The following is a 499095-nucleotide window of genomic DNA, read 5'->3' on the forward strand; positions in this document are numbered from 1 at the left end:
AAAGATTTGAGGGAGGCCTACGTCCAGCAGTGGATACTTCAGGCTGGTTGATGATGATGATGATATTTCGATTCCACAAACACGTCTATCAGTCTCTTGGTGACGTCTATTGGGTCTATTGGGTCTCTGAGTCTTGGAGTTTTTTGATTTTTTTTTAATTTTTAGTCAAAACTCATAATATCTTCATAATAGAGCAACATAGATAGTAGATTAAATTTACAAGAAAGAAAATCCCGAAAACGTCCAGTAGTTCTTAAAATTTAAACATTTTTTTTTAATTTTTAAAGTAAAATATCTGGGTTATTTTGGACTTATTTGAAAAACGGTAAAGAGAAAATATGTTTCCTTTTTCGAGATCCACCAGCTTTGAAAATATTTGCAGTTGTTTAAGACTCACTCATTAAAAAGTCCTTTATCTACTCTCTGAATATTCGTTGTGGATAAAGCAAAAATCTTAATTTATCGCAATCAAGAACTCAATGCCAATTGAGGCGTTTAAGAGGATACCATAATATTATATTGGCAATAATACCACTCTGACTATATTGCCAATATATGTAATAATAATTATACCTCATAGTTTATGACTGCTATAGTTATGTTATATAATCAATCACCTATTAATATTTAATGATGGCCGTAACAGTATTAGACATCTCTATTTCTATAATAGTATATGTCTGCTGATAATATGAACAGTTTCATTTTTTTCAATAATATGCAAACCAAACAGTGCAGTGAATTCTGTACAGTATATAAATTTAAGTGTATGATGAAATTCTATTTTATCTTTCTGTAGAAGTTTTAATATTTGTAACATTTTGGCAACTGAATCTTTCTGTCCTAATCTTTAGTATTAATATTATACTCTCGATATTTTGCTACAACTTGATAAAGCATTAGAATATTCTCGAGAATATTAGAAAATTAGAATAAAAACAGAGCAAACAAGCAGGCTACACATCCTACATAATTTCGAACTGTACGATGCACGTTTTGTTATGGCACGACGCGCGACGTTCTTCCTAAAATAACTTTACGTCCAAATCTAATAGCGAGCCGGCAACGATGCGATTTAAGGGATGTTAGATTAAAACCGTTATTGCATGTTTATGAAATGTTAATGCAAGTTCGAACCGAGCACAAGAGCAGTTTGCATTACTATCTGGTTATTAATACATTTTGCTAAACTCTCTCCGGCTGGTTTACGTGTTCCGATTTTCGCGGAATAATTTTAACTTTAACGGATTGTAAAGATAAGTTGTGGGAATTGTACTGAATTAAGTTTAGCATATTAGGACAAGTTGATTCGTGAGCCTAAAATACAACTAAATTTATTTACTTCTCCTGAATTTGGTTTGAGTTTCTTAGAATCGATGACTTTAAAATGTTACTTATATACTGATAATTAATTATAAATGTGCTTTTTGGTAATCGCACTAGGTGAAACTGTAATTATTTAAGAAATAACGAGAATTTTGTACTTTCGGTTAAGTGTCCTATGTCCTACTTAAATTACAACCGCATATTTTCTTCTCTGAAAAAGTTTTTAAACTACCAATTAGTTTCAAGAAATCTTCTGGTTTTAATAAATAAATCTCTAAATTAAAAACACAGAGAGATGGACTTTAGTGCAATGAGAGTTCCAATTACCTAGTTGCCAAAATGTCTTCTTTCTAGGCTACAAATCGCCAGAATGTTACCCATCATTTTCTAGGTTTAATTTCAACTCGGACCAAAAACTCAATTAAATAGCAAATAAAGTGTTTTTCAATCTGTTTTTTTCTGCTAAAAGAGTAGTATTAGTGAAGGGGATATATTGTAAACTATTGGATCCGAACAAATTTTTGCAACAAAAAATATCGATTTTAAGAACTGGCTGTCTAACATACAGTGTGTCAATTTTAAAACTTCCAACCCTTAATAACTTTCTTGCAGTTAAAAATATGAAAAATCGGAAAGACACGTCAATTTTATTTGTAAGGGGGACACTATAAATTAATATTTTTAGCCTTTTTCTTTTAACCCCCTAGGAGGGGTAGATGTCACCCTTACAATGTTAAATGGGAATGGGGGTCAAGTGGCACATCGTTCTAAAGAACGTTTAATTCTCTTTTCAGTGGTATCCTACTTTGTTGCTTTTTGTCCAGAGGTTTCCGAATAATCGCGTTTGAAACTTGCAGAAGCAATTAAAAATGCCTGCATTGAGATTATGGTTTTCAGGCTAGTGTTTATAAAAATATTGCAATGGAGCTCCTTGTAGTACAAATAATTAGAAGATTAGGTGGAAACATGGACGTAGCAATTATATTTTTCTAGGGGGATCGAAATACTAATAAACAGAAAACATCATAAACATTAATGTTTATTTTCTTAAATTCGAATGAGTGGCAACCTCTAATCAGTTAAACAGGAGGATTTGTTAACATTCCAGCAGGACGGTGGCTCCACCTCATTATTTTCTTCCGATCCGACAGTGGTTAAACGAGAAATTTCCGGGTACATGGATTGGCAGAAGGGGGCCAATTGAATGGCTTCCGAGATCACAGGAGGATTTGTTAACATTCCAGCAGGACGGTGGCTCCACCTCATTATTTTCTTCCGATCCGACAGTGGTTAAACGAGAAATTTCCGGGTACATGGATTGGCAGAAGGGGGCCAATTGAATGGCTTCCAAGATCACCGGATTTAACACCCTTAGATTTCTTTCTTTGGGGACATCTTAAATCCATTGTTTATAGAACACCAACCTACCGATATTGATGAACTTAATTAGCGAATTACAGCAGAATGCCGGTCAATTCCCGGTGAAGTTTTCCAAAATGTTAGGGAGGAGTTTGAAAACACACTTTATTATTGTTAACAGGAAAGTGGACAACATTCTGAACAACTTATAATATAGGGTGTAAGTCGTGTAATGTGGTCTTCTAATCGTTTGTACAGGAGATCCATTGCGATAATTTTTGTGTAACACTAGACTGAAAACCAAAATCTCAATGCAGGCATGTTTAATTGTTTCTGCGACTTTGAAACGTGATTATTCGGAAACCACTCGACAAAAAGCAACAAAGTAGGATACCACTGAAAAGATAATTAAACGCCCTTTAAGACGATGTGCCATTTGACCCCCATTCCCATTTAAGATTGTAAGGGTGACATCTCCCCTTCCTAGGGGGTTAAAAGAAAAAAGCTAACAATATTAATTTAAAGTGTCCCCCTTAAAAATAAAATTGACGTGTCTTTCCATTTTTTCATATTTTTAACTGCAAGAAAGATATTAAGGGTGGGAAGTTTTAAAATTGACACACTGTATAACTGAATAATTAGTTATTGAGCCAAAATACTTAGTTAATTTATACTTTACTTATATTTATTTATTACAAAATTTGTGCACACTATTGTACGTTGAGATATCAGTTGTACACTATTTAATATAAAGTAGACTTACCTCTTAAAGATGGAGTTTATTAATTATAATGTTTCTTTATTTTTCATATCATGTTTTTCACAGCATTTCTAAAAAAATCTCTAACTCTTTTAATGTTCAATTTTTGCGAGTAAAAGTGGGCAGTAATACTAATTTATTTTTCAAAAAATCAGTGTTAAAACATATAATTAGTGGTAAAAAGTATACATTTTATATCAATTTACTCTATTAGTTGTAACAATGCAATTTTGTATAGACTACATATACAGGGTAGCCCATCGAAAACGTTCCGCAAGGCATAACGGCCAGGGTAACTTTTTTTAGAAAATCCAAAAACACGTCAATTTTGTTTGTGAGGGGGACAACTTTTGCCCCAAAAATTATTGCAAAATCTTCAACCCTCTAAGCGGGGGTGTCATCCCCCAACTTTTTTCAAATGGGAAGGGGGGTCAAGTGGCGCCGCAGTTAAAAGAGCATTCTATTCTCTATATTTCCCCGCTTCGTTTTTGAAAATCGGTCGAGTCATTGAGAAAATATGAAGGATTGAAATTTCAAAAGTTTATTTAAACATTTATCAGAGTAAACCATGGACACTGAAAGTTCAAGAGATGAATCGCCTCGAATCGTTCGAAACATGGATATATCGAAGAATGCTTAAAATTCCATGGACAGCCCATATCACAAATACCGAAGTCTACAACACAATAGGCAGAGAGAGAGAATTGCTCAATATAATAAAAATAAGAAAAACATCATACTTAGGGCATATATTGAGAAATGAAAAATACCACGTCTTACAATTGATAGTTAAGGGTAAGATTGAAGGAAAGAGAGGTCTCGTCAGAAAGAAACTATCTTGGTTGGGAAACATCAGAAACTGGACTCACCTAACTTTTGAAGAACTTATAAGGAAAGCCGAGAATCGTGAAGATTTTGCCAATGTGATCGCCAACCTCCGCAAAAGAGACGGCACGTAAAGAAGAAGAAGAAATGATAAGGATTAATTCCTTCGACCAATTTGCCGTGTTTTCTTATTATTTCTAGATGTTTATGGGTTTTTCACTTGCCACAAGGTTGAACGATCAGGTGCGGTCTCAATATCGTTCCAACTTTCGGCCCAAACCAAACCAAACTGACCTACAATAGAATTTCCAAAAATACCAGCCCGCGACGATCAAAATCGTCTTCGTTGAGTTCTTGTACCAACTGAATTTTGTACGGGTGGAACTTGTGTTTCTTTAATATCCTTTGAACATTTGTACGATACACGCCGGTCTCATTGGCAAATTTTCTTGTACTCAGCGTACTATCCATGGCAACTTGGCCCAATAGGAATACTTCCATAGCTTCATTTACTACAGGATTTTCCCTCTGCCTCTTTTTATTCATAACGGAACCAGTTTCGCGAAATTTTGCTACTAACTCGCGAAACAATTTTGCCATAAAGGTGTTTGTCAGGACGGCGTTCATTGAATATCTGCGCAAACCATTGCCACATTTATTATTTTTCAAGTAAAGTTCGATTATTTCCACTTTTTCTGCAAGTGAGTACACCATAATTGTTAAAAAGTTTAACGATATTGAGAAGAACTTCAGACACAAGTCACAGAACAGCTATCTAGCAACTACCGCACCTGATCAACCTTGTGGCAAGTGAAAAAATGCATAAACATCTAGAAATAATAAGAAAAAACAGCAAATTGGTCGAAGGAATTTATCCTTATCATTTACTCTGATAAATGTTTAAATAAACTTTTCAAATTTCAATCCATATTTTCTCAATGACTAGACCAATTTTCAAAAACAAAGCGGGAAAATATTTTTGGGCCAAAAGTTGTTCCCCTTACAAACAAAATTGACGTGTTTCTGGATTTTCTGAAAAAAAATTACCCTGGCCGTTATGCCTTGCGGAACGTTTTCGATGGGCCACCCTGTAAGTATTAGTGTAAGACAACATTCTGTAATTTCTGTTTCTGTAGAAGTTGATTTAATATTAGTAGCATTTTCGCAATTAATTTTTTTGTCAGACATGTTGCAATCCTTAAAATTAATATTATACTTTTGAAATTTTGTTGTAACTTGATAAAATACTCGAATATTAGAAAATTAGAAGGAAAACAGACAAAAACAAACATGCTACACATCCTACATAATTTCGAATTATTCGATGCACGTTTTGTTATAGCACAACGTTCTTCCTAAAATAACTTTACGTCCAAATCTAATAACGAGCCGGCAACGATGCGATTTAAGGGATGTTAGATTAAAACCGTTATTGCGTGTTTATGAAATGTTAATGCAAGTTCGAACCGAGCACAAGAGCAGTTTGCATTACTATCTGGTTATTAATAAATTTTGCTAAACTCTCTCCGGCTGGTTTACGTGCTCAGATTTTCGCGGTATAATTTTAACTTTAACGGGTTGTAGAGATAAGTTGTGGGAATTGAACTGAATTACGTCTAACATATTTGGACAAGTTTATTCATGACCCTTAAATACAGTTAAATTTATTTACCTCTCCATAATTTGGTTTGAGTTTACTATGAAAAATAAGTGTCCGTTTGGATTCAACTCAGTGGTGTTTAAAAAAATACTTTTTTGTTTTGTAAATATTTTTCCAATGGCAAAAAATTAGAACAGACAATATTAAGTAAAAACTGAATTTATTTGAAAAATAACAAAGCATTGTACTTTCGGTTAAGTTTCCTATGTCCGACTTAAATTACAATTGATTGTTTTCTTCTCTAAAGAAGCTAAACTACCAGTTGGTTTTAAGAAATCTTCTGGTTTTAACTAAAAAATTCACAAAAAATGTTGACAGTTCCAATTACCCAGATGCAAAAATGTCTGCTTCCTAGGCTACAAATCTTAAGTGTAAGACGACATTTTGTGTTTTGTCTTTCTGAAGAAGTTGATTTCATATTAGTAGTATTTTCGCAATTAATCTTTCTTTTAGACATGTTCTAATCTTTAATATTAATATTATTTTCTTGAAATTTTGTTGTAACTTGATAAAATACTAGAATATTAGAAAATTAGAAGAAAAACAGAAAAAAACAAGCATACTACACATCCTACATAATTTCGAATTGTATGATCTACGTTTTGTTATGGCGTAACGTACTTCCTAAAATAACTTTACGTCCAAATCTAATAACGAGCCGGCAACGATGTGATTTAAGGGATGTTAGATTAAAACAGTTATGCGTGTTTATGAAATGTTAATGCAAGTTCAAACCGAGCACAAGAGCAGTTTGCATTACTATCTGGTTATTAATAAATTCTGCTAACTCTCTCCGGTTGGTTTAGGTGCTCAGATTTTCGCGGTATAATTTTAACTTTAACGGGTCGTAGAGATAAGTTGGGGAAATTGTACTGAATTAAGTTTAACATATTTGGACCAGTTTATTCATGAGCCTAAAATACAGTTAAATTTTATTAACTTTTCCCGAATTTTGTTTGTATTTTTCAGCATTTAGCATTAGCAGAACTATTAAATATAGGTAATTTAAAATTTTTAGAAAATTTCGTGGGTATTAAGAAAGCTTTTCTTGTTCTATCGTGGGTATTGGATAGGAACCAATTATATTTTGAGCGACGTTTTGCGAGTTTATTGTCGCTGCTTTAGGCACTAAAATATTTAGTATTCCACATATGTTTTAGTGCCTGGGACAACTAGTTTAGCGAAGATAAGACAATAAAATCGCGGAATTGTTAAAACATAGCCATATGCTTCACACATAAAACGCTCGCGGTTTTTTTTTCTCAAAAAGGACCATTTCAATCTTAATAGACGATTGAACTAATATAATATTAGTTCTTTTTGTTTTAAATACCGTGTGGTGCATCGGAACACGCAACATAGGAAATCCCATGTATACGCAATTCTGTCTCATTGAAAAGGTCAAATATTATCTCCTCAGATGATTTTATGCAAAACTTGTATTAGACTTTTTTGAAAAGGCGTTAATGTTTTCCTTTCGTCTAGAATTTCGTTTTATTTGGAATATAGATCTAAAAGTTATTTGCAAAAATCTACCTTCAAATTGTTAAAAAGTTAATACGTTGTTCAAAAAGTTAATACGGCCCAAAGAAAACTACAATTAAAATACTAGCAAAAATATGATTTTGTCATTGTCAAATTTATCCAAAAAAAATTACGGGCAAGCTGATTTTTTCAGAGTTTGTCAGCGACTGTCTTCTGAGTGTAAAATTAACAAAATCGGAAATTTTCCCCTTGCGGTTTTTGAGCAATAGGGGTGGTTTTTTTAAAACTGGACTACAACAAAATAATTAGACGCAAATTGTACATAAGAACATTCTCTATAGGTTCGCTTAATGATTTTTTATAAGTTTATTATTTCCGGACTTAGCGGCCGTTTTATGAGCCCATTGGGATGGTTTTTAAAAATTTTGTTTTACAGCAAATTGACCCTTATGAAAGTTGTTCATAATAAATGGACAAGCAACTTTTCCTCATGATTTCTTTTTGTAGCTTGATTATTTTTGGAGATAGCGTCCAGTTCATGAACAAATTAGAATGAGAAATAAATACATATCATAGGGAAGTTTGCATGTAATTTTAATATGAACAACTTAAGTTGGTAAATTTGTAGAACTAAACAAAAATTATGAAACTACCACAATTTATTCATGAACTGGACGCTATCTCCAAAAATAATGAAGCTACAAAAAAATCATGAGGAAAAGTTGTTTGTCCATTTATTATGAACAACTTTCATACAGGTCAATGTGCTGTAAAACAAACTTTTTGAAAACCACCCCAAAGGGCTCATAAAACGGCTGCTATGTCCGGAAATAATAAATTTATAAAAAAGCTTTATTTAGGCGAACTTATAGAGTTTGTTCTTATGTACAATTTGGCGTCTAATTATTTTTTTGTAGTACAGTTTAAAAAAAACCACCCCTATTGCTCAAAAACCGCAAGGGAAAAATTTCAGATTTTATTTATTTTACACTCAGAAGACAGTCGCTGACAAACTCTGAAAAAATCAGCTTGCCCGTAATTTTCTTTTTCAAATCACAATTTTATTGGATAAAATTCGATGTCACATTTTTTTTGTTTACAAAAATTTATGTGTTATGAAAAGAGTGGTTATTTTGTTTTTGAATTGGAATTATTATCTACAAAAGAATTAGTTGAACTGAGTATAGTATTCGCGCCGTATAATTTGTTTGCTTGTCATTACTCGATCACTCGCAGATCTCGCTCATACCACATACATCCACAGTAATTGAACAAATAAAATCAATATTTATAATGAACTTTATTAAACTATGTTAATTAATAAAATGTTTACATAATTCCCCCCATTCACAGCCAAACAATACTCCAAATTATAGTAAAATCCACGCCTCACAATACAAAGTTGTTAAACGGAGAATCTTTTAGCATTCCACACAAATGTCGTTTTCAGTTCATCTAAATTTCTGTATATAATATGCCCATAAAGACGGTTTTTGAGTGTGTTCCACGGGAAGGCAGGTTGTTCGGCAAAAGATGCTGTTATCTTTTCCTACTATATCCCCAATAGATGGAAGTCAATGTTTTTCTTTTCTTTGACATGAAGAATATTCAAGTCATTGTTATTTTCTTCCTGTTCAATAATTATTTTTGTCTTCACACTCCCATGTGTTTAATACCATGCCTTTAGTTTCAAACCTCTGGTTTATTCTTTAAACTGTTGACTTATGCGGTATAGGTTTTTGGAGACTGAGCTAAGAACATATCTCATAACATGATCATAATTATTTTATACAAAATTATTCTAATGATTACTCTGTTGGGTCTCTTCAAATTTTTGTAAACAAAATGTGACATCAAATTTGACAATAACACAACTACATTTTTACTGGTTTTTTAATTGTAGCTTTCTCTGGGCCGTATTGTAAATTTTACTTTAAATTACTTTGAAAGTAGATTTTTGCAAATACATTAAATTTAATTTTTTTTAAGTTTTTCATTTAAAAACTTTTTGCCTCTTCAAAAAAGTCTAATATAACTTTTGATTACATTCTCCTCTGCTATTTTTTTCACAAAGTCTAGCAACTTAGAGACTGAACCCTCCATGTAGCTCCCTGGTAATGGCCTATTATTGCCTATTACCGAGAACAGTTCATTTGCCAGGCTGTCGCGTCGCAGTGACGACATAAAATGTGTTTTGTCGATTCTTGTTCAGATTGTCGATTCTTCTTCAGATTGGCAGAACCTACACATAGCTTCTGTCAGTTCCATAATCTTTAGATGCCTATTCAGCTTACAATGCCCTGTCAGTAAACCCGGTGCCAAACCAAACCAGACCCACTATAGCTTTGATTGTCTTTTCTTATCAGGTCTACCGTGAATTTTGGCGAATGTTTATTTGTTGGCCACCCATGGTTCCGTGACCACTCTCGTGACCGCCTTTGCAACGCCGCAGAAGAGTTCTGACCCTATAAATGGCATTGACGAGCCTTGCTTTGGCCCTTTTATCTGCCTTTTCGTTACCCTTGTGATCCTCGTGCTCTGGTACACATTCAAATAGAACATATTACCTAGGTAAGTGTTTTAAATACTCATACGTTCTGTAAACATAAAATTAAATTAACTTAAGAGTAAATATTTTATTTTCCCTACCTAACTTTTATTACAAGTATCTCAAGTGTACGTAAGTTACAGTTTGTTTATCTTGTTCTTCAAGAATCAAACTCTAACTGTTTTTAAACAGAATTACTCCGTAGTACTCGAACACTTTGAGTTTCGCGTAATGCTTCAAAAACGTGCCGCAAAAACTTTTTCCACCATTTGTTTCAGCAGAAGTAGACCATTCCCAACTCGCCAAACTTTATCTCTCAACTTTAAACGGGAAACTTTTTACATACATTATCTCGTTCCTTTCTTGTTCTCAACCCCAAACTTAATTTAAAACGATAGTTTTTCAGTTGATGGCGCTCGAAAAGCGATTTTGGGTTATGATGATTTATGGCCTTGTATCAATATATTATTTTTTAGGAAGTTTAAGAATTTACTTTGGTTAGTTTATTGTGCTAACGATTAAAATATAGTTTTAACTTATATTTTTTATAGAATTTTAAAACCTTGATGTAGAATGAGTGGGAGGAGGGTTAATCACCGCGACCTTACAGATCTATTGTACCACCCTTTCTTGAGTTATAACCCATCATACAGTACCAGGGCTTTGACAAAAGCTAGCATCTGAGACTGTTTACATAGGAAAGTTTTCCATCTCCAGTATCAGTCGTTCCAAAGTGATCGAGTCATATGGTACGAATGGTTGTTGTCTCGGCGCACTCAATGATTCTGGTGTTTCCCTATTTTTCCCACAGCATCTGCATTCGCCATTGCTTCTTAGCTTCAATCTACTGAGGTGTTTATTGAGGAGACAGTGTCCTGTTAAAAATCCCGTGACAATCCGAAGATCATTCTTACTTAAATCAAAGATTGTAAACAAAGGAATTGCTTCTGTTTTGTTAATGTCTTCTTGTAATAAGCATTTTAAGCAATTGTCTTCTGGCAAAGATTAGTCTTGGGTCGTGATTTTCGTATGTAAAGGCGGACTCTCAGGACTCGTCTACTTGGCAAGTACGCCAATATTTGCGTACTTGGCAAATATCCCTACCTGTCCCCACTTTGTAAACAACATTGGCAAGTGTGGCGCTCAAACGACGTGTTTATTTCAACAAGTACGCCAGCACAAACATTGTTTAAATCCTTGCCAAGTAAACAGTATAGTCGAATCCATGGATACCGGTCGTCCCGAAATTGTCGTTGAAAGTGATTCTTTTTTCTTTTTTAGTTCTCTTAGTGTATACTGCAGTATGATTTCTATGTTCTTTATGTTTGGCCATCAATATGAAGGGCTTATTTTCGTATAAATCCATAAATTCCAAAACAGCATCATTTGAAGACTACACGGGAAAAACCAGCTTTGTCCATTTTAAATGGAGGCGAAAAAATCCAGTTTAGTGTTTTTAAAGAAATATGTTATTTTCGGTTGAATAATTAGAAAAATATATATTACTACCAATTCTGAATTATTAACATTGTTAATTATGGTTAATAATTAACATTGTCCATATTCTGAAATACCGAAATAAAAATGTCAAAATGCAAAACAAAACAGGGGAAAAACCAGGGATGTCTAATTAAAGGTTGTATAAAACATAAATCTAAACTATTATTTTTTTGTTGTAGGAAGAAAATTAATATTTAAGTAGGTTTTTATTAGAATAAATAAATTTACTACATGCAATACTAATTGCAAGATGCATGCTTGTTGCCCATGCGTAAGGACATCTCTGGGTTTTGCCATTTACGCTTGGACTACTCTGGTGTTTCCCTTGTATGCCAAAATAACCAAGCTGTAATATCTCTGGGACTAAGCATATTATTGCTTTCTTTTTTCTCGAATGACGTTAACACTTGCCTGTAAAGTTGTATCACTATCTTAATTTCTATGAAAATGTAACATATCTGGTTTTTCCCGTGTAGTCTTCATTCGTCTACTTCATTTATTGCTGTGAAGTTATTAATGTAAATTTGATATTATATAATCTATTATTGTTTTAACGTTTTAAATTATCCGCAATTAACTCGGAACACTACGATCCGGAAATAAACGGGACATACTCCATAACAGTGCAATTATTTTGCGCAGGCGTTTTTTTTGCGCTTCGGCAAGTACAGACAAGGCTGGCCAAGTACACTTGGCAAGTGTACGAATAATTGTTGTGATCCTTGGACTCGGGCTATATTTACCGACTGAGAGTGGGGACGCGACGCGTGACCAACGAAACCGTTCTCACGACATGGGCAGTATATTCCAGCAACAAATGTTTGTCAAGTACACGAGTCGTGAGAATGCGCCTTAAAGAGACAGGGTTGGCTGGCGACGCAATCATTACTTAAAATTCTAGAAAAGGGCAAACATCATTTGTTCAGCTTACAATTTAATTACGTCTCATGATACTTTATTTGTTTATTTATTAATGAGTCGTTGTAATTTTCCCTATAGCTTCAAAATTTTTAAGTGCAAGTTAGAAACACTTGCACTTTTTGTAAAAATAAGTGGAATTGAGGTGGTGTTCGACAGTGGTCGCGCTATTAAAACTCTGAATTCAAAAATCGATATCTCGAAATCCATTAGAAATAATTTATTGTATTTTTATCAAAACCTTTCTTAATATTTCTGCTATATTTTTTTCGCAGACCATATGTTAAAATCTTTAAAAATATAAAAGGTTCACGATTGCTGAAAATTGCTATACACTAAAAGCAAATGAACGGGTATTTTTAAATTTTTGAATGAAAAAAAAAACACAAACCTATCGAATTTTTCTCATTTAAACAACTTTTTCTCATTTAAATATCTTTGGTTTCAAACTTCAAAATAAAAAAAAATGTCAATATCTAAAGTGGTTTTTGAGTTATCACGTGTTATGTGTTAAAAAGTTGAGTTTTTAAGTTATCACGATTACTGACGTTTTCTCATTATAGAAATATGGACATCCTAACGATACCCTTATAATTCCATTTCAGATGCTCAGAAACATATCTAGTGATTTTATCTAGTTATCTTTTCGAAAATAAAAGTGTTTTAAAAAAAAATAAGCGGTTTGCGATCGTGATTTTACAGTCTGACAAACGGATCTGAAACAACGGGGCAACGGTGAGGGGATCGCAATTTTCTTAAATCATGACCGATTTCATTCATAAAATATCCACGAGCGTGCGGTGTTTCATAAAAATATATCAGGAATTTTTATAATATTTTCCAGTAAAGTTTATAATATTATTTTACTTTAAATGTACCTACATTTTGTTTAGTCATTTGCCAAATATAGTTTTTTAGTTAATATAATAATATAGTTAATATAATATATTAGTTAATATAATAATATAGTTATATAATTAATATAGTTAATTTGCCAAATATTTGTTAAAACGCGTGTACTAATTACAATAAACACAAATCAAGTTAAAGATATAAAACACAATACAATAACCCCGCCACTGGATTTTTCAATAGTAGTGACTGTTTCTACTATTCCTAGAGAGGGGCATAAAGTTGGGGGTAATGGCGGCAAGACGTGCGAGAATCCCGACCAATCAGACAGGTTGAATCCGGGATGCCATGATGAATTTTGTCAGCGTTGCCAGCTTACCCTAAGCGGACATTATCTTAAGGAAATACTTTACCTTTTATAATAGGCAGAATGAACGAAAACTGTTAATTAGATAAATATACATTATTACAATAAGAACTACGTCAACATATTAGCATATATATAATTATGTATGCTGAAATGAACTAAAATATATTCAATTTATAGGTAATATCGAGCAACTTTGCTTTTCTATAATTAAACGTGACAACATCGACTTTTTTGTCCGAATTCCTTCCGCTGTTTTAGATTCGTTTGTCAGATAATACTTTACTTGATAGGGAAAGGCGTACCGGAGGAATGTGGCAACGCCGCAACAGCACACCGTCGCATTTCTCTCACTGCGACTTAATAAGATTCCTATGCGATTTACTTCCGCACATGTAAATACCGATCCAAAAGTAGCAGTTGCCAGCACGGTATACACACCAACCATATTGGCTTTAAGATAATCTTAGATGAATAAACAGATTAGTACAGTTTTCAATAAGATATTTTTAACTTTAACCCTACATGATTAATAGGTCAACAAACTTGATATTGTCACTGAAAGATTACAAGGTTACGTACGAAATAAATCAAAACCGTAAATAAAAAGCTTGACAACATAATTGAATAACTTTATCCCTCGTCGCCAATAAAAAAGAAAAAGTTATCTTCCCTAACGAACTCCGAATATTACGGTCTTCTTTTACGGTCTCCGTTGGTTTATCCCACGTCAATATCCAGATTATATCGCGATATTTTTCGGTTCACGCAAAAGAAAAACATTCGGAGAGTTTGGGCGTATCGATCGGAAGTTGATCGAGATTTTAACGGTCCATTACATGAGCGACAAAAAGTTATTTTGTGTCGGGATTTCGTGCTCCAAAAATTGGAAAGTCTCAAGGTTGTTAATAAACTATTTGGCAGGGTTTTATCAACAACTATTTTTAGAGATATTTAGGATGTTGAAAAATTGTTATAATTAAAAATATATTTGAATCCTCATTTTTTAAATGGGCATCAGTCACCGTTCAGCCATTTTTCAGTTTTTATTTTTTTTCAATATTAAATTAATCGTTCTACAGTTATTAAAAAAGCCTGTGTCTTGACATTTATAATGTTATTGTAGGGCGCAAAATATTCGGAATTTCATATAGAGGCATGAGAATGGATAATGCCAAGTGACTTTTCTCAAAACTTATGTTCCTTGCCTGACTGATGCCTATTTAACAAATCACGATTTATTTCTATTAAATATAGTAGTAATACCGTGCTGGCAACTGTTACTTTTGGGTCGGCATTTACATGCGTGGAAGTAAATCGCATAGGGATCTTATTAAGTCGGAGTGAGAGAAATGCGACCGACCGCAGAAATGCGACTGTGTGCTGTTGCGGCGTTGCCGATACGCCTTTCCCTATCAAGTAAAGTAAAATCACGATCGCAAACCGGTTATTTTTAAAAGACTTTTTTTTCAAGAGATAACTAGATAAAATCATTAGACATGTTTCTGAGCATCTGAAATGGAATTATAAGGATATCGTTAGGGTGTCATTTTTTTTATAACGAGAAAACGTCAGTAATCGCGATAATTTAAAAACTCAAATTTTAAACACAACAGGCCATAACTCAAGATCCACTTTAGATATTGACACTTTTTTTTGGATATTTTACAATATGTTTACATAAGAAAAATTCGATAAGGTTGTTTTTTCCATTTAAAAATTATAAACAATCCATCCATTTACTTTTAGAGCATAGCAATTTTCAGTAACCGTGTAATTTTTTTATTGATAAGATTTTCACATACTGTCTACAAAGAAAATACAGCAGAAATATTAACAAAGTTCTTGAAAAAAACTACAATCTATTATCTCTAATAGATTTCGAGATATCGATTTTTGAATTCAGAGTTCTAATAGCGCGACCACTATCGAACACCCACTCAATTCCACTTTTTTTTACCAAAAATGCAAGTGTTTCTAGATTGCACTTAAAAAAATTCAAGCTATGGGGAAAATTACAACGACTCGTTAATAAATAAACAAACTAAGTATCACAAGACGTAATTAAATCGTGAAGCTGAACGCATGACGTACACCTTTCCCTAGAACTTTAAGTACTGACAGAGGACAGAGGTATTGATTGGGTCGACCGGTCAACTGCGACAAATCTACTATATCTACTATATTCCACGTCTCTTGGCGATGTGCACAGTTTCTCGGTTTATTCCATACGTTTGACTACGTGTTTACTGTCCTCTCTTTGTTCAGTACATTATAAACGCATTGTACTCTTTTTACATACGGAAATACCAGTCCTTAGTATAATAACGAAAATATTAGATATGCTTCTAAAACACCTAGTTAAATTGATGTATCCTAATTATATTAGAAAAGTTGACAATAACAGCAAAAATGCAAAAATATATAATTAGTTAATTCTAAGTGAATTGATTGATTTACTACACGTAACTCTTAGCGTATATAATTACTTACCAGTGAAAAGCTTATTATAAGCCTTTATTTTTCTAATTTTTGTTCAAAATCTGCCGTACGCTTCTAGATTTATTACCTCTGAACAAAACCAGTTTTTGATAATATTATACAGGGTGGTTCAAACTGTATTCCGGAAACTTCGGCAGCATATTCTGCAGATAAAAATAAGTTAAAAAGTTCCTATAAATGTATGTTCTAAAATGTTTAGTTTTGGAGATGCAGGGTGTAGAAGTTTCATTTTTATTTCGATTTTTTTCAAATAATTTATGAAGTAACGTCAATATTTGGATGAAAATTTGTGTATGGGTGTATGGGAGGGACACCTACTAGTAGAGAGCGCCACCTACATATTTTTTAATTGGTTTGAAGAGTAATAACTTTTCGTCCTTACTGTAGCATTTTCATTTTCCAAATGCTGTTTTGTTTTATTATAGACGGTATTTTATTATTGCATCGATATTCTTTTTACATTTCTACAACACATAAATTTCGGAACACTCTCTATCGAAAATATTGGTCGTACCCTGGTGTATCGACAAGACGGGAAACGTCAAAATCGTCACCTTGGATTTGGCCGTTGCCGAGGTCACTGTGCTATTTTGAGAATTAAATTTATTTGGCCGGTATTTTTCACTATATGGGGAAAATATTGTAATTTTGTTATCCCAGAGATGGATGGAGGCCCCATATAGATTTTGATTGTTGAGATTTTAATGGATCTATAGTTTTGGTAAGATTTTCTTTGACATTCCATTCGTTAGAAAAAACCTTTACAGGCCTTTCTTTTTTCGATGGCAAGTGTGTCCAGCCCTTATTTAAGAAGAAATGTTAAATAATTATTGATTGTGTGCCTTCACAATGAGGTAAATTAATACCTTCGTAAATTTTATAAGTTTTTTAAATGTAAGGTTAACTAATACCGTGCATTTCTTTTTAGGTTTTTCTCAGCATTTTTCTCAACGTTTTTCTTTGGATTTTTCTGCACTTGTTTCTAGAAGTTTTTCGCCAAGTTTTTCTACCAGTTTTTCTTCGAGTTCTTCAATCACCGAGGTAATCAGTAGTAGCCTGTTCGGTTAGATTTCAGCCCTGCACCCCTCTAAGGAAGAGTTGGATGCTGTGATGTTTTTGTATTATTAAGAAGATTCTTTTTTTGGTATAGTTTGGTATACAAGGCCAGTATATTTTTTTTATAGTAAACTAAAATTTTATTAATTGGATTTGAAATAATCATTAGTGTGTTAAGAAATTAACTATTCTTAACATTTTACATTTAACCGGTAACTTGCCTTCAGCATTACTTTAGCCCTTAATTTATAAAATTTAACATTTTGTTACATTTTTTTTAACACTTTAAGTATTTGCCTTCAGCATTGCTTGGATTTCACTTGTATTTGATTATTAAAATAACCATGTTATACTGATTGATTATTCGGATTTAATATCTATTTATGTTAACCTTTTATATCATTACGATCTTTGACCCGTAAGGGCAATCTTGGGTACAGATTTTAGTCTTTTTCCCCTTAACTATTTATAAACAAAAAGGTTCATGAATCTTCGTAATAAGACAAATCAAATTTAAATATTTATTATTCGAATATAACCAAGACCGTCTCTAAAAGTATTTTTTTATATTATAATTGTTTGAATAATATTTGAAAAGACATAATTTGATTTTAAACAAGTTTTAAGATACAGTTTCTTAAATATAATTCTTGTATATTAATGTATATAACTGCTGTGCCGAATAGGTACCGAATAATTTCTAACAAGAAATAAATCTTTTTTTTTTGGTATTTGAGTTGTTTCATTGGTTGATCCAGTTTCTCAAAATATTTAATAGCTATACTAATTTTAGTTTCCATTCAATTAATATACTTGTACAAATTTTCTTATTTCAGTTTGTACTATCCTTTGTAAAGTATCACCATCTTTTTGAAATAAGTGGCGCCCTTTGGTATGCAGTGTAAGATATAGGTGGGTATCATATTTTTAATCAAGTGCAGAAGCAAAAGCTTGTTCCCACCGCCTCCGATATAAGAGTAGCCGTTTGCAACATTCTGTCTTAAATTTTCAATAAAAGGAAAGTTTTTGTCATAGTACCTGTATTATTTACGACATTTTCCACGTGAAAAAGGTCTCTTGGTAAAGATCGCTGCGAGTAATGGTTTTCGAGATATTTGGAATCGAAATTATCAATACCTGTCATCATTGACATAAATTGAACATGTTGACTTAATAGTTATTAGACTGAAATCATAAATTTGAAATGTTTTTGTGCTAAAAGATCAACAGGAACTGTTTTATCCTCATTTTTTGCAGAAAAATTTATGATTAATTTAAAAAAATAAAAATTTCCCAAATTTATTATTTCAGTGAAATAACCACGGAAATAACTAACGTGTTTATTTTTCGTCAATAATGACATGTATTGACTATTTCCATTCTAAATATCTTCAGAACGGTTCCTCCTAGCGATTTTTATAAAGAGATATTTTTTCTCTTGCTACTTTTATACAGGTACGGACAAAAAGTTATTACGCTTCAAAACAGTCAAAACAAATGTAGTTGGCGCCCTCTACTAGTAGGAGTCATATCGGCATCAAAATCAAATTTCTCATGTCAAAAAACTCCCAGACACCAATTTTCATCCATTAAAATTTCACGTCAATCGGTGCGGGTGTCAAGAATTCGGAGGTAATACCTACTCTATTTTTATCCTCGCTTACTGGGCTAAAACTAAACTGGCAAAAATGGGAGATTATTATGTCGAGTCGGCTACTAATGCATAAATATGAAAAATGATTTTTTTCAATATTTTGCATCTTTAAGGATCTTCCGGAAAGTAAACAAAAAAAAATATTATTTTTCAAGAAAAAAAGCGGGTTTTTAAACGCTTTTATTTAGCTCGACCCGTACGGTATTTATTTATTTGTTTGGCTCAAAATTAGAAATTGAAATTTAAGTACCTTCCTGTTGTCAGATTGATCTGAAATTTGGTACACACCTTTAGTTCCGATGACAATACAATATAGTAATATCAATAACATTGTAAATCTAAGATGGCCGCCGGTACAAAATGGCGGATTTCATATTTTTCCACAACCCCCTCAATATGGGTATCAAATGACAGGGCTGCACTAGTAGAATACTGTGATTATGACAAAATTTAAAATCCAAGATGGACGTCGTTACAAAATGGCGTATTAGGTGAGGGCATGAGTAGTCGTGTCCAGAACAGTTGTGTCCAAGATTGTGTGACGTTAGAAGGACAGATAAAAAAAATAGGTGATTAGATGTACCTACGTAGTTAGCGGTAGCTTTTCCACCCAAGTTAAGGTAATAGGTTAAAACGTGCTGAGGACTGTATGGCATTAGGGTGGCTAAAAATGTAATGTCGCAAGCGTTTTCCCCTCAAGATTGGGCGCCTCTTGTTGTATATTATAGCTTTGCCCCTCTACTGAACCTCTGGGGGGGTCGACCGTTAAAATGCCCTTTACTCGTGGGAACAACATGGAAACAATAAATAAAAAAACAAACAAAAATGAAAACGAAACTGCTACACAACGAAAAAGAAGGCTCGAAAAGGCGAAAGAAAAGTATAGAACGAAACGTGCAAAAGAAAGTGAAAATGAAACCTATAGTCGACTACAGAAACGAAGAGAACGGTTAGCAACAGAAACACCTGGCAACATGATGCCAGGTTAATAGCACAACGTGAGAGACAAAGGCAGCTGGTACAGTCGGAAACACTTGAGCGTCATGAGTCCAGGCTAGCATCACAACGTGACAGACAGAGCGAGTTGTTAGCGGCAGAAACACCTGAGCGTCATGAGTCTAGGCTGGCATCACAACGAGAGAGACAAAGAGAGTTGTTAGCGTCAGAAACACCTGAGCGTCATGAGTCTAGGCTAGCATCAGAACGCGACAGACAGAGAGAGTTGTTAGCGTTAGAAACACCTGAGCGTCAGATTGTAATAAATTATCAGGTAAAAAACCATGTAATAATGATGCACTAAATGAATTAAATAGAATGAGGAATATTCGGTAGGCATTTCCGGTAAATACTAAAAACTAGAAAATAAAAAATCGGTAAAAAAACTTTTAAGTTAAACGGTTTTATCTTATGTGCACTGAAAACTAGAAAATAATAATAACAATTAGGTATTTTGAACTTCTAGTTCAGAAATATTTTAGTACTAGGCAGAATAGCTTTTAGGCATATTAAACTAAAATAAAAAACGTGGTGCTCCTCTGAAATCCTACCTATGGCAAAGCATATCTTTATACTTTGGTAGATCATGAGCTCGGCGTTCGCTGGTGAAGCCGCCACGGCTGGTTATTGATTGTCAAAATCTCCAGTTACGATTATAGTAAGTCAATGCAATCCACACTTAGTATAGAAGAAAGTATTACAGCAATAGTTAATGAGCCCCACGTTTTTATTTTAGTCTAATATGCCTGAAAGCTATATTCTGCCTAGTACTAAAATATGTCTGAACTAGAAGTTCAAAATACCTAATTGTTATTATTATTTTCTAGTTTTCAGTGCACATAAGATAAAACCGTTTAACTTAAAAGTTTTTTTACCGATTTTTTATTTTTATACCGTTAAAACACTAATTCTAACCTTATTTAAAAAAGAGGTCAAACCGCGATTACAAAAGTGACACATAAATTTCCTCCTAAGCCACTAAAAGTGCAAAAATCTAAAGTAATTTCCAACGTTGCGCCCGAAACAACAACGCTACCTTATATAAATTAATAATTTTAAATTGCTTTCTGTAAGCTGGCCGCTTAAAAGGGGAAGGAAGCCCACTTTTTACTTAACGGTCTAAGCTGTAGAAAAATAATGTACGTTGAAAATTGAGATTGGTTTCGCAATATTCAATTTCGGAAAGGAAAACGCACAAGACGGCGGGTGGCTTTTATAAAATATTCTAATAAGGAAATAGTGGCTCACCAAATTTAAATAAGAACGTATCCTGCTTCAGGTTATTTAAATTTAAATGGTATTTGGTCTTGTTCGAATATCTTATATTTTTATTGCTTTGACTTTGTCGATAGGAATTTCACCAAAAATTATTATAGTAAAAGAATGTATATGTAGTAACTAGTGTATTATAGGTTGTAGTTTATATTAGATTTTATGAGGTGGCTTTGGTTTGTTTCATTCTGTGACCATATCCTTTTTATATGATCTAATAACTTTGAGACCTAGGTCTAATAATTTCGTCTCCTACTTCAGGTTACTTAAATTTAAATATTATTCGTTCTTGTTTCAATATACAGGGTGGTCCGAACTGTATTACGGAAACTTCGGGAGCATATTCTGCAGATAAAAAGAAGTAAAAAACTTCTTATAAATGTATGTCCTAAAATGCTTAGCTTCGGAGATACAGGGTGCAGAGTTTCATTTTTATTTCGATTTTTTCCAAATAATTTCTGAAGTAACGTCAATATTTGGATGAAAATTGGTGTCATGAGAAATTTGATTTTGATGTCATTATGACTCCTATTTGTAGAGGGCGCCACCTACATGTGTTTTAAAGAGTAATAACTTTTTGTCCGTACCTGTATAGAACTGCTGAGTTAAAGAATATACATTTTCGTATTTTTTTACGTAAAAACTTTTTTAAAAAAAAAAAAAAAAAGTTTGTATTTGTAGCAGTATTTGTGCAATTGTAGCGAAATTGTTAAAGTGTGGAACCCAAAGACTGCGCTGGCGTCTGGCAGAGCTATTTAACCAGTGCTGCCTGCAAAGTAAACTACCCCGAGAATGGCGAGTGGCTCACATAGTGTCCATCTTTAAAAAGGGAAATCGTAACGACCCCACTTGTTATAGAGGCCTAAGCATTAACAGTTCGGTCAGCAGACTTTTTGGAAAGGTGCTACAGGGTAGGCTCAGGGACAGTATTGGTGACAAATCTCGGAAGACCAAAGCGGATTCACACCGGGGAAATCTTTCACAGATAACCTTTTTGTCCTGCAGCAGGTGATGGAAAAAAAGATAGCAGTAGATCAAGAAGTCCATCTAGCATTTATTGATTTGGAGAAAGCGTACGACTCTATTCCCCGCAGCAAGATATGGGAAGTATTGAATATCTTAGAAGTAGATAGACCTTTGCTTAAGATAATAAAATAGCTATATAAAGAAAATGAATCGTACGTTAAGATAGGACACAGGCTATCTAATCCAATTAACACCACAAAAGGGTTGCGACAAGGATGCAGCTTATCTCCTCTGATCTTCAACGCTTACGTCGAATTAGCCCTTAGGGAATGGAAGACGAAATATCAAGGTATGGGAATACCCATTGGGGACAACACACTATTTACCCTGAGCTTTGCAGACGATCAGGTCGTGATTGCGCAGGACTCATACGATCTAGAGTTCATGACTAAGAGGCTTTATCAAGTATACAACAAATGGGGACTTCAGGTTAGTCTAAAGAAGACCGAATACTTAGCTGTCAATTCCAACACTTGTTTTGAAGTCTTCATTAATGATAACGTCCAGATTCAACAAGTAGACAAATTTAAATACCTGGGTGCTACTATCAACAACGAGGGTTTGGGCAAAGAAGAAATCAAATCCGAATTCAGAAGAGCAAACAAGTTATTGGATGTCTTAACAGCCTCTGGTGGGACCGAAACTTATCTGCAACAACTAAAAAGAGACTTGGAAGAACATTGGTGGAGTCAGTTCTTTGCTATGGTTCAGAGCTATGGACTCTGAGTGCAGACGCGAAACGCAAAATCGAAGTTGTTGAAATGGACTACCTTAGAAGAAGCGCAGGTATATCAAGCCAATGGAAAAAAAGACAAACATCGAGGTCAGGCGTATCATGAATGCATCGGAGGAGACAGTACTGGATCGAATCGAAAAATCCAGCTTAAAATGGTTTGGACACGTTCTGCGTATGCCGGAGAACAGGTGGCCAAAAAGAGTTTTTCAATGGGCTCCCCAGGGCAGAAGAAAGAGAGGTAGACCTAGAAAATCCTGGAACGGAACGGTTACGGAAGCAATGGAAGCTTGTAACCTAGAAGCTGATGACGCTCTAAATCGAGATGTGTGGCGTAGGGTAACGGGAGGCAGCAATAGGCTCTAGTTGGAAATGAGTATTAAATACTTAAACCAAATCCCGTTTATATATATATATATATATATATATATATATATATATATATATATATATATATATATATATATATATATATTTACGTAAAAAATGTCTCTTGGTAAAAATCGTTACGAGCAACCCTTCTCGAGATATTTGGAATGGGAATAGTAAATACATGTCATTATTGATAAAAAATAAACATGTTGAGTAGATAGTTATTGGACTAAAAAGATAAATTTGGAAAATTTTTATTTTTTTAAATTAATCATAAAATTTTCTTCGAAAAAATTACGATTGGTGATGATTTGGCACAAAAACATTTCAAATTTATGATTTCCGTCTATTAAATATTTAGTCAACATGTTTAATTTATGTCAATGATGACAGGTATTGATAATTTCGATTTCAAATATCTCGAGAACTATTACTCGTAGCGATTTTTATTAAGAGATTTTTTTTACGTTAAAAAAGTTGTAAATGTTTATTTTTTGACTTAGTAGTTTTATACAGGTACGGACGAAAAGTTATTATTCTTCAAACCAGTTAAAAATATATAGGTGGCGCCCTCTACAAGTAGGAGCCATATTGACATCAAAATCGAATTTCTCATATCAAAAAACTCCCAGACACCAAATTTCATCCAAATATTGATGTTACTTCATAAATTATTTGGAAAAAATCGAAATAAAAATGAAACTTTTACACCCTGTATCTCCGAAATTAAGCATTTTAGGACATACATTTATAAGAACTTTTTTACTTATTTTTATCTGCAGAATATGCTGCTAAAGTTTCCGGAATACAGTTCGGACCACCCTGTAGAGGGTGATTCACGGCGCGGCGATGCGATGGCACGTTAGACGTTTATGGAGAACCTGTGATAGAATAGTTTTGAAAATTTGGATTTTTACATAAAGGCGCCTGCTCCATCTTTCTAAAATATTTTCAGTATTACTGTGTTGCCGCATCATTAGAAAAGTGGTAGCATCTTTCTTATTTTAATAAATGTTTTTTTGTCAATAATGACATGTATTGACTAATGCCATTCTAAATATCTTGAGAACGGTTTCTCGTAGCGATTTTTACCAAGTGACATTTTTTTACGTAAAATGTCACGAAGATGTATATTTTCTTACTCATTAGTTTTATACAGGTACGGACAAAAAGTTATTACTCTTCAAAACAGTTAAAACACATGTAAGTGGCTCCCCCTACAAATAGGAGTCATATTGATATCAAAATTAAATTTCTCATGTCAAAAAATCCATAGACATCAATTTCCATCCAAATATCGACGTTACTTTAGAAATTATTTGAAAAAAATCGAAATAAAAATGAAACTTCTACACCCTGTATCTCCGAAACTAAGCATTTTAGGACATACATTTATAAGAACTTTTTTACTTATTTTATCTGCAGAATATGCTGCTAAGTTTCCGGAATACAGTTCGGACCATCCTGTATAGGGTGATTCACGGCGATGCGATGGCACGTTAGATGTCTATGGAGAACCTGTGATAGAATAGTTTTGAAAATTTGGATTTTTACATAAAGGCGCCTGCTCCTTCTTTCTAAAATATTTTCAGTATTACCGTGTTGCCGCATCATTAGAAAAGTGGTAGCATCTTTCTTATTTTAATAAATGTTTTTTTGTCAATAATGACATGTATTGACTAATGCCATTCTAAATATCTTGAGAACGGTTTCTCGTAGCGATTTTTACCAAGTGACATTTTTTTACGTAAAATGTCACGAAGATGTATATTTTCCCACTCATTAGTTTTATACAGGTACGGACAAAAAGTTATTACTCTTCAAAACAGTTAAAACACATGTAAGTGGCTCCCCCTACAAATAGGAGTCATATTGATATCAAAATTAAATTTCTCATGTCAAAAAATCCATAGACATCAATTTCCATCCAAATATCGACGTTACTTTAGAAATTATTTGAAAAAAATCGAAATAAAAATGAAATTTCTACGCCCTGTATCTCCGAAATTAAGCATATTAGGACATATATTTATAGAAATTTTTTACTTATTTTCATATGCAGAATATCCTGCCGAAGTTTCAGGAATACAGTTCGGACCACCCTGTAGAAGTGCCGTTTCACATGGAGCGGATCGTCCGCGCTGCTTGTGTGTCTTTTTAATATCCGCCGGAGTACGTTTACCTGTGCTGTCAAACTGTACACTGTACAGGGTGGGTCAAATTCGACGCTTTTAAATGGAAACACCCTTTTCTATAGGAGATAGACGAAAACTAATATCTGTGTCTGGAGCTCAATTTTCATCAAAAACATGATGGTGAAAACCGCACATCAATATCTGTTACCGTTTGGGAGATACGGGGTGTTTTCAAAAATGTGCATTTTTAACAAATCGCTGTAACTTTTTTACTATGGAAAATTTTGTATTTCTATGAAAACATTTCCAAAGCACCTTTTTGCGTAGAATTTAATGGTTTAAGTATAATTTTTTAAAAATTAATAATTTAAGAGTTATCATCAGAAGAATTGATTTTTAATTTGGGACACCCTCTATATTTTTAATTAATTGAAAAGAATATAAAATGACTTTTTCAAAAATATAGCAAACTTGATATTTTGTTATAATCCCCTTCGAAATACAGAATTTTTAAAAGTTCGCCACTTTTAACTAGTAAGCTTTGGACCCCTTATTGATGATATGCCCTTAATGGAACTCGAAAACATATTTTTCCAGCAAGACGACGCACTGTCTCTGAACGCTGAAGTTACCAGAAAATTTTTGCAGCCAATTTCAAGAATAATTGAATAGCTAACCAAGATCCCAGCCGTTGGCCGTCGAGGCCGCCTGACTTAGTGCCCCTGGATCTAATCCTATGGATATATTTGCAGAAGAATAAAGGTTCCTTATTCTTCCGTATAATCTAGACAAGAATTAGAAATACTTAGCTGGTATAAGAGGGTATCTTTCACCCCCACTGAGTTAATGAATTCCTCGAGAAATGTTTAAAAACGGCCCCGTCTGTCCATAACAGAAGACGGTCGATATGTCGAACACCTGTAGCAAAATCTCATGTCTTGGTTTGCTATTTATTTTTATTGTTATTAGATATAGTTTAAATGTGTTGATGTTGGTTGAATATATTTTAAATTGTTATAAAATTCTGCATCTCTCATAGCAAATATTATTTTCGTTTTAATTGATGCTCACAGCTAGAATTATTTTGCATTACAGCCGGTGCCGTTCAAAGCCTACTTATTTAAAGTGGGCGAATTTTTATATACTTTATATCTCGAAGAGGAATTGCGCAAAATATCAAGAGTGTTATAGTTTTGGAAAGGTAATTTTAAATTATTTTCAATAAAATAAAAATATACAGGGTGTCCCATATAAAAAATCAAATTTTCTGTTGATAATTCTTAAATTATTAATTTTAAAAAAAATATACATAAACCATTAAATTGTACGTAAAAAAGTGCTTTGGAAATGTTTTCATAAAAATACAAAGTTTTTCAAAGCAAAAAAGTTACAGTAATCTGTTAAAAATGCATATTTTTGCAAAACCGTAACTCCGATATGCGGTTTTGAAAATTGAGCTCCAGACACCGATATTAGTTTTTGTCTATCTCCTATAGAAAAGGGTGTTTCGATTTAAAAGCGTCGAATTTGACCCACCCTGTACATGTAAAACTATTTATTTAATGATATTATAATAATTCGCGATAGATTACAACTTTCTGTAAGTGAAATAATTAGTTCAATTTTATTGCTCCGAAATTTATTGAAAATAAATAATTGTATTACTTAAGATAGTGTAATTTTATTTCTTTTGGGGTTTTAAAATATATTACCTATAGAAATAAAATGAAAATAATACTATATTGACGATATAATGCAATACATCATTCAGTAAAACAAAACATTATTCATGTATCGAAATTGAATTGAAAACTATTAAATAACAACGTCTTTCAGAACCTTAAAACAACATAATTTTTATTTCAAGTAACCTACGAAGAACACGATATTTTTCGATGTAGAGTCACACAAAAACAACAGGGAAAATATCAATTTTTCTATATCTAAGATGTCACTTAAGCTTCGATGAAAATTGATATATTTTTTCTTTACTAATATGGATATCACGACAGGTTTATATATAATGTCTGTTTTAACGGAAAATATCCAATATGAACGATACACAAACATTAGTTATTTTGCCTAGGTATTTTCTAAGCGTCTCGTAAACTAGCAGTAAATTCAGAAAATATATTTACAAATTGTTGTATAATTTTTAATATTAAATTATTACATATCAAAAATAAAAATGCAAAAAATGCCGTCTCTCAAAACAGTTATTCCAATTGTTGTAAAACCAAGTCAGTTATTTTAGTTAGTGCCTCTGGAAGCAATTCTATGAGCAATTCAACAACTTTGTTATAAATTATTATCTAATCAAAAAATCCTTTCAGAGTATACAGGGTGGCGCCTCTCATATGACACGGAGGCTCCAAGGAGAATGGTATTTCATATCAAAATTAAATTATGGGAGAATATTATGTAGGTTAATTAGAAGCATTTTATAAGAATATACAGTTCTACAGGGTGTACCCAAAAAGAGTATAATGAAAAACTAAGTTATTTTTATTGTATATTATTTTCCAATTATCAGGGTTGTTCTTCTATTTCACATTATTTTACACGTTATCACATCAAAGATCATTTAAAATTAACATTTATTCTTATATTTAAGTGCAAAAAATCACGAAACTAACCATGAAATTACACACTCCACACTAAAACGGCGAAAGAACATAAAATTTTACCACCTATATCACAGCTTCGATTTTCTATTTTCGAACATTATGATTTTCGTTGAAAATGGAGACAACCCGCACAAAATAGAAACAAAAAGAAGACATTATATTGACAGTATAAATGTAAGATTGTACCGTTATTTACTGTCGATTCCTTCTTTTTCTTCATCTTTTTTTTTCAGTTTTGCGCCTCGAGATTGCTATTTCGATACGTGCTTATTGGCTTGTCATATCCACTCAAATTTCGAATATAGCTATGGTGGTTGGTTTCATGTCATTTTTATTTATATTTTTGCAGATAATTGAACAAATAAATATCACTGGAATGTTGTGTGAAATGATTGATGAATATCGATATACAGTCTGTCTCAGGAATAAGTGCAAGCATTTTAACTGGTAGTATATTTCAATCCTAGAAACACGGTTACGAGGTTTTTTTTTGCGAAAAAAAATGTAGAAAATTTAAAATTTTTCTTGACATTTTCCGGGAAATTTTAAAAAACTTTTTTGTGCTACTTGTTTATTCACCTGAGATTTTTCTACGGTGTATCTAATCCCTTGCAGTGTTGAAACCTCCTATGTTATCCACATTCTACATAGTTCTATATTTATAAATTGATAGACAAATTTCTCCACAAAAAATTAGAAATGTTAAATTTAATCTTTTATCAGTGCTGATTACTAATAATTCTAAAAAAACACATTGATTACTTTTAGTACTTACCCTTTCAATGAAAACTTAACAAACTCCACCGAATATTAACTAAAACATTACGTTTATGACGTTTACGAAAATCTTTGTTATGCTGCAAAATAACTTTATTTATTCATCATATTATTCAAAATCAGGTCACAAACAAAAATTCCTAAAATGTTTATCGTAATTCAGAATTCAACATATCGAAAACAGCCAAACGAATAATCGATTCATTTTTGTAGTGTTTGTCTCCTTTCATGTTTCTCTGAAACTACGGCAACCTCGCTTAATATCGTCGCATGACGCAAGCTCGACACGGCGGCGCGGTGACTCAAAGAACAAAGAACCAGTTGACACGCAGAACTTTTGGCTGATGGTTGGCTGTCGATGGCAATGTCGAAATACATCGAAAAGATAGCGAAAAAATAAAATACGTATTTACAATTATTGTTGAATGAAACAAATGTTTTCTTAGATTAAAAATAGTTCGTAAAGTAGCGATAAGAGACAATAATTCTGAACATTTATTCATTCAGAAAGGTATTCAAAGTAATGTGCGCTTTTCAAGGTGTTTTGTAAATCAGTGAAATAATAATATGTTAGAGATGGGGACTGTTATTTTAGCAGTTATTATAATAGCATGTACAAGTAAAACAGTACAGCGAAGAGTATTTAAGTTAGGTGTGTATCGAAAAAGAGAACTGTCACAGTTACATCGATCTGTCATAAGTATCTTTTTTTTTAATGTTGGGTAAGTTTTTTAATGCAATCTTAAAAATGTAATGCATCTAAAACTCTGCCAATCATCTCTGCCAAACTCCTCAGGTGATTTTATGACTTATTTTTAAGCATATATTTTCTTGTCCATATGGCAACACAGGGCGTCGAATTACCTGACATCCGGGTAATTGGATGTACAACTTAACAAGTATAGCTAGAGACGTAAGAAATATAAAATAACACGCGACCGGTGCTATCCCCAAGTCTCTTCCTATATTTGTACAACTGTAGTTGGCGATATCTGCCGGTGGTTCCCAAAATGTTGCTATTATTTTTTAAAATTTTTAAAGTTAAATAACTCCGCTATTTTCAATTTATTTTAAAAATGGTAAAGAGAAAATATGTTTCTTTTGACAAGATTTACCACCCCTTCAAATAATTGCATGTATTTCTGGGACACCCTGTGTACTGAGATCCACGCGCGCTGTCACTATTCTCACTTCCATCAGCTGCTAACTGACGAGGTTCTATTATCGACGAGACTGACTGTTTCTATTAATAGATATATTGTTTTCACTACTACCTTGCAAAGTTTCAGCCTTCAGAAATCACTTTCAGTGACATATTTTTTTTTGACAGTGCGTTTGAGGCACTGCTGACGCTTTGTACCTATACTGCTCTGTCTGATTTATATTTTTTTTTATTTTATAAATTTCACTATGCGCGCTTCTCAGCGCCATGTATCCCGGAACTGGAATTGCTGACTATACCTTCGCTTTTTAAGATGCAATAGATTTTGAAAATATGAGCCTTGAGAAAACTCTTGCATGTTTTTGCACCCGGCTCTTGGACTATATACTCTGCTCTTTTCCCTTAGACTACAAAAAAGACGTTATTTAATAAAAAATCCGAGAAAAAAGAGACAATCATTTTTCTATATTTAGGATGTCACTTACTGACAAGCTTTGACTAAAATTCCAATCTCTTCTTTGTATAGCAAAAATGACATTAAACTTGCTTCATAAATCATGCCTGTTTCAACCACAAATCCAACAAGAGCTAAGAAACAACATTACATGATTTTGGTTTTATGCTTTGCTACGGTAAAGACATTTTTATGAACAAGTTAAAATTGTTTTATACACTCAGATGCAAAAAAAAAAAATTTCGTCAAGTTTTTAAAGTGTTTTTTTACTTTTAGCCTTATCTTCATGATTTTCTTAGCAAAGTGTATATAAAACTATCAATTTTAATTCGTAAACTAAGCTTTTTATGAACTTTAGTATTTGGCTTATTATTCAGAGTGTGCAATAATTTCGTTTGTAGCTTTTCATAAAATTTTTTTTTGATCAGAACCATGTCTGCTGAGCATTTTGTTTTCTGACTCATGTCAACACAGGCCTTGGTTAATTTTTAAGGGCAAAATGAACTTGCTACCAATAATTTACAATTTTGTAAAATATCATTACTTTATGATGTTATTTTTTAATATCACGAGGTGGCTTTGGTGACTATTGTCGTAATGTCATATCAACACTGATTAGAATTCTATATTAAAATTAAAAAAAACGGTAAGAAGTAACGATACAGGCTTGGTTTTAATAAATATTAGTAACACTAACAGAATTAGGAATTAGGACGGATATTAAACAAAACTAATAAAAACTTGTAAAAAATATTCTAATACTTTGTATTGCCTCCCCCGGCTGCTATAACTATGTGTAGACGTCGATTTATACTGTTAATGAGGCTGCAAATATATTGCGTTATGTTTTTCTATTCTTCTTCAAGGACCAAGCGAATATTCATAATTTCGGCCATCTTCAACAAGATCAATGACTTTTGTACAATCTTCGACACTAAGAACCATATTCAATCGTACACAACAATTATTATGAAGAATAACATCAAAAAGTAATAATAATTGAAAAAATTGCAAAATGCTTGTGGGAAGATTATTTTGCTCTTAAAAATTAACCAAGGCATGTGTTGACATGAGTCACAAAATATTCAAGAGATATTTGCTCACGAAATTATTGCACATAGTGTTCTGAAGATAGGGTAAAAAACAGTTCTGCGATTAACCGTGTATAATGAGTCAAATACTAAAGTTTATAATAAACTGAGTTTACGAACTAAAGTTAATATATTTATATACAGTTTGCTAAAGAAATCAAGGCACTTGACCAAAAATGTTTCCGTTGCTTTTTTTGTATCAGAGTTTTTATTATACTTTTATTAGTTATCTATAAAAAAATATTTTATATACCTATTCCTTTTCTAGCGGAGAAAACCCCAGACTTTTTTTATTTGGTATAGTTGATATCGCAACAATATTTTTATAAAATACAAATTAAAATATTCGTTTGTGATATATCTCCTAATTAAACATATTTTCCTAGTCACTTAAAAATAACTCAAAGAGTATCAGAATTTATCACTACAAAGTCAAATAAAATTGCGTTATACAAGTTCTTTTCATTATGGTCGTCTGCTCAAAAAGGAAATATAACGCGACTTAACCCGTTCAAGTCATTCCGTGTAAATTCTAAAGATCCTTTCTCACGATTCAATTAAGTGGAATTAATAGGGTATTTTTTATTGCTAATTATTCTTAAGCTGCCAGAGAGAAAAAGAAAAAGAAGCCATATATTTTCTTTTTAAAATTCTGCTCCAGCTGATTGATGAAGATAAATCTCTAGTGGTGGAAATCTCATTTAATACTATACGGTCTGATGTATTAAATATCTAAATTAAACAGGTTAAACATCTTTGATTTAGCAAGCAGAGGAGGTATTTGTGTAAATAATAAAATAAATCAATATCATTATCATCATCAATTTCAGCTTATTCCAATGACTAAAGAATATAAGGACATGTAACGCCCATATAAGGGCTGAAGTAGAATTCGTGACCTTAGAGGCCATTCTTTTGATGGCAAACAATGAGTCATTATTTGGTCACCAGCGACAATTTTAACGATTTTTACTACTTTGTGCCTAGTGAACTTTGTATAAACTTTATTACAATGGTGATTAGTTGCTCAGCTTTCAAGTGTAAAAGCAGCAGCGAAAAGAAAAAGCCATGAGTTACGTTTTATAGGTAAATAAACAGTCCGCTCCACCTTTTTAGCGTTTTCTTAGTTTTCTTATTGAATTCGATAATTATTTTTCTGATATTATATAGGTACTTGATGCGTGCTACACGTCGGTACTAGTTTTGTACCTTTTGTTAACATTTTAATACGTTTTTTTTGTAATTAATTAGTATGATACCACCATATACACCATAGGCGTAGATAAAACATTTATGAAAAAATATAAATATCTCACATTTAATGAAATCTACGAGAACATTAAAAGTAGTATAATTGCCGCTACCAAAGAGGCAATAAGAACAAAAGAATACTCTACCAACAAGAAATACTGGTGGAACGATGAGATGGAGTCTTATGTCCAAGAAAAAAAACAAAAATATCTGAAATGGCTATCTACTAAAACAAAACGCGATCTTGAAGAATACAAGAATTCAAAAAGGCAACTAAGGACACATATTAACAGAGCTAAGAACAAAGCATGATATATAAAGTGTGAGCAAATTAATAACTACATAGGTGGAAGAAAATGCTCAGAAATATGGAAATTTATTTCAAATGTTAAGAACCCAGGAAAAAAGAAGACTAATATACACTTAATTAAACCTGAACAATGGTTCGAACATTATGGAGGCCTCCTTCAGGAATCTAGACAAGAGTACTTAATTGATTCACCAAGAAACATCGACGTACAGGGAGAAGTAGTTGAAATATCGGAAGAAACAATAAGAATGGCTGCCAAGAACTTAAAATCAGGCAAAGCAAGCGGCCCAGAAGGAATATAGTCTGAAATGTTGAAAAATGGTACGCAGAAACTATTTAGAAGCTTGGCATTAATTTTCAATATTTGCTTAAACGGACATCCCGTTCCAGAAGACTGGAAGTTGGCTTATATATCTTCGATCCATAAAAAAGGCAATAAGCTGGACTGCAGTAACTACCGTGGTATATTAGTGACGAGCACAATGAGCAGGTTATATGGTAGAATTTTACGTGATCTCATAGAAGAAGATTATAGAGAAAAGGAGGAAGAAGAACAGAATGGTTTTAGAGCAGGAAGGTCGTGTACAGATAACGTGTTCTGTTTAAAACAAGTTATAGAAAAAAGATCGCAAGAAACTTGGACACACATATAACATTTGTTGACTTACGGAAAGCGTACGACACTGTCCAAATATCAAGACTATGGGGGGTACTAGAACAATCTACGATCAACCATACTTATATAACAGCTCTTAAGGAACTATATAAGGACGCAAAGTCAAAAATAAAGGTAGGAAAAGAGCTTACAGAAATATTTATAACCGACAAAGGCTTGCGTCAAGGTTGTTGCATCTCCCCTACTCTCTTTAAAATATACGTTGCAGTCGCTTTAAAAAGTTGGAAAAGAAAGATCCGTGGTATAAGCATAGAGATTGACAATGAATGTTTGTTCACACTTCAATTCGCAGACGATCAAATAATAGTTGCCAATGACAAAGACGATATGCAATATATGCTAAGAAAACTTATTGAAGAATACGGAGAATGGGGCTTGACAGTTAACATAGCCAAAACAAAATATCTATGTATAGGCGCACAAGAAGGAAACTTGAACTTAGACAACGGTCACGAAATTAAGCAGTGTCAAGAGTATGAGTACCTGGAAATTACATTTGATAACACTGGAACTGACGGCAGAGAAATAGAGAAAAGGATTATCAACGCGAAAAAAATAATCGGATGTCTAAATGGAATCTTATGGAGCAAATCAATAACAAAGCGAAGAAAATTCAATATATAAGAAACCATGATAAAGAGCAACCTCCTGTATGGAGCAGAAACATGGAGAATAACTGAGAGATACAAGAAGAGGATAGAGGCCGTAGAAATGGATGTCATTCGAAGATCAACGGGAATTTCAAGACAACAACGAATCAGAAATAATACCATAAAACAACAAATGGGTATGGAAGGTACGATAACACAGGATATAGAGAAAAAGCAGCTGATCTGGTACGGACATGTAGAGCGAATGAAGGACACTAGATGGCCCAAGAAAATAATTAATTGGCAACCAAAGGGCAGAAGAAAACAGGGACCAAAAAAAAAGACCAAAACTGGAATGGCAAAAAAGCGTACACAAAGCGATGAGTGAAAGAAACCTGTCAACAGAGGATTGTACGAATAGAACAGGCTGGAAATTGGGTATCGGGCAACGTAGAAAAACGTTCTAAACCGACTAATATATATATATAAATATCTCTACAAACAGCTAGGTTGAGAAAAATATGTGCCACGGCACTGTTTGGTGACATCGTCACAATTTGCTCTCGGGTGTTATTTGTCCTTGGATGCTTTAGTCATGGCTTATTCAGTTATTTCTAATTATGGTGTAGCCTCCCTCACATACTCTCTTTGTAGTTGGACGCATTGTTGTCTATTGTTGGCTATGCGGGCCCAAGCGATCCCTGCTAATTTCCTAATAGCATGGTCCCATCTCAGGTTCGGTCTTCTTCTAGGTCCCTTAATTCCTCGTGGGTACCATGCTTTAATTTTTGTTGCCTTTTTTTGTTAGTTCTTCTTGTCAGGTGTCCTGCTCATTGCCATTTGAGGGATTTTACTCTGTGGATGACATTCATTACCTGGGTCTTTTGTATCCACTCTATTCTTTTAGGGTTTCTCTTAGTTATTCTTAGCTTATTTCGTTCGATTTAGCATTGTGCGACCAGGGGCGTAGATAGGTGTATGCTATGGGGGTGGTACTATGATTAAGTCGCAAAAAAAATCACCGTCGGAATTTTTTTGTCGAATTAAAACGACGGCGATTTTTTTGTCTTCAAAAAGATATAAAAACATAACACAAAAATTAAAATATAGATTTGTAAATAACATAAACAAAAATGAAACAACGACGTTTATTAGTTAATTTTCTATAAACTATAAATAAAAAACTCTAAACTATCAAAAAAAACTATAAAAACTATAAACTATAAATAAAACTACAAAACAAAATCAAGTTTTCTAGTACGCTGTTTGGAAAACCTATCAATAACCCCACTAATCTGTCCTGGCCAACAAGAACACTTTGTGTGCTTTTAATTAGGTCGAACATATTATAAACGATAAATCAACATAATTAAAAGCATACAAAGTGTTCTTATATGTCGGATATTAATTAAAAAAAATCCTTTCATAGTCAATGACTATTTCAATTCTCGTATTTCGTCAAGCGTCAGGGGGGGGGTACTGTCCCCCAGTACCCCCCCCCTTATCTACGCCCTTGTGTGCGACTTGCAGTTTCCTTATGATGTCCGTTTTAAGTGTCCAGGTTTTGCATGCAGAGGTCATGACTGGTAGTACACATTGGTCGAATGTTTTCTTCTTTAGATAGAGTGGCGGTTATCTAGATATGAATCTGATTGAGTTTATTCCATAAGTACTCCATGCTAACTTAATTTTTCTGTTGATTTCTGGTAGTAGAGATCTCGAGGTGTGTATTAGTTGTCCCAAATATATGTATTCTCCTACTATTTCCAGTGTTGTGTTATTTTTTAGAATGTTTTTTCTTTCCACTAGTTTGTTGTACATTACTTTAGTTTTTGCTAAATTCATTTTGAGACCCACTTTATTGCTGGCAGTATTTAGTTAGTTTAGTTAGATGTTGGTCCAGTCCAGTTGATGGAAGATTTCTTCTAATATTGACTCAATAAACAGCTTTGGGGATAACGCCTCTCTCTGCCACTATTCCTTCCAGTACTCCTTTACCAACTCTGGTGTTGTTTTATGTATCATTACTCTTGCTTTGGTTTAGCAAATCAATATATTTTGCTTTATTTATTGTAAAGCAAATGGAGGGATATTATTTCTAAGACATTCTGGCACATTCTGGCCACGAAATTATCTCTAACACATTCTGGCCACGAAATATGTATTGTAGGGAAAACTAAAGATACGCCAAAAGACGCTTATTATGTACTGCACTAGTTCTAGCTGCTTTAGGAAAATATGATTTATTAGTGTCGAGTGTAGAATATTAATGTTGTTTTTATTTATCGTAGAAAAAATCTAAAATCATAGCTGCTTACTGTTAGTTTACCATATTTTTCAAGTTTTCTCATTGTATAATAAAGTAATTTTTCATATTTATAGTTATAATTTTTGTTATCTATTTTCTGTATGAAATTGCTTCTTATTTAATTTAATTGAGCAAAACTACAGTATTGTAACAAAGTAAAAATATATTCATTCAAATATTTTCTATAATTATTTATAAAAAGGCGAAGCAAAGTTAACCTTAGTCTAATGTAGATTTAAATCAAAATATCTTAATATTTCTGAATAAATACATAGAGACAGCAAAATAAACAGATCGCAAGCTCTTTCTTCAGGGCAATGTCTTCAGGGGAGAGCTCAATAGACAAAATTGTGTTTTTGCTATATTGAAGTTTAAATATTCTCTCAGTTTTCATAATCCCTTAATTTTATATGCGGGTATGCCCTATAATCTTTATAATCTAATCTCACATACCCGCATCTTATTTTATGTTGTCAAGCTATCTATATACATATCAACGTATTGTACAATGCCTGAAAATGTCTTATGGGAATTTCTGCACACTGTGGATCATATTATTTTAACCAGTCAAATTTTGTTTCCTATTATTTTTGTTAGGTAATAATATAGTCTAAGATCCGGCTACAGGATTATTTCATCATCGTATTTTTAATCAAAACCTAACTTTTACGTATATTTATGAATAAGAGAATACACTTTTAACAGGGTGCCATTGAAAAAGTTGAGATCGAAGTAGTAAACTGATCATGGCGAGACGTCAAATCAATTGCCAACAACCGAACCCGCTGGAGAGCGTTTATTGAAGCCCTATGCTCCACGTAGGAGTAAAGAACAAAATGAATGAAAGCTCACATAGGGCCCGAGTTACGACGCTTCAAGATCAAAAAGTCAACGTTACCACTTTTCTTCTCGCGTCTCGTGTGTCACGGCATTAAATCTTTGCTCCCATCGCGCGTAAAGAAGTTTCACTTCAATAAACATAAAAAAATGGTTTGTAGAAATATATTAGGGTGTCCGTTATTTATAAAGTTGATCGTTTCTCTCACGACGCCCTCTAAATTTTTAGTTTATTGTCTAAAAAAATAACATAACATAACAGCCGTTACTCGCTGACGAGTATTCGACACACACAAAGAAGATGGTCACGCAAGGCGTTTTTTTTTCATGGGCTTTTCTGTGACTGAAAAGCCCGATACGTGATGTTATCTGCCTACCGCACTCCGGACATTCAAAAATCTCATTGTTTTGTTGCCTCTTTACTTTTTGGTTGTCGCTGTTAACTGAGTTTACAACTCTTCTCCATTGAGTTCTATTGTGACCTGCTTTTTCCCACTCATTCTGCATGTTAAGCCCCTTTAAGTTTTCGTGGAAAATGTCCTTGTACCTTTTCAGTTGTCCACCCGACCTCCTCTGACCGTCTACAAGCTCACTGTAAAGCAGAGATTTTGGTATGCGGTTTTCTCGCATTCTGCATACGTGACCAGCCCATCTTAAGCGGGATTTTGTAACCATGACTCAAATACTCTCGCAGTTCGCTTTTTCAAGGACCGATACGTTTGAGACATGATGGAACCACCGGATTCTTAAGAGTTGTCTAAGGTGTCTCTGTTGCAACTTGTTCAATGCGTTCATGTGCCGGCGGTAAGGCACCCAGGTTTCGCTCCCATATATCATGGTGGGGATTATAATTGCTCGGTATACTGCAAGTTTTGTTTTTGTACTCAAGTCATGATTGTAGAAAACCCTGTCTTTTAATTTCCAGAAGGCTCTTGAGGCGCTACTAATCCTGTGCTGAATTTCGGAAATTTCGCCTTTTCCAAAATCAAACTGCCAAGGTAATTGAATTCCGCCACATATTCCAATAGTTCTTCTCCGATTTCTATAGCATTGTTGTGACCTTCCGGGGGAAATGCACATGATTTTAGTTTTGTCGATGTTTAGCTTAACGCCCAAAGCCTCGTATGCCCAGGTATATATGTTCAACATTTCTTGTAATTGTTGTACCGTGTTTGCAACTAGAGCGCAGTCGTCAGCGTATTGAAGTTCTGTGATGAATTTTGTACAGGGTGGGTCAAATTCGACGCTTTTAAATGGAAACACCCTTTTCTGTAGGATATAGACGAAAACTAATATCGGTGTCTGGAGCTCAATTTTCATCAAAAACATGATGGTGAAAACCGCACATCAATATCTGTTACCGTTTCCGAGTTACGGGGTGTTTTTCAAAAATGTGCATTTTTAACAAATCGCTGTAACTTTTTTGCTATGGAAAATTTTGTATTTCTATGAAAACATTTCCAAAGCACCTTTTTATGTAGAATTTAATGGTTTAAGTATAATTTTTTTAAAATTAATAATTTAAGAGTTATTAACAGAAAAATTGATTTTTTATTTGGGACACCCTCTATATTTTTAATTAACTGAAAAGAATTTAAAATTACCTTCCCAAAAATATAGCACACTTGATATTTTGTTATAATTCCCTTCGAAATACAAAATTTTTAATAGTTCGCCACTTTTAACTAGCAGGCTTTGGACCCCTTATTGATGATATGCCCTTAATGGAACTCGAAAACATATTTTTCCAGCACGACGAGGCACCGCCTCTGAACACTGAAGTTATCAGCAAATTTTTGCAGCCAATCTAAAGAATAATTGAATAACTAACTAAGATTCCAGCCGTTGGCCGTCGAGGCCGCCTGACTTAGTGCCCATGGATCTAATCCTATGGATATATTTGCCGAAGAATAAAGGTTCCTTATTTTTCCGTATAATCTAGACAAGAATTAGAAATACTTAGCAGTTATTAGAGGGTATCTTTCACCCTACTAAGTTAATGAATTCCGCGAGAATTGTTCAAAAACTGCCCCGTCTGTCCATAACAGAAGACGATGGATATGTCGAACACCTGTAGCAAAATCTCATGTCTTAGTTTGCTATTTATTTTTATTGTTATTAGATATAGTTTAAATGTGATGATGTTGGTTAAATATATTTTAAATTGTTATACAATTCTGCACCTCTCATAGCAAATATTGTTTTCGTTTTAATTGATGCTCACAGCTAGAATATTTTTGCATTACAGCCGGTGCCGTTCAAAGCCTACTTATTTAAAGCGGGCGAATTTTTATATACTCTATATCTCGAAGAGGAATCGAGCAAAATATCAAGTGTGTTATATTTTTGGAAAGGTAATTTTAAATTCTTTTCAATAAATTAAAAATATATAGGGTGTCCCATATAAAAAATCAAATTTTCTGTTGATAATTCTTAAATTATTAATTTTAAAAAAATTAAACTTAAACCATTAAATTCTGCGTAAAAAGGTGCTTCCATAAAAATACAAAAGTTTCCATTGCAAAAAAGTTACAGCGATTTGTTAAAAATGCATATTTTTGAAAAACACCCCGTAACTCCGAAACGGTAACAGATATTGATGTGCAGTTTTCACCATCATATTTTTGATGAAAATTGAGCTCCAGACAGCGATCTTAGTTTTTGTTTATATCGTATAGAAAAGGGTGTTTCCATTTAAAAGCGTCGAATTTGACCCACCCTGTACATGTTTTTGCCCTGAGTCTTTGTATGTTGAACAGACCGCCGTCGTATCTGTATCTAATGCCCAATCCTCTCTCCTGCAGTTTGCTATCCACTATAATGGAGAGCGCTGCCATAAATATGTTGAATAGGAGACGCGCTAAGACACATCCCTGCCTAACTCCTGTATTTGTTAGGAACGGGTCGCTAAGTGATCCATGATGTACTCTTGACTTGTTGATGTACTCTTGACTTGTTGTTGTTATGGAGGCGTTTACACACTGTAAGAATATATTCATAATTGCCCAAAGCGCATCTTTGTTCACAGAGTCGAAGGCTTTTGTTAGATCGATGAATGCTGTCTGAACTGTGTTTCTTATTGTCTAAAAAAATAAAACAGACCATTGTAAACCCTTAATATTCACAATAAACTTTGCCCCAAAGATGATTTATTTTCTATTTAAATTACATGGGAATTTGCCACTTTTTGCAAATATTTTTTTCTCTCGATGTTCTTTTCTCGCCAGCCATGACAATCAGCATGTAGAGAATTGAACGCTCTACAAAAAAGGTATCTTACCATTTTTCGATAAACCTGCTCATTCAAAAGTTATTCACGGTTAAAATTAACCGCTCGGTAAATTCCTAAATTTTTCAACTTTTCTGACAAAATTATGATTATTTTTGAAAAATTTAATCTATTAAGTATTTGAAAAAAAAAATTTTGATGATACCATGATAAACAATTTCGAATCATGAAAAACAGTTGAATGCGTGACAGGTAGTTAATTCATATACTTATTATAGTAGAAAATCATTGGCAGAAAATCGTTGAAGCTTTAAAAGTGAATAATGACGAAGAGTTCGATATTTCTAAACGCTTCATTTTTAATCAGGATGATTTTAAATGGTTTCTAAACAAAATTCAAATTCGTTATAATTTTTTACACGGTTTAATATTGATACAAGTTTTCTGCAGTTAGACAATACGGAATGGTTAAAGGATCCTGGAAATATGAGAGGCTTAGAAATTGTGAAAAATTTGAGAGTAGTTAATGATACTGCAGAAAGAGCTGTTAAATTGTCAGAATAATACATTAATATTTTATCTAGATGTGAAGATGAAAAAGACTATGTGATTCAGATTGTAAGCGAGTATAAGAAGAAATATCAAAATCCAACTAAAGAATGCTTATTAAAATAAATCAGCTATACTTAAATTGTTTAAACTTCATTAGATTTGAAGATTTCTTAATTCCCAGCCTTAACACTATCAGAATTGTATATTCTTACAGTAATAGATTAAATTTTTCAAAAATAATTATAATTTTGTCAAAATAGTTGAAGAATTTAGGAATTTGCCGAGTGGTTATTTTTAACCGTGAATAACTTTTGAAGGAGTAGGTTTATCGAAAAATTGTAAGAGATCTATTTTGTGGAGTATTTAATTCTATACAAGAATGTGTAATTGTGATGCAAGAGAACAAGATCGAGAGAAAACAAATTATTTGCAAAAAGCGACAAATTCCCATGTAATTTAAATGGGAAATGAATCGTTTTTGGGAAAAGGATTTACAATGGTCTGTTACTTTTTATACAGGGTCCGGCAATAGTGCGTCGGGCATCTGTAGCTCCTAGAATAAAAAACTTGAGAATTTTGTTTAAGTGCGAACCTAAAGTATGTGCCAGGATGTATTTCAAGAAAATATTTTATATTATATATCCTCATAAAAATTAAAATTCAAAATTATCAGGTGCCCATATTAGTCGACGCCGCCGCCGTGGTAACCGTGCTTGTTGATTGTTTCCATTTTGACTTTGACAACTCAATTATTGATGTTCAATTTTGTGTTAAACGTCCAGTTTTAGTAAAAAGCAAAAAATAATATTAATATGGGTGATTCTGATTCTGAAAGTGTCCCTTCGGATATTGAAGGCATTGCACAAAACGTTGTCGATTCCCTACTTCCCGAAAAATCAAGACAAACGTACAAGCAAGCCTATGAAAAATTTGAAGATTGGTGTAAAGGGAAAGGAATCAAGAACAGTAGTAACGAAAAGGTTGTCCTGGCATATTTTGAACATCTTTCAAAACATAGGAAGGCTTCATCACTTTGTGTAATTGGGTATTATTCCATGCTACGTTCAGTTATATCAGTGAAGAAAAATACAGATATTAGTAAGTACGTCCATTTAATTGCATTTCTAAAAAGAAAATCGGAAGGATTTAGGTCAAAAAAATCGAGAATTTTAAGAAAAGAAGGCATAACTCGTTTTTTGTTGGAAGCTGATGATAAAACTTATTGCCTGACAAAAGTTTCATTGATAGTGGGACTTGTGGGAGCCCGCCGGCGTATCGAGTTGACAAATCTGCAGCTGCAAAATGTTAAAGATGAAAGACAATGCATTCATGTCATTATTGCATTTACAAAAACAAAGATATCACGAGATTTTTTTATAACGAAAGGGAATGTTGAAGGAATAAATATGGTGGAAATGGTTCGAAGACATATAGCTATGCGGCCAAGCAACACAGAGCATACTCGATTTTTTGTGGGGTACAGAAATGGAATATGTATTAAGCAACCCGTTGGCATTAATACTTTAGGGAAAATGCCGTATAAAATAGAATTGTTCCTAAGTCTTCCAAATCCACAAAAATACACTGGACATTGTTTCCGTAGATCGTCTGCGTCGTTGCTTGCAGATTCAGGAGTGGATTTATTAACTTTTAAAAGACATGGTGGTTGGCGCTCTAACACAGTGGCAGAGAGCTATATAGAAAATTCCAAGGAAAATAAGAAAAAAGTGTCATGTAGTATTTTGGGTAACATTTCTGGCAATGATGGGTCTTCAACAAGTTCAAGCACTCAGGAAATAAATTTACTTTCTAAAAATTCAACTCAGCTGTCATCGTCTGGAATTAATTTAACCAATTGTACTGATATAATTAATGTTTACAATAAATAAACGTATTTAGGTACTTTTTTTTGCTTGTTTGTTATTTTAAAATTTGCGTTTTATTATGAATTCATAATAATAGCACTAGTGATATTATGAAAGCCATAATGACATCCAAATGACAATGTTAAATGTGTCATAATGACATTGTCGTAGATTAAATATATTTTATGAACTCTATTTAATTTTAATTACTGTAGCGGCGGAGCGGCAAATGTATTTCAGTCGATACGGATATTTGAGGTAAATAATATATATGCCATATGTTTGAAAAAAGAACAACTAAAGAAACACAATTTTAAGCCTGCTTTAAAAAGCAACAACACAGCCGCAAAATCTCCAAGTTATTTTTTAATCAAACGAGACAAATTGGTTATTTCGCGTTTGTTTTAAATCAGCACCTCGAACAACGGCGAAGCAGTCGAATCGTACGGTGGTGAATAAAGGTAAAACAACGAAATAAATAATAGGCTTCGTTTGTTTTCGACCGCAATTTAGATCGATCTAAAGGCGCAAAGATTGGTGTGGAAAAGGGAATAGTAAAAAGATGCGTTACAGTGGCGTATAATATGTAAATATTTTTTTATTATGTGAGAGCGTTTTGTTGCTGTAGGTATCTATATCTATACTTTGCACGTGTCAATAGTTGTAGATAAAATAAAAAAAATAATATAATTTCTTTTTTTCCATAGCAACTGTTAAAATTGCCTTATATCTATCAAAAATAGTAGATAAAGTACTTTAACCACAAGGGTAGATTAAATGATACTTTAACAGCGAGGATAGGTTAAAAACTTTATTTCTTCTCGCGTGTTTTTTAATTGCCTTCATTTTCATAAGTTATTCGGGATTTAAATGGAAGTAGTTTGGATATGGCGTCTGTGACGCTCTAAACCGGGCACAGAGGACAGTGCTTCTGTATGTAAGCAGGGCAAACAGGACAGTGTCCACAGAAGCACTACAAGTGCTCGCTGGGATAATGCCTCTGGACCTGCAAGCTAGATACAGGAGCGAATTTTACGGGCTAGAGAAAGGTGCTATCAAGGCAAAAAAGAAAAATTCCTGGAGCTGAACTGGAGCTGAATAGCAAAAACAATTACTTTACGGGATATACAGGGTGGGCCACTGAAAACTTACAATGGCTATAATTCTTAAACCAAAAAAGATATCAACAAAATAAAAAATACCGTTTCTATAATATCGAGGAGGAATAGATATGACGTATTTTTTTAACTACGCCGACCTACCCCTTAGGCGGCACCCCTACTCACTTGAAAATCTTAAATGGCAACACCCCACTTGTGGCGCCTTTTTGGAAAGCCCATGAAAAATGCTAAACGATGATCATAAAGTTTTTAGGGTGAAATTGAAAAACTACCCCTTACACGAAAAATTAGGTGGACATTAATGAAAAAAGTGATTTTTCAGAATAAGTTACAAATTGGGACCCAACTTAATGAGGCAAATGAGGTATTTTTCACACCACCCCGATCCACCTCTAGGTGCCACCCACTCACTTCTAATCTCAAGATAGCGATACCCCAGTTGTGACACTTCTTTGGAAAGCTAATTGAAATTAATTGCTAAACGATGGTCATACAGCTTTCAACTTCTGTCTTCTTTCAATAATTACTGGTAAGTAGTGATAAGAAATGTAAGTTTGACAATTTGAAAGAAATTTAAAATAATAATTTATTTTAACAATTGCTCAAAATGACAGCCGTTTTGTTCCATACAAAAATACAAACGATTTTCAAATTCTTCTCTCACTTTTTGGAAAGTCTCTCTCGGAATATTTCGACATGGCTTCAGTTATCCTCTGCCGCAATTCTTGCAACGAACCTGGTTTTGTCTTGTAGACTATGGATTTAGTGTAACCCCACAAGAAAAAGTCTAAAGGAGTGAGATCAGGTGACCTTGGCGGCCACTCGATTAGACCCCTTCTGCCAATCCATTGCCTTGGATAATATCTATCCAACCACCGCCTTGTGACAATAGAATAATGCGGAGGGGCTCCATCTTGCTGAAAGTGCATGAGGTCTTCATTAAGAGTTAAATTTCCTTCCAAATCTCTTTGATTTTCAACCTCATTTACAATGGCTAGTTCTATCAAATTGTTCAGCATTTCCACATAAGAATCACCAGTCAAATTTCCGTCGATAAAAAATGGACCTATAATTTTATCGCCTAGTATTCCGCACCAAACATTGAGCTTTTGAGGATGTTGGGTGTGTCCTTCAACAACAATATGCGGATTCTCATCGCTCCAGTATCTGCAGTTCTGCTTATTCACAATTCCGTTTTAAAAAAAATGAGCACTCATCATTAAAACAAATATTTTTAGTAAGTGAAGGTTCCCTTCGAAGTTCCTCCCTCATTAGTTCACAGAACTGAATCCTTCTATCTGGATCGTCGTCGCCAAGTTCCTCCAGAATCTTCATTTTGCAGGGATGGAATTTGTGCATTTTCAATACTCTCCTGACAGATGTTCGAGGTATACCTGTGATTGATGCCAACTGGCGTGTTGATGCTTCTGGATTGACCGATACCTGACCAATAACTTCCATCTGCATTTCTTAATTCAGTACCCTGGGCTCTGCCCTTGTTTTATTTTTGACCGACCCAGTTTCTTGAAACTTTAAAATCAAATCTCTAACATAAACGTGACTTACGTTTTTGTCCGGATTTCTCTCATTGAAAGCACGGGCCGTTCTTAAATAACACATACCTTCAGCACCATAAAGAAAAACTATTTGAATTCTTTCTTCCACAGTATAAACTATTTTTCTTTCAAATAAGCGAATCAAATAAACGTTTAAAATACCACCAAATTTGCAAACGATTGAAAATCGATAGAAGACAGTGCAAAAACGCAAAGATATGCCGTTTTAAGATTCCTGTTTGTTGAAAGTAAAAAAATAGATGATAAGGAAGAATTTGCGTTATCGCAAAATTAGTCTGTAAAAACATCTTTGTGTTGCCTTTTTTATTATCTACATTTAAAAATGGCATTGATGAGATTAGAAGTGAGGGGATGGCACCTAGGGGTGGGTCGGGGTGGTTTAAAAAATGCCTCATTTGCCTTATTTAGCTGGGTCCCAAATTGTAACTTATGCTGAAAAAATTACTTTTTTCATTAATGTCCACCTAATTTTTCGTGTAAGGGGTAGTTTTTCAATTTCACCCTAAAAACGTTATGATCGTCCTTTAGCATTTTTCATGGGCTTTCCAAAAAGGCGCCACAAATAGGGTATTGCCATTTAAGATTTTCAAGTGAGTAGGTGTGCCGCATAAGGTGTAGGTCGGAGTGGTTCAAGAAATACGTCATATGTATTCCTCTTCGATATCATAGAAACAGTATTTTTTATTTTTTTGATATCTTTTTTGGTTTACAAAAATTTTAGCCATTGTAAGTTTTCAGTGGCCCACACTGTATATGGAGTTTATGATGTCGATTTAAGGTATGAGGATGTGATGTAGACAATTACACTGTTAGAACTTTAATTTAAATTTAGTATAAATTAGTGGAAATTGTGATAGACTTTATCGTCTAAATTATTTTAGTATAATTTCTTAAATTCATGCTAATAGTGGAGAAGTGTTACATAATTTTAAACCTCTGAACCAAACTGTCAAATTTACTTTTATATTTTGGCTAATATTAAACAACATTTCAATATTATTATTTTTTTCTTATTTTGCCTCATATTTTTGAATAAGTAAATCTTATTATTATATCTGTAGAAGGAACATAATTAAATTATTCTGGGTGCCAGGCCATAGCGGCAACAAAAAAGCCGATGAGCTCTCTAGGCAAGGATCATCGGCATCCTATATTGGCCCAGAGCCAGTACTGAAAAAAATACCCAAATACCTTCACCTTCTACTAACTACAAAATATATGAATATAATCTTTTACAAGAACACTACACAAACTACTTCTTGTATTCTACACTAAACAAATTATTAAACTTATTAATTAATCAAACATAAAGAAAAAATAACCAAATTACTCCTTCACCTACTACTTAACTTCAAAATAAAATATAAAAACACTACTAAATTTCTTCTGGTAGTCTACACTAAACATTATGATCAAACTTATAATAAATTAATCTAATTTTACATTACAACTACAAAGAAACAAGAAAATGTTTTAAAACTACAAGAAATAAAACTTCGATACGTACGACCAGTATAATAGATCAAGCGGACAAAGAATATAAAATATTTTAAAATGTGCATTCAGAAAGGAAAAATATCTCGAAAATTATCTAAACAAATATTTTTTTTTCTTATCAGTGAAAAACATCAACCTCGTCGGCCTTGCGGAATTTGTCAGGTATTTACAATGGTCGAATTGTATAATTACCAGCTTTTATAGCATATCTAATAGACAAAATGTATCTGGTCGATTAGTAACCAATTGGCACAGTCCGAAAATTATCGATTTTTATTTTCTCTGTTTTTATTGGCCGCTTCAAAATTCAGAGTAACAAAAAATATTTTTCTCTAGTAAAAGACTGTGAAATACGCCCCGCCATCTGGTGCTTTACATCCATAAACGTCTTAGGTTGAGCTTGGCAGGAGGTTTAGCAATATGATATATGCAGCCTCAATGACAATATGAACGGACCTATACAGGCAGTTATAGCAGCCAATGGAGGCCATACAAAGTAGGTTAACCTACTTTGTATGGCCTAACCTCCTACCTACTTTGTATACCTACTACCTACTTACCTTAAAATAGTAAAAAGTAAATGGAGGCCATACAAAGTAGTAACCTATTAGGTTTTTTTTACAATTGTTTTTTCTGTTTGTATACTTCAGTATTACAGATGTTTTTCTTAATATCGTTAGTTCTGTTTTCGTCATTAATGTTTATGAAAACCAGGACTGTATCGTTAGTCTTTAACGTTTTTTTTTAATTTAGTATAGAGTATCCGATGTAGCGTAATATGACGTTACGACAATAGTCACCAAAACCATCTCGTCTTTTTAAAAAATCACATCAAAAGCAATGATAACTGAAAAAATTGCAAATTAGTCGTGATCAGTTCATTTCTCTCTTAAAAATTAACCAAAGCAGGTATTGACGTGATCGGAAAAATAAAATGCTTAGGAGACATGGTTCTTACCGTAAAATTATATTTTAGAAAAATTTACATATGAAATGATTGAACAGGGTGTTTTAAAGTTAGGATAAAAGAACAACCCCTCGATTAACCCTATATAATATGCCAATTACTAAAGTTTACAAAAAACTGAGTTTACAAATTAAAGTTGATGTAATTATATACAGTTTGCTAAAAAAATCATGCAAATAGGTCGAAAAATAACAAAAATATAACACTTTAAATTTGAACAATAATTTCTCTGCTGCGTTTTTTTTGGATCTTAGTGTATATTAAAATACAATAATTAAAATATATTAAAATACATCAAAATTTTAAAGAGCCCGTTTTTCGCACCGATGAGGGTAGTTTCAAAGAAAATGTTTGTGTACGCTACTGATAGGGAAAGCACAGACAAAAAGAGCCGGCGTTAAATAAATCCCCCGTCGAAATCTCCGGCCTTATATTTGTTCGTCGCGATCTAATTTAATCCTTCTTTTAAAGCCATATTTTACCGCTTACAGGTTACACAACAGCGGACAGAAAAAGAAGAAAACACAGTAATTAAGCAACAGGTTCGAATTACCCACGGCAATTTGTTTTCGAAAATGAGGAAAACTGACCCCGCAGCCATCGATTCAATTTTTTTGGTTTTAATTTTTTTGTCAGCTTTGCTAATATTTTGCTCTAATTTATGAGCCTTGCTCGCGTTAATTTGACGCTTTTTTTAAATATATTGCAGCATATTTATTTTGATGGACTTTAGAAGGTTTAGTGTTCTGTTGCACCGATTAAAACTAAAGCGGAATCTGGTTAAAGAATATAAAATATTAAAAATATGGGGCAGTCTTCAAATAATATTTATTAATTTTTATAAATGTTGTTATTTCGAGATGTACAGAGTTTTCAAAGAAATTTAGAGCGATCCTGTATGCATATGCATCACAGGAGCTATGAGAAGTGGAGATCATTGTAGACCTAACACCACTGCACATTGTCATTGGTAAATATGCTAATGCGATAATAATTAGAATGGACATTGACGGAAACAGTAAGTTTGAAACAATCTCAATTGGAAGATTTTAATCCTCCAATTCCCATTGATTATTAAATGGGCACCTACCTCAGCATTCTACAAGCAGAAATCTGCGCTATCGAAAGATGCGTACAACTTATCTTAGATAGGAACTATCGGAAACAACAGATATCCTTTTCTTATTCGATGGTCAGGCAGCCTTAAGAGCGATCAACGCAGTAACCATCAAGTTGGACAAAAGATGCCTAGAGAAGCTACTCTGTAGGAATATAGGGTATAGTCTGTCCAACGACAAGATCCTTGACAGTGATAGATGTGTCTGTCATTTAAATTTCATAGTAGTTTATTTTATTTTACAAAGAAATAAGTTGGTACAACTGGAACGCATAGCAGGAAATTAATAATAGTATATTTAAAATTTGACTGACAAGTGATTCCTTCAAAATATTGGGAAAAAAACTGTATAAAACTGAAAAAATGTAATAGAGTTATTTTATTTAAAATAAAACGGTATATGTTAATACAAAACAAACAAGAACAAAACACCACATACCAAAAAATATAAAAAATGAACTATTTCTTACTTTCAACTTTCAAGCCTCATGAAACTTCCCGCATTTATTATTATATTTATCAATATAACTTATGTACAAATACAAATTTGTAATATTCCACAGGAATAAATAAAACAACATAAATAAAACAAACTATTTTATTAATAATAGCACTTACCAAATTTTATTCCTTAAAGGTTCATTAATTAACTTTAATCTTAATTTTTTTAAACCTATACCTTTTGACATTATTTACCTGCAATACTAAAAACCATTATTTACCTATCGTGTGATGTCGATATTTTACAGTTACTTCAGTTTTTATGTGTTTAGTATGATTTTTCTACCATATACGAGATGCACTTATCTACGACGAGATGGTATAGAAACTTTATTGATGGTAACTTTATTGGTGTATAAGATTTTCTGCCTGGGCAGCGGGTATTATCTAACTATAAACTGTGCTCTGGGTCTACAGTTAATTTTCCCTCGATTTTTCCGGCACTTGACTTCAAAAGACACAAAACACACTTAATAACACGCATCAAAATACATCATCTTCCAAAACGCAGGGTATTTGACATAATTTGACACAAAATTATAACCTATAATTTGACAACACTTTGACAACCCTCATAAATCTAAAGGCGAGTTCATACGCATTGGCGTCCGTTTGTTGTTCATCGTTCCGTCAAACCAATAAAATTAAAATACGATCTGTCATTTTTGAAATAAACCAATAAAACTGGTTAAAAACAATAAGAGACGATGTATGACGGATTTATATTTAAACCCATCCATAGTTAACTTAAAAATTATTAGAAACTTTTTTAGTAAAATAAATAGATTGGTATGGGACGTCATCTGCTTTTTTTCTGTCATCGTCTGTCGAAATCTTACCTGAGAAAAAAAAACAGAGTATAATGAACAAGCAAACGATCTAGCTTGAAAAGAAGTGAACATTCTACTAACTGTACCAGAACTGATAATTTAAATTGCGAACTACAAGAGCACGGAATACATGTGCACATGAGCTAGCTGAAACGTTGCGGAAAACATTAGGTGTAGAAGACAACCGTCTTGAGTAAAAAGCTACTAACAATTTGGTTTCCATTTGGATCCCAACACAGTAAGATTTTCCAAAAAAATATATTTTTTGATTTTTGTTTCTGTAGCGAAATACTCAGGTATTATATTAAATACCATTATTTTTTTACTTGAAATTGCTGTATAGTTTGGTCTAATAGTAATAATAACTAATAGTAATAATATTTAATAATAAGTTAGGTAAAATATATAATTTATTAATTTTATTTTTATTTAAATTTTATTAATTGTGATTAATAAAATTGCGTTTATCCCATCAAGGAGACCGAATTCGACAAAATATCAAAGATAACTTTTAATTCGCATTAAACGGCCTAACAATGTTGATATCAAAAGAAAAAGTCAGTGGCGCGCACCATGTTTTTTTTAATATTCCACCATTAATATTCCACCCATATGTGCATCTCTGATGAATTTATGGACACTTTTTTAGCATTAATATATGTAGCACTTATAGTAACTTTTACCCTCAAAATTTAATTCCAGTCACTAAAAGTACTTGGAAGAAAATTATAATAGATCAAAATATTATTAAGATTTTAATACCCTGTAGCTACGAAACAAAGCAGAGTCGGGCCTTTGTTGTTATGAAAAATAAGTCTTATTTTTACGTGAAGAATCTCTCCACGAGAGATGGCACATGTTTTTGGAAACATCCTGTCTAAATTTATCTTAATAACTAACAATATACATATGTTCGGAAATGTTATGATAAATAGTATAAATAAACTTAATTCTTAGTCAATTATTCGTATTTGTTTTAATTAATGTCTAACATAGTTGAATAGAAGTTGTAGTTTTTTGTAAATTTAGAGAGAATAATAAATTATTGAAACTATAGAGAACAGAGATCTATTTTTGTTGCTGTACAATCTTCGTTATGTATAAAATTATTCGAAAAGTACTTTGATATATTACTTTCCGACTGTTCTATTCGAACATGAATAAAACAGAAAGTTTCAATATTACACATTTGCAAAGCAAAAAAAGGAACACATATATAGATTTCTAATAAAAAAAGGCTATTTATAGGAAGATCGATGTTTGAAATAATAAAGTAAAATTTGGTCACGCCTAAGCAATTTTTATCTTAAATTTAAGACTAGAAGAGAATGGAGAGAGAATATGAAACTAGTAATAAAAGCTAGAACGACGATATATCTTTTTAAGTAGGGTTTGTTGATGCTTTAGCTTGAAACATTGATATTGATATAAATTTATTTTGACGTAAACAAATTTTTAATAATTCTTAAACAACAATCAGATGCAAAAAAAAACTCTGGTAAAATATTATATTAGACTATAATGTATATGTATTAGTGTAAAATGTTATAGTTTTTTTTTTAATTTTAGCCTTATTTTCAATCTATCAACTTTAATTCATACACTCAGTTTTTTATCAACTTTAGTATTTGGCTTATTATACGGGGTTAATTAAAGAGCTGTTTTTTACCCTATCTTTAAAACACCCTGTGCAATAATTTTGATAGTGATTTTTCTTAAACCATTATTTTTCAGTCAGAACAATGTCCCCTGATTTTGCTTTTTGATTCATGTCAACACATGCCTTGGTTAATTTTAAAGAGCGAAATGAACTTGTAACCAACAATTTGAACATTTTTCAACTATTATTACTTTATAATGTTATTTTTAATATCAAGAGGTGGCTTTACTAACTATTGTTGTAATTTCATATTGCACTGATTAGAACTCTATATTAACCTTTCCGGGACCGTGCGGGGTATTTTAGGTACCCCAGATGCGTTTTTTCTTTAATAACTTTTACAATTTTTATTTCTCACTTTTTTCCTATCAGGTAATCCTAGAATATATATTACAAAACCTTTTTTTAACAAAAATAGCCAAATACTTTTTTTATTTTCGGCGAAAAACTGAAATTCACTGCCTGGATACCCCCGTTACCCCGGACGGCTAGCAGTGATTCGAAGTCCTACACGCACTATTCATGTTTTTTCGTGTTGGTGACTTTGTATGAAAACCTAAACAAGTTCTATATTCAGTTTAGTGTTGGTATTTACTGTGATGTAGTAAGTTAGTGTGTGTATTTATTGGAAAATGGCGCAAAAGGAATATACTGTTGATGGCCTAACAAAAAAGAAATTCCTGCCGAATTCGCTTCGAGAGCTGCGAAGAGCAATCCTTCAGTACAAGAACTTGTACTTTTAAACATTCTAAGAAGTAAATAAAATGGTAACAAGTTTCACAAAACTGTAAAAACAGCAATAAATTTATTTCTTGCCAAAAGGACAGTTCCTATAAATCCTGCTAAAGAGATTCAACCTAAATCAAACCGAAGATCACGTAAGAGAAAAACAAAAATATTTAAAAATCAAAACCCCATTTTTAATATTCTCGGCAAAGAATGTAAAACGTTTTGACTGCCAAAATAATGTGTAGAAAACTAATAAGAGTTTAGTTTTAAAATTAAATGTTTTTTTATATTAAACAAATACAAAATATTTAAATTATTGACGTTTTATTATTCAACTTTACAAATAATTACTAATAATTTACCTGAGTGACAAATATTAATAATTTTTGAAATATTTCAGTGGGGTATCGTAGTTATCCCACACGGCATGAAACTTAACATTTTGTAGCACGGTCCCGGAAAGGTTAAAATAAAAAAAATGTAACGATATAGGCTTGGTTTTAATAAATATTAGTAGTACTGAAATAACTAAGAATATTAAAAAAATAACTCTAATAACTAAGTGTACAAACAAACAAAAACTATAAAAAATACTCTAATACTTTGTATTATCTCCCCTGACTGCTATAACAGTCTGTAGCGTCGGTTCATAATGTTAATGAGGCTGAAATTTATTGTGTTATGTTTTTCCATCCGCCCTTCAAGGTCCAAGAGAATATTTATAATTTCGGTCATCTTCAACAAGTTCAATGATTTCACCACAATCTTTGACACTAAGCACCATATTCAATCGTATACAACAATAATGACCAAAGTTACCTCGTCATTATGAAGGATAACATAAAAAAGTAACGATAATTGAAAAAATTGCAAAATATTTGTGGCAAGTTTATTTTGCTCGTAAAAATTTACCAAGGAGTGTGTTGAGTCAAAAAAAAAATATTCAGGAAATATGGTTCTGACTAAAAAATTATGTTTTAGGAAAATTTGCTCACGAAATTATTGCACAGGGTGTTTTAAGGATAGGGCAAAAAACACCTCTTCGATTGACCCTGTATAATAAGTCAAATAGTAAAGTTTATAATAAACTGAGTTTACCAACTAAAGTTGATATATTTATCTACAGTGTGCTATAAAAATCTAGGAAATAGGGGTAAAAATAAAAAAAAAACATTTTAAAGTTGATAAAAAAAAATTCTGTTGCGTTTTTTTGCATCTGAGTGTATTTAATATAATAAATTGGTAATTAATTAAAAGTATATTTCTTTAATACCTATTCTGTATTAAATTAAATTGCAGGCAAATCAGTATATCATTAATGGTCACCATGTGATTATATTGGGAGACTTTAATTTCTCTACGGTCACATGGATTCGGCGAGAGCATGAGCATTTTTTTGAGCCAATAAATGTTAATTATAAATTTGTTGAAATAATAGATATGTTTTCTTTCTTGGAGTTAATGCAATTTAATGATATTCCAAATACAAATAATAAAATGCTCGATTTGGTTTTTTGTAATAATAACTATATTAAGACTATTGACCATTGTGCGGAGCCCATTGTTCTGGAAGATCCGCATCATCCAGCATTAGAAATTAAATTTAAATATGATAAAGTAAAAATTTTAAAGAACAATGAAGCTAATATATTTGATTTTCGCAAAGCTAATTATGATAATATAAATTTTGAGCTATCACTATTGTCTTGGGTAGAATTATTTCGTATTGATAATGTAAATAATGCAGTAGATTTATTTTATACAAATTTAAACAACATAATAAATAAAATATTCCAATCTGTAAAATAAAATCCAAATATCCTAATTATTTTAAATTCGATACAATAAAAATTATACAGCAAAAAATCAGAGCTCACAAAAAATACAAAAGATATAGAGATCAGCTACATTATGATTTTTTTTCTAACCTGCGTAAGCAATCAAAACAACTCATTCTGCGAGACTACAAAGACTATTTAAGCAGAGTAGAAATGGATATGTCTAATAATCCTAAATGTTTTTGGAAGTATTTAAAAAATAAACGCAAAAATAATCACAATCTCCCACAACAAATGACTTACGACGAACGTACAGCCAACAGTGGGCCTGAAATTTGTCAGCTTTTTTCAGAATATTTTAAAAGTGTGTATGTCCTGGAACAGTCGCAGGATTATAACCCTCATTCTAACAGTATAATAGAAGATTATTATTTAATTGAAGAAAATGAAATTATGTCTGTCATTAATAACTTGGAGTGTCAGAAGGGCCCTGGCCCAGATGGCATACCTCCCACCTTTATAAAAAACTGTAGACATAATCTGGTAAAACCACTTCATTTTATTTATAACTTATCGCTTAGTAAGTGTTGTTTTCCTATACTATGGAAAACTTCTCATATTATTGCTCTCCATAAGGGTGGCGACAGGCGCAGTATAAAAAACTATAGGCCTATCAGTAAACTTAACATCTTTGCAAAGATTTTCGAAAAAATTGTTCACTCAAAGATATTTAACAGTTTAAAAGAAAAGATTATTGATCAACAGCATGGCTTTACTCCTGGTAAATCAATAGAAACTAATTTAGTCACTTTCAGTGACAACGTCATTGAAGCGATGGATGCTAGAACACAAGTCGATGTTATATACACTGATTTCAGCAAAGCGTTCGATAAGATCTGTCATAATTTGTTAATAAAACGGCTTGCGGATGCGGGTATTCCGGAGTCTCTGTGTCGCTGGATTAAGTCATACCTGACAGGTAGGAAGCAATCTGTTTTTGCGAATGGGTTTCTTTCTCAACCTTCGAAGCGACATCAGGTGTACCTCAAGGAAGCCACTTGGGTCCACTTTTTTTTATTATTTACCTAAATAATATAAACCAATGTTTTAAAACTGCACGCTTTTTACTTTATGCGGATGATTTAAAGATTTATGGTGAAATAAAAAGCCAGGAGGATTGCCATGGCTTACAAGAAGATCTGAATGGACTTGTCAATTACTGCCAAAGGTCTAGTTTATTCCTGAATTTAGAAAAATGTAATATAATAACTTTTACTAGAAATAAGACAGTTTTTCCCTGCGATTACAAAATTAAAAATTGTGTTCTGAAAAGAGTTGAACAATTGAAGGATTTAGGTGTAGTGATGGATTCTAAAATGTCATTTAATTTTCATATAGAATATGTTATCAATAGCTTTAATAGACTTTTAGGTTTTGTTCTAAGAAATTGTAAGAATTTTAATAACCCTAAAACATTGCTCACGTTATATTATGCATTCATTCATAGTCGACTCAGTTTTGCGTCAGTAGTGTGGAACCCATATTATGTAACCTATGAAAGGAGATTGGAGAGGATACAGAATAAATTTTAAAACATCTAGCTTACAAATCTAATATAATTATTAGCCACGGAAATTTTACTTCCATTTACAAGCAATTTTGTATCCTACCTCTCTTTCATAGGAGAAGGGTAACTGATCTCATAACTTTTTTTAAGTGTATAACTGGTCGACTAAATTGTGAACAAATAATGGAAAAAATAACGTTATCCCAAAGAAACATTTACATCAATTTTCGCCACGACAATAATTATACCACACCTTTCCGTAAAACTAACTCAGGTCAGAACTCTCCTGTCTGTAGAATGATAAGAACTTTTAATGTATATTGTGAAAATGAGAACATTTTAGATATGTCGATATTTACGGTTAAGAAATACTTTAAAGATTTTTTTTTACGATTGTCATAAATTATAGTTTATTTTTTTATTTTTTCTTTTGCTATTTTAGTTGGATTAAGTTAAGATAGAGATAAGTTTGTTATTTAAGTAAGTATAACCACTGTATATATTAGAATTAAGTCGAGGATGCTTTTTGGGGATTTTTTTCTGTTGCATCCCAGTCTTTTGTAAATAAATAAATAAATAAATAAATTAACGGGTTCCTTTTTAATTCTTTCAATATTTTATTAAGAAAACAAATAATTATTTACTTTTATTAAAAAATAGAGTAATTTTGTTATTGTTTTATTAAAAAAAGAAAAAATCTAATTCAACTTAATAAAAAGTTTAAATGTAATTTAGATTGAAAGTAATCATGTTGATAAATCTCTTTTAGATGACAACACACAACAAAAATATCACGCTAAATATTTAATATACTCGTCAAATCTAAATAAATAAAACAAAGTTGAGTTAGCTCCTATTTTCAATAAAAGAGAAAATCCATACAGTAAAAAGACAAAAGGAATTTGTTATGTATATTATAAAATATTTAAAAAGTATCGAAATACTAAATTTTTATTATGAGCTTGTTAGAAAATAAATATAAAATTAAATTTTAGCAGTACAGGTTTTACAATAACAGTTTTAATTATTTAAAATTTGGAAAATAAGTAATAAAATATTATAATATATAAAGCAGTTAAGAAATGCAAAAAAACTAAGAAAAAATATATGCGAATTTTCCCCAACGTTATACTTTTTTCGTGATTACCGGTCTGTGATTGTAGTGCTAATAAAATTTCTATGTTTTGAAAAATTTACTTTCATAATAAATTCTTTTATTTCAAAAAGTATTTTTGTTTATTTGATTTAAAAGAAATTGGGAATTAGCGATATTAAATAAACTTGTATTATAATTAAAATCAGAAATTTTCTTGAAGATTTGCAAAATAATTTTGATGTGTTTATTTTAAATGAATATAAAAGAATAAAATAAAACTATAAAATTTATGTTGATCGTAGTCCAGTATACTTTTAACAATAACAATTTTTTAAGTAAACATTTTTGTCCATAATTCATAATTGTAGGATTCACGTTTATTTTTTGTCCTATGTAGAACATTATAATTAAAAGATTAAAATGTAAACATAAGATTTAATAAATTAGCCTTTCTATTCATCTCAAGTACAGTTATCATTAGGGTGTTTTTATCCCTTTTTTCCCTTACCTGCCGATTTAGGCTCAATTTTTTATCCTTCTGTTCTGAATTGCTCGATCGTTTATCCCCGAAAGTGTTGTACGACTCGCTATACGTCACCTTGAGCAGATGGAAGGTATTTCTTTCTACACACCTATTTTCTTTTCACTTTTTGCTGTTGTGTCTCCGAGTAATTTATTTGCGTGTCATCTGGCCTACGTTTGTAGGTGGATATGAAAAAAGCGTGATTGATGCGATGAGATATATTTAAATATACGAAATGCTTTGTTTCGAGGGCAGTAAATAAATGTAAGGAGGACCACGTCTGTCTAAATAGATCGTAGTTTCTATTACGAAAATAATTGATAGTATCTCCGTGCTTTTTATGTTATTAAAATCTATAAAAATATATTTATTTAATATTATGATTTTAATTGAAAAATCAAACAAAAAGCAAACTAAGTAATCAGAAATATTATGTTTCAAATTAATAAATAATTTAAAAATATAAAATGTCTTTAATATGAACTAAAAAAATTGGGGTGATTCTTTTTCTTCTTAGGTCTCCGTCTCTGGAGATTGGCGATCCAATTGGCTATGCAGGTGAGTGAAATTGTACCTCTAAACATTTCGATGGTTGTTTTTCCGAACCAACACGCAGATCCTTAAGCAAGAAGGTTTGCCTTTCTTCCACTGATCCCCTGCCTTCAATTTTACCTTCAATAACCATTTTGAGTATCACGTATCGTTCACCTCTCATGATGTGACCAACGTACTGTAGTTTCCTTTTCTTAACTGTTGATATGAGCTCATTATCTTTGCCCATCCGCCTGAGCACCTCCTCATTTGTTACTCTATCCAGCCGGGATACACAAAGCATATGACGATACAAGTACATCTCAAAACCGCTAACGCGGTTATCTAATGTCTGATTGAGTGTCCAACTCACAAAACCGTAGAGAAATACTTGAAAGATGTAACAACGCAGCATCTGGGTACGCAGTAACAGGGTTTATATCTTGGCTAGAGAAGAGGGGTTTCGTAGAAGCAGAAGTACATTAGTCTGTTCGATCTTTGACAAGTTCTCAGATTTAGTGTTGCAAACGTCGTTAACGAGGGCTCCTAGATATTTTATGGACGTTACTTGATCTTTAACCGTGTTGTTAATTCTGAGGACCGCCTTTTCCGCTGTTTTGGGGTGATAATATTCTTAAAACTGGTAAATTTTCTGTACAAGTTTTGGTGGTAAAATACATATTAAACGAGTAGGCTAAAATATTAAGCATTGTTATATGAACATATATGGGGTTTATCAAAATGTGTTGATATTTATACAGTGTATATTAGAGTGCCTCCTTTGTAAGTCGAATTTTTTGAGAATTTTTTTGAACCAGAAATTAAGATATTATAACTCGTACATTTTTACATAGGCTTATACAGGGTGTCCCAGAAATAATTGCAAGTATTTTAACTGGTAGTATAGTTCATTTTTGGCGAAAAAAAAATTTTGAAAATTCCAAATTTTTTGAAATATTTTTCTGAAATTTTTTTAGTTTTTAATTAAAAAAAAACATAATTTCTTGATAATCTGGCAACATAGGTATTATATTAAATTTACAAGAAAGAAAATCCGGAAAAGATCCAGTTCTCAAAATTTTAGCAAAAAATATTTTTTGTTTGGAAATTTTCAAAGTAAAATAACTCCGTTATTTTGGATTTATTTGAAAAACGATAAAGAGAAAATATGTTTCTTTTATCGAGATCTACCACCCCTTAAAATACTGGCACTTATTTCTGGGACACCCTGTATAGCACAGATGGTGTCAGTGGTCTTTTTCATCCATAACCCAACTAAAAAATTTATAAATCGAAAAAAACTCTACATAAGTAGTTTCCAGCAGTATTTATATTTTTATGTTAAATTAATATAAATTTTTAATCACGATAAATACGGTTAAAACCAAAGCAATGATTTTTTTGCAATGCAATTACGTATGTTTTTTCTTTGAGCATACCTTCATTAAGAATAAGGGTGAATCGTAATTATGAGAATTATGCAGAACGACTGAAATATAATTAGGAGTTTAAAAGGTTTTATAACATAAATACAAATATTGAGGTAATTCATTAGAATTTTTTGAAATAATATGATTACTTATTATATTTATATTATAAGGATATTTAAAAATAAATTATTTTATTATAGCTGTTATTTAAAATAATAACCAACTTTTCTATAAATTAATTCTTCAAAATTGATTCTTCAAAATTGTATTACTAAAAGTATCTATATATAAAATATATCAAAGTGAAATGTACCAGATAAATATTAAATAATAGCAAAATATTATGCTATAAAACAAAATAAATGATGCGTGTCCAAGCATTTTTTCGAAAGACTAACCGGTTTTTAAATAACAAATAATGTAATATTTGAGGGGTGTTTTTACCCTCTTGGAATTTGAGATTCGAGAAACCCCTCCTTATCGAACCTCTACACCTCACATCCGGTTGCCAAAAATCAGCTTTAAACGTCAAGCAGTTTCAGCAGAATCGTGATTACTCAATGGTCATATTTTAAAAAATCTTAAAATATGTAAAACAACAAAATAAAATATACTTGTTTAAATGTTTTTTCGGAAACTTGACCGTTTTTTAAGTAAAAAACATTGTAATATTTGAGGGGTTGTTTTACCCCCTTGGAACTGGAATTTCGAAAAATCCCTTCTTATCGAACCTGTACACCCTAGAATCAATCTATGTATGCCAAAATTGAGCTTCTTACGTTGAGTGGTTTGAGCAGGATCCTGATTAATCAGTGAATCAGTCACTTAAGGATTTTATATACTAGTATAGATTTATCTTAATAATTCTTCGCGGTTATATTTTGGAGCTTTAGTAGTATTCAAATTAGTATACAAAATGAATGTAATAGACAATGATTCAGCATTGAAACTAAAAGAATTTTGGACTTCCATTTTCTATTAGAAGGATCACTAACCGAGTTTACACCTGATAACAGTCAGTGCTCCTTTTGACCTAAACGTTGTGTTAATCAAAATAAATCAAGACAATGGAAGCTCAAAATTCTTTAGTTTCAATATTAAATAAACTATTAAGAGTTATGTACAGCTGGTTCCAATAAGATTGAGTACGATTTAAAACATATTTTTATTATTTCGGGCAGTATATTCTATGATACCAGTCCCCCATTTCTCTACTCATGTTATGCTGACGTTCTGAAAAAATTATTTGCTACTTTGTCAAAAGCAATGTTGTTTTATACAATGTGACAATAACCTTAACATGTCAAAATACTTGACACACAAATATATACTGCTCAAATATTCGAAAAATATGTGTAAAGAGTCGTATTCATTTTTTTTGGAACCAGCTGTACTTTTTGATGACGATATCTAAATTCCCTCAAGATAATTTTGCAAATCTTGATCTCAGCGTAGAATTGGGTTATATGTATTTTAAACATTGATTTTTAAAAGAAAATATTAAAAATAAAAAATCTTTTGGATTTTGAAGTAAAACACTTTTTGTTTTACTTCAGTTACTTTTAAAACTAAAGTAGAGTTAATTATAATTTGACATTAAGCAATAAAACTTTATTTAACATGTTTATAAGGCAAATTATTATTACCTGATCATATAAAATAATATTTATTATTTTTGTCTTGTACTGGCCTAAATAAAATGGTCTATTGAAACAAGATTATTTCGAAATTTAAAATAATATCTTGATAAAAATAAGTTTACTATCTCTTGACTGACTGTCACAAACAGGATAAAATATTTTATTCAATCCAGAAAAACTAATTCAGTAAACAGATTTAAATAAATATATACTGGAGCCGACATTCTAATAAAAAAAGAAAGAAAATTCTAACGAAAAATATTTTTATGTCGGATTTTCTCTGTCGCGTCGTCTAGTGATATATACAAAAAGAAAAGAGAATTGTCTAGAAAAGAGTAGGTTTTTATTATTTATCTTGGTTAATTCTATGAAATTTAAACTACGTAATTTTTTTATTACCTTAGGTTCTACCTAGTTTTTCGTATATCATAAAATTTAGTTGTTTTTAATAGCTAAAAATAAACGATCCATATTCTGCCAGTGACAGTACAGGAAGCATGCCCACTAAAGAATAAATTTTGACTTTAATATATCTTGCTTTTTTCGATAATATTGGTATAATATGGTTTATATAAAATATGGTTAACCTATGTATAAGAAAATGCTGTTATTTTTACTTTGTCAACCATCAGAAATTTTTCTTCAATTTTCAAACAATTATGGTATGACAATAATTATTTGTGTAACTATTAGGGAAAAATCTTGGGAAAATGCTAAAATCGATGCATTGTAACCTTTAAACGTAATTATCTTGAAAACTGTTCTCTGTTTAGAACTAAACGAAGAGCATAGCACCTTTTTACGAAAAAAAATCCTAGCTTTTATGTCATTTATTAAAATTCTGTATCTATAAGGATAAAAGACGTAAGTCGTACGTAGTAGTAATCTCTATCTTAATGGAGAGTACCCTTTCAGAACAGTTAAGGAATTTTACACTATCATCAGTCGGTTTGTCATTAAAATGTTTGTAAGAGTATTAAGTTTCGGTTTACCAATCTTCTTAAAAATAAACAAAATACGTTAGTTTTATTTACCCTTTCGAGAGCTGTAACTTCTTTGGGAACCATTTTAGGGCATATGTTTATAGGAACTTTTTGTCTTGTTTTTATCTGTAGAATCGACCACCGAAGTTGCATTTTTTTTGACATCCTGTATTATTCATTTAGTATTTTAAAAGATAGTAAGAAATATATAGATATAGTAAATAAATGGGTAATTAAGAATGGTAGAAAGGAAACTAACTTTGTAATAGATATAAAAATTTATTTGCCAAAATTAGACATAAAGATAACAGGAAAAATACTGTCATTTATGTCATTGTATCTACATGTTGATACATTATTTAAATATTTTTTGTGCTTTGATTTGTTCATTTTGAAATTTCAGATAAATAAATTATATTCATTTTGTTCTGCACGAAAATATTTAAGTCAATGTGCATAATTCTTTGATTTGTACAGACAAACACCACTTATACCGGGTGTTTTTCAAAAGTGGCTCATTCCCTATAACTTTTTTATTTTTTCAGATAATAAAACAAAATTTGGTATGTTAGTATATGACATAAATCGAGATTGATTGAAGTATTCAAAAACATTTGGTTGCTCCTTGTTTCACCGGAAATGGTTACAACTTTTTATTTTTAAATGGTACCATCGATTTTTGACATTTTCAATTAAAAGAAAATTGCATTTCAAATTTCAATCTAGACTGGCTACGATTATGTTAAAACCATTAATTTTTAATGACGAAGAAAAAATGGATTTTGAAAAAAATAGATTTGATTGTCTATTTCTTTTCGTGTCTTCCTTGCCTTTTAAAAGATGCCCAAATCGTATTTTTATTCATAAGTCAATTCAAATGGAACGAGGGTGGCTCATTAGCACATTTGGAAAAAGCATTTTTTACGAATAATTTGGTACCACATTTAGTATTTCGAGTCAAATTGTCGTTATGGACCGCATGTTACAATTTCAAATAAACCATATGTGAAATATTAAAAGTTGACTTATAATACATCATTCTATTCAGAGTGTAATTTTCTGTCGAATAAAGTAAAAAAAAATACCCAGGGTGTCACGATTTCTTTTTGGATTTTTTAAGCGAAAAGTTACGAATTATTTACATCGTGACTAGTTGCCAAAGGAAACATCTTTCTAAACCCAAAAGGATTACAAAAAGTGTCATTACAAAAATGTCAGAATTTAAAAAAGAAAATATTAAATCATTATGTGTTTAAAAAAGATGCAACTTGTGATGTAAAATTTAAGAATTTTTTTTTACACTAAGTCAAAGTAAACAGATGACAATTGCATTTAGATAATTGGAAAATCTCTTCTCGGAAACACCACTGTTTGTGGCTAATGTAACGGCCACGGAAGTGTAAACCGTCACGTTTCGCTTCTCTCTAGGCCTCGTCCGACATAAATCTTTCTCGGTCGGATTTATGAGCCCTGAATTTTTAGCTGCGGCACTTTTATGACGGGCGGGAACAGACACTATATCACGACGGCGGTCTACAGGGTATACCGATGACGTCAGACGTCTGGGAATAGGACGTCGCGTTTCCGTCGTTCAAGTAATTATTCTGATTTTTTTTTCGATGAGTTGGAGGAAGCAAAGAATAAAAGAAAACTCAAAAAAGGATATTTTTAGTTCTGTGTTTAGAACTTTTGTTTTTTTATGAAGATAAATTCAGACTAAAAATAACAATCAGACTGAGAATATTAAATAAATTGTAAGAATTTGTCCTTCTACTCTTTAACTTAGGCTTATTGTTAAAAAAGATTCTCACGACTCGTGGACTTGTACAAATAATGTGGTATACACTTGCCATATAGTGTGAGCGGTTTACTTGTGCAATTATTTGACATTCGTCGCACCGCGTGAGCGCCAAGCTTGATGCAAAAAAATGTTGTTTACAAAGATAACACACTTGCCAAGTACACGGGTCTTTAGAATCCGCCTTTAGATTAGATTCTTTGAGGTGGGTATCGGTCTGATCCACTGCAACATTTTCAAATCTATTGTCTTTGATCCTTAGGTTACATTTTCCAGTCTTATCCTTTTCCCAAAGTTTAGCAATTTGGAGACTGAACCCTCTATCTCATGTCTTTCTATCACCCTCTGCCAATGGAATATCATTGCGCTCTGTCCTTTTCATTCCTTGTTGTTGGTTTGGTTTGGTTGCGAGCCATCTCAAACAAACAAACAACGCTTTATTGTGCAAAAAGCCAAAACAGCTTCATCGACAAAGCACTCACAAACAACAAAATCACAAAAAAATACAAACAACAAAAAATACACAATACAGATAATACAATTCAAAAAAAATTTAAGTCTTTAAAATTACAAACAGAATATACATGGACAATTTTAGAACAGTACGCAGTAAATAGATATAATTTTAAAGTTATAAAATATTAAATTCTTGACCTTTGACCAGTGTGTGAGATGATCAAAATTTTAAAATTCAAAATTGTTCATAATTAAACATCAACAAAAAAGTCGTTTACCCCATATAGGGCTCTCTCCAGTAGGTATGATTTTAGAGCTTTGCGAAATGCGGGAAAGAATGAAAGCGATTTGACATTCAAAGGCAGATGATTGTACATTTTTTTTGGCATTGTACAGTATTGAACCTTTAACTAGTTCTGAGCTCGGGGTTGGCAGATAAAGATCGTGCTCTGCATTCCTAAGTTTATAGTTATGAGATGGCCTTTCAGGAATAGCAGATATGTGCTTGCGGATTAAGCAAACGGATTCAAAAATAAATAAAGAAGGAAGAGTCAGTATTTTCAAATTTTTAAAGAAATTCTGGCAGTGAGTTCTACTGTTCAGTCCCAATAAATATCGAACTGCTCTCTTTTAAAGTCTGAAAACACGATCAAATTTTGTTGCGCAGCAAGTACCTCAGAATGGAGGGGCGTAACGAAGATGTGACTCAAAAAGGGCATAATAGGCTATTCTAGAGGATGAGAAGTTAAGTTCCTTAGAAACTGATTTTAACGCAAAACAGGGAGCGCTTAGTTTCTTTGATAGAGCTTCAATGTGAAAGTCCCATTTTAACGAGTTGTCTACAAGAAGTCCTAAGAATTTCACAGAGTCCACGACGTAAATAGTAGTGTTATTAAGTACAAAAGGGTGTATAGTACTTTTATATGACAAAACTTTAGTTTTTGATAGGTTGAGGCATAGGAGATTAGAATCGCACCAAGACTTAATGGTGCGTAAGTCACTGGATATAGTATCATATAGTGCCGCAACATCTGGGCCGCTCCAAGTGAAACTAGTATCGTCCGCAAAGAGGCAGATTTTACCGCTAATGTCTAGATTTGCAATGTCGTTGATAAACACCAGAAACAAAATAGGGCCAAGTACTGAACCCTGAGGGACACTAGATTCTATAGGCTTACAAGAAGACATAGACGTATCAATCCTCACAAGCTGCCTTCTGTTGCCAAGATATAACTTAAGCCATTCGAGCGGCACTCCCCTGAAACCATAGTATTGCAATTTGTTAATTAAGATATTATGATTTACACAATCGAAAGCCTTAGAGAAATCACAGAAAATTGTAGCTGTAGAGTGATGGTTATTCAGGCTAGAGTATACATTATTAAAAAGGTCGAACATAGCATCATTTGTGCAACTGTTACTTAGAAATCCAAATTGATGGGTAGTAAGTATTTTATATTTAAGGAGAAAAGATAGAAACCTTTTTTTAACCAATCTTTCAATGATCTTAGATAATGTGGACAGGAGTGCAATTGGGCGATAGTTCGAAGCTTCATCTTTGTCAATTAGAGGAAGACGAAATTTATCAAATTTCGTCTTCCTCTATGTCTCTTGATTCCTCGTGGGTACCATGCTGTAATTTTTGTGGTCTATCTGTTTTCCGCCCTTCTTGCCAGGTGTCCTGCCCATTGTCAATTGAGGGATTTGATTCTGCTGATATTACCTGGGTCTTTTGTCGTATCCACTTTATTATTTTACAGTTTCTCTTGGATATTTCCAGCATATTTCGTTCCACTGAGCTTTGTACGACCTGTAGTTTCCTGATAATATCAGTTTTAAGTATCCAGGTTTTGCATGCAGAGGTCATGACTGATTGTACAAATTGGTCGAATGTTCTATTATTTAGATAAAGTGGCATTCTAGATTCTGGGATATTTGTCAATAGAGAGAATTAATTTCAAATTGAACACCAACATATGAGATTTTGTATTTAGTTTTAGTCTGTCAAACCCTTTTACTAAAAAAATCATAGTACTTTAGATTCTCCGAAATCAGCACATCCGTTATAAGTTTTTGTTTTGAACAATTTAAAACTCATATGAATATTAATATAAAAACAAACAACGACTGAATTACTGTTTTACAAACGTAAACGTTATCTTAAATCGATCGAAACGCGATCTCGAGCAAACAGAACATCATCAAAGATTCCCCTTCGTCACATTCACCCCCAATCCAAACATATTTTATTCCTTATACGGCCAATATCGACTGGGTCGATTGGCTTTTAATAATGGCAGCGACTTAGCGGCTCCATCTCAGGCAGCGGCCGAATAACGGAAATTAGACGGCCATCGAGCACGAAATGCTGAATTTATTGAAGGAAATTCTACCTTTTTGTATCTTTAAAGAAGATACCATAAATTGTATCGAAAGCATTGGATATCGACTAAAATAATTTCAGAACTTTCGTTCTAAAATCTTTAAAATTTCTTTTCATTCTAAATATTTAGTTCAATTTCATTATCAAATTTCTTTAAAAATAAAATGAAAAAAGTTATTAGTTTAAAAAAGAGATTTTAGGCACAAGTTTTTATTTAAATGATTTAAAAAATAAAATAAACTTTAATTAATTATTATTAAATTAAATCTATAAATTTGACATTTTTTTGACCAGCGGATATAGTTATAATCTTTGGTACGACTGATATCGGAGATGGAGAACTAACTTCTGCAAAACCGTTTCTGATACTGGCTTTTATCAAAGTTCTAAGAGTCTATGAAGAATTATAACTTAAAAAAAGGGATACAATAGATCTATACAGGGTGGTCCAAACTGTATTTCGGAAACTTCGGCATCATATTCTGCTGATAAAAATAAGTAAAAGAGTTCGTATAAATGTATGTCCGACAACGCTTAGTTTCGGACATACAGGGTGTAGAAGTTTCATTTTTATTTCGATTTTTTCCAAATAATTTTTGGTTTGGTACAAGTAACGTCAATATTTGGATGAAAATTGGTGTTTGAGAGTTTTTTGACATGAGAAGTTTGATTTTGATGTCAATATGACTCCTACTTATAGGAGGCGCCACCTACATGTGTTTTAACTTTGAATAAGAAGACTAAGGAAGGAGCATAATGCTATCCATGTATTCATGCATGGTGGGCGGAAAAGCCACCATAAAAGCTCTCTAGGGTGGGGATCCTTGACAGTTCTGTTTGACGATTCATTTGACACATTTGAATTTGATTTGAAATTTTGTGGATTTGTCAGTCTTTACGGAGCTTATTTTATGTTATTTATTATTTATTCTACTACTGATAGTTGTATAAAGGTAGTAAATCTAGATGGAAATTGTGGCAGAACTTAAATTAACAGTGACACTATCGCGATTTATCGAAAAAGACTCTAAAATAGTTGGTTGTGTAGCGTGCGGTAGATCTCGGCAAAAATTGAGTGAAATAATGGAACAAGTTTTCGCTAGTAAGTGACTGTATAATATACATACGTGTAGTAAACCGATCATTTATGAAATTCACTTAAATTAACTAAATTTTGTATTTTTCTTGCATTTTAGCTTTTATTTATTACTTGTCAAAGATTAGATGTCAAAGAATTTAGATACGTTATTTTGACTTACCTGCTTCAGTAGCGTATCGGATGTTTGTGTTAATAAATACTTATTATAACTTATCTATTTTTATTAGAATTATATATTTTTATAACAATTTTAATAACTATCAACAGTTATTCACAACGTAAAATAAAACAACAAATTATTGAGTCTACCCCACGTCTACCCTACATCATAGTTTTACATTTTTTAAATAAAATTAGAACGACACTGATAAACCGGAATTTAAGTCGGCCATATTTGAGGACCATCGCGGTGTACCTAAGATTTTTGATATGCTCCTTCCATAGTCTTCTTATTCAAAGTGTTTTAACTGCTTTGAAGAGTAATAACTTTTTGTCGTACCTGTATAAAATCACTGAGTGAAAAAATATACATTTTCGTAATTTTTTACGTAAAAAATGTCTCTTGATAAAAATTGCTACGGACAACCGTTCTCAAGATATTTGGAATGGAAATAGTCAATACATGTCATCATTGACTAAAAATACACATGTTGAGTACAGTTGTTTGACTGAAATTATAAATTTGGGAACTTTTTATTTTTTTAAATCAATTATAAATTTTTCTTCGAAAAGGATGATTGTTTCTGTTGAACTTTTAGCACAAAAATATATAAACTTTATCATTTTCTGTCTAATAACTATTTAGTCAACATGTTAATTTACGTCAATATTAACAGGTATTGATAATTTTGATTCCAAATATCTTGAGAACTCTTACTCGTAGCGATTTTTACCAAGAGACCTTTTTTACTTAAAAAACGTTGCAAATGTACATTTTCTTATTCAGTAGTTTTATACAGGTACGGACGAAAAGTTATTGCTCTTCAAACCAGTTAAAAAATATGTAGGCGGCGCCCTCTACAAGTAGGTGTCTTATTGACATCAAAATCAAATTTCTCACGTCAAAAAATTCGCAGACACCAAATTTTATCCAAACATTGCCGTTACTTCAGATATTATTTGGAAGAAATCGAAATTAAAATGAAACTTCTACACCCTATATCTCCGATATTACGCATTTTAGGACATACATTTATATGAACGTTTTTACTTATTTTTACCTGCAGAATCTGCTGCCGAAGTTTCCGGAATACAGTTCAAACCACCCTGTATAATATCACGAATATTCGTTTATTTTTTCAAAAATCTTTGATTAAGTATTAAAAATGTTTAAACTATTAAAATTCGGCAACTTGTCGCTTCCGTTTAACCGAACAGTTATCTCCTCTAGTTTACGAGATCCCAGTGGCGATGCTCGAATTTGAGAAACCCTGTACAACTATGATAGAGGTTTGTCTTTTTTCACAATAAGCCGAAACGGCAATCCAGTACTGTAGAGAAGAAACAATAAGGCAAGAAAGAAAACATCGTTTGGGGGCCAACTTCACAGACAGCCAAGCAGTGCTAAAGGCACTCGGTTCCACGGGGGCCAATTCTAGACTAGTGTGAGATTGTGTGTGTGCTCTAAATACTTTGGGTAAGGGTAGCATTGTTACGTTAGTCTGGATCCCGGGGTAACTAAAATATAAAATAAATGGAATAGCCAAACAAGCCTCATCGATGCCATTCATTGGCCCAGAACCCTTCTGCGACGTTGCAAAAGCAGTCACAAGAATTGCCCCAAAAAGATGGATAATCTACAAATCTCTAGAATGTTCACAAGGCGAATGTGAGACAGGCAAAAAGTTCATAGTAAAACATTCGCCAAAATTCACGGCAGACCTGATAGCAAAGACAGAAAGATAGTCAAAGCTGTAATGGGTCTACTAAGCTAATTGGATTACTTTGAGATGGACTTAACAAAAACAAGACCGGAAATATTGAAACAAGAGAAAAAATGCATTTACCAGGTGCCCGCTGAATGCGGTGAATCATATATTAGATAGACAAGGCAATATCTAAAACGAAATAATTCTATTTTCAACCGACACAAAAACCATACACAGATAAGTAAAACAATAATTATATATGATTACGTATTGCAGAAAAATGGGGTACAAGTAGCATGACGTAGCAAGTAGCATAAAGTGGTTGGAAGTCAGGGTTGTCCATAAAGAACCCCATTAAAAAACGTACATTTAAAGAAGCAATTCAAAATCAGAGAAATAACGGTCAGTGGTACATTTGACTTAAACGTATATATTTTAAAATTATAGATAATATCAGTACAAAAATATTTTTATTAAACTAAACACTTTAACTTAGTTCATGATTGTTCATTATTCATCTATTGTACAAGTGCAATAAGCCGATATTCAAATTTTTGTTGTTATTTTTTACCATCAGTTAACACAATATTATTTAAACAAAGAGATCAAGATAATTGCCCATTATAATATAATTGACATTAATAAATACACCGCATTGAAATTTATAGTACTCGGTGAATAATACAATTTGAATTTTGTTTTAATTAATTATATCTACCAATTTATAATTCACAATAAGCTTAAACTAAAACCAACAGAAATGTAATTATAAATAGATACAGCTCTCTAAAGTAACACCAAATTAAAAAATATATATTTTAATGTTGCTTATTCATTAACTATGCATTTTGTATTTTTTATGCATTTGCATACTTCATTTTTTAATCTATATTTTTTCAGAATTTATAACCTAATTCTATAAGCTTTGCTGCTAACATGAAGTTTTAATAACTAGAAGGTTGAAAAATGAAAATTCATTATAAATGGAAATGGAAATAAGCAGTTTTAATATTGAATTGTAGAAAATGGGGCAATCATTTCTGCAATAAAGAAAATATATTTTTCATAATAAATCTCTAAACTATATTTATTAATATAAACTATATTAAGAAATGTCCACAACCAATCATTAAACATCACTTTATATACAGAGTGTTCTAAATAATATCCACTAAAATTTAGTATCATATTTAAAATTGAAAAAAAAGATATTCCAATTTCTAATATAAGAAACGTCAAGATTTGATGTTGTCCGATCGCGACAAAATTTGGTTGGTAGACTATGTGAGCGACGCTGCACATGATCCCACCTTGCTTGCAAGTTGAATACGGCGTTTCGTTTTTATCTTCAGCAGAATGTGATTTAGGATTTTATAATGAAAAAAAATGGGGATCGAAATAATGAACAAAGCGTATTCATGAAATTTCTACGAAACCCTCGGTGGGCAAATCCAACTCTCGCTCCGTTTTTTTTGTTCCTTGTCCTAAATTAATGTTTTACTATCAGATATCAACTATTACTTCTAGAGCAGTATCGTACAAACATCGTTTAAAGCTCTTAAAAACAGCAATAATGGAATCAAATCGCTGCTATAGGAAAAGAAGAGAGAAGACCCTTAATGTAGAACATGAGATAGATAGATATAAGGGATTTATTGAGGAAGTTTTTCAAGTCCTAAATTACATAGTTTTTTACGCGAGTAAAAACGTCGTTCCGGCGAACTAGAACCTTGCAAACAAAAGAGAAATATGACTCATATATCTCTTCTGCCTTTTACGCAAGGAAACGAGGTTATAAACAAGGATAAAGGGAGATATTTTGTGTAAATTTGCGTGTAATGTAGGATTTTATTCGTAAAGATTTGTAATTTAAACTTAATTTTATTTAGGTTTTGTATTTTAAAATCAAGAAAGTATTTGTTATAATTTGTTGATATATGATACACAAGTTGTATATTCCTTACTTTAATTTATTTATTATTTATTGCATATTACCAATATAATGTATATTGTCCCATTTAAAACAAAAAGCTTTTTAAATCATTTTGTTAAAATTGTGTGCTTTCTAATAAACATAAACTACACCTGGAAAGACAATAAATATAATAATACTTACTTATAATAATACTTAATATAATAACACTTACCGGCACGAAAAACGGGCAGCTTAAAATTTTTATGTATTTTAATGTTTAATATTTTATGTTCTGGTAGGTCGATTTTGATGATTTTTTAAGCAATTTTTAGCTAAATTATTTGCCATTTTAGTATCTCTTTCTAAATTAAAAATGAGAGTTTCCATCTCTCAATGATACGAGGGAAAACAAAATATTGATATTTTAGTGAAAGTTTGAAACACCCTGTGGAATATATTAATAAAGCAAGGAATTTAAAAGTACCACTTTATCGTCTAGATCTTTTTTTAGCAAAGGTATGGTTTTAATATAAAAAATACTAATCTAAAAAATGTTAGTGCCTTCTTCAAAACCGAATATCTCCAAAAAAAACTATTGAGATGAACTAAAAAACAAACTATCGAGAAAAGATACATTTGTTACGTTAATTGTTTTATTAACGTACTACACAGGGTGTTCCAAACTTTCACAAAAATATCAACATTTTGTTTTCCCTCGTATAATTAACACATGGCAACTTTCATTTTCAATTTAAAAAAAGGTACTAAAAAGTCAAATAATTTAGCTACAAATTGCTTAAAAAATCATCAAAATATGGTGACGTCTTGTATTGATTCCCCTCACTTCCTCGGACCAAGTTGTTCGACTGCGCCATATGTGAGGCTTCAGGCCGTGGCTGTGGCTTACTAGGGTTTTGACTTGGTCTACCCGCTTTTTAGGTGTCCTTCCACGATGATTACCTTCCCTCTACCCTCCCTCTTTCCTCACAGATACAATACCATTGCAAATGAAACTTCTTCAGTTTTATAAAACATAAAAGTCCATGTAGCAGATAAACTGGTCACATAGATTTTTCTTAAAAATAGGTCAAACGTAACTTAAATAGGTATGCAAATATAAAATTAATACTTCATATAATATTGTGTAAAATCGCTTATTTCTGGGGCTTACTCAACCGGGTCTCATAATGCAAATTCACCTCAAATATCCATTTAGTTGGTCATTGGCAAGCACTCTCTCATTGTACATGAAAATAACAACACAAACATTTAGTGATCTGCATAAAATTGATAGTTAAATAGTAAGACTCACCCGGGGGTACTCCGCCCCCTAGCCACTGATATATTCTATTCAATATATCCCATTCCATATTTTCCATCTAATTTAAATATCATTCGGTTGTATATTGGTTAATCATCTTCAACAACTAGCTAGTGTCGCCTGAAATAGTATAGGGGCTTCCCCCGGACGCAAATCTGCCGCTAAACAGATTCGCATCCCAATCGAATAAGCTAATTGGGGTAGCTCACTACCCCAACGCCACATCGTATCAATCGAGAAGACAAGGAAGACCTCAAACTCTCAAGACCAACCTCGAAGGCAAGACGTCACAAGAGGTTTTCTTCCGGTCAAACGACCCGTTGCCTTACAGTACTTGCAACGTTTATAGTCAAAAGACTCTCAACCCCCAAATATCAGCTATATGACAAAACACAACAGCCTGCCGGCCTATCAACTACTAATTCGCCTCAGGCAAGCTAAGCCTCCTCTTACATCACAATTTTACCGGATCGTAAATATTTACATTAATGGTCAATTAATCATACTATTTTCTCTAATCGACTTTAAAATAGAGTGTTTTAGCCTTACTAGATAAATAAATAGAGAGTTTCCGAATTATAAAACCATTATTATAACAAACTTATTTTTCAAGTTTTACAATTGTATCTGTTACTTCTTCATTTTAAGGAAATTTAATTCTTGGTTTGAGGTTATATAAATAAATATTTTAAAGATTTAATACATTAATTATTATTTATTGATAATTATTTTTTATATCATGACGTTTCGACCATAACTTGGTCTTTTTCATAAAGAATCTTCTACTTGTTCCATCTGTCAGAATTAATAATATTTACATATAAAACAGTTAAAAATCCAAAAATAACAAAACAATAATGACTTACCCTGAACGTAGATTTGTACTTTTTGTTAAAACTTAATCCTAATTTTTAAAAGTCATTAACACGTGCATACACAGATAACATATAGTATACAGGTACATCATTGAATTTAACTATTTTTAAGTCGCCCGATAGATTTACTTCTCATCTCTAGTCGCCCGATATACTTCTTCATTAGATATGATAGAATAAAGGGAATTTGTAATGTTAGTCATGTCAAAGGAGTATCAATATGATATAAATTCACAATAGTAATATTGCATATTGTATTATAACTATGTAATCATACTTCTTTGAATATAGACAGTACTTTTAGTATTAAACATTAATAGTCATGGAATATATTTCACCAATAAAATTACACTATGTGAAAGTTTAATACCTGCTGGATGTTTTAGAGTAGAGATTACAAAATATTTGTAATCTTTTTTATTTTATTTATTTGTGGTTTTTACCTTTGTCATATCTTGAAGTTTAATGCCGTCTAACGGATCAACAAGGCACTTATGTATGGAGATAAATTGTGTAATTGTAAATTAACTTATTTTTATGTAAAAAATTCGTAGTAGTTTTGTTTACGGAACCTTGAGATACCCTGTATATATTCAGGGCGGTCCGAACTATATTCCGGAAACTTCTGCAGCATATTTTGCAGATAAAAATAAGTGAAGAAGTTCGTATAAATGTATGTCCTAAAATGCTTAGTTTTGGAGATACAGGATGTAGAAGTTTCATATTTATTTCGATTTTTTTCAAATAATGTCTGAAGTAACGTCAATATTTGCATGAAAATTGATGTCTGCGAGTTTTTTGACACGAGAAATTTGATTTTGATGTAAATATGACTCCTATTTGTAGAGGGCGCCACCTACAAGTATTTAAACTGTTTTTAAGAGTATAATAACTTTTCGTCGGTACCTACATCGTCGGATATAAAACTACTGAGTGGAAAAATATATATTTCCCTGACTTCTTACCTAAAAAAAGGCCCCCTAAAAAATGTCTCTTGGTAAAAATCGCTACGAGCAACCATTCTCGCAAGATATTTAGAAAGGTAATAATCAATACATGTCATTATATTGACAAAAAATAAACACGTTGAGTAGATAGTTATTTGATAATAATTTGATAATAAATTTGGGAAATCTTTATTCCTTTAAATTAATCATAATTTTTTCTGCGAAAAAATGATTATAAAACAGTTTCAGTGGAACTTTTGGCACAAAATCATCTCAAATTTATGATTTCATTCTAATAACTATTTAGTCATGTTTAATTTATATGAATGATGATAGGTATTGATAATTCCGATTCCCAATATTTTAAGAACCATTACTAGTAGGTTTTTTTTCCAATAGACCTTTTTTACGTAAAAAACGTCGTAAATTTATATTTTGTACTCAGTAGTTTCATACAGAAACAGACAAAAAGTTATTACTTTTCAAACCATTTAAAAATATGTAGGTGGCGCCCTCTATAAGTAGGAGTCATCTTGACATGAAAATCAAATTTCTCATGTCAAAAAATTCCTAGACACCAATTTTCATCTAAATATTGACGTTGCTTCAGAAATTATTTGGAAAAAATCGAAATAAATATGGTTTAACTTATACACCCTGTATCTCCGAAACTAAGTATTTTAGGACATACATTTATACGGACTGTTTTCCTTATTGTTATCTGCAGAACAAGCTGCCGAAGTTTCCGGAATACAGTTCGGACCACTCTGTATATTTAGATTCAAGTAAAGTATTCTTAGCACATTTACTAAAAAAACCAAAGAAAAATATTTAAGATTATTATTACAGCATGATATAGTGTTTTATAAAGCAAGTATTTTAAATATAATATTAGATTGTTACTTAAAAGATCTCAATTTTTCATTATTTACACTACAACACCAAAATAAAATTATAAAGTTTGTTTTTTGTTTTTTGGGTGTGAAAATTAAAAAAAAGAAGATCAAATGTACTGCTCCTATCTTTTCTTTATTTTTGAAAGAAACAACAGATTTTTTATACAGAAGGTATTTTAAATAACACTAATATCAGTTATATTCAGTTATTAAGATTTTTTGTTGAAATTTTTCATGATTTTTTGCATTAGAATACGAAAAAAAAAATTCTAAACGCTAGTTTTTAAATGTAAAACATATAAGAAACAAAAGTAGTGCAATGGTATAGTCTGTGAAACAAATAATTTTGAAACAGTTCCCGCGGGCTTTTCTAGTGTTAATTTTATTAGGTTAGCAACTTGCGGCCATGCTGACGCGATGCCTTCTCTAATAGAAAAGCCCCGGAGCGAGATTTATGACGTCACGCTAGTTAGATACTATGGATTAATAAATATGTTGTAGAATACATGGAAAACATAATTATTCCCCGTATTTTTGGTTTGTATTTTAAAAATGATATAGTTTACATGAAATATACATATAAATTTTGTGAATGCAAATAATAATACATCACTATTAGTAGATATTGAATGTTTTTTGTTAAATTAGATCGATTTTCAAACCCCAAAATTTAAAACATTTTACATTTTACCCATTATCTTATGTACCTATTCATTATTTGTATATTGTAAAACATTTGCTGCATTTGTATGGTTCATAGTTTATTTGCCAAAGTATTTATTACTATAAATAGGTATATTTTTTTGTTTCCACTCTTGGCTTTAGATCGTTGGGGTTGCAAAGATGTTTCTAGATTTTGTTCATTATTTTTTTATTTTGTGACAACGTTTCGACAGTATATGTCTTTTTCAAGCCTCTAAATAGGTATATATATATTGTATTTATTAACTGTATATTATGTATATTTCATGTAAACTGTATCATTTTAAAATACAAACCAAAAATACGAGGAATAATTATGTTTTCCATGTATTCTACAACATATTTATTGATCCGTAGTATCTAACTAGCGTGACGTCATAAATCTCGCTCCGAGGCTGTTCTATTAGAAACTGCATTGGTCTGATATTTAGAAATGCCAAAAGCTGATGACATTTTACTTTTGACAATTATGACATTTTGTGTTGATTTTGCAAGAAGACTGTGACTTTGTTTATTATTTTCCTTTTCTATTTCACGAAAGTAAAAAGAGTAACCTATCTGATTCGTTCAGGCACTCAATTTAAAGAATATCAGTAACTTTTTTGACAGAGGGATTTTATGTTTGCCATATTGGTAAAAAATAACGGTCAAAATTCAAAGTTATTCATTTTATAGACTATACCGCCTCTATTTTTCTGTATAGTTGTGTATAGTGTGTATAGTCAATATAGTTACAATGACTCTCAATTGACTCACAATGTCAAAAGAAAAACTTTACACCACTGAATTGTGATATCTAGATATTGACGCATCTCGTCCAATAAATATCTGATGCATGGATAGGTTCAATACGGAACAAAATTCCGAAAAGCGATCCTTTCGGCGATGGTTCTAGAATACCGGCAGATTTTATAAACACGTAGCGGCCCGTAATTTCACTTTAAAATTGATAGCGGGCTATCAATTCGCGTCAGAAAAATGCCGCCTAGTCGGGAAATATTGTTTTTAGATGGTCCAAGTTGCCATGTCGTTGTGTCAGGTTTTTAATTTTGAACCCGATCGACGGAAAATATTGCAGTTTTTTACGGTTATTGAAATGTATATGAAACAGAAACTATTTTAACTGTGTAAATGATTTAGTGCATTTTTTACAGTTTAAATTACAGGAAACCTATTTTTTATTCTGCTCTAACCATTGTTAAATTAGCAATAGTTTATTTGTCATTAAAGAAGAAAATTTATATACAGTATGTTCCCTGATTGTCTTTACAAGAAGATAAAATTTTGAAGTAAAGCTTCTTTACTCCCATCGCGCACGACATGAACTTGACCAGGCCTTGACGCACGAGTTTGCGACAAAGAAAAGTGCAAACACCAAAAAGCATTTAATTTAAAGCTAAGAAAAGCATTATAATAAACTTGATACTGTACCTGGGTACCAATATCCTCTGGTTGTGTTCTAGGATGTAAATTTGCATGCATATTTTCATCGATACCTTTGTAGCTTCTGAGTAACGGTCTAGGTAAAGCATTTATCTGATTTGCTAGCTCAGAATTAGAATTATTAGAGTTAAGCAACTCGTATTTTCGTCGGTTTGATTTCGGAAAAGGCCAATATCAACTCTGAAATTCAGCACACGATTAGCAGCGCCTCAAGAGTCTCTTCTACAGTAATGGCTTGAATACAAAAACGAATTTTGCAGTGTGCTGAGCAATAATAATTCCCACCATGTTATATGGAAGCGAAACCTGGGTGCCGTACCTCTGACATATAAACGCATTAAACAAGTTGCAACAGAGACATCTTAGAAAACTCTTAAGAATCAAATGGTTCCATCATGTTTCAAACGTATTGGTCCTTGAAAAAGCTAATTGCGAGAGTATTGAAGTCATGATTACAAAGTCCCGCTTAAGATGTGCTGGTCACGTATGCAGAATGCAAGAAAACCGCATTCCAAAATCTCTGCTTTATGGTGAGCTTGTAGACAGTAAGAGGAGGCCGGGTGGACAACTCAAAAGATACAAGGATATTTTCTACGAAAACTTAAAGGGGATTAACATGCAGAGTGAGTAGGAAGAAGCAGCTCACAATAGAACGGAATGGAGAAGAATAACTCAGTTAACACCGACAACCAAAAAGTAAAGAGGCAACAAAGCAATGAGATTTTTGAATGTCCGGAGTGCGGTGGGCAGATAACATCACGTATCGGGTTTTTCAGTCACAGAAAAGCTCATAAAAGAAAACCATCTTCTGATGCGTGTCAAATACTCGTTAGCGAGTAATGGCAGTATGTATGCATGAATCCAAATCAAACCAATCAACCAAACCAAACCAAACCAAACTGGCCAAAAACATCTCTTCAACAATTGGATACCGACATAAGAAAATGGATAACAAAATATCGTATGCACCACCCGAAGTCATCAAAATGTCGATTATACCTGCCAAGAAAATCAGGAGGCAGAGGACTGCTGAGTGTTGAAACTATGGCAGCAAATGAAGAACAAAAACTGAGAGAATATTTTGACCAATCTCAAGAGCCAATACATAAAGCAATTGTTGCTATAGGACAAAGTCACACCGTTTTTAAACAACGGGAAGATACTCCTACAACCACGTTAAGAACCAACGAATGGAAGGGAAAACCTCTTCACGGTAGAATTTATCATAACCTTCATAATGAAAATATTGACGCTCTAGCTTCCTGCACTTACCTAAAATCAGGTTATCTCTTTCCTGAGACGGAAGGATTTCTTCACGCTATACAAGACCAAGTCGTCCCTACCAGAGCATACATTAAAAATATTGAAGGCACTAATATTGAATCAGATAAATGTAGAATGTGCGGGAAAGAAGTTGAGTCCATACAGCACATTATAGGGGGGTGCTCCCCGTTGGCCCCCGGAGAGTCCTTGGCTAGACATAATATGGTGTGTAAGGTGATTCATCAGGGACTGTGTAAAAACTTTCAGTTGGTAAAAGATCTCAAACCCACTCACAAATACATACCTGCATGGAAGGCGGAGAATGGTGATACTGTCATATACTGGGATACTCCGATTATAACTGTCACTGCGGTGCCCCACAATAGACCGGATATGGTGGTTATTGACAGAAAGAATAAGCATGGATGGATTATAGATATTGGTGTGCCACTTGATGAAAATGTGCAGAAAACTTATTTAGAAAAGATTGCTAAGTACAGTGAATTGAATTACCAATTGAAACTAGTTTATAACCTAAATAAAGTACATATAATTCCATTCATTATTTCAGCTAACGGTTTATTCCACAAGAGCTTTTCTAAAAATCTCAAAATTCTCAATCTTAACAACCCATGCTATCTACTTGAATGTCAGAAGTCTGCAATATTGGCAACTTGCCGAATAGTCCGTAAAGTTTTACAATGTTAGCCCGCACAGTGAACCTCTTGGAAACTAGTTTCCCGAGATCACTTGTCAACCAGACATAATAGCTGTGAAAAAAAATAATACTATTTTTACAAAACCGCATTTTAACAATTCCATGATTATTTTTGCCCAAAAATTTTTTTTGGGAACTTCCTTTTAAAGTCAACTCAAAATTGATTTAATAATGTACATTTCAAGTTATTTTTTCTGGGACGGCTTTATAAAAAATTCGGCCGCTGTTTACTTAAGTTACAAGAGAAACAAGAAGATTGTAAAATTAAAATATTCCAAATATTAAACAAAATACGCAAGTAACTTTTATTAGTCATGCTTTAAAAAGTTGAAGAAAATCTTATTTTAAAATTTAAAAAGAACTTTTTCTCTTAAATTCCTTTTACTATTTATTGTTCCAGTTTTAGAGCTATAATGTATCTGCTGACTCTCTATAATGACTGGACTCTCTTGGTTAAGTTAAGAAAAACCTAACTAAAAATTACAAAAATAATAATTCTAGATGTCTTTGCTATACATGTCCCCTTATGAATTATATCTTATTTACTAAACAGTTTGGTACTTCTATCACACTGAATTAATTTTTAGTATCATTTGTAGCACATAAAAGTGATTTGCTTTTAGACGTATCCCCAGTCAGTTCAGTCGAACTTTATATTTAAAATAGAAATATCTATTTATTAATTTAGATTGAGACGCAATTGAAATTTGCTCGAAGATCTCGCAATTATTTCCAATGTTTTAAATAATAATCCGGCGGCTTATCCGCCCCAAGATAGCTCTTAGTGTGGTTGACTGGTTAGCGATGTTTTTGCTGTAGAGTTTTCAATGTATCCCTCAAGCCTATTTTTTAATGTAGTTTTTATGAAGGTCTTTTTACCACGTTGAGTAAGTTCTTTCTACTTGACTTTTATAGCCTTTTCTGTAACATGTATTTCCATTTCTTCAAAAGCTCTTCTTCAAATACTCGTCAGCGAGTAATGGCGGTATGGTATGGTATTTCCATTTCAGTGTCCTGAGGATGGAATAAATAAATTCCGAAAGCTTGACAATTAACAAAGTGTATTAATTCCAGTCCAAACCCTTCCGACTGCAACCCCACTAGTCCCTAGATTTTCTTTCTCACTAGTCAGTAGATACTACTGTCTGTTTATTAAATTATAAAGATAAATAGACAGCCAGATATAAAATTTACACATAAAACTTGTTTAGAATTCTAAAACAACTTAAAAAATATAGAGGATGTTCTATATAAAATAGCCAATTGAGAGACAATTCCCGTTAACTCAGGTAAAACAAAGTAAAAAATATTTTTGAATCAAAGTTTGCCTAGAAATAACTTTAACTTGAAACTAGTCCCTTAAAAAGATTTTAAAGAATCTGTTATGTAAAAACCCTATAATATATCTTAACATTTGAAAAATAATAAAAGTTTACAGTTTATTTAAAAATATACTTTTAACTCCTTTTATTCTAAAAATTAATTAATTTGTTACAGATCAATCCCGACTAAAACAAAATGTAAAGAATCTGAACGAATGATTTAAAATTAAAAAAAAATTGAACGAATGTATAGAAAAGAGGAAGGAGAATCTTGGACTTGCCAGTTCAATCGTTGGATTTCAATACAAATCTACTTTGAGATGTCTGCATCGAAAAGGTACGTAGGTTCTCGTTTATCTTTTTGTTTGTTTATAATTAGAGTGATTCATTCTGAAATTTAATCCGTAGAGTTTGCAAATGCAATCTTAGAAAGTAGATCTTTATTTATCTATCGCTCTTCTACGTATATACTCTTGAATTCTCTATTTAGAAAAGTTTATTTTTGTTTAAAAAGAAACTGAAGCTAAAAAAATAGCTAACAAATGTACAGTTTAAAAAAAAACATTTTTTGGATTAAGTTTCAAAATTGTATAGTTTTTAGGGTTAGTAGTTACTCACATTCGGAAACCCACGAACAACACTACGGAAATAGCAGTTTTAGAAATTGTAGGTTAATTTATATACCTCGGCCCTTTGATCTTAAACAAAAAAGGATGCATGGCGGAAATCAATAGAAGACTGTCTATACCACGCAATTCCATAACCAAACTTAATAAAATATTGAACGATTCAGCCGTTTCACTTAGCAACAAACTAAAGACTACTAAGAGCACTAATTTTCTTCATTGCCTCTTATACCTCGGAGACCTGGACGTTAAAGTTGTCAATGCGACGTAAAATCGATGCTTTTGGAATGTTGTATTATAGACGGATGCTGCGAATACCGTACACAGCTCACCGTACAAACATTTCAATCTTATTTAAGATAAAGGGTATTCCAATAAGAGGTTATGGATGTTGATAACGAATAAAATAAAAGTTTCATAACATATCTAAAAGATATTTATGGTAGTGCGTAGTAGTGAATGCCCATCACTACGATTCTTTTTTTTTATGAATCGAATCACACGATTCAATTTCTCATATTGAATCGACTCCTACGATTTGTTCATTTGAACGAATCACATGCACAATTTACGTTTGATAAAAACAAGAATCGTAACTGGCACTACCGGCGATCATTTGGCCGGACAATTACTTAAGGGACCATAAAAAGAAATATACAGTTCTTTCATTTGTTTTTCAACACTTTCTGATACTAGCGTAATTGGATTGATTATTTTACCAATAATATTAAATTATCTATCCAATGCATATAAATATACTATTGACTAAAGTCTTCTTAATACCAATTTAATATTTTTAGAGACATATTTTAATTCCGATTTAATAGCCATAATAAATAATACATAATACCGCATGATCGAAAAAAAATGGCGTCCAGTTGCCTTGGAAATCAACATCGATGACATTCCCCATATAATTTTACATATAAAATGACTGCAATCTTCATTTTATAACCATCGCTGACGCCATTTTTTTTATCCTATTCAGCAGAGGCCAACAATATTTATTTAGAGATGCATAAAACACGATTTCGGCTTTTAGTCCGACATTTAATGATTTATAGTGGGTAATATTATTTTAACAAAAATATTACATGAAAATTAAATATTTGACAGATACTGTACTAAGCACAATTATTACTGTACTAAGCACGAAAATTTTGTAACAGCCTTTTTTCCTAGAGAGCTATTACTAACGCCTAACAGTCGGTCTTTTTGTTCTCGGGTGCCACCCCCAAAGTTTAAAGTGTTTGAGAGACCACCTCGGCCAATACGGGCAGCTTTTCTACAGTGGAGAATCCAGGGAAATGGGGTAAAAGCCAGTTAAAGTCTAATATATTCCATAACGAGGTTTATTTAAATAAATTAATTATGAATCCAATATCTTCAAATAAATAAAATATGAAGAAAATACTAAAACATGAAATATCGCAAAATTTAACACAGAGAAATTAAATCAGTTAATTACAATAGCAAATAATTAAGTAATTAATTAATAAATTAAAATAATTATGAATCCAATATCTTCAAATAAAGAACATATGAAGAAAATACTAAAACATGAAATATCGCAAAATCTAACACAGAGACATTAAATCAGTTAATTACAACAGCATATAATTAAGTTCATATTATTTAAATTCAATATCTTCAAATAAATAAAATAGAAAAATACTAGCAATACATATTCACATGCATCTTTAAATAAATCAATAAATCAGATATATAAGGAATATTATTATTATGGTAAAATAAAAGAGGAACCTTAATTAACTCTTCCTCCGTAAAGGAATTTTATACCATAAAAATCAAATAAAAAAAACTCTACTGTGCTGAAACTAAAATTTGTGATTACTAGAACTCTGATGGGGTATCTGACGGTTACAAAAAAAGAAAGAATGTGATTACCTCTTTTTTTTGAGTAAATCGGCGTCGGATCAAACGAAACGGTCTGGTTTTCTGAATCGCCTACAGCAGCCCGGAATCCAGGCACACTAATTATTCACGGTCAGGTATAAAGAAAACTTAAGAAAATCGTCGTCGGATCAAAACGAAACGGCCGGCTTGTCTATTCACGGTCAGGTATAAAAAACTTAAATGCTCGGTTTTTAACTATCTATACTCATAAATCAGAAATACGGTTTAGACTTATTTTAAATCAAATCTCTGCGACCACGATTTATACTTATTTAAAATCAAAAACGGAGATACGGTACTTTTACTTTAAAACTCAAGAATTCGGTTTTTACAGCAGCGCTGATAAAAAAACGGATCAGACTCGCGAGGTTTACTTAGAAAAGTTCACCGGTACTTAGTCTCAACAGGAAGACCCCGTTTTCGCGCTTCCGTCGCTTAAATAATCTTTTCCGTCGGGAACCAAAAACCACGTTCGGTTACCATCGTCCTACGACCCATCAAGATTCCTTACAGTAAAAAAACGGTCTTTACCCGTCGATCCTACAAAAAACCATTTGCTGTTTGTACCAAAAAAAAAACTTCAACGTCTCCATGCAAATCGACGAAATATTTAACACAATATTATCAGCAAATAATTTTTAGTATTAAAAATATTTTTCAGTTTTAGACTATCATAACAGTTCTAAAAATAAAAATAAACCATACTAAGCTTGTCTAAGAATTATTTGTTACCATAATCCTTCAAAACAAATGAACATATCAAATTCTACTTATATACAGTATGGTTCACAAATCCACAAACGCTATCCGTCCTGTTCATAAAAAAACAAATATTTAAACATTTACCATGAGAATATTAACGATAAAAAAAAATAAAAAAGTTAGGTCCCAAGGCAGGATCGAACCCGGGCCCTTCGGTGTACCAGCGAAGTACTTTCACGCCGCTATCGTGCCGTGTTTGATTTATGTTCACGCCTAGCATTTAACCGGTTAAATAAAAAAAAATATACGGACTTCATTACAGTATAAATATGTTTTTTTTTTCTTGTAATAACTTTCTTATAGTTTGCATTTTATGCCCATGATGTTTGTTTAGTTTGTTTAGGGCTTTTGTTCAAGTCTAAATATTGGTGTCTGTATTATTGTATTGACTAAGAGTGGGTCCCAGGTAGGACCCTCCACTGCGACCGCGAGGGCCTGTTGTGGCTCAATTTGGTACCTGGTGCCTGACTCTATGCCTGTATCACCGCCGCGCCCTAGAAACCAACGATTGCATTGTGATCCGATTGAATTCCCACGATTCTTTTTAACGGCTCATCGTTCAAATCTTATGGATCCGTGCTGGCCACGATTCAATTGAACGATCCGTATTCTAAGCAGTGAATCGAATCTCACGATTCATTTTTAATACTTGTTCAAATAAACGACTCGTTCAATATTTGCCCACCTCTAGTGCGTAGCTGGATAGTGTACAATTATACGCGGAACACAATAGATTTGTTCCAACCCGCCGCAGAATCGTCACCGAACGATCACGCTAGTGCGCAGTAATTCAAATGTGTTCCAACCGAGATTTGACGGTTATCGGACGATCCTATTGGCGTACCCACTTACCTTGGGATCGTTTAGTTACGATTTCAGAATGGTAATTTCGGTACATGGTCCAAATTGAGAACTATTTGAGTTGAGTTGCGCATTAAAGCATATTGGCAGGGATTATCGATTTTTAACAGCTGATTCTGGTCCGGCATCCGGCTGATGCTTCTGTTTTGGTTATTTTTTTATGAATTCGAATACGTGTGCGTTATACTTTTGCTTGTGAGTTTGTGTGGAGTAAATCGTTCGGAAATTTTAATTAATTTTTTATTTATAAAATAATGTTCAAAGATTCTACCACTGCAATGAAATAACAGGAAACTACGCATAACAGAATCATAAAAGAGAGGATAGGTAAGTGAGTTAGTGAGTATACAGCTGAAACAATACTTACCAACAATTACTGGATTCTGATTCTCCATTTCAAGAATAATAATTATTATTGTTGCAAATTGCAAACAAAAATAATAGGGTTATGTTATGAAATTCTAAACAAAAACAAAAAACCGATCGATACACGCACGCTTGACATTTTTGACAGTCCCGAAAACAATCCACAAAGCGTTCCAACGTTGATACTTTCTGCACCGTCACGAAACTATTCGAAGTCCGCGCATGCTAACTAAGTGCAAGAAAACTGATTCGAGTACGATTTCGAAACGATCCCAAAATGCTGGTTGGAACAAACCTAATATCTGCGAAATGGCTACTAGGACTTCTCTGGCAGCACACAATTTTCCATTACTGCTGAACATATTTCTGGAATTACGTCACGAATTTTTTACCTAATTTTTTAGAAGAAGATCTTCAAATCGTTGTGTGAATCAAATGAAGACAATAAATAAGGCCATAGTCTGAACGAGGCCAGTACAGAGGCTAGAACAATATGGAGAAACAAAGTAAATGCGATTTCATAATGTCACTATACTTTCACAAAGAGGAGTAGGAAAGAGGAGGAGTATTCTCGTTTTTATATACTTATTTTTGTTCTTCAATATGCATTTGTGTTTTTACTTCTTGGAGAAATATAAGATAATTTTATTATAAAATTTATTTAATATATTATTTGGCCTTACTTTTAGGCCATGTAACATAATATGTAAGAACCTGAGTAAATATACTGACCTTTATACTCTTCAAATGAAGTACTGAAATTTACCAAAAATCAGTATTAACATTACACTTAATTATAAAAGTTTTTATATGAAATGTAATACGTTAAACAGAGTGAGCCCAAAAAAGCTCCGTATCGAGTTTTCTGTTTGATATTTCCATTTTAGTTTTTTATGAAACATGCTGATACCTGATACTACTAGCGCACATTTTAAAAATATTTTATAGATTTTAGTATATTTTTTCCTGATAATCATACTAATATTGATAAATTTCTCTAACAGATTATTTATTATTTTTACAGAGGCTTCTACTACGCAACAATGAAGCCAAAGTAGTGCAGCTGGTAGCACCTAACATGGTTACCAAACAAGTGATACTGGTGGCACCGTCGTTACACAACAGCAGCTGCAACCACCCTCGCTACCATAACCTCACCCTATGGTGGACGATCTCGGCCGGTGACGTCATTCAATCGCTGATCGTTTTGGTTTTGACGTTCGGTATATTGTTCGCGAACATATTGCTGATTTGCGTCATTAACAGCAGGAGATATGCGAAATATATTCATTCCCAGGTGAGTATTTAAATTATTTACAACCTAGATAAAAAGCTTGTCTGTTGTGTTCTTTAGTATCAGTTCGAAAAAATAGTCCAATATCATTTGTTTAATATAAATGTTGCATGGTTTAAAAATCCGCAAATCCCAAGATTTTTATTTAAAGAAATATGCCATATCTACTTATTTTTTTAGTAAAATTTTGGTTAACCAGAGCATATCTGAAAAGTGTTAAAAACCCAGAATGAATTTAATTTTATTAATACTTACCTATATTTCAAATTTCAATACCAAGGATAACAGGATAAATATCAATATTTATAGTAACCGTGTCAATATTAGGTAACTTAGGTAATTTCTATAATAATTGAAAAGGTGGCTGCAATAACCAAGTAAATCCACTTTTTTACTAAAATGAGATTTTTTACTTACTGACCCTCTAAAAATAGGCCGATCGTCCTCCGTAATAATCAGGTGTTTCCATGGCGACGATCACAACACCATATATGTGACACACCTATATGTGACCATATACAGTGACCAAGTATCACTTATATTGAAGTAAATAAAATTAAAACAAACCAAACTAAACTAATCGAAAAAAGTTAAGGATATTGTGTTTTAGCTAGGAAGGCTAGAAATGTTTCAGAAAAAATGTGTTATAACTATTAATACCTATGTCGTTTGTGTTTAAAAAAATACTGTTTGTAAACATAAAAAATTGTACCCAAACAAATAAAAAGCATTATCATCAAAAATGTACATTTAATTTTTGTTTAGAGTAGAACTTGTTTGCGTGTTGCTAAGCGGCAGTTTGCAATATTGTGGTTATTCTATCATCGATAATATAAACAGACGTCATTTAACAATAGAGGAAGCAAATCAAGCCGATATCAAGCCGATAAGATCGATTTAAAGTCACCTAAAGTGTAATTTCTAGGCTTAAAAACCAATTTAATGAGACTGGATCTGTCATGGAGATGCATAGCGAGGGTCGACCAAAGTCAACAAATGCTAGGGAGGATTGAAGCGCTTACTGAGAGGAGCTAGGATGGATCCTGCAAGATACTCCTACGTTGCTTAGCCAGGACCTTTTGGCTGCCAGCAGAGTACGTATTACCCCTCGGACGGTCTTAAATCAATTAAAAAAAAGCAGGTTTACATTGCTATAGACCTATAAGATGCCCTCCGTTGACCACGAGAGTCAGGTTGAGGTCATAAAGCTCAACGTTTGCTCTGGTGTAATGAAAGAGGTAACTGGAATGATGAGTGGCATACTGCGATGTTCAGCGATGAAACCCGCTTTTCTCTTTGTCAAAAGTACAGTTCGTGTATGGAGACTAAGAAATACAAGACTTAACGACCGATATGTTCAAGAAGGGCATCCCTTTGGAGTTAGAGGTTTAATGGTCTGGGGTGGAATTTTCTACGGAGGCCGAACGAAATTGTATGTCTGTGAAGGTACAATGACAGGTAAAATTTATGCTGACGATATCATTGGAGGATCACGGAGGGCGTCTTATAGTCCTACAGCAATGTAAACATGCTTTTTTAATCGATTTAAGACCGTCCGAGGGGAAATACGTACCCTGCTGGCAGCCAAAAGGTCCCGGCTGACTAACGTGTAGTTTCTTGCAAGATCCATCCCAGCTCCTCTTATTAAGCTTCGGTCCTGCCTAGAATTTGTCGACCTTGGTCTACCCTCCCTATGCCTTCAATGACAGCTCCAGTCTCATTAAATCGGGTTTTAAGTCTAGAAATTACACTTTAGGTGACTTTAAATCGATCAGCCACATCAATCTGTCGCGCACCGCAAAGAAGCAACCCAATGGCTTGATTTGCTTCCTCTACTGTTAAATGACGTCTATTCGTATTATCGATGACAGAATAATTACAATATCGCAAACTGCCGCTTAGCAATAGGCAAACAAATTCTATTCTAAACAAAAATTAAATGTACATTTTTGATGATAATGCTTTTTATTTGTTTGGGTACAATTTTTTATGTTTACAAACAGTATTTTTTTAAACACAAACGACATAGGTATTAATAGCTTAACTTTTCTTCTTAGCGAAAACACAATATCCTTAACTTTTTTCGATCAGTTTATTTCATATGTAAAAGGAACGTCAGAAAAGATTAAGCGAATAGCTAAAAAGTATAATATTAAAACTGAATTCTTTAAATCTGGATCGACTCTAAGAAGCGTCCTAACAAAAACAAGGCCGGAATCATTGGAACAAAGGAGAGAGTACCAGGTACCTTGCGAAGGCGGTGAGTCGTATATTGGAGAGACTAAACGTCTTATAAATGTATGACTTATCGAGCACAAAAAACATATACCAAAAAGGTGAAACAATAAAGTCATATATTGTGGACCTTGTTTAGCCAAACTAGCACAATATAAAGTGGTAAATAAGCCGTTTTCATAGCAAACAATAATAACATTTTTAGTAATCCTAGTACCGAAATACCTTCGATATGGCAACCACTGACAAAACGCTACAATGCAGGCATTCTAAATGGACAACCTCACCGTTGACTGCAGCAAAAGTTTTACGGGTGAATGCCAGACTACATAAAAGCGCAGTTGTTTTAGGAATTAGTTTAGTTTACACTTGATAATGGTCAGATCCTTCTGACCGAAACGTTGTGTTATCAAAATAAACAAAGGAAGTCCAAAATTCTTTTATTTTCAAAAATTCTTTTATTTCAAAATAATTTAATTACCAATAAAATTAATGAACTTACTTGGCTTGAAGAAATTGAAAAAATATCTATATTTTTTCCCGTCATTAATACACTGAATTCCTCTCATCCTTTCTCTTTTTTCGAGGGTGTAAAGGAGAAAGTTAAATTACCCTTTAAAACACCAGAGGTAATCCAAAAATGCTTAGTCATCGTGAGAGTGCCAGCTCGGGAGTCACTTAAAACTTTAAATTAGTAACTGCTCACTCTCACAAAATTAACAATTTATTAAATACCTAAACTTTGATTGTTTCGAAAACGAACTACGAAGCACGCCATTTTGTTCGAGAGATAGTAAAAGTTTAGGTAACTTGGGAAAGTGCCTTAATTACTTTTTTTTCTCATTAAAGCACGTTTTTCACTCATTATTGTGTTATAATTAGCTTCAGAATTTTTGTTTTGTTTTTATTTTATCCGTAGTCTAAATAAGATTTTCTTAAAAAGGTCTTAAAATTTTCTTAAAAAGTTTATCTTACAACATGACAACGCAGGATAAAGGCATGGTAGGAGTCTCCTCTCGGAGATGTGACGACAAAGTTTCTTAGATAGTTAATAACAGCATCTTGCCAAGTGCAATATGGTAAAATAATACAAAAATACTTAAGTACTTAAATATTTAAGTTAAGTAGCAATTATGTAGCGGAAATAAACGTATTATTTTCTGAAGCTGGGTTTTTATGAACAGCTTCCTAATCTCCAGCTCCTAAAAGACCCAAGACTTCTGGGTCAAAAGACGATATAAGATTTAGCAAACATGTTATCTAAACATAATATAATATAAAAATGGATACGTTTAAATATTTTTGAAAATTATAAAAATTTGAAAAATATACAGGGTATATAGCATTCGTTATATTTGGAAAAAATATCCCAGGCTTTGTTTACAGCAACACTAGAAGAAATTTTCCATCAACTGGATTGGACCAACAAAAGCTAAACAAAGTTAGGACTAACAAAGATTAAAAATAGATGAAGAATATCTTACCCATCTAAGATTCGCTGATGACATAGTCCTAATTGCCAATAGTTCTAAAGAATTACAAGCACAAATTAATGAACTAAATACAGGGTCTCAAAATGAATTTAGCAAACACTAAAGTAATGAGCAATGAATTAGTGGAAAGAAAAGATATTCTAAGAAATAACACAAACGCTGGAAATAGTAGAAGAATATGTATTTGGGAAAACTAATACACAGCTCGGGATCTTAAGTACCAGAAATCAACAGAAGAATTAAGTTAGCATAGAGTACTTATGGAAGAAACTCAATCATATTCAAATCTAGAATGACACTCTATCTAAAGAAGAAAACATTGGTCCAATGTGTACTACCAGTCATGACCTTTGCATGCAAAACCGGGACACTTAAAACGGCCATCATAGGGAAAGTAAAACTTAAAACACAAGAATTTGACTTCGACACAGAACATCGAGCTGGGGCAATCCATCGAAATTCCGACGCACTTTCCATAAGACCTTGCGCTAAGGACTGTAAGCATTGTTCCCGAGCAGAAGAGAAAGAAGCGAAACTCCTAAGAACAACTGTAATTAATGATACTTGGCAACCCGAAGATCTTGCAAATGACCAAACCAGTGACCCAGAATTAGATTTAGTAATTAACTGGAAAAACGCAGACCAAAGGCAAACATGGGAGGAAGTTTGTAGATATTCGTCAAACGTGAAGTCGTACTGGGCCCAGTGGAATTCCTTGGTAATAGATAACGGATTACTTCGCCGTGTGATCGAGAGACCAGAGGGACGAGAAGCAGAGAGAAGACAGTTAAGTCACTCCAAAGAAGAGAATCCCGGAAGTCTTGGAGGAAGTTCACAATAGCGGTGGACATTTTCGTGTTACCAAGACACTTGGCAAGCTGCGAGAACGGTTCTATTGGGTGAACTGCAAAGAAGACTTGAGGGCTTGGTGCAAGAAATGTGACGTTTGCGTTGCTATCAATGGACCACAAAAGCGCGTTAAAGCTCCAATGCCCAGTACAATGTAGGCAGTCCTTTCGAACGAATAGCGATCGACGTGGCTGGTCCTTTCCCAGAGACTTAGAGAGGATTACATTAGCAAATGGGTCGAGGCTTACGCGTTGCCAAATCAAGAAGCGTTCACCATTGCTGATATACTTGATATAAAGAGGTCGCATAATGCTCAATGGAACGAAAAATGCTGGAAATAACCAAGAGAGACCGTAAAAGAATAGAGTGGATACGACAAAAGACTCAGGTAATAGATGTCAATCCCTCAACTGGCAATGTGCAGGAAACCTGGCAAGAAGAACGGACAACAAATGGACCACAAAAATTCCAGCTTAGTATCTACGAGGAATTAGGAGAGCTAGAAGAAGACCGAACCTGAGATGGGACCATGATATTTGAGAATTAGCAGGAATAACTTGGGCCCGCATAGCCAACAATAGAACCAATGGGTCCAACTACAAAGAGAGTATCTAAATATGTGAGGGAGGGCTACACAATAATTGGAAATGGTTGAATAAGCTGAAAATGGGGAATGATGATCTCAGGCTTTAAAATTTAAGAAAAAATATCGAATTTATCTTTAAAATTGTTTTGAACAATATAAATCGAGACGTTTCCAAAATGTTTCCGACCTTCGACCTAACAAGAGCACCTCGCTTCAACTAGAATTAATTACTGCAAAACCTAGCTAGACGTTCATATGTATACGTAACTTTCCGCTTAAAACTTGCCTCTAAATTAGATACTAAACACCGGTAGGCAAATTTCGTTGCAGGTCTCTGAAAGTCCGACACTAGCAAGAGCGGAAACGACGCATTCACTGGTTAGGATGCATTATAATGCGGAGAGCGACAATCCCGTAATAGTTAAATCCGGACTGGCGGACGTGGCTAACTGACAGAAGTTGGCAAGTGGTTTTAATTAAACAAGATTATTGTGCGAAGTTGCGCGACAAGATCAATAAAGAGCACTGTCCTAAGTTAATACGGAAAATGAGGTAAATCTAGTCAAGTCTGATAGGTGTACAACCGACAATCTTTGTTAAGGTGCTTAAAGCGGACATAAATGAAACAATACGGTAGTCGCAAAACATTTTCCGATGCACGTCATCAATCATATCGAAATTGACACTAAAGCCTATAAACCTGACTAAATAAAATTTTGTCAAAATGTAAAAAAAAAATTTGTTGTATAATTTAAGACACCGAGCATCTATTCATTTTACTTTATAGCAAATGATTTTAACAGATATTTTATTAAGATTACAGCTGCAAAAATTAGTTTAAACAGAATTTTATTATTGCTAATTTGGTCACACTGCGCCGTGTTCAGCAACGGTGTCGTTTGTTATTTGACAATTATCATAATGTCAGTCGTTATTTTGTATAATATCGTGTTGTTGAATCTTTGTGAGTAATTTTCTCATTTTTTGCTAATTTTCATAGTAATTTTTTAAAAATTGTACTTTTAAGCACAAACAGTTCTTTTAAGAACTACATTTTCGAGTTTTTGTATTGCATTTCTTGAAATTGTGTGTTGGAAAATATGCCGAAGCATTTAAACAGTCGAAGCAAAGAGCTTGTAGCTTCCCTGATAAACTATTTTGAACGATAACGTGACAATAAAGGTTCTTTATTACACTTGATTGTAGGGAGAGAAGTAAGTTTGATTGGTAAGCACATTATACCACTTTCAAAGTTTGCTTGCCACTTGTGGTGTTGTAAGATGTACAACAATAAATAAATAAATAATCTATAATAAAGCTTAGAACGTTTTTAATCTTCATAATGGACAAGTCTTGTACTAAGCTCTGTCAGAAACTGCAGAGAGGGTTGCTATGCGAATATGCAATTCCTTCCGTAAAATTTCTACAAGTGCCTTGATGGTCATTTCAGGAACTATACCAGTTGAATTACAGGCAGGTGAGCGAGGCAAAGCATGGAGAAAGGAAAAGAGGGGAAAGTTGGAAAGTTGGAAGAAAGAGGAATTACGGAATTACTTTAGATCTACGGCAGGAGAGTTGGGAACAGGAAACGCATGTGGGGCAATGGACCAAGCTTGATACATGATGTGAGACCTTGGACCAAAAGAACACATAGCGAGGTAAATTATTTCCTCGCACAAATCCTATCGGGCCATGGGTGCTTTGAGGCATATTTCTATCGTTTCAAATTAACCAACACACCAAGATGCTACTACTAAATAAAAAATAAAACGTGAAAATCTTTAAAAAATGATATAATAAATATATATTTTCTTTTAAATTTTCCTGTATATTTTAGAAAACTTTTTAGAACTGCTTGTTTACCGTCACTTTTCCCACGATATAATTTTTTAATCTCTGATATGATCATGGTTACGGCACTAAAAAGGATGCTACTTCTTACACGACATATGCTTCTAATTATTCATACGAGAAAATGCAACTAACGAGTAAAAAATTCAGAAAAGGTGTGAACAAAATATCCTGTATTATAAAGTGCAGAAATACTAGTTGTGCCATTATGATTATTTTATCTATTTCATTATTCACATAATAAATAACTCTATTATTTTTATGGTAAATTGACGCCACTTATCTTTCAATCATACCGTATGTTTTAAGTAAATAAGCCTTAATAATAATACTTAGTAAATATTTAAATAACTTTTGATCTTTAACGATTGAACTTTGTCCTCTCAAATGCGATAGCTTAAGGTTAAGAAACTTATAAATAAGATATTATAATTTATGTGAAAAGTTTGAATCTATAAAGTTTAGATTAGTTCTAAGATATTTTCCTAAAAATGTAAGAGTATTTGAATAAATTGAAATAAAACTGGTATCTATGTGAAGAAGGAAGTAAAACTTTCAAACTTTTTAAATTTTTAGTGCTATAAGTAAGTATACTTCTCAGTTATTTTTTAACACTTTGGAAGTGTATTATAAACTTTATCATTTTGATGACTATTTTATCTTTTTGATTTTATTTCCACAATATATCGTCAATTCATATTTAAATTTGAACAAATAATATAAATAGTTTCCTGACTCTGTTAATAAATACACATGTTATTGAAAATCTACTACTAAGTATTTGTCAAATCAGAGAATTTTTTCTTTGATCCTAGGATTTATTCGAAGTATTTGAATTTGTTTGTGTAATTATATCTGTATATCTGTACTAATACAGGGTGGGCCACTGAAAACTTACAATGGCTATAATTTTTAAACCAAAAAAGATATCAAAAAAATAAATCATACCGTTTCTATGATATCGAAGGGGAATACATATGATGTATTTTTTGAACCACCCCGACCTACCCCTTAGACGGCACCCCTACTCACTTGAAAATCTTAAATAGCAATACCCCACTTGTGGCGCCTTTTTGGAAAGCCAATGAAAAATGCTAAACGACGATCATAACATTTTTAGGGTGAAATTGAAAAACTAACCCTTACACGAAAAATTAGGTGGACATTAATGAAAAAAGTATTTTTTTCAGCATAAGTTACAATTTTTTAAACCACCCCGATCCATCCCTAGGTGCCATCCCCTCACTTCTAATCTCATCAATGCCATTTTTAAATGTAGATAATAAAAAAGGCAACACAAAGATGTTTTACAGCCTAATTTTGCGATAACGCAAATTCTTCCTTATCATCTATTTTTTTACTTTCAACAAACAGGAATCTTAAACCGGCATATCTTTGCGTTTTTGCACTGTCTTCTATCGATTTTCAATCGTTTGCAAATTTGGTGGTATTTTAAACGTTTATTTGATTCGCTTATTTGAAAGAAAAATGGTTTATACTGTGGAAGAAAGAATTCAAATAGTTTTTCTTTATGGTGCTGAAGGTATGTGTTATTTGAGAACGGCCCGGCCCGTGCTTTCAATGAGAGAAATCCTGACAAAAACGTAAGTCACGTTTATGTTAGAGATTTGATTTTAAAGTTTCAAGAAACTGGGTCGGTCAAAAATAAAACAAGGACAAAGCCCAGGGTATTGAATGAAGAAATGCAGATGGAAGTTGTTGGTCAGGTATCGGTCAATCCAGAGCATCAACACGCCAGTTGGCATCAATTACAGGTATACCTCGAACATCTGTCAGGAGAGTATTGAAAATGCACAAATTCCATCCCTACAAAATGAAGATTCTGCAGGAACTTGGCGACGACGATCCAGATAGAAGGATTCAGTTCTGTGAACTAATGACGGAGGAAATTCGAAGGGAACCTCCACTTACTAAAAATAATTGTTTTAGTGATGAGTGCTCATTTTTTTAAACGGAATTGTGAATAAGCAGAACTGCAGATACTGGAGCGATGAGAATCCGCATATTGTTGTTGAAGGACACACCCAACATCCCCAAAAGCTCAATGTTTGGTGCGGAATACTAGTCGATAAAATTATAGGTCCAATTTTCATCGACGGCAATTTGACTGGTGATGCTTCTGTGGAAGTGCTGAACAATTTGATAGAGCCAGCCATTGTAAATGAGGTTGAAAATCAAAGAGATTTGGAAGGAAATTTAACTCTTAATGAAGACCTCATACACTTTCAGCAAGATGGAGCCCCTCCGCATTATTCTATTGTCACAAGGCGGTGGATAGATATTATCCAAGGCAATGGATTGGCAGAAGGGGTCCAATCGAGTGACCGCCAAGGTCACCTGATCTCACTCCTTTAGACTGTTTCTTATGGGGTTACACTAAATCCATAGTCTACAAGACAAAACCAGGTTCGTTGCAAGAGGATAACTGAAGCATGTCGAAATATTCCGAGAGAGACTTTCCAAAAAGTGAGAGAAGAATTTGAAAATCGTTTGTATTTTTGTATGGAACAGAACGGCTGTCATTTTGAGCAATTATTAAAATAAATTATCATTTTAAATTTCTTTCAAATTGTCAAACCTACATTTCTTATCACTACTTACCCGTAATTGTTGAAAGAAGACAGAAGTTGAAATCTGTATGACCATCGTTTAGCAATTTCAATTAGCTTTCCAAAGAAGTGTCACAAGTTGGGTATCTCTATCGTGAGATTAGAAGTGACTGGGTGACACCTAGAGGTGGGTCGGGGTGGTTTGAAAAATACCTCATTTGCCTCATTAAGCTGGGTCCCAATTTGTAACTTATGCTGAAAAAATCACTGTTTTCATTAATGTCCACCTAATTTTTCGTGTAAAGGGTAGTTTTTCAATTTCACCCTAAACACTTTATGATCATCGTTTAGAATTTTTCATGGGCTTTCCAAAAAGGCGCCACAAGTGGGGTGTTGCCATTTAAGATTTTCAAGTGAGTAGGGGTGCCGCCTAAGGGGTAGGTCGGGGTGGTTCAAAAAATACGTCATATGTATTTCTCCTCGATATTATAGAAACGGTATTTTTTATTTTTTTGATATCTTTTTTGGTTTAAGAATTATAGCCATTGTAAGTTTTCAGTGGCCCACCCTGTATATAAAATCCTTAAGTGACTGACTCACTGATTAATCACGATTCTGCTCAAACCACTCAACGTAAGAAGCTCAATTTTGGCATACAGGTTGATTCTAGGGTGTAGAGGTTCGATAAGAAGGGATTTTTCGAAATTCCAGTTCCAAGGGGGTGAAAACATCCCTCAAATATTACAATATTTTTTATTTAAAAACCGGTCAAGTTTAGGATATTTTTCTGGGTATTTTACTGTTATAAATAAATAAATAAACTTTATTAACTTTTAGATTAGTACATAAAATAACAGCCGTTTCTTTAATAAAGGCACCTAAGACAATGTCTTGTGTTGTGCCTTGTTTTGAGAGTTACTTTCTTATTAAAAGTTAACTGCACGCAGAAAGAAAGAGAAAAAATCCCTTCTTGCTTTCTGATTTACATATGCTTTCTGATTTTACATATTCTCATTCTGTTAGTATTATGTTTCAGTTAACTAATGGTTACTATTAACTATTATATTTTTCTGGGTATTTTTTCAGTTGCTTTATGATTTTGCATATTCTCATTCAGTTAGTATTATGATTTTACATATTCTCATTCAGAGCTGCAACAGGTCAGTTTCAAAAAGACTTAAATCTTTAGTCTTAAATAATTTCTAAAACCAAAATGATTTAAATTTCAGGTCAATTTTAAGTTAACTTTAAGATATTTTTGAATATCCGGAGTGCGGAAAAGAGATAACATCACGTATCGGGCTTTTCAGTCACAGAAAACCTCATGAAAGAAAATGGCTTCCGTAACCATCTTCTGATGCGTGTCGAATACTCGTCAGCGAGTAATGCCAGTAGTAGTAATAGCAGTAATTAAAAGGTAATTCTATTGATATATCATTTGTCTTAGGAAATTAACCCTTATATAAATATGTGGTGCCCGGTGGCGTAGAGGTACAGGCTATCGTCTACCAATCTCAAGATAGTGGGTTCGAATCCTACACCCGGCATTTCATCAGCCGACTATTTTCATTAAAAATAAAATAGTTTGGGTACCTAGGTCGACTCAGCCTTAAATGAGTATAAATATGTAACATACAAAAAATTAAATACAAATACTAAATGTTTAATTTTTAAAATTTAATTTAGTAAAATCAGGAAAGATTTTAGCCTATCATGATGACTGGCGAAATGAAAATGTTTACCACAATTAATCTATCCTTTGCTTCAAGACTTAACCAAGAATATCCATTTACTTCCACCTCTAGCAGTAATTAACTAACTTCTACAAGTTTAAGTTCCAATCGAATTTAGAGACTCTTCAAGTTTCAAAACGGTGTCCTTTAGTTCTCTTGCTGCTCGAAACTTTTTAAACAAGTTCATCCAATTAAAAATAACTTTTCGAGATGAACGGTGTATTTTTTCTTAATACAATATAAATGTATCATTAAGAATATTATTGTCATACGGTATAACTAAGAAAATATAGTTAAAGTATTTAAAATACAGCCTATTATATAGCCCTATATGCGGTAAACGGCTTTTTTCTTGATGTTTAATTATGAATAATTTTGTATTTTAAAATTTTGATCATCTCACACACTGGTCAAAGGTCAAGTATTTAATATTCTATAACTTTAAAATTATATCTATCTACTGCGTACTGTTCTAAAATTGTCCATGTATATTCTTTTTGTAATTTTAAAGACTTAAATTTTTTTGAATTGTATTATTTGTATTGTGTATTTTTTGTTGTTTGTATTTTTTTGTGATTTTGTTGTTTGTGAGTGCTTTGTCGATGAAGCTGTTTTGGCTTTTTGCACAATAAAGCGTTGTTTGTTTGTTGTTACACCTTTTCCCTATGGGGATCTTAGTAATGATATTTTAAGTTTTCTTAATAGTTCAGTCATTGGGGATCAAAAAAGAGACCTGCTTGGAAAAAAGTCCTGAAGTGGCGCCGCCATCTTGCCAAGATGGCGCTTAAAATCGGTATTTTGTAAATATCTCGAAAACTATGCGTTTTTCGAAAAAAATCGAAGAGAGCAAAATTAAACAGAATACAATTTCCTATAAAATATGAAAATTTTCGCTAAAGTCAATCGTTTAGGCACAAAATCCCTGGAAATTTTACAATTTTGCGTAAAATTTGATACCTATATGTACAGTCGATTTTCCGAAATCAAATGTGGATTGGTTTGGTTTGGAAAATTTATAGGAAATGGTATTCTCTTTAATTTTGATCTCTTCAAATTTTTGCGGAAAACGCATAGTTTTCGAGATATTTACAAAATACCGATTTTGGGCGCTGTCTTGGCAAGATGGCGGCGCCTGCGGCAAGTTTGGAAATGTGCATTTTATGGATTTTAGTTAGGGACCCCAAAACTTATAAACCTGCGAAGTTTCAAAACTTCTGGACTTTTTTCAAGCAAAAATCCCCAATGACTGAACTATAAGTTATAAGTTTAGTCAATAGTATGTCTCTCATCCAGTCTTAGAATGCAAACAATAAAAACATCCATCTTAATTGTAAAGGGTGGTGCCTCCTATACGAAGCGAAGACTCCAAGTAAATAACATTTTGAGAGTGTTTGTAGGTTAATAAAGCATTTTTAAAAACTATATAGAATTCTACAGATTAGCACCAAATATAGTTACTCCTCAAAGTTTTTTTTTTTGCATTGGAGTACTCTATACAGGGTGAGTCTTAAATAAGTGCAAATATTTTTAGGAGTAGTGTATTTAAATCCCAGAAACACGTCTATGTTTTTTTTTGCGAAAAAAATATTGGAATTTTTTGAATAAAAAATAGATTGAATAAAAATTTGTTTAGTTTTTAGTGAAAAAACATAATTTCTTGATAATATGGCAACATAGGTAGTAGATTAAATTTACAGGGGAGAATACCCCAAAAAATTCACCGATTCTCAAAATTTGAGCTAAAAATATATATTTTTTTTTAATTTTCAAAGTAAAATAACTTTGAACTTAAATGAAAATAATTTTGGACTTACTTGAAAAACTAAAGGGAAAATATGTCTTTTATCGATATCTACCAGCCCTGAAAATATTTGCACTTATTTAAGACTCACCCTGTATATTAATTGATTTTCGGATTCTAGAAAAAAAAACAAAGGTGAGTTTGATTTGGTTTTCAATAAAGGCTATCTAAATTGTAATTTACACTGTATAGTCTGATATGTAGTTAAAACTACCGTATGATCGAGAAAAAACGGCGTCCAGTTGGCTGGGAAATGAAGATCGCTGTCATTTTATATGTAAATTTATATGGGAAATGTCATTGATCGTCATTTCCCAGCCAACTGGACGCCATTTTTTTTTCGATCATACGGTATAATAAAACGAAACAAACTTAATACTGAACATTAGTCCTAAATAGTATTTTGAAGAAACATGAGTTCTATAAAAATTATACTGGGTGGTCACGAAAACTCGAATTTAAGCGATGTGTGTAGAACTATGTGTAGGTTTAATTATGCCTATTTTGGCTGCTTCAGGAATAATTCGACTGAGAATTTAAAAAGATGTTCGACACAAGATAAACAAACAGCTGAATTTTTGTCAAAGTAATATGAGTTGGTGGGAACAGGTATTTCTACTTCCGCCAACTTCCAGCAGCATTCCGTCAAGGAACTATGCGAATAGAGTAGAGAAGGTCTATAAGATCATTAGAAAGTAACATAATATCTACTAGGTAGCGTCGAAGCGACGTTAAGCTAGTGCTAAGAAGCTACATTCTCTATTGTACGCCAACTCGTGTTAGAGTGTATGAAAAGCGGCAATGTCGTAATAGGTAAATCCGACCGAAGTATAACTCAGGGAAGTTGCCCTAAGTGGTCTTAATTGAACGAGATTATTGTGTAAAGTTGAACCGCAAAATCAATAAGGACTGTGCGGCGGTAGAAGTGCCCTAACTTAATGCAAGATACGTTCGTACATTCAGTTTAAGTGCTTAATCCGCAAACATGGCTAGACACAGTCTTCAAATAAGAGACTTGATTTAGTTCATTATAAACCTTCGTTTGATTTACACCTTATTTTTATAATTTAAATTAATTTTTTGTGCTCTTCATTACATAGTAAATATATAAGACAAACAATCGTTGTAGAAAGCAGTATACTACAGTAAAGTATTTAAGGTATACAAATTAGACAGAAACAGTTAAGGCTCTAACTCACTGACGACCAGGTCGCAACGACCTGGCCATCGGCTGGCCGGATGTATTGCGTTTATAGCTGCGGCGTTTTACCAATTAAAAAATATTGTTTCAGAAAGAATTAAGTTTCAGAAATGTTAAAATATCCGAGTTAACTAAAAAGCGAAGTTGCTATTCATGAGCTTATTAAATGTTCTAATATTAAATAATGCATTTAAAATATTCTTGAATTTTTTGTTAATAAATACGGGTGTGGTAAATGGAGTAAGTAAAATCTCCAACCCCGACTACACGATAACCTCGTTATTTCCATGTTTTTCAAATCCGCGATTCATAACAGAATATTCTACATCCTACGTCTATGTAATTCAATATGTGTAGAATGAGACATGTAACTCGTGAGATTTTCAGCATTATATCAATAAAGGACAAAAACAGTATTGTTCCTAATGGTGCGTCCAGACTTGAGCATTTTAGCCCGAACGAACCGAGCCCGCACGAACAAGCAGAACAAATAAGCCGAACAAAAAGCATTGTGTACGCGCGACCGACAAACAGGGAGATATTCTGTTTCTTTTTTCTACTAATATGGACTTCTACTGATGGCTCCTATCGACTTTAGAAGTAAACATATTAGGGCCATCGTAAAAAAAGGTCGTCAGACACTGGCTCTAAATATAAGCAAGTAGAAAGTTTAGCTTCCAGTTATTTCAATGTTTACAATATAAATTCCTCTTTTTTATTGTTACTGAGAATCTACAACAGTAAATACTTCTATTTTTATAAATGTTTAAGTTACTTTTACTCTTTTTTTTTAAATAATATACCTAGTAGAAATATAGTCTAATATTGTAATAATTGAAAAACGTTAAATCAAACATAATATTTAAAATACAGTTGTCCTCCTTGTACATGACTACAATACAACTAGAAAAAATAATTTAATAAAAAAAAACATGTGGTTGTAGAAAAACTTTAAATATAATTTTTTTATTTCTTAACATCGAAACTCGAAGGTATAATAACAGGTATCATACCAACCATAAACAGAGTATGTCATATAAACATGTATTGAATTTTTACAGAAATCGACCCTTGATAAAAAAGGGACTAGATTTAAGTTTTCCTTTTGGTCCAGTCTGTATACTATTTGTTAGATTTTCTGCACGTGTGCAAAAACTACACTAAAACACTATATCTTAGAGAAAATAAAATATTGTGCGTTGAATTTGAGGGATATCATCTGAAAAATTATTAATTTGGAAGAAAACCGGCAACAAGCGGCAGAAAATAATAATATTTTAGTGCAGTCTACTGGTCGCAACGACCAACGGACGGACAGGTCGTCAGTGTGTTCGAGCTCTAAGAGTATTTTTTACAAGTTTTTTTATATAAAGTTTGTATTCTTATGTTTCACATCGCTAAGACTACACAGAGTGCGAATTTATACATAAATCGGCATCTGATGAACATCAAGTTGAAAAAACAGCTGAGTGAAAGTTTGGTGTTATCCCATTGTAATTATAGTGATAAGTGTTCTGTTTGGATGTGATTCGCAAGAAAAGAATGCAAAGAATCCAAAATTGCTGAGTACACTCTATTTATGGTTTACGTAGATGAGACCATGTTAGTTGGAAACTGAGGGAGTTGGGCTGGCTGAATATGTACATTCGCCAAAAACTGAATTTTGCATTTTTCTGTCTCAAGCTGCTTAAGAGCGGTCAACCTTGGTATTTGCATTTGAAGCTGACATCTAGGCATATAGAGCACATGTTTAACGTACAAAATAACATCGATCGTTTTCTTATATGGTTCCTAAACTGTTAAACTGAGATATTCCTACTAGGATCCTGTCTTTAAGTTGTGCGGCATTCAAGCGATCTTACAAGAGTTTGGTTTGGCTACTTTGATGTAAAAAGTTACCTCATCAATTGTTATGAGTTACTCGTGTATTGCACTTTGTATTGTATACATTAGTATTTTAATATCATTGTAATGTGTTTACTAAGTTTGTGTACCTATTGTATTGTTTTATTCTAGTTTTATTATATTATTGTGTCTTAAGCAGGATTTGTGTAATTTTATATTTTTGTATGGCCGCTTAAGCTATGATAAACTTCGCCGAGTTAAAAATAAAGGCATTTTTTTATTATTATTATATTCGACGTTATTCATATTATTCATTATTCTATTCGACGAGACTATTTTTCTGGAATACACATGATCCCCTCTGTTTGTTTTTAAAATAGATTTTTTTGAGTTTTTATATCTAGCCGACAATCCACGAACGCTGTTTGCGAAAAAAAATATTGTCAGCGCTTGCCATTATGACTTGAATAATAGTTCTGCAAACGTACATTTCTCTTTTTCATTCTCCATGTCTGCTCCATAAAATTCTGAATATAAAATGCCATTTATTTATCTCCTGTGCTTGCTGTTTTAAATCGTCAGAAGTGGCGTGTTAAAAATGTAGCTTGACGTTATAAAATGTCTGCTGTAATACGGATCGAGTAAATAAACTTAGAGAAAACACTAAATATAATTAATTAGTAATTAAATATAACCAGCCAATATTTCGGTATTGGAGATAAGGCTTTAATGTCCATGTTGGTATTTAATTAACAAAGTAATCATAGTTTACATTTTATTTATACTGTGTTATCGAATAATTGCAACTCTATAGTAATACTGCCATTTGAGCCTTATTATGTGTACCGTTGAAGCTTTTGACAGAGACAGCATTTAAAGATTTTGATATAGAATCTTAAACAGCTACTATAATATAATTATTTATTTATTTTACTCATTCATGTTAAGGTTGAAAACAACCCCAGAGTTTCCAACTGGCAAAGCAGTACGACAGGGAAACGCAATATCTGCAAAGCTGTTTACAGCAACAATAGAAGAAATCTTCCGTCAACTGGATTGAATCAACAAAGTATTAAAAATAGATGGAAAATATCTAAGATCTGAAATTTGCTGATGACATAGCCCTAATTTCTAATGAAAACAACTGCCTGTCAAAAAAGTTTGCATAACCCAAACGTCAAACTTAGTAATTACCACAGTCACTGCGACATAAGTAGAAGACAGCTATCTATTTCAAAAATTAATTTTTTCGAATGTCATAATTGGCCGTAGCTGCCAAGGAATTGAGCGATAAAAAAATTATCATAAATCATTTTTTTTTTCAAATGGAACGCTACTTTTTTTTATTTCACAAGTAAAAAGGTTATTCAATTCGTTACTTTTTTATTATACATGTTCCTATACCTGAAATTAATCGTTTTTAAGGTATTTAAGATTTAGTTTTAAAGCGTATATACATATTTCCTGACTGTGGTAATCACTAAATTTGATGTATAGTTAAAATTTCACAGAGAATTTAAGTATGTAATAAAAAATAGGGGTACCCATTTAAAATAAGAAAGTTGCTGTTAACTTTCGCTATTTCTGGAAGTGCCGCCATATTGAAAATATTTTTAATCAATAGATCACCCTGCAAAAAATCTCCCATCTAGATACCTGTATATATTTGGGACAATAATACACAGCTCGGAATCTCTACTACCAGATATCAACAGGAGAAATAGGTTAGCATAGAGTACTTATGGAAGAAACTCAATCATATTCAAATCTAGAATCATAATTGAAAATGTTTGAATAAGCTGAAGATAATATGTTTATTTTAAAGCTTCCATATACATGTAGCTTCCTGTACTTTAAGGCATGTTTTATTAATTTTGAGTTAAGATTAATTTTAAATAAAATAACACAAGGTTTTGTCTACTATACCGTATCTTAATTCTAGTTATCATTGAATCTACTTATCATATTCTAGTTTTCCCCAACATATTTCTGATTAAAATCTTTACCAGCTATTTCATAAATATCCAATCTTTTTTTAATAAAAAAATCTAAAGAAGAAAACATTCAACTAATGTGTACTACCAGTCATCACCTATGCATGAAACCTGGATACTTAAAGCGGACATTATAAGGAAACTGGACATCGCCTAAAGCTCAATGGAACGAAATATGTTGGGAATAACCAAGAAAGACCGTAAACTACTAGAGTGGATACAACAAAAGACCTATGTAATAGATGTTACAAATAGAATCAAATCCTACAAATGGCAATGGGAGGACACGTGGCAAGAAGGTCGGACAACAGATAAACCACAAAGATTACAGCATGGTACCCACGAGGAATTAAGAGACCTAGAAGAAATCAAACCTAAAATGGACCATGATGTTAAGAAATTACCAGAGATAACTTGGGCCCGCATAGCCAACATTAGACAACCTCCAACTACCAAGAGAGTATCTCAATATATGAGGGAGGATGCACCATAATTGAAAATGGTTGAATAAGCTGAAGATAATATGTTTATTTTAAAGCTTCCATATACATGTAGCTTCCTGTACTTTAAAGCATGTTTTATTAATTTTAAGTTAAGATTAATTTTAAATAAAATAACACAAGGTTTTGTCTACTATACCGTATTTTAATTCTAGTTATCAGTGAATGTAGTTATCATATTCTAGTTTTCCCCAACATATTTCTGATTAAAATCTTTACCAGCTATTTCATAAATATCCAATCTTTCTTTAATAAAAATGGCAATAGCCCAGCTATGTCAAAACACCGACTAAAGTTAAGCGACATTATACGATACGAGTGGATGGACGGGTAACCGTCTGGAACTCTGTCATGCTGTTGTTTCATAGTAAGGATATAAAAATCTACTGACACCCACTGCCCATTCACGCTGGTTCGAGGTCGGTTGAGATCGGATAACTCGGAGAGTCGACTTAGACACTGGCCAAGTCGTTAGCTTTAGCATCAAAAAGAAAACTTTAAATACTTTTTTCCATAGCAACTGTTAAAATTGCCTTATATCTATCAAAAATAGTAGATTAAATGATACTTTAACAGCGGGGATAGGTTAAAAAACTTTATTTTTTCTTGCACGTTTTTTAATTGCTTCCATTTGTGCAAATTTTTGTATTCCTTTTCATAAGTTATTCGGGATTTAAATGGAAGTAGTTTGGATATGACGTTTGTCGCCTCAGCCTGAATATCTGTTGGTAATTTACTCATTTCGTTTTGAGCCATTTCTAGCTCCAATTCAATCAGCACTCGACACGAAAGAGAATTAAAAAATGTTGACTCAAAACTGACAACTAAAGAGACAGCTTTATTTATTTGTCAAATTACATAGAAACCAACGCCAACCCAGCACAATATTTTTTCTACTCGTAATAAATTAATTGAAATAATAATTTCTGAATATTTTTTAAAACGTAACTCGTTATGGAAAAAATATCGTTTTATACACGACGACAAAATTGCATTATCGTCTCCCGAAATTAATTCACTCGCGATTTCATCGCTCGTAAATTAATCTTTTCGGTCGACAATAAAGTACCATTTTATCGTCTTGTATAAAAAATAACTATTACTTTATTTTAATAAAAAATAAAGGTTTCAAATATTTACCAACTAAAAACTACCAAAATTGCATCAATCGAAGTTTATCCGATACGTTACGTTAACTCCCATTACCGAAGCGTCGATCATCAACTGTTTGGGGGCCATCTCATAGTGATCTCTTTCTGTGATATAAACTGGAATTTTGCGTAGCTAAACTAATTGTAAATAGAGAACTGTGCGGTTGCTCTGTCGCTTATAGCAGTAATTTACGTGGTTTTAATGTGAATAGTCCTGTTTAACGAAACACGAGGTTGAAATAAAACAGCTCAAATTCCGTTTAATTGGCTGATATTGATAATTGGAAATGCGTATTAAATTAGAACCCTTTATGGTAATAACAATAATTCTCTGTTGTTTGAGCTCTAATTTGAAGTGAAAACACCTATATTCGGCCATTTTATGTGCGTTTTCAATAAAGGTACACTTTCAAGCGAAATATTTGTTTCCCAGCATAAAGGATTAATTCGAACTTCAAAATTTATTGAGCATTAAAAACATATAAAATGATTAAATATTTTTCTAGTTAAAGTTACTGTATTTCATGCATTCGAAGTACGTTTTTCTATTATCGTGAAACAAAATTCAGCAAGGAAATCAAAATATTTTTTTCTTTTTTATGAAAATATATTAGGTGCCTTCTTTCCAATATTAGGAAATTATTTATATTGAGTAAAATACCACTGTATAGTATCCAAAGGGAAACTAGCATATAAAACAAATTTGCCTGAACAACAAAAATATTTTTTTAAGTTTCAGAGTTTACCCCTCCCTGTCGTCTGATGAAAATAAACTGGCCACTAACATTTTGCAATTTCTTCAACTATTGTTACTTTTTTATATTATTCTTCATACTAACGAGGTAGCTTTGGTGATTGTTGTGTACGATTGGATACGGGTCTTAGTGTCGATAATTCGACCAAAGTCATTGATCTTGTTGAGGATGGCCGAAATTATGAATATCCTACTTTAATAAACATGTCATACTAAAATGGTATTTTTTCAAAATGTTTTAAGACTGCAATAATAATTCCTCTGCATAAAGGAGGAGACAAAGATCAATCTTCTAATTATCGCCCAATTGCACTCCTTTCAACGCTATCTAAGATAATAGAAAGATTGGTTAAAAGAAGGCTGGTATCTTTTCTGTTTAAGTACAAAACACTTACTGAACATCAATTTGGATTTCTAAGCAACAAGTCCACAAATGACGCTATGTTTTCCTTCCTTAATAAAGTTTACTCCTGCCTAAATAACCATCAATCTACAGCAACAATTTTCTGCAATTTTTCTAAGGCGTTCGACTGTGTAAATCATAAAATCCTAATTAATAAACTGCAGAACTATGGGTTCAGGGGAACATCTCTCGAATGGTTTAAGGCGTATCTGAGCAACAGAAGTCAACTTGTGAGAGGGGATACCACGTTGTCTTCTAGCAAGCCAATAGAATGTGGAGTACCACAAGGCTCAGTACTAGGCCCTATATAAAACATCAGTTGTAAAATATGTCTTTGTGCGGACGACACTAGCTTCACTTGGAGCAACAAGGATGTCACGGCACTTCATAGGATTATATCAAATGATTTAATCACCGAAGCTCCTGAGTCTCAACATTTCTAAAACTAAAGCTTTGTCGTATAAAAACTCGCTGCAGCCTTTTGTACTTAACAACACCACCATTGACGTCGTAAAATCTGTAAAATTCTTAGGGCTCGTTGTAGACAATTCTCTGAAATGGGACAAGCATATCGATGCTTTGTTGATACGTGTCGTCGTTGAAGAAAAATGGGAAAATATAACACAATATATTTCCAACCTCATTATCGGTTCATACTGATAAAAAGCGATATATTTTTTACAAGTTTTTGTTTGTACACTTAGTTATTACAGATATACCAATATTTATTAAAACCAAGTCTGCATCGTTTTTTAACGTTTTTTAAATTTTAATATAGAGTTCTATTCAGTATCGATATGATATTACGACAATAATCACCAAAGCCACCTCGTGATATTCAAAAATAACATCATTAAATAATGATAGTTTAAAAAATTGCCAATTGTTGGTGGCAAGTTCATTTCGCTCTTAAATATTAACAAATGCATGTTTTGACATGAGCCAAAAAACAAAATGCTCAGGAGACATGGTTCTGATCGAAAAATAATGTTTTGAAAAAGTTACTCACGAAATTATTGCACAAGGTGGTTTAAAGTAAAGTTAAGAAACAACGCTTCAATTAACCCTGTATAAGAAGCCAAATACTAAAATATATAAAAATCTGAATTTAAATTGATAGATGATTTTTATACAGTTTGCTAGAAAATTTATAAAAATAGAACTAAAAGTAAAATAATAACACTTTAAACTTGACAAAAAATTTGCAAAAAAAACGAAACCGTTGTGTTATTTTTGCATCTCAGTGTAGGTGAAGCACAACAAATTCCAATTTTTATGTTAATAGAATTATATTCCAAGAATCACTTAATATAACCAAAATAACTTAATTAATTTACCAAATATTGAATAATATTTGGTAAAGCCAACATGATTATCCATAACTTGTCTGGATACGAGACCCCTTTTCTTTATAAAATTCATTCAAACTAACATTATTAGGCTCATCCGATCGTGGATAAGCTAGTTTTAGGCATAATAAGTATTGCCATTGACATTGACATTAAGAATATGTGAAATAATCACACCCGCGACCTGAAAGAATTTACCGCTATAAAATAATAAATAATAATAATTAATAATTTCCCTCTGTTTCCTTTCGTTTACATGATCCTGACTAGTATTAAAGAAGTAGCTTTAGTAAAGTTTAATTTTTACATGAGTAAATAACCACTAATTACAGTCAAAACTAGCAAAATTTATTAACTACTTATTAACAGAATTATTCTAAACTTTATGTAAAATATTAAAAATAACAGTCCTATAAAATATAAAAAATACATAACAATAAAACAAGTTCAAGGTTATTTTAATAATTAGAATATCAAAATAAAAACACTAAATCACCACTTTCACTTTTACACTGGACGCGCGTTTCGCTAACCATGTTAGCATCATCAGCAGATGATTATAAACTGTTTATAATCAAAACACAAACACAGTTTATAATCATCTGCTGATGATGCTAACATGGTTAGCGAAACGCGCGTCCAGTGTAAAAGTAAAAGTGTTTTGGTGTATTGTGGTGATTTAGTGTTTTTATTTTGCTGTTTAACACCAAAGGTTCCAACCCTCAACTGTAAAATTAGAATATCGTTAGAATTTAGAACTTAAGATGCTTTATTAAATCGTCGTAAACTTCCTGTTCTTTTACGGTTTGGTTCAGTCATGTAAGTATAAATGGGCTCAGAAGACCGCAAACTTTTGATTTTTTTCACGCTGTTTTAGATTTAATGGAAGATTATAATTAGACCTCAAGATATTCCAAGAATCCCTTAATTGATAGTGTCTGACTAGATCAACAACCAACATGAGCATTCACAATTTGTCTGGATTTGGTGCATCTTTCTTTTTAAAATATATCAAAAACCAACATTATAAAGCTAGTTAATGTTTCCGACTAATAACTATGGAGTAGGTCTAATAATGTTTAGTTTTTACTTGATATAAAGACTAGTAATATCACAAGTCTAAAAGTCATAAATAATTTTAACGTTATATACAGGGTGTCTCAGAAATAAATGCAAATATTTTAACTGGTAGTATAGTTCAACCCCAGAAACACTCCGATGAGTTTTTTTTCGCAAAAAAAAATTGAAAATTCGAAATTTTTTTAAAAGTTTTTTGGATTTTTTTTTAGTTTTTAGTTAAAAAACAAAAACATTTCTTGATAATATGCAACACAGGTATTAGATTAAATTTACTAGCAAGAAAATCCAGAAAAGATCCAGTGGTTCTCAAAATTTTAGCAAAAAATAATTTTTTTTGGAAATTTTCAAAGTAAAATAACTCCGTTACTTTGGACATATTTGAAAAACGATAAAGAGAAAATATGTTTCTTTTCTAGAGATCTACCACCCCTTAAAATATTTGCACTTATTTCTGGAACACCCTGTATAATACTAAGGTTAGTCTTGGGTCGAGATTTCCGTATGTAAGAAGAGTACAATGCGTTTATAATGTACTGAACAAAGAGGGAACAGTGAACACGTTTGCCAAACGTATGAAATAAACCGAGAAACTGTGCACATTGCTAAGAGACTTGGAAGGAGATATAGCAGATTTATCGCAGTCGACCGGTTGACCCAATTAGTAACTGTTAGTGCTTAAAGTTCTAGGGAAAGGTGTACATCATGCGTTCAGCTTCAGTATTTAATTACGTCTCGTGATACTTTATTTATTTATTTATAAACGAGTCGTTGTAATTTTCCCTGTAGCTTAAAAAAATTTAAGTGCAAGTTAGAAACACTTGCATTTTTGGTAAAAATAAGTGCATAATGGTGTTCGACAGTGGTCGCGCTATTAGACCTCTGAATTCAAAAACCGATATTTCGAAATCTATTAGAATTAATTTTGATTTTAATTTTTCAAAAACTTTCTTCGCAGACAGTATGCAAAAATCTTTATAAATAAAAAAGTTACACGATTGCTGAAAACTGCTATGCACTGAAAGTCTTTGTAAAAGTAAATGGATGGGTTGTTTAAATTTCAGAATGGAAAAAAAACAACCTTATCGAATTTTTCTTATGTAAACATATTGTAAATGATCCGATCTTTAAAATAAAAAAAACTTCAATATCTAAAGTGGTTCTTAAGTTATGTGTAAAGAAGTTGAGTTTTTAAATGATCGCGATTACTGACGTTTTTTCGTTACAAAAATATGGACACCCTAACGATATCCTTATAATTCCATTTCAGATGCTCAGAAACACATCTAATGATTTTATCTAGTTAATTTTTCGAAAAAAAAGTCTAAAAAATAAGCGGTTTGCGATCGTGATTTTACTTTAGCTGATAGGGAAAGGCGTACCGGCAACAACGCAACAGCACACCGTCGCATTTCTCTCACTCCGTCTTAATAAGATCGATAAGAAAGTAAATACCGACTCAAAAGTAAAAGTTGCCAGCACGGTATAACAATCTAATAAGATATTTTTTACAAAATATTTTTCTCAATACTTTAAATAAAAATAATTATTTTAAAACTTATTTTTATTAACTTAAATAATAATAATTCACTAAATTATCAATCATTCAGTTGAAGTAAAAACCAAATAATAATAATCTCAATGAATATTTAAGTACGTTATTTACTAACCAGTCGTACTTAAAAGCAACTTTTCTTGTGCAAAGTAAATATATGTCATTCGTTACAGAGCGCCTTGGTGAGGGGGTGCCACTGTAGAATATAAAGCATCCATTTATATTCGGGCTTGTTTGAATAAATTCAAATTTTATGAGGATTTTTATGTATGCAAAATGTTTATCAGAAAAAAAGACTGTTTGCTTTTTTGCTTTCATTATTTATTCTCGTTGATTTAATTACGTTCTAAAAACATCAGAAGTTTCAAAAAAAAATTGTTTGATTTGTCGTGTTGTTTCAGTGTGGCACGTACAAATAACAGAAAAAATTGTTGAAAGAACTTTTTTTACACAAAAGATTAAATTAGGGATAGCTCTAGATAAATAGAGAACACATTTAAATACAGATAATACATACATGACATTAGTGCTTCAGAATTTATTTTTTAAGAACAAAATTGAATGAGAATGTTTTGAAAATTATTCAGTAACTTTTTTAATAGTACAGCGAAATATCCAACTGGCTGATTCTTTCTAAATATTATTGTTTTTAAATATTTTATGTAACTTAAAATACTTTTTTTACTGTATCGTAACAATTTCTCGTTTTCTCAAACTGCGGTAATTTTAGAATTGACTGCTTATTCCTTGTACTATGGATATTAAACGATATTTTAGTTCATTAAAGTTTAGTTTGGATTAGCCTGTTCGGTAGTCGTGTTCTGTTAAAATTGGTATTGTTTTAAAGTTAGTTTGGACATTAATTTTACAATTGATAGTTATTAAAAAAGTTTTATCTTGCGAGTTAAAGTTACCTTTATAGCTACGAAAGGTACTGAAACACCAATAATAAATCCATGATGTTTTGGTAATTAATATTTGATTAAAGTCGTTAGGTTAGAATATAAAAAAATATTATTAGAATATAAAGTTAGAATATAAATTCCGTTAATACGGTATACCCTCATATCTTACAGTGCCATACTCTATACAAAGCGTCAGCTACCTCTCGCATGTAGTTGTGATGTGTGTCATCATGTTTCACAAGTACACGGGATTTACAGTGTATCGCCGAATCCGAACGGCACTATTTGAGAGGCTGTACAAGGCAAATATACTCAAGGTGGTTTGCCACTGCCTTTCTAGAGGTGGCGGCTCGCTGGTCGCTATATTTAGATAAATCAATATTTATATTTAAATAAATAAAGCGACCGTACTGGCTGAGCATCGAACCCAGTACCTCTCTCTCTCTCTGCAGATCTACACATTACTGCTGGCGCTACGGCCGGCCACATACCCTCATATAATAAATGTAAATAGATAAACTATACAAAAGTTATTATACAAAAAAGAACGTACTAAAGATATATAAAGCAAATGCAAACAGGAAGATGCTAAGTTACTACTTATTAATTAAATAAGTTTATTAACGGAGACCATATACCACTCGATTTCTAAGTTTCAAGTTATGAAAAAATCTGTGCATGGATGTTGTGAGACTCTCATCAAATCATTTTATCAAAGTAATACGAACATTTGTTACGATAGAACGCACATATAAAGTGCATGATTTGTGGAATTTACAACAAAAAAAGAACAAATTATTGCCTTTTCAAAGCAGTAATTTGTTGAGCTGCACCAGTTTGTCGGATAAATTGAGTCTGGATCATATTATAGATAATGTACACTCAGATGCAAGAAAAAAGGAACGAAAAATTTTTGGTCAAAAAAATAACATTTGGTTAAATCTATCAACTTTAATTCATAAATTTAATTTTGTATAAACTTTAATATTTGGCTGATTATACAGGGTTAATTGAAAGGTTGTTTTTTACCATTTAACTTTAAAACACCCTGTGCAATAATTTCGTGAGTGAAATTTTTCTAAAACACTATTTTTTAGTCAGAACCGTGTCTCCTGAATATTTTGTTTTTTGAGTCATGCCAACATATGCCTTGGTTAATTTTTAAGGGCAAAATGACCTTGCCAAACATTTTGCAACTTTTTCAAATATCGTTACTTTTTTATGTTATTCTTCATAATGACGAGGTGACTTTGGTGATTATTGTTGTGTACGATTGAATATGGTTCTTAGTGTCGTAAATTGTAAAATAAAATGTTCAGGAAACATGCTTCCGATCGAAAAGTAATATTTTAGGAAAAGTGACGTAACGAAATTATTGCACAGGGTGTTTTAAAGTTAGGGAAAAAACAACCCTTCAATTTTAACCCTGTATCATCATCATCATTTTCAGCTTATTTATTATTCGGGTTATTCTCTGGGTTATTTCCAGCATATTTCGTTCCATTGAACGTTGTGCGACCCGCAGTTTCCCTATGATGTGTCGTTTTAAGTGTTTATTAAACCCTGTATAATAAGCCACATACTAGCGTTTATAAAAACTGTGTATATAAATTAAAGTTGATAGATTTATATACCGTATATAAAAAAATCATGAATATACGGCTAAAAGTAAGAAAAAATATATGAGTCTATATGAGTGTATTATGATCTAATAGATACATTCTATTGTTCTTTTTATTTTCTTTGTAAGTATTTGTAATTGTCATTTAACTTCTCTTCATTTAATTTGCTAAATATTTTTGGTGTAAATAGAAAGAAGTGTCTAGCCCCAGCAAGCAACTATTAAGCTTGACCAGTCAGGTTGGTTAGATTGGTTATTTGGAGGGTGTTAATTCATAGGTTTTTGTCAAAAATTCTAACGTAATTAGTTGGGCTTAATAGTTGCCTGCTGGGGCTAGACACAAGTAAATGGAAACATTTATAAACATTTATTTATTTAGCACTTATTTTTTCAACTACGCTAGTACCGTTTTCCAAACATGTGACACTTTAAATAAATAAAAAACAAATATGAAACAGCATATATTTTACTTGTATATGTTGGCTCAAAACATTTGGTTTGCCTTTTATATATCTTTTATATACATACATCTAAAATACTAAACATAAAACTAAAAACGTATTATGAAAACAAAAATTATTTTATGAAATAAATAAAAAATAATTCAAACGAATTTAAATTATTTCCATATTAAAATAGAAATAATATAATATAATAATTTATAATCGATAATCAATGGTTGAAAAACAGTACATATACGAATATAAAACTGGATTCAGTTTTTGTGTCATTTTATGGCAAACAATAACAGGGCTATTATTAAAGAATATCGGGAATCGGCAAACGTGTTTTAAATTTTATATTAATTCAATTGCGTTGCGTAGCGCTGCAACTGTACAATTTCGATAACCGTTTGATTGGAAAAAATAATTAATTTGCCAGTTCAGTTTTTGAAAGTTATTATACTAACCCTTTTAAATAGAAAATTGTATTATAAAATATTAAATTATTAAAAATTATAGTATATTACATACCGAGGAAGGAAGTGTTTCATTACTGTCGAGAGACTGATATTGTTAATTGAGACGCGTAGCGTCGAGATCTGATTAACTAAATCTGGAGACAATAATGAAAACTTTCCTTCGAGGTTTGTATACTATTTTATTTACAACTACATCATTAATTAAAAAATAGGGACAGTATTTTATTTAAAAAAAAATAATATGCGAAAATTTGTCGTTTTCTGTTTTGGCATTTCCATATCTATAGTTACCGGTACCAGTGGTTGTTATATGGCGCAAACCTTCAACAGGAAAACAAACAACTAAGTGACAGATTTGAATTTCCCGTTCGCTTTTTCGAATTTATATAACGTAGAAAGCCAGAATGTTGTCGGAAAGTTCTGATAATGAAGGCTACTTTAATATTGGTACTCCACCAGAACTTACAGAAGCTGCAAAAAGAGCAGAAGCCAGTTTACTTCCAGAGAAAGGTAGGGCCTGATATGAAATAGTATTGAAAGTATATGAAAAATTGGTGTGCCGAAAGAAATACTAAGAATATTGCTACGGAGACAGTCTTGATGGCATATTTTAGCGACATGGCAAGGCAGAAAAAGCCATCTACTCTTTGGGCTACGTACAGTATGATACGGACCGAGTGAGGGAAATGGGTGAGGGAAATGGAAGAGGGAAGAAATGTAGATAATTTGACACTTTCAAATTTTTAAAAGTCAGTAATGTCAGTATTACATATGTGGTTGTAAATAAAAAAATATATAAAACAAAAATTTCTTAAAAATCTATTTTTTTAAGAAACACTTTATCAAAAAAAAATACCAAAGTATTTTTACATTTTACCATATTGTTTGGCTACATAAGCTATAACAATAAAGATCTTAAGCGCCGTCTCTTCAGTTATAAATAAATAACTTTTATCTAACAAATAACTATCTAAAAGATAAACAATCTAAAGCCTGCTATCTATAGGATATAACATTTGGGTATTTTCATACAAAATAATCCAAAAGATAACAATTCGAAGGACGGACCGTTAGACACTCCGTAGAGAAAGTGTTGCCAATATAAGATATCTGAAATTGAGATGGTTATATATGAAAAGTCTATGCAACAGACAGAGACAAAAACTCGGAATTTCAAATCGTTAAATTAAAAAGTGAGGTTATGGTTCAGTTGTCAAAAGATCGTCAAAATGAAAATAAAAACAATAAAATTCAACTAAAATATATTTTGTGTTCGACTCCGACCAGTTCTATTATGGTATAGGCTATTTAATTTTACCTTTATGGAAAAAGGGAAAGATAATTCAATTTCAGCAGTGGTGAAATAGATCTATTGATGGAATGCGATTTATAAGAAATTAAAACAAGAAAAAAATAATCTGTAAGTAATTTATAATTTAATTACATGATATTACTTTTATATTTATTATATTAACATTTTAGTACAATTGATAATAGAAAATATGGAAGAAGCTGGTGAAGTGCAAGCAGAGATTTATAAACAAATCCTAAAACCACCATCTGGTAAGTTATTAATATTGAAAATTAAAAATAGCATAAGACTGTTAGTAATAACAAATATGTTATTGTTCTAGGACTTTTCATAGTAAAGAAATAGGTAGGATAGCATCGATGATAGTAAATAAGGTGAGTTTTTATTTTATAAAATAGATAAATGCACTTATACTTTTGTCTTAATAATAATAAATGAATAGTACCTATAACTATTGTTACATTTACACATTATATGTACAAATTATTTAATAAAAAAATTTAAATAAAAACAATTTTGTCATATTACTTTTATTTTTAAGAACTCAAATGATGGAAGTTCAAAAAAAAAAAAATAAATAAAGGAAAAATCTTGTCTAAACAAAGTTGAACTAACTGGAATTCAAAGGACCACAACACAGGTGTTTTAGCAAGGTTTAGCTAGAGAGTTACTTAAAAAAAAGCATGGAGAAGAGATGTACCGTATGATCGAAAAAAACGGCGTCAGCGATGGTTATGAAATGAAGACTGCTGTCATTTCATATGTAAATTTATATGGGAAATATCATCGATCGTCATTTTTAGACAACCGGACGCCGTTTTTTTTCAATCATACGGTACCTATAAGGTACATTGTGCAAGAAATTAAATTAAAATTGTAACACAAAAGAAATAAAAGCAAATGTGAGTTGAATAACAGGTTTTATAAGGTTCCTGTTATAATATTAATGAATTAAGATATGCGAATAAATAGTTTGATTTAAAAAGTTTTATTTATTTTTTTACCTACTTTAGAGCTTTATTAAATACGTAATGGTTTATAATTGAAAGGATTTAAATAAACTAATTTATAAATTGCTGTTTTATCACTATTATCCTGACTTAATGCATTCTCTTCGTTCTGATGCTATAACAGAGGCTCTCTTTATTTTGTAACACTCCTTATAAAGTCCGGCACTAGCAACAATAGTACTTTTTGTACCATTTCAATGTGTTTATTGGTGTTTATACCCCATACGTTCTAACATGGTAATACAAATAATCTAAAATCGAATTTATTGGAATAAACGAAATCTTCAATAGCAACAATGTCTTAGGTTATGTTAAGCAATTTTGTTAAATAAAATCAATATCTCCTCATGCCTTTGCTCATGCTTCATATTTTTATCCGACAAATAAAGCGTTATTTAGCAGTTCAGGTCCTAAATAGATATCTGAGGGATAATGTTATTTTATCTCTAATAGATATTGCTATCTATAGGTGAAGATACACGTTTTTCTGCTATCCATCAAATAAAATATATCTGGCGGATTATAACGCGCTATCTGTACCTAAAAACACCGGGGGTTAGTGTCACAAATTTTTCTAAACTTTTAAGAAACAGACGTCGCTTACATTTACAAATGGTTTGTACCCGTTTTGTGTCTGAAAAGTTTCCATAATTTATTTGATATTCTGTCAAATATGAGAACACAACCTTACTTTATTGGTTGGATTTTGTTCTGCAGTTTTTTTGCAAAATGGGGAAGACTTAAGAATTTAAGTATTCTTCAAGTTTTTAGAGTATAATTAAAAAAGCAGAAAGATTGACATATAATATGGTGAATACAAATACAGATATGTTTCTTATGGAATTTTATAATTATTTATTATACGCATTACAGAGATGATTTGGTTTTAGGAATAAATGTAATAACAGTCACTCTCCTTTAAAATGTGCCCAAAAATGCTACTTGGGATAGTATTAAGTTCAGTAATTTTAGAATTTAGATCAGTTCACACTTGATAGCGGTCAGTGATACATCTTAACAAAATGTGTAAACATCAAAATTAAACAAAATATCGGTTCAAGAAGATATTTTATCTACGTCAGTGAGTTAAGAAGCTCTTAACTCACGCATTTCGAGTGAGTTAAGAGCTTCTTAACTCACGCGTTTTCATTACCGCACTCCTGGTTTAGATGACTACCAAAGAGAAAAAACTATTTTGTAAAACATTCATTTTGCACTAAATTGGAAAAATATGTTATGAGTACCTTTTCATGTCGATAGTTATGTACTTTTTCCCGGTGTACCATAGTTCATACTTACAGTATGTATATTCATACTTCTGTTTCGATCTTGCTGGAAGCAATCCAGAAATGGCTCTGAATGCCTCTTCTTCAATGTTAGAGAGAGTTCAGTTTCCAAATCGCTCATTTTTTAAACTAGTGACATCAATATTATTTACTGTCATATTGACATTGCCATGCATGGTGTTATTTGAACAAAGGTATTAAGGTAATTGATTTTTAGGATAGGTATATAGTTAAGTACAATAATTTTTAAAATGCATTGTGTGTTTTTATAGTTAGACGTAGATAAAATATTGTACAATACACGCGAGTTAACTCCTTTATGATACTTACACAACTCATTGTTTGTTGCTCACGTTGTGCAACTTTCACACGCGTATCTTAATGATGCTGTTAACTCACTTGTCTCGTAAATATCTATTATTTCATAGTTTATCATTATCTACCACGATCAAACGTATATTTATTAGAGTTATTTATTTTCAGCCTCGATACCTTTTGACATCTCTGGCTTGCAATGATTTGGCGATGGGATTATGTGTCACTCCGTTTGCAATCCTACCTTCCTTAAAAAATTGCTGGCCGTACGCAGAAATAGTTTGTCAAGTACAGGTAAGCGTTAGTTTATTATTATTTGAGATAGTAAAATACTTAAATGATTTTATAAATAAATAAATGCCTTTATTGTCAAAAAATTTTACAATTTGTAGACAACGATAAAGTAAAGAAACAAAAGAGAATACAAAACAAGTATACAAATAATAAAAAATTGTCAGTCTTATTGTTTAAAATAAACATTTATAAATGTTTACAATGTCAAAGAATAAAAAAAATAAAAATAAGATTCAAAAATATTTAGTAAGTTTATCTATATATATAAATCTGACTGTCCTGACTGATACTGACTCATCAACGCCCAGACCAAACCCTTGACCCTAGAAAGCTGAAATTTTGCACAGGGGTTCCTTTTATGATGTTTACGTAAGATAAGAAAGGATTTTTAAAAATTCATCCCCTAAGAGGGTAAAAAGGGGGGTGGAATATTACAATATTTTTTATTTAAAAAACGGTCAAGTTTCCGAAAAAACGCTGAAACACGTATATTTTATTTTCTTTTTTTACATATTTTCAGATTTTTAAAAATGTATACAGGGTGTTTCGAAAAATCTGGTCATTGATTAATCACGATCCTGCTTAAAGCGCTTGACGTAAAAAGCTGATTTTTGGAAAACGGATTGACTTTAGGGTGTAGAGGTTCGATAAGAAGGGATTTTTCGAAACTCGAATTCTAAGGGGGTGAAACCGCCCCTCAAATATTAGAATATTTTTTATTTAAAAAACGGTCAAGTTTCCGAAAAAACGCTTAAACACGTATATTTTATTTTCTTTTTTTACATATTTTAAGATTTTTTAAAAATGTATACAGGGTGTTTCGAAAAATTGATTAATTGGTCATTGATTAATCACGATCCTGCTTAAAGCGCTTGACGTAAAAAGCTGATTTTTGGAAAACGGATTGACTTTAGGGTGTAGAGGTTCGATAAGAAGGGATTTTTCGAAACTCGAATTCTAAGGGGGTGAAACCACCCCTCAAATATTAGAATATTTTTTATTTAAAAACCGGTGAGTTTTTCGGAAAAACTCTTAAACATGTATATTTTATTTTGTTGTTTTACATATTTTAAGGTTTTTTAAAAATTTATACAGGGTGTTTCATAAAATATAACCATTGAGAATCACGATTCTACTTAAACTGCTTGACGTTTAAAGCTGATTTTTGGCAAACGGATTGACTGTGGGGTGTAGAGGTTCGATAAAGAGGGGGTTTTCGAATTTCAAATTCCAAGCGGGTGAAAACGACCCACAAATATTACAATATTTGTTTTTTAAATACGGCGAGCCTTTCGGGAAAACACTTGGACACGCATAATTGATTTTTTACATATTTTGAATTTTTTTAAAAAATCATACAGGGTGTTCCAAAAAGTTGGGTAATTGATTAATCACGATTCTGCTTAAACTGCTTGACGTAAAAAGCTTATTTTTGGCAAACGGATTTTTCGAAAGTCAAATTCCAACGAGATGAAACTATCCCTCAAATATTATACCAAGTTATATAATAATATCGCCATATTGTTTTTTCTCATGCTGACATAAATGTAAGAAAATTTTATCTTAGTTTGTATGTTAATGGAAATTCTTGCTTTGCTTGATCATCATCATTACAAATGATTAATTCGACGCGAACGAAGTCGCGGGTACACACTAGTAGTAAATAAAGTAATAGCAAATATTAGACCAGTGTTTAGAAGATCAAATTCGATTATCAAAATATAAGCTATTTACGGCGTCGAAAGTCTTGTCTAGTAAATAAAATTTCAATGCTTTGCGAAATGAAGACAATGATGTTATGGATTTGATTTCAAATGACAGGTGATTGTGCATTTTTTTCGAGTTGTATAATATTGAACTTTTAACTAACTCTGAGCGTGGGGTAGGTAGATAAAGATCTTGGTCCGCGTTCCTGAGTGGATAAGTGTGAGACGGCCTTTCTTGAGAAGCTGATACATGCTTACGTATAAGGCAAATGGATTCAAATGTAAATAAGGAAGAAAAAGTTATTATTTTTAATTTTTTAAAAAAGTCCTGGCAATGAGTTCTGCTGTTTAGTCCCAGTGAATATCGAACAACTCCATTCTGGAGCTTAAAAATGCGGTCAAATTGAGCCGCACAACACGTACCCCAGAATGGAAGAGCATATCTGAGGTGCGACTCAAAAAGTGCATAATAAACAGTTCTAGCCACTGACAATTTAAGCTCCTTTTTACGACGTCAGTGGTGGTGTTGTTAAGTTCAATTACTTCAATAAAACATTAATTTTACTGTATATTTTAACAAAATGTACCATTTTATTCTTTTGGCAGAATTCAAATTCATCTCTTTTATAAACAATGTTGTAAAGTTTCTAGTCTCTTCATATAAATGCACTTGTCATCTCCGTAAATCAGTCGCCGAAATGACAACAAAGTTTATATCTATTCCGCATTGACTCAACAAACTTTTCTTTGCACTTTATGAACTAAAACTATAAAGATAACAGTAATGCCATTAGACTGCTCCAAACAAAGCCACGGCGGGTATAGATTGGAGTTTCTAGATATTATAGAATATATAGATAGGTATGACAGAAATTTTGTTGAATTCAGTTAGATATAACAGAAATATTTGGTATATTTAATTATTTCCTAAAATAAATCTAGAAGAATATAACAATAAAATATTAAGAGATTATACATTTCTCTTAATTTCTTTTTAATGATGTTGATGATGACAAATTTCTGCGGATTGCGTAAGATTACGGATTTTTTTTTGAAAACGAAGTAAGCTATTATTGTTATTAACGGTTTTTAAAGATTGAAACGGCGCGGCGTACTAAATATATATTTGATACCAATTAAATTTTTACTTACGTAAGCGATGGACGGCGCAATTTTTAAATTCATTGTTGCTAAACATGGCAATATATTCGTCGCCGGGCTGACTCACTGGAATTTAAATTTCGCGCTGGAGATTCAGTTGGTAGCTCTGCTGTGAAAAATGTCGAGTTGCCACATTTATTTATTTATTTTCTGACATTATCATTCGTTTCGACATTTTAGTTTTGTATTACGAGTTTTTGGTTTAAATTAATTGTGTTGTGACACTTTAAGCTTAAAAATATTTACTAGCAGGCCTTGCAGTCGAACAGTCGTTCTTTTGAGAACCTCTTTTAGTGCGAAGTGTACAAGATAGCTTAATAGCCGTGAAAAACTCATCGCAACTTTATTACAATATTTTGAACGGGACAGCGGTAGTAATAGCCCTTTATGTACGCTAAGTGCTGTTAAGGAGGTGAGTTTTGTTGATGTAAATAATAATTGTTTGTATATTTATAATTAATTTATTTTTGTTTACCAAAATATTTTGATTAAAAGAAAATATGTAAAAGTGGGCAACGCTGTGCCGGTCAAGCTTAATTATGTGACTAAAAGTTTATTTGATATGACTATATATGTATCATTTTAATTAAAATACATATGTTATACTTTTGAAATTGTTTTCTAATTGAATTAAATAATTTTTTTACGGAAGTTGTGACAACGCTGCTTCAGGAGAACTGTTTGGTTTCTATAGTTTTTACAATGTTTTTACTATGAATAGTAAAAGTGACGCCGACTTTTGATGGATTCAATCAGATTATATTTAACAGTGTTGCTGCGTGTTGTCTGTGAAGACTGCGTGTTTTCTACGTTTCAGTCACAGAAAAGCTCATGAAAGAAAACGCCTTGCGTGACCATCTTCTGATGTGTGTCGAATACTCGTCAGCGAGTAATGGCTGTATGTATGTATGTCTATGAAGTTTTGCGTTTTTCAAGTAATGTTTAATATTTTTCTTTGCAAAAGAACTGTTTAAAGCATTTTTAAATATCTAAGATGGTATTGTCAAGTATTGTAGTCCCAAATTGATATTTGGGCCGTAAGTGATGTTACTTATATTTTAGCTTTAACATTGGTGTACCTAATTTAAGTTGTAAGTAGGATATTACCAAAAATAATTGTTAGGTATAAATTATACTAATATGATTTTTATGGACTTTACATAGTATGTGAAGGTTCATCATCGGTTCTGAGTTACTATTAGTATAATAAAAAAAATATTTATTATATTACATTACATTATACATTATAAATCAAAATTTAAATTAAAAGTACTTTTTATCATTGTTGATAAAAAAAACAGCACGTCACTTATAGACCGAAAATTCAGAAATGCACATCAAGCTCAGCAGCGTTGTTACGTTTACGCCCCATCTCTTTTTAACTGGTATAAAAGTATCAAAAAATGTATGATGGTGAACAAATGGTGTTTTATAAATGGATTGTTGTGTCTTCCTTTTAGTTAGATGCCTTTGATTTTACACTTCTTGAGGAACAGAATAATCTCAATTTGAATTTGGTACACACAGAATCTGCATTTGCCGTTGTCTCTTAGCTTCAATGTACTGAGATATTCATTGAGGAGGCAGTGTCCTGTTAAAACTCCGTGACAATCCAAAGATTGTTCTTACCTAATTCAAGGAAAAACTTTGATTTTTCTCGGTCGTAAATTCTGAGAAATTTTGTTCAGTGCCTTAGATCGTTGGAGGATTACCATTTTAGGCTACGGATGGAGTCGTTCAGGTTCTTCAGTTCTCCATTAAGTTGGTTTCCACTTGGGAAGCAGCATTTATAAACTTCTATACCTTGGTGATTTGGTGCTCAAAATAGGAGGACTTTACATATAAATATTATAGGACTTAAAAAAGAAAATATATAATAATAAAATATTTCCTTTGCTTAATTTGTTCAGATTCTCTAGGCATTTTTTGACCAACTTTGAATTGAGGGTTACTGAGATGATCGCTTTTAAGGCGGCTTGAAGATCGGATGAGATAATACAGGGTGAGTCTTAAATATGTGCAAATATTTTCAGGGCTGGCAGATCTCGATAAAAGAAACATATTTCCTCTTTATCGGTTTTCAAATAAATCCAAAATAACCGAATTATTTTACTTTAAAAATTTAAAAAAAAATGTTTTGCTAAAATTTTGAGAACCACTGCATCTTTTCTGGATTTTCTTTCTTGTAAATTAAAATCTACTACCTAACTACCTATGTGGCCATAATATCAACAAATTATGTTTTTTAACTAAAAAACAAAAAATTTGCTAGGTGTGCGAGGAACTTTTGAAAGGAAGGATTTGTTTTACAACAACGGTCAAATTGGACTAATAGAAATAAAAAAAATGTTACTACTTAGATTTGTCTTTCAGCGACGAAATACCCAGACTATTTCCCAAGAATTACCCACATATCGACAAGGAGTGCGAAATTGGATGTCAATTTACACAGAATGTAATCGGGTACGAAACACGTTTTTTCCACAATCCTCCGGTTAATGCCGGCTGTCGCGTGCGCAACATTCCATTAAGTTCAGCGTCTGCTCTTAAGAGTTATGGGCCACATCGGCTGCCGGCGTTGTCAAAGTAAATAGGAAGCGGCGCTCGCCAGACACAAAGCTCCATCGAAATTTATCGAATTTGCAGTGAAATCGCCTGTTTGGTAAAAATTGTCGCTCGTTTGACAGTTTTCTAAAAGGGGGCGGGGAAAGACGTATATCGAAAGCTGCGCTGGAGTTGATTAAAAATATTGCCTGCTAACATATTGGTTCAGAAAACAATAGTATTGAGTATCCTTTTTTTAGTAGAAATCTGGACGGTAAGGAAAAGTGGCTTATATTTTTTTGGTTTATAATGGCAATGGAGTAACACCTTACGGTATATTTAGTAACTTCAATAAGGAATCCAATTATACCTAAGATCTACCTAAGTCTACTTTGGCAGTGAGTAATAAAATCTACGAAACAGATCCTAACCAACGAATTAGAGATCTTATGCGATTTTTACAGCAAATGGAGAATAATAGGAAACTAACACCAAATCCCAGCAAAACAGAAAGTACCTGCATCTACCTGAATAATAAACTAGCTAATTAAATTAAATGGTACCACCATGTCTCAAACGTACCAGTCCTTGAAAAAGGAGGTTGCGAGAAAGCTGACGTCATGAATACTAAATCTCGCTTAAGATGGGCTTGCCACGTATGCAGGATGCAAGAAAACCGCCTACCGAAATCTCTTCTTTACGGTGAACTTGTCGAGGGTAAGAGGAAATCAGGTGGACAACTCAAAAGATACAAGGATGTTTTCCATGAAAACTTAAAGAGGATAAGTATGCAGCATCAGTGGAGGAGAACGACAACCAAAAAGTAAAGAAGCAACAAAGTAATGAGATTTTTGAATGTCCGGAGTGCGGAAGAGAGATAACATCACATATCGGGCTTTTCAGTCACAGAAAAGCTTATTAAAGAAAACCCTCTTCTGATGCGTGTCAAATACTCGTCAGCGAGTAATGGCAGTCAGTAAGTAAGTAAGTAAACTAGCTAACTAAAAACTAAACTAGCATTCAATGGTGCTATTCGACATAACCCAAATGTAAAATTCTTTAGGATCACACTGGATGAAGAAAATTGTCCTACAAGGAGCATCTGACCAACACCGCAGCAAAAATCCGGAAGAGAAATATCATTATTTGAAAACTACGTGGCACGACATGGGGTGCGATAGCAGAAAGCCTTCAAACATCAGCCCTATGTATTTTTTACAGCGCCGCAAAATATGATGCACCCATCTGGCTAAATACTAGGTATGTGCACAAATTTGATACAGAGCTTATCAACACTATGCGCACTATTTCTGGTTGTATCAAGTCTACACCAACATACTGGGTCCCAACGCTGTTTTATATTGCGCCACCACACTTAAGAAGACAAGACGCATTACTCCGAGAATATAACAACTTATCAACTAACCGACTCCATCCTATACATGAGGATATGGCTGCTACATCTCTGCTTAGACTGAAGTTCCGACGACCGTAATTAAAACTGCTCGGGAATTGCCGAATGGTAATTTTGGAGTAATTCACAAAAAATGGACCGAGATATGGTCTGAGTACATACCACCCAACATCCATATGAATCTTCCTATCAATAATTGTAAACCTAATGACTTTGAGGCATCGCGCAAAATATGGAAAGCAGCCAACACTATACGCATAGGCCACGGCCGATGTGCCGACCTCCTGCATAAATAGGGAAAGCTAGTGATGCCTCAGTATGATTGAGGATGATCTTGTCAGACTGTGGCGCACATTGTAACCGAGTGCGAAAACCGGTCGTATTATGGGGATACAATTATACAGGGTGGACCAATGAAAACATTCCACCCCATTTTTCTCGTTTAAAATTAAAATTTAGAAAAACGCTGCGACACGTCGATTTAGTTTTCAAGGGGAAAATATCATAAAATTACTTTCACACCTACAACCCCTAAGGCGGGGGAGGTATCACCTCTAAATTCTTAAATGGAAAGGGGAGCCGAGTGATACCTCATGTGAAAGGTCTTTTATTTCCCTTTTTAATGATATAAGATAGCATGTACTTTTGTTCAGTAGTTTTAGAGATTTATTGATTTAAAGTAGATTTTAATTTATCAGATAAGTGGTGAAAAAATCGGTTTTTATTTTTTTTTTCTCTCTCTGTATGTATTTTTTGGAAAACTGTGTATACTAAATAAAAAAGCTTAAAAAAAAAGAAGAAAAAAAAAGAAAGGCTTTTTTAATTTTTAAATTTATTAGCTTTTTTTAAATTTCTAAAAAGCTTTGTTATTTTCCCGGCCAAAATTGAGCTTTTTTCACTTCTTTCGAATTGAAAGATTTTTGGACGTGGATCGATGCAGATTGATTAGTTGAAATTTTTAGTATACATAAATAAATGAAAAATATATATATTTTCAGCCCTTTTTAAAAATAATATTAAAAATACAAGAACTGTTCTGAAATCAAAACTATATTAGGTAATTACTTTACATGGTCTGTTCTTCCTTTGCTATAAATATGGTAATCGTAAATCATACAGAATGTTTAAAATTCTACGCCAAACTTTCTAGAATGTAAAATAATTTTTCTTTATTTTTTTTTTAAATGGAAGACAATGTATATTATTTGTATTAGATGTAGAGTTAAAAACTCTGCTGTTTTTCTGTGGAAAATGCCATATGAAATAAAAAACCGCGAATATCTGCGAAACCGTTAAAAATTTTGAAAAACATTAAATATAAAAAAAAAAATATTTTGCTTATACAGGGTGTCCCAGAAATAAGTGCAAGTATTTTAAATGGTAGAATAGTTCAACCCCAGAAACACGCCTATGAGGTTTTTCGCGAAAAACAAAATTTTAAAATTCGCAATTTTTTGGAAATTTTTTTGGAATTTTTTTTAGTTTTAATTTAAAAATAATAATTTCTTGATAATATGACAACATAGGTAGTAGATTAAATTTACAAGAAAGAAAATCCAGAAAAGATCCAGTGATTCTCATAATTTTAGAAAAAAATCATTTTTTTGGAAATTTTTAAAGTAAAATATCTCCGTTATTTTGGACTTATTTGAAAAAGGATAAAGAGAAAATATGTTCCTTTTATCGAGATCTACCACCCCTTAAAATACTTGCACTTATTTCTGGGACACCCTGTATATAATGGTTTAAAACAAAGCAAAATGTATATTAAGTATCTTTTATATATGTTGGGTTTTGAACTAAAATGAATTACTTATTTTTAAAAATAGAATAAAACTAGGAAACAATGTTAGTTAAAAGTTAGTAAATTATAATTAAAAGTAAGCGTATTAAATATCCCAAGCCAAAAACAATGAAAACAAACATTTTAAAATCCAATTGATTGTTTGATGCTGTCATTCGTCAAGCCATTTTCCGCACCGTACAATTTCTCGAAATTTCATTTCGTGTATCAATAAAAAGCTGCAAAGTTCTTTTGACTTTGTTCCAGCAAACTCTTTGCCGAGCGATATTGAAAAATTTATCTCGCAACGAGACGCTTAAAAGCTGTTTAAAGGACGTGTTCAGATATGAACAGATCTAATAAATTTCCGAAAGTATCTCGGCTGCCAAATACCGCGAGACAACCCTTTAAAATTTTATATTTCATGTTTCAGACGCTGAGAATGAGTTTAAAAGTTCTAGTATAAAGAATATTTATTACTCTATTGAATTAAAAATTATATATATACTAATATTGAATTAAAAATTATTGAAATATATGTATATCGTTAATAAATAATATATATATCGTTAATAAACATTAAATGTTAATATCTAATAGTCCTCCCGAACAAAGTACGTAGCAAACTCAGAATGTGGTATGTTTAGGAGGGCAGTTAATCACCGCAACCCTAGAGATCTACTGCGTGTTCCCCTTTCTTGAGTTATAACAAGTTATAACTCATCATACAGTCTCAGAGCTTTAACAAAAGCCAGTATCTTAGACGGCATCACAGAGGCCAGCTCTCCATCCTCGAAATCAGCCGTATAAAAGTTCATGGCACAAACGGTCGTTGTCTCGGCGCACTCAGTGATAAGGTGTTCTGGTGTTTCCCCATTTTCCCCATAGAATCTGCATTCGCCGTTGCTCCTCAGCTTCAGCCAACTAAGGTATTCGTTGAGGAGACAGTGTCCTGTTAGAAACCCCGTGACAAAACGATGATTGTTTTTACTTAAATCAATAAAAATCTTGGTCGTAAGTTCTGACGCACTTTTTCGATTGTTTTAAACCTTTGGTGGACTCCCATTCCAGGTTACGGATGGAGTCCTCCAGGTTCCTCTGTTCCGCAGTTAGTTGGTTTCCGCTTGGAAAACAGAACGGTTCTGGTCCAGTTAGTGGAGTGTTCGCTCCTTTTCTAGCTCGATCATTTGCTTTTTCATTGCCTTTTATTACATGGTGGACGGGCACACAGAGTAGGAGGACTTTATTTTTTTTGCCTAATTTGTTCAGCTTTTTGAAGCTTTCTTTGACCAACTTCGAATTGATAGTTACTGAGTTGATCGCGTTTAGTGCTGCTTGACTATCGGATAAGATGTCTATTTCCTGTTTTCGATAGTTCCTATCTAAGATAAATTGTATGCATCTTTAGATTTCTAGCGCAGATTTCTTCCTGAAGGATTCTGTGGTAGGTGCTCATTGATTTGGAATATTTAGTTTTCGGCCTAAATACTCATATCCCTGTCTCTGCTTTGGTTTTGGAAGCATCAGTATACCACGTTATGGTATAGTCATATAAAAAGCATTATCATCAATAGGTCTCGTCTATAGGTAGTTAGATGACAATGTGCAGTGGTGTTAGGTCTAGGTTGATCCCCATTGCTGCTGTTGGGCATGTTCTCATGTCACCTGTGATGCAGAAGAACGTCAGTCTCTGTACTTTGCACATGTTTTGCCTTGCTGTACGTTGCTCTAGTTTTGTGTAGCAAGTAACTGCTCCATAGGTAATCATGGGTCTTACTAACATGGTATACATCCAGCGCAAAATGTTAAATAAATTATCCAATTTTTTTTCTTAAAAACTATGCGATTTGGCGTTTTTTTACAAGAGACAAAAAATGAAGTAAATACTAGAGGGACCACTTTACGAAAAGAAAATCTATTGTCGGTGGAGTTGGAAAATATTTATTCTAAAATCTATGTAGGGGTGGGGGTAGTTTTCACCCTTCCCGTACTTTTTCTTAATTTTTTGTGAAAGACAAATGTTAAAGCATTTAGCAAAACATAGACACTCAAAATCTCATTGAAATCGGAATAACGGGTTTTAAAATATCTGAAAAAATGTTTATTTTTTAAAGCTTGATGTCCTCTAGCGGACAAACAAAGAACTTTTGTATAAAAGTAAATTGTGTCCAACAAACTTATTGTAATTCTAAAAATACGTAGTAGTTCTAGGTCCCCGGAATTTTGGAACACCCTGTATATATCGTCTGCGACAACGACAGTCGCTATTGCATTCAAAACCACCACTTAAATGATCGAAGAAACTGAGATAAATCCTGGAGAACACCGCTAAAGGAAGCTGGAGTGTTCTGGTTTATAAATTTCACCGAGTTTCGCGCGTCTAGATATCCGTCACGCTTTTCCAAACTCGCTAAACAATAAACCAAGTTTATTTCGTTTGGCTGCTGCCATATTTCGGGGTAATTTATAGGGCGCGGTGGGTGACGTAATTACGAACGTCTCGTTATAGAACAGTTTTGGTTTTGCCAGATACTGTTTTGAAAATGAATAACGGTAGGTCTTAATATATCATGTCTAATACAACACCTGAGAGACAAATACCAATTTTCTATTTAATTATAAGTTATGGGATGTTCACTCTACATACTTTGAGCTCATCGCCTTCTTGACGCCCTCTGACCCAGTTTGTCCTTGGTCTTCCCCATTTCCTTCTCTTTTGTGGAAGCCAGTTTAGTATCTTCTGAGGCAGTCGCGTGTTGTCCATCCTTCTCACATGTTCATACCACTTTAGTTGGGCATTCTCTATTTTCTCTACTATAGTTGTCTGTCTAACCATTTTGTCTCCGATTGTGTCTTTCGTACTCTAGCCTTGATGTTCGTGCTGATCTCATTACGTACATTTCTTACTAAATTCAAAACTTTAATTCTAAGCTTCTTACTAACAGCTGTTAAATTGAAGGATTTGAAGGATATATATTTTTTTATGAATGCTTTTAACCTAATCAAAAAACTAGAGTTAATATAAAACCGTACACTATTCTAGCGTGATAATTTTATAATATTATTTTTTAATTATATTATTAAAAACCAAAAATTCTATCAGCCGGCCGGATAGCCCTGGTAGCTGTGGCCATTAAACCAAAATACTACTACATCTATATCCCTGACTACTACTGACTGCTACTAACCAACAATTTGTTTTGTGTGGTCTGTTTTTGTTTAAATGTTTTGTTCATTATTCATATTGGGGATTTATTTTTAAATTAATGTTAATCATTAGGTAACCAGTAAACTCATAGAATATGTATTTCTTTTGCATAATCAAAATTGTCACTCTAAATCGCTGTCTTTTTTAGACATATGTCACTTGTCTTGTCATTATTCAATTCATTATTCGAATTCTCAGAATGTTGTTATCAAAAGTTTTATCTTAAAATAAAATTTTAATTAATCATAATCTCCATCATTTACCGGATTACCAATAATACAGAAATTACAGTTCAATTACAAACAATTCATTACTTAGAGCGATTCACAGTAATTTTATCAAATTATACGAACATTCTCGCAGATTATTGGTTTGAAATAAATATGACGGTCCTTTAATGATAATGCGAGTTACTAACTCTAAATCTTAATTCTGAGCTGGCAATATATGAAATAATATTGCATGTATCTGGGAAACAACGAAAAATTTTGAAATACTTTAAATACAAAAAATGTTAATTTTTTTACTCTCCATCTACTAAAAAAATAATATACAGGGTGTTCGATTTAAAAAACCGAAGAGAAATTATTTTATATTTTAGAAAGTTTGGCTTAGAATTTGGAACACTCTGTACGATGTAAGATTACAATATTTATAGCAAAGTAATAAATACTTAATATAGTTTTGATTGCTGGAAAATATACGGGGCGGTCCGAATTGTATTCCGGAAAGTTCGGCAGAATATTCTGTAGATAAAAATAAGTAAAAAAGTTCGTACATAACCAACATGAGATACAGGCCAGAGACATCGATTTGTGACGTCACCGCAATAGTAGGGCTTTTGTATTGTGCCATATGGTACTGCATATAGTTTTTGCATAAATAATAGTATTTATTGATAATTTTGCCAGATATAAATATGAAAAATATTATACACAAAGGTGTTAAAAAATAACATTAACTTTTTATCGCGTTAAAGTAATTGAATAGCATTAAAATTTAGATCTAAAACACGAATATTAATATGAAATAAACAACAGCATAAGATGAACAGAATAAAATCCAGATAATAAAAAGCATGTCCTAAAATTGCGCTGGCGAGTATTTAGCAACTAGTAATAATATACCTTGTGATAAAGTTTCTAAATATTAAAACATTTGAAAACTATACTTTATCGACAAGCTAAGAAAATGTATTGTATATTATAAGGGCAGAGTACATTTTAAAGTTTAATTAAACATAATTGTAAAAATTTGCCTAACATATTTAAAAAATGTGGATATCAGGTAGAATAACTATTATCATTAAGTAATTTGTAGTTCGATGTTCATCAAGTGACCATCTCCATATATCGTAAATAAAAAGATAAAGATCATTTTTTATATAAAATACTGAAATAAAGTACAATTCATTTAATTTCTTTAAAATATATCGCCACTTCATAATAATATATATTTCATAATAATAATAATAATTTTCAATATTTATTTCATCCTGAATTTCCAAATCTTGTTTTCTTTCATCGGGATGTTTGGGAACATGCACAGTCATATAAGAGGGTTGTCATATTGAGGGAAAAACTGTAGGCACAGCATCTTCTGTAGGTTTTGAACGTGACCTAGTTACAGTTAATATTGTTGGGAAAGAGAATGTAAACAGAACAATGTCGCGGCATTTTTTATTTCACAAAGAAAAAATAAAGAAACAAAAACTGTTTTACATAAAAATACACGTCACTTACGTTGGTTTAACACTATACACTAACACTAACGCTATTAATTATGTTTTTATATAAATTCCCCAACTTTTTCCTAGCCCGGACACACAGCCCGCATTGCCGGTGTTACTATAATTTTTACCGAAAGTATGTTTTTTTTCGCGGGTACGATGTTATGAATCGGATCTAGATAGTTCACTATTCACTCAGAGTACACTCAAAATTATTTAATATAATTTTATTATCATAGAAACGCGTAAAAAAACACAGATTTGTTGCGAAACTAATGAAAACAATAGGTTTGTTTACGACTACTAATTCTCGACCACTTCGGTAGAACTGTCAAAACAGTCAGGCCTTGAATATGACGTTAGCCACGGTTCGTATAAATGTATGTCCTAAAATGTTTCGTTTCAGAGATACAGGCTGAAGAAGTTTAATTTTTATTTGGATTTCTTCCAAATCATTTCTGAAATAACGTCAATGTTTAAATGAAAATTGGTATCTGGGAGTTTTTTGACATGAGAAATTTGATTGTGATGTCAAAATGACTCGTATTTGTAGGGAGCGCCACCTACATGTGTTTTCATTGTTTTAAAGAGTAATAACTTTTCGTCCGTACCTGTAAAACTATAGTATAATAGTACTATAAAACTCGAGGGGTGTCTCACTTGGGTAAAAAATGTACATGTACTGCCAAAATATCAGTTTCTTGTCAAGAGACTGCCAGTGACAACGAAGAAGACTGCCTATGACTGCCATGTAATTATTATAGGCGACTGCCGTAAGCCTGCCAATGACTGCCAGCGACTGCCAAGAAAATGTACATGTAATTCCAGTAGTGAGACACCCCTCGATAAAACTATTGAGCAAAACAATATACATTTCCGTGACTTTTTACGTAAAAAATATCTCTTGGTAAAAATAGCTACGAGCAACCGTTCTCAAGATATTTAGAATGGAAATAGTTAATACATGTCATAATTGACAAAAAATAAACACACTGAGTAGATATATATACAGGGTGTTTCAAAACAAATACGAAAAACTTCAGGGGGTGATTCCTTGTTTAAAATAAAGGGTAGTTTGCTTCATAAACGTTGGGTCAAAAGTCAACCATTAGGGAGATATCGCGGTACAAAGATGGCGGAAAAATAATGTTCTTATTTTTTATCTTGAAAACGAAAAGAGATAGACTAATGAAATTTTATGGAAGCATTACTATTATGAAAACACACTTTCTGGTAATTTTTTCACTTTTTTAAAATGAGTGGAAGGGGTTGAAATAAACTACGCCTATCATTCTTGTTAACGAAATTTAAAGAAAAATCTTATCAAACACATGCAAAAAAATTAATTTGGATAGTTTAGCTTGTTTAGAAACTTCTTTATCTCTTGTGTTTTTTTGATAAAACTCACCGATTTGAAATTAAAAAATAAAATGTAAAACATTACTTCGATTTTTGCCAAGAGATTTTTTTTACGTAAAAAACCTCGCAAATGTATATTTTTTTACTCAGTAGTTTTATACAGCTACGGATGAAAAGTTATTACTTTTCAAACCACTTAAAACATAACTAGGTGGCGCCCTCTACAAGTAGGAGTCATATTGACATCAAAATCAAATTTCTCATGTTAAAAAAACTCACAGACACTAATTTTTATCCAAATATTGACATTACATCAGAAACTATTTGGAAAAAATCGAAATAAAATTGAAACTTCTACACCCTGTATATCCGAGACTAAGCACTTTAGGACATACAGTTATACGAACTTTTTTACTTATTTTTATGTGCAGAATATGGTGCCGAAGTTTTCGGAATACAGTTCGGACAACCCTGTATAGTTTTAATTATTTATTAATATCTCTGAAACTATCGAAATGTATTCGAAATATATTTATTCATATCTTAGATATATCTAAAGTGATTTGAAAGGGATCAAAAATACAATAATATATAGGGTGTTCCATATAAAAAATTTTCTCGATCCACTCACACTTTTTTGAGCCACTAGAAGTTAGAATATTTTTCGAATATACATGCTAGGTGTACATCCTACACTTGAGGTGTGCACTTAAACAAAATTCCATAGGCCCGACGCTCTATTGCCGAACTCTGTATAAGAATAATCAGTTTTTACTTAGTCAATAATTTCGTTTGGTGAAGTATAATAGAGATACCAGAGGGGTCCCAAATGCGTTTAAAATACCCAAAAAGAGTTTAAATCGGAGATATCTGACAAGGAGACTGAAAATGGGACACCCGGTACTTGTTTAATGTTTAATATTTTGCATTCTAAATTGGATGTAATAAAATTAAATTCTGAAGAATTAATATAGTTACTGATTTGAAATTCTTGTCATAATTTCATAATTTTGTCGGTTTAATAATATAATTCACCACCCATTAAACAACCATTAAACTTTAACTTGCGCACGCTTTTAGTATGACACATTAGATCTCTTCATTACAAATAAGGTCCTAATTATGTGGCACCGGTCTTTGTTTAAAGCCACCGTACATTTAGCCCGCGCTTCTTATAGTAATTTAATTTAAATTATAATTTAATTAGTATTCAGAAGACGCTGCGGCGGAAGATCTACTTCGAAACCTTAATGGAATGTTGCCCTTGACAAAGTTAAGTTGAAGTTATTTCTGGGAGTACGAGATGCAAGTTAAATTACCTTTATTATTATGTTGCTCGTGGAGAGGGTATTATTCTCATCATCCCGTATTATAAGAAAATATAGCAAGCAAAAAAAGTTTATTTTTTTTTTCTTGTTAATAAATGCTAGTACACCCTATACACAGAAAAAACAATAAGTTATTTTCACAATAGTCTTATTATTGAGAGCAAACCCATTCATACAAACATAGTACAGTTAATAGAAATATTATTATCATTTTAGTTTAAATATAGAGATATTGTTAAAACTGACAACATTTTATTATTTGATTTAGAACAAAACATGTTCAGCAAATAAAAACATTCATTTATGGTAAACTGATTCCTCTAGTTAAATGTTATGTAACTAATAATTAAAATAGAAAACAAATGTCTTGCAGTAGAGGTATATAATAAAATTATATAAGGATTCTTGCCACTTAACTGCTAATATAGAAATTTAATTCTACGCTGTGTTTGTCATAATGCGGATCAACCTGCTCTCACTACCAGTTTCGGAACCCTACTCCATCATCAGGTGAGCTTGGGAGATCCACAAAATGACAACCACAGCGCAGAGATAGTTAATTCCGACTTGTCGGAAAGTATCGGTTAGATATTAAGTCCCGAACGGGAGATAGCGGCCTGCGTGCAATGGTAGTACTTTCGTACCACCGAGGCGCAACTATCGATAGTAAAAGGATGGTAAAGGCTTTTTTCAGGCAAGCCAAGTTATAAAAATAGAAAACAAATTTCTTGCAGTAGAGGTATATAATAAAATTATATAAGGATTCTTGCCACTTAACTGCTAATATAGAAATTTAATTCTACGCTGTGTTTGTCATAATGCGGATCAACCTGCTCTCACTACAGGTTTCGGAGCCTACTCCATCATCAGGTGAGCTTGGGAGATCCACAAAATGACAACCACAGCGCAGAGATAGTTAATTCCGACTTGTCAGAAAGTATCGGTTAGATATTAAGTCCCGAACGGGAGATAGCGGCCTGCGTGCAATGGTAGTACTTTCGTACCACCGAGGCGCAACTATCGATAGTAAAAGGATGGTAAAAGGCTTTTTTTTCAGGCAAGCCAAATTATAAAAATTGAAAACAAATTTCTTGCAGTAGAGGTATATAATAAAATTATATAAGGATTCTTACCACTTAACTGCTAATATAGAAATTTAATTCTACGCTGTTTGTCATAATGCGGATCAACCTGCTCTCACTACCGGTTTCGGAGCCCTACTCCATCATCAGGTGAGCTTGGGAGATCCACAAAATGACAACCACAGCGCAGAGATAGTTAATTCCGACTTGTCGGAAAGTATCGGTTAGATATTAAGTCCCGAACGGGAGATAGCGGCCTGCGTGCAATGGTAGTACTTTCGTACCACCGAGGCGCAACTATCGATAGTAAAAGGATGGTAAAAGGCTTTTTTTCAGGCAAGCCAAGTTATAAAAATAGAAAACAAATTTCTTGCAGTAGAGGTATATAATAAAATTATATAAGGATTCTTGCCACTTAACTGCTAATATAGAAATTTAATTCTACGCTGTGTTTGTCATAATGCGGATCAACCTGCTCTCACTACAGGTTTCGGGAGCCCTACTCCATCATCAGGTGAGCTTGGGAGATCCACAAAATGACAACCACAGCGCAGAGATAGTTAATTCCGACTTGTCGGAAAGTATCGGTTAGATATTAAGTCCCGAACGGGAGATAGCGGCCTGCGTGCAATGGTAGTACTTTCGTACCACCGAGGCGCAACTATCGATAGTAAAAGGATGGTAAAAGGCTTTTTTTCAGGCAAGCCAAGTTATAAAAATAGAAAACAAATTTCTTGCAGTAGAGGTATATAATAAAATTATATAAGGATTCTTGCCACTTAACTGCTAATATAGAAATTTAATTCTACGCTGTGTTTGTCATAATGCGGATCAACCTGCTCTCACTACCGGTTTCGGAGCCCTACTCCATCATCAGGTGAGCTTGGGAGATCCACAAAATGACAACCACAGCGCAGAGATAGTTAATTCCGACTTGTCGGAAAGTATCGGTTAGATATTAAGTCCCGAACGGGAGATAGCGGCCTGCGTGCAATGGTAGTACTTTCGTACCACCGAGGCGCAACTATCGATAGTAAAAGGATGGTAAAAGGCTTTTTTTCAGGCAAGCCAAGTTATAAAAATAGAAAACAAATTTCTTGCAGTAGAGGTATATAATAAAGTATCTCTATTGGAGAGCACGGAAAATTTGCCTGAAGGTAAACCTGAAGGAATCTTTTTTTCTCTTGTTATTTTAGACAGTAAATTAGCATTGCAAATTGCTGTTTTGTGAAGACTTGCACCACTCATAGATCGAAAATGAGTGGGAAAGCACACTGAAAAAAGGAAAAACTTGAACTAGTAAATTGTAGTAGTCGAAACTGTGATATTTTTTATGGTTGTTTAGTGCCTAGGTGGCCTTGGGCAAATTTTAGTTTAATAAGAGGGAAGGAAAATATACAAGGTCATTTATTATTATATCAAATGTAACACTTTATTTAAACAATAATAAAAATGTATGAAATTAAATATAGTAATATATTAAATTAAACGTGAAAGTAAAATCCCTTCAAGAACAATAAAAGCTTAATTTTAAGACAAAGTCAAATTGCTTTAAATATGGTTAAGTTCATTCAATATCATATAATATTTGCAAAAAAATACACTCCTCTTGAAATTCAAATTATTGTTATCTTTAAATGTTGTATAAGAAACCAATGAATTATTATAGTTGATACAGTGATGATGTATATTCCGAAAGTAATATCATGATACATGTCCTTAACACTGATTAGTCGAGGAATTGGGAAAGTAGTATCGTTGGCGTAATGATATTATCTTTGTAGATACGGTAGTGTTTTCTCTATATAATATTCAAGGGAGCAAATACCTTCTAAAATACTCAAACTTCGAGCATTGCTCACTTGATACTTCAATAGAGAACAATTGTTTGATATAGGTTTAAAGAAAACTCCAAAACCTCTGCGCAATTAGCAAAGTTCCGTGCGAGATTCTCCCGGAAGTTGAGGGAAGTTCAAATACGATTTCACACAACTCGTATTACCTCTGGAAAAATACAATGGTTCGCTTATTTTGCGTGAAACAGCACTAGAGTTGGATTATTTTAATAACAGCTACTTAGAAATAACACAACAAAATTTCTAAAAAATAACAGGTACAAAATAACGGCACGTTCAAATTCCCTGTCGCGCCACGGAATTTTATGCCGCTCGAACCAGTTCCAAAAAATAACAAATATGAAAAAATTCAGTTATATGAAGCGAAAATGGAAATTGCTGGCTGCATTATGTGTATATGTCGTGACAACAATAATAATCTATAGTTGTAATTTATAGTGTGTCGCCGTTTTTCAATAAAATTTTACTTAAGTTTTGCGTTTTCTCCTGGTTTATTCTCAAGCCAAGTCTATGTGTTCTGAACAATAATGCAACACCGTGCTGGCCACGATTCAACCATATTTTATGAAGAACCATATTGTAAACGGTGTGAATGGAATGTCACGATTCAGTTTTTAAGCTTGTTCGAATGAACGACTCGTTCAAATAAACGACTCGTTTAATTTTTGCCCACCGCTACCTCTGACTCTTCTAATATGTTTCATTTCAATCGCTTGTATCTTGCTACTTTGACTCTGATTTAGTTAGAGTTAGATTAACATATAATAATTAATTTATACAATGGTGACTTAAGTTACTAGAAATAAATATAATGAAATCCTAACAAATCAACGACATTGGTGCCAGCACTGGTTCATCACATATGAATTACAACATTTGTGGCAATGGTGGTCCATAACATTGATGACAGTAGTGAGTTACAAAAATGGTTTGGTTTGGCATCGGTGGCATCATTGGGAGTACTGTTCACAACGCCTGGTTTCAAAGAATATATATCAATCTTTCTACGTATCTATTAAAATCCTGTCCCTCCGGGCTTATTTTTTTTTCTCTGACATAATGTCCTGCAACTCCTTCTTTAGCGAAAAAATACTGTAGCTGCGTAACACATTAAATTTTCCACCCTGTACAAATTTTTGTTCTGTACAGGGTGAATCAACGATAAAGTCCATTATCTCATTTGTTTGGAGGTTTAGAAATAAATGTTAAATACAAAAGTTATAGGGAAGGTTAAGATACACATTTTAAAATTATTATAGAATACACTATATACTGTAATGTTCATCAATATATTTTTTTACCTTTTATATTGGTACGAGCTGTAGTAAGTTCCACTTTTTTAACAATTTTGTTAACTTGATTTCGTATTCCTCTACATCTGAATTCTCATCATCTAGCGAAATACTACTTTGCAAATTTGAATTGTTGAATTCGTCCAGAGTTAAATTCAAATTCATAATGACCTGGGCTCGGCATCATTTCCATAATTTATAAAGAAAAACTGTGGTTCTGCCATAATGCTACTAAATTAATATTAACGTTTGATTATTCTAAACGACTACTAAAACCACACATTACCTGTAAATGATACAATTCTCCTTTTTGTCACTAACAACTGTCATACACAATAAATCATACAAAAATTATACAAAAATGTGTGACTGATCGGGCTTATCCCGTCAATCCCGCCAAACACCATCTTTCGATGTCCACCTCGAATGACTTTCTATTGGAGAGTATTAATCACGTGGCAAAAGCCTACCAGAAATTTATTTAAACTGTTAGCAATTCTTATAGCAATAAAATACTCTCGTGCTTAAAATAAATTTATTATAAGGACGTCTTATTGGAATAAATAGACAAGCAACACTTTTCAAAAATAATTAGGCAATACCAGTTAATTTTGAACGTGGTTCTTTTAAAACATATAGGGTAATAATTACTTTAAAAGAACTAAATATTATTAGATATCTAAAAAAATAGTATTCAAAAAATATCTATAGGTATCTATGTGGCGCATTCATCTCTCCAAAAAAATCCTTTATGGGTATTTTTTTTAACGATTTCTTGTCGACGTATCTGTTTTAAAGAAGTAAAGTGTTCTCGAATAGTTGAATTTAAATATTTTAAATAGATTTTTTCTTTATGCTTTGTATTTTTTTTTTGCTTCCGACGACGGAAAGAGATAAACTTTCCGAAACGTTAAGTATTTTTTTCCTTGTTAGGCAAATTTGTATAACTGTAAACATAACTTCTGATAAACAGTGTCCGTTTAGGTTTAACGCAGAAGTGTTTACAAAAATTAACTATTTTATTTTGTAGATTTTCTTGCAGTGCAGTGGCGAAATACCCATAAAGGATTTTTTTGGAGAAAATATTCACTTTATTTCGAATGCTTTAATTTTTATTATGTATATATATAAAAAACAATGTTATATTATCAGCAATCGTTTATGAAACAAATAATTAGGTAAATCAAATTCCATAGAACGAGTTAATTATTTTAACGTGATTTATTGTGCATTTTGCAATGCATTTTTTTTCTGAGTGTATTAGAGAAGCACCATCTGGTAAATATAAGTAGAGTTAAAAATAACCTTATCAAAAATAGTTCAGTACTAGATTCTAGTAACATTATTATAACTTCATAACTCTTAACTCATAAAAAATAAACACGGACAAAACTAAAGTAGCAGTTCATTTTTGTTCGAAGTTTTAAGTGGTTTTATATTAAGGTCCAAGCGAAGCATCGTCATATTCTGTCGTTGATGATAAGCGAGAGCCCTGACCATAAACAAGATTAAAACGGGAGCCATGTCCGAAATTGTCGGACGTTAGGTCAGAAAACCAACCCGGAGGATTAGAGGGGTTTCGGCTAGTTAGCGAGATTATCTTTTATTTGTTTGGTTTTAACCTGAAAACGGACTAGGGTTTGTTTGTTACTGAAATATAATTTCTTGAAATAGAGATAAAGCATCATTTACTTTTATTGTGTATACTGTAATTGTTATATCTATAATTTTTTATTATTAGAAACTTAAAATACTACGCTATTTTAGAAGTCAAGTAAAGAGTTCAAGTTACAGGAATTTACCTTTGATCGTATTCATACATCACAAAACATCTCCCTTTAGAACTTTTGCTTTAATGGCCATAAACGGGAGTAAAAGACTAACCGCTCGAACAAACACTAGAGGCGCCACCGGTCATCAAATGGTGTAAAAATTGCGAAAATTTAATTATTTAATTTTGACACAAGGGATCGCGCTTAACTTTTTTATTTTTAATTCAATTTTCATTGTTTTCAAACTACATTATTAGGTTTTGTTGTATTTTGTGATAAATATTTTCTTAGTATTAGGTTGCATCATATTAATTTAAATTATGTTGCATGCATATTTAAAATTAAAATATTATGACATATATTATGTCAGTTGCCGTCTAAAATGTCATCTTGATCACCAATGACTAAAGAATATAAGGACATGTAACGCCCCTATATGGGCTGCAGCAGAATTTGTGACTTTAGACGCCTTTTCTTTTGGTGGCAAACAATGAGTCATCAGTTGGTCACCAACGACAATTTTAGCAATTTTTAATAGTTCGTGTGTAGTGAACTTTGTATAAACTTTATTACAATGCTGATTAGTTGTTCAGCTTTCAAATGTAAAAGCAGCAGTGACAAGAAAGAGCCAGGAGTTACGTTTCATAGACAATAAACAGTCCGCTTCACAATTTTAGCGTTTTCTTAAGTTTTCTTATTGAATTCGATAATTATTTTTCTGATATTATATGTACTTGATGTGTGCTATACGTCGATACTAGTTTTGCACCTTTTGTTAACATTTTAATACGTTTTTTTCGTAATTAATTAGTATGATGCCACCGCCTACACCATAGGCGTAGTCAAAACAATTATGAAAAATATAAATATCCCTTCAAGTAGCTAAGTTAAGAAAAAAATATGGCTACGGCACTGTTTGGTGCCATGGTAACAATTTCCTCTCGGGTGTTATTTGTCCTTGAATTCTTTAGTCATTGTTGATAACAGAAAGTTAGTTATTGTGAGAGAGAGTCAAAATATTAAAATTCACAAGTTATAATTAGTAATTAGACAATTCTGTTATATTTTATATTATTTCAAAAGTAAAAACATAATCGTGTACACCGTAATTTTGATATGCAGGTTCAAAACAAAAAGTGCTGTTATACTTTGCAGTTTTCGTTGTCAGCCGCGGTTCAAGTTTCAGTGATTTTAGTGTTGTCGGATATTTTTATTTGTAAAAAAGAAATATTGCGTTTGGATTGCAAAACTAAAAGTGGCAGTTTTATTGCAATGTAAGTGAAATGCGCTGTAATTGACATACCTAATTTTTATGTAACATATTCCATTTAAATGTAATATGTTATGTAATATATTACTTTACAATTTAAAAAATGTAAATTTAAAAATTATATTAAAAATATATACAGGCACTAATTGAAATTTTTGGTATGCAAAGAAACACGAGAAGCGCTTTTTATTTATTGTTATCTCTTAACATGACAGATGAAGTTCTAAAAGGGGATGTTCTGTGTCATACAATACATTGACTACATGCAGTATATCGGCTAGTTTCAAACCGATTGTAGTATGGACATTTCAACAATATGGAAGCCACTCATAAAACGCTCCAATGCAGGTATTCGTGGACAACCTCATGCTTGACTGCATCCAACTAATTCACAGGTGAAGCGTAAGCGCAGTAGTTTTAGGAGAGTTTAGTTCACACTTGATAACGGTCAGTGATACTTCTGAAAGAAACTTTGTGTAAGCAAAATAAATAATGACAATGGAAGTCCGAAATTCTTTTAGTTTTAATACTGAATCATTGTCTACCACATTCAAAATTACTATTTAATTATATATTTTTTTATATTATTTATCACCGTTATAGTATTATCGTAAATAAAAAATACGACAACAACGGATCATTATCAAATCAGAAAAACAGAGTTTTTTCTGTACAAGATTCTTTAGGTAAATCAATGCATATATCAATAGAACTGATATATGCATTGATTTCAGAAGGATATTCGGTATAATTCATGTAAATTATATCCTCAAATGACTAGATACCTACATAGTTTTTCTCTATTTACTTATCCGCTTTTTAAGTTGCGCTACGTTTGAATTTGTAATTGCCGAAGCCCGTCGTTTGCGGTCTTCGGCAAATTTACGGATGGAACGAATTTTCCGGCAAACGTCCGTATATTATATCACACAGGCAGTGTTGCCACAATCTTCCAGTAATATTCTACCCGAATACGTTATCAAACATTTTTTTTTGCTTTACTATTAAGTTTTAATACAGACACTTTTATTATAACTGTAGATGTTTTGACAAACTGACAGTATATACAAGGTGATTCGTAAATAAATGCTTAAAATAAATTCTTAAATAAGAAAATATTCTGTATATTTTAGGAATATTACCATTTCTCCCGATGAAGTGGAAAAATAAAATTTTTAATGACATTAGAATAGGTAGACTCATTTAACTATTTTACTGTCAAAATATTTATATTCTCCTGCTTTCCAAAGGTTTTTATAACTGTTTTATATCGAATTTTTATTTGTGGTACTTAAAAATATCCTTATTCTACCATTCAGTGTTACATATTATATACCGTATGATCGAATAAAAACGGCGTCAGCGATGGCTATGAAGTGAAGATTGCTGTCATTTTATATGTAAAATTATATGGGAAATGTCATCGATCGTAATTTCCAAGCCAACTGGACGCCGTTTTTTTTTGATCATACGGTACATAATAAATGTATCTATGACTACGGTAGAATTTAAAAATAGGAGGATCTTGGAGGTTCTTCGGAACATTTGATGTTTGGTTACAGTTGGCTAGATAATACTTAACTAAGTTGGCAACATCGTAACATGATAGGTTGGCTCCGGTGTAATATATTCTCTTTTGCAGGCGTTGCTGCGGGGAGCCATAAGTCAACAGAGCGCCGTGATTCTAATTTGTATGGCGATGGATAGATACTATTGCATGCTGCACCCCGGAAGGTACCATCGAAGATCCAGCAAAAAGGTAGGTAGGATGATGTATGTGTCTGTTCGCTCTAAACAGGGTTGTGTTTGGGACAAAACGTGATAGTAATGTGCGCAAACGGAGCTACGTCATCAGACGTTGCGATTATATCGATATATTGGTTAACCTAAAAGATTTTTTTACTTATTCTATGAGATTTAAGAATATTATTCAAAAAGGACAGTGAAAGGAAGGTGTTAGGGTAGTTTCGATTTGTTAGATTTTTTTTATATTTTTTTGGGACGATTTTAGTTCTCAAGATGATGATGACTAAAATCATTTGCTATGGAACTTTGATGTCATTGTATTATAGTAACGTATGAAATGTACAGGGTGGTCGAAATTGGTCTGTTTTAGCAGAGAAAATCTATTTCCTGACTAGATAGAGCAAAACCGACATAGATGTCATGAGCCCAATTTCTGAGACATGTTTAATGGCATAGGTATACGAGGTCTCTTTGAATTTTCGATCATTTTGAAAATTGCATATAACTTTTTTATTTCGATAAATAAATAAAATTGTGTAAAAATGTCTTTATATCACTTTTTTAAACACAATCCAGTGGCGTAGTCAGTTTTTTCTCTACTTGCTATTTTTTTCGGAATTAAAAAAAATAATTTTTTAAATGACAATTATAGTTGGCTGTGAACTTAAGAAAATGCTGGCGTTTAACCTTTTGCAACGATATAAAGTTATGGGTATCTATTTCTAAAAATGAGAGAAATATTAAGTGTTTTATCTTTATATCAAAGCGGACTTTGATTTTGCGTTCATCTATTTGCCTAATTAGTTTTGAAGAGGTAAATTAACAATATTTATTAGTATTACTAATTACAATTAAAATAGATACTAAGGAAAAAAACACAAACAAAACACAAAAACAAAAAGAACAAAACTAAATAAATGTATTTTTCGAGTGACGAATATAGTTAAAAAATAAACAGCAAAGATGTTCAAACTGAGCAACTCCCTATTGATTACTCAGTAAAAATCTTTTGCGCACATAGTTACAGCTAGTTATTAGTTGAACTGGTATAATAGGCCCAAAAGCGTGCCTTGTAGCCTCCTGCAATTATTTTTCTCTTGTCTTGTTAATGGTTCTTCTGTTATGTATAAGATCCTTTAATTTCACCCATAAAAAAATTCAAAGGAGTTACATCAAAGGACTTAGCAGATATGAAGCCCCTTGTTCCAATCCAACTCTCCCAAAATTTTCAATTTAATAGTTCTCTTGTAAACCTGGAGTTTTAATTGTGATTGGTAATTCTGATATAGATTATTAATTTACGCTTTAAAAGTCTTTAATTAGATAAATAATAATATACAACATTAAGAATTAATTGTAATAAAAAAATAATTAGGCAATGAGGTCAACACAAAATTAAAGCTCCCTTCGATATAAAGATAAAACACCTAATTATATCTCTCATTTTTAGAAATAGATACCCATAACTTTAATTTATCGTTGAAAATTATTAAACGCCACCATTTTTTCAAGTTCATAGACAACTATGATTTCCATTTTAAAAAATGTATCTTTTTTATTTCTGACAAACAGAGCAAGTATAGAAAAAAAATTGACTGCATCACTGGATTGTGCTTAAAGAAATGCCTTAAGAAAGGTTTTACAAAATTTTATTATTCCTCGAAATAAAAGTTATTGGCAATAATTATCAAAACGGATGAAAATTCAAAAAGACCTTGTAACTCAGTTGGCAGTGAAAACATCTACAAACGGTTTATGGACATTAAACATGCCTCAGAAATCGAGTCTATGAAATCTATGTCGGTTTTGCTCTAAGTAGTCACGATATAGATTTTATTATAGAGCAATCTCGACCACCCTGTACCGTAAACATTTTGGTACACGTTACTTTAAGGTTACCAGCTGTTGTCATTTCCTCATTTTCCTGTAAATGTCGTTTTTAGAACCATGTTAACTTTAATTAGTTTTATTTTGACTAGCAATACACAAAGCGCTAACTTCGAAAAGAAAATTATTCATCTTTATTAAAGCTCTAGGTACTTTAATAGTATCATTATAAATGCCATTAAAAATGAAAATCAAATTAATATTAAAGAGTAAATAATTTATACGTACTCTTATATTATATTACACATCAACCAGAGCATTAACATTAACTATGAATAATCTAATTTATTTGTTATAGTTAGTTAGTACGGTCTGTTACCGGCATTAATTCAAATTATAATTACTAATTCCTTAATAATAGAGCATGTTGTTAAAGTACCTCACACTCGCGGTGCTTTAATTTATTTGCTAAGTAAATTAGGCGAAATTATTACAGATAATATATATTGTAACTTGTTTTCCTCAACACAATAATAGTTATTTATTTAGGCAGCGAGTAGGATTTAAACATTTATCTTCATAAAGACTATTACAAATGGTGTGAAAATCTACATTAATGTTCATATTTACTAATTGCATCAAGCATCTATCAAAACTGGCGGCTAAACACAGAATTTCGGTCTTTAAATGCGCAAGCGGGCAATCAGATCTGTTGGTCGCGCAAGTGTTATTATTTCCTGTCAAGTCAATACTAATTAATTTGACATTTGTAGTATTTGTGGTATTTCCAAAGGATCTGTGTGCCAAATTCTTCAGAAATTCGTTTTTTTTTTCATAAAAGAATTGCATTAGAAGAGATTCTGTGTTTTAGTGGCAATATTTGAGTGCAACTATTACATGCGTCTAGTCGTAATTAATAGTCTATGAATAAAGATGTCGTTTGACAGGGTTTAACCGAACCATTATGTTATTTTATTGGCCTACTGGTATTTTGCATAATTCACACAATATCTTTATAAATTATAGCCTCTTTCATTAAAATTCATTCACTAGTTTTTGCGTGAAAGAGTAACAAACTTCCATACAAACAAATTTCCGCGTTTATAATATACAGGGTCTGGCAATAGTGCGTCGGGCATCTGTAGCTCCTAGAATAAAAAAATTGGCAATTTTGTTTAAGTATAAACCTAAAGTATGTACAAGGTTGTATTTCAGGAAAATATTTTAAGTTTTATATGGCGATGGCGGTTCAAAAAAGTGTTAGTGGATCGGGATGATTTTTTGTATACCTGTATATTATTACATTTTTGGCTCCCTTTCAGATCACTTTACATAATTCTGATATAAATAAATATATTTCTGTAGTTTCAGAGATATTAATAAATAAATAAAAAATATATATTTTTCAACCTTCAAACTAATCAATATAATGAAAATCTGGTTATTAAATTAATGAAAGATTTTCATTAATATAAAGAACGCGTTCATTGTCCCAATGAATGCGTTTTTTGGCATTTTAATAACGTCTGTGTGGTTGTGTTATTCAGTGAGGCTTTAGTTTCATTAGAGCGGTAAATGTTCTCTTTAATATTTTAAATGTTTTAAATAAAAGTCCTATCGTATTGTAGTTAATTTGTTGTGTTGTCAAATCAAATTCCGCTGTGGGAGATCTCTGCTGCACATTAAAACAGCGGTTTCCAAATATGTTTCAGAAAATAAAAAACAAAAAGAAGAAAAACATAGTAACAAGTCGAGGCATGAAACTGATTATAGTAAATTCAAATGTTCTTTTATTATTTGGCATTTTGATTATTTTGATATACGTCGCTTTTAGAACCGGAACAAGATGCTGAGACCTTAAGCCCTCAAATTCGACAATTTAACATTGGACCCACTTGATGCGACTTGGAAGGCCGCCTGTTGCAAATTCATCTAGATGTTATCAAGTCTAACGATACAGCTAATATAATGAAGAAATGGTCTTTTTTTAGAAACATTACTATTCTCTTCGTCGATACGATTTTTTAACTTTTAACTTGAATATGCTATATCAAATTTGAATAAATTTCTATTAGTTTATTGCGCTTGTTTTTAATTTCCCTAATAGAAAAATTTGCTGTGCTCGTAAGTAAGTCGGCACTATTGGTAATTTTGTTACCTTTGTAGCTAAGGGCTTGTTCAAATGGAAATCTATTTATAGTAGAATTATTTTAGGTAGTTGGCTGGAAAATGACTATCAATGACATTTCATATCAATGACAGCGATTTTCATCATCGATTATACGGTATAACAAAAGTTACTAATAGTAACTATTACTAAACTGGTTATGATATTATTTCATTGTATTAATGATACGTTTCATTAACATAAGGATTTAGGTACATTATATTAATGAAATCTGTTCACTGTATCAATGAATGCGTTGTCTAATGAACTTAAAGTTCATAGAGCTAATGAATTACTTTTTATTGTGCCAATGAAATCGTTCATTGGCTCAAAATTAATGATTTAATTCATTATAGTAACGAACTTTTTCATTATATTTATGTCGACTTTTGGTTCAGTGTTGTTACTTTACTGGGCTGTTAGTTTAGTCCGTTGATAAATAAATAAATAAATATCTTAGAATTATGTAAAGTGATCTAAAAACAAGCCAAAAATGCAATAATATACAAGGTGTTCCATTTAAAAAAAATCATATACACCCCATAGAAAATATATTTTTCTGATATACATCCTAGAACAAACTTTAGATTTGCACTTAAATAAATTACTTAAAGTTTTTTATTCTAGGAGCTACAGATGTCCGACGTACTATTGCCGGACCCTGTATAGTTTGTTAAATTCTATACCTAGTGAGGGTCTAAGTGCCAAAAACAGCCGTAATTTCATGCACATTTTCCACTTTGTTTTTAGCATTGTCTTTGTTTAGTCTTTATTTAGTTCTAGTCTCATTTAGTTCTATTCTCTATTTAGTTCTAGTCGGACATTTGAAAAAAAAATCACAATCAATAAATTTATTCGAAAATTTTATTCAAAAGTTTAAAATTCTATTAGATTTTCCTATTTTAAAAAATTTTTTAAATCGAATTTTTAAAAACCAAATCAAGATTAAGGTAGAAAATATTTATATTGTTATTTATTCTCTCGGCTGCAGCTCTTTCGAAATGAATAAGCGAAACGCGTTTTGCATAACGCGACTGTTTTCTTTTGCCGTTCCGTAATCCTATGCAGTAGTACTTTCCAAGAAAATGCGCTGCGCTAAGTAATTTATAAACTTGAACAAATCTGCATTCACGTTCGTACCATAAAGCATATTTTAAAGTTTAATATGCGTTTTATGTAGCTTAAAGTCAGAAATGTCGCTGGATTTCTTTTATGGCGATTTACGATTGCTGTGAGAATTATTGCACGTTTGTTTTCCTTCAGAAAACTTGCTTGTTTCAAAGGAAATAAAAGACTAAGTTAGGTTTTCTCTCCTCAGAATATATGACACTGTTAATATTCATATCCTATTAATAGTTTGACGATTTTAGTGAACTGCTTAACATAGTAATGTATGCAGAAACTTTGTCGTTATTTGTTTATTTTTTATCATCATCATCATCATCCTGTAGCCATCGTTGTCCACTGCTGAACGTAGGCCTCCTCCATATTTCTAGATGTCTCTCGATTTTGGGCCGTCATCATCCAATTTCCAGCAATCCTCTTTACATCATCGGTCCAGCGTGTCGGTGGTCTGCCTTTGCTACGTTTATCTGCTCGAGGTCGCCATTCTAACAATCTTCTAGTCCACCTGTCTTTAGATGTTCTCGCCACATGACCTGCCCATCTCCATTTCATTCGAGTTACGTGTTCCACTATGTCTTTAATTTTGGTTTTTTGTCTGATAGTGTTATTAGGAATTTTGTCTCTTTTAGTTATTCCAAGCATGGCTCTCTCCATGGCTCTCTGGGCTACTCTTAAATTTTCTGCTGACTTTTTTGTTAATGTTAGAGTTTCCGCTCCATATGTAATTACCGGCAAGATGCATTGTTGATAAACTTTCCTCTTCAAGCATATGGGTATATCACTTTTAAAGGTCTCCCGCAGTTTGCCAAAAGCAGCCCAACCCAAACCTATTCTGCGCTGTATCTTGTGTGTTTGGTTGTTCTTTCCGATTTGTATTTCGTGCCCGAGATATTTGTATATATGTGTTTCTTTTATGTCGGCGTCACCTATTCTGATGTTCTGTGTCAGCACTAAGCTTGTCATTATTTGCGTTTTACTCGTATTTATCCGGAGACCGACTTTTAATGAGGCCTGCACTAATTCTTCGAGCATCTGCTTTGAATCTCCGATGTTATCTGAGACAAGGACAATGTCATCTGCGAACCTGAGATGTGTCAACCTTTCACCATCGATATTTATGCCCCTATTCTCCCAAGAGAGTGATTTCATTGCGTATTCAAGGACAGCTGTAAAAAGTTTAGGCGAAATAGTATCCCTTTGTCGAACTCCTCTGCCTTCCTCAATTTTATCTGTTGTTTCGTGAAGTTTAACAGTTGTGGTGGCATTACTATATATGTATTCTATAAGCTTTGTATACCTATAATCTACTCTTCCCTGCTCCAATGCTGCTATTATTGATGTTAATTCTACTGTGTCAAATGCTTTCTGGAAATCAACGAACACCAATGCTAGGGGCCTGTTGTATTCCACAGATTTTTCTATCAGGACTTTAATTACTTGAAGATGATCGTTTGTTCCATAACCTTTCCTAAAGCCTGCCTGTTCTCTTGGTTGATAGAAATCTAGTTTACGTTCGAGACGTTTGGCAATGATTTTGGTAAACAGCTTATACAAGTGACAAAGAAGGCTTATCGGTCTATAATGTTCAAGCTTGGAGATATCGCCCTTTTTATGGAGAAGTATCGTTATGGCGTTGTTCCATTGAGACGGGATTATTCCTTTTTCAAGGCAAAGATTAAATAAGTAAGTTTATTTTTTATACCTGTCTGATTTTTCTAATGTGCATCAAAGCGTTAATTGGAAAAGATATACCGGGTGCGTTTCAAAAGTTCCTCACCGCTATACAACAATAAATTTAGAAATTGCGCCCTCGATTACGTAACTAAAAGTTTAATGAAGACCATCGAAGAATGGCGACCATGGCAGCATGCTCTCAGAAGAAAAGGCAGATCTCCGACAAGATGGTCAGATGACTTGAAAAGTGGAAAGATTTAAGGGAGATATACGTCCAGCAGTGGACACTTCAGGGCTGGTTGAGGCCCTTAGGCTCTCACGGCCCTAGTAATTTGTTCCCCTAGGGACCGACCCTTGGTAAAATTCAAAATAATCTATACAGTTGGCGCCTCTCATACGCCGCGGAGGCTCCACGGAGAACGACAGTTTATATTGAAATAAAATTTTGTGAGCATATGTAGGTTAATTGAGAGCACTTTTTAAAAATATAGAGAATTCTACAGAGTGCCCCCCAAAAAAGTTACATATCAAAGTTGCGTTTTTTTGTAATGGAACACCCTATATATTAATTGATTTTCGGATTCTGGGAGAAAAATAAAGGTGAGTTTTATAAGAGAAGATAGGTGAGTTTTATAAGGTTTTTGACATATTTAACATTTTCTAGAAATAAAGAACAATTTTTAAATTACAATAAAAGCTACTTAAATTGGAATTTACCCGGTATAGCCTAATATGTAGTTAAATTAACTATTGTACTTTAAATCAAATTAAAACTGGATCCAAAATGTTATACAGGGTGAGACAAAATTAATATTCAACATTAGTCTTTAAAAGCATGTTACTTAACACCAAGTATATTATTCCGGTATTCAATGGAGAATTCATGTCTCTTCAAAATATTATTAAAGTTGCCTACCCCTCAAACAAAGATTTTCCTAGATATTTTCATTTACATGATTTGATCTGAGTAGATATTTATTATTTGATATGATCTAGGTGGCTGGTGATATGTCTGACATTACTTCAACGTAGATGTCTAATTAGTCCAACTTTAACAACTAGTTATCATTTGACGACTTGAAATAAATAATGCTCTAAGTGCCAAAATCAATATTTTGAGATAAACAACATTTTTTGTTATATAACCAATGTATAAGAACGGACGGTGTCTCTGTTGAGATTTTTTTAATACAGTTTGATAGCCGTGGCACTTAGCGATTTATATATGTTGTTGGTTAGCAACTTTGAACATTTTTCAAATAAAACACGACAAATCAATTTTTTGGCACCTAGAACATTATTTACTTCAAGTAGTTTACTTTTTGTCAACTTTTTGTATCAGTTAAAACAAAAACAAATTCTCAGAAATTTGCCGAATTTATTTTTATTTGCATCCTATGCAAACTTATCCTACATCATAGAGAATTTATATGATTCTATTTTCATTATTATAATATTTAATACATATTATTCAGTTATATTCAGTTAATAGATAACTTACATGCTCCTGATTTTATCTAGTCTGGTTTTTTTTGGGGATATGTTAAAGACAGTGTTTACAAAACTCGACCAACTAGTGTCGACAGCATGAGAGAAATTATTGTAGCTGTTTTTCGAGGTGGAACTCACACATATGCCTTTTAAAATAAAAAGATTCTTTTGAAAAGACAATAATTTTATGCAGTTAACAGGAAAGGAAGCACTTTGAGCATTTGATTTCATCTGAATAATTCTTGTCACATAATTATAGGTTTATAATATCTAGTTATAGTTCTGTAATAATTAGAATATATTTTAGACGTGTATCTTTTTATTACCGTTGAGTGTTTTACTCTACAAACTTTAATTTTTGTTAACTTAACAAAAGGTATATCACACAGCCACCCCTTTAAATAATAAAGATCTACTGACACAAAATCATAAAAATTAAAATATCTAAGAAAATCTTTTTGTGAGGGGTAGGCAACTTTAATAATATTTTGAAGATATATGAATTCCCCATTAAATACCGGAAAAATATACTGGGTGTTCCATTTAAAATAAAGGTGTAACTTGCTTTTAAAAGTGACTAATATTTCATATTAATTTTTGTTTTACCCTGTATAACTTTTCGGGTCAAATTTTAATTTGGTTTAACATACATTTAACATACAACGGTTACTGTAATTAAATATCAGGCTATACAATGTCAAATAAAATTTAGATAGCTGTTATCGAAATTTAATATTTACTCTTCATTTTCACAAAATGTGTAATATGTCACAATCCTCAGATTTTAGGTGTATGCTTCTTTAATAAAACTCACCTTTATTTTTTTCCTAGACTTCGAAAATCAATTAATATACATATAGAGTGTTTTATTAGAAAAAACACAACTTTGATGTGTAACTTTTTTTAGGGACACCCTGTATAATTCTATATATTTTTATAAAATGCTTTCAGTTAACCTACATATGCTGCCGAAATTTCTTTTCGATATAAAGTACCATTTTTCTTGGAGCTTTCGCGGCGTATGAGAGGCGCCATCCTGTAATAATAACTAATCATACTCTACTGAGGTCCCTTTAGTTAGTAGATCCATCATCACGTTATCACTAAATAAACATAATATTTATCCAACCCTGAACATGACAAGCACGAAAATAATTTAACCAAACTATTTTAAAGCATCACATCCTAGTATCATTTTTACGTGGGCGACAAATATGTGTGTCGTCCCTTGTAAAACCAACTTTACTAAAATAATTAGTCATAATTACTCGGGCCCGAACGGGTTTGTTATAGAGGCTTATCTAATGTTCCGAACTTTCTATAAAATGCCTTTAGGCCAAATCTATTTATCTCTCGCCGCTTCGAAATATGCGGCAACTTTCAGAGTTAATTTAATTCAACTTGTGCAATATTCTTCTATTATGAGTTAAAATTTGTTCCTCGTATACTCATGAATGCTTTACATGTTATATAAAATAGAAATGCAGTTTTAAGTTTCTTAGTTTTTCTTTGATTAGTTAATTAAGAGTGAGACAATTGTTACTACATTACTTTCAAAAATTTTCAGATTAGAAATATTTTTTTGTTAATCGGTTTGTAACTTCTACGTCTTTTGATGTAATCTGTCTATGTCTGTGTGTCTTTCCATGTATTGTCTCCGAGGGATTTTTCCAGTAGATAATTTGCATTAGGATTCTTATTTCTACCATTCTTTAGACAAAGCATTTAGGCAAAGCTATTTGCTTATTTGCTAGCTCAGAATTAGAATTATTAGAGTTAAGCAACTCACATTTTTCTTGGAGGACATCGTCATATTTATTTCAAACCAATAATCAACGAGAATATTCTTATAATATAACCAAATTACTGTAAACCGCTATAAATATAAATACGAATTGTTGGCTAGGTTCAAAATTTTTTCTCTTCTAAAATAAATATAAGCGGTAACATTATTTTGCATAAAGGTGTGTATTTTGGGTGGTATTCTACAAAATTTGCAGGCTAATGAGGAAACATAAAATGTACAGATTACAGAAATAAATTGAAAATAACTATGCGAAATTAATATTTATATTAAAACAACATTATATGTCACTTTCCCAAATTAATTTGACTAAATAAAGTTAAAAACGTTCTTAAAAGAAGTGAAATACTATTTGAAAGGAAAGAAAAACATTTTCGTGTTGAGTGGTCTGGCTGCTAGAAAGTAGCACCGACTTCCATTTCCCTCCACTAATTCTAGAGCAGAGAAAACATGTGAATTAATTTACAGTGATTTGTGTGGACCAATCGAGGCGGAGTCTCTTGGCTTAGCAAAGTATTTGTTGACATTGAAGGATAACTATTCTGGATATAGACATATATATTTCTTAAGGAATAGACTGGAAGTTCCAGAAAAAATAGAAAGTTTTAGTTTTATGGCAGAAAATCAAACAGGGAACAGAGTTAAAACAGTAAGAACTGACAATGGTTTGGAATTTGTGAATAGTGAAGTAAGAAAAATATATATAGAGAAAGGGAAATTATTCATCAAAAAAGTTGTACTTACACTTCTGTACAAAATGGACGCGCAGAGAGGTAGAACAGAGTTATAATATAGTTAGTAAGAAGTTTCAAATATGCGCACATAGAGCACACAATTTTTTTTAAATATTTTTTTAGACCAAATATTTTTTTTGTATTACATTATAAATAATTGCCATTGCTAAATATTATGTAGATAAATAGATGCGAATCATAGAAACACATATTATGCAGTCTCAGAGAAACTGTTGAATTAATAGCAATTTTGTAAATATTTTTTACAACCTAAACCCAGGTTGTATCAAAAATGTTAAAAAAACTACCAAGGTTTGGAAGGCAAGGAAGGGCTTAGTACTTATCACATATATATTTAATGCCATCATAAGATTGAAATACTGACCGAGATTGCTGAAAACAGCCGAAATTAGAATGATCCCAAAACACGGTAAAGATTTAAACATAGTCTCCTCATATCGCCCTATTAACTTACTACCATTAGTTTCCAAAATACTTGAAAGACTGATACTTCGTAGAATCAATTCAGATCCAAAAACCGAAAACTGGATACCATATTACCAGTTTGGGTTTCGAGAAAGACATTCATCTATTAAGCAGACACATCGGATTACCAGCAATATAACTCAAACTCTTGAGGACAAAAAGTATTGCACATCGGTGTTATTCAGGCTTTCGACAAAGTATGACATACGGGACTACTTTACAAAATTAAAAATGTTCTTCCCATGTTCTACTTTCCGATATTGAAATCTTACCTAAATGGTAGAGTGTTTAGAGTCAGAATAGGTGAGGATATATTTGAAAATTATAGCATAAATGCAGGTGTTCCAGAAGGTAGTGTCCTAGGACCACTACTCTATGTCCTTTTTACAGCAGACTTTCCCACAAGCAATGAAACAACAACGGTTACTTTTGCAGATGACACAGTTATTATGGCTGTCAATAAAAAGCCGGAAACAGTTTCTTTGATATTACAAAGACATCTAAATGTAATAGAGGCATGGTTACGTGATTGGAAAATAAAAATTAATCCATCAAAATCGGCCCAAGTAACTTTCACTTTAAATAGAGACCAGTGCTCTCCAGTATTATTAAACAACACACTAATTACGCAGTCTTCCTCTACCAAGTACTTAGGCATGCACTTGTATACTAAGCTTACCTGGAAAGAACACATAGTAAAGAAACGTAAGCAAATAAATTTAAAAATAAAAGACATATATTGGTTAATAGGAAGAAGATCTAAACTATCGCTAGAGAATAAAATTCTTATATACAAAATCATAATAATACCTATTTGAACATATGGAGCAGAACTCTGGGGATGCGCTAGTAAATCAAATATAGCCGTAATACAAAGGAGCCAATCTAAAATTCTACGGATGATAACAGACGCACCATGGTATGTCTCCAATCATAATCTACATGAAGACTTAAATTAATTCCGTACGTCAAAGAAGTCATCCAAACTCGGAGCAAAAAACATTTCAATAGACTACATGATCACACCAATACCTTACTTCAGCCTCTACTTGAACCAGTACCTAAAAGAAGACTTAAAAGACAATGACCATCTGATTTGATAGAATATTAAGGAGGATTTTTCGCTGGAGAAGACCTCATCACATTAACTGGAGCGTCATTGCTCTCAAGTCATCAAATTAGCTCATAGAATTTCCTTGCAATTATTTTGATTGCTAATAAATCATAATAAATTAAAAAAATATATATTTAATCTCATTCGACATATTAATTCACACATTATTTTACACTGATAAAGAAGGAGGTAAACGAACAAACAATGCCTTTATTATTTGCAGTCCTCTTCTCTCCTTGTATTAAACCATTTTATTTCATAGAATCCCGAAATTACTCTCGAGTTACTCTACGAACGCCAAATGCAGTCATTATCAGATATCTAACGCTAGCCCTACGTATTACACTGATATATTTATCTCACTCCCACCATAACTTTAACTATAGTTTTGTCTTTGTCGATCTCGCGCACCATAACTTCTGCATGATGGTCGATTAAACCTAGAACCAATTAAGACGTCTTTGGTTCAATTAAGAGCCTCTGATTTCAGTCGTAAAGTTTGTTTTTAGCGTGGAGAAGACATGTAATGACTGACATAAATAATTTCATGATTTTATGTTGGGAAGATTGTCTAACAGAGGGGGCTTGTTGTTGTAATAGTTTTCTTTGATGTGGCAAAACAATTATTAATATTGATTTTTAGGGTCTATACAATATAACATACAGTTTTAGGGTTTTCTTGACAGGTAATTGTCAACTATTTAATATTAAACTATTTCTCCTATTAAAGTGATAATTCATCTTTTTAGCTTTAAAAATAAGAGGTGAACTTTATTCAGAACCTCGCAATTAGTTGAATAAATTAGTGGTTTTAATTACACTTTATGCTTTTTAGTTACAATCATTCACAAGGTTTAAAAAACACAATTAAATTAATAGAATGTCCTAGAAACAGCTTGCGTTAGTCAGTTGTAAGAAAAAATATAGCACCAAAAGTTGATTAACAAAGTTGTGATTAACAATTAATAAAATTAAAATAAAATCAAAATTAAAAAATTATATATTTAACCTAATTTATTATTAAATATTATTACTATTAGTTATTATTACTATTAGTCCAACATACAGCAATTTCAAATAAAAAAATAATGGTATTTAAGATAATTACAAAATAACTAATTTTAAAAAGTTTTAACATCCTGTAACTCTAAAACTATGCATTTCGATATCCATGTTTATAGAAACTTTTTTTCATATTTTTTGATGAGGAATCAATGAGTACTTATTTAAAACTTTCGCAAGTTAATGATTTTAAATTTTTTTAAAGGTTGCTATTGGACTTGGATCAAGGAAAATTAATAAAATTGTGTTTATCTCATCAAGGAGGCCGAATTGGATTTGGAATCAAGAGATAACTTTTAATTGGCATTAAACGGCCTATACAATTTTGATATCAAAAGAAAAGAAGTCAATGGCGCACATGTTTTTTTTTGAAAAATATTCTAGTGATAACCCATATGCACGTCCCTGATAAATTTATTGACACTTTTTTAGTATTAAAATATCTAACACTGATAGTAACTTTTACGCCCAAAATTTCATTCGAATCACTAAAAGTACTTGGAAGAAAATTATAAAAAATCTAAAGATTATTAAGTATTTAACACCCTGTAGCTACGAAACTATATGAAAAATGGGTTTTATTTTTACGTGAGGAATCTCCCCACGAGAGATGGCACATGTTTTTTGAAACACCCTGTATAGTATAAAAATTTATTTAGAATTAGGATGGGAATAAAAAGTTTATTCTTAGAATATTAAATAAAACTGATGTTTTATTTAATATTCTAAGAGTTTCTAAGTTTACAATTAAGTATGAATTCAGCAAAATATATTTCCTTTTCAAAATATTCCCTTAATAGTGAGCGAGTTAGAGTGAAACGGAAATGTATCAAAGCGAAAACTATTCTAGAACCTTAATTTGAGGTGTAAGTTTCAACTCACTTCAATGCTAACAAGCATAGTTTTCAAAAGGTTTCTGCATATGTGCATAATCGTTAAAAGCAACATGTGGTTAAACTTGCTATTGGCTACAATTTCCGATACTAGAATACGCTTTTCAAAGATACGATTCCAATTATACGTGAAATACTAGAACTTCTCTGGTATGGGCCCTTTGATACTTTTTTATAAAATTAGTCTGTCGAAAATACCTATTATTGCATTGTTTTAACCCTAGATCATATATACTTAAGTAGATAAATCAACCCCATATGTTTAGCATTAAAAAATATGTCTCCAACATCACGACATGCCATTTTCAAACCTTCTTTATTGCACTTATGAAACGTTCAATAGGTTTGTCTTTCTCGAGAACCTTACTTTTGCGTATTAAAAGTTGCACGTATTCCCAAAATAATCACAATTTTATACGGTTTAGTAAGTACAAATTATACATTGTTATGGAAACCAATTTTTCATTATCATCATATTGTCATAATCTTATTTCCATTGTGTAACGACGCTTGTTTTTTGTGTTTTTCAATTTAAAGACTATATTAATTACTCTTTTATCGACCGCTTTTATATAGCCAAGGATGCAAGTGTGTTCAATGAGAAGTTAATTTTAAGTTTGTGCAATTATATTTTTATTTTTTTTTGCTGGACTTTCTAAATACTCGTAAAAATTACTAGAAAGTGTTTAGTGTGTGAAAGTTCTAATATAAAAGTCCCCGAAGTATCTTTTCATAGGCAAGCAAAGTATTTAGTTGTTCTTTTATTTATATTAAGCCACATGCGTACTTTCTGGTTAGATTTCCTAAAAATTTTGATATTCGTACGGAGTGGCTAAATGTATTTTTTATATAATTTAATTTTTGTGACAGTAAACATTCAATTTATTGTTCAAATATAAGCATTTTACAAATTAAATTTTTAAAATTAACGCGGACGATAGGTCCTCGACTAGGACAGATAGAGTAGAAGCACCGCGTGTGCAACAAAAAAAGAAGATAAATGGAAGTCGCTGATATGTTTGCGACAGTTACCATAGTGATTTACTTATCCACGTAAGTATATATGATCTAGGGTTTTAACACCCATTTAGGTTATTTGACGTTGGAAGACTAACTTTTTAATTGCAATTTTCCAGTTATTCTATTGTTGTTAGTTAGTTTCCTGTTATTCTATTGTTATTTATTATTAATTTCATGACAGTTACATGATTAGTTGCGAAATAGTTAAATTTAATTTTGTTTTTGGTTTGGTTTGTAACATTTTTCTGCAGAAATTTATATGAGTTTTTATTACACCGAATGGTGCGTGCATTGGTGTTGGAAACATAGGAGTTCCAGGCAAATTTTGATCAGTCCAATTATTGATTTAACTGTCAGTTTTACAGCAAAGTTTATTAAAGGTCTGCGTATGTTCAATACACCTGCCAAATTTAAACAATTTTGGATAAGCTATTTTTAACTAATTTAAGAAAAACTGCATCTACCTTTAAATTAAAAATGAACAGGTAAAAATGCAAAACCAGACATATGTCGACATACTTTAAATCCTCAACCTATATTTTTGCCAATTTGTAGTGCTAATGTTAATGTGGTATTACTAGTGAAAATATTTTCCTTGTGGGCACCCAACAGCAAAATATACTGGAAATTTTTTGACGTTTATAATGACAGAATATCTTTTTGGGAGTCTGGTTTTTATTTGTTTACATGATAATTTTGATACATTTCAATTACAAAGCTAAGATGTTTTCTATTTTCTTTGGACACCTCCTTTCTTCTTAATGGCGCAAATGTAGGACTTGGAATGGACTGAATTAAATGTCTATGTCTAATGAAATATATATATAATATTTAGACACTATTTTATTCACATTTTTTCCATTTAGCACTTTGAATTTTGAGTAGTTTAAATGCAAATATTCGTGAACAATTCGAAACAAATTTTCTTTCTTCATATAGGAGCCACAATCCTCTATTAATGCGGGTAAATAAGTCATCGCACGATGATTGATCATTACATCAGACAATTTCACGCATATTTTGCATGTAGTATGATTTTCGAACAGATTCGTTTTTAAAACAAAGAATTTTGTTGGTTTTTCAAGCTGCACAATATTCTTTATTACAACAAAACGCGAGTTTTTCTGATATTTTGAACTGTCAAAATACGATGATTACAGACTTTTATGATTGACGCTTGCTGACGCTGCGCGCTGGTTATGAATTCCATACCAATAAAGCGTTTATGAAAAGTTAATAAAAATGCAAAAAAGCAATTTTCTACCACTTGTAGTTACTCAAAACTTATGTAAAATTAAAAGAATATATTGTGTTGTGTGTTAAGATGATATTTTCGTGTAACTACAACGAGTAGAAGTCAACAATTTAAAGGTCTAAATTGCTGCCAAAACTGTGACGCGCTGTAAATTTGTTCATGCCGGAAAATCCTTTAAATTATGATTTTCTACCACTTGTAGTAAGCCCAAAATGAAAGAATATAATATTTTAGGTCCTAAAATGGCACCTTTGAACTACTATAATCAGTAGAAATCAACAATAATCAAGTCGAATCAAAAATCGAAAAATACATTTTAATTATTTGATTTTCAAACACAATTTGGTGTGGGATTTTCTTACCGAATACCACACGAGGTCAAATTAAATCCGGAAATTTTTTTGAGCTCACGAAAATTTTGAAAATTATCCCGAGTCGAAGACGAGATAATTTGGTCTCTAGTGGTATTACTAGTGATAATATTACCGTAAATCCAAAGAACGTACGTTTTTCTGACAATTCAATTTTTACGTTGAATGGCTAGGTAAATCGACAGAACTGTCGTTATTGGGCAGACAAAAACAATGAGGGATATACAAATACTCAAGGAGGGAGGATTATACTCAATGGTAAGAGAAATTACTTCAACGTTTGGGCGGGCATTATTTGCGACTAAATGTTAAGTAAAATATTTACATAATGTAAATGGCGAAACGTATGTACATGCGGTTTTTAGGAGCTTACTCCAAATCTGACAATTTCGTTCCCCGATCCTGTTTAGAAACATTTATGTAGAAATATCTGCTTTCTTTTTTTTTTTTACTTTTCTGTAAGATATTTAATTTAAAATAGAGCATCTCGGTTTCTCAAAATAGTTCTCGGTTTGATATAATGAATTTATTTCATTTTAAACTTACCCTGTATGCCAACATTGCAAGATTTATAAAGAAATATATCGTTCTAAATATTTATGCACAGCGAAGTGGGCACGTATCAGCTAGTCTATATATAAGGGAGTATATCTAATATTTGGAGTATCTTTAGCTTCTAGAATAAAAAACTTGGAAATTTTGTTTAAGTGCAAACCTAAAGTAGTATGTATGAGGATATATTTCAGGAAAATATTTTAACTTCTATAGGATGGCTCAAAAAAGTGTGAGTGAATTGGGAATATTTTTTTTTAAATTGAACACCTTTTATATTATTGTATTTTTAGATTCCTTTCTGATTACTTTACATAATCCTATATATAAGTAAATATATTTGGATATGTAATCGGGAGATTAATATATTTAACATAAATTGATATTTAAAAATGTAATTCTAACTAGCTTGACAAACAATGTCTTCTCTCCGCCGAAATCAACAATCTCTGACATTCAACTGTTTTCAAAGCCTACTACTCCGCTACTCGCAAACATCAGCGGACACGGGGTGCAGGCACGGCGTGAAAATGACTGCCTATCATAAGGATCATAGGCGTCGATAACATTCGGCCATTCCTGACTTATGAGTGTCCTCACTCCTCTGAATCACACTAAAAAGGGCAAAAATAATCAGAACCTTTTAAATTGCATTTTTAAAAGCTGAAATAGAAATATTTATTAGCTTGTTTCCTGCTGATACTGGACAATTGATACAAAACCAATTGACAAAACCTTATCAGCTAATTGCTACCATTCTTACATCACACTAAAAGGACAAAAATAATCAGAATCGTTTAAAGGACATTTTTAAATGCTGAAATAAAAATATATGTTAGATTGTTTGCTGCTGATACTAGACAATTGATACAAAACCAATTGACTAAACCTTATCAGCTAATTGTTACCATTATCTCAACACACTAAAAGGAGAAACATTATCAGAATCGTTTAAAGGACATTTTTAAATGCTGAAATAAAAAATATATGTTAGATTGTTTACTGCTCATACTAGAGCTACGTCTTATTTGCTACTTAAGTAAATAAAAATAAAATATCGTAACTCACTCAGAAACAATACTCAAAAACTCATGATGGACAAATAAATTATTCAGGGACAAAATTTCATAAGGTAAAATAAACAAATTACTTATTATATATTGGTGTTACACGCAATCTGCAGCTTACGTGCAACAAAATAAAGTTAAATCTCAAATCTAAATTCTAAAATCTAAATCTAACTATGGGCCCACGCCTATTCCAGCCACTGGAAAAGAGAGCAATCCGGGTCGAACTAACCAGACCGAATACCGGGACTCATCCCTATTCGCAAGTCTTGTCCGCCCTACTCACAAAGCGCCCAGGTGGTAAACTCATACCTTAGCAACCACCACACGCCTTTTCCAGCTATCATACTAACGTTTACCTTGAAAAAGAGAGTACCGGGTAGAACTAACCCTACTCCTTTTTCCTATCCTAATACACGTTTGAATCTACCATAACCAAATCCATAGCTTGCCAAACCTAGCTATTCCACAGTACTTGTTCTTTGACCGTACATACCATCCTAGGATGTTTCTAACTTCATATCAACCAATCCTCAGCTGCTTAGAAATTCAAATGAACCTGTCTACCATTGAGATTGATTGAATCCTATTAGCTGTGTCGAAGTGATCCTTAGCAGATCTCACGCTGAATATAGTTCGCTACGCATCCAATTTTTCTTTTATTCCGCTTGATATTTCGCATAATTCGCTACTAATTTACGCCGAAAATCGCTAACGCCGACTTTTACGCCCGGAGGGATAAAGGCAACTTGTCCAGATACGCTCATTTTGCTCCTAGTGCTTAGTTCCACGCAATCCAAACTGAATGTTTGAAACATTTTCAACCTAGATATCGTAATGCAACTTGTTACACATACTAGAGATTATGCCTCTCTACTTGTCCCATTCCACGTGGATGTCAAACAGTATTCAGGTAGTGAGATATGGTTAGTTTATATTGAAAGTATTGGTTTTCTTTAGGTAAAAGGGTATCCCTAAATGATTACTTTATTCGGGGTTGTAAAACTCATATATTAACGTCGCATAAAGATTTAAGTACATACCTAGGTAGCTTAGTTTATGTATTTTGAATTAAAATAATATTACCGCTTTATTTATTTTTGTTTACGCATAATATGAAAAGTGTATGCATTTTATATAAGATTAAGATAATCGGATTTGCTAGTTGTATATTAACTATTAGACATTTTTGTTAAAAACTATTTAAACATGTTTTTACCGAAACAATATGTTATTTCCGAGAATATTTATTTTATGTCGTGCTTTAGTAGTTTGTTTTCGAGATATCTACAGCGTGTTGTGAAATCTACTATATAATAGTACTCTGGCGCCTAGAATTTTACCCATCTGGACATTTACATTTATTTCTAATTAAAATAAATTACGCTTTTATTAAAAAGTAGCCCCGTATACTTTAATAAGCGCTTCGTTCTCATCTTCTGCAAAATTTTACACAACTTTTTTAACATTCACAATGTGTCAATATATTATAACACTACTTGAAGGGTTATTTGCTATTAAATATGGCGTATACGAAGAATATATTTCTAGAAATACTAGTGAAATACCTGAATTAAACTGAAAAACTCTGAAATATAATGAGGTGGTTAAAATTATATTATAATAATTGAAAAACTAATGTAATAGGTACTTCTAAATTATGTGAATTTTTGATATAATTCTCAAGTGAATTTGCAAAGCCTGAAGTTCGGAACCTATTTAACTTTTCTACAACCATGTATTTGTTCAACTACATAAATAGGTACAAAACAAAATAACTTTCTTAAAGACTGCGTTAAAAACAGCATCTTAAAATGAATTTTCAAATATTAGATCGAAACTGCGTGTATATTAGAAGGATTATGAGGTGTCTATAATAAATTAATATTCCTTAATAAACGTTTGATTTCATAAATGTTCAACTTTAAATTTTACATAAATCTACTATTTCTCTCTTCTATTTCTAATTTCTAATCACTAAAGATAATTACCAAGTACATTCATGTAACACCTAGTATATTTCTGATATAGCAATACTAGACTACCTAAAGTTGAAAGTTTCAGTAAATTAAAAATATAGCTGAAATATTAATAACATCTATAACTAAACTTAAAGTAATAAAATAAGTAATAAGTAAAATGGGGTATAATTAAAAATGTATATATGAAAAATATAAATTATATATTTATGAAACAATCGATAGTAGGTACTTCTGAAAAACTGAAAAACTTTTGAAGACTTTTTTTACCTTTCCACATAGTCTTGAATATACATGTATATACTTGATATATTTTTTTTATTACATAATAAACAATGAAATTATTAAATTACTGTTTGACTTTTGTTTAATATTTTTAATTAAAAAGCTTAACAAAATATTTCAAAGCACAATAAAAATCATGTTTGAAAACCACCGTTCCACGTTTCGGCTTGATCAAGAAGTTTAATGAGAATAAAATAACACATAACTCTAGAAATTTTATTCCTCAAGAGGACCATAGATGGATATTTATTTAACTTTTAATTTTAACAATAAAATTTTACTTTTTACGTGAAAAACTGTCTGTTTGTGCCGACAGCCGAGGTTCGCATCCATCTTCTTTCGCAAGCGAAATCGACCCTTATCAACCGACTACGGTAGCGCCCTCTCTTCGAGACCTCTTGAACCACGAGGCGATTTATATCACCGAAATCCGAAATCCAAAAATCCGAACAATTACTTTAAACTCAAATCTGTCTCCAACAACAATTTTTACTGTATAAAAATACTACCTTAGAATTTATCTCATAATTACCTTAGAATTTATCTCGATTTTTTTTTCTAGCCATTTTTAAAATACCTTTTAGAAGAGATTTGTTCAGATAATGTGTTGGCTCACTACCTTTTCCTGTTATCTTCCGGAGTCTGTAACTTGTAGGGGTGATATGACGCTTCTTTCCAGCACTCCATTTTTTTCCGCTAATATTTTCGAGCACTAGAGCTAGCAGAATGATCCCTCCGGTTTTCTTTTCGCGTTTCGCCGATCCGACGACGGTATCCAAAATCCGACGTCGACGGGTACCCGTATCTGAGACAACCGAATAGATCCTCGAAACCGACGCGACGCGACGCCTTTACAAAACGATAGTCTCAAAGGTCAAAGTCAAGTCAATAGTCGTCAGTAAGTCAGAAATACGCCGTTACGGCCTAAGAACGCTGGATTAAACTCATCGCCACTTCTGATGTAATCGGGAGATTAATATATTTAACATAAATTGATATTTAAAAATGTAATTCTAACTAGCTTGACAAACAATGTCTTCTCTCCGCCGAAATTAACAATCTCTGACATTCAACTGTTTTCAAAGCCTACTACTCCGCTACTCGCAAACATCAGCGGACACGGGGTGCAGGCACGGCGTGAAAATGACTGCCTATCATAAGGATCATAGGCGTCGATAACAGATAGTTTCAGAGATATTAATAAATATATAAAAATATAAAATAGAAAACAAATTTCTTGCAGTAGAGGTATAATATATATTTTTTAACCTTCCCTAAAAAAATTACAAGGACTGTCCTGAAATAAAAACTATAATAGCTATTTACTTTAGATGGTCTATACTACAGGGTGTTCAAAATTATACGGCAATCTTAATAGAATATAATTATAATAAAATTATATTTAAATAAAAAATTAATCTTATTAAAATAATTGTTCTTGGTTTTTTAAATGGAACACTGTATATTTTTTTTAATAGATGGAAAATTAAAAAATGAAGATTTTTTTATATTTAGATTATTTCAAAATTTTTAACGGTTTTGCAAATACATGCAGTATTATTTCATATGGCTCTTTCAATGGTAAAATACGAGAGAAAAATCATGGGGTGGCTTTGAGAAAAATTTACTGTGGACTGTGCGAAACCGTTAAAAATTTTGAAATTCTCTAACAAGGTGTTCTACTTAAAAAACCCAGGAAAAATTATTTAATATTTTAGAAAGTTTGGTGTAGAATTTTGAACATACTGTATAAATTACGATTACCATATTTATAGCAAAGTAAGTAAACGCCATCTAAGGTAAATACCTAATATAGTTTTGATTTCAGGATAGCTGTTAATATTATTTTTTATATTTATTAATGTCTCTGAAACTATCGAAATATATTTACTCATATCTTAGGATTATGTACAGTGATCTGAAATAAACAAACAAAAATGCAATAATATACAGGGTATTCCTTTAAAAAAATCCCGATCCACTCACACTTTTCTGACCCACCCTATAGAAGTTAATATATTTTCCTGAACGACGCAATATTGCCGGACCCTGTATGTATTAAATTCACTCTCCATGGGTGCTTATAGTTATGGTAGTCATATATGGTAGTCGTTTGAAGATAAAGAAGAAATTTAATTTCAAAAAATATTTATTGTCTTTTATTGTTATACTTTTAAATTTATATTTTTATCTTCAATAATTGTACTGTATTCTACTCACTAGTGTTACGTTATATAAAAATTACACTCTACTTTTTTAGTAACCCTATCTTATGTAAATTTACAATTTTTTTGACTGAATAATGTTTTGTTCGTTATTTTTTTCAATTTATATTTTTTCCATGCCTCTCTCTTAACAACTTAATTATGCAAATTGCCTTAAATTAAATCCGAGTTTTTTCGAAAATAAATTTAATAAAGGGTCTCTGTCAACTGCTGAACGTAACTACAGTCCACTTTTTTTCTTTATTTCGGTCCTGTGCCCGGGGTTTAAATGCTGCGCTTGATGATTTAATTTGTTTTTTGTTTGGTTAGGGATGCATTTTTATTCCACTTTCGGTTTTATTTATGGTGGAACAACTGGCATTAATTAATTGATAAAGAAATCTGCGTCAAAAATATTATATTTTCATCAGTATATCCATTTTTATTTATTGTATTTTGAAATAAAATTATTCTAATAGTTTTTTTAACCATTTTTTTTGTATGATGATATCTCTTTTTCATCAGTATAATAACAATATTTACTAAATTAAGATGATAGGAAACAAATTTTGGACTTCCATTGTTTTTGGACTTTTATTATTTTTATTAATTTTAAGTTACACAAAGTTTTGGTCAGATGTAACACTGACTATTATTATAATAATATTAATAAACTAGCGTGTACCAGCGACTTCGTTCGCGTCGAATTAATCATTTGTAATGGTAATGATAAAGCAAAGCAAGAATTTCCATTAACATACAAACTGGATAAAATTTTCTCACATTTATGTCAGCATGAGAAAAAACAATATGGCGATATTATTATATAACTTGGTAATATTTGAGGGGTAGTTTCATCTCGTTGGAATTTGACTTTTGAAAAATCCGTTGCCAAAAATAAGTTTTTTACGTCAAGTAGTTTAAGCAAAATCGTGGTTAAGAAATTACCCAACTTTTTGGAACACCCTGTATGATTTTTTAAAAAATTTCAAAATATGTGAAGAACCAAATAAATTATGCTTGTCCAAGCGTTTTCCCAAAAGACTAACCGTTTTTTAAATAACAAATATTGTAATATTTGAGGGGCGGTTTCACCCTCTTGGAATTTGAGATTCGAGAAACCACTCCTTATCGAACCTCTACACCCCACAATCAATCCGTTTGCCAAAATACAGCTTTAAACGTCAAGCAGTTTAAGCAGAATTGTGATTACTTAATGGTCATATTTTATGAAACACCCTGTATAAATTTTAAAAAAATCTTAAAATATAATCTTAAAATATAACAAACTATACGTGTTTAAGAATTTTTCTGAAAAACTCACCGGTTTCTAAATAAAAATTATTCTAATATTTGAGGGGCGGTTTCACCCCCTTAGAATTCGAGTTTCGAAAAGAATTATCGAATCTCTACACCCTAAAGTCAATCCGCTTTCCAAAATCAGCTTTTTACGCTAAGCGCTTTACGCAGAATCGTGATTAATCAATGACCAGATTTTTTGAAACACCCTGTATACGTTTTTAAAAAATCTTAAAATATGTAAAAAAACAAAATAAAAAATACGTGTTTAAGCGTTTTTTCGGAAACTTGGCCGTTTTTTAAATAAAAAATATTTTAATATTTGAGGAATAGTTTCACCCTCTTGGAACTGGAATTTCGAAAAATCCCTTCTTATCGAACCTCTACACCCTAGAATCAACCTGTATGCCAAAATTGAGCTTCTTACGTTGAGTGGTTTGAGCAGGATCGTGATTAATCAGTATGTCAGTCACTTAAGGATTTTATATATTAGTATAGATAACATAGGTAATCCTACGCAAATTTTGAACAGTCCAAATATTGGCTCCCCTATTAATTTTACAGCAAAGTCGTAAATAGAGTTTTTAAAGGTTTATGTATCGTAAATACACATGCCAACTTTGAACAATTTTGGACCAGCCGATTTTGAGTAATTTAAGAAAGATGCATCTATTTTTATATTAAAACAAAACAGTTAACAATCAAACACCAGTCATAAACCGACATATTTCAAGTTTACAAACTATGGTTTTATCATTGTCAATAGTAAATTAATTTTAATATTCAGGGGAAGTTAACCAAGGCATGTCAGATACATTTTTTAAGGTAATTTCCCGCGTAGTACTATTTTATCATGCTTACTTTTCCTTCACGTGAATAATAGTAAATTATTACTAGTACTGAATATTAAAATTTTATTAAAATTAAGCTCCAATGGGTATTTCGCTGTAAGAAAAACTACAAAATAAAATAGTTATTTTTTGTAAACACACCTCATTTGTAAACCAGCTCTTTAGCAGTGATTTACCATTTAACAAATTGCCTAACGGACAAAAAAAATGCTTAACGTTTCGGGAAAAAAACACAAAGAACAGAGAAAAAAACTATTTAAAATATCTAAATACAACTATTCAAGAACACTTTGGTTTTTTTCAACAGATACGTCTATAAAAACTGTTGGTGTTTTATTAAAATGACATTATATGAAGTTAAACATGAAAATTATCAATTACTACCTGATAAAAATAATTACTAAGGCCCGGTTGTACGTACTGGTTCAAGGTGAGTACAAGCTCAATAGTCCAGTCATCTTAGGGGTATCACCTCGGAATTGTAAACTCTTACAAACTCGTACAAACCTTTATTTTAACATCCTAAAACATGTCTCAAAACCTACATATGATAGCATGTACGCGACTTGTAGATAACTGAGGTCAAAGGTCAAAAAATCGATTTTTAGCGCATTTTTTGCAAATATCTCGTTCCCTCTCGTTCCCTTTCACATTTATTTGTATTTATTATATATATTGTAGAGGATAAAATTCTCTACAGCTTTTGTTTCAAAAATTTTTTTGTACCTCAAACCATTTTTGAGATAGAGGGCGGTGAGCGCGCAGTCTTTCATTATGTACGGTATCATTCAAGTTCAACCTGTAGTCTCGGTCCAAAACACGCCGCGCCGTATAAAGTCCGTTAATTATTGAAAAATATGTAATTATAAATAATTTACATTTTTTCATATAAGATTATATTGAATATAATATTTTTTTATAAATTAAGTATACCTTCATTTAATAACACTTACCTCCTTACACAATTAGAAAATTATTTGAGAATGGAGTGCGAACTTTGTTAGCAATCTATAATGCCTAAAATCTGAGAACAGCATCGGCCATCTTCGTTATATACAATACAACAAATCAACCAAACTGAATAAACCTGTGCAATTATCAAATCTTCCACCAATAAGTGCAGCAGCTCACCAACATTTCAATCGTGTTTACTACCAAGTTCAGACTTGGTTAGGGCATGATTTAGAACCCCAGGACTGGGGTTGGATAATGCGTAATGGATTCCTGGAACCTACCACTACTATTCTACCACCAGCTCCAGAAAATTTGCTGAACACAATATTCTGCAACTGCAAGAATAGTTGTGGTTCGCGATGTGGATGCAGGAAATCAGGGTTTCCATGCTCTTTAGCTTGTGGCCAGTGTAATGGGCAAGCTTGTCTCAATGCCTCACTCTATCAGAGTGATGTTAATGAAGATTGTACATTTGACCCTGAAATCCTAGAAGACTTGGAGACAAATGTTGTTGAAGATGAAATGAAGAAGAATTTGAAATTCCACAACGCCCAGACGACGATGATGATGAAGAAGAAAACTAAAAATAAGAACATGGAGTTCTTTTTATTTTCATTCATTTTTTTTTAATATCGACCATGAGAAATGTATGAAATCGTATTTTTTAATGGACGTATAAATTAAAAATGTATTTCTTGTCTTTTTATTAGTTGTCTTAAGTTAAGGTATCCAGGCATTCCAGATAATAGGTGGTTATTTTGGTATTTTTTAAAACCACGTTATGGATATGGATATAAATTGAAGATATGAACAATATTTTATATGGATCTAAACTTGTAGAAATTGCAGTCCAATTAATCAGCGACAATTATTTAAGTGAAGTAATTATTTTAAGAAATTTATTTAAGTAAAATGTAAAAATAATTGGAACCAATATAATTTTATAGCAAATATATTCTGTTACGCCGTTTTATACGATTTCAACTTATACTTTATAATGGACGTCACATATTTGATTTACCGGATCGGAGAAAAATAAACTCCTCAGAAATATTTTTATTCGATCAAATATTACGCTTCAATCAGATCTGTTCGGTTAGCAGACGGGAAAATATTTTCCTAGAATCCGGAGGCACGATTTACGTCATTTAGAAAAAGAGAACAAAATATTATTTTGCTATGCGAATATGACTTGAAGATATATACGTATGAAAACATAAAGATGAAGGAATTTTGTACACCAATCAAACTAACCTAGGTTAATGGTGTACTAAATTTAAAATGAAATTATTTTATTAATAAATAAAAATATCTGCGATATTTCCAGAATTCTACTACGTAGATATATCTGATATAATCTGTGTCACAGTTGTTGTATTTGTTCACAACCGATTTTGATGAAATTTTACATGTATATTCAGTAGGTCTGAGAGTACCTATTCTCCGACCTACTAAGGGTATTCTTTATACTCAGGAGGCCGAGTTTTTTCAAAATCTGAAATAAAAATTGCAGATCCTTATTTAAAAAAAATAAGTTGGCCTCTGTATTTCACAAATTATCAGTTAACTTGAAAATCTAGAAATACCATTAGATAGCCCTAATAAAGTGATCATCAGAATGTGCAATTAGTTTTTTGATTTTCTTAAAAGTAACGACAGGAAAAAATAAAATTCATTTTCAAAAAAATCCGTTTTCTTCCAAAAAACTCAGGAATCCGTAAAATTTTTAAAACTTTTTTGATGGCATCTTGGTGAACATCCCAAAGCGCAACATTGCCCCAATTTAACCATGTTCATATCTATTACGGTTACCGAGATACCAATGGTCGTACCTCGAATTTGTAGCACCCTGTATAGTTAAAAATTAATTGAATTTATATTATTTTATATGCTATCTGTCACAGGTGCAAAAAAAACATAATTCATTACATTAGCTCAGAGAACCTTAAAAATAATAGTAAATTTTTCACTAGAACATGACGTTTAAAATCAACTTATCCCGACATGTGCTATCTCTTAAAAGGGTTTAAAATTACGAGTCGCTATAAAAATGAAATTTTACAGTCCCATAACGTATATCGCTACTTAAAAAGTTCATAAGAAGTGACACGAGTTGAATTTTATAGAAGTTCTTTCACAAAAAATGTACTTTAAGAAAATTAACCATCTGTACATGATGAGACAAGTCTTAAATAAATTAACCCATAACAATATTACTGTACTTATTTACTCAAACATTTTTTATTTTAATTACTATTTTCATTAGAATGAGTTTAGCCATACCAATTATTGAAAGATATTTAAAAATCTTTAAATACAATTTTAGTGCATTTCTTATTTCAACAATGTAGTATTTTTCTATATCCGTAATGTATATAAATTTGGAACAGGAAAGTTAATTAACTCGACCCTTCAATGAAATAGACTTTCAGGATTTTTTTTGAAAAATTCTATTTTTTGCAAATGTATAAAAATTTGATACTCATACAGGATGAGTCTTAAATAATTGCAAATATTTCCAGGGCTGGTAAATCTTGATAAAAGAAACATATTTTCTCTTTACCGTTATTCAAATAAGTCCAAAATAACCGTTATTAATAGTAAAAATAATAGTTATTAGTTTAATAAGTTACCTATTTTACTTTGAAAATTAAACAAAAAATATTTTTTGCTTAAATTTTGAGAACCACTGGACCTTTTTTGTGTTTTCTTTCTTGTAAATTTAATCTACTACACTTACGTTGCCAGATTATCAAGAAATTATGTTTTTCCACTAAAAAATAAAAAAAATTTTCGCAAAAAAACCCTCATAGACTACCCCTAAAAATATTTGTACTTATTTAAGACTCACCCTGTATAATTCAATTGACATTGTGTTTTCGTTTATTATAGTTTCGTATCGATGCGTCTAAAATAAAGTAGAGCAAGGAGCAAAATCCAATTTCCTGGATATTTGCGCTATTTCTATCTGTGTCAATCGTGTTATGTTAATTTATCATATGTAGGTAATGAATTCGAAATATATATTTTCTTTCTATAAATTTTCTAAAATATTTACTAAAAATATAAATCAAGCATAGATTTATTCATAATAGTTTTGGACATGATACGCATTTATTAAACTAAAATAGAAAAACTCTTTTTCGGATTGTTTTCGTGTGATTGATTTCTCGGTCAATTATAGCTTCTGTCCTATTGGACAGACGCCATTATTATTATAATGGCGCAGATTTGACATTTGACAAAACATGGTCTATTATTCGTGATTTTGACCAAACCAATCTTTGACTTTTTAGGCGGATTGTGTACATTTTCGGGAGTAGTTTTAGAATAAAAAATTGTAACATCGTGCTCGGCCAGATTTGGTCGAAAAAATGATCCCAAATGGTCCAAAAACTAGTTTTTGCAAAGATTTGCCAAAGTATGCAATTTATAACTATTCATTGGAATAAAAAATGAAGCTTAGGTCATTATCTATAAAAAAAAAGTTTTGATAATTTTTTTCGTAAAGTCCGAGGAAAACTGTTAAAAACGTCCTTAAAGGTTCAAAGAACGGGGTTTCCGTCAATGTTGGTCGAAATATGGCATGTAGATGACTTTCATGATCGCCAAATGGAAGATCAGGTCCATAGCTAAAAAAATGATCCTAGCACTTTTTATCGTAAAGTATCGACTATTCGTATACAGGTTGTTAACTGGACAGTTACTTAGAGGGGAACATTGCCTATTGAGAACGCATGCACTTATAGGGTTTTCTGCCGACTCGTCCCGTCGCGTCGTCTCTCGACGAGCGGGCCGACTTCAACCATAAAGCTCTTGCCGCGAGTAATAAACAAATTAACAACCTGTATATGCAATTTTCTTTTGTTTACGAGTGTTTACTTTCCTAAAATCCCCCAAAAACGGTAATAGCCACTCACTAGTTGTTTTAAAATGTAATTAAGCAAATACTTCAAACTTTCTGAGTTGCTTAAAAGAACATCTGTTAAAATCTTGACAAATAAGCTATTATTAGTGAAAATATGAGTAACTTTATAAAAATCTAAAAAAAGAATGTTTGTGAGGTTTTTTTTATTATCATAAAATATAACAAAATGCAAACAAGTTCCAAAATGTGATAGCTGTTGATTCTACCTTTTAAATGAACTTTAGATCATCAAAAATATTAAATTTTGGAGAGAAAATTCAGGGATCTTTGAGGCGGAATATCTCAAAAACTACTAATTCTACATACAAAATTATAAGGACCATTTTGTAGGTAATCTAAGCTTGATTCCAAGAAAAATTTTGTAAATTTCATATTTTGTCAGATATTTGCGGAAAAATGATTTTTGGGTCATTTGGGGCCATTTAGTGCCCAGGACGAGCACGGTGTTACAATTTTTTGCTACATTATAACTATAAAAAAGTTATGAAAAAGATTTTCTGGAAAAAATGTTTAAAAAAATCGATTTTTTGCGTTGTAAATGTAAACAAAATTGATAGGTATATAATGCGATTGACATTTTGTTTTCGTTTATTTTAGTTTCGTACCTCTCTCAATCAAAACAACCATTGAACAAAATACACATTTATTTAACATAAAGTTCACAGTATAATACAATTTTGGGGAATGCCAAGACTTAATGGTTTAGTTAACTAAGTACTTACAGGAACATCTTCAGTCTGCGCTGTCTTCTGCTAACCGACTGATGACGCGGATTACTAACTGTATAATACGGCTCACATCGATGGACTAACTTCTCGACTCTGTCTTCAGCACACTATTTTATATTTTTCCGCTCGTCCCAATTATCGGCGGGTACGTGCTCAAAAATCTCCTTTGTATATTTCCAGCACCGATATTTAGTACGAGCTAGCCCTGAAATATCACGCTTACATCGACCTGATTTTAATTGTTTAATTATCAATGTTTATTATAAGAACATATTCAGGTCGACGTATACGCGAACGATTCCCTTGAATCTACATCAAATTGGTTTACTAGAATTATATTTTACATGATTTTTCCCAATCTGATGTAAACCCAAGTTGGCCTATATTTAAGTCTTGACAATATAGCTACGTCGTCGGCTACGGAGGCGAGAACAAGGTCATATAAAGTGGCAGAAAAAGAACAAAAGATTTGACAAGGAGTAAAACTACTAGTTTCCTTATACTATGGTAAGACGCAGTTTCATTGTAGAATTTATACTGACTGTTTTAAACATTATTAAAATATAGTTTTTAGTAAAACATATTAAGTTTGACCATATTGGCGACGAGGATAAACACACAATAAAAATTAGAGAATTCACTGGTCAAAATAGCGACTGGGTGATCTATAAAAGGCGTTTGGAAAATTGTTTTACCGTAAATGGCATAACTGACCACGAGAAGAGGAAGGCATTGTTTGCTTAATGCTCTGGATGGAGAATAATTATTTCTAATCATATTAAAATTATTAAAAGATATTCTTTTTTAAATAGATACAGAATGATAATAAGGATTTAATAATACAAATATTAAATACACTACTGAAACACCTAAGTCAAATTGTCGTACCAAAATTTCTGACAAGACGTAAATAAAAGATAAAATGCAGGAAGAGGTACATAATAAGTTAATTTGTAAGTAAATTTTATAGTTGACTGAAGTACAACACTAGTACATCATCATCATCATTTTTAGCTTACTCAACTATTTCCAATTATGGTGTAGCCTCCCTCACCTATTTAGATAGCCCCTTTGTAGTTGGGTCCATTGTTGTCTTTTGTTATCTATGCGGGCATCCAAGACATCCCTCCTAATTTCCTACTATCATAGTTCCATCTCAGGTTTGGTTTTCCTCTAGGTCTCTTATTTCCTCGTGAGTACCATGCTGCAATTTTTGTGGTCCATCTGTTCTTCATCCTTCTTGCCAGGTTTCCTGCCCATTGCCACTTGAGGGATTTGATTCTGTTGATGACATCTATTATCTAGGTCTTTTGTCATATCCACTCTATTCTTTTGTGGTCTTTCTTGGTTATTCCCAGCATGTTCCATTGAGCGCTGTGCAAACTGCAGTTTCCTTTTAATGTCCGTTTTAAGTGTCCAGGTTTCGCATGCATAGGTCATGAATGGGAGTACACATTTGTCGAATGTTTTGGCATTCTAGATTTGTTCTTCCATAAGTACTCCATGCTAACTTAATTCTTCGGTTGATTTCTGATATAAATATATAATATTTATATCAGAAATATTATATAATATATGTATATAAAATATATGTATTTTCCACTGTTTCCAGTTTTGTGTTAATTATTAGGATGTGTTTCTGTTTATTAGTTCGTTGTATATTACTTTAGTTTGTAAATCCATTTTGAGACCTACTTTATTGCTGGCTGTGTTTAGTTCGTTAATTTGGGTTTGTAGTTCTTCATGACTATTGCCAATTAGGACTATGTCAGCAGCAAATCTTAGACTGTTCAATTTTTTTTTTATTCTCAATCTATTTTTAATCCTTTGTTGGTCCAGTCTAGAAGATTTCTCCTGATGTTGCTGTAAACAGCTTTGGGGATATCGCGTGTCCTTGTTGAACTCATTTGGCAGTTTGGAACTTTGGGGTTGTTTTATGTATCATTACTCTTGCTTTAGCTTCTTTGTATATATTGGCTAGAGTTTCTATATAAGGCCTATCAATATCTTGTTTCGCTAGGGCTTCTATTATTGTCTTAGGATATATCGACTCTAGGCTACGGCTAGTGGAAGTTCGTATTCTTTTGTTCGGCTGTTTCTCTTAGTGTATGTATGTGATCAATAGTGCTGAAGCCGCTTCTAAAGCCTGCTTGTTCTTGCGGTCGTGCAGCGTCTAGCGTGTTTTGTATTCTGGTGTTTATTATTTTTATGAATATCTTGTATGTTACGGATAGTAGGCTTATTAATCTATAGTTTCTGATGTCTTCTTTGCTGCCTTTCTTATAAATTAGTATTAATTAACATTAATCACACTAGTACAATTATGTACTATATAGTTACTTACCACTGAAAATTATTTTACTACTTATCTCGATTTTTGACCGAGACTAACCGCTTGCTTAAGTTCAAAATAACTTTAGTTGACAATTTGAAGTATTATTAGTGGCAAAATTTACTAATTGAAAATTACTACCACTAACTACTGACGTTCTGAATGCTTACATTAAAGTTAGATAAACAAACTTCTGCAGTAATTGAAACCACTAATTTATTCCACTAATTGCAAGATTCTGAATGAAGCTTAAGATTTAACAGCAAGTTTGATCGCGAAACACTTGTGCTGAATTGTAACAGATTTTTAATTTTAACATTAACAATTTAATCAATCTCTCGCAAAAAACGGACTAATCCATATATCAACATTTTATTTTATGCGTTTAGTGAATATATTACAAAGAGAGTTTTATTAAAAAAACACATAAAAAGAGTTTTCGAAAATATTTATGAAATAAACCAATTTTGTTTGTAAATATTGTAGTAACTACTCCCGTTTAAATCAAATAAAATGGATTAATGGATATTATTGTACTCTTTGATTTTTTTAAAATTACAATTTTATAGCGCATCTGCACCGTTATAAAGGATTGTGTAAATTTAAAATATTCGGGGTTTTTATATCCATTTTAAAGCATTTATTTAATTTAGCGGAATACTGAAAAAATCAACACGAAATATACGACCCTATGAAATGAAGGTGCGTCACTATACAGGGTTTTTCAAAAAACGTGTGCTATACAGGGTGAGTCTTAAATAAGTGCTAATATTTTAGGTTGTATATTTCTCTTATATGACTCTGAAATTCAGCACACAATTAGCAGCGCCTCAAGATCATTCATGAAATTAAAAGACATGGTTTTCTACTATCACGACTTTAGCACAAAAACGAAAGTTGCAGAGCGCTGAAGCCATGATTACTAGAGCCTAAGATGGTCTGGCCACGTATGCAGGATGCAAGAAAACCGCCTACCGCAATCTCTTCTTTACCGTGAGCTTGTAGATGGTAAGAGGAATCCTGAAACTCAAAATATACAAGGATATTTTCTTAACAACTTAAAGGGGATAATCATGGAGATTCAATGAGAGGAAACAGCGCCCAATAGAACACAATGGAGAAGAATTGTAAACTCAATTAACAACAACAACCAAAAAGGAAAAACGGCTACCAAGTAATGAGATTTTTGAATGTCCGAGATGCAGAAGAGAGATAACATCGCATATCGGGCTTTTCAGTCACAGAAAAGTTCATGAAAGGAAACGCCTTGCGTAAACATCTTCTGAGGCGTGTCAAATACTCGTCAGCGAGTAATGGCAGTACTGTTTGACCAGCGGATCTGAAGCTACGGAAGGAATGCGAGAAAAAAAATCGATATTGCCACGTTTATCTATAAAATAGCAAATTTGCCAGACATGAATATGTATATATATAAATTTAATATATTTTTATTATATATAATGTGTTTAGCATATATTCTGACGTATATTACTAAGGAATTTTAACGTAGTTCATATTGTTTGATATGTTTTATTTAATAACTTATTTCTTTCATTCTGTATAATCTGCTTATTATGAAAGTTGAAGATTTTTCAACGATATCATTGGCAAACCGGCATCGCCGCGCATGGCCGCCTATTCATCGAAAATGATTGGTGAGAGTACGTCACAGGATTTGTTACCACGCGGTTGCCATGTCTTTTACGCCTTTCCTATTCGCTTGCTTTATCCCCAACTTCACGGTCTCTTCTGAAAAGAGTAGGAATATTGAATACTATTGAAATATCCAGTGGCGGTGTCATTTTTTTGATCATTATTACTTTATTTCATTATTTTATACCGGTTATCCTAAACTTTATTCCTATATTTTTCGTATATTTCATAGTTAAGTTGTGTTTTATTGTTTTGTTATCTTGTTATAATGTTTTTCGTTCGTAGTTTTTAATTATTAATATTAAGTTTGATCGTATATTTGTGTTTTAAAATGAATAAATTTGTTAAGGGTAAGACTCTACATAGTCAGACAAGAGAAATAATAGCTAATTTATATAGGTAAGTTAATAATAAGGTGGATGAAATCTCATTTGGTTTATTTCCTTGTGTTCATAATAGGATTTGCGATGAAGAAGCTACAGAGAGTTCGCTTAAGTTGCCGCTTAAACGTAAACTTGAGCGGATATTTCTTTATACCGGAGTTAGCGTATCGGCTATAAAAAAATTCACACAGAAGATAAAAAAAAGGCTGAAAACTAACCCCGATAAAATGATATCCTCTCAGGAAAGAAACGACCACGTGAGACTGCTGTCGAAAAGCTCAACGACTTTTTCGAAGTGGTCAGGAATTTGATAAATATATTTTATCTCGAATTCAAACTCGTCCCCACAATTAGAAAGCTTTTGCAAAAATTGCAGAAAGAATCAAATTTTCCTTTTGCAGGGAAACGCTTAGGGGATTATTAAAATCAAATGAATTTTTTTTGGAGTAAATGTCAAAATAACAGGTAAATATTAATGGAGCGGCCCATTATATTACAGAGAGAGATATAAATATATACGCGAAATTTGAAAATATAGCCAAGTATTATCTATTTGGATGAAACATATGGGTAGACAATGACCTAACCTTTAAAAACTGCTGGCGGAGCGATACCATATCTGGTGTAATAGGCAATATTGGATCTACTGGTGAGTAAAATTATGTTTTGTTTGCGCTTCCAAAGTTAACTATTTTCAAGATTTTTTTTTGCTGGAAATAGTTATATCTAAAATTATGTATTATAGAAAAAAATATAGTTAGTACAGATATTATAAATAAATATACCTCAAGACTCAGTCTTGTCATCTGCTGATGGCAGACATGGTTAGCGAAACGTGCGTCCAGCGTAAAATTAAAAGTGTTTTGGTGTATTGTACTGATTTAGTGTTTTATTTTGCTGTGTAACACCAAAGGTTCCAACCCACAGCTGTAATTATTTCTTCTATTATATTAACAACACAATAATAAAATGATTCAAAATATTTAAGGGAGCTTTAATAAAAGCTTTTAGTGTTTATCTGCTAACTCAACAGTAACGATTCAAACAGCATAAAGTTTTTTGAAAAAAAATACTAATCTGAGTATTATATTTATGATACACATTATTTTCATATAACACCGTACGCCCATGCCTATTTTATGAATGAAATTGGGCGTGTTTCGTTTACAACTGCGTTCCCCTGCCGATACCCCGTAGCTACAGAACCGTTGGTCACACTATAAGTAAGTAAGTTTATCAGTTTATAACTGATAAATATTTGAATTTCTTAAATTTATTGCCAATCAAATGAGTAAAATCAGAATAGCCAACCAATTTAATAGTTTTGGATCGCTTCGTATTTATTAACCGAAATTTCTGGCTTGGCGTCAAAAATTCGTGGAAAACGGACCGACAAAAGCGTAAACCGATGTCGTCGGGTAATAAAAACATCGTTTCCAGATATAGAAAGATACTGGATTAGGTCTGATCGTCTCGATCGCTTCCAGTCTCTAATCGACAAGCGGTCCATCCATCAAATATGTCGCAAACATCGGGGGAAAAAGTACACAGGAAGATCGACGAGAACATGGCTTTTTCCGGATTTATTTACGGTTTCTGGATGTGTTCGTTGAACTTGGTTTATTTATCGTGTGTTGTTCGAAAAAGGTGTTTAGTTTCTCATTTTATATCTGCCTTCGAAATTTTATCCCTCTACGATAACTTCTGTTTTTCGACAATATTTTGAATATTTTTATTAATAAGTAATATTATATTTTTATATTATCAGATTTTCTGTATGGGATGGGTACAAAATTATACAGTTTTCAAGTAAATAATGGGACACTCCGTTTATTTTCAAAGTCTTGTATACAGGGTGTCCCAGGCTGAGCTTGCATTAGAAGTTTCTAGAGAACCACAATATCTAGATCGGAGATTTTTTTGCACATCATTGTTTTACAACGAGATCTATCGATTAAAAATATTTTCAATATGGCGACACTTTCTGAAATAGCGGAAGTTGACAGCAACTTTCTTATTTTAAATGGGTGCCTCCATTTTTTAATACATACTTAAATTCTCTGTAAAATTCTATGAATATTGATGTTAAACACTCTATACCTAACATTAACCGTTTTTGAGAAAAAAAAAATATTTAAAATTTTTGAACGAAAAAAACTGCCACGTCAAATTTAGTGATTATCACAGTGCTGTGGCATAAATTAAATAATCAATTATTAAATCATTAAAATGTCATTGATTTAGATTCTAGCTTTCTTTGACATTAAGTGTCAAACGGTCAGACAATTTATTTCCATTTGTCAGAAAACGAATTATTTGAATTTCCTATATTATATTTTAGTGATTTTATGGAAACCACTGTTTATTAAAATGTTTTATTCTATGTTATAGGGCTTGTTTCTCTCTACAATTTTCTCTCTCACAATGTACCGTTTGTGTCGGGGAAGGGATCATAATTTCATAGTTGTCGATTTTCGAAAGAAATCAGTTCATGTATATTATTTCGTATCTTTTTCATTATATTGATTTTATGTAAAGCACTGTTCATTAAAATGTTGTATCCTATGTTATAGGACTTGTTTCTCTCTACAATTTTCTGTCTCACAATGTACCGTTTGTATCGGGGAAGGGATCATAGTTTCATAGTTGTCAATTTTCGAAAGAAATCAGTACATGTATATTATTTCGTATATTTTTCATTTTATTGATTTTATGGAAAGCACTGTTCATTAAAATGTTGTATCCTGTGTTATAGGACTTGCTTCTCTCTATAATTTCCTATCTCACAATGTACCGTTCGTGTCGGGGAAGGAATCATAGTTTCATAGTTGTCGATTTTCGATAGAAATCAGTACATGCAAATTGCAATCGATATCAATTGTTTGAAATCAGCTGTAAGCGTGCGTGACGTGAACTGTTAATTGCAAAAGATGGTCGAGTTCCAAACCGAATTTATTTAAAAATTATTTTTTTGTATAATTTTTTAGGGTTCCGTACCCAAAGGGTAAAAACGGGAACCCTATTATTAAGACTTCGCTGTCCGTCCGTCCGTGTGTCACAAAAGTCTATCTTATGAACCGTTATAGCTAGACAATTTAAATTTTCACAGATAATGTATCTATGTTGCCGGTATAAGAACAAATACTAAAAACAGAATTAAATAAATGTAAATAATAAACAATATAACTCAGAATTCAGATAAGGGGAATTCAGGTATAATAATAAATAAAAAAGTACTTTCACTAAACATTATCTTTTAAGTAAGAAATTTACATAGAATCTTTCAAGTTCTCGGTGGCCGCGTGGTTAAAACGTTAGGACTTGACGCTGCTATGACCTTGGAGCCGTAGTAAGGCAACGTTGAATCCTAGTCAAGGCGACTTTTTTTTAATCGTTTTTTTTTAATTTTTACATATTTATTTTTACTTTTTACATATTTATTATTGATTAGTACAATTTTCAGTAATGTGTTTCTTCATTTTTTTTTAAATTACTTATACTCGCATTCAAAATTTCAGCTAAATCGGAAAAAAAGTTTATAATAATATAGTGTCTAATGTATAGATAATGAATGGTACAGAACCCTTCGTGCGTGAGTCCGACTCGCACTTGACCAATTTTTTATCATGTTTTCTGATATTTTAATAGTTATGCTGTTCGGAGCGGTGACAAATCCCATATAAAAGAGTACATTAAAATCGGTCTGTCTGTTCTTGACTTATTAAAATGTGTAACGTTCTTAACGCTGGCTTGGAAATGAAGATTTTGTATCTAAAAATATAAGGCAAATGTATTCAATCGTATTTTTCAAGCTTATCCGACGCGCTTTTTTTGATCATATGGCTTATATCGCAATGTAACCCGTAACCTCAAAAGTATGTATGTTTCATGAAAAATATCCTTTCTGCACAAAGAAATAAGAGGTAATTAAAACTAATGTGGAAAAAATAACTAAGTGCAGTAATAATGTTATTGAAGGTTATATGTTTACAAATACCTCATACATTTATTGCACGAGAAAAAAAATCCAAATGATCTTTCATTCGACCACTTATTTTTTTGACATTTTATTTTCTTTTTCTTTCGTTTTTTTCGCTGCAGGCTGAAAAAAACCCGAGCCAAGATGAGTTTTAACTCCTAACGTAATAAAGTGGTAAAAAGCTGTTGGATGTAGGAGAAAAAGAAGGCCAAAAGATCGTAGAGAGAAAAGAGGAATGAACGACTGGCTCTGGTTTGTCAAAATGATTGATAGCCTGGGAGAAATTAGCGGATTACTTTTGCGGATTGAGCAAAAATCGGCGAAGATTGTAGAGAAGTGGTTGGGTTTTCGACAAGTCAATCTATTTTGATTAAGTTCAGTAAATAGAAATTTTTAACGCACATTATATCAAAATATATATCAAAATTCTTTTTATTTAACCGGAAAAGAAAGGTATTTATTAATTTTTGTACTATTTAGGTTTAAAACTGTACTATTTTTAACGTTTCTTTAAATTCTTAAAATGATACATTTTGTGGCGAAGCTGTACGGTTGTATTTACTAAGGCGCTCCACTGCGGCCGCAAGGGACTACTGTGGTTAGCTGTACATTTATGGGCGAGGCACATAAAGCCATTTTTATTCCGAATGGAACATGCTGTTTTTTTTCAAACGTCACAAATATTTTTTTAAAGAATTTCGAACGTTGCAAATAATATAAAAAGAATAATTTTCGTACTCTTGTGCTTAGGCGTAGAAATGCTTTACTTTTAAATGACATTTTTCTACGATCGTGTAAAAGTAGCTATTTTTTACTCTATCTACTGTATTAAAAGTCAAATTTTGCAAACAACACCTTGGCGAGTTTAACTAAAGAGAAAAAATGTGTCTAATCCTGGAAGGTAAACCAAGTACCAGTATTGGACACCTTGCAGCAACATGCCGGAGCAGAAACTTCCACGCACAGAAATTAAAATAAAATTCAAAAGACTACTGGAAATGAAGTTTGTCCATCTATGTGACATTAAAATTTAAATGGACCCAAAAAAGTTATTAAAATAATAAAAATAATATTTGTTTATAGTGTCATTGTTAGTGGTAATATTATTCTGTGAATTACTGAATAAACTTTTTCAAAAAAGAATCAAATTTCTTAAAAAAATATCTTATATTATCTAAGTTAGCCAGATTTCGCGAAAAAAATTAGGGATAAATTATTAGAATTCGTTTGCAAAAAATCTTTAATAATTGCATTTTATATGAAGAGTTGCCATGGAAAAACAAAAGGACGCTAGCTCTGGGCCTGGTGCGCGTCATTTACTGTTGTTGTCAAGCGTTTGTATACTGGTGTATTTTTGTGCCAAATATAAGTAAAAATTACTTTAATTTAATTACAAATATAGCTCAACTTTTTGTCCCGTGAGTAATGAAAAAAAAAAGTTTTTAAATTTTTGTCGTTATTTTTATAGAAAACCCGTGTAAAGGGAATCAAACTTATAGTATATTGGCTAACATGTATTGTCAATATAACTTAGTTTTTTAAGATTCTTGGAGATATATTTTTTTAAATTTGTTTAAACTGTCCCAAGAGTAATCAGTTAAAAGTAACAGCATAACATTTTGCTGAGAAAAGCGTTTATTATTTTACCAAAAATATGAAAAAACATAATTTTAACACATTAAATTTAAACACATTTAAAACACTGTAAAAGAACAGAATTTGTATCAAAATGTATTAAAAATATAAGTACCTAATATAACAACATACTAAAATGGTAAACACTGTTACAGGGTGGTGCCTCTCATACGCCGCGGAGGCTCCAAGGATAACGACAGTTTGTATTGAAATGAAATTTTGTGAGCATATGTAGGTTAAATGAGAGCACTCTTTAAAAATATAGAGAGTTCTACAGGGTGTCCCCAAAAAAGTTACATATCAAAGTTGTGTTTTTTGTAATGGAATACCCTATATATTAATTATTGATTTCCGGATTCTGAGAGAAAAATAAAGGTGAGTTTTATAAGAGAAGTATATAACTAAAATGTAAGGTTTTTAACATATTTAACATTTTCTAGAAATAAAGAACAATTTTAAAATTACAATAAAAGCTACCTAAATTCGAATTTACCCGGTATAGCCTAATATGTAGTTAAATTAACCATTGTACTTTAAATCAAATTAAAACTTAATCCAAAAAGTTATACAGGGTGAGACAAAATTAATATTGAACATTGGCCACCTTTAAAAGCATGTTACTCTTTTATTTTAAATGGAACACTCAGTATATTATTCCGATATTCAATGGAGAATTCATGTCTCTTCAAAATACTATTAAGGTTGCCTACCCCTCAAATAAATATTTTCCTAGATATTTTCATTTACATGATTTACTTGATCTGAGTAAATACTTATTTGATAAAATCTAGGTGGCTGTGATATGTCTGACGTTGCTTCAACATAGCTGTTTAATTAGTCCAACTTTAACAACTAGTTATCATTTTGTGTCAGTTAAAACAAAAAAAATTCTCAGAAATTTGCCGAAAATGCAAACTGATCCCACATCAGAAAGAAATGATATGATTCCATTAGTTGGTGAATGCAGTGTGCATTCACCAATTAATAGAATACTTAAATGCTCCTGATTTTATCTAGTTTGTTTTTTATGGGGATATGTTAAAGACAGTGTTTACAAAATTCGACCAGGTAGAACTCCACATACGCTTTTTAAAATGAAAAGATCCTCTTGAAAAGACAATTATTTTATGCAGTTAACAGGAAAGGAAGCATTTTGAGTATTTGATTTCATTTTAGCTAATTTTTGTCACATAATTATAGTTTTATATCTAGCTCTAATTCTGTTATAATTAAAATATGTTTTAAACGTATATCTTTTTAAAACCTTTGAGTATTTTACACTATAATCGTTAATTTTTCTTAAATTAACAAAACGTATATCACACAGCCCCCTAGATTTTTTCAAATAATAAAGATCCACTGACGCAAAATCATAAAAATTAAAATATCTAGGACAATCTTTGTCTGAGGGGTAGGCAAACTTAATAATATTTTAAAGATATATAAGTGCTTTTAAAAGTGACTATTGTTCCATATTAATTTTGTCTCACCCTGTATAACTTTTCGGGTCAAATTTCAATTTGGTTTAACATACAATGTTTACTGTAATTAAATATCAGGCTATACATAGTCAACTAAAATTTAAGTAGCTGTTATCGAAATTTAAAATTTACTTTTCGTTTTCACAAAATGTGAAATATCTCAAAATTCTTAGATTTTGGGTATATACTTCTTTAATGAAACTCACCTTTATTTTTTTCCTAAAATCAGAAAATCAATTAATATATAGGGTGTTCCATTAGAAAAAACACAACTTTGATGTGTAACTTTTTTTGGGGACACCCTGTATAACTCTATATATTTTTATAAAATGCTTTCAGTTAACCTACATATGCTGCCAAAATTTTATTTCGATATAAACTACAGTTCTCCTTGGAGCTTCTGCGGCGTATGAGAGGCGCCACCCTGTATATCGCCACGATTTGGTGGACCTCGTTTAGTCATTTTTTTCTCCTCTTTTCCCTCCAAGCAGTTGGTTTATTAGCAAACTCATTCATCGAGCACTCTGTTGGACTTTGTTGTATTTTATTTCCAGATTAACAATCTCACCCTTAAATTTTATATGAAACTGATTATTGAATATTAAACATATCTGTAGATCCATCAATAACCTACCGAATATCAGTGTAAGAAGTTCTTTGAAGTGTTTAAATCTTTCTTTCTCTGGTCCATTTAGATTTGTATTATTTCCAAATTAAAAAAAAATATATTGCAGAGCTAACTCAGCTAACCTTTTTATCATTATACGAGAATATTTGGAGTTTTCATTCATTGGAGTCAAAATCTGGTAAATTGGGTATCGAGTAAGGGAAGAGTCGCTGCTATAATATTAATAATACTCTTAGGAAGGTGTAACAAGGTAATTAAAAACTTGTAGTTACCTTAAAATCTCTTTTAAACTACACACAAACAGAACATTTATATAGAGCTTCCGAATGATAAAACAATAATGGCTGCTAACACATACCACTCCTAGAAAGGAGAAAGGAGAGATGACACATAAGATACACTTGGTCGGTGTGTCTACGCAGAGGCTATCCGCGCATGCGCACACCTTCATTTCATGCTAGAATGTAGACACAACAGTACACTATTACAAAGTGTCTATATAGATATTTATATTATGTGTATACGTCACATTTTTACAAGGTGTTTACTATAGGCACAACTATGATACGAAGTATCACACATACATATGACCTATCCATTGTATGTCTCATATACCGACGTCAGATTTCATCATTTTAATAATTATTTGTTACGTTACAAAAAACTCTTTAGAATCTTGAGTGCATACGGTATACAACTAGTAAACACTGTATCACACAATTCTATCAATATAAACCTGCGTGTATCTCATATGTATATGTTAGAACTAGATGAACACTTAGGTTCAATTTAACATATTTTGTTTCTCATGTGTCTCCCTTGTAGAAACGTAATTTCATTTGGACGTGCTATATGGGATGTTGATTAAAAGAAAATATGTAAAAGTGAGCCAGGCTGTGCCGGTCGAGCTTAATCACGTGACTAAAAGTTTATTTGATATGAACGATACATAAGCTTTTTTCAAGGAATAAATGAACAATAAAGGCATAGACATTACTTATCACTTGTTTGTGACTTTAATCCTGTTAACTTAATTTCAAGACAACAACCATACACATCTCTCTAAAAAACATCGCATGACCGGATAATGTGAAAACCCCCTGAAAACCCAAAAGAAATATAGACCGAGCTGCAAAGTCGCCTCGTTTCCGAGAGAGATCTGGCCTGCTTTTTGCCACCTCGGACAAACCGTCGTGGAACTGCGGTTCGGATAAAAATAGGGCAAAGTGAGAACTGATAAAGGACGCTTTGCTCAGGATAAATGCTCGGGGTGCAGCGCGCGGTTATTTTTCTTGGGGAAACTGCAGTTTCTCTCGACTTTGTAAGAATTTGAGTTATTGTCGTGGATTTTATGATAAGGCCGGTTGATATAGTTTAACGGGCTTTATGCGCCGTTTTAGCTGACTTATTCAATTTGTGATGGTATTCGAGGTGAAATATGGTGTGGGCTGCAGAAGAGAGGACAAATAAAGGGACTTCTTTTAAGTTATTTGTAATTAATGGAGTAAAAAATCTCAGAAATTTGAATAAAAAAATGAGTAAGAAACAAATTAACAAACTTTTTTAAATAACTTTTTTTGAGTTAGTTTCAGTTTTAATGTCGCAGTTTGAAAAATGCACTAAGGTGATTGATGGACAAACTTCATTCCCAGTAGTCTTTTGAGTTTTATTTTGATTTCTGCTCATAGAGGTCTCGGGTTCTTGTTCTTCACACACGTTTAAAACATATTTTAATTATTACAGAATTAAAACTAGATATAAACCTATAATTATGTGACAAAATTAGCTAGATGAAATCAAATGCTCAAAATGCTTCCTTTCCTGTTAACTGCATAAAATGATTTTGTTTTCAAAAGATCTTCTTATTTTAAAAGGACTACTTCGAAAAGCTGCTGCAATTATTTATCTCATGTTGTCGAAAATAGTTGGCTAAGTTTTTTAAACACTGTCTTTAACATATCCCCATAAAAATCGCATACTAGATAAAATCAGGAGCAGTTAAGTATTCTATTAATTAATAGAATCATATGAATTCTTTCTGATGTAGGATAAGTTTGCATTTTCGGCAAATTTCTGAGATTTTTTTTTCTTTTAACTGACAGCACAAAATCATATCAAGTTATTAAAGTTGGACTAATTAGACAGCTATATTGAAGTGACGTCAGACATAATCACAGCCGCCTAGATTTCAACAAATAATAAAGATTCACTGACACTAAATCATAAAAATGAAAATATCTAGGAAAATCTTTGTTTGAGGGGTAGGCAACCTTAATAGTATTTTGAAGAAACATGAATTCCCCAATAAATATTGGAATATTATACTGGGTATTCTATTTAAAATAAAATATTAACTTGCTTTTAGAAGTGGTTAATGTTCAATATTAATTTTGTCTCACACTGTATAATTTTTTAGGTCAAGTTTTAATTTGATTTAAAATACAATAGTCATTTTAGCTACATATTAAGCTTCTTCTTAAGGTGCCGTGCAGATTCCTGCGTAGGCGTTCATCTTTTTCTTCCTCATCAGATGGTTCTGTTAACTGCCGCGACTTGGAGTGCTTGGAAGTCCTGTATGCCTGTCCAATGACGAATATTTCTCAGCCAGGATAGCTTCCTTCGTCCTATCGCCCTTTTGCCCCCCTCTATTTTACCCTGGAGAATCAGACGCTGAAAGTGCTAGCGTTCTCCACGTGGTATGTGTCCCAAATAGGCTATTTTCCTCTTCTTGATGATTTCGAAGAGTTCACGTTGTTCCAGACCAGCTCTTCTGAGAATGTCTTCATTCCTAACACGGTCGACCCAGAGCACTCTTAGCATTCGTCGTAGGGTCCACATGTCGAAGGCTTCAATTCGGTTTATTGTTGCTACCTTCAGTGTCCATGCTTCCACACCATATAACAAAACGGACCAGACATAGCACTTCACCATTCTGTATCTAAGGCCGAAGTTCAAATTCCTATCCACAGATAGGAATTTTATATTCTCTAACTATATTCTCACAAGAAAACTTCGCAGTCCCAGAAAAGTAGATCTTGCTTGTTCGATCCTGCATTTGATCTCCTGATTCGGATCCCACGTTTTGTTAACCATGCATCCCAAATATTTAAATTGTGTGACCTGCTTGATGACCTCTCCATTTAAGTAAATTCTGCTGTTCGGAATATTGTTTCTGCTAACAGCCATAAATTTAGTTTTTGTAGTATTTGTGTTTAAACCCAGTCTTTGACTTTCACTGCTAACCTTATTTAGAAGGATTTGGAGATCATTTGTGCATTGTCTGCCAATATCACTGTGTCATCCACATATCGGATATTATTAACATATTAAGCTATACTGGATTAATTCCAATTTAGGTAGCTTTTATTGTAATTATTCTTTAATTTTAGAAAATGATAAATATGTCAAAATCCTTACATTTAAATCATATCCTTCTCTAATAAAACTCACCTTTATTTTTCTCCCAGAATTCGAAAATCAATTAATATATAGGAAGGTCTATTACAAAAAAAAACGCATCTGTTGTAGACTTTTGGATATTGGGAATATTTCAGACATTGTTAAGTCTATTTTAATTTGTGCTGAACAGCGACAGTTAAAAAAGTTATTGTGGTACTTTTATTAGTGTTATATTTATTGGCCTTTTCTTTCAGAACTTCAAAGAGTTTCTTAATTGACACCGTATTATAAGCCTCACTAAGGTTTACAAAGAGGAGATTAACTGTTGAATAACTGAGTGTTATTAGATGCCGCCATTTTTTCGATGATATTAGGAGAAATATTATAAATGCATGGCTTGCTTTGAATCCGGCTTGTTATTCAAATTTATGGGAGCTAAATTTCTATTTTATGAAGGTTTTAAGTATATTCCGAACATTCTGCAAAGAGTGTCAGATACAGCCATTCATCTGAAGATAGCGCAAATATCTTCTCTTCCTTTTTTGCCAATCGGAGTTATTCATGATGTTTTCTATAAATTAGGTTTGTGCTTCAGGAAGATTGATGAAAAAATCTGTTGAAAATTTTTGTTGACACTTTTGCGTGATAAGTCACTAAAAATTTTAAAGTCTTATAAACTTTGTTAAAGATTCTACTCAGCATATCGTCCTAATTATGGTCATCCATCAAATAAACCAAACGACTCCCAGATACAATGAAGACGTTAGATAAAACTTCATTAAGATCGAACCTCCTCGTAATGAACATCTGCATTCAGTCTGCGCCATGGCCTCTAAATAAAGCCACCACCGCACTGCCACTAATTAATCGCGCAAATATCGCTCTATTTGATAAATTTTCCGCCGCCATGGTCCAAAATTAATTACCGAATTTTTTCGCTAGCGCTACGCTCTACCAACTTTCCGCTCTATTAATCATCGTTTGATGCTAGATAGAAAAAAAATCGAACTTCCGATAAGCAATACAATAAATAGTTTTAAGGCACGTTGCTGGTGATTTATAAAAACAGCACGAATTTTTGACAAATTTAATGGTTGTAGAGTCGCTGTTTGAGTTATTGAAAAATTGAAATTGCGTTAGAAGTTAATATTTAAAGGATAAGAAGTACGTTACTATTTTTTACATTTTATTTTATTATAGCAATTTATCTAATACTATTAATTCTAAACCCAGTAACTTTTAAAGAGAAACGATGTTTTAACTATTCTTAATAACATTTTTATTACACACGAAAAGACACTTTTGTGCTATTTCATGTTACATCGATTATAAAAACATTTAGTGAATTTCAAAGTGTACATATAGCCAGTGAATAACTATACAAAAAAAATAGTGCGTAAATAAAAGAAATGTAAACCAAAGTACGGCGAGATACGTTACTTATTTTAAACGAAGAATTAACGAAGAAACGAGGAATTAACGAAGAAACGATTTAACGAGAAAGAAACGAAATTTTTATCTGATTGTTTTATTGAGATTCTAATAGATAAGAAAACTAGAAAAAAAATAAATTTTATGTCCTCTTTACCACTTCCCTTTTTACACACTAAAGTTTTTAGACACGATTTTCTCAAGAGAAAAATATCTCTCTATTTCTGTTTAGGTATCATAAAAATAGGATTTTTTTTCTTAAAATAATAGCATCGAGGATAGAACAGGAAGTGAGTTTTTTTTATTTTATTTGCCAAAAAGTTCCCAAAAGGCTCTATAAATTACTGGGGCGTCGATATTGTTGCGTGTGCCAAAGTAATTTATAAAGAGTTTATCATAATTTTTTCTTGGATACCTCAGACTTGATTAATAATGAACAAAATTTTGTTCTGGGCGATTAATAAATACGATTAATTCTACTGAAAATAAGAGAATTTCGGGCTTCCATAGTCTTTATTTATTTTGATTAGCACAACGTTCCGGTCAGAAGAATTACTGACCATTATCAAATGTAAACTAATCTAATTCCTAAAACTACTCAGCTTTTGTACTGCGGTCAGACATTTACCCCAAAAAACAAACAAAAAGACTAAAATATTTTACTAATTTTTAACTAAGAAGTAATCACATCAGAAACTATTATGAAAAAATTTATTTCTCGTCCTTTTTTTTAAAATTCTTATAAAAAGATATCTAACAAAGAAAAATACTCATCAAAGTTTTCAAGTAGAGTTTTCTCAAGAGATAAACCGCTCTTTATCTCTGCTTAAATAAAATAAAACTAGAACTTTTCTTAAAATAACAGCATCGGCGATCGACAAGGAAGTGGGTTTCTTTTCCCTCAATTTGCCAATAAGTTTCCGAAAGGCTCTATAAATAACTGGGGCGTCGATGTTGTTGCGTGTGCCGAAGCAATTAATAAGCCTCTTATCATATTTTTTTATTGGGTACCTCAGACTTGATTAATAGCGAACAAAGTTGCCAGAACGGTACAAAAAAGTTCGACTATTAATTTGAGCAGACACAGGAATACAATTTATCTAGTTTTACGACTTTAACTATTATAAAAAATTAGCGTACACGTTGATGTTTAGTATATAAAAGTTTTGCATGAATATGAAAATTACAAAATATACGAAACTATATTTAATGTATTAAAAACAGCAGTGTGTCTATAATACTAATGAAAATATATAAAATTTGATATGGTCACTTTTGCTCCAAAACAATTTGTAAAGCGTTTATCATATTCAATTTAAAATTTTTCGAGAAAAATTATAAAAAATTTTAATACAGCACAAATTTCTTCAAAATTTTATCCAACATATCATCGTAATTCTGGTCGTCTATCAAATAACTTAAGCTAAACGATTCTCAGATACAATTTAGCCGTCAGATAAAATTTCATTAAGATTGAACCTCTTCCTAATGAACATCTGCATACAGTCTGCATCTAAATAAAGCCACCACCGCCACCAACTAATCGCGTAAATATCGCCCTTTTGATAAATTGTCTGCCGTTATGGTTCAAAATTAATTACCGAATTTTTTCGCTAGCGGTACGTTCTACCAACTTTCCGCTCTATTAATCATCGGTTGATGTTGGATAGGAAAAAAAATCAAACTTCCGATAAGCGATACAATAAATAGTTTCAAGGCACGTTGCTGGTGATTTATAAAAACAGCATGAATTTTTAACAAAATTAATGATTGTAGAGTCGTTGTTTGAGTTATTGAAAAATTGAAATTGCCTTAGAAGTTAATATTTAAAGGATAAAAAGTACCTTACTATTTTTTACGCTTTATTTTATTATAGCATTTTATCTAATACGATTAATTCTAAACCCAGTGAGAAAAAAGAAAAGATTTTTTGACTATTTTTAATAACGTTTTTAATTACACACGATAACACACTTTCTTGTAATTTCATATTCCTCCCGTTATAAAAACATTTAGTATTAGAATTTGAAAGCATAATTAGTGAATAACTATGCAAAACAGTAGTGCGTAAATATAAAGAAATCCAAATCAAAGAACGGCGAGAAATGTTATGTATTTTAAACTAAGAAATGTAGATCATATCAAAATATATTATGAATTTTTTTTTATCTGATTGTTTTTATTGAGATTCTAATAGAAAAGATAACTAGAAAAAAGATAAATTTTATGTCTACCACTTCCTTTTTAGACAGCAAAGTTTTCAGACAGACTTTTCAAGAGATAAACCGCTCTTTATCTCTATTTTTTAGATATAAAAATAGCGCATTTCTTAAAACAACATCATCGCCGATCGATCAGTAAGAGGGGTTTCTTTAGCTTAATTTGCCAAAAAGTTCCCAAAAGGCTCTATAAAACACTGGGGCGTCGGTATTGTTGCATGTGCCGAAGCAATTTATAAAGCGTTTATCATAATTGTTTATTGGATACCTCAGACTTGATTAATAGCGAACAAAGTTGCAAGAAGGACACCAAAAAATTCGACTTTTAATTTGAACACAGGAATAAATTTATCTAGTTCTATGGCTTTAATTTGTAAACAAAATTAGCATAAGCGTTGAAGTTTAATATATAAGAGTGTCGGGCGAAGATGAACATTACAAAATATACAAAACTATATTTAGTGTATTAAAAACAGGAAGTGAGTCTATAAGTCTAATAATAATATATAAAATTTGATATGGTCACTTACATTAAAACAATTTGTAAAGCGTTTATCATGAATATAAAATTTACAAAATATACGAAATTGTATTTAATATATTAAACAGCAGTGTGTCTATTATACTAATAATAATATATAATAAAATTTGACATGGCGTTACCATTTTTAAATTAAAATTTTGGGAGTAAAATTACTAAAAATTTTAATACAGCACAAACTTCCTCAAATATTCTACCCAACGTATCCTCGAAGTTCTGGTCATCTATCAAATAACCTAAACTAAACGACTCTCAGATACAATGCAGCCGTTAGATAAAACTTCATTAAGATCGAACCTCTTCCTAATGAACATCTGCATTCAGTCTGCGCCACGGCCTCTAAATAAAGCCACCACCGCCACCAAGTAATCGCCTAAATAACGCCCTTTTGATAAATTGTCTGCCGTTATGGTTCAAAATTAATTACCGAATTTTTTCGCTAACGGTGCGCTCTACCAATTTTCCGCTCTATTAATCATCGTTTGATGCTGGATAGGAAAAAAATCGAACTTCCGATAAGCAATACAATAAATAGTTTCAAGGCACGTTGCTGGTGATTTATAAAAACAGCACGAATTTTTGACAAATTTAATGGTTGTAGAGTCGCTGTTTGAGTTATTGGAAAATTGAAATTACGTTAGAAGTTAATATTCAAAGGATAAAAAGTACGTTACTATTTTTTACGTTTTATTTTATTATAGCAATCTATCTAATACGATTAATTCTAAACCCAGTGACGTTTAAAGAGAAACAATGTTTTGACTATTTTTCATAACATTTTTATTACACACGAAAAGACACTTTTGTGCTATTTCATGTTACTTCCATTATAAAAACATTTAGTAAACTATATATAAATAACATTAGTAAATAAAAGAAATGTAAACTAAAGTACGGCGAGAGATATGTTACTTATTTTAAACCAAGAAACGTAGATTATATCGATTATATGAAGACATTTTTATCTGATTGTTTTTATTGAGATTCTAATAGAGAAGATAACTAGAAAAGAAATAAATTTTATGTCCTCGTTACCACTACCTTTTTTACACACTAAAGTTTTCAGACACGATTTTCTCAAGAGAAAAATATCTCTTTATCTCTGTTTAGGTATCATAAAAATTTTTTTTCTTAAAATAATAGCATCGAGGATCGAACAGGAAGTGAGTTTTTTTCACTTTATTTGCCGAAAAGTTCCCAAGAGGCTCTATAAATCATTGGGGCGTCGATATTGTTGCGTGTGCCAAAGTAATTTATAAAGAGTTTATCATAATTTTTTCTTGGATACCTCAGACTTGATTAATAATGAACAAAATTTTGTTCTTGGCGATTAATAAATACGATTAATTCTACTGAAAATAAAAGAATTTCGGGCTTCCATAGTCTTTATTTATTTTGATTAACACAGCGTTCCGGTCAGAAGAATCACTGGCCGTTATCAAGTGTAAACTAATCTAATTCTTAAAACTGCTGAGCTTTTATACTGCGGTCAGGCATTTACCCTAAAAAACAAAACAAAAAGACTAAAATATTTTACTAATTTTTAACTATGAAATAATCATATCAGAAACTATTATGAAAACATTTATTTGTGGTCCTTTTTTTGAGATTCTTATAAAAAGATATCTAACGAAGAAAAATACTCATCAAAGTTTTCAAGTGTAGTTTTCTCAAGAGATAAACCGCTATTTATTTCTGTTTAGATATCATAGAAAAACAGCACTTTTCGTAAAATAACAGCCTCGCCGATCGACCAGGAAGTGGATTTCCTTTAGCTTAATTTGCCAAAAAGTTCCCGAAAGGCTCTATAAATAAATCGGGCGTCGATATTGTTGCGTGTGCCAAAGCAATTTATAAAGCGCTTATCATAATTTTTTATTGGGTACCTCAGACTTGATTAATAGCGAACAAAGTTGCCAGAACGGTACAAAAAGTTCGACTATTAATTTGAGCAGACACAAGAATACAATTTATCTAGTTCTATGACTTTAATTTGTATACAAAATTAGCATAAACGTTGAAGTTTAATATACAGGGTGGCCAATCGAAAACGTTCCTCAAGGCATAACGGCCAGGGTAATTTTTTTTTTCAGAAAATTCAAACACGTCAATTGTGTTTGTGAGGGGGACAACTTTTGCCCCAAAAATGATTGCAAAACCTTCAAACCTCTAAGCGGAGGTTTCCCCAACTTTTTTCAAATGGGAAGGGGGGTGAAGTGGTACCGCAATGAAAAAGGCTTTTTGTTCTCTATACTTTCCCGCTTTGTTTTTGAAAATCGGTCGAGTCATTGAGAAAATATGAAGGATTGAAATTTGAACATTTATCAGAGTAAATGATAAGGATAAATTCCTTCGACCAATTTGCTGTTTTTTCTTATTATTTCTAGATGTTTACGCATTTTTTTACTTGCCACAAGGTTGAACGATCAGGTGCGGCGGTTGCTAGATAACTGTTCTGTGACTTATGCGTTGAAGTTCTTCTCAATATCGTTAAACTTTTTAACAATTATGGTGTATTCACTTGCAGAAAAAGTGGTAATAATCGAACTTTATTTTAAAAATAATGAATGTAGCAATCGTGTTCCGCAGATATTCAATGAATGCCATCCTGAAAAAACAAGTTCCACCCGTACAAAATTCAGTTGGTACAAGAACTCAACGAAGACGATTTTGATCGTCGCTTGCAACTTTGTGAAACTGTGAGTGAACGAGTGGCGAATGATAATAATTTCCTATTTAATGTTTGTTTTTCGGATGAGTGTACTTTCTTTTTGAACGGTGTAGTTAATCGGCATAACTGTCGGGAGGGTATAACTACTGGGCTGAGGGGTTTTTCACGAGGTGCACAAACAAAACCCTCAGTAATTGAACGTGTGGGCTGGTATTTTTGGAAATTCTATTTTGGGTCAGTTTAACGATATTGAGAAGAACTTCAACGCACAAGTGACAGAACAGCTATCTAGCAACTGCCGCACCTGATCGTTCAACCTTGTGGCAAGTGAAAAAATGCGTAAACATCTAGAAATAATAAGAAAAAACAGCAAATTGGTCGAAGGAATTTATCCTTATTATTTACTCTGATAAATATTTAAATAAACTTTTCAAATTTCAATCCTTCATATTTTCTCAATGACTCGACCGATTTTAAAAAACAAAGCGGGAAAGTATAGAGAATAAAAAGCCCTTTTCATTGCGGTACCACTTTACCCCCCTTCCCATTTCATAACAGTTGGGGGATGACACCCCCGCTTAGAGGGTTGAAGATTTTGCAATCATTTTTGGGGCAAAAGTTGTCCCCCTCACAAACAAAATTGAAGTGTTTTTGGATTTTTTGAAAAAAAAAAATATCCTAGTCGTTATGCCTTGCGGAACGTTTTCGATGGGCCACCCTGTATAAAAGTTTTGCACGAATATGAAAATTACAAAATATACGAAACTATATTTAATTTATTAAAAAAACAGTGTGTCTATAATATTAATAATAATATATAAAATTAGTTATGGTCACTTTCGCCAAAACAATTTGTAAAGCATTTATCATATTTAAATTAAAATTTTGGGAGTAAAATTACTTAAAATTTTAATACATCACAAACTTCTCCAAGGATTCTACTCAACTTATCGTCGTAATTCTGGTCATCTATCAAAAACCTAAACTAAATGACCCTCAGATACAATTTAGCCGTTAGATAAAACTTCATTAAGATCGAACCTACTCCTAATGAACATCTGCATTCAGTCGCGCCACGGTGTCTAAATAAAGCCACCACCGCCACCAACTAATCGCGTAAATATCGCCCTTTTGATAAATTGTCTGCCGTTATGGTTCAAAATTAATTACTGAATTTTTTCGCTAGTGGTATGCTCTACCAACTTTCCGCTCTATTAATCATGATGTTGGATAGTAAAAAGAACTTCCGACAAACGATAAAATAAATAGTTTCGAGGCATCTAGTCAGTGATTTATAAAAACACCACCGATTTTTGACAAATTAAATTATTTTAGAGTTGCTATCTGAGTTGTTGGAAAATTGACAGTTAATATTTAAAAGATAAAAAGGTACCTTAGCTAAATTTGATTAGTAGTTAGATCAATTTGTGTAATACGATTAATTCTAAACACAGTTGTATTTAAAAAAAATGTGTGTGCACTATGTATGCATATTTGAAGTGAAACTTCTGTTCGTCTGTCTGTCCCTCTGTCCGTCTAACCCACCCTGATGAAGATCTAAACGAAACATTGTATCCAACTTAGCAGAATGGGACCGTGTGCACCGTCGCTTAAATAGCCTACCCACCAAATTTGGTCGCGATCGGAGGACATCCACTTTTGACGTTTCTTACTTTAAAACTAACTGTCACAGTCACACGTGTCGTATACTGTAAAGTTGGCCTTGGTCTAATCTAGCGACATACCAAATTTCATTTAAATCCGACGATTTTTGCCATTGATAATGGGGTTTCATAGTGCACAAAGAATCGTCACAATATCATGAAAGGATGGGCCTCCTAGAGCCCCATATACATTCCGATACAGCCTCCTAGCTCACATAGGGCCCGAGTTACGACGCTCGTTACCACTTTCACGACGATTTGCGTGACGCTTGACGTGACGCTAGCTTGTATATCGCGGCCTTGCATTTTTACTCTCATAGCGCGTAAAGAAGTTTCACTTCAAAAACAAATACCTAATATTTTGATTATTTTTAATAGTATTTTTTATATACGAAGACACGTTTGTAGAATTTAATATTACTGCCGTTGTAAAAAAACTAAGCGAATTTCAAAACATACATAAGTCTACACGATATAGCCAGTGTATAGCTGTAAAAAAATAGCAGTACAAAAGGATAGAAGATATAAACCAAAATAAGATTGAGATATTTTACTTATTTTAAACTAAGAAACGTGCATCAGATCGAAAACGATTATGAAGAAATTTATTTCTCATTATTTTTTTTTCAGATTCTAATTCAGAAGATTCCTAAAAAAAGAAAGAAATTTTATATCCCTATTCTTACTTAGCAAATTTTTCAGGCACAGTTTTCTCAAGAGATAAACCGCTTTTTATCCATGTTTAGATATCATAAAAATAGCACTTTTCTTAAAATAACAGCATTGCCGATCGACCAGGAAATGGGTTCCCTTTTGCTTAATTTGCTAAAAAGCTCCCAAAGGGCCTTATAAATCACTGGAGCCTCGATATGGCTGCGTGTGCAGAAGCAATTTCTAAAGCGCTTATCATAATTTTTATTGGATACCTCAATATTGATTAATAGCGCATAAAGTTGCCCAAACGGTGCAAAAAAATTAAATCTTAAAGATTAAAAAAATAAGGTTTAGTTATTATTAAGTCATAGAGAGTTTATATCAGTAATAACGAGTAGTGGCCAATAATACCAATAAACTGATAGTGGAGTGCTTTAAGCCTTTATGTGATACAAACCTCGGAATTCATTTACTGTAAACGAATTTCTATAGAACTTTTTTCATTGTATTGTTGCGAATAAAGGTGCCCGGTGGCGTAGAGGTACAGGCTCTCGTCTACCAATCTCAAGGTAGTGGGTTCGAATTTCACACCCGGCATTTCATCAGCCGACTATTTTTATTAAAATAAAAATAGTTTGGTTACCTAGGTCGACTCAGCCTTAAATGAGTACTTGGAATTCACAATCCTGAGGTAATAATAGGCGGTTGAAGCGTAGTGCTAGCCACATTACCTTCCTTGTATACCGAACGGCTCTAGTATGGCAAGCTGTACCTTGCTACTCCCAAGGCGTCAAACGCTATATACGGGAGCTATTATTATTATATGTTAAGAAGATATATTACAAAGTTTACCCATTTAAATTCGTTGCTTTCACTTTAGTATTTAAATAAACACACAAATGCATACATACAAGATGGCTCCGTATTCCGGAAAAACTCTGTATCAGGATTCCTATTTGAGATTCTCACCCCAAACTTTTTACAAAATATGTGTTTAATGGTAGTTCTCATTTCAAAAATATTTTTATAGATATAGGGTGAGTCAAATATATATCTATATTTGGTTAGTTCAGTGAATTTGCTATAAAATTCAGGTTCCAAAAATACCTAAATACCATAGAATATACTCAGTGGTTTTTGAATTATGACCACGTCCATGAGGAAAAAATCTAGACCTCCAGGAAGCTTCGTATGAGAACTTCTAATGGAGACGATCGATTTATTATAAGTTTATCGCTAAGAAACCGCCGTTTGCCAGCTTTTCAAATTGATAATGAATTACACTTAAGAAACGTACATATTAACTAACGGACTATAAGAAGAAGATTAAATGAAGCAAATATTATGTCAAGACGGCCTGTTTCGGAACCAGAACTTACTAAATGTGTTGACTAGGCCCAAAAGCAAAGGCATGGTCCTCGGCATGGTCTTAATGTAAAAATTAGGAAAAAATGTCATGTCTTCTTCAAAAGCGAATATTTCCAACAAAAATAAAGCTAATGAGATGAATCAAAAGCCATACCATCGAGAAAGGATGTAGTATCTAGATGATAAAATGATTTTTAAATGTCTTGCTGTTTTAACATATTCCACAGGATGTTTCAAATTTTCACCAAAATATCAATACTTTGTCTTCCTCCGTATAATTAACAGATGGGGAGTGTTTTATTTTTAATTTTTTACAGCGTTTCATTTTTAATTTAGAAAAAGATACTAAAAAGTCAAATAATTTGGCTACACACTGCTTAAAAAATCATCAAAATTGGCCTTATATATATATATATATATATATATATATTAATTTAATGAAGCTGGTACCGCTTTGCGACCTCTAACCCTCCTGCCAATAATTTCCCAAACGTCGAACATGATGGGCAGTTCATAGTAGTATATAGTTCACAATAATCACCAAAGCCACCTTGTCATATTAAAAAATGACTTAAAAAAGTAATAATTAAAAAAAATGTAAATTGTTGGTGGCAAGTTCATTTCCCTCTTAAAAATTAACGAAGGCATGTATTGACATGATCTAAAAAATAAAATGCTCAGGAGACATGGTTCTGACCGTAAAATTATATTTTAGGAAAATTTACAGACGAAATTATTGCACAGGATGTTTTAAAATTAAGGTAAAAAAAACAACCCCTCGATTAACCCTGTATAATATGCCAAATACTAAACTTTATAAAAAACTGAGTTTACGAATTAAAGTTGATATAATTATATACAGCTTGCTAAAAAATTTATGAAAATAGGGCTAAAAATAACAAAAATATAACAGTTTAAATTTTTGACCAAAAATTTCTCCGTTGGTTTTTTTTTGCATTTGAGTGTATTTTATTTACCACGCCTTCATTTCTATAACAAAATTTTCAAACACAGTTTCCACAAAAAGTAAACCAGTCTTTATTGCTCTGTAGATAATAACAAATGGCAGTTTTCCCGAAAATATTAGCATCGTCGATGGATTAATAAAAAGGGTTTCCTTTAGCTCAATTTTTCAAAAATTCCCAGCTTTATAAATCACTGGGGAGTCAATTTGGCTGTGTACGCCAAGGCAATCTTATCATAATTTTTTATTAAATTCCTCGCTATTGATTAATAGTGCGGAAAGTTGCCCAAACGGTGCAAAAAATTCGACTATTAATTCACAGCGGACACCGGGCTGCAATTTATTTAGTTACACTATGGCTTTCAATTATTATAAATTGCGGTTTTTGCCGATGTTTTTTTCAATTTTATGGTATTTTTGAAGATACCCAGAAAGGAAAGAAATTAGATATAGTACGGTAGATAATTTCTAATACTAGTATTGGTATTTCTATCTAATTTTTTAAATACGAAGGGGCTACTATTAGGTAGTATTATTTTGACCTTACATCTTTAACTAATAAGATGTACGAGATAATTTTATAGTATTTGTGGTTGTAGGTAAAGTATTGTACAGGGTGGCGCCTCTCATACACTCCGGAAGCTCCAACGAGAACGGTAGTTTATATCGAAATGAAATTTTGGCAGCATATGTAGGTTAACTGAAAGCATTTTACAAAAATATATAGAATTATACAGGGTGTCCCCAAAAAAAATTACACATCAAAGGTGTGTTTTTTCGAATGGAACACTCTATATATTAATTAATTTTCGGATTTTAGGAAAAAAATTAAGGTGAGTTTTATTAAAGTAGCATATACCTAAAATCTAAAGATTTTGACATATTTCACATTTTGTGAAAATGAAGAGTAAATTTTAAATTTTGATAACAGCTACCTAAATTTTAGTTGACCTTGTATAGCCTGATATTTAATTACAGTAACCATTGTATGTTAAACCAAATTGAAATTTGACCCGAAAAGTTATACAGGGTGAGAAAAAATTAATATGGAACAGTAGTCACTTTTAAAAGCAAGTTACTCCTTTATTTAAAATGAAACACCCAGTATATTATTCCGGTGTTCAATGGGGAATTTATATATCTTCAAAATATTATTAAGATTGCCTACCCCTCTGACAAAGACTTTCCTAGATATTTTAATTTTTATGATTTTGCGTCAGTAGATCTTTATTATTTAAAAAAATCTAGGGTGGCTGTGATATACCTTTTGTTAATTTAACAAAAATTAAAAATAAAAAGGTACACGTTTAAAATATTTTTTAATTATTACAGAATTAAAACTAGATATAAACCTATAATTATGTGACAAAAATTAACTAGATGAAATCGAATGGTCAAAATGATTCCTTTCCTGTTAACTGCGTAAAATGATTGTCTTTTCAAAAGGATCTTTTCATTTTATTAGGCATATGTGAAGTTCTACCTTGAAAAGCAGCTACAATAATGTCTCTCTTGTTGTCGACAATAGTTGGTCGAGTTTTGTAAACACTGTCTTTAACATATCCCCATATAAAAAACCCAGACTATATAAAATCAGGAGCATTTACGTATTCTATTAATTGGTGAATGCACACTGCATTCACCAACCAATAGAATCATATCAGTTCTCTCTGATGTAGGATAAGTTTGCATTTTCGGCAAATTTATGATTTTTTTTTTGTTTTAATTGACACAAAATAATAACTAGTTGTTAAAGTTGGACTAATTAGAGAGGCATGTTGAAGTAACACAAACATATCACAGACCCCTTGATTTTATCAAATAATAAAGATCTACTCAGATCAAATCATGTAAATGAAAGTATCTAGGAAAATCTTTGTTTAAGGGGTAGGCAACCTTAAGAGTATTTTGAAGAGACATTAATTCTCCATTGAATATCGGAATAATATACTGGGTGTTGCATTTAAAATAAAAGAGTAACATGCTTTTATAGGTGACCAGTGTTCAATATTAATTTTGTCTCACCCTGTATAAGTTTTTGTATCAAGTTTTAATCTGATTTAAAGTACAATAGTTAATTTAACTACATATTAGGCTATACCGGGTAAATTATAATTCAGATAGATTTTATTATAATTTAAAAATTGTTCTTTATTTCTAGAAAATGTTAAATATTATGTCAAAAACCTTACATTTTAGTCCTATACTTCTCTTATAAAACTAACCTTTATTTTTCTCCTAGAATCCGAAAATCAATTAATATATAGGGTGTTCCATTACAAAAAAACACAACTTTGATATGTAACTTTTTTTGCAGACACCCTGTAGAACTCTCTATATTTTTAGAAAGTGCTCTTAATTACCTACAGTCTGACAAACGGATCTGAAACAACGGGGCAACGGTAAGGGGATCGCAATTTTGTGAAATCATGACCGATTTCATTCATAAAATATCCAGGAGCGTGCGGTGTTTAATAAAAATATATCAGGAATTTTTATAATATTTTCCAGTAAAGTTTATAATATTATTTTACTTTAAATGTACCTACATTTTGTTTAGTCATTTGCCAAATATAGTAATATTTGTTAAAACGCGTGTACTAATTACCACAAGCAAAAATCAAGTTAAAAGCATAAAACACAATATAACACACCGCCACTGGATTTTTCAGTAGTAGTGGCTGTTTCTACTATTCCTAGAGAGGGGCATAAAGTTGGGGGTAATGGCGGCAAGACGTGCGAGAATCTCGACCAATCAGATTGGTTGAATCCGGGATGCCATGATGAATTTTGTCAGCGTTGCCAGCTTGCTCTAAGCGGACGTTATTTTTAGGAAATACTTTACCTTTTATAATAGGCAGAATGAAGGAGATCAGTTAATTAGATAAATATACATTAATACAATAAGAACAACTTCAACATATTAGCATATATATAATTATGTATGCTGAAATGAACTAAAATATATTCAATTTATATGTAATATTGAGTAACTTTGCTTTTCTATTATTAAACGTGACAACGTCGACTTTTTTTGCCCGAATTCCTCTTGCTGTTTTAGATCCGTTTGTCAGATATTACATATGCTCAATCAATCTTATTTCAATACAAACTGTCGTTCTCCTTGGAGCCTCCAGCTCCGCGGCGTATCAGAGACGCCACCCTGTACATAATTCGTGTTATCAAAAAAATACTGCACTCATTGTTATGTGCATCGTGCGCAACTTTTGATTTGTGCGTAATATGCTTTTTACAACACTGATTAAGTGATACACTATTCAAACTTTCAAGAACAAATTAAATCGATTAGTAGTTAAACAAGGTCGATGTTAAATGCCAACTGGCAAATTGTAAGAAGTTGGAAGAGCGTAAACCAGACAGCTTAAGTATGTACGTGGTGGATGTCTGAGTGTTTTATTAGAGCACGCGAGGCGTGTCGATGGCTTTCGAAACTTGGCTGGAACTTGAGAAGAGGATTTTGCAGATTTTAAGATAAAACAACTTAATTTAAAGGTGTAAAAGAAAGTTTATCTGTTATTCTATTACATTTGATGTATTTATTATAAATCCTATTAATTTTAAAGCATTTTAATACAATGAAAAAATAAAACAGGTTTTGGTATTTATAGTTATACTAGCGTGTACCAGCGACTTCGTTCGCGTCGAATTAATAATTTCTAATGGTGATGATAAAGCAAAGCAAGAATTTCCATTACCACATCAGCATGAGAAAAAACAATATGGCGATATTATTATACAACTTGGTAATATTTGAGGGGTAGTTTCATCTAGTTGGAATTTGACTTTCGAAAAATTCGTTTGCCAAAAATAAGCTTTTTACGTCAAGCAGTTTAAGCAGAATCGTGGTTAAAAAATTACCCAACTTTTTGGAACGCCCTGTATGATTTTTTAAAAAATTTCAAAATATGTAAAAAAAACAAATAAATTATGCTCGTCCAAGCGTTTTCCCGAAAGACTAACCGTTTTTTAAATAACAAATATTGTAATATTTGAGGGGCGTTTTCACCCTCTTGGAATTTGAGATTCGAGAAACCCCTCCTTATCGCACCTCTACAGTCAATCCGTTAGCCAACCGTCAATCTGTTAGCCAAAAATCAGCTTTAAACGTGAAGCAGTTTAAGCAGAATCGTGATTACTCAATGGTCATATTTTATGAAACACCCTGTTTAAATTTATAAAAAATCTTAAAATATGTAAAACAACAAAATAAAATATACGTGTTTAAGAGTTTTTCAGAAAAACTCACCGGTTTTTAAATAAAAAATATTTTAATATTTGAGGGATAGTTTCACCCCCTTAGAATTCGAGTTTCGAAAAATCTCTTCTTATCGAACCTCTACACCCTAAAGCCAATCTGTTTTCCAAAAATCAGCTTTTTACGTCAAGCGCTTTTAGTAGGATCGTGATTAATCAATGATCAGATTTTTTGAAACAACCTGTATACATTTTTAAAAAATCTTAAAATATGTAAAAAAACAAAATAAAATATACATGTTTAAGCGTTTTTTCGGAAACTTGACGGTTTTTTAAATAAAAAATATTGTAATATTTGAGGGGTGGTTTCACCCTCTTGGAACTGGAATTTCGAAAAATCCTTTCTTATCGAACCTCTACACCCTAGAATCAACCTGTGTGCCAAAATTGAGCTTCTTAAGTTGAGTGGTTTGAGCAGGATCGTGATTAATCAGTATGTCAGTCACTTAAGGATTTTATATATTAGTATAGATAGAAGTATTCAAATTATTTATATTAGAAACATTTTATAATTATGTAAGAATGGTTTATTGGTGTATTTTATTATGTTTTTAATTACAAACAAGAACAAAGACCGCGCAATTTGTATTTTAATTTGTGCCTGTGGAAATTTCTACAGCCCCACAAAAATTCCATTTCAACCAGCAATACCCAAATTCCGTTTTAGACTGGAGCATAGCTTTGTTTGTTTTTCTCTAGCAAGAAATATGTGGAGGCAAAAGAATTTAATTCGAATTTACTATCGTATTAATTTAGCTATCTGGATTGTTATACGTTAGTTATAAAGATTATAATTGGCATACCAAAAGCTTATGAACTATTTTTTGTTGTTTTTATTATACTTTTATTACTGCTTTCTGCATTATATTAATTACAGATAATACAATTTTACTTTTACGAGGTTCTAAGATTAACATTAATGGCAGATTGAGATAAAGACCAGTCTATTTCCTAAAAAATTAGTTTTATCAAAATATAGAATATTACTTATTTTCCATCTAGGTAATCTTCTGAGAGAAACATTAAAAGAAGGAACAACAAATCAGGGACGGGTTGTGTTTTAGAGAGACAATTTTTTCATATTTTATTTGGATATGATATACATTTTTTAAATTAAAATATTAAAAATTATTATTTTTTTTAATTTATTGCCATTTTAGGTACACCGCTATTTTTACTCCATTAAAGATAATTTTGTAATTGTAATTTCTATGTTCTATTTGGTCCGGAAACTTCGGCAGCATATTCTGCAGATAAAAACAAGTAAAAAAGTTCGTATAAATGTATGTCCTAAAATGCTTGGTTTCGAAGATACAGGGCGTAGAAGTTTCATTTTTATTTCGAGATTTTTTCCAAATAATTTCTAAAGTAACGTCAATATTTAGATGAAAATTGGTGTCTAGTTTTTTGACATGATAAATTTGATTTTGATGTTAATATGAACTCCTACTTTTAGAGGGCGCCACCTACACATTTTAACTAGGTTGAAGAGTAATAACTTTTCGTCTGTACCTGTATAAATCTAGTAGGTAAAAAAATATACATTTACAACGTTTTTTACGTAAAAAAGTTCTCTTGGTAAAAATCGCTACTCAAAATATTTGGAATCGAAATTATTAATACATGTCAACATTGACATACATTAAACTTGTTGACTAAATAGTTATTAGACTAAAATCATAAATTTGAAATGTTTTTTTTTTCACAAGTTCAATAGAAACTGTTTTATCATCATTTTTTCGAAGAAAAATTTATGATTAATTTAAAGAAATAAAAACTTCCCAAATTTATCATTTCAATCAAATAACTCAACATGTTTATTTTTAGTCAATTATGACATGTATTGACTAATTCCATTCTAAATATCTTAAAAACGGTTGCTCATAGCGTTTTTTACCAAGAGACATTTTTCGCGTAAAAAATGACGGAAATGTTTATAATTTTTACTCGGTAGTTTTATACAGGTACGGACGAAAAGTTGTTAAAACAGTTAAAACACATATAGGTGGCGCCCCCTACGAATGAGAGTCATATTGACATTAAAATCAAATTTCTCATGTCAAAAAACTCTCAGACACCAATTTTCATCCAAGTATTGACGTTACTTCAGAAATTATTTGGAAAAATTGGAAATAAAAATGAAATTTGTACATCCTGTATCTCCGAAATTAAGCAATTTGGGACATACATTTATACGAACTTTTTTACTTATTTTTATCAGCAGAACATGCTGCCGAAGTTTCCGGAATACAGTTTGGACCACCCTGTATACGAGTTCTGAAATTATATCACTTCATCTTTATTTAAACATAAATTACAGTTGACATAGTGGTCAGAGGGCAATACGCAATAGACAAAATTATAAAAATAATACAAAACAAAAACAAATTAACGATGGATTTTGTCATAATTTATTTGTATATGATACACATTTCTTAAAATATTAAAAATCTCATTTTTCAGTTTATTGCTTTTACAGGTACACCACTATTTTTAATCCATTAAACATAATTTTTTATTATTAGTAATTTACATAATTTATTAAATCGAAACATTTTTATATCTGTTCTGAAATTGTATTATTAGGTACACTACATTTTTTAATTTTTATTTAAGCATAATTTATATTTTATAATCGACACAGTGGTCAGAGGGCAATACCTAACAGACAGAAAAATAATAAAAAAGATGCAGCTTTATAATTATTTAGAATTAAAAAGCAATATTCTGGGGAAAAATAGCCGGAAGCTAGACCTCTATACCTAATTTCACCTTGCGCAATATTAAAGTTTTTTCATTACGCTCGCATAAAGGCTGCTGTTTATTAAAAACAAGACCAAAGACTACAAGAAACGTTATATTAAAGAAACATGGTGGAAGTGTTCTGATTCGAAAGTTTTCCTCAATATTATCTTTATAGAGTTGGGGAAAACGGGGGAGGATATTATTTATTGTTCTACATTAATGTTATACAATACTTTAATCGACCATCTATTGGAATATGGAATTATTGAAAAATGTCTGTTAGTAACGCATGGTTTTCGCTTCTTAAAATATTTCAAAATAACACACATAAAAAAGTCTGTTAATTAGGTTATTCACTATACACTAATTAACATAGGGACGTACACAGCAAAAACAATGATTGCAATAATTTGCAATTCTGATTTTGCTTGTTTGGTAGGCAATAAACTTAAGAAATTCGAATATTTATCCGCTGCTATAACTAGTGTCAAAACTAAAAATTAATAAGTGTGATTAATTTTTGAAAATATTTGCATTTGTTTTCAATACTGATGTGAGACTAATTCAAACGAGAGTGTGAAATGTGTTGAGAAATTAATCGGGATTTATCCATTTAATTAAATAATATAAATATATTTTTGTCATACGCTCCCAAAAACAGCTATTTTACGGACTCATTTCAGTCCGTAAAATGTTTCTTTTTCGGCCTAGGCCGTAAAGGTCGTCATGGCAACCTTTATGGACTAAAATGTCTAAATTGTTGATGAATTTGTGTGATTTTGTGACAAATTTCGAATGACATGTCAAAATGCGATGAAATAAACAAACTCGTTACTAAGATATGAATTTATAAGCCAACTTTTTTCAAACATTATAATTTCAAATATGGAAAATTTGCAAATATGCGTTCTAAAAAACTGTAAAAAGCGTATGACAAAAAATAGTGTATGTAACACGTACCTAAATTATGTTTTTTAGGACTCATCTACTATTTCGGACTCGGCTAACGCCTCGTCCGCAAACAGTAATGATTCGTCCTAAAAAACATCATTTTAGGTACTAGTTACATAAATAGCTATTATTTACTTAATGGAAAATAAATTTCTTGCAGTTTTTAGGTATATAATAAAATTATATAAGAGTTTCTTGCCTTGAACTGCTAATATAGAAATTAATTCCACGCTGTGTTCGACATAATGTGGATCAACCTGTTCTCACTACCGGTTTCGGGGCCCTACCCCATCATCAGGTGAGCTTGGGTATTTCCACAATATGTCGAGCACAGCGCAGAGTATATAAACATGACTTGTATAGTAGCGGTAAGATATTAAGTCCCGCATCGCGAGATAGGGGCCTGCGTGCAATAGTAGTACTTTCGTACCACCGAGGCACAACTATCGATAATATATAAAGGCTTTTTTCGGCTAGCCCAAATTATATAATGGAAAATAAATTTCTTGCAGTTTTTAGGTATATAATAAAATTATATAAGAGTTTCTTGCCTTGATCTGCTAATATAGAAATTAATTCCACGCTGTGTTCGACATAATGTGGATCAACCTCCTCTCACTACCGGTTTCGGGGCCCTACCCCATCATCAGTTTGAGCTTGGGTATTTCCAATTTTATTATATACCTAAAAACTGCAAGAAATTTATTTTCCATTATATAATTTGGGCTAGCCGAAAAAAGCCTTTATATACTATCGATAGTTGTGCCTCGGTGGTACGAAAGTACTACCTTGCACGCAGGCCGCTATCTCGCGATACGGGACTTAATATCTTACCGCTACTTTACGACAAGTCGTGTTTATATACTCTGCGCTGTGCTCGACATATTGTGGAAATACCCAAGCACATCTGATGATGGGGTAGGGCCCCGAAACCGGTAGTGAGAGCAGGTTGATCCACATTATGTCGAACACAGCGTGAAATTAATTTCTATATTAGCAGTTCAAGGCAAGAAACTCTTATATAATTTTATTTATTTATTTACTGCTTATTTTTTGACCGCACATAATAAAAAGAGAACATTTATTTATTTACAAATAATTGGAATTATGTGAATTATTATAAAATATTATATAATTAATATATACTAAACCTGCATAAAATTGCTAATCTGTATAGGCCGCGGTAATTGTGTAAGTATTCCTTTTCCGAAAATGCTGAATTTATAATTCTAGTTAATTTTTTTTGGCAAAATAGCAGCAACACAAAAATTACATTCCTTTTTTTCACACCCTGAATACTATAGAAAACTAAATCTCATACAAAATTTAGAAAAATCGCATCAATCTACGAAAAACGATCTTTAATATGCTAAAAAATCAACATCGGTCCATTTTTTTCAAAGTTACAACTCGGAAAATGAGTAAAAAAATCGCTGTGGTTAATTTGACGGGCAGTTTATACAGGGTGTCCCAGAAATAAGTGCAAATATTTTAAGGGAATCTGGTAGATCTGGTCAAAAGAATTTTTTTTCCTCTTTACCGTTTTTCCAATAAGTCCAAAATAACCGAGTTATTTTACTTTCAAAATTTCCAAAAAAAAAAAAAATTTGCTAAAATTTTGAGAACCACTGGATTTTTTCTGAATTTTCTTTTAAGTAAATTTAAGCTACTACCTATGTTGCCATATTATCAAGAAATTATGTTTTTTAACTTAAAATTAAAAAAAATTCTGTCCAGCAAACCCCATTTGAGCAAATTGGATTTTACTGATAATTACTACAACGCTATTTTCAGTGTTGTGTTATTTATCAGAATGTTTTTTTTTCTGTCTACCAGTTCGTTGTACATTACTTTAGTTTTTGCTAAATTCATTTTGACCTACTTTATTGCTGGTTGTATTTAGTTGGTTAATTTGTACTTTTTACATTTACATTTTAGGACTATTGGCAATTAGGACTATACAGGGTGCTACAAATTCGAGGTACGAGCAACTCGGTAACCGTAATAGATACGAACATGGGTAAATTGGAGCAAAGTTGCGCTTTGGGATGTTTACCAAGATGACATCAAAAAGTTTAAAAAATTTCAAGGATTGCTGAGTTTTTTGGAAAAAACGGATATTTTTGAAAATCAATTTTATTTTTTCCTGTCGATACTTTTTGGAAAATCAAAAAACTAATTGCACATTCTCATAGCCACTTTATTAGGGCTATCTGATAGTATTTTTAGATTTTCAAATTAGCTGATAATTTGTGAGATACAGAGGCCAACTTATTTTTTTTAAATACGGACCTGCATTTTTTATTTCAGATTTTGAAAGAACTCGCTCTCCTGAGTACAATGATATGCCATACTTAATATTCTTTATGTTTTGGAAATTTTGACACAATTTATTTAAACTAATTTCAAGTCCGGCTCTGTTTTTTTAATATTTAATATATTCATCGTTACAATATTGATAAGCTTTTAAACTTAACAGCGATGTAGGTTGGATACGGAAAATCAAATGCAATAAAATAATAAAAAATAATATAAATAAAAGATATTATAAACAATCCATTTCCCCGGAAGATGGATTGGAAATGGAAGAGCAGTATAAATGGCCAGCGAGGTACATGGACCGTCTGATGACGTCAAGTAATTCGACAGGTCCAAATTTTACAAAAAAGTAAAATCAGCATATCTCGGCAGTTACAAAAAAGAGTACAAAATGCAAAATGCACTCAAAAGTATAAGAAGATCTATTCAAAAGCTATAAATAAAATTGAACGGAAAATAAATTTGTGCCATAAGGAGGGTGGTAACCCTTTCGAACATGTAGACTATGTAAAGCATTAGAAACTAGTTTGTACAAGTTAATTGATTCATAATAAGTACGATTAATATTATGCAAATTATTAGATCTTACAATGAGAATTGCAAATTCATAATAAGAAAAGTTAAAAATAATATCTTTAAATTGCTGATCTGGATATTATTTATTTGAATCTTTCAATTGGCTCAATTTTCCTTATTCAATGTTAATTAGTACTGATCAATATTGTTGCGATGAATATAATCAGATTAAATAATTTAAAAAACAGAGTCGGACTTGAAATTTTTTTAAATTATTGTAGCGTTTTTTTTATAAACATTACCACTGCGAACGGCAGCTTCTCATCGGAGAGCAGTCGTGGATAAGGTATTTCATTGGAAAGAAAACTAATTAATAACAATAAACAAAAAAAATAGATATTGGGCGCCAGGCATGTACAGAGAAAGAAAACACAGTTGTATATTACTTAAAACTAATGAATATATTTATTCATGATGGACTGTGATGGTAAATAGCATTGTACAATTTTAATAATTATTATAGTGGTTATATGTCAACGAAAGTGGTGTTAAGAATTGTACTAAATATCTATGAAAACAACTATGATAAAATACAAGACATGTAAAGTTTAAGAGAATATATGAAATGTAGCATTACTTTAATTAATTTGATATATTTTATATGATGTTAAATCGAAGATGTTGCAACCTGTAGATTTTAGAATCTATGTTTGGTTATTCATCTCTTAAAATAGTGCAATAGTAATATCTATAAAAGTAATACCATTACAAGACGTAATGCAATGAAACCTAAGATCTAAATTATATTTTAAATATTAAATTGACATGAATGTTCTTAACAATCTAACCACCACTAAATATAGTCTGTACGATATCGTTTAAAATGTACGTTAAGTTAAGACTGAAAATCGACTGAAAACCAGAACCTAAATCTACACTTAGCTGTTCTTGAGGCAATCCTGTTTCGAAGAGTAGCAGCGTGAGGTGGGCTCATATCTCTGCACTGTCTGTCGGCGATCCTGTTGGCCAAAACAACAAAAGGGGCCAGAATAAGGACACCATGAATCACTACAGCCGTAGCTACTGACTAGGCTTAGAAATGGGAGCGAAGCAGCATGGGGCTTACGCTGTATCCATAATGTGGCAATATGGGGACACTATCCGTACCTTGGAACACTACTAGGACCTTGGATAATGTCTGTAACCTGGACCATAACCTTGGACACAGTCCGTCCATAAGACAACGGTACAGGGGAACACTACCCGTACCTTGGATACTACTAGGACCATGGATAATGCCCGTACCTTGTAAATAGTCCGTACCTTGGACCCTAAAAATATGAAACTCTTGTTTAAAACCAAACAATAACTAACTAAACCAAATAAATTATAAGGCTTGAACGATACGGAATCCGATGACGAGACGCCAGACATCATATATATCATATATAAAAAAGACATGTAACGAACTAAAAACGTTACATTATAATTAAATAATTTTGTTGCTGTTATGGTACTCAAAACAAAAAAAAGTATAAAGTGTGGCATATCATTGTACTCAAAAGATTGAGTTCTTTCAAAATCTGAAATAAAAATGCAGGTCTGTATTTAAAAAAATTAAGTTGGCCTCTGTATCTCACTAATTATCAGCTAATTTGAAAATCTAAAAATACTATCAGATAGCCCTAATAATGTGGATATGATAATGTGCAATTAGTTTTTTGATTTTCTAAAAAGTAACGACAGGAAAAAATTAAATTAGTTTTCAAAAAAATCCGTTTTTTTTCCAAAAAACTCAGCAATCCTTGAAATTTTTAAAACTTTTTTGGTGGCATCTTGGTGAACAGCCCAAGGCTCAACTTTGCCCCAATTTAACCATCTTCGTATCTATTACGGTTTCCGAGATACCAATGCTCGTACCTCGAATTTGTAGCACCCTGTATAGTCCAAAAATAGCCAATATCTTAAAAAACTACAAGCATAAATTATAATAATCATCATTTATTTTTCTATTTGCATAATGGAATGGGAAAACAGTGAGAAAAGAGCATGTTATTTGAATCTAAAAAGATTATTCAAATACTGATTATTTATATTATTATTCAAATAACCACTTAACAATACTTCAATCAAGATGAAAATATAAAAAATATAGAGAATAATTGACAATAACTTTCAAATCCATTGGCCTCAATCAATCCAAAACATTCGGCCAGTGAGTCATTCATACTACCAGATTGACAAAAAATCACGTCACTTTACTATTAGACTATACGAAATTAGCCGGGTGACTTAGTAATTCATAAGAAAGTATACAAAGTTTTTATGATACAATAAACCGTATAAATACTACAGGGGGTGTTATTTATTATCCTCTAATATGTAAGAATTTTATTAAAACAATCCAGGCATATTTAATGGTAGAACGAAAGTGCCTTTATGCAGTCTCTAATATTTACTTAGACAAAATGCAAATTTCTCTCGGCGTTTTAAGCTGCATGATTTAATTTCATCCGGGGCAATATTAAAAGTTTTTTCATTAAGACCGCATAAGAGCGACTGTTTATTAAAAATCTTCGAACTAGAACCAAACAAGACAGCAAAGAAATAAGAGCACTCCACGCCCGCCTTAAGGAATCTCCTTTAATAAAATTCTTTTCTAAAGAGATTCGCATTTAGTAATTATCTTACAATCTACCTTTTAATGTGCAGTTATCTGCTGGAGAGTATATTTATCTACAAGAATATAAAACGTAAAAAGTTTTGGTACTAATCGACAATTTTAATAGCTTCTTGCAAATCCAGAAGGACTAGCTATTGGCTTATTCTACTGCAACCTTTACATATCTACTGTGGTTCTTTTTTTATCTTGAGATTACATACTCCAGTCATATCCTTCGTACCCTTCGTCTAAGTTGAAGAGTGAAATGTGTTATGTTATTTCTTTTTTTGTGACAGACGCACGTAGCTTCATCCATTAATCTTAAATAGTAGTCCCCGATTAGTAGAATCACAATAATTTTGACAGATTTCCTACCTATACTTATTAGATCTGCCATTAAATTTTTTAATACCACTTTACTAAATTAATTTATGAAACCTTCGGATTAAAACCATCTATTTCTCATCTCGTTTTTATCAATCTCACAATATTCATTACTAACTAAACGAACAAAATCATAATAGCCAATTATTTCAACCATTGTTGACCGCTCCGTATTTGGAAATAAAACGAAACAGATTATTACTTATTTACAGTACCTGTAATAACTCGAAGACTTACTTTTTCCAGGCATGGTTTATCATCATCATGAGCATCACCTGGGTAGGCTCCATGTCCCTCTTCAGCCTCCTTGTCATCAAACATGGCGGTTTCTACTTCAACCCGACGGGAATGCACGCCTGCGAGCCATTTTACCCCAAGGCCTCGCTCAGGATCTTGGCGGCATGCGGGTTCTACTTCCCCACCACCATGATCCTGATGTACTGTTATGGGTCAGCGTTTGACGTCAACAAATTAGGATTTAAGAAGGCGCCCAATAGTTGTAATACTATATCGAGTCCAAACGAACAACCGGTGAGGGCGACTAGTATAGAAAAAGTAAGTGTTTGCATAGTTTTTTCTTTATCATATATAGAGTGTGTCAGAAATAAGTGATATTCGAGAGATAATGTATTTTAGAATATAATGATGAATATAAATTATAACATCTTTCTTTATATTTCTTTTCGTGTAATATATTCATTAGGAAACAAAAAATATTATACTTAGTATATTTTAACAACATTTAACATTTTTACTAGTGAAAATATTGTTCTTGATACATTCAAATAATCATCTAAAACCGTACTTAATATCCGATGCAATATACAAATAAACCAAAGACTTCCCTTATTCACTTATTTAGAAATAAACACAAAATGAAAGTTGCAATTTTTTCTTATCAAACTTCTTGAGAAGTTATTACATTCTAATAAAACATTACACAAACTTCTACTTGAGGGTTTGTTATGATATGTATCAGGTAAATAACGTATAAAAAATGATTGATAACCACCTTTTTAAATTAAAAAAGTTTTTCGGTTAGGTATCGCTTTTTTGGTATTTTTCTTTGTTTGACAGTCCTGGGTAACAAAATGAACAACGCAAAAATATATAAATTCAGACATGGAAATGAAAACTTTTAGTTTTTTTTCTTAGTTTCGGCCAAGTAAATGCAAAAGTATTTCTTCTATAAAAGGAATTTGGCGCTAACGAAACTATTCTAAAGGTAAAAATATACCAAAAATACCCCTAAAAAGCCATTATGTAGAAAAGGGTGTCTCATATTTAACGCATTAAACAGTCACAAAACGCGCGTTTAAAAGCCCTGCTATCTTTAATATTAAATGTTGATGTAAATATGAGAGTAGAAGGATAGAAATTAAACATAGAAATTTATCTTTTTTATCAGTAGAACTCATACAAAAAAATCTTAATTAGTAAAAACACCTTTAGTCTGTCCAACGACAAGATCCTTGACAGTGATAGATGTGTCTGTCATTTTAATTCCAGAGTAGCTTATTTTATTTTACAAAGAAATAAGTTGGTACAGTTGGAACGCATAGCCAGGAAATTAATATATTTAAAATTTGAGTGACAAGTAATTACTTCAAAATATTGTAAAAAACTATATAAAACTGAAAAAAATCTAATCGAGTTATTTATTTAAAAAAACGGTACATGTTAATACAAAACAAACAAAAACATAACACCATATACCAAAAATATAAAAAATAACTATTTTTTACTTTCAAGCTTCAAGAAACTTCCCGCACTTATTATTTTATTTATCAATATAACTCATATACAAATACAAATTTTTAATATTCCACAAAACAACATAAATAAAACAAACTATTGTATTAATAATAACACTTGCCGAATTTTATACCTTAAAGGTTGATTAATTAACTTTAATATTATTTTTTTTAAACCAGTACCTTTTGACATTATTTTTCTGCAGTACTAAAATCCATTATACCTATCGTGTGATGTCGTTATTTTACAACTACTCCAGTTTTTAATATATGTTTAGTACGATCCTTGTACTATATACGAATGCAGTTATTTATGACGAGATGGTATACAAACTTTATTGATGTAACTTTATTGGTGTATAAGTCTTTCTGCCTGGGCACCGAGTATTAACTATAAACTGTGCTCTGGGTCTACAGTTAATTTTCCCTCGATTTTTCCTCCACTTGATTTCAAAAGACATAAAACACACGTAATAACACCAATCAAAATGCATCATCTTTGAAAACGCAAACATCTTCGAAATATTTGACATAAGTTGACACAAAATTATAACTTATAATTTAGCAAGCCTCAAAAATCTAAAGGCGAGTTCATACGCATCGGCGTGCGTTTGTCGTTCATCGTTCCGTCAAACCAATAAAATTAAAATATGATCTATCATTTTTGAAATAAACCAATAAAACTGGTTAAAACAAAAAGAGACGACGCATGACGGATTTATATTTAAACTCATCCATAGTCAATTTAAAAATTATTAGAAACTTTTTTTAGTAATTTTTTAGTAAATAAATTGGTATGGACGTCATCTACTTTTTTCCTGTCATCGTCTGTCGAAATCTTACCTGAGAAAAAAAAACAGAGTATATTTTATTTACTTCAAATCAAAATACATTAAAATGACACCGTGGCAAAACATTAAATAAAGTGTAAAACAATTATGTTAAATTAAAAATGGGAAAACATATGCAATGGAGAAAAAAGTGGCATTAAAATATTAACAGTGTCACTTAAAATGTGAAACAAAAAATATGAATATACCAATTAACGAACTAAATATTTCTCAAAAGCTATTGAGAGCAAAGTAGTGTGTCTGATATTTGTGTTATTAAATTAACAATTATGGGGTGCCCGGTGGCGTAGAGGTACAGGCTCTCGTCTACCAATCTCAAGGTTGTGGGTTCGAATCCTACACCCGGCATTTTATCAGCCAACTATTTTTATTAAAATAAAAATAGTTTGGGTACCTAGGTCAACTCAGCCTTAAATGAGTACTTGGGATTCACAATCCTGAGGTAATAATAGGCGGTTGAAGCGTAGTGCTAGCCACATTACCTTCCTTGTATATCGAACGGCTCTAGCATGGCAAGCTGTACCTTGGTACTCCCAGGGCGTTAAACGCTATATACGGGAGCTATTATATTATTATTATATAAATTAACAATTATTTTAAGTTATCTATTTTTTTAGAAACATATATTTTTATAACAATTCTAATAACTACTGACATTTATTATTATTATTTTTTATGTTTTTTTTGCTTCTGACGACGGAAAGAGATACTTTTTGAAAAGTTAACCATTTTTTTGTCCGTTAGGCAAATTTGTTAATTAGTAAACCACTGCCGACAATTTGTCTCCGTTGGATAAACCCAGCAGTGTTTACAAATAATAACAATTTTAATTTGTAGATTTTCTTACAGTGGCAAAGTACCCATAGGAATTGCGCTTTACCCAATTTTTTGATATGCTCTTTCCTTAATCTTTTTTTATTCAAAAGGGTGTAATAATTAATTAGATACGTTGTTAAATAAAATCTGAGCTAGATTTTAGACGTTTCACTCTGCTCTCGTTGACTTTCCCGTATAAATTCGTCTTTCTCAAAATTATGACCGATTCCTATTCAAGCAGACCGGCCACGGAGCCAGAACCTTGGCGATAAAACCGCCACATCTAACCGGTAGTCCGTTTGATACGTCGCACACGGATTTCCTTTCAAGTTCCGTCGCCTCGGGGGAGTTTTTACCGTACCGCCCGACGGGGATCTAATAAACTGCTCCCGATCGACCGACTTTACACGTCAATAAGCCCGGTCTTGACTTGGTGAATTTGAGAAGCTAGCACATAATAATAGTTGTTTTATTATTTAGGATCTATTTCAGAGACCACCGTGTGTAAGTTATGGTATCATATTATTGTTATATTCCTGATCCCGTGGGTTCCTGTTATACTTAAATATAAAAAACAGCACTTTATTAAATTATTAACTTAACGCTTATACTAAGGGCTGGCAAAGGTTAGTCTTGGGTCGAGATTTCCGAATGTAAGAAGAGTACGATGCCGTTTACAATGAACTGAACAAAGAGAGAAGAGTAAACACGTTGCCAAACGTATGAAATAAACCGAGAAACTGTGCACATTGCTAAGAGACGTGGAACGGGATATAGCAACTGGTGGACCCAATCGGTACCTCTGTCAGTACTTAAAACTACGGAAAGGTGTACATCATGCGTATAGCTTCACGATTTAATTACCTCTCGTGATACTTTATTTGTTTATTTATTAATGAGTCGTTGTAATTTTCCCTATATCTTGTAAATTTTTAAGTGCAAGCTAGAAACACTTGCATTTTTGGTAAAAATAAGTGGAGTTGAGTTGGTGTTCGACAGTGGTCGCGCTATTAGAACTCTACAGGATGTTAAAACGTTTTAAAATTCGATTTTTTGTAATTATCTTATATATCATTATTTTTTTTATTTGGCATAGCTGTAGGTTGGACTAATAGTAATAATATTTAATAGTAAATTAGGTAAACTATATAATTTATTAATTTTAATTTTATTCTAATTTGATTAATTATTGTGATTAATAAAATTGCGTTTTTATCTCATCAAGGAAGCCGATTTCGACAATATATCAAGAGATAACTTTTAATTCACATTAAACGGCCTACATAATTTTGATATGAAAATAAAAAAAGTCAGTGGCGCACATGTTTTATTTTTGAAAAAGATTCCAGTGATAAAAGATTAAAATATGTAGCACTCATAGTAACATTTACTAAAGAGAATCACTAAAGCTTCATTCAGAACCTCGCAATTAGTGGAATAAATTAGTGGTTTCAATTACTCTTTATACTTTTAAATTTACGATCATTCACAATGTCTAAAAACACAATTAAAATTAACAGAATATCTTAGCAATAACTTGCGTCAGTCAGTTGTATCCATAGAGAAAGCCTAATATTTATCTTTTAAAACAATCAACTTTTGATCCCTAACCACAATTTCTCTTGACGGAAGATAATCAAAGGGTAAAATGACATTTGTCGCAAATTTTGAAGTATAATTAGTCGAAAAGTTAAAAGTTTGATAACTTTTTCTACTAATTGAAAATGACTACTACCAATTTTGACGTTCTGAATGCTTACATTGAAATTAAAGGAACAAACTTCTACGCTAATTGAAATCACTAATTTATTCCACTAATTGCGAGGTTCTGAATGAAGCTTAAAAGTATTTGTAAGAAAATTATAATAAATCGAAAAATTATTAAGACTTAAACACCCTCTAGCTACGAAATAAAGCAGAATCGGACGGATATTGACAGGAAAAATAAATCCTATTTTTACGTGAGGAATCTCCCCACGAGAGATGGCACATGTTTTTTAAAACACCCTGTATAACCAGACATGTTATCATGCCTGGATATTTCTTATAATCTCTTGTACCGCACACCTTTTTTCCCTACCACACACCAAGTCTACGGTACGAAATATTTACCGAATATATCTACGGATGATTTTTTAGAATTAGAATTTAGAATGAGTGGGAGGGGGGTTAATCACTTCGACCTTACAGATCCATTGTGTCCCCCTTTCTTGAATCATAACTCATCATACAGTCCCAGGGCTTTGACAAAAGCCAGTATCTGGGACGGTTTTATAGAGGGTAGTTCTCCATCTCCAATATCAGTCGTACCAAAATTCATGGCACGAATGGTTGTCGTCTCGGCGCACTCAGTGATGAGGTGTACTGGTGTTTCACCATCTTCCCCACAGAATCTGCATTCGCCGTTTCTTCTTAGTTTCAATCTACTGAGGTGTTCATTGAGGAGACAGTGTCCTGTTAAAAACCTGCGATAAGCCGAAGATTGTTCTTACTCAGACCCAGGAAGATCTGTGATTTTTCTTGATCATAAGCCCTCAGAAACTTCTTCGAGTGTCTTAGACCATTGCAAGATTTCCATTCCAGGTTGCGAATGGAATCTTCCAAGTTCTTGAGTTCCGCCTTGAGTTGGTTACCACTTGGAAAGTAGAACGGTTCTGGTCCAGTTAGTGGAGTGTTCGCTCCTTTCCTAGCTAGATTATTTGCTTTTTCATTGCCTTCTATCCCTTGGTGAGCAGGCACCCAGTGTAGGAGGACTTTGTTTTCTTTGCCTAATTTATTCAGCTTCTCAATGCATTCTTTGAGCAATTTCGAATTGATTGATACTGAGTTGATCGCCTTTAACGCTGCTTGACTATCAGATAAGATGGCTTTTCTTGTTTCCGATAGTTCCTATCTAAGATAAGTTGTACGCATCTCTCGATAGCGTAGATTTCTGCCTGTAGGATACTAGGGTAAGTGCCCATTGGTTCGGAGTAATTAGCTCTCGGCCCAAACACTCCGATCCCTGTTCCCGTATTGGTTTTGGAAGCATCAGTATACCAAGTTATGGTATGGTCTTGGTTTGGTTTACGGATGATCAGCGAATATATAGGTACTGATTTGGGCCATAGCCAAAAAATGAATTACTATTTTTGGTATATCATAATTATACATATAAAATGAGGGTGATATTCATTTCCTAGACAACACTGTTTTTTTAACTATATGGTACTTTTTATACAAGGTGTTAGAAAAACGCACACCAAAATTTCATAGGGTTATTTCTCATCAGAAGATAAAAAAAAATCTATAAACATGGGTCCAGAAATGCATAGTTTTAAAGTTTCTGAATTGTTAAGACTATTAAAAAATAGTTTTTTGTAGTTTTCTTAAGTATAATAATAGAAAAGTTTTTTGTACTGTGTGTTCAAAACTTAATGTTTAAATCGTTAAAATATATAATATTACATTTTTAATACTGTATTACTGATTTAAGTTAGCAAAAAATACAATATTTTTGATATTGAATTGAATATTTTTATGGTATACTATTATTTACTATTATTAGAAATATTACATTAATACCTATATAAATATCAAGATCATATATAATTTTCTATCAAACAGAAAGGAAAATAATAGTGAATTATATATCAATACTACACATGAATTTCTAGATTTACAGCAGAGCATTATTTATACTTTGCCCAAATCGAGCCAGTCTTTAGGTTTGTGTTGCTTATCTAAAATACATAAAGCTAACACACTTTTATAAAGGGATAAGTAGTTTTATGTATATAATATATTTTTCACCTAATCCCTCGCTTAAATCCTCATTTTATATACTAAATATCATCAAAAAAAGTAAAAAAATCATCAATGTCGGCCCTCTAGAACAAAATCTATTGAACTTTCAAATACATGAAAATGTTAATATGTCCACAATACCCATTAAAAAGGTGATTTATAAACTGATAAAATTATATAATTGATATCATATTTGGTTTATTTTCTATGCATGAGTTTATTTATTTTTGCGCTGTTCATTTTCTTACCCAGGACTGTCAAACACTGAAAATACAAAAAAAATACAACGAAACCTAACCGAAAAACTTTGTTAATTTAAAAAGGTGGTTATCAATCATTTTTATACGTTATGTTTTTGATACCTGATACATATCATAACAAACCCTCAAGTAGAAGTTAGTGAAATGTTTTATTAGAATGTAATAACTTTTCAAGGAGTTTGACAAGCCAAAAAATAGTAACTCTCATTTTAGGTTTATTTCTGAATATGTAAATATGGAAAATTTTTTGGTGAATATGTAAATATGGAATATACAGGGTGCTACAAATTCAAGGTACGAGCATTGGTATCTCGGAAACCGTAATAGATACGAAGATGGTTAAATTGGGGCAAAGTTGCCTCCTGGGCATGTTCACCAAGATGTCATCAAAAAAGTTTTAAAAATTTCAAAGATTGTTGAGTTTTTTGGAAAAAACGGTTTTTTTTGAAAATCAATTTTATTTTTTCCTGTCGTTACGTATTAGAAAATCAAAAAACTAATTGCACATTCTCACATCCACTTTATTAGGGCTATCTGATGGTATTTTTAGATTTTCAAATCAGCTGATAATTTGTGAGATACAGAGGCCAACTTAATTTTTTTAAATACGGACCTGAAATTTTTATTTCAAGCTTTGAAAGACTTCGGTCTCCTGAGTACAATGATATGCCACACTTGATACTTTTTTTTTTGTTTTGGATACCTTAACAATAAAAAACTATTTAGTTGTTATTTAAAATCATTTCAAGTCCGACTCTGGTTTTTTAATTTATTTAATCTGATTATATTCAGCACAACAATATTGATCAGTGCTAATTAACATTGAATCACGTCAATTGAAAGATCAGGTCAATTGAAAGGAAATTGAGGAAAATCACGTCAATTGAAAGATCAAATAATTAATATCCAGGTCAGCAATTTAAAGATTATTATTTTTAACTTTTTTTTATTCTGATTTTGAAATCCCAGTGTACGATCTAATAATATGCATAATATTAATCGTAGTTATTATAAATAAATCAACTTCTACAAACTAGTTTCTAATGCTCTGCATGTTCGAAAGGGTTACCACCCTCCATAATGCACAAATTTGTTTTTCGTTCCATCTTATTTATAGCTCTTTGAACAGATCTTCTTATACTTCCAAATGCATTGTGTACTCGTTAATTGTTTTTTATTACTCGTTAATTGTTTTTGTACTCATAATGTTGAAATGTATTGATTTCAAATGTCCAAAACAATTTTTATTAATTTTCTTTATTCAATGTTAATTGCTGATGCGCTGATCAATATTGTTGTGCTGAATATAATCAGATTATATAAATTATAAAACCAGAGTCGGATTTGAAATTACTTTAAATAACAATTAAATAGTTTTTTATTGTTTTACCTAAAAAAAGTATCAAGTGTGGTATATCGTTGTACTCAGTAGACCGAGGACTTTCAAAACCTAAAATAAAAAATGCAGGTCCGTATTTAAAAAAATTAAGTTGACCTCTGTATCTTACAAATTGTCAGCTAATTTGGAAATCTAAAAATACTATCAGATAGCCCTAATAAAGTGGCTATGAGAATGTGCAATTAGTTTTTTTGATTTTCTAAAAAATAACAACAGGAAAAAATAAAAATGATTTTCAAAAAAAGCCGTTTTTTCCAAAAAACTCAGCAATCCTTCAAATTTTTAAAACTTTTTTGATGGCATCTTGGTGAACATGCCAAGGAGCAACTTTGCCCCAACTTAACCATCTTCGTATCTATTACGGTTTCCGAGATAGCAATGCTCGTACCTCGAATTTGTAGCACCCTGTATATATTATTTGAATATATCAAGGACAATATTTCCACAAGTAAAAATGTCGTTCAATGTTGTTAAAATATGTCATATTTTTTGTTTCCAAATGAATATTTTATACAAAAAAATACAAAGAAAGATGCTTATAGAAATCACAAGAAAACGTTAATAATAATTTCTGTTGATCATTATATTCTCAAATATAGTATTTACAATAATTCTCCAATCTTTTTTCGCTTAATTTGATGTCTTTAAAATTAAAAAAAATGTAGATAGATTTTTATTTTAATTTCAATGATATTTAAAAAAAATAATGAATAATATATCATGTCACTTTTTTCTAGAATTTTTTACTCTGCGCTGAGGGCAGTTCGGGGTTCGGGTAACCTAAGAAATTTCACGTCTAATTGTATTACCGAAAGGGCTTCTTTCAGTGTCCATCGATACTGCCTGCCTACAAATTGGTTTAATTTTGTTATAATTATATGAAAATTTGGACTGAAGCTTTTAGGAGAGCTTAAATTCTCTAGAAGCATTAATTTACCTTTTTGATCTTAATTTTTTAAACTTTTAATTTATAAATTATTTCATATTTTTTAAAGCTGTATCAGTTATTTAAAGAAAAGCTGTATCAACAAAGGTAAAAAGCTTGTAAAAACAAAGGCTGTATCAGAAATACAAATCTCAAAACGATTAATTTTCACTCTCAACAGTCTGTCAAAACTTGTTGGATAGACTTTACATAAACTTAGTAGTTTTCAGAATTATACAGGGTTGTTCACCACAGACGACACGGAGTATTGTAGCTAAACGATTAGATTTTTAGAAATTGTAAGTTTTGGGTTCGTTGAAGGACTATTAGAGGTTCAATTTAAAAATAATTTGACAAGATGCAGAGTGTCCCAATTGAGTAAAAAATATGATAGTTGTATTTTATTAAATGAAACACCCTATATATTATTCTATTTTTAGATTCCATGGTTGAAATAAATATCCGGCTGCGATACCCTTGAGGTGGAGGCTGGATGATCTGTAAATCTTTTTCTCTATTGCCTCCATGGATTTGAGGTCAATTCCTATTGTGAGAATCTGATTATGGCCCTTAGGCCAGCGCAAATTATTTTGAATTTGCAAAAATTTTTAGAAAGCTACGACCATTGAAAATAGTTAGCCTTAGTAACCCTTATTAACATACTAAAAGTCCCCATTTGTCCGATGTGTGCGTCATCAAAAAAAATCGGCCGCCATCTTGAATTTTGGTACTTTTTGGGAAAAGAATGTGAATAACTCGAAAACGGTGCGTTATAGCGAAAAACTTCAAGAGGTAAAAATTAAAGAGAATAAAAAACTCTATCAGAATCAATAAAGAATAGTTTATTGTCCTAACGCAGTGACGTACACATTTTTTTTGAAAATCGAGCAATTTTTAAAAAGAATCACCGAAATGCAAATTACTATTTTTAAGCTTATTAACAAATAACATGGATATTTAGCATCAATTCAACTAAATTACAGTCCTTGTGACATTTTCAAGAAATATTTATTGGTGGTTTAATAATATTTCAAAATTAACAAAAATTGTCACAGCTATCCTTTGCTAAATACATGTGTACTAATAATGTGCGAAAGCAGCCTCCACCTTGTTCCGGTCTGGGTTATTTGCATTTAAACCAAGGTTTTTTGTTACCATTTTGTAAACAACTTATTTTTAAAAATACAGTGACAGTTTAAAATATTAGGCTACAGGTTGGAAGAAAAAAATAAAATGTAATATAAACTGGCTACTTTGTATCCAAAAAAAAATCAATATAATTCAAATATCCTTATAGACCAGGAGTTCCATCTGGGAGTACTAATTCTTGTACTACTTTTTTTTGATCGCAGTGGTACATAGTTTATTACATCCAGATTTGCAATTACAGTAAATCATTTTCAATACAAATTCTGGTACCACTGCGTTTGACATTGTTTTTGGAACTAAGGTATCCGTTTTTTTACTCCATCCACATTCTGTTGCCTCTTCTCCGTTATTTAGCCAATACTGCATTTATATATAGGTCCTATAATAATGATTTTCAGCTGCGTTAGTTGTTGGAGGTAGCTAAATCAAAATTTTTACTATAAGTACCTGACAAGATGTAAGGGCTTTATATTTAAAATACCTCAACTGATCTAAATCTTTTGCTAGCCTATGTCGACCATATAATGAAAATAAGAATGTATTTCCAGCTTCGACTAGCTCAGATTTTTGTGCTGCAGGATCTTAAAAAAACTGATGTAATTTGTCGCAGATGAGGATCTTTTTGCAACATTTTGAAAGTCGCCAGTTTACATTACATTTTATTTTTTTCTTCCAACCTGTAGCTGTTCACTGTATTTTTAAAAACAAGTTTTTTTACAAAATGGTAACAATAAGACCTTGGTTTGAGTGCAAATAGCCCCGACTGGGATAAGGTGGAGACTGCTTTCGCACATTATTAGTACACATGTATTTAGTAAAGGATAGCTTTTACAATTTTTGTTAATTTTGAGAAATTAACCCACCAATAAAAAATATTTCTTGAAAATGTCACAAGGATTGTATTTTAGTTAAATTGATGCTAAATATCCATGTTATTTGTTAATAAGCTTAAAAAATTAGTAATTGGCATTTCGGTGATTCCTTTTAAAAATTGCTCGATTTTCAATTTTTTTTTGTACGTCATTGCGTTAGGATAATAAACTATTTTTTATTGATTCTAATAGAGTTTTTTATTCTCTTTAATTTTTACCTCTCGAAGTTTTTCGCTATAACAAACCGTTTTCGAGTTATTTACATTTTTTCCCAAAAAGTACCAAAATTCAAGATGGCGGCCGATTTTTTTTGATGACGCACACATCCGACAAATGGGGACTTTTAGTATGTTAATAAGGGTTACTAAGGCTAACTATTTTCAATGGTCGCAGCAGCTTTCTAAACATTTTTGCAATTTCAACATGGTAAATGTCATAACTGCACTGGGGTACCTCCTCTCTCGAGTTGATGACTTGCCAACTCGATGTCTTTATATTGGAGTTCTGGCAAAGCTGGTGATACACCGCAAAGTCGCTTCACTTCTACAGAGCCCAAGATACGGAGCACCTTTATGAGCCAATATTATTTTTAAAGATTTACTAACTTTCTTTTTTTTTCTTTTTTTCTTTACGTCTCTTTCTAGAGTCTACTCAAAAATAATTGATTTCGAATTGGAAAATACACTTCGTAAGCTATTTCAAATAATTTTTGAATTATTGGTTATAGAAAGTAGTATAGGCCCTATAGAAATTACGTAAATAAGCATAATTCATAAACATGTTAAAAAAAAACGATAATAGGATTAAATTAGCCATAAAATTGTCAAATTTAACTTCAAAGGATTGCATCTTTGCCCAGAACTAAGCGTATATTTGATTTTACACAGCCCTTTACCACGATTCTAATGTGAGATACATCTGTTTACATCAAAGCTCGGTCCCATTCAGTTCACTCGACGTAAATAAACCCGTAACTTGTCCTGTTTACAAATCCTGGAACGTTCAAATAAATGTCCGAAATTCGCTGAATTGGGATCAAAACAACCTGAATGTCTACGGGGTAAACGTTGTTTAACTTCATGGAGACACCGTAATATTTTCCAAATAAAGCTATTTATAACTCTTACTGTACAGGGTGGGTCAAATTCGACGCTTTTAAATGGAAACACCCTTTTCTATAGGAGATAGACAAAAACTAATATCGGTGTCTGTAGCTCAATTTTTGTCAAAAATATGATGGTGAAAACCGCATATCGATATCTGTTACCGTTTCGGAGTTACGGGGTGTTTTTCAAAAATATGCATTTTTAACAAATCACTGTAACTTTTTTGCTATGGAAAATTTTGTATTTTTATGAAAACATTTCCAAAGCACCTTTTTACGTAGAATTTAATGGTTTAAGTATAATTTTTTTTAAATTAATGATTTAAGAATTATCAACAGAAAATTTGATTTTTTATATGGGACACCCTGTATATTTTTAATTTATTGAAAATGATTTAAAATTACCTTTCCAAAAATATAACACACTTGATATTATAGATTTTCTGATAGATTTTGCAAAGCTCTTCAAATTTTATTAAGTATGTCATATACCTATTTTTAATAGTTTGCGATTTATTCCAATTTTTTTCTATTTTTACCCTAAATTTTGTTAAAATTACGCTATAATATCATAGTTGCCGTCACGAAACCAAAATATTTATTACTTATTTTTAACAAGTAGTTTAATACACAAGTTTAATAGTTAGTTACAATTGTTATTATTAGTTAAAATTAATTAACTTTAGTCAAATAAACTAAAATCGTAGTCGTGAATTTCTTGGTGTATTTCTATATTATGAAAGATGACACTTGGATTTTCCGTCGGGGCGAATAGCCACAGATTAGGATAAAACTACTAGATTACCTAATTGTTGACGACTACTGATATTGAATTTTTCTTCGACATACAGTAAAGTTTTTTTTTCTCGTAGTAATTCTGGTTTATAATTCATTTCGTAAAGCCAATATTACTACTGCCGCGAAACCGTCCCCATTGCACACTGAAAATATTATAATATAATATAATATGAAAATGTTTTCTAGATAATCTACATCTATTCTTATAGTACTTAGCAAAGTACTATATAATATATAGTACTGAACCAAGAAATATGTTTATTTTGGCTTGTTCGTGTATATCAGTCACATCAGACTAATCCAGTTTCAGCAAAATCTGGAACTATTATATCTACCTCTACCATTTATACTTATTACAACAAATTAAACTAAAATTCACCTTTCGTTCTTAACTTGCTTAACAGACATATGAAATTTTAATAATAATTATAATTTTTTGTCATGGCAACTATGATGTTATAGCGTAATTGTATTGAAGATATAGGCAAAAATAGAAAAAATTGGAATAAATCGCAAATTATTAAAAATAGGTATATAACATACTTAATAAAAGTTGAAGAGCTTTGCAAAATCTATTAGAAAAAATCAAAATATATAGGGTGTACCGTTTAAAAAATTTGAGATTTTTTAATTTTAAGTAGTTGAAATTCATAAATATATTTTGAACACCCTGTAGCATTTAACTAAAATATCTTAACATATATTTTCTTTTCAATCTCTATAAAACTCTCATACCAAATTTTGGTATTCCAACTTCAGAAACAATGGTACCACTGACAATTTTTTACCACACTGCAATTTAACATTTGTTTAAACAAATTGAAATATTACAAAAACTATTAATTTTAGGTATATAACATTATATATAAAAAAGTTATAGAATTTTACGCAGAATCTAAAAATAAAATAAAAAATAGGGTGTTGCATTTAAAAAAACATATGTTATATCAGCCACACTTTTTTGAAGCACCCTGTATACTCTATAATAATTTTAAAATGTGTATCTTAACCTTCCCTATAACTTCTGTATTTAACATTTACTTTAAACCTCGAAACAAATGAGAAAATTGACTTTACTCTATCGTTGACTCACCCTGTACAAAACAGTAACTGCCCAAGATATACAAAGTTGCTACTTATTCAATAAAGTTTATTGATGAAGACTGAATATGATTATTGTAGTTCAATAAATTATAAAGATGTTTTAATCACATTTTTTTTCATTTAAAGATTTGTATGTTTTTTTTGTTATTATGTTATATCGCATGAAAAACACAAAATGAAAAAATGCCTCACAGCAAACCAACTTTGACTAGTAGACTTTTCAAAGTTGCAAACCAACTTTGACTAGAGATAGAGTAAACCACTCAGTTATTGGCATTTTAAGGACATAAAATTACATTTTCTCTAACATAATCTGTCAAAATATTTTTTTCCAATCAATATCAAATACCGAAAATAAAAGTTATTTATCCAACAGCCACTACTTATACAGACATTACTCACATGTATAGATGCATATAAAATAAATAATAACACACGCGTGAGTTTTTGAAGTTATAACAAACTAGTGTGTTACACGTGTGTTATGATTTCCCTATCATATACGCCACGAGACTTTTCTGGCAGTATTTGTGCTGTAGCCGCCTCTGCCTGGTTAATAATTTCTTTCGGAGGATCTTGCTGAATCATTTTTCTTTAGAATCTGGCTTGCTGGTTGATAATTTACTATTTTATCATTAAAAAATCGCGATTTATCTAAATGACGTCTTAATGTCAGTGCTATTTATTATTTACAAAAAAAAACGCACATCTATATTGCTTAATTCGCAACAATGAAAGTAGAACTGGTAGATCCTTTTAAATAAATTATTCTTCAGAGATTGGACATGGAACAGTTCTGCTGTTGGATAAAATTTTGTAGGGCACTGGCGTGCTATAACATCCTCGAGTGCTAAAAATTTCCCAACATTTTTTTATCCTCGGAATTAAAAATATTGAAGTGGCGTGACTGTATTAAACTTTTAGTAAGACGTTGTCTTTATTATCAAAAGGTAAAATTCTTTTAAAAATTGTTATCGGACAACCCGTCGACTGTTAGCACCCAGACAGACATACTAGATAAAATATTTCTTTATTTATTTTATGTGCCAAGTTATATAATTATTGTTCGTAATCACGTTCGTATATTATTTAAATTAATTATTATTTAAAATTATTTTTTAAATTTATTTAAATGTAGAGAAATAAACTGTACTGAAAATATGTATTGCTTCATTTAATGTATAAAGTGTTACCAAAAATTGCTGATCTATTTTAAATATTTATTTTACAAAAAGACTTCTTTATTTAAAATGCAACACCCTCTATTTTGTTTTTAATAAATCGAAGCAGATTCAACTGCTCTTTCAAACTATATTAGGGTCTCTTATATAGAGATAAGAATAAAAGATTTTGAATAAAAAGCGATTTTTCAAGAAAATGGTAATCAAGTGGTGGTCGCCATGGCAATTTCCTAGTGACAGTAAGTATTTTCAAAATCGACATTACGAGTAGTTTATGAACTTTATTATTTATAGCAGTTTACTTAAATTTACCTACAATGGTTTAATAAGTATTCATTATTTTATCACGAAATATAAAGCAGTAGATATCTACTGGCGGAACGAATGGATATGTTACTATTTTATTTTGTGACGAGAACTGCTTTTTGACTTCAACGGCTTATACTGAAATATATTCAAATAAGAATCTTCCTGATAAGCGTTCCTTTAAAAAACTGCTTGTTCTATTTGGCAGAGCTGGTAGTGTGGTTTATAATAATAATAATAGCTCTCGTATACAGGGTTGTTCACCACATACGACACGGAGTATTGTAGCTAAACGATTAGATTTTTACAAATTGTAAGTTTTGAGTTCGTTGAAGGACTATTAGAGCTACAATTTAAAAATATTTTTACAAGATACAGAGTGTCCCAAATAAGTAAAAAATATTATACTTGTATTTTTTTAAATGGAACACCCTGTATATTATTCTATCTTTGGATTCTACGATTGAAACAAAGGTAAATTTGATTAAGGTTTATCACACTTAAACCTTACCGTTTTTGAAATATTTTAATTTTTATGAAATTGCAGTAAACATTTTAAGGCTTCATTTCTCCAAAGGTATCAAAGTTTTTAATACTAAATATTTCCTGAAGATTATTTATTGATCTGATATTGTGTTGCAATAATAAAAATTTTACCACCTTATACAGAGTGTCCAAAAATTTATATTAAATAATTACTAGCTTTAAACGGCAATAACTTGTTTAATTTAAATGAAACATCCTATATATTTTACGTGAATCAGATGCACGAAGAAGGATCCAAGGTATCTTAATCTCAAGGGTGTAAAATTAAATAAAACAACTGGTGTTCCATAAGAAAAAAATATAACTTTGATGTATATCTTAGTCCTGACATACCCTGTACATTTCAAAATAATTTTAAATTATGCGCATTGCTTTCCCACATATACCCATAAAATATTTTGTTAACCTAACCGAGGCAAATGAGGTGCGCCACCCTGTATATTGGCAATAATACAGCAATATTGCATGTCCTTTTTGATCACTAAAATTTGAGAATATAAATTAATACCATACATTTTGATCCTATTTATATTTTAAACATTTAAATTTATTAACTAAACTTGAAATGTTCGTAATTCACTTCAAAACTAAATAAATATATGTTTTCACATACGTCTTTATCTACCCACGTCTCCGACGTGAGATACATAGTTTGAATTCAAGCTCAGACCTGTAAAGTTCACTCGAAGTAAACAAACTGGTAATTTGCCTTGTTTGCAGCTTTTGGAGCGCACAAACAAATCCTCAAATTTGCGAAATTCGTTCAGTTCGAATTAAAACTGCCCGAATTTCTCCGGGGCAAATGCTGTTTAACCGCTTTGCTCAAGGTATTCAGGTACCTTAAACGCGTAGGGCCCATTATATTCAGTATTGAACGAGCTCTTTCCATGGCGGACCGATACCTCTGTGCTTACAAATTAGTTAAATTTTGGCATAATTAGCAAAATTTAAAGGGGAGAGTTTACCAGACGTTCAATGGAGTAAAACCGTGAAAATCTAACTGGCCGCTATTAGTACGTATGATTTTTTCTACAGAATTATGTATTAGTAATCGGTATCATATCTAAGTCAGATGGCATCACCTGTGGAAAATCTTAAAGGAAGTGGGGGTACCGCAACACCTTATTTCACTTATCATCCAGTTGTATCAGCACACTACAGAATTAGTTAGAATACTGGATTTAGCTTCAAAGGAATTTTCCCTTTAACAAGGAGTCAGACAGGGGTGTATATTTTCTCCTCAACTATTTAACATATACGGTGAATACATCATGAGAAGGTCGCTAGAAACATGGGAAGGAGGCATTTCAATAAATGGCTAAAAAATAAATAATCTACGCTTTGCAGATAATACAGCACTACTCGCTAGCAGTCAAGAAGTTAATCAATTTAGTAAATAGGGTAGAAAACGAAAGCAATCGGCTCGGTCTGGAACTAAATACGCAAAAAATCAAAATCATGATAGTTGATAGGCAACACAATAACCATCCAAATATAAGTCATATCGACCGCTTTGAAATCGAAGTCATACGTATACCTGGGATCATTATTGACAAATACAGGCACATCGGAAGAAGAGGTGAAGCGTAGGTGCAACATGGTAAAGGTAGTTGTTGGGAAACTGACCAAGATCTGGAAAGACCGCCATATTTCAAGAGCCATCAAAAACCGGCTAGTCAACTGTTTGGTACTCCCAATATTGACGTATGGCTGCGAATCGTGGACTCTCAGGCAGGCGGAACGTAAGAAGATCGATGCTACCGAGATATATTGTTATAGACGTAAGCTCCGTATCCCATGCACCGAACGCCGCGCCGTACAAACGTTTCCATTGTAAATGAACTTAATATTACCAACAGGCTTTTCTGTAAAATCCCACTAAAACAAGTAAAATATTTTGGACATATACTGTGGAAAAGTCCGGACAATATGGAAAGACTCATAATTCAAGACAAGGTGGAGGGACCTAGACCACGTGGCCGCTCTCCGACTCGATGGATAGACCAGATCAGGATTAGCTGTAGCAAGCCAATGCACGATGTCATCGAGATGACAAAAGACAGAGGCGCATTGAGAAAAATAATTCATGATGTTACCACTACACTCCCTAATGGAGAGAGAGAACATATCTTAATATAGACTTTTTCTTTCTTTCTCAGCCTGGTTCCATCCAGTGTTGGATATAGGCCTCTTCTAGTTTTTTCCATGCTTCGCGATCTCTAGCCAATCTTATCCATTGTCTTCTCGCCACTGCCCTGACGTCATCGACCCATCTCTTTTTTGGTCGGCCCACACTTCTTGTTGTTCGCCTAGGTCTCCATAGGATTACTTTTTGGGGCCATCGGTCTGGATCCTGTCTTGCCACATGTCCTATCCATTGCCACTTCAGACTTGCCACTCTTTTAACGACATCTATTAATTTTGTTTTTTGACGTATGTGGGTATTCCGTATTTTTTCTCTAATGGTGACTCCCAACATGGTTCTTTCCATGGCTCTTTGTGCTACTCGTAGTTGTTCTGCTGTTTTTCGAGTAATTGCCATAGTCTCTAAGCCATACGTAAGCACAGGTAGAATGCAGCTGTCGTAAGCCTTTTTCTTTAGGTTCATGGGCACCTTTTTATCCTTGAAAATATTGCTCATATTTCCAAATGATACCCATGCCAAATGGATCCTGCGTTTGATCTCCGTATTTTGATTTTCCTTGCCCAGCTTGATTTTATGACCTAAATATATATAATGGTCTACGTTTTCAATAATAACGTTGTCAACGGTAATGTTATGGATATTGTTGCTCATTATCTTGGTCTTTTTCAAGTTCATTTTAAGGCCAATTTTCTGGGATTGGTCATTTAGCTCATTTAGCATGGTGTTTAGTTCTTGAATGTCGGTGCTCTGCAAGACAATATCGTCTGCGAACCTCAGAAGGCTAAGGTGTACCCCATCGATGTTTAGACCTCTATTTTCCCATTCTAATTTCTTGAAGACATTTTCCAGTGCCAGTGTAAATAACTTGGGAGAGATGATATCTCCTTGTCTCACGCCCTTGCGTGATAGTAAATAGATTGCGTGATAGTAAGAGATATCTAATAGATAGTAAGAGACATATATAAAGATAAATATATTGCGTGATAGTAAGTAGATAGTAATATAGACTATTGATGATGTATTGCTGACTTTTTTTAGAGGTGGAGGAAATCTTGCATAAGACTTAGTGTCAGATTCCTACTGACTAAAACCATCTCTCCTTCTCTACGACACATCACGCCGGTACCGCTTTCGCATTTCTTGGACGTGAGGACTGTCTACGTATTTCTACCTCTTTCTACCGCTTCCTCTTTAGAGCTTCCTCTTTAGATTTTATAATTCCTTTTATTACTGTGTAGGCCAGAGTCCAGTTTTTCCCTCTTTTCAGGCTATTCATCATAGTTTCTGCTGTAAAAGGAATGCTTATAGCTATATAGTACTGATGTCTTAATCGGACCATTATGGACATTCGAACAAGGTATGTTGAGCATCATATATCAACAATGGTTTGTTGGTGATTTTGCGCGATTGAATAGATAAATTGTGAAGCACCCATGGCCGGACAGGGTCTGGGTGGTATAATAATCTACTTCACCATATATTATCTCTACCCATTCTCTAATATTGGGAATTAAACTATACGTTCACCTTCCATACTGCCGTTGATTCATTCTTCTTGCCATTTTATCCATTGTTTTTTTCTAGCTTCAGTTTTCAAAGTTCCTTGGTAGGTTTCAACTCGTTCTTGAACCAAGAGATGCATTGGGGACCCCGTTGTTGCACCCGTTATAACACAAACAGCGTCTGCAGAAATGGCTCTGTAGGCACTGCTGGCTCTTATAGCCGCTGTAAGATGTATACTGTTTATTTTCTGTCTATCTTTATTATTTTCCATTGTCTTGTACGATGTAGGTGCAGCATACAGAAGTTGGGAGTGAATAACTCCCACTAGAACGGCATTTGGAAGTAGTCGCGACAGTACAGCTAATGTTTTGCTTGCTTAAGTCACCGATCTCATCAAGCCAAACTCCTAAGTATCTAATGGTTTTATTGAGTTTAATTTCTACATCTTTAAGGTTAGAATATATTTTAGATATTTTCTTTTTGGTTGTCAACAAAATTGCCTCCGTCTTGTGTGGGACTAATTGATTTTTTTTCATCCAATTTAAAACTCTAATCAAAGTATTGTTGGCAGTGTTCATCAGTGCCTCTTCAGTTTTTGCAACTACCACCACTGCCAGGTCGTCTACAAGTATTGCTGACTTATATAAATTACTAGCAGACCCAAATACAAAGTACCTAAGTACCGAAGTACTGAACTACCCGTTATTTATAGGCTGTGTCTTATTCTGATTTATCTATACTAATATATAAAATCCTTAAGTGACTGACATACTGATTAATCACGATCCTGCTCAAACCACTCAACGTAAGAAGCTTAATTTTGGCATACAGGTTGATTCTAGGGTGTAGAAGTTCGATAAGAAGGGATTTTTCGAAATTCTAGTTCCAAGAGGTTGAAACCACCCCTCAAATATTACAATATTTTTTATTTAAATAACGGTCAAGTTTCCGAAAAAATGCTTAAACAAGTATATTTTATTATGTTTTTTTACATATTTTAAGATATTTTAAAAATGTATACAGGGTGTTTCGTAAAATCTGGTCATTGATTAATCACGATCCTGCTTAAAGCGCTTGAAGTAAAAAGCTGATTTTTGGAAAAAAACATATTGACTTTAGGGTGTAGAGATTCGATAAGAAGGGATTGCTCGAAACTTGAATTCTAAGGGGGTGAAACTATCCCTCAAATATTAAAATATTTTTTATTCAAAAACCGGTGAGTTTTTCGGAAAAACTCTTAAACACGTATATTTTATTTTGTTGTTTTACATATTTTAAGATTTTTTATAAATTTATACAGGGTGCTTTATAAAATATGACCATTGATTAATCACGATTCTACTTAAACTGCTTGACGTTCAAAGCTGATTTTTGGCAAACGGATTGACTGTGGGGTGTAGAGGTTCGATAAGGAGAGGTTTCTCGAATCTCAAATTCCAAGTGGGTGAAAACGCCCCTCAAATATTACAATATTTGTTATTTAAAAAACGGTTAGTCTTTCAGGAAAACGCTTGGACACGCATAATTTATTTTGTTTTTTTACATATTTTGAAATTTTTTAAAGATTCATACAGGGTGTTAGAAAAAGTTGGGTAATTTCTTAACCACGATTCTGCTTAAACTGCTTGACGTAAAAAGCTTATTTTTGGCAAACGGATTTTTCGAAAGTCAAATTCCATTAAGATGAAACTACCCCTCAAATATTACCAAGTTATATAATAATATCGTCATATTGTTTTTTCTCATGCTGACATAAATGTGAGAAAATTTTATCCAGTTTGTATGTTAATGGAAATTCTTGCTTTGCTTTATCATCACTATTACAAATGATTAATTCGACGCGAACGAAGTCGCTGGTACACGCTAGTAAACTATATTATTGTAACGTTTCATTAAAATCCATTCAGTAGTTTTTGTGTGAAAGAGAACAAAGATTCATACATCCCTATATACAAACTTTCGAGTTTATAATATTAGTAAAGATGGTCATATATTTCTTAGGTATTTGTAGGTACTTTTAATTTTTGTAAAATCAAAATAATCTATAATTAACTAAACTGTAAATGTATCTATACTTGGCAATGTGTTATACAGAATCACCCTAACTCAGATTGAATTAGTTTGCAATAAGTTTCTAGAGATCTAATCATTGATTTGTAGCTAGTCATAACAACTCATAAATATATTTTTTTAAATTTATTGCCAACAAAACAAGCTGAATCAGAACAGACAATCATTTCAATCATTGTTAATGACTCAATTATTATTTTACCAAAAATAAGTATTGCACAATCATACTATTAAACGGGTTAAACCGGGTCCGTCTCAAAAGTGGCTCACCCCTATAACTTTCTTATTTTTTCAGATAAAATAAAAAGATATGGTATGTTAGTATACGACATAAATTAGGATTGATTGACGTATTCAATTGTTTTGGTCCCTTCCTGCTTCACCGGAAATGACAACAACTTTAGATTTCTAAATGACACCCTCGGTATATTTTTACTTTATTCGATAGAAAATGACACTGAATAGAATGACATATCATATGTCAACTTTGGACATTTTCACTTAGAAAAAATCGTATTTTAAATTTCAATCTAGAGTGCCATGTTATGTTAAAAACACTAGTTTTTTAATCAAGGAGCCTTGGAAAAATATACTTGATCGTGTAAAATCGCTTATTTCTGGGGCTTACTCAACCGGGTCTCACAATGCAAATTCACCTCAAATATTCATTTAGTTGGTCATTGGCAAGCACTCTCTCATTGTACATGAAAATAACAAAACAAACATTTACTGATCTGGATAAAATTGATAATTAAATAGTAAGACTCACCCGGGGGTACTCCGCCACCTAACCACTGACATCACTGACATTCTATTCAATATATCACATTTCCTATTTTCCATCTAATTCAAATATTATTCGGATCTATTGGTTAATAATCTTCAACAACTAGCTAGTGTCACCTGAAATAGTATAGAGGCTTTCCCCGGACGCAATTCTGCCGCTAAACAGATTCGCATCCCAATCGAATAAGCTAATTGAGGTACCTCACTAGTCTCTCTACCCCAACGCCGCATCGTGTGAATCGAGAAGACAAGGGAGACCTCAAACTCTCAAGACCAACCTCGAAGGCAAGACGTCACAAGAGGTTTTCTTCTGGTCAAACGACCCGTTGCCTTACAGCACTAGCAACGTTTATAGTCAAAAGACTCTACCCCAAATATCAGCTCTATGACAAAACACAACACAACAGCCTGCCGGCCTAACAACTACTGACCTGCCGCACAATGGATCGAAGCATAGGAAGATAAGGACATTGGCTGTTTTTGAAGAGTTCCAAATTTAAATATGTTTTTACATATTTGTGTTAAAGAGATATTCTAGTCTTGTAAAACACATACAGTATGTCTGTTTGTTATTTACTTATTGAGTATATGAGCACCATTTGAAGTAAATTGAAAAATCATTCAAATTGGTAGATAAAGAGTCTTACATTTGATTGTAATTTTAAAATGGATGTAAAAGATATTCGTTTGTTATATATAACGACTTATTAGAAGCGTTCTTGGGCTATAGTATTGGATTGTTAAATTTAAAAAAAAGTCACACCAGAAGTGAAAAACTCATTTGTTTTTTATTTATGTCATTAAGACTTAAAAATATAAAGTTTTCTTGAATTACAAAAAAATGTAAGCGGATGTAAGTGGAGATATTACGTGCAATGTAAAGAGCCACCTTTACTAGCACATATTATAAAAAAATTGGCTGCCCCAAAGTGCCACTGCAAAAAATATAATGTTTTTAATGTCAAAATCCTTCAATTTATGCAATGCACGCACAGTGCACCATCAAACAATTTGTAATTTGCCGATATAGGTAAGTATATTCGTCGAAGAACATTGGAGTGGGACTGAATTACACTACAATACATAAGGCATATAGGTTGAAAGGCCCAGAAATGCTTTCGTTTTGGTATTCGGTATTCGGCAATTGAATTGGTATTCGGCAATTTGTCGAGTTTGCCGTGGACGCGCATCACGCGTTGCTTTGCAGAATATATTTGCAGTTTTATTTTAGATTTAGGGAAGAAATGGGTTTGATAGTCGATGGCGTTAAACAGGGATGGGGCACAACTATCGATGGAAACACTGCGAGAAGATTTTTCCGAAACTTCGAAAAGTCATAACAAATTACAGGAATCGATGAATTGATTACTGGAAAGACTATATACATTACTCCAAGTTTTGGTTTCAGGAAAAAAAAATAAATGCCGAAAAGTTTAATAAATTTGCAAAAGAGACTGCAGAAGAGTTAACCTTTATGGATGGTATTACATGCCATCTTCTCTACACAAAATTTTGATACACGGAGCAAAAATCATCAGCAATTTTTGGTTTCCGATAGGGCATCTGTCTGAAGAGGCCTCAGAGTCTAGGAATAAATATTTTCGAAAATATAGAGAATGCCGTTCAAGAAGGTCTAACAGAACTTTTGCAAATTACATAATCTTTTGTTGTCTTCCGATCCATATATAACTGATATGCGTAGCTGTGATAAAATTCGTAGCGATTTAACAGAGAAAGCAATATCTCTTTTGCTATAATATTTTTGTTTTCTTTTTTATTTAGAGATTAGTTCTTTTGTGAGTCACCCTGTATATTTTGTTAACTATTTGGTACAAAAGGCCATATTAATTTAGATTTAACAGAGAAAGTAACTTCTCATACATATGTTATAATGTTTTGTTTTCTTTTTTGTTTATAGATGAGCTCTTTTGTAAGACACCCTGTATATTTTTAAAATATCTGGTATAAAAGGCCATATTAATTTAGATTTAACAGAGAAAGCAATTTCTTTTTTGTTATAATATTTTTGTTTTCTTTTTTTTTAGATATTAGTTCTTTTTTGAGACACCCTGTATATTTTGCAAACTATATGGTAAAAAATGCCATATTAATTTAGATTTTTGTTGTATTTATTGAAGTCGTACATAAAAAACAGTAAAATAAAAGTATTAATTTCCAAATAAGTCAATGTCCCTATTTTCCTATGCTTCGATCCATTGTGGGCAAGCTAAGCCTCCTCTTATATCACAATTTTACCTGATCACAAATATTTACATCGCTTGCCAATGAATCATACTATTCTCTCTTCTTCTTCTTAAGGTGTCGTGCAGATTCCTGCGTAGGCGTTCATCTTTTTCTTCCTCATCAGATGGTTTTGTTAACTGCCGCGACTTGGAGTGCTTGGAAGTCCTGTATGCCTGTCCAATGACGAATATTTCTCAGCCAGGATAGCTTCCTTCGTCCTATCCCCTTTTTTGCCCCTCTATTTTACCCTGGAGAATCAGACGCTGAAAGTGATAGCGTTCTCCACGTAGTATGTGTCCCAAATAGGCTATTTTCCTCTTCTTGATGATTTCGAAGAGTTCACGTTGTTCCAGACCAGCTCTTCTGAGAATGTCTTCATTCCTAACACGGTCGACCCAGGGCACTCTTAGCATTCGTCGTAGGGTCCACATTTTTGTTATTGAAGACTATTTTCTCTAATCGACTTTAAAATAGAGTGTTTTAGCATTATTAGATAAATAAATAGAGAGTTTCCGAAGGAATGCATATTGTTTATTAGAATAGTGAATAAATAAAAGCATTATTATGACGAACTTATTTTCCAAGTTTTACAATCGTTTAATGTTTTTCGTGTCTTGTCTATCTCGTCTGGCCGGTTAAAAATGCCCAAATCGTATTTTTAATCATATTTCATTTTTTTAAATGGAACAAGGATAGCTCGTTGGCATATTTGGAAAAAAAAATTACGAATAATTTGGTACCACACCTATTTCGAGTCAAATTGTCGTTTTGAACCTCATGTTACAATTTCAAATGAGCCATATGCGAAAATGTCAAAAGTTGACATGTGATATGTCATTCTATTCAGAGTCTCATTTTCTATCAAATATAGTAAAATAATAGCGAGAGCATAATAGCATTTAAAAATCAAAAGTTAAGTTAGGTTAGTCATTTCCGGTGAAACAGGAAGTGACCAAAAACAACTGAATACCGTCAATCAATCCTAATTTCTGTCATATACTAACATACCAAAACTCGTTTTTTTATTTCAAGAAATAGACATAGAATAGTATAATAGTTATAGGGGTGAGCCTCTTTTAAGACGCACCCGGTATATTTACCTTATTGTACAGGGTGAGTCAACGATAGACTTAAGTCCATTATCTCATTTGTTCCAAGGTTTACGAAAAAATGTTTAATATAAAAGTTATAGGGATGGTTAAGATACACATTTTATAATTATTATAGAGTATACAAGGTGCTTCAAAAAAGTGTGGCGGCTATAACATATGTTTTTTTTAAATGCAACACCCTATTTTTTATTTTATTTTTAGATTCTGCGTAAAATTCCATAACTTTTTTATATATAATGTTATATACCTAAAATTAATAGTTTTTGTAATATTTCAATTTATTTAAACCAATGTTAAATTGCAGTGTGGTAAAAAATTGTCAGTGGTGCTATTGTTTCTGATGTTGGAGTACAAAAATTTGGTATAGAGATGAAAAAAAAGATATATGTAAAGATATTTTAGTTAAATGATACAGGGTGTTCAAAATATTTTTCTGAATTTCAACTACTTAAAATTAAAAAATCTCAATTTTTTTAAATGGGACACCCTATATATTATCATTTTTTCTGATAAATTTTACAAAACTCTTCAACTTTTATTAAGTATATATATATATATATATACTTTATATATATAGTATACTTTTATTAAGTATATACCTATTTTTAATTATTTGCGATTTATTCCCATTTTTTCTATTTTTACCCATATTTTTAATACAATTACCCTATAGAATCATAGTTGCCATGACAAAACAAAACTCTTTATTACTTACCTTTAATAAGTAGCTTCATAATTAGTTACAATTCCTAGTATTAGTTAAAATTAATTAACTTTACTCAAATAAACTAAATCGCAGTAGTGAATTTCTTGTGTATTTCTATATTATGATAAATGACACTTGGAATTTTTCGTCGAGGCGAATAGCCATAGATTAGCGTAATACTAGATTACCTAATTGCTAAAGACTACTAATATAGGAATTTTCTTCGACATACAGTATTACAGTAAAGTTTTTTCTCGTAGTAATTTTGGTTTATAAATTTGGTAAAGCCAATTTACTACTGCCGCGAAACCATCCCATTACACACTGAAGATGTTTTCTAGATAATATACATCTATTCTTATAGTAGTTAGCAAAGTACTATATAATATATAGTACTGAACCAAAAAATGTGGTTTTCTAGGCTTGTCCGTGTATATCAGTCACATTGACTAATTCATTTGAAGAAAATCTGTAACTATTATCTCTACCATTTATACTTATTACAAAAATTAAACTAAAATTCAAATTTTGTTCTTAACTTGCTTAATGGACATGAAATTGTGATAATTTTTACTTTTTGTCATGGCAACTATGATGTTATAGCGCAATTGTATTAAAAATATGGGTAAAAATAGAAAAAATTGGAATAAATCGCGAACTAATAGAAATAGGTACATGACATACTTAATAAAAGTTGAAGAGTTTTGTAAAATCTATCAGAAAAAATGATAATATATAGGGTGTACCATTTAAAAAAATTGAAATTACTTAATTTTAAGTAGTTGAAATTCATAAATATATTTTGCACACCCTGTAGCATTTAACTAAAATATCTTAACATATATCTTCTTTTTAATCTCTATAGAACTATCATACCAAGTTTTGGTATCCCAACTTCAGAAACAATGGTACTACTGGCAATTTTTTACCACACTGCAATTTAACATTTGTTTAAACAAATTTAAATATTTCAAAAACTGTTAATTTTAGTTATATAACATTATATATAAAAAAGTTATAAAATTTTACGCAGAATCTAAAAATTAAATAAAAAATAGGGTGTTGCCTTTAAAAAAACAAATGTTATATCCGCCACACTTTTTTTAAGCACCTTGTATACTCTATAATAATTTTAAAATGTGTATCTTAACCTTCCCTATAACTTTTATATTAAACATTTTTTTGTAAACCTCGAAACAAATGAGATACTGGACTTTACTCTATCGTTGACTCACCCTGTACAATACCCATTTCCCAAATGCAAATTTTTCCTCAACCATAAACTGTGTGAATGTTCCGTGTAGTGTCTCCTTTAGCCAATAAGGAAAACAATAATACAATTTTCAATAAAACAGACCCACTTTCGAATAGCCTATTTAAATTTTATTTCCATGATGATCGTTTGAAGAGAGAAAATTCAGGGTGGCTTTGGAGAAACAAACGAAAGTCGCATATCGCTGATAGGACAATATGTAAATTTGCGGTCGTCTTTTGTTTCGTATTCGTACTCTGTTGCTGTTGGCTGAGTTTCAAAAAAAAGATGACCGCTAGGAATGAAAAGTCAGGGTTGGGATTGAAGCTAATTTTTGTACTGAAATTTTTCAGGAATTGTACTAGTTTATACACTTGCGTGCATAGAAATCGGCCCAAGGCAAACTTTTGAAGTTAACTATATATTTTTTAGAATATATTTGTCAGATTAAGAGAATATATATACTGTTTGAAAGACAATTTTATATTCTTTGAAAAGAGTTTAGAGATATAATTTGTATTTCGGTTTCTTTGGATTAAAATTATTAAATTAATGCATGAAACAAATTATCGTTTTTTATTACTAAGATGTATGCCATTATTTATTTATTTAATGATTGAAAATTAACTTAAATAAATTTTCAATAATGGATATGACCCCCTCTTGATCTTACAACATCTCTCATACAGTTTAACATAGATTCAATCAAGTTTGATATTGTTGCTTGCGGTATGTTAAGCCACTCTTCTTACACTGCAATAATGAGTCTCTTTGTCTAGTACGAATCCTTCATTTTAGCTCATCCCATAAATGTTCTATCGGGTTTAAGTCTGGACTGCATGCTGGCCATTCCATAACCCGAAAACCGACTTCTGAAATGTAATAATGATTCTTGATGTGTGTGCTCTCGCATTGTCATACATAAAAGTGAATTCGCTTCCAATGTAGTCGACGTAAGGTACCACATGAACTGCTAAAATCTCCTCAATATACCGAGCACCAGTTAAACCTCCTCTTCCGTGCCGACGGTCGTCCCAACGGATAAAAACTGGGTCAGTTCGCACAGTCATAGAAATTGTACCCTAGATTATGCAAAAACCACCTCCATAAGCAATCCGCTCCTCAATGCAGCATTCTGCGAATCGTAAATTCGAAAATTAGCCTCTGGAACAGTTTTCTTCTTCGGTCGCTACCATAGACGCATATCCTGGTCTCATCTGAGAATAAAACACATTCTCATTGTTCTAGTGGCCAATTCAGATGTTCCGTGCAAAAGGCAGGCGTGTTTGACGATGAGTTGGGGTAAGTTTTGGACCAATTGCAGGTGTTTTGGGGGTCATGTTACTTTCCTCCAATCTTCGTCTTACTGTCCTCTGACTTATAAATCTAATAACGAGCCGGCAACGATGCGATTTAAAGGATGTTAGATTAAAACAGTTACTACGTTTTTATGAAATGTTAATGCAAGTTCAAACCGAGCACAAGAGCAGTTTGCATTACTATCTGGTTATTAATAAATTCTGCTAAACTCTCTCCGGCTGGTTTACGTGCTCAGATTTTCGCGGTGTAATTTTAACTTTAATGGGTTGTAGAGATAAGTTGTGGGAATTGTACCGAATTAAGTTTAACATATTTGGACAAGTTTATTCATGACCCTTAAATACAGTTAAATTGATTTACCTCTCCATAATTTGGTTTGAGTTTACTATAAAAAATAAGTGTCCGTTTGGATTCAACTCAGTGGTGTTTAAAAAAATACTTTTTTGTTTTGTAAATATTTTTCCAATGGCAAAAAATTAGAACAGACAATAGTAAGCTAAAACTGAATTTATTTGAAAAATAAAAAAAATTCTACTTTCGGTTAAGTTTCCTATGTCCGACTTAAATTACAATTGATTGTTTTCTTCTCTAAAGAAGCTAAACTACCAATTGGTTTTAACAAATCATCTGGTATTAACTAAAAATTTCACAAAAAATGTTGACAGTTCCAATTGCCCAGTTGTAAAAATGTCTGCTTCCTAGGCTACAAATCTTAGGTGTAAGATGACATTTTGTGTTTTGTCTTTTATTACTATTACTATATATATACTATATTTTTACTATTTTGTAAAATACTAGAATATTAGAAAATTAGAAGGAAAACAGAAAAAAACAAGCATGCTACACATCCTACATAATTTCGAATTGTATGATCTTCGTTTTGTTATGGCGTAACGTTCTTCCTAAAATAACTTTACGTCCAAATCTAATAACGAGCCGGCAACGATGCGATTTAAGGGAATATTAGATTAAAACCGTTATTGCGTGTTTATGAAATGTTAATGCAAGTTCGAACCGAGCACAAGAGCAGTTTGCATTACTATCTGGTTATTAACAAATTTTGCTAACTCTTTAACGGATCGTAGAGATAAGTTGGGGAAATTGTACTGAATTAAGTTTAACTGAATAAAGTTTAACATATTTGGACCAGTCTATTCATGAGCCTAAAATACAGTTAAATTTTATTAACTTTTAAGTAAGTTAGTCACTTCTCGTATGTCATGGAGCTGTTGTTGCACCTGAAGAGCATTAAGATGCCGATTTCTTAATATTGTTGACACAATAAAGCGATCATCACGATCCGTTGTATATCTCTTTCCACCATTTCCAGGTCGCCTACGAAAGGATCGAGTCTCCTCATATCGTTCACACACTATTCGAACCGCTCCGCGTGTCATATGCAGTTGCCAAGCTACAGCTCTCTGTTTAAGTCCATTTTCAATTAAAGCGATTACTTTGGCAGCTTTTTTCCGTGATGTATGCATTAAATTGAAACACTAATAAAACAGTGAAACACAACAAATCAAACAATGAAAAAAATGTGCAAATTTCGATTACAAAGTAACAGTAAAGTAGTAATTGCAATATTTGATAAGTTTTTTATTCTTATTCATAAATGCCTTTCATTTGTTTAGCCGTTGCTACGCATATAAACGATAAGTACTTTGGATAAATTTATACTCATATTAAAGCGTGTTAAATTGTCTTTGAAACAGTTCATATTTTTTTCTTGGTCTGATAAATAGATTCTAAAAGACACAATTAAAGTCAAAAGTTTACAGTGGGCCGATTTCTATGCACGCAAGTTTATTTTAATTTGTGCAGTAAGAGTCCATTTAATTAATCTAAAAAAGTAGTAAAATAAGCGTTCGGCATTTAACGTTTTACGTAAAACTGGGGGTGGAGTCAGTTTTCGACATTTACAAAGTGGAGTCAATAAATCCCTTAATGACGAAGAAGAATGTACCGATGAACCAATTTATATCGAACATTTCAAATATTTTCAGAGATAAAATGGTTCAACATGAAGGCACCTTGTGTGATATTATCCAAAGAGGACTCCGTATCACTGAGAGATGGTGTAGGACTGTCGGGCTGAGTATCAACTCAGACAAAACCGCGATAGTGCCATTCACCAGAAGGCGAAGTCTGAAAAACTTGAAAAGAATCCAACTAGATAATGGAAATACTGCCAACACAGGAAGTTAAATACCTGGGAATAACCCTGGACAGTAAACTCCTGTGGAACAGGCATATTAAGAACACTACCAGCAAAGCCACAAAGGCTCTCATGATATGCAGAAGACTGGCCGGAAATAGATGGGGCTGCTCCCCTCACATTTTGCGCTGGATGTATACCATGATAGTAAGACCCATGATTACTTATGGAGCAGTTGCCTGGTACACAAAACTAGAGCAAAGGACGGTAAGGCTAAACCTATGCAAAGTCCAGAGACTAGCATGTGTTTGCATCACAGGAGCCATGAGAACCTGTCCAACAGCAGCAATGGAGGTCATTCTAGATCTAACACCACTGCACATTGTCATTGGTAGATATGCCAATGCGACAATGATTAGAATGGTCACTAACGGAATTAGTACTGCGAGAATTGTGAGATCAGGGGCTTGGAACACCCTCAGAAAGGAAATACCACTCCTGCAACTCCCAGTGGACCAAGATAGATATGCCAAGAACGTACAACTTTGACAAACATGTCAATATAGTATTGAGCAATAAGAAGGATTGGAAGAGCGAAACGCTTGCCCAGCAGTTAAAAGACCATACCATAACTTGGTATACTGATGCTTCCAAAACCAATACGGGAACAGGGATCGGAGTGTTTGGGCCGAGAGCTAATTACTCCGAACCAATGGGCACTTACCCTAGTATCCTACAGGCAGAAATCTACGCTATCGAGAGATGCGTACAACTTATCTTAGATAGGAACTATCGGAAACAAGAAATAGCCATCTTGTCTGATAGTCAAGCAGCGTTAAAGGCGATCAACTCAGTATAAATCAATTCGAAATTGGTCAAAGAATGCATAGAGAAGCTGAATAAATTAGGCAAAGAAAACAAAGTCCTCCTACACTGGGTGCCTGCTCACCAAGGGATAGTAGGCAATGAAAAAGCAAATAATCTAGCTAGGAAAGGAGCGAACACTCCACTAACTGGACCAGAACCGTTCTGCTTTCCAAGTGGTAACCAACTCAAGGCGGAACTCAAGAACTTGGAAGATTCCATCCGCAACCTGGAATGGAAATCTTGCAATGGTCTAAGACACTCGAAGAAGTTTCTGAGGGCTTATGATCAAGAAAAATCACAGATCTTCCTGGGTCTGAGTAAGAACAATCTTCGGATTGTCACGGGGTTTTTAACAGGACACTGGCTACTCAATGAATACCTCAATGGATTGAAGCTAATGGTGCGTATCCAAACAGCGAATGCAGATTCTGTGGGGAAGATGGGGAAACACCAGTACACCTCATCACTGAGTGCGCCGAGACGACAACCATTCGTGCCATGAATTTTGGTACGACTGATATTGGAGATGGAGAACTACCCTCTATAAAACCGTCCCAGATACTGGCTTTTGTCAAAGCCCTGGGACTGTATGATGAGTTATAATTCAAGAAAGGGGGACACAATGGATCTGTAAGGTCGAAGTGATTAACCCCCCTCCCACTCATTCTAAAAATGGTTCAAGTCCGAAAAAGTATAAACAGACATTCTTAAAAATGACCACAGTTGTATTTTGAGTTACTTTAGCTTGCAATTATACAATTTAAAATATAATACAGCAAGTTTTCTTCTCCAGCTTGTTTTATTTTAACTATGTAACAATAAAAAACTTTAAGTCTCATTTTCTCCATAATTATCTTCTAGGATTTGATCCAGTTCACTTCTGAACCTATAAAATGTTGACAAAAAGGGAAAATAAACTTTCAAAAATTTACAGTAATCTAACAGAAATAAAATTTTGGGAAATCTTAAATAGTTTGCATTTATATATAATAGGTTCATAATTTTTAGAAAGACCGAATAAATTATTCATAAGAAAAATAAAACTGTTCTAGGTTATTTTACTTTCAAATATGAGAGGCGGCAAAAAGTTTACTTTAAAGTTGTATGTAAATTTTTGGATTTTAAAACTTTTCGAGTGATAAACCCATTACTATTAAAGTTTTAAATCAAACGAGTGCATCAGCTTTAAAGTTTTCTAGGACAAACCAATTTCCAGAGAAAACTGGGAAAAAGGCGTTCACCTCTATTCTGATGCAAAATATTTTTATGCTTTAAATTCATATATGAAATGAAATTAATAGTAGGTTTCAGTTACTTCAGCAAGCAAATAAATTCATTTATATAAGATTAATCCTGTTATAGCTATTAACTAATTTCTAATATATTTTCTCAGACTTAAATTGAGGCATCAAGTTGCAACATCCGCCATCCATTATAAAAAAAATGGCCTAAATGAAAATAGTGAACCTACATAAATATAGTCCCAAACTGCAGAAAAAGTCACCTATTCCTATATAAAATTCACTACAAGTGTCGTTACTACAGCAAAATCCGTCTTATGCACTTATATCTGTTTTTTATTATCACTGTTATTATATTTGTATACAAATAAAAAATAAATATATTGCTCAGACCTCTGTGTCGATCATATACAGGGTGTTTCAAAACAAATGCGAAAAACTTTAGGGGGTGATTCCTTGTTCAAAATAAAGGGTAGTTTGCTTTATAAACGTTGGGTCAAAAGTCAACCATTAGGGAGATATCGCGGTACAAAGATGGCGGAAAAATAATGTTTTTATTCTTTATCTTGAAAACGAACAACGATAGACTAATGAAATTTTATGGAAGCATTACTGTTATGAAAACATACTTTCTGGTAATTTTCTCACTTTTTTAAAATGAGTGGAAGGTGTTGAAATAAACTACCCCTATCATTCTTGTTAACGAAATTAAAAAAAAATGCTTATCAAACACATGCAAAAAAATTAATTTGGATAGTTTAGTTTGTTTAGAAACTTTTTTATCTCTTGTGTTTTTTTGATAAAACTCACCGATTTGAAATTAAAAAATAAAATGTAAAGCATTACATATCAGGACAAAAAACATTTTTAGATAAAGAATCTAGTGGGCTGCTCTAATTTTTTTAGGAAAAAATCTAGTCGGCCGCTGTCACTTTTTAGGATGTTTCTAATATTATTTTATTGACATTACTCTACTGCAATACGTTATTATCTAGATTCTTATTATTATCGTTATTATCACTAGATTCTTTATCTAAAAATGTTTTTGATCCTGATATGTAATGCTTTACATGTTATTTTTTAATTTCAAATCGGCGAGTTTTATCAAAGAAACACAAGAGATAAAAAAGTTTCTAAATAAACCAAGCTATCCAAATCAATTTTTTTGCATGTGTTTGATAAGATTTTTCTTTAAATTTCGTTAACAAGAACGATAAGGGTAGTTTATTTCAACCCCTTCCACTCATTTTAAAAAAGTGAAAAAATTACCAGAAAGTGTGTTTTCGTAGCAGTAATGCTCCCATAAAATTTCATTAGACTATCTCTTTTCGTTTTCAAGATAAAAAATAAAAACATTATTTTTCCGCCATCTTTGTACCGCGATATCTCCCCAATGGTTGACTTTTGACCCAACGTTTATGAAGCAAACTACCCTTTATTTTGAACAAGGAATCGCCCTCTGAAGTTTTTTGCATTTGTTTTGAAACACCCTGGATAATATTATTATGTTCATCGCTTGTTTGATTTATTCAAAGGACACCACAAAACAAAAAATTTTGGTAAAAATAATCAAATATTTTATACAAAACATGTTTAGCTTGTTGGCCTTACCTCACTAGATAACTTACGAGTAGCCACTAATAACTGACATGTAATGCTTTACATGTTATTTTTTAATTTCAAATCGGCGAGTTTTATCAAAGAAACACAAGAGATAAAAAAGTTTCTAAATAAACCAAGCTATCCAAATCAATTTTTTTGCATGTGTTTGATAAGATTTTTCTTTAAATTTCGTTAACAAGAATGATAAGGGTAGTTTATTTCAGCCCCTTCCACTCATTTTAAAAAAGTGAAAAAATTACCAGAAAGTGTGTTTTCATAACAGTAGTACTACCATAACATTTCATTAGACTATCTCTTTTCGTTTTCAAGATAAAAAATAAAATCATTATTTTTCCGCCATCTTTGTACCGCGATATCTCCCGAATGGTTGACTTTTGACCAAACGTTTATGAAGCAAACTACCCTTTATTTTGAACAAGGAATCGCCCTCTGAAGTTTTTTGCATTTGTTTTGAAACACCCTGGATAATATTATTATGTTCATCGCTTGTTTGATTTATTCAAAGGACACCACAAAACAAAAATTTTGGTAAAAATAATCAAATATTTTATACAAAACATGTTTAGCTTGTTGGCCTTACCTCACTAGATAACTTACGAGTAGCCACTAATAACCTGGTATTCGTTTGGATTCTGCGTAACGTTTTATTTTTTAAATACACCGGGTGTTTTTTAAAAGTGGCTCATCTCTATAACTTTTTTTTCGGATAAAAAACGAGATTTGGTATATTAGTATATGACATAAATGAGGATTGATTTACATATTCAGTTACTTCATGCCACTGCCTGTTTCACCGGAAATTATTATAACTTTTGATTTTTAAATGGTACCCTTGGTATATTTTTCCTTTATTAGATAGAAAATTATATTTTGGATAGAATGACCTCTCATATGTAAACTTTTGAAATTTTCGCTTAAAAAAATTATTTTAAATTTCGATGTACCGGGTGCGTCTCAAAAGTGGCTCACCCCTATAACTTTTTATTTTGTCAGATAAAAAACCGAAATTTGGTGTGTTAGTATATGACATAAATTAGGATTGATTGACGTATTCAGTTGTTTTTGGTCACTTCCTGTTTTACCAGAAATGACTACAACTTTTGATTTTTAAATGGCACCCTCGGTATTCTTTTACTTTATTTGGTAGAAAATGACGTTCAAATAAAATAAAAAATACTGAAGGTACCATTTAAAAATTAGAAGTTGTAGTTATTTCCGGTGAAAGAGAAAGGGACCGAAACTAATTGAATACGTCAACCAATCCCGATTTATGTTTCTTACATACATACCAAATATAGTTTTTTTATCTGAAAAATGTTATAAAGGTGAGCCACTATTGAAAAACATCCTGATTTTTCAGAAAAGGAAAAGGAGTTGCCAACAGCTAGTTTTCATATTATTTTCACTAACAGGTATTTCAGAAATTATGCTGATTCATGAAAATAAAGATTTTAACGTGATTGTAAGTAATGTGATTGTAACAACAATTTGACCTTAAATGCATTTATTTTAATTTTTTTTCTACATACACCAATATCTCTAAAGCGTTCGGATAACAAAACTTTTATTATGCCCCTTTAGAAAAGCACGAAGGAAGTACTGAAATAAAACTAGAGAGCGTAAACGATTTTGAGCCAAGATTGTTGTTCGGAAGAAACTTTAATCAGATAAAGGACAAAGACTGGCGATAGAGACGCCGATACAAAGAGGGTGTTAGAGCGTGCAACAGAACGTTTTTGTTTATCGTTACTGCTCTAAAATTAGTATTCTCTACGTGTAGGTTCGACGGTTACATTGTTTACGTTATTTCGAAACTACTTTTTAGTGTCTTGATAGCCAAAGATAACAACAGTTGCATAAAATTAATTTAAAAAAATTTAAAGTATTTTATAATTACTACTACCACTATAAGGATGTTCGGTCCTAAGATTTCAGTACCGGTATCCGGTATCACAAAGTACCGGTCCTACAACCGGTATACCAGTTCCAACAATTAGATCGGTGGGACCGATACTGAACCGGTATACCGGTTGGATCGGAAGACCGGATGGACCGGAATATCGGAAAGACCGAAATAACAGTTTTGGTTGTTGTGCCAGTGAGCATATACCTCATGATACCGTATTAAAAAATGTAAATAGAAAGTTCTCGTGCCTGTAACGTTAAGTAAATATTTTGAGGGATAAATTAGATTTCTCGGAATATATCGTAAATCTATCCGTTATCGTTAGAACGTTATTGATCTAACTTAAGATTCTCATTGTTTATGTTCACATTTCCGGCATATTCTTGATTTCTTGTCCAACATTCTCTTTACTTATGAGAAATGGAAACAGTACGGAAACTGCTGTTCTTGGAGATATAAATGAAGCGGAAATAAGTTGCTATTTTACATATTTTAAATGATAGAGTAGACGCTATTGAATATCGGCCTGTGTTTTACGGATATTTTAATTTATATAATATACGTGAATGATCCATGAATAAGATGCTTTACTTGAATTTCAGATGTATTAAAAAAATAAAAGACTAGATTACTAGATCAAACTAGACTAGTGTAACGTTTTTAGTTCGTTACATGTTTTTTTTAATATATAATATATGATGTCTGGCCTATCATCACCGGATTCCGTATCGTTCAGGCCTGATAATTTATTTGGCACGCTGGCGTAATTTTTACGTTCCCTAGTCGCCAACCCTGCTATCGTTTCACTGTTCTGTGGAGGCGCGCGCTGTCAAGATCCTTGTTATATATCAAGGCGCCTCTGCGTTTTAACCTCACTTTGTTTTTGGCCACGGTTGCAAATCCTGCTTTTAGAAATGACAATTTAAATCTTGCTGCAAAATCTGAATCAGGTGCCATTTCGAAGCTACAGGGTAGAGTTTTGGATTGACCCACCTTAACTCGTATTTGTATTTTGCTGACACGTTGGTGTACTTTTGCTGTTGTCCTCCAGAATGTTAAATGGAAGAAAGGACAGTTCTTTTGTTTACTATTGAGCCCTCGGAAGTGTTTCGAGGGTCTCATGGACGGACTGTGTCCAAGGTTATGGTCCAAGGTTATGGTCCAAGTTAAGGACATTATCCAAGGTCCTAGTAGTGTTCCAAGGTACGGGTAGTGTCCCCATATTGCCACAGTATGGATACAGCGTAAGCCCCATGCTGCTTCGCTCCCATTTCTAAGTCTAGTCAGTAGCTACGGCTGTATTGATTCATGGTGTCCTCATTCTGGCCTCTTTTGTTGTTTTGGCCAACAGGATCACCGACAGACAGTACAGAGATATGAGCCCACCTCACGCTGATACTCTTTGAAACACGATTGCCTCAAGAACAGCTAAGTGTAGATTTAGGTTCTGGTTTTCAGTCGAGTTTCAGTCTTAACTTAACGTACATTTTAAATAATATCGTACAGACTATATTTAGTGGTTAGATTATTAAGAACATTTATGTCGATTTAGTTGTTACAATATGATTTAGATTTTAGGTTTCATTACATTACGCCTTGTAATAGTATTACTTTCTATAGATATTATTACGCTATATTAAGAGATGAATAACCAGACATAGATTCTAGAATTTACAGGTTGCAACACATCAGATTTAACACCGCATAAAATTTAACAATTTAAATAAAGTAATGCTACCTTTCTTATATTTTCTATAACGTTACACGCATTGTATTTTTTCATAGTTTTTTCATAGAACATATTTAATATTATTTACATACATAGCTTTTACTCGACATATAACCACTATAATAATTATTAAAATTGTACAATGCTATTTACCATCAGGATACATCACGAATGAATATAGTAACTAGTTTTAAGTAACAAACAACTGTGTTTTCTTTCTCTGTTCATGCCTGGCGCCCAATATTTATATATACCGATACCGATCTTGTAAAAGGCGATACCGCTACCGGAATATTTCAATAATACCGGTCCTTGTACCGGTATACTGGAAGACCTAACATGCTACTACTGCCATTACTCGCTGGCGTAGAGTATTTGATATGCATCAGAAGATGGTTACGCAAGGCGTTTTCTTTCATGAGCTTTCCTGTGACTGAAAAGCCCGATACGTGATGTTATCTCTGTTCCGCACTCCCTCCAGACATTCAAAAATCCCATTACATTTGTTGCCTCTTCACTTCTTGGTTATCGTTTGGTTAACAAGTTTAAAATTCTACTCCATTTCGTTCCATTGTGCGTTGCTTCCTCCCACTGATTTTGCGTGCTTATCCCCTTTAAGTTTTTATGAAAAATATTCTTGTATCTTTTGAGTTGTCCACCCGGTTTCCTCTTACCCTCTACAAGCTCACCGTAAAGAAGATATTTCGGTAGGCGATTTTCTTGCATCCTGTATACATGGCCAGTCCATCTTAAGCGGGATTTAGTAATCATCACTTTAGAGCTCTCTCAGCTAGATTTTTCATGGACTGATACGTTTGAGTATATGGAGGTGATAAAGAGCAAGCTTCCAACTATCGTCCAATTGCACTCCTTCCCACGTTATCGAAGATCATGGAGAGACTGGTTAAAAAGAGGCTTGTATCATTTCTTCTAAAATACAAAATACTCACCCCCTTTCAGTTTGGGTTCTTGAGTAACAAATGTAGAAATGACGCTATGTTTTCGCTGTTTAATAATGTATACTCCAGTCTGAACAACCGTCTCGTTACAGCAACAATTTTCTGTGATTTCTCGAAAGCTTTCGATTGTGTTAATCATAACATCCTAACTAACAAATTGCAGTACTATGGTATCAGGGGAACGCCTCTTGAATGGTTTAAGTCCTACCTTAACAACAGAAACCAGCGTGTGAGGGTTGATAAGACTGTGTCTTCTTGCAAGCCAATAGAATGCGGAGTACCTCAGGGCTCAGTGCTATGTCCTATTTTGTTTCTGTTGTTTATCAACGATATTGCTAGTCTGGACATCAGTGGTAAAATCTGTCTCTTCGCGGATGATACTTGTTTCACATGGAGCAGCCCGGACACCACGGCACTTCATAGAACCATTTCCAGTGACTTAATCAACATAAAAACATGGTGCGATTCTAATTATCTGTGTCTCAACGTCTCTAAATCTAAAGTCTTATCATATAAAAGTACGTTGCTACCTTTTCAACTTGATAATACCACCATTGACGTCGTTGATTCTGTGAAATTTTTAGGCCTTGTTGTGGACAACTATTTAAAGTGGGATTTGCACATCGATGCTTTAGCTAAAAAATTAAGTTCTGCCTGTTTCGCGCTTAGATCAGTTGCTAATGTGCTTAATTTGCCAACATCTAGGACAGTCTATTATGCCCTTTTTGAGGCGCATCTCCGATACGCACTTCCATTCTGGGGTGCGTGTTGTGCGACTCAATTTGAGCGTATCTTCAAATTAAAAAAGAGAGCTGTGCGATATTCACTGAGGCTAACCAGTCGTGCTCACTGCCGGGACTTGTTTAAAAGATATAAAATATTAACTCTTCCTTCCCTATACATACTCGAATCCGTCTGCCTAGTTCGCAAGCACGTATCGAGTATTTCTCTAGGGCCAGTTCATGGCTATCCAATTAGGAACGCAGAGCATAACATGTATCTGCCAACCCCTCACTCTGAGTTAGTAAAGAGTTCCATATTGTACAATGCAAAAAAATGCACAATCATCTGCCATCTGAAATTAATTCCATTTCATCCTTTCCTGCATTTCGCAGAGCCTGATATCATACTTACTGGAGAAAGCCTGTTACGCGGTTAACGATTTTTTATTAATATCTAGGGTTCTAAATTTAACACACATTCACTAAATTTAAGAAATGATTTTGTTTTCTATCCATTTAAATTTAGTATTGACATTATATACAGTTGTTTATTTACATGTATGTTTATATTTTATTTATATTTAATTAAATAAATTTTTGACAATGTACAATTTCTATAATTGTATAAAGTATTGTTTTAGTTTTGTATGTTTGCTGTTAGTTTTATATGTTTTTCTATTGTTAAGTGAAGTTTTGTATGTTTTTTATATTCTTTTTTTTAAGCTTTGTCAACAAAATTGTAAAATTTTTTTATGACAATAAAGCAATTTCTTTCTATGGTGGTGCCCATTTTATTTTTATTATGATATTTTTATTAATGCGTTACCGCGTGGTTGTAAACAGTCCGACGTATGATGTAAAACAACGTTTTTGATCAGATAACACTTCCGGATATCAGTCGGACGAAATCATCCGAACGGATCATCCACTCCCATGGAAAATATTCATATAAACTCACGGTACTTGTTCAACCAAGGATCCGCTCTGTGTGAAACAGCACTTAGAGTTTTGGTTTTTATTGTTATATCAAACAGTGAACTTTCTGGAGCATCTGGCCATGTTAATATACTTTATGATAATATAACTATAAGTTCCCGAAAGTACCCGTGAATATCTACACTTCCTCGTATCTGAGTGTATTTTGAAAACATTTTTCTGGTTTGTTAGGCGTTCACATTTTCATTAAAATTTTTCTGATTTCCAAAGTTTAGTGTTTATTTTATTTCCTATTATTAGTAAACTTACTGTAATTAGTAAAAATACAAAACATATACAGGGTGGCCCATCGAAAAGGTTCCGCAAGGCATAACGGCCAGGGTAATTTTTTTTTTCAGAAAATTCAGAAACACGTCAATTTTGTTTGTGAGGGGGACAACTTTTGCCATAAAAATTATTGCAAAATCTTCAACCCTCTGAGCGGGGGTGTCATCCCCCAATTTTTTTCAAATGGGAAGGGGGGTCAAGTGGTACCGCAATGAAAAGGGCTTTCTATTATCTATACTTTCCCGCTTCGTTTTTGAAAATCGGTCGAGTCATTGAGAAAATATGAAGGATTGAAATTTGAAAAGTTTATTTAAACATTTATCAGAGTAAATGATGAGGATAAATTCCTTCGACCAATTTGCTGTTTTTTGTTATTAGTTCTAGATGTTTTCGCATTTTTTCACTTGCCACAAGGTTGAACGATCAGGTGCAGTAGTTGCTAGATATCTGTTCTGTGAATTGTGCGTTGAAGTTCTTCTCAATACCGTTAAACTTTTTAACAATTATGGTGTACACACTTGCAGAAAAAGTGGAAATAATCGAATTTTATTTTAAAAATAATGAATATGGCAATCGGGTTGCGCAGATATTCAATGAACGCCATCCTAACAAACACCTTTATGGCAAAATTGTTCGCGAGTTAATAGCAAAATTTCGCGAAACTGGTTCCGTTATGAATAAAAAGAGACAGAGGGAAAATCCTGTAGTAAATGAAGCTATGGAGGTATTCTAATTAGGCCAAGTTGCCAAGTACACTGAGTACAAGAAATTTAGCCAATTGGACCGGCGTGAATCGTACAAGCGTCCAAAGGATACAAAAAAAAGTTCCACCCGTACAAAATTCAGTTGGTACAAGAACTCAACGAAGAAGTTGTAAAATAAAGTAAAATAAAGTTTATTTTTAAAATAAAGTTCGATTATTTCTACTTTTTCTGCAAGTGAGTACACCATAATTGTTAAAAATTTACCGATACTGAGAAGAACTTCAACGCACAAGTCACAGAACAGCTATCTCGCAACTACCGCACCTGATCGTTCAACCTTGTGGCAAGTGAAAAAATGCGAAAACATCTAGAAATAATAAGAAAAAACAGCAAATTGGTCGAAGGAATTTATCCTTATCATTAACTCTGATAAATGTTTAAATAAACTTTTCGAATTTCAATCCTTCATATTTTCTCAATGACTCGACCGATTTTCAAAAACGAAGCGGGAAAGAATAGATAATAGAATGCCCTTTTCATTGCGGTACCACTTGACCCCCCTTCCCATTTAAAAAAAAATTGGGGGATGACACCCCCGCTCAGAGGGTTGAAGATTTTGCAATCATTTTTAGGGCAGAAGTTTTCTGAAAAAAAATTACCCTGCCCGTTATGCCTTGCGGAACGTTTTCAATGGGCCACCCTGTATATCTCTATTCTCTGTTAAAATTTCACTTCAATGGCCGCTTACTGACCTATAAAATTAATTTAAATTTAAAGTATTTTAATTACTATTACTACTACTACTACTGCCATTACTCGCTGACGAGTATTTGACCCGCATCGGAAGATGGTTACGCAAAGCGTTTTCTTTCATGAGCTTTTCTGTGACTGACAAGCCCGATACGTAATGTTATCTCTCTTCCGCACTCCCTCCAGACATTCAAAAATCTCATTACATTTGTTGCCTCTTCACTTCTTGGTTATCGTTTGGTTAACCGAGTTTAAAATTCTTCTTCATTTTATTCCATTGTGCGCTGCTTTCTCCCACTGATTTTGCGTGCTTATCCCCTTTAAGTTTTTATGGAAAATTTTCTTGTATCTTTTGAGTTGTCCACCCGGTTTCCTCTTACCCTCTACAAGCTCACCGTAAAGAAGATATTTCGGTAGGCGATTTTCTTGCATCCTGCATACGTGGCCAGCTCATCTTAAGCGGGATTTAGTAATCATAACTTTAGAGCTCTCTCAGCTAGATTTTTCAGGGACTGATACGTTTGAAATATGGTGGTGCCCATTTAATTTTTATTATGATATTTTTATTAATGCGTTACCGCGTGGTTGTAAACAGTCCGACGTACGATGTAAAACATCGTTTTTGATCAGATAACACTTCCGGATATCAGTCGGACGAAATAATCCGAACGGATCATCCACTCCCATGGAAAATATTCATATAAACTCACGGTACTTGTTCAACCAAGGATCCGCTCTATGTGAAACAGCACTTAGAGTTTTGGTTTTTATTGTTAGGTCAAGCAGTGAACTTTCTGGAGACTCTGGCCATGTTAATATACCTTTCTTCTTCTTCTTCTTCCTTCTTCATACTAGGCGAATCGCCTGTTTGGTTTCGTCGTCTCTACCGGTCAGACTGACAAGTTGTCGCTCCATCGTTTTCGTGGACGTCCTAAGCTTCTGCGACCTAGCGGTGATTTGTCGCGTGCAACTCTCACTATCCTTCTGTTGTCTATTCTGCTGATATGCTCGTTCGATTCTTCCTTTCTGCTGAGTACCCACTCATTTACATTTTCCACCTTGCACGCTCTTCTTATGCTTTCATTTCTCTCCCTGTCCAGAAGCGTCTTTCCAGCTATTCTGCGTAGTACTCATTTCGGTTGTTTCTAGTAGTTGTTTAGTTTTCGCTGTATCAGGTCGAGTTTCTGCAGTGTATGTCATTATTGGTCGTACCGTTGCCTTGTAAATTCTCGCTTTAGTCTTCACCTCAATGTTTTTATTTCGCCATATTGTATCATTCAGGCATCCTGCTATTCTGGTTGCCTTCGTTGTCCTCTACTTCTACATCACCATATCCTGAGATTTCTATGCCTAGATACTTAAACTTCATCTCTTGCTGAATAACATTGCCCTCGACTTCCAGTTTGCATCTTAGTGGTACTTTTGATGTCGTCATGCATTTAGTTTTCTGGGTCGATATTATCATATTAAGTGATTTGGCAGTGCAATTAAATCGATGTAATAAGCGCTGTAGATCGTTCTCATTTTCAGCTACCAATACGGCGTCATCGGCATAGCATAGAATAGTAATTTCCGGGTCGCCCATACTGTATCCCTTCAGTAAACGTACATTTCCTATTATTTCGTCCATAATGATGTTGAAAAGAAGAGGGCTCAGGGAGTCACCTTGTCGGATACCACAGCCTACATATTACATATACCTTTATGCTAATATAACTGTAAGTCCCCGAAAGTACCCGTGAATATCTACACTGCCTGGTATCTGAGCGTATTTTGAAAATATTTTTTCAGTTTGTTAGGCGTTCACATTTTTATTAAAATTTTTCTGATTTTTAAAATTTAGTGTTTATTTCATTTCCTGTTACTGTAATTAGTAAACCTACAAAACATAATTATTACAGGTATAGTATATAGTTGTCACATTCTTACGTTCTAAAGCGTTTTCTGGCTCTCATGTAAAATTATTAAAATGGCGCTTTTCATGTTTTTTCCTGGACCCTTCATATGTTACTTACATAGAAATACATTGTCGCATTTATAGATTTTTAATCATCTGCTTTTATAGCTTTTCGTAGAGATACTCGAAGTTTTTGTTTTATATTCCGTGCATTCGAATGCATAATGCGCTTTTTATGAGTTTTATCAGTAAATTCGAAGAGTTGATAGGGCGATGGATTTTTATTGTCTTTGTTTTCTGCAAAAGAGTTGTCTAAGATGTCTCTGTTGCAACCTGTTTAATGCGTTCATGTGTCGGCGGTACGGCACCCAAGTTTCGCTTCCATATAAAGGTGCGTATTCATTATCCGCACGAACGAACGAACGAACGAACGAACGTACGCTAGTGGTATGGACGGGGACCGCACGATAGGACCGCACGAGAAGACCGCACGCATTTCTTCATTCGCGCGCCAGTTCAAATCGTCAAGATATTGTTATAAACCTGTTTTTTTTTGTTTATATACCGTCATTGAATTATCGCTAAGCAAGTTACTGTGGAGCAGTGCATAAGGAGTCGGGCTAGGAAGCGAGAGACCGGAGTTCGAATCTCGGCCGGAACATCACTTTTTATTTTTTTAAATACTGTTGTATTCTATAGTTTATTTTTGTAGTATAAGAAAAAGAACTATTTATTCTGTTATTTTTTAATCTCCGTTATTAATATAAATTGATTGTTAGTACAATACCTCACTTAATATAAAATAATATTCTACTTTTTGAAATGTATCGGGCCCTAATTGTACCTAAAAGTAATATATTTTTAGTGATATACCATATTGTAAACTATTTAATCTTTCAGTCGCTTAAAAAGTTAATTTGCATTGAATAATTGCCTACCATTAAAGGAAATTTGAGCTATATAACCCTTGATGGGCATATTCTGGGTATGCAAATACTTCCTTTAAATTTTGGGTGTGGTTCAACCGATTTATTCTCAAAACCAGAAACATCTACGTATAAAAAGAAGCACAGGTCACTAATTATAATAAACTTCACCCTTGTATTACTTCCACTAATTATAATAAACTTCACCCTTGGAATTACTTCTATCACAATTACAATACGTTCATCTGCATTGGCATTTTCTACTTTTCGATGGGAAACAATAAACTTCCCAACATTTTTTAAATGATGTAACAATTCCTCTTGTGGTTACTTTTCCATAGATATCCTCATCTCTGTCCTCATGTGAATTCAGAGGCAATAAAAATGAAAATTATTTACCATAAACATCGCAAACTAAAAACCTAATAAACAATTTTATACCGAATATAGAAATAAATTTAGTATTTTTACCTATTATCGTCCAAATCCATGTTAATAGATAAATATTATTTTTAAATATATTTTTGGAACTGCTGGTTTTAGTAATTATTAAATTAAACGAACTAAAAAGTCTTAAAAATAAACAATTCTTAACCATAATCTCAAAAATACAGATCTCCTGTCAACTTTCTTTATTTTTTATTTATTCATTATTTTCCTAGTGACGTCACAGGTGGTATGCGCGAACTGAACGAAATTGGAGCCGCTATCGATCATACCTTGTATTCTTTGTACCATGACGTCTAAATGCCTTTGATGTACCGACTCGAAGCGGATGGTCGAGCGCACGAACGAACGAACGGCCGCATGCGTTCGGTCCCCGTCTAAATATACCGCACTTTCATTCGTTCGTTCGTTCGTTCGTTCGTTCGGATAATGAATACGCACCTTAAATCTGAAAGCGCACGCAGGCGAACGCCTTTGATGTACGGACTCGAAGCGGATGGTCGAGCGCACGACCGAACGAACGGCCGCATGCGTTCGGTCCCCGTCTAAATATACCGCACTTTCATTCGTTCGTTCGTTCGTTCGTTCGTTCGTGCGGATAATGAATACGCACCTTAACATGGTGGGAATTATTATCGCTCGGTACACCGCAAGTTTCGTTTTTGTGCTCAAGTCATGATTGTAGAAAACCCTGTCTTTTAATTTCCAGAATGCTCTTGAGGCGCTGCTAATCCTGTGCTGAATATCAGAGTCGATATTGGCCCTTTCCGAAATCAAACTGCCGAGGTAATTGAATTCCGCTACATATTCCAACAGTTCATCTCCGATTTTTATAGCATTGTTGTGATCTTCCGGGGGAGTGCACATGATTTTAGTTTTATCGATATTCAGCTTAAGTCCCAAGGCCTCGTATGCCCATGTATATGTGTTCAACATTTCTTGCAATTGCTGTAACGTATTAGCAACTACAGCACAGTCATCAGCGTATTGAAGTTCTGTGATGAATTTTGTACGTGTTTTTGCCCTGAGTCTTTTTATGTTGAACAGACCGCCGTCGTATCTGTATCTAATGCCCAAACCTCTCTCCTGTAGTTTGCTGTCCACTATAATGGAGAGCGCTGCCATGAATATATTGAATAGGAGAGGCGCTAAGACACATCCCTGCCTAACGCCTGTGTTTGTTAGGAAGCGATCGCTCAGTGATCCATGATATGACACTCTTGATTTGTTGCTGTTATGGAGGCTTTTACACACTGTAAGAAATTTGATGGGTACTCCGAACTTTTTCATAATTGCCCAAAGTGTATCTCTGTTCACAGAGTCGAAGGCTTTTGTTAGATCGATGAATGCAACGTAAAGTTTAGACTGCTGCTCTTTTGCTTTTTCCTGTAGTTGCCGGATAGAGAATATGGAATCGACGGTACCGCGGTTGGTGCGAAAACCCGTTTGCGATTCTGGAACGAGGATTTTTTCTATATGTGGGTGCAGGCGGTTTGACATAATTTTTGCAAGAATTTTTCCTCCGATAGCCAGTAGTGAAATTCCTCGGTAGTTTCCGCAGTCTGATGCACTTCCTTTGTTCTTAAATATATTCACTATATTCGCGTTGCAAAAGTCCTGAGGTACCTCTCCGCTTTCCCATATGACATCAAAGAGAGCCTTAAGATGACCAATAAGTTCTTTACTTGCACACTTATAGATTTCCGCCGGAATCGCGTCACAGCCAGCTGATTAGTTGTTTTTAAGCTGTTTTATGGAGTCCTTCATTTCCTGTTCTGTTATTGGAATGTCTAATACATCGAGGCTGTTATACTGAGGTATTATGTTGAGTGCTTCCATATTGGGGTTGTTTTCTTGGTTAAGGATATGGCTGTAATGCTCTTTCCAGCGGTTTCTGATTTGTTCTTCCTCTTTTAGAAGTTCACCATTTTGTGCCATGATTGGGCATCTTGCCTTCTTAGTTGGACCGTATACTTCTTTTACAGCCTCGAAGAATTTACGATAGTCGTAATGCGTGGCATACTCCTGAATCTGACTAGCTTTTTGCGACCACCAGTTATCCTTTAGTTGGCGCAGGTTTCTTCGGAGCGTGTTGTTGGCTGCCTTAAAGTTGTCTGCTAGTCTTGGATTGTGTGGATTTGCAGTAACGGCTTGATGTGCTCTATGCTTTTGTTCCAACAAAGCCTGTATGTGCGGTTGATTTTCGTTAAACCAGTCTGGTTGTTTCTTTTTGTTGGATTTTCCCAGTACTGCTTCGCTGGTTTTGTGAATCGCATCTCTTAGTTGTATCCAGCCATGTTCAGCATCCACGATTGAGATTGAAGTTATCGGTGGAAGTGATTCTTTGATGGCTTCCCGGAGGGCGTCGGCGGTATCGTTGTTCTCTAGACCCTGTACGTTCAATCTGGTCATGTAGCTTTGCTTTTTACAGTGTGGACGTTTGGGTTTTAACTGGATTTTCATTTTTGAGATTAAAAGTCGGTGGTCAGTGCCGCATTCGGCATCTACTCTGGCTTTTGTGAGACTGACATCTTTTAGGTGCGTCCTTCGAACGATTACGTGGTCCAATTGGTGCCAATGGCCTGATCTCGGATGTTTCCAGGTGCCTTTAAATTTGTCCTTCAGCATGAACCACGTATTGGTGATGCAAAGATTATACTCTGTGCATGTTGTTAATAAGCGTTCACCATTGCTATTTACACTTCCCATTCCATGTTTTCCCAATACGTCAGGCCATATTTCCTGTTGTTTCCTACACGGGCATTAAAGTCACCTAGCAAAATGATTCGTTCGTGCTTTGGAATTTGTTGGAGTATATTTTGCAGAGCTTGGTAAAATTTATCCTTATCCTGAATTTTAGCGTCTAGGGTAGGAGCGTAGGCACTTATGATGTTGACGTAAGTTTTGTCTGATATGGGGTACCTTAGGGTCATAAGACGTTCGGAGACACCAATAGGTACCTCTGTTAATTTGGTGGCGATTTCGTTTTTGATTGCAATGCCTACGCCATGAATTCTCCTGTGTGTTGCCGGGTGACCCTTCCAAAAGAAGGTGTAATGCTCCTCAGTGAGACTACCTTCATCAGCAAAGCGGGTTTCGCTAAGAGCGGCAACATCTATATTTAGCCGGTGGAGTTCCTGTGAGACCAGTGCTGTTCTTCTCTCTGGTCGATTGGAGTTTGTCCTGTCCAGTAGAGTGCGGACGTTCCACGCCGCAAACGTGAAACATTGACGATGTTTAGTTTTCCGATGATACGCTCGAGTAGGCACCCCCTCCCGGAAATCCGATCGAGGGGGTATTTTACCTCCGGACGATGATTTTGTCCTACTCGAATGTTCCATCTTTGATGAGTGTAAGCTGCGTAAAAAGGTTAAAATGTGACGGCTACGCTGCCGCACAGTTTGGCTGCAACTGTAGCACGGGATGGCTATGGCACAGTGAGGACTGCGACGATAGTTCCCTTGTGCTACATTCTCGGCCGGCTAGGAGTAGTTTACTATTCCTCTTCCCCAGAAAGGTGGTAGGTCTGAGGGTTGTATAATGATATACCGCCTATACTCGGTCGTCAGAGCCTCGTTTGTTTAAACAGGGTGCACCACGTGAAGGTGAGGTTGACTTTTGGGTAAGCTAGGCTATATGTATCGCTTCAATACCTCTTGCACTCCCTAGTTTAGTTACGCTGGCAGTGGCCGCCTGCCTTAATTCACGACGATGAAATCTCAAGTGAATTAATTTCGGGAGACGATAATGCAGTTTTATCGTCGTGTATAAAACGATATTTTTTTCCATAGCGAGTTACGTTTTAAAAAATATTCAGAGATTATTATTTCAAGGAATTTATTACGAGTATAAAAAATATCGTGCTGGGTTGGCGTTGGTTTCTATGTAATTTAACAAATAAAAAAAATGTTTCTTTAGTTGTCAGTTTTGAGTCAATATTTTTTAATTCTCTTTCGTGTAGATTGCTGATTGAATTGGAGCCAGAAATGGCTCAAAACGAAATAAGTAAATTACCAACAGATATTCAGGCTGAGGCGACAAAAGCCATATCCAAACTACTTCCATTTAAATCCCGAATAACTTATGAAAAGGAATACAAAAATTTTCAAAAATGAAAGCAATTAAAAAGCGTGCGAGAAGAAATAAAGTTTTTAACCTATCCTCGCTGTTAAAGTATCATTTAATCTACCCTTGCGGTTAAAGTACTATTTTATCTACTATTTTTGATAGATCTAAAGCAATTTTAACAGTTGCTATGGAAAAAATGTATTAAATACTATAAGATGAAAAAAAAAACACGGCAAAGATGGCTGGGGCATGACAATCGACGATAATTCTGACGAGGTCTCTTGTTAATTTTTTAATATAGCTTCGTGTTAGTTGAAGGTTGTAGTTTATTTTTATATTGAGTAAAAAGTATTTTTGAATGGTGTAGTTTAAAATTGGAGAAAAAATAGTTTTTTTGGAAATAGATTTGTTCGTCTGGAAACCTTTTTAACCTTTCTATAATTAAGTGTTAGTGTTGATTTTTGAAGTTTTATGTCAATTTTTAGTAAATGACGTCTAGAGGTTGACCCCGTGAAAATTATCATCGATTATCATTCCCCAGCTGTTTTTGAAGTCATTTTTTTTTCAATCATACGGTACCTTTTTACAAAAATAGGAAAAACAACTAAAAAATAGAACTAGTTATAAAAAACACAATAAAAATAAAAAATTTTAAACAAATAATAAAAAAAGTTAAGAATATACAGATGACAATAAAACAATATACAATCAGATAGATATGTTTTTGCGAAAGATTTGAAGAATAAAGCGCCATACTCACACTTCGCTACTTCACTTCCTTCCTTCCTCGCGTCCCTTCGTCCAAAAATCATATATTTACTATGGGAAATTGTCGATTTATGCAACTGTGTGTTCCTTTGTTCCTTCGTCAAAACGCTCCTTCGTCCGTTTACTTTCTCGAAACGCTCCTTCCCCGTACTGTCCGTTTTTGGAGGAAGTAGCAAAGGAATTATCACGAACACAAAAAATATTAAAATATATAAATCGATCTTGAATTTCATTCGTAGTTGATTTCTTGATTTGGCAGTACGTCTGTAGAGGGTGTCCCATTTTCGTGTGTTTTGCAGGGTTTCTCGTTTATGAGTCGAGCTACAAAGATGCGGTTTTCACATTACGATGTTACTTTTTTATGAAACTAAAGATGCTACATACAGATATGTCCTAGCTCTCTTACTTTCTTATATACAGGGCGAATCTGAAATTATTGCATTTTTCTATTCCCTTTGTATCTCGATTATCTTATAACTTATCGATAAGGTGAAAACGGTCTCCCGTACAGTTTTTCACGTAGAATGCAGTGACCTATGGCAGTAACGTAACTAGTTCTTCGTTAGAATCTGTCGATATTTTGCGATATTTTGTATATTATTTTATTTTATTTTCCTTGTTACGGGCTTTCTAAAATACTTACATATTTTCATAAACGGGGTAAAATGCATTATTTAACTGTATTACATAGTCGGCCCGTTTAAACTAGGTAATCAAAACAATCAAATAATTTATTCGACGTAAAATATGGGTTATTGGCTATTCCACGCCAATTTTTATGTATAGTTATAATATAACTCTAGAATAAGAGCCGTTTAGCAGTTTAGCAGTACCTAAATAAATAAGTATACCTAGAGTATACATATTATAATTTTAGAAAGCTCATAACAAGGCAAATAAAATAAAAAATAATATATAGAGTGTCCTGTTTAAAAAAAAGAACATAAGTTTGAGTCATTTTTCGAAATAGACTGCTCCCAACGAAGAACTAGTTTTGTCACTGCATTCTACCTGAAAAACGAGACACGGGCGGTGGGTAAGTACTCAATGGGTAGAAAAAAACAAAATTAGGATATCCGGTATATACCTGTACATTTCGATGAACAGCCTAATTTTATAAAAGGTATTTCCAATGACCGCATAGTATATATCCGGTATAATACCAGAAATTTACAAGTAATATCAGGAATATATCTACAATATTCCTAATATATATTGGTATATTCCTGTTCCCGGTATTATACCGGCTATTTACTATGCGGTCGTCGGAAATACATTTTATAAAATTAGGATGTTCATCTAAATTTACAGGTATATACATATATACTCAGATTTTATTTATCTACAAATTGGGTACTTACCCACCGCCCATCACTGACCCTTTTCACCTTTTTGATAAGTTATAAAATTATCGAGATACAAAGGTTATCAAACAATGCAGAAATTTCTACTAATTAAAAATAAAAAGTATAAAAGAAAGAAATAAGAAATAAATTTGAACTAAGGAGGCTAGGATAAATCTGTGTGTAGCATATTTAGTTTCATAATAAGTAGAACAATGATGTGAAAACGGCATCTTTATATCTCTACTCATAAACCAGAAATAACATAAAACACACAAAAATGGGACACCCTCTACATCTAGCAATCGCCAGTCGATATAAAAATAGATATCACAAACAATAGTCTTAAAAATGGAAGGAAAAGACAATATTGTCTTCATATTTGTGAAGAAATAGATGTCCATATTTATGTAATCGTAGCGACAAAAATAAAAAAATAGAAATAGTGTGTATGATGCCTTTACAAAAATATCTGAAGAAATTGGGATTGACCTCAACGTTTAATTAGTATGTCATATTTCATAATTTCGATATAAATGACATAATAAACTTTACTCTATTGTTGACTGGCCTTGTACATTCATACTGATATACCTTGTACATGATACTGAAATATTCGGATTTATTAAAAAATATTATATTATTAAAACTGAATTTTTATTTTTGACACGACAAAGAATTGCCGTTTTATAATTAAAATTTTAGAGGTTACTAGATATTTCGTAATAAACATGTAGCTCTGCTATATTAAAAATATTTTGTGGTGTGTTGTTGCATAATCGACTAATTTCCAAGCATCGAATATACGCGGGACGAAGTAACGCGAGGAAGTAACGCGAGGAAGTAAGGCGAGGAAGGGACGAAGGAGCGAAGTGTGAGTATGGGGCTTAACAGTGTAAAGTTCACATTTTTTTATTTAGTCCCGAATAATTGAATTTCAAACAACTTAAACTATATATGAAGGACAAAAGGATTTTTTTAAATACATTTGTTACACAGTAAAGTGATATTGTAGATACCTAATATTTTATTTATATTTTGATTTAACCCTTTTTAAACGACCAAAAAATATTCACCAATCTAGGGTTGTCCCGGTTTTAAAGTATCTCGTTCCCCACACTTTAATAATAAACGAAATGATGATGATTCTCCCAACGAAACCCGTTCCTTTTATCTTTAAGCCCGTTATTTGGCATTTTAAACAACAACAAAATTATCGCAAAAGCAACAAAAAGGGTTTTACGCAATGGCTGTTCCACAAGAGAGGATGTAAGGGATTGTAAGGGATACAAAGGAATAAGGGGTATTACCGACGGCACAGGACAGATCTTTTTTAAATTGGCGGTCGTTGAATTTGCATGTTAATGGAGTTGCACGTGATACCGTTGTTGATCTCAACGTGCTTAAAATACAGAGTGATTCGAAATTAAATTAGTAATCTTTAACAGGCGAATTCTTGGTTTATAAAAGGAACCTATAGGTTTGTTTGCTTGATTTAAAATACAGGGTCTTGCAACAGTGCGTAAGACATAGACATGGTGTCAAAAAATAATGTATCTAACTTTGCTGGATGATCCTATATTACAGATAAAAATAAAACAAAAAGTTCTTGTGAACATATGTCCTAAAATGCTTCCCAAAGAAGTTACAGCCTTCGAAAGATTAAATAAAAATAATATATTTTGTTTATTTTTAAGAATAATTGGTGAACCGTTTTTCCTGAAATTTGGTTCCCTTTCACACATTTTAATGCCAAAGCGAATGGCAATTGTGAACAATTTCTTTAAAACCCTAAAAGGTTATTTTCCATCAGGGTAGAGAGTAGTGCTGGTGGTATTTCTTTTATCTTTATCTATACAGCCATTTCGACAAATGATATAAAATGTCTATATATCTATAAAAATTTCTTTATCTCTTGAAAATATTTGATGTGTGTACTATAGTTAGTCTATACTTCCTTCTTTATAAATATCGTAATCGTAAATCATAAGGTGCTCAAAATTCCGTGCCAAACTTTCTAAAATATATTTTTTTCGTATTTTTTTTAAATGCGCGTGTATTTTACATTTTCTGTTAAATTCAGACTTAAAAAATGAACATTTCTTGTATTTAAAATATTATAAAGTTTTTAAAGGTTCGTGCAGGGTATTCGTGGTATTATCTATACTAATATATAAAATCCTTAAGTGACTGACATACTGATTAATCACGATCCTGCTCAAACCACACAACGTAAGAAACTCAATTTTGGCATATAGGTTTATTCTAGGGTGTAGAGGTTTGATAAGAAGGGATTTTTCGAAATTCCAGTCCCAAGAGAGTGAAACCACCCCTCAAATATTACAATATTTTTTATTTAAAAAAAACGCTTAAACACATATATTTTATTTTATTTTTTACATATTTTAAGATTTTTTAAAAATTTATACAGGGTGTTTCGAAAAATCTGGTCATTGATTAATCACGATCCTGCTTAAAGCGCTTGACGTAAAAAGCTGATTTTTGGAAAACAGATTGACTTTAGGATGTAGAGGTTCGATAAGAAGGGATTTTTCAAAACTCGAATTCTAAGGGGGTGAAACTATCCCCCAAATATTAAATTTTTTTTTTTTAAAAACCGGTGAGTTTTTCAGAAAAACTCTTAAACACCTATATTTTATTTTGTTGATTTACATATTTTAAGATTTTTTATAAATTTATAGAGGGTGTTTCATAAAATACGACCATTGAATAATCACGATTCTGCTTAAACTGCTTGACGTTTAAAGCTGATTTTTGGCAAACGGATTGTCTGTGGGGTGTAGAGGTTCGATAAGGAGGGGTTTCTCAAATCTCAAATTCCAAGAGGGTGAAAACGCCCTTCAAATATTACAATATTTGTTATTTAAAAAACGGTTCGGGAAAACGCTAGGACAAGCATAATTTATTTGGTTCTTTTACATATTTTGAAATTTTTTAAAAAATCATACAGGGTGTTCCAAAAAGTTAGGTAGTTTCTTAACCACGATTCTGCTTAAACTGCTTGACGTAAAAAGCTTATTTTTGTCAAACGGATTTTTTGAAAGTCAAATTCCAACGAGATGAAACTACCCCCCATATATTACCAAGTTATATAATAATATCGCCATATTGTTTTTTCTCATGCTGACATAAATGTGAGAAAATTTTATCCAGTTTGTATGTTAATGTAAATTCTTGCTTTGCTTTATCATCACCATTACAAATGATTAATTCGACGCGAACGAAGTCGCTGGTACATGCTAGTTACCTAATATTATACAGGTATTAAACCGCCGTTAAAAGCATTTAAAATACTTTAGATACAAAAAAAATATATTTTTTAAATTTCAATCTACAAAAAAATAATACGCAAGGTGTTCCTTAAAAAAACAAAGAAAAAATATTTTCTATGTTGTTGTTTTTCTATTGTTAGAAAGTTTGAACACACCGTGTAATTTAAGGTTACAAAATATTTATAACAAAGTTAGTACAGAATAATATAGTAAGTACCTGGCATAGTCTTGATTTCAGACCACATCTAATATCTTTAAAAAATAAGAGAGAAAGTAATGCTGAAAATCATATTTTTTTCATTCGTTTATTTATATCTCTGAAATAATAAAAACAAATTTAATATTTTAGGACTATGTAAATGATCAATGAATGATCTATGTAAATGATCAAAAAGGAAGCTTTTCTAATGATACTGACCTTTATTTTTTCTAGAATGTTAAAATCAATTAACATGTAGGGTATTCTATTACAAAAAACAAAACTTTGATGTGTAACTTTTTTTAGGAAGACCCTGTAGAACTATATATTTTAAAAAAATGCCTTAAGTTTAGCTCTAGTTAGCCTATATATTATTACGCTCCCCACAAAATATCATTGCAATATAAACCGTGGTTCTCTTTAGAGCCTCCGCTTCGTATTAGACGTGCCACCCTGTATATCTATTTTTTTTTAAATTATTAAAACGACTAGAATAATAAACTTTACACTATCATGAGTCGATCGATAAAGATTGTATTTCAATCATATTAATTTAATTGAGAACTTTTACCTCATTACCACAATTTTTTTCTTATAAATGTCAACAAAAAGTATTGTGTAATTCATTGAACAAACTTGAAATTTAACATTCATACTTAAAATTTCCTAAAATGATCAAAATTAACTTGAAAAATATCAACAAATTGCCCTATGTATGTTGTGTTTGATCTAATTCATCAAATTGTTATATAATAGGTATCAAAAACATATAACTTACATTTTCTTATAGTCGGAATACTACAGCTTAAAACCAGTCCCATAACATGAACATAACACTACACCAACAATCATAGACCATGGTACAAAGAATACAAGGTATGATATTGCGCAGGTTGGTCGCTACGTCACAGGTGATAACAGGCGCTATTGGTCAGCACGCTCCGCGCGCCAGTTCATATCGTCAAGATATTGTTATAAACCTGTTTTTTTGTTTATATACCGTCATTGAATTATCGCTAAGCAAGTTACTTTGGAGCAGTGCGTAAGGAGTCGGGCTAGAAAGCGAGAGACCGGAGTTCGAATCTCGGCCGGGACATAACTTTTTATTTATTTTTTTAAATACTGTTGTATTCTATAGTTTATTTTTGTAGTATAAAAAAAGAACTATTTATTCTGTTATTTTTTAATCTCCGTTATTAATATAAATTGATTGTTAGTACAACACCTCATTTAATATAAAATAATATTCTACTTTTTTAAATGTATCGGGCCCTAATTGTACCTAAAAGTAATATATTTTTAGTGATATACCATATTGTAAACTATTTAATATTTCAGTCACTTAAAAAGTTAATTGGCATTGAATAATTGCCTACCATTAAAGGAAATTTGAGCTATATAATCGTTGATGGGCATATTCTGGGTATGCAAATACTTCCTTTAAATTTTGGGTGTCGTTCAACCGATTTATTCTCAAAACCAGAAACATCTACATATAAAAAGAAGCACAGGTCACTAATTATAATAAACTTCACCCTTGGTATTACTTCCACTAATTATAATAAACTTCACCCTTAGAATTACTTCTATCACAATTACAATACGTTCATCTGCATTGGCATTTTCTACTTTTCGATGGGAAACAATAAACTTCCCAACATTTTTTAAATGATGTAACAATTCCTCTTGTGGTTACTTTTCCATAGATATCCTCAACTCTGTCCTCATGTGAATTCAGAGGCAATGAAAATGAAAATTATTTACCATAAACATCGCAAACTAAAAACCTAATAAACAATTTTATACCGAATATAGAAATAAATTTAGTATTCTTACCTATCGTCTAAATCCATGTTAATAGATAATTATTATTTTTAAATATATTTTTGGAACTGCTGGTTTTAGTAATTATTAAATTAAACGAACTAAAAAGTCTTAAAAATAAACAATTCTTAGCCATAACCCCAAAAAATGCAGATCTCCTGTCAACTTTCTTTATTTTTTATTTATTCATTATTTTCCTAGTGACGTCACAGGTGGTATGCGCGAATTGAACGAAATTGGAGCCGCTATCGATCATACCTTGTATTCTTTGTACCATGATCACAGACAGTACTTAGTTCTTAAAAATTAAAATCAATTACTCTTCATCAGGATTATCGCGAAAAACTAACAAGGAACACGGTTATCGCTGTAGAGTGTTACTTCTTTTTTTTTTCGTTGTCATGGCGCTTGTCAGTCATGGCTAACTTTACAAAATTTATCAACCGTCGCGATCCGTGGCTGTCGAGAAAAAAATTAAAGCTCGTTCTCTACCATTTTGAAATATTTTAATGCTTAATTTCTAATATCAAAATATTTTCTTAAAAATTCATATTAGTAGTTAATTAATGTTCTATATAATATATTAATGTGTGTAATTATTAAAATAATATATACAGAGTGGCCCACTAGTACGAGAAAGTCCAATCGTTGTTAACAAAGACATAAAAAAGTTATATATAAATGTTGCATGGTTTATAAATAAAGGTGCATATCATAAAAACATTTTGTTTTATACAGGGTATTCTAAAAAAGAGTAATAATGAATTTGTATGTTATTTTAAATTGCAACCTCAATTTTTCTGCAGAGAATTGGGTTCTGCATAAAATTCTGCATATAAGTACACTATTTTTATTTAAAGGAATATGCGGTGTTGCCATGCTATTTCTTATTTCCTAAACCTTTGGTTAAAAATGCATATTTTTTGTGAAAAGTGATAAAAACCCAAAGTTTAGTAGTTTTTCGCATTATTATATTATTTAATTAATTTTTTACTCTTTTAATTTCTTTCAAAGGTAAATTTTCATCAAAGTCACCTCATGATTTTTTTCCATATTATATTTTAGTACTGAAAGAGGCATATGCAATATAATACTACAAATATATGCAAAACGGTTAAAGATATAGAAATAATTTAAATACAAAAAAAATGTTCGTTTTTTAATTTTGCATCTAAAAAATAATATACAGGGTGCTTTTTTACAAAAGTTTTCAGTGTATAAAGGTAAATTAATTTTTGACGATTTTTATCAAGTTGTATCTAATATACTTGTTATGCTAGAACATTAAATAACGTAAATATGAATAATATTGTTTCCATTCTTATTGGTATCCCTTTTCTTGAATTATTACATATTATGATTCCTTAAATTGTTTTGGTTTGTATACTTTCTTGTAACACCTCTGTGATTTACTTTAATTTACTTAATAAGGTTAAGCAAGAATATGAAGTTTTCAGGATCTAAAAATGAAATTCACTTATTAGATGACCAGGGGCGTATACAGAAATATATTTTTGTGGGGGGGGGGCAAATCGAAAAAGTAATATATAATTGGCTTTTTAGGCGCAATTTTTAACCCAAAAGCCTTAGCAATATTTAACACAATTTACATGGGCCCCCCTCTATATCCGCCGCTGTAGATGATTACAGCTATATTTTATAAAAAATATACCACTATCATTTTGTATTTATCATAAAAATCATATCATACAGGGTGCTACAAATTTGAGGTACGAGCACTGGTATATCGGTATCCGTAATAGATACGAAGATAGTTAAATTAGGGCAAAGTTGCGCTTTGGGATGTTCACCAAGATATCATCAAAAAGTTTTAATAATTTCAAGGATTGATTGAATTTTATTTTTTTCTGTCGTTACTTTTAAGAAAATCAAAAAATTAATTGCACATTCTCATATCCACTTTATAAGGGCCATCTGATAGTGTTTATAGATTTTCAAATGAGTTGATAATTTGCGAGATACATAGGCCATCTTAATTTTTTTAAATACGGACCTGCATTTTTATTTCAAATTTTGAAAGAATTCGGTCTTCTGAGTACAATGATATGACACTTAATATATTTTTTTTTTTTGTTTCCGACATTTGAACACAATTTATTTAAACTAATTTTAAGTCCGGCTCTGTTTTTTTAAATATTTAATCTATTTATCGTTACAATATTAATAAGCTTTCAAACGTAACAATGACGTGGGGTAAAACATCGAATATGGAAAATCAAATGCAATAAAATAATAAAAAATAATATACAAATGAATACATTACTTCACGTCATTTGTAAAAGTCAAATCAATACATCTCAACATTTACAATAAAGAGAACAAAATGCATTCGGAAGTATAAGAAGAAATTTCAAAGAGCTATAAATAAAATTGAACGAAAAATAAATTTGTGCAATAGGGAGGCTTGTAACTCTTTCGAACATGTAGAACATTAGAAACTAGTTTGTAGAAGTTGATTTATTTATAATAACTCCGATTAATATTACTCATATTATTAGATCGCACACTGAGATTTCAAATTCACTTAATCACAAATTTTTTAAACTTTTTGATGGCATCTTGGTGAACATCCCAAAGTGGCAACTTTGCCCCAATTTAATCATGTTCGTATCTATTACGGTTACCGAGATACCAATGCTCGTACCTCGAATTTTATAAAAATTAAAAAAATACCTCAATAATTAAACTACTTCTCATAATTACAGTGCCTGCTTTTATAAACATTGGTTTGTTGCCACGTGCCAGAAACAATACCAATTCCTTTTTAATACCAGAATCCAAATCATACCAGTTGATTTCGTACATTAAATCTGGCAACGACGCAGTCTAAAAATTGAATGAATGGAATTGTGATAAAATAGGTTTTAGTATGTGGTGATAGAAATAATGATTTTTAGCGTGTCAGAAAATTATTTTACATTTTAAGCCGGACTTATACAGGATGTTTCAAAACACATGTGCCATCTCACGTGGGGAGATTATTCACGTAAAAATAAGATTCGATTGAAATTTTAAGGGTAAAAGTTACTAATAAGTTCTACATACTTTATTGCTAAAAAAGTGTCGACAGATTTACCAGGGACGTGCATATGGGTTACCACTGGAATATTTTTCTAAAAAAAAAACATGTGCGCCATCATATCTAGGAAACGTATTTCTAAGGAAACCAAATGTAACTCAGGAAATTGTAGCAAGAATAAGGGCAGAAAATAGGTGTATTAGCGCACTGCAGAAAATTATTAAGAGTAAGAACATCTCTAGAATTTTAAAAATCGGAATGTACCAAACACTGATACGACCACTAGCGCTGTATGCATGTGAAACGTGGAGGTTCAATGCAAGGGAAAGTCCGAGGCTAGAGAATTGGGAAAGAAAAATACTGAGAAAGATTTTTGGAGGAAAGAATATAGACAACATATGGACCAGAAGAATAAATGAAGAATTAAAACAACTATTTCGGGCACCGAGTAAAACGGGAGTAGCAAGAGCACAAAACTGAAATGGCTGAAAGAATGTTTGAAGCAAGAGTTCCTAGTATGATAATGAAACGTGAAGTAGGTGGAAACAAAAGGAGGGATAGACTGAGAACCAGATGGAAAAAGGATGTTGAACAGGACTTGAGAAAGAAAAGAGTGGACGGGTGGTGAAGAAAGGTGAAAGACAGAAACAAATGGAGAAAGATAACAAATCAAGCCATAAGCCTTTTAGAATGAATGAGCCTTTTGGAATAGATATGTCGCACTATCATGATCCAGAGAAAGATCTGAGAAGTCAGATAAACAGAGCAACGGCCATGTCAAGATGTCTGAGGCAAATAGAGTGGAAAAACCCCTTCATGCGAACAGACAGCAAAATTAAAATTTATAAGACCTGCATCAAACCGATAATGACATACGGCATAGAAATCCGAGAGGAAACAAACAAGACCAAAAGCATGTTAAGAGTCGCTGAAATGAAGAACCTAAGAACCTAGAAGGGAAGACTAGAAGAGACAGAATTAGAAACACAAATATCAAACTACAATGTGGAATACAGGACATAGTGAGATGGAGTAGGCAAAGAAAAGACAATGGTTCGCACGCGTAAAACGCATAGAAGAAAACAGGCTACCACGTATAGGAAAACCTATGGGTAAGAGACAGCCCGGAAGACCTCCAAAGAGATGGAAAGACAGTTGGCAGTCCATCTCCCAAGATCTCCTACAGAGGCAACTTTAAAATTAACAGATCGAAAGATCTCAAATAAGTAAAAGAAGAAGAAGAAGAAGAAGAAGCCTTTTAGGCCTTTAGAGCTATTATATATACAGGGGCAAGACAAATATATACTATGCTTATCCAAAAGTTGGTAATATATCTCGCTAAGGGCTAATAAGTCGCTAGGAAATCACACCTTTAGCTGAGCCAGCTAGCATTTCATAAACTAATTCTAAGTGGTTAATGTTATAAATCAACATAATCGCTTTTATCTAAGTTTATCGCAACACTAGATCCACTCCATTATTTCTACTGCTCTCTGTATAATCTTACCTCGTCGATTAGCCTCTGGCCCGCAGTACAACCCATAACAATGGCAATGAGCCAGCCGACGAAAAGCATGAGCGTATCCAGGGAATTGTTCTAAAAGGAATAATTAGTTGAGAAACAAGTTGGAAAGTGTCGAGGAGCGAACAACGTTCGCAACGACCGTACACGCTGGCTTACATTAATCATGGCGAAGGCACAACAGCCCAAAGTTAGCCCGGTCAGCGTAACGTGCAAGATTAATTCTATGCCGTAGAACTTGTTCAGCATTTTTCCAATTCTGAAAAAATATATATACAGGGTCCGGCAATAGTGCGTCGGGCATCTGTAGCTCCTAGAATAAAAAACTTGAGAATTTTGTTTAAGTGCAAACCTAAAGTATGTACCAGGATGTATTTCCGGAAAATATTTTAACTTCTATAGGGTGGCTCAAAAAAGTGTGAGTGGATCTGGATAACTTTTTTTAAATAGAACATCCTGTATATTGTTGCATGTTTGGCTTCCTTTCAGATCGTTTTACATAATCCTAAGATATGAGTAAATCTATTTCGATAATTTCAGAGATATTAATAAATAAATAAAAATTATATATTTTTCAGCCTTTCTTAAAAAAATTATTAATAATACAAGAACTGTCCTGAAGTCAAAACTGTATTAGATATTTACTTTAGATGGTCTGTACTTACCTTGCTATAGATATGGAAATCGTAAATCATACAGGATGTTCAAAATTCTACGACAAACTTTCTAAAATATACAATAATTTTTCTTTGTTTTTTTAAATGGGACACCCTGTATATTATTTTTTCAATAGATGGAGAATTAAAAAATGAACATTTTTTGCATTTAGAGTATTTCAAAATTTTTAACGGTTTCGCAGGTATTCCCGGTTTTGTATTTCATAGGGCATTTTCCACAGTAAATTTTTATCAAAGCCACCCGATGATTTTTTCCTCGTATTTTACCATTGAAAGCGCCATATGAAATAAAACTGCGTGTATCTGAAAAACTATTAAAAATTTTGAAATACTTTAAATACATAAAATGTTCATTTTTTAATTCCCCATCAAATAAAAAAATAATATACAGGGTGCTCCATTTAAAAAAACGCGGTAAAATTATTTTATATTTCTGAAAGTTTGGCGTAAAATACTGAACATCCTGTATGATTTACGATTACCATATTTATAGGAAAGTAAGAACAGACCTAAAGTAAATACCTAATATAGTTTTGATTTCAGAACAGTTCTTGTATTTTTAATATTTTTTTTAAGAAGGGTTGGAAAATATATATATTTTTGATTTATTTTTTAATATCTCTGAAACTATTGAAATAGATTTACTCATACCTTAGAATTATGTAAAGTGATCAGAAAGGAAGCCAAAAATGCAATAATATACAGGGTGTTCCATTTAAAAAAAGTCATCCAGATCCACTCACACTTTTTTGAGCCACCCTATAGAAGTTAAAATATTTTCAGGAAATACAGTCTGGTCCATAACTTAGGTATGCACTTCAGCAAAATTCTCAAGTTTTTTATTCTAGGAGCTACAGATGCCCGACGCACTATTGCCGGACCCTGTATACTTGTAAATAATATAAAGGGGATATCGATCTGAAAAAAGTCGGGATTAAAGTATCTTTTTATTTTTTTAAAAGGCATGATTATTTTAATTGAAGGGCACTCGGGAAAAGGATGGAAGTCCATGTTTTCCTAATTTGATTTTAATGCATCATACTTTTGTCTTAAAAAGCTACACCTTCTGGTCCCTAAATAAACGGGAATATCGATAACGCTCACATAGAAACATGCATTTAAAAATGGGTAAACCCATAAAAGTATATGCGTAATTTGAATTAAAAAGCGCTCTCCTGAATATTTATCGTTTTTTGTTTACTCATCGTTTTCCCCGTGTGCTCTTCAATTGTTAAAGCGAGATCTCACACGTCAACAGTGTTGAAAAATATACTCTTTTTATTTTTTAATAAAATATGCATTTTATATTATTTAAAATACTTATTTTACTGTTTTAAACATGCTTATGACTGGATTATATAAAAGTATTGTAAGAAAGAAATGTTTGTTCAGCAGTTAAAAGACTATACGAGAACGTGGCATACCGATGCTTCCAAATCTTCCAAAGTAGGAACAAAATTAGGTATATTTGTGCCGAAAATTAAATACTCTGAGTCAATTGGCACCTATCTCAGCATCCTTCAGGCAGAAATATACATTATCACAAGATATGTGCAACATATCCTAGATAGAGAGAGAAATCTAGAATCTTTTAGAGATGGAAAATCAATCGATCTCCGGAATCCTATGGGGCTTTTAAAACTCTTAGAGCAGTGATTAAGCAACAACTTGATAGTGCTTATAAAACGTATATAATCGCTGCTCAGGACTCACTACGAGCTGAACCCAGAGAATTTTGGAAATATATTCAGCAGAAACAGAATAAATCTCGTATCCCTGGCACTCTTAGAAACAGTGATAATAGTCCTCTTGACAATCCCACTGACATTGTAAATTCTTTTGCCAATTTTTTCCAAGGCGTTTATATTGTTTCAAGCCCTAGCTATGTCTCGTATGAATGTGGTAATAGTATTTCTTTGGAGACATTTGACACCGAAGATGTGCTGAATGCCTTAAAGTTCACTAAAAACAGAAAAACGGCTGGCCCAGATAAAATACCTTCCTTTCTTATAAGCGATTGCGCTTTTGTTCTGGCTGAACCATTAACTAGACTTTTAACCTTTCTATCTCAACACAAACATTTCTTAGTGTTTGGAAGCAAGCCAAGATTTGTCCAATTTTTAAAACGGGCAACAGAGATATATATATATATATATAATATATATATATAATTATTATAATATATAATATATAAGTATATATATATATATATATATATATATATATATATTTTTTTTTTTTTTTTTTTGAGAATTATCGTCCGGTCTCAATTCTATCCAACATTGCAAAGGCCTTCGAGAGGTGTATACATAATAAACTATTTTTCAAAATTAAAAATGTGATAACACCATCTCAACATGACTTTTTTCCAGGGCGATCAACTGTCACCAATTTAACATGCATTCTTGAATATAGATATAACTCTATCGATGAAGGTTATCAGGTTGATGCTGTTTACACAGACTTCTCGAAGGCCTTTGATAAGATGGACCATGGGATTATGGCAGAGAAAATGTCACAAATGGGATTTGATAATAAATTAATAAAGTTCTTTTCCTCATACGAACATCAACGCAAGCAATATGTTGAATATAATGGTCACAGAACGTGTCCCTTTATAGCCACTAGCGGTGCACCGCAGGGCAGCTGTTTGGCACCAAAATGATTTAGAATTTAGAATTTAGAATGAGTGGGAGGGGGGTTAATCACTTCGACCTTACAGATCCATTGTGTCCCCCTTTCTTGAATCATAACTCATCATACAGTCCCAGGGCTTTGACAAAAGCCAGTATCTGGGACGGTTTTATAGAGGGTAGTTCTCCATCTCCAATATCAGTCGTACCAAAATTCATGGCACGAATGGTTGTCGTCTCGGCGCACTCAGTGATGAGGTGTACTGGTGTTTCACCATCTTCCCCACAGAATCTGCATTCGCCGTTTCTTTCGTTCTTAGTTTCAATCTACTGAGGTGTTCATTGAGGAGACAGTGTCCTGTTAAACCCCGTGACAATCCGAAGATTGTTCTTACTCAGACCCAGGAAGATCTGTGATTTTTCTTGATCATAAGCCCTCAGAAACTTCTTCGAGTGTCTTAGACCATTGCAAGATTTCCATTCCAGGTTGCGGATGGAATCTTCCAAGTTCTTGAGTTCCGCCTTGAGTTGGTTACCACTTGGAAAGCAGAACGGTTCTGGTCCATTTAGTGGAGTGTTCGCTCCTTTCCTAGCTAGATTATTTGCTTTTTCATTGCCTTCTATCCCTTGGTGAGCAGGCACCCAGTGTAGGAGGACTTTGTTTTCTTTGCCTAATTTATTCAGCTTCTCTATGCATTCTTTGACCAATTTCGACACCAAAATGATAATAGTGACCCAATTAAAGAGCTGTTCGCTTTTATTTGCAGATGATCTGAAGATTTTTAGTGTCGTCCGGTGTAAGGATGACTGCATCCGTCTGCAGGCCGATCTTGATATTATCTCTAATTGGTGCGTGGAAAATCGACTTGCTTTAAACACCTCTAAATGTAAAAAAATGTCCTATTCTCTGAAACGTATTGAACTTGACCACCCCTATACCATAAATAGCGCAATCCTGGAAAATTGTGAGCATGTTAAGGACTTGGGTGTTTACTTGGATAAGAAACTGACTTTTAACATACATATTGATGAAGTATTCCGTGGCGCTCTTAAATCTTTAGGATTTCTCCTGAGATCCACAGAAGGTTTCAATAGTCCATTATGCCTAACGGCATTATACATAAGCCCTATGAAATCAAAAATCAATTATACCTCTCAAATTTGGTCACCAATTCACCAGGTCCATATACGGAGATTAGAAAACGTTCAGCGTAAATTCCTAAAATATCTCTCGTTCAAACTGGATGGTGATTTCCCAGAGCGTGGTTATAACCACTTACAGCTGTTGCAAAGGTTTGATCTTTTATCTATTGAGCAAACTCATAGACTTCACTCTTTATCTTTCCTTTATAAAATTTGTAACGGTCATGCGGACTGCGCTTCGTTATTAGCTCGGTTGAACTTTTCAGCTCCGCTCGTCCGTGCTAGAAATCAAAACACGTTCTACCTGTCAAACGTGAAGACTTGTTTAGCCAGTAAGGCACCCCTCTACCGGGCCTGTACTGATTTCAATGATTTTGAGAGCCTGGCATCTGTTGATATATTTGGCGACTCATTGCGTCAATTCAGGAATGTTTTGCTCCGGCAAATGAAGAATCCTAGCGTTTTTTGATATTTTTTATTGTAGTTCGTTAGAATTAGAGTTTTACTTTCACTTTTAAATTTATAATAGGTGTTATTTTTTTTAAGATTACATATGGATTTGTTATATTTTGCATTGTACTTTTATTGTTGATTTGTGCTTATGTTAGCTTCATTTATTATGAATGTTGTGAATTTTTTAGTGTACACAATTGTCTTTAATTTGTGATTTCCTGTTAGACAATAAACTATTATTTATTATAGATAGGAACTATGGGAAGCAAGAAATAGCCACCTTATCAGATAGTCAAGCAGCCTTAAGAGCGATCAACTCAGTAATTATCAATTTGATGTTCATTAATACTTAACTGCAAGTAAGCTGAACAAATTAGGCAAAGAAAATAAAGTCCTCCTACTCTAGGTGCCAGCTCATCATGGAATAGAATATATATTGTAATCGCATACATACATAAATTACATAAACGCTGGTGAAAATATGTGTGTATATTCTTATTACTTTAACTCCATATTTTAATAATACATACAATACAAGCATTTTCCGATGTACGTCATCAATCATATGGACATTGACACTAAAGTCTATAAACCTGACTAAATGAAATTTTGGCAAAAATGTTTAAATTTGTTGTATAATTTAAGATACCGAGCAGCTCTTCATTTGACTTTATAGAGCAAATGGTTGTAACAGATATTTTATTTAGATTAAAGCTGCAAGAATTAGTTTAAACCGAATTTTATTATCGCTATGTTGGTCACATTGCGCCGTTTTCAGCAAGGTTGTCGTTTATTATTTGACAATTATCCTAATGTTAGTCATTGTTTTGTATAATATCGTGTTGCTGTTGAATCTTTGTGATTAATTATCGTTATTTTGCCTATTTTCATAGTCTTTTTTTAAAAATTGTACTTTTAATCACAAACAGTTCTTTGAAGAACAAAATTTTTGTGTTTTTGTATTGCATCTCTTGAAATTGTGCGTTGAAAATATGCCGAAGCATTTAAAAAGTCGAAGCAAAGAGCTTGTAGCTTCCCTGGTAAACTATTTTGAACGAGAACATGACAATAAAGGTTTTTTATTATCCTTGACTGCAGTCAGAGAAGTAAGTTTGATTGATAAACACATTACACAACTTTCAAAGTTATTTCTACGTTAGTTTTAATTAAACTCTGTGATTATTAGTTTGTGCACCAATAGCACCTAGAACTTAAGAACCTGGAAAACTCTATCCGTAACCTGGAATGGGAATGCTCCAATTCTCTTACACCCTAAGAAATTTCTCAGGCATAACTATCAAGAAAAATCAAATATTTTCGTTGATTTAAATCAGAACATTCTCCGCACTGTCACGGGGTTTCTAACAGGACACTGTTTTCTCACTGAACTCTCTAAGAAAGAGTAGTGAATGAAATAATGTTCAATAGATGCTGTGGGAAAAAATGGGGAAACACCAGAACACCTCATCAGTTGATGCGCCGAGACCGCAACAATTCGTGCCATAACTTTTGTTAGGACTGATATCGAAGATGGAAAACTAACCTTTGTAAAATCGTCTCAGATATTGGCTTATGTCAAAGCCATGATGAGTTATAGTAGTTTTTACAAAACATATTTTTTAAAAAACTATTTAAAAAAACTAATTTGTAGTAATGAGGTGTAATAAAATATTGAAATATGATGATACTATTAACAACAATAACAGAAATATGGTGTATTTACCTTAGTAATTTATTATGATAGCTGATAGCATGATTGAACTCAATTTGTCTCTGTCTCACATTGCTATTTTTAAACGCTTCTAGCAGCATGCTTTTTAAGTGCCTCATTCTAAACCTTATATGCTCCACCAGCTCCACATTGGTCCATAAAATCGAACCACAAATAAAATACATATAAGAACTGATTATCAACTGTAAAGCAGCTATAATCTGTACAACAGGAAAGAAATTTATATCAAAGGGCATGTAAAAATTTGCAAAAAGTGGACATATTTCTTCCAAGTTCTTCTCTGCGTTGATTTTGAGGCATTTCTTGTAACGAAGGTACGAAAAGAACGTGAAGTAAAGTAAACCACCAAAATGTAAGTAGATTAGGTGCAACAGTGAGTAAAAATTGAGATTTTTGTTGAATTTGTCGTATCCAGGTGGTTTTCCGAATTTTCTAAAGTCGGACATTGATCGAAGTATTTCCAGAAAGACGTCTTGGTTAATTACGAAGAATGCGTTTACCCATAAAGTGCTGATGAAGGAGACTGTCATTGCGATGTCGACGTCAATGCTTATGTCAATATTTTCTGAAAAGAAATTCAGAATACGATATATGTAAATAGATTAAATTAAAAAATAATATAGTATTTCTTATGCTTTAAAACTTTATTTTTGTTGGTTATTTAAAATCTTTTTTCCATAGCAACTGTTAAAATTGCATTATATTTATCAAAAATAGTAGATAAAATAGTACTTTAACCGCAAGGGTAGATTACTTTAAATACGTTATACTTTAACAGCGAGGATAGGTTAAAAAGTTTATTTCTTCTCGCACGTTTTTTAATTGCTTCCATTTTTGAAAATTTTTGTATTCCTTTTCATAAGTTATTCGGGATTTAAATGGAAGTAATTTGGATATGGCGTTTGTCGCCTCAGCCTGAATATCTTTTGGTAATTTACTTATTTCGTTTTGAGCCATTTCTGGCTTCAATTCAATCAGCAATCGACACGAAAGAGAATTAAAAAATATTGACTCAAAACTGACAACTAAAAAGACAGCTTTATTTATTTGTCGAATTACATAGAAACCATCGACAACATAGCACAATATTTTTTCTACTCGTAATAAATTCCTTGAAATAATAATTTCTGAATATTTTTTATAACGTAACTCTCTATGGAAAAAAATATTGTTTTATACACGACGATAAAATAATTGCTTTCGATAAAATTATCGCCTCCCGAATTTAATTAATCTTTTCGGTCGACGATAAAATACCATTTTGTCGTCTTGTATAAAAAATAACTATTTCTAAATTATATAAATGCATAATTAAGTAAATATAATATCACAGTAACAGTTAACTCTAATTCGTAATGAAAGGATATTACTATCAAATAACGTAGTAAAGAAATAAGCTTTGATAGGAGAGATTAAAAAATATTATTTTAGTTTTGTAATTTATGTTAACAGTTTATTTAAAAAAATGATAAACGTTTTTTGTTAACAATCGAAAGATCAGATTGAAAATATAATATCGCCTTGTAGGGCAGAAAAGTAGCAAAGGGGATGTGAAGTTTGTATTGTCATATATTTTCAAATGAAAATTAAAAAAATTAAAAACCAAATTGGAAAAATTCAGAAGTAACATTAAGTGGAAGGATTCAGTAAAGCATATTTTTTTTAAGTTAATTATTATATTTCTACTGGTTTAAGATATCCCTGTAGTATGCCTTCTTATATGGGACACCGTGTATATAGCTTTGTAGTTTTTTACGTTTATTTTCAATTTCTGTGGAAGCGACTAAAATAGCATTCTAGTAAAATATAAAGCAGTTTCGCAATTTTATTTCAACTACAATGACGTTTGAAAAAATTGAAAAAATTCGTTTTTAAAAAAATTGATCAAACGGAACGTCACATTTTAATTAGAATTGTACCATCCTTTAAAGAGAAAAAAGTGATAATATCTCGGATAATATTAAAGTAGCACTTATTATAAAATATATCTTCAAATAAGAAGAATTATAAACACGTCAAGAATTTAAAACTATTTTACAATAAATATTTCGTTTTTTTAAGGACATCTTTGGAAGTCTTTGATTTTTTTAATTTGTAATGCGGCACTTTATTGGTCACAAAAATACAAAACTTTGCCATAATTATTTGACCTCTTTCGTATTTTTTATGGTCTCTGAGATCACAATGGTCACCCTCGAATTTGGGACACTCTATATATAAAAAAAATATAAGTTTATGTTATTTTTCATTTAATGTCTACTAAATTAGTTTATGTTATGTAATTATGCAAATTCTGTTTTTATTAATGAAAAATATATGAAATAATTTTCACCGGATTTTATACGCAAATTCTGTATAGCATTGCACTAAATAAATTTGGTTCTCCTTTAACAATTTAAAACAGCAAAAAAATATGACGTTAATTAAAATTCTATTAATGACAATCTAACAGAGAATGAAAACAAAGTTACATTAGTATAGAAACATATTTTGAATTTTAGGACCTTGAAGAATAGGAAAAAATTCGACCATATTTTTATGCTTTCTCAATTTTCTCTAAAACGGTATGGAAATTAAAAGAAAGTATTAGACGGGTATAAAAAAATAAAAATATATAATATATAAAGAATGCTTCTTTCTCAAAATGGCTATAACGAAAAAGATTTTCCCCTTTTAAAGACAATTCGGGGACATACTCTATATGAATTAAAAAATATATACAGTTTTCATAATTCAGCACCATGTGATTCGCCGATAGTTATTTTTGTTTGTTGGAAACTTTCCTTTAGAGCAGTCTTTTAGAGCAGTTTTTCTTTTAGAGCAAGATTTATTATAACAGAACAATTGTTGTTTATCTTTACTTACCCTTAACAACATAATATACATGAAAATCACATCCTACTGTTATAAAAGAAAACGATATCAAATATATTATAAAAATTCTGATATTTCTCCATTTTCTCCATTTTCCAATTTCATTTTCTTCTGGTACGACTAAACAAAATCTCAAAAATCTTAGTGATACGTCGCAGCAATAAAATTTAGTTTGCAGCGACATCTTGTCTATTAGCCGAGCCGTAAGTAAGATAAAATAGAAGTTAGAACGTCTAATATTGTCGCCATATTTGTAATTTTCTATGGTAGTTTACTTTAATTTTAAATTTTATTATACACCGTGGACACATTTTAGGAAGACCAGTCTTTTACACTTAAATCCAACTGCAAATATAAATATCTACTTATATTTTCTTCTACATATTATTAATTTTTAATGTACGGTTTGTTAATGGAATGGCATTAATATACAGGGTGTCAAAAATAGTGTATCTAACTTCTGTGGATGATTCTACAGATAAAAATTTACAGCCCTCATAAAGTTAAATAAAAATAATATATTTTGTTTATTTTTAAGAATATTTGTAAACCGTTATTTCTGAAATTTTGTACTCTTACATGCATTTGCCAAAGCGAATGGCGATTGTAAAAAAAACTATTTCTAAAGCATTAAATTGAGCAACAATGTAAATTTCTTGTCATTAGCTTTAGTAAAAAAGATATTTTGTAGAAAAATTGTCGTGGCATTGCTGTTAAAGATTGCCAATGAATTTTTATAAGAAACTTTTTATACGCGCTGGGAGTAAAAATTCAAGGCCGTGACACACAAGCTAGCGAGACGGCCTTTACGTGGTAACACGACCTTTATTTGTGAGCAGTCCACGTGTTTATCATTAATATTGATATTATAATTGTTTATTAATTTTTTTATTTTACGCATATAATAGTATATTATTCAACGAGCATATAATGGTGGCTGTTATTCACGCGGATGAAGTTTATGATCATAAATCATCCAATCATCAATAACAGCCATTATATGCGAGTAGAATACTGTACTTTATCCAGGACAATAAAAAAAAATTAGGTAATATTAATATAAATTTTATTTTTAATATCAAAAAATATTGAACGAGTATAACGAGTAAGTTACATGTTAACAAAACATTGAAATTTTCTTTATTTTGTGCGTACAATCGCATTCCAAGTCGGTTTGGATCGAGCGCAGCTCTTGTTTGGAGTTTGGATTGAGATATCGGTGGAAGCGGTGAATAATGAAACCATTATTCAGTAGTAAATAGTGGATATTATTATTATTTCATAAACTCATGTATAATAATTAAATTATAGACGAGTCGTGGATAAAACTATTTGTTAGGTGGATAAAACTATTTGTTATTGTCTCGCTAGCATCATTAGTTATGGTAGTGAAGTTATGGGCCCTTAAAAGAATAAAGCTTTAAGTCACTCGAAGCTTCAAAAATGGACTTTTAGAGGCCCGCGGCCGGGATATCGAAACTGGATAGAGTAAGAAATGAGAGAGTTCAGTTTGGGCGTCACACATCATGGGCGTTAAACACATGGACGTTAAACACAGAATAACAAAAGACCTCAAAAAAAACACACACAGGTGCTACGGGCACGTACAAAGAATGAAAGAGAGCAGAATCCCAAAGAAATTACTCAATTGGACATAGTTGGAAGAGCAGGAATAGACGGGGACATCAGAACAAGAGGAGTAGAAAAAAGCCTCTTGACAGACAGAGACCAATGGAGACTGGAAATCAGAAGACGGCAAAGAACACTATAAACTGATTTAGAGTGAGAGGGAAAGTGAATAGCCAAAAAGTCTAATATTAAAATAAACATGTATAACATTATCTTTAAATAAACTGGATCGACTCTAAGAGAATCCTAACAAATAGAAGACCGGAATCATTGAAACAAGAGAAAGAGAGCATCTACCAGGTACCTTGTGAATGCGGTGAGTCGTATATTGGAGAGATTAAACGTCGTCTAAATGTACGCCTTGGCGAGCACAGAAAACATGTATAGAAAGTTGAAACAATAAAGCTGGATTTATAAACTCGGAAGTTGGCCTTCAGTTGAGGTTCAGTTGCAGTTGGATGTTCGCGGCAGTTGAGGTTCAATATTTTTGCATTTATAAACTGTCAGTTTTGGTTGTAGGTTAGGTTTGGAATTGTGAAAATTTCGAACGTTTTTCTTTCGATTTGAAAATACTTCTGGTATTTGTCAAAGTTCAAACATAGTAATCCACGATTATGCAAAATATAAACATCACATTAACAGAAATAATGAAACAACAATAAGGGTCATTTTCCAATGCATCGGCGTACTGTGCTTCACGTGATCGACAGGCGCTTATTCATTGGCTGTCGCCGAACGTCGCCAGCGGTCGCCAACTGCCCGCAACTACCGACATAAACATTGACCATCTTTGAACTCCGCTGAACGTAAAAGGAACTGCCAACTTTTCGACCAACTGACTTTATAAATGCGCGCGTTCATTTCATAGCGTTGAACATTTTGAACGGCAACTGAACCTCAACTGAACCTCAACTCCCGAGTTTATAAATCCAGCTTAAAGTCAGGTACTGCGGACAATGTTTGGTCAACACAGCACAATATAAAGTGGTCGGAAGCTTGAATTGTCCACAGGGAATCTCATTGGAAGCAGTTTTTATAGCGAACAATAATATCTTTAGCAATCCTAGTACCGAAATATCTACGATATGATAACCACTGACAAAACGCTCCAATGCAGGCAAGTGGTCACCCTTATAGTTGACTACACCTCACATTTTGACCGGTAGTTTTTTACCTCAGTATAAAAGCCCATTAGTTTTAGGAATTAGTATAGTTTACATTTGATAACGGTCAGTGATCCTTCTGACATAAACCTTGTGTAAATCAAAATAAATACAGAAAATGGAAGTCCGAAATTCTTTTAGTTTCATTATGATTTTACTTCTACCACTATGTATACCAGCTCATTTAAAAAAGAGTTATGTTATGTATTATTCACTCAATTATTAAAAGCCGTAATTTTTAAACCACAGTTTCATTCTCTGAAAACATGCCTAACCATAGCAACACGACGTAAAATAGCATATCGTTATGCCTTATTGGCTTTAAGGTAGCGGTGTAGCTAGTAATTTTAGGACAAATTGTTTATTGCGGTGCGACTATTCGAAAACCAATTGTTTAATTCATACTCAATTTTGTTGAATTGGCTTCGAATTGGCCGCTCAATTGGACATTAAAGTTTTAAAATTGGCTGCGCAATTACCGGCTATGTCGATGCTACTTAAATAGTAATTCGTTTTGTTGGTGGAGAATAATCCCTAAACAAATCTATAAACCAGTTGTATTTAATGGAAATGCTTTATAATGCCACATGACAACTATGTTTCTAATTATTATATTTTAATAATACCAGTTTTTTTTTAGTTATGTTTTAGGTTTATTCTTCCTAATTATGATTTTAAAATGTTTTTTTTATAGTTATGTTTGGGGTAGGGACATTATATTTTAAAAGGCTCCCCTATCTCCTAGGTGATGATGTTTGCCATTATAGAAGCTTTTTGTAATTATTTTGTTTTTCATGTACCTTGTAAGCATCTGAATTGATGCTTACATTGCTTAAAATTTACTCCTTTTGGCGTTCTTGGAGTGATTTCAAACTTTTTGTAGCAAGCGTTCCTGTTATATACAGGGTGCTACAAATTCGAGGTACGAGCATTAGTATCTCGGTAACCGTAATAGATACGAACATGATTAAATTGGGGCAAAGTTGCGCTTTGTGATGTTCACCCAGACGCCATCAAAAAAGTTTTAAAAATTTCAAGGATTGCTGAGTTTTTTGGAAAAAACGGATTTTTTTGAAAATCAATTTTATTTTTTCCTGTCGTTACTTTAAAGAAAATCAAAAAACTAATTGTGCACATTCTCATAGCCACTTTATTAGGGCTATCTGATAGTATTTTTAGATTTTCAAATTAGCTGATAATTTGTGAGATACAGAGGCCAACTTATTTTTTTTAAATACGGACCTGCATTTTTTATTTTCGGTTTTGAAAGAACTCGGTCTCCTGAGTACAATGATATGCTACTTTTTTTTTGGTTTTTGGTACCTTAACAACAAAAAACTATATAATTATTATTTAAAATAATTTCAAGTCCGACCCTGTTTTTTTTAATTATTTAATCTAATTATATTCATCGTAATATACATATTGATCAGCGCTAATTATCATTGAATAAGGAAAATCGGGCCAATTGGAAGATTCAAATAAATTATATCCAGGTCAGCAATTTAAAGTTATTATTTTTATTTGTTTTATTGTGAATTTGAAATCTCAGTGTGCGATCTAATAATATGCGTAATATTCATAAAAAAAAAACGAAAAAGAAAAAAAAAACGAAAAACGGATAGTAAAAATCGCCTGCAAAACGTTTTTCTTTAAATTTAGTACTACCTATTATAGTATTCATGGTTTACTAATGTTCGTTAATTTTTTATAAAGTTGCTTGTAATTCCTCTTAATTCCTGTGGAATTCCTCTAAATTTCTAAGGAATTCCTTGGAATTCATTGGAATTCTTACGGAAATAATTGGAATTCCTAGTAATTCCTATGGAATTCCTTGGAATTCCTCGTAATTCCTTGGAATTCCTGTAGAATTCCTTCATAGTGTACACCATAATTCCTCTGCGGTTTACCCCTCGTGTTGAGATGTATTGATTTCACTTTTACAAATGACGTGTAATGTATTCATTTGTATATTATTTTTATTATTTTATTGCATTTGATTTTCAATATTCAATGTTATACCCCACGTCATTTTTAAGTTTGAAAGTTTATCGATATTGTAAGGATGAATAGATTAAATATTTAAAAAAAACAGAGCCGGACTTGAAATTAGTTTAAATAAATTGTGTTCAAATGTCTAAAACAAACAAAAAATATTAAGTGTGGCATATAATTGTACTCAGGAGACCGAGTTCTTCCAAATATGAAATAAAAAATGCAGGTTCGTATTTAAAAAAATTAATTTGGCCTCTGTATCTCACAAATTCTCAGCTAATTTGAAAATCTAAAAAAACCGTCAGATAGCCCTCATAAAGTGGCTATGAGAAAATGCAATTAGTTTTTTAATTTTCTTAAAAGTAACGACAGGAAAAAATAAAATTAATTTTTAAAACTTTTTTGATGGTATCTTAGTGAACATCCCAAAGCGGCAACTTTGCCCCAATTTAAAGATGTTCGTATCTATTCCGGTTACCGAGATACCAATGCTCGTACCTCGAATTTGTAGCACCCTGTATACCATAAAGAAATTAATTATGTTCTGAGACGTGCCTACAAAAGCTAAGTTTCATTTAATTATAATATTTTTATACTCTTCTTTTATACAAAAGCTAAATATATGTCAGTTCTACTAAAACAACTTACTAAAATATCAAAAAAGAATTAATATAAAGGTTTTATTAATTTTAATTATATACAGAACTTTTAACTATGGAGTTTTGAAAAGAAAATGAGGCACTCGTCAAAACTTTTTATGATCATTTGAAAGAATTATGTATCTCTCATTATAATTCTAGAACTGAGAGACATAGCTAAAAACTGACAGAAGAATATTTAATTAATGAATAAACTTTGAAATTTTATTTTAGAAAAAGAAATGGTCGGTAATATGAAATAATTAATGCAAAATAGGAAAAATATTCATAATACTAATTAAGTAAAACTTAGAATAATACAAAGAGTGAATGACTGCAATGGTAAGTTATTTATCACCGGTGATTTTTTGAAAATTTGGATCTTTACATAAAGGCACCCGCTCTACTATCTAAATTATTTTCAGAATTTTAGTGTCGCCGCTACTACGTAATCCAGTTTGCTGGAAGAGGAAATAAATCCAAGTTAAAAAGCAAAAACAAATCTAATACATATTCAATCAATATAGTCTAAAAATAATAGCAAAACTCCAAATTTCTCTTCTTCTTCGTATGTTTCTGTAGACAGTTATTCATGAAGGAGAAAATAATTCCAGAGCTTTGCAATATCAGCCTGGGTGTAATTACAGCGTTGTCAGATGCCAGAAAAGGTACTCAAAAGCAATCAAATTTCTAAAAAATATTTAGATAAAAAATGATGTCTTATATTGTATTGTATTAGTTAAGTTGGAAAAACATCAATAAAACGAGATTTATTTAACATGAATAAAAACATTTTTTTTATTAAAAAGGGATGGTGCCCTACATGGTAAATTTTAACAGCTGCTAAGGTTTTTAAATTTGTAACAAAAATTATATAGCCTATACAGACCGGACCACCGTAGTAGTAACAAAGACAAAACCGGACGAATTAGCGTATACCCGTCCGCCGGATAAAAAGCAGGCGAAAAAATGCGATAAAATAAAAAAAAGGTCGATATTATGTGATAAGAATGTTTCAGAATTTGTATTTATTCGTGTTTTAATAGCCAAAACGAATACATAGATTCTCGCGACAGTTCTCGTGTAAAATTTATTTTTTAAGTAAAATAATGGATGTTTACGAAGTTCGTGAGAAAATTCAAATTGTAAAATGGTATTTCCAAAATAGGTCTTATCGGGATATACAAACAATTTTTCCACAAACTTTTGTAAACAGGCCAATTCCATCTTTACTTACCTCAGGAGTGATTAATAATAATTTTGAAACACATGGGTGCTTGTCCCCACAAAAACACAAAAAGCCTGATGTGTTGATTAATAAAGAACAACAGTTAAAGCAAGTGTTCATTTGTGCTACCGCGGATCAAAATTCCACGTTTGCAAGTAATCAAATTGCTGAGGTTTTGCCCTGCCCACAATGCCCGTATTGTTCAAGAATATTTGAACTATACTTTTCCCAACCGTTTAATTAGTGGATATGGAACTATTTTGTGGCCCGCTAGATCACCAGATCTGTCTCCCAATGATTTCTTTTTATGGGGTTATGTAAAATCCAAAGTGTATGGTCCATAATAGGGCTAATAATCTGGATGAGCCTCAAGTAAAAATATGAGAGGCTTTCCAAACTATTAGCCCTAATATGTTAGCCAATGTCAGACGGGGATTTTACGACCGCCTAGGCTTCTGTCTAGCACAAGAAGGTGGTCTTTGTGAACACTTGTTATAACTTTTTTTATTTAGAGTAATTAGTTTTTTGGGGTTTAGAGAATTTATTTATTTTTAGTTTTCGCTTGTAAACACACTCAAATAATAAATATTTAAGTATTTTTATTTACTTAACTTTACACTTAAAATGAAAATAATAAATACTCGGCACTCCTCGCGTCGTAGGAGTTCCAAGTCTGTCACGACCGACCCGTCCACAAGCACGTACTGCCTGACCAGCCGACTAGCCGGTAGTGAATCTCGAGAACGAACGCAAATCGGGTAAACGTAAATTCGTCCGGCAACTTGCTATGTTACTAGTAGCCTGGTCTTTTCTGTATAATTTTAGCCGTACCATACGGCTAAAATGGATACTTGGCTAGTTTTGAAACTAGTGTTAGCTTATCTATGACTTTTACGAATACTTCAATTAGTTGATTTTATGAATAAACACAGCACATAATTATGTAATATAAATTTGTTTTTTACTTGATCTGAGTACTTCAAAGTCTAAGGTTAATTCCTGACTCTTGGAATGAATTAGCTATAGTTTGCTGATTTTATTATTTTATATGTAAACGTAGTTTTCAGCTTCAAAAAATACGCTATGATCGTTTTTATGCGTGTATATATTCTAGTTTTAACTTACTACAAAAGGACTAAAGACCATAAATATATGAAGCGCTTAAAATTAATTTTTAAGGAAATTTCAAAATTTTACAAAACGATATTTCGTCGTAGATATCACGAAGTGGTTTAAGTCATTTTTTTGACACTTTCAGGTGATCGGTTCTTATTTGTCAAAGAAACACTGTGGCTAAAATATATTTTGGTTGATATTGAAACAAAAGTCGTAGAAAACTTTAAACCGCTCTACTGAGAAATATCAAAAATATGAGTTACGCCACTTCGTGATACCTACGACGATTTTTGTTAAGCAAATATGAAATTTAACCACAAATAGTTAGTAGCGGCAACATGGTCGAGCAATCTTCTGTTAGAATGTGTGGGAAACGTACAAGATTGAGCCATTGGATTTTCGTTCGTGTTTTTCACCGTTTAAGGAATTAACATCAGCTTGGGGTAATTTACATTTATACATAGGTAGAAAGAAGGGTGTTTACTGTTTAAGTCGATTTGAGCCCTTTCTCAATTTTGTGGAAAAAATAACATAAATATTCAGTATTACTTGATCCATTTCCTTCATTTGACTAATAAGGTTTTGATATAATTTAAACTCATTCAGAGTGATAATTACGAAATATTTTTTTTTTCTATGCATAACATTTTTCGTTAGTATAACAAGAAAATTGTGGGTAATATTATTTTAGCATTATTTTAGCAATATTTTATGAGCATTTACATTTCAAGTAGGACAATGATGAAAAAAAATATTTTTTGTCATCTTTTTTTGTCAAAATTTTATCAATATTCAAGGCTCCACTACTACAAAATAAATTACGATATAAAAATCATAGCATACTGTTTGATTTTATTGAGAAAATCATTATTCTGTAGAGCAGTTAGTTTACACCATTTAATAAGTTCAAACACAAGTTAACTAACATCGGTTCATACAAAATAGACATGATATAAATCAAATATAAACGTTCTAAGGTAAAATTCTGTAACATCTTCCTACCACTTTATTTTTGAAATAGACAAGATAAAAATGGTCTACAATAAAAGCAAACCAAATCACTAAACAGTGTTTACATTTTTAATATAACATCAATTATGCAATTATACATATTCAATATAACATCAATGACTGAATTTAAGTGCGCGATTCTTGTCAAAAAATCCAAAAGGACAGTTGCCCTTCCATTCTGGGGTACGTGTTGTGCGACTCAATTTGACCGCATATTCAAGCTCCAGAAGAGAGCTGTTCGATATTCACTGGTACTAAACAGCAGAACTCATTGCCAGGACTTTTTAAAAAATTAAACATATTAACTCTTTCTTTCTTATTTATATTTGAATCCGTTTTCCTAACGCGTAAGCATGTATCAGCTTTTCAATAAAGGCCATCTCACACTTATCCATTTAGGAACGTGGAGCAAGATCTTTATCTACCCACCTTACGCTCAGAGTTAGTTAAAAGTTCAACATTATACAACTCGAAAAAAATGCACGATCACCTGCTATTTGAAATCAAATCCATAACATCATTTTCTTCATTTCGCAAAGCATTGAAATCTTATTTACTAGACAAGGCTTTCTACGCCGTAAATGACTTATATTTTGATAATCGAATTTGATCTTGTAAACACTGGTCTAATGTTTGCTATTACTATATTTACCAATGACATTATCTAGAGGTCATTGATATTTAGTATAAACTTACTAAATATTTTTGAATCTTATTTTAATTTTTTTGTTCTTTGACATTGTAAACATTTATAAATGTTTACTTTAAACAATAAGACTGGCAATGTTATTTGTATAATGTTTTGTATTCTCTTTTGTTTGTTTGCTTACTTTGTTTGTTTACTTTACCTGTGTCTACAAATTGTAAACTTTTTTGACAATAAAGGCATTTATTTATTTAATTGAAGACTTGAAGTAAATAATGTTTTTAAGTGCAAAAAATCGGTTTGTTATATTTTATTTGTAAAATGTCCTAAGATCCATAATCAACTACATATCATCATCATCATTCTCAGCTTATTTAACCATGTCCAAGTACGATGTAGCTACATATGGTGTAGCCCCCTTCACATGTTTAGATACTACTTTTGTAGTTGAGCCCATTTTTGTCTATTGTTGGCTATGCGGGTCCAAGTTATCTCTGCTAATTTCCTAATATCATGGTCCCATCTCAGGTTTGGTCTTCCTCTATGCTTCTCAGTTCCTCGTGGATAACATGCTGTAATTTATGTGGTACATCTGTAGTCCGTCCTTCTTGCCAGGTGTCGTCCTGCACATTGCCACTTGAGGGATTTGATTCTGTGGATGACAGTTATTACTTGGATCTTTTGTCGTATCCACTTTATTTTACGGTTTTTTTTTGGTTATTCCCAACATATTTCGTTCCATTGAGTTTTGTACGACCTGCAGTTTTCTTATAATGTCCGTTTTAAGAGTCCAGGTTTCGCATGCATAGGTCATGACTGGTGGTACACATTGGTGGAATGTTTTCTTCTTCAGATAGAGTGGCATTCTATATTTGAATATGATTGAGTTTCTTCCATAAGTACTCCATGCTAACCTAATTCTTTGGTTGATTTCTAGTAGTAGAGATCCCGAGCTGTGTATTAGTTGTCCTAAATGTATGTATATTTCTACTATTTCCACTTTTGAGTTATTAACTAGAATAATATAACAACAACATTGTAACGTTTTTAGTTCGTTACATGTCTTTTTTACATATGATATATGATGTCTGGCCTATCATCACCGGATTCCCTCTCGTTCAAGCCGGATAGCTTATTTGACGCGCAATTTTTACGTTCCCAGCTATAAGCCTAGTCAGTAACTACGGTTGTAAGGATTTATGGTATCGCTCTGTGGGAGCGCGCGCTGTCAACATCGCTTCTGTCAATTCTCTGTGATCTAACTTCACTTTTGGTTGGACCGTTCGGCCTCTTAGACGCCATTAGTCCCAGTGTTGAGAAATGGTGGTCATTTAAATCTGGCTGTATTATCTGAATCAGCTGCCATTTTGAAGCTACAGGTAAAGCTGAGTTATTTTCCTTTAGATTCGTTATTATTAGCGAATATTTTTAGGGTAGAGTTACGGATGGCCCAACTTGTATTTGTATTTGGCTGGCACGTTGGCGTCCCTTTGCTTTTGGCCTCCAGAATGTCATTTGGAAGAAAGGACAGATTATTTATTATTTATTGAGCCCTCGAAGTACTTCGAGGTAGGTTCATTTTGTTTATTAGACGGTGTTTGATTTTAAACATGGGTTTCATGTTCTTAGGGTCTTACGGACGGACTATTTACAAGGTACAGGCATTATCCAAGGTCCTAGTATTCCCTTGTGCCACTGTCTTATGGACGGATGTCCCATGGACAAGTGTCCCCTGTAGGATTGATTTGTCTTCGCATAGAGTGCCCCAGCGTGGGTGTGGCTTGAGCCCCGTGCTGCTTCACCCCCCATTTCTAAGCCTGGATCGCCGACAGACAGTGCAGAGATGCAAGACCTCCTCGCGCTGCTACTGGTTGAAGCAGGGTTACATTAAAGAACAGCTAAGTGTAATTTTAAGTTCTAGTATTGCATTTAACACCTAAAATGTTTTCAGTCTTAAACAGTAACGTACATTTAAACTATAGCGTACAGACTATATTTAGTGGTTAGATTATTAAGAATATTTATGTCAATGCAGTAGTAAAAGTGTGATTTAGATTTTAGATTTCATAGTATCACGCATTGTAATGGTATTACTTTCTATAGACATCATTATTACGCTATACTAATAGATGAATGACGAGATAGATTCTAGAATCTACAGGTTGCAACACATCTGATTGAACACCGTATAAATTTAACAATTTAAATAAAGTAATGCTACTTTTCTTATATTTTCTCTAATATTACACGCATTGTATTTTCCTTATAGTCTTTACATAGAACGTATTTAATATTATTTACATATATAGTTTTATTCAACAGGTAACCACTATAATAATTATTAAAATTGTACAATGATATTCACCATCAGAATTCGTAACGAATAAATATAGTCATTAGTTTTAAGTATTATACAATTGTGTTTTCTTTCTCTGTACATGCCTGGCGCCCAATATCTAGATATCTTTTGTTTATTATTATTGATTAATTTTCTCTCTAGTGAAATACCTTATCCACGACTGCTCTCCGATGAAAAGCTGCCGTTCGCAGTGGTAGTTGTTTTAAAAAACGCTACAACATAATATACAAAGCTATGTTAAAGTATCGAAAAAAATGTAAATTATGTATAATTTGTATCTAAGAATAAATTTTATGCATATACTTTATATAATATTCTATAAAATAAAGTGCATGCCTAAATATAAACCTAGTTTAAAAGATTTTATACAGATAGCGTTATTTGCACAAAATGCCGCAGATGCTGTGCAGTATAATAGGTGAGAAATTTTGCGGCCAATTTAGCAAACCTATAAGGTTTATAGTGCTATCCCTCTTGTTAAGGGGATTAGTATGCGAGCATCAGCCAGTAATTTACAGGAAAATATAGCTTTCACGCTAAATTGTTCAATTTACTTATCTGCAAGCCATATTCCCCAATACTATTACCACGCGATTTACTGCAGATGCACCAAAGAAAAGCAAATCATTTATCTTGTCGCTTAAATTCAATTTACAACGTATAAGCAAACAGTTGGAAGGTGTTAAATTATTTAATTATCTATAAGTTTTAATTATTATTAATGACTTGCTTAATTTTGTTAAATATTTTTGTTTGGATTTTATACTCTCGGTAAATATTTGAGAAAAGATAAAAATATTCATTTCTAAAAAAATAATCTTTATTAGTAAATTCTATTCCGTATGAACATTTTAAATACTTTTTTATTTGTAGAAAGATTTAACGTTTAATAACGATTTAACTACTAGAAAGTTTTAACGTTTAATAAAATTTTAATACTGAAATTATTGCAGCTACTTTCAGCCCTAAATAATTTTAAGTGACTAATAAACTTTGAAATTATTCAATTTTCAACCACCCATTTTTGTTGCTCTTAGAGAAAATTTATATGCGCATAACCAAAACTATTTGAAAATATTAGTTAAATTTATAACAGTTATTAAAAGACAAAGAAGATAAAAAAATTTCTTTAGAATTTATTAGTTAATCATTTTTTTTCTGATTTTTAGAAACAGGTATGATAGGCTATTAAGATCGGCAAAAAAAAAGTTTTTTTTAATTTCACTCAAAATGAGTTATTTGGGTCATAAATGACCTAAATACAAAATATTTTCATGGTGTCTGACTGTCTGTCTGTCAGTCTGTAACACGATAACTCAAAAACTGCTAAACCGATTTTAACCAAATTTGGCACAAAAATACTGTGGCACCCGAGAATCTGGTCATTAGTTTTTTTTTGGGGGGGTTTGGTATGTGGTATGGGAGGGGGTTAAAAATTTTAAAAAATCGTAACTCCAAAATTACAATAGCTAGCGAAACGCGGTTTTCAATTTAAGATTAGGAATAATATTTGCAACAAAATTTGTAAAAACATCAAAATCAGTCAAAGTCGCAGTTTTTGAGATAAAAAAATTGGAAAAATTCCTTTACTTTGAAACTAAAAGAACTGCCTACCAACTTTTTATTAACATATTTTAGTATGGGCGGCTATACGGACCTCCCGGCGCCAATTTTTGTTAATGTTATGTTGTATTATTGAAAGTTTCGTATTGGATTGTCTTGATTGGGGTATTATTATACATATACATATATTTTTTAAAGCTGTTTCAAATCTATTGATTACATAAAAACGGATTTATCGAAGAGATGGGATGGTACTGGCTGAGGATCGAAACGGTCGCTTTATTTATTTAAATAAAAATGTTTATTTATCTAAATAGAGCGACCAGCAAGCCGCTACCTTAAGGAAGGCAATGGCAAACCATCTTGAGTATATTTGCCTTGTACAGCCACTCGAATAGAGCCGTTCGGATTCGGCGATAAACTGTAGGTCCCGTGTACTTGTGAAACACTGATGACACACATCACAGGTACATTCGAGAGATAGCCGACGCTCTGTATATAGTATGGCACTGTAAGTAGAATAGATGTTGATAAGAAGTTTCACTTCAAATATGCGCATATAGTGCAAACACAATTTTTATTCGCATATTTTTTTCTCTGTGTTAAAAGTTAGCCAAAAAAATCCGGTCAAGATAGATAGTCAATAAGCAGTGTGATCATAATTTTTAATTACGATTTTTAATTAAAGACTACGTGTGTTTAAATTTTCAGATATTATTTAAAAGCTCTCCGATATTGATTTTTCATAATTTTAAAATATATGATATTTATTTTGTTATCTCAGTGTGGTGTATAATTTATTGTATACCACACTAGATCACTAAATTCCATTCTTTTCTGTCTGCCTTCATTTGTCATTTGATGGTAGAACTGATATCGAGAAGTAGTGTCTTAGTATTCACATGTTGCTAAAGTTACTCTAAACCCTCATGGAATTTGTTGCTGGAAATATATCAAGGAGGACCAAATGGCGGTTCATAGCAACATATTTTGAAATGTCTGCATCACATTTAGATGGATTTTAACAATATATCTCCAATGTTAGATGTCATATAGCCATTGGTTTTAATAACTGTGTATAAAAGATTATCATATAAATTTATTTTGTATTGAATTTTTATTTTCTTTTATCCTGTTTATTCCGTATCTTACAGATTACAGATTCTTCAACGTTTTAGTTGATTATGAGGCTATGTACAACTTGTAATCCAATCTTCACTATATGACCATTATTAATATAATAAAATTAAAACTAAAATAAAATTGAAGGAAGTTCAGTTAGATAATAAGATAATATTATAATAATAATTTATGCTTATTTTTGTTACAGTTAATCAATCAAGAACGAAAGCTCAGTACCGTCTGCTCCAGAACGATGGCAGCCATGTCGTTGGGTTTCATAGTCTTGGTAACTCCCTGGACGATACAGGAAGTGGTAGCCGCGTGTACGGGTTCGCGAGCACCACCTTCCCTTGACTTTTTAGCCACGTGGTTGGCCTTAAGCAATAGTTTCTGGTACCCGTTTATCTACTGGACGCTCAACAATCATTTTAGAAGAATAAGTAGGGAAATATTTATTGGGGTGAGTGTATTTCTTAATAAATTTGTAATGTAATTCATATTAATCAGAGAGAATAATAAAAATATTTTTGCATTTTTCTTTTGTTATACGGAGACAATCATTGAAATAGTTTGAAAAAATAGTTAAAGAATTTTAGGATTAGTTACTGATACCGATGCTAAATGAAATTATCGATCAAAAAAATTCAGCAAATTTGTCAAAAACAAAATGTCAATTCATTTAATACGTTAATTTTTTTGCTTTTCTTAAATAATGATAGCTCCCGTATATAGCGTTTAACGCCTTGGGAGTAGCAAGGTACAGCTTGCCATACTAGAGCCGTTCGGTATACAAGGAAGGTAATGTGGCTAGCACTACGGCCGCTTCAACCGCGTATTATTACCTCAGGATTGTGAATCTCAAGTACTCATTTAAAGCTGAGTCGACCTAGGTACCCAAACTATTTTTATTTTAATAAAAATAATCGGCTGATGAAATGCCGGGTGTAGGATTCAAACCCAACAACCTTTAGATAGGTAGACGAGAGCTGTACCTCTACGCCAGCGGGCACCACTTTTGCTTTTCTTTATCTACCTAAAAATATACAAATTTTGACATTCTTACTTGTGAAATCGATATGTTTTTTAATATTAGGAATTACACTTTTTTAATACAACTCTAGTTGATCAACATGGAAAAGGAATACGTTCCTACATAGTTAATGCTTATTTTCTTTCGGGTATCCCAAACAAGATTAGAAATTAAACGTAATTGGCGAAGTAACTTTTAATCTATACAAAATCGCTTTTTTCAGCACGATTTAGTGGTTTATTAAATATTAGAAAAACTAGCGCCTACATTCAAAACTTTTGAATGTAGACGCTAGGGGGCGCTGTCTTACAATTTAACAAACGTTGCGCCTTTTTCCAAAAAATATAAATGCGATAGTATATGTACTTTTAGCTGATAATAAGGAGTAATAAATGCTTAAAAAGTCAGCGAAAACCACATCTTGATATTCTCTTTCAAGCCGAAGACATTAGCAAAATTATAATAAACACTAAACAATAAGCCCTTAATTACCTTATTTTTATAACATGATTACAGTAGCCGTCTTGATTATGACTATTCTAATAAAAAATAAAAAGTAAGATAGAAACGATTAGTTTATTCTAAAATCGACAATATAAAAGATTACCATAATAACAGATGTATTAATATCTAATAATTAAGATATCAATGACAGCGAATAAGAAACGATGCCTCGATGAAGTCATGGTAGGCTTTGGAAAGAAGTTGCTTTTGGCGTAATAGCACAAACGTCAAAGGACATTTTCCACGAAAACTTGGAAATTAATATGTAGAATGAGTGCGAAGAAGTAGCTCATAATAGAACTCATAGTGGAGAAGAATTAATTGTAAATTCAGTGAAGAGCGACAACCAAAAGGTAAAAAGGCAACAAAGTAATGAGATTTTTGAATGTCCGGAGTGCGGTAGGCAGCTAACATAACGTATCGGGCTTTTCACTCACAGAAAAGCTTATGAAAGAAAACGCCTTGCGTAACCATCTTCCGATGCGTGTCAAATACTCGTCAGCAAGTAATGGCCAGTATGTATGTAAACATCAAACTGTTATTAGATCAACAATTTGATTATATTGTATTAGCTAGCAGCTTTTTTTATTTTTTGAAGAAAGGCATATTTAGAAAAGCAACCAAAGATAAAAAAACGCTGCTGAGAATATCAAAATGTTGATATAATAATATTTTGATGTTTAAACTATCCCTTTAAAAGCAACTTTTTTCCAAAGCCTACCATGAATTCACTGAGGCGTCGTTTCTTGTTCACTGTCATTGATATCTTCATTATTAGATATTAATACACCTAGTATTATGGTATTCTGGTACATTGTTGATTTTTTGAATGAAATAATCTTTTTTATCTTATTTTTTATTAGAATGGTCATAATCAAGAAGGCTAATGATAGCGTGTTAGAAAAATAAGGTAATTAAGGGCTTATTTTTTTCGTATTTATTTTAATCTAGCTAATTTAGCTCAAACTTTGGTTTGAAAAAAGATATCAAGATGCGGTTTTTTAAGCTTTTATTACTCTTTATTATCAGCTAAAAGTTCATATATTTATATTCATGCATTTATATTTTTTGGAAAAACGCGTAATTTTTGTTAAATTGTAAGACAGCGCCCCCTAGCGTCTACGTTCAAAAGCATATTTTTTTTGTGGTATAACATAGAGTAAGAAACTCTTTTTTAAACGAGCTATCATTTGTAGGATTCCGATCATCCAGTCCGGAGTTAATAACATTTAAATAAAAACAGATCTAACCTTCCCCCACCACTTTATTTTAGAAGATAGGGGAAATTAATCGTACAAAAAAAAATCAAAATTTACTGAAGATTATGAAGCTATTATTTTTAAGTACATCGTATCTACGCAAAATTTCTTAAAAATTCTGTTTGGTTATTTTCCATAGCAGTTACGCCCTCTAGCGGCCGTTCTACAGAGTTGAAAATAATTTCCAGCGGTTTCTCATGGTCTCTTCAGTTAAAAATACTTTTTTCCGCAAGCCCTGTGACTAATACTTTCCGAGATACAGCCGAGAGCTATTCTTAGTTTGACACCCTGTATCTTGCTTTTTGTTAACTTTTTTTTAACAATATAGGATCGATTTTAATCTGGAAAACAGACACTTTGCCATAAACTTTACGACTTTCGGCCTCCTGAACTAACAGTTTTCAATTTTCACCGTACCACGCATCGATTTCCAGTAACAGTAGTAGTTTAAATGGCCCATAAAATGCAGATTAGCTAGAGAGAGCAGCATGCAGATGATCCTAATTAGAAAATTTAATTAGGTCGGTAATTTTGCCCAGACGAAATTACGCTTATTGGAAATGACGTTTATAATTCTTGAGCAGCTCCGGCGTAGTTATCTCGTTACCGCGCCAAGTCGAACTCTAATTTGTAGAAATTTTCAAATTGGTCGTTTAACTTCAAAATTGAAGGAAGAGTTCAGACCGGCATACCGGATGGATTCAATTTTATTTGACAATCTCTTGTAACTAAAGTAATTTTGAACTAAATAGTGCATCTTCAATTTTTGGTGGGCTTGATTGCCATGTATTAGTCTAACATTGTGAATTCTAAATCTCCCATCAGTATTATTAGTTCAGTCATTGGGGATTTTTGCTTGGAAAAGAGTCCGGAAGTTTTGCAACTTAGCAGGTTAATAGGGCTATTTGGGGTCCCTAACTAAAATCCATAAAATGCACATTTCCAGGCTTGCCGCCGGCGCCGCCATCTTGCCAAGGTGGCGCCCAAAATCGGTATTTTGTAAATATCTCGAAAACTATGCGTTTTTTGTAAAAACTAGAAGAGAGCAAAATTAAAAAATAAAAAAATTTCCTATAAAAAAGGTTTTATTAATATTTTCGCTAAAGTCAACCGTTTAGACACAAAATCCCTGGAAATTTTACAATTTTGCGTAAAATATATACTATGTATAGTCGATTTTCCGAAATCAAATGTCGATTAGGGTTCACTAAAACTAGTTTTAGTTTAGTTTCTTCAATCAGTTAAAGTCTTCAATCTTCTTCAGTTAAAGTTTTGAATTTATCTAGTGGAGATCTACTCAACTAGATAAATTCAAAACTTTAACTTATCTGCACAAGCCCGACGGATCTGGCTCATTGATGTCAAAGTCGATCATGTCTGCTGTGCAGGGCTCATCAGGGTGGTCTCTCAATACATCCAACTCTTCATCTTCAGCCGCCAGAGGGATATCTACAGGCAAGTCCAACTCCTCTTCATCGGATTCGTCGAGTGACACTTCAGTGACGTTGTCACAGGATTTCCCATTGCAGTATGCACAAATCATTGAACATTTTAATCCTGCTTTTCTGCATCCGCAGGCTTTACCATAGTTGTTGGTTTTGCATTTACAGGATAAAAATGCCAATAGGGATTTTGGAGCTGGATCTTTCAACGTTGTGACTGGAGTAATGCCTGTTTTTGTTTTCTTCCAACCCCATTCTTCGGCATCTTTGGTACAACCAGACCAATGCTGAACCTGGTGGTAAGTTCGCAATGAATGCTGTGCAGCACGACAATTAATTATACATAAATTAATGAGCGAATTAATGAGACGCCACTGTTTTATGACAAAATTGAAGAAACTAAACTAAAACTAGTTTTAGTGAACACTAATCGACATTTGATTTAGGAAAATCGACTATATGTATATCATACTTTACGCAAAATTGTAAAATTTCCAGGAATTTTGTGCCTACACGGTTGACTTTATCGAAAATTTTCATATAACCTTTTTCATAGAAAATTTTATTTTCTTTAATTTTGCTTTCTTCAAATTTTTACGAAAAACGCATACAGTTCGAGATATTTACAAAATACCGATTTTTTGTAAATATTATCTATGTTACTAGTAGTAGGCTTATTGGTCTATAGTTTTTGATGCCTTATGTTGGCATGGAATTATGTTGGCACTATTCCAGTCTTGCGGTATATTATGTTTTCTCCTTATACAGCTGGTGTATAAATTTGCTAGGATTTTTTAAGTTCTCCTAATTAAGAACTGAATAAGACTTTTATGAACTTAATGAATACGAAAATAATTTAAAAATAAATCAGAATTCTTCAAAGACATTACATTTTTTTTTTCAGAAAATAGCCCTATCTATGTAAATCTAGACATACAAGATATACATAAAAAAAATAAACAACAGAATACAAAACACATTAGACGCTGAACAAGCACAAGCAAGTTTTAGAAGTGGTTTCAGCACAATTGATAAGCTAAAAGAAAGCATTATCTAAGCAAAAGAATACGAAGTTCCACCAGCCATAGTCTTTTGGCTTTTGCCTCGATATATCCTAAGAGAATAACAGAAGCCTTAACGAAATAAGGAATACACAGAGGAATCTTCTTCTTCTTTCTCTGCTTATCCATTAATGGATGTTTGCGACCACATTTTCCATGGCTTCCCTATCTCTAGCTGTGTGGATCAAAGTCTGTATGTTACTAATGCCTGTCCACTGTCTTATGTTCCACAGCCACGACATTTTTTTCCGTCCCAAACCTCTTCTGCCCTCGATATTGCCCTCGATAATCAACTGGAGAAATGTGTATTTATGGTTACGCATGACGTGACCCAGGTATGCGGTTTTTTATCCCAAAAGCTTAGCCATATATTTAGTTAATTTCGGCCTATTATTGTTGTATATTGTTGGCTATGCGGGCCCAAGTTATCCTGCTAATTTCCAAATATCCTGTTCCTATCTTAGGTTCGGACTTCTTCCAGATCTATTCCTTTTGTGGGTACCATGCTGTAATTTTTGTGGGCTATTTATTGCCCGTATTTCTTTCCAGGTATCCTGTCCATTGCCACTTGAGGGATTCAGTTCTATGGATGACATCTATTACCTGGGTCTTTTGTCGTATCCACTGTATTTTGTTACAGTCTTTCTTTGTTATTCCCAGCATATTTTGTTCCATCGATTATTATGAGACTTGCAGCTTCCTTTGCAGCGTTTTGCATGCATAGGTCATGATTGCTAGTATACTTTGATCGAATGTTTTCTTCTTTACATTTTATATGCTGAAGAATTTTCTTTTATGTCTTATAAAAATATTTTTAAAACATTACCATAATGAGATTGTAAAATATTTAAAATAGCGAACGTCATACAATGCAATATCTTATTCGAGCTATTAAAATCGTAATTTATAAAGCCCAGCAATCAAGCAAATGCCAGCTGAACATTTTACAGATCTCGCTGGCACGGTCGGCATTAATAAAAATTTCGTCATCGCGCGCTCCACTGCATTGTTCCATTGGAATACTTTCAAAACTGATAATTTCGTTATGTTTCCTTTGTTCTAGTTTTCCGAAAACGGCGGAACAATCACCATCGCGAAGAGGAAATGAATGGGCGAGAGACGGAATAATCGGAAAATTTATCGTAATTTTCGCTGAGCGAGGAGTGGATAAAATTACATTATATTTTATTAAAAATGATCAGAGGAATGGTTGAAGTTTAACGAAATATTAAGCAGACCTTGAAAAAAATTAGACGTGTGAATGAATATTTGGAAACTCGGTCGTGCCGTTGTTGCATGACAAGTGTATAAAATATATCGATACGCACTGCTCATTCATGCCGGTTCAAGGCCGGATGAAATCGGATATCTCGTGGGTAGGAGTCGATTTTGCGAGCGTCTCGCCAAGTCAGTAGGCCATTGAATGAACTTCTCGTGAGAAAAGTACAACTGGAAGTCAGTACTCATTGACAAATATGACATAATTTTTTGTATATCTAAAGGACATTCGTAAATATTGCAGGGAAGGAAAATATTCTACCTATCAGCAGCGTGCAATACATGGAAGCAAGGGAAGCAGTGCTTCCCCTAAACAAATTACAAAACATCATCTTCTAAAATGTAATCTAGTTTTTTATTGCTATTTTGTTAACGGACCGGATGTTTTTATCTACAAACGTGTTAAAAATTACATTCGAAGATATACCCTTTAAATGAAATTGGTCCCATGTTTTGGCGTATTGCACTGGGTGGGTCAAATTGGACACTTTTAAACACCCTTTTCTATAGGAGATAGACGAAAACTAGTATGCTGTCTGGAGTTCAATTTTTATCAAAAACATGATGATGAGAACCGCACATCGATATCTGTTACCTTTTCGGAGTTACTGGGTGTTTTTCAAAAATGTGCATTCGCTGTAACTTTTTTGCTTTGGAAAATTTTGAATTTTTATGATAACATTTCCAACGCACGTTTTTACGTAGAATTTAATGGTTTAAGTATAATTTTTTTAAAATTAATAATTTAAGAATTTTATTATTAACAGAAATGTAGTAGTTTAGGCTTTCGCATCGTTTGAAGAAATTTGGGTTTTCGGGTTTTTAGGCCGTCGTCGGTTAGAATTGCTTCCTAACGTTTCGCTAGCACGAGTGGCTAGCATCCTCAGAGGTTTGTTTACTCCGATTGCTCACACTAGACTGCGCGTATTTATGCGTCGACCGAGTGTGCCTGACTGGTAGCTATTTCTTATGTAACGGCAATTATTACGAACAAACAGAGGGTGTCGCAATGGGCAGCCCAATAATTGCTAATTTCTTTATGGAAAGATTTGAAGAAAAAGCGCTAGAGTCATCAGTTCTGAAGCCCGCAGTATGGTTTCGTTATGAGGACGATACATTTGTTGTTTGGAAACATGGACGAGACAGCCTAGATGACTTCCTTCATCACTTTAATACACAGAGCCCTAGCAAAAAAATTCACTATGGAAACCGAAGAAAACAACCAACTGGTCTTTCTCGATGTGCTTGTCAAGAGAAATGGAGACCATTTGGGTCACACGGTGTATCGAAAACCCACTCATACAGACCGGTACTTGCACAAACTGTCAAATCACCATCCAAGCCAAAAACAGGGGATTATCGGAATATTAGCAAATAGAGCAAGAGGCATTTGTGCTAAGGATCACATATAAGAGGAACTAAGTCACTTAAATAAAGTGTTTCTTGCTAATGGATATAATGAGAAAGAAATAAAAGCGGCGCTAGCACCTAGGCAGAGGAGACTTGACGTCAATGAACAGAATAACACCGCTAATAAGGCCTTCCTCCCAGGTCACCGATAGGATTGGAAAAGTTTTTAGGAAACACAACATCAAAACAATATACAAACCTACCCGAAAAATAAAGGACTGCTTGAGACCAGCCACAGATAAAAGGGTACCATGATTCTCTGCAGGGATCTACCGTATACCTTGTTCCTGCGGTAGCGTATATATTGGAACTACCAAACGCTCAGTAGAAACGAGACCTACGGAACACAAGAGAAGCTGCAGGTTAGGGCAAACAGACAAGTCGGCCGTAGCAGAACATGCTCTAAGAGATGAGACCACAAAATCCAGTTCGAAGAGACCCAAGTCATTGCCACAATATCTGCATATCATCCTCGTCTGGTCAGGGAAGCTGTTGAAATTCACAAACATTCAAATAATTTCAACAGGAAGGAAGAAACTCTCTACCTAAACAGAATTTGGCATCCAGCTATATCTAGGACCAAGGTAGCAGTACAGAGAAGTAGACCAGTTCCGGAAGAACCACCACCGGAACAAGCCACGCCCCCTTCGCGCCGACGCTTAAATACGCGCTACACCGACGCGGAAGCATCAGTCTAGTGTAAGCGATCGGAGCAAACACACCTCTGAGGATGCTAGCCACTGGTGCTAGCGAAACATTAGGAAGCAATTCTAACCGATGACGGCCTAAAAACCCGAAAACCCAAATTTCTTATTAACAGAAAGTTTGATTTTTTATATGGGACACCCTGTATATTTTTAACTCATTGGAAATAATTTAAAATTACCTTTCCAAAAATATAGAATACTTGATATTTTGTTCGATTCCTCTTCGAAATAAAAATAGAGTTTATAAAAATTCGTCCACTTTGGATAAGTAGGCTTTGAATGGCGCCGCGCCGGTTTTAATTAATGCAAAAAAATTAGCTGTGAGCAGGAATTAAAACGAAAATAATATTTGCAATGAGAGATGCAGAATTTTATAACAATTTAAACTCTATTTAACAACATCTACACATTTAAACTATATCAATAACAATAAAAATTAATAGCAAACCAAGACATGGGATTTTCGCGGAATTTATTAACTGAGTGGGAGTGAAAGATACCCTCGCATAACCGCTAAGTATTTCTAATTCTTGTCTAGAATATACGGGCAATTTAAAAATAAGAACATTTATTCTTCCTCAAAGATAAAAATCCATAGGCACTAAGTCTGGCGGCCTCGATGGCCAACGAGTTAGCTATTCAATTATTCCCGAAATTAGCTACAAAAATTTGCTGATAACGTCAGCGTTTTGAGGCGGAGCCTCGTCTTGCTGGAAAAATATGTTTTCAAATTCTATTAGGGACAGATCATCGATAAGGGGTCCAAAGCCTACTAGTTAAAAGTGGTGCACTTTAAAAAATTTCTGTATTTTGAAGGGGACTATAACAAAATATCAAGTGTGCTATATTTTTGGAAAGGTAATTTTAAGTTCTTTTTATTTAATTAAAAATATACAGAGTAAGTCCCTTTAAAAACGTCGAATTTGACGTACCCTGTGCACAAGAAAACGCCTTTTGTATTTATAATGAGGCCCTTGTGCTATCAGACTTTTAAAAATAGAGTATAGGAATTGAATGTGGTAGAAATTCAATTCAATTCAGTATTGAAACTAAACGAATTTCGGACTTCCATTGTCTTTATTTATTTTTGGTTAACACAACGTTTCGGTTAGGAGGATCACTGACCGTTATCAAGTGTAAACTCAGTGACCCTTCTGACCGAAACGTTGTGTTAATCAAATATTTATTTTTGGTTAAGACAAGGGAAGTCCGAAATTCTTTTATATTCAATTATTATGAATTATGGGTACAGGAACACATAAACATTATAGATCAATAGATTTTTATATTTATATAAAAACATATTAAAAATCATCTGTAACTAGAAAAATGGTACTTCTTTTTAAAAAAAGGTTGTTACGAATGTCAATATTTAATTACCCAAGTTTCATAGAAGAAATTTAGTTTTAGTTAGACTCCAGCGAAGTAAAGGTTCGCGTAAAGTGCAAAACTAATGCGCCATCTGTTCAACTACAAACAAACAACAAAGTTGTTTAAAAAACAAGTTAGCAAACGTAGTTAATGCTTAACGTGAAAATAAATTTTCCAAACGTAAGGCTTTCTATACACCATGTACCTACACTTTATTTTTTTCACTAGGCAACGAATCGACTCGAAGTTTGGAAAGTTCGATGCATGTTGGTGAACATAAATAAAAACTTTTTTCTGCCTCTTTTTTTCAGTGATTAGAGTTAATTTTACGGAATTGTGCACTTTGTTTGTTAGCTTGGAACTTTTCATTATATAGTATGTCGTTTTTCTATGTCTAGGTTAACATTGGGTGAATGAACGAAGTGCTCTTTGAGTTTTGTTTATGACGCAAAGTACCACAAACTGCATTTTTTTAGAGAAGAAATCAGTATTTATATTTTATATTAACGTATTTTACTGAAATAAAACTATAATTAATGTTAATATTTTGAGGCATTTTCACAGAAGAAATTATACTAAAACTGTGTAATTACAAAAAAAAACACTTAAAATCTATAATTTTTAAGTGTATCTGTTAGGAGCAAACACCGATTTCGGCCAATGGACGGAAAATATGGCCAAAACGCGTTTTGGCCGCCAGCCACTTGCCAATGTTCGAAATATCGCTTTCCTGTCGTCTAAGGGAGAACAGAACGCGTTCGGGGCCTTTTGCATTTACCAGAACGCATTCTGACTCTTCCAAATCAGCCCAGAAGCATTATGGCATGCGTCATTGTCAGGACGACTCAAGCACACAAATATTCAATGGTCAATGCGAAAAAATATTTTTATTGTTTATGTAAATACGACATAAAAACCTTAAAACTAACATTATTTTTAAAAGAAACGTGAAACATTAAAACGCGGAACAAAAAAAACCAATTTTCATCTTATCTATCTACTTATTTTTACACGAACTATTGTTGTGACATTTACTGTTACATACTATTTTCTTCGCCCTACCCGCGCACTTCTTGTCGACGCAATAGCGCTTGCAATTACATTGTACAAAGCCCTGTTTTGATCCAGATGCTAAACCAGAAGCTGTACGGAGAGCAACAGACGTTGATGGAACTGAAGAAATGTCGATAAAGTTTGAGTCGGCCAAAGTAAACTCATTACGACAGTACAGCGACTTCAAAGTTCCATCTTTCGTTCCTGAAAATGAATTAAAAGTTATAATGTTAAATAGCTCACATACATTTATTACACACCAAGCTGATAAAGTCCAGAGTCGTTAATACTGAGTACAATAGCTAACACATTTCTCGGGGCAAGTCTACCTCTGTCAACATCAGGTACTCGTACAATAACAGTTCTTCCTACATCTATAGGTGGTAACTTTGAATTTGAAAGGGCAATCATTTTCTCGGCTTGTTTCTCCAGTCCTTCTTTAGCCTCGTCCCGGACAATAGTTATTTTTTCAGTTTGTAGACATCGGTCACATATAATTTTCTGCTCACTCTCTCCATTTGTTTCGTTAGTTTTTCCGCAAATGATATGAATAGGTAGGTAACAAACTGAACATTGATAAGTATCTGAAATTTCTTTTTCGCATATTGTACAAAATTTGTTCTCTCGTTGATTTTCATCATGTTTATCTTCACTTTCGTCTGAATTCTTCTTATCGCACAACTTTTGCAGCTCTTCTTCTGTTTCAATGTTGTGTCGAGACAAAAGTTCTTCAGGAAGTGACGAATTCTTGAGACCGATCTTCTGAGGCGCGCCGAACATAGCTTCATAAGGACTTTTCATTATTCCTGTATGCAGAGAACGATTTTTATTGCTTTGCACGAATCGCAGCCCCTCAGACCATTTTGTTGTGTGTTGATCGGCTAACCATGTAACCAGCATGTCCCTTACATCTTGATTTGATCTCTCTACGGACCCTTGACTCTGCGAGTGGCGAGGTTTTCCATGGACCAGCTTTAATCCGGGCCACATTTCAGCAAGATTTTTGATTATACGGTTTGCAAATTCTCTACCATTGTCGCTTTGTAGAATCATAGGTGCGCCCAATAAACAGAAAATATCTAATAAATGATAGGCAACTTCTTCAGCTGTCTTTGTTTTCAATGCTCGTAGTACGGTGAATTTTGTTAAATGATCCTGATAGTTTAGGATGAAACGAAATTCTTGGTCTGGTTCACTTTGCATGTCAATTAAATCTACTTGACAGCGAGAATTCATTTCATTTGTCAAAATTGGCTTAACCACTAGTCCTTTTCGTAGAACTTTCTTTTTTAATTGGCATTGCTTGCAAAGTAATAAATAAATTTCAATTATTTGCCGTGTTATATTACAATATTTTCTCTTGAGTTCAAAATCCATAACTAAAATAAATAAAAACACTTGTAGATCTTGAGTCCATTAAAAAAAACTAAAAAAAAAAACAAAACATACCTCGTAGTCTCTTATGTCCTGCTCCCACATGAGCGGAATGAATAATGTCAAATAATTCGTGGGTCATGCAAAAATACCGTAGTTCGGCAGTTTCGTCTGTCTTCCTTTCAATTAGTTTTTCGGTTTCGCCAATTTTTAAAATATCATACCTTTTTAATCGTCGTCTTTGTTTCGAAGATATTGGATCACCGTTGCTTTCACAAGCTTTTGCCGCCTTCACCTCCGTAAGTATTTGGTCGTATCTTTCTCTTGTAAAAATATTGCTACGATCATTGCTATCACTTATGACTTTTTGCAGTTCATCATTAAAACGTAATTTAAGGTCCTCCATGATACTTACTAGCGACTTTCAAACCCGCACAAAGATCAAATACTAAATGAATGCTCTAGGCTCTAGCTCCGGTGGTATCGTTTACAAGCTGAGACTCGCATAAAATCGGCGACGCATTATGGCAATCGCAGTAGAAAGCAGAACGCGTTCTGGCAATTGCAGATGGCCCAAAACGCATTCTGGGGTTCATTAAATAGCCAGAAAGCGATAATTCGGACATTGGCAAAATGGTAACAGCCAGAACGCGTTTTGACCATATTTTCCGTCCATTGGCCGAAATCGGTGTTTGCTCCTAACAGGTGACAATACTACGATACATTGTAAGAGGCAACTTTTTGTGCCAAACTTTTTAGAAGTGTTTTGTAATACCTAATCAAAAATTGTGGTCAAAACTATTTTCAGAATTGTCTGAAGAAATCACAACAGGACCCTGTATGATTATACAGGGTCCGGCAATAGTGCGTCGGCAGAGAATTTTGTTTAAGTGTAAACCGAGGTGTAAACCCAAACTATGTAGGAGAATGTATTTCAGGAAAATATTTTAACTTCTATAGGGTCGCTCAAAAAAAGTGTGAGTGGATTGGAATGTTTTTTTAAAGGGACATCCTGTATATTATTGCATTTTTGGCCTCCTTTCAGATCACTTTACAGAATGCTAAGATATGGGTAAATATATTTTGATAGTTTCAGAGATATTAATAAATAATTAAAAAAAAATTGCCTTTCTTATCAAAAATTATTAAAAATACAAGAACTGTCCTGAAATCAAAACTATTTTAGGCATTTACTCTAGATGGTCTGTACTTACTTTTCTATAAATATGGTAATCGTAAATCATACAGGATGTTCAAAATTCTACGGCAAACTTTCTAAAATATAAAATAATTTTTCTTCGTTTATTTTTAAACGGTACACCCTGTATATTATTTTTTCAATAGATGAAGAATTAAAAAATAAACATTTTTTTGTATTTAGAGTATTTCAAAATATTTGACGGCTGCGCAGATATGCTCGGTTTTATAGTTCATATGGCAATTTCCACAGTAATTTTTATCAAAGCCATCCAATGAGTTTTCTCTTGTATTTTACTGTTGAAAGAGCCAAATGAAATAATACTGCGTGTATTCACGAAACCATTAAAAATTTTGAAATATTTTAAATATAAGAAAATCTTAATTTTTTAATCCTCCATCTAATAAAAAATTAATATACAGAGATTTAGAAACATTTAAAAAAAAGAAAAATTATTTTATATTTTAGAAAATTTGGCGTAGAATTTTGAACACCCTGTATGAATTAAGATTATGAAATTCATAGTAAAGTAAGTATAGACCATCTAAAGTAAACACCTAATACAGTTTTGATTTCGAGACACTTCTGGTATTTGTAATAATTTTTTTTTTCTTTTTTTGTAATAAGTTTTTTTTTAATAGATATTTTTAGCCGACCATACCAATAGGTATGGTAGGCTATTAGGATCGGCAAAAAAAAAGTTTTTTAATTTCATTCAATTCAAAATGAGTTATTTGGGCCATAAATGGCCTAAATACAAAATATTTTCGTGGTGTCTGTCTGTCTCTCTGTCTGCCTGCCGTCTGTAACACGATAACTCAAAAACCGCTGAACCGATTTTAACCAAATTTGGCACAAAAATACTGTGGCACCCGAGAATCTGGCCATTAGTTTTTGGTGAGGGTGGGGGGTTGGTAATGGGGTATAGGAGGGGGTTAAAAATTTAAAAAAATCGTAACTCCAAAATTACAGCAGCTAGCAAAACGCGGTTTTCAAATTAAGATTAGGAATAATATTTGCAACAAAATTTGTAATAACATCAAAATCAGTCAAAGTCGCAGTTTTCGAGATATTAACATATTTTAGTATGGGCGGTAATGGCTATACGTGCCTCCCGGCGCCAATTTTTTATTTATTTATTAATATCATTGAAACTATTAAAATATATTTATTCATCTCTTAGGATCATGTAAAGTGATCTGAAAGGAAGCCAAAAATGCAACAATATACAGGGTGTTCTATTTAAAAAAAATCGTCCCGATTCACACTTTTTGTCAGCCAACCTATAGAAGTTAAAATATTTTCCTGAACTACAACCTCGTACATACTCCAGATTTGCACTTAAACAAAATTCTCAAGTTTTTTTTTTATTTTAGGAGCTACAGATGCCCGACTATTGCTGGACCCTGTAGATAAATATTGTCTGAGTTTCACTAAACTCATTTTATACCAAAAACAGGTGATCAATAAGTTGAATACCTGCATACTGAAAAAACAAAAGATATTTTATTTGATCAATCGCTAAATATTACTAAGAAATAATACCACTCTTCTCTTCTTTCTAGCTCTTCTGTAGGAAGTCCCACGAACGCAAACAACACCAATTCCAGCACTACTGCAACAACACCCCGTCGCCCAACTTCCTGGGCCACACTCCCGACTGCGACCTGGAACGCCTCTCTGAAAAATACTGGGGCGAAATCCTGGAACGCACCCTTTCATCCACTTCATTGCACGCCTTGCAGAGGGCGTGCTCACCGCCCAGGATGGACTGTAATGGCGGCATCGAGTTGAGCACTTTGGACACTCCGGTGCCGGACTTATGAAAGTTGGACAAGACCACGCAAACATTCGACCTGACCAGTGAAAGTATGGGCAGTTCGGCTGAAACTGCCATAATGTCGAAATGATTGTGTGGTCTGTGATTATTACTTTTGCAGAAAAGACTTAAATATAGACAAAATAATCAGGCAAAATATGTAGGTTTCGGACTAATGTTCTAAGTGATGATAAGTCATATACAGGTAAAATTTATAGGGATAATAATTATTAAATAATAAATTAATTATTTAATTATTTAATTTCTATATTAGCAGTTAAGTGGCAAGAATCCTTATATAATTTTATTATATACCTCTACTGCAAGAAATTTGTTTTCTATTCTATATAAATTTATTCCAAAATAAAGTTATTTTGCAGCATAATAAAGATTTTCGTAAACGTCATAAACTTAATGTCTTAGGTAATATTCGGTGGTTTTTGTTAAGTTTTCATTGAAAGGGTAAGTGCTAAATATAATCAATCTGTTTTTTTTCTGGAATTTTTAGTAATCAGCACTGATAAAAGATTAAATTTAACATTCCTAATTTTTTGCGTAGAAATTTGTCTATGAATTTAGAAATATAGAACTATGTGGAATGTGGATAACATAGGAGGTTCCAACACTGCAAGGTTTAGATACACCGTAGAGAAATCTCAGATGAATAAACTAACTAAAAAGATTTTTTTAATTTCCCGGAAAATGTCAAGAAAATTTTTAAATTTTCAACAATTTTTTTTCGCAAAAAAACCTCTTAGGCGTGTTTCTAGGGTCGAAATATACTACCAGATAAAATACTTGCACTTATTTCTGAGGCACCCTGTATAAATGTACTGACCTCGGTACTGACGGTCTTGATGGAACACGATTTAATATTGGCAAACAAGCAAAATCTATCTCCTAATATTTTAGTTATAAAGGAAATTTTAGTGTATTCCTGATGGCTATTGTAAATCCTAATTATGCTTTGATTACCCTAGATGCTGAAACAAGTTGTAGGGCTTTCAATAGTTCAGTTATTCGAAATACAAGCTTGTGGATTTGTTGCAAAATTATTTGTTCATTTCGGAACTTTCAAATTCCACATTACAGAGTATGAGGGTACTGAACAAGAGCATCATTTTTAATCACGGAGTCGTAGTATAATCGAATTGGAATAATTGTAACAATATTTCGAATAATAAAATTGTCAAATGCATAAATTTAGCACTGTAGAGTTATCAGTATTATACTATATATATATATATATATATATATATATATATATATATATATATATATATATATATATATATATATATATATATATATATATATATATATATATATATATATATATATATATATATATATATATATATATATATATATATATATATATATATATATATATATATATATATATATATATATATATATATATATATATATATATATATATATATATATATATATATATATATATATATATATATATATATATATATATATATATATATATATATATATATATATATATATATATATATATGCTATATATATATATATATATATATATATATATATATATATATATATATGTAATTTTATGGCATTTGCAAAGCACAGCAAAAAAACATTTTTCGTTTTTGTGATTTACTCTAATCTATAAATTATTTAATGATTCCAAATTTCCATCTTACTAGACATTAAATAAAAGTAAACTCCTAAGGTGCAGCAGCAAGGATTTTAGAAATTTACTGAGTTAATGTATGGCAGCAGTGATCATATGAAAGTTTATTATAAGTTCTATTTATTATTTGGTATACAGGCTGCCCCAGGCTGAGCGTGCATGAGAAGTTTTTAGAGAATCACTATATAATAGATCGGAGATTTTTTGCACATCATTATTTTACAACGAGATCTATCGATTAAATATGGCGGCATTTACAATATGGCGGTACTTTCGGAAATACCGAGAGTTGACAACAACTTTCTTATTTTAAATGAATGCCCCCATTTTTTATTACATACTGAAATTCTTTGTAAAATTCTATGAATATTGATGTTAAACACTCTATATCTAGCATTAACCGTTTTTGAGAAAAAAACATATTTAAAATATTTGGACGAAAAAAACCACCTGTCAAAAAAATTTGTATTGCCTAAAAGTCAAATTTAGTGATTATCACAGTCACTGTGACATAAAGAGAAGACACGTGGCTATCTATTTCAAAACTGATATTGTTCAAATGACATATAATAATGGCGGTATGTCATGGAATTGAGCGATTAAAAATTCACAGATTTTGCAACATGCGCAACCATCATAGGCGTATTGAAAATACCAGACACAAGTTGGCGGTCGTCGAAGAAAAAAACTTTTTTTTTACACACCCCTTAATTTTAAATGAACTTATTCGATACTTTACGGTCACCCTTATAATGTTTACTACTGAACTGTGATATTTATTTCTTGGTTACAGAAACCATGCAATGTAAGGTCGTGGCGGTAAGCAGCAAAAATAAATTACATTAATAAAAATTAATGTAAAAAATAAAATTTGGTCACAAAAAGTTTTTATTATTTTTCTAAAGTTCTACGATGGTAATAACCATAAATATAAAATCTTGACACTTAGTGATGGTGGTTTCATTATGTTGTTTCTTGCATTGGACTTTATTAATTAAATATAAATCTGAAACAAAATTTCTGATTTTAACGGTATGTACCTATAATTTTTTAATATTAATTCTGAAAAATAAGAAAGTAAACGTAATAATAATTAATATCGGTTTAAAGGTCGAAACTACCAGTATGATTAGATTATCGATGTATACATGTATACTCTTTTTTTTTTCTCAGGTAAGACAGACTTTTCTTGTCATCGTCTGATGACATCCCATACCAATCTATTTATTTTACTTAAAAAAGTTTCCAATATTTTTTAAGTTAGTTATGGATGGGTTTAAATATAAATCCGTCATGCGTAGTCTCTTGTTGTTTTTAACCAGTTTTATTGGTTTATTTCAAAAATGACAGATAATATTTCAATTTTACTGGTTTGACGAAACGATGAACGACAAATGGACGCCGGATTAGGATTATAAGCCCCTCAATTTTAATATCTTTGACATGTGTGCCTGTCCAGTGGCCTATTATAAAATATTTTTGAAATGCTGCGAATAAGAAACTTCTTATTTCTTATGAAAATCATTTTTATTATCTTGGCTCTCCGAGACGTTTTCCATATCCGTATATACACTAGTGGTAAGTCACGGTAATATTTATTAACCATATTCATATTAGGTATTATTACTTACCTTCCTGATTTATATTTCCTGTTGTCTCTGATGGTCCTTCAAAATCTTCCAAGGTCGAAAAAGAAGTACCGATTGTAGTTACTGATAAAACTTTAGCAATTTTCTTGCGATTTCTATAGGCTCGACAACGTTCGACGTTTAATTTAAGTTTTCTAGCTTTTTTTTTCATCTTCTGTAGTATTTAAGATTTTTTTTAACGAAGATTCAGTTAATGAACGATGAACCGTTTCGCTTATCCGCCATTTTTTAAAAGGTACCACAGACCACTTGATTCGAGTCATCACGTGAACTATTGGATTTTATATGTATATATTATATTTGCATTTTATATCCGATTCAACTTATGACTTCCGATCTGATTACTCCTACACTGATATAATCTGTATTACGACTTATGCTAGGTTAATTAAGGAAATTTGCGACCAATTTTGAATTAAGTTATACTGCAAAGACTATATAAGCATAGCCTATGATTTGTCGTTGTCAATTATAATTTAAAAGTAAATATACGTAAAAATATTATTTTTATAAAGCCATAAAGGAGAACAACACTTGAACAGACCATCCAAGAGATAATTAAATTAAAAAATTAACTTTTAACTGTCATAATTTACACGACCATTAGTTTTTACCTTTTCGATAAGTTATGAGATCGTTGGGATACGAGAGGTGCTTAGACATTTTCATTTTCAAAAACGTCTTGTATTTCGAAAATGAATTTTACTTCGAAGTGCAAGTAAATTAGTGGATATACCTAAATAAGCCAAATAGGTATCTTTTTTTCAAGTAATTATGTTTATAAAATAGGCGAGTATTGTTTTAACAAATACTTATACGTATATTACGTCAAAGTGCAGAGGCAACATTATTTTTGATGTCGACTGTAAAATAATGTGATAATTACAGGAGATATAAAAAATGATATACAAATACATAAAACATGACAGAAAGTTTAGCAAATATTATATTACAATCAAAAATAACATACATGCATACATATAAATTTAAAATGTGGTAAAATACAAATATGAGGTATGGGTGCAAAATATGACATGTGCATTGGTGGCTGACACACTGGATAAAATCAAAAAAATTGCTAATCAATTAAAAAATGCAATAAAAAAGTTAGCGTCTTTTTAACTTATATTAATAACAACTAAAGTATACTAAAATCGATAAATTTTATAACTAGACAATTCCATAATTTCGGAGAAAAAAGAATATTATTATATGTATCGATTTAAAGTCTAAAGCACTTCGCTATTAAATTCTTAAGAAAATCAAGAAATCAAATTTAATTAACTAACCCAATCCCGTAAGGACGCAACTGAAATAAAAATTACAGAACTGTTTTTATATGAAAAAATACATCTTGATACATGGAAGACGTGTACTAAATTTTATAAAGATATTTAAAATAGTATCAGTGTTAATATAAAAAAAACTGATTTTCCTGAAAACTTTACCGCCCTGTATAAAAATGGGAGGCAACATTACTTTTAATACTGTTAAATAATATGATAATTAAGAAATATATAAAAAAATTGTGTACAAATTCATTAAACAGAGAATACAAAATTATATACATACATATAAAATTAAGCGTAAGTACCATAATAAGGATAATACCTTATTGTTTACGAATACAGTGTGAGCTTACAAGACTCACAGTTACGAACAAAATAAAATAAAATATTTATGAAATATAACACACACCCTATTACCTTCACGGCTTATACAATCGAATAAATCACATAATATTTCTCTCACCTACATATTTGACTTAAAAGTACTCACCAATATCTTAAACCTAACAGATTTTAATCAATTTTTAACACTTTTAACACTTCGAAGCGTATTTTAACATTATGGATCATTTTATTTACGACCTCTACCTCATTTCGGCCTTTGAACGACCTTGCCCTATTCCATATTCCTATAACGTCGGCTAAACTATCGACGTGTTGACAGGCAGGTTATCGAACCCATGCGGCTCTAGCATGTCGTTTTTTCAAAGATGGGTCCCATATAAACGCGGCCAGAAGTATTTTCAATACTAAAAATTAACATAAATCATTTTTTTCAAATGGAAACCGACTTTTTTTTAGTTCACTAGTTAAAAGGTTTTTCAATTCGTTACTTTTTAAATATACATGTTCCTATACCTAAAGTAAATCGTTTTTAAGTTATTTAAAATTTAGTTTGAAAACGTATATTTTTCTTGATTTTATCTAGGTTCCTTTGATATTAAGTGTCAAACAGTCAGACAATTTATTTCCATCTGTCAGGAAACGAATTACTTGAATTTCCTATATTATAAATACTGCCTGCTTAAGAGTGTGAAAAGTGAATTTATAAAAATATATCTCGTATTTTCGCTCTTTAGTGATATCTAATAGTAATTAATAATATTCCGTATGATCGAAAAAAAAACAGCGCAAAGTTGGTTCGGAAATGATGCGGCTTTTTGAAGAAAGCGTCACAATATGACATGGCCAGATCTATTGTTTTACATCGCTTGACGTTTAAAGTCATAGGCTACTGGTTAAAATCAAGAAAAATATACGCTTTAAAACTAAATCTTACATAAATTAAAATCGATTTATTTTAGGTATGATATTTAACATGATAGCCAAAAAGTAACGAATTGAAAAGTCTTTTCACTAGTGAAATAAAAAAGTGGGTTTCCATTTGAAAAAAATGATTTATGATAATTTTTTAATCGCTCAATTCTATGACAGCTGCGGCCATTATTATATGGCATTCGAACAGCTTAATCTTTGAAATAGATAGCCACATGTCTTCTCTTTATGGCACAGTGGCTGTGGTAATAATTAAATTTTACGTTTAGGCTATACACATATTTTTGACAGGTAGTTTTTTTCGTTCAAAAATTTTAAATATCTTTTTTCTCAAAAACGGTGAATGTTAGATGTAGAATGTTTAATAAATAAATTCGTAAAATTTTACAGAGAGTTTAAGTATGTAATAAAAAATGGGGGGCGCCCATTTAAAATAAAAAGTTGCTGTCAACTTCCGGTATTTCCGGAAGCGCCGCCATATTGAAAATATTTTTAATCGATAGATCTCAACCTAATTAAATACTTTTTCGTTCGTATTTTTAAAATGCAGTTACAATTATTTTTTTGAATTGTGTTGCATTTGCACATAACAGAATAGGAATTTTTTAAAGATTGTGAAAAATTATGAACTACTGACTGATATATTGAATCAGAGAACTGTGGATAAAAATATTAACCATATTTGGTACACTTAAATAGACACACCGGAAAAGTCTAGGGATATTACAATTTTATCCAGCCATCGTCAGTAATTTTATTATTTGCATTTCTGATATAATAAAATTAAAATAAACAAAAAGTTTACAGGACGTATTGGAAATAAAAATGCGAAATTTACCGAATTTTTCAAATTTACCTTGATTTTTATTGAACTCAAAAAATACACACATTTTTTTTATATTCTTAACTGTGAATTAATAAAAAAAGATAAACCCATTTTTACTTAATAAAGGGTATGCAGCCCTACATCGTCTCTCCATGCTCCTGATCAGGTTGTCGATTTCTTCTTGAGGTACAGCCTGCCACGCTGCATTCACGGCCCGAACCAGATCCCTACGAGTTTCACGAGGCATACCCATTCTCAAAATTCTTCTTTGGACCGCGTTCCATACGTGCTCGATGGGGTTGAGGTCAGGAGATTGTGCCGGCCAGGATAAGATGTTTAATTGATGAGCATTGATAAACTCACTTACCACTCTGGCTGTATGAGGCCGTGCATTGTCATGCATGGGAATGAAGTTTCCCCCAAAATCATTGGCATATGGTAACATGACAGGCTCAAGAATTAAATCACGATATGTGATTCCTGTTAGAAACCTTTCAAGAAAAACGAGATCGGTTTTTCGGCCTAACTGGAATCCTCCCCAGACCATAACTGTTCCACCTTGATAAGGGTGCACTTCCTGAACATGATCCAACCGAATAAGGTTTCCCGGTTCTCTCCATACCCTAAGCCTTCTCGAATCCGGATGAAGTCGGTCGGCGTCAAGCATTTAATTGTAAAAAATGATCTTGCTGAGGGGTAGTAATGCGATGTCGCCCTGTGTGCCTTTCAGCAACATCACCACTTTCACGATAGCGTGCACTTAATCGCGATATTACACTTTGCGTTATATTTAATGCTCTAGCTACGTCGATCGCGCATTCCAGCTTCGAGCATACCCATGGCCCTTAGCATTTCGTCTCTGTTAAGATGTCTACACTCCATAATGTCGTTTAATACTAAACAGAGTTATTTGAATGAATTCTGGCCAGTTATCATAAAAACATAGCCAGTACAGGTTAAATTCAAACAATTGATGCTAGGTGCTTTTTATACATTTGACAAAAAATGCACAAACACTTCTGCAAATATCCCAAATTTAGAAATAACTAGTGTGACTACTTTGTTTCAATCGAAGTAGAAAGTATCGGCCTACAAATATGTGGTTGTTTATTCAAAACATTTATTTTTAACTTTAATAAAATGATATCCCTAGATTTTTCCGGTGTGTGTATAAGATTCACACAAATTTAATACTTTTTGTAGGATTTATAAATATTTTAAGTTTGTTACCTAGGCATCAATATAATGTATACTTTATGTAAAAAATTTGAGTAGAAATTTTTCGAAGGCACAATTAAATATTTATTTCAAATTTTATTTAATATTTATAATAATATATATAGTCCTCTAAGTGAGGTAAAATTGATCTATGCACTGACATGAAATTTTTAGTCGTTAAAACAATACATTGTTATGGAGTCGATCGGCCGACTATTTGATTGCATGTGAGCGCGACTCTATAAGAAACATTGGTTACAAATATGCAACTAAATAAATAGTCAAGTTAGTCCAATTTTACTTAAATTTTTATCGAATTTTTAGTAATATAAGTATACAGGGTGGCGTCTCTCATACGGCGGAGGCTCCAAGGAGAACGGGAGTTTATATCGAAATGAAATTTTCGGAGCATATGTAGGTTAATTCAGAGCACTTTTTAAAAATATAGAGAGTTCTACAGGGTGTCCCCCAAAAAAGTTACATATCAAAGTGGTGTTTTTTGTAATGGAACAGAAAAATTCTCAGAAGTTTGCCGAAAATGCAAACTTATCCTACATCAGGAAGAATTGATATGGTTATATTAGTTGGTGAATGCAGTGTACGTTGAGTATTTTACTATGCAATCTTTAATTTATGTTAAATTAACAAAATGTGTATAACACAGCCACCTAGATTTTTTCAAATAATAAAGATCTACTAACGCAAAATCATAAAAATTAAAATATCTAGGAAAATCTTTGCTTGAGGGGTAGGCAACCTTAATAATATTTTGAGGATATATGAATTCCCCATTGAACATCCGAAATATATACTGGGTGTTCCATTTAAAATAAAGGAGTAACTTGCTTTTAAAGTGACTAATTTTCCATATTAATTTTGTCTCACCCTATATAACTTTTCGGGTCAAATTTCAATTTGGTTTAACATATAATGGTTACTGTAATTAAATATCAGGCTATACAAAGTCAACTAAAATTTAGGTAGCTGCTATCGAAATTTAAAAATTATTCTTCATTTTCATAAAATGTGGAATATGTCAAAATCCTTAGATTTTAGGTATATGCTTCTTTAATAAAACTCACCTTTAATTTTTTCCTAGAATCCGAAAATTAATTAATATATAGAGTGTTCCATTAGAAAAACACAACTTTGATGTGTAACTTTTTTTGGTGACACCCTGTATAATTCTATATACATATTTTTAAAAAATGCTTTCAGTTAACCTACATATGCTGCCAAAATTTAATTTCGATATAAACTACCGTTCTCCTTGGAGCTTCCGCGGCGTATGAGACGCCACCCTGTATTTCAGTTTCAGTCAGTCTTTCAGGATTGCATATATTTTAGAATATTAAAACAATAGCATTACACATGTAAAATACCCATATAGAAGGAAGTATGCTTTGGTTTAAATTCTGGAACGTATTTAAATCAAACAATTTTTATTTCAATTTATCAGAAATATACTCTGTGGCTTTGAGCTAAGATAAAATAAAGTAGGTATGTTCAAATACCGAAGCTTATCGAAAAACTGAGTAAATGTATTTTACTGAACAAATATTGTACGATATTAGAATGTTTGAAATTCTAGAAGAGAAAAGTTTTGGTAAATTTTCATTGTAATAAGTAGTAAATTAATAATATTATGTAAACCTACAGGGTCAGTTTACAAAGATCTAATTTTACTATATAAGGCATTGTAATAAAAAGTAAAACACTGATATAGATAGAAGCCCCTATATGTTAAAATTTGTTTTTGAAACATTCGTCAATTGTAAATACGAGTTTTGTATTTGCTTACCAACTAACTTTTCTCTAGTTGGTAAACAAAGTTTGGTTTCTAAACCGTTTGATGTAAAATGCAAATAATGTCGACAGTCGATGCAAAAGTAGAGGTAGCAGAGTAAAAATAAATTTGTAAGTAAAAAAACGCGTCAAAATAGCCTTTGAATTGTCAGACGATAAGAATTTGTGTGAAACCCCATTTTTTAGAGACTGAAAAAAAATTTTTAAATTAATGTTTAAATGATTAACAGTAAAAATGTATGAAACATGCTTTTCATTCACATGTAAATCTATCAAAAAAAAACTAAAATGGTATAATGCCTGAAAACTTTATTATTTTTTACGTTTTTCTACAATTAATATTTTCTTTTATAAATATTTATTATAATGCAGTATTTATCAATACGAAGACATAATGAGAAATTTACCATCGATAGACATTAAAAGGCTATTTTTAGGCTTTCTTGTTGATCATAGAACTGTTGTAATATATTGCCAAAAAATACTATTGAATTCTTCATAAGATAAAAAATAGACAAAAAACATATGAAATAAAATGAAATTAAAACTATATACAGGGTGTCCCAGAAATAAGTGCATATATTTTAAGGGGTGGTAAATATCGATAAAAGAAACATATTTTCTATTTATCGTTTTTCAAATAAGTCCAAAATAACGGAATTATTTTATTTTGAAAATTTCCAAAAAAAATGATTTTTTGCTAAAAAATTTGAGAACCACTGGATCTTTTCAGGATTTTCTTTCTTGTAAATTTAATCTAATACCTACGTTGCCATATTATCAAGAAATTATGTTTTTTAACTAAAAACTAAAAAAAATTCCAAAAAAATTTTCAAAAAATTTCGAGTTTTCAAAATTTTTTTTTTCGCGAAAAAAACCTCATAGGCGTGTTTCTGGGGTTGAACTATACTACCAGTTAAAATATTTGCACTTATTTCTGGGACACCCTGTATAATTTAAATAATTTAAAAAATAATAATATGTATAATATCTTAAACTTTTGTGTTTTTCAAAGTGATATGTTCTCTTTTAGTTGTTTACTATTGTATGAAGTAATAAACTAAATAGAAGAAATATAATAAAAATATATTATCCAGTCATTTTAAGACTTTGCTACCTCTGCTGAACTATTGTTATTATTATCAATTGTAAATACGAATTAATTGTAATATTTTCTTAGATGGTTACTGGATTGTGATGTATAAAATAATACACCGTTTTTTCGAATATTGTTTTATTCCATTTTATTTTTATTCTTTTTATATTTTCAGGATTTAAAATGTAGTAAAAGGCCTTTTTGCGTACAGGTCATAATAATCGCTCCAAGACTGGTAATATGGTGCTTTAGGATTTTTTAAAACAACTAAATCGTCTCCTATGTCTAGATATTGGAAATTACCTGGTGCTACTTTGGGCCAAGTGATATTTTGCAATAGATCAGATTGTTCAGGAGTCGGATTCCTGAAAATGTTAATTTTTACATAATTGTGAATACTATGAGACACGTTTTATTTAACTGCATAAATTTTGTATAAATTATTAATAAGATAACTAATGATCATACCGAATTCTATTTAATTATACACATATTTTAATAACTTACAAGTCTTGAATAAAACTGGGATTTTCACCGCTGGAAAAGACACCTACAAAATAAAAAAAGTTTTTTTTTGGAAACTTACAAGTATTTGGCAAAGTTGGTCCACAGTTCTATGAGTCTTTTATGAGCTATGACATCACCAGTTGGAAATTGAGATAAATCTCCATTTTGGTAGCTCTTGGAAGTCACTTTCCATAAGTATTTCGTATCTTCACTATGCCCTACTTTGTCAGCACCTGTAATAATGAAAATTAATTTAAAGGTAATTTTATTTTTACTTGAACATCTTGTCTAATAAAATGTTTAATAATCATTAAAAAAAATCGATCATACAGTATATATCATACTGTGTAAGAAATTGTTTGATTACTGTCAAAAGATTAATTAAGTCTCTTAACCCTTGACATATGGGCAAAATAATAGAATATTTTTAATCATCATAACTTTTTAATTAATTAAAAATTATCTCTTTAAATTTGTATATACTCATATTAGTGTTGTTTATGTTAATGCTAGATATGGTGGTGTTATTGGAGATGGAGCATGTTATTCAGTTTACGAGTGTTTTAAGAACATTAGAACATCTTTGGTTCCCTGCTCACTATGGACGGAACTCATTTTATAAGACTATAACTTTGTAACCTGCCGAGAGGTTTAAAAGCAGTAAATAGAAGTCGATAAATACGAGGCTTGTATTCCTTTAACTAAACATGTTTGTAACATTTAACAAGTATGAAGGTACTTGGTTATAACATATTTTTGTGCTGATTTTCTTCTCTTAAAATCTAAGATTTTTAATTTTTCAAAATAGACTAGAATAAAATAATGATGAAACATAAAAAAAAAACATGTTATAAACAACGAAACATAAAAAAAAAACATGTTATAAACAACGACTATTTAGTAAAAAAAATTGCCGCAATAGTGTATTTCAAATGGTAAATCAAAAATCAATCTTTCAATTCAGTAAAGCGTAAACTTTGTAAATATTTAATATTATATCGTTCTTTCCTTCGAATTTGTGTTACAGAGAAACCATAATTTCGTCAGAAAGTTTCGATAATGAAAAAAAAGTCATTCAGAGCCAGAGGACTCTGTGAGAAAAAATGAAACAGGGAAAAAAGTATATAATGTGACACATATTAGATAGGCAGAAATTGTTAAATACATTCATTTTAATGTAAACTAGATCCCAAAATACATTTAATAAAAGGTTTCTATCAAAAGCACTATACGATTAAATTCCAATTAATGTCCCTTATAGTGTTAGTAAAGTTTATAATTAAAAAAGACATTTTAGTAATTTAGATATAAGCAAATTTTCCTTCAAAACTTTAGCATAACTTAAATCTATACAACAGTAACGGCATCATTGAAAAGGATAGTCGTAAATTTGCATAATTTCCTTACTTCAAATCTTTAGGCATTTACCGTCTCAGCGTCTCAAGAACAAAAAGGAAACACGCACGTGATTATAAGGGTCTAAGTTTCCTTGCTATGCTAATTTGGGCGCGGGAACTGTGTTGTGTGTATGTACTTAAAACAAAGCTCTAAGTATTATAGAGTAAGGAGTTTTCATTCTACAGTGTGGACCACTTTTCCGTAAAAAAATCTTGTTTATTCGGGTTTCTCTTTGATATTCTTTTTTGACAGTTGACAACATCATCTTGTTACGTGTAATCACAGATTAGGTATCGTATAAGTATACAGATAAAAATTTTGTCCCTAACTCGTGATACGAAAATTGTTTTTTATGACGATGTGTAAACGAGTAAAATTTCCTGTGCGCAAAAATAAACTCGCGTAAAATAACAATAAACAGCGTAATAGAGAGATATCGCTAAACCGAATAGCGTGCATGGACGTTAATAAGGTCAGGTGTTAGTTCCTTTACGTGAGGTGGTATTAACTCTCTTCATTTATAGTTATCGGATCGCAAAGAATTCTGTTCGCGTCGCGTCCGCTATTTAAACTTAACCTAACTTTGAATTTAAAACTTTGAAATTGTTTTGTTTACTAGGTATTTTAAAACTAAAGGGCTAAAGTGCTTATTTCCAGTGCTTTATTGTTCAACGTCTGCCAGTGGGTTTAGGACAACAAGCAACAAATTCCCTTAGAAGGGCTAAGTCGTCATCTGCTATAAACCTAAGCCTCTTTATAGGTTTTTTAATATTGGAAGAGGTGGAATCCATATTTTGGGCCATATTTATTTAATTAAAACTAATCCCAGCTACTTAAATATCAAATTACCTAATAAAACTAAAGTAATAATTCAAAACAACTCAAACATAACCTAAAATAAAAGATCTGGCCGGCCGGCCCCGGTTGTCAAATACCCACGCATGCCCATTTAATCAATTTTTAAAAGTTATTTAGAAATAGAGCTTGGTGTAATTGATACGGTGGTAACGTTATTAGCGGGTGTTGCGTTAAAAATTGACTCGCGCATATCGTAACCATAATAAGATACGCGTAAATACTGCATGACAGAGATGCCCCAGAATATGACAACTTAAATAAAACAACTAAAAAAGAAATAAGAAAAGATATAAAGGAATATAAGAGAAACCAAATTTTGGAAACAATTGAAAACAATAGAAGCATGAAAGTGTTAAGACGCAAGCAAATGCGCGGAAAATAAAAAATAATAAAGATAAGAAACACACATGGCATTATAACAACAGACAAACATGAAATTAGAAATGAAATACACAAATTTTACGAACAACTTTATCAGTCTGTTATACCAAACAAAGATAGAGTACAAAAACACATCACAAACGTAGGATCAGAAGATATGCCAGAAATATCAACCACAGAAATTAAATACGCACTTCAACAAATAAAAAATGGCAAAAGCCCAGGAGAAGATCGTATTACACCTGAAATGCTGAAGATGGGCGGAAAACCATTAGTGGATGCCGTGGAAGTATTGTTAAATAAATGTCTGATGGAGGGTAGAATCCCGGACGCATGGAAAAACGCAGAAGTTGTGCTATTATACAAAAAAGGAGATTTTACAAATATAGAGAATTATAGACCAATAAGCCTTCTCTCGCATCTATACAAGCTCTTCACTAGGATTATCAACAACCGACTGTCTACGAAACTAGATTCCTATCAGCCAATAGAACAGGCAGGCTTTCGAAAAGGTTTTAGTACCATCGATCATCTACAAACAATTAAAACAGTCATTGAAAAAACAACAGAATACAATATACCTCTACATTTGGCCTTTGTAGACTACCAAAAAGCCTTTGACAGCATCGAAACCTGGTCATTTCTAGCTGCAATGGAGGACGCGAGAATTGATTCCAGATATTATTCCATTATTAAAAATATCTATGATAGTGCAACCTTCCAAGTTAAATTAGATGATGACCTCAAAACAGAAAAAATACTACTCGGCAAGGGCGTGAGACAAGGAGATACCATCTCTCCCAAGTTATTTACACTGGCACTGGAAAATGTCTTCAAGAAATTAGAATGGGAAAATAGAGGTCTAAACATCGATGGGGTACACCTTAGCCATCTGAGGTTCGCAGACGATATTGTCTTGCTGAGCACCGACATTCAAGAACTAAACACCATGCTAAATGAGCTAAATGACCAATCCCAGAAAATTGGCCTTAAAATGAACTTGAAGAAGACCAAGATAATGAGCAACAATATCCATAACATTACCGTTGACAACGTTATTATTGAAAACGTAGACCATTATATATATTTAGGTCATAAAATCAAGCTGGGCAAGGAAAACCAAAATACGGAGATCAAACGCAGGATCCATTTGGCATGGGTAGCATTTGGAAATATGAGCAATATTTTCAAGGATAAAAAGGTGCCCATGAACCTAAAGAAAAAGGCTTACGACAGCTGCATTCTACCTGTGCTTACGTATGGCTTAGAGATTATGGCAATTACCCGAAAACAGCAGAACAACTACGAGTAGCACAAAGAGCCATGGAAAGAATCATGTTGGGAGTCACCATTAGGGAAAAAATACGGAATACCCACATACGTCAAAAAACAAAAATTAATAGATGTCGTTAAAAGAGTGGCAAGTCTGAAGTGGCAATGGATAGGACATGTGGCAAGATAGGATCCAGACCGATGGCCCCAAAAAGTAATCCTATGGAGACCTAGGGGAACAACAAGAAGTGTGGGCCGACCAAAAAAAAGATGGGTCGATGACGTCAGGGCAGTGGCGGGAAGACAATGGATAAGATTGGCTAGAGATCGCGAAGCATGGAAAAACCTAGAAGAGGCCTATATCCAACATTGGATGGAACCAGGCTGAGAAAGAAGAAGAAAGAAAGAGAAAGAAAGAAATACTGCATAACGCTATTCGGTTTTCCGATATCTCTCTAATAACTGTGCCGGTCAGGCGCTGTGCACAATTTCAGAGACCAAAAGTGGGCGTGCTATGTGCGCAAACTAGTAACCTAACAAGTGTCCGCTTCCGAAAATTGGAACCACGAAAAACGATAAAGAAAAAACAAAGTTTATAATCTGTATAATCTGTGGTGTAATTTATTACACTTAACAACATAATAATTGTTATCGATGTTTCCTAGACGTCTCCCAGAGCTGCAAGCTCACAGAAAACTTAAGTTTTTTTTATTTAAATCATTTTAATAACTAGTCATTTGATTTTAAGTCATTTTTTGAAAACCGACTTAAAATTTAAGTCTTTTTCAAAACGATTTTTGTTCCGAAGTATAAAAAGATTTAAGGCTTTTTTGAAAAGCCTTAATACATTAAAAAGGTTTAAGTCTTTTTATGAAAGACTTAAATCATTAAAAATATTTAAGTTTTTGATTTGGATATCTAGATATTTGTGGTAAACTGATATTTTTGCAAATAGGTATAAATAATTAAAAATAATTATTTAAATACAAGGTCAAGCTTCCTTTAAAATCTACAAAGTCCAGTAAGTAAAAATTCTTCACATGCTGCTAGAAAATTTTCAGGGACCGTCGAACCCTGGCCTCATTTCGAGGTCAGTAAACAAAATTCCTTATTAGAAAAAATGCTTCAATTAAAACGCACGTAGCCATCTTAAAAAACGGTGGGGACAATAGACTCTTCGAGAGTAGTGGAAAAAATTTACACATAGGGGAAAGGGGGGCACTTTCGGCCATCGGGCACAGTCAGCTACCCCAATTATTTCATAAACTGTTTTGAATTTAGCGTCAGTTTTGCTCGTAATCTGTAACTTGTCATAAGTGTCCATTCGGCAGTTGAACATTGATGGTGTATAGGGTGAAAGAAAATATTTTGTGAAAAAAATTGGTTTTACAAAAAGCGAAATGTAAGATTTTTTTGTCCTACATTTTCTCTTATAAATTGTGCATTTTTTGTTCGCTTGACGTGGTTTATAAGTCATATGTTAGTGAAGAAATCTCGCTCTTGATTTCAAGCAAAATTATAACCTCAAAACCTCTGTTTACACTTTTTTCGTGTTCAAAACCTTATTTTGGTCTGGTGGGTAACATTCGGCTATGAAAGGTAAGTAACATTCGGCTATGGCTGAATGTTGAGCCTCGGGGGTTGCTGTACCACCAGTATTTATTTACCCGCGACATAGAAATCCAGGGGAGTATTTAGGTGACGAATATCCCACTTCTGCGATAGCTCTTGGAAACAAAAATGGATGGATGACCGCAGAACATTTTCCCAAAGTGCTTGAACATTTTGCTAGTCACGTAAAATGCTCCTTGGATAATAAGGTTCTCCTTATTATAGACAAATACGAATCACACACCTCTGCTGACGCCATTAAAGTTTGTCGCGAGAGAGGAATTGTGCTATTAACAATTCCTCCTCACACCACACACAGATTACAGCCCCTGGATACGGGAATCCATTACTCATTGAAAAACTATCTTAGGATCGCTCAGCACGATTAGTTACTTGCAAATCCAGGAAAAGTGATAACAATTCGTCACCTGGCACGCATGGCAAAAGTTGCTAATGAAGGGGCTTTTACTATGAAAAATATTATCAGCTCTTTTAAAAATACCGGTCTCTGGCCTCCCAACCGACTTGTATTTTCTGATTCCGATTTCATGCCGAGTGAACTAACTGACAGGAAGTTGCCCAATGATGAGCAAGCATCGATTGTTGAGCAATCGTCGACAGTTGAGCAAGTGGCGGATGAGCAAGAAATATTCATTGAACCCATTCATTTATCACCACTAAGGGAAGAAGCTTCTTCGTCAAAAGATTCAAACTTATTGACCGATATAAAAACCTTTCCAATAAAAGTCGGAACAAAGAAAACCTAAAAGACAAGGCAGATCAGTTATTTACACAGATACTCCTGAGTATGAAAAAAGGCAAAGCTTGGAAGAGGAAAAAAAAACGAAAACGATCTGTAAAAGAAAATAAAACAGTTAAAAGGAGCATCACTACAAGTGATAGAAAGAGGAAAATGTCATTATCCAGTGAATCCAGTGTTGATATTTATTACAATGAGTCATCCGATGACAAAGAGTTTTTTGAAAAAATAGCAGAAATACCTGGGGGGATGATATTGTGAATAGCAATTTTGTGCTCGTGAAATTCGTGGTTTCTAAGTCTGATATTTATTATATTGGGAAAGTCCAAGGATTACCTGGTGGTAACAATGAGGACTTTGAAGTATCATTTTTAAGAAGAAAGGGGACATTAAATAATTTTGTGTTTCCTGAAGCTGAAGACATCGCCTTGATAGAAAAAAAAGAGAGTAGAAATATTATTATATTATATCACTTATCCTTAATAATCTTGTGTTTTATGTCTATTTTGAAGCTTATTATAACAGACAAGATGTTCTTTAAGAATATTAAAATATTTGTAACGTTATTTTTTTTATTTTGTTATGCTTTAGACAAATATGAAACAATGCCGAATGTTCCCCACCACATATAGCCGAAACTACCCCACCAGTGGGACACATTCAGCTAAATGTCAAAAAAATTATAATCTTAAAATTTTGATATTTACACTTTACTTAAAATTACTTTTTTACTTAAAACAAATTCGCAGTAGACAACACTTCCATCACTTCCGATCCAGTTTTTTCTAATTTTTTACTGTTTTGCCAAATTTGTTGCCCAAAGCTAAACATGCCGAAAGTGCCCCCCTTTCCCCTAAATACGTGTCCAGAAGTTCATAAAGGTAGTCTTTGAGCCAATATCAGTTGCAGCTCGTTGTAATACCTAAATGTTGACCGGTTTTTATTTTTTTAATTTTAATTTTTATTTTTAAAAAAGAAAAGTGAATATTCTAGTCGGGACTTAAAAAGTTATTAAAGTGTTTGAACGTAACGTAGTAGATTATTTCAAGAGTAAATGAAAATATTCGGTCGGGACAACTAATAAAAGTGTTTAATCGGGAAAAACATGACGAAAAAAAAATTGCTGTCAGGTGTGGGGTATAATCAGCTACTGGATCTCCACTATAAGTCACCGTATTATTGGCTAGTAGTTTAAGTCTAGTGAGGAACTGTCTGCAGCTTTCTCCTGGCCTTTGCTTACATTCTAGAAACTGTCGCATCGCTGCGCCCTTCACAAGTGGCTTGGTGAATTGTTTTCTTAAATTTTCTGTGAAAGTTGTCCAGCTGGTCGTTGACTTGAGGGTTGGTTCGGCTTCGATATACTGTTTTGCTTTTGACCTTAATTTTAATCTTGCTACGGATACTTGCTGTTTCGATGTCCAGGTCGCTAATGATCCAGTTTCCTCTATGATTTCCAAAAATTCACTAATACTAGTAGAACCGTCGTAACAAGGGATGGAATCGACTCCAAAAGTTAAGTTCGCTGTGGCTGATTTGCTAGCTATAGTAGTGGTATTCGTCGGTGTTCGTGGCGGAACAATCGGACTTGCTGGGGTTGTCATTTCTGTTATTCTGTATTCAGCTTTTTCGGGGGAAATTATTTTATCAACCCCACACCTGACACCAATTGTAGCGGTCGCTACTGATTAAATATTTTGTTTAAAAATACTTCAATTATATATAAGTTTGGATTACGATAATAATAATATAATATTTCATTCAAATAAAGGAAAATAACATACTTTTGTAAACATTGTATATGTTTGTTTTGTAACACTGTAATATTTGTAAACATACCTGGTACAGTTATACTGAAATTACCCATAGGCCCGTCGTGTGAAAAAATATAGAAATAAACGTCGGTTAAGTTCGATGCTAGCTCAGCATGTTTAGTCACTGGTTTGGTGTATTGGTTGTGACTGTGGTACTAAAATATTAAAACGGTATTTTGCATTTTAAATTTGTAAAGAAAATTTTATTGAACTTACCCTAAAAAGATGCCCTAATCTTTCCTCTGAAGATACACCATCAAAATATAAATTATATATTTTATCTCCTACATCATCTTTGCTTACGCCATCTTTAACTTTAAAATCTATTGGGACCAATCTGCTGTGTTGATTAGTTGCCTTTTCAAGTTCTGCTTCCATTTTAGCTAGATCTAAAATATAACGAGAACACAATCTCCATCAATCATTATATTGACCAAATACCGTATTTTTTTTGTGAAAGAAATGGTTTGGAAATGACTATCGATGACCTATAGACCCCAATATTTTTACAAATTCTCGACATATTTTTACGTAAACATAATTACTTAAAATAATAATACTATAAATGTTTGATTTTCAGTAAAATCTACCGTTTATTTCTAGATAGTATTTTATTTTTAATATTTTTATTATAAAAGGCGTTGTTATGCTTTGCATCTACAAATCTTAACACGACTTTTTCTAGTAAGATTCGCAATTAGTGATATAATATGTAGACATATTCTGCAACTACTAAACTATATTATTTTTTATATATTTTTCTGACAATTTTTGTTAATGAAATAGGTACCTGTAGCTGCTACTATGTCTTCTTCAGAAGTACTTCCAATCATAATCGGAATTTTCAAGAATTCTCCTGCTGCAAGTAACTCAAAAGATTCTTTGGTAATAATGGCTCCATCATGTTCTTCTTCAATAACTGGAAGCGGTCTTGGCTGAAAAATTATTTAATCTGATTGCATTTATATCAAATCATAGATTATTAATAAAAATAAGGAAGAATAATTTAAAATTCTATTTAAAATGTTGCACCAATTTGGTGAATTGTTTTTTGCAAGTATTGTGTTGATTAATTTCCATCCATAAATTAATGACTATCCCGTAGGAAGAAAAAGATGATATTGATATCCTTCTTTTTTTAATTAATAATTTAATATTTAAAAATTAAAGATTTTTTGATGTGTTGCAAGTTTGTGCCAATGTTTTTTTTTAATTAAAGAACTGTAACTTACAGTAACTGTAGTTTTAGTTGAGGCTGTATCAATTTGTCGTCCAGTAACTCCTAGTAAAAATTCCAGTAAAACTGTAGTGTCATTTTGGAAGTCGATGGTATTGTTGATTTGAGATGCCAAATCAAAAGCATAAGCTCTTGCGCTAATATCTCCCATGTAACTGAAAGTACTTAAAGGACTGCCACTTTGCAAAATACCTCCTCTAAATAAACCTTACAAACAATAATGGTCTGTTATTTTAGTTTCTTGTATCTAGTGCTAATAAATCATCAATGTTATTAACGTTTACATGATGAATAACTTATTATGCATTAACAGCCACTCCACTATAGAGTGTTTCTCAGTGACATGCTACTATTTAAGAGGGTCGTTATTGAACCTATACTAAGAAAAAAACTTCACAGGGATGTATGTCCTAAATACTTTAACTTCTGAGATACAGGGTGGTATAATTTTCTAAAAAATGGGTGGTCCGAACTGTATTCCGAAAACTTCGGCAACATATTCTGCAGATAAAAATAAGTAAAAAACTTCGTATAAATATATATCCTAAAATGCTTAGTTTCTGAGATACAGGGTGTAGAAGTTTCATTTTTATTTCAATTTTTTCCAAATAATTTCTGAAGTAACGTCAATATTTGTATAAAAATTGGTGTCTGGGAGTTTTTTGACGTAAGAAATTTAATTTTGATGTCAATATGACTCCTATTAGTAGAAGGCGCCACCTACATATTTTTTAACTGGTTTGAAGAGTAATAACTTTTCGTCTGTACCTCTATAAAACTACTGAGTAAAAAAATATACATTTACGAGGTTTTTACGTGAAAAAGGTCTCGTGGTAAAAACCGCTACGCGTAATAGTTTTCTAGATATTTGGAATAGAAATTATCAATACCTGTCATCATTGACATAAAATAAATATGTTGACTAAATAGTTATTAGACTGAAATCATAAATTTGAAATATTTTTGTGTCAAATGTTCAACAGAAACTGTTTTATCATCATTTTTTGCAGAAAAATTTATGATTAATTTAAAAAAATAAAAACTTCCCAAATTCATTACTTCAGTGAAATAACTGTCTTTCTCAAGGGTTTTGTTTTTCGTCAATAATAACATGTATTTACTATTTCCAATCTAAATATCTTAAGAAAGGTTGCTTGTAGCGATTTTTACAAAGAGATGTTTTTTACGTAAAAAATTACAGGGATATTTTTTCGCTCGATAGTTTTGTACAGGTACGGACAAAAAGTTATTAAGCTTCAAAACAGTTAAAACACACGTAGGTGGAGCCCTCTACTAGTAGGAGTCATATTGACATCAAAATCGAATTTCTCATGTCAAAAAACTCCCAGACACAAATTATTTAGGAAAAATCGAAATAAAAATGAAACTTCTACACCCTGTATCTCTGAAACTAAGCATTTTAGGACATACATATATACGAACTTTTTTACGTATTTTTATTGGCAGAATATACTGCCGAAGTTTCCGGAATACAGTTCGGACCACCCTGTATATAACTCTAATTTAATTATAGATATCTATGAAATTATACATGTCATTTATTTGCTTTATGTATTGAATTTGTGTATCAAGTTTTATTAATATTTCTATAATAAAATCAGTGCATTGTAAAACATTTTTTAAGGAATGTAACCACCCTGTGTATCTCAAAAGTTAAGATGTTTAGAGTATAGAATAGGTTTAAGAATCAACCCCTAAATACTAGCATGTCATTAAGAAATACACTGAATTAAGATTTAGACGTTTTTAGCCACAACGAAAAATTTGTGTATTTAAAAATTTCTTAAAATAAATTTTTGTGGTCTGATAACGAAAAAAAGTTTATATTAAGGTATACCTTCGTTTTTCTTGTATAGTAACTGATATCCTACTGAGGATCCTCCAGCACTTTGACCAAAAATAACAACTTTTTCTGGATCACCTCCAAACAAGTTTATATTGTCGTGGACCCACTGAAGTGCAAAAGCTTGATCTTTCAAGCCTGCATTCCCAGGTACTAGACCATCTTCAGTGGCCAAAAATCCAAATGGACCTAAAATTCAGTACTTTAGATAACAAAAATAATAGAAAGTAGTGGCTAGAACTGGCTAATTTAAGAAGAAACTATATATATTATATTTATGTAATAAAAAAATCTAGATAATTAAACCAATTCATGATAGAAGTCTCATAACATGCCGAGCCTGTTGTAAAAATACTCATAAGAAACCACTAACCTACTCTATAGTTAAAGGTAACTACAACCACATCTTTTTCTATCAAAAAATCAGGTCCAAAATTATTATATTTCGAGGATCCTGTCCTGTAAGCTCCTCCGTATATCCATACCATCACGGCCAACTTTGTGACGTTTTCCTGAAAAAATACATCAAAGTAAGTTGGAAAGCAGCCTACTTACTTTGAAGTTGAACTTTGATGTTAAAAAACATTCCAATTTACAATTCGACTTGTACTACACAAGAAGCGTACAAGAGAGACGCGCGCAGCATTATTATAAGTACAATTATATGGCAATATCCAAGTGTACTTGGTCCAAGTAACTTTGACAGTGTCATCCCGCCTTTAGTAATATCACAAACTAACTTTTATATAAGTAGGTCTGCTTTTCTTTTGTTTGATAAAATAAAGAAGTTAGAGGTTAGGTTAGGTTAGGCCACTTTTGCAAAATATCCTTGATAGAAGTAAGCCCGACAAAAATTATCATTCAAAAAACCAATTTGAGGCTATTTTTTCATTAGAACGATAGTTTGTCTTTGTGACTTTGATAAGTTTTCTTCAAGAGATAGGAAGACCAAATATAATAAAAAGTACGATAAAGGACATATACATGTCGCAGGTGTATCGAATAATTTAGGCATTTTGTAAAAAGACCAGGCATGTTATAAAACGCGGCCGTTTTTAACAATAGAAAGATATTTTACAAAGAGCCTATCTGTTTTCAGTCTCTTTGCAAAATGCCTAATGAAGACTATTCAGATTGCACAAAACATTTTACACGGGATTGGTATATTATAATCCAGGGTATAACTAACCTAAATTTGTCCAACGACATTTTTCGAACTTCTCTTTTAAAATTAGGAAATAATGGCACAAAAGGTGATAATTCTGTTAACTAGAGTATGGTTAAGGACAATTATTATAAAGATCTAAATTCATTTTATTCTAAAAGAATAAAAGTTCCAAAAAAGCAAAGTTTCACAAAGACGCAAGCCCTGCACACAGAATCGAATTACAGAGTATAATAATTAAATGAGATATTAATATTAAGGTTTTAATATATTTTGTATTTAAAATTGACTTATAATGATTATATATAATTATAATTGTAAGTATATATATATATGTATATACTTACAATTATAATTTTTGAAATAGGATTCTAGTTGCTTTCATCTAAACAAAAAAAAATGACACAAATTATGGTTTTTGTATAGGAAAATATGGAGTATCTTTATTAAAGCATAATTTATTTAATATGCTTATGCTCATAGTTGACTAAATTTTAATAATTTTTTAATCTGCCTGGTTTAGATTTGGCATTTTGTAAAACGCTTGAAAACTTTTTGCAGAAGTGTTCAGAAAATATCGTCATTGTTCGATATGCCTAATTCAAATTAGGCCTTTTGCAAAGTAACTGAAAATAGATAGGCTTTTTGTGAAAATTCCTTCTTTTGTTTAAAAAAACTGGCGTTTTATAATATGCCTAGTCTTTTTGCAAAAAGCCAGATTATTCTATGCGTTTGCGACATACATAATATTGTGTAATTATTAATTGATATAAACATGAATTGAGCGAAAAATACATTACAATAGACAGTATTGGCGTAAAAACGTTAATATACAAACAATCCTCGTTCTCCTCATCGCTGTCGTTTTTCACCGAAAAACACGTATGTGAATCCTTGACTGTTTCCTTCACCCCATCCCAAGACGCTGGAGCTTGTGGTGCCTAAAAAATTGACACAATCACTATTTTTTTTTCAAACGTAACAAGACAAAGGTAACAGAATAATTTAGAAATAAAATTCTAATGCTTTGGTGTCTAAAAAATGACACAACCATTTTTTCAGCACGTGACTAAAAAAACAATAAGGCATGAAAATATTTTTTATACCTGAAATCTTAAAGTTCCCACGGGAGTAGCAGCGTAGGGGATTCCTTGGAAAGCTCGAAATGTTACGTTTCCAGGACTGGTAAGTTCGTGTCCATCAATAGTGCCATAGGGAAGAGTAATCTGTAGGTCCGCTGCAAGCTTTAAAATACATATTTTTTAATTGTACTAATATCATTGTACTAATATCATAATATCTTCAAAATATTACAACAATATACTAACTTATTATAACAATATATTAACAATAATTAATTAATATTACAACAATATACTAGCTTATTATGAAAGTGTGTTATTATTTAACACAAAAGATTTTCGGGTAAAAACCTAATAAGTATTTAATTACAATTTGAATGTACCTCTAAATAAGGGGGTATCTATTAATTACGTGTGGCTTTTATTAGGATTTTTTTACTCCTCTTCCCCCTTGTTGAGGTATCGTAATATTTGTTTCAAGCCACTCCCCACATTTTAATCTAGAATCATGTTTTAGTTTCAATTAACCATATTTTCTCACATTATTACACTTTCTTGCCCGAAAAGAATAATTACATGATATTTGCTAAGTTATTAATTATATAGTCTTTAAATTCCTGTTAAATCTTTTACACAGGATTGTATTCTTATATGTCTATATTATAAATAATAAAATAAGCACTTACCGTCCATTTTACGATACAAAATATAGTCAAGAAAACCTTCATTATAACGATTATTGTCACACACTGCATAATAAGCCACTTTACTTTGATTAATACTACATTTTTATATAGGAACACTTGAGAAAGATAATAGTTATAGAAGTGGTAAACAAGTTCATTGGTATCATTGAAGTATTTAAAAAATGTTATGTTTATAATCAATGAATAATACTTAACTAGTATTTTTAGTAAAAAAGTACCTGGATACAAGGATCGAAAGATCAATAAAAAATCAGACTAAATGGCCCTACAAAGATTACCAGGTCTATTTTATAGATCAAAAACCCTTCTGTTGTTTTGTAACAAATCAGTAAAAAATGAGTAGTAGAATGACCTAACAGAGATAGAAAAGGGGATACGACTGAAGAATGTAATCTAGAGGACCACAATAAGTCTGATAATTGATAATATTGTAGTGGAATGGCTTGCTGCCTCACAACATCTAATCTAATCTAATAAGAACATAGCTAGTTCAGTTTTAGAATAGAACTATGCACCATGGGGTCAACCAAGGCAATAGTGGATGGCCAGAATGCTTTTCCGAATATCATTTTGATATACAGGGTGTCCCAAACAAGATGGATCAAATTAAAGTAGGCGGTAGGGAAGATTATTTCCAACAAAAAAGTCCTATAGACATATACAGGGTGTTTCAAAACAAATGCGAAAAACTTCAGGGGGTGATTCCTTTTTTAATATAAAGGGTAGTTTGCTTCCTAAACGTTGGGTCAAAAGTTAACCATTAGGGAGATATCGCGGTACAAAGATGGCGGAAAAATAATGTTCTTATTTTTTATCTTGAAAACGAAAAGAGATAGACTAATGAAATTTTATGGAAGCATTACTGTTATGAAAACACACTTTCTGGTAATTTTTTCACTTTTTTAAAATGAGTGGAAGGGGCTGAAATAAACTACCCTTATCATTCTTGTTAACGAAATTTAAAGAAAAATCTTATCAAACACATGCAAAAAAATTGATTTGGATAGCCTGGTTTATTTAGAAACTTTTTTATCTCTTGTGTTTCTTTGATAAAACTCGCCGATTTGAAATTAAAAAATAACATGTAAAGCATTACATGTCAGGATCAAAAACATTTTAGATAAAGAATCTAGTGATAATAACGGTAATAATAAGAATCTAGATAATAACGTATTGCAGTAGAGTAATGTCAATAAAATAATATTAGAAACATCCTAATTAATATATTATATAAATTGAAATAAACTACCCCTATCATTCTTGTTAACGAAATTTAAAGAAAAATCTTATCAAACACATGCAAAAATAATAATTTGGATAGTTTAGTCTGTTTAGAAACTTTTTTATCTCTTGTATTTTTTTTATAAAACTGACCGATTTGAAATTAAAAAATAAAATGTAAAGCATTACATGTCAGGACTAAAAATATTTTTAGATTAAGAATCTAGTGATAATAATGATAATAATAATAATCTAGATAATAACGTATTGCAGTGGGGTAATGTCAAATAAAACAATATTAGAAACATCCTAAAAAGTGACAGCGGCCGACTAGATTTTTTCCTAAAAAAAATTACAGCTGCCCACTAGATTCTTTATCTAAAAATGTTTTTTGTCCTGACATGTAATGCCTTACGTTTTATTTTTTTATTTCAAATCGGTGAGTTTTATCAAAAAAACACAAGAGATGAAAAAGTTTCTAAATAAACTAAACTATCAAAATTAATTTTTTTTGCATGTGTTTGTTAAGATTTTTCTTTAAATTTCATTAACAAGAATGATAGGGGTAGTTTATTTCAACCCCTTCCACTCATTTTAAAAAAGTGAAAAAATTACCAGAAAGTGTGTTTTCATAACAGTAATGCTTCCGTAAAATTTCATTAGTCTATCTCTTTTCATTTTCAAGATAAAAAATAAAAACATTATTTTTCCGCCATCTTTGTACCGCGATATCTCCCTAATGGTTGACTTTTGACCCAACGTTTATAAAGCAAACTACCCTTTATTTTGAACAAGGAATCACCCCCTGAAGTTTTTCGCATTTGTTTTGAAACACCCTGTATGTCCGATTCCTTACCGTTTCTGAGTTATTGCTATTTTTGTAATTTTTATGATAATCTCACATTTCTTCCCATTTTTTTTTTTCAAAAATTTTCTGTTGATATTTTTTTCTCAAATAAAATTTTCATATCATTCCTATAAAGGCTTCTTTATTGTACAGCGCATTTTTTTATTGTGCGTGCTAATTACGCAACCTACTGTCGTTTTTAAGCATATGTTTAGGATTTTAATTGAAAAAAATTAATGTTTGTGGTAATGTTTCAGAAAAAATACCCAATTAAAAAGGTGTCCCATAAAATAAAAAACTACGATCAGGTATTCTTTTTTAAATAAGGTTCTTTTTAAAAATAATCAAATAATTGTTATTGCTGAAATTTGTTAAAAATAATTGTAATGTCAAAAAAGTGAATTTAAATAAATACATAATATTGATTAATATCAGAGAAATAAGACAATGTGATAGTAATGAGTAAGTTTATTTATAACGAAATTATTTACATAAAAAAAACTAATAATAATTAGGTTACAAAATGTCCGCCATTTGCTCTAATACATAATCTGTATCGACATATAAAATTTTGTTATATGCGCCTTAAAGCGGGAACATTGGTACGAATTTGCTGTGTCACTGCTCCTATTCTTTCACGAAGTTCATCTTCGTTATGAATTACATGCGAATAAACTTGTTCCTTGAAGTATCCCATAAAAAAATCTAACGGATTTAAGTCCGGCGAACGTGGTGGCATTCTTATTGTTCCTCCTCGCCCTATCCACCTGTTGGGAAATGTTTGGTCAAGAAACTGTCTCATATTGCGAGCAAAATGAGGGGGAGCCCCGTCAAGCTGAAACCACATATTCGCACGTATAGCAATCGGAATATCCTCCAATAAGATGTTTAGATCGTCGTGTAAAAAATTAAGGTAATTTGCTCCATTCAGTCTTTTTGGTATTTCAAAGGGGCCTATCAAAGTGCCGTTAAGTATTCCAGCCCATAAATTAATACAAAACTGATGACAATTATTTGATTATTTTTAAAAAGTACCCTATTTAAAAAAAGAATACATGACCGTAGTTTTTTATGTTATGGGATACCATTTTAATTGAGTATTTTTTTCTGAAAAATTAAACATTAAAGTTTTTCAATTAAAGTCCTAAAAATGTGCTTAAAAATAACAGTAGGTTGCGTAATCACCACGCACAATAAAAAAATGCCTTGTACAATAAAGAAGCCTTTATATGGATGCTATTAAAATTTTATTTGAAAAAAAAATTATGAAGAAATGTGAGATTATAATAAAAATTACAAAAATAACAATAACTCGGTAAGGAATCGTATATATGTCTATAGGACTTTTTTTGTTGGAGATAACCTTCCCTACCTCCAACTTTAATTTGATCCATCATTTTTGGGACACTCTGTATAAAGGGTCCGGCAATAGTGCGTCGGACATCTATAACTCCTATAAAAAAAACTTAGAAATTTTGTATAAGTGTAGACCTAAAGTATGTATTAGGATGTATTTTAGGAAAATATTTTAGCTTCTACAGGGTGGCTCAAAATAGTGATGAAGAATGTGAAATAGATGGTGAAAATGGATCAGGATGATTTTTTTTTAATGGAACAGCGTGGATATTATTGAATTTTTCGCTTCCTTTCGAAACACTTTGCATAATCCTAAACCAACATTAATATGTTTAGATGTATTCAGAGATATTATTAAATAAATAAAAAAAATAGCCCTTTTTAAAAAAAAAATATTAAAAATACAGGAAATGCTCTGAAATTAAGACTATACTAGGTATATACTATCTCTCTCTCTCTCTCTCTCTCTGTCCCTCTGTCTTTATTCCTACAAAAGGAATGTAGTGGTCAGGTGATGTGTGAGGTTTGTCTCCATAATTCCCTGTCTTGTGCTTCATGTACAAGCGTGTGCAGTGGCTTGTGGGTGATTTTTGATAGCTGGTCTATCCATCGGGAGGGCGAGCGGCCTCTTGGTCTTCTTCCCGGAACCTTGCCCTGTATAATGAGTTTTTCCATACAGTCAGTATCCCTCCTCATAAAGTGACCGAAATATTTAAGTATACGTGACTGTATAGAAGTTGAGAGGCGTTCTATGATGTTCAGTTCTTGGATTATGGATTCATTGGTTCGCCGGACAGTACAGAGAATTCTGAGCATTCGTCGCCAACAGTATATCTCAGTTGCGTCAATTTTTTTCATTTCTGACTGTCTCATCGTCCAGGACTCGGAGCCATACATTAATATAGGAAATATTAGGCAGTGAACAAACCTTTTTTTTAAGTGTTTAGATATGTTTTTGTCTCGCCATATCTTTGAGAGTTGTCGCACTGCCACTCTTGTCATTTCACATCTTCTTCTTATTTCCCCTTCTAACGATTCCGTGTTGTTTATAAGTGACCCAAGATATATATATTGACTTACAACCTCAAAACGACCAATGCTCACTACATCAGGTTTGTTGTTGTTTTGCCTGTCGATAATCATAATTTTTGTTTTAGAGGGATTAATTTCAAGTCCAAGTTTCTCGCTTTCGTCTGCAACCAATTTTAGAAGCTGCAGTAACTCTTCCTCGTTTCCCGCTAGAAGGACCGTATCGTCTGCAAATCTGAGGTTGGTAATTTTGTGACCATTAATTGTTATCCCCCCTGGCCAATGTTCCAATGCCCTTCTCATGATATATTCAGTATATATATATATATATATATATATATATATATATATATATATATATATATATATATATTGAATAACTGAGGAGATAGTATGCACCCCTGCCTAACACCACAGGTAGGCTGGAAGTCTTCCGAAGTAACGCCATTGATGGTAATTCTACTTTTGGTATTTACATAGAGATTCTGGATCAATGAAATCAAATGAAGAGGCACGCCCATTTCTTCGCAACCATCCATAGTTTTGACCATTTGACTTTGACAAAAGCTTTTCGATAGTCTATGAAAGAAATATAGAGCGGATTGTTAAATTCTCGGGCCTTTTCGATAATCTGACGGACATTCAAAATTTGTTCACGTGTTCCTCGACCTCTTGTGAATCCTGCTTGCTCTGGAGGGATTTGTGGTTGAATATACGGTTTTAACCTTTCGTTAATGATATGAAGAAGAATCTTACTGGCATGTGAAATTAGCGCAATGGTACGAAAGTTGTCGTATTTGGCTGGAGATCTCTTTTTGTGGATGGTTATTATGGAACAATCGGTCCAATCTGATGGCCATTGGTGAGTATGCCATATCATATTACATAACTTGTGCAAGATGTCCACACCAAAATCTCCCGGCGCTTGGAGCATTTCGGCCGTGATGTGATCTGGTCCCGGGGCTTTATGATGTTTTAGGTTTTTTATTGCTGCTTCAATTTCCGATCTCAGTATGTCTGGTTCTTCATTAATTATATCACTGTGGAAAGAGCAACTAGGCTGAGGATCTTTTTCTTTATACAGTGTTCCGCAGTATGTTCGCCATCGTTCCACTATTTCATTAATTTCGGTTTTAAGTTGTCCTCGATCGTCTTCCATTGCCCATGTTTTTGGCTTGAATTCTCTTGTGAGGTACTTTATCTTTTTAAATAGGTCCCCTGGTTGATTTGTGAAAACGTGGGATTCTATTTCCTGGCATATTTTTTCATAGTAGTTGTTCTTGTCGATGGTGCAACTGTGTTTGATCTCTGTATTTATTTTTCTATATTTATCTTTTTCATCTTGTGTTTTTATACCACTTTGCACTAATGTTGGTCTTTGTTCAATTTTTAGCAATGTGCTATCAGAAATCCAATGTTTGTTTTTTTTGTCTTTTGTTTAGTTGTCGACAAGTGGCTATATTATAGTTGTATATAGAAGGTATATACTATAGTTGGTCTGTAATTAATTTTCTATAAACATCGTAATCTTAAACCATACAGGGTGTTCAAAATTCTATGCCAAACTTAGTAAAATATAAAATAAATTTTCTCCGTTTTTTTTTTAAGCGGAACACCCTGTATACTATTTCCTTCTTAGATGGAGAATTAATAAATGAACATTTTTTATATTCAAAGTATCTTAAAAATGTTGTTTTATTACAAATCGCTTTTCAACGGTAAAATACTCGACAAAAATCAGGATGACTATATATAAAGCGGATCTATACTTCGTATATTTTTATTATTTAATTAAGATATTTACAAACTGACCTTAATTAGTATGTTTCAAAAAGTTGTAAGAGAATTAGTAACCCATTTTTCATAATACTGATTCCAAGCATTGTAATATGGCCTTTTAAGATTTTTCTTTATTTCAAGATTTTTTTTTATTTCAACATTTTGTGATGTATAAAATAATATACCGTTTTTTCGAATATTGTTTTATTTCATTTTATTTTTATTCTTTTGCTATTTTTAAGATTTAAAATGTAGTAAATGGTCTTTTTGCGTAGAGGTCATAGTAATCGCTCCATGACTGGTAGTAAGGTGCTTTAGGATCTTTTAAAACAACTAAGTCGTCTCCTATATCCAGATATTGGAAATTGTCTGGTGTTACTTTAGGCCAGGTGATGTTTTGCAACAGATCAGATTGTTCAGGAGTCGGATTCCTAAAATTAAAATTTTTAAATAATTCTGAATACTATGGAATAGGTTTTATTGCGAACTGTCCAAATTTTCAATTAATTATTACAAATAAATACTAAATAATGATAAATCAATGTAAATTTCACAAAATAGACCATTTAAAAAAATAATTATAAGTATTTTTTCTCAAACGTCACAAAAGTTATTAATTTTTGCGACGTGATTGACAGTGTAAAAAGTAATTTTAACGTCTAAAAATTTTATGCCTAGAAAAAAGCATTTTTACGCCTAAGCACAAAAGTACGAAAATACTCGTATAATGTTAAACTTCTGTATTAAACTGATATAAAGTGTCAAACTTTTTGCCATATCCAGATCTACCCGCTTTGAAAATATTTGCACTTATTTAAGACCCTCCCTGTATTATTAAGTAAAATTAATTATTTAACCTAGCCCTTTTTTTCTAGATCTGAGTAAAAAGTCTAAAAATTTCTCCTTCTGTAAAGTTGTTAATAAACTAACTTAAATATCAAAATTTAATCAATTTGAACTCTATTTGATCATATCGACTTTTATTTTATTATACGAGTAGACATATTTCAATAAATTTAGTTTAAAAAAAATATGAGGTTCAATCACAAAAATCACTGGAAAAGAAATCTTTAAAATAAAATAACTATTTTTTTGTAAACTTACAAGTATTTGGCAAAGTTTGTCCATAGTTCTATAAGTCGTTTATGAGTTATGACATCAGCAGTTGGAAATTGAGACAAATCCCCATTTTGGTAGGTATTGGAAGTCACTTTCCATAAGTATTTCGTATCTTCACTATGCCCTACTTTGCCAGCACCTGTAATATTTAAAACGTACTTAAAGGTAATTTTCTTTTGGAATGTGTTGTCATGTTTATGAATGTTCCAAGTACAGTAGAACATATTTGGTTTTCTGCCTTTGGTTCGTATTTAAAAAAAATGAAGTAGGTCTATGTATCTCACAAACTATCAGCTAATTAGAAAATCTAAAATTGCTAACAGATTGCCGTGGTAAAGTGGCTATGAGAATGTGCAATTACTTTTTTCGTTTTTCTACAAAGAAACGACAGGAAAAAATAAAATTGATTCTCTATTACGGTTTCTGAGATACCAGTGCTCGTACAACGAATTTGTAGCACACTGTAATATACCACCTCGGTAATTAGGTATACTTTGTTTCATAATGTAATAACAAAGAAGAAATGCATAGTGGGGAGTTAGGATTCACTCGGAGATTTGACGATTAATTTTCTTAGACTGTTGACAACAGAAATTTTCTTTATAATGGAAAATTTGTTCAAGAGTACAGATCTTAATTTACAGACCAAACTAAGACTACTTAAGTGTTATGTCTGGTCTGTGCTCCTGCATGGTGCTGAGTCCTGGACATTGACAGAAGCATTGACAAAAAAACTTGAAGCCTTTGAGATGTGACTATACAGACGACTTCTGAGAAACCCCTGAGTAGGCCACGTATCCCACAAGACCGTTTTGGAAATGCTTAAAAAGGAGAACGAAATAGTGGACATTATCAAACAAACGAAAATTATAATATCTGGGGCACATAATGAGGAATCAAAAGTGATATCCCAAGTAGCAAAAAGAAATTCTAAAATGATTGAATTATTTTATAACAGTCGAATAGCGTTGTCTTAAGGACTGCTTGATTTTATTAAGCGTTTGGTTTCGACCATTCTGTTTTTAATAAAAGTTGTCATATTAAACTATTTTCTAGTAGTTTTTATAACGTATCCTATAACGCATTAAACGATAATTTCTTTTAGTATGATATAACTATGATATAACACTTAATAAGACAATGCTATATGATAACAAACATACTATTTTATTAGACTCTTATACCCACCATGTAAGAGTTCTATAATATTCATATAACTAGTAGTCACAAGATCATATAATAGTTACTTAAACTTGTCTTATTAAAGTTGTATTACGTTGTATGATAGAATGTTTTATTGCGTTAAACTACGGTGCTGTATACAACACCAGTTATATAGCCTTATACGATAAAATTGTGATTAACAAAATAAATTCGCTGTAATATCTGCATTATAAAACTGGTAATGTATAATATAACCTCATTTTAAATTAAATTCAGTTATTTATTTTGTTATTGTTGTTGTTGCAAAAGTAATATCTACGTACGAGTATACTCAATCACAGCTATTATGAATTCTAGATAAAGTTGGAAAAAAGTTAACAAACGCAGTGGTAGTTATAAAGAGCATGTAAGAAAAAAACTCCTCGAAATTACGGCAAATAATCCCGAGAATTCCCTGGGTTCCCAAAAGCCTCTCTTTATCTCTCGGGTTGTCTGGTTTCTTCAAAGCATTGTTGCCACGTTGATGTAAAAGTTTTACTGTAGCAATGTTTGTATTGTTTTATTGTTGTTTTTCCAAGTCCTTAGGTTGCCGCTCACTCGTCGGGCATACATGAAATGCATTGCGTTCATGAATCCATGAAAATCTGATCATGTTTGTTAGTTTAAATACTAATCAAATGAGATTTGGCAACATCTATTTGTCACAAATCTCAATATGGCCAAAATAGTTCTATAGTGTCTGGAAATTGTGCATAATGATAGATATTTATCCTATACCGTTTTATTTTACAACAAAGACTTATTTAAGGGATTCATTTATAATAAAAAGGTTGCATTATAATTCGTCATGTTTAAGGTAGAATTTTTCTATGGCCTATGGCCGCCATTATATGAAGCAAAATTAAAAACATCAAAATAAATTGTAAAATGTTATTTTTGAGAACTATTTTGTGATAAGATTCCCACATACAGTAATAAAGTGTTTAATTAAATTAAAAACAAGAATTTTTGAAAATTTTATTTTATTTTATTGTTTAAATTTATACGTAAACCTTAATCGAAATTAAAGCGCTTTAATTTTTTGCCAAATACATACCTATAATCTACCGTAAAATTTTCGGCGCAACAAAAATTGTCCCTACTTTTCAAACCCTATTAATGATTTTTTATATTACATATTTGTTCTACCTTCTGGCTCTACCCGTCATTTTCATTGTCGAGTAAAGTCTCCTTTTTAACAATCCACATCCTCTAGATTTATTTTACGACACGCTTAAAATATAATTTGCTCCTAATATTCTTCGGTAAAAAATAAAATACTCTTTTACGCTAAATGATCAAATGTTTTTATTGTTCTGTTTCTTAGATGTGACCACGTAATACACAATAAAACTAGTTTTATAATAGTTATATAACGTTGTGTAAAATAGTTGCATAAGAGTTGTATACCCTTTTTATAGAACTTCTATACTATTAAACGGTTGTATAAAAATAGGCCTTTTTTGGTTGTAAAGCTATCATATTACGGTCTTATAGCACGTTATATGAATTGAGGTATCCTATTAAAATTATCACATAGCTGTTTATACAGCCTTTATAAAATAAAATTTGCTACTTGGGATGGTCTACTTCAGCTTATACTCCAGGAAAAGGTCTTAGGCAAAAGAGGACCTAGAAGACGCAAAATGTCCTGGTTGAAAAAACTCAGAACTCGATTTTTCCTTCCTACAGGAGGATTATTTAGATCAGCATCCAGTAAAGTTCGAATCACTTTGCTTATTGTCAACATCCGGAACGAATACGCATACTCAGAATAATTGACAACAGGTTAAGTGCAATGATACCAAAATATGTCATCGGAGTCTCCGAGGTCTCACGATAACAATTTTGTACTTCTATCAATCTACTTACTATCTGCGATGTTTTTGTTAAGTTGAAAATTATTATAAGCAGCTTCCAAATCGTATATATGCTCTCTAATGACGCAAAATTTGAAGAATGGTCCTAAAACCTTGGAGATCAAAATGATGCCGGTATAAGATTTAACGGGAATATTATGAGTTATAAGATACATTTGTAATTCAAGAAATAGATGGGGCAGATTCTGATTCAGACTAGCTTTTTCAAAAATTTGGCATGGAATTTGATTATCAATCTTTGTTTCCAAAAGAAGATCGATAAACTGACTTGAAGCTCAATAGAATTGCGTATAACAATTGAATAAATATCTGTGGTATTATTGAATATGATCGATCGGGAGATAACGACTGGGAGAATTATCCGAAAACACGAAAAAAATAATTTAAATATCCACCATGGTTATGAAGAAACATTCATTAAAAATATGTTTGGATGCAATGACTAAAAAACCTAAATTGGTTCTGTATTAGAGGTGTATTTTAATTTATTTTGATATTTGCCTTGTACTTTAAAACTTCATTCAGAACATCGAAATCAGTGGAATAAATTAGTAGTTTCAATTAGCCGTAAAAGTTTGTTCATCTAATTTTAATGTAAGCATTCAGAACGTCATGCTTAGTGGTAGTAATTTTCAATTATTGGAAAAAGTTAACAAATTTTTGACTTTTCCACTAATTATACTTTTGAAAAATTTTGGTTGGAAATCAAAAGTTTATTATTTTATAATCTAAATATTATACTTTCTTTATGGATACAACAGACTACCGCAAGCTGTTGCTAGGATATTTTTGGTAGGATCGTAAACTAAAAACTGTAAAGTGTAATTGAAACCACTAATTGGGAGGTTCTGAATGAAGCTTATATAATTTATAAATTAATCCTCCAGATAAAATAATGTGTTTTTTATTGTTTACATCATCTTTTAGGGCACAAACATAGTGAGGCATCTCGATGCGATGCTCGCCAAGATTCTGGCCGCGCTGCTCGCCAGGATGGTAGCCGCGATGCATCCTTCGCGCACTGTTTTAAAACGGCGAATAGGTGTGCGTAAACATTTACCATCGCCGTTTTATTAAGCACCAGTTTACGTAATAGTAGTTATTAGTTAGTATAGGCTTCGTGAATTTCAGTTGATTTCAACAAATTCCTACCGCAGCGAGTCAATGGCAAAAATCAGAAATTATCCCTATCTATTTCACGTCGCCGTCATGTTGGTCGCATAGAATAATATTGAAATCGTGGTTTTGTTATAATATATAAGTATTTTAGTTTTTTGCTAGTGCAGTTATTGAGACAAAAAGGGATAAAACACTGAGGTACTAGGTTTGGGTGATGTAACGCTGTTTCGGATAGTAAAAAATAAATGAAAAAGAATTCGAACTAGGCGTCGGCGTCATGCTGTGTTGTGACAATGTCAAATGTTAATAAAATTGCCGAAAAATGTTAACGCATAAAGGAGAGCGCAATTAGGGCGTTGTTGGGTGCAATTACATTCAATAACTCAATTTTCCCGGATATTCAACTCTCCTGAAACAAAATTTTATAGCTTCATAGTTTCTTACACCGACTTGATCAAAAGCAAAAATGTTTTCAAGCAGTTCGACGAAACAAGTCAGTAAACAAAGCGCTCGTTACATAATCAAAAAATTAAAAAGACATATACTATGAGAGGATAAAATATAATTTGCAATATTAATGGTATACTTTTTTTAAACAACTAGTGATTAAAGTACTTGCTATAAATAAATAAAGTCCATAAACTAATTTCGATTTTGAAAATAGCTACTGTCACTAGAAACTTGCCATGACGACATCAGCCCCCTTTGTTGCCATTTTATTGAAAAATTGCTCTTTATTCAAAATCTGAGCTAGATAGGTATAGGACACCCTAATATATGTAGTTTGAGAGCATTTGAATCTGTTTCGATTTATTTTAAAAAATAGGTTGTCGTATTTGAAATAACAAGTTTTTGTGTAAAATAAATATTTAAAATAAATCATCAATTTTTGGTACCCCTGTACCAAAAAAAAAATTGAGGCAGCAATACAATTTTTCAGTAAAGTTTATTTCTCTATCTTTAAACTCAGCACAAGAATTAATTCTAAAAAATAATGTACAGGGTGTTGATAATCTATTCCATTGTAGCATGCATATTTAAATATCTTTAAATATCTCAAAAACCAAAGCTTGTAAACATATTAATATATAATAACCCTTATAATACATGCCTTATTTTGTGTTCAAGGATCCAAATAAGAAATAAAATATCGGGTGTTCCATAAGAAAAAATATAATTTTGGTGTAAATCTTAGTTCTGACATAACCTGTACATTTCAAAATAATTTTAAATTATGCACATGGTCTTCCCACATATGCCCATAAAATATTTTGTTTCTACATATTTCCCTTTTCGTATAATCAACCGACGCGAATGAGTTGCGCCACCCCGTATATAGGTGTTCCATTTAAAAAAAATATTCGCGATCCACTCACACTTTTTTGAGCCACCCTTTAGAAGTTCAAATATTTTCCTCAAATACATCCTAATACATACTTTATGTCTGGACTACAAAATTCATAAGTTTTTTATTATTAGAACTACAGATGCCCGACGCACTATTGCCGGACCCTGTAGAATCAAGGTTATTACATTGTTGGTGATAAATTAAATATTAGTATTGTGAACATTTTATTCCACCCGACTCTAGTTTGACATGCTCAACGAATTGTGATCCTAAACCGACCAATCAAATATAAAGCTTCAGGCATCCGCGTCCGCTTCTCGCAAAAAACAAAAATTTTGTTTTTTAGGAAGCATCGCGCTGAACATCTAGGTGCGTGGCTAGGTGCGAGGCTCCAGTATGTTTTGACGCATAAATTTGTACATGTTTGATTCAGCATCGCCGGATGGCGAGGTGAATGGCGCGCATCGCATCGAGATAAAATGCCCCGCACTATGTTTGTACGATAGTCGCGATGCATCCTACGCGCACTTACTCGCCGTTTTAAAACAGTGCGCGTAGGATGCATCGCGGCTAGCATCCTGGCGAGCAGCGCGGCCAGCATCTTGGCGAGCATCGCATCGAGATGCCTCACTATGTTTGCGCCCTTAGACATACTGTCAGACCGCACGTTAGCAGTTAAGGTTAATTATTTTTTATTGTCTTGTGTAAATTTTATTCAAAACTCAGGAGACTTTTACACACCAACAGCACATACCTACATATTTCAATTTTAAAAGTTTATTTAAAGTATTTTTTTTTGTTTAATAGAAAATACATAAGTAATACTTATATAATATAATATTAATTAATAATAGTGGATATTTTGTGGTCATTTATTAGTTAGTTCTTTCAAGCAAAGAAAATAATATACTTTTTTAAACGTGTTGCATAAATACCTGGTACAGTTTTGTTAAAGTTACCCATAGGTCCGTCATGTGAAAAAATGTAGAAATAAACGTCGGTTAAATTTGACGCTAGCTCAGCATGTTTAATCACTGGTTTGGTTAATTCGTTGTCACTGTGGTACTAAAATATTAAAACGGTATTTTCCATTTTAGATTCGTTCAATAAATGGAAGAAAATGTTACTGAACTTACCCTAATAAGATACCCTAATCTTTCCTCTGAAGATACGCCATCAAGATATAAATTATATATTTTATCTCCGACGACATCATCGCTTACTCCATCTTTAATTTTAAAATCTACCGGCACCAGGCTACTGTGCTGATTAGTTACTGTTTCAAGTTCTGCTCTCAATTTAGCTAAATCTACGAGAGTATAAAAATACGTATTTTATAATAATTTAATCTAAAGTATATTTCATAAAATGTTAAATATTATATTATATTAACATAAATTGGCATAGAATATTTTTCTTATTATTATTTTATAATATACAACAAGATGCAATCAATATAAATCATAATATGGAACAAATACCGCATGTTTCATTAAAACGGCATCATTCGTTTGAAAATGACAATCTATACATTCTCCATATAATTTTACAAAGTTATTAAATGACAGCAATCTTCATTTTCAAGCCAATTGAAGCTTTGCATTAATATATGCATTAATACGTTTGTTTTGCTTTGCATCTGCAAATTTTAGCCTTACTATTCTTCGTAAGAATATTTTAATAAACATTATATTCTCATACGCGTATCTACAACTCCCTATTTTATATATTTTTACAACTTTATTAATTATATACCTGTTGCTGCTACTATATCTTCTTCAGAAGTACTTCCAATCATAATCGGAATTTTCAAGAATTCTCCTGCTGCAAGCAACTCAAAAGATTCTTTGGTAATAATGGCTCCATCATGATCTTCTTCAATAACGGGAAGAGGTATTTTCTAAAAATGTTAAAACCTGGTTGCATTTATGTCGTCTGATAGATATTTAATAAAAATAATAAAGGATATCTTGAAATATACAGGGTGGTCCGAACTGTATTCCGGAAACTTTGGCAGCATATTCTGATGCGGATAAAAATAAGTCAAAGTGTTCGTATAGATGTCCAAAAATGCTTAGTTTCGGAGATACAGGGTGTAGAAGTTTCATTTTTATTTCGATTTTTTCAAAATAATTTCTACAGTAACGTCAATATTTGGATTAAAATTGGTGTCTGGGAGGTTTTTAACATGAGAAATTTGATTTTGACGTCAATATGACTATTACTAGTAGAGGGCGCCACCTACATATTTTTAACTGGTTTGAAGAGTAATAACTTTTCGTCCGTACCTGTATAAAACTACTGAGTAAAAAAATATACATTTACGACGCTTTTTACGTAAAAAAGGTTTGTTTGTAAAAATCGCTACGAGTAATGGTTTTCGAGATATTTGGATCATAAATTTGAAATGTTTTTGTACTAAAATTTCAATAAAAACTGTTTTATCATTTTTTTGCAGAAAAAATATGATTAATTTAAAAAATTAAAAATTTCCCAAATTTATTATTTCAGTGAAATATCTATCTACTCAACGTGTTTATTTTTCGTTAATAATGGTATGTATTGAGACTATTTCCATTCTAAATATCTTGAGAACGGTTGCTCGTAGCCATTTTTACAAAGAGATATTTTTTACGTCAAAAATTACAGAGATGTATATTTTTTCTCTCGGTAGTTTTATACAGGTACGGACAAAAAGTTATTACGTTTCAAAAGAGTTAAAATACATGTAGGTGGCGCCCTCTACCAGTAGAAGTCATATTCACATCAAAATCAAATTTCTCGTGTCAAAAACTCCCAGACACCAATTTTTATCTAAATATTGACGTTACTTCACAAATTATTTGGAAAAAATCGAAATACAAATGAAATTTCTACACCCTGTATCTCCGAAACTAAGCATTTTAGGACATACATTTATACGAACTTTTTTATACATTTTTTTTAATACATTTAATTTTGGTATCTAGTAAAAGAAAATAAGAAAAAAAATTGTGCATCCGGAAAATTTCCGGGAAATAAATGGCCGAAGGAAAATTGAACAAGGGCAAACCACCAAAGCTCCGATTGCCCAAATGAAAAATAGCCCGAATACATAAATACCCCTAAGAACATTTTACCCGACCGGAAAGTCGCTCGAAAAAAGTAATAATTGTCAGCTCATTGTCATTGTCATCCCTGCAAATTTCTGTTAAACTGTATTGATTGTGCTTATCGTCATCCGAGTATTGCAGCCGAATTTGCAATATGTGGACAGGAAAAACAAAAACTGTTACTCAGCAGTTATTTGTAACAAAAATGGCAAAGGTGAAAGGCAATGACTTATGCTCTTTATTTGGTTTGGTTTGGTTTTTATCAAATGGATCGTTTAAATTCCCTGTATTAGGGCAATCTTTTACCAAAAATCGAATTTTGATTTCTGTAAATTGTAATTCGGTGATTTTTTTCGGCCAAATATCAGTTCGGCTAATTTTCTTTTCTTTCTCTAAGTACCTGTATCGTCTTTTCTTTACTTAGTTGCTATAAATATTATATACCGTGTGGTGCATCGGAACAAAAAACATTTTGAAAAGGCTATTTATTATCTCCCCAGATATTTTTAAGCAAAAGTCGTATTAGACTTCTTTGAACAGACATTAAAGTTGTACTTTTGTCTAGAATTTTGTTTTATTTGGAATCAGCATTTAAAAAATATTTCCAAAAATCTACCTTTAAATTAGTAAAATTTATAATAAGGCCCAAAGAAAGCTACAATTAAAAACCAGCAAAATTGCCAAGTTTGATGTCACAATTTGTTTACAAAAATTTGAAGCAACCAAATAGAGTAATTTTTTATAAAATAATATAATTATGAAATTCACAACTGAAAAAGTTACGATGGCATTAGTTATAAACGGCATTTTGCTGGAAATAGTATCCCCATTGTGTTAGATATGTTCGCAGACAGACCTATACCGAATAAGTCAACAATTTAAAGAATAAACCACGGGTTTGAAACTAAAGACACGTTATTAAACACCTGGAAGTGTGAAGAACAAAATAATGAACAGGAAGAAATCAACAATGACTTGAATATTCTTCTTCTTGCTGCACTGAAAAAAATATTGTACGTATTAATGAACCCATAATTAATTATATAATAGTTATTTTTAATATATTATAATATATTAATGAACATTGATTATTAACTGTTGTTTCATTGGGACATTTTAAATATTTTAAATAAAAGTGTCCATCATATTGTAGTTAATTTGTTGTGTTGTCAAATCAAATTCCAGTGTGTGAGATCTCTGGTGTGGGTATTCATTAAAACAGCGGTTTCCAAATATGTTTCAGAAGATAAAAAACAAAAAGAAGAAAAACATAGTAACAAGTCGAGGCATGGAACTGATTATGGTAAATTCGAATGTTCTTTTAATATTTGGCGTTTTAATTATTTTGATATACGTCTTTTAGAACCGGAAGAAGATATTGAGACCTGGCCTTCAAGCCCTCAAATTCGACAATTTAACATCGGACCCACTTGATGCGACTTGGAAAGCCTGTTGCAAATTCGTCTAGACGTTATCAAGTCTAAGGATACAGCTAATATAATGAAGAAGTGGTCTTTTTATAGAAATCCCTCAGGATATCGACTGGTAAATTAATTTTCTTATTATAATTTACCCTAAAATTAATAATAACATTACTATTCGCTTCGTCGATTCGATTTTTTTAATTTTTAATTTGTGTATGCTATATCGAGTTTAATAAATTATTATTAGTTTATTGCACTTGTTTTTTATTAATAATCCCTAATGGAAAAATTTACTGTGTTCGTAAGTAAGTCGGCACTATTAGTAATTTTGTTACCTTTGTAGCTAAGGGCTTGTTCAAATGGAAATCTATTTATAGTAGAATTATTTCAGGCTTGGTTGTCTGGGAAATGACTATCAGTGACATTTCATATCAATGACAGCGATCTTCATCATCGATTATACGGTGTAACAAGAGTTACTAATAGTGTCGACTTTTAAATGTATAACTAAATAGGTTATGAAATTATTTATACAAATACAAATACAAATACTTTATTGCCGACAAAATGATCTTCCCGATCACAAAGCAACGTCACAGAACAGAGTATATTATCCCATTACAGAGTATATTATCTTAGAACATTAAAACATAGTAATAAATACACAAATATAACAATAATAAAAATTCAACAATATTCAGACAAAGGACATAATTAAAATTCAAAGTTAAAGCTATAAAAACCGCGTGTGTGTAAAAATTCCAAAAAGTGGTAATCGCTACCTACAGCCCTAATATTTGCTGGGAGCATTTCAAAGGCCTTGACCGCCCTGTAGCCTGGGCCCCTCCGAAAAAAAGACGAGCTATGCAGAGGTATGCTTAAATCATCCCGCCCCCTGGTAATCCGTTCCATATCTGGACCATAGTGACTCGAGTTTGTAGCAAAAAGGGCGGAATGCTTTTTAACGAACATCACCAGGGACAGAAAATATAAAGAGGGCACAGTCAGGACATGAATTTTTGCAAAATATGGCCTACAAGATGTCCTCGGATACAAGCCGAACATACACCTGATCATTCTCTTTTGGGCCCTGAAGATCTGCTCTGCTAGAGCCGAAGATCCCCAAAACATAATGCTATACATAATTAAGGATTGTGAAGTGGCGATGTAAAGAGTTCGAATGGTGTCCAGAGACAATTGGTCCCTTAATCTTCGTATTATCGCGCAGTTACTGTTTAATTTAGAAGTCAAAATATCTATGTGTTTTGTCCAGTGAAGCGTAGGATCAATGTAGACACCGAGAAACTTTACATAATTGGCCAGTGGTATAGACTTGTTATCACAGCTGACATACAAGGACTCGTTATCTCTGGTTTTACCAAAAGTAAGAAGTCCGGTCTTGGAAGTGTTCAATTGTAGGCTATTTTTCCCACACCACTCCCGCATCGCCCCCACTGTCTGCGAAAAAGCCCCAGAGAGCCCCCGCAAAACTTGGTCTGTCAACACCAGAGAGGTGTCGTCTTCATACTTGCAAACCAGCCCCGAAACAAACTCCCCATGAAGATCATTCACATACAGTAGGAACAAAAGCGGTCCCAATATAGAGCCCTGTGGAACTCCCTGGCTTACTGTGACGGACTGAGAGAAGTATTTTAACTTTTCATGAGTGACACAAATTAGTTGTTGACGATCAGATAAATACGATTCGAGCAACCGCGCGGCAACTCCCCTTATTCCATATATATTCAACTTATTTAACAGGACGCCATGATTCAAGGTGTCGAAAGCCTTGGATAAATCAAAGAATATACCTGCTACCTTCTCACCTCTGTCGACCCTTTCAATAATAAAATTCAGCACATTATATATTGCCAGGTGGCATGACTTTTTTGGCCTAAACCCATATTGAGTATCGGATAATATACTATTTCGATCCAAAAAAGATGCAAGTCTATCAGAAAGAGCCCTCTCAAACACTTTTGAAAAAGATGACAGAAGTGACACTGGACGGTAATTGTTCATGAGACAAGCATTACCCCCTTTAAGGATCGGGATAAATTTAGCAACCTTCAAGGCTGAAGGAAAAACCCCAGATGAGAAGGATACATTTATGAGTATTGCAAGAGGTGTACATATGAAGGAGGCAATGCGTTTTAACAGAAATACCGGAATATCATCCAGACCTGCGGAATGCTTGTTTGGAAGATTCATTAGAATGTTAAAAATTTCCTATAAATTAACAGGATTGAGAAAAATTGTGGGTGTAATGGATTCACCAACATCCACATAAGTATTCATTGTATTAATGATAACGGTTCATTAATATAAGGATTTAGGTACATTATATTAATGAAATCTGTTCATTGTACCAATGAATGTGTTCTTCAAATTAATGAACACTGTTCATTGATTTAATGAACTTAAAGTTGATAGAGTTAATGAATTACTTTTCATTGTGCCAATGAAATCGTTCATCGGCTCAAAATTAATGATTTAATCCATTATATTAATGAACTTTTTCATTATATTTATGCCGACTTTTGGTTCAGTGTTAAGAAAAGAAAAACAATGACTCTAGTTTATTGGAGATACAGTAGGAAAATACCACAGAATCTTTCGCCAACGGCTTCTGCCTGTAAAGCACTTTCAAAAACCGTCTTTATGGGCATATTAAATACAGAAATTTAGACGAACTGAAAATGTCATTTTGGTGGAACGTTAAATATTCTCCCGTTAACAGTTTTGTATTTTGAGGCGTGAAATTTACAATCATTTCCTGTATTGTTTGGCTGTGAATGGATGATTATGTGAACATTTTATTAATTAGAATATTTGTTTGATAAAGTTTCTTTAGTTACAAATATTTGGATTATTCAGTAAATTATTGTGGATGTAAGTGGTATGAGCGAGGCTCCAGAGTAATCGAGCAATAAACAGTAAACAAGTCATACACCTCGAATACTACACTCAGATGCAAAAAAAACGCAACGGAGAAATTCTTGGTTAAATTTAAAATGTTATATTTTTATTATTTTTAGCCCTATTTTCATGATTTTTTAGCAAGCTGTATATAATTACATCAACTTTAATTCGTAAACTCAGTTTTTTTATAAAAATTAGTATTTAGCATATTATACAGGGTTAATCGAGGGGTTGTTTTTTTACCCTAACTTTAAAACACCCTGTGCAATATTTTCGTTGTAAATTTTCCTAAAATATAATTTTACGGTCAGAACCATGTCTCCTGAACATTTTGTTTTTTTGGATCATGTCAATACATGCCTTGGTTACTTTTTAATGGCGAAATGAGCTCGCCATTAATAATTTGCAATTTGTTCAATTATCATTTCTTTTTGAAATTGTTTTTCAATATGACGACGGCTTTCGAGATATTGTGTCAGTATGAACTGTTAATCATGTTCGACGTTTGGGAAATGCTCGGCATGAGGGTTAGAGGTCGCGAAGCGCTTAAAATGAACTTCGCTTGGTCTTTAAAGAAGAATGAGAAAACATATAGCAATATGATATATACCGCCTCAATGGCAGTATGAACGGACGTATACAGGCAGTTATAACAGCCAAGAGAGCCAATACAATGTATTAGGATATTTGTTACTTTTTTTTCTGTTTCTATACACTTGATTATTACATTGATCGTTAGTTCTGTTATCGTTATTAATGTTTACTAAAACCAGTACTGTATCTTTAGTACTTAACGTTTATTTTTAATTTAGTATACAGTATCCAATGCAGCGTAATATGACTTTATGACAATAGTCACGAAAACCATCTCGTTATATTAAAAAATTACATCAAAAAGTAATGATAATTGAAAAAATTGCAAATTAATCGTAATCAGTTCATTTCGCTCTTAAAAATTAAGCAAAGCATGTATTGACATGAATCAAGAAACAAAATGCTCAGGAGTCATGGTTCTGACTGTAAAACTATATTTTAGGAAAATTCACACACGAAATTATTGCACAGGGTGTTTTACAGTTAGGGTAAAGAAACAACCCCTCGATTAACCCTGTATAATATGCCAAATACTAAAGTTTATAAAAACCTTAATTTAGGAATTCAAGTTGATATAATTATGTACAGGTTGCTAAAAAATTCGTGAAAATAGGGCTAACAATAAAAGAAATATAGTATTTTATAATTGACCAAAAATTTCTCGATTGCGTTTTTTTGCATCTGAGTGTATTATCAGTGCAACTAATTCTTTGGCAGATAATCATTCTAATTCAGAAAAAAAATAATCATCCTTTCCAATTTTCCAATGTGAAATCGAATTTGCCAATAACAAAATCATATTTTTTCTGGTATGTTATCGTGTAGCTTTCTAGGGGCCGCATTATAAATTTTTAGTAATTTCAAGGTAGCTTTCTGCAAATAACATTCAAATACCTGTTCCAAATCTATACCGAGCTCTAGACAATAATACAACATTAACCCCTTTTCAAAAAAGTCTAATACAACTTTTTTATAAAATCATCTGAGGAAATAATATTTCACTTTTTCAAAATTTACATGGGGTTTCCAATGTTCCATGTTCATGCCACCACGCGGTATATTTATCTCAACTTGTCAGTAACAAGATCAATTTATTTTTACTTGAAAAGATAACAAAACTTTATTAAGTAAGCATTATTAAACTTGTATGTTTTACGGTTTACTTTTTTAGAAAATTGTTTTTGTTTTTGGTATTAAGAAGTTTAAATTTAAAACCTTTCTCCTTTCATCCACAATTATTAAATCTATTGTCTTCCGGTGAGCATTTTAACCAAAGAATAAAAGAAATACGTTTTCAGTATTAAATTTTGTTAAAATACCATATTGAGTTATTGTAACTTTTGTCTTTTTAAATGTATAGAAAATAAATTGAATAATGAAAACAATAAAGTAACAAAACAACCTCAAGCTTTTGTAAAGCTTTGTAAGTCAAATACAACTGGGTCATATATAAATATTACTTTTATCAAATAACAAAATTATCAATAATTGATACGTATATTGAATATGATATTACATAAATAAAATAAGCAATATTAAAAAAGCATTGACGACTATGTGACATTTATTGTCATTAGTTTTTTTTAGAATATTTGATGTGTTTGTAGTTTGTCCAGGGTTTTTTTTTAATTAAAGAAGTGTAACTTACAGTAACTGTAGTTTTAGTTGAGGCGGTATCAATTTGTCGTCCAGTAACTCCTAGTAAAAACTCCAGTAAAATTGTGGTGTCATTTTGGAATTCGATAGTATTGTTGATTTGAGATGCTAAATCAAATGCATAAGCCCTTGCGCTAATATCTTGCATGTAGCTGAATATACTTAAAGGACTGCCACTTTGCAAAATACCTCCTCTAAATAAACCTTAAGTAAAATAATATTATGATAATTTTAGTTTCATTCAGAACATCGCACTTAGTGGAATAAATTAGTGGTTTCAATTACACTTTACACTTTTTAATGTACGATCATTCACAATATCTAAAAAACACAATTAAGATTAATAGAATATCCTAGCAACAGCTTGCGGTAGTCAGTTTGTTCCATAGAAAAAGCTTAATATTTAGCTTATAAAACAATCAACTTTTGACTTCTAACCAAAATTTCTCTTGACGGCTGATGTAATCATAGGCCAAAATGATATTCCTGACAAATTTGGAAGTATAATAAGTGGAAAAGTTAAAAGTTAGTTAATTTTGACGTTCTAAATGCTTACATTGAAATTAAAGGAACAAACGTAATAACAATGACGTCTACGCTAATTGAAACCACTAATTTATTCCAATAATTACGGGGTTCTGAATGATGCTTTAGTCTTTTTTACTAACAAAACATCTACTAACTATTAATGTTAAAATATAGACAAACTAATTATATTAGTTAATCAAATACGGGACTAAAAACATTAGACTTTTTATAGTCACAAGAAATAAGTTGTATAAGTTTGACAACTCTACCGGTTGTGTCTCAAAAGTGGTTTTATTTTTTTGATAAAAAACCGAAATTTTGTATGTTAGTACATGACATAAATTACAATTGATTGACGTATTCGGTTGTTTTTGATCACTTTCTGTTTCGACGGAAATTATTACAACTTTTGACATTTTCGCATATGCTTCATTTAACATGCGGTTTATAACGACAATTTGACTCGAGATACCAAGTGTATAGTACCAAATTATTCGTAAAAAATGCTTTTTCCAAATATGCTAATGAGCCACCCTTCTTCCATTTGAAAAAAATTAAGATATGCTTAAAAATAGGATTTGAGCATCTTTTACATCTTAAACATTAGACGATGAAATCTATTTTTCCATGGTTCCTTAATTAAAAATTAGTGTTTTTAACACAGTCTTAGCACTCTAGATTAAAATTTGTTTCTTTAGCACTCGAGATAATAACGTTTGAATACGACAATCAATCCTAATTTATTTCATATATTAACATACCAAATCTCGTTTTTTTTATCTAAAAATGTAAGAAAAGTTATAGGGGTGAGCCACTTTTGAGACGCACCCAGTATAAGTTGAATTATTACCTGTATAAGCATAAAGATAATATACATAAATTCAAAAGTTTTGTATCACCCTGAATATTCAAAAATAAACTTTCTTTTGTCAAGACTAGACTACAGACTAATTAATTCACAATTTTATTGAAAAATTGGTAATCACTCAGTGAATTGGTCAGCCACAAATCTTTGAGAGAGAATGACCTTCTTCAAGCATAGTTACTATTCTTGCATTGTCAGTCTCACTTATTATGACAAGACGATTCATTTTCACACTCTAAATCTTGAAATTTGACTGGCTTTGCCATAATCACACTGAAAAGGCTGAATCGGATATCCTTGGAGTAAACATTTTTTACTACACATATGATTTACATTGATAAATATTGACAAGCAAGCAGATAAACAATTATTTTCCTCGAAAAATTCTATCACATTAAAATAGAGTGATTTTTTTTGTGCGAAGCAAAATTTTTTAATATATGTTTATGTTGGTGGCAGATGCCGAAAATTAGACATATGGCGATTGTAATTAAATATACCTACCTATATCCACAAAGTTACGCGGAAGAGTTTTGATTGCATTGATTTCAACTTCTATACAGAGGGTGTTAATCTTTTGTTATTATATTATATTAAAAAAAGATTAACCCCCTGGCAAATTTAGAATGGACAAATCGCCATATGTCTAATTATTTTGGACATTGGCCGAAATTCGGCATCTGCCTCCAACATGTATATGAGTTGAATTACTGTATGAGAATGGAAAATAATACTAAAAATTACCTTCGTTTTTCTTGTACAGTAACTGGTATCCTACTGAAGATCCTCCAGCACTTTGACCAAAAATAACAACTTTTCTGAATCACCTCCAAATAAGTTTATGTTGTCATGAACCCACTGAAGTGCAAATGCTTGATCTTTTAGGCCAGCATTCCCTGATACCAGACCATCTTCTGTGGCCAAAAATCCAAATGGACCTTGAATTTAAAACTTTAGACAATAAAAATAAATTCAAAAACGTACTGCCTAGAACGGATTAATTTAAGAAGAAATCGTAATCATCTTTTTTATTTTGTGAAACGTAATAATCTTTTTTATTAATCATTCATAGGACAAATTAACGCTCTGAAGGTAAATTTTAACTAAACTAGTGTTTCTGTATGCCCGGATTAAGGTACTCGGTCAGCAGATGTCACTGTCAGGTATAAGTTCATAATCAGGTCAAATTCTTTGGTCAAATCATAGATAAAAGACTTATACTATTAAATAGATAGGCAACTTATAATACATTTCAATTTTATTATACAAGGGCGCCTCTGGTAGACGGAGGAAGAAATACTAATGGAAGAGAGGAGTGCGGGGAAGGGGGGTTGTTTTAGTTAATTAAAAATAAATTTAGACATACATGTAAGAACACTTTGTGTGCTTTTAATTAGGTCGAACATATTATACACGATAAATCAACTGAATTAAAAGCATACAAAGTGTTCTTATATGTCGGATATTAATTAAAAAATATATTAAAAATACTAGAAATAGTATATATTAAGTTGTTACAGTTATAATTTAATCTTTGGTGGTTTTCAGCAAATAGCAGGCAGTTTTACATAATTTTCCTCCCTTTGAAGTGAATTGGAAACGGCTAGGTATATAATTTTGGTGTAGGCAAGATTCCCAGTTTGTTTCCGTTTGGGACCTGAAATAATCAAAACAAATTAAATCAGATGTAATTATCTGCTGATCATAAAAAAAAACGCGCGTCCTTAATTCCTTACATGCACCGTAAAAAAATTAAATAACTGCTCTGCAAGTAGCATTTATTAGCAGTACTAATTTAAAAAATCTATAACTGTAAGTAGATATGTTTAATTTACTTACCATTGTATCCTTCGGAAACCAGGTGTACAACAATTAAACTCCATGATAAAAAATAATTAAGAGTTATTACAAAACACAAATTGTCCCACCATTTTTAAAAAACATTGTCTAAAACAGAATACTGGCAAAAAATCTGAAGGAATTTAATTTTACAATAATTCGACAAATCAAACCGTAAAATCACAACAAAAGCGTCTCTGAGTGACAGTTAAAAATCAAATTTTATTATTGTCAGATATTGACATTTGCATTGTTAATATTGACAATTTTAATAATTTGCGCCTCTGCATCTTGGAGGAAAAACTATTTTTAATGAACTGTCATTTCCATTTAAGTTTCCCAGCCATGGGTCAAATTCATAATTTATATTTTGAAGGATTTTGTCTAGATTTCACAAGAAATTTTTCTGGAAAACTTAACCCAAAAACTAACCCAATTAATGATAAAAATGCCATAGCATGTGGACTCTGATGTATATATAAGTATATAAGTATTCATAGGAAACCACTAACCTAATCTGTAGTTAAAGGTGACAACAACCACATCTTTTTCTATCAGAAAATCAGGTCCAAAATTATCATATTTCGACGATCCTGTCCTGTAAGCTCCCCCGTATATCCATACCATCACGGCCAACTTTGTGTCGTTGCTCTGAAAAAAATCCATCAAATATTTCGACTACAAGCTCATAAAATGGATAATACGAGCTTTATACGGTTATCTAGGGTTATAAAATCATTCATAAAAAAATCATATATCCTGTAAGGACTGTTTGAGGTTTTATGTATGTAATTACGTTATATGTCTCTTTCTTGTCTGTTTTTCGTTCACTTAATATATCATAGTGAATTAATTAGATACATAATTTTAAATGGACTGGATTAATTTTAAATAATATTTTTTTTTTGTTATAAGAATTTTCAAATGGGATGGCTAATTTTATTTTGGACTCTTCATTTTTTTATTTGAAAGTTGGATCTCGGTAATTTTTATAGCGAAAAAATATATTAAAATAAACTACCTATGTCCAAGGATATGGGCAATACAGTTTAGTGTAGAATATTTTTAGTATCACAATAGGAACTTACTTTATTATATACTACTTATTATATACCGGGTGCGTCAAAAAATTGGCTTACACCTATAACTTCTTTATTTTATAAGATAAAAAATCGAGGTTTGGTATGTTAGTATATGACATAAATTAGGATTGATTGACGTATTCAATTGTTTTCGGTCACTTCCGGTTTCACCGGAAATTACTACAACTTTTGATTTTTAAATGGCACCCTAGGTATTTTGTTACTTTATTCGATAGAAAATGACACTCTGAATAGAATGACATATCGTATTCACACATTTTCACATATATGGTTTATTTGAAATTGCAACACGCGATTCATGACGACAATTTGACTTGCAACACCAAGTGTGTGGTATCAAATTATTCGTAAAAAAATGCTTTTTCCAAATATGCTAATGAGCCACCCTCGTTCCATTTGAGAAAATTGAGATTTGATTAAAAATACGATTTGGGCATCTTTTAACGGGCCAGGACAAGACACTAAAAACATTAGACGGTTAAATTTATTTTTCCAAGGCTCCTTTATTGAAAATTAGTGTTTTTAACAGAGCCATGTCACTCTAGATTGAAATTTAAAATACAATTTTGTTTTAAGCGAAAATGTCAAAAGTTGACATATGATATGTCATTCTATTCAGAATGATTTTCTGTCGAATAAAGTAAAAAAATACCGAGGATGCCATTTAAAAATCAAAAGTTGTAGTCATTTCCGGTGAAACAGGAAGTGGCAGAGAAGAACTGAATACGTCAATCAATCCTAATTTATGTCATGTACTAACATACCAAATATCGTTTTTTATCTGAAAAAAATAAAGTTATGGTGAGCCACTTTTGAGACACACCCGGTATTATGAAGTTGAGGAAGGAAAAAATTAAAATGTAATAATAAAAATAATAATATACCGTGTGGGTCTCGAAAGTGGCCCACCCCTATAACTTTTTTAATTGTTCAAATAATAAACGAGATTCCTTATGTTAGTCTATGACATAAATTAGGATTGATTGACGTATTCAATTGTTTTTGGTCACTTCCTGTTTCACCGGAAATGACTACAACTTTTGATTTTTAAAGGGCACCCTCGGAATATTTGTACTTTATTCGATAGAAAATGACACTCTGAATAGAATGACATATTATATTATGTCAACTTTTGACATTTTCGCTTAAAAACAAATCGTATTTTAAATTTCAATCTAGAGTACCGTGGTTATGTTAAAAACACTAATTTTTATCAAGGAGCTTTGGAAAAATAGTTTTGATCGTCTAATGTTTTTCCTGTCTTGTCCTGGTCGGCTAAAAGATGCACAAGTCGAATTTTTAATCATATTTCAATTTTTTCAAATGGAACAAGGGTGGCTCATTAGCATATTTGGAAAAAGCATATTTTTTCAATAATTTGGTACCACACGCCTGGTGTTTCGAGTCAAATTCTCATTGTTACAATTTCAAATAAACCAATTTCAAAAAAAAAATCAAACAATTTAAAAAAAAATTATGTTAAAATGTCAAAAGTTGACATAGGATATGTAATTCCATTCAGGGCATCATTTTCCATCGAATAAAGAAGAAATATACCAAGGGTACCATTTAAAAATCAAAGGTTGTAGTCATTTCCGGTGAAACAGGAAGTGACCAAAAACAATCGTCAAAAAACGATAGGTCAATCAATCTTACCAAATCTCGCTTTTTTATCTGAAAAAAATAAAAAAGTTAGAAGGGGTTTTCACTTTTGAGACACACCCGGTATATAAGAGAGATGCACAAGTAATATATTTTTGATTTTATCAGAAACGTGGGTACGTATTTTAGTTCTTTATGGTATATAAATGAATACAGAAGTCCTATTTCTCTATTCGAGATATTATCTATTCTTGACAAAATGGCGAAAATAATTTTATAGAAGAGAAAATTGATTAGGAATTTTTAGTATTTTTTTCAGTAATTTTGATTTAAATATTTAAATATAAACAACAATTATATATAAAATGTTTGTTTTGGGAACAAATTAATTATTTAATAATCAGATACTTTAGATAGACTAGTTATCTATTTCCGCATTTTATTAAATAAAATTCAAATTATATTTATTTAATAAAAACGATAGGAGTATTTACGAAGATATTTTATGACATACATTTTTTTTTCTAGTACATATTTATTCAGGATGGTTATAAACAAACTAATAATGCATTAGTGATTAAACTTTTATAGTTCTCTGACTAAATGGCGAAGGAACTTATTAAACATACAGAGTATATTCAAAGATTCAAAATGGGCATATTATTTATTTTTTAATATCCAATATATAGGTTCTAGCTCTAGGACCTCAAATAATACGCATATTGAAAAATAATTAGGTCACAAATACCAATAATTAACTTTTACATAATTAGGTCTGTGGAAATGCTTGTCTTAGAACTTAATTTTAAGTAATTAATATTTATTATCAAATTTATAATTCATTTTAATTCATAAAGCGGCAGAAATAAAAATCGATATTTTTAATATTTTCTGTGAGGATTTTTTGGAGAAAAGTTGAAATTGTTTTTAATTTTTATATTGTAAACATAATTTTGATAGTACCTATGGCGACATATGTAGTAGATTAAATCTACAATGCATTTGTTTAAGACATTTCCTGTATAACTATAAGAAAGTTTCAATCAAGACATTTACGTTCAAATATATACAGTAACGCTGTTTTTTTCAATAATACAGCAGTTTGTGACTTTTTTTTCAAAGATGTAGGAGAAATGCAATAACAAATGTAGTAAACAAAAGTGACATATATATGATTAATGTAAATGTTAATTGAATAAAAAATGCTTACATTATATAGTATTGGTGTAAAAACATTAATATACAAACAGTCCTCGTTTTCCTCATCGCTGTCATTTTTCACCGAAAAACAGATATGCGAATCTTTGACAGTTTCCTTCACCCCATCCCAAGACGCTGGAGCTTGTGGTGCCTAAAAAAATGACACAATCATTATTTAACAACGTAACAAGAAAAAGGTAACAGAATAATTTATAAATAAAATTCTAATGCTGTGGTATCTAAAAAATGACACAACCATTATTTTAGTACGTGACTAAAAGAAACAATAAGATATTAAAATATTTTTTATACCTGAAATCTTAAAGTTCCCACGGGAGTTGCGGCATAGGGGATACCTTGGAAAGCTCGAAATGTTGCGTTTCCAGGACTGGTAAGTTCATACCCTTCAATAGTGCCATAGGGAAGAGTTATCTGTAGATCGGCTGCAACCTTTAAAATACATCATATGTTTTTTTACTTGTACAGGGTGAGTCAACGATAGAGTAAAGTCCATTATCTCATTTGTTTCGAGGTTTACAAAAAAATATTAAATATAAAAGTTATAGGGAAGGTTAAGGTACACATTTTAAAATTATTGTAGAGTATACAAGGTGCTTCAAAAAAGTGTGGCAAATATAACATATGTTTTTTTAAATGCAATATCCTATTTTTTATTTAATTTTTAGATTTTGCGTAAAATTCCATATTTTTTTTATATATAATGTTATATACCTAAAATTAATAGTTTTTGCAATATTTCAATTTGTTTAAACGAATGTTAAATTGCAGTGTGGTAAAAAATTGTCAGTGGTGCCATTGTTTCTGAAGTTGGAGAGCCAAAATTTGGTAGGAGAATTTTATAGAGATGACAAAAAAGATATATGTAAAGATATTATAGTTAAATAATACAGGGTGTTCAAAATATATTTATGAATTTCAACTACTTAAAATTAAAAAACCTCAAATTTTTTAAATGGGACTTTTTGTGGGATTTTTCCTGATAGATTTTAAAAAAATCTTCAACTTTTATTAAGTATGTCATATACCTATTTTTAATAGTTTGCGATTTATTCGAATTTTTTCTATTTTTACCCATATTTTTATTACAATTACGCTATAAAATCATAGTTACCATGACAAAACAAAACTATTTATTACTTATCTTTAACAAGTAGCTTAATAATTAGTTACAGTTGCTGGTATTAGTTAAAATTAATTAACTTTACTCAAATAAACTAAAATCGCATTTCTGAATTTCTTGGTGTATTTCTATATTATGAAAGATGACACTTGAGGGGGGGGGGGAGATTTTCCATCGGGAATAGATTAGGGTAATACTAGATTACCTAAATGTTGAAGACTACTGATATAGGAATTTTCTTCAACATACATTATTTTTTTTAGTTACATTAGCAATTCGTAAAGCAATTCTGGTTAAGAATTCATTTCGTAAAGCCAATACTATACTACTGCCGCGAAACCGTCCCATTACACACTGAATATGTTTTCTAGATAATCTAAATCTGTTCTTATAGTTACTTAGCAAAATACTATATAATATATAGTACTGAACCAAAAAATATGTTTTTCTTGGCTTTTTCATTTATATCAGTCACATTGACTAATTCATTTAAGGAAAATCTGTAACTATTATTTATACCATTTATACTTATTACAAGTTAAACTAAAATTCAAATTATGTTCTTAACTTGCTTAACAAACATGAAATTTTGATAATTATTACTTCTTTTTGTCATGGTAACCATGATGTTATAGCGTAGTTGTATTAAAAATATGGGTAAAAATTGAAAAAATTCGAATAAATCTCAAACTATTAAAAATAGGTATATGACATACTTAATAAAAGTTGAAGAGTTTTGTAAAATCTATCAGATAAAAATATATAGGGCGTACCCTTTAAAAAAATTGAAATTTCTTAATTTAAAGTAGTTGAAATTCATAAATATATTTTGAACACCCTGTAGCATCTAACTAAAATATATTTATATAGGTCTTTTTCTCTATCTCTATAAAATTCTTCTACCAAATTTTAGTTGTCCAACTTCAGAAACAAGGGCATCACTGACAATTTTTTATCACACTGCAATCCAACATTTGTTTAAATAAATTTAAATATTACAGAAATGGACATCTCTCCTCAAGTATCCCTCATCTACTCGTACTCTGAACAAAATTTACATAAATTTATTCCATAAAGCAAAGACATTTACTGCTATTTCGGTCCATTTTGGACCAAATTAAGATTTTGAGCAGCAATACATACAACAAAAATAAAGTTTCATAAGCCAATTAGTAATGTTGAACAATTATAATAACGACAAAATTGACATACTCGTATATGTAGCTGTAGTAAATATCTACTCTTTGGTTGTAGTTTGTATTTTACAGTACACAAGTTGTACAATTTGAATTTGTAGGGCTTGTAGCTGGCCCTTCGCGAGCCCTCCTATGGGCTCGGACCCGTGTTCCATCGAACACGTTTGCACACCGGTAGTTACGCCACTGCATCTATTAATTACGTGTGTTTTTTTAGGATTTTTTGACCCTCTGCCCTCTTGATGAGATGTCGTAAAATTTCTTTCAAGCCCCTCCCAATATTATAATCTAGAAACATGTTTTATTTTCAATTAATCTGATTTTCTCACTTTAATCATTGGTACACTATATTTTTGCCCGAAAACAATTACATGATATTTTTCATGTATTAATTATAGTCTTTAAATTATTGTTAAATCTTTTACACAGCATTGTATGCAACTATATAGTTAGTTTGCGATGTCAAAATTATACTCTTTTATGTTTGTATTATAAATAGTAAAATACCTACTTACCGTCCATTTTACGATACAAAATATAGTCATGAAAACCTTCATTATAACGATTATTCTCACATACTGCACAATAAGCCACTTTACGTTTATTCATACTTACTACTATATTACTTAAGTACACTTGAGAATGGTAATAGTTATAAAAGTGGTAAACAACTTCAATAGAATCATTGATAAATTTAAAAATTTTGAATTTAATGAATAATAATCAATAATAAAAAAAATACTATCCAAATCTTAATCTTATCAGGTAAGAATATTTGACTAACAACTTTATTTTTTAGAAAGAAGAAAAATTATTTTTATATTGTATCTATGTACATACCATTGCCACAGCCATTGCGATCAAAAAAGGTAGTACAAGAATTAGTAGTCCCAGATAGAACTCCTGGTCTATAAGGATATCGAGAAGTGGATATCATCGAACAATACAATTATGCCACCTAACTTTTTAGGCATTACCACGAGGGGTAAACCGCGACCCAAAATTGTGTACACCACACTGGACATTGGCTCTTAATTGGCTCTTAATTGGCACATTGGTCTTTCAGAATTTTCACCATTTCCCCATTTCCCCATTTCCCCATTGCGCATTCTCCTCCCCCGTTCATATATATGGACTATTCGTGCAGTCTAGCACATTCTCTTCCCATCTCATATCTCTGGGTAAATGTCAACGAATTGTAAAAAAAATTGGTTCAAAAATAATTTTATATAGAATATTATTATTATTACTATTAGGTATTATAGTTAAATACGAGAGTCCTGATATTTTCATTTTTGTCCTGCATCTTCTAACATATGCACTACAAGTTAAATTTTGAACACTTATTGACAAACCCTTTGCATAAGCTTAGGCATAAGTCACCTATTATTTTATACCGTAGGTATCGATATTAAATTTTGAACTTAATAATACCTACAAGAGTTCTTACCGTATTACTAATAATGTCTAATACACGTCTTACACATCATAACATTTTGTACCGAGAGAAAAGCAAAACCAAAACAAAACGGATACAAGAAAACAGTGAAAATACGTGCTGCGTCCTAAGGCTGCGTCGTACGAATTATATTCGTTTACAATACGCCGGTGCTGGTCGCGGTTGCCAGATTTTATCCAACCTTTGACACCGACGTGAATTGCAAAAGCGTCAAATTCTTTTTAAACTTACAGCTATTTTACAGGAGCGAAAATTATGGCAAAAATAATAACAAAAAGTATTCCAAAATTAATTTGAATATTTTGTTAATAAAATATGATTTTTTTGAGGTAGGTCCTTAGCTGCGCTTTCAAAATATTCTCCAGGATTTTTGTAATTAAAATATAAAACGCAACTAAGACTCAGTAAAACAACCTCAAAACATTTTATTGACCAGATTTTTAAAATAATTACCTACCTAATGATTTTCGCCATAATTTTTGCTCATGTCTAACGGACCTTACGAGTTTAAGGTCTTTAACGGAAACCATTATTTGGTATTCTGTAAACCATTATTTGGTACACTGTAAATAACTTCAATAAATAATTATTTCTCTTGTGCTAACGTCAACTAATCATTAAAAATATCCTAAATGGCGTTTAAGGGTCCAATCTGGCAACCCTATCGTCGACTCGGCTAGATTTGCGGACTCGATAGCGATATAATAATTTTACATTAGCCTTTAATTGGTTCATAATTGGTCCCTAATTTCTCCTTAATTGGCTTCATTGGCTTTGCAAAATTTGCCAATTTCCCCTTCATTGGTTCCATTGGCTCTGCAAAATTGGTCAATTTCCCCCATTTGTTAGCATTGTCACTTAATCGGCACCATTAGTCCACACAATTGGTCCGCATTGGTTTGGGATTGTACACCGCATTGGTCTCGCGGTTTACCCCTCGCATTACCATGAATTTGGTAATAATTGGTAGGTATACGTGGCGAAATAAAAGTATAAAAAATTTACCTACCTTTTAAAAATGGGCAATTTTTCAATTTTTTTTTTATTTTATTATAAACCAGCAGATTAAATCATATTTTGTTGTACTACTTTTTTTTATCACAATGGTACTGTACTAACTATTTTAACTTGATTTTTTTAACTCTTAGAACGACGAAATTTGTTTATCTTTGAGAAATATTATTGTTAATTTTATTACTAGTATCCTCTTGCTGCCTCATTAGTATCCTATTGATATGATGACAGATAAAGCCATGTAACAATGTATGCAATGTAACAATCTATTTGAGTGCGATAGCCAGAAAAATTTGAAATTTGCACTACACAATGATAAGTTGCTATATGGAGAGTTCAAATATTACACTTCATTCTTGAATTCAGATACTACATCACATACTTGAAAAACATAAGGCTAAAAAATGTAATCTAGAGATAACAGGAATAAGTCTCCAATGGGTCTGATAATGTCGTAGTGGAATAAACCAATGCTACCTCATCATAACATCTAATCTCATATAGTAAATTGCTGAGGTCAATTTATTCAGTTTTAAAATAGCACTATTCACCCACCAAGCACCCAATATAGATATATTATTATATAAAATAACACTATCTACCCACCACGCACCAAACCAAGGCTTATAGTATGTCACTCGTAGAATGTAGAAAGTTTAGGAAGGGGAGTTAATCACAGCAACCTTATAGATCTATGGTGTGTTCCCCTTTCTTGAGTTATTAGTATGTTACTTGTGGTTTCTAAATAACATTTTGATTTCATAAAACATAAAGAACATTTTAAGTAGTACTGGCTTATTAATTATTGTTATATATACAATATTTTTTTCCAGCGACATATCTCTATGTTGTATTCGTTTTAAGCAAAATTTTGTGATATATGATTTTATATCTCTGTTAACGCTTAGGTGTATCAATGCCCATTTCATACGTGATATCAAAAATATACATTTACATGTATTTATTCTTACAAAAATATTGCTGAATGTGTAAAATTTTTGGCTGGATATTGAAAGAATGTGAAGATATAAAGCGGAACTATATGACGTATATTTTTATTAATTAATGAATATATTATCAAACTAATCTTAATTAGCATGTTTCAAAAAGTTATAAGCGAATCATTAGCCCATTCTTCATAATACTGATTCCAAGCATCGTAATATGGCCGTTTGGGTTTCTTATTTATTTCAAGATTTCTTCCAATATCTAAATACTTATAATTTTCGTTGTCATATAGTGGCCAGGTTATGTTTTGAAGTAATTCTGCCTCTTCTGGAGTAGGAGTTCTACAAAATAGTGCTGTAAGGGTTTCACTGAAGTAATGTCCATTATTATGCTTTATACAAATATTTGACGAAATTAGTCCATAAAGATATCAAACGGTTGTAAGTCAAAACATCAGAAGCAGGAAATTTAGATAAATCGTCGTTATAACCAACCTGTTTCCATAGATATTTTGTTTCTTCACCGTGAGCAACTTTGTCAGCACCTACAAAAGCCATTCATGAAAATGATAATGAAATGATAAGCATATTTAAAAGAAAAAGTCAGCAACGCTATGCCGATCAAGCTTAATCACGTGACTAAAAGTTTATTGGTTTGGTTTGGTTTCGTTTATCCAAAAAATCCTTTATGGGTATTTCGCCACTGCACTGCAAGAAAAATCTACAAAATAAAATAGTTATTTTTTGTAAACACTTCTGGCGTTAAACCTAAACGGACGCTGCTTGTCAGAAGTTGTGTTTACAGTAATAAAAATTTGCCTAACAAAGAAAAAAATGCTTAACGGTTTCGTTTGCATACTTCTTCTAGAGAAAAGCTGAAAAGAAGGAGAATACAGAAATATTTACTCAACATCATAAAGAGTTATTTCTCCAAACGGGTGGTGCTTACTGGGAGTGGTTACTGTAAGATAGTCAGTATGGGAGTCCTCCAGGGGTCAGTTTTAGGACCTTTTTTGTGCAACATTCTGTATAATCCGGTCCTCGCCATCGATCAACCCAGTGGCGTCTACACGATAGCCTTTGCGGACGACTTAGCCGTTGTGTCTATAGGTAAAGGTCTGGATGAAGCCAAGAGATTTGCAACGATAGCCGCCGAAAATATAAGGCAGTGGATAGAAAGCAGAAGGCTAGAACTAGCTCCTGATAAGACCCGTGTTTGCAGACTGACCGGCAGAACAAAACTGGCAGGAATTTTGGAGGTCAATATTCTGGAAGTACAAGTTCCAATTAAGGACGAGACCTGGGCGTCTGGCTAGACAAAAATGGCACCTTTGTCTACCACACCCAGACAAAGGCAAAGAACGCAGCGGAGAGTGCAAAAGCTCTAACAAGGCTCATGCCGCGCAATGGTGGCGCCGGTGATTGGGCACGCAGGGTGCTGGCAACTGCACACGCGTCTGCTGTGCTGTACGCTGCACCCGCATGGGCCGAAACCGCTCTAAAGCTGGCAAAGAATGTTGACGCTCTAAACCGGGCACAGAGGACAGTGCTCCTGTATGTAAGCAGGGCGAACAGGACAGTGTCCACAGAAGCACTACCCTGGGATAATGCTTCTAGACCTACAAGCTAGATACAGGAGCGAATCTTACGGGCTAGAAAAAGGTGTTATAAAGGCAGAAAAAGAAAAATTCCTGGAGCTGTGGAATAGAAAATGGCAAAGCAGCGATCGGGGCTGCTGGACTCGGCGCTGGATACCAGACCTGAGACCATGGCTACAGAGAGGCCATAGGAGACAGACTTGGTGCAGTTTGGTGCAACATGGTACGTTTGCTGCCTACAGGCATCGCATCGAAAAAGCTGCCTCTCCCCACTGCGGAGCTTGTGGCGATGTAGAGGATGCCGGGCACGTACTATTGGAATGCGACCGACATGCGGCACTGAGAATTGAGACGGAAGCCATCACAGGACCTCTGACTGAGGGAAGCCTTATCACGGTTATGCTGCGTGATGAGCACTGCTGGAAGGCTGTTGACCAGCTGTGTCTCGACATTCTTATTGAAGTCGACGAGGTAGTGGCCGCAAGACGTAATAGATCTACGTAAATTGTCCTGAATAGGCAATTCTCTTCTAATCGATTGTGTGACAATCCTTAAGTTTAAGAACTAGAGCGATTAAGTGTCGACGGAGTGATGAGTAAAGGTAGGAGTGGATGCATCCGTATGCCTCACGGCGATCGATATCCACACCTAGAATAGGAGAGGGGTTTAGTGAGTATTATGCGGCTAGTAACGCATTGTCGCATCGAACCCCACATTTCGCATTATCGCATCGAACCCCATATTTCCAGATAAATAGCTTCCCCTCTTCTCTAACAAAAATAAAATGGTTTGTATACTTTTGATCAACATAGTGTAGTAAACTTATCAAATGTAAAAAATGTCATTATGGAAATTTAAGGAAAGAGAAAAAAACAAATGTGGCTGGCTGAGGTTCGACAGCAAGTGAGTCTGCTGATGACTCCAGAGCAGTCTTGGAATAAATCTGTTAAGGGGTCGTTTTATTTTCTAAAATAAAAAAAAAGGTTCTGTTCAAATTTGAATTTTAGTTGTGATAAGTGAGAGAGACCGATCAACGTTAATTTTTGAAAACTGTGTTAGTGGCGCGGCCTTTGGCGTCTAACCCGAAATATAAGCGCATTATCGATATAGTAGGTTGCATTCGTACCTATATACTGGCGCCAAAAATTTAAAATTTGTATATTTGAACCGAATCTTAATCTTTCAAATTTATAATAAGAAATCATCGTAGTTTTTTTAGATTATTTTGTTGACAACGAAAATTTATTATTAGACTTTAAAGCATTAAAACCTATAAATAAAATACTGTGTAGGAACATAATAATTTATTTAACTCCATACTCCTTGCCATACTTCAACTCAAGGCTGCAATCTTCAGTATCTTTTTGATCTAACTTAGTTGGGAGTGAACAGGGAAGCACGGTTGGGAGCTCGCACAGAGTATCAGTAGGTATCCCGTAGGTATTCAATGTTTTTGATAGTCTTTATTCTATAACAAGAACCTAGCAGTTAAAGAAAATAATTTGTATTACTGGAAATAATACCAGGTATAATATCTAGTCGTTCCATAAGTATCAGAAAAGAATGTGATGTTTAAATTAAAAAAATTAAATTAGCAATATACGATTATTATGTGCACTCACTATTACTATTAGGTATGTTAAAATAATTACCGTGATAAAACTTACCTTTAAAAGAAACATTTTGTCTGGCTCTCAACCACAAAACAAAAATTACAAAAATGCCGAATAATCGTGGAATCTGAAATAGTCAATAATGACAATAATCTTCTCTTTTGACAAGCTAAAAGAACAGGCACATTCAGTCAAAAACAATTTATTACTCCGATTTGCTCCGATTATCAACAGATTTTAGTTATCTCCTTCTAGAACTAAGAAATAGAAAAAGCTACTGACAATCTAATTAATCCTGTCAAATGTTTAACTTGCAAAGTTGAAAACTTCCTTTTTTGACCGCCTAAACGCTATGCGCGTCTGGGATGCGCGGTGACAAAATAAACTTGTCTACGAAATGCCCTATTCCACAAGCCCTCTCACTTTAGTTATTAGTTTCTCTCTAGTTGTGATGACACCATTACAATTACATATGACAGGTCGCGTTTGCTCTGAGCGGAGAATCCATCAAAGTTTTATAATAAAATAAATATTACTGTTATTTCATACCTGAGTAGATTAGGACTAATTTTAAAAAAGGTGTCAACTAAAAATATAAAATAAAATACAAACCTTTTACAGTAATATTTACGTTTCCTAATGGTCCGTCATATGAAAATACATAAAAGAAAATTTGGGTATAATTAGCTGCAAGACTAGCATGCTTAATGATAGCTCTGGTAAATGTATTGTGGCTCATAAACTGAAACAGATTTACATTTAATAAAAATTATCTTTAGAACATATATAATAATTTTTGATATATTATGATGTCGACTCAAATCAATTACAAGAAATGATTCTATTTAATTACCTTGATCAAATGTCCCAATTTTTCATCATCAGGAATATTTTCTAAGTATAAATCTCTAATTGTTTTTCCCACCGTTGACTTATTAACAGTATCAGATAAAATTAAATTTGTTGGTATAAATCTTTCAATGTTTTTCTCATAGACTTCCAAATACTTTTCCAGTTGTTCCAAATCTAAAATTCATTATAAACATCTTTCACAGCTGAACATCTACATATATCTTAATTAAATTAGTTTTTTACCTTGTCCATAATGAATATCTTCCTCAGAATTAGTTCCAATCAAGATAGGAACACGAATGAAGTCTCCATTTTCCAGTAATTCGTATTGGCTAGACGTTAGAAATGCAGTTTCTGATTCTCGTTCTATCACAGGTAATGCAGAAGTCTGGAATACACAAAAACTGATAATATATGAATATTTTTGTGTTATTTGTATCAATTAATATACGTAGGTAATATCTGAGATTATATGTAAGAAATTGGCAGGAGAACCTGACAAGAACGACGTACAGTAGATAAATCAAAAGACAAACAGAATGGCACACACGAGAAATTAAAAGATACAGAAGAATACCAAACCTAAGATGGAACCATGCTTTTAGGAAATTAGCAGTGATAACTTGGACCCGCATAGCCAGCAATAGACAACAATGGGTCTAATTGCAGGAAGATTATCTAAATATGTATATCTATGTTATATTTTTGAGATAATTTTTAAAAACCAGTCATTAGGTACAACTTAACAGGTATAGCTAGAGGCGTGAGAAATATAAAATAACACGGCGACCGGTGCTATCCCCAAGTCTCTTCCTATATTTGTACAACTGTATATGGAAAATTTATGCCTATGATTTTGTTCCACCAGTAGGTGGAACAATTTCCTTTTTAGCTATGCGCTAATATTACCTACTACTTCGTTTTTATAATTTAGAAAACAGCTTTCTCAGAACAGTAGGAAAACGGTGCATAGTTACTCTTACCCAAATAATAAAACTGACAAAATAAAAACTTACTGAAACAGTTGTTTTTGTTGAAGCTGTGTCTATATCCTTTCCATCTAAACCAACCAAAAAGTCAAGCAAATCAGTAGAACTAATGTTTGCATCGATCGTAGCATTAACTTGTTGAGCTAAGTCAACCGCGTAAGCTTTAGGATCAAATCCAACGGAAAAACTCCACATGTTTAATGGACTTCCGCTTTCCATAATAGCCCCTCTAAAATATCCTGGAATATTACGCAAATTAATGCAATTAAAAATTCGAAAATCAAGATAAATGGACTAATTAACATAATGGAATAATAATTTTGTGTATTTCTGTCAAATATTATAGGTATTCTGAGTATTGTATCTGTTGTGAAGTAGTCTGTTCAGTATAGCTAATTACAGTTGATGTAATTAAATATTTGTTAACAACAAAATATCACTATCACATAATAATTCAGGAAGTTCATAAATATATCTATTAAACTAGCCATAATTTTGTATAATTGTTTATGCTAAATTGTTAGTTTTGGTATACATCTACTCTAAAGACAGTGATAATTGTGTCAAAGTGTTTTTTTATTTTAGATATAATATAGTTGTACCTTCATTTCCTTTATACAACAATTGGAAACCAACTGAAGCAGATCCAGCACTTTGTCCTGAAATGGTAATTTTATTGATATCTCCACCAAAAACTTCGATGTTCTCGTAAGTCCATTTAATAGCAGCTGCCTGATCCTTAAGGCCAGCGTTACCAGAAACTACGTCATCATCAGTTGACAGGAAACCAAATGGTCCTAACCTAAATCAAATAGGTTAAATACATATAAATAAATAAGTATAAAATAAAATAAAAAAAATAAAAACTTTTAAATTGCTTTTGAAGCTTTTGATATCATTATTGCCACTAAAATAAATCAGTTAAAAATATGAAATTATCTGTTTGGTGTAATAAATCGTATAGTTGAGACTTCCCATAAATTAATTTTTTAGTAGTACACATGTATAAACCTCGGTATAGACCTAACTAGAAGAAAATGCTGAAATCAGACCATTGGTTTTATTGTCCTAATAGGTGATTGTAATAATGAATATTAATAAGTACTATATGTTTCTAATTAGTAAAAGTTAATATTTAAGCTTTGAATACCGCGGGTTTCATCTTTGACCTGGAAAAAATGTACAAACTATTGAGCACGTCATATATATAGTGTGATCAACGGATCTGAAGCTACGGGGTATCGGCAGGGGAACGCAGTTGTAAACAAAACACGCCCAGTTTCATTCATAAAATAGGCATGGGCGTACGGTGTTTTATGAAAATAATGTGTATCATAAATATAATATTCAGATTAATAATTTTTTTCAAAAAACTTTATGCTGTTTGAATCGTTACTGTTGAGTTAGCAGATAAACACTAAAAGCTTTTATTAAAGCTCCCTTAAATATTTTGAATCATTTTATTATTATGTGTTGTTAATAGATATAATAGAAGACATAATTTCAGCTGAAGGTTGGAATCTTTCGTCTTACACAGCAAAATAAAACACTAAATCAGCACAATACACCAAAACACTTTTACTTTTACACTGGACGCACGTTTCGCTAACCATGTTAGCATCATCAGCAGGTAATCAAGACTAGAATGTAGAATGTTTAGGAGGGGAGTTAATCACCGCGACCTTATAGATCTATTGTGTGTTCCCCTTTCTTGAGTTATAACGAGTTATAACTCATCATACAGTCTCAGGGCTTTAAAAAAAGCCAGTATCTGAGACGGCTCCACAGAGGCCAGCTCTCCATCCTCGACATCAGACGTACCAAGGTTCATGGCACGAATAGTCGTCGTTTCGGCGCACTCAGTGATAAGGTGTTCTGGTTGCGAATCAAGACTAAGTCTTGAGGTATATTTATTTATATATCTGTACTAACTATATTTTTTTCTATAATACATATACATAATTTTAGATATAACTATTCCCAGCAAAAAAAAATCTTGAAAATAGTTAACTTTGGAAGCGCAAACAAATCAAAATTTTACTCACCAGTAAATCCAATTTTGCCTATTACACCAGATATGGTATCGCTCCGCCAGCACTTTTTAAAGGTTAGGTCATTGTCTACCTATGTTTTATCCAAATAGATAATACTTGACGATATTTTCGAATTTCGCGTATATATTTATATCTCTCTCTGCAATATAATGGGCCGCTCCATTAATATTTATCTGTTATTTTAACATTTACGCCAAAAAAATCCATTTGATTTTAATAACCCCCTAAGCGTTTCCCTGCCAAAGGAAAATTCGATTCTTCCTGCAATTTTTGCAAAAGCTTTCTAATTGTGGGGACGACTTTGAATTCGAGATAAAATCTATTTATCAAATACCTGACCACTTGGAAATCAAAGTCGTCGAGCTTTTCAACAGCACGTGGTCGTTACTTTCCAGGGCTGGATATCATTTTATCGGGGTTAGTTTCCAGCCTTTTTTTATCTTCTGTGTGAATTTTTTTATTGCCGATACGCTAACTCCGGTATAAAGAGATATCCGCTCAAGTTTACGTTTAAGCGGCAACTTAAGCGAACTCTCTGTAGCTTCTTCGTCGCAAACCCTATTATGAACACAAGGAAATAAACCAAATGAGATTTCATCCACGTTTATTTATATTTATTTCAGTTTAGCTAAAATATTTAGGTAAAATGCGTGCTTTTCATTTTAGCCAATATTTAATTTTAATATTCTAATAATTACACATATTATTATTATTATTCTACCGACCTATAAAAATTAGCTATTATTTCTCTTGTCTGGCTATGTATTGTCTTACCCTTAATAAATTTATTCATTTTAAAACACAAATATATGATCAAACTTAATATCAATAATTAAAAACTACGCACGAAAAACATTATAATAAGATAACAAAACAATAAAACACAACTTAACTATTAAATATACGAACAATATAGGAATAAAATTTAGAATAACCGGTATAAAATAATGAAAGAAAGTAATAATGATCAAAAGAATGACACCGCCACTGGATATTTCAATAGTATTCAATATTTCTACTCTTTTCAGAAGAGACCGTGAAGTTGGGGATAAAGATAGCGAATAGGAAAGGCGTAAAAACCATGGCAACCGCGTGGTAACAAATCCTGTGACGTACTCTCGCCAATCATATTCGATGAATAGGCGGCCATGCGCGGCGATGCCGGTTTGGTAATGATATCGTTGAAAAATCTTCACCTTCCATAATAAGCAGATTATACAGAATGAAAGAAATAAGTTATTAAATAAAACATATCAAACAATATGAACTACGTTAAAATTCCTTAGTAATATACGTCAGAATATATGCTAAACACATTATATATAATAAAAATATATGAAATATATAATTCACGTCTGGCAATTTTGCAATTTTATAGATAAACGTGGCAATATCGATTTTTTTTTCTCGCATTCCTTCCGTAGCTTCAGATCCGCTGGTCAAACAGTACCTACTCTAGGAATGAACCAGATTATATCTTACTATAGGGTGAGTTTCCTACGATGTTCTCTATGGGTATCTCGGAAACTACTGGAAATAGAGAGTCAGTTAAATGGGGAATAAATTGCAGTTTTGTGGGGTCATAAATATGCGCTTTTCAGATTTTCGAAAAAGTTCATGGCTTACTAGATATTTCGAAAAAAACAAATTTTGGCTATTTTAAAAATTGTCCCGAATTCCATTAAAATCTATTTTAGACAAAAAGTTTTCAGATAAAAGTTGTAGATAATCACATCCCTAATGAGATTGTGTTCTCCGATTTTTTCTAAAGCCTGTCATTTTTGACATATGACACAAACATATGTTTTTTTTAAATGGAAACCATAGTTGGCCATGACTTCACACACGCTTTTCTTCATTTGAAAATTTTTTATTTACAATTTTTGTTTATTTTAATTTAAAAAGATTGGATGTGACACAATTTCATTCACATTTCTGAGAGCAACGACGATTGAACTTGTTTCCATGGTTAACTAAGTGAAATTAGTCAAGAGAGATAAGAATTGGCTATAACTCAGTAATTTTGTGAAAGAAACATATTATAGCTCATATTGCTGAAAAGCTTAAAAAATGGCGCTTTTTATGAAGTCATAGCCAACTATGGTTTCCATTTAAAGAAACATATGTTTGTGTCATATGTCAAAAATGACAGGTTTTATAAAAAAATCGGAGAACACAAACTCATTAGGAATATGATTATCTACAATTTTTATCTGAACACTTTTTGTCTAAAATAAATTGTAATGGAATTAGAGATAATTTTTAAAATAGCCAAAATTTGTTTTTTTCGAAATATCTAGGAAGCCATGAACTTTTTCAAAAATCTGAAAGGAGCATATTTATGACCCCACAAAACTGCAATTCTTTCCCCATTTAACCGACTCTCTATCTCCAGTAGTTTCCGAGATGCCCATAGAGAACATCGTAGGAAAAAGTTTAAACCCTGTATAAATAATAAAATATATCATACCGATAATTTAAGGTCACCACAATTATTTCTTGCTCGATGAGGTAGTCTGGACCAAATTCTTTGTACACGGAAGATCCATGTGTAAAGCCACCTCCATGAATCGACAGCAGAACAGGAAATTTGGTTTTATTGTCCTAATAGATGATTGTAATAATGAATATTTATTATATTAGATAAATCCATGAACATATTTAACGAAATTTATATTTCCAAATGTTTCTTAGAATTTTGAATTTAGAATTTCTAAAAAAAAATGTTTCTTATACCACAGCTTATTCAAAATCAACCTGACGAATTAGAACGAATACAAAACATGAAAACTTAACGTAAACTTTTTTTTTTAATTTTATGATTTTAGCCAGATCTCTTATAAAAACTGACTCAGTGTTTAGAATTTCAAAAAAGCTTCATAATTCATAATAGGGTTTCTTTTGTGATATTCAGTGCAAACTTTGTTTTGCAAACAGAAGTTTATATGGACTTTTTTCGGAACACTGGGGCCATCTTGTAATGTAGAAAATAAGTGTATTTACTTACACTGTCCAAGACAGGAACAAAAACGTTTACAAAAAGACAATCTTCACTTTCGTTAGGGGAATCCTTAGTCACAGCAAAACAGATGTTTCCATCTTTGGTTGCATCTCGTATACCATCCCATTTGAGTGGAGGTTGAGGAGCCTTATCAAAATTAAAACATATATTTTTGATTAGAATATCCAAACAGATTGCAAACAAATATTTCTTAACTTATTTAGAGACATTTAATGTCCTTGTTTTCTGAGTTTATAAAGAATTTTTGTATTTCTTTTTTCGAAAATGGTTTGGTTCGATAATTGTTTTCAAATTACATGCTGAAAAGATAAAATTTTCTATTACAGGAAATTAAGTTATCTTTAGATGTGATAATTCATAAGTGTGCTTATGCATTAATAGATAAAAGTATTCAAATATCACAGAGGAAATGTTTTATCGCAATTATTTTGTTTAGTTGAATTGAAACTCACTCATTTTTATAAAAAGAAAATATATAAATTCTGAATCTGAACAATAATGGTAAAGACTAGTTGAAAATCACTTTGCATAGAGAAACGTAGCTAAACGTGCTGGACGAGAGAGAGAAGACAAGAGAGAGGAAGAATCTTCTTTTTTAAATGTATTACTTGTACCGATTTCTTGGCCCATATGGTCATTACCGAAAAATTGAATATGCATAGTGTATATTATGGTAAAATATGTTTTTTGTACTTTATTTTTTATAGAAAAACAAACTTATACTTGAACGATTAAAAAATAGATATCTATGAGATACCCAAGTAGCATTTTCACGACTTGCGACCACATGTTTACTAAACACAACGTTGGATTAGTTACAAAAAATAGTTAGCTCCCTACCTTGGGTATTAAAATAAATTTAAACGTTTTTATAACGTTGTGCCGTACTAGTATTACAGCAAAGTAGAAGCTTCTGCGACGTCGAATAAACGTTGTCTTGTAACCTTTTTGGCTTAAGTGATCTTTAGGTGATTCGGACAACGTAGTTACACCGTTGGACAATATAGAGTTTTCCGGACCTTCACTTTCAGGACCTATTCCAACGTTATGCAAACGTCGTCTGTTTTACTAATTCCAACGTTGTTTAGATTCCCTTATTCTTACGTTGGTAGGACGTCGAGTCACTACCTTTTTGCAACTGTATTGAACCATAACCTTAAATCTTAAATTTTCACTTCATTGTTCTGTTCAGTCAGACAGTTCAGTGCTGTTTTTGTTTTTATAAAAAAAACTTAATTAAAATGGGACATAAGAACGGTACATATAAAACTAAATTTAAATATACATCGATATATATTACCGATAGTTTATCCACTCCCTCGTTTATTTAGATTATAGAGGGCGGCACAAGCTAGACTCTAGGATGACTAAATTACGCAATCTTGCGACTAGTATACTACCTGTTAAGGCCGAACTGCGACTTTATTAGTCCAGGTATGCGACTACTCGAACTACTCCATCTTAATCTCCAAAACAACAAAGTGAAAGCCGCCATGTTGTTAAATAAGAAAATGGTTCGTTTCTAAAATAGCAATTCCTGCTTTTTGAATACATTAACTTGAAATATTTGACCCTAAAAAACACGCGGAAACAATTTTTTCGACTGCGAATAAATTATTCTCATTTTACTAAAAAAAAAAAAAATTCAAGAAAATTTTTAAAACTTCTTTAATTTTAAGGCCCATTAGTATTTTTCAAAGTAGAAACAATACATTTATCAATAAAGTTGTTTGCGTTTAACTTTTTTGCCTTGGGTAACGAGTTACAGAGTCGGTTAAAGTGTTTCAATAATTATGATCTTCAAACATCCTCCACACTTAAATACTTTTCTTTTGTTTTCCTTCACTGCCATCTGATATATGTCCCTAACTATATAAATCGTAAAAATAATATTTTTACTAGAATTATCCCAATTTAGGATAAAACGCGACTTAGACGCCATATTAGTTTTGTATTTCTGTGAATTAGGATTTTAAACAACGTCGCAGTTTGTACTAAATTAGGCTTTTAGCCAACGTCGGTATCCAACGTCGTTTCGACTCCAAAATTATTATCCAAACTAGTGCAGACTAGGGTTGGCACGAGGTTGTGCCGACGTTGCGCCCCGACGTTTGGTCGCGTGACACAACATTGTCCCGACGTCCAAATGCTGCTTGGGTATTAGATGTCCTTTTAGATCGCATCAAAAATTGAAATAAATATACTGTACAAAACAAAGAACACTTTACCTGGAATCTTAAGTTTCCCACTGGAGGCTGTGCGTAAGGTATTCCTTGAAATACCCTGAAAGTTTTATTTCCTGGACTTGTTAATATATGCCCTCGTAGTGTTCCTTGCGAAATTGTAACAAAAACATCCTCTGAAATCTGATTAGAAAATGCATATTAGACAATGCTTTTATAATTTTCTGAAGAGAGATATACTTTACCACAAAAGGAATGTAAATTAACACTAAAATAAATAATATATTCATTTTATTTCTATTTATACGTTAGATAAGAAACTAAATCATTAAACTTCAAACTAACTTATGATATTTCATTAATTTAATTGAATACTTTATATGAATGAATATGATTAAAAAAACAAAATAATCTAAAGAAAATAGTGCTTCTATATCTACGTAAATTAGATAAAATAGATAAAATAATATTTTTAACTAAAAAAAAAGATATAACATTTTTAAAGTGACTTTTCGTTATTCTGACAAATTCGTGTTGAACTAAAGAGATATTGAGATTTTTAGTGCTTTCTAATCTCAGAAGCTTTTCTAAGGAAATATATATTTCAATTTTTTTTTCTCGTTTCAGTGTGCATCTCACCAAAAAAAAAGGATAGATATAAGCAGGCCATAAAGATATAAAGGTTTTGGGGGTATTCCTAGTACTGGCTCTGGATCAAGATATTATTCCGATTATACAACTCTATGTATGTTTTTCCTATATAGAAGGGTGTGATTAATAACTGATAATCATTTAAGTGATTATTGATTGCTGGCCATATTGTAATTGTCATTTTTTGAAATATTAATTCAGAAGTCATTTCTGTCAGTTCCACAAAATATCCCGTCAATTATAATAAAAATGTTTAAGGATATACAGACCGGACCACCGTAGTAGTAACATAGGCAGAACCGGACGAATTAGCGTATACCCGTCCGCCGGATAAAAAGCAAGCGAAAAAATGCGATAAAATAAAAATAGGTAGATATGTGATAAGAATGTTTGAGAATTTGTATTTATTCGTGTTTTAATAGCCAAAACGAATACATATATTCTCGCGACAGTTCTCGTGTAAAATTTATTTTTTAAGTAAAATAATGGATGTTTACGAAGTTCGTGAGAAAATTCAAATTATAAAATTGTTATCGACGCCTATGATCCTTATGATAGGCAGTCATTTTCACGCCGTGCCTGCACCCCATGTCCGCTGATGTTGGCGAGTAGCGGAGTAGTAGGCTTTGGAAACAGTTGAATGTCAGAGGTTGTTGATTTTCGGCCCAGAGAGAAGACATTGATTGTCAAGCTAGTTAGAATTATATTTTAAATATCAATTTCTGTTAAATATATTAATCTCCCGATTACATCAGAAGTGGCGATGAGTTTAATCCAGCGTTCTTAGGCCGTAACGGCGTATTTCTGACTTACTGACGACTATTGACTTGACTTTGACCTTTGAGACTATCGTTTTGTAAAGGCGTCGCGTCGCGTCGGTTTCGAGGATCTATTCGGTTGTCTCAGATACGGGTACCCGTAGACGTCGGATTTCGGATACCGTCGTCGAATCGGCGTAGCGAACTATATTCAGCGTTACATCTACTAAGGATCACTTCGACACAGCTAATAGGATCCCAATCAACTCCATGGCAGACAGGTTCATTTGAACTTCTAAGCAGCTGAGGATTGGTTGATATGAAGTTAGAAACATCCTAGGATGGTATGCACGGTCATAGAACAAAGTACCGTGGAATAGCTAGGTTTGGCAAGCTATGGATTTGGTTATGGTAGATTCAAACGTGTATTAGGATAGGAAAAAGGAGTAGGGTTAGTTCTACCCGGTACTCTCTTTTTCAAGGTATACGTTAGTATGATAGCTGGAAAAGGCGTGTGGTGGTTGCTAAGGTATGAGTTTACCACCTGGGCGCTTTGTGAGTAGGGCGGACAAGACTTGCGAATAGGGATGAGTCCCGGTATTCGGTCTGGTTAGTTCGACCCGGATTGCTCTCTTTTCCAGTGGCTGGAAAAGGCGTGGGCCCATAGTTAGATTTAGATTTTTGAATTTAGATTTAGATTTTACAATTTACATTTTAGAGTTTAGATTTATATTTTAGAATTTATATTTAAGATTTTAGAGTTGAGATTTAACTTTATTTTGTTGCACGCAAGCTGCAGATTGCGTGTAATACCAATATATAATAAGTAATTCGTTTATTTTACCATTTGAAATTTTATCCCTGAATAATTTATTTGTCCATCATGAGTTTTTGAGTATTGTTTCTGAGTGAGTTACGATATTTTATTTTTATTTATTTAAGTAGAAAATAAGACGTAGCTCCAGTATGAGCAGTGAGCAATCTAACTATATTTTTATTTCAGCTTTTAAAAATGTCCTTTAAACGATTCTGATAACGTTTCTTCTTTTAGTGTGTTGAGATAATGGTAACAATTAGCTGATAAGGTTTAGTCAATTGGTTTTGTATCAATTGTCTAGTATCAGCAGCAAACAATCTAACATATATTTTATTTCAGCTTTTAAAAAATGTCCTTTAAACGATTCTGATTGTTTCTCCTTTAAGTGTGTTGTAATAATGGTAACAATTAGCTGATAAGGTTTTGTCAATTGGTTTTGTATCAATTGTCTAGTATCAGCAGCAAACAATCTAACATAATATATTTTTATTTCAGCATTTAAAAATGTCCTTTAAACGATTCTGATTATTTTTGTCCTTTTAGTGTGAACAATGGTAGCAATTAGCTGATAACGATATGGCTCAGCAGCAAAAAAAACTAATGAATATTTTTATTTCAGCATTTAAAAATGCCATTTAAAAGGTTCTGATTATTTATGTCCTTTTAGTGTGATTCAGAGGAGTGAGGACACTCAAAAGTCAGGAATGGCCGAATGTTATGGACGCCTATGATCCTTATGATAGGCAGTCATTTTCACGCCTTGCCTGCACCCCGTGTCCGCTGATGTTGGCGAGTAGCGGAGTAGTAGGCTTTGGAAACAGTTGAATGTCAGAGGTTGTTGATTTTCGGCCCAGAGAGAAGACATTGATTGTCAAGCTAGTTAGAATTATATTTTAAATATCAATTTCTGTTAAATATATTAATCTCCCGATTACAAAATGGTATTTCCAAAATAGGTCTTATCGGGATATACAAACAATTTTTCCACAAACTTTTGTAAACAGGCCAATTCCATCTTTACCTATTGTATCAAGTGTTATTAATAATTTTGAAACACATGCGGGTGCGTATTTCCACAAAAACACAAAAAGCCTCATGTGTTGATTAATGAAGAACAGGAGTTATAGCACGTGTTCATTTGTGCTACCGCGGATCAAAATCCCACGTTTTCAAGTAATCAAATTGCTGAGGTGGTTGTCCTGCCCACAATGCCCGTATTGTTCAAGAATATTTGAACAATACTTTTCCCAACCGTTTAATTAGTGAATATGGAACTATTTTGTTGCCCGCTAGATCACCAGATCTATCTCCCAATGATTTATTTTTGTGGAGTTATGTAAAATTCAAAGTGTATGGTCATAATAGGGCTAGTAATCTGGATGAGCTTCAAGTAAAAATACGAGAGGCTTTTCAAACTATTAGCCCTAATATGTTAGCCAATGTCAGACGGGGATTTTACGACCGCCTAGGCTTCTGTCTAGCACAAGAAGATGGTCTTTTTGAACACTTGTTATGACTTTTTTTATTTAGAGTAACATTTTAGTTTTTTTTTGGGTTTAGAGAATTTATTTATTTTTAGTTTTGGCTTGTAAACACACTCAAATAATAAATATTTAAGTATTTTCATTTTAAATGTTACCTTAACTGAAGGTAAACACTTAAAATGAAAATAATAAATACTCGGCACTCCTCGCGTCGTATTCTTAGTCTGTCACGACCGACCCGTCCAAGCACAACTGCAACTTCGTACTGCCTGACCAGCCGACTAGCCGGCAGTGAATCTCGAGTACGAACGCAAAACGGGTAAACGTAAATTCGTCCGGAAACTTGCTATGTTACTAGTAGCCTGGTCTTCTCTGTATGTACTTTATTTCGTTGTATAATCTTTTGAATACAACTCGATGTTTCGGGATTATCTAATACTTTTGCCTGAAATTCAATGCGATACCGGCAACAATACTCCTCCTACGGAGTCGTAGTATTGCCGGGTAACGCATTTCGTGTCAGGCATAGGTGTCAGGTAAAAGTATTATTCGGTAATCCCGAAACATCTTGTGGTATCACATTCGATAATTCTTGTCTTGCGTAAAAACATAGATCATTGCTTCTTAATCTGTGGTCCGAGTATGTGTAAATGTGTATGGGGTCCACCGTATCTATGAACATTTGAATTAATAATTAAATGCGAGCGAGTCTCGTTAGTAATCGTTACGCTTAGCACGGCGAGCGTGTGCCAGCAGGCGGTCACACTTGCTGGCGCACGCTAAACGCTCGCAGATATGGGTGGGGAAATATTGCCAACGCAAGTAGAAGACGAAATGATCAAAAACCTCCGCGGTTTGAGGTCATCTTTTCCAAAATATTTTTCAGAACCCGACAGAAATAAAAACTGGATACCAGACCCTCTCAACGTAGATGTTTCAACGCTTGACAACGGTACAGGACAATCAATTAATAGAAATATCATGTGATTCAGCTTTATAACATAATTTTAAAGAAACTTCCTTATCAAATTTTTGGGTGAATTTAAAAAAAGTTTATAAAGATATATCAGAAGAAGCACTGTAACAATTACTGCTTTTCTCATCCACATACCTCTGTGAAAAAGCATTCTTTACTCTTGTATATATCAAAAACAAATACAGAAACAGATTATAATTGGAATCCGATTTAAGATTACAAATTACAACTAAGTAAAAACATCTACCCGAATATTACTAATTTAATCGCAAGAAAGCAGCACCAGCCTGCACATTAATACAGTATTTTTAATTTTTATAAAAATGTATTTTTTTTGTACTAAAATAATTTCTCCTTGGTGGTGAGAATAGTGACAGCGGAATATCAATATATACTAAGTGACATTGAAAATAGAACATCCACTAAATATTATTTAATTTTAATGAATGTTTGTAAGCATGCTTATTATTGTATGGATAAGAAATGATTATAATTTGAACGCCGTCAACACACTACTTTTTGTGCTATACATGTTTTTGTTAAAATTCCAGTCATCCAATATAGACCCGGCTTTCGCACAGGTTGTTACTTATTCTGCTACAGAGTAGTTTCCGGTGTTTTTCTGAGTTTATTATAATGCCTAGAATACGTAGACGTGCCAATTTTAGACAACTCAGTGATTTTGATAGAGGTCGGACAGTAGGTTTGCGGGAGGCAGGCATATCAGTTCGAGAGTTTGCTGATAGGGTCCATAGAAGTGTTTGCGCTGTTGCCAATTCTTGTAGAGCTTATTATCAACAACACCGTGAACATCGTGCCAGAGGTGCAGGGCGTCTAAGATTAACCACTGAGGGTCAACATCGCCATTTAAGGCAATTAGCTGTCAGAGACCGTTCGGCCACTTCCCGAGCAATTGCTAACCAATGGTTTACGGAACACGGAAGACTCATCACGATGCGAACTGTTTACCGATTTCTTTTCGGTCTCATTGGGTTTTACCATTGACCTCTGAACATCGACGACAACGTCTAGAGTGGTGCAGAGCCCGACAAGAATGGGGCGCAGAATGGAATGCTATCGTTTTTAGTGATGAGTCGCAATTCTGTTTGGGAATGCACGACGGTCGGGCGCGAGTGAGAAGATACCATGGAGAAAGGCGGAATCCACAGTTTTTCATGGAGAGGCAAGTAAACCAAGTTATAGGAGTTATGATTTCGGGAGCAATCGCATATGGTAGCAGGTCACCTTTTGTATTTGTTCGAGGTAATATGACAGCCCAACGCTATATTGAGGAAATTGTGGAAGCTCATCTCTTACCATACTTACGAACGTTCCACGACCCTATATTTCAACAAGATAATGCCCGTCCCAATGTTGCTAAATTAACTGTGAACCACTTACATAATGCCCAAGTTAATCTCCTACCCTGGCCACCAAGATCTCCAGATCTCTCACCAATTAAACATGTATGGGATTTCATGGGTAGAAGACTGACAAACTTACCGCGTCCTCCTCAGACACTAGAAGCTCTTCGGCATGAGATACTGTTAGCATTGGATGAAATACCGCAAGAAGACATAAATCATCTGATTAGTTCCATGCCCAGACGGCTCAAAGAATGTATAGAACATCGAGGTTGTCCGACACATTATTAACAAGGACAAGGTAATGAGCCAATATTTTCACTCCAAATTTTGATCATTTACGCCTTTTGTCAACCTACATTCATGTACAAAAGATTATTAAAATTAAACAATTTTTAGTGAGTGTTCTATTTTCAATGTCACTTAGTATATATTGCGTAAAGATCCATCAGCTGCTAACTGACGGGGTTCTATTATCGACAAGTTTGACTATTTTTATAAATAAATATATTATTTTCACTATTACCTGCAAAGTTTCATCCTTCAGAAATCACTTTGAGTGACAATTTTTTTTTGGCAACGCGTTTGAGGTAGCGCATACTGCTTTGTCTGACTGTTATATTTTTTTAGATTGTATTCAAATGTTATTTAGTTTGGAAGTGTTAACTAAAACTGTACCTTTGCGCGCTTCTCAGCACCAGGTGTACCGGAGCTGGAACTGCTGACTATATTTTTGCTTTTTAACACTAAAATGCAATCGATTTTGAAAATATGAGTCTTCAGAAAACTGTTGCACCCGGCTCTGGAACAAAATCGGTAAAGCAAGAAGTTTGGTGTACCTTAACGTTAGTAGGTACACCAAAACGTACACCAAGTAGGTAATCTTAATGTTAGTATTGGATTTCTATAATCTAACTATACAAAAATAGACTATATAATTTGATATACTGTATACAGAGATATTTCAAATTGAATATAATATTTCTTTGGTCTATTTCAAATGGAACACCTTGTATTTTATATCATGAGTTAACACAGTCTTGTCAAGTATAATGTTTCATTACGCATTTACTATATTAGAAATCAATATTTAATGACTCATTTTTGGTTATTTTTTGAAAATCAAACACATAAGAATATGTATTTATCTTTTTGCTGCTTATCCAATCGTGTTATCCCTTTAAATATTATTCTCAGGAATTGGAATTAAAATACAAAATGATATACTAAGCATATCTTTAATTTTGCACTAAATCATTATTCTGTTCCTTAAATCAAAATAGCAGACTGTCTTAATAATAATATCATATAATATTTTCCCGAGCAGACATTATGTTTACAAATTGCTCCTAATTGACAGGTTCAGAATGTTATTAACGGATGTCTAGCCCATTCTTCATAATACTGATCCCAAGCATCATAATATGGCCTCTTAGGTTTCTTCCTCACTTCAAGATTTTCTCCAATATCTAAATATCTGTATTCCTCGCTGTCATACTCTGGCCACGTTATGTTTTGCAACAATTCTGTCTTTTCTGGTGTAGGAGTTCTAAAAAATTGCGGATGTTAATTGAAATTTAGTTAAATTATAGTTTGATAGTAAATTTTATACAAATATTTGACGAAATTGGTCCATAGTGATATCAAACGGTTGTGAGCCAAGACATCGCTAGCAGGATATTTAGATAGATCGTCGTTAGAATAATCTTTACCAACTCTCTTCCACAGATATTTCGTATCTTCAGCGTGATCGATTTTGTCGGCACCTACAAAAGCAATCAAAATTATCAAAACGATTAAAGTAACTTATAAAAAAAAATAATTCAGTAGTCTAAAAGGGAGGATTATTATCCGCCTAACTCAACTTTTTCAGTTGTACAGTATGCTCCTGGATCGTCCTTATATGAGAAAGCATTTTTGTTATTAAATATTTCAGAAAAATAACCATTTAAACAAACAAAAACATTCGTTTTTGCTAGTTTTAAAATGGTTATTGTCATTTAGACTCTTTCAAATTTTCTTACATTTTCAGAACAAAATAAAACAATTTCTAAATATGGTTGAATGGTATGGGTTAGTTTTTTTATAAGGATAAAATATAAAAACACGTCTTTATGTTAAAATTAATTTGTTTCCATTATTACTAACTATTATATTTGGAGCACACACACAGTGTTTATTATAATGTCCAATAACTCAATAAGACCAACACGAGGGGTAAACCGCAGAGGGAAAAGTGTACACCGTAATTCCTTTTACTCAAATAATTCCTCAGAATTCCTCGTAATTCCTTCGGAATTCCTTGGAATTCCTTGGTCTTCAAGGTCAAGGTCAATCATTCAAGGTCTTCCTTGGTACGAACTCGGTAACTCTTTCAGTCTGAACCAGCGTTGCCACCTCGGTTTCGCAGTTCCGCAATGAATTTTCTCGTGATTTTTATAAATGTCTAATGTCTCTATAAGTACTAGATCTAACAATAAAAAGTATTATTACGACATTTACGTTTTTTAGTTAAATTTTAGGATTAATAGGGGATCATGGAAATATGTCGGCACTTACTTATTAAAATTAATTTTTCTCTGGATTTTTTGAAAATGATAGGTACCTAGTTATATCTGTAGGAAAGGAAATTAATAAAACTTCAGTTGCACGTCATAATACGATCACCATAAATTCCATAAGATTACGCATGGTGTCATTGATGAAGTGCACCTAAAGTTGTATTAATTTCCCTATAGTATATACCTAGGTATTATTCCGAGGAAATGAAAAAAACAACTTTACACTTTCTGATAAAAAAATCTTATGAGGGTTTCTTTAAAATGGCGAAATCAGGGAACGTTATAAGTAGATCTCTCGGGGGTGGTTCGGCCGTACTATTGGAATATATTTTAGATATATAATCGAGGGGTACAATATTAAATTAAAAGAATATCTAACCTGTAGATATTTGATAATGGGAAATTTTGGAAGCGATTCGAAAACGAAAAACGGATTGTAAAAAATCGCCTGCAAAACGTTTTTCTTTAAATTCAGTACTACCTATTATCACCTATTATAGTATTCATGGTCTACTAATGTTCGTTAATGTTTTATAAAGTTGCTTGTAATTCCTCTTAATTCCTGTGGAATTCCTCTAAATTTCTAAGGAATTCCTTGGAATTCATCGGAATTCTTACACAAATCATTGGAATTCCTAGTAATTCCTTGGAATTCCTCGTAATTTCTTGGAATTCCTGTAGAATTCCTTCATAGTGTACACCATAATTCCTCTGCGGTTTACCCCTCGGACCAACATTTATAATAAACTTTGATTATGAGTATAACAAACTTTAAACAAATATAAGTGACGCTGTGCGAGAGGAGATCCTCAGCCAATGCCTCAAGTGTAAAAACGATCCGAAGACATACTCTACCATATAGGTAGAGTATGTACAATTTGTATGCGTACAATATTATGGTACATTGATCAACATACCTTTTACCGTAATATTTACGTTTCCTAATGGTCCATCGTATGAGAATACATAAAAGTAAACTGCGGTGTAATTTACGGCTAGTGTGGCATGTTTTATGACAGCTCTGGTAAAGGTGTTGTGGCTCATGTACTAAAAGAGATTTCTATAAATTAAAATAGTTTATATTTCTCCAGAAAATAAAAAGGAAGTAAGTTGAAAAATCGGTATTAATATTAAAATGCAGAAATATAATAATAAACAAACAAACAACGCTTTATTGTGCAAAAAGCCAAAACAGCTTCATCGACAAAGCACTCACAAACAACAAAATCACAAAAAAATACAAACAACAAAAAATACACAATACAAATAATACAATTCAAAAAAATTTAAGTCTTTAAAATTACAAAAAGAATATACATGGACAATTTTAGAACAGTACGCAGTAAATAGATATAATTTTAAAGTTATAGGATATTAAATACTTGACCTTTGACCAGTGTGTGAGATGATCAAAATTTTAAAATTCAAAATTGTTCATAATCAAACATCAACAAAAAAGTCGTTTACCGCATATAGGGCTCTCTCCAATAGGTATGATTTTAGAGCCTTGCGAAATGCGGGAAAGAATGAAAGCGAATTGATATTCAAAGGCAGATGATTGTACATTTTTTTGGCATTGTACAGTATTGAACCCTTAACTAGTTCTGAGCTCGGGGTTGGCAGATAAAGATCGTGCTCTGCATTCCTAAGTGGATAGTTATGAGATGGCCTTTCGGGAATAGCAGATATGTGCTTGCGGATTAAGCAAACGGATTCAAAAATGAATAAAGAAGGAAGAGTCAGTATTTTCAAATTTTTATAGAAATTCTGGCAGTGAGTTCTACTGTTCAGTCCCAATAAATATCGAACTGCTCTCTTTTGAAGTATGAAAACACGATAAAATTTTGTTGCGCAGCAAGTACCCCAGAATGGAAGGGCATAACGAAGATGTGACTCAAAAAGGGCATAATAGGCTATTCTAGAGGTTGAGAAGTTAAGTTCCTTAGAAACTGATCTTAGCGCAAAACAGGCAGCGCTTAGTTTCTTTGATAGAGCTTCAATGTGAGAGAAATTTTAACGAGTTGTCTACAAGAAGTCCTAAGAATTTCACAGAGTCCACGACGTCAATAGTAGTGTTATTAAGTACAAAAGGTTGTATAGTACTTTTATATGACAAAACTTTAGTATAAATATAACTAAACATAGAGCCAACCTGACATATAAATATCCCTCAGATAAAAAAAATGTAGTTAGTTAGTCAACAACTTAATTATATTAAAAAAAAGTAAGATATGAACACAAGGGTATTCTAAGAGAATCATTATAAATAACACTAATGGATGGACGGAAATTTAGATTATACGAAATAAAAGATCATCTTGGACTGTAATTTGGAATTCTTTAATTTTCGTTTTAACGAAACATTTCGGTCGGATGTAGTGATACATCCGTTATCAGGTGTTAACTAATCTAAGTCTTAAAAATGTACGACTTAACAAACATAAAAGAAACATACGATATATAAAAGATACATAAAAGATATTTGGAACAATGAAAGCAAATATTGCAGGGCCATATATGTAATTCAAACACTACAGCATAAAGTGGTGGAAAACCCGGCTTTTTCATTTATTGGACACACCCATGACACACCAATACTGGTGTTCTCAGTGAATTGCCTTACGCTTAGCTGCACCCAACTCTGCTACGGGTTAATTTCTTGCTATAGTAGATATTTCAGATTTAGATTTGTTCAGTAGTTTTAAGATTTAATTTATATCAAGATCACTGATACCATCCAGGTATGAACCCAGATAATATTATATTTCATAGTAGTCTACAACTTTCAAACAAACTCTTTTCATTGTCTTTCACTTTAAAACAAATGTTATGCCTTCCACTAAATAGTGTACTCTTTTTTTAATTTATCCATCATCTAGATCAAGTAATATTAATTGTTATAAAAGCGGCATTCAGAACTAATATAAAAATATATGTTTTGCAAAATCTTGACAATTTACATTAGAAAATAAAAAAAATGTCTTGTTTAACAGAAATTCCTATATATAACGAGTTCAAGATTTTATTGTTTCACTTTTTAAGAGATAATTCTTATTAAAAAACCTGTAAATTGATTGTTAAAAATTACATAAATTGACTAGATAAAATATACAATTATACAGTATTTACATGATTTGTTGGAGAAAATGTAGATAACAAAAATACCTTTATTAAATGTCCCATTTTTGAATCATCAGGAACGTTGTCTAAATATAAATCTCTAATTGTTTTTGAAACCAATGATTTATTAACATTAACAGATAAATCCATGTTTTTTGGTATAAATTTCTCATAATTTTTCTCGTAACTTTCCAAATTTTTAGCCAGTTTTTCTAAATCTAAAAATGTTTTTTTTTAGAAATATATGAATTTCCATTATTAAACTAAGATATTTATAGTCTGTCCAACAAGAGAATACACAACAGTGACAGTCATGTCTGTTATTTGAATTCACTGACAAATTGAATTTTCACTCATTTGTTGGATATTGTCAATAATCTTAATTAGACAAATAATAAAAAAAGTCCGCTCTGTTTTAAATCTAGTGTTGTTTATTGTCAATTGTAAAGTATGTTTAGAAGAATAATTGAAGATGTTTTACCTTGACCTTGATGAATTTCTTCCTCAGAATTAGTTCCAATCAAAAGAGGAACTTGGATAAAGTCTCCCTTTGCAAGTAATTCGTACTGGCTAGCCGTTAGAAAAGCTGTTTGCGATGCCGGCTCTATCACCGGTAATGCAGAAGTCTAGAAACATCGGTCCCATAACTCGTTGATTTTAAATGTTTAAAAATTTTTGGAAATAATTACCGAAGCGCATCAAAATTACCGATAATTTTTCATAAAAGCATGTTGTCTAAAAACTGCATAAGTTTATATTCATATTTTGCCATAAGAAGCTCTTCCAAAATATGAATATAAACGAATGCTGTTATTGAAACATGCTTAAATGAAAAATTATCAGGTTAATTTTGATGCACGAGTGTAATTCGGTAGAATATTTCCCGAATAAAAAAACACGAAAGAAAAACATGAACAAGTGAAAATACATAGATTTTTTAAAAATATTTATTTGAACATATTAAAAAAAATCTATTTAACACGCCGGAAAAGTCTAGGGATATTACAATTTTATCCAGCCATCGTCAGTAATTTTATTATTTGCATTTCTGATATAATAAAATTAAAATAAACAAATAGTTTACAGGACGTATTGGAAATAAAAATGCGAAATTTACCGAATTTTTCAAATTTACCTTGATTTTTATTGAACTCAAAAAAATACACACATTTTTTTTTTCTAAACTGTGAATTAAAAAAAAAAGATAAAACCATTTTTACTTAATAAAGGTATGGCCTCCTCTACTGTTCATTACAGCCCTACATCGTTTCTCCATGCTCCTGATCAGGTTGTCGATCTCTTCTTGGGCTACAGCCTGTCACGCTGCATTCACGGCCCGAACCAGATCCCTACGAGTTTCACGAGGCATACCCATTCTCACAATTCTTCTTTGGACCGCGTCCCATACGTGCTCGATGGGGTTGAGGTCAGGAGATTGTGCCGGCCAGGGTAAGATGTTTAATTGATGAGCATTGATAAACTCACTTACCACTCTGGCTGTATGAGGCGGTGCATTGTCATGCATGAGAATGAAGTTTCTCCCAAAATCATTGGCATATGGTAACACGACAGGTTCAAGAATTAAATCACGATATGTGATTCCTGTTAGAAACCTTTCAAGAAAAACGAGATCGGTTTTTCGGCCTAACTGGACTCCTCCCCAGACCATAACTGTTCCACCTTGATAAGGATGCACTTCCTGAACATGATCCAACCGAATAAGATATCCCGGTTCTCTCCATACCCTAAGCCTTCTCGAATCCGGATGAATTCCAAAGCGTGAATCATCCGTGAAGAGAACATTGGCCCATTGTTCATTCGACCACTGAACATGATCTTGAGCCCACAAATATCGTACCTCTCGATTTCCTCTCGTCAAGGGTTGAGCTCTCCAGGGGCGTCTGCCTCTTATGTTGACATCTCTTAATCTATTGCGAACAGTGTCAGGACTAACGGTTACATTATGTGTTTCCTGGAGAATTAAACTAAGCTCTGGTGCTGTAAGAGTCGGTCGGCGTCGAGCATTTAATTGTAAAAAGTGATCTTGCTGAGGGGTAGTAATGCGATGTCGCCCTGTGTGCCTTTCAGCAAGATCACCACTTTTACGGTAGCGTGCACTTAATCGCGATATTACACTTTGCGTTGCATTTAATGCTCTAGCTACGTCGATTTGGCGCATTCCAGCTTCGAGCATACCCATGGCCCTTAGCATTTCGTCTCTGTCAAGATGTCTACGCTCCATAATGTCGTATAATACTAAACAGAGTTATTTGAATGAATTCTGGCCAGTTATCATAAAAACATAGCCAGTACAGGTTAAATTCGAACAATTGTGCTTTTATACATTTGACAAAAAATGCACAAACACTTCGAAATAACTAGTGTGACTACTTCGTAGAAAGAATCGGCCTACAAATATGTGGTTGTTAATTGAAAAGATTTATTTTTAACTTTAATAAAATGATATCCCTAGATTTTTCCGGTGTGTGTAAAACAGCAGTGAAAAACAGTTATAAAAATTATTATGTTTAGATTCCTTTACGGTACTTAAAGATGCTGAATTTGAATTGAAATTAAAAGAACCTATAGTATGTACAAAAACACACATTAGTATTATTATTAGAACTTGTAGCAGTTTTATTGTCTCTCATTTTTCCAACCAAATTTGCATGATGTTCATCATCGAGTTGAAGGTAAGGTTTAATTGACTTCGGTTTGCGTGCCCAGTTATTTTGACCATTGTGTTCTCCTCAACCCCTTTCTTTTGTAGTGTCGACACATCTGTTGCACGTAGCGAATGATTAGTTATTTTTACTTTCTCCGTAGCCAAATATGATTTTTTCGCTTCGATAGACACCCATTGACCAATCGTATTTTCCCAACAGGAAGGTTCTTGAACCATTTACCCATTTTCTAGGGAAGATTTACAGTTAAAAACAGTCTTGGAACCTTAATTAATTTTCATTTTTCCATAAATTTTTTAAATGGTCTTATTGGACATATATCCGGTTGGCCTCTATTTATGACCAGCCATTTTGACGGAGCACAAGGTTTATCTCTTCCTTGAGTGGTTTTATCGAATATCGGGTTGTATTCAATTCGACCGGTGGGTTGTCCTATATTATCAATATCATCTTTAAAATAGCAAATAAAACACTTTCCTCCCTCTCCTCCTCGCCATGCCAATTTTACGATAATACAAAAAATATTTTATTTTTGCAAACCACGGGACATTTTTCATTATAATTTCGTACCATCAATTTGAATTCTTCGTATTGGAGTGCCTTAGAGCTTTCTTTTCTTTATAGGGAGTCCAGCTGTAATTCCTTCCTTTTGGCACTTTTTGTCTCCAGGGATATTTTAAATTCGGTGTCAGTAAAAGGATTAAATTTCATCCAAATCAAAAAAATTATCCAAAATTTCGATAGAGAAGTGTTATATTATTTTTAAAAAGCACACTTACTGAGACGGTTGTTTTTGTTGATGCTGTATCTATTTCCTTTCCATCTAAACTAACCAAAAAGTTAAGCAAAGCAGCAGAACTAATATTTGCATCGATCGTTGCATTAACTTGTTGAGCTAAGTCAACCGCGTAAGCTTTAGGATCAAATCCAACGGAAAAACTCCACATGTTTAATGGACTTCCACTTTCCATAATAGCACCTCTAAAATAGCCTGGAAAAATACGAAAGCTGAGGTATTTAATAATCCATAAAAGATAAACGAACAAATTAGATAATCTAATAATAATTATAAATTTAACATCACCAAAGTACAAATATAGAATATCTAATATAAGATTTTTTAATCACCTAAATAATAATCTTTGCCAAAACTTTATATAGGGAGTGTATTTTTCAACCGGATTTATAATATGGTCATCAGTTAATCATTTTCCTCCTCAGTAGCCATAAAGCAATAAATAAGACACTAACACAAAGCACAAAGACTCACAAGAACAACGATTCAAACATTCAATAGTCTAGAAATTGAAAGATGTCCCATTGAAAAAAAGTAAAATGGTTAATATTAAATGGAACCATACACTAAACCAAAAAAACAATGACAACATTTAAGAAAGGAATGCCTTGGATACTATGTGACTAGGATTTAGTACCAACAGGTAACACCCACATATCTTTATATAATATGTATATGTTGTACAGGGTGGGAAAATTCGATGTTTTTAAAGGGAAACACCTTTTCTATGGGAAATAGTCGAAAACTAATATCGGTGTCTGGAGCTAAATTTTTATCAAAAACATGAAGGTGAAAACCGTACATCGATATCTGTTACCGTTTCAGTTTTACGGGGTGATTTTCAAAAATGTGCATTTGTAACAAATCACTGTAACTTTTTTGCTAGGGAAAATTTTGTATTTTTATGAAAACATTTCCAAAGCACATGTTTACTCAGAATTTAATGGTTTAAGTATATTTTTTTTTAAATTAATAATTTAAGAGTTATCAACAGTAAAATTGATTTTTTTCTTTGGGACACCCTAAACATTTTTAATTAAATGTAAAGAACCTAAAGTTGCCTTTCCAAAAATATAGCACACTTGATAATTTGTTATAGTCCCCTTCGAAATAGAGAATTTTTAATACTTCACCACTTTTAATGATGATCTGCCCCTAATAGAACTCGAAAACATATTTTTCCAGGAAGATGACACGACACACCGTACACACGACGCGACGCTCAGAACGCTGAAGTTATCAACAAATTTTTGCAGCCAATTTCGAGAATAATTGAAGAATTTTTGTATTTGCGGAAGAATAAAGGTTCTTAATTTTAAATTGCCCGTATAATCTCGATAAGAATTAGAAGTACTTAGCGGTTATGCGAGGGTATCTTTCACTCCCGTTGAATTAATGAATTCCGCGAGAAATGTTCAAAAACCGTCCCGTCCATAACAGAAGACGGTCGATATGTCGAACACCTGTATATATAATCCGTAAAATATCATGATTTGGTTTCCTATTAATTTTGATTGTTATTGATATAGTTTAAATTAGTTGATGTTGTTAAATATAGTTTAAATTGATATAGAATATCGATAGAAATATATCTCGACCAAAATATCAAGTATCTTATATCATGAAATAAATTGATTGATCATTTCTAAAACAAGATTACTGTGCCTATACCTTCATTTCCTTTATACAACAACTGGAATCCCACAGAAGCTGATCCAGCACTTTGTCCTGAAATAGTAATATTATCTTTATCGCCACCAAAAGCTTCGATATTCTCATAGATCCATTTAATGGCGGCTGCCTGATCCTTAAGGCCAGCATTGCCTGAAATTACATCATCTCCAGTAGAGAGGAAACCAAATGGACCTAACCTAATTCAAATAAAAATTTATTGTTTTACCTAATTGCGAAAAATCAGGAAATATTTTCAAGATATATAATATAGATTTTTTTAAGTCGGACCTGTAAGTTAAGGTTACCACAATGACTCCTTGTTCTATAAGGTAATCTGGACCGGTAGAATTGTAAAGGGAATGTCCATGTGTAAAACCACCTCCATGAATCCACAACATAACAGAGAGTTTGCATTGATTGTCCTGGCAAAATAGTATAATAACATAAAAAGTTATTTAGTAAATGTTATAGTATACAGGGTGTCCCAGGCTGAGTGTTAGAAGTTTCTAGACTACAATATCTAGATCGGAGATATTTTGAATATCATTGTTTTAGAACGAGGTCTATCGATTAAAAATATTTTCAATATGGCGGCACTTCCGAAAATACCGGACGTTGACAACAACTTCCTTATTTCAAATGGGTGCCCCCATTTTTTATTACATACTTAAATTCTCTGTACAATTCTATGATTTTTGATATCAAATACTCTATATCTAACGTTAACCGTTTTTGAGAAAAAAAAATATTTAGAATTTTTGGACGAAAAAAACTGCCTGTCAAAAATATGTGTATAGTCTAAACGTCAAATTTAGTGATTACCACAGCCACTGTACCACAAAGAGAAGCCATATGGCTATCTATTTCAAAAATAAAATTGTTTTGTTTCATATAATAATGACCGCAGCTGTCATGGAATTGAGCCATTAAAAAATTATCATAATTCATTTTTTTCAAAAGGAAACTCTTTTTTATTTCACTAGTGAAAAGGCTTTTCAATTCGTTACTTTTTGCCTATACATGTTCCTATATCTAAAATAGATTGTTATTAAGATATTTTGAGATTTAGTTTTAAAGCGTATATTTTTCTTGAAAACGATTCATTTTAGGCATAGGAACATGTATACTCAAAAAGTAACGAATTGGAAAACCTTTGCACTAGTGAAATTAAAAAAGTGGGTTTTCATTTGAAAAAACTAATTTATGATAATTTTTTATTCACTCAATTCCATGACAGCTACCGCCATTATTATATGACATTTGAACAATTTAATTTTTGAAATAGATAGCCACATGTCTTCTCTTTATGTCACTTCAGATAATCACTAAATTTGAGTTTTAGGTTATACAAATTTTTTTGACAAGTTGTTTTTTTCGTCCAAAAATTTTAAATATTTTTTTTCTCAAAAACGGTTAATGTTAGATATAGGGTCTTTAATATCAAAATTCATAAAATTTTACAGAGAATATAAGTATGTAATAAAAAATGGGCGTACCCATTTAAAATAAGAAAGTCGCTGTCAACATCCGGTATTTCCGGAAGTGCCGCCATATTGAAAATATTTTTAATCGATAGATCTCGTTGTAAAACAATGATGTGCAAAAAATCTCCGATTTAGATATTGTGGTTTTCTAGAAACTTCTAATGCACGCTCAACCTGGGCACCCTGTATATTATTTAGTATTATACTAAGTAGTTATTTAAAAAAAAACATACTAAATGACGTAAACAACCATGGTTCTTTTATCAACAAAGTAATTAAGGTAACAACTAAAACATTTTGAGCAGTCCAAGAGGGGATATTGAGATTTACTCAAGCGATCATTATTTGATCGTTAGAAAAACTCAAAATCTTACCTGATAGAGAGATAGCCTTAGCTCATGTCTCTTTAACATAACAATAGACCAAATAATTCAAAGTGTAAACGAGGTTAATGCAGGATTTAAGATAAACAACTTTACCTGAAAATTATCTGTTACACAGATGATGCTAACCTGATTGCTGAAAATTGAAAACGGAAAGACTTACAGAGCCTTTTCTCAAAGTTTTAACATGCAAATTTCGTGCGAAAAAATACAATTTATGGTAATATCCAATACGGTGCAAACTAGTAGTAAATGAGCGCATTATAAATCAGGTAATGTGATTAAATTATTTAGCACACTACAGAAAATTATTAAGACCTCAGATTTCCTCATGTAAGAACTTCTCTAGAAATTTAAAAATCAGAATGTACCAAACAATCATACGACCAATGCATGTGAAACGTGGACGTTCAATGCAGTTCGAGGCTAGAGATTTGGGAACGAAAAATACTGAGGACATTTTTTGGAAGAAAGAAGATAGACAACATATGGACCAGAAGAACAAATAAAGAATTAAAACAACTATATCGGACACCGAGTATAATGGGAGAAGCAAGAGCACAAAGACTCACAGGTAGCTGGGACACATTGAAAGAATGGCTGAAGCAAGAGTTCCTAATATGATAATGAAACATGAAATAGGTGGAAATAAAAGTGAGGGGTAGACCGAGAATCAGATGGAAAAAGGATGTTGAAGAGGACTTGAGAAGGATAAGAATGGAGGGATGGAGATTATTTTCCATCCCTTCACTTCCGCCTTTATAGGCAAAAGACAGACACAAATGGAGAAAGATAACCAATCAAACCATGAGCCTTTTAGGCTTTTAGAGCTGTTATATATATTGTAATATAGTATTCCTTTAGATAGTTAGAGTGTCAAACAATTTTTGTTGAAAACCCCCAAAAATATTGCCCAAAACAAAATATAGCGGTAATGTGTGTGTATTGGCTATTTTACTTACATCGTCCAAAATGGGAACGAAAACGTTCAGAAAGAGACAATCTTCACTTTCCTCTGGGGAATCTGAGGTTATAGCAAAACAAATATTCCCGTCTTTAGTTGCATCTCGTATACCATCCCAATTTAGTGGAGGTTGAGGAGCCTTATCAATAATTAGAAACATAAATTATCATTATACAACTGTAAATTTTAATTATAGTTTGCCTATTGTGTACAGGTTTTTGAGAGACAAAATATAATATTACCTGAAATCTTAGGTTCCCCAAAGGTGGCTGCGCGTACGGTACTCCTTGAAATGCCTTAAATGTTTTATTTCCAGGACTTGTTAATATATGTCCTCGTAATGTCCCTTGCGAGGTTGTTACTAAAAGACTATCATCTGAAATCTGAAAAAACATATTTTTAAATACTAATTTTGTATGCATTTTATGATATAGGAAATGGAATACTTTATCGCAAATGGAACAAAAATTAACACCATGACAATTATTATATCCATTTTATTTTAACTGATTTGTATATTATTAGGTATAGACTATCATAATATACAAACAAATTTATAAAAATACCTACATTAATTTAATTGAATATTTTCTTCACAAAAATTTGATTAAAATTATGTAAAACATAAATATTCTCAAGAAATTAGTGTGTCTATATGTCCGCGTGTGATTTAATTTATTTAAAAACTAAATTAGCACAATTTATTAGAAAACACTAACTAAAATAGTTTTTAACCCAGTAGAGTTAAATTTCTATAATTGTGGAATATAGGTAGAAACCATGTCAGAAAATTAGAAAAAAAAAATAAAATTAAGGTGATTTGGTATATTGTGAAATATACAGGGTAGTACGAACTGTATTCCGGAAACTTCGGCAGCATATTCTGCAGATTAAAATAAGTGAAAAAGTTCGTATAAATGTTTGTCCTAAAATGCTTAGTTTCGCAGATACAGGGCGTAGAAGTTTCATTTTTATTTCGATTTTTTCCAAATAACTTATAAAGTAACGTCAATATTTGGATAAAAATGGGTGTCTGGGAGTTTTTTGACATGACAAATATTTGTCAATATGACTCCTACTTGTAGAGGGCGCCACCTACATATGTTTTAACTGGTTTGAAGAGTAATTACTTTTCGTCCATACCTGTATAAAACTACTGAGTAAAAGAATATACATTTAAAACTTTTTTTACATAAAAAAGTTCTTTTGGTAAAAATGGCTACGAGTAATAGTTCTCGAGATATTTGAAATTGAAATTATCAATATCTGTCATCATTGACATAATTTAAACATGTTGACTAAATAGTTATTAGACTGAAATCATAAATTTGAAATATATTTGTGCCAAAAGTCCAACAGAAACTGTATAATCATCATTTTTTCGTAGAAAAATAATTTTTAATTAAAAAAAAATATATATATTATTTCAGTCAAATAACTATACTCAACGTGCTTATTTTTGTCAATAATGACATGTATTGACTATTTCAATTCTAAATATCTTGAGAACGGTCGCTCGTAGCGATTTTTACCAAGAGACATTTTTTACGTAAAAAGTCATGGAAATGAATATTTCTTTAGTCAATATATTTATATTTATTATATTTGTTTATTTTTGTTTTGTTTTAGTCCATTATACAGGCACGGATGAAAAGTTATTACTCTTCAAAACAGTCAAAACGCATGTAGGTGGCGCCCCTACAAATAGGAGTCATTTTGACATCAAAATCAAATTTCTCGTATCACAAAACTCCCAGACACAAATTTTCGTCCAAATATTGACGTTTACTTCAGGAATTATTTAGAAAAAATCGAAATAAAAATGAAACTTCTACATCCTGTATCTCCGAAACTAAGTATTTTAGGACATACATTTATCTACAGAATATGCTACCGAAGTTTCCGGGATACAGTTCAGACCACCCTGTATATTGGACTCTATTCTCTACTAGCTATACCTATTTTCTACTATCAGAAATCAACAGAAGAATTAAGTTACCATGGAGTACTTATGGAAGAAACTCAATATTTAAATCTATAGATGTCTAAAGAAGAAAACACTCGACCAATGTACTACCCCTCATATATGCATGCGAAACCTGGACACTTAAAACGGACTTTACCTATAAGGCAACTTTAGGTCTCACTACGCTCAATAGAACGAAATACACTGGAAATAACCATAAAAGATGGTAAAATAATAGAGTGGATAAGACAAAACACCCAGGTAATAGATGTCATCCACAGAATTAAATTCCTGAAGTGGCAATGGGCAAGACACCTGGCAAGAAGGACGGACATCAGATGGACAACAAAAATTACAGCATGGTACCCACAAGGAATTAAGAGACCTAGCAGAAGACCAAACCTGATATGGGACCATGCCGGCAATTACTGCAGGCAATATATTATTTAAAATGATGTGTTTAGTTAAAATTCCGTACAACGTATCTGGATACACTAACCAGAGTTTTTTCATTAGTTACTTTCTCTAAGTGGTATTAATCTTATCGTAATTTATCCTAGTATGTATTTATACTATTTGAAAAACACTAAATTTTTCTAATATCGGAAATATTTTTACCTTTTGTTTAAATTCCACATCACAATAAAATTTATGGAACTCTTTTAAATTTTACATATGGGCCATTCACCGCACAATTCGATTAACTCCACTTTAAAAAATGTATATGGATAACTTCTTATATGTACAGGGTGGCGCCTCTCATACGCCGCGGAGGCTCCAAGGAGAACAGTTTGTAATGAAATCAAATTTTGTGAGCATAATATGTAGGTTAATTCAGAGCACTTTTTAAAAATATAGAGAGTCCTACAGGGTGTCCTAAAAAAAGTTACATATCAAAGTTGTGTTTTTTGTAATGGAACACCCTAGATATTAATTGATTTTCGGATTCTGGGAGAAAAATAAAGGTGAGTTTTATAAGAGAAGTATATGACTAAAACATAAGGTTTTTGACGTATTTGACATTTTCTAGAAATAAAGAACAATTTTTCAATTACAATAAAAGTTACCTAAATTGGATTTTATCCGGTATAACCTAATATGTAGTTAAATTAGCTATTGTACTTTAAATTAAATTAAAACTTGATCCAAAAGTTATACAGGGTGAGACAAAATTAATATTGAACATTGGTCACCTTCAAAAATATGTTACACTTTTATTTTAAATGGAACACCCAGTATATTATTTCGATATTCAATAGAGAATTCATGTCTCTTCAAAATACTATTAAGGTTGCCTACCCCTCAAATAAAGATTTTCCTAGATATTTTCATTTACAAGATTTGATCCGAGTAAATCTTTATTATTTGATAAAATCTAGGTGGTTGTGATATGTCTGACGTTACTTCAACATAGCTGTCTAATTAGTCCAACTTTAACAACTAGTTATCATTTTATCATCAGTTAAAACAAAAAAAAATCTCAGCAATTTGTCAAAAATGCAAACTTATCCTACATCAGAAAGAATTGATATGATTCTGTTAGTTGGTGAATTGCAGTTTGCATTGACCAATTAATAGAATATTTAAATGTTCCTGATTTTATCTAGTCTGGTTTTTTTATGGGGATATATGTTAAAGACAGTGTTTACAAAACTCGACCAACTATTGTCGACAACATAAGAAATTATTGTAGCTGCTTTTCGAGGTAGAACTCCACATATGCCTATTAAAATGAAAAGATCCGTTTGAAAAGACAATCATTTTATGCAGTTAACAGGAAGGGAAGCATTTTGAGCATTTGATTTCATCTAGCTAATTTTTGTCACATAATTATAGGTTCATATCTAGTTTTAATTCTGTAATAATTAAAATATATTTTGAACCTGTATCTTTTTATTACCGTTGAGTATTTTACTCTACAATCCTTAATTTTTGTTAAATTAACAAAAGGTATATCACAGCCACCTAGATTTTTTCAAATAATAAAGATCTACTGACGCAAAATCATAAAAAATAAAATATCTAAGAAAATCTTTGTCTGAGGGGCAGGCAACCTTAATAATATTTTGAAGATATATAAATTCCCCATTGATCAAATTAAGTAGAAATATACCGAGGGTGCTATTTAATAGTGCTATTTGACTTGAAACAGGAAGTGACCCAAAACAATTCAATATGTCAATCAATCCTAATTTATGTCATATACTAATATACCAAATCTCATTTTTTAAATCTGTATTAATAAAAAGTTATAGGGGTTAGTCACTTTTGAGACGCACCCGGTATATTAAATTATTTTTGCCTGAACATTTTTTTCCACTTATTAATAAAATTGCAATTAACTTGAACAATAACATGTATACAAGCTTGTTATTTGTAAATATTTTACTGTTGCATACTTAATGTTCTTATTTCGTTTTTTATTGGTGTTATACTATTTATTAACAATATTTCATGACACTTCATTTTCAGTTCTGGACAATAACATCGTTTTTTGTTTTCTTTTTACCTCATTTTTCTTCATTTGACAAAAAACACTCTTAATAATGATAAACTAATTTAAATATATGTATTGAATACATAATTAAGAATAAATTAAGAAACCTTATTCGTGAAATGTAGAATTAGTTCATTTTTTTCGCAATATATGTCTAGTCTTTAGAAAATTTGCGTTAAATACCAAGGCGATCATAATTAAAGGTATTTGATTATTATAAAATATACCTATGGTAGAAATGGTACTTATGTAATAATATACAGGGTGGATTTTGGGACCTGAAATATACAGGTTGTTTCAGAACTTAGATCCATACCAAAGTTATATGTTTTCTTATGTAGGTTGGCGAAAATGGACATACCGATCGGGACAGGTCAACTCTGCGGGTTGGATTTTAACGTGTAAGACAGTGATGTAGACAGCTTAATGGCAAATCAAATGTATTAAAAAGAGAAAAAAGTTGGGTGGGTATGGGTGGGTACATTTCTTCTGAGCGGTATTGCCGGATTTTGCATCAAAATTTCAAACCGCATAAGTAGACGTTTCAAAAAAATGTTGCATCAGGGTTGGATCTGGATTTTCGACAATTAGTTACTCATTTTACTACAACTGTAATAGATTACATTTAGCTTTGATATATTATCTTCATTTCAGTAGTATACATGAAAGTTTTTAACAAAGTTTATTTCATTCTAATTTATTTAAGGCTAAGATAATAGATTTATACCGGATCGACAAGAGAAAGGCTGGGGCAGGGCCGCGTTAAGGTGATTTGGTACTCTAGGCACCATTTATTTTGCCGCCCCCTTCAACTAATAAAATTCAAGTAAATTTTGTTATTCAGCCTGCCGCCCTAGGCAGCTGCCTATCTTGCCTAATGGATAAAGCGGCACTGGTCTTGGGTCAGCATTTACTGAGGGAGGGGTAAACCGCTGGTGTATTTTGGTGTACAAGATGTTGACATTACTTGGTATTAGTAGTATTAATCGTGGTATTAGTTTGCATTTTTTCCATTATACGTGGTATTAGTGTACAGAAATTTGTCAGCGGCTTACTCATCGGCATTTACCTACATGTGTAGAAGCGAATCGCTATGGCGATGTTGTAAATCGGAGAGAAAAAAATCCAAAGTTAATTATATCTACTTAATGCGACGTTTTACTTCATGCGCATGCGCTTGGGAAAATTCTTACTCTTCTCTCTTATATCGTATTGCAGTGAACACATTGACTCTTCGTACACATGACAATTACTGTCCTCCATTCACGCAGGTGTGCAGCTCTGAACTGTTCAAGAACGCGATAATCTCACTCCATTCAATTGAGTCATAAAGTTCAGAACTGTTCCGCGCCATATGGAGGCACGAGGCTATCGCGCACAGCTCCTTTCAGAACCATTCTCGAGTAGCCCAGAGCGTAAAGCTCTGGAACTTGAAATTCGCGAATGGAGGACAACAAATCGGCACCCAAAGCCGTGTGTACGTATAATTAAATAAACTAACCGTAAAACATGCTATTACTTAATCACGTACATCCGCAGTTACTTAATATAGTATACAGATAATCAATTAATTACATAATGTAGTAAATAGCGCAAATTCTGTTGTCGACCGATCCGCCTTAATAGGTAACTTCGCATTCTTCTCTCGTATTATATAGTCTTTTCTCTCTCAGTATATCGTATTGTACTGAACATGTTGACTGTTCTTCAGATACATCTTTCTCTTCATATACAGCTGGTTCCAAAAAAAATGAATACGACTCTTTACACATTTTTTTTGAATATTTGAGTAGTGTATATCAGCATACGGTTCCAGGTATTTTGACATTAAATAAGGCGACCTAAAGCTGGTTTAGACGCTCATGCATTCTACGCAAACAACTTATGCAAGCTGGAACAAGCAATTAGCTTAAATTTTATAAGCGTCAATTTTTCGTACATTTTTTTAGATGGAAGTTTGTTCGAAAATAAACAAAATCTTTAAAATAAGTTTATTTTTATAACTTCCACAATTTTATAACGCAACTCTTAAACTATTATCATTGTAAACATACTATATTGTGGCGTAAAGACAAAAATGTATTACTATTGGGCATACTGCTACCACTGGGTCTAAACAATTAATATTTTGTCATACTTCCATCGGCGTCTATCACTGCTTGGAGCCTTCTGGTCATCGATTCTAAAAATGATATTAAAAAACCTTCTTCTTGAGAAAGTTCCTCCCATATTCCTTCAATTCCCGCCCATAAATCTTCAGCATTTTGAGGCAAAAAATTTCTTTGGTAAAGTTTTTTGACCATGACTCCCCACACATTTTCTAGCAGATTTATATCCGGGCTATAGCTTGGCCATGGCAGTGTTTCGATATTGTTTGTTCGAAGCCACTCAGTTATAATATTGGCCGTGTGCACCGGGCAATTGTCATGTTGATATAAAAAATTATTCTCTGGATAGAACACTAGGCTGCATTATATTTTCCAATATATCTAGGTAGGTTTGCCCAATAAATCTAAAACAAAATATACTTTAAATTAGGTATCCAACTGATTATTTAGAAAGTTACCATCTTTTCGATCACGATCTAATTAAATATAATTTTAGTTATAAACCTTTCATTAATACGGCACAACACTCCCATTCCTCTCGATGAGATCCATCCCCAAACGTTGACACTAAAATGACCTGCAGTTCGAAAATAATTTGTGTAACGTGGATCATATCTGGTATTTTCAGATCGGTAAACTCCAAGTTTTCCTTTTTTGGAGGACTGAAATATTTTATCGTCAATAAACGCGACACGATTCCAAAAATCTTGATCTCGGTGTATATGGTTTAATGGAAAAATGATGCGGGACTGCTTTTGTTGTGGGGTAAGGTCGGTTTTGTTTGCAGCAATCCTATAGTTTAATTGAAAATTTTGAATTCTACGCCAAACCGTGGTTTTTCCTCCAGGAAACCCAGACAATATTCGAGCATTTCTCGCATTTTGAAAGGGGTTTACCACTAGTTCCTGAATAAGCGCTTCGTCCTCTTCAGCTGTACTGATTTTAGGTCTTCCGGATCCCCCTTGCCGTTCAAGAGATTGCTGCTGCCTCCACCTTTTATTAATTCGGAAAACTGTTGCTCTGCCTTTATTAAAATGATAAGCAACTGCTGTGATGGACCAGCCATCTTCCAGTTTAGTTATTATTCTTGCTTTTAGCTCTTCCGATGTATGTGGAGCCATTTTTACTTGAAAAAAATACTTTGCTTTTGTCAAAGTGGCAAATAAAATTTTCAGAACGTCAGTATGACATAAGTAGAGAAATGGAGAACAGGTATCATAGAATATACTGCCCGAAATAATAAAAATGGGTTTTAAATCGTAATCAATTTTATTGGAACCAGCTGTACAGGGTGGGTCAAATTCGACGCTTTTAAAGGGAAACACCCTTTTCTATAGGAGATAGACGAAAACTAATATCGGTGTCTGGAGCTCAATTTTTATCAAAAACATGATGGTGAAAACCGCACATCAATATCTGTTACCGTTTCGGAGTTACGGGGTGTTTTTCAAAAATGTGCATTTTTAACAAATCACTGTAACTTTTTTGCTATGGAAAATTTTGTATTTTTATGGAAACATTTCCAAAGCACCTTTTTACGTAGAATTTAATGGTTTAAGTATAATTTTTTTAAAATTAATAATTTAAGAATTATCAACAGAAAATTTGATTCTTTATATGGGACACCCTGTATATTTTTAATTTATTGGAAATAATTTAAAATTACCTTTCCAAAAATATAACACACTTGATATTTTGCTCGATTCCTCTTTGAGATATATAGAGTATATAAAAATTCGCCCGCTTTAAATAAGTAGGCTTTGAACGGCACCGGCTGTAATGCAAAAAAATTCTAGCTGTGAGCATCCATTAAAACGAAAATAATATTTGCTATGAGAGATGCAGAATTTTATAACAATTTAAAATATATTTAACCAACATCAACACATTTAAACTATATCTAATAACAATAAAAATAAATAGCAAACTAAGACATGAGATTTTGCTACAAGTGTTCGACATATCGACCGTCTTCTGTTATGGACAAACGGGGCAGTTTTTGAACATTTCTCGCGGAATTCATCGCGGAATTTCTCGCGGAACTCAGAGGGAGTGAAAGGTACCCTCTCATAACTGCTAAGTATTTCTAATCCTTGTGTAGATTATACGGAAGAATAAGGAACCTTTATTCTTCCGCAAATATATCCATAGGATTAGATTCATGGGCACTAAGTCAGGCGGCCTCGACGGCCAACGGCTGGGATCTTGGTTAGCTATTCAAATATTCTTGAAATTGGCTGAAAAAATTTGCTGATAACTTCAGCGTTCTGAGGCGGTGCGTTGTCTTGCTGGAAAAATATGTTTTCGAGTTCCATTAAGGGAATATCATCAATAAGGGGTCCAAAGCCTACTAGTTAAAAGTGGCGAACTTTTAAAAATTCTGTATTTCGAAGGGGATTATAACAAAATATCAAGAGTGCTATATTTTTGGAAAGGTAATTTTAAATTCTTTTCAGTTAATTAAAAATATAGAGGGTGTCCCAAATAAAAAATCAATTTTTCTGTTGATAACTCTTAAATTATTAATTTTAAAAATATTATACTTAAACCATTAAATTCTACGTAAAAAGGTGCTTTGGAAATGTTTTCATGGAAATACAAAATTTTCCATAGCAAAAAGTTACAACGATTTGTTAAAAATGCACATTTTGAAAAACACCCCGTAACTCCGAAACGGTAACAGATATTGATGTGCGGTTTTCACCATCATGTTTTTGATAAAAATTGAGCTCCAGACACCGATATTAGTTTTTGCCTATCTCCTATAGAAAAGGGTGTTTCCATTTAAAAGCGTCGAATTTGACCCACCCTGTACATGACAACTGGCATCCAAAGCCACGTATTATTAAATATAAACTAACCTTTTGGTTAGTTTATTTATTGGTTATTTTTTGCTTCTTTATTACGTTAGTGACGTACATCCGCAGTTACCTAATATGGCAGATAATCAGTTAATTACATAACGTAGTAAATAGCGCAAATTCTATTGTTGACATGTCGACCATTGTAATCAGTATAAGATTATGTATTAAATAATTATAGAGGTGTATATGATACATTGATGACAGACAAATGATTGATTATATTGTTAAGTGCTATAAACTAGTACAAAATTAAAAAAGTAATTTTTAAAGAAAGTTAAAGTAAGTTCTGGAAAATATATCCACATTACTATTATTAATGAGAACTCTTATCGATTTAGAATTTGGGATAAACATTGCCATGAGTCATCTTTTTATTACTATTGTCAATTTTCTGCAGACGGCTTATAAAACACAGGCACATAAATTTATTGTCAATTCAATTTGATAACTTGATTATAATATGTTCTTCAAATACCATTTCGGTATTCACACAAAACGGCTTTTTATTACATCTCTGCCGTACTTATCCACCAATAAATATTTCTTACATGTTAGAATAGAGCAGGCCCTAAAATTAATAAATTTAAATTTATTTATCTCTACTCATCCTTGACTCTGATGGACCTGACATTATGGCCGCTGACTAGAAGGAGAAGGTGGCCGCTACATTTCAGTCATAGGCGTACTTATAACTAAAAATTCTTATAGATATATTCAGAATTACTAATTACTCGTTGTCCATTATTATAGACATAGAGGATTACAAACAGCACTAAAAAGGCTAAAGATAAGTAAAACTTTATACTGATAAGTTTTCTGTACCAATATTAAACAAAACCGGTAGTAGGTATATTTCATACTATAACATTATGATAATGTAATACCACACTCACAACCGTTGTAACACTAGTTACACCACCCTGCAAAAATTTAATATTATTATAAATAAATCATTTATTTCACACCCCTCAAAAGGGGTGTGAAATAATATAGTTAGAATTATACAAATGTATAGTTTTTATTTAAGTGTTACAGTAAGCTATACAGCATTATAATAAAGATGAATACTTACCATGCACTGACACGGTTCGTGGATAGGTCGATTTGTTGCGCAAACGCGTCCGTGCGATGGGTTGTGCGGCGATTTGACAGAATATCGATTTTTGGGAGAACCATTAAAAGAAATATACCGAACAAAATAGACGAATTTCCAGACGAACTAACGAATCGCATCCACGAACCGCATGGTGAAGACGTTGCGTAAATATTTGTAATCGTTGCGTACTTAAAAAATCGGCCAGCTGACAGAAAAGATAGAATATGTGAGAAATAAATTGTTAAACTGTTTTCGTCTTAAACTTTGTCAGCTATCATAAAACGATTCTTATAAAAATTCTAGTAAATTAAATTTTACAGAATTCATAAGTTAAAACTATAATTGGTAATACTAAATCTAAATGGAAATAAAATATTAGTACGCCTATGACTAAAGAGTTTGATGGGTCACACGTGGCGACAGAAATTCCAAATGGCTTCCAAATTTTGTGTGGGGATGAGACCAATCAGCTATGACATATCAAGTGGTGGGAAAGAAGTAATGAATCTCTTAACATGGAGACGGTCAAAGTATTAGTCATAGTTGCCAGGTCTAGGAAATTTCCCTATCTAGTAAGAATTAAAATTTAAATCATAGAAGTAAATTTTAGGAAAACATATTTTTTAGACAAAATTTAGTGTGTGCATTTAATTTTGTTCCCAAACTTGGCATTTCTAATAGTATCATCAGAAAATATCTTTTAATAATTATACACTACTCAAAACAATTATCGCATATTTGAATAAAAGTAATTATTACATATTTCTAACTGAAGCATGCCTTTTTCTGCCTTTCTCTTGTGAGTTTTTTGTAGGATAATTAGGGTATGCACTGACATGTAATTTTTAGTCGGCCAACTTTGGACTTGGTTGCAAAAGTGAAAACAATACATTCTTATGGAGCCGATCGGCCCAATATTTGATTACATTGCGTAGTCTTAGGCTATGCGCTGACAGGCAATTTTAATCGGCCGACTATTTAGTTGCATATTTGTAACCAATATATTCTTATGGAGCTGCGCCCACGTGCAATCAAATAGTCGGCTGATCGACTTCATAAGTATGTATTGTCTTCACTTTTGCAACTAAATAGTCGGCCGACTAAAAATGACAGGTCTGCGCGTAGGCTTGTTTTATCAAATTTCCCTCCACAGTATCCGTACTATTTAAAATCGTAAGTCAGGGAATTCAAAATGTCTTGTTTTTCAAATTAATATTTTTTTAGAAAATATGCGATAATTGTTTTGAGTAGTTTATTTTTTTAAATATGTAATTTTTTTTTTATTGATATTTAAAACAAAAATTCTAACCAGAAAACGAAAACTATTCTAACTATTGATATTAATTGACAATATGCTATTAGTTATGCAGAGGTTGTTAGAGGAAGTTTATCTGGCAACACTGAGAGCAGTCTCGAATTGTCATCAGCATCGGAGTCGATTTGTGCTCCCATCATGCTCATTCTTAATCCTGCCAACCCGTTTACGAACCGGCAACACTGTATCCCCCTTTTTATTTTGCGTCTCTCTCTGTCAACTGGTCAATTGTATTATTCTCTGTCGTATCCATTAAAATCCTATACACAGTCATTGGATGACCAGGACGGTATATATTTACAGAAAAATCTTTTTAGATGCTAAAGTACCGTCTGGTCGAAAAAAAGGTGTCATGTTGACTTAAAAATGACTATCGATGACATTTGAAGGGTCCAGGGGAAAAACATGATAAACGCCATTTTACTAATTTTACAGGAGAGCTCTAGACGGCTGGCGGTTATCAGGTTCTCTCCGTGTATTCTATATTTTTACTAGGCATATATCACAGGATTTAACAACGTATTGTCCTACAGAGTTTATATAGAGTGTATATATATTAGAGTGTATATATATTATGAGTTTATATAGAGTGTATATATCAAGAGTACGCCACGCATCACGATTATCGTAAATTCTTCGAGGCTGTAAAAGAAGTATACGGCCCAACTAAGAAGGTAAGCTGCCCAATCATGGCTCAAAATGGCGAACTTCTAAAAGAGGAAGAACAAATTAGAAATCGCTGGAAAGAACATTACAGCCATATCCTTAACCAAGAAAACAACCCCAATATGGAAGCACTAAACACAATACCTCAGTATAACAGCCTCGATGTATTAGACATCCCAATAACAGAACAAGAAATAAAGACCTCCATAAAACAGCTTAAAAACAACAAATCAGCTGGCTGTGACGCGATTCCGGCGGAAATCTATAAGTGTGCAAGTAAAAAACTTATTGGTCATCTTAAGGCTCTCTTTGATGTCGTATGGGAAAGCGGAAAGGTACCTCAGGATTTTCGCAATGCGAATATAGTGAATATATTTAAGAACAAAGGAAGTGCATCAGACTGCGGAAATTACCGGGGAATTTCGCTATTGGCTATCGGCGGAAAAATTCTTGCAAAAATAATGTCAAACCGCCTGCACCCATATATAGAAAAAATCTTTCCAGAATCGCAAACGGGTTTTCGTACCAATCGCGGCACCGTCGATTCCATATTTTCCATCCGTCAATTACAGGAAAAAGTAAAAGAGCAGCAGTCTAAACTTTATGTTGCCTTCATCGATCTAACAAAAGCATTCGACTCTGTGAACAGAGATGCGCCTTGGGCAATTATGAAAAAGTTCGGAGTACCCAACAAATTTCTTACAGTGTGTAAAAGCCTCCATAACAACAAGTCAAGAGTGTCACATCATGGATCACTGAGCGACCCATTCCTAACAAATACAGGAGTTAGGCAGGGATGTGTCTTAGCGCCTCTCCTATTCAACATATTCATGGCAGCGCTCTCCATTATAGTGGACAGCAAACTGCAGGAGAGAGGATTGGGCATTAGATACAGATATGACGGCGGTCTGTTCAACATAAAAAGACTCAGGGCAAAAACACGTACAAAATTTATCACAGAACTTCAATACGCTGACGACTGCGCTCTAGTTGCAAACACGGTACAACAATTACAAGAAATGTTGAACACATATACCTGGGCATACGAGGCTTTGGGCCTTAAGCTGAACATCGGCAAAACTAAAATCATGTGCACTCCCCCGGAAGATCACAACAATGCTATAAAAATCGGAGAAGAACTATTCGAATATGTGGCGGAATTCAATTACCTTGGCAGTTTGATTTCGGAAAAGGCCAATATTGACTCTGAAATTCAGCACAGGATTAGTAGCGCCTCAAGAGCATTCTGGAAATTAAAAGACAGGGTTTTCTACAATCATGACTTGAGTACAAAAACAAAACTTGCAGTATACCGAGCAATTATAATCCCCACCATGATATATGGGAGCGAAACCTGGGTGCCTTACCGCCGACACATGAACGCATTGAACAAGTTGCAACAGAGACACCTTAGACAACTCTTAAGAGTCCGGTGGTTCCATCATGTCTCAAACGTATCGGTCCTTGAAAAATCTAACTGCGAGAGTATTGAAGTCATGGTCACAAAATCCCGCTTAAGATGGGCTGGTCACGTATGCAGAATGCAAGAAAACCGCATACCAAAATCTCTGCTTTACGGTGAGCTTGTGGACGGTAAGAGGAGGCCGGGTGGACAACTGAAAAGATACAAGGACATTTTCCACGAAAATTTAAAGGGAATTAACATGCAGAATGAGTGGGAAAAAGCAGCTCACAATAGAACTCAATGGAGAAGGGTTGTAAACTCAGTTAACAGCGGCAACCAAAAAGTAGAGAGGCAACAAAGCAATGAGATTTTTGAATGTCCGGAGTGCGGTAGGCAGATAACATCACGTATCGGGCTTTTCAGTCACAGAAAAGCTCATGAAAGAAAACGCCTTGCGTGACCATTTTCTTTATGTGTGTCGAATACTCGTCAGCGAGTAATGGCTGTATGTATGTATGTATATGTATATAGAGTGTCCCAGAAATAAGTGCAAGTATTTTAAGGGGTTGTAGATCTCGATAAAAGAAACATATTTTCTCTTTATCGTTTTTCAAATAAGTCCAAAATAACGGAGTTCCAGTTAAAATACTTGCACTTATTTCTGGGACTTCTTGCATATTTTGTAAGGACCAGTTAGACCTACTATAATATTGTAAAATCATAAAATTAAATTGGCGCTTATAAAGTTTTTCCCCTGGACCCCTCATTTCCTACATAATTTTTCATAGAAGATTGACAGCTATCATCAATGCCTAGGCTACTCTGACGCTGTCTGTTTTCGATTGTGTGGTATATAGTTGTCCTAAATTTTTAATATATTTTAAAATATAAAGATAGTTTACATGCTATGAGCATTGTTTTAAACCTAGACCATATCGTCGGCTTTATGACGAAAAGGCGTATTTCGATTTTTGCTACTTTTCAGGAGAGCAATTTAAAGAAAATCACTTACTTTATTTGGCCAATAAATGTAAAGTCTTTATTTTTTTAAGAGTGTTTTTGTATTAACACTTAAACGGAGACATTGAGGAAACGTTCTGAAGATAAATTGTGCGTAAATTCTAATAATTCATTTCTTTTTAGTTGTTTAATAGAGATAGGCCTTTTTGTTATAATAATAATAAATTTATTTCCGAACGAATAGTATACATACGCCCATGTAAAATAAATTTAAAAATGATGGTAAAGTGTTCTTAATAAGGAAAAAAAAATACAATATTCACATTATGGAATACATACAAGAAAATACAATACATACATACACAAAAAGTCTGAAAAAATCAGAAACAAATATTTTTAAATACTTTTATTCGCGTTGGATTAGATCAACTGAAAATAAAGACAATTTTCATTCCAGAAGCAAAGACAATAATCAATTAAAATACACTTATCTAGCTTATTTTAATAATATTGTTTTTTATACAAGAATACATTTTTTTAACTAATATATTTTTAGTAATTATTCAGTTAATTGAGGGCATTAATACAAGGCATTTAAACTCACGGTCCATTTAATAAAAACCAAACTAAACAAAAACAAAACATGTTTCTTCATTCGTGCCTTTTTGATACAAATAACTGTGGACTAACAGTTTCTGTTTTCCCTGTTGAATGATAACAAATTCGACTTCCATTCTACGTGTTTATGCAGAATGATGATAGGCACAATAAATAAAATTTTCCAAAAATTGACAGTGATGCCAATGGCCTGACAATGATAATGAGATAAAAATTATTGTATTTTTCGGGCAAGTTTTTGGTTCGCTAATATGTTCTTAGGGAAATATAATTTCGGGAATTTTTTTTTCATTAGGGCAATTTTCGTTTCGTTGTTGTGCTTTCGATCAATTTTTCTTCGGCCATTTATTCTCGGACAATCTTTTGCATACCCGGTACAGATATGTGCAGAGTCTAGCTCATTCTAACAATGGTTTTTGGCAAAAAACAGACTTAAAATCACACTGTAAAAGAGAGCTGCTGCCATGATAGAAGTTTTATTTTGCCCCAAGCAACCATCAGAAAATAATTAGGTAGAATGGTGTGATTTTCTCTCGCATGCGTTTTCATAACTTAAAACAAAAGGACCTATCTCAAATTCCATCTTTCTTGTAGTATAACAATTGGTATAACAAAGAGCCCTATCTCAACATACGTCTCTTCGTCATAACGAAGAATTGTAGTATTAGAGATGGGGCAAATTTTCAAACAAATATAAAATGAAAAAGGTACAATATTGAGATGCGCAAATTCGCTATGTTAAAATATGACCCATTGGGCATGTCATGAGCTTGATATCTCAAAATCGCCAAAAATCGAGATACGCCTTTTCGTCATAAAACCGACGATATATACTTACGTGGATAAATCAACGCCATAAGTTTAGCATTAAAAAATATGTCCCCAACATCACGACATGCCATTTTCAAACCTTCTTTATTGCACTTATGAAACGTTCAGTAGGTTTGTCTTTCTCGAGGACCTGACTTTACGCATGCGCATTGAAAGTGGCACGTTATATTTCTATATTTATTCGTTGGGTTTTAATTTTTGGGTAAATATTCGTAAAAATGACAAGAAAGTGTTTGGTGTGTGGAAATTATAAATGTCGCCGAATTATCTTTTCACAGGCAAGTAAACTATTCAGTTGTTCTTTTATGTATATTAAACCACATGCATACTTTCTGGTTAGATTTCCTAAAAATATTGATATTCGTACGGAGTGGCTAATTTATTTTTTATATAATTTAATTTTTGTGACAGTAACATTCAATTATTGTTCAAATATATGCATTTTACAAATTAAATTTTTAAAATTAATGTTCAAATTTGGTGCGTGGGCGATATGTCCTCGACAAGGATAGATAGAGTACCCAAGTAGAAAAATGAAATTCTAAAAGGATTGAATTATTTTATAACAGTCGAATAGCGTTATCTTAAGGACTGCTTGATTTTATTAAGCGGTTGGTTTCGACCATTCTGTTTTTTAATAAAAGTTGTCATATTAAACTATTTTCTAGTAGTTTTTACAACGTATCCTATAACGCATTAAACGATAATTTCTTTTAGTATGATATAACACTTAATAAGACAATGCTATATGATAACAAACATTATTTTATTAGACTCTTATACCCACCATGTAAGAGTTCTATAATATTCATATAACTAGTAGTCACAAGATCATATAATAGTTACTTAAACTTGTCTTATTAAAGTTGTATTACGTTGTATGATAGAACGTTTTATTGCGTTAAACTACAGTGCTGTATACAACACAGTTATATAGCCTTATATGATAAAATTGTGATTAACAAAATAAATTCGCTGTAATATCTGCATTATAAAACTGGTAATGTACAATATAACCGCATTTTAAATTAAATGGTATACCTAGTCATTTATTTTGTTATTGTTATTGTTGCAAAAGTAATATCTACGTACGAGTATAATCAATCACAGCTATTATGAATTCTGGACAAAGTTGGAAAAAAGTTAACAAACGCAGTGGTAGTTATAAAGAGCATGTAAGAAAAAACTCCTCGAAATTACGGCAAATAACCCTCAGAATTCCCTGGGTTCTCAAAAGCCAAAATCTCTCGGGTTGTCTGGCTTCTTCAAAGCATTGTTGCCACGTTGGTGTAAAAGTTTTACTGTAGTAATGTTTGTATTGTTTTATTGTTGTTTTTCCAAGTCCATGAAATGCGTTGCGTGCATGAATCCATGAAAATCTGATCATATTTGTTAGTTTAAATACTAATCAAATGAGATTTGGCAACATCTATTTGTCACACATCTCAATAGGTCCAAAATAGTTCTATAGTGCCTGGAAATTCTGCGTAATGATAAATATTTATCCTATACCGTTTTATTTTACAACAAAGACTTATTTAAGGGATTCATTTTTAATAAAATGGTTGCATTATAATTCGCCATGTTTAAGGCAGAACTTTTTATGTCCTATGGCCGCCATTATATGAAGCATAATTAAAAACATCAAAATACATTGTAAAATGTTATTTTTGAGAACTATTTTGTGATAAGATTCCCACATACAGTAATAAAGTGTTTAATTAAATTAAAAACAAGAATTTTTGAAAATTTTATTTTATTTTATTGTTTAAATTTATATGTAAACCTTAATCGAAATTAAAGCGCTTTAATTTTTTGCCAAATACATACCTATAATCTACCAGTAAAATTTTCGGCGCAACAAAAATTGTCCCTACTTTTCAAACCCTATTAATGATTTTTTATATTACATATTTGTTGTACCTTCTGGCTCTACCCGCCATTTTCATTGTCGAGTAAAGTCTCCCTTTTAACAATCCACATCATCTAGATTCATTTTACGACACGCTTAAAATATAATTTGCTCCTAATATTCTTCGGTAAAAAATAAAATACTCTTGTACCTCGCTAAATGATCAAATGTTTTTATTGTTCTGTTTCTTAGATGTGACCACGTAATACACAATAAAACTAGTTTTATAATAGTCATATAATGCTGTGTATAATAGTTGCATAAGAGTTGTATACCCTTTTTATAGAACTTCTATACTACTAAACGGTTGTATAAAAATGGGCCTTTTTTGGTTGTAAAGCTATCATATTACGGTCATATAGCACGTTATATGAATTGAGGTATCCTATAAAAATTATCACATAGCTGTTTATACAACCTTTATAAAATAAAATTTGCTACTTGGGTAGAAGCACAGCGTGTGCAACAAAAAAAGAAGATAAATGGAAGTCGTTGATATGTTTGGGACAGTTTTCATAGTGATTTACTTATCCACGTAAGTATATATGATCTAGGGTTTTAACACATTTTTACTAAGCTAAGTGTAAGGTTGTCTGATTATAACTAGACTGTCTTGTATATAATTTTAATTACTTGTAATATTGACCTAATTGAGGAAGTACACAGTATAATTACTTGTTTACATGTGTATCAGCTCTCAATGACTTTGAACATTCTCCATTTTTATTATTTTTAATAACACTAATGGCACATTAATTTACTTAAGGTGTTGGAGATACAGGATACAGGTAGTGCGAGACATATCGCCCTCAGAGAAATTAATATATAAAAATACATCCCATCAAAAACATAGAATTTACAAAATGCCAAGTATCCCAACACAATTCTGCCACTGTAAAAACTTGTGAGATCTCATGTAAAACCAAGTCTCAATTTATTTTATTTAGTCTCTCTTTAAGCACCTATTCAACAGTTTTGTTATAAATTGTTAATATCAATATTAGTCATATTTATTTCATTAATAATTATAATGACTTGGCAATTGCACAGCACCATAATTTTTTAAAAGAATAATCAACCATCTGGATTACTAAGTAAATCTAAACATTAAGTGCCCTTAAAAATAAAGTTTTTTAATTAGAATAAAGATGACAAATATTGATACTAACAATTTATAACAATTTTTTTTCTTACACTACAGCTGCTTGATTTATAAATGGTATATAACTAACCTGTCTTTGTTTTATTTATTTAGATTATACAGGACTAAAAAAAATATTGGTTTCATCAATAATTTAAATTATGTAGTAATAAATTGACTACTTACAATTTCAGTAGTTTTTTAGAAGCTATCTTTAAGTGACTTACAATATTATTAATTTATAAAATTAATTAATTTAATAACTATAAAAAATACCTCCAACATAATATGGATTTGTAAACATTTTAATAAAACAACTTTTTATATTCAAGATCAAGTTCTACAACACTGTCAAATAAAAATAATGTAATTGGGACGATATAATTAAAAGCAGAGCGCATGTAAGGAAAACAAGTGTTAATTTTCTAAAATTAACCAGATAATTTGGTTTTATTAAAGGTTTTTAATTGATTTTTTCTATATTTTAAACTTCCTATTTTAATTCGAATTAATAGTCCAGTTTTTTTTTATGCATATAAAACTGTTATATTACATAAACGTGGGTTAGAATACAGGGTGTTTTAAAACAAACCAAAATAACATTAAGCGGCAATTCCTTGGTAAAAATAAAGGATACAGTTTGTTATTATGTTTATTCCAACCGGACGAGAGAACCGTCTTAAAACGGTAATTTCCTATCAGTCAATTCATTTGTTAATCTTGACAAACGATCAAACTTTTCATACAATAAGTGGGCGACTAGAAATTACCGTCCTAGCATCGGTTCTCGGTCCGGTTGGAACGAACCTATAAAGTCGACTATTAGGATTGTATTTCGGTAAAATGATGGCGGAAAAATAATTCTATTTTTTTCCGCCATTTTATTTTTATCTTTAAAACGAAAAATGAAGCAATAATTAAATTTATGCAGTGTTACTAAAATGAAAAGACACTTTCTGCATTTTTTTTTAATTTTAAATATAAACTTAAATATTATACTGTGTGGTGCATCGGAACACGGGACATATAGGAAATCCCATGTAAATAAATGATGATTTTATACAAAAATTCTGTTAAACTTAAATAAATAAATAAATGCCTTTATTGTCAAAAAAAATTACAATTTGTAGACAAAGGTAAAGTAACAACAGACAAAGTAAATAAACAAAGTAACAAGTAGACAAAGGTAAAGTAAACAAACAAAAAAGAATACAAAAAATTATACAAATAACATAGTCAGTCTTATTGTTTAAAGTAAACATTTATAAATGTTTACAATGTCAAAGAATTAAAAAATAAAAATAAGATTCAAAAATATTTAGTAAGTTTGTAGTAAATATCAATGACTTCTAGATAAATTTCGATGTCATTGGTAAATATAGTAATAGCAAACGTTAGACTAGTGATTACAAGATCAAATTCGATCATCAAAATATAAGTCATTTACGGCGTAGAAAGCCTTGTCTAGTAAATAAGATTTCAATGCTTTGCGAAATGAAGAAAATGATGTTATGGATTTGATTTCAAATGGCAGGTGAATGGCATTTTTTTCGAGTTGTATAATATTGAACTTTTAACTAACCCTGAGCGTGGGGTAGGTAGACAGGGCCGGCGGAAGGGCCGGGGGCGCCGAATGTGTGGGGCGCCACGCCAGCAACTAAAATATTTAAAAAAAATTGTTCGTGGTATTTTACTTATAACTGAAAAGCTATCAACTTTTTGTAAATAACCCTTCTTTCTATAATTCTTGTTTTTATAAATTTTCTCTAAACAAACTGTTTTGGGCCAGCAAAATTGACAGTTTTAGACTGCTTGTTGCTCAAAATTGCACTTTGTCTACTACCCACACCCTTTATTTGGTAATGGCTAATCGGCCCTAAAATTATATGAGACAAATATTCATTCGCAAGAAGCTAAATAGGATCTCGATATCCTTATTATCAAAAAAGAAGCTTGTAAGTTTGCCTCATTAATTTATTAACAGTAGTGGGAAAAATATCAATCTTTTGGTGATTTTGATTGTTCTGGATTGAATATGTGATAATATAATATGGTAAATGGTACCAGAATCGTAGAAATTTCTCATTAAAGCAAGACAAATGAATTCATCTCAAATCTCAAACACTGGCTGATCCTCATTTTGAAGTCGACCAAACACCTATACTGATTCTGCACGAAATAATTTACTGTGAAAAAGAAAAGAATTTTTTTTAAATTCTTATAGAAAAATATTGCAATTGCTTGCAACTAAATGGTAATGTTTTCAAAGATCACTTATACTTATGATTTATATACCGGGTGCGTCTCTAAACTGGCCCACTCCTATAACTTGTTTATTTTTTCAGATGAAAAAACGAGATTTGGTATGTTAGTATACGACATAAATTAGGATTAATTGACGTATTCAATTGTTTTTGATCACTTCCTCTTTCACCGGAAATTAATAAAACTTTTGATTTTTAAATGTCAACCTCGCTATATTTCTACTTTATGCGATAGAAAATGACAATCTGAATAGAATGGCATATCATATGTCAACTTTTGACATTTTCGCATATGGATTATTTGAAATTGTAACATACGGTTCATAAAGACAATTTGACTCGAAATATCAAGTGTGTGGTACAAAATTATTCGTAAAAAATTCTTTTTCCAAATATGCAAATGAGCCATTTGTTCCATTTGAAAAAATTGGCATATGATTAAAAATACGATTTAGATATTTTTTAACCGACCAGGACAAGACACGAAATACATTAGACGATCAAATCTATTTTTCCAAGGCTCCTTGTTTAAAAATTAGTGTTTTTAACACATCCATGGCACTCTAGATTGAAATTTAAAATACGATTTTTTGAGCAAAAATTGTAAAAAGTTGACATATGATATGTCATTCTACTCAGAGTGTCATTTTCTATCGAATAAACCAGAAATATACCGACGGTGCCATTTAAAAATCAATAGTTTTTCGTTGAAACAGGAAGTGATCAAAAACAATTGAATACGTCAATCAATCCTAATTTATGTCATATACTAACATACCAAATTTAATTTTTTATCTAAAAAAATTAAACTTTCGAGATGCACCCGGTACAGAAAAAACAACCGCGGACTAAAGCTACATTCGAAATCAATTCGCTGGCCGAGTGGCACTTCGACGTTAAAGTCGGCACGAAATTAACCATTCACAACAAATTTCAATTCGAATTTTGCGCATGCGTGTTTAAACGTTCTCCTGACATTTTTTAGCTTAGTTGTTGGTTTTGATTTTGGAAGAGTCAAAATCCGGGACAGTTGTTAATTAAGTTTTCCAAGTTTTTATGTTTAGAAAAATGGAAACAAAAACGTCATTTATTGATGATTTTTTTCTAAAATGTGTCTCAAGCACCCAAAACTTTTTCTCGCCATTAATATGGGTCGGACACCTCATTTTTTTGGTTTTCGGTCAAGCTAATTATTGAGCTGCAACAATAGTTGCCGTTTTTTTTTAACAGCATAGCCACAAGTCCTAATAAAATAAGAATAGCGTCCTTCACTCATTTTTCTTTTAATAATTATTTACTTTTCACAGGAAAATGGCTTGTAACAACGACACAAACAAAATAATTATTAAAATTTAAATGTCAAATTTGTCATAATTGTCAAACGAAAATTCCGTGCTGAAGTGGAAGTTTGCAGCTTGCAAGCTTTCAATCCAACTTCAACTTGCACTCTGGCGTCGAATTTTGTTGTGAATGAGTACACTGAAGTACATAAGATAAGCTTGCGTGCCAAAGTACGACTCGGCCAGCGAATTGATTTAGAATGTAGCCTAAGATTCAATGAAGAGAAGAATTTGGAAGTACCTTTAAATGAAATTTTATTGTTAAAGTAGCATAAATATGCTTAGTTGTTATGGTAAAAATGTTAACTATTGGGGGGGGGGGGCGCCGGGTAGGGTATTCGCCCGGTCTCAATATTTCCCTTCCGCCGGCCCTGTAGGTAGATAAAGATCTTGCTCCGCCTCGTTCCTGAGTGGTTAAGTGTGAGATGACCTTTCTTGAGAAGCTGATACATGCTTACATATTAGGCAAACGGATTCAAATATAAATAAGGAAGGAAGAGTTAATATTTTTAATTTTTTAAAAAGTCCTAGCAATGAGTTCTGCTGTTTAGTCCCAGTGAATATCGACAGCTCTCTTCTGGAGCTTGAAAATACGGTCAAATTGAGTCGCACAACACCTACCCCAGAATGGAAAGGCATATCTGAGGTGCGACTCAAAAAGTGAATAATAAACAACATAATAAACAACTTTTTTGAAGGGACGTTAAAGTTGTATTGTCGTCTAGAATTTCGTTTTATTTGCAATAGGCATCTAAAAGTTATTTGCAAAAATACTCCTTCAAATTACTAAAAATTTGAGAAAGCTATAAGTATAAATTCGATCTCACATTTTTTTATTAACAATGCCGGGTCCAGACCAAGCAGGCAAAAAGCGACAAGACAGAAACATTCATGTTTTACGACAAAATTGCCACAAACCCAATACCTACATTTCTGCGACATTTTTGTTTTGTTTTAAAATTCGAAGACTTTTCAATGTCCCGTCTCGAGTCGGTAAAGATCAAAGTGTCTGTGTTTTGTTCGTACATTTTACAAGTTGTCGGCGCAGTGTGTATAGCGTGTGCTGCCAACAGTAGGATACAAGTGAAATCACACATGGTTAATAAAACTCATTCGCAATAACTAAACTTTTGACTTTGTTGTACTTTTGTCCTTTCGGATTTGTCTCAAGTTTGTATTGTCAGAATTCCCCATTTTTTGTCGCAAGTTTGTCTTGTTTTTGTCTCAAAATCGTGTTTAGTCTTTGTCGCCTTGGTCTGGACCTGGCATAAGAATTTATGTGGTTTGAAAAGGATGGTTAATTTTTTTCTGAATTTGAATCATCATCTACAAAAGAATTAGGTTAACTGAGAACAGTATTCGCGTTGTATGACATGTTTGCTGTTCATTACACGATCACTCACAGGCCTCACTTATACCACATACATCCATAATAATTTAACAAATAAAAAAAATATGTAACTGTTAAACTGTTAAGGGGAAAATCTTTAGCATTCCACAGAGGTGTCCTTTTCAGCCTTTCTAAATTTCTGTATTATACAGGGTGGTCCGAATTGCATTCCGGAAACTTCGGCTGCATATTCTGCAGATAAAAATAAGTAAAAAAGTTCGTATAAATGTTCGTCCTAAAATGCTTAGTTTCGGAGATACAGGGTGTAGAAATTTCATTTTTATTTCGATTTTTTCCAAATAATTTCTGAAGTAACATCGATATTTGGATGAAAATTGGTGTCTGGGAGTTTTTTGACATGAGAAATTTGGATTTTGATGTCATTATTACTCCTACTAGTAGAGGGCGCCACCTACATATCTTTTAACTGGTTTGAAGAGTAATAACATTTTGTCCGTATCTGTATGAAACTACAGAGTAAAAAAATATACATTTACGATGTTTTTTACGTGAAAAAGGTCTCTTGGTAAAAATCGCTACGAGTAATGGTTTTCGAAATATTTGGAATTGAAATTATCAATACCTGTCAACATTGACATAAATTAAACATGTTGACTAAACAGTTATTAGATTGAAATCATAAATTTGAAATGTTTTTATACTAAAAGTTCAACAGAAATTGTTTTATCATCATTTTTTGCAAAAAAAAATTATGATTAATTTAAAAAAATTAAAATTTTCTAAATTTATTATTTCAGTGAGATAACTATCTACTCAACGTCTTTATTTTTCTTCAATAATGACATGTATTGTCTAGTTCCATGCTAAATATCTTGAGAACGGTTGCTCGTAGTGATTTTTACAAAGAAACATTTTTTACGTAAAAAGTTACAGAGATGTATATTTTTTCGCTTAGTAGTTTTATACAGGTACGGACAAAAAGTTATTACGCTTCAAAACAGTTTAAACACATGTAGGTGGCGCCCTCTACTAGTAAGAGTCATATTTGCACCAAAATCAAATTTCTCATGTCAAAAAACTACCAGATCCTAATTTTCATCCAAATATTGACGTTACTTCAGAAATTATTTAGAAAAAATCGAAATAAAAATGAAATTTCTACACCCTGTATCTCTGAAAGTAAGCATTTTAGGATATACATTTATACGAACTTTTTTACTTATTTTTATCTGCAGAATATGCTGCCGAAGTTCCCGGAATACAGTTCGGACCATCCTGTATATATGTGCGTAAAGACGATTTTTGAGGGTGCTCCACAGGACGAAGTCGTTCAGCAAAATATCCTATGATATTTTCCTACTGTAGGTATCCCCAATAAACGGGAGTTAATGTTTTTCTTTTCTTCAACATGAAGAATATTAAAGTTATTTTTTTCTTCCTGTTCATTTATTTTTGTCTTTACACTTTCATGTGCTTAATTACCTTAGTGCCTTTAGTTTTAAACATCTGGTTAATTCTTTAAACTGTTGACTTATGCGGTATATACTTTCCGGAGACTGCGCTGCGAACATCTGACACAGCGGGAATATTTCCAGCAAAATGCCGTTTAACCATTGAAACTTTTCCAGAAGTTGTGAAATTCATAATTATTTTATACAAAATTACTTTCTTGTTCTTGTTTTATGATGGCTCTGCTACAAGGCAATCGCCAGCTTAATTTGAGAGTGACCAAGATGTTGACTGGCTCTAAACCATATCAAGGCCACTGATTCTTATCTGATTAAATGTATAATGGGTAAATTTTAATATAACTAACTTCTATGAAGGTAACCTGTGACTGTAAAATGTTACTATTATTATTTATTAAATATACAAATGAAGTGCTGAAAGGAAGATTGTCACAAACAAAGGCACATAGGGTAGAGGTCACACAAACAGACTGCATTCGGAAACTGAAACAAAAAGGAAATAAAAAAATATAAAGTTGAGCATTATAATTTAATTCTATTAATGTTTAAAAATATCATAATAGTTTTTATTAATTTTTCACTTGGCTTTGACAAAACTGTAAATATTGAAAATGGGGTAGGAAAATTCATTTCAATAAATTTTTTATATAAATCGAAACGAAACAAGAAATTTATAGGGCATTCTAAAAAGATATCATTTACGTCTTCAACAGAGCCGCACTCACAGTACCTATGAATCTTCCTTCATTTGGTACCATCAAATTTTTATAAACAAAATGTGACATCGAATTTGACAATGACACAATCACATTTTTGCTGGTATTTTAATTGTAGCTTTCTCTGGACCGTATTATAAGTTTTACTAATTTCAAGGTAGATTTTTGCAAATAACTTTTAAATGACTATTCCAAATGAAACGAAATTCTACACAAAAGTACAAATTAAATGTCTCTTCAATAAAGTCTAACTTCTTGCATAAAATTATCGGGGGAGATAATATTTCACTTTTTCAAAATTTACATGTGATTTCCTCTGTCCTCTGTCCTCTGCACCACACGGTATAGCTACTTTAGTATATTAGAATTTATTCTAAAACAAATCTGAATAATTAAAAATGTATTTGTCCATTACACAAGTTGCTCAAATTGCAATCAACAACATTATTTTTATTTTAATGATACATTTGCATTTCCTTACTACTTATATTTACTAATATAATATATTATGTAAATTTTTAATCGCTATTAATTATTATAATAATTGTCAAAGTAAAATTTAATATCGAATAGTTCCGAATATTTTATTACTATTCTTGATTTAAATAAATTTACTGAAACAAAAACAATGGAAATTTTGCACACGATCTGATGGAAATATTTTGCTTTGTAGCAGGATTATTTACTATAAAATAAAATATTTTTCCGTTTTCTTTACGTAATAAAAGATTTTAGCAAATATTGTTCAAATTTAAACAAATTCTAGGATTTCTATGAAATTTGAGATCAACGCAGTTTGGTTTGGTTAGTAGGGGGTTACAGGGGGTTCTTTCGTGGACAGAGAACAACTACGTGTTTTTTGAATCAAAATAAGTTAATTGCGCATAATTTACCTTTATACAAAAGTGCTTCGTTTGTCCGTTAGAGGGCATCAATCAAATAACCCGAACGTTAATTAATTTAAAAATTATTAATTTTTTAAGGTTTTTATGAAGCTCATTGTCAAATATAATTTGTGATACTAACATAAATTAGTAAATTATTGGAGAATAATAGATTTTATGCGCTTCCATAGCTTGATGTGACAAAAAAAAACATTATTTGGAAGTCAGCTTTGGAAAAATATTTTTTTCCTCAAAAAGTAGGCGCGGTGGCGTTTTTTTAAAGAGACAAAAAATGTAGTACCAGAAAATGTAGTAAATACTAGGGGACAATTTCACGAAAAGAAAATCGGTTTGGAAAGTAGAAAAATATTTATACTAAAATGTATGTAGGAGTGGAGGTAGTTTTTACCCTATCCTTAATTTTTTTTTGATTTTTGTTGAAGCCAAATGTTAATGCACTTAGCAAAATATAGACACCCAAAATTTCGTTTAAATCGGAATAGCGGTTCTGGAAAAATATCTGGCAAAATGTGCTTATTTTTTTAAAGTTTAGTGCTCTCTAACGGACCAACCAGGCACTTTTGTATAGAGCTAAATTGGGCCCAATAAACTTATGGTGATTCCAAAAATACGTAGAAGTTTTATGTCCACAGAATATTGTTACACCCTGTATTATAATAGGTAACGATAATGCAAGGGGAAGACCGATTTTTTATTTTTTTGTAAAATCGGAGTAATGTGTACGTATGAGTGGTGAAATTCCACTGATGATTATTACAGATATCATCATCATCATCATCATCATCATCATCATCATCATCATTTAGCTCATTCTGTCCACTGCTGAAAAAAAGTCTTCCTTAACTCTAGCCATTTCTTTCTATTTTGAGCCACTTGAATCCAGTTTCCAGCCACTCTCTTATTATCATCTGTTCATAGAATAGGAGGTCGTCCTCTGCTTCTATAGGCCTCGTGTCTTGATCTCCATTCCACAAATCTCTTTGTCCACCGTCCATTTGTTGTCATAGCCACATGTCCTGCCCAATTCCATTTAAGATGTAACGAGATATCATCGAATTTCTTACTCCTGTTCGATTTCTTATGGTATGATTGGGTAGTTTATCTCTAAGTGTGATTCCCAATATGGAGCTTTCCATTTTCCGTTGCCTGTATTCTATGTATGTTCTTTTTTGTCAAAGTAAGTGTTTTAGCTCCATACGTGAGGACAGGCAAGACACACTGGTTAAAGACTTGTCTTTTTAAACATATTGGAAGATCAGATGTCAGTATATGGTTTAGTTTACCGAGTGCCGCCCACGACAAACCTATTCTTTGTAGAATTTTGCGTGTCAAAAAAAAACACATATACACGATTACAGATGGATATATTTGATGCGAAATCGGGTAGTGTGGAGGCAATATCCAATTTCTTTAGCCGGATCGTTAGGTTAGCCAAGACGTGTGTAGGTCGCTTAAGGCAGTTATTTACATTTTTTGTTACCTAAGATTGTGTTAAAGTAAAGAGCTACTACTGTGAGATATATATCTATTTAAAGTTTAAACGCAGAGACTTACCACAATAATTTGTGGTCGTTCTACATGAAAACCACACTCCGTTTTAGTAATTAGTTAAGTCGCGAGATTCTTAGAAGACGAAACTAACAATAAACCTGTCAATAGGATACAGAGAATACACGCTTCAATTTTATTTAAAAATAGCCAATTTAAAACTCTATAATTAATCTGGAGTACCACACGCTTCAACATGTTTTGTATTTTTTTATTTTAGCAATTTTAAGCGTCGTTGCTAATTAATATTGAGAGTGTTGATGTACTTTCTAAGTGTAATTGAAATTCTTTAGTTCAAGTATTTATTTTCATAACAAAAATAAAAAATTATCAACTAGTTTTATGGACAAGTAATGTTGCAGGCTAGCGAGAAGTAATTTTTAGAAAAATTTATATTAGATTTTTTTAACCGACAAAGTGGAAAATTCGATTTTAAAATTTTTAATTTATCTGTATGCCCTCTAACGATGATGTGACCAAAATGAAATGAATAATGAAAAATAAATGCTACAGTGTTTTCTTGAGAACCACAGACAATATACCGAGTCATCGATGTTGGATACCCTGTTGATTTTACCACAAAGTCGTAAATATAGGTTTTTTAAAGGCCTATGGATTGCTGAAAACACATGCCAAATTTGAACAATGGGCTCTTTCACTATATTTTGGAATTAGCATAATTGAATAAAGCAATTAATTCTAGAATTTTCTGCTATCTCACTTTCGAAAAATTTGAAGTCGTTCTTAAGAAGCCCAGATAAAAACAAAAAAGCCCAGAATAAAAATCCGCACTTTATTTTTAATACGTCACACCTGGCATGTTAAAAAGCGGCAACACGGCCGGGCCACCATGCTGACCCACCACCACCTCCACACAAGGCCATTCAACCTTTTCCAGTATGGCGGAGATACAAGTGCTTTATTTGGTGCGTATTTTAAAACCTGTTTTATTTCCAAATAGACATTTTTCACACAAATGTCGGGTTAGATTACATAATATTTCACTAATATACAGGGAGTCTAAAGCTCTCCACATAAGTATGTGATTTTTTGTATTATTACTTTTAAAAACTGAAAACATCAGTTAGTTACTTTTTATAAAAAGGTCTGCTTTCTCAGAAAATAGGTAGGTAGTGTACTAGCGTGGAAATATTCGAACTTGAGGTAGCATATATAGGGTGTTCAAAATCATCGGAAAAAGAAATAACCAGAAATATATGACAGAAAATAGCAATATAAACTAAATATTCAATTGCAAACACTTACCTACCATAGTTTAGAATTTACTACACGTTTGATAAATATATACTATTATGGACAGTGTAGGAAGTTACTTGTCTTAGTAAAAGCCTTGGTAAATGCTCTTGGTGTAAACTACACTGACTTGGGTTAAAAAATATGGAATATTTTTCCTATGTTTTGCAGCATTACCCAAATGGGAATAAATTTAAACTATAATAGTTGAGGATAACTAAAAAATATAATATGTGTTTCAAGATTTTATATAGGAAAAAAACTACCTTTTTATAACGTCATTCCTTTTTTTTCCATAGTTCTTCAATAAAATATTGGATATTCTGAACAAGATGAATTTAATAATAAATTCTGACGTATGTGAGGGGCAATTGTGACCTAAAAAAGACTTAAATCCAGGCCATTTATATTTTCAAATGTGAATGTTGTCAATATCTTGTGAGGTAAGTGTAAGCAGTAGCCATAACTACATCCTCACTAGGGTAACAGAGGCTTTGGCCTTTGGCCTTTTTGAGGCATATTTAAAGCACTTCTTACCCGAGAACTACTAGTAGGATTGAAATTATCTCTTTTAATAGCTGTCAACCATTTTTTACGAAGCTCGTCATTTTTGGAGAATATAAAAGCAAAAACCTTGGGACCCCCTCTATAATTCTCGTAACAATTTGGAACAGAGTATGTAACAGGTATGCTACAATAAAATACTAATACCTACCCTTTAATAGCTATCTTTTGATTATTGTAAGTAACCATTATAAAATACTATACAGACTGGCGGTGAAGGCTTTTTACTCATTTAGGTGTAATATCTTGATAAATACTTCTAGTTCTTACCTTAAAATAATTAATAATAGAGGAGTACGACAAGCACAAAAGTTTGAAGTTCTCTATGTGGAATGTCTGGTTTGGATTTTTGTTACACTGTTATTTTATCACAATTTTCTGATCACACCATGCACTGAACACTAAGAACTAAACAAACGTGTTGCAGAAGCACAAAAAACTAGAGTTAATTAATTATTTCTGGTATGCATTTAGAACGAGAAACCACTACCGGCTTTTCAGTTTAAAGGTAAACAATTTAATAATGCTCTGCCTTCGCCGCCATATTAGCCTTGCCCATATCATGTTGATTGGCCTTGAGTTGAGGTGGTGTTGGTCAAATCAAATCGCAATGTTGCCAATTGTTGGCTGGCGCACGAGCACGGTTCTGCAATATGATTGGACGTATTTTTCATACGTCATCAATTGGCGCTTTAAAATTATTTCAAATTAAAGCAATTTTGAGGCCTATAAAAAAATTATTGAATGTCATGGAACTATTTTTTTGGATAAATATACTGAAAATAGTCTTCTATTTCAGATTTTGTCCTTGAATTGGGTATTATATTTTTTGTGAAAGATCCCATTTTGGGCAAACCCTTTTTAACTAATGTCACTAATGTAACAAAAACTGCATCTATTTTTAAATTGAAATTGAACAGGTAAAAATACAAAACCAAGTAAATGCCAACATCCTTACGTTGTCAACTTATAATTTTGTGAGGGTAAAATTATATTTCCTAAACCTTAAGGCTTTTGTCATAGATAAAGGAAACAAGTTTAGATTGAACTGCTCGGCATGCCGCCAAAACTTATAATTATTGTTTTGGGGTGCCTACGTTTTCCGCGAATCTGGTGCTGCTATAGCTACAGCTATTGCTTTTATTATTTGAAGTTGTTGGCATTTTGAAAAAGCAATCAAAATATAAAAAACGCTGCTAAGACTATCAAAATGTTGATCTAATATCAATTTGACGTTTATACTATTACGTCAAAAGCAACTTTTTTCCAAAGCCTACCATGACTTCACTGAATCATCGTTTCTTGTCCACTGTATTAGTATTAATATCTTAATTATTAGATATTAATACATCTGGTATTATGGTATTTTGGTATTTCGTCGATTTGAAAATAAACTAACTGTTTCTATCTTATTTTTTGTTAGAATGGGCATAATCAAGAGGGCTGATACCGTGTTGTAAAAATAAGGTAATTAAAGGCTTATTTTTTGGTATTTGTTATAATTTTGCTAATATCTTCGGTTTGAAAGAAGATATCAAGATGCGGTTTTCGCTGACTTTTTAAGCTTTTTCTACTCTTTCCGATCAGCTAAAATTACATATACTATTGAATTTTTTTTTTAATAAACGCGCAATGTTTGTTGAATTGTAAGACAACGCCCCCTAGCGTCTACCTCCAAAAGCTTATTATTATTGTTTATATGGTACAATATAGAATAAGAAACGCTCTTTTAAATGAGCCCTCGCTTGTTGGATTCCGATAATCCAGTCCAGAGTTATTAATATTTAAATAAAAACAGATCTAACCTTCCCTACCACTTTATTTTGGTAGATAGGGGAAAATGGTTCTAACAAAAAATATTCAATATTTACTGAAGATTAAGAAGCTATTACTTATAGTACACCTTATCTAGGTAAAATTGTGTAAAAACTCCATTTTCTTATTTTTTGTTGCAGTTGCGTCCCCTAGCGGTCGTTCTAGGAACTTGAAAATAATTTCCAGCAATTTCTCATAGCCTCTTTAGTCATAAATATTTTTTTATGCAACCCCTACGGCTAATACTTTCCGAGATACAGCCGAGAGCTATTCTTAGTGGGACACCCTGTACCTACAATGTTCTATAGAATGTGATGTAAAGAAATTGTTATTTACTACAGGTTATCTTCGCCTGTATCAGAGAGATATAATAAACACTTAAAACTGACTACAATACACTAAAACACTTTACTTTTAAACACTGGTCGCGCGTTTCGCTAACCATGTTAGCATTATCAGCAGATGAAAACTCTTCAGTAATATTTTCTGATAGATCTCTTTCTTCCATTTTCAAATATACGTCATATTTAAAAAAATAAAAAGTTACCAAATTTATCATTTCAGTTGAATAACTAACTACTCAACATGTTTATTTTCTTTTCATTTTATTTTCTGTCAATAATGACATGTATTGACTACTTCCATTTTAAATATCTTGAGAACGGTTGCTCCTAGCGATATTTACCAAGAGACATTTTTTACGTAAAAAATTACAGAAATGTATATTTTTTCACTCAGTAGTTTTATACAGGTACGGACGAAAAATTATTACTTTTCAAAGCAGTTAAAGCACATGTAGGTGGCGCCCCCTACAAATAGGAGTCATATTGACAACAAAATAAAATTTGTCGTGTCAAAAAATTCCCGGACACCAATTTTCATCCAAATATTGACCTTACTTTATTAATTATTTGGAAACAATCGAAATAAAAATGAAACTTCTACACCTTCTATCTCCGAAACTAAGCAATTTAGAACATATATTCATACGAAGTTTTTTACTTATTTTTATTTGCAGAATATGCTGCCGAAATTTCCGGAATACAGTTTGGACCACCCTGTATATAGTCTGTCTATATTTGCTTAATCCGTTATTGAATTATTTTGGTATAATCCATACAAACATCTTCCACATAAAATGCAAATTAACAATTGTTTCCAAGACACACTATATGTTTTGTGTGATAGCGATTGCATTGATTAAACCAAAATGTAGACAAACTACAGTATGTCCCCTGATTGTCTTTTCAAGAAGAAAAACTATTTTATCATTAACATTTTCGGATAAAATGGTTAATCCTTTTTATACTTTTCTAAATTTTCACACAGATTTATAGAAAATTAAAAAAAAAACAGGAAAATAAAGTTGAAGTCCTAAAAATCAAAACACCTATGGTAATATAATTTCGTTTTCATTCTTTGATAGATTATTATTGATAGAATTTTAATTAACTCAAATTTTTTGCTGTCTAAATTTTAAATAAGCACAAAATTTATTTAGTTAAATGCTACTGAAAGGGTGATAGTTTATCGGAAAATGTGATACTTTAACAACAGCAAAAAATTTGACGTTAATCAAAATTGATAATAACCATCTATCAAAAAATGAAATCGAAATTATATTACCATAGAAACGCCTTTTGATTTTTAGGACTTGTAAAAACAATCCGGGGTCATACTGTATATGTTTTTGAACTCGAAAAAAAAAATATCGGTCAAAAAAACTTGAATCATATAGAGTGTTCCATTATAAAAAGTAAAAATATTATTTTTTCTAAACTTTCTGATCGTCTTTTATTTACTTCTATTTCATTTTCTGACGGTTCAGATAAAACCTTACAACCCCTATATTTTATTGCCCCTATTAGGTAAGCTGCAGGTTTTGCACCTCAATATCTCTGTTAAAACCTGTACTAAATACTACAAAAAATAATGTAAGATTTCGAACATTCAAATTTAAAGATGAATGAAGATTTTGAAGAATTTGATTTAAAGATCACAATTTTTGAGTTTCTATTTTTTCTCTTTTGACTGTCAGTGAAAATTATCTTAAATTAATTACATAGTAAAATAATTTTGTAGTCGCTAAGGTCATTCCAAAATTTTATTTCATTTATCGATATTACCGAATATGTATTCAAATATTACCACAAAAAAAATATGCAAATTCTGTAAGATTTTCGACATTTGAACAATACGCATTTATTAGTATTAGCAATGTTGATATTAATATGGTTATTGTAAAATTATCGCGTCCTCCCAAGAAACCAATAAGTTGTCTTCCGCTCTTGGCACATGACAATTCCAAAACTGGTTTCTTCTCAAATTCGCAGCGCGGCTTTTTCTGCCCGCCGAATCTCATTTAAATTTAAAAAAAAATATTTCGAACCAACAAACAAGTAATAATGATGGTCAAACTTATAAATTAACAGGGAATTAAAGCAATTTCGCCATTCCGTTTGAAAAAATTGTCCGGTTAACAACTGTTCACCATGTTACTGAATAGTGCTTTGTTTGTTGTCGGGTGTTTGTTGTCGTCGAGCGTAGCACAGAAGAAATTTAATTCCAAACATCTCCGTAAGTCAAGTTTAATTAATTCTATTTATTCTCTTCCGTATCGATCTAAATTAATTAAAGAAAATTCTTTTTTTAATCTTGTTTAACCGTTTTTTCTTGTTTTCTTTGTTTTTTTTTAGAATAATAAATACTGAATTCTCTTTGAATTTCTTTGCAAAGTTATGAAGCTAATAAAAAATGTCTATACCTATGTGGCGCATTCATCTCTCCAAAAAAATCCTTATGGGTTTTTTGCCACTGCACTGCAAGAAAAATCTACAAAATAAAATAGTTATTTTTGTAAACACTTCTGGCGTTAAACCTAAACGGACGCTGCTTGTCAGAAGTTGTGTTTACAGTATGAAAGAAGCGATAGCCTCTAAAAGAAAAATAAAAGAGGTTTTTTTAATTCAATCTAATAAAAATAAATGTATTGCTCATGCATCTGTAGATGTTAGTAATGTATGGCAATCGCTTCTTTGATTTTTAAGAACATTACATAAATAAACATCACATACGTGAAATTTAAAAATAATCATACAGAAAGTTTGGGCTTTTTGGTTTTACCTTATTAAGTAATTATCAGGTAGTAATTGTTAATTTTGAAGTTTAACTTAATATAATGTCATTTTAACAGAACGTCAACGATTTCTTGTAGACGTATCTATTTTAAAAAGTAAAGTGTTCTCGAATAGTTCAATTTAAATATTTTAAATAGTTTTTTCTTGATTCTTTATATTTTTTTGCTTCCGACGACGGAAAGAGAAAACTTTCCGAAACGTTAAGCATTTTTTTCTTTGTTAGGCAAATTTTTATTACTGTAAACACAACTTCTGACAAGCAGCGTCCGTTTAGGTTTAACGCAGAAGTGTTTACAAAAAATAACTATTTTATTTTGTAGATTTTTCTTGCAGTGCAGTGGTGAAAAACCCATAAGGATTTTTTTGGATATATGAAGCTAATATTAATAATTGCATGAAAACTATTAATGAAGCAAATTGTGTAGCTTAAAACTTGAATGAATTTAATAAAATAAATATAATTCCGCTGAAATTTGCAAGTTTTGCGCTGGTAGCCTCAAATATAAGTTATTGCAGTTACGCTGTTTTAAAATAATCATAATAAAACAAAAAATTAGAATATCAAAATCCATTTTGAAAATAAAAAATATACAGGGTGAGTCTTAAAAAAGTGCAAATATTTTTAGGGGTAGTATATTTCGACCCCAGAAACACGATTATGAGTTTTTTTCGGAAGAAAAAATAAAATTTGGAATTTTTTGGAAAATATTCTGGATTTTTTTAGTTAAAAACATAATTCCTTGACAATATGGCAACATAGGTAGTAGATTAAATTTACAAGAAAGAAAAACCACAAAAGATACAGTGGTTTTCAAAATTTAAGCAAAAAATATTTTTTTCACTTATTTGAAAAATAATAAAGAGAAAATATGTTTCTATTTAGATCTACTAGCCCTAAAAATATTTGCACTTATTTAAGACTCACCCTATATTTCAAAACTTAAGTCTGTAGGAAAACTACCTTTATTTATGTTATACAATAGAGAGCGTTAGTTGTCTATTTGAAAAAGAGAAAAAACATCTTGTTTTGGCTAACCCTTTATACACCATGTAATATTGCAAATTTTAGTATTCTTATACTTATAAAAATGTCATTCCAGAATAATATAAAAATACTATAAATTAAAAAAATTGAAATTTATATAAAAAAAAATGTCTATACCTTTGTAGCGGATTCATTTCTCCAAAAAAATCCTATGGGTATTTCGCCATTTCTACTGGCAGGGGGTACACAATGATAGCAATACACAATATACAGGCCGTCTCGATATTCCGTGAATATTGAGAATACTGAAAATTATATCTTACATAATCATAAAGAATATTGAAAATTCAGGTAGTTTTCATCAGCCACAAATGTGTAGTGTGACAATATTATCTAGAATGTATTATTGATTGCTATTTCAAAAGCCACTGCTACGTAGTTTTTTTAATCTTCTGCTTTATTACATTAAAATAAATAAATAACTTTCTGATAATTTTTTTTTAATTTTCAGCAAATTATATATCAGCCTGTCGTGTGGGGTCCGATTTGTCGGATTGTATTGTGAAGCATGCTCGTGCGAGCATTCCCCAGTTATCGAAAGGTAGGTATAGAAAAATATTTTATTATTCTCCAAGCATTTAAAAGTAAACACTGTAATTTTCTCGAAAAATCGACCATTATATAACTATTTTTTCAAGAAATGAAATATTTCAAGAAATGAAATATTTCAAGAAATACCTATTGTGTTTATTTGAACATTCCATTTCTTGGAACAACATTTTTGAATAAATGATGAATAATAATTATTTCATGTACGAAGGATATACAGGATGAGTCTTTAATAAGTGTAAATATTTTAAGTGATAGTTTATTTTGACCCCAGAAACACGATTATGAAGTTTTTTCCGCCAAAAAAATTGAAATTTTTTGAAAAAATATTTCGAATTTTTTTACTTTCCAGTTAAAAAACATAATTTCTCGATAATATGGCAACATATGTAGTAGATTAAATTTACAGGGAAGAAAACCCAGAATAGATCCAGTGGTTCTCAAAATTTAAGCAGAACATTTTTTTAATTTTCAAAATGAAATAACTCGGTTATTTTGGACTTATTCGAATAACGGTAAAATGAAAATAATGTTTCTTTTATCGAGATCTACCAGCCCTGAAAATATTTGCGCTTAATTAAGTATCATAGAAATAGGTTGTAACAAAGTCTGTGTATGCTGAATACACATGCCAAATTTGAACAATTTTGAACAAGCCGGTTTTAAGTAATTTAAGAATTACATCTAAATAAATAATTTTTATCTGCATAATTTAAATCTAAGCATCTATTTTGAAATTAAAGCTGAACAGATAACAATGCAAAACCAGGCAAGTGCCAACGTAGGTACCTTAACCCTTAAGTACTAACACCCCGTCTCACAGACGCAACGGACTAGCTGGACATATGACATCTCCTCTGCTCTCCACTTCTAATTATCATCCAACTATGTAATTTCAATACGCATCAAAACAAGTTAAAGGCCGGCAGGGCAATTTGCGAAAGTGTGTAGTTTTCGAAATATTTTAGTTCAAACTGTCGATGCCGTCTGACAGACGGAGTGTTAGCGTTAACGTAAGTTTTTTTTTAAATTTGTGGAATGAATCAAGAACCTAGTAGCTCAAAACATGTAAAGTATGGCAAGAAAGATTACAAGGATACTCTTCTAAAGTGGTTTGAAGGGACTAGCAGCGATAATAGCAAAATAAGTGACAAAGAATCCGAATGTGGGGAAAATTTTGCCATAGTGAGCGATCATAATTCTGAATTCGAATTAAGAAGGTAAAAAAAACGGTTTTTAACTAATATCTAATGGTATGTAGCTGTGTATGTTTTAATATAGATGCTGAAAATATGGATGTGAACGATCAGTAAACTAATATCGAAGAAAGTGAAGAGAACAATTTGTTTGGAATGCGCAAAAAAGTGTGTAGGACACAAGCCCATCTTTAGGCATTGTCATTTTTTTATTCTTTATATTTTCTTTTGCTTTTTTGTGCTTAATAGATAGGTTTTTATATGCTAAATATAATAATCAATATATTTTTTCATTTTCCTTTCGCTTTTTTTTCTATCTCGATGAGAAACAAAGATATGTCAAAAATCCAAAATTAGTACTTTTATTTCAAAAATATAAAACATGTTCGCATAATATAAGCATTAGATATTTTTTTCCTGTAGTTTTAATGCTAATGATTCACTCCACTTACAAAAAATCTGTTAGACACGAACAAAATATGATTTTTTTAATGCGTCTCTCAGACGGTCTGTTAGTATAGGCGCGACTATTTGTGAGGTTCAAGTTAACGTCTCCTTTCTGCTGCAATGGCTAAACTGGACGGGACCTACTTTGTTTACGCGGAATCCGAACCGCGGTCCTCGGCCATATCATGGTCAATGGCCTACCGACTTAGGAAGTGTCTAAATTAACTCTTACTCACGAGATATCCGATCTCATCCGGCCTTGAACCGGCGTGAATGAGCAGTGTGTATCAATAGATTTTACACTTTTCCCTTGGACAACAGCACGATGCAAAGTTTCGAACCGGTCACCCGTCCATCAACTAGCATCGCCTTACGTCGCTTAACTTCGGTGTTCTAATGGGAACCGGTGGTTCGACGTAGCTGGGCCGTTGCCCAGGCGCGACTATTTCAATATGTTAGTACTTAAGGGTTAAGTTGTCCCATTATTTTGTCAATGTCAAATTGTATTTTCTAAACGTTAGGCTTTTGCCTTACTCGAACCAGTTTACAAAAATACATTTCGGGGACACTAAGCGCAGGTACTATAACGTAGCAGCATAGACAGCACAACACATTACATTTAACAATGATAAAATCATATGTTGACAACTTCAGGTATGTTGACATTTGACTGATTTTGCATTGCTACCTGTTGGACAGTTCAAAATTTGCATTGGATTTCCTATGTTTCCAACGACGATGCACCACCCGGTATATTTTTGAACTAATAGTAAGTCATAATCAAATTTTACTAATATTATAAAATTTTCAAAAAATATAAAGTATTAAATAAAAAATAAAGTAAAAAATAAAATATTGATATCATCTAATAAATATTTATGAAATGAACAAAATTCTTACAACGCTCTTTACCATCTTTTGACGGGAGATGCACTAATATCTCACCGACACTTTACGACATCGTCTGTTGATATAGAAAGAATTTTGCTTGCCGTGTCGGTGAGAACCAGCCCTTGGAAAGCCCACCTGATGAAGTGTAGGCCCAGAAACCGGTTGTGGGTGTGGAGTTTGGTTCCCCCCTTTAGGACAAGCAAAACAATTTTCTTTTTATTTGATTTTTCGAAATTAGAAAAAATACACAGCTAAAGGCCAGAAAATATTATTTACTAATAAATACCGTATGACCGAAAAAAAACGGCGTCCAGTTGGCTGGGAAATGAACATCGATGACATTTCCCATATAAATTTATATATAAAATGACAGCGATCTTCATTCCATAGCCATCGCTGACGCCGTTTTTTCTCGATCATATATAATAATAGCTCCCGTATATAGCGTTTAAGGCCTTGGGAGTAGCAAGGTACAGCTTGCTATACTAGAGCCGTTCGGTATACAAGGAAGGTAATGTGGCTAGCACTACGCTTCAACCGCCTATTATTACTTCAGGATTGTGAATCCCAAGTACTCATTTAAGGCTGAGTCGACCTAGGCACCCAAACTATTTTTATTTAAATAAAAATAGTCGGCTGATGAAATGCCGGGTGTGGGAATCGAACCCACACCTTGAGATTGGTAGACGAGAGCCTGTACCTCTACGCCACCGGGCACCTCTACTCAATCATACGGTATTTATAGTATCATGTACATAATAAAATAACATATCTGTAAATACCATACATTAGAGTAAAAAACGGCACCAGAGTTGGCTTGGAAATAAAGGTTGTGGTCATTTTACATCTAAAATTTTATTGTTAATAAATGCCATAACCATCTAAGACCGTCATTTCCCAGTTAATGACATCGTTTTTAGTATTAAAGTATTTATAACCTAAAATGTACATATTTTTTTAAATTCTTTATTGCTGTACACTAAATGTATTCAAGAAGATAATTTATGTTAACAAATGGCAATGCCTATTAACACTTTTTACAGCTGTAATTAATACCTTTCACAAATGATTGTTTGCAGAGCTGTGTTTATGTTTTTTTTTATTAATTAGCATATTCTAAATGATTGATTAATCTTAAATGGATATCCTCTTTTTTACTAATCTATATATTTTTTAACAAATGAACAGTTATTATACATTTAGTTGAAACCAAAATTAATAATTGATACTATGTTATGGACTGTCAATTTATATGCAAATAACCTTTTTAATGCATATTGAAAAAAATGCATAAATATTCATATTATAAATGGAGTTAAATTTTAAAACAACACAGTCATTTATATTATAGGAAAATGCAATAATACATATAGTAAATACTACAAATATAGGAAGAAAGGCATTAATTTATCAACTGCTTCAATAAGAATATATAAATAAGTCATATATAAGCACTAATAATACACAATAATTAAAATACATTTAAGATAATATACACCAAAATAATAAATAACGGAATACAAAACACGCCAGACGCTGCACAACCACGGGAACAAGTAGGATTTAGAAACGGCTTCAACACGATTGGTCACATATGTACAGGGTGTCCTACTAAGAATATCTCTCGGCTGTATCTCGAAAAGTATTAGCCGTAGCGGCTGCGGAAAAAAATATTTATAACTAAAGAAGATATGGGAAATTGCTGGAAATTATTTTCAAGTTTGTAGAACGACCGCTAGGGGGCGCAACTGCAACAAAAAATAAGAAAATGGAGTTTTTACACAATTTTGCCTAGATAAGGTGTACGATAAGTAACAACTCCATAATCTTCAGTAAATTTTGAATATTTTTTATTAGAGCCATTTTCCCCTATCTACCAAAATAAAGTGGTGGGGGAAGGTCAGATCTGTTTTGATTTGAATATTAATAACTCTGGACTGGATGATCGGAATCCAGCAGGCGAGGGCTCGTTTAAAAGAGCGTTTCTTACTCTATATTGTACCATATAAACAATAATAATAAGCTTTTGAACGTAGACGCTAGGGGGCCTTGTCTTACAATTTAACAAATATTGCGCGTTTTTTCAAAAAAATTAAATGCAATAGTATATGTAACTTTAGTTGATAGTCTTCTTCTTTCTCAGCCTGGTTCCATCCAGTGTTGGATATAGGCCTCTTCTAGGTTTTTCCATGCTTCGCGATCTCTAGCCAATCTTATCCATTGTCTTCCCGCCACTGCCCTGACGTCATCGACCCATCTCTTTTTTGGTCGGCCCACACTTCTTGTTGTTCCCCTAGGTCTCCATAGGATTATTTTTTGGGGCCATCGGTCTGGATCCTGTCTTGCCACATGTCCTATCCATTGCCACTTCAGACTTGCCACTCTTTTAACGACATCTATTAATTTTGTTTTTTGACGTATGTGGGTGTTCCGTATTTTTTCCCTAATGGTGACTCCCAACATGATTCTTTCCATGGCTCTTTGTGCTACTCGTAGTTGTTCTGCTGTTTTTCGAGTAATTGCCATAGTCTCTAACCCCGTAAGCACAGGTAGAATGCAGCTGTCGTAAGCCTTTTTCTTTAGGTTCATGGGCACCTTTTTATCCTTGAAAATATTGCTCATATTTCCAAATGCTACCCATGCCAAATGGATCCTGCGTTTGATCTCCGTATTTTGGTTTTCCTTGCCCAGCTTGATTTTATGACCTAAATATATATAATGGTCTACGTTTTCAATAAGAACGTTGTCCACGGTAATGTTATGGATATTGTTGCTCATTATCTTGGTCTTCTTCAAGTTCATTTTAAGGCCAATTTTCTGGGATTGCTCATTTAGCTCATTTAGCATGGTGTTTAGTTCTTGAATGTCGGTGCTCAGCAAGACAATATCGTCTGCGAACCTCAGATGGCTAAGGTGTACCCCATCGATGTTTAGACCTCTATTTTCCCATTCTAATTTCTTGAAGACATTTTCCAGTGCCAGTGTAAATATTTTCCAGTGCCAGTGTATCATTTTACTACATATTTTCTTTGTTGCTGTAGTTATGCTCTGCCTTAGATTATTGAGAATGTCGTTGGGGTCTTGATCTCTGAGTGTCTGTGGCTTTAGTCTCTTTTCAAGCTCTTTTTGATAGGTTTCCTGATTTAGTTGTAGAGCGTCCCTTGTAGGAAACATTGATCTGGTAATTAATTTCATCTAGTTGATAGTAAAGAGTAGTAAACGCTTAAAAAGTAAGCGAAAACCGCATCTCGATATCTTCTTTCAAACCGAAGATATTGGCAAAATTATAATAAATACCAAAAGATAAGCCCTTAATTAACTTTCTTTTACAACACGGTATAAGTATTATGCCTTATTTATCTTGATTATACCCATTCTACGATATTAATAATAGTGAACAAGAAACGATGATTCAGTGAAGTCATGGTAGGCTTTGGAAAAAAGTTGCTTTTGACGTAATAGTATAAACGTCAAATTGTTATTAGATCAACATTTTGATAGTCTTTTAGCAGCGTTAATTATCTTTTGATTGCTTTTTCAAAATTTTTATCTGCAGAATATGCTGCCGAAGTTTCCGAAATACAGTTCGGACTAGCCTGTATAAATAACAATCAATTTGTTAAGATTTATTTTTGTAATTTACAATAATTATAAAATATTTTTAGGTGATCCAGCTTTTGGCAGTCCGAGCTTGAATCCATGGGTACTGGAAAAAATCGAATTGAATCCAAGCAGCCAGCTGAAACTCCTTTTTACCGATTGCAAAATATATGGTTTGAATAATGCCATTTTAAAAGACGCAAAGTAAGTAAAATCAAAAATAATGTTAGAGTCTAACTACTGGCTACATAAAAAACCTTATCATCGTTACATGGCTAATTTTTTGTGTAAAGTATCTTTTTGTGTAGCCATTATGAAATAGTCACGTCTGCCAGCGCGATCCCGGGGCTTAAAGCGGCCAATCGAAAGGGTGAAATTTTGACATTAAAAATATTATAAGGTACACGAGTTATAATTGCGAAAATAGTTTTTATTTATTATTAAGAAGCGTGGAAATTTGTTGGCAGACATTTTTCTAGTCGCTAAAATGCCGACAGACAACACGAAAGAGGCATCAAATTTTAAAAATTATTAAAAAATTAAATTTGGTGAATGAAAAAAATTCTGGCATACATGCATGCCGATTGGCGGAATGTCATATTTATTTATTGTAAAAGCCGTATGCAAAAGGGCAGATAAAAAGATAGTAGCTAAATCAGCTGCAGACAGTTATCAAAAGCGCGATATTACTCTAGCGCTTTCACGGAACGCTCGCCACCTCATCCATTTAAGTACCTATATTAAAAAAAAATATAAAATAAATATATTTTAAAAAAATTAAAATTTTAATAAAAAATAAATATATTTTTTTTATTATTTCAATAACAAATATCATATATTTGCTATTCTGTCTCACTATTTGTATTTGACTCATCGTACTGCAGATCCTCGCTCTCACAAACGAATCTTCCTCTCAGTCGACCGTAAAATCCATCCATTTAAGTACCTATATTAAAAAAAATATAAAATGAATATATTTTAAAAAATTAAAATTTTAATAAAAACTAAATATATTTTTTTTATTATTTCAATAACAAATATCATATATTTGCTATTCTGTCTCACTATTTGTATTTTACTAATCGTACTGCAGATCCTCGCTCTCACAAACGAATCTTCCTCTCAGTCGACCGTAAAATTTTTGTAGACTTACATGTATTATGTTTCAATTAATAACGCGGCGAGCGTTTCTTAAAAATGATTATACAGTGTGAGTCTTAAATAAGTGCAAGTACTTTTAAGGGTGATATATTTCGACCCCAGGAATACGTCTATGAGTTTTTTTTCGCAAAAGAAGATCGTGTATTTTTGATAAATTTTGCTGTATATTTTAGAAAACTTTTTACAACTGCCTGTTTACCGCAAACTTACCCACGGTATAATTATTTCTTAACCTACCATGCTTACGGTTTTAGTCTATGGCTGCACACTAAAATAATGGATGCAAATACAGAAAAAAACAGGTGGCTAAAAATAAATCGATTTCCTTTTAAATTTTTAAACTTGAATAAGTCAGTTATTTTGGACTTATTTGGAAAACGGTAAAAAGAAAATATGTTTTTTTTATTGAGCTCTACTAGCTCTGAAAATATTTTCTCTTATTCAAGATTCACCCTGTAGAGTAATATCGCGCTTTTTATAACTGTCTACCGCTGATTGAGCCACGATTTTATTGTCTGCCCTTTTGCATACGGCTTTTTAAATAAATAAACAATAAACATGACATTCCACCAATCGACATGCATGTATGCGATGATTTTTTTGCCAAAATTCCATGCCTCTTTCGTGTTGTCTGCCGGCATTTTAGCCGTATATTTTAGAAAACTTTTTACAACTGCCTGTTTACCGCAAATTTACCCACGGTATAATTATTTCTTAACCTACCATGCTTACGGTTTTAGTCTATGGCTGCACACTAAAATAATGAATGCAAATACAGAAAAAAACAGGTGGCTAAAAATAAATCAATTTCCTTTTAAATTTTTAAACTTGAATAACTCAGTTATTTTGGACTTATTTGGAAAACGGTACAAAGAAAATATGTTTTTTTATTGAGATCTACTAGCTCTGAAAATATTTGCTCTTATTCAAGATTCACCCTGTAGAGTAATATCGCGCTTTTGATAACTCTCTACCGCTGATTGAGCCACGATTTTATTGTCTACCCTTTTGCATACGGCTTTTTAGATAAATAAACAATAAACATGACATTCCACCAATCGACATGCATGTATGCGATGATTTTGTTGCCAAAATTCCATGCCTCTTTCGTGTTGTCTGCCGGCATTTTAGCCACGAGAAAAATGTCTGTCAACAATTTTACACGTTTTTAATAATAAATAAAAGCTATTTGGCAATTACAACTCGTGTACCTTATAATATTTTTAGTGTCAAAATTTCACCCTTTTGATTGGCCGCCCCCGCTTTAAGCTCCGGGATTGCGCTGGCAGACATGACTATTTCATAATGGCTACACAAAAAGATACTTCACAAAAAAAATTAGCCATGTAACGATGATAAGGTTTTTTATGTAGCCAGCTCTCCGTCTATTAAGCAAATATTAAAATCATATAATATTAAAGATCTTTTTTTATCGATTTTTACTTCTTAAAGAAAACATCTGCTCTAAAGGTGCGTATTCATTATCCGAACAAACGAACGAACGAACGAGCGAACGAATGCAATTCGGTATATTTGTTCGTTCGTTTGCTCGACCATCCGTTTCGAGTCGGTACATCAAAGGAGTTCAAAAACGAATGGGTAGATGTTGTTCGCTCAGTTCTAAAATTCGGTCCCGTCCATACTACTACCGAACGAACCAACGAATGTTCGTTCGTTCGTTCGGATAGTAAATACGCACCTTAATGTTTTCATTTTTCATGCTAATAATATTTTGAACTAGATATAGCACAACTGTGTGCAATTCCTTATTTCCAATAAGCTCTTGTATTAACATCATTGAAGTACCATCCATTTTTAACAGATTTTTTTTTCAAAGATATTTTTATGTGATTTTTGATCTCTCGGACACATAGAGTGTACTTGATATCATCTTCATAGATTTGTATGAACTCTATATATTATAATTATTATAATATTTGGTCTCCTATGAACCTTATTAACTATTAAATATTCCTTAATATTTAAATATCTAATCTTATATTAATCAAAATAAAAGAAACATCAAATTCATAATTCAACATCACTTTCTGATGCTTAATTGATTGATTTTGTAAAGTTGGCGTCAGTAACTTAATTTTAGTATGTGATTTTCTTCGCTACAATAGTTAAGCATAAAATGACACATAGAATAACAGTTTTTTAACAACAGGTTGACACAATTTTTGACTCGGTTTTTGACATACTGGATAAAGAGTTAATCTATCTTGCTATAGGTCGAGTATTTTCCATTCATTTATTTATCTTCTTTTATTTTTCCTTATACAGAGTGAGTTTTAAATAAGTGCAAATATTTTCAGGGCTGGTAGATCTCTATCTTTTTCAAGTGCTATTTTCCTAGTGAACGTTGACGACTGCCATGTTAACAATATCTCTGTATCGCTCTCGATCTTGCACTACATGGAAGTAATTCATCCGCGCTCAAGTCTGTCCATTGCTGCAAGTTCCTCAACCAGGAAAGCCTCTTGCGCCCAAACCACTTCTGTCCTTCGATTTTTCCGTTAAGGATCAGTCGGAGAAACTCATAGACTCAAGGTATTCAAGTTTTCGTCGCCTGATAATATTCAGAAGTAGTCTATCGTGGTCCATTCTTCGAAGAACTTCTTCATTTCTGGTTCTGGTAGTGCAAGATATTTTAAGCATTCTTCTGTATGTCCACATTTCAAATGCTTCGATTTTATTTAACGTTTCTTTATTAAGTGTCCACGTCTCACATCCATACAAACGAATCGACCACACATAAAACTTTGAAAAAAATGCATTTCTTGTTTGTTCTACGCGACATCTGATTTCGTATAAAGGATCGATATGTTGGTTAATCCAACAGCCTAGGTTTTTAAACTTCGCCACTCTCTCCAACGTTTCTGCATTCAACAATAATTAGGTCTCGCCGACATGCGACATCTACTTTACTCACAACGATTCATTTAGTTTAATTATATTTTTAGATAGCCCCCAAATTCTTATAGATAGATCCTTAAAAAAGAAACATATTTTCTCTTTACCGTTTTTCAAATAAGTCTCAAATAACCGATATTTTACTTCAAAAATTTAAAAAAAAAAACTGATTTTTTGCTTAAATTTTGAGAACCACTGGATCTTTTCTGGGTTTCCTTTCATGTAAATTTAATCTACTATCTATGTTGCCATACTATGAAGATATTATATTTTTTAATTAAAAATTAAAATAATTTTCAATTTTTTTTTAAACCGAAAATTTTCTAATGTTTCTGTAGTCGAAATAATCTACCTCTAAAAATATTTGCACTTATTTATTTAAGACTCACCCTGTATATTTCCTTTTTTATTCTATAAACAATTTAAGTGCTACTATTAATAAACACGTGTACTTAATCGCTGACATCCACATTCATTACCGTCATTCTATAAAAAAGAAACATGTATGTAAGCGCCTAAAAAAGATCAGTGCATTTATCTATATACAATGTGTTTTATACAGGGTTCGGTAATAGTGGCGTCGCGGCGCGGCGCAAAGTGTAAAGAAGTGTGCAAAGAAGTGTGAGTGGATCAAGATTATTTTTTTTATATGGAACACCCTGTATATTATTGCATTTTTGGCTTCCATTCTGACCACTTTATATAATCCCAAAGTATTATTAAATATGTTTTGATAGTTTCGGAAATAATTATAAATAAATTAAAGAAAATCAACCTTTCTTAAAAAGAAATATTAAAAATAAAGGAAAATGCCCTGAAATCAAAGTTATCCTAGGTACCTATACATTATAGTTGGTATTATTTATATAGATTTATTGGACTTTTTGTCCTCTCTTTCGTTTACCAGGTGGTATTCAATGAAATACTTGTTTTGGAATTCTTTCATTGTGCATTCTCTAAACGTGGCTGTACCATATCAATTGTTTTTGTTCTATATCATTCACTATTGTTCCCTCTATTCCCATCTCTCATATAATGTCTTCATTTCTGATTTGATCCTTCCGTGAAATTCCAATGGCGTCCATTTCTGTTGTCTCTGCTGTCTCTTAGGAGCCCGTCGCGTTTGATCTAAGATTTTGATATGCTCCTTCGTTAATATTTATATTCAAAGTCCACAAGTGGTCACCCTAGAATAAGATTGTTCTATAGAGCATTTCGATGAAACTTTAACAAGGTTTAAAGTTTAAACTGGACATCCGTGAACACTATAGGGTAGAAGCACCGGTTGTGGCCAGGTTAAAGGGATTTTTAGAGTTTGACTTATCAGAAAAAATATTTGTAGTTAATTTTGGAGATAAAACAAACTTTTTGGTGCTTCTCCAAACATTTTTCTTTCAAAGTCTGCTTTTATTGTAAAGATCTGTATTCTTAATAAACAGAAAATAAGCATTTTATGAAAACATACGATTTTTCCCATTTGTGGCCACCTTGTGCCAAATGTGGCCACATTTACATCCATTTGTGGCCACATTCTTGCAAAAATATTCTCTATATTGAATTTTGCAGATAACTAAGCAAATAATATTATTTTATGTATTAATTTCCTTTAAAAAGTCAAAAAGAGACATTTGGTAATTGTTTATATTTTTAATAAAATAAACATGTATGTTTAATCCTATAATTCTTAAAACAAATCAAGTGATACCTAATACCTTATTTTGTTTTTTGTCTTTGTTATACAAATGTTAAATAAAAATTAGGTACATATTAATACTAATTTAAGGAACAATAAGCAAAGTAGGTACATTAATGTATCAGAATATTCTTGAATATTTGTTAGTTCATAGGTACCGCATATACACTTCTTGAATTGACTTTTTTAGATTCATCAATTTTCATTGTTATATCACTCAGTTTGTACCAATTTTTCGAGTTTATTTGATTTGATGATTTTTACGAATAGAAAATAACGAGTCTATACCAAAATGGTTCTATTAAACATATAAATTAAAGGTAATATAAAAACCTATCAAACATATGTATTTGTTTTACTTTTAGAAGCTTTATTTAAAAGATATTAGTGATTTTAGATTTGGATATAGAACAAATGTTAATATTAATATAGAACAAAAATGTTAATATTGATATAGAACAAATGTTGAATTTGGATATAGAACAAATTAGCTGTGCATTGAGCCGATTTTTGGGATATAGAACAAAATAAGGGGATATAGAATAATATAATACTAATTTTAAGCTGATTGATTTGTAATTTCAAAATATTATTTCAACACAAAATAACTGAAGTGGAGACATTAAGACGTTAACTAAAAACAACCTAAAAAATAACTAAAATACAAGTAATTATTCGTCTGCATTGTTTATTAAAAACTATCATTTTTTTTCCGCTTATTTGGTATGTATAGTGTTAGAATAAACTTAATCAGATTTTAAATCTGATTTTTAACTTGTATTGGATTATTTAAATTTTTTAAGCTATCTCTAGTATTGATAGTATTAGAGAACGATTGAGCAGTCAATTGAGTTGAAGCAGCTGGTTTCACAAAATTCCAAAGTGTGAAATATTCGAAGTTGCTAACAAATCAGACAATCAGTGCTTTTGAAACGAACGATTGAGCAGTCAATTGAGTTGAAGCAGCTGGTTTTACGAAATTCCAAAGTGTGAAACATTCGAATTTCCTAACAAATCAGGCAATCGGTGCTTTTCAAACGAACGATTGAGCAGTCAATTGAGTTGAAGCAGCTGGTTTCACAAAATTCCAAAGTGTGAAATATTCGAAGTTGCTAACAAATCAGACAATCAGTGCTTTTGAAACGAACGATTGAGCAGTCAATTGAGTTGAAGCAGCTGGTTTTACGAAATTCCAAAGTGTGAAACATTCGAATTTCCTAACAAATCAGGCAATCGGTGCTTTTCAAACGAACGATTGAGCAGTCAATTGAGTTGAAGCAGCTGGTTTCACAAAATTCCAAAGTGTGAAATATTCGAAGTTGCTAACAAATCAGACAATCAGTGCTTTTGAAACGAACGATTGAGCAGTCAATTGAGTTGAAGCAGCTGGTTTTACGAAATTCCAAAGTGTGAAACATTCGAATTTCCTAACAAATCATGCAATCGGTGCTTTTGAAACGAACGATTGAGCAGTCAATTGAGTTGAAGCAGCTGGTTTCACGAAATTCCAAAGCGTGAAACATTCCAATTTGCTAACAAATCAGGCAATCAGTGCTTTTCAAATGAACGATTGAGCAGTCAATTGAGTTGAGGCAGCTGGTGTCATGAAATTCTAAAGTGTGAAACATTCGAATTTGTTAACAAATCAGGCAATCAGTGCTTTTCAAACGAACCGATTTGCCGCCTATTTGTCAAACGAACGTTTAGTGGTGCAATTTCACCCCGCTTAAAACAAAAACCTTAAATTTAAATAAAAACAGATACATCCATTGTATGTTAGAGAGAAAGAGATCGAGAATAAATGGATATAGAACAATCTAATTTTTATGCATAGTAACATATTTTTTCATCTGGTATTTTCGTTCCATATCCACTTCTTAGGATAAAGAACATAATAATTCTATTTTTTTTTATTACAAACTGTAGGATGTAGGCCATTATATGGTTCCACGACTTTCAAATTAATATGGATATAGTACAAAATATTAGATTTTTTTTCTTTATTTGTGAATTTGGCTATATTGTGTTTGTGGATATAGAACAAGCTAATTCTGCATAAAAAAATGGTGTATGTAACTCATTTTACCCCAAAAGTGGATATAGAACAACCTAATTCTAGGGTGACAAAGTCTAGTGATATGATATGGTTTATATTAATACATCCTAACTTAAAAACTCCCTTCTGTCGTTAAATTAATATTTATATAATTTTTTTAGGATCGACTTCGATAAGAAACACATTGATTTAGTAGTTTATATCGAACAAATTAAACTTGACTCCCATTACAATATGGATGGACAGCTTTTAGTACTACCTATTAAAGGTGACGGAAAGACCAATTTGGAGTTTGGTATGTATCTTTTAATGATATAACCTGCCTGCATTTCCTATATATATCTTAAACGTTATTTCATGCTAATGACATTGACTTATAAAGTAATTTTGCAATTTATTTTTCGATGCATATTGCAAAATATTCCCAATTAACAATGTCACAAGAAATCTCGTTTCGATTAGACGAGTTTTGTGATAAAGAATTGCGAACTCAAGGGAATCTGAAATCAAGGATGTTGACAATCTTAACTTTAGTAGCCTCGGAATTTTTTTTCGAAATTTTATATCTAACATATCTTTGGTAAATCAGCATTGACATTTCTACCCGAATTCAAGAGCCGTTATTAAAAAATGGATATGCTTCATATTTCATATTAAGAAGTGTTGCTGTTTCAGTACAATTTTGTACTGAATTCAGAATGAAAAGATTAGATTCGATGCCTCAGTACAACTTTTTGAAAAATCTCGAAATTCAGTAAGAAATGCAAAAACCAGAAAACATAACAAAATTGGAAGCTTTGTTTTATAAAATATTTTTAACTTCATATTTGTTTTCATGTGTTTTACATGGTATCTCATTTATGTGTAGATGTATAAAATGCTCTTTTTATATTACTATGCTACTTTTTTATGAAACTAAAGATGCTATACAAAGATGTTTTCTAGCCCTTTTAACATAATTAAACATAGTTTAAAAGGGTATTATTATTATATTTAATTTAACTTAACTAGATAATTTTGCTTTACATCTTGTGATCTTAATAAACTGCATTGAAAATAAACTTGTCCAGCTAGTTATTGACATTTTTGATGCACACTGTACCTCATACTTTACTCATACCATAAGTAAAAGCATACTACACTTTTTTACACAGGGTGAGTAGAAAATTTTTTTGGATTTTTTTTAGTTTTCAGTTAAAAACATAATTTCTTGTTAATATGACAACATAGGTAGTAGATTAAATTTACAAGAAAGAAACCCCAGAAAAGATACAGTGGTTCTCAAAATTTACGCAAAAACCTTACTTTTTTCGAAATTTTCAAAGAAAAATTACTCGGTTATTTTGGACTTATTTGCAGAACGGTAAAGAAAATATGTTTTTTTTATCGAGATCTACTAGCCCTGAAAATATATGCACTTATTTAAGACTCACACTGTATAATAAATAATAATAATAATAATGGAAATGTAGGTGTAATTAAAAACTAAATTTATAAAGGCACAACAATTTTTGGTACTTATGATTTGGTTTGGTTGTTATTAGTTCTTATATATAGCCTTAAGTTTGAAGATATTAATTTACTATAAAAATAATATACATATAGTTAGTCATAACCGGAAACATATCTTAAATATACAGTGATTTTAATAAATGCAGAATTATTTAAATTATAATTTTGTTTAAAGTAATTAATTTGAATTATTTAAATGGCTTAAAATAAAATAAACTAGAATAACAAAAGATGATATCATCCAAACCAAATCAAAATGCGTATAATTTAAATATTCCACAAAGACCTACCTCTAGAAAATATTTCTTAGTTTTTGGAATTGTTTAAATAACTACTATGTTTACGTCATCAATAGTATTAGATGATTGTTTACAAATTTTAAGATAATATTAATTGACTAACAAGATATTAGTGCCTTAGAAGATTAAAACAAAATAGATAAATAAGAAAATGTAAAAATACTCCTACAAAAATTAAATTTAAATCCGTATACAAGGTGTTCCTGGATTATTTTCCATTCTCGACATTTTTAAGTTAATCTTTCTTCTTTCTTTTTTTAAGTAACTCTTAATTGAATATAAGATATTCGGATCCATTTCAATAAAGTTTACAGCTCAAGATCTTTTAAAAAATTAAGTTAAATAAAGACTTACGATTGCTACAGTAATTTATCGACTGCTTAATCCATATCAATTTTTTGGTTCTTATGAACGCATTAAATCTATATTGTGACTTGATTTATTGTGTTAACAAGTTTAGGCCATTACTGTATATATTTCCTAAATATTTCCTAAATATTTCCTAAATATTTCCTAAATATTTCCTAAATGTTTCCTAAATATTTCCTAAATATCTTTTAAATATTTCCTAAATATTTCTTAAATATTTCCTAATATTGCATATTTTTTAGGTGATTGTACATTCAACTATTCCTTCGATTACGATCTGATAACAAGAAAAGATGGCAAGCAATATATTACAAATATTAGACCCGATATATCTTTCAAAATAAACAAGGCACATTTTAATTTTGAGAACTTGTTCAACGGCAATAAACAGCTAGGTAAGTAGAACGCAAATCCAAAAACGAATTTCCATTGTCCAAAACTAACGGCTATTCAACTAGTTATAGAATTTTCCATTCCATTCCATAGAAGAGATCCAAAATAATGATAGAAAATCAGATATATAAGTAATTAGAAAAAAATAGATATTATCTGTCACTAGATTTTACTGCTCAATTACAGATATTTACAAAATGGAGGCTTCTGAAAATGCAAAACTAAAGGCTATTCAACTAGTCTAACTAGTCAGAGAAGAATTCCACAGAAAAGATCCAAAAAATTACAGAAAATAGGATATATAATAGTGACAAATAATATCTGTTACTAGTATTTACTGTATAAATATGCATTTACTGCATATTTCATAATTAAAAGCCTCCATTGCAGATATTTTCAAAAAGGAGGCTTCTGAAAATAACAAAAGTTGACTTTTGACTAAACTTTTCGTATTTTGAATTGATATCTAAATTTCTTATCACTCTGTAGCTATTGGAAATTAACTGTCCTTAAAAAAAGTATCATCTCCTTGAATGAAAATATTAAAGAATACTCATAACTAATTTCTACTTTCTAAGTAAAAAAATATGTCTTTATTTGTGCTTTATAAAGTTTTATAAGTCGAATAATTCTATTTGTACAACATAGTTGTTGTTTTTTGTTGTGTGCTCCCCTTTCTCAAACAAATCTGTTCTGTTCTGTGATGTGAATTGAAACTGTGATTGCGATTTTTAAATCGCTGGGACGCGACTTAATATTGTACTAGGTATAAAACTATCTGTGATATACCTATTGCTTAACAGTTAAAACAGTTAATAAAAATCAGTTTTTAAATTTTTTTAACATCTGCAACACATAGTATAGGATGGTATAGGTATTAAAACTTTATAATATGTTGAATCTGCTGCAACTACACCGTATCTACTCATTCGAGAGTTATCTAATGCTTTATCCAATTCTTAAAAAAATCTTAAAAAACTCTTATTTTAAGGTAGCTCACCCCTATAACGGTTTTATTTTTTCAGAAAAAGAAACGAGATTTGGTACGTTAGTATATGACATATATCAGGATTATTAGACGTGATAAGAGGTTGATCCACATTATGACAAATATAGTGTGGAATTAATTTCTATATTAGCAGTTCAAGGCAAGAATACTATATGTACCATTTTTTTATATACGTATAAAGTTAAACGATATACGTATAAAGTTAAACGATATACGTATAAAATTAAACGAACATCTGTTTTTGACAAAGGTCTGATGATGGCTGGAATTGCCGAAACCGGTCACGAATAAAGAATTTTTTTGACAGTGGTTTGGACTTTGTTCTTGATTTTAACATTAAGTTTTTTACCATGGGCCACCACTTTGTGAAAATGAACAAACTCAACATATGTCATTCTGTTCATTCGATTCATTCAATGTCATTTTCTCTCAAATAAACTAAAAAAAAACGAGAGTACTGTTTGAAAATCAAAAGTTGTAGTAATTTGCGGTTAAACAGGTCGTGACCGAAAATAATTGAAAACGTCAATCAGTCGTGATTTATACAGGGTTGTTCACAACATACGACACGGAATATTGTAGCTAAACGATTAGATTTTTACAAATTGTAAGTTTTGGGTTCGTTGAAGGACTATTAGAGCTACAATTTAAACATATTTTTACAACATATAGAGTGTCCCGAATAAATAAAAATATCAAAGTTGTATTTTTTTAAATAGTACACCCTGTATATTATTACATTTTTAGTTTCTACGACTAAAATAAAGGTAAATTTAATTAAGGTTTATTACATTTAAACCTTACCGTTTTTAAAATATTTTCAATTTTGTGAAATTGCAGTATAAATTTTAAGGCTTCATTTCTCCGAGGGTATGAAAGTTTTTAATACTAAATATTTACTGAAGTTTATTTATTGATCAGATATTGTGTTGCAATAATAAATAAAATACTACTTTATAGAGAGTGTCTAAATATTTATTTTAAATAATTATTAGCTTTAAACGGCAATAACTTGTTTAATTTAAATGGAACACCATGTATATTTTATGAGAATCAGATGCACAATTTAATTGTCTATCAAATTGTATTATACCATTTTTACCTATCTCTTCAACTTTCTGTAGAAAATGCATTTTCTTGTAATTTAGAACGCATTTATCAATATACCCATGGAATACTGACATTTTAGATAATTTTTAAAGAGTACAGATACTAATATTGTTGATATAGTTCGTTTATTTCATTAAAAAATAAAAAAACTGTTTAAATATTTGTTAAAGAGGACCAATTAATATGATTCCAGTATTCAAACTACATTGACTGTTTGCGTTGATTAATAATAATTATTGCTCCAAATACTAAAAAACTGAATTATGTATGTGTATTAGACAGTGTAGTAAAAAAATAACACCTTAAAAATTATATTTCATTTTTTGACAAATGCTTATTTCTAACAACAGAGACGTTCATTTTCATAACTTATTATTATATTGATTTCTGATTCAAATCCATATTTATTTAGAATAATTTATTAATGAACACAATTAAGTATGTAATTAATTAGTATTTGGGCGGAAATACTGGTGGTATATTTAATTAATGGTATACTCTTTTATAAAGGTTTAAATAGTTTTCTTTTTGCATACAAATGAGCTAGTAATATTATCGTTTTTCTAAAAACGATAATATTACTAGCCTGAACATTTTGTACATTTGTTGATTTAAAAAACAATATAAAATGTCAATATTCCATGGGTATATTGATAAATAAGGTCTAAATTATGAGAAAATGGATTTTCTACGAAAACTTGAAGGGATAGGTAAAAAGTGATATAATACAATTTGATAGACAATTAAATTGTGCATCTGACTCTCATGAAATATACAGGGTGTTCCATTTAAATTAAACAAGTTATTGCCATTTAAAGCTAGTAATTATTTAAAATAAATTTTTAGACACTCTGTATAAGGTAGTATAATTTTTATTATTGCAACACAATAAACCTTAATCAAATTTACCTTTATTTTAATCGTAGAAACTAAAAATGCAATAATATACAGGGTGTTCCATTTAAAAAAATACAACTTTGATATTTTTTATTTATTTGGGACACTATGTATCTTGTAAAAATATTTTTAAATTGTGGCTCTAATAGTCCTTCAACGAACCCAAAACTTACAAGTTCTAAAAATCTAATCGTTTAGCTGCAATACTTCGTGTCGTATGTAGTGAACAACCCTGTATAATATACTAACATACCAAATAGGTTTTTTTTTGTCTGAAAAGAATAGAAATTTTATGGAGGTGAGTCACTTTTAAAAAACGCCCGGTATATTACTACTTTTTTTTAGGTGACAACATCAACAATGTATTAAACGACAATCCGCAAGATGCCGTCACTGAACTTGGTCCAGCATTTTCGAATGTTATAAATCTGGCAGCAACCACAATCATACGAGCATATTTAATGGTAGTTCCATTTGACGAACTATTTTTACATTAAATTCTGAATGATCTTATTTTTTTTTATCATATCTGTGTACAGATATACTTAAATTAGGTCTTGTTGTATTGTTGAAGTATTATTAATATTTATAAGTGTAATTTAAGCAGAATAAAACTGTAAAAATAGAAAACATTTTTGGTTTTGCATTTTATATGCGGTCCTGGGCCCGAATTATGGAACTTTTACATAAAAATGTTACGCTTTCAAAGCGGTGCGAAAGTATTCGATTAGCGGAACGCCAAACAGTCGATATTGGTATTCTCGTTGCCGTGCGAATCATTTTCTGGTTGGCAGCATCGCAATTTCTCAGGTATCTAATAGTCAAATGTGGATAAAACAATGAAAAATGCAAATATTACGTGAACTTCATAACCTATTGTTGAGTTATGTCAACCTATTTTTCTATGGATATGTGATTAATTCTTATTACAAGAGGGAAATGTTGAAGACGCTTCTCAGCATTCTCGAGGTTTTGAACAATATTTTTAGCTGCCAAGTCGTAAATTATCAATTACTTATTGGGGAATTTATACAAGAAGAAATAGTTTTCACTAAAGAACAAGAGAACGCACAAAATCACAATTTATTCTATTTTTACTGACAGTTCCACAAGGAAGACGATCCTTTAAGGTAGCTGTTTTCAAATCGCTTAGCGCAAGGGTAAAGATGCTATGCGCATCAAATGAGAATACCCAAATCGGTAGTTAAGTGCGCGCTAAGCAAAAATTAACGTCATATACGCTGAGCGTCTAAAAGCGATTAATGTTTTCTAAGTCACAGAATAGCTATCTAGCAACTACCGCACCTGATCGTTCAACCTTGTGACAAGTGAAAAAATACGTAAACATCTAGAAATAATAAGAAAAAACAGCAAATTGGTCGAAGGAATTTATCCGTATCATTTACTCTGATAAATGTTTAAATAAATTTTTCAAATTTCAATCCTTTCAAAAACGAAGCGGGGAAATATAGATAATAGAAAGCTCTTTTCATTGCGGCGCCACTTGACCCTTCCCATTTGAAAAAAGTTGGGGGATGGCACCCCCGCTTAGAGAGTTGAAGATTTTGCAATCATTTTTGGGGCAAAAGTTGTCCCTCTCACAAACAAAATTGCCGTGTTTTTGGATTTTTTGAAAAAAAAAATATCCTGGCCGTTATGTCTTGCGGAACGTTTTCGATGGGCCACCCTGTATACGAATGTCTAATATTCGTATATAAAAATAAAGGTCTATTCCAAAGCCTCAAATAGAAACCAGTATACCACAAGAGCGGAGTATCTTTTACATCCTATGTATCGCTTTGAACTAACTGAAAGGAATCCAGAATATCTCTCATGTGCATAAAGAGTTTTAATAAGCTACCTTTAAGATTAAAGGCAATTGAACGCTTAAAACTATTCAAAAAAGACTAAGAAAATGCTTCTTGAAAGTGAACAATATTGTTCTAATGATTATTTTGTATAAATGTAAAAATTTTGTGTAACTATAATTTTCTACGAAACTTAATTCTTTTAATTTGTATAACAAATTTGAAATAAAGGCATTAAAAATGATATTATGATTATTAATTTTCATTTATCTCAGTAATTTTCACTGGTTTTCTTTGGATTTACGGGCTCGATGCCAAGGTAAATCCAAATATTTACTAAATACCGCCAAGGAATTTTCGGACAATTCTACAGGTTTTCAATATTACTGCCTTGTGTAAGCTGATATAGATAGCGGATGGAATAGTTTTTAATATGGTAAGTGACTCTTGTAGCGTGTATGGTATCACTCCGGTAGCAGATAATACAACAGGAACCACGATGACAGTCTCAAAATGCCATTACTGTTTTGTTTCCAATACAAGTTCTGAATATTTACGAATTTTCTCGTTCTGTGCAGCTTGCAAGCTGTTACAATCTAGCACTGGAACGTCTATTAAAAAAACCTTCTTCTGTCCTCTCTCTATCAATAACTGTAATGTCTGGCCTATTATGCGAGATGGTTCTGTCAGTTATCAGGGCTCTATCCCTATATAAATATTTGCTTTTTCATTTTCCAAAACTTTTTGCGGTGAGTATTTATAATAAGGTGTTATAATTGATAGTTGAAGGCTCATGTAAGATTTTTGCTACATCATCATGCCTTGACTTATGTTCGGTGTTCGCAATAGTTTGACGTCCCGAGACTATGTGCTGGATATTTTCGGTTTCAGTATTACAGCGTCGACATTTATCGTTTATTGTACCGTCTTTTATTATATATTTTTTATAATTTTTAGTGCTGATTACCTGGTCTTGTATGGCGCACATAAATCCTTCAGTCTCGGGAAACAATTTTCCACACGTTTACCACGCGTTCGATGTATTTTTATCGACATGTGAACCGTTTAGGACATGAGCATATCTCCCATGTAAGGCTTTCTGTAGCCAAGTTTGGTGTTTTACTTCGTTTGATATTGTCATGAACTGAGTGTCTGCAGATAAATTTAATGGGGAATATCCTGTGTCTGCTGCAACTACGGCTTTGTGTAAATGTGATGTTCTAGATTTTTATGTAAACTACTGTTCTAAGGATTTTTTTGGTTGTCTAATAAAGTAGCGATGTTAATTAATAGTACATGCGGTCCATAAAAAAAACGTTGCAAATTGGGTTAAAAGCATGAAACTTGGCATAGTTGATTAATAAGTCATTTTAAGCTATTTTACCCGCAGCACCTAAAATTTCACCCGTTGGGGTAGGGTTGCAACCCTTATTTATTTTTTAAGGGGTTAAAATCTTTCACAAATTTATTTCAATATTTTTTTAATTTTATTGTCTTTTTCGAACATGAAGATTTCAAAAAAAAATACGCCAATTTTGTATAACTTAGCGTTAGGGCTCTACGGCTGTAATATTTAAGTGTCAAAATTTCATTCTTTAACATATTACCGTATCCTGACCAAAATGCTGGATATTTTTGTAAGTTTTGGTACGAAAAATGTAATTAAATTTGTGACAAGAACATGGGCGCACCCATGGGGGGAGAAGGAATGTTATCCCCCTCCCTTAGATGCGCCGTCAAGGATTCTTTGTACCAATTTGGGCAATATTACACTTCTAGAAACTGGGACTAACGTTTGGTGTAATAAAAAAAATTAAGTTTATATTTAATCTTAATTAAGTAGTTTATTTATAGTTACGTAATAACAATAAAAAACAAGTATAAGCTGGCTTCTTAGGTATTTAAAATTCATTGAAATCTCGAGCTGCAAGAAAAAATAGTTTTTTTACTTTTACTCTCTTCAGAATCGTTTATCTCCTATTACTGCATTCTCCTTTGCAGTTCTTGCAGGCGATTGTACAAGGTAAGTCATGTTTTTGCAGGAACACTGCATTGTTTCACATTGCGTGTTACACCCACACGTATCGAGTGACCTGCATGACTCCCAAACTTGGGCTTTTTTCGACCACAGTGGTACCCATTTTCCCTTACCCTCCATCCCCAGCTAAGTGGAGCAGGTAGATCATCTTGATATATTTGGTCAGTTCTACCCCAAATATGACCCGCCTGGTATACTGCCCTTAATGTGTGTTCATGTAGAGCAGCTCGAGTTGGTGGTATAACCGTAAGTGGCCTATTTTCAGTTGCAAACAAGTGTTTTCCTGTTTATGTTATTAGTAGACAGAACATTATATAGGCGTACCACATATTTTTCAAGTTGTTGAAGCACATTATCTTCTAACTTCTTGCGGGGGAAAGATATTGCATGGAATGCAGTTGTTGTATCTTCTGTCCAAGTTTTCCAAGCCGACCGTTAGCCCTTTGATCACAGAAAAGACACAGTGTCACATCCAGAGAAAGCATGAAAGCCGCGTAGAGCTTCTGATTTTCTGTCACGAAAATATTCCACAATACAGTGAACAGGAATGTATCGCAATTTTTTGAAGAGCTATGGAGCAACCAGAGGTTTTATAGGCCTAGGCGGTTAAATTGAGGAAAAAAAGATATAGCTAAAATCAAAATGTCAGTGTCAGCACAACGAATTAACACCGATTTGGCTCCGTTAATAATCATGCCTTTAACGTGCATGATTATTCGTCCATCTGCTTCGTCCAGCTGGGCACAGGATACACCTTCTAAGTTGGTAAAACGGCCAGTTGATGACCTGCAGCTGTCGCCCACCTTAGTTACTACATTATAGGAGTTACAATTCTCAATAATACTTTCCAGATTACTTACATACTTTCCAGACTTTTACACATAACCGTATTTTCTTGTTCATCTTTAACATTACGACTTCTTTCTTCTTTTGTATAGACGTGCCAAAAACTTTAGATGGTATTTGGCTTCTTGGGCTATCAAATCGTATGAACAAGAATTTTAGCAGAGTGCTCCACTTTTTTATATATTGTCTCAGTAGCACACAAATGTAAGACATTTTTTTATTACCTGGTTCAGTGCATATGACACAAACATCTTTTTTTACATTTACCAATGGTGTTGTTGATCTTGTTGCTCGACCAGAATTATTTTCCCTCTTTGTTGCGAAATATGCGAAATAGATGCCTGAGATTGTTCTTGAGACTCACAGCAACATGCTGCCTCATTAGGTTATGTATGTCCAATTTTGGTGAAATGTATTTTAAGTTGCATGCTTTGTGCCACAGTTCTTTTTTTCGATTAATGTTTTCTCAATTTCTCCTTCCCCTTTAAGACAATTTATTTGCATTCCAGATGGAAGTACGTGATTGTAATTACTTAAAAGTAGTAAATTAGAAGCTAAAGTACCATATCCTTTATTTCGAAGCGAAACAACTGGCGAAAACAACTGGATTATTGGCAGGACATAGTTTTTCCACCACCAGTCTGACAGATACAACATTTTTCCAATCTATTAAGCTATCTAGGGGATGCGATACTGCCACCGTTATTTTATTTTTATATTTTTTCATTTTTTTTTCATGCTACAAAGAAGCAAATATTACACTAAAAACAAAAAAATAAAACCGAAGCCATGCAATTAGTGTAGGTACCTATTGTAATAAAAAATCTACTCACCGGCAAACGGTTTAATGATTAATATTTTGTTCGTTGCTCAACATAAATTATTACAATATATTAATTTATATTGCTTCTTTTGTTTATTCCACTATACACAGTGACGTCACTTAAAGCAGGTTAAACATTATTAAAAGTATAAAAATTACGATATTGCGTTTATTTCTAGGGTAGGGATGATAAACATATCAGTTTAATTTTGTTTATTGATAATAATAATATTAATAACAATTAATAATTGAGTTATTAGTTTTTAGTTAAATTTTATAAAAATATGTCACCAAATATTATACAATTGGCGTTGGCATTAAGATTTTGAATATTTTTAACCTTTTTTGTAAAAAGTGGTAAAATCATCATCATAAGGGGTGAAATTTGGGGTGCTGCGGCTCAAATTATTTAAAATGGTCCAAATAACAACTCTGGCGAGTTCCATGCTTTTAACCGAATTTGCTACGTTTTACCTTATTTTGAGGGTCTGCCGCATAGACTATAATCCCCGTCCTCCATGAGTGCGCGGTAGTGTTAGTCTCTCCGTAGCTGAATGTATATGGTGATATCTATAATTTATTAGTATTTTATTTGTCTTTCTCTTAATGTCTTGAATGTCGGTGTTTAGTCCAATTTACTATTACAAATGTGTATAGTATGTATTTCATAAAAAGGGATAGCATATGTATTAATTCCCTTTATAAATTATTAATATTATTATAAGTTATTATTAATATCGAACAGAAGTCACATATAGGGTTACGAGATGAAAACTTGTCCACCCCGGGCAAGCCTTTCCAAAAATCCGGACGTCATAATTTTTAGCGGTATACATTTGACATAAGGCGAAGCACAAAAATCATTTTAACTCCGTATAAAACATGTTTTTTTTTTCAAACGCCAGAAATATTGTTTCAAACAATTTCAAACGTTCCAAATAATATAAAAATATTTAAAAGTAATACTTTGTAAGTAAGCACGTCGCAAAAATGAATACTTTTGTGACGTTTGAAAAAAATACATTTAATTTACAACTTTCAGAACTTAAAACTTAAGTTTTAAGTATTTTAGTTTTTTTATTTTATTTTTTAAGTATCTAAATTTATTAAAACTAATATAACGTATGATCGAAAAAAAAATGGCGTCCAGTTGGCTGGGAAATGACGATCGATGACATTTCCCATATAAATTTACATATCGTCAGTGAAACGTGATAACCTGCTAACTCCATTTTTTACGTTAATAAGTTTTTTTATACCATTAGAAAGAGAAAAAAAATACTCTATAAGTAGGGAAAGCAAATACATTTTTCCCATTAAATAAAATTTGCAATTTTAACTCAATAATATCTGCTAACTTCCAGTGATCTGAAATAGCCACCGAAATGCTGCTAAGTCCATAATTTTCGTTACGATCACGCTAAAGCAAACACACGGATTGTTACTCGTATGTTTCTTTAGGACAGTACTTCGATCCAGGGTCGCACTAGGCCAAAGGGGCCCGGGTGTCAATGTAAGAAGGGGCCCGGGTGGATTTCTTTGCGTATTTTTTCGCCTTACGTTTTGGTCAATTTTTCCCTATTATATACACGGTGAGTCTTAAATAAATGCAAATTTAACCCCTAAAAAAATTTTTAGGGGTAGTATATTTCGACCCAAGAAACACGATTATGAGGTTTTTTGGGCGAAATTTTTTTTTTGAAAATTTGGAATTTAAAAAAAAATTGGATTTTTTTTTAATTTTTAGTTTAAAAACATACTTTGTTTGTAATATGGCAACATAGGTAGTAGATTAAATTTACAAGAAAGAAAATCCAATGATTCTCAAAATTATAGCCAAAAATTAGAAATTTTAAAAGTGAAATAACTCGGTTGTTTTGGATTTATTTGAAAAAACGGCAAAGAGAAAATATTATGTTTCTTTTATCGAGATTTACCAGCCCTGAAAATATTTCCACTTATTTAAGACTCACCCTGTATAGAAATCAGGGAACTACCCTAATGCAAGGTAAACCAATGCAATGCAAAAGCAAATATTATTAAGAATAAATAATGTACTATGAAGGGGGCCAGCGAAGGCTGTAGTAATAGTTATATATAATATATAATATGGCCAGTCCGACCCTGCGTCGATCCATTCTGTAAATACGGGGTATCCCTAAAGGGTAAGGGGAAAAATGAAATTCTCTATATACGAGCAATTCATCGGCGTGCTATAAATAGTTTAAATAACCATTACTTACTTGTACAAGAATTTCCATAATACCTAATCAGTTTTATTTTTTTCCACGTTTTTTCATGTAAATGATACATAAAAATTAAAAAAATAAGGAGAAAAGTAATAAAAATTTAATAAAACCACGCACTGTTTTCCAAGCTCGGTCTACTACCGTTGTATAAAAATTAGGATAAGCATGGAAGAATTCTACCATATCTTCTAAGAATTATAAGTTTAATTTTTAAATTATTTTCATATTCATTAAGTTCAAAATGCTGCTACTTCAGATCTTTAAAAATGCATTAAAAATTTATTCGTTTTTGGACTTGTATGTTTTGCTTCTAGACCGACGAAATATATATATATATCTACGGTAATATATTTATAATAATAAATATATGGTTATGAATATCATATATTTTTTAAATTTAATTGATTATTTCTAAATCTGTTTGGGTAATATTCAATTCCATTTTTAAAATTTCAAACAATAAAAGTTGCTATCTTCAGAAGTATATTTTTATTTCTTATTTCTGCAAGACGAATATCTGCTATCTCCCTATTGTGTCTGAAAAAAATGATGTAACACGAAATATTCAGTTATATTGTTTCTCAGCAAATAAAATTCTTATCTCTTTATCATATTAACACATGAAAATACTTCCTACATGTGTACATATTTTTTTGTACCGTTTTTTGCTCTCCTGTAAAATTAGGAATAATGGAGTTAGCAGTTTATCACATTTCACCGACGATATAAAATGACAGCGAGCTTCATTTCCCAGCCAACTGGACGCCGTTTTTTCTCGATCATACGGTATTATTTTACATTATTGTAACATTTCTTAATTGAACATTAAAATCCGAGGGCTTATAAAAAATCCGCCCGGACCCAACCGGATGTAGTGAAAATCCAGACATGTCCGGATTAATCCGGACCTCTGGTAACCCTAGTCGCATAACAAAAACGGCAGGTAACCTCCATAGACACAGAAAGAATAATTAACGCTGTTTAATGTCTTTGGTATCCTTACAATTTCTAATAAGCTGTCAAGGTCATTGAAAAAAGCTAAAATCCGGGTATAATGGAACGTTTATTAGCCTTCTTCAAATATATACTATATCAACTAGTGACCATAAAAGAATATCATTTTAAGTATATCAGAATATTCATGAATCCTTTAAAAATAAACACCATTTTTTAACATTTTATAGTTTGTCAACAAATAAAGTCGGCGTCCAAAAAACCATAATTAGTCATGTTTTATTTTATAATTTTGTATGTATAAATAGTAAGGGAGCTCAAGCCAGAATTTTGGAATTACTCAATAACATAAGGGGACAAACCTTACACGCCGTTTCGCGAAAAAAACTCATAGACGTGTTTCTAGAGTCGAAATATACAACTCCCTAAAATATTTGCACTCACTTAAGACTCACCCTGTAGTATTTTATTAAATTATCCAGGATTTTTCTTCACATTTTTTTAAATTTAAATATTTCACTCCTATTTATGCAATTCCTAAACGCTTTGGCGAAAATGAACATATAGGGTAAGTCCGGTACAGATGCCCCACCCGGTGAGATGGCCACAGCGTGTAAATTTATAATCATGTGACTTATAAGTTGCTTCTCGCTAGATACGGCAGTAGTTCAACTGCTGCTATTATGGTCTGACATAATTTAAATGTCAATAAAAAAATAGGCTAGTTTTTATAAAGAACTGTTTTTATATAAGAATATATTTTTTTGCTGTCAGAGGTCGCGTGGGAATAACGTAATATTATGTCAGTTTTTGGTATTTCATGCCATTTTATATTAAAATACATGCTTCGTGAAGTATCATAACTTCAAAAAATTACTCATATGTCGCTGCATTTTAAAACCTTGCGGTGGGGCATCTAGATGCCACATAGAAAGCTGGTAAAGATGCCCTACTAATTTATTTACTAAAAGTAACTTTTTTTAATCATGCCTACTGAATATAAAATAAAATGTCTCGAAAGCGCTCAATGGTATGAAAAATAATTAGCTGCTGCCTTGCAAGTCCTTAATACCGACCAAATGGGCATAAAAGCATAAAGCATGCTTTTGGAATCTCTGCAAGGACTTTGAGACGTAGGGAGGCAAACAACAACACAGAAAAAGCAAGCATAGGGTCATCCTCAACTTTTGGATAATAGTTAAAAAAATAAAAAATAACCTTAGATCTTTAACTAATATGTATATGTATTTTTTTGCGGGGCATTTCTACCAAGTTGGAAGGCCATCTCTCCCGCAACGTAGGGAGAGATGGCCAATTTTCTTTTTTTTATTGTTCTCTTACTATTATATATACTTACTTATTATATTATTATCTTAGTCCTATTATGAATTATTATTAAAGATAGTTTAGGATTGCATCATCAGTTTCATTTAAAATTAACTACCAATATGTATTATTAGCCCCAAAAGAAGAGTGGGGCATCTCTACCGGACTTACCCTATACAAGGTTGTTCACCACATACGACGCGGAGTATTGTAGCTAAACAATTAGATTTTTACAAATTGTAAGTTTTGGGTTCGTTGAAGGATTATTAAAGCTACAATTTAAAAATATTTTTACCAGATACAGAATGTCCCAAATAAATAAACAATATCAAAGTTGTATTTTTTTAAATGGAACATCCTGTATATTATTACATTTTTAGTCTCGACGACTAAAATAAAGGTAAATTTGATTAAGGTTTACCGCATTTTAATCTTACCGTCTCTAAAATATTTAGATTTTTTTCAAAATACAGTAATAATTTTAATGCTTCATTTCTCTAGGCTTATTTAAATGTTTAAAACCAAATATTGTACTGAAGTATTTCTATTTACCAAATTTTGCGTTACAATAATAAAAATTATATTACCTTATACAGAGTGTCTAAAAATTTATTTTAAATAATTACTAGCTTTAAACTTTAAACGGCAATAACTTGTTTGGTCTAATATGAACACCCTGTATATTTTATGAGAATCAGATGCACAATTTAATTTTCTATCAAATTGCATTATACCATTTTTTACCTATCTCTTCAAATTTTCGTAGAAAATGCATTTTCTTATAATTTAGACCTCATTTATCAATATACCCATGGAATATTGACATTTTAGATTATTTTCAAAGATATAAGAATTTTTTAAAGAGTACAGCTACTAATGTTGTCGATTTATTTCATTAAAAAAGTTTAAATATTTGTTAAAGAGAAAAAAATTAATATGATTCCAGTATTCAAACTATGTTAATTTACTGTTTGCGTTGATTAATAATAATTGCTCCAAATACTAAAAAACCGAATATTGTATGTGTATTAGACAGTGTGGTTAAAACTACCCCCTTATAAATTTTATTTCATGAATGCTTATTTATAACACCAGTGACGTTCATTTTCATAACTTATTATTATATTGATTTCTGATTTAAATCCATATTTATTTAGAATAATTTATTAACTAACACAATTAAGTATGTAATTAATTAATATTTGGACGGAAATAATGGTGGTATATTTAATTAATGGTATACTCTTTTATAAAGACTTAAATAGTTTTCTTTTTGTATACAAATGGACTAGTAATATTATCGTTTTTAGCACCTATAAATTTTGTACATTTATTGCTCTAAAAACAATCTAAAATGTCAATATACCATGGGTATATTGATATGAGGTCTAAATTATAAGAAAATACATTTTCTACCAAAACTTGAAGGGATAGGTAAAAAATGGTATAATATAATTTGATAGACAATTAAATTGTTCATCTGATTCTCCTAAAATATACAGGGTGTTTGGTTAGGTTAGGTTAGGTTGTAAAATTGAACAGGTATTGCCGTTAAAATCTAGAAATTATTTAAAATAAATTTTTAGACACTCTGTATGAGGTAGTATTTTTTTATTATTGCAACACAATAACTGATCAATAAATAAACTTCAGTAAATATTTAGTATTAAAAGCTTTGATACCCTTGGAGAAATAAAGCCCTAAAAATTTTACTGCAATTTCACAAAATTGAAAATATTTCAAAAACGGTAAGGTTTAAGTGTGATAAACCTTAATCAAATTTACCTTTATTTTAATCGTAGAAACTAAAAATGTAATAATATACAGGGTGTTCCGTTAAAAAAAAATACAACATTGATATTTTTTATTTATTTGGAATACTCTGTATCTTGTAAAAATATTTTTAAATTGTAGCTCTAATAGTCCTTCAGCGAACCCAAAACAACAATACAATTTGTAAAAATCTGATCGTTTAGCTACAATATTCTTTGTCGTATGTGGTGAACGGTTGTTTTGTATATTTATTTAATAATCTTTCTAGAAGGTATAATAGAAAAAAAAACCGGTGTCATATTGGCTTCAAAACGACGATCGATGACATTTGTTGCATAATTTTTTATATAAAATGACAGATATCCTCAATTCCCGTCTATTTTCAATTGTATGTTATACCGGGTGCATCTCAAAAGTGGCTCACCCCTATAACTTATTTAATTTTTCAGATAAAAAACGAGATTTGGTATGTCAATATGACATATCGTATTGACATAATTTCTGACATAAATTAGGATTGATTGACGTATTCAATTGTTTTTTGTCATTTCCTGTTTCACCGGAAATAATTACAACTTTTGATTTTTAAATGACACCATCGGTATTTTTTTACTTTATTCGATAGAAAATGACGCTCTCGATAGAATGACATATCATATGCCAATGTTTGACATTTTGGCATATGGTTTATTTGAGCTACAGATGCACGAGTCACTAGTGCCGGACCTTGTATACTCGTATCAGTATTACCGAAGATGTGTTTAAAAATGACCATAAAAATATGCAAATTCGCATTTTTTAATATTAGCAAAGTCGATATGGCTATTGTAAAATTCTCGCGTCCTCCCAATAAACCAATAAATCGTCTTCCGCTCTTGACACATGACAATAATTCCAAAACTGGTTTTTTCCCAAATTTGACTTTTTCGGCCGCAGAAGCTCATTTAAATTAAAAAAAAAAATTTGGAACCAACAAACGGGTCGTAATGATGATCAAACTTATAAATTAGCATCGAATTAAAACAATTTCGCCATTCTGTTCGAAAAAATCGTCCGGTTAACAACAATGATATTGCTGAATTGTGCTTTGTTTGTTTTCGGTTGTTTGTTGTCTTCGACTGTGGCACAGAAGAAATTTAAATCAAAACACCTGCGTAAGTCAAATACCATATTCTAAATAAATATCCCCTAATTGAGGGAATATAAGGCACGTATTCTCATATTAGTCTTATTACACAGGGTGATCCGAACTGTATTCCGGAAACTTCGGCAACATATTCTGCAGATAAAAATGAGTAAAAAAGTTTATATAAATGTATATCCTAAAATTACTAGTTTCACATATACCGGGTGTTGCATCGTCGAGCGGGACATAGGAAAGCCCATGTAAATTTTAATGGGGTCAATTATTGGCTTCCCTAATTATTTTAGAGAATAATTCTCCTTAGGTTTATTGAAGAGCACTAAAACCCACATTCAAAAGAATAACTTTAGATATTTTTGATTAGCCCGTTTACGAGTTATCGCCGATTTATTTTTAAATATTTCTCCTTTCTTATGGCCCTATATTTACTTATGAGCACCAGTCAAGATATGATTGAAAGAGCAAACACGGATAGGGATAGGAAACAAGGACACCACAGACCACAGAAAGTAAATGTTTGGGCAGGGATATTCGGACGTAATATTATCCGGCCATTATTTCTTACGCGAAATTTAAATGCAGAATATTATTTGGAACTACTCGAAAATCATATTTTACCTGCTTTACATGATGCCGCTAGGGAAAATCAGGAAGTTTGGTACCAAATTGATGGCTGCCCGGCACATAGTACCTTGGCTGTTCGAGAATATTTAGACAATAGTTTTAACGGAAACGTTATTGGCCTAAATTATACAGTAAATTGGCCAGCAAGGTCTCCTGATATTTCGCCAAATGATTTCTTTCTCTGGGGCCATTTAAAAAACAGAATTTACAAGGATAAAAAATACCCCAATCTAGACGAGTTAAAAAATGTTATTCTGCCGAATGCAATAGAATTTCAGTTTACCAACTAGCGAATGTAAGAAGAGAATTTTATGATCGCCTGGGTTATTGTCTAGCAGTCGATGGGGGAATATTTGAACATCTTCTTAAATCCTAAAATTCTAACAATTTAGTAGTACCTAAATTAAAAATTTATTGAATATTGAAATAATACTATAATTAACCTTGTAATTGATTACTTTATTTTACTTTAATTCATATTAATTTGTATTTATAAATACATCTTTAAGATTTTCGATGTAGGAATAAGTTTTCAATAATAAAAAAGCACTAAATAGGTAAATTTCTGAAATGACAACTTCATTTGACAGTTATCTTTTACTTTGACTGTTGCTCATAAGTAAATACAGGGCCATAAGAAAGGAGAAATATATAAAAAGAAATCGGCGATAACTCGTAAACGAGCTAATCAAAGATATCTAAAGTTATTCTTTTAGATATGGATTTTAGTGCTCTTCGATAAACCTAAATAGAATAATTATTCTCTAAAATAATTAGAGAAGCAATAATTGACCCCATTAAAATTTACATGGGATTTCCTATGTCCCGTCCGACGATGCACCACCCGGTATACCTCTGTGGCAGATTCATCTCTTCAGAAAAGTCCTATGGGTATTTCGCCACGGTAAGGAATTCTACAAAATAAAATAGTTATTTTCGGTAAACACGGTTTTTTAAGCATTTTTTTGGTAACGGACAAAAAAATGCTTAACGTTTCGGGAAGTATATAGTAGCCTTTCAACAGATACGTCTATATATTTTTTTTAAATATAGTTAATATTATATATTATATTATATATATAATTATTTTTTTTAATATTCTTTCAAAACGTCAACGGTTTTTAGAAACATTATCTACAATCTAGAAACATAGATTTAGTATTATTGTTTGCTATTTCAAAGGCCACTGCTACATCTTTTTTTTTTAATATTATGCCTTATTGTAATAAAATAAATAAACAACTGATGAATTTTGTTTAATTTTCAGCAAATTATATATCACCCTGTCGACTATCGTCCGATCTGTCGGATTGCATTGTGAAGCATGCTGTTGCAAGCATTCCACACATATCGAAAGGTAAGTATATTATAGAAATATTTTATTATTCTCCAAGCATTTAAAAGTAAACACTGTAATTTTCTCGAAAAATTTGCCATTGTAAACAATTTTTTTTCGAAGTGTTTCTTAAGGTTTTTTTAATATTCTCTCTATTTTAATGGAAAGGTACACAAACGTGTGCCGAATTAGTAAAAAAAGCGTTTTTTTTTTACAAAAAAACTGACCTCGATTAACAACAACAGTGTATTTATAAACAGGTCAATTAATACAATAGTAACCTGGCAACAAACAAAGTTCCTACCAGCTTTGATGCACAAATACCGGAAGATTAATAAATGCAACATTTGTGTGAGTTTAAAATGGGACTAAACATCCTAAATTCAGAAAGAAATAAAATTATCTATGTACCACGGAAATTATGAAGTGTTAATAACCTCGGGCAATGATTGTTCCTTGGGCCATAGGCCCTCGGAACAGAAACTTTGTCCTCGGTAATTAACATCCTCAGAAGATTGTATATGTAAATTTCATGGTCAGTGTCATCGACTATTATTTCAACGCTAATGAAACGATTTTTAGCAAAAAATTATATATAAATCATTGTACCTATTTTTTAATAACTGCAGCTTTATTGTTAGGCACTTAAATGTATTCAAGAAGAATTTATATATTATAAAATTATATTTTCCAAACTAATGTCTCTCAAAATCGATCGATGCTAAGTGGACATTTTTTTTACGAATTTATATTTTTTCAATAAATTAACATTTATTATACATTTTTGTAGAAACTAAAATAATTTAAAGTATTGTTATGGACCTTCAGTTTATATGCAAATTACCCATGTAAATTATGGCGAGAACAAACAGCAAAAGTAGAATTAAAATTATGAGTTTTTTTAACACAGGGTACAATCCATGTAATATAATTTACAATGAGGTAGATTGTTCATAGAAGAAAGTAATTAACAGTAGTAATTATTTTCTAGTTTGATCAAATGGACTTCAAAAATATATATATGTAGCTTCCGTAAGCAATGCATTAGCAGCATACTATTAGAAATCAATATAAGATGTTGGAACTTAATCATTAATATAACCATTCGAAAAACAAACAATTTTATAATCACACTGTTTCTTCACTTCTATCATGGTAACATAAGATAAGGCAGCTATTTTTTAAACTAATTATGTGTTTAGATTTATTATTGTAACTAACAATGATAATAAAATATTTTTAGGAGACCCAGAATTTGGCAGTCCGAGCTTAAACCCATGGGTACTGGAAAAACTTGAATTGAATCCAAGCAGCCAACTGAAAATCCTTTTTACAAATTGTGAAATATATGGTTTAAATCGTGCCATTTTAAAAGATGCGAAGTAAGTGTTTACTGAAAATCAGCCAAGTAAAGATTAATGGGTATTTTACTCCGAATATTTTTACTCCTAATAGAACATGCTATTTTTTTAAAACGCCACAAATAAGTTTTTAAACAATTTCAAACGTTCTAAATATAAGTATTATTAGGGGTTTTCGGAAATAAAATCCTAGATTAGGTAGTTTACTAATCAGCTGTTCCAAGATCAGTGCTGAGAGTAATCAGCTGGTAGTTTAATTACGAACGGTTGGATCATTAGATTTACCGGGTTAACAATCACATTTAAATATATTTCGTAAAAAGAGATAAATTAAACAAATAATCCTAATATCCCTCTTTAACGATTGTATAAGACCTATTTTTATCCTCTTTGTTTTGCTTTAAGTATACTTTTTAGTTTCTGTAAGACTTCTGTAAATTTTTATAAAAACAAAATGTGTTTTATTTTAGGCTTTTTTAAAATTATGCCATTTAAAACAAAAACACTATAAACTTTATTTTAATCATTTATTTACTGCCAACATAATAAACATTCCATCATATTAATAATAAAAAAATATATCAATTTTTATCTACCAATTGTGATGAAAATTTTCAGAATTGTCTATCAAGTTCCATTCTTTCATTATGCCTGGCTATTTTAATATAAATGTTTTAAACCACTTTTCTGTAGTTGAGTTTTCATTTTTTTTCCTATTGGGTGTCTCCGATAGTGCTTTTTCGCAGTCAGCATCTTTAGAATTACTTGTTGGTTTTTTATTTATTTAAAATCTAGAGTTACTTGATGCTATGCTGATTGGCTCATTTTTACGGTCACTAACAAAATATCATGTATTTGACCAACATTAGATAAAGTGATTTCGGACAAAACGGTTATTAAAAAACTTGGTAATACCAAAAACTTTATACTTCTATGCGGACCGTTACGTTTAAAATTATCCTAGAAATGATCAGCTGATTAATTCTACCCACCTCATTAGGAGGGTTAGTAGGATCACAACATATGGCAAAAGTCGAGTTATTCGGATCACTTTCCGAACGCATTGACTCGTTTTGAGATCACTTTTCGAACGTCTGGATTAGTAATCCTATCAATCCCATCAATCAGATCACAGTTTCCGAAAAGCCCTATTGCCTGGTATACAGGGTGGTCCAAACTGTATTCCGGAAACTTCGGCAGCATATTCTGCAGATAAAAATAAGTAAAAAAGTTCGTATAAATGTGTGTCCTAAAATGCCTAGTTTCAGAGATACAGGGTGTAGAAGTTTCATTTTTATTTCGATTTTTTCCAAATAATTTCTGAAGTATCGTCAATATTTGGATTAAAATTGGTGTCTCGGAGTTTTTTGACATGAAAAATTTGATTTTGATGTCAATAGGACTCCTACTAGTAGAGGGCGCCACCTACATGTGTTTTAACTGTTTTGAAGCGTAACAACTTTTTGTCCGTATCTGTATAAAACTACCGAGAGAAAAAATATACATCTCTGTGACTTTTTTCGTAAAAATACCTATTTGTAAAAATACGCTACGAGCAACAGTTCTCAAGATATTTAGAATGGAAATAATCAATACATTTCATTATTGACGAAAAATAAACACGTTGAATAGATAGTTTTCACTCAAATAATAAATTTGGGAAATTATTTTTCTGTCATTTATTACGTAAAAAATGTATCTTGGTAAAAATCGATAGGAGCAACTTTTTCAAGATATTTATAATGGAAATATTCAATACATGTCATTACTGACAAAAAATGAACATGTTGACTAGATAGTTATTCGAATGAAGTGTTAAATTTGGTAAAAATTAAATGTCCAATTATATGACTAACTTAAAACTAATAGGCTTATTAACATCGGTATACATTTTATGGAATTTTAATGAAATTTACGATAAATATTTTTTGTATTATATTAAAAAATATCTCATACATATTTATAATTAATTTCCAATGCTCATAATTATAATGGGCATTAATAATAATGGGCATAATAATCTTAGCATTGTAAATAAAGCCTAATTCTATGGTTAAATTTATATAAAATACACTCGAGAAATTTTTCGTTAAATTTAAAGTCTTATATTTTTGTTATTTTTAACCCTTTTTTTAGTAAGGTGTATATAATTATATCAACTTTATTTCCTAAACTCAGTTATTTATAAACTTTAGTATTTGGCATATTACACAGGGTTAATCGAGACCCTAACTTTAAAACACCCTGTGCAATAATTTTGTTTAAAATTATGTAAAATTAAATTTTCCTAAAGTATATAGGTATTAATTTTTAAGAGCGAAGTGAACTGATCACAATCAATTTGCAATTTTTAATTGTTTAATTGTCAATCAGTTAGGTATAATTTCTTTTTGATGTATTTTTTTTAATATGACGAGATGGTTTTAGTGACTATTGTCGTAACGTCATATTACACTGTATTCGATACTCTATACTAAATTAAAAAAAAAAAAAGTTAAAGACTAACGATACAGCCCTGGTTTTAATAAATATTAATAACAATAACAGAACCAACGATGTTAAAGAAAACATCTGTAATACTCAAGTATACAAACAAAAAAAAATTGTAAAAGTACTCTAATACTTTGTATTGTCTCTTTGGATGCTATAACTGCCTGTATATCTCCGTTCATATAAGGCTGCAATATTATATTGCGTTATGTTTTCCCATTCCTCTTTAAGGACCAAGCGAAGTTCATTTAATGAAGCTGGTACCGCTTTGCGACCTCCAACCCTCCTGCCAAGCATTTCCCAAACGTCGAACATTATGGGCAGTTCATAGTAGTATATAGTTCACAATAGTCACCAAAGCCGCCTTGTCATATTAAAAAATAGCTTCAAAAAGAAATGATAATTGAAGAAATTGCAAATTGTTTGTGGCAAGTTCATTTCGCTCTTAAAAATCATCGAATGCATGTATTGACATGATCTAAAGAACAAAATACCGTCAGATTGGCTTAACTCAACATTCGTAACCCTGCCAAAGAAACCCAACGCCTCACAATGTGATGACTATCAGATGATAAGTCTTATGTCCCATGTCCTCAAAACCTTTCTTAGAATCATCCACACTCGAATCTACAAGAAGTGCGAAAATCAGATGGACAACACCCAGTTTGGCTTCAGAAACGGACTCGGAACGCGTGAAGCACTCTTCTCCCTAAATGTAATGACACAGAGGTGTAGAGACATGAATGTGAATGTATTTGCATGCTTCATAGACTATCGTAAGGCGTTCGACTGTGTTAATCATCAGAAGATGATCAAAATTCTAAGAACAACCGGAGTTGACGAACAAGACCTACGTTTCATATCAGAACTTTATTGGCACCAAACGGCGGTAGTTGAGATGAAGCAGTCAACATCGGAAGATATACAAATCAGACGGGGTGTTCGGCAGGGTTGCGTCTTGTCTCCGCTCCTGTTTAACCTGTACTCGGAGACTATATTTAGAGAAGCACTGGATCGAATTCAGGGCGGAATCAAGTTCAATGGAATCCCAATGAACAATATCAGATATGCCGATGATACGGTTATAATAGACAACGATATACAAGAACTGCAAAGCATTATAGATTCCGTAGTCCACTATAGTGAGATGTTTGGACTGCATCTCAATGTCTCCAAGACCAAACTATTGGTCTTTTCTAAGACTCCAACAAATGCACACCTGCGCGTCAAGGGACAAACAATCGAACAAGTGACCTGAATAAAGTATTTAGGAGCTAACATCAATAGTCAGTGCGACCCGAAAAGAGAAATATTTTCAAGAATTGAGCAAGCGAGAAAAATCTTCGTGAGAATGAAATCATTTTTTACAAGAAGAGACCTCAGTGCGGATCTCAGAACTCGAATGGCCAGATGCTACGTCTTCTCTGTGTTACTCTATGGATGTGAGAGCTGGACACTGGATTCACAGACCGAGAAGAGAATAGAAGCCTTCGAAATGTATATATACAGACGGATGCTGCGAATCTCATGGGTACAAAGGATCACCAACAATGAAGTACTCCAGCGCATGCAGAAACAAAAAGAGATACTGAACACCATCAAGGAAAGAAAAATGCAATACCTGGGTCATGTGATGAGAGGTGGTAGATACGAAACACTGCGCCTCATAATAGAGGGCAAAGTGCAAGGGAAAAGATCAGTAGGAAGACGCCAGAACTCATGGCTAAAAGATTTGAGGAGATGGTTTGAACGCTCGTCTGCGGAAATCTTCCGGGCTGCAGTTTCCAAAGCCACAATTGCCATTTGGATCGCCAACCTTTGGCAGGAGAGGGCGTGATAAGAAGAAGAAGAAACAAAATGCTAAGGAGACATGGTTCTGACCGTAAAATAATTATATTTTAGGGAAATTTCTAAATTATATTTAGAAAACCAACCCCTCGATTAACCCTCTATAATATACCAACTACTAAAGTTTATAAAAAACTGGGTTTGTAAATTAAAGTTGACATAATTATATACAGTTTGCTAAAAAAATATGAAAATAGGGCTAAAAACAACAAAAATATGACACTTTAAATTTGACCAAAATTTTCTCCGTTGCGTTTTTTTTGCATCTGAGTGTATATTACATTTTTCAGGATCGACTTTGATAAGAAACGCGTTGATATAGTAGTTTATGTTGAACAAATAAAACTTGAGTCTCATTACAACATGGATGGACAGATTTTAGTATTACCTATTAAAGGAGATGGAAAGACCAACTTGGAGTTTGGTATGTATCGTTTAATGATATAATTTGTGTATATTTCCTATAATAAACGTTATTTTACGCCAATGACATTGACTTATAAGTTATTTTGCAATTTCTTTTTCAATGCAGATTGCAAAATATTTCCAATGAACAATGTCACTCGAAAACTCGTTTCAATAGGACGAAATCTGTTAAGAGATTTGCGAAGTCAAGGGAATCTGAAACCAAGGACGTGTTGATAATCTTAATTTTTGTAGTCTCTGTATTTTTTTCGAAATTTTGTATCTCACACATTCTCGATAAATCGGCATTGACATTTTTTTGACAATTGTAGAGGGTGAATCAACGATAAAGTCCATTATCTCACTTGTTTTAATGTTTACAAAAATAGTTAAATATACAAGTTATAGGAAAGATTAAGATACACATTTTCAAATTATTATAGAGTATACAGGTTGCTTCAAAAAAGTGGGGCGGATATAACATACGATTTTTTAAATGTAACACCCTATTTTATATTTTATTTTTAGATTTTGCGTCAAATTCTATAACTTCTTTACATAATAATATACCTAAAATTAACAGTTTTTGTAATATTTCAATTTGTTTAAACAAATATTAGATTGCAGTGGGGTAAAAAATGGTTAGTGATGTTATTGTTTCTGAAGTTGGACTACTAAAATTTGGTAGGAGACTTTTACAGAGATGCACAAAAAGATATACGAATTATATAAGATATTTTAATTAGTTGCTACAGGGTGTTCAAAATATATTCATGAATTTCAACTAATTAAAATTCAAAAATCTCATTTTTTTTTAAATGGCACACGCTATACATATATAATGAATATTATCATTTTTTCTGGTAGATTTTACAAAATTCTTGAACTTTTATAAGGTATATCATATATCTAATTTTAATAGTTTGCGACTTATTCTGAATTTTTTAATTTTGAACATTTTCAATTCATTAATGCTAAAACATCATAGTTGTCATGACAAAACAAAAATATTTATTATTAATCATTAACAAGTAGTTTAGCAATTACTTACACTTGATATTAGATTATATTCATTAACTTTACTTAAATAAACTAAAATCACAGTCGCTAAATTCTTGGTGTATTTCTGTATTATGAAAGATGACATGGATTTTCCCTTGGGGCGAATAGCCATAGATTAGGATAATACTAGATTACCTAGTTGTTGACGACTACTGCTATAGGAATTTTCTGCGACATAAAGGTTTTTCCTCTCCTAGCAATTCTGATTTATTATTCATTTCGCAAAGCCAATATTACTACTGCCTCAAAACCGTCCCATTACGCACTGAAACTATTTTCTAGATAATCTACATCTATTCTATATAATCTATAGTACTCACTCTAAATATAATATATAGTACTCACTCAAAAAATATTTTTTCTTAGCTTGTTCGTGTACATCAGTTACATTAACTATTTTATTTTCAGGAATATCTGTAACTATTATCTCTACCTCTACACTTATTACAACAAATTAAACTAAAATTCAAGTTTTGTTCTTAACTTGCTGAACAGACATCAAATTTTGATAATTATTACATTTTGTCTTGGTAACTATGATGTTATAGCGTAATTATTGTATTAAAAATATGGGTAAAAATAGAAAAAAAATTGGAATAAATCGCAAATTATTAAAAATAGGTATATGACATACTTAATAGGAGTTGAAGAGTTTTGTAAAATCTGGCTAAAACCAGAAAAATATATAATACATAGGGTGTACCATTTAATAAAATTGATTTTTGTTAAAAATTTTGGGCAATACTGTATATAAACATTTTCTAATAATGCATATTTTTTTAGGTGATTGTACATTCAACTATTCTGTGGATTACGATCTGATAACAAGAAAAGATGGCAAGCAATATGCTGCAAATATTAGACCCGATATATCTTTCAAAATAAACAAAGCACATTTTAATTTCGAAAACCTGTTCAATGGCAATAAACAGCTAGGTAAGTAAAATGCAAATTCAAAAATGAATTTTCATTGAACAAAACTATAGACTATTCGACTAGTCAGACAAGAATTTCAGAGAACTTGAAAGTTTGAACATGAAAGAATATTGAAGAACATGAAAGTATAAAGCACGGGTACTCAAAAATAGGGGTCGACAGGACAAGAATTCTTGTCTTGATGACAACTTCTTGTCTTGTGTTGAAAAAAAATCAACTCAACCAAACTTACAAAAATCTTGTCTTGTCGTTTCATATCTTGTTTTGACTCAATAAACTTCAAGATCTTGAAATTTCTAAAAGATCTTGATGTTTCTTGGTTAACCGGTAATTCCCCATCGAAATCCTTATTGCGTTGCTTGCTAACACTGAATCTGGTGGTTTTTAGTCTTTTATTTGTTTTTTTTAACATGGCATTGCACTTCGCACGATAGTACGAGTGAGCTTTAGCCCTTTCAGCTGAGCAAGATTATTTTTACAAAGCCATAGTCTCTATCATTTTTGTTATACTTGCAATGCCAGGTTGTAAATAATGGTCGTAAAAAGTATATTATATTAATTCAAATTATCTCTTATTTTACCATGATGATGGGGTTCTTAAGTAGAAATCTGATCAAATTGGCTCCAATTTCGGTTCTAAATATTTACAAACAAGCAATAAACAGAAACGTAAGCGTAAGGATTTTTGTAAATATTGTAACAGTCAAATTTCCTCGCAACGACCTCTGTGTGCTAGCTCATAAAATATCGCAAATAGCTATTATTTTTGCATCATGTTTACTATAATTTTATTGTTAAATATTATTTTATTTAAATTTTACAATTATGCAACCCGATATACACCGCGCTATAGAGCCACAGAATATTGTCACTGGATGCCGCCCAGCATTAGAATTTTTGTCCATCTCTCTATATCTTTGGTCATCGCTTGTCCCTTGTCACTGTCAGATCAAATCAGATGTTTTCGGATTTATTTCTTTGTTTTGGTTATTGAAATTTTATAATTATCAGATAAAATTTCGTAGTTAAATTGGTTATTTTTGATGTGGATCGCGGTGTGCAATTCGTTCATTTAATTGTGGGAATTTGTGAGTTTAGTTCGTTCATTGACCGGATATCGAAGATGGCTGTGAAAATAATCTAGAACATCGTTTTTTATTTATGCCTTTTTGTGAGTTGGACTAGTCAAGATATATAGTTCTCTATCTATACCCTGGAGGGAGATTTCCGGTTGAAATCTGATTTTGTGAAGGAAATCGAATCCTTGCATCACTTCTTGTGTATCCACCGACCGAAGTGTATCGTCGTGAAGAACTGGCTGCCGTTCCGTGAAGCATTCCCTGTTGGTGATTAGCAGGTCTTCCTAGTGAAGGATTAAGTCTTCCGGAACACATTTGGTCAGAGCGTGGTTGTATTTTGTGGGATTTACATGGACCGCCGACCAATTTCCGTAATGGGATTAAAATAGCCTTTTTCCGACCGATATTCCGATTGCACGTGCCCAAGAAGTCCCCGAACAGTTCCAAGAGCAAGAAGACCGATCCAGACCGTAGCACAGAACAGTCCAGAATTCCATCCGTTCCTGTTGCCCGTGTGTAGAGTTACCCGTTGGACATCATAAACCCTCGTTGAGAGTTTTTTATGTTCACCATTTGAAATCTCAACACCTACCTTTCACCTGTACCTCTGCTGACATCCGTGGGCTCCAGTGACAGTACACCGAGCTGCTGTGCACCGCCATAGCCACCCTGTAGCTATACGCCGTAGCTCAGCCGGAGGAACTTCCGAGTTGTTTTCAAGTATATCACATCGAGTAGAGTAAGACTGTTTAGATTTTAGTTAGGTTTAGTTTGATATTTGTATTCCGCCCTTAGAGCATACTTAGTTTAAGTTAAGGGGGATGACGTCATAGATTTAGTTTTTATTGACTTAAATTCTGACTTAATATATTTCAATCATTTTACTTTTATTCATTTCCATTTCTTTAAATATTAACTTTTAATATTTTAATAAATTACTTAAACATTTTTAGTAGTATTATTTGCAGTCTAGTCTCATAGTTAAGTTAGAGTCACTTAAGTTTAACGAATTACAGTAATATTTGAAGTTCATGGTAGTTGCACTCAACAGTTCGAGGTTAGTGTTGAAGTCTACTTAATAGTAACATCTTTTATGCCGAGTTCATAGAGTATAATCTCGTGGCGCCCTTTTATTAAGATCTTTGAACCCCGACCACCCGGCTGTTAAAATTAAAAAGCTAGTGGCCTCTATGTAACTCATTCAGATTAAGTAAACTTTGTGTTTGATTGAACCTCAAATTAGAAAGGGCGTGGCAAGATGACAAGTGAGGGAAAAGCAGCAGCAAAAGACAGCAAAGGGAAAAGCAGCAGCATTCGTCAATCCAGGATAGTAGCACTAGCGGCAGTACTAGTAGAAAAAAAAACTAGCGATTTTCTTCGAAATTGTGGATCCCGGTGCCAAAAACAAAAATTATAAATTACCCTAATGTATACCATGTTTTCAAAAGCATAACAAAAGTGTTTACATAAAAATCAATAATTCCGGATACTGAAATATAATCATAAAATTAACTGGATATACTATATAGTTCTTATGTTGGGCCCCCCTCCCTTTGAAGAAGTAATTTGAACTAGTTATTTTTATAGATTCGAAAATAATCGAAAAATCCAATACCAGTAACAGCACCGACTCTTGAAAAAGAAGATAATAAGTAATTCGATAATAGAATTCTATTTAAGATAAGCTAAAAATTATAATTCTAGCTAAGCCTATATTTTAAATAGGTTAGGTTAGGCTTTAAATTCCATGTATTATGTGACAAAATTTTTCGCAAATAAATGCGTTTAAGCGTTTTCATTGTCAAGGTATTTCAAGATTTCTTGATTTATTGACAGCAAATTTTGGTATTGACTTAATATTTCCTGTGTCTTGTCTTGAAGTTTATGATTACTCTTCTTGTCTTGATAGTGTCTTGAAATCAAGAAAAGAACTTGAAATTTTCAAAAACTACCGTCCCTACTGAAAAATAAGCGAAGTCGGCTGGCTGTCTAATAAACAGTATGTGATGTGAATATAAATAGAAAAAAATCTTAATATTCACAAACGGGTAAAAATTGAATAAACTGAATAATTTTATTTTTGTTTTCTATTTAACACTTATTCACATTAGCTTTTATTTTACTTAAAATTAACCATTCAATATTTACCATTTGAATTATATTATTACTTTTTTAGGTGACAACATCAACAAAGTATTAAACGACAATCCACAAGATGCCATCAATGAACTTGGTCCGGCATTTTCGAATGTTATAAATCTAGCAGCAACTACAATTATACGAGCATATCTATTGGTAGTCCCATTTGACGAACTATTTGTACATTAAATTCCGTGTGATTTTGTTATTTTTTTTATGTCTGTGTAGAGATAAATTTACATAAGGGCTTATCGTACTGTTGAAGTATTATTAATGTTTATAAGTGTAATTTAACAAGAATAAAACTGTAAAAATAAAGAACATTTTTGGTATTGCATTTTATATATCAGAGAGCAGTAAACTTCTTAATAGTTGTTAGAAAGAGATCAATTATTTATGGATAAAGAGCTGTACATTAGACAATTCGAGAGCAACCTCTTCTTTTATGTGATCCCGGTAGATCTCGATAAAAGTAACATATTTCTCCTTACTGTTTATCAAATAAGTCCAAAACAACCGAGTTATTCAAGTTTGAAAATGATTTATTTAAAAAAATTGAGAGCCACCGGATTTTCTCTGTATTTGCATCCCTTTTAGTGCCGAAACCATGGTAATATGAGAGATTAAGAAATTATACCGTGAAAAAATTTGCGGTGAACAGGCAGTTCTAGAAAGTTTTCTAAAATATACAGTAAATTTTAAAAGAAAATGCACGATTTTCAACATCTTTATTGCTAAAAGAACTCATAGACGTTTGTTCCTGAGGTCAAAATATCCCTAACACCTCTAAAATATTTGCACTTATTTGAGACTTGCCCTGCATATCAAATTTATATATAATCTATATACACGTCACTCTATGGGAAATAGACCAACAGAAACAATCCCAATCATGATTTATCAACAATATTTTATGTTACAACTTGACAACACAGAACAGATGCATATTGGAAAGCAACAACTGCATATTCCTCTCAAAAAATTATCATCGTATAAAAATGAAATTAACTTTAAACAATTTACTATAATTTGCAGAGTTTTAATTTTCTAATACATAGTTAAATGACTAAGCAGTAACAAGCAGTAATTTGTTCCCTTGGGCTCATTAACAAAATTAATTTCTATGTTTACCACAAAAAAACACAAAGTTATTAAATTTATAGAAATAAGTGTTAGACAGGGAGTCAAATTATGATTAAATTGATAAATTTAATCAACATGTGATTATTTTTATATCCTGTACAGGGTGGGCCAAATTGGACGATTTTAAATGGACACATCCTCATCTATAGGAGACAGACGAAAACTAATATCGGTGTTTGGAGCTCAATTTTTATCAAAAACATGACGGTGAAAACCGCAGGTCGATATCTTTTACTATTTCGAAGTTACATGGTGTTTTTCAAAAATGTGCATTTTTAACAAATCGCTATAACTTTTTTGGTATGGAAAATTTTGTATTTTTATGAAAATATTTCCAAAGCACCTTTTTACGTTGAATTTAATGGTTTAAGAATATATTTTTTTAAATAAATAATTTTAGAATTAACAACAGAAAATTTGATTTTCGATATGAGATACCCTGTATATTTTTAATTCATTGAAAATAATTTAAAATTACCTCTCCATAAATATGGCATACTTGATATTTTGCTCGATTCCTCTTCGAGATAGAGAGTCTTTAAAAATTCGCCCACTTTCATTAAGTAGGCTTTGGTTGTAATGCAAAAAAATTCTAGCTGTGAGCAGCAATTAAAACAAAAATAATATTTGCAATGAGAGATAAAGAATTTTATAACAATTTAAACTATATTTAACAACATCAAGACATTTAAACTATATCCAATAACAATAAAAATAAACAGCAAACCAAGACATGAGATTTTGCTACAGGTGTTCAACATGTCGGCCCTGGAGAAACAGACAGGGGTATAGGCACAGCAAGGCTTTTATCCAAGGACCTAGCTCTAAAACCGCAAAAGAACTGCTAATGCTTAGCAGGAATAAAGTGCGGATTACAACAGGTCTCTTGACAGGACACATGGCTGTCAAGTGTTACCTTAACAAGCTCAACCTGTATCAAGGAAGTCTTTGCTGCAGACTCTGCGATAAAGATCCTGAAACAGCGGAGTACATAATATTGTAAGAGTCTTGTCTTCCGTTAAAAAAATTGTTTATATTAAATTGTGTTATTTTAAGAAATAACATTTTATTTGAATCTCTAATTGACTTTTCTTGGCCGCATTACAATGGAAATTATAAATTGTCGTTTCCTAGACGATGCGGTTTGCATTGTTGATGATTATTTTGACTGACGTCGACATTTATCAAAAAATATTAAATTCAGATTATAATTGTGTGGAAAATATTTCTGGGACTGAATAGAAGGAATGAAGTATTAACAGGTGAGTGTATTTTGTTCACTCACGGGCATTACTGGGATTTGTATGAGAGTAGTTTAATATTATTCAGTTAACAGTTATTGAGCTTTAGTAGTAGATAGAGAAGGGTATTTTAGTATTACTTTTCTGTGTGTGTGTTTTATAGTAGACAAGTGTTTATCAAAGGGCATTTTAATATAGTTTAGTTAAAAGATAGATGTTTATCAAAGAGTGTTTTAGTGTTATTTATTATAGATACGTAATGGACAGCTATTTATCAAAGAGTATTTTAGTAATATTTATTGGGTGTGATTTGTAATACCTGGCAAATTATCAAATGGTATTTAGTATTATTATTTTGGAGTGTTTTATATTTTTACGTATGACCCAAATTGTTTAACAACAATATTAAGCTATGTCGCTTTGTGGCCATCCCTTTTGTGCGTGGGAAAGACGCCTTGTCGCTTAGCTGCGGAACAACAATATTAAGCTATGTCGCTTTGTGGCCATCCCTTTTGTGCGTGGGAAAGACGCCTTGTCGCTTAGCTGCGGAACAACAATATTATGCTATGTCGCTTTGTGGCCATCCCTTTGTGCGTGGGAAAGACGCCTTGTCGCTTAGCTGCGGAACAACAATATTAAGCTATGTCGCTTTGTGGCCATCCCTTTTGTGTGTGTGGGAAAGACGCCTTGTCGCTTAGCTGCGGAACAACAATATTATGCTATGTCGCTTTGTGGCCATCCCTTTTGTGCGTGGGAAAGACGCTTTGTCGCTTAGCTGCGGAACAACAATATTATCCTATGTCGCTTTGTGGCCATCCCTTTT

The 499095-nt window shown here is 32.1% G+C and overlaps 7 protein-coding genes and 1 long non-coding RNA gene across 11 annotated transcripts; 3 read left to right on the top strand and 5 right to left on the bottom strand.

Moving 5' to 3' along the window:
* Window positions 1–79180: 79180 nt before the first annotated feature.
* Window positions 79181–319775, top strand: LOC115879196. Its single transcript, XM_030895887.1, has 9 exons — window positions 79181–80131; window positions 87185–87457; window positions 119941–120066; window positions 145213–145329; window positions 145369–145374; window positions 173123–173136; window positions 217310–217595; window positions 304471–304722; window positions 319515–319775. Exons 1-9 carry the CDS (start codon window positions 79181–79183, stop codon window positions 319773–319775), a joined length of 2286 nt encoding a protein of 761 aa, XP_030751747.1.
* Window positions 319776–330709: 10934 nt separating this feature from the next.
* LOC115879482 (cholinesterase 1-like) lies at window positions 330710–345410 on the bottom strand. Of its 2 annotated transcripts, XM_030896378.1 has the most exons (11): window positions 345232–345405; window positions 344570–344707; window positions 344264–344404; window positions 342672–342810; window positions 342293–342487; window positions 340430–340641; window positions 339988–340132; window positions 339414–339586; window positions 339223–339352; window positions 331186–331339; window positions 330769–330964 (listed from the first exon to the last, which is right to left on the bottom strand). In XM_030896378.1, exons 1-11 carry the CDS (start codon window positions 345298–345300, stop codon window positions 330778–330780), a joined length of 1683 nt encoding a protein of 560 aa, XP_030752238.1. In that variant the 5' UTR covers window positions 345301–345405; the 3' UTR covers window positions 330769–330777. The 2 variants fall into 2 exon arrangements, with proteins under 2 accessions (XP_030752240.1, XP_030752238.1); XM_030896380.1 differs by lacking the exons at window positions 339223–339352; window positions 339414–339586 and having other exon boundaries at window positions 330710–330964; window positions 345232–345410.
* A 6261-nt stretch (window positions 345411–351671) lies between these two features.
* LOC115879483 (neuroligin-4, Y-linked-like) lies at window positions 351672–377935 on the bottom strand. Its single transcript, XM_030896381.1, is given in 12 exon segments — window positions 351672–351915; window positions 352589–352742; window positions 359089–359218; window positions 359290–359462; window positions 359909–360053; window positions 367834–368045; window positions 369979–370044; window positions 370047–370172; window positions 371586–371724; window positions 374989–375129; window positions 375291–375428; window positions 377831–377935. Coding segments are annotated over 12 exon segments (1653 nt in total). The 5' UTR covers window positions 377873–377935; the 3' UTR covers window positions 351672–351728.
* A 2892-nt stretch (window positions 377936–380827) lies between these two features.
* Window positions 380828–393398, bottom strand: LOC115879484 (venom carboxylesterase-6-like). 3 transcript variants are annotated; one of them, XM_030896382.1, is made up of 11 exons: window positions 393292–393398; window positions 393092–393229; window positions 390849–390989; window positions 390312–390445; window positions 386390–386589; window positions 385815–386026; window positions 385042–385186; window positions 384800–384972; window positions 384559–384688; window positions 381136–381280; window positions 380828–381077 (listed from the first exon to the last, which is right to left on the bottom strand). In XM_030896382.1, the coding sequence occupies exons 1-11, from the start codon at window positions 393334–393336 to the stop codon at window positions 380891–380893; spliced, it is 1650 nt and encodes a 549-aa protein (XP_030752242.1). In that variant the 5' UTR covers window positions 393337–393398; the 3' UTR covers window positions 380828–380890. The 3 variants fall into 3 exon arrangements, with proteins under 3 accessions (XP_030752242.1, XP_030752243.1, XP_030752244.1); XM_030896383.1 differs by having other exon boundaries at window positions 380890–381063; XM_030896384.1 differs by lacking the exons at window positions 380828–381077; window positions 381136–381280 and adding an exon at window positions 384469–384495.
* A 6934-nt stretch (window positions 393399–400332) lies between these two features.
* Window positions 400333–413157, bottom strand: LOC115879197 (para-nitrobenzyl esterase-like). Its single transcript, XM_030895889.1, has 10 exons — window positions 413005–413157; window positions 412761–412901; window positions 410220–410353; window positions 409929–410128; window positions 408241–408452; window positions 405259–405403; window positions 404823–404995; window positions 402575–402704; window positions 400709–400862; window positions 400333–400645 (listed from the first exon to the last, which is right to left on the bottom strand). Exons 1-10 carry the CDS (start codon window positions 413155–413157, stop codon window positions 400459–400461), a joined length of 1629 nt encoding a protein of 542 aa, XP_030751749.1. The 3' UTR covers window positions 400333–400458.
* Window positions 413158–419202: 6045 nt separating this feature from the next.
* LOC115879306 lies at window positions 419203–420496 on the bottom strand. Its single transcript, XR_004049696.1, has 2 exons — window positions 419792–420496; window positions 419203–419737 (listed from the first exon to the last, which is right to left on the bottom strand). It is a non-coding gene; the product is annotated as an uncharacterized LOC115879306 (long non-coding RNA).
* A 27291-nt stretch (window positions 420497–447787) lies between these two features.
* On the top strand, window positions 447788–470272 carry LOC115879297 (protein takeout-like). Its single transcript, XM_030896044.1, has 6 exons — window positions 447788–447944; window positions 450001–450090; window positions 456298–456436; window positions 464220–464353; window positions 466481–466633; window positions 469993–470272. Exons 1-6 carry the CDS (start codon window positions 447860–447862, stop codon window positions 470142–470144), a joined length of 753 nt encoding a protein of 250 aa, XP_030751904.1. The 5' UTR covers window positions 447788–447859; the 3' UTR covers window positions 470145–470272.
* Window positions 470273–482486: 12214 nt separating this feature from the next.
* LOC115879396 (circadian clock-controlled protein-like) lies at window positions 482487–496200 on the top strand. Its single transcript, XM_030896216.1, has 6 exons — window positions 482487–482618; window positions 484500–484589; window positions 485812–485950; window positions 490558–490691; window positions 492518–492670; window positions 495926–496200. Exons 1-6 carry the CDS (start codon window positions 482531–482533, stop codon window positions 496075–496077), a joined length of 756 nt encoding a protein of 251 aa, XP_030752076.1. The 5' UTR covers window positions 482487–482530; the 3' UTR covers window positions 496078–496200.
* Window positions 496201–499095: the final 2895 nt, after the last annotated feature.

This window comes from Sitophilus oryzae, unplaced genomic scaffold, assembly GCF_002938485.1.
Source record: "Sitophilus oryzae breed Bouriz unplaced genomic scaffold, Soryzae_2.0 scaffold_1576_pilon_pilon, whole genome shotgun sequence".
In the NCBI taxonomy this organism is placed as follows: domain Eukaryota; kingdom Metazoa; phylum Arthropoda; class Insecta; order Coleoptera; family Curculionidae; genus Sitophilus; species Sitophilus oryzae.

Bases quoted from the DNA above. Each gene is read 5' to 3' on its own strand.
- LOC115879396 (XM_030896216.1), top strand. From the start codon at position 482,531: ATGATATTGCTGAATTGTGCTTTGTTTGTTTTCGGTTGTTTGTTGTCT. The intron at 482,619-484,499 runs GTAAGTCAAATA...TTTAATTTTCAG, and splicing joins ATTTAAATCAAAACACCTGC to CAAATTATATATCACCCTGT. The intron at 490,692-492,517 runs GTATGTATCGTT...ATATTTTTTTAG, and splicing joins AAAGACCAACTTGGAGTTTG to GTGATTGTACATTCAACTAT.
- LOC115879297 (XM_030896044.1), top strand. From the start codon at position 447,860: ATGTTACTGAATAGTGCTTTGTTTGTTGTCGGGTGTTTGTTGTCGTCG. The intron at 456,437-464,219 runs GTAAGTAAAATC...TAATTTTTTTAG, and splicing joins GCCATTTTAAAAGACGCAAA to GATCGACTTCGATAAGAAAC. The intron at 464,354-466,480 runs GTATGTATCTTT...CATATTTTTTAG, and splicing joins AAAGACCAATTTGGAGTTTG to GTGATTGTACATTCAACTAT.
- LOC115879196 (XM_030895887.1), top strand. From the start codon at position 79,181: ATGAATCCAAATCAAACCAATCAACCAAACCAAACCAAACCAAACTGG. The intron at 80,132-87,184 runs GTACATATAATT...TTATTTTTACAG, and splicing joins TAGTTTATAACCTAAATAAA to AGGCTTCTACTACGCAACAA. The intron at 87,458-119,940 runs GTGAGTATTTAA...ATTTATTTTCAG, and splicing joins CGAAATATATTCATTCCCAG to CCTCGATACCTTTTGACATC.
- LOC115879482 (XM_030896378.1), bottom strand. From the start codon at position 345,300: ATGCAGTGTGTGACAATAATCGTTATAATGAAGGTTTTCTTGACTATA. The intron at 344,708-345,231 runs GTAAGTGCTTAT...TGTATTTTAAAG, and splicing joins TTTGTATCGTAAAATGGACG to CTTGCAGCGGACCTACAGAT. The intron at 342,811-344,263 runs GTAATGTATTTT...GTATTTTTTCAG, and splicing joins TTACGCCAATACTGTCTATT to GAAAACGTCACAAAGTTGGC.
- LOC115879197 (XM_030895889.1), bottom strand. From the start codon at position 413,157: ATGTTTTTTCAGATTTCAGATGATAGTCTTTTAGTAACAACCTCGCAA. The intron at 405,404-408,240 runs GTAAGTGTGCTT...CGATGTTTCTAG, and splicing joins CAACAAAAACAACCGTCTCA to ACTTCTGCATTACCGGTGAT. The intron at 400,646-400,708 runs GTATAAAATTTA...GCAATTTTTTAG, and splicing joins ACCAATTTCGTCAAATATTT to AACTCCTACACCAGAAAAGA.
- LOC115879484 (XM_030896382.1), bottom strand. From the start codon at position 393,336: ATGAATATATTATTTATTTTAGTGTTAATTTACATTCCTTTTGTG. The intron at 386,590-390,311 runs GTATGATATATT...TATTTGATTTAG, and splicing joins GTGGTGACCTTAAATTATCG to GTTAGGACCATTTGGTTTCC. The intron at 384,973-385,041 runs GTAAAAAACTAA...AATGAATTTTAG, and splicing joins AGATATTCATTATGGACAAG to ATTTGGAACAACTGGAAAAG.